General features: G+C 30.8%; 4 protein-coding genes across 7 annotated transcripts; 2 read left to right on the top strand and 2 right to left on the bottom strand.

Moving 5' to 3' along the window:
• Positions 1-173,936: 173,936 nt before the first annotated feature.
• On the top strand, positions 173,937-425,684 carry LOC129968806 (protein trachealess-like). Of its 2 annotated transcripts, none has more exons than XM_056083069.1 (12): positions 173,937-173,959; positions 321,116-321,351; positions 404,346-404,425; positions 410,672-410,761; positions 412,572-412,764; positions 413,729-413,847; positions 416,267-416,472; positions 416,931-417,037; positions 418,953-419,100; positions 420,614-420,732; positions 422,367-422,461; positions 422,834-425,684. In XM_056083069.1, the coding sequence occupies exons 2-12, from the start codon at positions 321,126-321,128 to the stop codon at positions 424,052-424,054; spliced, it is 2,604 nt and encodes an 867-aa protein (XP_055939044.1). In that variant the 5' UTR covers positions 173,937-173,959; positions 321,116-321,125; the 3' UTR covers positions 424,055-425,684. The 2 variants fall into 2 exon arrangements, with proteins under 2 accessions (XP_055939044.1, XP_055939043.1); XM_056083068.1 differs by lacking the exon at positions 173,937-173,959 and adding an exon at positions 263,302-263,473.
• Positions 425,685-430,165: 4,481 nt separating this feature from the next.
• On the bottom strand, positions 430,166-478,234 carry LOC129968757 (DNA repair protein RAD50-like). Of its 3 annotated transcripts, none has more exons than XM_056082981.1 (38): positions 478,050-478,234; positions 475,280-475,448; positions 473,336-473,422; positions 468,696-468,797; positions 466,677-466,739; positions 465,507-465,548; positions 462,733-462,806; positions 460,683-460,788; positions 460,533-460,601; positions 459,866-459,955; positions 458,460-458,520; positions 457,784-457,941; positions 457,526-457,627; positions 456,488-456,667; positions 455,684-455,788; positions 454,057-454,158; positions 452,889-453,001; positions 452,009-452,107; positions 451,139-451,225; positions 450,787-450,879; positions 450,241-450,366; positions 448,913-449,048; positions 446,672-446,785; positions 444,242-444,337; positions 443,624-443,771; positions 443,284-443,341; positions 442,171-442,372; positions 442,007-442,036; positions 441,445-441,525; positions 441,082-441,140; positions 438,623-438,770; positions 437,088-437,215; positions 436,070-436,241; positions 435,031-435,169; positions 434,812-434,954; positions 434,468-434,601; positions 430,846-430,974; positions 430,166-430,329 (listed from the first exon to the last, which is right to left on the bottom strand). In XM_056082981.1, the coding sequence occupies exons 2-38, from the start codon at positions 475,400-475,402 to the stop codon at positions 430,284-430,286; spliced, it is 3,945 nt and encodes a 1,314-aa protein (XP_055938956.1). In that variant the 5' UTR covers positions 475,403-475,448; positions 478,050-478,234; the 3' UTR covers positions 430,166-430,283. The 3 variants fall into 3 exon arrangements, with proteins under 3 accessions (XP_055938956.1, XP_055938955.1, XP_055938957.1); XM_056082980.1 differs by having other exon boundaries at positions 475,280-475,445; XM_056082982.1 differs by lacking the exon at positions 478,050-478,234 and adding an exon at positions 477,664-477,678.
• An 8,771-nt stretch (positions 478,235-487,005) lies between these two features.
• On the bottom strand, positions 487,006-498,051 carry LOC129968778 (DNA-directed RNA polymerase II subunit RPB1-like). The gene is made up of 2 exons (XM_056083022.1): positions 497,895-498,051; positions 487,006-493,729 (listed from the first exon to the last, which is right to left on the bottom strand). Exon 2 carries the CDS (start codon positions 493,724-493,726, stop codon positions 487,955-487,957), a length of 5,772 nt encoding a protein of 1,923 aa, XP_055938997.1. The 5' UTR covers positions 493,727-493,729; positions 497,895-498,051; the 3' UTR covers positions 487,006-487,954.
• Positions 498,052-508,223: 10,172 nt separating this feature from the next.
• On the top strand, positions 508,224-510,532 carry LOC129968777 (GPI mannosyltransferase 1-like). The gene has a single exon (XM_056083021.1). It carries the CDS (start codon positions 508,259-508,261, stop codon positions 509,498-509,500), a length of 1,242 nt encoding a protein of 413 aa, XP_055938996.1. The 5' UTR covers positions 508,224-508,258; the 3' UTR covers positions 509,501-510,532.
• The last annotated feature ends 66,184 nt before the right edge of the window (positions 510,533-576,716 follow it).

Genomic DNA, 576,716 nt, shown 5'->3' with positions numbered 1-576,716 from the left:
GATCGAATTGTCATAGTAGTCAATAATCAGAGATCAGCTACATTACGCCCGGCAAGATTTAGACTTCTGATTCGAATTTATTGCATAACGAATGGAAGTCTATAATAAATACATATAATAAAACTTTAAAATTTCAACCACCGATTGATGCATTGTATCACTAGGGCGGAATACTCTACTTTATTAACTTCATTAAAATTAAATATTTAAAATCCGCTAATTCTTTTTGAATAATCATAAATATACAAACAAGAATACCAACGAAGAACTGCTAATAGAATACATTAGCAGAATTCTATGAAAACATAAGGAAAGATACTTCAAATTCATTAAACTAATAATATTGAACTTGATAACAGACTTTAGATAGGAAAGCTTTAATGTTATTCACAATATTGTTAATGTTATTCAGTAGAAAATTCATTTCTATTCTCACTGGAGAATACGAATAAATTTCTCATAAAATTAATTTACATTCAGCCATTTAATTTGTGTACATACATGCAACATGAGAGTATAACTGGCAACAAACGTCCACCATCAACTCAACTCCGAACTCTGGACCAACTAAACTCTGTCCATTATTCCTGGTGGAATTCGGTTCAAATCGGTCTCTATCGCGGCTTTTCGGCTTGGAATCGACGAGTGCTCTCAAATGTTAATGCGCTCTTGTGATTAGCGCAAAGACGTGATGCATTTTAATTAAACGGTTCGTCCGCAGCGTCCACTCAGGAGGCTCGTTTAATAGCGACGGCCGATTATCGAAGCGCCGAAATTAAAACATTCGATTCAGCTCTTTCGAAAGTCATGACGCGGAGAAGGGATTTAACTGAATTTTTGATGGTCAGCGTCTCTGGGTTCATATTCTATCGCCATTTATAGAAATGTTGTTAACAAGAGTTTCGCTGTATACAGAGGTTTGCAATTTTTATGATCTTCATTTTATCCCACTGAATAAGAGAAAGGAGTGTAACTAATTTTAAAGATATAATATTCAAAGAATTATACACTAGTTTTTAAAAAAAATGGGGAAAAAGAACCCCTGCTACATATCACATTGAGAATTAACTGGTTTATTGGGACCATTAGTTGAGTTTCATTCCAATTAAGCCTTTTATATAAAACTTGAAGGGTCGGGGTAGCCTGGTTGGTAATCCGCTGAATTCGCATCGCTTGGGTTGTGAGCATGAACCCCACCGGTCGAAGAAAGACTCTCCGTGTACATGGTGGATGGTGCCCGCATAAACATGTCGTGCCACAAAGTCTTCCAAGGCGAGACAAAACCACTGGGGGTACTGAATCAGAGGTAATTGTTCTCTGATTCAGGTCTAAGTTAAGATTTGTGGATGAGTGAGTGAAATGTATGAATGAAGTGCGCCCCTTGCAAAGGGCTATGACGTATGAGTAGTTAAGACGTACTCTTGGCCCTAGATGACGCTACTGAAACAGAAGATGCTAAAACTCGACTTAAAATTACAGACTTCGTCACCGGGCTTGTCTATGACCAATGCCATAAGCAACAACAACATATAAAAGGATTTCATTAACGAAATATTTTTATCATCAAATTCTAATATACATTAAAGCCGAGTTATTAACATCATATCAGTTCCGCTTATGCACATGAACATTCCTGATGGCATCGCATAAAACAGCATGACATTAGAAACATCACTTTTCATGTATTCTATTTTCTGATTGCACATTGTTTTCCGTAATAATATAATTTTATTATATTTCTCTCAGATTTTCAGAAAATAAGCAAACCCTGTCTTTGTCATGTCGATAACTTATGTTGAGTTGCAGTAGTTGTAACAAAAAATAGATCTAATCAAGCAAATTCGTTATTACTGGGATATTTTTAAAGCTGTTTGCAGATGTGGTAAAATCCCCTAAATATAATGCAACTTGATTTTAAAATTATATTCTTATATATACAGATTCATTGAGAAGTACTTACAATTCATAAGTGTGGTTATAAAATATACAAAAGTTGTTAAAAAGTAAATTTAATTTTCGTATTAAAAAAGTGAGATCATTAAAACTTAAATCGAAAACATTAAACGGTATTCTCGCGACATTTTCTAAACGATATTCTTTCTGGTGGAAATTTAACTAATTAAAAATAAGAAACAAACGGTAAATTATTAACGCTATCTAAAGATCTAGATTAATTTAAGTTATAAAAAACGATAAATTAGTTGCGCCAATTGAAGGTGACGTCACCTCATAGAAACAACAAACAGTCAGTTTGAAATAATGAAAGAAATTTATAAGATTAAAAATTTGATGAGGAAAACAATTGCAATTTTTTATAATCAATGGACTCTATTGCTGAAAATAATTCAAAAAAGTCGAATTTTCGAAAATTTTCGAAAAAAAAAAAATCACCAAAATTCAGGGAAGATTCGTAACACCTCGAAATTCGTGTCATCAAAAAGGGATTTTTTTAAAAAATTTTAAAATAGAGGAAAAATTCTTTTTGCGCAATAATTTCGGAAGTTATTGGGCCAAAAGAAAAAGTGCTAAAATCTAGCTTAATTTTTAATTAAAATTTGGGGTAAAATTTTCCAATATGGACATTTTGTCTCCCCAAGTAATATTTCTATGCCAAATCTGGTAGCTCTAATAGAGCTAACACACACACGCGTGTACACACCTTTAATATTATTAGCAGAAAGTACTCAAACAGATTTCCACAAGCAAGTGTGCAACAATATTTATACGTCTAGGAATAATGAATAATTCCCTTATTCGAAGTACAGATCGGAAAATCATTATTGTTTGACAGGAATTTTTTTTTCTCCTTCAGGTTATGCAATGGATCTGAAATGCAGCTGATTTGGCCCTTTTTACGTGTTTCATGTGATAATGAACTTCCATTTCTGAAGATATTTCAAATTCAATAATCATAACGGAAACTTCCATTAAAAAGTGATGCAATGCTTAGTTTATATTTTTTATTTAATTAGATATTAGCATTTATATTACTTATTAATTCGTAATTATTTAATTACATTATCGATATATATAAAATCACTAACATACATGGCACAGAAATCACGCTTATTACTTACCGTAGAATGGCAACATTCAAATATCAAAAAGCCATCATAAGAATTTCAGATTGCTTCATTCATTGAATATTTTTAGAGGTTCATTAAATCCAACGCTTCGCTCAGTGAATGAATGGAGCTGCAAAATATTATTAAAATAAATTCTGGAGATGCTTCGCCATTTCATCAAAAGGTACGTTCAGTCTGAGAAAAGAAGACATAAATGAAATAAAGAAATAGACTTCAAACAAAAAGTTTAATTGAAAGCAAAAATAGGCTTAACCATCTCGAGATACGTAATCGTAGTAAGATTTCACATTATTTCACAGTTTCTCGACCAGCACATCAAAATCTTGCAAATTGTTTAAAAGCTCGCCTAAAAACTGCCATTCTGGATGGTTACCAGAAATGGTAACAAATGGCTTTTAGAGACTGCAAAATAATTAGCCACAAATCGTCTTAAAATATTTCAATTTTAGTGACCATACATTAATTTTAAGTCTAGCCGTATCATTATGACTTCCGAATGGAAATTGATATTCATATTTTCTAGAATAATTATCTCACAGAAAATGATGTTTGTTCTTTTTTCTTAAGATTTAAAAAAAATTATCTTTTTAATGATATTAATTTCATTTCTGCACAATTTCCTCCTTAAAAGAAATAGTTGAATTAAAAATATTATCTGAAAAAAAAAGTTTTTAAATGCTATGTAGGAATTCAAACTATACATCAAGACATATTAAATCGCGAGTTTTTACCAGTCATTAACACAGCAGTAGAATTGGCGCCGCCGCTTTCATTACGAAATATATATAACTTTTTAATTTGCAATATACTGATTGAATTTATGTTTTTCAGTCTTATCAAATAACAAATTAACCATTTAACAACCTAAAAAGCCAATAAAATGGGCGAACGAACAGGTCGTCAAAGGCAGCTAGTATTGTACAAATTTAGATTAATTATGTCAACGGCACTCTTTGAAGAAAAATGTTTTGTTATGGACTCGGAAATATTCAACCGTAGTCAAGAGCAATATCTGAAAGGAAGTTCCTTTCAAACTTCCGATCCATACCAACAAGAAGATTTTAAACCTTGGAGGACAGTACCAATTTTTCTTGTAATCGGGTTTAGTACATGCGATTTTCCAATAATTAGTTCAAGTTTTTTTTTCCGAGGTTATAACTACCCAAAACTAAGCTCAAATATTCATGCGAATGGTAACCTTGAATTAGCGAAACTGCCTTTGGCAACCAACTTATTCACCTAGATTACCGACTTTTTAATCTGTAATAAAATGCATTTTTTTAAAAAAAATTCACCTTGTTATTTGATAGGAACTGAAAAACACGAATTCATTTGAATGAATTAAAATTAAAAAGTGTATATATTATGAAATAAAAGCGAAAGTGAAAATTCTATAACAGAATTAATGATAGGTAAAAGCACGCGACTGAATGTTTTGATGCGAGAGTTTGAATTCATATATAAAATTTTAAAATGTGCATCAAATTGAACTAAACAATGTTGTTAAAATTAAGAGATATTAACTGTACCTATTTAATGAAATCAATTTCATTTAGGTAATTTTTTGAATCTTAAAATGATGCAAAGACAATTTTTGTGAAATAATTGTTTTGAGAGATATGAGCGTCAATTTTCATAGGCAAGTTAGCGATTGCCCATCTGGTGACAATTAAGCCTATTATTGCGCTTGATTAAACTTTTTGTTTCAAGCTTATTTTTTGTCTTCTTTCCTCTAACTAAATTCACTATCTTGTTGACACGGTGAATCCTTTCCAAAATATTTAATAATATTTTGCAGCTCCATCAATTAACTAAAAGAAGTGCTGAATTTAATGCAGCTGTAAATATATTCAACGAAACAGTCTGAAATTCGTACGCTATTTTTTTTTTTTGCATTTGACTGTTTTCATTCGACTATAAGTAATAAAGTGATTTCTGTGACACGTACGCTAGTGTTTTATATGTAGAGATAATTTAATCGAGAGATTTTCTTCTGGACATGCCCTATAATATTAAGCCTTGTGTTATATAAGTTTGATACTTATTTCAAAATTACGTCGTTTAGGGGAACATTCATATTATATAGAGTTGTACTATTGTACATTTACTAAGCTCAATATAATCAGTTATTGAAAAAGTGCTGATTAATAAGAACTAAAGAGACTTAAAAAAAACACTGGTTTATCAATATCTTAGAAAAATTTCTATGGAATAGAAGTGAAAATTTATAATATAAAATTGGGTAAAAAAAGTAATTGCATACAAAATATCTTCAAGAAAGCTGCCTAGATTTTCTTCACAAGCATCTGCTTTTGTTTCTTAAGAAAAGTGCCTGGACGGGAGCTCTTCGGGAGCAAGGAAGAGGCACTTTTCCTGTAATTGGGCTCTCTGGGAAAGCGGAAAAACGTTCCTCTTCGTTTCCAAACGAGGCAAATTCACTTCGCATTTCCGTGCTCAAGCAATCAATAATGTAGACTAACGTCACCGGCAGCCCGATACCGATTCCATCAAAATTCTGCATTTTCCGCCTTTGTTCCTCCGGATGACGACATCTTTTTTTGTGTTTCCCAACAGATGGATTCATGTTCGAGATTATATTGTTTCTTTTGCTTTTGGGAGAATGGCAACGGACAGGATGGATGCAAACAAAAGGGATTGGAGAGCGAATTCCAGGGCTTGGCTAACTGAATATTTATTTATTTATAAAGACGTCTCAGAAGACATGTCATTCACTTTTAGAAAACAGAAAGAAAGTTTGAAATAAATCCCCTTCTCCCATCTCTAGAAAAATTCCTATTGTTCATGAGATATACAGAGGAATCATATTCAGTTATTAGAATATGAATTCAATGAAAATTGCTTTTGAAAAATATTTACAATATGACAAATTAAAGTATTCGAAAATATAAATAAAGTGCTTCTATGAATCTGGTTTAAGAGAATTAGGACGAAAAATTTATTATGTATTATAAATTCTGAGTTTTGCAATGTATATAAACATTTTCTTTGTATGTCTCCTGAAAAACGCATTATTTAGCCAGTAAGATTTCTTAAGGTTAAAACAATGTCTTAAATTAAATGCTCCAGCAACAACTGATGATTATTTGATTTCACTTTCCAAACGAGTGCGACTACATTAGAGCTTTCATTTTCAGCGCGTAAAATTTAAATCTAATATTATCAAAGCAATGGGAGAAACAAAAACAACGTTTAAATAAATCAATCACAAAATCTTTTAGAAAGCAAGCAGGAAAAAATAAATGCTTCAAGATGCTTAAAGTGGAGAACAAGGGGTGTGGGGGACATTGAACCTATGATAATGCATTTAAAAGTCATGAACAACTTATAATAAAGGAATAAGTATATGAACCTCTGAATATGTTAGCTCTCGACAGGCTAGACCATTCGATCTTGGGCTATCAAATATGGCACACATATACTTTGAAGGGACAGAATGTGCACATGAAAACGATTTTTAAACTTTAATTAAACTTTAAATTAATATTTAAGCAACATTTTAACGTTTTTTCGTCAGAACATACAAAAAAAAAATTCCTGGACAAAAATAATTATTCTTTTTTAAAAGTTAAAAAATTGTTTTTTCAATGATACTAATTTAATTATCAGATTTTCCTATATAGATTTAATTAACTTTCAAAGATATTGACCAATAGTTGTATTTTGAAGGAAATCCAAATCATAATGTTACTAATACCTCATTCTGATCTTTTTTTCCTTCTTTCGATTGTTCATCTTCAAGCTGACAAGATTCGAATTAGTTTTCCATATTGAATAGCTTTTGTTTGAAGCATGCTTTTAACAAAATTTTTGAATGAAATAGGAATTCCATCTAACGTTTAAACTTAAAAGTATGGAAAACTTAGTGGTAAAACTTAATGGCAAACGTGAAAAGATCACGTCTCTTTAAACAGTTTTACACTATCGCTCCTTTAACTTGAAGTTTTGATTTCATATTGAGGTACGCGGAATGCTGTTGAACCAGAAGACTTTTCGTTAAATAATCTTCTGACGTTTCTACTAATTATAAAGATGAAAGTGGTGTGTGTGTGTGTGTGTGTGTGTGTGTGTGTGTGTGTGTGTGTGTGTGTGTGTGTGTGTGTGTGTGTGTGTGTGTGTGTGTGTGTGTGTGTGTGTGTGTGTGTGTGTGTGTGTGTGTGTGTGTGTGTGTGTGTGTGTGTGTGTGTGTGTGTGTGTGTGTGGCCAGACGTTTGACTTAGTTACCAGGCTTGACACATATTTTCTTTTGAGGGTGGGAATGTGCAGTTCAGAGTTTTTTTTAAAAATTTGAATTTGAATTTATTACAAAGTGAGCTAGACGTTTGACTCTTTTTCACATTAACTTCGAAAATATCCTCACACAAAAAGGATTTTTACGTAGTTTTAAATTTTAAAATTCTGATTAATTTTCCATTGAAACCAATTTTGTTTTGCAATAATTTATTATCTATTAAATTAACTTTAATAATATTTTTAAATATATTCAGCAACAGTATTTTCGCTGTTGCGAATGAAACCAAAATCGTTTTAATTTTTTCATTAAATATTGGATAGAGTGATTTCCTTCTATTGTTGAAAGCTGAAGTAGGATTCCGTTTGATATTTATATAGTTTGCAGGATGCTTTAAAAAAGTTGAAGTAAGAAAACTGCAAAATTTAGAAGGCAAATGCATTATGATGCTATAGGAACTGATCTCCGTTAGAAAGATTCGTGCTTACAATAAACAGAACATATATAAGATTTTTGAAACAACACATCTTTAGCGTCTGACAATTTGATGGAATCATGGGCATGATTTACCTGCTCTCCTCCATCTTCAAGAATGGAAGTTGGGGAAGAGTAGCGACCATTGACGATGTATGCAGAGTCATGAGCTTTCACGCGAACTAAAAATTGGGGAGATAGGATCAGTGGGTGAATCTGGGAAGCTGGTAGTTGGTCTTTCTTGTTATTTGTATAAAGGATGATTTTGTTTTGTTACCTGTACATGAAGGGATTATGGAAAAGCTTCTTATGAATATAGCTTAAGAAATTCCACTTTAAATAAATAAGCATTTTTCAGTATCTTGTTCAAAGAATTATTTATCATTAAATATTTACCTTATTTACACTTAAGGAGCTAATTTCAGACTTTAAATCTGGGACAATTTTCTAACATGTTTCTGCTCAGAAACTCCATAATATAACTGGCATAATATAAAACTGATATTTGATATTTTAAAAATAATTAGCAGCAAATTTCGAGCACAGTTAGATGCGATAAATTCTCGATAATCCATAGAATAGACAAGTGCGGCAGCCCCCGATAATTTTCAAAATTGCTGGAAAAATACATCTATCAACACGAAAACGCCTTCGTATAATTTTTATTTAAAGTGGTGGCCTCCGTATAAAATTATGATTTAATAAACAGTAGATTTTTATTCATACACGTTTTTTAGTTCACCTTTTTGCAGGAAAGAAAAAAAAAAGAAAGAAAAAACGGGAGGGGGGGGAGAGGAGTTTAAAGCCTCTCTCTCTCTCTCTTTTTTTTTTTGTGATTAAAGTCTTTTTGAAAACAAAATGATGCACCGTTTTCGTTCTCTAAATATTACATGAGGAGGGGGGGGGGGTGCTACAACTACAGATATTCCATGGAATAATGGAATAGACAAGTGCGACAGCCACCGATAATCCATGGAATAGGCAGATGTGACAGTCACCGATAATCCGTGGAATAGGCAAAGGCGGCAGCAACCGATAATCAGTGGAATAGGCAGATGTGGCAGCCACCGATAATCCGTGGAATAAGCAAAGGCGTCAGCAACCGATAATTATAAAATGACTGGAAAAGTGCATCTATCACGAAAATGTCTGCGTATAATTTTTATTTACCAAAGTGAAGGCATCCGCATAAAATTGTTTTATTAAATAGATTTCTATTCTTACAAGTTTTTTAGTTGACCTTTTTGCAAAAAATTTGGTCTTTTTTTTTACTTTAAAGCACCTCTTTTTATTTGTGATTAAAAATTTTTCGAAAACATTTTCTCATAAAATGATGCACCGTTTTCATCCGCTAAATGTCACATGGGGATGTAAACCACAGATAATCCAAAGTTAATGCAAGTCGCACAAAATACAAATTTAAAAATATTTCTTTCGAAATAGACTATATAAATATTTTTTTTTTACTCTCTTCTATATTTCTCAGAATATTGATTTAGTGTTAGGATTTATACCTTATAAACATTAAAAAGATGTTAAGAGCTAAAGAAAATGTTAATCCTTGCTTAAAGAGAAACATTTGCTTCCATTTTATTGGAGATTTCATTGCTGCGAAGGTAACGAAGACGATTGCTTATTTATGTACATTGCTGGCGGAGATTTAAAGGTTCGTTTGGACCGGAAATGACGCTTTACTGCCCTCCACTCGCTCGTTTCCGGTCAGTCTGAAATCAGCGTAGGTGGAGGGAGCGTCGACATATTGAAAGAAAATCAAGACTATGCCAAAAATTCTGTTCAAAAACCTGAACCTTTCATATACATATCAAAGGTTCAAAATTTTTTTATTGAAATTTAAATTAATTATAAAATGAATAAGTCTCTTAATTGACTAAAATTTTTATTATTAAGAGCTTTTCTCTGTGTTTTAGGTCCTGGAAAAACTTTCAAAATGATCGCCTTGGATAGAAAAAATGCTCTAACACATATTACTATTTTTTGAGCCTTAAGTAGCTGCTGCCTTTGAGAATTTTAAGTAGCTGCTTCTAGCTTTCAATCCACATCCTGGGTAAGTAACCATGTAAATTGATTTTCTGTCCTTATCTATTCATATTATTGGGATATGAAATTTATCGGTCTGTTTTTAATTAGTCAAAATTGGATTCTAAGGGATTTTTTTTTTGAGGTTTTGGATTTTAAAAATCACTAATTTTGTTTTTCAGTTTTTTTTATGGATTAAGTGATTTTTAATATCACAGATATACGGCAAACTTCTTTATATATCTTCAGCTCCCTTACAGTGAGACATTCTAAAAATGGTAATAAAAAAATTTCTATATGGTAATTGGTTCTCGCTTCTCTGGTGGGTGGAGTATTGACTTAAGCTTCGTTACCTCTATATTGATGATGGGACTTGACTCTTATGAGAGGGGTTGTGCTGTGGATTTTGATGGCCATAGTTCCTGTAGCAAAAATGATTGCTTTTCCATTCAACCTGGAAGTTCTATTGCAACTATCTATCTTTAGCTTTAAATATTATCATGTGAAAACTGAATATCACTGAAATGTTTGGCAGGCGATGGGTGAAAGTGCATTCTTTTATTTTCAAAATAATCTGAATCGTATTCTTCAATGATTTAATTGTGCTGCAGCCCAAGGATACCATTGATTTAAGAATGTTTAAAGATTTTTTCTGTTGAATTTATTTTAATTCTGAAACTAAAATATTCATTAATATAAATTTACATATGGCACAGGTACTAATATTATAAGATTTGTGACTAGACAGCAGTCATTGATTTTATAATGTTGTATAAACATGCATATTAATTTTAGAAAAAAACTTTTCATACAGAAATAATCAGTGAGAGCCATAAACTATATTTTTAATACAAATAGTCTACATTACGAATCATACAGTAAGCAGTTCAAAGTTGACACCTAAATCTCAGGTCAGATTTAGTTTGTAATCATACTGTAGAGGGGCTGTATTAAAAAAAAACATTACAGGCTGTCAGGTGTATTGTAACGATTCTATTTGTTTCATTGCAATAATAATAATGCTATCTATATTGTAACTGCATATAGCTTTCTGAATTCTTTGGATGTAAATATCCTTTGATGTGAAATATTATATACCCCATAAATTTTAGGAAAAAAATCTTCTATTATTATTTTATTAATAATAGAAATTGTGATTTTGTACGATTTAAGGAAGCGAAAACTGAAAAAAAAAATACCAATTTGTAAAATTGTAGAAAATTAAAGAAAAATATTGAGTGTTTTTTTTATATTTATATATTAAGTAGCCCATTTTCATCGGACATTAGCTGGTGCAAATCATAATTATGATTCTGATTACTTTAACTTAGGGTGCTCTAATTTGCTAATGTCTTTAAAAATAATTCCTTACCAAAATTTTATTATTATAACTCTCTTATTATTAATTCTTCATCACTCTCTTTAAATGACTCTAACTTATTGTATTCAAAGTTGCTGTCTTTGAAAATAATGTATTTTCAGAATTCTTTTTTTATTGGCACAACTCTTATTATTAACTCTTTATTACTCTTTTTAAATGACTCTAGCTTATTGTACTCAAAGTTGCTGTCTCTAAAAATGTCTTTTCAGAATTTTTTAATTTTTCTTAATTTAAACTTTTTGTTATTGTATGAAACACATTACTGTTATATATACAGAGGAGACTAGTCGACTCAGAGACGAGCAGTGTTGCAAAAATTATTTCTCGAGATGACACAGTTAAAATATAAATCTCAAAAAAAAGGTAATTAAATTCTGAAGAGTCCAAAATTTTTAATTTCAAAACCTGATTTGAAATTCGACAATGACGATTTGTTCATCCGCTGTAGATACTACTAGCTACTCTGATCTTTTACATTCTTGATATTCTTTACACTGTTTATAAACTCTAATTCTATTCATTAATTTTTAAAGCAGCTTGGCTTAATCATTGGAAAAGTCACGGCAAAAATTTTCCCTGCAATACACAAAATTTTACAATATATCCCAGTACAAAATTCGACATATTTTTTCCGTTCCGTGAAGTTTTAAATACATGTAATCTATTTATGCAGAAATACTGTGAGTTTTTGAATTGATTGAAAACGATTCTGACAACTCAGTCTCATAATATTCAATAATAAGAAATATTATGATTCACTATTTTGATATTTGGAAAAGGAGCCGGTATTTTTGGTGCGCAGTACATAGAATTTATTATCTTGGTCATTTTTTGATTTTCCAAAATAACGTTTTTTCTGTATAAAATTTTCCACTTTTTATCATAAAAATATTTTCAAATATATCTAAATACTTCTGCAATTTATGCACAACGTTTTAATAACGTTGCCCGCAATGACGTGATTTTCTACATTGTCAAAATCCAGTGTTAAAAATAAAGCCGTCTAATGTTTGAATGTTTTTAAACGATTTTCTTAATATTAAAAAAAAAAATATCTTTTTATTAGTTTTTTTAATTTTTATAAACAACTTATATATATTTCTGAAAAACTCAAAAATATATTTCAAAGCAATTTTAATTGCATTTTTACTAAAAGAATTGTTATGCATTTAACTCGATCTATGCAATGCAATCTTAACACAAGCAACTTGTCGAGGTTCCCTTCTAACCATTGGTCAGCGCTCTTTCTCGAAAACAATCCCTGGGGAATGAGGGCATTTGTATGTGCGCGGGCAACCCCTGAAAACGAGCACTCCACTCGCGTTAACTGCCCCGCGGCCAACGTGCGTCGCATCCACACAGCCCCATTGACTAACGATTTTTACACCGGCGTACAAGATAACTTCATGCCTCACGATTCAACAAGTTCGGCGAGGACGATGTCGTCAGTTTCCACAACGGTGCATAACATTTTAAATTTAGCAGCCCTTAGATAAGAATCTAAAATATTTGCAATCATTAAAGAATTTTCATATTAAGAATCAAGGTATTATTTATAATTAAGAAATAAAATATTTTAATATTACATAATTCATTTACATTGTAAATGAAGGATATGTATGCATCATAATAAAATATAAATATATACTGTTCGTTTCAGTATCTTGAGACAACTTTTCGACGATTCTAACTCACTAAGGTGTGAGACGCGGAAAGATAAGTGCATTTTCGGAATTCTACGTCATTCTTTGACCTTTATTTCCGCTCATTTAAATACGTTTTCCTTAATTTTTGTTTTTACATGTATGTGAGTGCTGTGTCGTTTCTCACCTTATTATTTTATTTTAATTTAATATGCGAATATTCCGAATTTACTTTATTGTTAAATGTAAACATCTCCTCCTCTCACCCCTATTTTGTCTAATTAAGTCCATCTTAACGCATGCACGAAAGCGCGAATGGTGTTATAATCCGTTGCAAATAAAAACTATGCTTTTTAAATAGTGGATAATTATACATAACAAATAGTATGATTTAATATACAGGGTTAAGAATTAATTGTTTGTCTGGAATGTTTTACACTGATTTTGACTACAGGGGAGAGGATTGCTGTGTCAATGACCGACTTTTGATACTAACTTTTTTTATTTGCATTCTTTATAAGTTTATATTTTGTTTTGAATGCTGGTCGTTACTCAACTTTATTTATTACATTTATTAGTTTTACATATTTTAAAAGACCAAATTATTCAATTTTAATATCCTTAATCATTGTTAAAGAAATCTTACACGGTGATCATTGGCATAACATATTGTGGTACCTGTGACTAAGAGTTATTGCACCTTTGACTCGCATTTATTATGAAAAAAAAAACATAAATGACAATGATTTAATAGCGTACAACAATTAATTTAATAGCGTATTAGTTAATCATTTTTGAAGTAAATAAATGATTGAGTTTTAAAAATTACACAGATATTAAAAAATTCGTTCCTGTTAAAGTAGATTAATTATTCTAATAGTTAAAGAACGAGGAAAATATTTCTTTAACTTTTTAATTTGAAAATTTACCATTTTGAGAAAGCCAACCTCAAAAGGTAGCCTAAAAAGATCCTACTGCTTGAAAGTTAGCAGTAGTATCATAGCTACTGTTTTCCTACATGGCAATCCATGATAGTTCTACCTTTTACACTTTCTCGTAGACGAACAATAACAAAAGAGAAAATATTGTAATCGTCAAAAAAAAAAAAAAAAAAAAAAAAAAAAAAAAAAAACCCGAGCTAGAGATTTTGAAAAATCTCTATTTTTCAGATTTCCAAGAAGTCCAAGAAATATTTTTTGAATAATGTTTATCTGACAGTGAAACTGATGAGTTCAGAAACTGAATAAAAGGATAAAATTTAGTATATGGTTTTTGCACTAGTTTATGTATATGATTTTTTAGTATATTTCTATCAAATTTTGAGCGAAATCAATTCAAATGAAGAATGTCTGAGAGCGCCATGCTCAAAACCCCGTTGATTCAAATAAATTAAGTAGGGCATGTTGCATTGCGTCCATTTTTCCATCACATTTTGGTATTCGTATTGTAAGTATTTAAAATACAACTGTTTGTGAATTCATCCGTTAAATTTTAGTAGTTATTGTAGAAAGATATTGACATTAATAAAAATAATTAATGATATCATAATAGGGAAAAAGTTTTTATTTATTTGTTTGAAGGAATTTTGTATACTCAACCTTTTTGCAGATTTCAACAGCAATTTGCTTACATGTTAGTATTTCATCTTTTCTGGTATTGGTCCACCATTGTCTTTACATCCAGGTGAAATCATTTACTTTCATTCGCTTCCTTCAATAAGTTTGCCAACATTTTCAGAAAAATTGTTTATGTTGCTGTCAGAATAACGAATGTATTCCAATTACAACCAATGTCTTTTGAAGTCGATAAACGATCAGTAATTAAATCCAAATAATTGTCAACCTTGCAGAAGCTTACAAAAGGGCAAGCCATCATCTATGACATAGCTAGAAGTCATACACTTTCAAGTGAAAAAAAATTGGCGAAATCAGGCCAGTAGTTGAATCTGGGAGATTGTTCATTGGTTTTATTTATTATTTAAGTATAAAGGAATTTTCAGCTTTCATCTTCATTGGTTGATTTCTAATTAAAAGCTGTCATGTATAGCATTTATTCAAGATTCCATCAATTTATGATTTGATCAAATGCAATATCAGATTTGTATATATTCTAAAATCTTAATTTGCTGTCAAATATTATTTTTTAAAAAAAGGAGTTTTAAGTAAATCTATCCATATTTTCAAGAATTGGAGAACAACAATAAACGGTAAAGCTGCCTTCCAGCATGGATTTTCTTACTTTTAAAGGACGGCAACTCTGCGATGTATGAGAAAAAAAGTTTCTGACGATTAAAATGAGACGTCTTTTGTGTTCGAAACATTCTAACTTAATTAAATTAAACTAGCCGCTTTGGCGATCAGTTTGTTCACCTAAATTATTGACTTTTTAGACTTTTCCTTCATTAATATAGGATGTATTTCTTTAAAACGGCATTTCACCTTATAATTTGATACGACTAAAGCACATGAATTCAATTAAAACAATTTACTGCAATTTGCAAAGTGAATTTATTATGCGCAATAAAAGCGGAAATAAAATTCCTATTCCGGATTTAAAGATTGGCAAAAGCACATGCTTCAATGTTTTAATGGAGAGTTTGAATTCCATCATAGTATTTAAAAACATTGCTACAGATAGTGTATCAAATTAAATTAAAAATATTGAAGTTAAATGAAAAATTGTACGAAAATGAAATTTGTTTCATTAAAAAGCTCTCTTTTTGTATCTTAAGACAATAAATAAATCTGTTTTATAAGATAATTGACTTGGAAGATACGAGGATGACGAGGAAGATAAATCATACCTATTACTGCTAGATTTAAGACTGATATACGACGCCAAAATGGAAAAAATTTTAGAGTAATTTCTCGTCAAATATAATCGTGACAATTTTTTATTGCAATTTTAAAAACCGTTTGTTAACGTTTTTGATATACATCGAGGGCTGCAGACTTTTAAAGATTTTTTTTGAATGATTCGCACGATTTTCACGTGCTTGGCGAGAAATCGTACATTAATCATGTCTTACCGCGGTTACTTATCTGGCAATGGTTAAGTCTATATTTGCGTTTCATTGAACTTTTTGTTTGAAGCCTATTTCTTGATTTCTTTTATATCTTCTTTTCTCTTACTGGTGATATGGAAAAGAATCTTCAGAACAATTTTATTAATATTTTGAAACTCCATTAATTAGCTAAGCGAAGGATTTAATTCAGACAAGCTGTAAAAATGTTCAATATCTGCAATCTGAAATTCGTAGGTTTATAAATTATTTTGTTTATATTTGACTGTTGCCATTCCACAATTAGTAAGAAGTTCGATTTCTGTGCCACGTAAGTTAGCGTTATATATAATATTAATCACACAATTCAATTAAATTCCCAATTATCTGCTGCTTCCCAATTATGCTGAATATTTAAATTTTATCTGTTATTGTAGAATAAAATTGAATTTTAAGCATCATTAAACTTTGCTTTTTATTAAGAAAAAATTCCATGCTGGATTTATTTTTGAATATTTTTGTTATATTTTAGAATAATCAATTAAATATTAAATGATTAAAAACAATTCTGGAATTATTTTCAGGCAGAGTTATTTTTATATTCAGCCTGAGAAACTTCTACAGTGTTACTTAAGTATTACAGTGTTAAGTTACAGTACATTTACTTAAATGCAGTGCTGCTTAAATAATAAAAAATACGTAAGAAAACTTGAGAAATCCTATCAAGTCATTTATTTTTCGTCATAGCCCGAATCAAAAGCCAGAATTAATATTTATCATTCCTTAAAAATAAAATAAAAAAATACTATCCAAACAATAAAATAATTGTTACGTACGAAGACATTTCTGTTGAACTTGAGAAAAAAAATTAGGAAAGAAAACTTAATAACTAGCTTTATTTCTTTAGTGTACATCGAACCGCAAGTCTTTATTTCTAGAAGGGGAAAGTAGGCTTAGCTGCTTCGAAAAGAATGATGGATGAAATAACTAGAAAGTCGAGTTATTTGCAAACAATTTATATGTTGGGTGATTAATTCCATGCTTCAATACTCTGGGAAAGCGTTCATTGGTGAGAATGATTCCGTTTTCCATTCTTCTTGATTTCTTTTTCTTTCCCTGCTGAGATTATGGATTACTCCTCGTAATCTGATTGGCAACGAAGCCGAAAGCGATTCATTTTTTATCTTATTGTTAACATTCGAATACTCTTTCAGGATTCAACGACACTCGTTAAATCAAGAACTCGATTTTTTTCTTCTGATTCATTGTTTCATCTCATATCTCTTGTTGATCATCCAAAGTAAAGAACGATCTTTGAAAGCGCGAGGAATGGCTTTTGATTAAAATTTCAAGAGATAGAGATGGAATTTATTGTTCTCCAAAACAAATGTCGGATTTTACTTTAAAAATATTTTGTCTGTGATATTATATCCGAGATTTATAACGCAATTATTTCAGTGCAGTTCTTAAACTTAAGTAATTAAAAACAGAAAAATCAAATTTATCATAAGAATCATTTCAATAAAATTTATCAAATAGATGCTTTTTTTCTTTTTGATGATCTTATGCCAAAAGCCATATTTACTTAACGTATCTAAGATCATATTTTGAGAAAAGAATCAGAAAGAATTAAAAGATTTAAGAAATCAATTTACTATAAATTAATTCAGCATTCAATGGATCGAATGCATTAAGTATTTTTGGTGAAAATGTTCATCGCATGATTTTCAAATCATGCGATGAATATGCGCACCGCCTGCGGTGTCCCTAAACTATTTATCACTAAAAACTGCTGTTGGCACAATGGGCGTCATACTAGGAGAGCAATAGCAAAACAAGTGACGATAAAATTCAACGACTTGAAACATTTTCATGAATCCGAATTTTTAATTAAAACTTCGCAGTAAAAGGGTATAGTAATTTTTAGTGACTAAAATAAATGTACATTAATAAAGTGTTATAAGAAAAGGAAATTTTATATCGTCTGATTAACTCAGCTATCATTGCTGATCCAGGATACTTATATCTGTGAAGCCAAATAATAGTGCAATTCTCAATAAAGTGATAATAATTTAGAAAAAAAATTATATAGATTATAGCCGAACTTCTTGGATCTAAGGGAGCATTTCAGAGGAAAATGATAGTAACTTAACAAAATATTTAGATTATAGCCAAACCTCTTGGATGTATGTGGACACAGTATATAGTATTTTTGAGGAAAATGATAGCAACTCAGAAAAATATTTATCAAGATTATAGCCAAACCTCTTGAATGAAAGTAGACACAGTATGTAGTATTTTTGAGGAAAATGATAGCAGTTTAGAAAAATATTTATTTGGATACATTATAAGAAGTAAACTTTTTGGATGTAAGTAGACACAGAATGTAGTATTTTTGAGGAAAAGGATTTCAACTCAGAAAAATATTTATCTAGATTAAAGCCGAACCTCTTAGATGTAAGTGGACTTGGTATACAGTATTTTTGAGGAAAAATATAGCAACTCAGAACAATATTTATATAGATTCTTCATTGAAGCATTCTTCGAATCAGATGCTTACCATCCCAAGTCAAAAATGCTAAGCACCCCCATAAACCAACCAGTAAGTGGGTGGGGGGAAGTGAAAGGAAAGGTAGGTGCAAACGACCTCCTTACAAACCAAAAGACATTTCTTCTAAAAGAACAACTCCCCCATCCACTTCCCCCCTTTTGATCGCCCAAAGCTTTTCGTCTCGTTTGTTTTAAACATTCGCTACTTTGCGCTACGTGCTCTGCCTTCTCACACGCCAAAGGATAGGAGGGAGAGAGGCAAATTCGAACGGAAAAAAGAAAGAGGGAGGGGACGAATCGAACGAGTGGAAAATAGAAGGCGCAGAATAATAAGCCCCCTCTCCCGATGCTGTGCGCGCCGGTCGCTCATTTGCATGCTAATAAGCGAGCGCTCTCTCGACTACTTAATGAATTCTTTATACAAGCGTGGAAGCCGGTTGTGTGGTAAAAGCTCGCTTGTTTAAGTCTGATTAGATTAAGGAATCGAATTCGAGGAAATGGTTGCGGGGGATGAGCGTTTGTTGCACCCCACAAGACGGCAGTCTTCAGGGATTTGGGAATTACTGTTAGTTCTTGATACGAAGTGCTCGAATTTTTTTTCCTTCATCTTCCGCTTTTAAGAAGACGAAGCGAATTTTAAAACTCTTCTCTGTGCTTTATAAAATCCCCGTCGAAGCAGCAACGAGTTAAAACAAACAAGATAAATCTGATGCAGTCATACTGCACTGGAGTCTGCATTTTCTCAAATTGCCACTCGAGTGGGATTTTTTTTAAATCAACCGTTATCTCCGTGTATGCAACTCCCCCGCCTTTTTTTAAAAAAATCATTATCGGATTAAAAAAATATGATTGGTTTATGCAAAAGTTGTTAAAATGTTTCACAACTGAATTTGATTTTAATTTGAAAATAATTAAGCAAAAATAGGAATTCCCTCAACATACCATGCTCCAATTTTCAACTTTTTTTGTTACATATGTTACTTCCTTAGGGAAGGATTGTACCGTGGCTGGTGATGGCCCTTAGGATTCAACCACAGTTCTTGCCAATGCTGTTGCGATGGTCCGGTCATTCAATTATTTTATCTGTGTGTCTTTGGGGTCATTGAATTATTTAATCCGGAGAGTCAGCGACATGACTTCTTTCATATGTGAGTCCAACGGGGGGGGGAAAGCACTCGGAATTAAGGATGAGAAGCTTCTCGCCACCCTGGTGGGTACACAAAAAGGTGGAGGTCTGGCTCCTCCCATCGGAAACGGGACGTACTTCCTTAGGCAAGGCTTGCTCTGTGGCCTGTTGTGGCCCTTAGGATTCAACCACAGTTCCTTCCATTTTTGTTGTTACGACTGTCCGGTCATTTAGATTTTTCCGTGTGCCTTCTTGTTGGTCATTGTGGATAGTTTGTGGTTGTTATATTAATGCTTTCTGGTTTACCTGTCTCTCCCTATCCTAACCATTTATTCATTTGCTTATGATGCAAATGTGTTTGGAAGTGCTTTCTTTAGAAACAAAATTAAAATTTGTTTATAAAACATGGTAAAAAATCGCTCTTATTACATATTGTATTCCAACAGTCAAATGTAAGCAAATCACTAAACGAGCATTTTAGATTTTCTCTTTGAACATTTTTATAGCAATATTTAATTCAAGGCTTCACTAATTAATGAAGCAAAGTATTAGATAAGTTCTAAATAGGGCTCACTAAAATCTCGCTTCACTCAGAGGCAAGAAGATGTAAAAGGGATAAAGAAATAGACGCCAAACACAGTTTAATTGAGAGTGAAAATAGGTTTAATCATCGCTATGACTCAACCTATAAAAATGATTACCATGTCTTCCACAACTATTATTTCACAAAAATGGTTGCAGGCCGCAGTGGTTTGGTGGTAAGGTCTCAGCTTCGGAACCGGAGGGTGTCAGGTTCGAGACCCGGTTCCACCGAAGAGCCGTTGTGTAAGTGGATCTGATGTACGTTAAATCCGTCGATGCCAAACGCCCTCCCACTGGTGTGGTGTGGAAGTTTTGGAGGAGGGAGGGAGTGCCAGCTCAGGTGTCATCCTCCACATCTGACCTCGGTTCAATATTACGAGTTCCGTCCAAAATAGCCCTAGTGTTGCTTTAAAACGGGACGTTAATATAAATAAACTAAACTAAAAACAAAAAGGGTTTTTGAGTTGTCATTTTTATTTTAAAAAAATTACTTTTTAATTATACCAATTTTCTTTCTGTACAATGTTTTTAATTTTTTTAAAATGCAATACACAATTTGCAACAATTAATTTTTAATGTTAGGAAACTCAAATTCATTTATCAAAGCTTTCAATCTCGTATTTTTGCCATTTGTTAAAATTAAGATTTAAAAAAATAGATTGCTTTCATAACATATTAATTCCGAAGTAAGATTTTCATTTCAGTTTTTATTTCGTAGTTCATATATATTTTAATTTACATGCTTTATTATTTATTTTGAAATTATTCAATTAAATTCATGTTTTTAAGTTTTATCAAATAGCAAGATAAAGTTTTAAAAAAATGTACATTCCATATTAATATTTAAAGGGACAGTGGATTTTGAAATAAGCAAAATTGGACGAAATTGAGCAATTTTACTTTCATCGTTTCATCACCAAAATATACGTTCATATTCAACTAAAATAGTGTTATAAAATGTATTGTTCAGTAAAATAAATATTTGAAGGAGGAAAAGGAAAAAAAGTACTTAATTATTTTCCTCAAAATGATATTGTAATTAGATTTAAATATCTTTGAAATATTCCAGGTGCCTTAATTTTTGAAGAATTAATAATGAAGATGTAGTTCAGAGTTTGTATTTTATTTTTCGAGTTTTTTTAGATAGTTAAAAGTCAATTTTAATTTAGAAAACATACAATTCCTGTAAAATTCAGTAAGCGTTCTGTAAAGATATTTCTAAGAAAAAAACTAGCATTTAATTTGAATTACAAAATTATACGCAGTTTTGTTCCAAATAAATGCACATTGGATAGTATTAAAGAAATAATAGAAAAAAATTAAATCGCTTGGAATGTATTAAATTTTTAAAAATTATATATCTTTAAATTAAAAAAAACACATTTTGTTTTAAAATGTTTTTGTAAGAAATATGACGTATTTATATTTTAATACCTGTGCATAAAAAATTTCATAACCCTAAGTGAATAATTTGCAAAAGTGTCTAATAGTGTCCACCGTCCCCTTAACGGCCTAAAATGTCAATTATCTGGGAAAACATTCTCTCCATAAGCAGCTAATTACAAAAAAAAAAAAAAACCGTAAAAGCACAATGAAGAACTTCACTTTTTTATCTACTAACTTCTCCATTGTCATGATCTCATAAAGTGTCTCCTAGAACTAATCTTGGACATGAAAACTATCTGGTTAAAATCACTGTAACTGTAAAGAGTTGAAATTGCGTTTCTTTCTATTTAGCAATGAATGCATCATTTTTGGATTTAATTTATAATTTTGGTGTCTCGAAAGATTTCTTTTGTACAAAGAAAAAGCTGGACCGGAAAAACAAAATATTTTCTGGCCTAAAACTTGTCTAATATATTGATTTAGATATATATAGATTAATTTATATCTTTCATTTAAGCTAACTCCATTGCTATTAAACAATTACGTATTGATTATATTGATAATCCCAACTGATATTAGGTATCTATCAATGTAAATGTAAAGTGTTTAGTAAATTTTAGTTTCTGTTTGCTCAACAATAAAATAATAATAATAAAAAAAAACATTCACTGAAGGTTATTTTAATAATATGAACTTGAACTTTATCTAGAATGTAGATGAAATAGTTTCATCTAAACTAGCGGTCTTTGGCGATCAGTTTTCTCGCCACGATTGTTGGTTTTTTTTAGGTTATTAGACCATCAATATGGAATGTATTTTTTAAAATGTCAGTTTATTTAATACGATTTGAAAATAGGACTTTAACTGAATCATTGTGCAACCTATTATTGTGGGCAGAAATTAATTCTGAAATATAAGCGGGAGTGAAAATCCTATTTCGGAATTAATGATAAAATAGATTATTTTTTATCTTAATTTCAACATTAGCAAAAGCATGCGAATTAATATTTTGAAGAGTTTGAATTTCATAACATTAAAAAAACAACTGAAGTGAGTATTACTCTTAAAAAGCTTTTTTCAAATCAAACTAAATCAAACCATACCTAACATTAAAGGCATCGCAACACTGTAAAATAAACTTGAAGTATTTATTAAAAGTTAAGAAAAAAATTGTGTAGAAATGAAATCGATATCATTAAAGAGATAATTTTTTGAGTTTTAACATAATGCAAAAACCTTTTTTGGAAATGAATGGTTTTGGAAGTCATCTATTACCAGTCGGTAAGCCATGGCGTGTATGCAAAGTGATAATTAAGCCCCTTTTCACTATTATTAAATTATCTGATTAAAGTTTCTTCTACATATTCTGACAAACTGAAATGTTTATCATGGCAAGTTAAATTAAGTGCAATTGTAAAAAAGCCGAATAAAGCAATCTGCCGAAACTTTCGTGCATCGATATATTTACATTTTATTGCTGCCATTCCGTAAGAAAGCAATTTCCGTGCCAAGTACGTTAGTGTTATATATATATATATATATAGATAGATAGATGAGAATTTCAAGGATTAGTGGTAATCCTGAGAAATCCACAACAATATTGTTCTGTCTTTTAAAAGCAGAAGGATAGCGATAGATTTCGGAATGAACTATTACGAGTTATGTCTTAAAAAAATTCTCGGCGAATGAATGATTTTTTTTTCTCATTTTGCAGTCCGGTTTGATAAATTTAGCTGTGAAAAAAAAATATTTGTGTCCGTTCTTCTTTAGTTATGGTCTGTTATTCAAAAAATATGGGACATGACAATTTTTATATATTATACGTTGTCAAGAATCGAAAAATTAATACAGTTTTTCATGCGAAGTAACAGTAAATACGTCACTTAAAAAATACGTTTAAATTCCCGCATACATAGATTCAAGTAAGACTTTCTTCATAGAATATTCTTGTGTATAAGTATACTTAAGACAGTCTTGTGCTAGTAGTACCAAAACGCATCATAAATCATATTAAAAATATATCCGAATTGCTAAATACATATTATATCCACATCAATAATTAGCGCATTATATATGCGTAAAATATGATATTCATTTATCAGATATAAACTTTCACGCTTAAGCCCGTCATCTTTTAAAGCTGTTTACGACATGCTCTTTTCACAAATTGAAAACGTTGATATCGCGAGTAACTTAAATTTAAGAAAGAACAAAGAACATTTAGTATTCTGGTAAAATTTTTCACATGATTAGGATACGAATTTAAGAATTGTAAAAGAGTTTTCCACTAAAAATGACTCAGGTGAAGGTATTTTACATTATTTCCTTTTTAGGCAATGTGTAGAAAGTAAGTATCAAATAGTAAATATCTGATAGTAATCATTTTATTCTTGATACTGTAGGATATATTTGGACATTTCACACAATGCTTCAATTTAGACAAAAGAGGATTTTGGGAATATTTGCCGCGTATTTTTCTCAGTTTTGCAAAAGATAATAACCCATTATGAATCTGGAGTACAACTCGTATATTAATTTACCGTATTAGGCAGTTAGTTGACATAAATGCATTGTATTGTTGTTGTTACTTATGCACTTGTCATAGATAGACTTATATCGAGTTTTGTGCAGTAGCTTCTGAGGGTAAAGTCCCCTGAGCACCCAAGGGCAGAAGTCTGACTTCTAGACCATATAAAGAGGATACTCACACAGTCGCGTGCACAACACCTTTTTACAGATGGGGGGGGGGCTTTTTCCCAACCTCACAGATAACACAGAGGGGGAAGAACAGCCATGCCCGAAGCGGGACTCGAACCCGAGATTCCCAGATCATGGGGAAGACGCGCTACCCCTAAGCCAGGACATTGGCATGCATCTTGTGTTTGTTCTCCAGTTAATTTTATTTGTTCGTGAAGCTGCAGGTGATTGCTAATATGACTTTTGACTCTTCCTTCCACTTCTATACAAAAATATAAATTTACGAAGCTATCGTTATAATCTATTTCACTATAATAAGTTACGAAGTTTTTCTTTTCTGGTTTTCTCTAACCAACTTATAGTTTCACCATGTTCGTTACTGTTTACCATTATGTAAAGGAATGCATAGAAATCTGAGAACTAAGAAAGAATATAAAAGTTGAAAATAATGACTTAAGCTCAATACTAATGGTGCCAGAAAAGCTAAAAATACTGAAAGACATGAAGTTGAAAACTGACAGTTTTTAGCAAACTATTTAAAAGTTTGAGTGTTTGCCTTTCTCCTGTAGTAGGACGCACATTTGGAGAATTTTGAGAAAATTTTCTCAAAGTATTGATTTGCTATACGTTAAACAGGATGACGAGTGTAGGGGAAGATGAGGTGGAAGTTAGAGATTGACCACCTGTGGCTAAGGGCCAACCGTTTCGAAAAGGATGCCAGTTCGGAGAATTTGCCAGTAATATGAATGGATTATGATAAAGACAGCAGTCAGTCACAAGAATTTTATCGATATTGCTTCATTCAGTGGTGGCGGGGTGGTCGGCTATACACAACAAGAACAAGTGTCGCATGTTTTGCTATGTTGGTTGTGTGGTATGAGTCATATGAATGGAATTTACTTTTTCATTGAAGATTTCGATACTTAAAAAAAATTCTTAAGAAGAAAGAATTTTAGAGGTGGCGATCGAGGAGAGTGGCATGTGAATTTTGTGAAATGTGCAATTTCAAATGTATTGACAACAAACTCTCCGAAAGAATTTCTTTTGGACACTATTGTGACGCTTATCAGCACATTGCGAAGAAGAATGACAGCGATTTTAATTTTATTAGGGTGTCATAAATTTATTTCCTTTTTAATACAAAATGACACGTTACTCCTTGTTTAATTCCTTTATGTCTGTTTATTAGAAGCGTTCTGCTTTAAAATCTTCTTCCATTACTCATGAAACTTCCCCTCTTTTAAAAATTGCTGAGTGTTTAGCTCCAAAATGTTCCTCGAAGTGTGTTTTTATTTCACTTACGGGTTAGAAATTATGATGGAGATAATTTTTTAATGACAAGAACAATTAATAATCAAATGAAGCGATATTTGAAGATTAAAGATGATACAATAAAACAACCCAATCAAACGCCCCAGTTTATCTTTTACAATCAACACTACATACGATTTTGCACTGCCATGATGAAAAAATGAGGCCTCATGTTCGCCAATTCTGGCCGCTTTTATTCTATGGTGACTTTCAACTAATTAACACATTGCGTACGGGTCACGAGATTTCTCGATTTTAGCAGGCCGAACGTTGCGACCGGATCACGAGATATCTTTTTCATGCTTTTACGGCTAAATCGATGCATAATCAACCAGAGGCAAATATTTAACACATTAAGGACCGTAAAGACAACTGTTGAGACTCTACCTGAATTTCATTTCATTCAGTCGTTTCTCCGCTAATAAGATTCAAAGATGTGGGATCGTAATGTGAAATAATCCACTCGTTATTAATCCGACTCCATTTTATTATCTATCTAAATTACAATTCTATTTACATGCTATATTTAATTTTAGTTGCCATATACAAAAACATACATTGGTTTCGCGCGCAGTTAATTCTGATTTTAGAGTTGTAAAAGCAAGTTATAGCTCTAGTATGATTAAAGTTAAAATTAGTTTTTAGCCAAAGGCGCTCGTAACATCCTCCCACCTTTTGATTTTTAAATTAGGAGGTTACAAAATCAAAATTAACAAAATATTGCATTCAAAATATTTAGAAATCAAAACATGAAATGCACATATTTGGAAAGTACATAATAAAGTTTAAAAGTTAGTTAAAACGTGAAGGTTTAACCACTTTTCTTCCACTTCTAGTTTTTGTTTCATAGTCGTTATTTTCCGAGCTCGGGATTTCGATTTCTTCATACGAAGCAACCGGTTCGTTTTTTCTCGCACCCACAGGATCGTCATGGTCTAATTCCAAGGGGTATAAACGTTGCACTGGACGCACAAGTTCCCCACTCGCTGTTTTTAGCTTCACTACTCGGATGCAGCCATCTTTCCCAGGAAACACTTCGATTACCAATCCCAAAGGCCAGTCTAGTCGCTTTTTGATATCACTTTCAATTATAACAATATCTCCCACTTGCACTTGTCTAGATTCCTTTCCTTTTGGCTTCTTCTGGATTAACAAGCTTAGATATTCTTTTCGAAATCTTTTCCTCAAGTCCTCTCGTAATTTTTGTTGATACTGATATCGTTTGGAGATATTTACTTTATCCAAAGTATCCAAATCGGGAACTCCTACCTTTGTAGTCTCTTGAATGAACATTGAGGGAGTCAGTGGAATTAAATCATTCGGATCTTCCGATAGATAATTCAAAGGTCTAGAATTGATGTTGGCTTCTACGTCACAAAGAATAGTGAACATTTCTTCGTAATGAAGCGATGCCTTTCCTAAAACTCTTCTTAAAAGCTTCTTCACCATCTTAATCATGCTCTCAAAAAATCCGCCCCACCAAGCAGCTGTTGGGGGGTTAAATTTCCACTGAATTCTTAAGACGGAGGCTTCATTGACAATCTTGTCCCAATCAAGAGAACCCATCAAATTATTTGTTCCAGTAAAATTTGTTCCGTTATCGCTGTATATAGTCCTAGGTCGCCCTCGTCTTGCGACGAATCTTCTAAAACCTAGAAGGAATCCATTAGTTGAAAGACTCTGTATTAATTCCAAATGAATGGCCCTATATACAGCGCAAGTAAAAAGCAAGATCCAGGCCTTTTTCCCATCCTTTAAATGAAGCGGCCCTGCTAAATCCACTCCAGTGACTTCGAATATCAAGGCTTCCCGTACACGATCTTCCGGTAGTGGCGCAGGAATTGATTCAATTTTCTTGCTCGTATATCTTTTGCATCTTATACACCTTGAGAGCACTTTCTGGACAGTTTTTCGGCCCTGCAGAATCCAAAATTTTTGACGGATATCTGTTAGGACAACTTGAACTCCAGCATGGGAAGAGATCAAATGATGTTCGAAAATCAATCTCTCCACTAATGGGTGCTTACAAGGCAATACTAGAGGGTATCTAAAATTTTCTTCATCATCTCGTCTAGTAATTTTAGTTTTCAATCTAATTAGTCCATCAGAATCATTAAACACACAGAGTGATTTAAGTTTTGATCTTGCATCTTCGTTATTAAAGGTTTCTTGTTGCACGATTTGTATCACCTTTCTTTCGGCGGCATCTAGTTCTGCAACAGTTAAAAGATCTTTCATCTTGTTAATTGGATTTCGGCAATTTTGTACAAATCGTAGCATCCATGCTATCATTCGCACAATTTTAGAATATCTTGAGAACTTGTACAAATACCAGGATTTATTCAGATCTGTAGAGTTGACTAAAGTTACGACCCTCTTTTTCCTTTCCCGGAAAACCTCTTCAAAATTGTATTCAGAGTCTGTCGCTGGCCATTCTTCTTCTGGAAGTTTCAACCACTGTGGGCCCTCCCACCATCTCGATTTCAAAAATCCTTGGATTGAACAACCACGGGAAGGGAGATCAGCAGGATTGCAAGTGCCTGGGAGATGCTTCCAAGCATCCTTTGAAGAAAGTCTTCTTATTTCTTCTACTCTGTTATTCACGAACGTACCCCAATGATCTTCTTTTTGAATCCAATGAAGAGCAACAGAAGAATCTGTCCAATAAAAAGTAGGTACGTCTCTCAAAGACATAGAATTTTTAATATCTGAAGTTAACCTAGCTCCAATGCAGCATGCTAGTAATTCTAGACGAGGTATTGTAATAACCTTTAAAGGTGCTACTCTACTTTTTGCCTCTATAAAATATATTTTGACTTCCTCTCCCAAGGTATTTCTCAAAAATACGACAGTACTGTATGCAACTTTGCTGGCATCACAAAAGGTATGAAGACTTAGTCCTTCGGTGCAGCCATTGATCTTTACACATCTAGGGATCTTAACTTCAGACAGCAATTTCAAATCAACAATCAAAGTTTTGAATTTTTTCTGAATGTCATCTGGTAGAATTTCATCCCACTCTAAGTTTCTTTTCCAAATATTTTGCACTAAGAGTTTTAAACATATTGTCACAGGACATAAAAATCCAAGTGGATCAAATATCTTTTGAGACGTTGACAGAATATTTCTTTTACTGCAAACATCAAAATTAAATTCTGTATTTTGTAAATCACAGAAAAGGAAATCTTCATTTGTATTCCATAACAGTCCAAGTACTGAGGTTGGAACAGTTGGCTCGTCCCGACTTAGGTCCCTTGTATATTCCCAACCTCGAAGATCAAAACAAGCCTTGGAAAGCAACAGCTTTGCTTCTTGAATGAATCGGGTAAGATCATCTTCATTGCGCACGGATGTCACACAGTTATCTACATAAAAGGAATTCTTCAATATTTCGGAGGTTTCAGGAAAGCACTCTTTACTTTCCTCTAGATGATTCATCAAAACCGCTGCCAAGAGGAAAGGACTACAAGTGAGGCCAAAAACAAGACGGCGGTGACGAAGTATCTCAAATTTTCTTGTTTCGTAATCTTTCCACCAAAGAAATCGCAAAACATCTTGATCCTCTTTTGCAATTGAGATTTGAAGAAAGGCTTTTTTAATATCAGAAATTACCCCAATGTTATTTTGTCTGAATTTTCTTAAAATGGGTGGAATTTGCTCTATTAAATTTGGTCCCTTTTCCAGACAGTCATTTAAGGACGGAACTTTCTTAACTCGACAAGAAGCGTCAAACACTGGACGTACTTTGGTTGATGAGTTTTCCTTAAAAACACCTCGGTGCGGCAAATAATAACTTGGATTTCCTTCCTCCATTTTGGGCACTTTCTCTATTATATTTTCCTCAAGCCATTCTTCAAAAACAGCCTCATATTCTGCATATTTCTTTTCATCTTTTAACTTTTGTGAAGTACGGATACAACGTTGTTCAGCTGTGGATCTATTGTCTTGTAGAATTTCTTTTGCTTCTATCCAAGGTAGCTTAACTATGTATCTGCCATTTTCATCTCTATCCACTGCTTTCATAAAATGATCCATTGCGTTTCTTTTCATTTCTTCTTTAGATTTAGTTTCAACTGGATCCATAATACCTAAAGTTTCTAATTTCCAAAGATCAGAGATAGAGCTATTTTGTATTAGCATTGAAGTCACCAGTTGAGCGGAAGTATTTTCCTCTTTTCCTCCAACAACTTTACCCATGATCAGCCAGCCTAATTTTGTTTCATATGCTACTAATCCACATTTCAGAGCATATATATTTCCTGAGAATAACTGTCCGCAAAAGTCAGCTCCTATCAGCAATTCAATGTCCGGACAATCTTTGCCTTGATCAGAGAGTATTATATTCTTTTTCTTCAACTCCTTTTGCCAATTTCCTTTGTGGATCCGAGGTATTTTTCCGCATATAATTGGTTGATCGAGGACTTGCATATCGTAAGTGAATCCCGTATTCAAATTCTGAAGGGTTATTTCATATAGTCCATGATCTTGTTTTTCTAACGTAGATCCACCAAATACCGAATGTATGATATTTTTAACTTCAATGGGCCTCAGATCCATTTCTTTAATTGTTTTCTCTAATAAGTATGATCGCTGCGAACCACTGTCAATAAGAGCTCGTACTCCGCGTGTTTTTCCTTCTGCTTTAATATTAACTTGCAATGTTTGAAGGAGAACTTCTTCAGCAGCACACTGATTGGATAAATTGACATTTAGATTCTCTTCCACCTCAGGTGTTTTGACTTTTGGTTTGTTTGTTGGCAGATCTGGACACATCAAAGTCCAATGCCTCTTATTACAAAGCAGGCACTGTACATTTGACTTGCAAATTCTTGACCTATGGCCAGGCTTTAAACAAGTGAAGCAGCATTTTTTATTTTTCAAAATCTTTTGTTTCTTTTCAAAATCAAATTTTTTGGCATAGTAACATTCTTTGCTTTCGTGAGGTTTTTCACAAAAAACGCATATTGCATTATGTTTTCTTTTTTCTGTACCTCCTGAAAACAAATCTGTAGCAGTAGCCACAGAATCAGAATTCCTCTCCTTACACACCTTAGGCGCAAATCCTGATCTCGCTAAGCGAATTCTTTCCTCACCTTCTATTTCTGTTTTCAGAAAGAGTAATAAGTTTTTCAGTTTTTCTGAATAAGCATTGCTTTCCGGGTCATGATTTGCTATTATAATTGGATTACGCAGCCATACCCTGAATATATCTTCAGGTATGCAGGATTCCACCAGGGGGAAAAGCATTGCTGAATACTTGTCTGATGTTAAACCAATTGATTCTAGAGCTCTTAAGTAAGTTTCTAATTTATCATAAATTTGCGACGTGCTTAATTTCCTTTTAGCTTCTGAAGCATTTATTATAACTAATTTTAGTAGCTCACGAACGTAGTATTCAATAAGCAACTCATCCTTTCCGAAACGCGATTTTAAACTTTCTATTGCCTTGCAATAATTCGCATTTGTTGGAGGATAACTGTCTATAATTTCCCGAGCTCTAGTTCCTTCACTTACACATTGGATCAAATATTGAAATTTGTCTTCATTTTCTAATTTATCATCATCATGAATACGCTTAAATTGACTCCAGAAAGCCAGCCAATTCTTAATTTCACCGTTAAATTTAACGAGTTCTATTTTAGGTAACTTAAGTTTTCGTTTAATTCTAGGAGAAACAGAACCAACGCTTTCCTTTTCAGCGTAAGAGAGTTTAGTCAAATATATGTCCACATTTACTTTCGCATCAATCATTTTTGTGCGGTATTCTTCGATTTTCATATACTCATCTTCATACTTTTCGGTATCAGAATTTTCCAGAAGAAAACTACATATTTCATTATCTAATTTGGCCAAATCCGAATAAATTCGTTCCAAATTGCCGAAAAGTGATTTAATCTCTTTTTCCTGAGGTTCATCGACCTTTAATCTTTCAATTAAAACATTATACGTTTTCGTAAAGTTAGATCTAATAGGTATTCGCTTCTTAACGGACATCTCCATTTTTATTTCACTACTTAATTCTTATTGCAAATAAAAACAGACGTACCGTATTTTTAGCAATCACGTCCGGGTTCACCACAATGTTGAGACTCTACCTGAATTTCATTTCATTCAGTCGTTTCTCCGCTAATAAGATTCAAAGATGTGGGATCGTAATGTGAAATAATCCACTCGTTATTAATCCGACTCCATTTTATTATCTATCTAAATTACAATTCTATTTACATGCTATATTTAATTTTAGTTGCCATATACAAAAACATACATTGGTTTCGCGCGCAGTTAATTCTGATTTTAGAGTTGTAAAAGCAAGTTATAGCTCTAGTATGATTAAAGTTAAAATTAGTTTTTAGCCAAAGGCGCTCGTAACAACAACTGTAAGGCATACGCCTGGGACTGCACTTTGGGGAAAACTTGTACGTTCTAAAATCATCATAACTTTGTTATTAATGAAGCAATAACAGATGAGAAGCGAAACACGAGAAAATTGGCGAGTGGTCCTTAAATTATTAAAACAAGATACTGCTGCAAATCGTACCGATCACCACATCACAAGGGAATATGTTTTACCAAACATCACACTCTAAAGCATTATTCAAGTCTGTGAAATAAATAATAGTTAAAATGTAAAAAATTCTATATAATAAATACATGTATAAAATATATGGTAATATCTGAAAATACTTTGTGTAAATATGATACCAAATGTAAGTTAAAAATGTGCATATATGCATCCTATTGCTTGTCAAGCATGCTTCTAGAGCATTCAAAAATGTGCGGGCCCTGGGAGCACGTTGAACAGGCAGAGCGCAGTACGCAATGTTTTAACTTGACTGCATTATATAGTAAAACTTTATCCGTCTTGATGTCTTTATCTTGATGTAGGTATTCTTGATTAACTACATTTTTCCAATCCACTAAACGGACAAATGAGCTTTTATAGCTTGAAATTCAGATTTCGTGGCAGTCGATGTCTGTTACCCTTAGAACAAGTAGGTTTTTGATAAGAAAACTTATTCTCGTCTACAGTAACAAATCTCTTTCGTGTTGCTTGAAAGGCAAATTGCACGTAGATACGCGGTTCACAAGTCCGGTTATCTTTAATAGGTTTCTAACTTCACATCGATTTCTGTTTACCGTCTTGATCGGATGATTATATACTATTGTCGTGGGAATGCGTGTCTACTAGTACCCGCCATTTCGCGCTCATTATTTTGCAGATTTTCAACGAGTATCATCCCGATAATGGCCATATCCATAGTTGATGATTATCCGTTGTGGTCTTCATCATTTGAGTCAAAATTGTGAGCTCTAAATCTTTTAATTCACGTCCGTGAATCCGCAATTCACGGACGGTCATAATAGTAGAAGAAATACGTCTTCCTTTTTTAAAAGCAAAGAACCGTAATATACCGCAAACGCTTCATTTAACCATCCATATTAAAAATGTAAAAAATAGTTTTAAAAGACCGCATTATCAACGGAACGTATTTCAAAGGATCTCTTATACGGCTGAAGTTTGAAGCAGTGGCTTGGTGGTAAGGTTTCGTCCTTGGGACCAAAAGGTTACAGTTTTAACACCCGATTTCACTGAAGAACCGTTGTGTAAGCTGGTGTACGTTAAATCCGACGGGGCCAAATGTCCTCCCGCTGGTTCTTGGTATGGAAGTTCGGAGAGGGGTGCCAGCTTAGGCGTCGTCCTTGTCATCTATCTGACAGTGGTTCAAAATCACGACGTCCGTCACAAAATAGCCATAGTGTTGCATTAAAACGGGAAGTTAATATAACTAAACTGAACTAGGATGATTGAAACATAGACGTTTAATACATAAGCTTACATGTTTTAAAAAACATAAGTTAACTGAGAAATAAATTTTTTAAAGTCAACCAATGATGCATATACGTGTCGAATGCATTACAAATGGCTGTGAAGTAAATTTTGCAAAAAAATCGTAATAAACGAATACGATTTAACTTCTATTGGATAAAAACATTTTACATTGATTGCGCCAAAATGAAAATTTGGGATTGATGTGTTTATACATTGAACACTCTTAACTGGTTCAAATCATTCTTAATGTAGTATGAAACTAACTCATAGGATACTTTATATATGACATATATGCGAATTAGATGAGATATTTCAAGACAATTTTTGAAGCTATATATAAAGTACAGTTACAAGATTCATATCCTTTTTTTAAAAAAAGTTTTTTTTTTAAACTTTACATTTGACTTTGCAGAATATTTACATTTGCAGTAGATATTTAATAAGCAAACACGAAAGCCCGGTAAAAATTTCTATGAAGATTTCATACGAGGGCACTCAGAATTATATGAAGCAAATTTATCGCTGTATGTAAGATTAAATAAACAATAATAAACCACAGGTTGAAAAATTTTTTAAAGCAATTATTGTTCAATATTTTATTCTTATGAGCATCATACATAAAATAACTAATAGTATATGTCAGAATTTATTTTTAATATTGCATTTTGGTTGCAAAACTGAAATGTATTCATCATTCATCCAAAACTAGTTTTTCTTTCAAATATTGTGTGTGTGTGTTTGTGTGTGATCCATGCACCTGAAAACATTAATAAAAAAATAACACATAAAAATCAGTTGTTCCATGCATTTTATATAGTTAGTTAAATTTATTTAACACGATGAAAGAAAGTGTTCAAAGATGGGAGGGGGGGGGAGAGATCAGCTTACAACTTATTTCAACTAATAATACATTTTATTCAAAACTTTCTTTAACTCTCATTTCTTAACTTTTTTCCTCCTTCACTCATATTTTCCACTGTTGTCTGACTTTGAGATGATGTTTAAAATGTGTTCCTTATTCAACATTTTCTCTTTCTATTTTTCTGAAATAGACGATTTCATATCTACATAACGAAACTAAACATGGGTCATTTTTTTTATAACTATGTAATAATTAAGAGGCCCGCGGTATCCTGGTGTTGAGGTTTCGGAACAGGAGGATTTACGGTTCGAGACCCGATTTCACCGAAGAACGCCGTGTAAGCGGGGTCTGGTGCCCGTTAAATCGGTCCTGGCTAAACGTCCTCCCGCTGGTGTGGCGTGGAAGCTTGGAGAGAGGGGGGAGCCTAGGTGTCATCCTCGTCATCTGACTGCGGTTCAAAATTACGAGGTTCGTCCCAAAACAGCCGTAGTATTGCTTTACAATGAGACGTTAATATAATTAAAATAAACTGTGATATTTTGGAACGTTCTGTATTTGAAGTAACACAAAAGCTATTAAGATTCTGAGTTCCTAATTTTGAACTAGGGTTGGAAGACAATAAAGGTAATTGAGTTGATAGCCCCTCTTCAAACTTCGCACCACAACGGGGAAGTTTGACTTAGACAAAAGGCAGCACATTTAGCTTATTCTGAACTCATACGTACACTATGTTTATTATATAAGATAGATGTTCGGTGGAATAGAGTTTCGAACCTCAAACCTTTTAATCGAAATCCCAGATCATATCACGGCAATGTTGGGAACTATTAAGAAACTAAAAATTTATTATTTCTAAAATTGGGAAATTTAGTTAGCAGATGCTTATTTTAGGGTTGAAAATTTAATGATATGACATAATTTAGAAAACAAAAGAAACACTGAAATTTATTTTTTTTATTCATGTTCTATAATATTGTTTAGAGAAGTTTAAATAGTTATTCTACATATAATGAAAGTTAAATTTATATTTTTATTGATGTCATCTTAACGTACTCCTAAACTCCCCACCTTAAGCGTAAATATATATCTGAATGTCACATTTGGAGACCACACACACACACATACACACACAAAGCTGCAATGAAAGAGAGGATGAGCTTTTTGGATGTTTCGAAGATTTATTAGTTGATTGGAAAACGGCTTATTAGCAAGAATATAATATTCAAAACTGGATCGAGAAACTAACTCATTAATAGTAAGAGAAAATTTGAGTTTGTGATTTTTACACAATTTACAGAGGACGCCACTTAATATGATGGCGGTTAATATTATCATTCGCATTATATTATCACAATACTCTGGTCTCGAAACGACGTATTCAAACGTGCACAAAAATATTTGTTTAGTGAAATCATTACATCGTTTAATGTTATCGTTTAGAAGTAGAGAATTACCGATCATACATTTTCAACCAACGGTATGGACAGACTTTCTTAGAGTTTCTTGGTCATTTTGTAAAGAAACATCTAGGAGTTATTTTTTCCTTGCAGTGGTGTTTATGTTCTTTTGTCTGCATTTGAGTAGTTTAGATTGGTACAAAATGGACTTCTAAATTGCTAAATAGGGTTTGAAATCTATTCTACTTTTGAATGCAATTAAATTACTGTAGCAAAATAGATTTAAAAAACTAATTTAAGTTTCAAAGAGAAAATTGTTCCTAACAGGCATAAAAATGTGCCCTACCACACTTTTGAAATTTTTTTCTCTTTTTCATAAAATTAAAAAAAAAAAAAAAAGAAAAGTGAATTTCTTGTGAGCAAGATCAAATAATAAACGCTTACAGTGTCGATGGGGACGAATGTGGTGGTGAAAACCCTCTAAAAAATGCTACAATTAATTAAGCACTTAATATTTTAAAATCTAATAAATTAAAAAATAATTAAATTAAATAAATATACAAAACAATATAAGAATGATCAATATATAAGTGAACAGTTAAGGAATAATTATCACTATGCAATATATATTAGGATATTTTAATACTTATTTTTGAAAAAAAAAAAAAGTTAAATTTGTGGAAAGTGCTTTTATTTTAATTTCTTTTTACCAATAAAAATATAATCGATTTTACACAATTCAGGTATTTTTATTTCTTGGTTATCGAGATGTTATCGAGATTCATGAGTCCCGGAGTGATCACATTAAATGGCAACCAATGCATTTTGAATGAAATGAGGCTTATAAAAAAGTTTACTAAGTTCTTGGCAGAAGTAGAGAAGAAAACATCGAATATGTAAAAAAATGTTTTAAATTTTTTTCCTACGATTTCTTTTTCTTGTTTTATCCTGAATAGTACTCTAACATAATGTCAAAAATTTATTGAAAATGTTACTTTATTTAGTTGCAGTATCAATATTTTTTCTGGGTGAATCCCTCTTGAGATCCTCGAATGTTTTACACTTGTGGCCCTGGTTGCCGTCATTACGAGGCAGTTTTATTTATTTTTTAAAATAAAACAATGGAATAACAAAAATCTATATAAAGCGAAAATGAACAGAACAATTGGGTATGTTAAGAAAAATAATTTTCAACATATTTAAATAAACTTTACAAAACTGTTTAAAGATTGAATATTACTTCACAAATTCTTGCTGTAAAATCATTATTTTATTTTAATAATGGTTTTTAAAAGTTGAAGATTTGAATTCGATAATTTTCCGAAACCCTCTCGTCGGATAGATTTTTCTGTTCCATTTCGTTTTTATGCTACGCTTACATTATTGTAATCGCCCACTTAGAAGGAAGCATATGCGGTTCTATTTTCTGCAAATTTTCGAATGTAGCATCTCGGAGGGGCGCGCTCCATCGGAACCAAAAGGGTGTGAGCTTCGCCCCGACTCCCCTTCTCCTTTCCGTGCAGGCAAGTGAGCGAACAACAAACCGGTACCTCCAAAAAGGTAAACAACGCAGGGGGAGAGGCTCTCTCATTGGTGCTGCCCGCATCGACCCGAGCGATTCCGGCCGTCACTTGCATCATCCCCGCGCACACGTGACACTCGCGCTGCGCTCTCTTCCCGCCGACACCGACCGAACACCTCGTGGTTACTGCCTCCGACGGAACGAGCGGGGAAGACATCAGAAAATAACAACAACGGCAAAAGAAAACAATCGACATTGCTTATTAATTGTGTTATCCAGTCAAAGGCACTAACTAGAACAGATGGTTTGAATCAAAACAGCTTAATCGAAAATGACAAATTTGGATGTAGTGCTTAAATTACTGATGTATTAAAATATTAAAGATACATATTAGTTTTAAAAGTAAGGTGCAATATTTTTTAAATACTATTCTTAGAAAACAATTAACTGAATAATCGAAATACCTATTCTCATGCTTTTAATGAGTTCAGAACTGTCACCGTTCAATATAATTTGATTTCTAAATCAAAAATTGATCACAACGACTCATTTCTTTATAAGTTTAATCTTCAGATAAAACGAAACATGTAGCTGAAGAATTTGCCTCTACACTGAAACTTGGGATAGTTATCTGAATAAAGTGAAATAGGCAATAGTGAAGATTCTTACAGATCTCATCAATATAACTGAGGCTCAATTTTATAAAGAAATGGAAGAAATTTTTAAATAGAATTATGTATTTCTGATGAAAATGCTGTAGAAGATTTTTGGAAGACATTGGAAGCCTTTTGGAGCCATGTTTCAAGGATTATCGTAGCAGTCTGGCGACTGCAGACCCTGCTCTGGGGCGGCCCAGGCCCGGCGAGGGTCTGCGCCACCCACAGCAAGTGTTCGGTCCTCCGGGAGGCCCTCTCGCCTGCCAGTGTTGCTATCCGGGGGACCCACTGGGGACCTTACAACCCTCGGCTGACAATTATGGCAGCCTACCTATGGACCTACACGTGTCGGCACAAGGTTATCATCCCTATTATAGGTAAGCGAAACCATCTTGTAATGTATGATTTTGAAATTTTGTTTCATATATTAATCCCCAAAAATAATTGCTTTCTAAACAATCGCTCGTTGATAATGATTTTGTTGAAACGAAGAAATTTTTTAATTAGATTTTAAAATTAGGTTTACTAAGGTTCGGTATGCACCTATTTCTACCAAAGGGGACAAAATGACCCCTTTCGGTATTTAATTAGAAAAAAATATCAATTGACCTCTCTCTCTATTATGTAGAAAAAACTTATATATTTTCAATATATTTGTTGAGGTGTGGTATGTTGAAAAGGCTGTTCAACTGTTTATTTACTAAAAAAAATTATTTTTTAAATTTATTTTCTATTTATTTTCTAATCTAGGTCTTCATCTATTCTTATACCATCACTTTTTACCAAACATTGACTCACACGTCTTCTTGCTAACAACTTATAATAGCTTCTATTTGACTGACTTTCGCTTCTTGCTTCTTATACACACACATTTTGCTAACACATACTTATTTTTATATTTATGCCTATATCTATGTGCGCTATCATATTTAAATATAAATGCAGGTATTCTCAACAATATTTATTCGAAGGGCTAAAATGACCCAATTTGGTAAAAACAAGTATACTGTATACATTCCTCTGAAACTAAAGAAAGAAAAAGATAAGATTTGTAATTATTATGTATTAAAAATGTAAAAATTAATTAAAATATTCTCATAAAATACCGCCATGATTTTCTTGAAGCAAATTATCGAAAAGTTTTCTCAGAGAGGTTAAAATGGCCCCTTGGTAAACCTGGTTTAAACCAAAATTTTCGAAAAATTTTAAACGATTAAATAAATTGACACAGCCAAACGCATATCTATTATTTTCTTATTATTTCAATAATTCCCATTTCTAAAATATTCGCAGTTATTTATTTGGTAAATCTTCATATATTTGAAAATTATTGCTGATAACGTACGACAGAGTACGCTAAATACGTCAATCCTGAGACTATAATAAGTTCATCACACAAGTAATAATAGAAATTGGAATATATGAAGAAACCATTTCCGTTATTGCACGATGTAAAATAATTGTTTGCAATTTGATTTTTTTCTCAATATATATTTATAACTAAAATTTTTACATCTTTCACTTTAAAAAAGTAATCAACGGCTGCCTGGAAAAATTCCATAAACTGACATATTAAAACGCTTAATTTTTCAAAATGATAAGACTGCATCTTATATGAAATAATAACACTGTAGTTGAATATAGTCCACAATTTTTAATAATGTGAAAAGATTCAGGCATTTTATAAAATGATATAGCTGATATATTAAAAAATTTTTTTTGGAAACTAATATAATTTATCGTTTAACATATTATCACTTTCTTAATATTAATGTTTTTATTAAATGAATCTTGTAATTTTTAGAATCTTTGCATTCAAAGAAAATTCTAGAATAATAGACTTTTTCACTCATGCTATAAAAAATCTATCATGAAGTTTTTGCATCTGAATCGTTGAATGTGTATGCTTTATTATTAAATGGATTTGAGTTAAAGTTCATTATCAAATTTTTATCACTTGCTATTGAAGAATTAGTAACATTTTAAGAATTTTTGAATCAAACCACACATTTTCACCAATGCTATACCATTCAAATAATTGCTGATATCCAATTCACAAAAATTGGCATAGTTTTCGATAAATACAGAAAAATATGAGGAAAAAATGCAAATAAAAAGAAAACGAAGAATAAAATTTGTTATAAAGTAATGAAAAGCAAATGTTTAAAAATCTAGTGCAATTTGCAGGTTGAGTACACGAAGAAAAAAATCTAAATTCTACGAATTTTAATTTTTAACATTTCTCAGATCTCCGCAATTTAGATTTATTTTATCATTATTAGAATTAATACTTATGAAAAAATATAACCAAAAATCAAAAGTATTAAACAAAATGTTTTGAAGGATTTATGTTCTGCTTGATATTCTCAAGAAATGACTGACAAATTACAAATAATTGCTTAAACTACTTGATATAAAGGAAAACCAGAAAAATTTGCAAAAATCGTAAGCATAAAAATTTTCAAAGTAAAAAATTGTAAAGTTATAATTTGAAATATAGTTAGAATATTAATATTATAAATACGATCTTTTAATCTTTTGCTCTCGCAAAGATAACTCGATGCATAATTATTCACTTAATACATGGACCTGTTTAAAACATCAAGAAAATAAATACATACAACTATTTTAAGTTGAGCTTCTCTGAAAAATGAATCTACATCTTTTTAACATTCAGTAGATATTTTAACAGTTAAAATTAAAAAATAAATAAATAATTAAATATCAAAATGATGTACCGTCTTGAATGGTGACTGAGAGAAGACATTCGAGTTCAAAGGGTTAATAGCTGAATGCCATTTATACTAGATAAAAGTTTGAAAAAAAAAAGCATTGTCCTAATTTATATATAAAAAAAGCCAAAACATGTTGAAGATTTAGATAATATATTATTTTGCCTGTGAATTTTTTAAAAAACATTTGTATATAGTTTATTATTATAATAATATTTAATGCTTAATTTTTTTTCTCAATGTTTTTATATCAGCACAAACATAAAGAAATTTCGATTCGCAGATATGGTGCTATAAAAAAAACACTTGCAGGTTTTATGTGAAAACAATCTAAAATTTTGACAGGTATTTCTTCTTCTGATGACTTATTATGTCAATATTTTCTGAGAAGCATCACTAAATATAATTTTAATCTCAATTTATCTAAGTTAACTAGCATATTTATTATTTCAGGCCATAGAAAAAATTATTTTTTATGGTTTACATCTGGAATATTTTCTTATTTTTCCCACTATTCTATAGTATTGTTGAGCACTTATTGGGAAGTATTGAAAGTATTGAATATACACTGAAAATAAAATAATTTTTTTTTTACTCTAGCAAAAAATGCAGTTCTTTTTTTTTTATCATCCGATAGTTAATTCGAATGTATTGCAAAAAATGAAATTTATTGACATTTTTTGATAAATTCAACTTTAGTGAAAAACTGGAATTAATATATTACTATTCTTTGCAAGAGTGAATTTTTATTATTATGAATACCAATGCTAATGCTTAAAATTATTTAATTAAAATCATTAAATTAGTAGTTTATTTTATGAACAAAATTAGTCGTATTGCTTCAATTCAATGATATAATTTTATACTATGATATATGAAAATATGAATTGAAATATTTTTCACTGAATTAGTAATGCAATTATGCAGTTTTTATTTTTCGCTTATTTATTTAGTATATTGTTAACAATGAATGTCAACACATTGTTATTTTCCCCAATTTACTGCTTTGATTTATATTAAACTGTTCAAGAAAATTCTTTTAAGAATAGCATGACTATTCCCAAAATCGATAGCATCATTTTTTCATAATTATTCAAATTCAATGTTAAATTAAAATGAATAATTGTTAAATTTTGCATTTATTTTTTTCTTAAATTAATTTAAATTAAATTTTGGGCAATTTTTATTTTATCCAAAAATTCAATACATTTTTAATTTTAAATGTTTATCAAAAAATTCTAAAAATTTCAATTTGTATCCATTCTGAATAAAATAACCATTATTTTAATTTTCAGAAATGCTCCTTATATTGTAATTCGATTTATTTGGCATAATTTGGGCAACATGAGATTGTATCGCTTTTTGACTTAAATTTTATTTAATTAATTATTGATTTAAGTATATAATTTATTATTCCATCTTTGTTAGAACAATTTATCAGAGAATTTAAACAATATTTATCTAATACATCCTTTTCTGTTATCTGGTTAATAATATTCCTATCACTGAAACTATTTTGAATAATCGACAGACATGTAACATAATAAATCATTTAAAAAAAATAGTTCCCTTAAAAATTTCTGTTGAGACTTCATTAAATCATATAGTTGATTTTAATCGGGTTTTTTTTCAATTCCTGCTATTAGTTCACACTCTCCCTATATATTTATATATCTTGTTCAAATATTCAGTGGTTAATAAAATACTTTTTATTCATCCACTCAAGTTCAAATATATTTTTTTAAACTTGTAGTGGATGACACTTGATGTTAATACAGTTTTTTAAAATATTAATTCATTAATTATTAAATTTAATTAATTTTTAATACTTTAAAGAGAGTTTTAGTAGTTTGTAATGAAAATTGAAATCAACAGGCAGTAGCTCAATCGGTAAAATGCAAGGATTTCGGTATTTTTCACATGAAGGTGAAGAATGCGAGTTCAATTCTTGAGAAAGTAGGAATTGACTTAAATTTTTTTTATCTATTACTTGTTGCCACATTAGTATGGAAAAGGAAATTATCTGCCATTTTAAAATGCATTGAATAGAATATTAAACCAATGTGTAATTTTTCGATTATTTGTTAAATATGTAGTATTATTTACTAGAATTTCGATTGTATTTTTTTACTTGATGAATTTTATTTATGAGAATTTACTATTTCCCTTTTTTAACTTTTAAAGCTATTTTTTATGGTTAAGATTATTTCTTATTTTAAATTTTTCATACTCATTTATAAATAAATCATAAAATATTTTAATGGAATTTTGATACATTCATTTATATCTCCGAATGAAGATATGTATATACAGAATACAGTTTTTGAAGAAATGACTAGCTTAAAAGTTAATATATCAATATTATTATCGATATTAAGAAAGAAATGAACTTAGTTATGTTTTACAATATACCACACACTAATTAATCGATGTATCCATGTCCAATTTATGTAGACGTTCATTTCCTCTTACCTTGAGTGATATAGAAATTCTGTATTAATTATTTTTCCCAATTTTACGCAACGATATAAGAGGCAATTATTATTCATATATTTGCATGTTCTGGAATGAAGATGTATTACAACTACAAAATCGAATTATATTTTATTCAGACGAAGAAATGCAAATTAATATTTCAAGCCGAACTATTTGGCTGCTTTGTGGATGTCTTCCTGCACACATTCCGTACCACTTCCTATTTCCGGGCTCCATGCCAAGAATCTGGTTCATCTCCGTAGCTAGGGTTTACTTATTCATTTGCCTCGCATTTTAAAGGATACTATTAAAAGAAATAAGTCTTTCGTTTAGAGCATATTTACAAAATTGATGAGAAAAGATGGCCATTTCTTATGAAAAAACAAGGTTATATAAGACGTTTAATGGAATCAAAAACCATTTCGAAACTCTCTCATTTCTCCAAACGATTCATGTAATCTCTGCGCTACCTACGTTCTTATGTAAAATATACAGTTTAAAATTAATAATTTTTATAATAAACTTTCTATTGATTCAAAAGTAAAATAGTTGGCAACATTAAAGATTACTTGATGATAAAATTGCAAAAGCGACCTGTTAAATCTAGACTTCTAATGGAAAATCAGAGATTCGTTTTGCTTCTTTTTAAAGCCTTTGTAAAAGATCTATAGTCATGTAGAGGTTAGGTGCATATTTTTATATTCTATTATAAACGCTAAATAATATCGGTTCCCATTGGAAGATACAATTCTGCTGCAGCATAGAACTATCTATAGGGTGATTAATCGTGAAACAATCTAAGCATTTGTACCAATCTTGTATGCAAATAAAAAAAATAATCTTAATAATAAATAATCTGAATCTGAAATAATCTGAAATGCCTCAACTGCTTTTAAGAAAAATTTACAATGATCTCCAAAAGTCAAGGTATAGCTTCTTTTAAGACTTTCTATATCATAAAATTAATGGAAATAAAGAAAACAAATATTTTTAAAATAAAGATAACGTATGTGGTTTATAAAATACGAAAAACAAGTTGGGGGTGGTTAAAATGAAGATAACAAATATTGTTTTGAAATGAAGGGATATGGCATTGATAGTGATTGAAGGCTTAATATCCTATCTCTCATCTCTCAGTGATATTCAAAGTTTTTGAAATCATTTTCAGAGAATTTCGAAAAGGCCAGAGCAATGAAAACCAATTGCATATATGTTAAGAAGATACATTTTCTTTTATCTTAATTTTGCTTATACAAAACTAAAATTCGACTTCAAAATTTTAAAAATTTAATGTTTTGAACCTTATTGAGTTAGGAAGAACCCTTTTTGGAATTATATTTGATTGTTTTTGAAAGCCACACTCAAAAGCAGAACATGCTAGAAGAATGAATTCACACCACCAAGACTTTAGATGTTCATCTAATTTTCAATTAGATCCACTCAAGAAAGCGTCCATTTGTTTACTTCTTTGTGTATATGTGTATAGGACAACTGAAAAGTGCTATGAAGTAGATAAATGTAATTTGGTATGTGATCTTGAGTATAAAAGTTTTCGTTTCCGATTTTGGACACAATCTCTCAACAAAAAGAGGTGCAAAATTCTCTTCATTTTGTCGTAAAATTGAACACAAGAATAATCCAACTTTGTTCCCCTCCTTGACATGTAGGTATTCAATTTGAACGTCAGAAAAGTGGTTAAAAAGGCACCAGATAATTTTATTTCAGGAGACTTAACGATTTTAATTTTATAAGCCGCTTTTGGCGACTACTGGGTTCATTGAGATTAATAATTGCTAAATATTTTGTTCAACTTTGTTTCCACAGCTTCCCCAGCAAAATATTTTTGAGCTTAATACTGCTTTGTTTCTTGTGCTATATACTTCCATAATTTTCTGCCTTTTTCCAATTACATCAGAGGAAAGAGGAGCAATATTTAAAAATAGGAGCACATAAAAATGTTTCACCATTACTTAATTTGCATAGTTAAAACTTAATTATAAATACAACAACAGGAAAAAGATACTGTTAAATACATATGAAACCTACTCAACGTGATAAAAAAATAACCACTCGCTACTATCCATTCGCTTTTACACAAACATTATGATTTTATGTTTACATTGATATAGATAAATTTATTTATTGCTATCAGTGTCAAAGCTTACGATTTCGAGTAGGCAAAAATTTTGATATTAGCTGTAAATATTGTAGTTTTATCAAATAATTTTTACATCTTTTTCGAGCTGATTATGCAAAACGTAATATATTTTAATAAGTATGTTCCAAAAGGGCAGATTACTCACAAATCATGTTAGTGAATTTTAAAACGAAGTTCGACATTGTACAAGGCAGTGATAAGACATGTACCATTGGGATTAGACATTGTATTGCAACGTTTAAAATAAAAATTGAAATTTAAAAATAAATCAAACAGACGATAGATATTGATTTAGATTCATTTTCGGTAGTTAATTTAATTAAAATGAATCTTATTTGAGAATATAGATTTTTTTTATTAGAATGAAAGTGATAAAATCTTTTATACTTTCAGATGTTACACTTTATTTGAATGAAAATCTTAAGCCACAATCGAAATTCTTGAATGTAGAAAAGAAATGAATTTGAAAAACAATTCATATTTAGAATGAGTGACAATGCTCTAATGCAGGAGAGAATTTTTTTCTAAATACTGGGATGAAAAAAATTGGGGAAATTTTCAAAAATAATGAAGCAAATCGTTAAAAAAAATAATTTCTAACAATAAGGTTTTGCTTCTCTATTTTTCTAAATTGTCAAAAAAAAAAAAAAATCATGTTTGGGTACCTATGTCTAAGCATTTTAAAAGATTCAAGGAATTATTCATGTTTGGATATACCTCCTATACATAAGCATTTTAAAAGATTCAAGGAATTATTCATGTTTGGATATACCTCCTATACATAAGCATTTTAAAAGATTCAAGGAATTATTCATGTTTGGATATACCTCCTATACATAAGCCTTTTAAAAGATTCAAGGAATTATTCATGTTTGGATACCTCCTATACATAAGCATTTTAAAAGATTCAAGGAATTATTCATGTTTGGATACCTCCTATACATAAGCATTTTAAAAGATTCAAGGAACTAACTATTCATGTTTGGATATCTGCTATATCTTAGCAGTTTAAAAGATTCAAGGGACTAGTAACGAAAAAAATTTATTACGTATCCATATAATTTTTACAATACTTTTCACATGGTATGCAATACCACCTTTTTCTCTCTTCGAAATTCTATGAAAGGAGGAAGAAAATATTTTTTTCGCAACTTATAATGAATGTATGTCTAAATTTTTTTCATATTAAATATGAACTTGCAATCTCACGCTCATAACAAATGTGAAAAATAGATACTTTTTTGCTATGAAAAATTCAGTTTTTTTTCTTTCTATTGATAAAATTGGAAAATTGAAACAGCTTCCGTGGTTTTCTTTAGTCCATGATATTATAAATCAAGAAACTATTAAGTGATTTTTAGAATTGAATATGTTATTTTATAATCCTATAAAATTTCAGTAATAAATAAGAAAATTATTAAAACTTTAAAATTATTTTGTACTTCTAAAAGAAGCACTTAACCCCTTAATTTTTTAATTTTCTCCGCAATCTAACTGTATAACTTTTTCTGTTTTGGAATGATGTTAAAGTATTAATCCAAACACTTCGCACACTTATGGATTCCGTGCAATAGATATCGAATTATAATTTTGTGATTGATTTCACTTTATTATTTGAAAAATATGGTTATCCTGTGACTGAACTGAAATCGGGCACCATAGTAAAGGGGTTAATTTTTTTATTAATGTCAACAAATTAAATTATGAAATGGAAATCAAACTTGAATTGAAATCAACTTCATTTATATCATCGTATTTTATTATTGTGCATAATTTAAAAATGAGAGTAATCATGTCTTGAATTTAAAATATCGGACACTTATAATTTCAAATGGCTTTAGAAAGTAAAATTTTTACTTCCATGGAACCTTTGAGGACATTTCGTGGAGATAGACTGAAATATAGATATTTGACTAACAATTATAGCTAAAACTTTTGTCATAGAATTTTTTGAAAGGCCAAGCCTAACACTATATAAAGAGAACGTGGGAAGGAAAAGACAAGTACTCGAAAAAGTATTAAATATTGAAATAATAATAAAAAATGTTTTCTGTTATTTAGAAATTTAATATTAATCTTTATAATGATAAATTAACATAGCATATTAAGGCATGTGCCTATATTCAGGAAAAAGAAATCTTTTTTTGAAAAAAAATATCTAAATTTAATATTTATTTAAATAAAATGCTTTTATTTTTTTAATTTTTTGCATAAAATAAATTGATAAAATCACAAATAATATGCCAATGAAATAAAAATGACCAGTTGAAAGCAAAAGTGCTTTGAAAATCAGTAAAGATACGTTGATTTTAGCTGAAAAAATGTGTAAAGTAAAAATAATTTTGCTTAAACATTTTTTTAAATGATTATGTTCAAAATTTTGGAAATATCGTAAACACTTCTAAATCCTAAACTGAAGAACAAGTTATACTTCTATCTAGTCTAAATATAAGAATTCAACTGCAAATAAGTGAATTTTAAATTTTTTTATGCAAAAAAAGAGTAGAAGTTTTTAAAACTTTTTTAATAAACTGATTGAATATTCTGTAGTTCAGAAGCTGCAGATCATACTGAGTAATCATTATACCAAATTTGAATAAAAAATATATATCTGATTTTAATTTATGAGATTTTTCTTATGAAGATTTTATCAAAATTTAGAATTTGGGAACATAGCATATAAAAATTTACAATAGCTTTAAAACTGTATTCAGCAAATATAAAAGTGAATGTTAAGCCCCAAAGAATAAAAATAAGAATAACATTCAAACTTTTTATGAAAAAAATTGTTCAGAAATTAAGAATATTGAATTAAATTATTTTTGCTAAAATGGATTTTTTTAAAGTAGTTACCTACCTTTATCACATAAAGGTATTTTGTTATAAACTAAGCAATTGAAGACAGGTCATTTGACATTTATAAATTTCAACGAAAATCATTGGAAGATAGAACAATTCGACCCACAATTTAGGCATTAAAGGGCCCAGAAACATTGCCTTTTGCCATTTAAATATTCGAAAATAATAACGTTCATCTACCTTCGTAACAGGAAGATCACTCGCCTCATGGGATGAAAACAAAAATTAGTTATTCTCGAACTAATTTGTTTTGAGACAGAAACATTTAACATTTTGGTTACAGATTTTCAATTCTTCCAACACACGGGATGGCAGAAACTCGCTCAACATTTTGTGCCTTTTCCTTCGAAAAGGAACGTGCCCCAAGTTTCCATCTTCTCTGATTCTCTCCCTGGTTGAGCGAATCGAAGGGTTGCGCCCACCTCGCAATTATCGGCGGGGTGGAAATCCGAGATAGCGCGTTTTGAAAAGTGATGATGGATTTCAAAATGGAAATGATCGCACGGATTCCATTCCGATTGGAGTGCAGCAAAACAAATTGATATCCCCCCATCGACCACCCTTTCATTAGCACTTGCTGAGAGATAATTCATCAACAATTTCTCCACCACCTTTCGCGTAGAATGATGAATCGACCAAGGATGCCGAAATGTTCGACCCTTCCCCGTCTTTTTTACTTAGAGAGAGTTTACAGAGAGCTGTTTGATTTTCACCAGCAAGAAATAAAAAGATACAAAGATAAAGCAAAATACAAGGGTAAGATATGTTACAAAAGTTTGTTTGAACTTTGCCCGGAATATCGCATAAGTAAATGTTTAGGCAACATATCTATAATTATTTATCCTTCCTCTTAGCTTTATGTTTCTGATAATTCATTTTTCTCTTCGTTTATAAGGTCCTTTCCCGTATGGTGCGCTGAAGTATCAAGCAGATCTATACATTTTATTGTTATATTTTTTTGTATATCGTGTTGCAGGAAATAATGTTTCTGGCAATGTTGCTTATTCAACAAATAATACTTTAACTTTTTTCATTTATAATAACGAAGAATGCGTGTGTATCAATAGGTATGGGTATATGAGTGTATTGGCCTTAACTAGTTCCTTTTACCTTTAGCTACCAAACTTGGTACATGTTGATATTGGCGCAATTAGAAATGTGCACCTTAAAGCGAATTGTTGAAATTTTAATGAAAGAAAATAACTGAAATTTGATGCTTCACCGGGATAATTTTTAAAAGTATCATAGCACGAAAGATTTTTGCATCATTTTAAAAGATAAAAATTAGTATTACAATGAGATTATTTTTTAAGTTTAATTTTTTTCTGCCTATTTGTAATTAATTTTTAAAAATTAATTAATTTTATTTTACAACAATATATTTTACTGTTGAAGCGAAACTCGGCAGTAGAATATATGATTGAAAAGTAAATTATATTAGATATTTTAACTAATTAAAATTATTGTTATTAAAATTCATTCATGGTTTTTTACTTTCTCTTATATGAAGTACTGTAACCATCAAAAAAATGTGAACTCGAAATTTTGACAAATCTTCGCGATTTAGACATTTCTGAATCCTAAAATCAGATTTTTGGAGTTATATCCGTTCGTCTGTCCTGTCTGTCTGTCTGTGAAAAAGATAACTTAAAACCGTTTTGAGATAGACTGATGAAATTCGGTATATAATTTGTACACAAACCTTACAAATTTATAGGTTTATATCAAATTTTGAACGAAAGTGGTTCAAACGAAGTTCCGTTCAGTGGAAATATATCTTCCTGGCTGTCTGAATATAAATTGTACAATAACTACAAAACGAAGAGAGCTAGATGGATAAAATTTAGTACATTTATTTAATACTAAAACGAGAATATATTCAAATATGAATTTGAAACCTAATCTGTCAGAGGGCTGATCATCTCTTGATCTGTATTTACACAAGCATGTAAGCATGGTAACTCGAAAACACACTGATTGAAATATATGAAATTTGGTATGTAATTTTGTGACTACAGTTATAGTTCTGTGTTTAATTTTGGCTTCAACTGGCAAGAAACAACGTGTCTAAAACAAAAAATTCTATTTTTGGTTACCTATTGTTAATCTCTAATGCTTTCTTAAATGATCACATGATAGAATAAGTAAAAATACTAAATTCGCGCCAAAGAGTCTATACTTTGTAAGTATTGATCGCCAATGCCATGCCAGACATATGCGTTTTTACCCAAGATCCACAATTTATGTGGGAGGAGGAGGAAAATAACACACTTATTAGAGAATAGAGGGTCTATTATTGATGATGAAAATATCCAAGGTAACCTGATCAGTCTACACTGGATTGCTTGTAAAAGTTATCAGTTGAATTTTTTAGAAAAATTGTGCATCTTTTTCTTTTTAATAAAAAGCATTGTTATATTAATTGGTTTAAATTCTTATATCATTATTAAAATCAATTATTTACTTATCTTTATAGCTTTTTATAATGAAACGGTATTACGTATACATATTATTAATATATTTTATGAACATTTAGTGCTATAAAATTCTAATAAGACAATTATTTAACTATTTTCCACACTCTGAACTGTTTTAATAAGATCAGAAAGCAAAACTACGCAAAACTAAATAAAGAATATAAATACAGTTGCAGTTATTAACTTCATTTTTGAAATTATGTAAATAAATAAGGATTAAGAATTTTATAAATAAGAAAGCAGAGGCGTGTTAAAGTTTTAGAAAACGTGATGCTTTAGCTAAATAATTAGTAAAAGATACATTTTAGTGAATAAAAAAGTCTTAATCATGGATTAAATGTGGACGCTTGTAATTATTTAATTATTTTAGGCAAAGATTTTATATCGTAACTTTTTTACGTGCTTAATTCAAGTTTATTTTAATATTTATCAACCGAAGCCAAGAATTTTATATTATTTATTAACATGAGAATACATCAAAATAAAAATCAAAATTTGGATAACAATTTAATGATCCAAGTACTCATATACATGCAACTAAAAACATTTTCATGATCTTTACTCATATACATGCAACTAATAACATTTTTTGCAGAGAATAATGTGATTTGTTTCCAGAAGCATATTCTATAAAAGTTTGTTCCTATAATCTTATAATCGGACAGAAATTTAAAAGAATGGCTCAGCTGTGAACTTGATTTTTTCCCCCCACATACTTATAAAATTTCAGAAAATTCTTTCTTTCAGTTTTTCTTTGCAGTCATAATTGGAGTATATCAGTTAGATTGTGAGGCAAATGAATAAAATTTGTGAAAGAGAATAAATACAGGGAGAAAAAAATTCTTATTTGAACCTTCATACTTCCTAATAAGAATATATCTAAAATTGTGTAATTAAAAAATTTTTTACCTGGAGCCAAAGCTTTCCATAGGTATCATTAACAAAGAACCGCTACTGCTGGTTTGCTTCAAATATTTTTGATTTTGCTACTTTGATGTTTCCTGCCAGCTTTAATGAGATATTACCCATAAAATAGCTGTTTACATCACCTTAAAATTAAATATATATATATATTCGTGATACCATATCGATTGCTGTTTAGTTTTCTCAAATTATGAATGGTTTAAAGATTTACTTTGAATTATAACAACGGTAACTTCCATTCAAAGTATATTTGTTGTTTTTACTAAATGAAGTCTTCCGATGAAAGCGAATTTCGTGTGAGTTTGTGTGGGTGCATGTGTATTGAAATATCAGAAATACACCTATATAAATATCAGATATAAAAAAATATCAGACCGTTTGACCTAAAACTAAAAAAACTTGGTACATGCATATTTTGGAAGGTAGAAATGTACATTCCGGATTTTTTTTGAGATTTTAATTAGAATTTTAATTAATTAAAAATTAAGTGGAAGTTTGACGTAACATTCGAAACTATCACATGCAGAAATAATTTTTTTTCATAATCTTAAAATTTATTTTAATTTTCAATGGTATCATTTTTTTTGGTCATATAATTTTTCCATTTTCAATTATTTCTTAAAAATATTTTAATTTGCTTTACAACATCGTATTTCACTGTGCAGTGAAGTTCAAATCATTTTTCATTGTAACTATTAATATTTTATCTGAATCAGAATTGAAAACTCTGCTTATTTTTTGATACTGAATAGGCTTATTTATATGTGCAAATATATAGATAGAAAATTAAAGAAAACCGAACAGAACCGTGGAACCGTAGATTTAAATGTTTTGAATCTTTAGTGTAAACAGTATGAGATGTATAGTGACTGAATTGTATATTTATCAAAATCTGAAGTTTTGATATTTTGCTAAGAAAGCTATGAGGATTAAATTTCATAAAATATTTAATTGAAATTTTGGCAATCATTAGACTAGGAGAACCCATTGATCACCATAGACAACTAATGGCACATTAATAATAAATAAATAGAATAATTAAAATTAAATATAATACTTTTTCATTCAATGTAATTGAAAATGTGCTAGTTAAAAATATCTTTACACATTAAGAGCCAGACATGTTTATAGCTATAATTTTTTTTTTTTATATATTTGTGTGTGTGAAGTTTCATGGTAGAAAATGTGCAGTAGAAATGTAGAATATGTGCAGAAAAAAAAACTTTTTCTGTTTGAGATTTTTTTTCCCAATGTTTAATATATATTTAAAATTTTGATATAATTACAGCATAACATATCTCTTTTACTTAGTTGGCTACTTTTTTCGAATAATAGTGCTTATTTAGAAAAGACTAAAAGGAGGTAAAAGGGATTACAAAAAATGTTGTTTGAACCAAAAAAATCTGAAATACTAGGTTCTACAAATTAATTTCTCTATAAATACAATATTTTCATTTATTTACTTCATATATAAGAAAGTAAAGTAATTTCTGAAACTTAAAAAAAGGCACATTAAATTGATGTAAAAAGAAAATGTTAATCGTAAAACATTTAATGATAAATTAAATAGAACTCTTAAACGAAATAATTTAATTTAAATTAGTTCATTAATTTTTATTGAATGGCTAAATGAAATTCTTCTGAGATTTTACGAGAATTATGATACATTTGATATTTTAATACTGAATAATTCCATTTACTCTCAATCCATTTTTTTACAAAGATGCTTCAATTCAGAAAGTGAATTATTGTATTAAGCGAAGTTAATCTTAATCCATATTAAAATTAAAATTCTAATGTTAGAGAGACAAGAGGAAATTAGGGAACGAATAGCATAATAAACAGAACAGCATGAGGCTTAAAAAATATTACGAGTTGAATGACCCTCAAAATGACGAGTTAAAAATTGCTTTGTTAAAGAGTCATTAGGACTGAATTGCGTATTAAGGAACTGTAATATTTCGCAACGAAAAATCTAAGGCTATCCACCTGGTCGTTAAAAACCGCTAGTTATAAATAACTGAAAAAAAAAATGTTGATTATTCAAAATTAAACTCTCCACTCTGATCAAATTTTATATAACTCACTGGAAATGAGGTATAATTAAGTTATAAAGCAACATTTGTATCCCAGATAATATAAAATGAGAACCTTCAAGATGGTCACTACGAAGAATACTAAGACAGCAGCCGGAGATTTTCCAAGATGCTGCCATTCGAGTGACCACGAAACGAAACTCAGCATCTCATCTCTCTCGCGAAGATGCGGTCTTTTGGAAGACCTTCCCTCCTCCGAAGAGAGCAGCCCTTGATAAATGATGGCCGTCCCAGCAGTCATTAGGCGCGCTGCCACCTTTTCCCGAATTATCATAATTCCGCCATCCAGCCTGGGAATCCAACAGTTGCCAAAGACAAAAGTGCATTTTAATTCGATGGAAATTGAAAAGTGGTGCACTCCGGCCTCGAAAATTAAAGGTAACACCGTTCCAACTCCAGCTCAGCACTGCCCCTGCCAGTCTGTGCTGGAATCCAGCGACTTTTTCTTTCGTTTCTTCTCTCTTGCTGCAATTTAAACTTCAGATTATAGAGAAAATTTCGTTATCCAATTGAATGGTTTGAATAGTCGTGATTTGTACAAATGATGTAATTTTCCACTTTCAGTTGTTTTGTCGTTTAACCAATGAAACGTTACGAGTATAAAAGAAAGAATATCAATTGCGAAGAAGTCTGAGAAATATAAGTTTTTAAAGAAAGAGTTTGAAGATTATTTTTAAACATTCGAAAATAGGAAATTTGTGTAAAATTGCTTTCATATTTTGCGTTTTCGTAAAAAACAGTTTTAACAGATGAAATTGAATATTTTATTGTCAGGTGTTTGCATTTTTTATTTCACCTTTTCTTTCAACTTCGTGGATGTTGTATTACTAAACTTAAATGATGTTTGAATTCTTGGAAATTATAAAATTTAAATTCTAGATTTAAGCGCGGAAGATGCATCCATAAAGTTTGTGAGTAAGAAACAGCTTTAATAGATAAAATTGAATATTTAATTGTCAGGTGTTTGCTTTTGTTATTGCATCTTTCGCTTCAATTTCGTGGATTTTGTGTCACTAAATGTAAATGATGTTTGAATTCGTGGAAATTATAAAATTTAATTTCTAGACATAAGTGCAAAAAAAAAAAAAATGCATCCATGAAGCTCGTGAATAGTTTTAAGTACTTGAAATTTCATAAAAAAATATGACGATAAAACATTCTGAAATAAAAAAAAAATGATGCATTTAATTTCTTTTGCTTTTAGAAATTTTACTTTTAGAAGTTTAATTTAAACAGCAGTTCTATTTCAGATTCATTATTCAATGATAACTCTTCCAACAGAAGCCTTATATCTTTTAGCTGTTTTTGGGAAACATTTTAAACCATAAGAATATAGAATTCTTGAGAACTATTTCTTTCTTCAACAGGCATCGAAGCTTTTTGGGGATAAAAGATGCTTTTTTAGAGAGAATAAAGAATACAATTACTGTTTTTAGTGAAGTTAGTTAGTTTTAGTTTAGAAGTTTCCAATTATTTTGTAGTAAAGCCGTTGTTTAATGTTATATCAAAAATTGAGGTACTCATTTTTAAATTGAACCTCTTAGAATAAAATTATTTCTTCTAAAGGTTTAAAATAATGAGCAACCTATAATGGAAATCGACTATCTTACTCATTTTTCTATCACAAGGAATACCCACAACAGTTTTTGCTAAAATTATACAGATTTTATTGATATATTCATAATTAATTTCCATAAAGATTTAGTTTGTATAGAAATAATTCAGGATTTTGCACTAATGCCATTAAAAATTTTTCAGATATAGTAAATACTATGTCTATCTGTTCTTTAAAACCAGTGTAAATAAATATTGAATAAATTAAAAATAAATTTATTTTTAAAAAAATTATCTTTTTCAGACAATGGATAAAATTACCTCACAAAAACAATTGGAGAGATACGAAGAATGTACGCTGATTAAATGAATTGCTATAACTTGAATGGGCTTAAACAAGTAACTGATTTAACTTTATTTATTTGAATCCGCTTAACATAAATTTAACTAACGACATGTGAAATATGAATTGATGACAGATACCTGTTTGATGTAGTAGTAATAATTTTTCAAGGATATATTTTTCAATTTAATTTTCATGCAAATTATTTTTATATATCTCTTATTCGATAAAATTCGTTTCGGTTTTTTTCTGTATTTAGCAACAAAATAATAAAGAAATTGTCCGATAATCTCGATGTCAAAGATGCGTCTGCGTTTCCTGCCTTTTCTTTCGTTCTCTTTGCTTCTAATAATTATGCAAGTCTGCTTCCATATTTTATCATCTTCCATATTTTATAATGAGAGATTCATTTCGAATCAAATGAAAATAATTATGAAAATTTATTAAATATATAAATGAACATATTTAGTCGAAAAAGATTGAAATAATTTAGAATTCATGAGAATTTAAAAAAAAAACTGCTTCTCACAAGCATCTAAATTTTTGTGAATTTCGAAATAAATACTACTATTAATAATAATAAACCAACACATATTTAAAAAATTTATAACACACATATTTATAAATATACATTAAAAAAAACACATTTATAAAAAAAAAATCTCAAAAAAATAAAAATTCTCAAAAATATGTTCTAGACAGAATTATTATAATTTTATATAGTTGCAAAAAATAAAAATGTTTTGTGGAACGAATGTAATGCATTTTATAGCAATTTTTCAAAAAAATGGGAATTTTTGTTAGAGACAGGATTTTTTTGAGATTACAATAATTACTTCATCAAGTAATTTTTTGCTTATTTCCTTTTTTATATAAATGTTATTCTTTTTTTCCTATTCTTTAAAAAATTATTTAATATACACTCAAATTTATTTTTATGCAATGATTAGAAACAGCAATATATATATATACAATGAAACCTCACAAGTAGCTATAAAATTATTTTCGAAAAACATTTAAAAAATTAATGTAATTACTGAATGACGTACTGTTTCATAGGCAAAAATCGTAGATATTCGTATTAAAATCGAAATTTATATATAGTCTTTAAAAGATATTGCAATCTCTTTAAAAAAACAAGAAATGTTCAATGACTTTACAACCATCATAACATTGGAAATAGGAACATCATAATGTAATTACAGAGATTTATAGAATTGCAATATTTTCAAATAAAATGTGGAATTATAGCTCCATACAAATATAAATAGATTCATTAATATGAAAATAAAACGTAATTAATAGTATTACCTAATTAATAGGCGATATATTCTCTTGTTAATAATATTTACCATCATTATACCTTGTAATTTTCAGAATCCTACAAAAATTTTGATAAATATATCCAAGAGTAAACACAGAATAATTAAAATATAACTAAAAATAATTTAATGATGGTGATTTTTTTTCTCGTTCTAATAACGAAATTATTGACTGAAATATTGTTTCTTTCTCCCTTCCCAAGTTTAAAAAATAATATATTTAGAATAAAGCAGTAAATATTTTCTAATTTAGGAAATTAATTCAATACGCATAAAAATTTATAGGTTGGAATATAAATTTACGAGGTCAAAAGACTGCAATTAATTGGACTGGCATAGGAAATGGCAAGTCAAGGACAGGAATTTCTTTAACATTTTTCATTCAAGTAAAAATCCTATTAAGAATTAAATTTATTCATCTCTTTAATAAATTCATTTAAATAAAGAATTTATAAAACAAATTCTTTCCCCATATGGTAATAAATTTTTAAATTCTTAAAAATATATTTTACTTTTTTGTATAGGCAAAATTAGAAAAGAATTCTGTTTGTATTTTCATAATAAAAATTAAACTGTTTTAAATACGAATGATTATAATATATCTTTGGTACTGTGATTATTTCAACATAAGCTTCATACCCCTTCTAAATTCATAATTTCCTTCCAACTCTTCAATTGTGTAGATCTTGAAAAGTTTAATCAAAAATATCGTCCTATGTTTAGATATTTTATGGACTGAATTCAAGCAAATAGCATAAATTTCATAGATGTAGATATTCAGTGCAGGTGTTTTGTGAAATATAGCAAGGAATGGACTATGTTATGTCATTACTGCATTATAAGAGTAAAAATACGTTTCATTTAACTAGTTTAACTATTTCGACCTCTTCGAAAAATGCTTATTTAAATAGTGTCACAAAAAATTTAGCGATCACGAGTACACTCGTCAAACATAGAGTATATCCAATATGAAATTATGTTGTAATGAAATGACTTTTATATGTTTAAAAATGTACAGGGAATATGTAGGTAGCCCACAGCTCATTTTGGATGAATCCCGCACTTGAACTATAAGAAATGCCGCTTCTTGAGAACATGTAAAAAGGATACAAAAGGATCCCCATCCCAGTTTTCATTATCAGACGCTTCACATATTGAATAGTCTAAAACAATTTACGGTTGCCTAATTGCTTCTGGGATGACTAATACAACACAGTGGTACATTTAAGAAAAACAATTCATATTATATGTGGAATTTTTTTTGATAATAATTATTAATAATCTTTTATTTGTTCCTTTGATTTCGACTGGGCCTCAAAATATTTTAAACATCTTGAAATTTACGAATACGTTTGAGTTTTTAATAAAATTGCAATTCAAACTGCAAATCGTCACTACTTATAACTCCTGACGAATAAACTCGTTATAATGCAAAATTCTGTACTTTTTCCATGACGAGTATACTCGTCAAAAACAGTTAACTAATTAATTACTTCATTGCTATCTTATTGTATGTAGTGATTGCAACTTCTTTTACTGTTTTGTATGATACTCAATGAATTCCAAAATTTAATCGGCGCTGCGCATTTGAGGATAATTGTATGGACAATAATGGGCTCCATTATTAAATAAAGAGTAAAACCATTTTTAAAAATTTCCACCTTTTTATTTTTTAGCTTTTATCACTTAGTTTTCTTTTAGAAATAAAAATTCCTCGCTGTCATACATTTCTCGAAGAACAATAACAAACATTAAAAAAAAAAAAAAGTCTTCGTGAGTCGGAAAAGAGCCACTTGTGAACGAAATTCATTTTGGGTCAATCACAGCGCTTCTGCCGGCTAATGATACTCGAGTATTATGACTGCAATTCGAGATGGGAGGTAAATTTAGCTTAGAGTATCGATTCAAATGCGCGAGTAATGAACGGTGAACGCATTAGAGTAGTTCAAGGATCCGAGAAGTCGTGGCTGTATTCTCTAAGTTAACCTATATCATTAAAGAACCAAAGATTCAACAACAAAATATTAAGAATTTTTAAAATTATGCTTACGTATTCAGCACTTTTCGTTGGCAATAGTTAAAAACAAACAAACAAAAAAAAAAAGATTTAGGAATCTACTATTCTTTTGCCTTTTCTCTGTTTCTTTTTTAAAAATGACATAACATATGGATTAAGCATCGTGTTTGTTTTATTTAGTAAAATGAATTTAATTATAATTTAATACTTAATCTATTTAGAACATATTTAATCAAATAATGCACTTATGACCATGTATATAATAATTTATTATAGTTATAATTATTAAAGAAGAATGTAAAATAAAGAAAAAATAAGATTCATATGGATTTTAGTAATTTGAACTTTTATAGTGAGTGGTTTGCAAACAGTTGCAAAAGAATGTTCATATATTAAAAAACAAAAGGAAATGTTTATTTTTCCTGTTTCACTTTTTATAACAAAGTTTGATAAAGATATTAGTAAGTGAAGTTCATTTTTTGTTCAAAGAAATTTACAAGAAAAATAATTAAGAAACAAAAAGAAAAATAAGATAAGAAAATAAATATTTTTTCTTTTCTAAAAATTCTTTTTTGTCTTTCTTGGCTTTCATTTTGCCTATTTGACACAAATTTCACCAATGCTTGAATTATGCATCCACCAGAAAAACGTGTTTTTCCAAGAATTCTAATTTTTTTATTAGAATTCTAATTTATTTTATAATTAGCATGTCATCCAAAGTGTTTAAGCAAGAAAATATTTTTACCCAATCCAAGTACGTAGTTTGCAGTTTCTAAAACAGTTAATTCAAAGAAAGAAAAAAAATTTAGTAAATTATTACTTTTTTCATCTTGCAATATGTTATTAATAACTTGGTATACTTAATAAATCAACGCTAGATTAAATTATGAGAATTATTTCGATAATAATTATAATCAAGTAATTAACTTCAAAAAATAATTTTCTACATAGTATACAAAAGACGCACCGTCTTGTTGTTTCTTAGGGCACTTGCCATGGACAAACCCGCTATTACGAAGACAGCGATTTTAAGTCGGTGGGGGAGCGTCTCTTGTTTTTATAGTACCGCCAACTAGAGCCAAGAGTACGACTTTGCTACTCACGCATCACTCCTTCGCTTGCACAACCCCTTTTTACAGGAGGGCACATTCACACGTCTCACAGATAGAACAACGGAAGAACAACCATGCCCAAACCGGGACTCGGACCCAGGACGAACAGATCACAGGGAAGACGCGCTACCCCTATGCCAGGGCGCCTGCCGCACCGTCTTGAATGGTGTTTGTGAAGAACCATTCGAATGCAAAGAGTTAACGCATTCTTTTTATTTTCTCATATAGATAGTATAGAGAAAGTGCAGTAATCGACAAAAAATTCGAACCCTTGATTTTGACGGATCTTCACGTATTAGACTTCCTTGAGTTCGAAAAACACATTTTTGGAAAATGTTCATCTGTCTATCTGTGACAAAGATAACAAAAACACTTTAATCTAGACGGATGAAATATGGTGCACGGTCTTTATATCAAATTTGTAGATTTCCATTAAATTTTGAGAAAAATCCGCTGAGAGGAAGTCCGTCTGTCCGGCTGATCGAATATAATTTAACAAGATAACTACAACGCGAAGAGAACTAGATAGATAAAATTCTACGCACAAAATTAATATCTTTAGTCAAAACGTCTTTCAAATTTTGAGCCAAATTCACCAAAAGATGGACCGTCTGTCAATCCATACTTTCAAAAACATGTAAACGGGATAATTCAAAGATGCAATGACTTAAATAGATCAAATTTGGTATGGGATTTTGTGACTACAATTATAGTTCTGTATCAAATTTAGTTTCAATCGATTGGGAAAAAAGAGTCTAAAATACAATTTTTTTCAAATACTCTTAACTGTATGCCAAGGTTTAATCGCCAAATAACTCGCCAAGGGTTATGCGATAGATTCAGTTAAAAGACCATATTTACGCCAAAGATTAATATATCGTTACATCAATGTCATACAAGGCGTTCTTTTTTATAACTTTATTAGAGAATAAGTCAAAGTTTTGGAGAAACCATTTCTGTTGGTTTAGTGGTAGCTAATCAATCAATCAATCTTTGTTGATCATTCTGAGTTACAAACATACTGTTTAAGAAACATAAGAAAAGAAAAGATATCGGGAGAGTATTTGTAAAGCTTATTGTCTTTTTCTTAACCATATGTTTACCAGAATTCTAGCAAAACAGTCACACACGTAGCGATAATAGATAAATTTATCGGAAAAAGAAAGCAGAAGGAAAACACCAACCAATCTTTCTTTGTAAAGAAATGCATTCATGGGACCCGTATCTACAATTGCATCGTGGATTAAAAGCAAAATAAAAATTATTTACATATTTATATTAAAGCATGAACATAATTTCAGACATTCTATTTCATTGGCTGAATTATGAAAATTAAAAAAATAATAATACTGGGATTAATACCCGTAACAAGTCTGTATCCAACAGGAGCGTGTTGTGAGGCAACGTGTCCCTTGGATTCGTGTCGTACGTGACTGTACTTTATTTTAAGAATATTTCTCCCTGCTCCGCAAATACGTCACGTTCGGCCAGCCAACAGACTCTTTTTCGTAGTTAATGGGGCAGCATGCTTCTTTTTAATTCATTTTTATTTATTTATTCGCTTGCCACCGAACCCAAATGCAATTACAGCTCCATAAAATACTTAATTGCTCGGCTAAAAATTCCGCTTGGCTCCGGCTTTTTCTTCTCCCCGTTTTTTTTTCCTGTTTCCTCTCCAGTTTTCCCGTTTCAGGAAAAGAGAGAGCCACAGAAGCAGCAGCTATTGACGCCGCACTCTTGAAATGTTAATAAGATGGTTTGGGGAATTTTTCTTTGTATCTTTCTTTTCCACCATCTCTCGTTTAGTTCTGCGTTATTAGTGGTATTTCTAACTTCTTGGGCCTGTTCTTTTTTTTCCCTCCCCTCCTTTCTTGAGGAATGGAAGCTTCTTTAAAATGCAAAGCGGATTTTGCTGCTAGATTCGTAATTACCGTAAATTCTCCGATCTTCTTCTTCAGTCCAGCCTTTTTTTTTTAATTTCCCTGTTTTTCCTTTTTTCCAACAAAGCATCTTTTAAAAAAATTCTGGTGTCTACTTCTTTCTTTACGGTGGATTCATGAACACAAGGCATTTGGATTTGTTTCTATGCACTATTAGCAGAGACTACCGAGATTCTAAAATTAAATGAGAAGAATTCTTCCAAACTTTGGCATCGGTATGCATTGGTGTGTCCTCATTTTAACTTTCACTTACAAGATACACAATAAAAACTAGCGGGAGTGATCTGCATTTTCTCGCATGCTTTTTAATAAAAATGTAATCTCACCTCTCGTCCAAGTAAAAATTGCGTATCTTGAGCATTGTAATGAACACCACCAATGCTTATACAGTACACTCCGGTACACCGAGTATCCGGCTCGCGAATATCCGGCTTCCATACTATCCGTACAACTTCTTTTATTGTAATTAATGTAGGAAGCAAGTCATTGGAAGCGGGAGAGTATGATCTTCGTCCATATCGTGTGCAAAATATACAAATTGTGACAGGAAAAGAGTAGCGTCCTGCTTGTTGTTCATTGTTTCGTCTGGATGTAGCGGATCTCAATCGTTGTCGTTGTTCTTGAATATAATTGCACATCACATGCAATATTTGTAAAGTTCTTGGGGTATGCTTAATGTTTTTTAAGTGTACCATTAAGAAGATTACAGAATTTATGTTAATATGTGAACAGTTTAAATCCTTTATCTTACTTCTTCTTTAATAAATTCTTGAAATGTGCAGTGCAGTATATAAACACATATATACTACCAATACAGAACCTTTATCTTAACTCGATACGCTACCGGCAACTGCTTCTCTGGTTCATCGGTCCGAGGCCGCGTTTACATTGTATATAGCTTGATATTATAACATTCCCCGTTTCCCAGTACTGACAAGATATTTACAGCCAGCTGTGTCGTCGCTGTTACTTACTAAACTCCTCGAGATAGCCAGATGGTGGATCTTTTCCCCTGGGTGGTCTCGCATCTGTTCATTAGTGATTACAGTGAAAGACCACATGTGGAATTCCTCGTCCAAGAGGTATTGATAGTACCTTCAAAGAGAAAGGGGTGTCCAAACATCTGGATGCTAAATGTTTCTCATTGTGAAAGGACCTTCCCATGACCCACTGGCGCCGCTGAGAGAGCATATTACTGAACCCGATTAGCCAAAAAAGAGCTCAAATGACCAATGTAAATTAAGAGGCGGAGATTGTCGCCGAAATAAAGTGCGGATATTTTTTTTAGAGAGAGGAAAAGAAACGAATTGCAGACAGACTGTTGGACTACGCCCACGAGTTCGGAGTCCGGAGAACTACCCCTGAAGTGGTCTTGTTGACTAACAACCAGTGAGTGTTGTTTCTCCGTATTGATGGAGAACTGAGTTTCAAGAAAACCTTCGACTTCGACTGTTGTGTCTCCTACTACAGGTGTAAATAACTATTTATTTAACCAAGATTAGAACAAGTTGTTCTTTTGTATATGTAGGGCTGTAAATTAAAGAATTGTCTGGAAATTCGGCTTCGTTATTTGATCAGTCTAGATCAAGACATTACAATATAAATGGAGGGTTTAGTAGTCAATAAGAAGTGAGAAATTACGTATCGTAACAATGAGTTTGGCTGCAAAAATTTTGTCTTCTGGTATTGGTGGACAAAGAAATGAGTTCATTGAACTCCGGCCTATCCGGCATTTTTGTTATCCGGCCTGCCCTTCCCCTATATTAGGTTGGATACTTTGGAGTGTACTGTATATATAAATTTTCAGAGTTTCATAAATGAACGTTTTCTGCGTCGTAGTATAAAAGAGGAGGCGCTTTGGACTTCTTTATTTCAAATGACTGAAATCAAAATTTCTCCCAAAGCTACAATTTTTAAACCAAGGTCACATACCAAATTTCATCTACTTAAAATTGTTACATTTACATGCATGCAAATGAATAGTGACTGTCTGTCTGCTCTTTGACCAATTGCATTCAAAAGTTAACATGGATCTGCTTTGTTGAAATTCTATACCAAATTTCAATTGTCTAGCTTTTTATGTTTTGCAGCTATCGAGTTCACTTGCAGTCGTACAAATAGACAAACTTTCCCAAAATATTTCTTTTAAAATTTGATAGAAATCTTTGAATTTGATCTAAAAACCATATACCAAATTAATCTATAAAATTCGTGTAAAGACCGCATACCAAATTTTATATCTTTACTGGAAAGCTTTTCTAAATTACTGTGCTCACAGATAGACAAACAGGCATAATTTCAAAAATATGCTTTATTTTATTTATTTTTTTTGGATTCGGAGAGATCTGAAATAATAAAGTCAAATGAGAAGTTTTTGAAGATTGCAATTCTTACTCAGTTCAGTTCATGTTGAGAATGTTCAATATCATGTTTCGACTGCCCACTCAGGCTCTACAATATTTTCACAAGAAACACCATTTAGTAAACAAAATGTCAAAACAAAATAATTATCTAGATTCGAACTCAAGAATATAGCTTGGCTTTTTCGCAGTGTTGTTTCCTATCACAAGCAGGAAGACATAAATTTCAGCTTTGAATTCTATCATTACTATTTCAATCGGAATATCTAAGGCATTTTTAAAATGAAAATATTTAAAATAAAAGATTATTTTTTAATGGCAGAATTATTTTTCCTTTTTTACTTTAACGTAAACAATAGAGATAGAAAGAGGTATCAAGCAATCTACAATAAACCCAAGTTCGAAAATATAATTTTTTGGCTTTATGTCTCACAATTTGTCTGCCCGTGCGTATGTGAACTTGATAGTATAAAAAGGGAAAAGCTGAATGGATAAAGTTAACATGCGCATTTTAAATTAATTCTGTCAGTAAGTCTTCCTATATGATAAATATGCAAGAGAAAGATTAATTAAATGTATCATTCATTTTGTTTTTCATATGAGAATAGTAACATAAAAAAAGTTAAACAAATACAAATTTATATTCGATCATGCCATCAAATTTGAAGATAAATTAAAAATTTGGACAAAAATACAACGAAGCGATCTAAAATGCACATTTGATTTCAACTCTTACACAACGAAGCTAAATACAAAACGCGCGGCATTGTGGAAATATAACAAGATTAGTTGGTTTAGTTATATTAATGTCCCATTTTAAAGCAACACTATTGCTATTTTGGGACGGACCTCGTCATTTTGAACTACGGTCAGATGACGAGGACGATACCTGAGCTGGCATCTCCTCTTCAAACCTCCATACCACACCAGAGGGAGACGTTTATCCCCCGACGGATTTAACGTGCATAAAACCCACTGACACCATGGTTCTTCGGTAGAATCGGGTCACAAACCCGGAGCCCTGCGGTTCCGAAGCCGCGACCTTAGACCTTACCACCAGTTTACCGCGGCCGGAAATATAAGAGGATCGAGAGAAAAACCCACCCACTAGTTTTTTTTTTTTTTTTTTTTTTTTTTTTTGAAATTCGACTTTCCAAAAATATGTAATTTGTAATGAGGATTAGATTCTAGATTACGATGTTAAATCAGTGTCGTTATTTAACTTCTTCAACAAATGAATTGATTCGCACGCGGAATGTAAGCAAATGTGATCATCCGCACAATCTGTTCTTTAAGAAAACGCAATTCATTATCTCCTAGATAGCGTATAAAAATGATCTCAATCAAAGTACCTTAAACATCTCTTGCCCGGAGGCCTTCTCCTGCAAGTATTCTGGCAGCAGTCGATCCATCCGTCATCATTTCGTGAGCTGAGAGCAGCACTTAGGTGCAATTTCTACTGTTCTATTGAGGCATCAGTTCTACTTTTGGGATCGGGGGCCCTCTAATGGAAACGTAGATACTTATATTAACAGCTTCTGCGTGAAGTTCTTCACCTGCAAATGAAAAAAAAACATGATGGTAATATTACTTATATCTTTTCGCTTCTTATAATGTTGATAAGAAAGACTAAAGGCTCCATAATATCAACAAAAGCATATAACAATCACTCATATGGATATTTCAAGACACAGAATACTCTTCTATATTTATAAAACGCTAACGCACGTGGCACAAAAATCGAGCTTATTACTAACTGTTGAATGGCAACAGTCAAACAGAAATAAACGAATTTCAGATTGCTTCATTAACCCTATCCGATAAAATGGCGAGTATGGCTCGTCATTGGTTTTTCATGCCATATAGTACAATGATGAGCTATACTCGTTATGAGATTAAAGTTGCTACTGAATATGATAATAAATTTGTTTTAAAATTTCTAGTGTACTGAATCTGGAAGCATTTTTATTACTTATGTTGATATCATAGATCACTATTCCACATTGTTTACTTTAGATTGTCCTGGTAAAAGTTATGCCCAAATTGTTGTTAGTCAGTGCATTTCATTCTTATAAACATTTAGCGTGAACATTTGTCTTACTAAAAGAAAAAAATTGCTAAGAAATAAACACCGTAACGAATAAGAGTAGTGTGTATTATGAAGATCAAGATGATTGGAGGGATTCAGAAAAATCAGAAGAAATCAGCATAAATTTACCTGATATCGATAATGAAACTAATGATAGTGAAATATTATCAAGAAGACGAAAACACGTTTAGCGACTAATGAGAGATTTTAGTGAATGCTCACTCTGGAGTCACAGACATATCATCAGAAGAATGAATTTGAAAAGAAATTAGAAAATGTGTCTGAAATAAATATAAAAATTTACGTAAATGCTAAAATTTGGCAATAATCCGAAGTCATTAAACATTTTTGAAAAAGTGTTGAATCTGAATTTACGAATTACAATTATATCCATATCAATAATATAATGTTAATAAACAATATGTAAGAACTATAAAATAAACCAAGTTTTCTTAAATAAAAAATTAAATAGTTATTTCATGCACAATTTTTCATTATTAAATCTTACTGGAAGGGGTTAATTGAACATATTTGCAGATGTATTGATCCAAATGCTCCGGAGTTGCAAAATATTATTTGTTATATTCTGGAGACAGTTCCTCATGCCACCAAAGAGGACTCTCAGACAGAAGAAAAAAAGATATAAAAGAAATCGAGAAATGCATTTAAAACAAAAAGTTCAATCAGGCGCAAAAATAGGTTTAATGTTTCCAGATAAGTAATTGTGGTAAGGTTTAAGATTAAAGTACGGTTTCTCAACAATCACGTCAAAATCGTGCCAATCGTCCAGGGGAAAAAAAATTCTTTAAAAGTCTGCAATTCTGGTTGTATACCAGAAATGTTCACAAACGGCTTTTAAAGTTGCAATGAAAAAAATTGTCACGATCATATTTGGCTAGAAATAGCTATTTTGGCACCCATATATTAAGTTTAACCGCAATCGTTATGACTTGCCTACGAAATTGATACTCATATCTTTAAAAACAATCATTATATAAAAATGCATTTTATATTTTAAGACTAATATTAATTTCATTTTCGTACAGGTTTTCATTTAATTTTAATATTTTTTAATTCAGTTTGATATTCTATCTAAAACAATGTTTTTAAATACTACGATGGGGTTCAAATTCTCCATCAAAATATTCAAGCATGTGCTTTCGCCAGTCATTCAATCTATAGTAGGATTTTCACTTTCTCTTTTATTTCGTAATATATACACTTTGTAATTTGCAGTAAACTGTTTTAATTGAATTCATGCATTTTGGTTGTATCAAATTACTAGGTAAAATGTTTTTAAAGAAAAGCATCCCATATTAATAACTAACAGCCTAAAGACCCTATAACCTAGGCGAACAAACTGGTCTCCAAAGACGGCTAGTTTATATTAAAACAACCAGATAAAAGGCTATCTTTTTGTATATAGCACGCTTTTAGTTATGAGCGTTAACATAAATATAACCACTATGGTCAAATGGCTTTTTGCATATTTTTCTTTTAATCCATTTCTACAGTTTTAGAGTGGTGGAATTAGTAGATAACTTTAATGACTTGAAAGTTTATTTTTTAAACAATTATTTACTAAAGAATTTTTTTACCGGCCTACTTCTTACAAGTTGGAGTCGAAAATTTCTCTTTGGCTGCTAACTTAAACTAATTTTATATCGATTATATAATAAACAACATACATAGACGTACTCCAAGCTGTTAGGCACTTAATATTAAATCTTACGTAAAAGTACCAAAAATTATACAAATAAAGTTGATAGACAAATTTGTAATAATAATTTATTTTGACAAAACATGTGAAAGATGCGAAATTCTATAATCTCTGATAAATTTCTTCAATTTAGGTATAACTACATGTAAATTAAAATAAATTATTTTTAAAGCCATGTATCTCTCAATATGCCGTTTTCAAACACATACAAAACTCACAATAAATTTCAATTAATCTGTTTTTAAACGAACAAAAATCTAATCACTGATCTTGTTTCAATAAATGTTTTATTTCGATATACATTTTAAACATTCATAGGGAACAAAGCAAAGAAAACGCGCACCGCAAATGTACACAACACAATACGTAAATGCTTTATTAAAATGTTTCGTCTTAAAGAATTTGAATTTTATCTTTCGCCACTTTTTGCGTTACACAAGGATTAGTTTAGTTCAGTTACATTAACTTTCCATTTTAAAGCAATACTAGGGCTATTTTGGGACGGAACTCGTAATTTTGAACCGCTGTCAGATGTCGAGGATGACACCTGAGCTGGCCCCCTCTCTCCAAACTTCCACACTACACCAGTAGGAGGACTTTTGGCCCGACGGATTTAGCGTGCATTAGACCTGATTACATGACTGTTCTTTGATGGAATTGGGTCTCAAACCTAAAACCCTCCGGTTCCGAGGTTTTACCACCAGGTCACCGCCTCCCTCATTACACAAGGAACAAGAGCCTAAGCACAAAAAATGCGTAGTTACAAGACTTCTAAACTTTTATAAATGTCAATGCGGATCACAAAACCTATTTTTCTCGAAGAATCGCTATGACATATCAACCTTGAATGTATCTTGCAATATTTCTTGACTGTTAATTCATTGCTGTTGATTTTGACCTTGAGAAGATATTTTGAAGGACATTTCCCTTTTATATTAAAACATTTTATTTCAAAACGGGTATTAGAAAAAGCAATTCATTTTTACATCAATTTAAATTCCCTCATAAATTATTTTTTTGTTCTATCAAGCAAAGATAAAATTTAAAATACATGCATTCTATTTTAACCCTTATGCATACAATGATTGTATAAGGGTTAATGTGCAATGATGTCAGACATGACAAGCACATCGAATTACTTAAATTTTAGTTTTAAGTTTACAATCAGACGACAATATTAAATATTTAAAAATGCAAAAATTATTTAGTAACGCTTCAATATCTGAAATGTTCCTTATATTATTATAGGAATTAAAATAATAATAAATGCTATAAATGTGCAAAATAGGATGTGTCATCTAATTATTAAGTTAAGTAAATTCGTAAACCAAGTGGTTAATAGCTTAACAGTCAGGAAATCCAGTATTCCTGGCAAACAAGTTGATCGGGAAAGGTGACACATAATATAACATAGCCTCCTTCATTACAACAAGATGTCATGTTCTTTAAGAAAAATGACATGCTTTTACAATTTTAATGTAATCAGCATTATGATCGATATTTTATATCAATATTTCAAATCGTTTTTGAATTAGTACTATTATGTTCCAGGTTAAATGAAATGTATCACTCCTAGTAAAATCTACATTTGCTGCGATTAGAGAATGTTATATAAGACAATAACCGATTAAGGAATAATTAAAATGTAAATAAGTTAGATAATAATTAAAAGATTATATATCATTCTGCTATCTGTGACGGTATTCTCTATATCTGAATATATTCATTGCCATGACTCAAGCCTGTAATTCAGATCATTTATTTGATTAGGTGAACTTCTGTTTGTTGCCTCTTAACTGCTATAGTTTTGGGTTCATCCAATTAAATAGAAGATACGAACTCATTTAATAGTAGGAGTGAATCACATACGAGTTAAATAGCAGCCAACGTATTAAAATGGCTTTAAGTATTTAACAGAGTTGGAACCGGGATTACTGCACTAAAATGCTGCATAAAGAATCAGATCCCTTGTGACTTCTCTAGACGATGCGATGTTAAATGAATGTGGTATATAAATATGAAGAAGTCATAAAAATCTTTTATACTTTCATTAAATAATTATTAAACACTCTATTGTATGAGTTATTTTATTACAAATCAGTCCTTTAGACCATGCTGCTCGGAACATTGTTGACAAACTGGGGGTGAATTTTATGGTAATAGCCTTACATTTTTTGTCGTCGCCATTCACTATTGGGAAATATAAAAGATTGTATTTTTGTAGCCAATAGTCAATTCATCAAAATAATTTTTTTTAAAGTTTTCCAGATAAATTTTTTAGAATTATTTCTATATATTTATCGTTTGTTGCATTTCGTAAAATTATATTTTACCATATACACTCACTCACTCACTCACTCACTCACTCACACACTCACTCACACACTCACTCACACACACACACACACACACACACACACACACACACACACACACACACACACAAAGAGTGTGAGAGAGAGGAGATTTTACATTTAAAATAAACAATTTTTGCATGGAGTCGCAAATTCAAAGAGCTGCTTTTATCAGAGTTTCATTAAACAATAAATTAAGTTTTTTTAAGACTACACTAGATGAAATGAATAACATAAGTTTAAACACAGGAATATCCTCTGGCACTCTGCTGGAAATCAAATGTGATGGTGGCTCCCAATCTGCCCTGGCTAAACTGAAAAGTGGCCACCTTAATTGTCTTTCCCTTGAAAGTTGTATAAAAATTCATCCCACTTAATATGTAAAAAATCAAATTCTTGGTGTTTATTTTTTTATTTTCCATATCCAAATTTCGATTATACTAAACTGAAATATCGAATTTTGTAAACTTCGAATTAATTGCCTTGATTTCAATAATGGTCAGTAGATTTGATTTCAGTAATGGTTTGTTCTCTTAAAGGCTAGTTTAGGATAGATAAAACTCAAAGAAAAAAAAGATTCAAAACATCATAAAAATTCAAAATTTTTATACTAATTTAACTTGACATCTTATACAATTACATTTGCATTGCCATCAAAATGTGAAGTTGTAGGTAAGATTAAGTTATGCTTTTCGATAAGATTGCACGAAAGTGAAGATTGATGGCCGAAAGCAACTTAACTCCATTACATAACTGGACTTTTAACAGCTCGTTCATTTTTCACCACCAACGCCTTAGGCTCGTGCCCAGCCCAACCTTCGTCCAGACCGATAATCTTGTTTCCCCTTCCATATTTGGCCACTTTGAAGATTTAGGCCATAATTGAATCGTTTAGTTTGGCAGTTAACTTGATAAAACCAATCATAATCTGATATAATTTCCTCTTCAGTGAGATTTGATGAAAAAAAATCCAAACTTGATACTAAATAAAAAGAATTGCTTGATGAAAGAGATGGCTTGCTAATTTGAGAAGGGATAAGATAAGATACTTGGTTTATCTTTTATTCTGGGATGTAGATGTAATTGTCTGATAATGTGAAGATAATTCTACATTCTAATTTAAAATCCGTTATACTGCAACGATTGCTACCACACTATTTATCTACTGTTCCATATAACTATGCTATTGAAAAAAAAATGGCAAAAGAAAAAGAGATGCTAATTTCAATTAAAGCATTCAGAAGAATTTAATGAATATATGAGAGGATATGTGAAGATTGTAAAAGTGTATTTTAAGAATTTCAGAAAGCGTTTTTAGAGTCTAGATATCTTTGTAATAAAGTGATATCTATCTCATGCCACAAAGTTACCTAGGATAAGGGATTCGATAATCGATTTCATTGATTCATTATGTATGTGGGCTTGCTTCAAATAAAAGAAGCAAATCATTGTGATCAAAGAACATAAATATATCGAGAATAATTAAAGTTGTAAACGAATTCAACAGAGAACATTTGAAAGAAGTTTTTTAGTTATTAAATTGAAAAAGGGGCCCAGATCTTTTATTTATTGTAATCCTTTAAAAAAAACGAGAACTAAATAAGTGCTTTACTTAATTATGGGGAAATTCAGTCTTGTTCCTATTTAGAATTGGATAAAAATAATATCATTCGAATAGAAATTTTATAGAAATGTTAACACATTGCGTATGGAGCTCAACGCGCTGCCGGGCCAGCACATTTTTGAATGCTCTAGAAGCATGCTTCGCAAGCATTTCGATGCATATATGCACGTTTTTGATTTACATTTGATATTATATTTACACAAAATATTCTTAAATATAACTATATATTTTATACATATATTTATTATATAAGATTTTTTACATTTTAACTATTATTTATTTCACAGACATCAATAATGCTTTAGAGTGTAATATTTGGTAAAGTATATTCCCTTGTGCAATGGTGTTCGGCACGATTTGCAGCAGTAGCTTGTTTTAACTCATGACAACGCACGAATTTTCTCGTGTTTCGTGTCTTGTCTGTTACGGACCATTCACGAGTTTTCTCGTGTTGCGTGTCCCGTCTGTTATTGCTTTATAAATAAAAAAGGTTATGATAATTTTAGAGCGTACAAGTTTGCTCAAAAACGTGTTGTCCCAGGCGTATGTCTTAAAGATTTCTTTGCGGTCTTTAATGTGTTAAATATTTGCCTGTGGTTGGTTATGCATCGATTTAGCCGAAAAAACATTAGTACGAGATATTTCGTGACCAGATCACAATGTGCAGCTTTCTAAAAACGAGAAATCTCGTGACCCACACGCAATGTGTTAAGATAACAGATTCCGAAGAGTGTATGACTTCGAAAGAATACAAATGGGGAAAATGAAGTAATTATGGGAGTAATTATATGTAATTCAGAATTTATAAAACTTTATAAAACTTTTTAAGTAGTTTACCTACTACACTGAAATAACATATCTCACTTGTGCCACAATTATATAATCATTATTTAACTTAAAGTAGCAATTTATTTAAAATATAAAATCCTTTAGACACACTTAAGTATCTCGGGTTTTTTTTTCTTTCTTATATGGAGGAAAATAACAATGATTGGTTAAAATTAAGTGAGGTATCTAACTAGAAATTGAAATAAATTCGCAGTTCTGGAAATTAAACTGCTTATTTTTATACAAAGAAAATTATCATCGATCAGAAAGTAATAAATTGAGGTTAGAGTCGTTGCATTTTACTTAGACGAGTATCGAATTTTAAAGAAAAATAAAGGTTATTTTGGGACGTTTCATGATATTTTGAACTGTGATAAAATAGTACTTACATCAACACCTTTTCTTCAAATTTTTATACAATAGAAGATTCCCATGGACTTAAACTGTATCAAGCCGATGCATCAGTGGAATCGATTATGGAACTTGCAACCTTACTATTCTGAAAAGGGGATTGCACAGATAAATGATATATCAAATTAAGTTTTTATTATAAGTTAACAGTTCTCAAGATTAATCTCTGTTGTAAAGGAATTCTAAAGGCTATCGCAGGTCTCGCTGATGTCTCTTAAAACTGGTAGAATTTTATTGTCAATATTAGAAAAAAATTAAATAGTAATCCACTATAATGTACGTGGTGGCTTTAAATGTGGGCTCTAGTTTTAATTCCTCTCTCAGACAATAATTTTATAATCACCTTTCTTTTTTAAAAATTAATTTTTCTTTTATACATTCTTACTTTAGAATTTCTTCGAAATTGAATTAGACATATTAAATATTGTTGGTGACTTTCATGTTTCATGAAATAGAATAGGACACGAGAACGAGAGCAACAAAGTTTCTTTTATTGATTGGCTCATTGCTTTTCAAACTAGCATTTATTCTGAAGCTGCTGCAACTGTTGTTTCGTTTTTTTTTTTTTTTTTTTTTTTTAGCCCCGATCCAAGAAAACACATTCGAAAAAGAAGCCGTCAGTTCTGTAATGTTAGAAGTTCAGTTGCAAATTCAAATTTTCGATTACTTTTAAGGGATTCTAATAAATTAATGGCGTATTGACAGGAAATAGAGTGGTAAGAAGGTTAATTCGCCGAGAACTGTAACTTTTGGAACTTCTAGAATACATACTACTAGAATACATTTTAGAGCCAAATCTGATAAAGAGGGTGAAAAAAGCAATTGATTTAATCTTGCTAAGCCTTATTTCAAAAAGTTTGTCAATATGGCCTTGTTAGCCTTGCTAAGCCTTGTTTCTGAAAGCTTGTCAATATAGCCTTGTTAGTTTTGCTAAGCCTTGTTTCTTTTTAACTCAGTCGAATATATACATTTGTAACTAGATGTATATTAATTAAGTTTAGAATCAGTAATTCTTCGAATAAATTAATCTTTATTGAGTTGCGGCATTGCATTATTATTAATGGGTATTTTTGGGATGGTATCGCGTCCACTATTTATATGTTTAAAAGTTTAAAAAGTCATATTCTACAAAATACAGCATTTTTCGGGACAGCAATGGCTGACGTTCGCCAATTGGACTCGGGGGTGGAGTACTTAATGCAGACCATTAAGGGAAGGTAAAAGAAAAATGAACTACATTTTGTTTTTGTTCCTTTCTTCGAAGGAATGAATCTTTATTGAGTTGCGGCATTGTGTTGTTATTAATGGGTATTTTTGGGATGATACCGCGCCCACTGCTATTCGCGGGGGGTCATCGCTTGATGAAATCGTTTGCCTTTCGCCGTTTAGAAACGTATCATTGTTCTTTCAGAGGAACTGCTATAGTAAGTAATGAATCATGCCATAAACAGGTCTATGCATGATGCAAACAAATAAGCTTTGGTATTTCCGCTTGAAAATTCGTATTATTAGACGTGATCTCAGAGTTTGTGTTGCTGGAAAACTTTAGCTTTAAAACAGTTAATATGGTGAAAACAATTCTTGTTCGCTTAAAAATTTGATTTCTTTCTTATTATAAAAATATCTTTGATATATTACAAATCTTCAAAAACATGATACGATAAGTATGCTTAAAAGATGCTTAATTTCATCATAAATTTAAAAATTAGGTAAATTAAAAGTATGTCTCAAATTTTTAATATAAAATAACAAAAAAAATCCTCGAGTTAATGATGAAAAATAATAAAATTAAAGAAATTTTTTTTCATATAGTAGCATTTTGTATAATACCTCTTTAAATTTAAGTATACTGATGTTCAAAAGTAAAGTCACAATATCAAATCTGTGAAAATTGATAAACCATTCACAGTGTTGCCAGGAAATTTGTCACAGAGATATATAAAAATGGAAGAAAGAATATTGTAACTTAACAATATAAAAAAGATTTTAATTGCGAATTAAGAAATAGGGTATACCAAAAAATGTTAAATCATGATTCAAAGATAAAATATTTATCTCGGGAAAAGACTGTCTAATATGGAGTGTGACCACCTTGCGTTGCTATACAAGCTCTCATACTGCTTATGAGAGTGTCAACAATGTTTGTGGTAACAAAGCTCATTCAAGAGGATTTTGGGAGGGGGGGGGTTACTCGAAAAAATGGATCTTCCTAGACCATCCCATATATATTTAATAAGATTAAGATCCGGAGATCTTGAGGGTCAATCCATACGGCGAATATTCTCTTTTTCAAAAAATCATCATCAATCTGAGCTCTATGTGGCCGTGTATTATCGTCCTTAAAAATTAAGATCAGTCCAAAGTACCCCGGAACAACCTCATATAGACTACAAGGACTCTCTGTAACAGTACTCGCATCAAAGATGTACAGTGGTGTACTACTATCCAACATTATGCCGTCCCAGATTCCTTATCCACCAAATCTTTTGATTTACTGTATGTAGGAGAGATAATAAGAGCTCTTCGTTCCTTCCAGATGAAGATTCGCCGAGAATCAATCTGTGTGATGAATCTTGACTCATAACTGAAAGGAACACGCGCCTATTCTTGTTGTGTCTAAAATGGATGTATACGGCTTCACGACACTCGGGTTTTCCTGTTGGATACAATCAAAAGGACACTCAAGTGTCCAACTCTGCTAGAAGTCTATGTACTGTTTCCTCGAAATTCTTATCCCTCATTCAGCAGCAAGGTCACGAACAAGCTGAGGAGCCCTCGTCAGCCTATGTCCTCATGTCCCTTAATGCGAAGTAGCGATCCTGTGCTGATATCGTTGGTCTGAGGTAGCCTTGGTAGGCCTTCCTGGTGACAATACCACTTGTTTGGAATTTATTCCACAACCTAGAAACCATTTTCGATGCAACTTGTAATCACCGAACCACTTCCATTAGGAATAGGTCAATTCCAAGCCTGCCAACGGTTCTCCAATTGAAGGAATCATCTAAATGATTAAGAAAACTCATTCTCACTGCAAATAGATTAACTTGTTTGTTGTAATGAGATATTCACAAATCTGCAATTGAAAATCCCAAATACTTACTCATACGGTCTAATTCCAACAGTTCAACAAAAACTAACGCTAAACAACTTCTCTTTCTAAACTGAAGGTTGAAATTGTGTTATTCGTTCTTCGAAATATGTAACATACAATTTCTTCCACTTTTACTGGTAACAATTTAGAATTGTTTTGAAAAAAATATTTGAGACAATTTTGAATATGAGTGTAATTATTAAGGGGAAAAGAAACGCAATAACATCATGAATTTCGTAATGCTGGATGAAGTACTTAATATGTAAAATATCAATATTTTTTCATACTATTTAACATTTCAAGTACAAATTATATTAATGAACTCGTGTTTGAAATTCGAAATACAGCATCAATAATTCCAAATCAATTACATTAATTATGAATATAGAATACAATGTATTTGATAAACTGTTTAAAATATTTTAATTTGTTAATAAGTTACAGATTCGTTAATAAATATTAAGTCATTCTATTTAGAATAGCAGTATTTTAACTATTCACAATTAGAATGAATATCGAAACTTAATTATAAAATAAGTGAAATATATTGATTGCCTTAGCTGCCTAAAATTAAAAAAGCTCGAATTTCATAATAATGTATATCTTATGCATTTTTTTTAAAGCTTAGAAACTCTTTATTTGATTGTCAAGAAAAAAAAGCTTTAAAAAAATAAAGGATGAAGGTAAATAAAAAGGGAAGCCTTGGATTTAAAATATTATCTTCAAGAGACAAAACAATAATTTAGTTGAACATTGAATGCATGAGCTTTTTCTATAAAGATAAGGAACAATGGAAAAAATTATTTCAGTTTCTCAAATCAGTGCTTGATAAGAACTGAAGATTGCAGTAAGAGATAGAACTTTGCTGTCTATGAAGCAGTTTATGTTTCAGTCATTTTGTGATTTCATCTCTTGATAAGAGTCCATTTCAGTGAGCATCCAAACACATATCATTCTCTGGTTGCCACTGCAAAATTCACTTTCCAGATGGTTGACGCAGAAAGAAAACACAAAACCAGATGCGTAAAATTCTCGATTCATTTCATCTGACAGAGGCGTGAATACAATGATTGAATCGATCTGTCAGCCATCGAATCGAATTCGAGATCTTTTGTTTCGATGGTCATTAACAAAAAAGTGCTTTCTTTGTTCCCATTAACGAATCGCAGAAACGGAAACAATGGGGCATTCGAACAGCAAAATCATCGGATTGGTGGACGTGAAAGATGCGTGCACGCCCTGTTCACAAGTGGTCACGCTTCGGCGTTTCTCTCATTGTTTGAATGCTTTTTTTTGGTCTTATTTTCACGCGGATTGCTGATCCTAACGATTGCTGGTGGACATCTTAGAATATTGAAGTGAAATGGCTTAGTGTTCTCTTATTAAACATCAATTAAAGAAATAAATTCTATTTTTATCAATTATACTAGTTACGTGTGATAAGAAATCAATGTTCTGATGCTGACTAATTCTTTGAATGGCGCCTCTTTCAAATGAGGTGCAAAAGTATAAAGCATTACAGCTAAAATTTATTTCATTTTTTTAAGAAAACATACAATATAAAAATTGTTAATAGTATGCATGGAGGATTAAATACTGCTTTCACTTTTGATTCATGTGGTTGATCAAGATTCCAATAGTATTGATTTTTCTTCTATAAGAACTTATCCTAAGATCCGTATTCAAAATCTGCCGTCTCGTTCTAAAATGTTATCAAGAAACAAAAATATAGTAGATAATAAAGCCAACCAAGAATAATAATAGGAACAATATGTGATCTTAATAAAGACTAGGTCCGTTGATATTTGGGAAAAAAAGTTTTCTGATTCTACATTTTAGAAAAGTTTTACTTTTCTCTTTTTACCATTAATCCTTATCACTCCAATGTTTCCGCTAGGGGAGTATTAGGTTGCAGGCATGTTTAAGTTTAAAACACATATAAGTATTTTTTTTTTTATTCAAACAGTATAGATAAATCTTTACTGCGGCCACAGTTATGAAATTCTGTTGTTAATCAAAGCAATTGCATCGGTGATTTTTACGAAATTCAACTGGCAAATGTGACCAACAAAGCATTATAAGCATCTAATTAGGTTTGAGATATCAAAGGAATGTTAAAGGGTTAATTTTGACGTTAAATTTTGAGGTCATCTAAATGGAAACCTTATAAGTAAACGCGGTTGATTAGTTTCCGAACAATAAATTATATTATAATGCTAAAAACCATTACCAAGTTACTTAGTTTCTAAGAATTACTTGTCTGATATTTAAAGACCAGATTTTTCTTCGTCCTTTTGAAAATTTCTCTTTTCAAAATTATAAGCAAATAAAAGAATTTCTTTTATTTAAAGTAAATAAATCAAGCAATCCGATACCGTATCCTTTATAAATTACTATTGCAAAATTTTTCAGATATAAGCATATTCATTGCATATGAAATTACAGCTTCTATATAATACTCAGTAAAAATTAATAACGGGAGAATACTTTTAAATAGTTCGCTTATTTCAACATATAACCTATAGTATGATTTGGTAGAAGACATGTTTGCGCACAAAAAGTCATTGTAAATATGTAAAATAGCCTATTATTAAATTTAATTATTAATATATACGTTATGCAGCCAAGCATTTTTTATTAGAATTCGCAAAAATCCTATAAAAAATCGAAAATTACTTTTTCAATTGAATTTTTAGGTTTATTGCTTTTTACTTTTTTAAAGTTTTTGATATTTAGTAATGATAACTTTAGAAGTCTTTAATGGGGAAAACTATTTTTAACACTTTTTTGACCGAAGCAGCATATGGTGTCTTTTGATAACCATACTTTATTGATCTGGAATGTCAAATGGCGTCTTTCGATAACCGAATATAATTTATCGGGCTTTCAAAAAAATCCCGTGCACACGCATTAGTTCTTCCAAAAAAAAAAAAAAAAAAAGCCAACAATGTGTTAAGTGGAAAACCAGTAAATTTAAAATGTATACTTTTCACTAAATCTAGTTTTCCCTAGTGATGGTGTTGAGTTATGATTTTTTATTATTGCCAAGAGATATTAGTTCTAGTTTGCACAGTTTACGATTCCATTAATATATCTAATGTTATGATTAACGAAATTGTAATGCGCAAACAAAAATATATTTAGTGTTTTCATTCATCACTTGAATGAAATTTAATTAAAAATTAATTAAAAGAGCCATCTTTTTTCTTTTTTTTTTTTGTAGTTCCACAGCACACTAAAGTGGAATGAACATGTAATTTTCTATTTCATGGATTTGGACTCTAATTTGATACAAATTTAAAATTTTAATGCAAGTAGACCGCAGTGAAATTTCAAAATTTAAATTTTTTCATATAATATTAACCGGTCTAGATAACTCAAAAGATGGATTTCAACAACAAGAAAGAAAAAAATATTCGGACTCAGGACTAAAATGTTAACATTCGTTAATACTTTGTGGTCGTTTTTACTAATGATAACAATATACTTCTCAGTACTGTCATTTTTCATATCATTGAAGAAAGCAAAATTAATAGAAGAAACTAAAAGACGAATAATTGTGTCAAAAGATTTATTGCTGACATAAAAAAAAGAATAGAAGGGCAACATTCTGTATGAGGAAATCGCTGGCATTGTGCTTTGATCAAGTAAAAAGATTAATTTATTTTGAGAAGGGTACATAGGCTTCGGAAAGACTTATAATTTAAATGGTAAATTTACTCATAAATAACGTACAATATAAAAAAGTACTGTGGAAAGATGTCTTTCCTTTTGAATGATTTTTCTTATAACACGAAAAGGCTTCTTCACAAACACAACATGCAGTGCATTTCTGTTGGTGTGAATCCTTGAAAAGAAGATTGAGATTGCCAATAACTACGCCGATCGATGAAAGCTTTCATTTCAGAAAAATGTTTAAGACGGAAATTTTCGTGCAAATATGCAAATATTCCAGCTTTAGTGAATTCAGCCTGAAAATGCCATTACACTGAATCTTTACTTCCAGTTAATTCCATTAAATATGGACTACATTTCATCCAATAAATCGAAGTAGAAAGAGAAAACTTTACTTCCAATTATTTAAAATTTTCAAAGGTTGATTTAAACTCAAAATTAAACCACAAACTTTGTCAATATATTTTCATACATTCTTTTTAATGAAATATAATTATAAAGTTCTAAAATTATACCTTTAAGAATGAGATTTTCATTGACATTTTTGTTAAGCTGAGCTATATTCAACAAAAGATGGAATTTTTTAGAACTACGATTTAATTTGCTTGAGCTGGATTAAATAAAAATACCAAAAAAAATTAAGAAAAAAAATAGGAAACTGTGTTAAACATAATTAATCATGTTATAACAGCAGTGTAAAAAGATAAATTTATCATTCCCGTCGCATTGACAAAGAAGTGAAGCAAGTTGATTACTGAAAAGGGTGTATTCTTTTAAGTTGTAGCAAAACTACAGATAACCTTTGAACCCATTTTACATATAATATTAATCTTTATATAAATAACTGAGAAACAAAATGGTAATATTTCATCTTTCTGGTCCAAATGATATCTGATTTTTAAATATTCGACTTGAATTGAGTAGTATAACAACAATAATTTAGAAGCTTCAATCATTGATTAGAAATGTATTAAGCAGCTATCTATTTTATTTCATCTATTTGTGAATAAATACTTTATAAACAAATACCCATTAAAGCAATTGAACTTATAAATGTTTCTTTTGGCGTAGATTTACAAGATTTTTCATAAAATGCACTAGCAAATAAGTCGTATTAATTTACAAATACAGACATAAGAATGTTGCGTTTACACCGAGTGTTTCAGAGAATTCTTGATATTTTTTGTGTTGATGACATTTCGCGTTGATTTTTAGTTGCAAATAAAATTGTTGTGAGTTTTTGCAACTGCTATTAACAGCAAAAAGAGTGTCGAGTATGAATTGTAGCATCTGTAGAGGGGATGGGGGGGGGGTCCACAATATGAAAAACGTCCTGCAATTTTAGTCAGCAAAAAAAAATCACCAAAAAAGGTGCAGTCCCTTGATCTTAAATCCTAGTGAAAAACAAACTTTGTATTGTAGATTGATTATCTGGTGACTATACAATAAAATGAATGATAAAATTATTGGGTTTTTTTAATGTTGTCGACATTTGTCAATAACATGTGTCTAAAACTCCGATGTAAACGCAGCTTAAGTGTAAGTTTACTTCTTTTTTTTTATTGAAACATCATCAGATTTATGAAATTAAAACATGTTAAATGATTTTTTATGATATATTATGTTCATAATAAACACAACTTTACAAATATTTAATGTTTTAATAGTTATATAGTAATTAAAGCAACATTAGAATAATTTTTCCGTTTATTTGAATAATGCTATAAGTTTGAGAAGTAATTTCAGGAATCAAATAATCTTTTCATTCTAAAAAAAAAAAAAAAAAATCTTTTGTGTTTTGAAGTTTTGCTGAATTAAATAGCCACAAATCGGAACTCAAACATACACAAATTTTATGTTGGAAAGGATGTAGCTATTTTAAATCGCCGTCAGATGACGAGGATGACCTATGTATTTCCAAAATTTCGTGACGACAGAAAAGTTATAATGGTTAACTCTTGCATGCAGATTTAACGAGGATCACACCGAGAAATACGAATCTCTGATGAATTCGAGTTTCGAATCTACAAATCTACCACCAGGCCATCATGGTTTCAGAGAAGATTACTGAGAAGTGTAATTTGTTCATATTGTAACTATATAAATTATGACCGAGTGTAAATATCTGATGAATTCTAGTTCCTAGTCAAGTTCCATCAGATCTCATGGCTTCTGAGAAGTATGTGAGAAGATTATTGAGAAATGTTATTTGATTGCCTCAGAATCATACAAATCATAACGGAGAACAGATATATGATTAATCTTCGGTGAATTTCGAGTTTTGAATTTACACCTCAACCACCATGCCATCGTGGCCTCAGAGATCACTGAGAAGTGTAAGTTGACCTGATCACAGTTAAGCAGGGTTCACACGAGGCCAAACATTGTGCGCAATGGAAGGTCACGTGACCGCAATGGGACAATCGCAAATAGTTTTTCTGATGAGATAACTATCTGTCACTGTCCCGTTCGGGTCACGTGATGTTCCTGAGGTAGGCGTGCCCTTCAACTGCATTCAATAGTTGGTCTCATGTGAACGGTGCTTTAGGAAAATAATAATTTAGTGTTGACATGGCTATTTGCTTTTTCAGCACCTTGATAATAACTTTTAACTGGTTTTTGCTGACACTTATTTGTGAATATGTTTTTTTAAATGAACTTTCGGTCCCCAATTGAAACCGACTATTGCGATTCCTCGTATAATTCAAGAATATTGGTTCAGCCTGTTTTGAAAACTTAAAGAATGCCGCTCAAATCTTCATGTATTCTATCCTGTACGGAGAAGAGGACTAAGGTAAGATATCATTTATTTAATAATTTTTTCATGCTGTGGTTTCTTTTGTAGAATTACAAATGGTATAACTTACTTGTCAACAATGATAGGACAGAAAGATCCGAATACAACTCGGAAGAAATATATAATAATGGTCACACGAATGAGTCTTGTGTTACTAGAAATGAAACTTGAATTTTACTAAAACCAAACTAACCACCTGGTCACCCTGAAACTTACAGGTCTTATTTTCTTTATAACGCATAAAATCGTGGCTCTTGGGTAAGGCCGTAAATACTTTGCATGACCTATATCAAAGGGATAATGAAATGCATATATCAGCAGAATACATGCATTTTAAACCATTTTGATGTAGGCAATTAAATTCTTAGTTAAAATATTCATATTTGACGTTTGAGCTTAACATTTGATGAAGTTACTTCTAGTCTAGGGGTAATAACTGAAGGAAGGTAAAAGATGTGCATCCTTTTACTGAATAAACTTGGCTCAAACTCTCGAATGTAAAATGATTGTCTGAAGTAAAAACTTTTTGTTTAATGAGAATAAACATTATTTCGTAGGTTACTCTCTAAGCTATTCGTAACCTAGGAATTTGGTAAACAGGCTTAACAGAAAATTTAAAGATGTCTTAAAATTTGAATTTCTTAAATTTGAACATTTATCTAAGTGAGATTGATAATTGCAGAATTCAAAGAACGATGTACATAAAATTTGGTGTACATATTAACTCGTTAAGCGTCACATCGGGTTTCAATGATACCATTCGGGTTGCGTCAGTCACTGGTGGCTGACATTACATTTTCTGTAAGGAATACGACAGTTGCCAGTCATTGACAGTATAAAATAAGATATAAAAAATTATGTTCAATCAATAAATTATAAATGGGCCTACATTTTTCTTATCAAAATATTTTAATGGGTTTCATTAAGCATTGAGAACATCGGTGGAAGCTGCGGGTCAAATAGAAAGAAAGAGGATATCAGTGTGGAGTTTAACCCCTTAACGTACAACTACGGGCATAACCTGAAGTACGATGATCAGGTTAAACGTAAATATTACAGGCATAGTCCGCAGTACGGTGATCGGGCCGGAACTACAAATAAATGTTATCGATTCATGTTATATTTTAGAGATTAATAATAATTCTTTTGAATATCTTCCACAATTATTACATCGGGTTGTAATTACACGGCAAATATTCCACAAAATAAAACCAGTTGTGTTTAATACACAGTATTTAAATTCCGTAACACGTGCGCGTACAATCTAGGACCGATTTGCCGAACCATGCAATGGTTCAAAGTCAGCGCGACCTTATATACGTTTTCGGCCCAAACTTTTGGAACGTAAATCGTAGATTAATGGGTAAACTTCACAAGCATATGAAGTAAAGATCTGTACCAAATCTTGAATTAAATACGCTGAAGAATTGACTTTCTGTAGATCTTTATATTTGCATGCATGTAAACACCATAACCGAAAAAGGTAATGATTTCGATTTAAAAAAAAATGTTGGTATGTGGTCCTGCCATGCTTAGTTCCTATTTGTCAAAATAAATAAGTGTCTAAAATGCATGATTGGTTGCTTTTACCACACTACGAAGCACAAAACATTCATGTGTGTTATTCTGAAAATAAAAATATCGAAGGTTTCGTAGCACTCATGACTTTGATCAAGGTGCATAATTTTTATTTGGATGGAGGGAGATAACTTTTTCCAGGAAATAAGCGAGAAAGTCATTAAGATCTTCTTGCTGATTTAATGTCATTTTCGTTGTAAAACATTGCTTGGGATCGTTATTAATAGGTATCCAGAATGTATAATTGGTTGTAATTAATATAAATCATTGGTTGTAATTTATATAAATCGGTCCATAAGACCGGGATCATGGAATTATTTACTGATAAACCGCCATTAATCTCTAATGGCAGAATGCTGTTGAATGTTGTCCATAAATACCAACCGCAAAAGAACCAAGCAAGCATGCCTGTGTCATTTTATATCGAACGATATAAACTGTCAATATAAGACAAAACGCTTGATACGATGTAAGGTCTTGATAAGAGGTAATCATTCTTCCTCCCCCCTTCTGCTCCTTATTGTCGTTTTTTAGGAAGAGATGCAAAAGCTAATTACGCGGTTCTCTAATAATGTTAAAAATTATAAATGAACATAACTTTTAAGGTATGCAGCATTTTGAGCCGCAAAATTTATGTATATTTTAAAACCCAAACTGATACGAGTTCAACTGATACGTGTCCACCACGAGAACACTTCCAGACAAATATCTATGTTTACGGTGGTTGTTATAGAAACAAGTTTCGGCAGGGAAAATCCATTTCTAAGAGGGGGAATCGAACAGAAGTCTGAGGTTTCTTTATTTTTTTTTCTTCTTGGCGTCTGTTTCAATATGGCAGTCGAGAGATATTTCTAGACGACTATGGTCTAGACGACTTGAAGCGATTAAAAAAAAACTGTTGATAATTCGTCTTCTCGCTTTAGCCGCAGTAGCACGTGCCTTTATATTCGCGTGGAATACTTTTATATTTTATTAACCTTTTCTTTGGTTAATATTAACGGCATCACCTTTCAATTTAAGAAAGGAGAGACTTTAAAAACTGAAGCACCTGAATGAACACCTATTTTCAAATTCGAAATACTTTTACATATAAATTTTTTGAAGCTAATTGTTTTGCAGAGAGCTTGTGCATGCAGATTACCTCGCGTTTACTTCGGAGATTTAATATTAATTACCCACATAAATTTAAAACAAATGGACTGAGGACGATTAATTTTGAAGTATGATTCTACTTTAGATTTCTTACTTGATTATTTTCTTTTTGTGCAATCGTTAGACATTTCGAATCCTTAGACATGATTTACGAATTATTCAATTTCTCCATTCGATTTGTGTTGTTCTTTGTATACATATGGCAAAAAATATCAAGATTCCGAATATTCCAATTATGTTTTTAGTGAATCATTTTTTGATTTTGTTTTCAAAAATTAAATTTAGTAATACAAAATATCATTAGTTTGACGCTAAACACTCCAAAATAAGAAACTTGAGTAAACTCCTACATACGCGAAATGAACTCTTCCTACAGTAAACTGTTTCTTTTGGGACCGCCATAAGCATAGACATTTGGTGGGAAGTGTTCACCTGGTGGACACACAGTGCTTTATGCATACACCTAGTATAATTGTATATTAAAAACAAAAAAGAAAAATATATGAAAATAAAAATCTTAATACAGAAGTTTGAACGATACAGAACAAAGAATGGAATATAGTTTCTTACAACGATTCCCCTTCCCACCTTTTTTATGGAATATTCGGTGGCTACAAAGTAATGCTGCAAGAAGATGAATTATCATTCAAATTACATTTCTATTCTTCCAAGTCCTATTTCTTGTGAGGGAATTTCAGGCTCTTAAAAGGAAAAATCGTTAGATTTTAACGAAAAATCATACGACTCTTGAGCTTTAACGCTAGGTTTACCAAGAGGTCATTTTGACCTCTCTGAAAAAAATTTTCGTTAATATTCTTCCAGAAAATTATTGCCTTATTTTATGAGAATATTTTAATTAATTTTTACATACATTTATAAGATATATAATCGCACATATTATCTTTTTCTTTTTTTAGTTTCGGATGTATGTATACAGTATACCTACTTTTACCGAAGGGGTCATTTTGACCATTCGAATAAATATTGTTGAGGCTACATACATTTAAATATGTAACGCATACAGGTATATGCATAAATATAGAAATAAGTATGTGTTAGTAAAATGTGTGTATATAAGATGCAATAAGACGAAGCCAAAAGTCAGTCAGATAGAAGCTATTATGGGTTGTTAGGAAGAAGACGTGCCTTTCAATGTTTTGGTAGAAGAATAGATGGCCTTGAAGACCTAGATTAGAAAATAAACACTTTTTTAGTAAATAAACGCAGAGAAACTGCCTTTTCATCACACCATACTTCAAAAAATATATTGAAAATGTATATATATAAAAAAAAATTCTATTTCAACTTTATGATAGATGGGTCAATTTGTATTTTTTTTCTAATTAAATACCGAAAAGGGTCATTTTGAGCCCTTTGGTAGGAACAGGTATATGTCAACTCCTGATAAACCTACTGTTAAATTCTGGATATTTTCAGTTGGGGCAATTTTTCCACATTTATCGAAAAGGAACCGTGCAGGAAAGCCAAAAGAGTATCCCCTGTGCTCATACCTAAAAGTGCCCGAGGGAGGTAGGGGTCGTCTTGTGGCAGACGACAAACGCCACTTCATATTCATAGCAATAAAAGCCAATTACAGTTCTTCGGGCAATTGCATTTTTTGAAGAAGCCCACGAAGCCCCCGGCGAAAGAATCAGAAAACTATTCTTCCGCTACTGAAACTTAAGCGTAGCACTTTTATGAACACTTGGATATTTTCTGAAATTTAAAATCAAGGGACTATTCCGATATTTTTGGTTTCTAAACTTCACAATATTCCAGATACATAAAAGAATATTTACTTTTTAAAACATTATATGAAATTTCTGCCAGAATCAAATTAAAAAAAAAAAAAAAATTCTGCAAAATACTGTTGATTGGAAAGGAAAACTCTGTGAACTATTAATTATATTGAGATGACTTAGTCAATTTGTTCTTTCAATTTGAAATATAACCCTTCAATTCGATACAATGAAATATAACCCTTCAATTCGATTCAATGAAATATAACCCTTTCATTTTAGCAATTCGCTTCAATAGAATAATGCAACTGAACATGGCACCACTCCGGAAAGTGTGCATGTTGCACACAGAGTGAATACACACTGAAAATTTGAATGCCGACTTTACTATTGAGCATACTGTTAAATAAGGATTCTTGTCCAATAATGTGAAGTGTGTCCACTTCGAAACCATTATGTGTGCTTATTTTATATAGTAAAACCAATTCAGAATAAAATAAATCGCTGTGTGAGTTTATTTTATGGAATAGGATAAACACAAATCGAAATAAACGATAGAGATCATCATTGATGTATAAAGAAGTGCACATACAAAAAATCTCACAAAATAGGAAGTCGGCCATCAATTGATATCATACTGACGCCAGCTAGAACTCTTACACACGTCTTTAAATGAACGCCATATATATTTGGTGCACGTACACATACATCATAGAGTAGACGTTGTCTATATTCGGCGATCGTAAGGAAAGGGTTAATGACAAACGTGGTGGATTTGAACTAAAAAAAGGCACAGTTTTGTATTCAATCTCCGCAGGCATTAATATCTCTAGCTTGCTAATTCTAATATGCGGGTTTTTGAAAACACAAATCTGATCCCTTGTGGCAATGGCGGTCTTGTTCAAGGTGTACTGGTTTAAAAAGAAGATAATGGATCACGATTAGAGTAATAAGTTCTCTGTATAAAGAATACTTGTATTACTGTCATCTTATTTCTAAGATTTTTTTTTCATTTATGATTATTTGATGAGATATGTAGTCAAATTTTGTTCACATTAAGGTCTTATTTTAAATTGGACCTTAACACCCTTAAGGTGTTCATAGAATAAGTATATTTGTAATATGTAACAAGGTTATAGACCAGTCAATTTGAAACTTGCTCAAAGTTATCCACCAAGGAGATTTATAACTAAATCCAAGTAGCAACTCAGTAGCTGAGCATCTTCAGGAACTGAATGTAATCAAATCACAAGCACCAAAAAAAACTTGAAGAAAAGCTATGAAATTCCGAGGTCATTATATGAAAAGGATTGCAAAAACAATTGCTTCGGTCAATCGTGGTCTGGTGGTAAGGCTTTGGCTCTGGAACCGTAGGTTTTCATGCTCGAGGCCCAAGTTATTATTACGAGTTAGATGATATGTTTTAATCTATCCTATTTATGTCAAGCAAAAGATCATGTCCATGGTTTTAGTTTACCTCTAATTTTTTGTAGTTTAATAATATTTTTTACTATGTTATCAATTATATTTGATATTTTCTAGCAGTATAGTCAAACATTAAGTATAATGTCATAAAACTGATGCTAAATGATAATCTTGTCTCGGATTTCGCTTACTTCCACATAAGTTGGCATTTTTTCTATATTCGAAATATTGTAAAAACTGAAGCCGTGGTGGCCTGATGGTAAGGTCTCGGCTTCGGAACCGTAGGGTTTCACGCTCAAGATCCAATTTCACTGAAGGACCATCGTGTAAGTGGGTATGGTGCACCTTAAATCCGTCAGGGTCAAATGTTCTCCCACTGGAATGGTGCAGAATTTTGGAGAGGGGATACCAGTTCAGGTGTCGTCCTCGTCCCAAAATAACCTTAGTGTTACTTTAAAACGGAACGTTAGTATAACTGAACTCGATTAATCGTAATAGAGCTCGCATTGAGCAGATAGTGTCAGATCCCATAAACCTTGAATGATCTAACGTAAATTATAGAAATTAGAAGAAATCGAATTCAAGTATCTTGTTCTGTCAAACTATTCCATTTTTAGGCAAATGATCGTATCTTTTTCGTTGTTAGAACTTTTTTGAACGTTGGCGATTCGGTAAAAATTCTGTAGCCTGTAAACCAACTGAACAATAATGCCAAGAAATTAAGCCGTCAGAAAATTAGAAACCATCGCTCATGATAAACTATTTTATTTTCTGATATTTTGTTGTCATGTATTTAAACTATATTAAATATGATTGAAAAACAAAAGTATTTTTGAAAAATTTATTATACTGTAATCCGTCTGTGCTCTTGCAATTCATATGAGAAATAATTCGACAACACTGCTTATTTTTACTGCGTAATTTATTCGAGAACTGCGCTGGTGCCAGATTTTTTTTTAGCGAGTGGTTAAGGGTTAAAGAAAACAGGAAAGTAAAACAAAAGAATGCTGAAAAATGAAGAAGACAATGTGAATCTCGGCGCATGCGCATTTGCGATGCTGAAAGAAAAAGAGCTGCAAGACACGCAAATTGAATTGCGGCCCAACAATTACACCGGTCCGCTTTTTTTTTGGTTGCGGAGGCAGTTGGGAAAATTAATAGTTCGCAATGATTTCGTGTAGTTCGGGCGGCGTGATTGTTGTGTGTTGGGGAGGGTAATTGGCCGGCTGTACGGAATGACAACGACCAGTCATCAGTCAAGAGGAGCTCCGTAAGATCGAATGCTGCAATTTTGTAATTAAGTGCCAGCGCTTTGGTAAAACCCTTGTTTCTTTTCGAATCCAATCTCCCGTTTAATTACATGCGGCGGAAATCGCACCGAGGAAAGTCTTTTTGCTCCTGATTTTTAAAACAGCGCTACTGTAACTGTAAAGGGAAGTACTCTTCTGCTTTATCGATAAAAGTGGTACTAAAATTTAAAGAAATATTGGTAACAGAAAATCTTTTATTTAATCATGAAAGTTTTACTGTAAATTTCAACCTATGTAATTCGATTACATCGCTAAGGTGACGATGATTTAATGATAAGATATTGGTATAAAGATAAAAGGATCTCTTGTCTTAAAGTCGATCATTGGTGATCTAAAACTCAGGCGTCGTCCTCGTCATCTGACCAAGGTTCAAAATTACAAGGTCAGGCCAAAATAGCCCTAGTGTTGCATTAAAACGGAACATTAATATAACAAAACTAAATTAAATCTTTGGAGATCTAACGTAGATGGAAATCTGGGGCACATTAAAAATGGCATTGTAATCCAAATGCTTTATGAGAAAGATATGAAGAGGATAGCACATTGCCATTTTGTTATTTGAACATCTTTCTCAATTGTAACTTAAGTATCTAAATAGTAGACAGTCTTCTCTTGTAGCTTCAAAGTAGAAAAATCATTTGACAAAAATAAACTGATAATACCAAATCTATATTATTTTCATACTGGTTTGAGTTATTTGGGAATTTCAAAATTTATTTTAAGTGATAATATATGTAACATTAACTGATGGTCAGATAAATTTGACGGCAGAATTTTAACACCTTAACCTACAACTAAGGGCATAGCCCGTAATACGATGAGCGGGCCAAACGTAAATATCATATTAAGGGATTATTTTATTATTGATTTTTGTATAAATGATAATTGTGTGAATTGTTAATTTATTCAGGAAGTACAAATAAATCTTATTGATTTATGTTACATTTTAGAGATTAATAATAATTCTTTCGTATATCTACCACTATTATTACACCAGGTTGTAATTACCTATCAAATATCTCACAAAATTAAACCAGGTGTGTCTTAAACAGAGTATTTACATTCCTTAAGTCGTGCACGTACAACTTAGGACCGATTTGCCTAACCGCGGAATGGCTCGAAGTCAATGCGACCTTGTTTACGTTTTTGGCCCAAACTTTTGGAACGTAAATCGTAGGTTAAGGGGTGAACTTTCTAGTTATTATCGTTTGAGATCTCCTTTCTAGATCCCAAAGAAGATTTTACTTGTACATATTTGGTATTGTACACTAAATCTGCGTCGTGAGTTAGATATTCTCACGCTAATGTGGTGTAAGAGATAGATGCAGATGAGAGAGAACAGGAGATGCAGGCTCAATTGGTTTTATGGATATGACTGTGACAAAATATGTTTATTTCTAATGCTCAGGCTTGACGAAAGGCTAATTGACTAAATTTATCAGATTATAATAGTTCAAAAAGTATATATTTTCATTTCCCGCCTCTTTATCAATCTAATGAACCTTTTTTCCAATTCTACTTTACTAAATATTTTCTTTTTAAACATGTTAATTCTGTTAGATACATTTAGAAAATTTAGATATCTAGATTTGTTAAATATATTTGACTGATATTTCTATTCTGTAGTTCAAAATGTATGCATTTTGCTTTGACAGTCGTCAAGAAAATTTCTATTGACCGTTTTAGCTTTTCGCCCCAATCCTTTTATTTTTTCAGATGCCTTCTATCATTACATCAAACTGTTTCAGAAGCCAATTTTACTTTCTTTAATTTTTAAAGATGTATTCAATTTTAATCTTTTGCTTGATATAGTTTGATAAGTCCAAGTATTTTAAACCTGACTAAATACTGCAGTTTTATTATAGTTTAGAGTGATATCAATGATAATGTCTAACTAAAACAAAATCCATGCTACCCACAAATCAGCCAACGAGTTACGTAATTCGTCCCCAATAGTCGTCTTCTGGCTTTGAGAGCGAATTTCGTCGCGTATTTAAAATTTGAATAAGTGAATTGATTCATTATTTTGTTGCATCAACGGGAGGATAGAGTATTGATGCAACAAAATAATGAATCAATCCACTTATTTAATTTTTAAATAAACGACGAATAACTTCGAAAACATGAAATATATATTCCTTTCTGTTTGTAATCCATATTTCTTACTCCCCAATGTTGCCACGTACGAGTAATTTAATGCCAGTTAACACATTGCGAACGGGTCATGAGATTTTTCATTTTAAGCAGGAAGGGACGTTGGGGGAGGGTCACGAGATATCTCGTTTTCATGTTTTCTTCGGCTAAATCGAACCAACCAGAAGCAAATATTTAACATATTAAGGACAGCAATGAAATCTCTAAGACATACTCTTAGGACAGCACGTTTTTGGGCAAACTTGTACATTCTAAAATCATAACTTTATTATTTAGGAAGCAATAACAGACGGGACACGTAACACGAGAACTCGTGGGCGATCCATAACAGATGGGACGCGAACACACTAGAAAATTCGTGAGTGGTCCGTAATGTCTTAAAACAAGATACTGCTGCAAATCGTGCCGAACACCATTGCGTAAGGGAATATGTTTTACCAAATATCACACACTAAAGCATTATTCAAGTCTGTGAAATAAATAATAGCTGAAATGTAAAAAAAAATTATATAATGAATACATGCATAAAATATATGGAAATATTTAAGAATGCTTTATGTAAATATAATACCAAATGCAAATTAAAAATGTGCATATAGGCATCCTATTGCATGCTTCTAAAGCGTTCAAAAGTTTGCGGGCCCTGGCAGCGCGCAGAGCTCCGTACGCAATGTGTTAAACAACAGTTAAATAACAGACCCATAATGCTTCTTTTATTCCCCGGGAAATTTGCTGGTCTGTCGTGTAAGTAGCAGCTCGTTGCTCAACTGTATTAACGTGACAGGAATAGGTTGGAGAAATCACTTGAAGAATGCGTAATGGGCGTAGAGGGCCCGCGTGTCTCACGAAGTCCATTGAAATTCCACGGCTACTGTGCGCTACCGACATGAAGAGGCTGTCGTGACGTGCTCTTTTGCTTCTTTTTAATTGCGGCAATATGAATTTCTAATCGGCTTTTGCTAGTGGCCGGCCATCCATCACACGGGCGATTCTATAAGGATCACTTTCTTCAGAGGTAACGGGATGTTTCTGAAGGAAAGGATTTAAAGTAATCATTCTATACTTTATTAATTGTTTGTCAGGTATTATTGCATAAACCTAGTCTATTTAAATTGTTTCAAGACTATCGACTGGTTTCGGTGTATTTTGGACCGGCAGATGTAGAGAGAGAGAGAGGGTGGTGCGCGAGATAATATTTACTTGCTTCTTCACCCATATATTTGCCACAAATTCTTTTAAAGGTGAATATTTGTTTGGATGGAAGTGTGAGAAATTTTTGAAATGTTTCTAAAGCAACATTCAAGTATTTATCCAGATGACTGCTTTCGATTTTTTTTAGTCAATCAGTCCAAGTGTCAGTTACTCACTGTTAGTCAATAGGTTCGTCCGATAAACAGAACTTGACCATCGTGAATTTATTCTCGTTTTGACTGTCGCCATCATCGCCGCTTTGCGAATGATGCAACTGCTGCTTGTAATGGATAAAACTATTCTTTTACTTTCAGCATTGATTGCATATATATCTATTTATTTTGCTGTACTTTTCTTACGGTAATATAATCCTACTCTATACGCAAGAATATTAGATTTTTTCCTGTTTTAAAAAAAAAATTCTCAAATTTTGCCTGATTTATTTAATATCTATTCCTATTTGCATTAGAATCCTTCGCGTTAAATGGCGTAATTAGATACAACCGTAAAGAAAATTTTATGCATGATATTAGATTAAGGAGACAGAAGAATTTTGATTAACAATTTAATTAAGTTAAATCGGTTTCTTTTCAAACAAACTAATATATTGTTTGCTTCGTACATGTGAAATAAAGAATTTAAATATATATATATATATATATCGTCGTCATTATTTGATGGCTATAAATAGGCTAACAATATTTTCCCCATTGTTTCAGAAAATAAAAGTATGCATTGCATGGCCCAAAGACGTAGAATTCAAATTTTTTAAGTATTAAGTTATGATAAACAATAAAGTAGTATTTTAATACTTTTACTTAAGTTCCAATCATTGTGTATATAAACCATCTTAAGAATCAAATTTCAAGATACCATTGTGTTGTTAAAATCATAATACCTTGGTTCTAAATTTTTAGGTACTATAACTTCACTTTCTTGTACTTACTAGTCGCCTTTGGCAACCAGCTGATTCGCAAAATCATTGGGTATTTTTAATCCCTTAGATGCATTTTCATGTATATGATTTCACTTGTCAGGAATTTCATCTGTATTATTTTAATAATACGTTTATGCGTTTTGTTTATTGAGCACATGAATGTTAGTGGAGAACAGCCCTATGAATTGATAACTGTATTAAAAACGGTAATGTCTGGTTTATCCATCTTTTAACTTTCGTGATAGTGTAGCTTCTTTTTTTTTTTTTCTTTTAAACTGCACAGCACCTTCAGAAACAGAATTTTTATATATATGTAATCTTATTTTGGTTGCAACAGAAGGCAGGCTTGAAGACATAGACGAGACGTTGTATTTTTAATTTCGCTTTATTCTCTCCTGCGAGACAGGCATGATTATTTATAAGAAGACACAGTGCGGCACAAAAGCAGAAGAAATGGCAAAAGGGGCCGAAACAAATGATCACTAGTCTTATATAACATGGGACTTCCAGCCACGCGCCAATTCAATACACGTGATGACCTTTGAGAAGGGCAACGGAAGTATCACTTTCACTTGATATGTAGATTGATGGCGCGGTACTTTTTACACAGCTTCAGTTGAATTAATTAAACCGAAAGTGGAATTGGATCAAGAAATAAGAGAATGAAATTACTATGGATTAAATTAAGATAAAACTCTGTAAAATTAATTTGAATTAAATTGAGAGTTTAAAATATCATTATATATATATACAACTTTGAACAGTGGAGGAAAATCAAGCGATTCAACATTTGATGAAACAATGAAAATGGTTTGTATTTCAGGGCAACAGTGTAATCTATTGTAGAAAAGTAAAAAAGTAAAAATTGCCAAAATCCTGGAAAAATTATGAAAGTATTTATTATTATAATGTTTTTATTAGTAGATAGAGAAGGATTAGAGCTATGAAGATGAAAGACTATGGAAGAGAGAGTGATTGTCCAACAGCTTTCAACATAACAGTGTTTTTCATTATGCTGAGGCGATTATTTGGCTAATTTGAATTATCTTTCTATCTTCAAATGTAAAGGAGTTGAAGGGAAATGGAAATTTCAAATCTTAATTCCAATTTCTTTTTACTATTTTATCTAATATTTTTAAAATTGAATTATACATTATTTTATACGTGATGTACTGAAACTTACACCTTTGAAATAAATCCGCAATTAAATGTTGTAAAATATCTGATCTTCTGAAAACGGCTAATAGTGTAATTCCATATAATATTAATACTTATGAAGATATTATAAACTATTGACAAATATTGAGGGAACTTTTACATGATTATAATTACTGTTGCACAAAACGTAGTATCTTAAACTTTAACTCAGATGGCGCTAAATGAATCGGTAACGTCATAGGAAATGTGCTTGGTTTCCTATCACTCGTCAGAATCCATATATATGAAATGCTAAGATAATCTATCTTATTACTCATAGCCGAATGGCAACAATCAAAATTAAACAAATAATAGTATGAATTTCAAATTGCTTTATTGAACATCTTTATAGCTACATTGAATTCAACGCTTCCTTTAGATAATTCATGGAGGTGCAAAGTATACTCAGGAGAATGTTTGTCATGTCATCAGAAAGTCTCTTCAGTCAAAGGAAAGAAGATATAAAAGAAATTAGGAAATAGGCTTCAAATAGAAAACTTTATCGAAAGCAAAAAAAGGCTTAATTGAATAAGCTTAATTCTTTATTTATCGAATTATTTTGCCATCAAATTTTCAACTTTATTTTTGCACCAGTAATTAAAGTTTCCTTGCAGAATAACCCCAGGGAATACAAGAAACTTTTTAATTAATCTGAATATCGTAATTTAATTGCTAAACATTTTTAATTTCTTTTAGCTTATATTAACTACTTGCTATCTGGGTTACATTCTATATATTCTTTTGAATACCATCAAAAAATATTATATTACGAAGATATGAACAGGATTTAAATACTTTTAAGTACTGTCAGTAAATAAAGGGTAAATGAGTGATAACTAATATTTGATGAATTCATGTCTTTTGAAACACTTATTTTTTAGAAACGTTGTTTGTATTAAAAATTATCTTTTTAATTATATCAATTTCGTTACAATTTCCCCCTGATTTTAATATTTTTAAATTCAATTTGTACTCGATTTGATGTAATGCTATTAAATGTTCTGATGGATTTAAAACATTCATCAAAACATTAATTTGTGTGCTTTTGCCATTTATTAAATCCATATTAAGATTTTTAATAAAACTTTTATTTCATAATATTTAAACTGTAGCCGCTCTTGTGATACTAACTATAACCGACTCTGACATCAGAAAGAGCGCCCTTTGATGCCTTGTGACTCAGTTCAGATCTAGCGATGGCATGTGCAGCATGCATTGATCCATGCTTTTATACATATAAATCATGAACTCATTCTAAAATTATGTATGTAAATTGTCTATGTGTAATGTAACCTGTAAATAAATGTTACCTTAATTCGGACCTTTTGCTGAACCCCTTAACAATGCCACTAGATATTTTATTTTGCAGCAAACTGATTCAATTGAATTTGTGTTTTCCAGTCGTTTTTTCAAAATGTATTCTTGTATTCTCTATGAATTATTTAATAGACTGGAAAGCCAATAATATGGAGGAACAAGCTGGTCACCAAAGGCGGCTAGTTTGTCTTAAAAAGTGAAACAAATGTATTATTATTGTGTTCCTAATTCCTAAATTGGCACCTGGGATTCTCTACCCTCTGTAGTTACATTGCTACTTACAATGCCATACTTCGATTATGCGTAACGCTTTTTCCTGTCCTATATTCGCCAGTGAAGTTATCGCAGAAATAAAACTCAACGACTGAAAATATCGGCGTGTCCGAAAGGGGTTGGTTACCTCTCGTCTGATGCAAGTAGAGATGTGCAACAGCTTGTTAACCCGAGGGTGTTGCCATCCATCAGAGGTTAATAAGAGGTGGATTCGGCGGTCGGAGACGTTTCTTACGGCCACAGATTAATCATTCTGGAAATAAAAGGTAGGCCGTGTAGGTGGTGACATCTCTTCACCCACTACACCCTCCGCCTGGGAAGCAAGAGTTGCCTTTGCGAGTATGCCGACACACTTGTCATATGGTGGAAATCCCACGATGGCAATGACACTCATTCTAAATCTATTAACCCTTCAGCCTTGGTTGATTTTTAACCTATTCTGCGGAAAATCGATAGTTATTTTTAATTGCTAGTTGCTGCTTATATGAAGCTAATTACATCAAATTCAAATCTATTCGAAAAAGCTAATCACTACTAGTATTCCAAAAGTCTTCTTAAATTTCAAACCACTTATCTAAAACCTTATCGAAGTTGAAAAGGTTTTAGACAATTAACTTTTTATATCACACGATTTATAGAAAAAAAATGCTGACCTATAGGCATGTACATAAAAGCAAAAGAAGAAATTCTGCTTTGAAATTGATTCTAAACAAATTAATGCTGCTTTTTTATTAAATTTTGAATGCCCAGTAATAGTGAATACTTTAGGTACAACTTTAGCTAGATGCTATCTTATTAAATCTCTTAACTCTAAAAAGAAATGGAAAAAGTTATTTATATTATATGTGAAGGATTAAAATAGGCATTTAATATATATTGAAAAAAGAAACATTTTTCAAAATATGAAATTGAATCTCTTTAAAATTAATGATATAAAGAGTTCTTCATATTGCAGTGCGGAAGTTGCCACAAAAAATATATATTGTAGTGGAATGAAAATAATTACGATTCGTGCAGTGGAAGCAAGAGGACGTATGCTCTCGGGAACATTTTTTTTAATGATCACATTTCACACAAAACAAGACATTAAAGTGCGCACGCCTTAACAGAAAAGCAACTCATCTCATTATAATTATAATCGCAATGTATTATGGGATGCGCATCGAATCAGGCATTGCCATCAATTATACACAAAAGATAAAGTAATGCAGCTGCTACAATATTCTTTTGTAAAGTAAGATTTTTGTGTTTTGCAATAATTCCCTTTATACCGATACATTTAAGAAATCTTAAATTTTAAAGACAAGCAATGAATGTAATTAAATTATTTATTAAATGTTCTTTCTGAAAATGAAAGCTGACAGTTAAAACTGATTTTTAAAGTTCATCTGAAACATATATTAGATATAGTAATTGACTATGCTGTGGACTCTACAGTCCATTATATTATGATATTTCCTTGTCCAGTTTTAATGGATGGTCTTAATCAAAGACTTCCTTTATTATAAAACATGATACATTTATCAAGCGCATGTTAATCACTGTTCCTGCTTGAATAACATCTTTGTGCAGGGAAATTGCTCTTATTTGTAACAAATTTTGGAACGGTTGATGTTGATGAAAAGCCCAAGTTGATAGATGGACTTGTCGGGATATCCTTCCTGGAATAGCACGCCAGTTCCGAAAGCTATTTTTCATTTATGTACTTCCTGTGCTGATTATGTAAATATTCTTCCGTTAAATTGTTTGAAGAGGAAACTAAACAAAAATGGAATATGAAACTTTTGAGGATTTGAAGACTTCATCATTCAAACAATGCATGCCAGGGAATGCTGTAATTTAATAAGCAAAAAAAAAGCATAAGGAAATTTCATTTCAGTACTGAAGTCTTTCAATAAATTTGAAAGAAGATTCAATATAGCTGTCGCAATATTTATTTCTACTAATGTTTTGCAATATTTTTTGTAAATTTGTAATTTTCAGAGATCAAATGATTATTTTTAGACGAACCCTATATTAATTAATTGGTCAAACGAGGAAAGCAATAACTTAACATCACCCATACCAAACTTCCATTGTTATCAAAATGACGTTTCATGCCTAGAGACTGAGCTAAAATGTTTCTCACACACAATACTGTAGATATCAATTGAAACCTAGTCTGAAATCTGCTATTATTCAACTTTAAAACCAAGACTACATTACCAAGCAATCATGGCCCTACTCAGTTACCATCAAAAAAGGAAATCGAATTACAGTATTTAATTTAGCTATATTTAATGTTCATTCTAATAAAGGAAGCAATATAATTGTTGATAAACTGTTTATTCATTTACTCTATTGTCGATTTGATTGAACTCTATTGCTATATCAACATGGAAATAGTTTATATTTAATAATTTGTCTAAATCCTCTTGAATTTAAAATGTTGTATCTACAAGTTACATTTTATGTAATTTATAGGGTATCCGAAATTTGCTGATCACAATGCGAAATAATTTTAAACGAAAACTAGAAACACTGAAACAAAAATATTTTGCTAACTTACAACAGAACTATAAAAATTAATAAATCTTTATAGGAGAAATGTATATGTCCAAGCGATATTCGTTTTCAAGTCATAGACTTACAAGCATCTGAAGAATTATGATAATGAACAGTGTGCTTCTTTAGTACCAGCAAATTGGAACATGTCGTCTGATATTCTGAATTTTTTGCATTACTTCACATGAAAGAATACAATGCAGTTAAATCTAGAAATCAGATAACATAATTACTGATAGAAATTTTCTCACGAAATTCTCATCAGCATATGCCTGGCATCAACTACCTTATTTTAGGTATAATCTTATTGTAAAACTTAACGTAAACTTTAAGAGCCCGTGACGTCGATAAAATGTCAGTGTATTTTCATTCTTTTGTAACATGTCCAAATTTTCTCGAATTTGTCCGAAAAAGAATCGGCAAGATCAAAGGTAACATGTTTTTCTTTTCACATAAGAAGCATTTAAAAAAATGTATTGAAATTCAACATCAAGATTTTTTTAGGAACTTCAGGTTTCTTTACTTTTCCGATTTCAATAAAATTATATTTATGTCTATGTATTTAACTTAATGAAACAAGCAGGACAAATGAAATTTTATGTTTTATCTCTACACTAAATTTGCATTTCTAGAAGAAACTCGTCAGTGAAACCTACGCCTATTTATTCGTATGTATGTGTATACCATAATTTTTACAACACACTTAAGCAGATTAATGACATATGATTTTATTATCAAAACAACACGTCTCAAATTTTGGACCAATATTTAGCCGACGCTGGTCTTTCTGTTCATCTTTTAATTTGCACAGGAAAACGATACCTCAAAACTTGATAAATGAATTTAGGTATTTGATGTTGCCATCAAAATTATGCATCTACATAAAATTTGAACGTGACTGGTCATCAGAAATTTGCACACTTGCTTCACTTTGAAACTAAGCTTAGTATTAAATGTGCCTTAACCTTTTCTACGGCCGTGCGAAGTGTGCTTCCCACCAAATTTATCAATCTTTGTATGAAATTATGTAGGTGGGCATAAGTTCTGACAAATTTTTTTAGTAAGTCAAACTTGGATGCTTCCATTCTTTATCTCAGACAAAATGATGTGTCTTGATTTGTTACTTAATTATTAATTAATCAAATTAAATTTATCTAATAAGCTAAATGAATCCCTTTTCTTATTCTAATTTCAAGCCTAAAAATATTTTAACATAATGACTAGAATAAAATGGCCCTTTAAAGGGTTAAAGTATAAATGTACAAAATATTTAAAGGAAGAACATTTTCGTTGGTTTTACCATTTTTTCAGGTTTCAAAAAATGTTTATGAACAAACTAAAAAATATATATATATATTTAATGCGATGGAGACGAATAATGACACTTCCTTGAAATTTCTCTTGAATCCTGAGCAAAAATGATAGCAAAAAGCCAACCCTGTCCTCCCTTCCTGTCATGGAATGCGGGGTTGGGACAAAATGGAAGCGGTCGTGAAAAGAAAACGCGCGAACAGTCATGCATCCAGGGCACGTTTCAACACGTGCACGAAGAGAGCGTGACTGGAAAAACATATCATCCGCACGGTGGAAGAAAAGTGAATCGATGAAGAACATAGCTTCTTTTAAAACGTGAATTAACCCCTTCACATACAATGACGAGTCTGACTTGCACATCGAATTACTGATTTTTTTAAAATTTTAAATATACAATTAGATGTAAATATTAAATAATTTAAACGGCAAAAATCCTTTAAAAATGCTTCAATATCTCATGCGCTTCTTAATTTATTATAGGAATTTAAATAACAATAAATATTCCATATTGGATGTGTAATTAAATTAAGAAGTTCAGTAAATTCGTATGTCAAAGTGTTATCTAAGGAGTTAACTAAAGAGAAGCTGAGAGAATATTTGTAGTTACTTTCCCAAATTGTTTGGAGAATCTCTGAAATACAACGGTTCAAGTCCGTTAGAAAAGGTTGCTTAACTGGTTACCACGCATCTTAAACACATATCTGTGCAAGCTGTAATACGCAGTCTATTACAGAGTATCTCATATAGCTAGTGTCTTGCTTTAGAGGTTCGGACCGACCTAGTGATTAGCACCATTAATCTTTGGACCAAGATGGAAGGTATTTGAAATATTCTCTAAAGATTTCCACAACCCGCGCCATCTTGTTCCTGTAGGTTTAAAGCGTGCAACGAACGGATAGTGGAAGATTTGGAGTTTTTGGAAGAAATCGAGTAGTGAAATACTTCTTTTATCAAATCATTTAAAGATACAGTGGGTAAAAAAAAGTTTCCGTATGGAAAACCAAATAAACTAGCATAATTTCTAATCGTTCCTTTCTATTTCTGTAAACTTCTTATATATATTTAATACGAGCCTTTAAAAGGGAGTTTCTTAATAAAGTTCTCTTTTTTACAAAGCGCAGAAAGTCTTCTTGTAGTTTTTAAGATAAATGAAGTATATTACGTGTTGTTACGTTGCATATCAATCTTGTTAGCCTTATAATAACAAGAATACTAAGATCAGAAATAAAGATTTTCTTTAAAATGTAGTTATTACTAAATATATATTACATAATAAGGAAATCCAAAGAAGCAGTCCCCTAATATCACCTACCGGACCAGTTTCACCTTTTTTTCTCATATGAAAACTCATGACCTCTTGATATGTCATTAAGCATCGCTTTATTATCATCACCTTCCACATTTTTAAGAGATTGTAAAATAAAATTTTAACGAAGCTTCCAGCGTCATCATGAATTGATTTCAACAATATATTTTAAAATAATTAGAAAAACCAAAGAACCAGTCCCTAGTTCCAATTACTGGTCCCTTTACGCCAATTTTTATTTTACATGAAAGCTCATGAAACCGAGATAATCCCCTGTCCCCAATTATTATCAGTTTTGAGTAATATTTCTAAATAAAACTTACTGATAAACTATCAGATTCTCGAATCTCAAGAAGTAGATTCCGTCAATTAGTTTTAACATTTTGTAAGCATTTTTAACCAATCAGAATGCTCTACGTGAGTTGCGCAAATATAATTTAAAACAATATCCTCTTTTGTTGTGACATCATGCAGTTTAAGTGGATTGAAATGGGTAAATTAATATTATTGATACTGTGAAAGAACTGCTAACCGCCGTAAACAATCGTTTTAAATTGACGAAAAAAAATCTATACACAGAAACAATTACATTCTCTAGCAGTCTGAATGTGTTAAATTCGTTAGATTTCAGTTCTCGATAAACATGAATTATCCTCAAAGACAGCGGGTGGAGTGGGATGGGAGTGGTCTCATTTTTCGTCGAAATGATCCACTAGTAGCACACAAATATTGTATAACATTGATCAATATTTGCAATAATGTATAACATTGCGAAATATTGATTGATATCATATAATATTGCACAATAATGTATAATATTGTGAAATGTTGATTAATATCATGTAATATCACACATTATTATACAACAGGCTATGATACCTGGGTCAAGTTGGTCAAATGATCCTTGAAATGATCTCCTCGAAATGGTCAAACTTTGCATACCTCTTTTTACAAAAATCACCCGATTCAATTTCATTTATCAAGGATTTCACTATTGGTTTCAAAGTCAACTTAGGTGATATTTGTATTTTTATTAAGTTCATACAATCTAAAAGTCTGAATGGCAAAGATCTTAAATATTTTTCACTATATAGTTAAGCAATTGTAGAAACACAAGACATTAAAAGGAATCAAGTGCTTTATCAAATAATTAGGTCTTAGTGAAAACGAAATGTTAAGGTATGACACATGTTACAGATATTTCAAATTCTTGGACTATTCTAGATACTGCATTCTAATTTTATTCTTTAATAAAAATTATTGACACCAAAATTGAAAAAGCAAAATGATACAATGAAAGAGTTTTATGATTGAGGAAAACTGCATTCCTTTTAAATTCAGTTAACTTGCTTTGTGGATTATCCGTTACCCGGGATCAAATGATAAATTGATTTCGGCTCAAAATCACAGTTGATCCATTAGTGCAATTTGAAAGGGGTAAAAAAAATCTAAAATTTACCTAATGAATTGCAAATTAAATCAATTTACAATGAACAAATTAGAAATATCTTTGTCTGGGTCAAGCCATTAGATGATACTCTTTGTATCTGAAATTGTTGCATAAATAGAAATGATATATCTATGTCTACTGAAGTATTCGCAAATTGTGCAAAAGCATCAGCCATCCCGTTTACGCCCCTGTGAACTTATTTATGGCATTTTTCTTTCTTTTTGCGGACGCAAGCCAAGATGCAAACACAGCAAAAATCTTTTCTTTTGCAGGAATTCAATTTTGCAGAAAGGCTCATATTGAAGGAAACCTTCCATCTGAAATACAAAACAAATGCCCACTCTCGATTATTCAAAATGCCGTCTACGCTATGGTCAATCTGAGTAAGTGAGGGAGGTGAATTTTTCAGAGGTCGCATTTTGGGAAGACACGCCATGGGAGAAGGGGGGATGGCCACCGATCAGTGGTCATTGGCCAGGCACCACCAGATCCAAGAAATATCTATTGTCGAAAGAAAAGAATTCTTTACGATTTTATTTGCAAGTGAGATTATCAATATAATTTTATAGCATAAACTGTAAAAAAAGTTTAATAAAAAGCAATAGTATGATAAATGGAGTCGTATCATGCTCATACGATTCACAATAAATGCGCCATGTTCATTTAATTTTAGAATCCATTGGCATCTTAGCAGTGTGTAAAGTTAGATGCAAATAACATGTGTATCTTTGTTTTGTCATGCGTTTCGAGGTTTTTTTTTTTTTGTATTGATGAGGAAAATTCAAGAAGCCTTATAGTCAAAGTTTAAATATAAATAATCTTGGAGCAAGAATTGGTTAAAGAAGCATTATATAAAGTTTAGAGCATGGTAAATACGTTTCATAAAAAGAAAATGGAATAAATAACATAGAAAAATAAAACATTTTTGAATTTAACATACCATTAAGTGCAGTCAATAAATAACGAGACATAGGGTTTTTCACAGTAATTTTTCCCCGAAACTTCAAAACTTTTCCCGTAACTGTTTAAGTATTTATCTCATTCTGGCTTTAGATGCAGAGCACCATACTCAAAAAAATTACTTTGGCAATTATTAAAAGCAACTATGAGCATTGTCCATGGCTTCATCGTTTAACTGAGACAATTACCTTCATAATGTATTTGAACTCACCAGGGATTTGGAAGTCACTTGATGCGGGTAGGACTGGTCTTTGGTAAGGAATGACACAGGATTAAACGTTTAAAATTTCCTCGGTTATCCCCCCCCTTCAGCTGCGTATGAAATGGCATTATCCGGAAAAAAGATGATTAAGAAAATGTCTGCCGGAATGTTTGAATGTCTGAAACCGTTGCCTTCTTAATGCGTTTTTAGCTCACCAGGGACTGGAAGTCACTTGATGCGGGTAGGACTGGTCTTTGGTAAGGAATGATACAGCATTACACGTTTAAAATTTCCTTGGTTATTCCCCCCCCCCCTTCAACTGCGTATGAAATGGCATTATCCGCGAAAAAGATGATTAAGAAAAAGTCTGCGGGAATGTTTCAATTTGATCACCTTCTAAATTTTCATCGACATTTCACGAAATCCCTGGGCATAGATCGTAGCTCTGTGTTCCTGGAATTTGAGGAAAAGAAGTCCGTGTGATCAAAGAAGAATTAAATTGCCCTGTTTGCCCTATAGTAAATCGTTTTCAACTTTTCTGGAAAAGGGGATTTCGTGTAATTCAATTGAGGTATCCGTCGTTCCGATTCGATCTCTTTCGACTCCAATAACAACTGCTGAAAAAAAAAAAATGTCCCCATTCTCATTGTAACGCTGCAATATTCTCTCCTCGTTATTTATTGACTATATCTAATATATAAGAAGAAAAAATCCAAAATGTACGATAAATGCCAAACTTTAGACAATAAATTCCATTAACGAAGCATATATTTAAAAATTTTCTTCTGGTAAAGAAGTTCATTATTTGTACAAAAAAATGTAGATGTTTCTGGTTCTAGTTATATATATAATGTTTGATGTTCTGGTTCAAGCTACATATATGATCTAACTAAAGGCCTTTAGAATAATAATTTCAATTTTCAGTAGAGTACCAATTGAATAGTGCTTTTGAGTAATAAAATAAATATTTCAAGAATTATAAATCATAATACTACAACGTACTGAAATTTGGTTTTACTTTAGAGGCTATACTAATGCCTATTTGTGTCGTACTTATTACATCGTCAATCTTAAAAACGAGTTTTGATTTTGTATTTTATTCTCCGAATATTCATTTCTTATTAGTTTCATAACGCTTGAATTTCCTTAGATTTAACAAAAACAAGCCTTTGAGGAATGTCAGTGGAATCAAAAATCAAAATCTTTAGATCTTTGGTATTTAACATTTTTGTACAAATTGTTTCAAAGAATAACTTTTCTAAAGGTATTATATAATTAGAGGACATATTTTTGGAATGGACAGCTTACAACAGCGTTTATTCTTATTAATGTTTACAAATGAAACCGATAAAGGTGATTTCAGAGGCATGCAGAGAATGTGCAATGAAGAATTATATGTCCAAATAAATTGAAATAAAACATTACTCATATCACTTACGAATGAATTTTAAGTATTGACCATGACGATGACCCCATTAAGAGTCATTAGTGGATTAGGGTATGGACAGCTGAGATATATAAAGGAGAGGAAGATGGTTGTGTTATTTTCTTAACCAGCGATATTCCATGGCATGGTAAGACAATCTGAGCATTAGCAACAGAATATCCATATCGCCAGGCTTCTTAAGATTTTCTTGGTCATCTATCACTCGAAATACGAACGTGGGTAACCAAAAATCGTATATTGCAGCCATATTAGTTATCTCTCTTTAGTTCTTTGAACTTCAAAGTCGAATTGATCAACAGAAGTTAATACACTTTCCCTTTAATGAACCTCCCTGTATTTTACTAGATTTACTAGACCAAGTGTTTTAATACTACCAACGTCCACGCACAAATGAAAAATAAATCGAGTCTTTTCAATCTTGAATTTTATCTTATCAATAATAATAGCAAATCATTTGCGGCGACACCTGAAAGGTCAGGACAGGGATCTTTCACCCTCTTCTTAAAAATCTGTCACTCTGTTTGGCTCTATTTTTTTCTTTCTACTCTCACAATTCCAATTCGGTCCCAGTTCCATTCCATATTGCTTCCCTTTACCGTACAGATAAGAGATAAAAACAAGAAGTGAACTATCCGGAGAAAAAAAAAATCTCACCGTATCGGAAAAATTATCCGGTAAAACAATCGGTGATCCGGCACGATCGAGTCCGGTTCGTGTGCGGGAGAAAAGGCCGGATCACGTCCACAGGCCCGACGTGATTGGCTGCCGGGAGGAGGAGGGCGCACGTGCTCAAGGAAGAATGGAGAAGGGGGGGCACGTGTCCGGGAAAGTCTCGGAGGTGGGGTGGGTGGATATGTATCAAATATGAATCGGAAAAATCCGGCACTTTTACATATTGCGGCCGTCCGGATTGCGTTTTGTTTTATGGAAAACACGCTGGGAAAATATGGATCTGGATAATGGGATTGTTGAGTTTGGAGAGAATGAGCAAGATTTGCTACCCTCCTCTTGTCCCTGGGAGATATATGTTTATGGAATTTTCTTCAACGGCTGGTTCACTTTGGGTACCGATACCAAAAAATGGCAACAAATAAGAAAAAAATATCAAGATGTATCATAAAATGTGTCTTTTGAAGCATTTCCTCGAGAGCACACGATACAAAGTTAACACTTAAACAATTTGTTTTATATTCGGAATACTACGACATAAATTTACTGGTTTATACTACTATAATGTAACTTTAACTAATATTTTATTGAATCTTTTGTAGAGTATTAGCTTTAAATTTAATGAAATACAGCTACAAAGGATTTTGCATTTAGGAGTGGCAAATTTTGCTTTTTATTAGATTTTTTTCTTAAAAATTATATGGCAACATACATTTTTAAGCATTTATAGCTTCATTTTTATTCTGATATTGACATTTAATTGTGATTTGGTATAAAATGATGTTGCATTTTCAAAAAAAAAAAAAAAAAAAAGTATATTTGCTGTAAGGATGTTTTGCAAAAAAAAAAAAAAAAAAAAAAAAAAAATACGATTGAGCACACATTTGATTTGTTTAATTTTAAATCACTTCGCTTAACTTATATGATAACAGTATTAAAAAATAAAATTTGAGGAAGAAAAATAAAAGTGAAAAAGGGTGGCATAATCATAAAATAGGGCAAGTTCGTATCAGAAATCTCATCACTAAGTTATTGGACTTTCCATGTCATTACATGTGTCACTTCCAATATCATTGGTAAATACTACAATATCTAGCTTTGCCTATTTTTTTTTTAAATTTATATTTAATTTCTAAATCAGACCTTCTTAGCTGATATTTCTTATTTTATTTCTCTTCTTTTCATGCAAGAAATTGTGTCTGTAGTGTGGCCAATTCCTAATGTATTTTAATTTGAGGGTTCGTCAAAGTTCATTGACATCATTAAATTACTGTTATTAATATGATGAAGAAACAGCTGATAGCCAAAAACAATTGTTTACATTTTAGTTTCTCTGTTCTAAATTCCCTTACGAATTCGGACTCGAATATACCAAGTCTGAGCTGAATTTTTCAAAAATTTCACCAACAGCAATCTATATTCTTGCTATGTACCACACTTGTTACTTTATTATAGGAAAAAAATTACATTGTCTCAATCAAGATCTTGATTTTGATTGGTGGTGGTAAAATACTGATATGTGTGACAGCAAGCCTTACGCTTGTTTCCTGACACCTTTTATATAGTAATCTTCAGTATTATAGTCTATTGAATATATATACTTGTAAACAATTGCGATTGAAATCCATGATGCATGTTCTGTACAACATCCCTTTAGTAAGCACGATTCCAGAGACTTGTAAGACTAGTTTTCTGTATTAATAATCGCATGCGTATCCTTTCTAGGCAAACCAGAGGAGTGGGGGTGGTGTCCATAAAATACAGCCCTACACAGAGTCTACTTATAGCGTGATGCAGCTTCGTGAAATCCTCTCCATCCCTGTAAAGTTTATTATGAGCGTGTGATTGGTCCTGTGCCATCATTTCCGGGCGTCTCTTAATTTTTGATGAGGCTCAGCTGACTCTTTATTAAATTTGGGCCGCCCTGTCGCTGCGATCGATCTGCTATCCTGGCCGTGAGCATCTCGCTCGTCCCCGCGACAAACTGCCCCGGACGACATATTTGCCCACGAAAACACTTTCTTGAAGAAAAAAATCACGAGGATACAGACTTGTAAAAAAGATAAATCCGTGGATTTCTGTTGATTTTTTTACTCTATACTAATTTAAAAAGGGATGAAAAATAAGCTGTATTTGATTTTTTCTGCTACTTTAGTATAGTTGCATTGATTATAGAAATTTATCTATTGGTTGATTTTTCTTAACGGAACTATTGAAATTATCCACATAGTTATCTTTACAAAATTAGACTTTAATAACTTCCAAACTAAAGTATATAATAAGAAACGATTATGAACATGTGATAGGTTAGCTCAGTTTTTTTTCCTCCTAAAGGACGCAGAATTGATTTTAAAAAATGTGGACATCATAAGAAAAAGTTGAATGTCTCTTTATCTCGTTTATAGAGATAAAGTCCAATATCCAAATTCAACGAAACTTTCGGACATAATATGGATATAGAAAGAAACTATCGTTCCACGCAACTATTCAATCTTGGTACAGAAACGAGAAATTACAGCCCTACAGATCTTTGAAGGCATGCATTTTCCACTTTTTTTCTATATTTATTATTGAAAACTTTAGAATAACAAAACTGGCTTCTCTTATGTAACATTAGAAAGTTTAAATAAATAGTCATAGGGTAAGCTGGACTCATAAAAGTAAATATAAATCCCGATTAACCAAACTGTAGAAGTATTCTCAAATAGTAAATAAGTTTAATATAGGATTGGTCACTAACAATTAATAGATTGATCCTTCAAGCCTTTATAAAATGGATTTTGCTCTTTGTTCAAAAACGAATGAGGAGCTCCTTATAATTAAATTTTTCAGTGTATAAATCATAAATTACAAATCCCAATTTTGCTTCAAGTACCAGTTCCAATTCTTAGCGCTTCAACTCTTGGTTCTCCTCTCTTCTATGAAGTACTTTCCGTTTAAACTGCAAAAATCAGTTTCATAGACATGCTGAAGACCAGGATATTTGTTAGATAATCATAAGGCTGCATGCATTTCTACATTCTTTTATGATTTCTATATTACTTAAAATTTATTAACTGCACAATATTATTTCTTGAAATGTATATCACCAGTCAACAATGAATAGTCGCAGTGCATAATCATTGATGGCTGAAATAATGCATGAAAAAATCAGTGTGTTGACTAGAAAATAATCAGTGAAGAACTAATGAGAGAAACTGATGTGATGAACAGTGTGAACTGAAAAAAATCAGTGGCGATGATTCGAGTGATTCAATAGTTTGTTCTTTCTAAAAAAAAAATTAATGGATTCCACGCTGCTAAGTATATAATTTCTCATAATTATTCACTCTTGGATAGCTTTTGTGTCTTCATATACAGTGTTATTTAAGGACTTAAATACAACCTTAAAAAATAGAAATCGACACATTTATTATATTAAACCGATTCGAAATCTGGGGGAAGGTCCAAGATGGCGGTGGAACACCAGTCCTTCGGATTAGAGCAGTCCGTTCTTTTTTCTTTCTGTGCAGGTAGGGGGTGGGTTAAGAGCGAAAGTCTCTTGGGAAGGGCCTGTCGGAGCCAAAAAGCAGGGAAAATTCATCCACTTTTTACGAGAACGTACGTTCCACTTAAAGCGATGGACTCCCATCAGATGGCGAGTCCGCGCCAACGGGTTGTAAATTGCGCCAAATGACTCCCGTCCATCTGAGCTCAGCTGTAAATAACGGTAGGGACAGCGTCTTGAAGGGGGGAGAGGAGACGGAGGCTCGATTTTAAAACTGTTTGTATGCTAGGAAAGAAACCACTTTCAAAAGATGAAGATATGCTTGTTATATTAGCAATAGTGATACAACTTTGCATTACCTCGGATTGAGATTGAGGCATCCTATTTAATAATGTCGGATTTCTATTATTCATTGAAGTTTTTTAAAAATTATTCAGCTTCTAATGCTAATGTATCTTCTGACAAATACATTGTTTGCAACATTTTAAATTTTAAAGCCACTTTATTTTCTGAAACTATTGATTTTCTACTTATAGGCTCAGTAGAGTGTACCATTTAATACTGCTTTTAACAACATGCTTTGTATTTTATTTGTGCTACATTATTTTTTTGCATTTATCCAATAATATTTCTTGTGAATATGAAAGCTACTAAAGAAAATATCTTTGTATATTGCATTTTGTTGAATTAATAATGCTGCTTTATCATATACAAATGCTTTTTTTTAAAAGCGACTTCGCTCCATTTTCAGAAATATTCCATGAAGTCATTTTTGAACAATATATTTTTTTCTTGACATTCTCTTAGTGAAAAACAAAACTGCTCGAAAGATAAATTGACATTTACTTATTTCTAAAAAGTTATTAAAGTGTTTCAAACCCATATGGCTTCCTTATTTGATTTTGATTATTTATATTATAAGAAAACTGACAGAAAAACTTTCATTTTTAATGATTTGTGATAAGTTATACTTAGAATTGAGAGGCATTGTTAAAAAAAAAGCTCCGAAACATATGATACTTAAGCAGAATCACAATGGATCAAGAGTATGAAACTGTTAAAGGGAATCACTTAAACATTGCCATGATTTAGGATTTTTATTTGATGTAGTAACTTTAGATAATCGAATAAGTGTAACATTGACTCAGAGAAAACCGAATGTGAAGATATATTAACTTTATAATCTGCAGGTTATTTAGATTTTATTAACCCCTTGATATATGAATTTACTTAATTTCCTAATTAATAAAACGCATCCTATTTGGGATACTTTTTAAGTCCTATAATAGCATAAGGAGTATTTTAGATATTAAAGCTTTTCTAAGTGATTTTTGCACTTTAAATTAATACTTTCATTTACTGTAGATTTAAAATTAAAAAATTAGCAATTCAATACGCGAATCAGATTCGTCATTATATGAGAAAGGTTTAAATTGATGCTATCAATCCTTTTAATATTTGGTTCATTGACATTATTGTAGCTTTTTACCCTAAAACATACGATTTAAAGCAATATAGGGTTTTGGAGAATACACAGTGATTTCAATTTGAAAAGAGGCCTCACTCCAAGCTGATGGTATTCTAAACTTAGTATGTCTTAAGAAAACAACATGGATATAACTATGCCTTAGAATTTCGCAGAACAGTTCGGCAATCTCGAACTTTCGTACTATGACGTTAAGTGTACCATAAAACAAACCACAAGAGTTGGAAAGCAGACTGTTATTGCAAAATAACAAAAAAGAAGAGTTCTTTTTATTTGTTGTGAACTTATTTCTGTGTGGCAAAAGCCAACTGCACCTGCTTTCCTTGCGCTTTTAAGTACGTCCTAATGATCAATCGATTGCTCTATTGTCTGAGGGCCGGCCGAAATGAAACGCGTGCAAGAGCTATGATTAGACGTTTTCGCGAGGCGAGGTGTAATTTTTAGTGCGCAAAATATCCCGTGATTATATCCGAAGTTCCACACCTCAGAAAGAGTCTTCTTCCGTCTAATATGCAAATGCAGGCACACCCTCTCGCCGGCCCTGTAATTGTAGAATGCGCTAACACAAAATGTAACTCAATACTCAAACAAATAAAGACAGACACTTTGCAGCCTTTTATTATTTTAGATGCGAAGAAAGCAGTTTCATAAATGCTGTAATAAAATATTTCTTTTATTAACTTTTCGTCGGTTAGAATGGATTTTTATAGTCCAGCATCCAGTTATGTTTCCGAGATCATTCTTGTGGGTGGTCTGTTATAAGTAGTGGTTAAATATGATATATTCTTCGCATGGGATTCTGAATAACTTTGAATAAGCGCGGTGTTAAAAAAAAAAAACAAAAAAAAAAAAAACGACCTTCTTAAAGACCTGACAGTCAAAACTACAAATGGATTAAGACTTATGACTATACTGAAGGAATGTTCTGTTGAATGGCATAAAGTATATTACAACGATAAAAACTAATTTAAGTAGTAGTAGTAGTTATTTCACATGTGGGACATCTTTGCCGAAATTGAAAGTTTATCATAATCTTAGTTTATTAAATTTTTGGACTACAGGCTAAGGAAATTTTGTTGCTACAATGCAAATATATTAAGAGATGAAATTTTTATAAGAAATATTTACATTGAACTTTCTTGTAGAATTTTGGAAAATAACCAAGATCTTTGTTTTCCTTCAAAGATCTATGTTCTATTTCTTTCAAAGATTTATGTTCTTATTTGAAAAAAATATTTTGCATAATTTGGAATGGCAGCCTTTGCAACTGAGTATTATTTAACCATGATTTTCAATCAATCAATCAATCAAATAGCAACTTAGTTACAGCTACTGAATGGGTGTTTACTTTTAAATATCATAAATGGAAATTTTTAATTCGAATTCGCCAAATGCTGCTTAAAAGTAAGTAGCAAAATATATTTTAAATTCTCAGAATGCAATCCAGTTTGATTTGGATTTCCAAAACAATTTTAAGATATATATATATATATATTGTATAATTGTTGAATTATTTAGACAGGATTATAAGCAATTGCTTGAATTTGATTCACTCTGAAAACTATTATAATTAATAATAGTTTCCATACATTGAAACTGGAACAAGCCAAATCATTATCTATAAAAATGTAACAAAATATTGATTCAAAAAGAACAAAATATAATATTAAGAAGTTTTGTAGCAAATGTGAGGGGAAGGAATAACAAAGTGCATCACATGGCATATTTAGGTTTACACATAGCGTTGTTGGGTGAATCAATATACATTTGCTTAAATTGTTTAGTTAGTAATTCAATTTTAATAAACAATTTCATAATGACACCATTTTATTACACTGTTTTAAAACGATTTTCTTAAAAAAAAAGACATTGATTTCAGTATTTTGTTCTCTATTACTCTTACATTAACATTGTTTAAGCAGTCCCAAACAAGCAGAAAGTATTGCAATTTTTAAAAAAACTCGTTTTGGAGTTTTGAAGAATCTTCATATTTTACCTCACTATTTCCGAAGTGGGGGGGGAGAGAAACATATTTTTGTAATTATGTTCATTTATTGAATTGTCTATGTACGTAACACAAAGTGGAAATACTTAGAATTACATTTAGTATGTAGATTTAACCCCTTAATTGGTTTGCCCGTAAGCTTTGCGTGCATCGTTTTATCTTATTTTGTCTCTTTTAAACAACAATTAAGCTGTTCAAAATTTTTATGATATACAAATATACAAAAATTAGATGGAAATACAAAAGAGAGTAGACAAAAATGACATAGAATAAATAAAATGTGAATCTATATGAATTTTCAATTGAATCAAAACGACAAAACCTTCCCAAAATAGGACTTCATCTACTTTCACAGTAAAGAAAATAAACCAGTGAAAGGGTTAATGCTGAATTAGTAAAATTGTATCATAATCTAGATTTTGGAAATGGATTGTTGGGAAAACTGAATCCTGTCGGGTTTTATTAGGATTTTTTAAACTAGAATAAGATACAGTAGACTCTCGATTATCTGCGCCTGCCGCACTAAGTTTTTTTTTTTTTTTTCTTCCAAGCAAAGAGAAAATGCTTCCAAAGCAAGAAGCAAACACAAATGACTGATTTCTTCAAAAAGGTGTAGTTTTACAGTTATGCTTTTGTAATTACATAATACATTACAGTATTAAAACAGTACATATGTATTCATTTTTCTGTGTATCCTTGACGCCTCTCGTAAGTACAAAGCACTCTTCTGTTTTCATTAACAATTTTAGGTTAGTTTTGAGTGATATACTAAAATATTAAGCGTTAGTTAAACATTTTCTGCTGTTTATTTTACGTTTTATTGTACATAAAACGATTTTTCAAAGTTGGAATGACTTTTCTCTTTTGCTATACCCGTTTTTAGCTTTTTTCGGATTATCCGCGGCGGCCGCTCCACCCAATTCCGCGGAAAATCGGGAGTGTACTGTAGTCACAAAAATTATATTCGTGAGATATCGCAACCATAACTAGGAATTGAACACCAGTAGTCTGATGAAAATAACTGCCTAATTAAATTATTGAGAAGGGAGAAAAATTATTTCCCATATTGCTAACAGAAATATCAAATAGAATCTGTAGAGTAGATGCCTAGTCGTCCTTGGATCAACAGGCGTCCTTGAGTAATGAGGTTAATTAGATCTAAGCGTTGCTGAACAGTCTCAATCTAGCCATTTAGGAAAATCCTAAACTATGATTCAAATTAACACCAAAAATAATTTTCAGAATGACAAGAACTGTATAATTTGTTTCCCTTTTATTGATAATCATTATTCTAAAATAAGATTTGTAGTCATACCTAAAAATATTTGTACATCTCTGAAGATTATTCTAGCTTTAACCTATTTCATTCGGATGTCTCCTCTCGGGTATCATTCAAAAAGCTGCCTCATTTTGACATTTTATTTAATTACATTTTTTAATTTTGATTGTTAGAACTATTTACAGAATGTTAGAAGTGCCTAAATTTTTCGGGGAAAGTCAACTTGAAACAATTATATATTTATTTCGGAGCAATAAAAAAGTCCTTGTGTTACCTAAATAATTATGCTTTGAATTACTTTTTCGTGTATAAAGGGAAAAAATGATTCCGTTTGTGTTAAAAAAAATTACCACCAATATGTTTCCCAAACTGAATCTATAATATAATAATCATCACCGTCGGTTACTCTCGGCAGGTTTTAAAAACATCCCTGTCTTTTTATCCTATTACATCCCTATTTATCATTATCGAATGCACAAATTCCACTTCTGGTACGGTGCCTAACAATTGAGACAAGCCTATATGCGATTTAAATTGGCTGACTTATCGATTTGTAAATAAAGCTAAGCATAAATAAAAATTAGTTATGTTATAATAAATTCACATTTTTTTATGTTGAATTATAACTATTCCGGTCTGCAATTTTTATTTTACATTTAGGCTGCTTATTCATCATATTCTCATTTTAGTTAGAGGTATTACTAGCATTTTCTTTCAGCTTCTTTCTTTTTTTATTGGCATTTAGCATTGCATTTTTTATGCTAGTGGATTACTCTTCGATGCAATACGATTTTACCATTTGGTTTCATTTTCAATGCTCGCGAACATTATGGATAGGAAAAATCCCATTACAAGGGAGCAAAACTTTTAATATTATTATGTATTTACCTTTATAGTGTACTACAAATAATGACATTTGCATTTCTTAATCGCTCTTAAGTCATATTTTAATGGATCAAAAATGGATTAAAATTATCTTTACTAACCCTTATCGTGGCAAAATTGCTATTTTGAAGAAAAGCAAAAAAAAAAAAAAATGTATATAGGTAGATTATTTTATATTATATGTATATATTTATTTATATTTTATATATATTTTTATTTTATAGTGGTAGTATATTTTTATAAAGTTGTATGTATGGTATACTATACAAAATGAAAAGGGTTAATAGAAATAACTATTTTTCAATAGAAATTGTTTATTTATTACACAAAGTTATTATAAATTTCCGAACTTCGTATGTCTGATACAAGAAAATAAAACTGCGCATCGTTGTTGCTTATCGGAAGTCAAAAATAGCAGTGGAAAGCATAAATTCAACAATATTATAATTAGCGTTGAATTTGTGGGATATAAGGGTTCAAATATCTTGTCCTTCCAGATTGATTAATTGATTTTTTTCTGGCTCAAAGGACAACATTAGTCAAGTTATGCTGCCAAACTCGTGTTAACTTAAAATACAAAAAAAAAAAAAAAGAAAAAAAAAGAAAAAAAAAGAAAGAAAGAAAATTAAAAAAAAAAGTAAAGAGATGGAAAGTTAAAAGAACAAAGTGGAAATAGAAATTAAATATTATGAAACTGGTGTCAAGTAAAAATGAAAACACATTAACATGGTAAGGTTCGTCAGTTACATCTTTCAAATTTGGTTAATCTTTTCCGAAATATTTTATTCTTAGAAAACGGTATTTAGGGCATTCACATATGATATGCCGAACAGAAATGATGGTACTACATCTTGAACAAATTGGAACTGTATCCAAATGAAGTAAATGCTTGCATATACGAAATCTTGTTAACTTATGCTTGCATATACGAAATCTTGTTAACTTATGCTTGCATATACGAAATCTTGTTAACTTATGCTTGCATATACGAAATCTTGTTAACTTATGCTTGCATATACGAAATCTTGTTAACTTGATACTCAATCTACGGCTGAGAGAGTCAGCCTTAAAACCAGAAATAGATAGCTGGATGGAATGCAATTTATTATCAAGTTGCAAGTCTCATTATGTTACCATATATGGAGCGATCATTGCCTTTAAATTTGATCTAAGTCTTGAAACGGAACAAATGTTTCTTCATTTGAGCTAGCTGTTTTTGCAGCAATAGCAGTTTGATTGTTCCCAGGGATACCAACGTGCCCAAAAATCCAACAAAATAGAATGTCACAATTACGATTAAGCAGTTTAAAATATATTTTTACTGTACTGAACGCCAAAGGATGGCTTTGTCTGAATTAATTCAAAATTGCTTTAACTGAACTTTGTGAATCGGTATATATGATTCAGTCCTTCTTTGAAAATAGTCTGATCTCTCTTAAAGCCCTGCAAATGGCAAAACTCTCCGAGGTAAAAACAAAATATTTGTTCAGCTTCCTGTAAAATACAATGTATGTGTGTCTCCAGAGATACGAAGGATATCGAAGCAGTACAATAACTAACCCCACAATTTTTTCTTCATGTTTGGCTTTGAAAAAATACATATATGTATGGTGATACCTGATTTTTTTCTTTCTTCTGGGGCTGCATCAAACAGCAGGTATATGTTTCACCACTACCAGCAGACGTTTATAAACTTAAGATATGCTTATCTACTGGCATTAAACGCATCCCATCAGAAATGCTAAAAGAGTATGAGTTATTATATGGCCTTCGTATTTTTGGAGAGTTTTATAATGAACATTTTAAATTTTCAACTGTTATTTATAATTTTTGTTGAACAACGAAGTTATACTTTGCACTGCTATTAAAAGAAAACAAAATAAAGTTCATTTAAAATCATTCTTATATAAATCTCACTTTGTAGGCATATTTCTGAAATATGAAATGAAGCATTTCTTACTCAATATATTCATTGTCTCTTTTCCGAAGCAGAAGATGAGATTGACACACGGGAAAGGGAGGTGAAGGCAACAAGTGTTCGACCTTCACCCCTGAAGAAAAGCGATTTACGAATCACTTTGCGAGGGGCGGCAATTACAGTAATTGGTGTTTTTAAGCGATCGCTTTGGCCTTAAACCATCGCGTTTTCCAGGGTTCAAGAGCGCCGGAGTTAACGATGTTTCAAACGCTCACGACACGGATCAGAGAAGTCTCGTTAAATACATTTACTTGAAATGGAAAGCATGCTTACGTCCCTTCAAAAATCAGTTTCAGTTCCCTCATTATATTTTAATCTTTCTTTTCTACTACTAATAAAGGAGGATGTTTATGTGCTGGTTCTCTAAAGACCGTTAGACCAAAAACTACCATGTATAGCAGAGATATACTTTAACGATTGAAAATGTGCACCTTGGATCAATTTTTTAGAAAATTTTACTTAATTAGAAAATAAGCGAAGTAAAACACATTTTAGCAGTTGCGTGGCCGAAGAGAAGACACGATTTTTTTTTAACGTTGATTTATTCCATCCCTGGAAGCATATTATGTACAAAGAATAAGTAGTCAGAAACACGTCAGTCTACATCGCGACACAAGAGCAGAATATAAAAAGAGCAAAAAAGACCGAAATTCTCCCTTCAATGATATTTTGATAGGAATTTCTTTGACACATAGTCTTAGGATAGGAAAATCTAGGTATTTTTAAAAGAATGTTGTAAACATTAAGAAATTTTATCCCTTCATTCGGAGTGTGGGAAAATGCAGAAATAAGCAATTTTATAGAGCGCTTGTTGAAAGTAATTAAATAAAAAGTGGAAATGGATCAGGAAATAAAAGAACATTTTTAAATGAAATTAATATGGGTTAAATTAAGATAAAAAATTTGGAAATTTATTAAGGTTTAAAATGGATTAAGAGCAAAATTCAGAAAATATTTGCTTCATATTTAAACTGGTATCATTACATCAATATTTTACTTTTTAAAATAGTGTGAAAAATGCTTTGATGCTATTATGTTTTAGGAAGTTATTTCGGAAAAGGTAACTTTTTCACTTAACTTTTAATAAATTAAAATTTCAAAAAGTCGATCCAAGCGACTAATTTCCAATTTCCAAAATATATTTGTGTAAAAATTGGTAGCTCTAGGTCTAACGATTTGTCTTAGAGCTACCAAATTTCACACCCAACGTAATTATAAGTAAAGAACGAGATGAAAATATAAAGATATGGTTCTATTTTTCCATGATAAATAGGTTTCAATTCATAGTATAATAAACTTTATAATTTTCAAAATCAACGTTTTAAATTTTTGCTGCATTTGAAATTAAGTTTTAAATTCACAAGTAAGCAATGATTTTTAAAAAAATGAAAGTTCATCCTTTTTTAAATAGTTTCGGTAAGAAAGTTTTTGAATCAGCTGGAGTTCAATGAATGCTATAATTTTAAGTAAAGTGACAGAAAATTTGGGAGAGGCATTATGCTACGAGTTGAACGGTATAACGCTTCCAAAATAATACGTGTCACATGTTTATCGAATTTGTAAGGTTAAAGATCTCTCTCTAATATATATAACGTTAACGTACGTGGCAAAGAAATCGTTATGACTTGCCTATGGAAATTAATATTCATATTTTCTGAAACAATTATAATATAAAAAAGCTTTATGTATTGTCTTAAAATACAAAGAGGCCTTTTTAGGGATATAAATTTCAACAATTTTTCATTTAACTTCAGTATTATTTTTAATTCAATTTGATACACTATCTGAAACGATTTTTTTAAATGCTATGATGGAATTCAAACTCTTAATCAAAACATTCAAGCACGTGCTTTTACCAATTATTAAATCCATAGTGGGATTTTTATTTTTTTATTTCGTAATATATACAGTTTGTAAAGTGTAGTAAATTTTTTTAATTGAATTCGTGTGTTTCAGTCGAATCAAATTATAAGTTAAAATGTTTTTAAAGAAATTCATCCTATATTAATTTAAGTCTAAAAGAAATCAATAATCTGAGCGAACAAACTAATAATCAAAGACTGCTAGTATTTTATTAAATCATAAAATATATAGTTTCAGCAAACGCAACTAGTCCTAATAAAAGCTTATTAAAATTTGTTTTAATTTGCATATTATATAGGACACATTTTTTAAAATTCCTTTTAATAATTTTTTTCTCTATTTTGTCGTTTTTCTATATATTTCATAATTCATTAATATATATTTGATAGAACCACGTTATCCATCTTTTGTCGCAAATTTATTGTCAGATGGGCATGCTTTATGAAATTAAAATTGTATAAAATGAATCGATTCAGCGAAATTAATTTTAGAAAAATATTAACATAGTGAAATCTCATTGTTAGAGAATAAGAAAATTTTAGAACTCTAGTACTTCAACTGAATTTATTTCAATATGAGTTCAAAACTAATTCGTAGGGACGAAATTCCGTCTAAAAGAATTTGCAGATATAAAAATAATTAAATAAGGAAAAAATGATTAAAGTAAATTATATATTATAGCTGAAATCTTTTTCTGCAATTTTTCATAAATTGTAATTTTTTCCCTCATTAAAGTCAATGCAAATTGATTTGAACCATTTCTTTATTTTGGATGATTGAGTACTTAATGTTTTAAGCCTTAATTTGTGCTCAAATTCTTTTGGGGCAATAATTATAAAACATTAAATCAATTAATTATAAATTAAATAAACATAATGCTAACGCAGTTAAATTGTTGTAACATTCATTCAGTTTCACGTGTTTGTATGGAGAACTGTGGATGGTGCATATGACAAGTTATGAAGACATGAAATTTAAATGTATATCTAGGGGAGTGTTTTATATTTACTACTTTCATATTTATGAATATACTATTTATTAATTTCTTGTATACAAAGTAATAAATAAAAGTACATAAATTATGAAAATTATTAAAAAATTGACATCGAAATTTCGATTGTTTTCTACAATTTAGATTTCTCTTAATATAAAAGAAAAATTATAATTATTTGTGAACATGACAATTCAAAATTCTTTGAGCTGGGAGGATGAAATTTGATATATTTGGTCCTTGTAACTGATTTTTAAATTTCTACTGAAAATCCTACCGATACCGTCAATTAAAAATGAATCCTTTTTTATACTAACATAAATTTAGATTGCTCTTGTTTTAGAATTTCGATTTTTACAGGTTAATCGGATTACAATATTAAATACTAGATCGGACAACAATGACATGCAAAAATTTAAAATTCAATTCATTAAAAAAATTCACTTGAAAAATCCAATATACGTGTAAAAAAGTTGATAAAATTCAATTTTTGATTCATAAATGAAAGATTTGTTTTCATCCTTCGATAGAATGTGCTGAAAAACTATCATAAAAGCTACTTCAGTTATGGAATAATAAAAGAAAAATCAGTGACAAATTATCAAGAAAGTGGTTATAGATAATTTTAGGGAAGCTTAATTCATTCTTATCGAGACAATTTCATTGCATAACATTTAGTTAGTCATTTTTCATCACACGTTAGAAGCATTATATGAAAAAGGCGACGTTTGAAACCCCCGATTTATTATAATAACGAATGCTTAACGCAATTATAACTCTGATATTGAGTCTTGTAACAGATATTTGGGAATGGGCCTAATTGCACATGCACCTTCTAAAGACGACGTGGCTGAACGTAAAGACGCAGTTCCGTGTAAGAAGGCTCAATTACATGACCATCACGACAAAAGCATTACGGTTACGATATCTTAATTGAAGGGTGCTTTCGCACGATTCCCGCGTTCGGCAACCTGTGCTGTGTTGCTAAGAAAAGTGCTTTAGTGTTAAACGCTACTTGAACTCCGCAGAAGAAAAAAATGATGCTATGAAGGATCATTTTAATTTCTCTTTCTAATTCAATAACTTTGAGATCTTTCAGCATAAAAATATACTAAAACTAGTTGGAAATTTATGTGGTAAGCTTTAGTAAAATAATAAAGTATTAAAAATAATAAAGTATTACGGTATTTCTGAAATTGAAAGAACATTGTTCGACGCGAAATTAACGACACTTTATGGAACTTAGTGTTTTAGACTCTATTCAGACCTTTACATTCTTTACAAAAAGTTTTTCCACATAAAGTAATTTAGAGAAAGACTACCAGCTTAAAAATGTAATTATTTTAATAAATTTTTAAAAATATAATATTGAAATTTTAACAGATTTTACGACTTATTTACCTTTCGTTTATGATATATCTTGTAAATTCATAAAACAGCACAAATAATGCACTTAGTGTAAATAGGTATAAACAAAGGAAGGATTTTTTTCCTTGATTATCAATTAAACATAGGACTAGATAATCATTATTTTGCAGTCGCCTCTCAATATGTAGTTTATCATAATTAATCCAAAATGTTACAGTATAAAATTAGATTTAAATAAAAAGAATTTTTTAAATTGTCTTCTGAAACCAGAAACGATCTCAGAATAAAATGCACTGATGTAAAAATTAATCTCAGTGTTAGCGTTCTTCCACGATAAATTACGAAAATATAACTGAACAAAACATTATACATCAATTTAAAATTTTAAAAACTGTCTTTTTAATGCTGCTAATTGTGCAAATTTTTTCGTGGATTTCGGCAATATTTAACAATATTTTGTTTTCCCATTAATAGATTCTTGCCCTGAAATCCAGCAATTTTTTTTTAATTTATGAAACATTCGATGGCGTGATTTTCTTGCATTATTGAAAGCTAAAGAAAAAGTATACTTTTTAATATTGTTGTAATTTAAACTACAAGTAAAAAAGAAGAATCAACTTACAACACTTCTTCTTTTTATTTCTTTTTTTTTTGTCGTGTAAGTTGCACCTTATATTGAAATGAATACTTTTTCTTTAGCTTTCTATAATGCAAGAAAATCACGCCATCGAATGTTTTACTAAGTTTTATAATAGCGCTTTAATGTCATAAGTGGCACTATTTTAATATTTATGACCATTTGTTGCTTATAAATTATTTCTTGACAGAATCATAGTATGGAGTTATATCTAAGAAATTTAAATGAAATTAATATAGCCTGCGAAACAGCTAGTTGCCAAAAATGATTGGTTAATAATAAGGACGAATGCGTGAATATGTGCGTGTTGGAGTTCTACAGACCAGGCTGCTATAAATTGAGCAACTAAACTTGGCACATATAAACTTTACAAGGCAAAAAAGTGCGCTTCCGAATGATTTTTAAATATTTTAATTAGTTAAAATTAAGACTTTTTTGGCATTTCTCCGAAGATATTATTGCACAAGGCAAATGTTTCCAAATGTCTTTTTTTTTTATGGTATCAACTTAATACTCGTAAAAATTGAGTTGTAAGTATAAAAAAGACTTTTATATCACCTTAAATTTTTAAAAATTATCTTTCCAATGATACCAAATTAGTTACCATAAACTTAAATGTCTATTTGCAACTGTGCAACAATATATATCGTTGCCGTGAAAAAATTCAAATCGTTCTCATTGTTGTTATAAATATTTCATTCTGTACTTTCTTTTATTGCTGACTGGGCGGCTTTCGTGATCTTTTAGTTTGCTTGTGTTCTTTTTCAATTAAATCTGTTATTTTATGTTTGTTGTTTCTAATTCCTCAAAAAGGTTTTTAGGAATTTTTGCAGTCCCTTAAATTTTTTTTCCTTTTATTCAACAACATATTTCATTATTGAGAGGCTATTGATACATTTTAATTGTTTCATCAAGTGTTTAAGTGCTTGATTTTGTTCATTGTTGAAATCAAAGAAAGAAATGCTTTTTGTTGTTTGTTGTCCTTTAGTTTGCTTGATGAAGAAGAAATTCAATAGGTTTAAAGAACCTTTGAATAAAATTTCTGAATATTATGACAATTACAGCTAATATTTAACTTCAGACGTAAGCAATGATGTAAATTTCTCGAAGTTTCCGTTCATATGGTAAGTGCGTATTTTTGCACTTTCATGCTATTGCTCTTTTATTTCGATTTTTTGCCTTCATATTGTATTAAGCAGATTATTTCTTGTTTAGTTAGAAAGTAGTGCATATGAAATTTGAATGATCTTGTATTTTTTTAAACGAGTGTGCTTTCATTCAGCAAGTGTGTTATTGTATTAATTGAAGTTTGATAATTTCTCGTCTAAAATTAAACTTAAAACTTCAGATGAGATGTCAGAAAATAAGATGTATACCATAATGGGAACATAACTGTATAAGGCTTCTAGAAAAGTATGAGTTGCATGAATTCAATTTTGATATTTAAAAGTATTTTGCTGGGGGAACTATATATATTAATTTGAGTACAAAAGAATCAAAACTAATAATAACGGTGTAAAAGCTGATAGCAAAAAGAAAATGGACAGTTGCTTTTTTGATAGCACTATGATAACGTGAGTTTTCATTCTCTTCGGATGGTTCATATACACGATGAACAGAACAAATGTAATCTTATTAATGTAGCACGCTTTGATGTCTGACACAATTAGATGACTTTCTTAGGAAAATCGGAAATATGCATAAGAGATTTAGTTGATTGTAACGGCAACCAATGTTTCTGAGCGAACCTGATGATCGCAAAATGATTTAGTGTTGAATAAAAAATATTTTCATTTTTTGTATCATTGCGTTTCATTAACATCAAAACTGATGGAAGTTTAATTAACAGCGTAAATAAACAGCTGAAACCTAAACGAAAAAAATTCTATATGAGGAAAGGAAATAAGCAATAAATTAGCGCAAAAATAATGTGCTTGTTATCCGTGCTTACTGTCATAAATAGAGGGTGAATGTGAAAATTTAACCAACTATTCGGGCTTTCATCGAATTATTAGGTTTATGTCAATCACTAATTTCGGTCTTTGGATAACATATATACATTTAAAAAATAATTAACTAAAAGAATCCGTTGGATCATGGCGGGCATTCCTTTCCCTGGAGAACAAAAGAAAGACAATTTCACTTCTTTGCGCCATTTTTTTCTCTAACTTCATAAGAAGGAAAGTGGTTAAAAGAATAGGTAGTTGAAGAACGAGAACGAGATGTCACATGGAAAGCCTAAAAGGTAATCGAAGTTAAGTTTAAGAAATAATTTTTTCATCCTTCCAGCTTCTAAGCAACTGAACAAAATCTTCAGAATGAATATTATTATTTTATGATCAGGGGAAATTTCGCTTAATTTGAATTTTTTTTTTCTATTTTCAACCGTAAGGGTTTATAAAGAAATGAAAATCTCCAATTTACCTCACCATTCAGAGTTGGATGACGCATCTATGAATCGGGTGGAGGTTTCTAGTTCCTCTAAAATATATTACTCGGTGATTCAAATCCAAATATTATTGTATTCACACGTGCAAAATATTATACATCTATAAATTTTTACATGAAGATTGGCATTAGCTACTGAGAATTATGGTTGAAGGATATGTGCACAGATTTTCCTGAAGTCATGTCAAGAAAACCAATTCAACCGATAGTATTTCTATAAAGAATATACTTGATATATAAACTAAACGCAATTACAATTGAAATGGGTACATTACACAAAAAAGAAAGACCTTTTGTAGGTCTTAATATATTAGTCCCACTTCCTTGCTGTTCTACAGTAGTAAATAAATAATAAATTTTGAATCAAAGATAGATAATTTAAAAATGCCATCGATCTCCAGGCAGTGATTGCACTACCTGGGGCAATTTAGTGCTTCGATTTTTATGAAAGAAATAAAAGGGAATAAATTAAATTAAGTAAAATATATTGCATCTCAGGCCAATACAGTGCCCAATAAATTTTGTTCCCTACCTGTATTGTATGGTATAAAAAACGATAAAGTGATAGAAAAAAATTTTCCACTCGTTAGGAAAGTAAAAGCTGTAAATTTTTATGCTTTTCTTTGACATGTTAATGCTTCTTTATCCCAGAAGCTCCGAGGGATTTTTGTTAGTAGTTGTTTTTGTGCTTGTAAATTTAAAGGAACTGCGAATTAGTAGTATGAAGTCGAATTTTAAGTCTTTTCTCTATTATATTGTTTTGGCATAAAGATTTGCAGTGACCTAAGCGCGGTATGGTTGTTTGTGTTAGAATCGCTTGAAATTCTGATTTTAATGTTTCAATACTTGAAATTTCAGGCGGCGGTTTCAGAATAGTGCATCTTTCATAAATTTTTTGCTCATAAACTTCATTTTATAATCTACTTATTATCTTTGTAACGTTTGGTACTATCAGAAAAAGAGCTATATAAATGCAGAAATTGGATCGCTTTTATGTTCAGGCTGAAACAGAAATTGAAAGAAAGAAAAGAAGAAACAATAAGTTCAGTTAATTAACACTAATTTGCACTTTCAAAATTACGCTTACGTTTTATTGCTTAGATTAAACTGTTCGTCAAAAAAGATGAATGATAACAATTATTTATTCTAACTTGAATACACTAATACTTACTAGTAATGTGAAGCATTTATAAAATGAACAACCAGCTCCGGAGAAATAATTTTGAAACAGTTTTTACAAAAAGTAACTATCTTCTGATATTTAAAAATATTTTAAATAACGAATTTTTTTAAGTCTGCTGAAAGTGCTCTCGCTTCAGCTTTCTTGTACATTTCCAATGTTCAGCTTCGTTGCCCATTTAAATTCCTAGACCTCTTTTGCAGTTCCTCTTTATTAAATTTTAAATTGATAGAGATCTATAATTTGTTTCATGACCAAATATACCTATAATTTTGCTTCATATCAAATTTTAAATCTAGATGGGTGTAAGTTTGACTAATTGCATATACATATATATGAACAGAGAGACAGTTACGCAACTGCCGTAATGTTTCAAAATTTGATACATATTTGCAGTTTTGATAAAGAAACTAAGTGCAACATTTCATTCATCATATACACAATGACGAACACAGTTTTTTCTTCTTTGTTAGATTTTGTCCAAAATTTGATAAAGAGTTGCAGTATTTTGCCAAAATAGCATACCAAATTTCTCAACTTATTTGCTCCATTTTCAAATTAACGACTTCACAAACAGACAAAAATATTCCTTTTTTTCTTTTTCTTTCAGGAGGAAGGTAAACAACAGGCCTAAAAGTTTGAGATTCAATTAAATTTCAGAATAGAATTTTTTTGACTACAATGCTTTATAAACTTTGGATAAAAAAAAAATAATATAATACTGGATCTCCCTATCGAAAAAATAAATAAATCCTTGTAAGTAGTAGAAAATGTGCTACATGAAATATATCTACTTCTTAATTGGCTGAATTTTAAGTTACAAATGTATATTATGAATAAGCATTATATTGTATATATGTTCAATGCTGAAAAGGTCGTTTGATTTCCAGTTAAAAAGTCCAGCGCGTCCAACGGCTACCCGTCCATTTTACGAACGCATGAAATCTTTCATTTCTGACACACAACTCTCTGAAGTGAGAATATTGTCTGTAGACCATTTCTACTTTCCTCCCTGGAATACACCATCGATTTCTCAAATAAACCCATTCATTGAAATAAAAAAATCTTGTATTGATGCACAATCAGCGACTATTCCTGCAGCGACTATTCCTTGAGCATCGCGCTCAATTCAACAATTATAAAACAATCTTTACGGATGGTTTAAAAATGATGAATCATGTCGGTTTTGGCGTTATTTTAGATAACACTTCTTACAATTATATTCTCCCCAAATACTGTTCAGTATACACGGCAGAAGCAACTGCTATTTTATATGCTCTACAAAGTATTTCTTCATTTGACACTCGTAAATTTTGTATATACACCAACAACATGAGTGTTTTGCAACAATTACAAAATTTTGATTATCCTTGTCATCTGATTGTTGCACTAATCATGGAATAACTATCAATGCTGGTCAACAGAGATTTCGACGTAATTTTCTGATGGGTACCGAGTCACGTTGGAATTCATGGTAATGAGCTTGCAGATGAAGCTGCAAAATTAGCTTCAGAACCTTTCAATTTCCGTGTTCCTTTTGTGATGTATCAAGTTATATCAAACGGTATATCTATGAAAATTGGCAAGAAGTTTGGGACACGCAAGTTGATAACAAACTACATGCTAATCAACCAAAAATAAATGTGGTCAGTTTTACCAAACCGGTGCGCAGATGTAAAATTAATTCGTATACGAATCGGACACACAAGGTATACGCATAGACATTTGCTGTTTGGTGAACGAGTTCCTCATTGTACAAATTGTGGAGGGATCAATTCCATTGCACATATTCTTACTCAATGTCCTAATTTTACTTCTGATCGTTTAACTCACTTTCATTCGCCTGTTTTAAATTTACAGGACCTGGTGGGTGAGAAACCTCACTCAAAACTTTTTGACTTTTTAAAAGTTATTGGTTTCTTTCATAGCATTTAAAATTTGAGATTTATTTTTATTCTTGTGCCAAATCACTATAAATCATAGACTTTCTAAACTTTTGACGTTTTACAATGTATCCCTGTTTTATTTACACTTTTTACACTTTTATAATAGAACTGTTTAAATATCCTTGTGGATGGCGCAGCTTGTCCTAAATTGGACCTTATGCCAGAAAACCTAAACTATACCATACCATATTCAGTTACAAATACCAAGATCATTTAAAAAATTTTCATATTCAAAGATTACATGCATTTTTAAAATTTATTTAATGTTTCAAATAATGAAATCCACATTATATTAAACAATCGTTAATCGGTCTTTTCTTACTGTTCTGAAATGCTGTAGAATTTTAAATATAATTTACCATCCAAATTCTGGTAATAAATGAATGTGTAATGACCTTCTAAAGGAAAAACCATTAGAATATGAGCTACCAAATTTGCCACAGATATACTTTTAAGGATAGAAATGCGCATCTTCGAGGCTTTTTGAAATTTTAACTGGGATGTTCATTAAAAATTGGGCCGTTTTATCATAAATTATTACAGCATAAATTTGACCCTGACCTTTTTTTAAATTAAATGTCTTTCCAGTGATATCAATTTAGGTGTCAAGCAGATTTTTCCTGAATATTGGGAATTTTCTAAAAATGCTTATTATTTTAAACAAAGGATTTGACTGTGCCACTGAAATTCTAACTATTTTCATTGTTTTGTTATATGATTTTCTTCCATTGTTGAAAAATAAAGATTTATTTCATTATGTGAGTAGTTTACATGAGAAATATATAGAGAAGTTACAGTACCACGGAAGTCAGAAGATGCATAAACCAGATAATTATATTTTTAATGTTACGACCTCGAATCCCTTGAGATAGTTTATAAACATAATGAACAGAAAAAGTGAAAGACTATTAAAAAATACGACTTTAGTGTCAATAGCAATCTGATACTTAAAAATAGTCAGTTCATCGAATAATGAGAAATTACAACATTTAATTAAAAGTAAACACAGTCAATATTTTTGGGAAGAGCAGCAAATCACCGAAGGCAACTGGTTCAATCATATAATAAGAATTTAAAAAAAGAGGAAATATCTACACAATAGCATTACTTGGATAAAATCTGACTCGCCTTTTTCACAAAGTGAATTATGAAATTAAAGAAAAAAAAAATCTCATTTATCAGTGGATCGCCTACTGCAAGTTTTACCGTCTGCATCGTTTCGAGATTCAAAGGTGTAAAAGTAGAAAAAAAAAAGTGTAAAAAAAGAAAAGAATCGCTATTCAATAAATTACAGTTGCCAGCACAACAGATAGTCATCAAATGGATAGCAAGCAAATTTATAAGAAAGCTCTTTTCGAGAGAAAGCATTTATTTTATGGTGACCTCTGAGCATACTTACCACCCGCGGAGCTCACACTCGCTTTTTATTTCTTTTCAACTCGGCTGTGCAAAATACAGAGAGAGACGCCTGCATTCCTTTATTGCTTAGACTCATTTTTACTGGGATTTTGTCTAGGGGTGGCAAAAGAAACATCGTACTATATTCTAACTTGAACTATAAACGCATGATACCTGTAGGAAATTTTTAAAAGAATAATTGAATTTTCTCTATCAAGCGTTGTTATAATAAATTATCTTGTAGTCTACCGAAGACATTAGTAGTTTGATAGGCTTATAGTTAACATTATGGATTATATGTGAAATGACAAATAGAAGAGACGAATTAAAATACACATTATAAGAATTAGTCAAATAATATTTGAAGTAAATTTTAATTAACCATTACTATAAAACAATTACAACCAGAAAGTAAACATTGGGTTACCGCATGCACTCAAGGGAACCACATGCAGATTGAAGAAATCTTGAAAAGTTCGTTTTCCTTTTTGAGGGGTTGCCAGTCAAATGTTCGCCAAGTCACCAAAGTCAGAGTTCGATTATCCTGTTTGGCGACGCATTAGTTCTGGCGATTGGAAAGAATTCTCGTTATAGTGTGAAATATAAAATTTCATTTTGCAATCCATTGAGCAGAATGAGAGAAAATAATGTGATGTTACAGTGGAGAGATAAGATGTGTTCGATAATGCTTATCGTGATAACAAAACACCAAGAACACCGAGTCCAATGCAAATTTTTGATCTTTTTTGCTGTATTTTAGTTGCTAACAGACATAGATAATAAAAACTGAAAAAAAAGGCTAATGATTATGTAAAGAGCAGAACGTCGAGTTTTCTTACGACACTGGAGGCATCATGAGTATGAGGATGATCCTTCGTGTGCGTAAACAAGCCCCCACTTTTGGCGGATAAAGAAGTAGGAGGTTAAATTGCTTCTATTAGCATGACGGAATGTATCATCCAAAAAAAAGTTGCGCTTTAGCCAGTGGTAACTCCTAAATTTCCTTTACTGTTATGACGGCAGCCATTTTAATGAACTACAATTACTTTCCAGAATGGCAATTTAACAATGCTATCAATCCTTTGCTTTGTGCGATTACATCGTATAAAATTTGTCTGTTAACAGCACTTACAGAACCTATATATAACAATTATTCTGATTCATAAATCTTTGATTAAAAGGAAGAAGAAATCTGCTCATTTGTAGAGTTGCAGTTTTATATTGCTGTAAATCTTTTTAAAAATTTCATGTGAAATCACATAAAATGTTTTAACAATTATTTATGCCTATATAGAATCGATCATTCATCAGATTTGTCTGAGTAACACTTGATCATCGAATTATGATATTTTTAATTTTAAAAATGGAATTATTGAATTATTAATGTAATTTATAAATTTCACGATTTTTTTTTTGTATTGATATATAAACATTTAGGTATTATTCTATCGGACTTTTGTATGATAATCAAAACGATTGCATATTCCAAAAGCAATATATGTTGTCTAACAAAAGTATGCGTATTTAAGTTAAGAATGAATTATTTTCATTACCTCGACTAATTATAGTTATGACTTCTTAAGTATCGATACAATTTGAAAATGTGGTATGCACTGAAAAATCATTTTTGATGGAATGTATAGTATATAAGAGAACCGTTTCTTCCTTTTCGAGCTTTATGGGTCATAAAAAAGATAAACGTGGAGAAATAAATGAATTTACCATCAAAAGTTATGTAAAATCTTTGTTATTTTTCGTAAAAAATACTGTAAAGATAAAGGCATTTGTGGATAAAGATAAAGGGTCAGATTAAAGATAAAGAATCAAATTTCTAATTCATTTGTAAACCAGGGGAGGGGGTATGGTCTTCTTGGAACTTGTTCACATGCTCTTCCATTAAAGTCTTATTAAGTAGATAATTATGGACATGGGTAAAACAGCTAATTCCTTGTATGGCATTAACGAACAACAGTTTACAAAATCTTGATCTTCGCATCCAACAATTTTATTTTCTATCGTGCAAATATATATTTTGAGACACATTTTACTGACTGAATGGAACCAAAATATGACGCGTAACTACAATTGTTGCAACATAAATATCGAATTTTATTGACTTAAGTCATTCCAATCATTTAGTACATGCATGCGAAGGTGCAGACGGATAGACGGTCAACCCTTTGACAAATTTGGTTCAAAATTTGATGAGAATCTAAATATTTTAAATGCTAAATGTATGTACCAAATTTTATCTTTGCTTTTGGGAGTTTTCAAGTTCACATGTAATCGGATGGTAAATCAGAGAAACTTCTTGAAAAACGATTTCGTTAAAAATGAGAAAGAAATTTACAATTTTGGTTGTAAGTGTTACGAAATTTCATCTGGCTAGTTATTTTTTTCACAGACAATCAGACTGATATAACGACGAAAATGTCTTTTTTCAATTCCTACTATTAGCGCGCTCTCTCTCTCTCTCTCTCATATATATAATCTTTCTCAAATTTTCCATCGTTAATAAAATATTTATTCATCCACTCAAGTTCAAATACATTTTTTTAAACTTGCAGTGGATGACACTTGGTTTTTTTTTCAAATATTAATTAATTAAATTTGTCCAGTAATTTCTATTTGGTCGCCAAATCCGTAGCCATTTCGCCAAATGGTCGCCAAGTTTGTTACCAATTTTGTAATTATTTAATAAAAAGTAACTGAAATAAACAAATTTGTTGACCTAAATAGGAATTGACTTTCAAAATTTTGTTTTATATATTACTTGTTGAATTCAGGATGGCTTAAAGCATGGAAATTTGTCAAAATCTCGAATTCAAATTTTTTGGAGATTATTATATTTCCTTTATGCTTCGTATCCGGGAAAGTAAAAACGTTTCCACCAGGATATGTTTGAGATAAACTTTAGTATTTCCTTTGAAGTTCCTAATTAGGCTAGAATTATTATTTTAGGATTTTAGAAATTTATTTTAGCACCCGAAGTCTGGCTATGTAGCTGTCCGAGTTCAAGTGATAACAATAACTACAAAACCTAAAAAGTTCATTAATGAAATTTGGAACATAGATAAGTATTTAAAATGTGGATAGGTATCAAATTTGAAACCAAATATATCGATGCGTTGACTGTCTATTGACTGTACTTTCACGTGAATTAAAACGCAGTAACTCAACGCAATTATTTAAATAAATGAAACTTCATGTTCAATCTGGGGACTACGCTTACAATACTGTGTTAAAATTTGGTTTCAGTAGGACGAAAAAAGTTTCCAAAATAAGTATTTGGTTTTCTAATACTTGCGTATTAACTACATTCCCTCCTCACGAAAAAGTTCGTCTAAAGTCCTAAGCTCTACTTTTGCCAGTGACATGCAGTTAATATACACAAACTGTCTTTAATTCTGTGTTCCGAAGCACATAACTCTCATACGTGAAGTTCTGACAATACAAATCAGAATACCCATGGTATTCTCATCCTTGTAGAAGGTTCACAATTTTAAGCAGGGTTGTGGAGGGGGGATAACACACTTATTAGAGAATTTGCGAGAAAGTTTGGAGGAGTTCCCTCTAGTTAGTTTCTAAACAAACTCTTAGCATTTAAAAAATTATAAGTATTCTTATTAAAAATTATATGTACGATAAATAATTTAATGAACTATATTGGTAAAAATTATTGCACATGCCATGAATTAAGATTTTTTTATTTACTCAGGAAATCGAATCAATTAAATTCTTAAACTTTTTACCCTTTGGAATCGAATATCTTCTCTCAGCAACCATTCAAGACAATGCCTCATTTTGACATTTTATTTTTTAAAATTTTAATTGTTAAAAATACCTACAGAATGTTAAAATGATGTAGATTCATTTTTCAGGGAAACGCAACTTAAATCAGCTGCATTAAGTTATTTTTTGGTGTAATAAACAGGTCCATGTATTAAATGAATAATTATGCACCGAATTATGTTTCCAAATGCAAAGGGTTAATGATCATTTTTAAGCCACCTCACTTTGCCTGAGACTTGATGAGAACCAAATCACCTCTTCCTCCTAGTACAACCCTTATCATCATTTACCGCTGCATTGTAACTAAAATAATAAGTCTTTAAACGAAACTTCTGCGATAACTATAAAATTTTGAAATAAATGTAATAGTAACGCAATTAAGGTGACTAATTCATGTCCAGCTTGAATCGGGCAAAAGGGAACCCTGATAGTGTTCTTTCAGAAGAGTCTGCCCGGAATTGCGTTCCCTGATGAGAAAAAGGGAGTCCTCCCGAAAAATCCGGGATTCGCAGAAGCAGAAGTAAATATAAATAAAGCCCAGAAGTGTAACACTTCTTCTGCTGTGGACTTTCTTATTTATTATTTGCCTTCTTCTTCGCTCTATTTCCTGGGCACTTCCCACACAATTACAGACGGAGGACGTGACGAGCCTGCCCGATTCGCGCCTCCTCTTTTGCCGACCTCCCCCTACCCGCGCGCCTGAATGGATCGTGAGGATTCTTAATCCGAAACCAATGCCTGTCTGTTATCGCTCCCGGACGATGCCATCTGCATGGTGGAGAGGGGAGGAAGGGTTGCTGTTGGCAGAAGAGGGGAAGAAATTGTATTTCTTATTTTGTGCTCCTTGCTTATTTACTTCTTTTTTCTATTCAGAACCGTGAAAAATTGTCACGTAGTGCCGATATAAGAAAACTTTTGCTCCTTATTTTTTTTCTATATTTTTTTTATTTACTTTCAGATGACTTAAGTTTGGAATTAAAGTTCTAAATGTAAATCCTCATAAAGAAAAAAAAAAAAAAACTTCAATTTCCTACAGCTAAAGATATTGAGTTTGAATTATATTTCTTAGTTACAAAATTATTATTCACGATGACAATAGAATATTCTCGAATCTGTTTTTATTGTTATCAAGTAATGCCAAAGTTCACTTTATCATTGAATTTCCTTCTGGTATGTGTAAATCATTGTTATTTTTACTTGTGGAAAAGCTAAAACGAGAGATAATTAAAATAGAAATTTGTCAACTAGAAGCTGAAAAAATAAAAGGCATATTTTTTCTCCCTTCGTATGTTCTTGATTGAAATCAATTATTATACAGTAAATGGACATTTAAGCATAAATGAAGGTTTTGGCATCATAGGGCGCATGAGGAAATTCTATATTTTTTAAACAAATGTACAATGTCATAAATGTTAACAATACTTAAGAAATGCATGTCAGTTTTCTATGAAGTTTCCGACAGAATAACATTCTTATCTTTTGTCTGTTCTGTAACTGTCTGGATCGCGCAACATTTAACGAAAGGTACTTTTTGCACATAAGCATAATAATTCAAAAAAGCAATAATTTAAATAAATGCAATTTTGTATATGATCTTATGACTATAATCATAGTTCTATGGCAAATTTTGGTATCGGGTAACCTGAGAATAAGTAATATATATATATATATATATATATATATATATATATATATATATATATATATATATATATATATAATTAAGTCAATTCCTACTTAGGTCAAAAAAAATTTTATTTGTTACTTTTTATTAAATAATCACAATTAATATAAATATGTATATACATATGACAGAATTACAATATTAAGTTGTAAAATGGAGCTTGGCGACCATTTGGCGACAAAATAGAAATTACTGGTCAAATTTAATTAATTGATATTTGAAAAAAAAAACTGTATTGACATCAAGTGTCATTCACTACAAGTTTAAAAAAATGTATTCGAACTTGAGCCGATGAATAAAAAGTATTTTATTAACGCTTGAAAATTTGAACAAGATATATATAGAGAGAGTGTGAGCTAATAGTAGGAATTGAAAAAAGACGTCCAAAATACATATTTGATTTCCAGCAACTTGTGTTTTAATCACATCCCATCCAATAATTGCCAAAATTGCTGCCTCGCTAGTTTCAGAGCAACAACAAAAAATAAAACCCGATGGATTCACTCCAAACATTGATATTACGTAAATGTCGTTCGAAAATGCCATGCAAGGCATTTGACATTGAGCAAGATCCACAATTTTATGCTGAAAGAGGGGAAAGCATTTTTATTCGATAATATAAGATAAAGTTTTGTGGAGACCACGCCCATTTCATTCTTCCTTTTGCTTTACTAATGTATATAGCCCAGCATATTATTTGTGCATTGTATCATACAAATTCCTGACGGGAAAAAAATCGTTTAAAATGACCTACACTGCAAAATATTGTATTCTTCATTTTTGTTTGTTAAATTCTAACAGTTTTTAACAGTGTAATTCCGTAATATTTAAACAAAGTGCTAATTAAAAGATTATTTAGATTTTTCTTTTTCTTTCTTTCTTAGACATCTTTCTAACATTTAATATTATATCATTTAATATTTTTAATATTAATTTTTTGGTAACTACATGATTTGCAGAATGTATTGTTTCCAAAATTGTTACAAAAGACAAAAAAGAAAAATAACGATAGTTATTTTGACTCCATGTCTCTGTGTGCTTGAGGAAATTCATGTCTCCAGTTACGGGCTAAATTTCTTAATTTAATGCATAACAAATAAACATTCCTACGAAAAATGTTAATCCTGTGGATATCAAAAAACAGTTATAACGCTCAAAAGAAAATTTTGAATAAACTAAGGTCCGTAAAGAATTTATTGCAGCACGTAAAATAGTCATGGCATAGTTGCAGTATTTCCTATATCTTTTATTTGGCCCTGGCTAAAAGTACATTATGTTAATTACTAAGACATGCTTCCTCTTAGTTGAGAATCCTGGCTATCTCCTTTCTCGGCTTGTGCAGGACGTAACTTCACTGTAACAAAAATTTATCGTTTTACAAAATACGAATTTATATAAATTATATCTCGTATGTGGTTAAAAAAATTATCATTTAGGGCGATGTCATAAAATATCCACAAAACGATCTGAACTTGATACGACTGATAAGTTACTTTCTCTTTAGGAAGAGGCAGATACAGGGTCCGCAACATCTCTTCAGTAGCATTCATCTCGGTGCTAATGTGTCTTGTATGATGCGAATCCAATCACGTCCTCCACTCCCCATCGTAAATCGAATTAGCGCTTTTCTCAATCGTTGGCCGATCAGCGGCTTCATTCTCATCAGATGCTTCCTTTTCTCAGTACTTCTTTACCCTTTCCTCAGATCTGAAAATAAAAGGACATTCTATGCCCATAAACACTTCCACTTCCTATGATTCAAAGTTAGAATAAATATTTGCTGTCATGGGGTTTTTTCCATTTTCTTCGGTTTTACAAAAATGTACTTCACAATATTGAACGACAATAAAGCTTAAGGATGTTAACATTATGACCCGTTCTGGAAAAATGGTTCTCTAGTAAACTTTTAAACATTTCAAACGAGGAATGAACAATTAATATTCTCTTGAAGAAAAAAACCCTGCAGAATGAATATTATAACAATTATAATAACAGAATAGTAATGAATTACATTTTGAAATCTGAACTGCACAGTCATGGATCCTGTCAGATACTAACTTTGGCCTTAGAATTTGGAACATTACCAAATACTACGTTGATATGTTTCATGTATAATGGTTTTCTGAAGCAAAATTATTTTAAATTCTTGACGTCTTGGAAACTCAGTATTCATGCAGAGCCCCTCCCCCCCCCCCCAGTTTCATTTGAGTTATTCTTTGAAACACTTGTGTGTCTGACTCCTGTTCACCTTTCCCCCCTTCCCTTCCAAAGCATCGAGCAAAACTGTTCTGTCGCGGAACGGAGAAATCGCCATAAAAATTTAATCCGGTAAGTGGGGCTCGAAACAGAAACCTCGGGAGACGCACAGCCCTGGTCCTTAAAAGTCCGGACTTCTTGAAGACATTAATATTTCAGGGGCGGATGGGGCACCCCCGGGTATATTATTCCTCTATTAGGAAGAGAAGATAGCGCTTCCGAACGGTGCATGAAAGATCGTCGTCATTTTACTGCCGATGCCTCTGAATTATGACCAGGGGTGGGTGGGCGGCGTCTACAAATGGCTCGTGGAAAGGATCATCGTTTGGTGGCTATGCGACTGGCGATGAATTTGTTAAAAAGGGGCTTTATTCGAAACGGTAAATAAAGGATGCGAGACTATGTTTTGTTTACAGAACAAGCACTGTGATGCTCAAAAATGGACATTATAGAACAAACATTGTGATGACTTTAGGAAGCATTTCAAAAATTTGGATTAGTAATAGTATCATTTTATATTGATTGTACAAAACAGAAAACTGTCTTGCGCCCTGTTTTGTAAAATGCTTTATACAGCAGAATTTTTGAAACAGCAAAAATAACTGTGAATGAAATGGATGAATTATGTTCCAATTTTACTACTTATTTGAATTTATTTAAATTTTGTTAAAAATACACTTTTAAATTAAATGATTATGTGGTGGTAGATAATACTTTAAATATTTTAAAATTTCTTGGAATTTAAAAACAAGTACCTAAACACTCAATGAATTCTTTCGTTCCTAACAAAATTTTCTAAAGATTAATCCTGGAACAACAGCCTTTTAAGAATCTCAAAATTATTTTTGAAAGTTTAGTTGATTTAATTTGTTAGATGGTTTGTTTAATTATATTAACGTTCCATTTTGAAGCAACACTAGAGCTATTTTGGGAAGAACCTGGTAATTCTGAACCATGGTTGGATAACGCGGGCGACGCCTGAACTGGCACCTCCAACTTCCACACCACATCAGCAGGAGGACGTTTGGAACTGACGGATTTAACGTGAACTAGACCCGCTTACACGGCTGTTCTTCGGTGAAATCGGGTGGCGAACCCGGACCCTCCCTCCCCCCCGTTTCTGAAACCGAGCCCTTAACACCAGGCTGCCGCGGCCTTTTGATTTGTCAGATAAATTTTAGAATTCAAATTGCATAAGCGTGATTCGAAATTTTTTTTATCCCTGTCAGCCTGTCAATAAATCCCTGTTAGCCGGAGAGAACGTTCCACTCTCTCTGGTTTTATTATTTTTTCTTACTGTTCTTTAAACCTTACTCTTAACATTTTCGATGTATTTAGTAATTTTTTTTGAAGATTTATTGAAATAGCAAAGCAAAAATAATAAGTCAAAAAGCACCGAGCATTTACCTTTTTCCTCTCATGACTATATAACTTGTATTCTATTCTAGCACCAAATCTTTTTTTTTTTTTTTCCCATTTGCTCTGAACCTCAACTATTATCTGTAAACGAGTAGCAATGAATGTGCTTTGATATCTCTATCTATTGCTTTATACGTCTTCTATTTGTTGCTTATGTTCTTCATTCAGTAATTGTTTTATACGGATGAGTTTCTCGTCAAAAATTATTGGCACTGGAAATTATCTAGTGAGTATTGCTGAATAAAAGCTGTATAATATAAAAAGACTTTCCATTCCCCAAATATTCTAGAAAATAGGTAACAAAAACACAGCCAAGATTAATTCAAACAGTATCGTATAAAGACATTAATAAAAAGTAAATAACTTACCGTTAAATCGAAGAAAATAGCAGCGCTCAGCAAAACAGAGAGCTTGCTCTGCAGTCAACACGCCCTAGAGAGGGAATCGGTTCCGCGTATAACCTCCTAGTTTTATATAATTATCCAACAAAATGTGAAATCAGGTGAAAATTTCTAAGATAAGAGACCTCGATTCCTAACAGAGATAGAGCTATAATTCTTGCATTTCCCCAAAACCTTCAATTTTAGTGCCAGTTTGCCAAATTCGAGAAGGAACATTAAATCATCCATTCAACAACCATAAAGTATATTTATAATTTATTTTTCCAACGATAAAATACTCATTGCGGAGATTGGATATTATTAGATTCGTAACACTATATTGAATTTCCTGTTAGAGGAATTTGAGATTGATATATTTGGCGGAATTTCTCGATTCCGCCAAATTGAGAAATTCGAATTCCTGTAATTATTCTTTCTGATTCTGAATTCCTGTAATAATACTTTTATACATAATATTTAATACAAAGCTAAATTTTAACTGCTGAATTTATGCATAACATTTTATTCATCTCGCTCTTTACATTTTGTAGTTTTCGCTTTCACTTTTATTCGTACAGCCGACGGATAGATGTTCTGTGAATGGATTTCATTAAAATTTCATGGAAATCTGTAAATTTGATATAAGGATCACACACCAAATTTAATTTGTCTACCTCTAAACGTCTTTGAGTTATCGTGTCTGCAGATGGATAGTCCTAATTCCCGAAATCAGCTGACTGGTCTCGAATGGATCTGAAACGCGTAGATTTGCCAAAATCTTGAATTCGAATTTTTGACAATTACACTGCTTTTTCATTGCTGTAACTTGGAGATGCGAGAAAGCAGAAAACAAAATATGTGTAAATGTTAAATGTACTTAAAGTGAAATAAAAACTATTGATCTCATTTGTTGATAGTTAGATGCAGTTTTTACTTTCTAGTATACGTAATATAGAGAAAATATTGTATTCGTCAAAAAATTCGAACTTTTGACGTTAAAATTCGAAACGTTAACGAATCTCCACGATGTAGCCCTCTCTGATTTCGAAAAACACATTTTTCGACAATGTCTATCTGTGGCAATAACTCAAATACTTTAGGCTGGATGGCTGAAACTGATGTGCGGTCTTTTACCAAATCTGTATAAATCTATGAAATTTGGAACAAAATCCTTTCAGAGGCTGTCTGTCCAATTATTCGAATATAAGTTAATACGGTAACTAGAAGAGAACTAGATGAATAAAATTCAGAACACAGAATTGATATCTGCATCGTAAAGTCTACCAACTTTTGAGCGTCTGACCGTCTATTAGTCTACTCTTTCAAAAGCATATAAGCGCAGAAGCATATCTCAAACACAGTGACTTAAATATGTGAAATTTGGCAAGTAATTTTTTGACTGCAATTGTCTGTGTCAAATTTTAATTCTAATCGGTTGCGGATAAAGCAAAAATTCTCTCTTATTGGAGAATATGTGAGAAAATTTTGGGGAAACTACACCCAATGGTTTTGTTACATTACATCAAAGTTTACTGTATACGTATCAACTGTATTCTTAAGATTTCCGACGAATTCTCTAGCTAGTATTAAAGAAGGGCCCATTCTTACATCTCGGTTATCTCTGACATGATGAGGGGTGGGGGAGGGGAGAGATAAAAGGCAATTTCTGTCGTTATAGAACAGATAGGGCGATTTTCCAATCCAACCCTTTCAAAGCGGACTCCTTCGAGAAGAAGAGGGGAGAATTTATGGCTCCCTCTCGGAGCCCTATCCTTCTCCCGTAATGGCCTAAAAACGGACTGCCGAGATTTATATATCGTAAAAATTATGATCCTCTGCGCCTCCAGTATTTTGCTCTAATCTCTGCGAGATAAACGACCTTGTTATTGGATGTCCTTTTAAAACAAAAACCTACTCACCCGGGGACGGGTTTTAAACGCGGGGATAAAAAAATCGGAAAGCTATACGTGCCCCATGTGGGTTCAGGGAAGTTGGGGTGGGTGGAAAGGGCGAGACTCAAAATTTATTGACTTTATTCTGTACTTTTTTGCTGTAGTTGGTGGGAGTTTTTTATACGCATGGCTGTGAATTTTTCACAAACTGCTTGTACAGTCTTAACGAGCATCTTGTATAAAGAGCAAAACAAAATGTAGACAAGTGACGTTTGTAATGAGTGAAGTTTCGCAAAACGATTGATGAAGTGTCACTGTGATGTCACGTGCTGGACTGGCTTCTGTCAATCTGTATTGAGGACTTATTTGAAGAATACTCTTATATAAGAAGTTTTGACCAGATAGCGTTGTCGAACGGGGTTCCAAGAGGTTTGAGCGTCTATGGAGTCTTAATCGACGATGTTTTTGTCTCCTGCCAAGATAATGAGGTTAGAAACGAATAGAAAGGAAATCAATAAGCTGGTGGAAAAGATTCGCTAAAACAACCGAACTGCTTATGAAGCTGCATTCTGTGTCACAGCAAAAAGCTGCGGAGAAATTTGGTCAAGGGAAGGACCAAAAAAAAAAAAAAAAAAAAATAGGCACAACAAAACAAGAACTTTTCAGTGAAATTAGGGATATGCGGACAACATAGGAAATTATTAAATCCTGTATTGATAAGCCTCATCCTGACAAGATAATAGCAATGTGCGCTACAGATTCATTTAATGACAATGCTGTCCCATTTTCCACAAATTTTGAAGAGTGGCTGAAGACGAATGTCTTTAGACAATTTTATGTAAAAAGAATTAATTAGAAATAACATTAGATTATTATTAAATTTTATTACCTTTTGTCCGGAATAGAACGCATTGCCCCATTTCACATGGATTCCTATGAGAATTTTTTCTCTTAACCAGCGTTTCATATTACGAATAAGATTTTGGAACAAATCTTGCTCTTAATCAAGGGTCTACTATATCTCCAAATATGTAATCAATCAAGATTTGCATTTAGCTTGAGAAACGGCATTATTGATCTGATCAAGAACAGAGATATTTAATTTTCATATAATAATTCTATTCAATTATTCCACTTGAATGTGTGCATTATAGAGAGACTGTTATATTGTTAAAGATATTTTGGAGATGATTGTTACATATTAACAACCGAAAGCAATAACAGAAAATTTCATGCGCATTGACAAAGTGCTTAAGAAACAAACAGAAAAAAAAATATTTTCAATAAATTATTATTTATATGTAAATATATATTTACATTAAAAGTTTTGTTTCCCTGCAGTGAGATCTTGTCTGTCCATAGTGTTCAAGACCACTCAAATCAAAACTAACCTTCAAAATCGGTTTGAATGCAGATTGATAAAAAAAATTACAGGTCTCAGCTTATTAATCTTGCTATAATTTATATACACAACAGAGAAAGATAAATCAACAAAAAGACATAATATGAAAAAAAAAAAAAAAGATTTTGCTTTCTGTTTCATTTTATATTTTGCTTTTTTTTCTAAGCACTTTTCATTTAAGCTGTTTCTAGCAAATAGTTATATTAACGCCCCGTTTTAAAGCAACAAGAGAGCTATTTTGGGAAGGACCTCATAATTTTGAACCACGGTCAGATGATGAGGGCGGCACTTGAGCTAGCACGCTAGCACCCTTTCTGCAAACTTCCACACAGCACCAGTGTGAGAATGTTTGGCCCTGACGAATTTAACGTGCTCCAGATCTGACGACGATTCTTCAATGGAATCTGGTCTCGAGCCTAAAACCGTTTTACGGATGGAAGTAACTAGCAAAGAAATAAAAATATCCCATGAACGATCTAATAAGGTAACAGATTCTTTGCCACATTGAGGATATATTCCACGTTTCTGTAAGAATTTGTTTTTTAAAAAGCGGGATATTTCGAATTTTTGTCTAGCGGCAATATTTTGTGGCTTTCAGGTGTTTTTTTGCTCCAAATTGGAAGGTCCCAGGTTCCGTTTTTTACCAAACACTTACCATATTTATGGACCATGTTGTTTTGATTAGGTGTTAGAATTTCGAGACAGATTCAAGCTCGAAATCATTTCCGCCAAACATTCGAGCCATTAATGACTTAAATCTTATACTGAGGTAAAAATGCTTCTGATGGTATGGCATGGAATTTGAGAGTGGTTGTTACCACCTTCTTTGTTTGTTCTCAGTTTAAGACATCCAGGATCCATATCAAATTTAGTATTGCTTTGCTTTAACACGGGAAGGTAACATAATATCTTCTTTTTTATATTTAAGACAATTTCTGCAAGAAACTTAATTTTTTTTTTGTTGTTGTCTTTCTAGAGAATTTCTAGTGTAAGGGCAAGATAAATTTTACTTCGTTCAGAGCTGTCCATTTCGTCTAATTATACCTTAAAGTCTAAAAAGGGAAAGAATAAAACGTATGTAACCACTCCCTGAAATGAAAAATATTCGCTTCCCTTTTTGTTACAATATTTTACATATACAATGTATTTCGTAAATTTTAAACTCACTTATTCGCTTGAAACAAAATTGACTGTTACTCACCATAGCACCCCTCGTAACTAATCAGCTAATGGACGATGCCTTTCTCCGAAAGAGTTAGTTGACATTTTATGAAAACCCTTTCCTCTGCTACGACGAATGCTGTCGTACTAGCTTCGTCTGCATCATTTAAAGCAAAATTCGAATGTTCGAACAACCTTCTCTTTACGACTTCTGTTGGATGAGGGTTGCTCTGGGGAGAAAGAGGGACTATTTTGCCGGTTAACCGCGACCGTCACGGCAAACGAGCCCCGCGAGAGTCCGAACACATATTTATTGACTGCCTTTTTGAAGAACGACCGCCACCCCCCGGCAGTTAAAATTTACAGCAGACGATATCTGAGGCGATGCGTAATGCTGCCAGACAAGAACTTCTGTTTTCAGAAAAGGTAGCGGATGAAGTTGAAAGAAAAAGAATGTAAAAGGTATTCAAGTATTTGGCTTTGTCATTCATCTTCTGAGAATTTTTTTCTTATAAATATTTACGATAAATTTTTCGAATTCAGCATAGCATGATATAAATACAGTTGAGTTATGCCAGAAATAATATGACAAAAAATGTTGGTCCTAGAAAAATGATTTACAATAAATTAAAATTCATACTTTCTTTCGGTTTGCTTGATTTAGATAATTGCTAAAAATCTTCATATATCTTTTTGAAACGGAGATTTTGCACATAACGGAGAGACATAGCTTTTTTTTTTATGTTTTGGGAAATAAGATTCATTGCTATGTGATAACTTATTTGTCATTCTTCATAAACAGATATGACAGAATTCAATACTAACGACTGAAATGATGTATCAGAAAACAAGCTGATTTCTTTTAATTAGGCTGTGAAAACAAATAATTTATTGATAAGGTACAGATACTAGCCGGTACAGCGAGCGAAACAGTGAACTTAGCAGAAATTGCATAGTTCATAAGGAAAAGGCTAGTAGTAATAAGTGGTTTCAGAACAAAAAAATAAAATTTCAATGATAACGCAATGGTTTCTTAACTATATTTCAGTAACTGAAAAAATGTAAATGTTATTTTGAAAAGGGGGCTCCTTTGTAAGCTGTGTATTTACTTTCGGGTTTTTTTTTTTTTTCAGAAAGTTTACCTTGCAATTTTACTTGAAAATGGAAAATATTTAATGGGGAATTGTCTTGTTGTTGATAGATCAAAATATCAAAATCAAAAGTGAAATAACTTTAGGGGGAAATTTGCAAAAGGGAAAAGTTGGAGTTTCGGCAGCATCACAGTACCTTTCCATAAGCCATTGCTGTTTTAACATTATGTTAAAAGATGTTTTTTTTTCTCCCAATAAGAGGGCTTCGTAAACTATTTATTTCAGTTACTAGTCACCAAAACATTTCCTATTTGAAACTTAATTCTCTAAATATTCATCAATTGTGAAGGCCTGGTGCGTGTTTAAGCCATCGTCAAGAATCAAAACCTCCCCATTTATATAGAGTGGAAGTATGGAGAAGAGTTTGCAAGAAGAAGAAAAAATCCAAAGTAAAACTTTAAACACCAACTCCTTATCTTTAGTTTGTAGCTGGCAGTTTTTTAATTCTGTTTTTTCTCTAAGTATTTTGATTTCACATTTGGCTATGCTGATAACATCACTGAGCTATATATTGAGCCATAGTAGTAGAATACTTACCAATATTGTTGATAGGAAAGTTGGCTTGTCAATCAATAAGTGACTTGAATTACATTGCAAAAATGAGCGAACGTTTGTAAAGCTGGCTGAAGTCACAGGATGTTTAGCATTAACCGGACGTGAAATGACTTGCCAGTCAGTATTTACAGCTCGTCTCTCAATTTATTTCAATTCTCAAGGAATAAAGTAAAGAAACTTATGTATAAACTATAAATAATGATTCAAGAGTTATATAACCTAAAGCCATTGATGTTCTGTTAACAGCCACCGGAGTTGAGAGCTCTCCCATTTTAAAGTATTCACAGTCCTGTCATGGATCCTAATTTGTTAAAAATTTAGATAAATATTAAGAATTTTATGTGAGAAAACATTTTAATTGCAATATTCCATTTAGATCAACTATACTGTCATATATGATACACACGCACTATCGTGCAATGCATAGAAATCGCGCTTATTACTTATTGTCGAATGGCAACAGTCAAGTATAAACAAACCATCGAACGAATTTGTCTGCTTCTTTCAGCCTCAGTCTGAACATTTTTATGGCTGCAATTCACCATCTCGCTTAGTTAATTAAAGGAGGTGTAAAATATTGCTAGAAATGTTCTGGAAATATTTCGCCGTATTGTCAAAAAGTCCATTCAATCGAAGGAAACAGGCTATAAAAGAAATATAAAATTATAACAGATTATAAAAGAAATCAAGAATTGGGTTTCAAATTAAGTTTAATAGAGCACGAAGATAGGCTTAACTATCACCAGCAAATAATATTTGACTTAATTGTAGAAATCGATGACTGTATATTCCAAAAGAATTATGTTTCAAAAATGGTCTTGGCATTATTTTTAAACTAAAAAAAAATGACCTTTTTAATGATATCAGTTTCATTCTCGCACATTTCTCCCTTATTTTCAATAATATTGTTTACTTCAATTTGATACACAATATTTTTAAATGTTATGTTGCAATTCAGACTCATCCTTCAAAACATTTAATTTCATCCTTTTTCCAATTATTAACTCCATGATAATATTTTTGCGTTTTTATTTTTATAGATACACTTTTTAATTTGCAGTAAATTAATGCCATTGATTTCAGGGTTTTCCGTCCTACAAAATAGCAAGGTGCATTCCGTATTAATCATTGAAGAGTCTAAAAAAGTCTCTAATCAAGACGAACAAGTAGGTTTCCCAAGGGCGGTCAGTTTGATGTAAAATACATTTTCAGAAATTTCTGTGAATTTCCATAACTTAAGTGCTTCCTCATATAAAACCATAATATTCATTCAACTTTTTAGCGAACAACTTTTTCTTCGAAACGGGAAGATGATTGAACTAAACTATGACATTGCGTCCGGGTCACGAAATTTCTCGTTTTTAGCACGCCGAACATTGGGGCCGAGTCACGAGATGTTTCGTTTTCATATTTTTTCAGCCAAATCGATGCATAACCAACCAGAGGTAAATATTTAACACATAAAAAACAGCAAAGAAATTTGTAAGACATACGCCTCGGACAGCAAGTTTTTGGGTAAACTTGTGCGTTCGAAAATCATCACAACTTTCTTATTTATGAAGCAATAGACGAGACACGCAATACGAGAAAACTCGTCAGCGGTCCTTAACAGATGGGACGTGAAACACGAGAAAATTCGTGAGCGGTCTTTAATGTGTTAAAACAAGATAATGCTACAAATCGTGCCATTACACAATGGAATATGCTTTGCCAATTATCACACTCTAAATCATTATTCAAGTCTGTGAAATAAATAATAGTTAAAATGTAAAAACTCTTATATAATAAATCCATCTATAAAATATATAGTAATATTTAAGAACACTTTATGTAAATAAATACCATATGCAAGTTAAAAATGTACATATATGTATTCTATTGCTTGCCAAGCATGCTTCTAGAGTGTTCGGGCTCTGGGAGCACGTTGAATGTTCGGGCTCTGGGAGCACGTTGAGCGCCGTACACAATGTGTTAAATTAAATCCAGTTACATTGTTGGTTGTACAAATACACAGAGAGAAGTAGAAGCATTGATCTTGCATGCTTTTACAAAATTCTTCAATAATGATATGAATGAATAATTCAAAACATCTAAATTTGGAAATCAAATTAAAAATTTGATATATCCTTTAATTTATTTTGTTTATTACTTATTCTATTTCTTTTCTCTAATTATATGCATTTTTGATGCGGTTAAAAAAAATTCGAACATAGGTGAATTAGAATGATAAAAAGTTAGAATCTTTTATCGAAGAATTCTACCTCAGTATCTGTGAAAACAGGCTCTGTAACACACTAACCTTAATCCTGAATAAAGTTTTAAGATCCTTCCCTGTCCCCCCCCTCCCCCAGCATATCCACAAACTGCAACCGCCCCACTTTTCCGGGGTGTGATTCTGTGGCAGCGGGTGCGATTCGAATGGCTCGGTGGCTGCGCTCAAAGAGGGAATCCGCTCTTTTGGTTTTCAATGGACCATTGAAATTGGCCACTTCCGGTGGCGGGATACTTCGCGGTCGTTTTCGAACACCCGGCTGAAAGGGGATTTCAAACAGAAAGCGTAAAGTTTTCGAAATGGGTAGCAGGAGAATTTATCTTGGGGATTTTTAAACGGCCTTTTGTGAGCTGTGAAAAGAAACCTTATGGAACGTTTTAGAATCTTGTTTGGAATGTGCAGATTTAAGTTAGAATAGGCAAAAGAGGAAATATAAATATTTCTATATTTTTGAAAAAGAGTATGTTATTTCAACATGAAGAGGTAATGAAACTAAACATTTAAATATTATTCAATTTTTTAAATCAAGATTATTATACAAAAACAAAAATAATCAAGAATTCTTAAATCTTTCCGAATATCATGCTTTGCCCTACGTTTTTTTTTTTTTTTTTTTTTCAGTTTTAGTTGCAAGACATGGCAAAATAATTATTTTTTAGTTCTTTTTAAACATATGAAAAATTAAATGGTGCAATATAAATTAGTTTTAATTTAAAGAAATGTATGTAAATAAATATTTTTTTTTCCATTTTTTAAAATAAATTATTGCAGATATTCAATAAGTTATTAAAATAATAAATTATGATTTAAAAGGAATTTCAATCAATGAATTAAACTTAATATTTCATTTTAAATATTATCTTAAATTTTAATACATTTCAATCTGTTTACGAACTAGACAAAAACATTAAAATAAATATAAAAAGCTAAACATTTAGAAAATTTTTGATAAAATTTAGAAATTCTTATGCATAGACATTTAAGTAAACAAATAAATGCATAAAAAATCTGACCATTTTACTGTTATAAAAAGAAAGAAAAATTGTAAACTATGATTTATTATTTTTAACAAATTATTATTTTTTAACAAAAGAAAAATCTTGTGACTCAAATAATTCTATTCAAGTGAATCTTATCATTGAATTAAAAGGGGACTCTTATCAAGTATTTAATAAAATAAAAAGGATGGGTATTAAAATCATGAAATTACATTTTAACCCTTTCTAGGGCCGTAGAAAGTATGCTTCCCACCAAATTTATCGATCTTCGAACGAAGTTATGAAGCTTGACATAAGTTCTGACATATTTTTCAATAAGACAGAAACTTAGATGGTTCAGTTCCTTATCTCACACAAAATTCCGTGTTTTGATTTGTTACTTAGTTATTTTTAACCAAATTAATTAATCAAATTAAATTTATCTAATAAGTTAATTGAATCTCTTTTCTTAAGCCAGTCTCAATTCTAAAAATATTTTAATATACCACAACTAGAAAAAAAGGGTCCTTTAAAGGGTTAATATTTTTCAGAAACTCTAATCACTGTTAATTTAATAATATTTTTTTTTTTAGAATTTAGAAAATAATGACGCATATTTAATGAATTTTCATAAACTTCATTCATTTGTTCTCAACAAGCCAATGCCAGATTTCGTTTTTCTAAGAGTTGTAATAAATTAGTTGAATATAGAAATTCAATCTACAGTTCAACTATAAAAGTCAAAACTCTTTTTCCCATAAAATCTGTTATCTTACATATTTAAATAATGGCTTCGGTATATTTGTTGAATTTAAGAATTTTCTCAGTTTACATTCAAGGCATCACTACAATTAGTTCATTTTGTTATATCAGTGATCCAATTAAAAATTTAAAAATAATTTATTTATTAGCGCTGATACCATGTTTGTGATATAAACACACTTCAAAATCCTCAAGATGATATTTAAGATTGTTCTCTTATAGAAACAATAATAACATAACATTTAGGATCTATAATGAAACTATCAACTCTTTTTACTTTAAATAAAGGTTCCTTTTTCTATTCTCTCATATCTTTAAATACCAGTTTTAAAATAGTCCATTAATATATTGCGCTCTTTGGAAATCGTCATCTGTATGTTTATCTAGAAACTTTTTTGTTATTATATATGCAAATTTCTTATTAGTAGCATAATTTGATTTTGAAATTTGTTCATTAATCGTTAGTTAACATTTCGCGATTTTTTTCTGGAAATGAAGAAATACTGAATCTTCATTTAACACATGTCTGTAAAGAATCAGTTTTCAGTACTGTAGAAAAGAAAGCACATCTGTCTGAGTCTGAAACTTTCTAATGCATTGTAAATACTGAGTATAGACAATACATAATAAATTTTTACTTTTAGATAATATACTATCAATATATTTTCATGAATCCAGATTAGAAATCGGTTCTTGTCCTAGAAAGTTCCATCATAAGTACCATCAAATACGTTTTAATAAATTATTGAAAAGAAAACCCATATGGGTAAAGTAAATCTTGCGAAAAATCCAAGTATGGCAATGATTTTTAGTTTGTAGTATGTGTTTATTTGAAAGAATATTAATAAAAATGGGCATGAGAAATATATTAAAAATAATTTAATATAAAATTCTGTTATTATAACACGTTTTTAAAATGGAATAAAAAATATAAAATAATTTCAATTAGAACCATATAGATTGTTTGAAAATTTGTGTTTTAACAAATTTGTATGTGGATTATAAATCTGCTGAAACTACTTTATATTTTCTATACTTTTTATTCCATTTTAAAAACATAATATGAGTATTTTTTATTTCATTATTTCCTATATTTCAGTCTTATATGCGAAATTTAGCAGGAACTTTTAAACTAACTTCAAGATGAGCTAAGGACGTCATGGCTAGATTTGTCGGAATGAAATTTTTAATCGATTGCAAAATTTTCACCAGAGACAAGCATACAGAGAAGATAGCTAATTAATAAAAACAAGTTAAAAATGGCTCAAAATTTGCAACTACTTTCAACAAAATAAAATGCCATCTATAAAATTAAATTAAAATTTTAATTAGCCTTAAATTTTTTCGACATGAATTATTAAAATTCTCAATGTTAAAGAGAATAATATCTAAAAATTATTGAAAAGTCAAGCTGATATGGAATCGTGGAGCTCAGATATTAAAGCGTTAAGAACCATTATATTTGCATAGATTTACATTTTTGATATTTACTTTTTTGAACGATTTCAACGCGATAAAAAATGTTTTTTCACACAAAATTTAAATATATTTTTTGATAGTTTTTATTCTAAGCCATCCTTCTACGTTTAATTTACTTAAAAATGAAGTGTTTTATGATATTAATGTAGGTGATATATTTCACACTCTTCCTTAACAGGTTTTTCCTTTTTGACTTAGAACAAATGATTGCTCTGTTCAATAGACCAAAATCAAAAAAAATAAAAATATACAAATAAATAAATAAAATTAATTAAAAAATAATAAAAAAATAAATTAAAATAAAAAAAATCAATTTATGTGTTTGGTGATTTAACAGAAATTTGAATTGAAAACATTCTGGTTTCTGACTTCATTTTTTTTCCAAATATTTAAAAGTAAATTTATATATATGATTTTTTTTGCCTTGTTTTGATGAACCTCCACATTTAACGAGTGTGTGAGTTAAAAAGTGGGATTTCTCAATTATTGGTGTTAGAATAATATTTTGAAAATATAAGGAACTGATTTTTTGCATTTTTTTTAATTTCTCCTTAATTTTAATTTCGCATTTTATTTAATTTAACTATACAATGCAATTTAATTATGCATTACGATTAGTAAAAATCACAATTCTTTAGTTAATGTCTCTTTAGATCCTTTTAAATCAAATTTTCACATTTCCTCCTTCTTTAAGGAATGAAAGTTCTATGCAAATAACTTAAATATGTCCATCAACTTTCATCAAATGGTTAAATTTTTCGTAGATAAATTGGTATCATGTACAATTCTGGATTAAGCATTTAGAATATGAAAAATTTATTCTTTGTTTTCTATTTATTATTTTTACAATTGAAGCTCAAATCTTACTACAATTCTTTTGAAGTAATATATTTTATTTTAAAGTTAAAAATTCTCCCTTAACAAATTAACAGATATTGGCATTTATATATATATATATATATATATATATATATATTCAGAATTAATTTTTTAGCCGATTGCACTTTTATTCTTATTTTCCAATATCCAAAACAATATTTATTCCTCCTTTAGATATATGATGGTTTTTGCAGCAATATTGAATATAAAAAAATCTTTTTTCAGTAAAAACAAGAAAGTTTAAACTTCTAAACAGTGTTTATTTGCAAATGTCAATCTGTAATTATTGAAACATCAAATGATAATTTAATGTCTGATAAAATGATAAATGAAAGGATAAATCTGTTTAAAGTGGAATGTTTACTTGCATTTTGCATTAAAAACATTCAAAAATAAACATTTTGTATTATGCTTTTACTCTATTGAATGAACACTCGAAAAATGTAATAAAAATTTCTTAATAGATATTTAACAATTTTCTGTAATAGTGAAGAAAAGTAATTTCTCATGTAGCGCAAAAATTAGATGCCATTGAAAAATATAAGAAATATATCTGCCCTGTGGTTTTAAACATGTTTTTCAAGATATTTTTTCAGTGCCATTTAGAAACCTGCCATTTATTTTCTTGCAGCCCAACGGGATTCATTTTGAATTTTTCCCCTTTAACTCACATGAAACCTGAATATCGAAACGATAGATTCATCCGGTCGGAGAGAAATCTCTCTGTAACACATGTGGGCGCAAATTCCGAAATATGCCACCGGAGGGGGTGCCGCGAATAGAACACGCCATAAAAAGAACACCCTTCCGATTCACTGAACAGCGGGAGAACAAAAACCGAAATATTTGTTTCAAAAACTATTAAAGTTCCCTTCCTGTTAGAATCGGATGTAAATTTGGTCCATTGTTTCCATCTGGAACGTGTCGCCTGCGGGTGGGGAGGGGGCATATTTTTTCCACCCACCGAGCGCCCCTTCTGCCCCCCATCTCCATTTCCATATCAAATCCCGCCGAACAGATTTCGAACATTTCAGTTTTTTTCTTCCCCCTCCCCCTCCTTTTAAGAAAACTCATAACCCGATCTGATGAATAGTTTGGAATGATAGTATATATAAGGATTTGTTGTTCGGACTTGAAAAATAAGAAAAGATCTGTTGTGCTTTCGCGGTCTTAGTTTTAAAGCATAAAGAGAGGTTGCAGAAACTGAAAATGTACCCCTTAATATTTCTGAGTTAAAAGGAATTTATACCCTTTTACTCTAGACATAGCTCTGAAAATTCAATATTTTATTGGCTTTTCTGTTGAAATAGGAAGCATTCCCCCCCCCCTTCAAACCAAACTAAGACATTTTATTATTTTTTTTATAAAATTACAAAAAGTCAGAAAGAAGTCATTATAATTAAAAATTATAACTAAACCTTCTAATATGAGAAAGAAATTTTGGTATATGTTATAAGTTAAATATCGCATTAATGTTGAGCAACTATATTTTTATAATTATTGCATATTCTTGAAAGGAAGACAGTTTTACGGATAGCTTTCATTAGATCAATTACCATCCCCCGACGACCTTGCTCAATGACCCTTGGTGACAGACTTGGTGAGCATTTTGTAAATTGGCGAGGCATTAGGCAACTTTAACCATAAAATCGAAAATTTTAGAAACAGAAATCGTGACTATAGGCTCGTTAGGATTCGAGTTCTAGGGATCTTGATAGAATCTACTTTGCCCTGTTATAGAAACAATAAATGGTCGGAAACAGAGCAGTAATCAATTTGTACTGGACTAGCCTACAAGTCTTGTGTTGAATCTCAGCAATAAGTAGAGTAGCGTATCAGCAGTAGATTTCAGTTCAAGTGAATAGACAGTGGAGAATAGCAGACGTTCCAGAGATGCGAGTAGTCGTCTAAAGTCTTTTACCTGCGAGTAGCAGACCTTCAAAAGGCGAGGTTAGTCGTGAAAAATTTCTCTTCTGTGGATTTCTCTCTAGCCGCTGTTTACTATTAGTTTCCTGCTTGCGTGCTGCCATTTTCTATAGATGCTGTTCTGGTGCTCATTTCGGTTGTTTTTTGTCTTTTTGTTCATTTTATCGAGTAGAATAAAGCATTGTTGTTTGTTACCTATATCACCTAACTCCCACTGCACAGGTATCATTTATTTTTGGATTCGGGTTTAGGAAAATTTTCTGTAACAATATGCTGTTATATAAGACACGCGCTTAAGAGACGTTATATGCTGTTATAGAAGAGACGCGCAAAAGAAGGAATTTTAATCGCGTTATAGATAATATTCATTTTTTTACTCTAGACATGCGTAATGAAAAGATGTATTTCTAATGAGAAGAGATAAGAATTTGTAATTTTTCAGAAATTCTGAATGACCTATAGTTCATATTCCCAATGACTTTAAATTAAATTGTCTTATCCACAATTTTTTTATTCTTTAAACCAATATTTCTTTTTCTAATCAAGCAGCACTTCCAAAATGGTATAATAAATGTAATAACAAAACAATTACTAGTGCTATACCTAAAAATAAATGCAGTTTCAATGAGTTAATTACAAGTAAAAGAATTGGGAGCCAAAACTGTTAAGTGAGCTGTACATACTTAATAAATACACAATACAATAGATTTATACAGTAGAAACCATAATAAAATCAATTTAGCGCAAATCCTGCTTCTACCTGTATTATAATTGTTTCGTTCTTTAGTTTCAATAAGGTATGGAGAGGCGTATTATCTGATTGTATTCAAATATTAGGATCCGATCCCATGCGGGAGCGTTGAAATCAGCCATCACTCAGATAAAGATTTTGAGTTAGACCCCACATCGTTCTTCATGCGAAGCTTCTACATGAAGAAATCCTTATTATTGAATTATTTAAAACATTTTACTATTTGTACGACATTTAGCCCATTCACCACAATTCCATGTAACAGAGTTCATTTTATTAGCAACTTTGTCTCACCATAATATCAAAGTATTAAGGAGAAAGCTTGGAATGACATTTCAAGAGAAATATTGTATTCTCCCCCCAATAGAAGAGAATTGATACCCAGTTTGATGGTGAGTGGAAGCAAAGTAAATACTAAGATTATAGATGTTTTGTCTAATGACATTGTCTATACGACCGCCAATAACTGCCATGCTAATCTGCTCATTATTTAAAAGATTTTTGCGTTTTTCATGAATGTATGATTTTTATTTTCTTTGCTTTTTATCAAATTCTTGTTTGAATAACATTGATGTAGATTTATTTTTATTATTTTTATTGATTACAGTGAGTATATTTAAGCATATAGTCCTAATATACATTCTTTAGTACCGCGAAGCTTATTTCATTAGAATATTGTGTGCAGGAAAATAAAAAATCAAGGAACACCGTTAAATTAATTTGATTTGTATGTTTATGTAAAGGATGTCCGCTTTATTTTTTTAAATTAAAATTTGTTATATGTGCCATAAAATTTTACCCAAGTTTGAGTCTTGATATCAGATCGGGTCTCGTATATGATTTCTGTGAAAACGAAAATTATGTTAACATAAAAAAAAGCGAATATAATAAATAAAATTAATTCTGATTGCTGAAACATCTTGCATTTAATGCTCTATTTAATCCAATTTTCATTTATCATTAATTAATGTCTCTTTCCTTTTGTCTAATTATACACACAGAAGGGCGAAAAAGAATGTTTTAAAATCGTTTGTTTTATAATTATTTTTTTTTTTCATTGTAGAATCATTATTTGAGTAGAATTTTATTTCCTTAATAAATGTAATAAACGTTTCTGTAATAATAAATGAAAAGGTCTAAAGACGTTCTATGATAGTAATAGGTGCAGGCCTCCAGACGGTGCACCCTGGTAAACAATAAATCTGCTACGGCTTTGCCTCCTTCTTTGTGTCTCTAACATTATTGGAAGGTTAGAGATCTAATGGCGTCGTAGACAATCTTCTGGGCATTTGCAATAAATAAGTTGTAATACGATTGGATTGTATATAGCCGATTAATGCTAGAACTGTATCATTTCATTTTCCATTCAGCCTCTATATAAAAGTCCATACAAAATCGCATGTATTCCCCACAAGGGAGGAGTTCGAAGGAAAAGATGCCTTCTATCATTTCCAAGTCAAAGAAAGATAGAACTTCTGCTAAATATTTGTGAGATAGCTTTTATAATCTACGTTCTAGCTATCACAAATCAATCTGTTCTATATTATCACGTAATCAGTGATAATATAAGATAGGAAAAATGGAGCTTTTTTCTGAAGAATTTCTGATTGTTTAAATTACTTACAGAAGAGAAATGACGCTTCATTTCTTTAGTAATAGAATTGTTGTTTTCTGCACCGAACCTAGAAGGAAAAAAAAATTTGTTTAAACAGCTCATATAATTGTATAAGGAAATGATTAATACCATATCAGAGTTAATAAAATTAGAATGAATTATTGGAAGCTCTCTCTCGCATTTTACTTTCATATACTAAGAGGTATGCAAAAGAGATTTTTATTATCAGTCCAAAGATTTTGATAAATCGTCACCTCCCAGACCGCTTCTCCCTCCTCGAATGCGAAAAATTAGTTTTTGAAATTATATCTATCTAGCTGTAGGTTTACACACGTGATCACTCGGAACGGAATGAGGTAAGCTAAAAAAATTTACCATGTGGTTTTTCCATCAAAATTATAGATGTTATTGACTAAATATTATAGATTTTTGACTAAATATTTAGATAGACAAAATTGTAGATTTTGGAAAAAGATGCTTAACTCCCGTATCTTAACATTTGTTAATATATAACTCAGAATCATGATCAGATAGACCAAAAAAAACAGTTGACATATACTGACTACTTAGTATCAAATTTATGAATAAGTTATAGTTTTTGTACGCAATTTACCAAAATTTAGACTATCTGTCGAGCATTTTACCTGTATAAATGTGAATAAGATAACTTAAAATAGCAATATTTTCGTCTATGAAATTTTGTAATTGTTCTTTACACCAAAACTATGGTCTTTTTTAAATTTGAACCAAATGTTTAAACAGCAATATGAAAATTTTCAGATGTTCAAAAGGTTTACTCAATTCTCTTTACTCTGTAATAAATTTTAAAGAACAACAACAGCAAAACCCTACCTTTTTATTGGAGAAGTACTTGAGAATCTTGAAGGAAGGGTTCTGCCAATTTTTTTTTTGTGTACCACTTCTAGCCAATTTACCTATCTATCAAGCAGGGGAGAGCATAGCGATCGACCGATGGACCACCCAGACTTTTTGGGGTGACCGCCTTTACTAAGACCTAAGACTCGCATACTAAAACAAACATTTATGAGACATTGTATTCTCTTTATCTCCTAAGGAAAACAAACCCTACAAAATGGCACGATTTTAAAAGCACGTTGCTCAGAACCTAAGAATAATTTTCTAATCTAATGGACGTATCCTAATTTTTAAAAAAGTTGCACATCATTTAACATAGTTCTTCGGAGTGTTTTTGGTCAACTATCAGTATGAATCTGCATTTTCAAAGATGAATATAATTAAAACAACATATCGTTCCCATCTCACAGACGACCACTTAGAATTTAGTGCAAGATTAGCAGTTAGTAATTATGATTATTATTATTATAGTAATGATTAATTATTAGCGAGATGTTGGTGGACAGTATGCATCCGAAGTTTTCTACTAACTACAAGAACTAACTTTAAATATTAAACCCTTTTCATCTAATGTATTTTGAATTTCTTGATATTAAATGCATAATTTGATATTATTACATTTGTGACAATTGTTATTTTTGTTATGTAGTTGAGTATATATACCGTATTTATTATTAAACTATAGTAAATATAGTAGACTTACACCACTGGGCGGACCGCAACACCTTGAAAAAAATTAGAAGAAACCCGTGCTCTGAAAAGGTCTACCCACCCCTGCTGTAAAGCATGTTATACATTACACCAAAATTCCTTACTACATGACTCGTTCGTAATAATTGTCGATTCACTTCGACAAGAAGAAATCCGTTTCTCATACTCTCCAGGCCATGACGAAGTGTAAATTCCTTTTATTGATGACATTTCCATTCCACTCGGCGCGGCCATAAAGAAACAGCTCATGCCCATTACGGCCGCTTTTTTCACCCTCATAAATCTACAATAACATCGCCCTTCGCCCATCCCGCACCCAAGTCACGCCCGCGCCTCGCACAGAGATTGAGCAAATTTCGAGTCTCCTTTGATTCCGGATGGAAATTCCGACCATCCATGAGTCTTTTATTCACCTCTTCAGAGTACACAAAATGACACTTTGCCCCGGAGAGAGAGAATCTCTTTAAAGTGCCCGACTACATTCGAAGTGAATGGGTTTAAAAAGTGTGGCACAAAACACTGTTACTCTTCAGATTGATAAAGATGCAGCCGGGGGAGTGGTATACAGAGGTCAATATGTTTAATAACTCCTCTGTTATTTGTTTTCTCTGTTATCTAGTTAAGATACCTTCTGTTTCGAAAATGTGCTGTTTTGATTGAACTAAAAAGCTACAGAAAACTTGAAATGATTGGTGTAAAAAGAGTATCCGGTGCCAATGACACAAGATCATATTTCGCGACTTCCCTGTCATTAGGGGCTAAACAATTGCAAGCAAAGCCCGGAGTCACACGATTACTTTTTCGGCCCTCGTATTTCACTTTAAAGAATGACATAAACGCAACAACGTTTTGTTCCCACCATTAGGTATGTGCCACGGTGGCCTGGTGGTAAGGTCTCGGCTTGGAAACCGGAGTGTTTCAGGCTCGAGACCCGATTACCCCGAAGAACCGTCGTGTAAGTGGATCAGGTGCATGTTAAAACGTCCTTCCACTGATGTGGTGTGGAAGTTTGAAGAGGGGGGGTGCTAGCTCAGGTGTCGTCCTTGTCTTCTGACCGCGCTTTAAAATTGTGAGGTCCTTCCCAAATTAGCCCTAGTGTTGCTTTAAAAAAGGGCGTTAATATAACTAAACTAAATCAAACCCGCCATAAGGTTGGACTCCGAAATATCTATACTTCCATCCTCTTGTCATCGCCATACTCCTGCGATTTACAGCTTATGAATTATTTGTATCAAATGATAAGGCTTTTGAGTGGCTTAATTTTTACCATTAAATTTAAAATTCTGTGATTTGATGTGCTTATGACTTATAAATGCGGTTGTTTAGATGTTGAAATGGTGCTGACTAAAAATTTTTACAAAACGTATACAAAAGCAATAAAATGTAACTAAAGAAGGATTTGAAGGTTGATTAGAATAAGTGTAATATGGTCTAATAAGACTATTTTGGGAAGGGCTTCATAATTTGGAACAATGGTCAGGTGATTAGACAACGTTTGAGCTTTTACCCAATAAACGGAGTTAGGAGAGAGGTAATAATATTCGACATCGGATTTAGCGATTGTTTTCACAGTGGAAATATGTTTCGACCCAGAAAATCTGCTATTCTGAGGTAGATTATTTTTACCGTGAAATTCAGAAAAAGCAGATACATTCATCCAATCTGTAATTAAAATAATTTATTCTGAGTCGCATCGAAACTGTGTTACAATAGGAATATTGATGCTTTGGCAGCACGTTACAAAACTATTGCTATTTCAGCAGCATGCAATTTTCTACAGATGGCCATGTGCTAATAGATATGACTTTATAAACACATTCACTTCCAATGGTTAAAGCAAATAGCTTTTGTCACTTACTTTAAAGTCACTCATTAAAACGAAATATCCAAATTGTTACTAATGTAACCTTGTATTTTTGAAATATAAACAGCGTTGAATTTTTTTAAGTATAATCCCGACGGGTGTACTTAAAATTCATCGGTACATTATAAGTTCAGAAATGTGTAGAAAGATAATTGATTCTTGCTAGCTAAAAAAATAGATAATCGCCTATTTTGTTACACAATGGTTTATTTTTCAAACCTTATGTGATGAATATCATGCCAACCAATTCTGTGAAAGCTAATTTGTCAACAAAACTGAAAAGGTGTTTCATTGATATAGGAATAATCGCGACTGCTAAATTTGAAAGGAATCGACACATGATAGGTTACGTCTTCCAGTAATCTTTAGAACTAAGATGTATCGGGATTTACACCGAAGGATCATAGGACATCAGAATAGAAAATTCTATTGCTCGATATAGTCTACCTAATCTACCTTTTGCATAAGGACGGATTAATCTACCCTCTTTCAACAGATAAGATCTCAATTCATTATTTACGTTATCAGAAACAGATTCAGATGAATGTGCCATTATAATATTGCATATAAACAAGTCACTTCGGTGCAAAAGTACCTTAACTTTTTCAGGTGTACTATATTTACATAACGATTCGAAAAATCTGAACAATAAGACAGTCAGTGAGTATTCTGAATGTCAGAATATATCACTTGTATTTGATTAGAACTTGCTACATACGGTACCTGGTAATAGCACCGAATTTTACTGAAGCATTACAGTATACAGTACCATGTTATATATAATATGTGATATATGGAAACTTCTCTTTGGGGTTTTAATGAAGAGATTTGGTACAGATTACTTACTTGAATAGTCCTTGAAGTTTTATCTTATAAGAACTTAACTCTTTGACTATCAATGTTTTAAAATCTTTTTCACTGCAATCGCGTAGAAAATGAAGATAACAGCTTCTGTATTAGGCAAACCTATTCGACTTTTCTTCAAATGTTTTTAAACCCCGAGGCTATAAAATGATGGTCAAATACACCCACTCCCCCCACCAAAAAAAAACTACTTTTACTTAAAAGTATTTAAGTTGATTTTAAAAGGTAAGTGTGATATATATGACCGGTTGGTAGTCAAAGGGTTAAAATATAAATATTTGCTGCAAGGTGTGTTCTTTTTGCTAAGAATTTTCTTTAAAAAGTCAAGTTTTTTTTAATATACTTTTATTAAATATTTTTAGTATAATTTCAAATAAAATTGAATGGAATAACTATGTTAGAGAATGATAGTACCTTTTGGATGTTCTCTCTCTCAAAAGAGGTACTTGGAAAGTACTGAGCACGCGTCTCAGGTGTTGTCCGAGAGATGCATCCCTCCGATAAAAAGGGAAGCGGCTATTAGAACAGGGGGAGGCAGGCCATAAAAAGGACTCTTCGAAGAGACGTAAAGCCCCCGCTGAAGTATGAAGTGCGAGTGAATCACTCGCCGCCGTCATAAACCTGTAGAAGGGATCAAAACACCCTCCCCAAGAAACAATGCGCTGCTTATCTTGTAAATTTTATTACCCATTCCCACATTTTGCTGTCTATTTGGATGGACTAACAATTCTGGTAGCTTCTACAACACCTTAAACATACTTAAACTGTATGTTCCCTCCCCCAACTGTAAACATTGCCATAGATCGGTGACTCTGAAATGGAAGCCATTCCTGAAACTATAGTACAAACATTAGATAAGGCGTGGAAAAATAAGTCAATTTGCAAAAAAAAAAAAAAAAAAAAAAAAAAAAGGGGGGGGGGTTGCGAAAGAAAAGAGCGATCGCTACAGGAAGCAGATAATTACAAAAGACAATAATAATAATAGCAGATAATTACAAGAGAGATAATTACAGATGATATAGAAAAAAAATCCTTGCTAACGTATGGATCCATGACAATTGCATTCCATTCAGTGAAGTTGCATGAAATTTCGGATGCAAGCAGTTTTAAATTCCTCTCAGGAACTGAATAGTTGAAAATAGCCCTCAAAGATGTGGGGCATTAGAAAAGTTTCGAAAATTCCAAATGAAAATGCCTTTTTTATTGGAATACTAATAAATATTTTATTAACATTGATTATTTCAATTATTATTTTATTTATCACTTGTCACTTTTCGCGCTCAGCCAGTTCGCTAGTATTAATGCTCGCTAAAATTTTCAATTAAACATTTTATGTAACTTGGTCTCTTAATAGGACTTTTAGTAAAATTTTTAAGCTTCAAATTTTGTCATATAATTCACTCTTACTTCTATAACTCATCACATAATTCACTCATTCTTATTATGTAAGCTTTAAGCCATTCTGCTCATTGCACTTCGTATTTCTCTTAATCTGTCAGCCCTTGTAAAATTTAAACTTTGAATTAAAGTGGAAATGATTGAATTGCAATTAATATAAAAACATTTTTTACTGAAACTAAGCATATATATATATTTTAAATATGAGAAGCGAAAGCAGAGTCGTTCGGCATTGATATCTTATACTCACAACAGAATTTTCATAAGTTATATAATATCTCAAAGAGTTATTTAATAAAAATTTCTTTGATTCATCATAAAATTTCTGTTTTAGTTTTATTTTCAAAAGGAATTGTGCATTTTTTAAAATTTTTTAATTGACTTTTTACTCGCACCATACACTGTTTCTGAAACAGGAATATTAATTCCTATCTCTGATTGGTGACACTGCAACCCATTTCGCGTTCATAGCATGGTCACTTTCCTTTACCTAGACATGAAGTTTGAAGCAATAATGATCGTCTTTCTCAAGTTAATATGGAGTATAGATACTTTAGTGAACACCTTGTATGTCTAATTTCTTAAAAGATACAGTAAATGTAAAAAATAATCACTTCTTATAAACATTAATTTTTATTAATAAGCATATTGATGCATTATTAATAAAGTTTATAACTTGTTAGGAGTGACAACATTGTTTCTATCCAACAACATAGATAGAAACAATGATCTACATTTAAATGATCAAAGGAATTAGGAAAGAGTTTAGCTATGAAACTCTTAGAAGAATGATGGCTGAATGGATTACAGAAGAGAGTGCTCAATAATTTATTTAAAAAATTTTGTTGTTTAGATGTTTAGCTAATTTGAACATGTACTGTACACTTCCGAGTCCGAGTATTCATCCTAATGTGCCGGGAGGATAAGCTGGAGTTCTATGAACTCCTTTCTCTGCCCACCAATACTAGAAGACAATTTTTTTTATACAAAAACTCACTGTTATAATATGCATTTTCTCGCTTTTTAATGAGTATACCAAGCACTTAAACATTTAAGTATCTCAAGTCACATAGAATGTGAATACGGCTGCGGCCCGATGAAACAGAAACAGTTGCCAAGTAAGGTGTCAAATTAAAATAGAAGGCTCTGTACTGATAGTTTATATATGTTTATTTACTGCACTGCAAGAATTTCTTAGACAAAAAGTACGTTAAAGGATATAAACTGTTCACATTTTAACATGAATTATGTACACTTCACTGAGGTATACTTAAAAAAAACATTAAGCATTACCCAAGAACAATTTACGAGTCCTGTACGTACTATGCAGTTATAATCAAGAATAACGTCAACAAATGAGATGCGTTACACACTGACGAAATAATGAACTAGAAGAAAGCTTATCTTTTCCTGTCGCAACTTGTATTTTGCACATGATATGCAGGAGGATCGTAGCAGACTTGGCAATGTTGCCAATGCAATACCTTGACTTCATCAATTAATTACGATAAAGAAAACTAGGCCAGATAGTACGGAAAGTCGCGAACCGGATACTCGGGAGTGTACTGTAGCTATCAATTATTTTCGAATTTACATTCACACTACACAAACATACGAAATATTTTTGAAGAAACCAAAAGAATTTAAGATCTCATAGATTTTGGATCAACTGAACCTGTTACACATTCTTGAGAAATAGAGTATCTCGTCTTTTGTTTAATTTAATAGAAAGTGAAAGAAATAATCCTATACAATCGTTTTATTAGAAGAAATGGGTAAATATAGGAAGAACCACTTGAACAGCTTTTTCCAAATCATCGCATTGAGTACAAATGCAAATTCTTTCTTCTCCTGCCCATAGATCCCCCACCGCTCTCATTTAAATTTTAATAGCTATATTTCTTTACAGCTTTCCCCGCCACAACTAAAGGTCAGTTCAGGATATTCGTAGCTACTTTATATCCCTCCCCCCTAAACATTTCCGTTGCTTTTCTTTCTGTGAAAAGTGTTTGGAAAAGAACGCGTTTCCTTTCTAATTCTTTTGACGGAGGAAATGCATTAGATTCTTTTTTTCAGTGGTCTCTGTAGTGGAATGTGGATCGCATTACATGGAGAGTGAAATTCCTTTTTCATATTTTTTTTTCTTTTTCTTTTTTAGCTGAGAAAAATTCACCTGCAGCAATTTACATTTTAAAAGCTTAAGAATTTTTCCACCAGAGAATCAGAAAATAAAGCTTTTAAAATTTATATTTTTTCTACCTTATGTGCTATAACAGGGATGGGCAAACTTTTTCGGTCGCGGGCCAAAACTCGGAAGAGAAAAAAAGAAAAAAAAAATTGGCTGCCAAGATAAATTTTAGGAAATGAGAAAAACAATATACAAGTAGTACAATTTAAATATGTTAATGAGATGAATGAAATTGCGATTTCATTTTTAAAAGTTCCTTATATTGAGGTTCGAAGTGAGATGTACTGATTCTAAGGAACGAGGCTAAATGCTTATCTGTCAGTCTACTTCTGAAATTATTCTTTCTAAGGTTCATAGATGAAAACACTTGTTAACATATATAAGATGAAGCAAACATAGCACTGCTTTTCTTGGCGTGAGATATTAAATTTGGAAAACTTATTTTCGATAAAGATTTGTAAAACTCTAACTTTTGCATATTTAGAAACAACTGCTTGAGATGATTGTTAGATTGCAACTCAATTAATTCAAGCTGCAAGGCTGAGTTCACTGCTTATGAGACAGATATCAGCAGAAAAACAATCGGAGAATATAGTGAGAAAATAAGAGACTTAATAGCACGTTACGTAATAAGTAATAATGACAGGCAGGGTGGCCTAACTGAAGATGGAAGGCCGAAAATCATCGAGTTAGACAAAAGTCTTTTTTTTAAGTATAATAGAGGACGGGTAACTACAGGGCAATGGTATTTGGAGGTATCTAACGGGAAAGTAAAAAGTCGTTTCTTGTACCTGTAACCAACAGAAAAACTAAAACAATGGTGAGAATTTAGATGAATATGTTCTTCCTGGGATTATAATAATAATAGATGAGTGGCATGCTTATAGAAGCGTTTTCTCTAATAACGTAGATTTTGGTCACCAACAAATTGACCATTCCAAAAATTTTGTAAGCCCAAACGATGTAAATATTCATACGCAGAATGTCGAGGGTTTTTGGTTCTTAACAAAAAGGTTTCTGCTTAACAAACAAGGAATAAATACATCAGGATCAGCATTTTGACTACTTGATGCAACTTATTTGGGAATTTAGGATAAGTAAAAACAAAATATTTAATATGTTACTTAATTTGCTAAAAAAAATCATTAATGTTTGTGCACTTTCTTTGCCGTTTCGTTTTTCATACACCCATTTTTGGACATTTTTTTTCCAATGCGGGCTTAAAACGACCACATACCAATTAAAATTCTCCTCGGACCGGATTTGGCCCGCGGGCCGTAGTTTGCCCTTCCCTGTGCTATAACAATGATAAATGGCAGTTATCCTCTTTAAACATTCGTCATAATTTCTTATGTGATTTCTAAAAGTAGTATAAAGAGCTTTGGCACATGACTAAACACAGGATTTAATAGGAAAGATTGTGCCAATGAAATTTCCAATAACTTTTCTTGATCGTGTCCGAGAAAGAAAAAAAAAAAGCAACAAATTATCAATGAGAACAATGTCTAATATTTGAAAAAATTCATTCACTACACTGATCGACGAAAAAAAAAACTTTTCCATTTCAAGTCTCTCCTCCCAAACCAGGTAAGAAAAAAACAGCAGGCCCTCTGCTTGCACGGAGAATGCGAATCTCTGCTAACAAGCTGCAGAAAAGCGGTTTCGCCTACCGAGAACAATTAATCTTTGTGAGAAACTCTCTCTTCCGCCCTTGCGCGATTTAATTACAATTTTAATTACCGTCTTTGAGTGAGACGTCATGACACTCCTCCCTTCTTTGCCCTCCGAAACATGATGGATGAGCGCCCATACTCTCCGCCGCGACGTCCTTTTTGCTCTCCTCTAAAGAATATTGGCGAAAATTTTGACTTTTGTGCCCTCTGCTGTAATAGCTGAAAGCGAAATGGACATCCGGCTCCCATTTTTCAATTTGACACTCGTGATCTCAAGAAGCGGGTGGAAAGATTGAGTTTGCATCTTACTTCGTGAAAGGGGAGAAAAAGCTGCTAGTTTTGTATTTTAAAGTTTGGTACGAGGTCAGTTTTTCAAATAAGACACGGTTCCGGTTTTGGTTATGATTTGCATTTTTTTTTTAACTTCTTTGAATGTCATTCGTTTTTTTTTTAATTTTTATTCAAATTTATTTAATAATGGCAATAATTTTATCTTGTCTTTGAAATGTAACAGACTTACAAGATATCTAAAGAAAGGGCCGAAATTTTTTTTTTAATTGGAATAGTAAGAAGACTTTGATTCTTATTTAAGTTATTCTTGCAAGATATTAATATAAATCTAATGTAGATAATAATGTAATGGGCAGAAGTTTTTAAATACACTTGTAATATGAATAGTGCCGACGTCATGGCCTAAGAGTAGCGCGTCGTCTTTCCAGTGATCTGGGTGTCCAGGTTCGAATCCTAGTTCAGACATAGCTGTTCTTACCTTTGTGTTCTATCTGTGAGGTGTGTGAAAGAGCCCCCTTGTAAAAAAGGGGTTGCTCAAGCGAATGTGTGAATGTCATCTTCATATGAGCTAAAGTCAGATTTCTGTCTTCGGGTGCTCAGGGGACCTTACTCTCAGAAGGTACTGCATCCCTCTCTCCCCGGTCTCTTGGACTTGGTTTGAATTGAAGTTCAATCCAAGAGGATAAGCAAAAACAATTTTAATAGCAAATGTCATCAACATGATCCATGCTCCAGCTTCAAAAGAAGTCTTTTCTTTTGCATATCAAATAGCAATGATTCTATTAGCGAATATTTCTTTATCCTGCACGAGCGTCATTGCACGCAAGTTAGATTAATGATGTTGAAATGTCAATCATTCAAGTCCTTAGGTTAGAATCTACTGCGAATTTTATATTATCTTTAACAGCCAGGACTATTCATTCAGAAAAGCCTGGTGTATACTATATAACATACCATCGTAAACACTCAAAATAGCCAACGCAATTTTTTAGAGCGTAAATTGGTCCTCTTGGAAGAGAATACTCTAGTAAGTAGGAGGCTCTAAAGGCTGTAGAAATGACGGAATCGGAAACAAAACGAACAAATTTTATATCAAATAGTGCCAAGTATTATGCCAATTTTGAAGTTTAACAATGTCCCTGAATTCATGGGTCAAACTTTAAGGATATGTAAAATGCGCATAACGAAGCAATTTTTTGTATAGCAACGTGAGGTCGAAAATGAAATGTTAGGCGGAAGAAACAAGAAATGCCGAGGAAATGAAGAAAAAGCTCTTTACTTGCATAATATTTTAGTAAGAGCAAATATATTCTTTCGAAGATGCCAACGGTTCCATGAACAATAGCAGCGACGACTGAACGTTTTGCAATGAAGTTTTTATCAAAGTCATTGGAAGTCTGGTAGTACACTACATTTTTCCGCCTTGCTTGCATTTACTTGCACTTTTATGTTCAATCACCACTTTTAATTCCCGACACCATATTGTTATACAAAAAAAAAAAAAATGCTTCTTTATATGTATTTTACTTACCCTTAAAGTTTGGCCCATGAATTCAAGGACAACCTGTATGCCTAGTTTTGAAGTGCAAGGTTTTCTGAACGAATATTTTAATAGCTCTTTAGTAGCTTATTATTCTCCAGATTTTAATCCAAGGATTAAGCCAGAAATTTCCAGTGTAATGGCTGAGCTGGGTCAAAGTCTTATTTAGGAATATTAATAATACATTAAAACCAATGGGTGTTAATGATGTTGCAAAGAGTTGCTGCTACTTTCATATTTCATATGCGGGAAGTGACTACTCGGAAAAAAGGGCATACCGAGAACAATAACTTATGTTTATAACAATTCTTAACAACTTTTCAGTGAGAACTCCATCTGTCGGTAATATTTGGTATTAACACAAGCAGGGAGAGTATTTAAAAAAAATTCTTAACCTAATTGTAATTCTTTTGCAAGAATAATTTAATTGTTACTTGTTGTTTGCTATTTCATTCTAAAGCCACAATGTTTTTTCAGTGGGATGGAGGTGAGGGAGTATTCTTTGAAAGAATAAGAGTAAAAAAACAATGGGTGTATTAAAAATTGTCTTTACATAGAAAAGATACAAAATTCAGAACTGTGTGATATAATGGAAGAATTGTGGAAATATATATTTAAAAGAAACTTTTTACTTTCCTTTTCTCAAAATATATAAGGTAAAGTACTTGTATCGCTAGAAAGTCTTCAGATTGAACTCATGAAATAAAATATTTTTATAATGATAATATATTTATGAATTTCATTAAAATATTTTCCATATCATCCCTTAAAATTTATTAATAGAATTTTTTGATTTTATATCAAATTGTTTTGATTTTATATTTATGTTCTCAGTCACCAGCTGCTGTTGCAGTCTGTACGGAAAATTTAACACCAGTCATTTGTGACTGAAGCAATGCGAAAGGAAAATTCAATGCTAGTCGTGGCACTTCAAGTGTTAATTATACTTAATTCTTGTCTTGTTTCTAATTAATTAGATTTGGCAAAGTTTTGATAATATTTTGATGCATTCATATTTTTTACAAATGTATTTATTTGGCAATTAGGATAACAACTTCTTAATCGATTTAAGAGTCCCTACCTTCAAGTGCCTATAGGTAGTTGTCTAACTAGAAATCTATTACTAGTTCTACATAAAATTTTTGGAGACAACCGATCAAAAAGAAAAAGTGCAAAATGAGTACTCAACATTATGCATTATGCAGCGAAGTTTAACAGAAAATGCCCTATATTGCGAAATTATATAAAAGAATCCAAGGGCGAACACTCCCCCCTTTTTTTTTTTTAATCGAATTTCAAAGGCCTGATAATATTTTTATTTCATTTTTAAACACTAGATGTTACACATCTGTCGTCTTCCATCAATTAATTCAGCCCCGAAAATTATTATTAGTTGTGTACAAAAAGAAAAAAGTTACATCTCGGAAACATAGTGGTGTCTTGTAAACTTGTTCCCTCGATGGTCTTATAGTAATATTTCTTAGTTAATAAGACGCGACTTACTCACAGAAAAATAGTGGGGGTGCCAAAATTCTCACAGGTACACCTTTTTTAAGATTCTTCAATATTTGTAATCAAAATGCTTAGAAAATAATTTTGAGTTACAAAATATTCTTAATAAGCTTGTGAGTTCTTTTGTGCTACTATTACTAATTAAAAAATGTGCTTTCGCATTTGGCGTATTGGCACATTTTTTTATCCTTAAAAAAGAAGGAATTTAAAAAATTCTTAACTTTCATAGGAGTGTGATAGGCTCCAAGGATCGAATTGTACATTTAATAAAAATAAAAAGAATATATTTTATGAAATGATGTGTTAAAAATTTCCTTTTCTTTTATTATTGAATTATTTCAATTATTTTTTTTCATAGATTAATGAAATGTTTTTTTTCACTTTCAGGTAAGTCCCAGAAAATGACCATTTCTATTACTTTCTGTGACAATAAAACAAAGTAAATTGGATTAGGAATTTTCTCTATTTGAAATCTCGATGTTCTTCGGTTACTTAGAAAGTGCCATTCCAGGTGTAAAGGGTGAACAAAAAAGAAGGGATGTAAGTACATTGATAATTGTCGTATATTTGTCACATTTTTTAAATAAGGAAACGTAAGTTGAACTATTCATTCACGATCATCTCTAATGCAATGTATTTTTTCTCATTGGAGTTGTAAGTTGGGTTTACATTCGGCCAGTTAAAAGACGGCCAGTGAGACAACGCATGCGTTGAAAGGGATCGCTTTATGTCTGCACAATTTCATAAGATAGATGCATGCATTCCACGCTTGGCTATAAACTGCCGTTTTGGCGTGCCTGAATTTTTCGTTTTCGCTGCATATCGTATTAAAATGATGGATATTTACACAAAAAACAGGGTAACATTTTAAAAAAAGTCAAAATATCTAAATTTGGAAAACTATAGAAAAAAAAAAGAAAAAAAAAAGGGGGAAAAAAAACTCAACGTCGCATCAGAAAAAACAGTAAGCAAAAAAAATGTTTGAATTAATCTATGATAAGTGATCTGTTTTTTCATGCTCCTCCCTCCCCCCCGTAAAAAAAAAAAAAAAAAAAAAGAAACTCCGCCAAATTCATCAAATGCATGCGCAGTATGAAAAAAGTACAATACAACGGCATGTTGTCCCATCGAGACAAATTCTTGCCATGATCCGAACAGCATTTTTCACACATTCTGCCGTCTTTATAACTGGCCGAGTGTAAACCCACCTTTAATTTCATTTAGTAAACTAAATTTTGCAATGCATAAAGGATAAATCGAGGCGAAGTTGTTTTTAAAACTGGTTGTGAAATGAGCCTTTGAACCTTTGTGAGTCAGTAAACTGTTTTCTTACAGATTTATTTTTCATAATATATTTTTTAACTAAACTTTTAAATGATCTGTGCATCTGTGATTTGTTTAGTGATTTTCGCTCCTTACTTTCATAATCTATATAAAAACAATTTTATGAAAGCTCTGTCCATTCCGAGTTAAGGCGGCTGCTTTTCTTCATGAAATTAACGTCTCTATTTTGTCATAATACTAAAGGTTCCTTTTACATAATTATTTTATTTTTTCCGTACTTACTTAATAGTAAGAAATTCTAAATAGATTGTTGTAGCTTCTTTGGTTACAACGAGCAGAAGTTCCATATATTTTTTTTTAATTTAATGTAAAATTTCCTTTGGAACAATTTTTCTATAAAAATCTAGGTCTTTTTTTTTATAATATAATTTTCGAATAAAGCAACAATTTATAAATTTAGTTTATTTATTATGCATAAAGGAAGTTTGTTTTTTGTAATAATTATGATAATTTTGTAATGATATAATTTAATTTGAGGCTTAGATAGTATCATTGAGCTTTTTGTTGCGACTGCGTATACTCGTCCTTACATTTGTTCAAAAATTAACAGCATTTTGTCAATCATATAATTTTTTCCTTGTTAAACTAATCTTCTCTACTTCGATTGACATGTTATAAGACGAATTGGAATTTTATTTTTTAACATTATGTGTATTCGAAAGGTAATAAAAACTGCCCATAAAACAAGAAAATTCAATATATGCACATATAAGCATTATGTTTAATGTGAAAAAAAAGTCTCTTATGCGACTCTAAACAAACTTAAGCGTAAAATTACGGTTCTTTTTTGAAATTCGTAATTTATTCTATAATTAGTGGACATAATATGTACATAATCATCAGAATATATACATCATTAATACATACGTGTAAAACTATAAAATTGTCTTTCCAGCATCATAAGATATAAACACAGAAACTCTCATGCTATATATAGCTACGCCTACAATGTATCGTCTAGACATTTGGTTGCACATTTTTATTTCCATTTATAAGCTTCATATGAGTGTTTCAAAGGGCAACAATGTGTATGGAAACCCTTTCTAAAATGCGGTTTCATAAACATTTGCAGAAAAGACCGATATATGTCAAGAACGGAACTAGAAAAATTTAAACTGAAAACTTAAAAAAATACTAAGATGGCTGTTGTGTGAATAATTGTACCTTTTGTAATTGTTTTGTTAAAATTTCATCAGAAACTAAACTGGAATTTGTAATAATAATTTTCCTAAATTATATGCTGCTATTCAAAACGCATGTATTTTTTTTTTTTTTGGAAGAAAAAAAAATTCATGCATTTTAGGGTTAAAGCATTTTAGTTGGATTTCATAAAATAACACCAAACTGAATTAGTAGTTTTGATAATAAGAAAGTAGAGGCTACAAACATGGCTCGTTTCGTAAACTCAAATAAAGTGCTGATCCAAAAAGGCTTTGGTATTTCTAGCTCCTTTCTAAGAGTTTTATATCATGTAATATTATTAGAATTCAAACTGCAAGGTGATATCTATCGAGTTTTAAAACTATTTTATTAAAACTTTTCAGAAAAATTATTGAAAAATTGTAAATAGAATTTTAAAGTGACGTAAGGGATGTTGAGTATCTTCTCCTTCCGAAAACAAACGAGTTAATTTTTTATTTTTTTTTACATATGCTTTTTTGTCTGGTTGCTTGCAATAATTTAGAGTTGCACAAGAGAGTCAGTGTCGTGGCCGGCAATTGTATTATAACGATGGCCTTTGTGTTAGATATTAAAAATGGGAACTTAGAACTAAAAATGGGAATGGAATGAGAAGCTTCATGGTTATAAAATTTAAAGCTGTGAAGACTGTTAGGACATTTATGTTTTTCCACCTACTTAACTTTTTCAAAACTTCTGCATCATTATCTTATTTCCATGTCAAATAAGAAGAGAAAAAAAAAACCTAAAATGACAGCAATATTCTTCAAAAAAATAGAATGAGAGGCATGTTATTCTTCTCGCATTTAACCCTTTGTAAGGTTGTGGGAAGTGTACTTCCACCAATTACATTGATTTTTAAATGTCGGCAGAAAGCTATTTTCCTACCTATAATTTGTGCTGTCATCTGGTGACGACTTCAAAAAATACAAAAAAAAAAAAAAAAAAAAAAAAATGAAGGGATCTGTTTACATAAATGTTTGTAACAGTGAATCATGTTTATCGCCAATTCTTTACAACGAGTAAAATTTTGAATTCTATTTGGCAATTTTTGTATATTTCCAATAGAAATCTCTAATTTGTTGTAGCCAAATTATTTTTTCCCTCTTATTTGGGAAATGTATACAAAACGCACGAAATTAAATTGGTTAAAAATTTGACTTCAAAATATGGAAATCAAAATAATAATGCGCAACCAAAAAAAAAATCTCAAACAGGTAATAAATCCTTCTTTCCGATTGGGAGATTTGTTTACAAATATGAGAATTCTTGTGATGCTATGAAAAGTAGAGACAAGGTTTCTACATTATCTTAATTACAATGCTTCAAGGCTTAATAAATAAATTAAAATCGATCATTACAATTATAATGGATTGCAATTACATTACAATTGCCTTCGATAATTTCTAGTTGATATCCTTAAAGGTAGAAAATTCAGTGATGAAGATTTAGCTATTATATCTTTTTAGGGAAAGCCAAGAAGATTGGTCTCTACAAAATGGCTATTCTTTAAAGGAAAAAGAAACAAACTTAATAAGGAAAAAATTATATAACAGTTTTGAAAGTTAAAACTCGACAAGCAGTTTCTTCAAACTGTTTTACAATCCATGGATCCATAATGAAATTTAATTTATTAAATATCATAATTTGAAATTTATAATGAATTCAGTGAAGTAATTCTTAACTTTTAAGTGTTAGAAACATAGAAAATAATTTTTTCGCAACAATTCTCTTTCCTCCCTTTAAAGGATTCCTACACCCCCTCCCCCTTACATTGCAATGGAATCGATGAAAAACTGTTTACTCATTCACAGACGTCCTCTTGTTATTAATTACTACAACGCCATTTAGCGCTATCTCCCGCCACCAACCCCCTACTCGATATTCATAGCTTTCTTTCGGGCCGTTGAGTTCTCTTTGGCGCGATTTTTCGCATGGCCACCTGAGAAGTTATTAAGTGGGGCTGTCGATGGGGCGCTCAGGGCCCATCCATCAAACATGTCCCGACCATATTTCTCGGGACCTTCTTTTATCGTTCGTTTCGACTTGACATCTTCAGCACGGGCCACTTGGCAACATTCGGCTGTCGGCTGGCTTTCGTTTACTCACTTTTCCCCACCCTGGCTTGATTTATTAGCGTATTGCATTGATTTCGTCTCCCCTCCCCCCCTGCATGTTCTGAAAGAAGGGAATAAATAGGAAAGAATATCTTGTCAACTGTATTTCGGGGAGTCTTATGGAAGCGTTAAGGTCTGTTCTACCAGGTGGTGGTATTTGATCTTGTGGTTCACTGCAGTTTGGGTATGCGGATCGATTTTCCATATCAATTTAAATAATTTCATTTTTTTGTAATTTTTGAATTTCAACCCTTTCAATATCAATTTTCTTTTTCAAAATTAAGATAATTTCGGGCTTTAAAAAGTCAAATAAAATTTAAATAGCTATATTCTGCTAAAATAAAAACAAAAATTAACTATAGGTGCAAGTTTGGAGGTGGGACATAAGTATCCCAGTGGTCTTTTTAAATGGAGCACATGTGTCCCATTGGGTTTGAGGTGACCATATCAAATACAGTGGATACGAAAAAAAAATTGCACTAACATATGAATGTAATCACAGAAAACCATTAGGACATCCACTTCGATAAATTATCCACTTACTTATCACTTTGGATAATTTAAAAATATCGGCGGGACATGTACGCCACGGTGAGGTCCAAAAAACACCTGTTTACCAATCTGTTCTATTTTGTATTGCTTCTCAGATTCTTTTTATGATTTATTGCGCTCACATGCTTTGCCAAAGTTAAATCACTACCAAGATTACGCGAATAATTTTGATCGAATTTAAACGGCTGAGGAATAGGTTGGGGGGAATGTAAAAATTTCAACCGAGTTCGTAGATGGACCATCCGAGGCAGAGGTTGAGTGGAAATTGAGAGGGTGTGATTTTCCCTTTCTCATAATTCCGTTGCAATCAAAGAAGATGAATCAAACTTAGATAGTAGAAAATTAAACTAAGATAATTAAGATGAGAGATAATTAATAGGATAATTAAGCTAATAGAAAATAATTAAACTAGCAGGCTATAATTAAAGATACTTAAAAGATAATTACACTAATATAAGATAATTAAAGAAACCTAAAAGATAATTACACTAATATAAGATAATTAAAGAAACCTAAAGGGTAATTAAACAAGTCATTTGTCGTCTAATCATAATCAATTTGAAGGCTTTTGTTGTGAAAATTATGTTGTGACTGTAGTAGCTCAGATGTTAAAGACTGGAAAGTTATTATTTAACTTTTGAATCTGAACTTGTAATATCTTGGTAAAAGCTCTCATTAGTTGTATTCTCTTTCTCGCCCTTTAATCTTCGTGTCTTCAATCTTCGGAATTTATAGGAGGAAATAGTTGGAAATGTACTTGAGGGCCTTATATATATTCCACCCACCTTCAAAGAAAGTTTACTATTGACAAACCAGAAGATGAAATTTGGCTTGCGAACAAGATTTTTTATCTTAGAGTTTTGCGCTTCATTCGTTGATTGAGAATCACTTAAGTAATCGTTAAATACGTAATTTTAACTCGTACATTGTAATTTTTGACTAATTGTACCTATATTTTGATCGCAAAAGTTATCACGATACCAGTTTTAACTGAAAATATTGTTGTGTCCCAGAAGTATGGATATAATAACAACAAAAATTGAAACTTTAAGCGTTATTTGTTGATAAATTTAAAAGGCCGTTAAATTAAAAATATTTCTTCAACAGTATTGAAGAATTTCTTTAAATCAATATGATTTTCGTAATGTAAGCCAACGAATGCAGGCAAAATTCAAGTTTTGGGCAGTTCGGCAGTTTAAAAAGATCTTTAAAAAATTTTTTTCAAAAAGGATTATCTATCTTAAAAGCATTGCTAAATTAATAGGAGTATTCTCCAAGGATTATCGACTTTCGCATATATTTATGTAAAATTAAAGTATCTAACTTTAACGTACAATGTAAAGATTAGAATATCCATTTTCGTCCATTCTTCAAAATGTGGTGCAAATTTACAATTTTTGAGGCAGCAAAACTTTTTTCATTTATCTCAATTATTGGGTTTTTCAGTATCCAAACAGACGATAGGGAACTGGATATTGCCTTATTGACACAAAATGCTCAACATTATTATTATAATATTGTACGACAATTAGAATATAGACTAGCCTATTTGAGATATCTTACAGTACCCTGCACTAATGGAGTTAAACAAAGTAATGGCAAACACATGCACTCATGCATCTATCATTTTTCTTAAGCACACCTCAATCTTATCCTATACGTGAGAATCCCTGCAAGAATTGGCTGCCTCTCTTTACTCCTTTCATTGGAGTAAATAAATTGAAAAACAGTTCAGTCTTTAATGGATTTCTTCCTAAACTTAATACAAATTCACGATTATATTGTTAAAATCCTGTGTTAGATTTTACCTATCTTGTTAGCTGTGTTTTTTTAGTTATCGTAATACCGTCCTCAATGACTAATAGACAGACATGTTTCCTGCAGATGAGATTTTCATAAAATTTGATAGAGATGTGCAGTTAAAAGATGCAAATAGCATACCAAATTTCATTTGTCTTACTTATTCTGTTTTGGGATTATAGCGATCACAAAGAAAAAAATTCGCAGAAAAAGTTTTTGACGGATTCAAGGTGACCTAAACTGGGTGATCATTTAATTGGGTGATCTCGAGGTTAAATTTTTTTAACAATTACATTACTTTTAATTCAGTATGAGAAATGAAATATACAATGATTACATTTTAATGATTCCTTCAGGTATTGTATCATTATCATAGCAATTAATATATTATAATTAAAGCATGATGAATTCATCTTTAATGCTAAATATGGTTTATTGCCTTGAATTATAAAGCAGGATTGTTTTATTATCTATTTCAAATAATGGCCCAAATTTGTGCTTTTGAATAAAAATCGCATTTAATTTTTATAACTAGAACGAACTTGTATTAGGAAGACGCTTTAGATAAATGAGCTCGATTTATGTGAAATGAGCAGTTTATTCTCATTCCTCATATTGTCAGTTTCTTTCAACGATTCCAATACTTCGTCTACTTTATTTGTGGGAGTATCTTTCCGTGAGATCTAATCCACTGCCGCCCTCTATCGGTGACGAAAGGATTATTTTAAGCATTGTTTCGGTGCCACGAGTTGCCCAATATCGCTACCATTGGCGATTTCAGAATCTCGAACATATCAAATAAAGATATATGCAGTCGCTTAATTGAGTGTGTATTAATCAAATGAAGAAATGTCTTACAGCATATTTATTCACTTGAGCAGAAGATGTGATTTTTATATTCTTTTAACTACATGAAATTCGAATACACTATGACAAGAGTCAGGGACAGTTTAATTCCCTCCCTTCTGAAAACTAAATTTTTCAATAGTTTCCCTTCATTTTATGTACATAAACTGGTTACTAACACAATTTATTTTGATAAAATGGATTTTTTTTTTAATTTTAGCTATGTGACATGTTATTTTTTTCTAAAAGTGCTCGTTTTATTTTTAACTAACTGCTAGCAGTTTCAAGGCCTTTGAGTAGCAAACAAATTGAAGTAGAGGAACAGAGTTTCGTTATTTTAAATGGAATATGAGAACATGCCTTTGAGGAAATTTATATTTATTAATATTAATTTATATTTATTATTAAATCTATATTTATTAATTTGTTTTAAAAATTCATATATCATAGCATTTGTTTTTGATGATAAGTAAAGAGCAAAAAATAATTACAGTGTTACCCAGCATTCTTATTGTCAATGAAACTAAGAATAGCTCGCTTTAAATAAAGAAAAAAAAAACTCTACAATTTTAATTCTCAGTATTATGCGCTTCCCTCGTAATTTATTGATTACTAACTAACCAATAATACCAGCAATTTTGATTAGCATGCAAGATATTTAGAGTTTAGTTTGTTTTGTTTCAATAGATAAACATTGCCTTGACTTGTGCAATTTGAAACTTGTATCATAATTTTGAACTGCAATGAATTTCCACCACGAACCATGATGGAAAATTTGCTCAAAGCTTCCAAACCACGTCAATCGACCAAAGATAATAGATTTAAGGAAAATTTGGTCCACGTAGATAATGAACAAAGGAAGATTCTACGGTTTGCAGAAAATGTAGCATCTGTTGAATTATTTGATTCCAAAGTCAAAACTCTGTAATCAGGACATTCCGAGCTGCCCTATTATTTCCTTTCTGCAGATTGAGAATCAGAGCTCTACAACTTAATTTTTCCATCAAATTATTTTAATCGGTAAAAAGCTTTTTCTTTATGAACATACAAATTGTTATTGTTGTGAGCATTACCTGAGCATACCAAGCATTTATTGCTGCCATTGGATTTACCAAGTATTTATGTTACCACTGGATTTACATAGCATTTTGGTTACCGTTGGATTTACATGGCATTTGGGTTACCGTTGGATTTACATGGCATTTGGGGTTACCGTTGGATTTACATGGCATTTGGGGTTACCGTTGGATTTACATGGCATTTGGGGTTACCGTTGGATTTACATGGCATTTGGGGTTACCGTTGGATTTACATGGCATTTGGGGTTACCATTTGGATAGAAGAATAATTTAACCACGCATTAAAAATTTTAAATGCAAAGTGCTTTCTAAAATTTATTTTCGATGTGCTAACGTTCACGTTGCAATAAATATTAAATAATTTGCTGGCATAAAAATGACCAATATTTATAAATAATGAAATGTTTTTGCCTGTTTTTAGGATATTTTTTATTGGAATATTTTTGAATGTTTTATTCAGTATTTTATGTTTTATTTGAATGATAAAGAATGAAATTAAAAATGACAGAAATTCTGACACCTTTCTTGCATTTATTTTTTTTCTTTCCACATTTTTTAATCCAAATGACACTAATTTTCTAAAAAATAAATAAATAAAAAGCGAAATTGTCCTGTCTTATTCCTAAGAATCTTGCTCCTTAAGGATTGATTAGCATTTCCTTAGGAAATGCTAATCAGTTCTTTAGAATTTCCTAAAAATAAACTGCAATGAGATATGTATTTTAAACCTGTCATTTTCAGAAGAGAATAAATTTGAGGTCTTAGTTCTGATTTAAATCACACAATTTTCAGATTGTTTTGAAATATTATGGTCTATTTGCTATCCATTTTGCAAAAAAATTATACTGGCAGCTGTTATCAATGTTTTCTTTCCAATTAATTAAATATTTAGCCAACTCATTGTCTAAAAAATACCCAAGAGACTGGGAAGAGTTCCATAAATTTGTAAAGTGGACAGATTTTTTTTAAAACGCGTTTAAGCAGATACTTTATTTTCCAGACTTACTTTGTTTATTAACAGAAAGATCCTTGCTCAAAGATTGAACTATAGTCACAAAAATTAGGCGATCAACATTGCATTTGAACTTCTCTCGTATCAAACTTTCCAATGAAGATACCACGTGTATTGTATTTGGATATTATATACAAAATATACTTCGAGTTTATTTGCAAAATTGAGCATTGGGCATATTTCGTAAGATTTCATTTTGTTTTGTTGCTAGGGAGAGATCATTAAGATTCAATAAAAAAAAAAAACACTTCATTTGATTAAAAACGGTAAGCAAAAAGCGAAATGTGTTTTTGAGCATTTCAAACAAACGGACGTTTTAAAATTCAAGTCATGCAGTAATTTTGTAACATTAGTTGCTATAACTTCTATAGTTTATGCTAGTAGTTGAAATTAAATGCAGAAAATATATTTAAGCGGTAATAAGTATGTTTAATAAATAGTAACATAATAATCTTAATTTAAAAAATAATTTGTCTTAATTTGATATTGTTTATCTGAATTTGTTTTTTTTTAAATACAAATATAGATAGAAAATAAAGATATGTACAGATAAAAACTTGCAAAGCGAAAATATATAAACTATCTGGTAGTAAATCTTTTAATTTTTCGAATTCCTTTTAATATGGAACAATGCAAACATGAGTAGATGATTAATTCAGTATTTGAATTTGGCAAAGAAATGCGGGCGCTCTTGGCGATCCTTGGCGAGATAGCTTTCCCCATCGTAAATTGAGGGAGAATGAGGGAGAACAAGTTCTTGGCGCACGATAAAAAGGTGGTAGGCTGGAGCCAATAAATAATGAAAAAGGCCCGGCCATAAAAGGAGGCCTAGGTGTGTAGAAAGGCCGCTGCAAATAAACATAATGGTCGGGAGATGAACTCGATCTGATAGCAATTGAGTTGGGGAGGAAGAAGGGCTTTGCGACTCCCTCGCAATGCTCACAGGAGAAGTGGTGCATTGTCAACAAAAGAAATGCACTGGAAAAAAGATTCGCAAGACGAAAACGTTGGCGATTTTTAAAAAATATCAAGGCGATATTTTTATAGTATATTCATCTCTTTAATGCCAAATAAAAATGGAAAATTTGTCTAGAATATCTTTGCTTTTATTAATCATACACCATGTTTTGTTTGTTTTATTAGATTAATATAAAGTTGGATTAAGTTATTGTACAATTGATAAAGATTATAAGTCTTCATGCTAATCTTCTAAATATATCTAACTTTAAAAGATTTGACGAAGGTACTTTGAAGAAATATAGACTTACTCAAAAACCAAAACTCGAACATTCTAATAGAAAACCTATCTTATTGCAATCTACCATTAAAATAATTTTAAGCAATAAAGATTGTTCTTAACTAACATTTATGATACCGGCAAATATTTTATTTTCTTCTATAAAGGATTTCTATAAAGAGTAGAACATTTTTGTTTGGTAGGAATGGGATTTTTCATTAGATGAAAAATCTTTCTTTAAATGATTAATAGTTATAAATATCCCATAGTCATGTTTATTAACTCAAGGTATATATAATGTTTTTACCCATTATACAAGGTTTGTGTAGAGTTATACATGTAATTACTATACACACTACAAACATGTTTATTTGAAAATTCAGATTTTTGCGATTCTGCATAAGAGATGCTTCTTCAGAATTTCATTGCAGAAAGCGAATGAATCTTATACAGTACAATATTCATTACGTCAGAATAACTAAAATATCCATGATTAATTATGATGCATTAAAGGAATTTCAATTCAAAATATTAAGAAAAAAAATTTCATACAAATCTGTATATTTGCTAAGAAATACGTGATGGATTTTGCAATCCCCTCCTTTACTCTGATCATCCCTGAACTTACCCAATTTCGAAACTAAGTTAATCTGACCTGAATAAAAAGGTTTTTTATTGTAATTAATTAAAAATCAATCGGCAAGTGATTCGCTTTAAGTTTTTCTGCAGCTATTGCAATGAAATTTTACTCCAATCTATTAAGAATGAAGAATATCCAGTATTTTCTCATAAAAGATCATACATTTTATCATTTATTTCAAAAATATACATTTGAATACATATTTCTGTCTTTCTGTAAAAGATACGTTATGTTTCATTTTCTATATTTATATGAGGGAGGAACTCGAAGAGCTATTTTTTTATATAAAAACAAAATAATACATGAGGGCAATGGAACACATTTCTTGAAATATTACTAGATCAAAGAAAAAAGACTATCAGTATTATAAAAAACAGCACAGTTTCAACAAATAGAGTAAAAATTAATAAGTGGTAGAAAATTAACTTGTTAAGAAAAATATCATGTGTTAATAGAATTCGTAATATTTATTTTTATCAAATAAGATTTTAAGAGTCAATAAACCCTTAAGAATATCACGGAAACCTGTTTTTCGGTAAAATAGGGTTGGGGCAGTTTTTAACTTAATCCTAATCTAGGTGTTAAAATAAATCAAATGGATGAAAAAGCTATGTGATTTTCGATTTGTCGGAAAGATGTCCTTATTGTTGTTTATAAAAAAACTCTATATGAATATTTGCGAGCTATTGCAAACCTCTAAATTATTCAAAATAGGATGGGAAAAAATTGTGAGTTTCAAATTAATCATTCCTAGATTGTTTTCATAATTTTTTTTTCTTATGGTATATTAAAAAAAAAAATTCTATAGTGTTCCATAAAATGAGCAGTATCTATGGAAACTCTCTTTGATTTGAGATGAATTTATCTTCCTCAAAATAATATTTTTCCACTTTAATTGATGTAGGTTTTTATTTTTAAATTTTTATTCAGGCTTCCCTTCTAAAGCTATCAGTTATTTCAATTGTATTTTAATTTTTTAGTCAAGTTTCCTTTCTGAAACTATTGGTTATTTCAATTGTACTTTAATTTTTTAGTCAAGCTTCCTTTCTGAAACTATTGGTTATTTCAATTGTACTTTAATTTTTTAATCATGTTTCCTTTCTAAAGCTATCGATTATTTCAATTGTATTTTAGTTTTTTAATCGTGTTTCCTTTCTGAAGCTATTGGTTATTTCAATTGTATTGATAGCTGGGTTTTATCTTTTATCTTCTTCAATTAATAGCTTTGTCAGGCTCACCAAAGTTCAATAAGTTTATTTTTATTTATTGAGAACAATATTCATTTATCTCTACTAATATTAAAATCCATCAGACCGTCCTATATGATCCCAGGTGGTTTCAAAATGAGATGCAAACGAAACCGAATCTTTTCCGTGATGCGCTAATATTTGATACTGCAGAACAAATAATTCACAAGCATACAATCTGATTCATATATTTAGCTTCAAATAATTATCACTTTTCATATAAAACATGATACCGAAATATTTTACTTCACAATATTTTCATTTCAAATATAAGAAATTTCCAAGCCTTTTAATTGAGACAGATGGAAACTCGGAATTGCCCAAATTCACCTTCTACTTTCGCTAATGCAACACACCAGTTATTTCGATTTCCATTTTACAAATCCTCTATAATCAACTCAGCCACTGTTTTATCACAAAGAAATCTGTTTAAGAAATAGATAATAAATATTTAAATAAAAAGCACCGTAAAAGCTAGACTTGTGGTTTTAAAACCGATATTGACGCTACGGAACTAATATAAAGATGTGAACCATTATTTGGGCATTATCTTCTAATTTTTATACTATTAGACATGAATCACACGATAAAATCGCAGATATTAGGAGATATCTAATAATCTTGCACAACTATAAAAAATGTGCTATATACCATGAAATCATTCAATGGATAGATACTAGATGTTTTCCAATTTGGATCTCTTTAACTTGATTACTAAACGTCGATATGCATTTGCTCCATTATGCAAAGTTATCTTTTTCTAATATATTTAATATTGAAAGAAACTAGCAGAAGTATTCATATACTAACATAATGTAACAAAAAAAATTTTTTGTTAAAACAAAAAGGAGTATAAATTTTGGATGGTTTTTTTTCAACTAATTGTTTAAAAAATATAATACAGATATACAATTTTATTAATCAAGTAACATATCAAATTTCATTTGTCTAAAGCATTCGATTTTCGAGTTGCATTTCTATATTCGCTAATATGAGGACCGATATGATGATCAAAGCCATAGCAGAATTTGATCAAAAGTCTGATTGAGATCTTCATAGATAGTACTAATGATAAATATATAAGCGCAGTTATTCACATTTTTTTTTAACTCCACGTTAAGATGAATGGGCAGATTTATCATGGACAGTTTTTATTTGAAATATCATAGAAATTTCGGAATTTAATGAAAAAGCAACATACCAAATTCCAGGTCCGTAGTTCGTTGCATTTTCAAATTATCGTACTGAGAGATTGATAAACAGGACCAATTGCAAAAATACATATTTCTGATTCAATGAAATCTGAAAGTGAAAATTAATTGAAATCTCAAGGTCGAATTTCTAGGCGATTTCTAACGCTTCCTCTCTAATGCGTCCCTACCTATAATAAAAATGACATGTGTGCGAGTACGTGCGTGCTATTCTGGCCAGAGTGTTTGACCTAGAGCTACTAAATTCGGTCCCGATATACTCTTAAAGGTGAAAATATGCATCTCCCAGCATTTTTGTGGAAATTTTAGTTAGTATTTAAATTAACTAAAAAATACAGATTTTTTTTCCGTGATAATTTTCGAAAATATACCTGTATAAAAATTATTATTATTTTTTTTTTTTTTGCATTATTTTAAAATACAAAATCTTTTTCACAGCGATGCTGTAACATTCTTTAGACTAGATTTAAGCATATTTTTAAATATATTTCACGGTAATTCTTTCATTGTTGTTTATGAAAAAACCAAAATTGTGTTCACTGCTTCATATTTGATAGCGTCAATTTCTCCGATTGTTGAAATTTGAAGAATTTGAAACAAGATTTTTGTTTAATATCTATGTAACTTATAGGTCGAATAAAACGTCGAAGGATACAATGTCTCTAATTAGATGATCCTTACATAATAGATCTATAATATGTTGGAGCTCGTTTCTATTAAAAAAAAATCATGTACTCAATGGTCATATGTAAGGCTATCAAAACAAAATTGCGTTAATGTCTCAAAATTTTGTTAAATATCTATGTAGCTTACAGGACGAATAAAACCGTGAAACTATAGTGCCACTAAATTTAGAAATTAGATGTACCGAACATAATAGCGCTGTAATGTGATGAAATATGTCTCTATTTAAAAATATCCCGTACACAATGAACAGATGCAAAGCCATCAAAACAAAATGGATTTTCATGTCTCACAATTTGATGGAATCATGGACATGAAGTTTTATCAACACGATTTAACTGGAACTAAATATAATTTAAATAGTTAGTTGCCAAAAAGCAACTGGTATTTAATATACGGAGAAGTAGAAATAATTTATGTACACAATGTCAGATACGAATAATACGAAATCCATTTTATTTTCATTTGATGAAATAAAAATATTTCATCTAAAGTTTGTGCCTCATATGGAGCACGAACTTTTAGGTGTCCCACAATTGTTCAGGGTGTGTTTCTCTGTCGAAAATCTTCCTCTCGGGAATGGCATCCCCCTTAGACCACTGTCGCTCGCAGTGCAGACCTCATCTGGCGAAGTGCCGCGGAAACAAAAACTTAAATCGGCGATTATGCGAAAGAGGCACTTTTGTGTCCGGGGCTTGTTGCGCTGAGATAAGAGGACGCCCCATTCAGGAGCTTAAGGAAGGGACCTAATGGGGACCCCCTTAATAGACCCTATAAATATCCCCCCCTCAGTCCTTTGCAATCTCATCGGTTTCTCTTTTTCTTTTGAATGGTTGGACAGAAACGGTCAACGAGCCAAGAGGCTCGAAATGCATAATTAGACTCTATTTTCAGATAATCGAGAAATGAGTGATATTGCCGGTTTCACACAAAAAAAACCTATTAAAGATATTGAGGAAGCATTTTCTAAGTAAATGTTCCATATATTAACCCTTTGCTTTCGGATGGTGCCTCTCACTCGCCTTTCAAGACGGTGCACCATTTTGACATTCTATTTATTTATTTTTTAATTTTAATTGTTAAAAATACTACAGAATGGTAAAAAGATGTAGATTCATTTTTTTTCAGGGAAACTCAACTTAAAACAATTGTATGTATTTATGTTTTGATATAATAAATAAGTTCATGTATTAAGTGAATAATTATGCATCGAATTATTTTTCGGAGTGCAAAGGGTTAAAATGGTTTTCAATCCGAAAACATGATTATTCCTGTGGAAAAAAATATAGAAAAAAGTTACATATTTACAATAATTTCATACTGCAATGAATGAATAGAATTTTAAAATTTGCAGTGTGCAAAAGTCAATTTGGCTATAAAAGAAGCAGCATATATTTTAAATAATTGATGACAACGTTCTCTGCTTCATTTAGAGTGCAGTGAAAGAAATCGAGAATGTGATTTAATGGAATGGTTCTTCTCATTTATACGTGTGAGATAACATTTGATACAAATCTTTTATTTGATAAACAACCACGTGATAAATTTTATTCACTTTACTCTTTGCATTCTCGAGTTAGTATATGCAGAGTCCCATTCATACAAATAGGTTGATAATAAATATAAGAACAATTTTTTGAAAAAAATAAATACAATTTTCACAAAACAGATTCTTTAATACGTGTAATTTAATCATTATTTCACGGCCTCTTTGGAATCCTCTAATAATTTTTTCTCAAATTTCCTATCAAGTGGCATCAAAATAATAGATTACAACTCTCACATACTGAATGGTTATAATTAAAGTTCCACTTTGAAATGGTCGTAAAAGGAAAACTGCTGGATCAAATGTGGTACTAGTTTAAAAAAAGTCATATGATTTTTTTCGCCAAAAAAAAAAAAAAATCACCATTAGGAGGGAAATGGTGCTGTATGCAGTATTGTTAAGTAAAATAGGACATGAAGACATCGGTTTAAAATGTGTTTAATCGTTTCTGAAGCGTGTTACAAAGCATGTTTAATGTGGCGCCCACCATTTTCTGAAAGCAAGTTAAATCGCATGACTGCATTCTCAACAGTAGATCTTAGCATATCAGGAGGAATGCTACGCACATGTTTTTGTATCGTATCTTTCAATTCCGCAAATTGTTTAGATTATCACCATAAACAGGGCTTTTGAGATGACACACACTGAACATTCTTTATAACACGTTTCAGAAACGATTAAACACATTTGAAACCTTTGCCTTCATGTCCGATTTTGTTTAAAATGTTGATACAGCGCCATTTCACCCCGGTGGTAAATTTTTGAAATATTTTTTACAGAAAAGAAATTTTTACACTTTATATAAATTTAGTAATTGATATTGATGAAATTGTCTCAATAGAGCCCCAAAAGTGTGAATAATTGATATGGTATTAAACTGAATCATAATCGTAGCTAAGGCTATTTCCATGTTGAATTAAAAACATGGGTAACATGACATTTGCATAAAAACACAGCAAACTTCCGCAACATCTCGAATCAATATAGTAGTAGGGAGATAAATTGCGATTTTTCGTCCCACTTCATCTATCGATTGATAAGATAATGATAAGCAGAAAATTATTTAAAAACTCCGCGGCAGTCGGGCCTATTTTTTCGACTTTACGAATATACATAAGACTGACAAAAAAAGTATTAAAAGGTAATTTGTCCCAAAGATTCCCAAAATAACAAAGATTCAACTTTAATTCATACTTATAGTAAATAAACTGTATCCTGATACTGAATATGCGATTCCAAGAAAAAGGTACGTGATTCTGAATATTGCCGTAAAGATCAAAACTGTTTTATTAACGGTGAGAGAATCAGATGTCATTTTTAAATGGTTATTTATGCTAAAGCCATTAAATGTGATTTGATTCTCTCTTTATTAAGTTAAACCGCCCGAAAATTCAACCGATTTAAAGCTAAAAGAAAGAGCGAGAAAAATCGTCTGCCACCGAAGGTTGACGAGAAAAAATGACTGTCGCTTGACACCGGCGAAACAGTAAATGAACCAATTCTCCCGAACTTATTCGAACGTACCTCTGGAGGGGATGAGACCGATTATCGTTTTCATCCATCGCTGGGAATGAAGGACGAGCTTCGATTCTCCTTTCGACACCTCTCCTCCACCCCCGAGATACATATTTTCTGCCACCCCCACCCCCTTTTTCTCTCGGGAGGCATTAAAACAGATCGTCGTGACAAGCGAGCACTTAATGGACTTGCCGCCACTTTTTGACAGTCTGTTATCCTGCACCCCCCCCCCCCTTACCAGTTTTCTCCGGGGAGAAGAAACTTCCAGTTCATCGTCTCGTTCTCTGTCCACACAACTCCCCTGCCATCTTCTGCCGCACGTGTTTGTTTTCATTTATGAGCTCATTGTCTTGGAGGGTCGTGGATTTAAATCCATTTCTGTATATTGTGGTTTAAAAGACAGAATTTTTGTGAAGATAAGTGGAGTCTAATGATATGCTCAGGATATAGCCGGAAGGATCATTGCAACTGTAAACTATGATAAATTGCATCAAAGGCAGTAAGTAGTAAAAGAATTGCAACAAATATCGTAGATAATGAAATATAAACACAGGATATGCTTTAGAAAAAGGAATATCCTCTTAATCATTTTATCGTACATCATTTTAGGTAAGTAGATGAAGCCGGTGAGAATTAAATAAAAATTTTAAAAAAAAGTATCCTTTTAATCTCATAAGAAATAATGTTTGATGCTACTTAGTGTTGTTGAAATAAACATAAGCTGCAATATATGCATTACGGCAGTGATATATTGAATGTATCAGGAGTATGGCAACAATCCTAACACTCTAATCATGTCTGATTTTAAATAATCAGAAAAATACGTTGATCTTTTTCTTCATGACCCGCGTTCAAACTGACTTCTAAAACATTCATGCTTTTCCCTCTGCTTGCCTTCTGCTACATCTGTGCCGAATTAAGACCCCTAAAGGTCCTAATTACTTAAAAAAAAAATGTCGTGCTTCATAAATAAAAGATAAAAAACGTTAACATTAATAAATCACAAAATAAAATTGTATTTATCGGAATTAAAAAATATTATAATAAGATAGAATAAAATGTCTGTTTTTTCGTAAACAGTACACTTTCTAGTATCCGGCCTAATGTAGTAGAAGGGCAGGCCGGATAACAAAAAAGCCGGATAGACTGGAGTTCTTTGAACTCATTTCTTCACCCACCAATACTAGAAGACCAAGTTTTTATACAAAAACTCACTATTATAATGTGTATTTTCACATTTCTTATTGAGTACTAAGCCCTTAAGCGCTTAAACATTTAGGTATCTCAAGCCACATGGAATGTGAATACGGCTGCGGTCCGATGATGCGTTTGCCGGTAACATGCCGGAGTTAAAATAGAAGGCTCTGTGCCTAAGTTATATATGTTTATACACTGCACTGAAGGTTTGAAGAATTTATTAGAGACCCCATGAACAATTTACGAATACTGTATGTACTGTGCAGTTATAATCAGTAACAACGGCAAGGATTGAGGCCCGTTACACACTGACGAAACAATGAACAACGCTGCTCTTTTCCTGTCACAATTTGTATTTTGCACATAACATGCGGGAGGATCGTATTGCCTTTCTCATTTAAGTACGATAAAAGCAAACTAGGCTAGGTAGAATGGAAACCGGAGTGCCGCATACCGGATACTCGGGAGTATATCATTTTCGTTTTTTACAATTTATTTATTTTTGACATAATTTCTCCTAATTAAATTTTAAAATGTGAAATTTTTGATCAGATTCTCAAAACTAATTTCACACTTGCTTTTATGTTTATTTACTTGATAGAAGTTATCTATCCAGCTTGCTTGATTATTGAATGGACTGATTCTGGACTGGATTTTTAATGTATTTCAATTTGAAAAAGGAATACTCAGTTGAGCAATTTGACATCTTTAATGTCAAAAATATACGAAATACAAATATCTGAAATTGAAAAGACATATCCAACATTCATATGCCTTCTATAATTATTTTTTTAAGTTCAACATGATAGATATTGTTTTTCGTTTAGTTTTTTCTGAATTTTTGGCTTTCATATCAATGAAATGAATGATTCTAGGCAGAGAAATTACAATTTTAATTTCAGTTGTTACAATTCATTGCTGACAAGTAATGAAGTAACATTATATGATACATCATTTCATTAAAAAAATATCTTTTTTACTGAAATTTCTTGTATTTCTTGATACAGCTTTACAAGGCGTTTATAAAAAATTTAAAAAAATCTATGGTAACTTCTTTTTTATGCTTTACTTTCTATTTTATTAATGTCATTATTTTGCTTCATGGTTAATCCACCTCCTGAATGCGCCACTGGCATTGTCTCTATACTGGAAATATCCAGCAAAATTTATTTTTGCAACAGTTGTGGAAATTCTGTTGATAAAAATTTCAGGAGGGTTAGTGGATATCTCTTTGTCCATAGATTTTTTTCAAAGATGACAACAAGTGCTAGTTGTTATTTCACGTATAATATGCATTTTGTTCTATTTTGTTTGTTCTATCAAATATTCTTAAATCAAATATGTGTTTGTTGTACCAACATAAATACCTTAAAAGAAATTCCTTTTTCTAATTTTTTTTCTCATAGAATTAAAGTTTATTATTTTCTACTTTTAGTCTTAATTATTTATCACAATTCATTTTCATAATTACATTGAAGTATTTTGCTCAGTTTTTGTCAAATTACATTCAGACTTTTCCCTCTCTACTGAATCAAAACTTTAAAAAAAATCAAGGCATTATTTGACAGTTAATTTCTTAAAACAGTTGTGTAGAATCTCAGAACTTCAGCCATTAGGAAGTACTTGAAATTGAGAACTAATTTCCATTTTTATAAATATAAAATAAATCGAATTTGAAAAAAGTTCAAAAACATCACGTACTGACTGTTTCATAAGTCAAAGATTTGTTATATTGTGGGCAATTCTAGTATAATATGGCAATTCCAATTAAAGAACATCAGCTTGAACGTTTTACAGCTTAATTGTAATTAATCCCTAAATTTCTTTGACTTTGAATAGGCTAGGAAATGATGTATTAATTTCATATAAATTAAATGAAATTTAAATTTGAAATAAATTTATTTTGAATGCAAATATTTCATTAGCGCGCGCGCACACACACGCACACACAAACGAACATTATATATATATAATGCTACATTCAGATGAATATTGAAGCAATTCAGAGAATAAATTTTCTGACTACTGTGATTATTTCAAAGAATTATATTAATTTTAAAAATGTTGAAATTAAGTGAGAAAAATAGATTTTTTTAGCATATCTTTCAATATAAGTATTTTATCCTCTTGTCTGTGTCATCGTGAAATATCGACAATGCTTTATATTAAATAATTTCAGAATTTTTTCTATAATTGTTCATTATTTTTCATTTTTTATTACTTTTATTTATTTCATTTTTGCTTGATTCAATAAAATTTTCAAACATTGAAATAGATTATTAAAAATAAAGATAAATCTTTTTTTTTTTTTTTTAATATTTCCAAAAGAAAAAAAAATTTCTAGTTCATCAACAAATATGCAATAGCAACAATTTATATTGCGTTAAAGGATTCCAAAAATATTGAAATCCTTTCATGTATAACATTTTTAAAATAAAAAGTACTTACGATGGCGCTTTTAATAAAATATTATAGTATACAAAATCAGTTTATCATCTGGAATAATTTTTAATTAAAATTAAAATATCCATTGAATCGGATGATTTTTAAAAAGCATTGGTTGCCCATTTTGCTTAATAAGTTATTAGTATTTGTTATATTAATATTGAAAATTATGTTTACAAATGATGACGTATATGAAAGGTTCTAAAGAACATTTTCAGAGTTCTTGATTCCAATTTTTCTTATGTTTGTATACTTTTCTTTTAAATTTTGCTAATGTGTTTTAATACTTCTTTCATATATATCCTTGTTCTTCAAAGATTATAAAAAAAAAATTATTTCATTTCCTCGCAAAATTATTTTTCTTCTTTCCTTCATTTGAATTTGAAAGGGGACTTAAAATTTCTTTCAGATATCTTTGAACCGCTACTCCAAATTTCTCACGATCAATGTTCTATAGTTTTCTGAAATATAATATTACTTACTTTTTATTTTGTAGAAGATGTGGTTAAAAATGACAGAATATTTTATTGGTAATAATTTTTCAATCTAATTAAATCAACTTTTAAAATGAATGTAGAACATTGCTGAAAACATTAAACAGAAACAGTCCCGTAGATACCAGGCAACAGAATAATTATAAATTTCCTTATTTCAAATCGTCTGAAATTATTCATTTATTTATTAAAGTTTGAAAGTTAACAGATATTGAAAAGGAAGGACGATACACAGAAAGGAATTCTGTATTATTGAAAAGATTCCTTTATTTGTTATAGATACCGTTCTTGTTATCTCCAGATTCTCTTCTCATAATTTTTGGCGAGGTCCGTCGCAGCCCGTGAGGGGGGTGCCAGCTCAGGTGTCGTCCTCGTCTTCTGACCACGGTTCGTTCAAAATTACGAAGTCCGTCCCAAAATAACACTAGTGTTGCTTTAAAACGGGACGTTAATATAACTAAATTAAACTAAACTAAAAACCCTCGCAGCCCGAAGCCTCTGTTGTTGCCGAACACCTATTTCATTTGCTTTCAAACCCCTTGCTTTTCTTTCCTTTAAGTACCTTTCAATCTCTATTTTAATTCCATTCCAGAGTATTGTCAAGACTCTTTAAAATAAAAAGTAGCTTAAAAAAGATAGTGGTAACATTTAACAATTTTCTCATTCCAATTCTTAGTGTTACCTACTGCGTTTTTCTTTTTCATTAAATGTTTTATTACTTTTTTTTACTCTTTTTATTAATTTCACTTAGTGATTCATTCATTCTTTTATATAATTTTACATGCAACGAAATAATAAATCCCCCCTTTCCCAAATAAGCAGAAAAAATTTCAAAGCTCATTTGTTTGAAAAGACTCGCATTACTATTCAGAATCAAGAGGGAGGACCTTCATTTATTTCTAGCATTCAGGCGACTGCCGTTGAAAGACAAAATCTCACTTGACCTAAAAATGAAGTTCAGTGCATACGTGTGGCAACGGACGTGCTAAATTGGAGCTTCCGACAGCCATCAGATTTTTGGAAGTTTTAGAATTCCAGCACTTCGTTAAAACAGCTGTTTTTCTTTATTATTTTATTTTTTTTACAGTTATTATTTCCACTACCCTTTACTTTGTTTTCGGTTGGAGAGAAGACCTGAAAATAAATGAAGGTTTTCGAGTCAACGTGATCTCATTTTCGTTCCCCGGCATGCTCTGCCCCGCATCTCTCCCTTCCCCCCTTTAGCGATCGGTCGAAATATGACGTCACGCGGACATGATCCGTTAGCACGTCCGATGAGTGCTCGGGCATACCAAATATCTTCTTTCTTTCCGAACGAACGAAAAACAGTGAACGTGTCACGTGATAATTTGCACGTGAGGAATACGCGCGTCACGTGGACTGATCTCTTGCAGAGCACGTTTCTTAACCCCTCTCCCGACCCTCCCAGTGATTTGGTTACTGTAGGATTGGGAAGCTGTGTTTGGTAAGCAAAACATTTCGAATAAGGACCAGGGAAAGTACTATTTCATTTGACATGAAACGCGCATGCGCATCATTAGATGGCGCGATTCGGTGATTTTCACTCTTTATTGTACACTTATTTATGCTTTTCGTTCCTAGTTGACTATCTAGTGAAATGAAACAGTATTGCACCTATTGATGGTTTTTCGCATAGGTGAATCTGAGGATCACCTCCTGTCTTCAGACAATGAGGGACATTAATTTATTCAATGTACATGCAGCTTTCAGTCGATGGCGAATTTAAGGCAGTGAATAGGTGGAGCGACTTAAAATCACACTGGTTGTATCATATCCTCACTTTTTCAAAATACAATCTTAATATGCAGGATTCCCGGAATTTATTTTTACAATTTCAAACCGTTAATGCTCAACACTCTATTTATGGAACTGTTTAGTTTAGTTATATTAACGTCCCGTTGTAAAGCAACACTAGGGCTATTTTGGGACGGACCTCGTAATTTTGAAAAGCGGTCAGATGACGAGGACGACACCTGTAATGGAACTGTTGTATTTCTCTGTCTCTCTTTTTTGGAGAGATAGGGGTGGGGGCTAAAAGCATTTTCGTTGCTTATTTGATATTTTGTCAAAGAAATCAATATATATTCTCAAAATAAAAAAAAATCGATTTGCAGGTACTTCCCTCCCAAAAAGTCAGATTTTGTATTCTAAATATCATCTATTTGATTTTTTTTTTTTTTGCTTTAAATTTCGAATTAATATATGACTATACATTAAAATAGAATATAGCAACATTTGTATGTCATTTAAGAGATTGACATAAAATGGCCGTAATTTTCAAGAATCAAAATTTTAATAAACAATTCTAATTACAAATTTAATTAAAGCAATTTTATTTAAAAGTAACGAATGTAAAGTGGTTTATAATATTGGTCTAATAAATTGCTTCATAGTATTGAAAACATTAATTAAATATAAAAATTATATGCTTATCATAAAATCATACATTTTTCAGCCTACTTTTACATGACTATTATGTATATAAAGGCTTTATTTTTATAAATATACTTTTACATGTAGTTAGGCGTTTAATTAAAATCATGCTAATCATTCTCTTACTTAAGTGAATGTCTTATTAGTATTGTTTGCATAAAAGTAAATATATCATTCTGAATAGAATCAAGACCACTGAATGTTTTTTTCTTAATATTTTAATGAATAAAATTAATTTAGAGATTCTCGCTTCTTTACTCTATCTTTTTTTTTTTAAATTTGAAACTGAAGGGAAAAAAAGGGGGGGGGGTATTCTCTAGGATTTTTAACAATAGTTTCCTCTTTAAAAAAACAGAAAAATGTCAAGACAAAAAAAAAATTGTGAGTTTTACTAAAAGAGAAAACGACGTATAACCATAAATTTATGTCATAAAAATGAGATATTTACTCATTACAATTATGTGTAAATTGGAAACATGTAAATGATGTTTTCCTCAGTTATTAAAATAATTTTTTTGGAATGTATCATTCCTGCATGGCGAACAATGGATCAATCTAGATATTCAAAAGGTTCAACTAAATGCCTAAAGCCACTTCTACATCCTAACCCAGAAATAAAAATAAGAAGATATCCTCTACTGATAATCCAAATTTTATCAGGACATGGAAGATTTCTCGCACATTTCTGAAGATTTGGAGGAATGCTGGAAAATAAAGGAATCTGCGGATAAATAGGTACTGTTTACCATTACTTAAAGAAATGTATAGAAGTCTCAGAACGAAGAAAGAATCTAAAAGTTGAAAATGACGACTTAAGCTCTGTAATAATGGTGCCAGAAAATTTTTAATATACTGAAAGACATGATGTTGAAAATTGACAGTTTGTTGCCAATTGTTTAAAAGTGTTTGCTTTTCTTCTGTTGTGGGACGCACATTTGGAGAAGTTTGAGAAGATTTTCTTAAAGTGTAGACCTGCTGCTCGTAAAACAGGAAACCAAATGTAAGGGAAGATGAGAAGGAAGATCAGAGAATTGATCACCTGTTGCTAAGGGCCAACCACCTTGAAGAGGATGCTGATTCGGTGAATTTGCCAGTAATATGGATGGATTAAGATAAAGACAGCACTCGGTCTCAACAAATCCTGTCGATACTGCTATGTTCAGTGGTGGCGGGTCGTCGGCTGTACACAGGAAGGCACTTCTATCAACGGAGGGAGAACTTATCTTACATCTTACCTGCCCTTAAAAGAACAGATTACAGAAGAATTAAGAGTAATTTGGTATTGAGGACTTTAGGGTATAAGGAGCTTTCTTCCCACCCAACCACCCTTTTTCAAGTACCCTTGTAAGATATACAGACCCTTCCGACCATCCATACCGTCATCTGTTTCTGTTTCCTTTCGTGCCAATTGACCTAGTCAGCACTCAAAAGATAAAACAATAGAATAAGATAAGACAAATATCTACTGGAAAATTATTTCAGTTCTTACATAAGATTAAACACTTCTAATAACAAACCGCGTGCCGTGCATATAACAAAAAAACATAACAAGAAAGTCAAGGATTGTTTTTCGAAAAAAGAAACAAATCTTTCAAAGTGAGATAAAATAAATAAATAAAAATAGAGACCTATTAGCTTCTATACTTAGCAATAGACTTTATCGAAGACGAAGAAACAAGTATAACTAAAGCAGTCATAAAAAGATCGTGTTACTTGCATCTGAATTAAATAATAAGCATGTTTCCAAGAGGTCCATTCAGTGTACGACGTTGAACAGGCGTCTTGCTATCATTTCTGATAAATTAAGGTGCGGCTTTACCAGAAAGCTCAACTAAGAAACCTATCATTAAGCAATTGAGAGCTGTAAGCTGTTTTGTCCCCCAGGCTTGCTTATGAAACTAGCCATTTTCATTTGTTTGTCCTCGGGGGACGTTCGGATGCTGTTTTTCTTTTCCGTTAACGTTTCATGACCTGCAATTAGAGCTATATTTATAGTAAAATGACTGGATTATTTATTCCATTATGTTAAATCTTATTTGAGCTGTATAAAAATGTGTGAGGCGTTTGATAAGTATCAATAAGAGTCTGATATTTATCGGTCTTGCTGAAAGCTATAACTAAACTGTATTTATTATTGTGCGTTCCACAAGGACAAATGTTTTAAAAGAATTACCAACGCGAAAGAATTACATTTTAAAATTCTTTATTTTACCTTCTTGCTTCATGCTTATAATGGTAGAATTTCGTAAGCTATTTTCCTCTCAATCCCTTAAGCGTTAGTATATTAAACATAAACAATTATTTTTAAAAATAATTTTGAAACAATGAATTAACTTTTATCAGTCATATACTTTAATTTTGTTTTATAGCAACTTTTGTGAAAATTGTAGCTGTCTCTTTTCCTGCTTCATTAATCTCCATTCATAATGTTCCTGACCTATGCAAATAAAGAATTTTGTCGTTCAAAAAGATCTGAGAAAATAAATTCAGAGTTTCTTTTATGATGGTTATAACCTTAGCTTAATACCAATACTCTTTTATGATTATGAATTTAAAATGTGCATGATTATTTGATGTCATGGAATGCTTCTTAATTTAAAGCATTTTCTTTTGATCGCTTTATTTAATTTAACGGTACGTATAGGAATTAATCATTTGGTGATTGGGAAGTAATTAAAAATAGTCAGCAGCTATATACTTTTGACAACTGAATGGCGTAAAATAATGGCATAATTCATTCAAAATAATTTTGCTTTTGAAATTCAATCTGCCGGTTCGTCATGATTACTCCAGGATCTGTACAATTAACATCATTACAAACAATCCATTATAATCATTTATCTTTTGATTTAAGAAATGAACCGTTTTCAATATACTTGGAGAATCTCCGTATGTTGGATATGTTATATTTACTGAAATTTGTTCAAATAATGTGTAATGAACTTCTTAATAATCCAAATGCTTAAAACGCTTGTTAGCAGATGAAAAACTTTGAACCTTTTTCAAATACCATGTACTGAAATAGAGCATCCTGAATTATTCATGAGAATAGTTTGGTTATCATCAAACATTAGACAACTTACAGCAAATAATCCTCCGTAAAAGTTCAAAATTATCAACATCATAAACAAAATGCATTGTTTGAGATCAACAATTGCTTCCTTCTGTTTGTGAAAATAAAACAGCAAAATGTAATGAAAAAAAAATCGCCTTTTCTTTCCTCATGTAAAAGTTAGTACCATATATACAGCTTTGATTATGGACAATTATATCAAAAATAAGTTAACCAGATAATTCACCTTAAGTGAAATAAATCATACGATTCACTGAAATCATTTTAAAAGGTAAATTCACGTACCATTTGTGAAAATTGTGGGGCTAACCCAACAATAATTTAATCATCAATTTATCAATTAATAAAATAAAATGTTGATTCTGTACTAGCGATGATAAAAGTTGATTTCAAGACTTCATGAACATTAGTTCAATGTACTGTAACTAAAGACTAAGAAATAATCCAAAATAATTGAAATGGGAAAAAAATTCTTATTTTTAATATACTAAAAAAAGGAATAAAATATATCTTGGTAATCATGAGGCTTGGTAATCATGGATTCATTCATGAGGTATCTACTGATCATACTCAGTCTATTACCATAAAAATAAAAAAGGCAATTTGTCTTAGATCAATTACAAATATTTGTACTCTATGCAAAGCATTGTTACGGAAAAACCCACTACGTGACTGAAAGAGAAAAGTCCGTAAAGCTCAATATCAGATTATGCCACTTCATGTGAGACATATATTACAGAACACTCGTGGAAACACATTTCTTCGTTGAGAGAATGATTGACAAGATTCTTGAATATTCGGGAACAATCACTTTTGTTACGAAAGTCGCCGAGTTTGCCATCAAGATCATTGATCCGGGATCCATTCAACATCCGTTAGAGCTGTCCATAAAATTATCTTCGTTAACATGAGATTAACTGCGCAGGAAGGCAATATTACCGATTCGTAACAATACTTAGGTACTTGAAGGCAAAAAATCGGATTTTTTTTTCTTAGAATTAACAAAGGAAATATTTGTAATACGTTCAAAATAATAAAGTAATACATTTTCTGATATGTATTACTTTATTTCCTTACGCAATATCTATTTGTATTTTAATCACATAATTACAACCATATACGATCATCTTTAATTTCGACATAATTATTCTAACATTTTATTTACAATTAAATATAAGTTCCTGTAATTATGTCATTTTGACTGAATTTATATTGATAGAAAAGATTAGAATTTAAATTGATTGTTCCTAATTTTCGTATCCCTGCTGAACAACAAATAGCTGTAAAATAGTTATCTAGACATATAACTAAAATATCTCATACTCTAAAAAAATACTCAGTTTTCTTATTCGACGAATCGGTCTAACAGAACATAAAAATATATAATTTACTATATCAAAATAATAACATATACCAAATAATAGATTTTCTTTAATTTTTTTTTAAATCTAAGCAATTTTTTTTTGTTAGTTCTTTCATATTTCATACGATTGTATCGCATATAGCTATATAACTCTAGCTAGGTAACTAGATAACACTTTAATTCCGGATGTCGTCAATAAGCGACATTCCAATGATAGTCAATAGGCGATTCATATTTTTTATCTGATTGTGCACACCGGTAGCCAATAAATACACAGATATCCACCAGCAATTTAATACATTCTTATACTTTTATATCGACATTAAATTGCGTTTGGGTATGTATACATCTATAGTTTTAACCATATTTAAAGGATTAAAATAACAAAATGTTACTTTTTTTTGTTTAAATTTTTGCTCATTCTCCTTTTACTCCAATACACTTTAACAAATAAATACAGAAATAAAATATTTTGGTTTTAATTATAAAATGCGACACGTTTGGGTGGAAAATAACCCTCAGCTATGTTCGCGGTGAAAGGATAAAAGAATTGATGCATTGTCCGACACCTCGAGTGCGAAACCATCCATTTCCAGCTTTCCCATTTTCTGCCCCAAACTCGTTCTGGCACATTTCACATCCTATCGACGTCATGTCCCAGCCGCATTTCGTCTGCCCGGGACAAAAAAAGGCGAAGCGCCCAGGTTTTACCATTTGGAGGAGCCATATTTCGGGATTTCTTGGGGCGCAGATTGCGACAGCAGAGGAGAAGAAAGCCCCTGCATTCGATGCACGTAGTTTGGGGCGCCCGGGATAAATATTTAGCTTTTGCCGGGGCTGCCTTCCGAGGCGCCCCATTAGCATGCAGCGGGCGATTGCGTCTAATGACGCATTCACTACAATCGGCCCCTGATTAAGTTAAGCTGCGCTCTCAGCGAGATAGGTAATTTGCCTCCACCCCGCCGCCCCACGCGATCCTGGAGTCGCCCAAGATTTTTCTCTGTGGCTCTGCTGGGGCATTTTTTTTTTCCTCGACTCGTTTCTGAGTGCGCGCACGTACGCCCTTTTTTGAAAAGGTAAGCGTACGGCTTTGATCTGCTGCCGGACACTGAGGTGACGCCAGTCGGATTCGGCCAATGTAGTGGCAGGCAAGCCGGATTTGAAATATCCCGGATTCTGGGTTACTCCAGATTGCATGCTTATTCCAACGTTATATACTCATGATTCTATTTAGATCTTCCATTTAATGATAATTTTAATTCAATTTGGAGGCATATTTTGAAATACTTGATATTTGGCAATGGTAAGATGGTACCATATAGTGAAGTTCCTATCGGAATTACTTTCTTTTCTATGAATACACATGCGGCTTTCCCTTTGTTTACTTTCAATAATCATTTATATGATTTATTATGGCATATAAATTAAGAAAGGAGTCGTTCTTATTAAATCTTAAAATGAAATACGCTTATTTATAAATTGATCAATAATCAAAAGTTCCTTCTGCAAAAGACATTACTTGCTTGAAATGAATAATGCAATAGTTTAAATCAATAACGGCAATTTTGCGAAATTAAATAATGCAGCCTGAAAACACTTCGCACAACGATTCGTGTCTTTGTTCTATGACTAAGTGAACACCGAAGTTCATAAAATATGTTATACTAAAAAAAAAAGTTTTAATCGGATTAATCTGAAATTTATAATTTAAAATATCAGTAGTAATTAGCTAATATGATCTAATTAAAATAAACATCATAAATAAGAATTAGATAAAATTTTGACATTAATTCGAAAATTTTGATTATAAAACATTTCTCTCTAAATGAAAGCAATTGACTCCCGACTAATTAAAATTCCACTATAATTTTGTTTTAAAAACTTCATAGTAATTGCCAAATCTGGATTTCACCCGAACTGGTCAGTTTTCGGAACCTTAAATCGATTAAATATTAGGACGATGTAAATGCGGTTTGTGGATTTTTTTTTAGAAAAAGGTGTTATGCGACTACAGCTAGTGCCAGTTAGATATCATCAATCAAATACTTTTGTTAAAGGCTAATGTTTTGTTTTAAAGTAAGTAGCGAAATGTGTTGTTATATCGTAAGAGATTAAACGTTTAACTATATTTAATTGTGATAATTTTATTAAAATAGTTTCAAGATTAGTTAAGAATTCAAAATGTCCTTGTATCAGATATGGTTAAAGAAGTTTGTCATTCAATTTGGGAAAAGCAATTTTTTTTTTATTCAATCGATGACTTAATTTAAATAGGCTATATTTTTTTACTTAAATGGGTATTTTGTTAAAAAAATCAATTGCATCTCTTGAAGATAAATAGACCACAAAGTTAATATATCATATTTTTTCGTTAATGGTATTTCACAATTTTTACATGTTAAAAAAGTTTAGATGGCTCAAACAAGACAACCTTTAAAATTCGTGATATTTTTCTCTAATTAAAAGTATTTTTTATTTATCATTTTTTTAAAGTTATATTTTTATTTAATTCTAATAAAAAATTACGTTTCAACATATAATATCTTTTTTGAAGACTTATTGTTCATTACTGTTCAATCTGGCATAGCTGAATCTTCAGCTCTTACAAAGCGAAACAGAAGTTGTGCATTTCGTCACTCTACCATCAGGTTGAAAGTTTCCCCCTGTTTTTCTTCGGGAAATGGATTATTTAAATTCCAATCAGATGCCGCTCTGTGGTTTTTGCGCGGACACCATGTTACATTCTCAGTCGCTCTGATTGGAAAGTGGGGAAGAGAAAATCCCCCCCCCTGTTCTGGATCGAAAGCTTTCTCTCTATGCTAATGAAGTGGCGGAGGGGGTTAAGTGTTTATTGAGGGTGACCTTATCAATGCCGGAGGTCGTGCACCCTATCAGAATTCCTTCAGGGGGTGGGATTGAGAAGCTCTTTCTATTTCTATAGGGAGGAAGAAGGGGTTAATGCGGAAATGGATTTCTGCCGTCTCGTAGTTCTATTGTGATTTCCATTGCCCCTTAGCCTTTGGAAATGAAAATATTTAGGAGAATCAAAATTTAAGCCATTGCTTTTATGTTTGGTATTAATTCTTTAAACTCGAAATTTAAATAATAATAATAATAAAAGTTATATTGAATAGAAAATTTATCTGCTCATAAAAACCTATTCTTAGATGTTATAAACTAGAACATAATGTTTGATAAATGAAAGAGTCACTATTTATAACTTATGGTAAATAATTATGTTGTGTTGACTATCAGTATGTCAGAATATTTAGTTTTCTTTTTAAAAAATTTACTATCTGATCTACGCAAACCGCCTTATCTTAGAATTTTGAATTTCCAATATTAAAACTCCTTTAAAAGAAATCCTGTTTAACATTTGCTTGCTAAATGGAATTTATTTCGAATTTGATGAGGTTTACAACTTTTAATACTTTCAAATTTGGTTCATTAGTTCAAGATCATTATAATCGACAAAGTCATTTATTAGTTCTAGATCGATGCGTTGTATTTCCGAATATAAAGAAATGTTTTGCATTTTTTTCTTTCATTTATTACTTCCAGATCAACACATTGTATTTCCGAATGTAAGGCGAGGTTTGCAATGTTTTTTTTTTTTTTTTTTTTTTTTTTTTTTTTTCCCCACAGAAGTACTTATAGGAACGAGGAAAATAAGCAAGAATGTAAGCGAAGTAAATTTAAGAATTTAAAATTCTTTACTATAAATCAGCCTTTATCTAAAAATTACTTTAAAAAAAACCAATATGCTCACATGACTTATTCCGTCTAAATTGTATTCACATAATAAAATAGCTAAACTAGTCATTATATACCACAACAATCTTCTCAGTGGATTGGATTCTGAAATTTTGAGATCATAAGTGATTCGTGCAGCATCTAAACGTAAACTCTTTTATAATGTTACTCACCAATTGTTGAATGATTGAATCGTTACTATGAACAATAGAAAGTACTATTTGTGAAGCTATTTGGATCGCAAGCCATGATATTACTCGTTATTATTCAATTAATAAGCATTAAAACCAAAAGATTCTCATTTTCTAATGGACATGATAGACATCAGTTGCTATACCGTATAAACAATGGAGAGAAAGGAAGAGTTACGAAATTCAATGAAAATTAATTCCTATGTCTAACAGCGTAAATGTTATCAATGTCTTTCAGAAACACAAATCCTCCTATCAATCTTTTGCAATGACTACCAGTTAACAGCTTGAAGTTCGGAAAATCTGTTTGAGCTTTCAATCTTTTCGTGACGAATTGGCATAAGGTGGAGCTTTTTAAATAATTTTCAGATAGAAGAACAGCTCATAACCATGACTCAAGTCGTAGCACCTTAAATTAAAGTTAATACAAATATGTTTTAAAAGTCGATATCAACAATTGGAATCACTATGGGTGATCCGATTTTCTCTTGACCAATCTTAGACTATAAATTATCTTTACCTAAAATCTACGAAAATAGATGGCCTGTCACTGGCCTTTAAAACGTTACCGTGATTCCCTATACAAAATGTCATGCGAAGTCTTAACGTTATCGACAGAACTGAACGCTCCAGCCGACAGAACCGAAAGCGAAAGAGAATCCTCATTCGGTGGCAGTGCGAGAAAAATCGGGAGCTGATTTGAATAATTCGTCGATTCGTAGGCCCTGACTTTATTTCCTTAATGGATCCGAAGTGACTCTAATGATGCGTTAATCGTTCCTTCTTCGACCGTCCGGCATACCAACGCACCGAGCATCTGCGGGACTCTCCCACACCTTGCCACGCCTCACGAAGCGGACGATACATTTCGGCATTGCTGTATAAAATTTAGATGCCCCTCCTAATAGATGTAGATATTGAGCTTGATCAAGTGCAAGTAATAAGTCATAATATTATTGGCATGTCCTAATATGATATTGATTTCAGATATGTGACGTTCACGTCAAATAATCTATATTATAATCGTACAACGCCATCTGTAACGCTAGGTGGAGTTAAAAATACCGCAGCCACTTTGGTCTGCATCCTGACTTCGAGAAAAAATGTGAAATCCCAAACTTCTGTCTAGCAACTGAGACATTTTTTTTTAATATTTAAATTGAATGATTTATCGATTGGGCAAATAAATGTAAGCATGAATAAATAGCAAAGATCAATGAGCTGAGGTCTGAAATTTTAATCATTTTAAATTTACGCTGATTAAATATATTCTCCCTTCACGGATCAAATTTAAGGTAATTGTTAATACTTTCTTTTGGCATTGTTGTTATTTTGTATTTCGCATTACATTTTTTTTCCTGTTAGTGGATCATATTTGTTTCAATCCAATTTTAGTGATTAGTTTTGACTCCATTGATCTTGAATGTTATAGACGGAGAAAATCTTAGTACAAGGAAAAGCGATTTATTATGATATTATTATATGTAATGAGTATGGAAAATAATAATTTTTATTTCCAAAGTACATAACCAAAGTCTATGAGATTTTCTAATACAACTTTTATTAGTTAAACTGTAGAATCATTTATGAGATATTATTAACAGGATAACAACCGTTTCGTCGGGCACACCTCCAAGTATTAAAATAAGCAAAAAAATATATTGCCATTTAAATAATAGATATAAAGTTTTTTTTCGTTAAAATTTTACGAAACGTATTTTTATAAGTTAATATTATGAATTTTATTTGTTTCTTATGTGAAAATTTCTGTGAAATTTAAATCGGCTAGTCAACCAACGGGGACCGTTACGATTCGCACTTTCTCTGCCATAAAAAAAATGGCTATCAAAGAAATCAGCTGGGATTTTCTTCATTCGACTTTTTCACACAGTTCCGAAATACTGTGCGATTTTTGCTTCACAGTATGATAAAAATATTCATTTTTATCATACTGTTCCCTCTAAAGCCTGAGTCCAAAATTTCGCTCAGATTTACAATCTACAAGTTAAACGATCTGATCTAATTAACGAATAATCTAATTTACATACACAGAATTAGATAAGCTGATAGGCGGTCAATTCTTTCATGAAGCTGATCTAAAATTTAAAATAGGTTTACAAAATTTATTCAAAAATCCATACTAAATTTATTTAAAGTATGTCAATGTACTTTTTAAATATATGTTCAGAATTAGATGGAAGTTTCCTTTTACAAATTTTTGAATCAACTTGATACAAATCTATAAATAAGGCTTAAGACTTAGTATCGAACTGGATTTTACTACGTTTTACTGTTTTACAGTTGTATTCACAGACAGAAAGATGTCGGATGGGTTAGATTCATTAAAAAAAATTGCTTTTTATTATTCAATCAGATTCAGAACGCATTTATTTTCTGATCCAAGGTTCAGTATTTCGAAAATTACAATGTTTCCGTATTGTATATTTCGCTTAATAGAAAGTAAAATAAAAGAAAAAAGATTAAAATCCTTTTTGCATCTCAGCATTGTCTTATCCACAACATTAAAAGTAAATTTATTATCAATGGAGCTTGGATCCTAGCTATATTTCAAGTGCTATATTCAATGAAAAATTCCAGAGAAACTTTCCTAAAAGCTGTAAAAGCAAAATGGGCATAATGAATTGCTCTAACGAAAAATTTTTTTTGAGATTTGTTCTTGAAGGTCAGAAAAACTCAAGTTTAACAGCGGAGATTTATCAAAATCCCTAGGCTCAAATTTTTTGAAAATTTCAATATTTCGTATTTATATATTTCACTTACTAGAAAATAAAATTTTAAAAAATCAAAATCCCTTTGCTCCTCAGCTTTGTTTCATTCACATTTTTTGAAAGAAAATTTATTGCCAGTGGAGTTTGGACCCTCTGGTTTCACTTCTGGCTAGGCATTCTTAGTGTCAGCCCCATAGAACTTTACCTGAATGCCATAAAGGCAGAGTAGACGCTTTCATTATGAATTACTCCATCGAAAAACTGTTCTCGAGATGTGTTCTTGAAGACCGAAAACCGCAGGGTTAACACTCCCAACAACATTTCAGAGGCAAAAAAAAAAAAAAAAGTCATGCGAAGGAAACAAACGGGAATTTTAAAAGGGAGTCCATCAACATGCGTGGGAGGCCACCACCACAAAGAAAACAAAATAAAGGGGAAAAAAAAACGGAGTGAACGCATAGAAGGCAAGATCATTTTATTCAAAGCACACCTCCCCACCACGCGCACACCCCATAAGCTTGAATGAATAAACCCTAAAAAGTGAAATTCTCTCTCTACTTTTTTTTTCTCTCAATGGCAAAAAATGTGCTGGAGAAAGAGGAAAGAAAAAGGGTGATAGTTCATCCCTCCACAAGAAAAATCTCCTACTACTGCGGTTTGATTCGGGTGGGCCGCATACTTAAAAGGGCGAATGGCAAAGATGTACACAAACGCCATTTTTGGTCTTTTGGATTCAATTCGCTGGTCTTTTCATAACTTAGAAATGATCTATTTTATAAATGTTACTTGGCTATCGATGATAATCTGAAGATTTAGTTAAATCTGAATAGATTCATGTTACTTCGGAATGAATCGCCGAATGAGTAGCCCCAATTTAGTTTAAGAATCCATTGTACGTGTTGCAGGAGCACATTATCTCATCGCACCGCATACGGTGTAAGTCATAGGCTGACTATTCCGACCCACACGAAGGCACTTGGAAAAACTTGAATGACCAAACCACCGCTACAGCAGCTGTGGTTGAGTCCTAAGGGCCATCACCGGCCACGGCACATCCTTTCACTAAGGAAGAGCGTCCCGTCATGGATGGGAAGTGGCCACTCCCACCCGTTCCTGTACCCTCAAGGGTGGTGAGAACCAACTATAATACCAGAAGCTTCCCATCCTCAATTACAAGGTGCCCCCCCCCACGAGAGTCCAGTATACTAAGTAATCACAAATAACTGCCCTGCTAAATAAATTTGCACAATATGCATTGTTTCTTTTTTATGAATTGTTAATTCCTAAATTAAGATTATAATTAGACCAAATAGCTTAGCAAATTTCAACTAATACTCACCCCCCTCCCTGTAGTCACCTCTTTGTAGTCATATTATTCTAGCTCTGATAATAATTCGTGATAATTCTTTTGATTATCACGAAGTGATGTGGCAAATATTCATGACTTCCTAACTACTCTTCCTCAAAAAGAGCTCATTTCAAGTCATGAAATTACAAAAAGCATTGCGCTTTGTCTCCCAAATCCCTTTAGTTAACCCTTTCAACACCAGTTTTTTCTTGTCCGAAATTAAGATAATTTAGGGCTCTAATGGGTCAAATAAAGTATAAATAACTATGTTCTGCTAAAATAAAAACAAAAATTAACTATATATGCAATTTTTGAGGTGGGTCATATGTGTCCCACTGGTCTTTTTAAATGGGATACATGTGTCTCATTGGGGTCGAGATGACCATATAAAATATAGTGAAAAGTTGAGTCTCTAGTATTTATAATATTTTCAAACAATTTTATTGTAAGAAAATTCTTACCAATTACATATCCCACCTTTTCTATGTATGATTCATTGCAAAACAGTTTTTGCAGAGTGCAACTTTACTCATGGCACATACAGTTTTCGTTCGGTGTTTCTGTATTACTACTTAATTACTAAGATGTAGTTAAAAATTTCACTAACATTCGAATGTAATCACAAAAAACCATTGGGACATACACTTCAATAAATTCCTCACTTACTCACTTTAACTATTTGTATGGTTTAAAAATTTCAGCGGGACATATATGTCCCGGTTTGACCCAAAGGATTAAAAATTAAAACGCCATCCACTCTTATATGTATGGATTAGCTGCCCCATCTGGTCAATTATTTAAAACCTTAGAAATAGAGCTATGCAATGGTAACATTTTTTGTTTTTTCTATTTTCAGCAGTTATTTCATATTAATGTTTTGTAATCAAAATAAGACTTCGTTCTCATGCTGCCCAACTTTTGCATGAAATGTCATGATCAGTAATGTTTTTTTTATGTCTGATCAGAATAAAAATTGCTTCCCTTGCAGAAGCGAAGACAAGCTTTATTTCGCAAATGGAATTAAATGACTTGATATTAATTATAAATACTTTCTAAAATTATAATCGTATTTGAAATTTGCAATATGATACTTACAAAGTTAAGCTCAAAAAATGTATCCTGTTAGTTAAAAGAAATAATTCTATTTGGAAGACAAAAAATAAACAGGAATGTGAATTATTTAAATTCTCTGCCCACACAAGCATCGTTCATGCTTTCGATAATCATGTTTCCGAAATAACTCTATGCAAAATTCAGGTGGATAAACATTTCATGTCCCATGAGCTTTAAGTTGAATCAATGAAACAACAATTTCCCAAAACCAAAAGTGCCGTCTAATAAGATAGACGATGAAGCAACGCAGAAAGCAAAATAATATAAAAAGTAAATAATTAATACTAACATTTTTAACAACCGGAAATAAAAGTTAAAAGAAGGAAGCAGAAAAAAAAATAGTTAAGTGTTAGATATTGACATTTTCTAGATAATAGGATTAAAGAGCACAAAAATTACTTTTATATATATAAAATTCTGCAAACGATTAAAAAGTGGATAAAATATTAAAATATGACAACAATTTTTTAGCCCTTAACTGAAATATCTTTTTTTTGTTGATAAATCATCAAGCTTGTAAATTCGGGTACCTAAAACATTGAAGTTTTGAATTCGAGCTTTCATTTTCTGAGCAATTATTACTATTACTTCTATTATTCTCAACACACAGGTTACTGAATTGTAGACAAAATTTCTGTAAATATCAAATATTTGTTGAAATTTCTTTCGCCAAGAAAAAATCGAAATTCAGAAGAATGTTTTTCCTTAACCCTTTTGACCCGACTTTTATATGATTAAAATTTTATATCCCATGTAAAATTAGTTTTTTTTCTACGATAACCTTCGTAAAAGTAGAGTTTATTTCCCCAAACGGGAATTAAGTTTGATGTTCAGGACCTATAGGCCCAAATGGTTTTCTTGTTTTATTATTATCCAAAAGGTTATCTAGTTTTCGACAATAAACCATATTGGGAGGCGACGTGGTATAACATATATTTATTTCTTCACAATAAGTAGACGTTACAATTGTATAAGTAGTTTTATAGAATAACAAAAATAAAAAAAAGTTATGCCACTCAAGCTGAAAATAATTATACAGAATTGTTTGCTTGCTTTCTTGCCTCAACAAGCCATATACTGCTTTTTCCATTTCAGTCAGACTTTTAGTAACACATGCTTCTCTAATAATATAGGCCGCGGTGGCAACCGGAGGGTTTCAGGTTCGAGACCCGATTCCACCGAAGAACCGTCGTGTAAGGTGGTCTGTCGCACGTTAAATCAGTCCTGATCAAACGTCCTCCCGCTGGTGTCGTGTGGAGAGGGGGGGTGCCAGCTCAGGTGTCATCCTCGTCATCTGACCGCGGTTCAAAATGACGAGGTCCGTCCCAAAATAGCCCTAGTGTTGCTTTAAACGGGACGTTAATATAACTAAACCAAACCAAACCAAACCTTCTCTAATAATATTTTAGGATTTCATATGGAAATTAATCATATCTATTGATAGGGAATCTCTGTTTATTGGTCGGGAAATTTCTATCATTCAATGCCAAAAATTCAACTTAAAAAAAATTCAGTAAAATTAGTAATTTTTTTAACATTAAAAAAAAAAAATTCTTTTGTATGAATGAAATAAGTTTCTACTGAATCCACTTTCATCATTTGAAAGCATTCCTTCCCCTTTTCCAAATTCTCAACGACAATTTGGAAATTTATCTGAAATTACTTGATTACACTATTAAATATACTTAAAGTAAAGGTTTAAAGTTCTCAACTTCTAATTTGATATAGTTATCATATTTAAATATAAAGACCACTAGGGCTTTTCTGTCCAAGATTGAAATGAGCTCCCTCCGTTAGATTTCTAATAAGTATTCATGAATAAACTAAAACAAAATTTCCAAAATTGGACTCAGAATTTGATTGAAACCAAAATTTGACATAGAATTAAAAATGTAGTCATAAACCTAACTTGATATGCTCAAGTCAATGAATTTTTGAGTTATCCCGTAATGTACGTGCTTCTGAAAATACTAGCCGACAGAAGGTCTACTTTTTGTAGAATTGGGCACACAATTAGATAGGTGTCTACATTTTGGTTGTTAAATCTGTGTGTGCTGAATCTGTAAAATACAGGCTCCGTCGAGGCTGTGTGTGACATAACTGGCGACTGGCGCGCTGCCTATCATCCGGGTATTGACACGCGCGGTGCTTTTAAAAATCTTTTCTCTCCTTGTTGTTAAGAACCCTCGAGCACTTGCCCTCGGTGGAGCTTGTACTCAAAATCAATCGTTTAATTTCTTAAGTTTAAAAGTAAATAAAATTATTTTTTAACATGTCGCAATAATTGGAGTCAACCACAGCTACATGCAACCTTAATTACGATATGTGTACCGAATTTATCCATCTAGCTCTTTAACTTAGATTCGAACCACCGGACAGACGGACTTGACGGACTTTCTCTTAATATATTTTGTTCAAGATTTAATAGAAATCTGCAAATTTGATGCAAAAACCTAATATCAAACCTAATGCAAAACCTAGCTCAATGTATTTGTGAGTTATCTTTGTCACCGACAGACAGTCAGACATCTCCCAAAATGTGTTTTTCGAACTCGGGAACGTCTAAAACTTGGAATATCTTTAAAACCTCAATTTCGCATTTTTTTTTTATGTTTATTGTATTTCCTTTATACTTCATATACGAGAGCGTAATAAATTATTTTCCTACTTTACAGATGGTAGCATCTTAAATCACTGACTTACACATTCAGGTAAACTGAGTGTGTAAGAGTGGGAACCTGAGTGGGTAAAATTAGATGTATCTTACACTATGTATAGTTTCTGAAGTATTTGGAGAAGAAAGGCGTGGTGTTCAAAAATGGCGATTGATGAAGCTGTCTTTGCATGAAAGTTCGATTGCTGCTGCGGTATGTGCGTCACGAATGGGATTTGGGCATCAGTCGGTCGGGGCAGATGTCGCGTGATCTTTTCCGACTCTACTTCCCTCGAATTCTCGGTCACCCGAATTCATCTTTAAGAACTTAGGCTCCATAAAAAAAATGCACTGGACGCTCGCCGATACAAAGTGTCCGGCAACTATCGATTGGACAACAGCTTTCATTCGTCATACCATCTGCTGGAAGCCACATCCGAACTGTGCACCGATACTTTTGTTTTCGAATCATTATATTATAGTTTTAAGCTGCCAGTTGTTTCTGTTTGATGTAGAATATCATTTAATTTCATCCTTGTTTAGAAATAGAGTTGAAGCCAGATTTTCTTTTTTCGAGGTTTTTATAGTAGTAGATAACGATTAATACAAAATCGTTACAAAAATAGTATTAATCGTTACAAAAACAGTATTAATACAAAAAGCGAATCAAAAGTTTGGGGTTTGTTGGAAGAATTATAGAATATCACTACAAGAACACTCAATTTTTCATACGATCTTGCAAAATGAATAACAAACGATCGTAAGTCATTATCCATCTCTCTGCATTAGGATGAAAAAGGAATGAAAAGTTTGCAAAATTTTGCATATCTCAAAACTTGTCGAAAAGAAATATTTCCTCTTTCACGAACCAATTGGTTCAGAACCAGAAGGAATGTTTTTCCCAAAACTTTCTCGCCTACTCTCTAATAAAGGTGTTATCACAACAGAACGCCCTGCATGGCAGTGGCATAAATAGTTAAAAAATATTAACTCTTGGCTGAAATTTAACATTTTTACTGAATTTATCAAGTGATCCTTGGCAAGTATTTTTGGCGGTTAATCTCTGGCATGCGGTTAATAGCATACGAAAATCGAATTTGTGTTTTAAACACGTTTTTCTCAACCGATTTAAACAAAAATTTGGCAGAAAACTGCATTTGCGGTCAGAAAATCTGACTAAATTTGATATATTCTGCGTTTTTGAGTCACCAAGTTTGCATGTTTCTGAAAGAACAGATCGACAGATTATCAGCTCCTAGTTAGATTTGGCACAAAATTTGATAATTTGGTAATAATTTGATAATAACATTATTGATATTAAATCTGCGCACGAAATTTTATCATCCAGCTCTTTTCGACAGACAGACAGACCTCCTCCAAACGGATTTTGCTCAAAGTTTAATAGAAATCTACAAATTTGGTGGAAAGACCGTATATCAAATTTCATCTGTCAAGCTCAAAGCGGCTTTGAATTATTTTTGTCAAACAAACAGACAAATGTAATGTCAAAAAGGTGCTTTTCTTACTCGGAGAAACTTATAACATAGAAATTCGTAAGAATCTCTTGCTCGTATTTTTTGACGATTATAATAATTTATCTATATTTCTATGAGAAAGTAAAAAGGAAGCTTTAATTATCGAATAAACAAATATAACATAGAAGAAATATAAACATTCTGCAACAAAAATTTGTGTAACTATTTCATGTTTTTCAGAGCAATCAATCCTATATTATATTCTTTGTGGAATTTTTCTGCTTTCTATTGATAAATGGATTTCAAATTTTCTGCCTAGAGAAGATTGAACCAATCAACAACAAATAATATTTACACCGTGAATTCAACAATAAAAAAATAACATGACATCATTATATTTGACATAAGTTTTACAGTTATAATTGTCATCCAATAGGTTCATCAAACTCTGTTTATAATTTGGCACTAATTGGGAACCAAATGTTTACAGTAACATTGTTTCGAAATGTTATTTATATATCTTACATTGCAAATGTCTCTATTAGCAGTTAGAAGCAGACAAATCGGCAGGCTAACGCAGACATATATGACAAAGGTCGTCCCTGTGGGGTGCGAAAATGCGATATCGATTGCTTATCAATAGCTGCTTATCCATCTGTTGTCGAGTATTACACTCGGCGCTCCCGTATTAATTGGCGTTCAGCATACGGAATGGACGCTCCTCATGTGATGGATAGGTTGTCATTTATCATTAATTCCCAAGCAGAATACAAAAAACACGGAATTCCTACTAGTAGTAATGCAATGCATTTGTTTCTCGCTTTGAAATGTTACACAATGAATGAATAACTTGAATTTGACCGACTGTTTCAAATTTTTATTATGATACTTCACTTCAATTAAATTTGTAGAGTTTCTGAATTATTTTAGCAAATATTAGATTTGAGAAAATTTCATTCTATTTATTAAAATTGCATTTAAATACCTATATATGCTTACGGCAAAGCGTGGAAGTCTTTTGGATAACTTTTATTTTGAAAATTTCTTGTTTCAAAATAATTGTATAATTCAACAAAAAGCCTAAATATGAAATTTTATGTTTTGAATCTGCAATTACAGTTGCATTCTACAATTAATATTCGTTATTTTCTCATTTTTAAAAATATGAATATCTTAATTGATGTTCTGAAAAAACTAATGTCATGAAAATGAAAAAAAAGTGCGGAAAGTATATAATTTGAAAGATTCAAACTCGAAACATTCAAGTTTAATCTATTAAGAGACATTATTCTATTCTACAAACAGGCTCCGAAAAAAAAAAAACGTTGCAAAATTTTACTTTAATTTCTTGTTCAAGAAAGCATGATAAAAAATGTTCACTCATCAGCAAATTGTATGCTATGAAGCGATTGATTTCATTTTATTTTTTTTACTTTCGTACCAAAATATTTATTTTTGATTCCTTACATGTATATCTTCAAAATTTTACTGAATCAAATTCATTTTTCAAATTCGATTGAGATGTTATTACACTGTGAGTGCAGCAAATATTCGCTTTACACTAAAATTGAGGAAAACAACAAATCACGTAGCATTTCCTTATTGAATTAATTTTTAAAAAAAAATTAAAATGATGATATAATGATATAATAGACCCAATAGTGTTTTATCGGATAAAAATATGGTATGACTGAGAAAAATAAAAGCTTCTATGTGATTGTGACTTTAAATATAAGTTTTCAAAAACTGATTGAATAATGTGTTTTTTATCAACGAATAATTCATTGATATATGGCAGGCGGAATGACTATTAAAAATTGTCTATCTTCTAAGCGGAATGCAAATATGGCCCATTTTTCTTTTAAAGTCATTTAGGAAAGCAACCGATTTCAATATATTGAATTTAAATCAATGTTTTAAATTAAAAGGTATCAATTTTTTTCTGCTCTATTCGATCAGCAAAAGCATTTCTCTTTTATAATAATCATTGACTCTTTAGTTTGGTCAGAGGTATTGAGAGGATGGTGAAACAGCAGCATTTTAAGGAACAGAGAGTCTCGTCTTAAAGTTCCAGAAAGAATGCTATCAATATCTCAATCCAGTTCCTTCAAATACCAAACTATCTGTAAAACTGTCCAAGCTACATTGACCCCTTTGGGGTTGAGTAGGTCTTCTACGGTCAGGCGAAATCTCAGTACAGAGTCAAGAAAGAGCACAGTTTTGAGACATAATTCCACGAACACCTGTACACTTTTTTTCTTATTTAATATGAAAGGTAAGTTTGAAAAATGAGGCGTATGTCGCCCCGTTACCACAGAACTAAGCCATATAAACAGGGATTATTGTGACTGGCTGTAATGCTCATTAACTATCCAAATTTTTGCATAAGAAAGCAACGACCAACAATAGTTTCAAGAATCTTCAAACTTTTGGTAAAAGGCTAGAAATCTTTTCTATACTTTCTTTAAATTTCCATAATATTGTAATATTGAGTTAAAATTACTATTCATAATGAGTCTACCTCTAATTTTTTTGAGTTCGACACATTCTGCTATGTAGTGTTGGACTTAGCCTATTTCCCCTCATATACATGTGTTTTCTTGCATTCTTCCGTATCTGTAAAAGTATTCGGGAAATCTTCCATGTCCCGATATATTTTGAACTATCATTGGGTGAAATATTCTTTTTATAACTTTTGGTTCCGGTATGAATTCGTATGTTATGCGTCCTTTGCTCAACATAATCCATTTATCCTACCACTGCATAGTCATCTCTCTTCCAATTTTCTTTTTTAACATTTGGAAGGATTTTGGGATTACAATATGTATTTGGTCTTTCTGTGCAGCTTTTACTGCATATTTCATCTGCTCTCTCGTTTCCACATATTATCAGCGCAGAGCCTCAAACCACAATTCAGTCTTGAAAACTTTAACTTAAAGCAATTTTAATATGTTTTCAAATTGAAGAAAAGAGTAAGTGCCTTTGATTAAGGCATCTTGTAGCGTAAACGTTTCAAGATTTAATTGTAACTCAGTAAAAGTGTGAATTTTAAAGCATTAAGTATACAAACAATTAGTGGAAGCAAATTTACAAAAGTGAAAAGATTTTTAGGCTGATACATAACGGACAACATATGATCAAAGACCATTTTAATTGAGCCATTTTTAATTGACCAACCATTTTAATTGAGCAACAATAGAGATAACTTTAATTTCACTTATCATGACGGAAGTTACGATTCGCACCACTTATCTTCCATCCTTGTTACGTCGCTACATTGCTCTCAGTGTAAACTGTATTTTAATCTAAAGTTCGAGGCGCGTTTAGCAGTAATTAGCTTGCACCAAAAAACTCTGATGTAGTTTTAACCCTTTCGCGACGAGCGTGTCATATATGCATCACTTACGAACGTCTCTCACAGCCGGGTGCATCTTCTGTGCATTTCTGGAAATCGAACTCATGGGACAGTGATGCATATGTGCATTTTAAACTGGAACAGTTTTTAATGGCCTCTAGATGGCTAGCTCCCTGTGTCCATTACTTCTAAAATAAACATAGTTTTAGTATCCTGACCTTTAATTTGCTCATATTCAATCTGACTTTGGTATTTAACTCATCAGCTGCTGAAAGGGAGGAGGGGGGGGGTAAGAGTAATGTAAATAAACAGAACTGTGTTGCATAACTTTCCGCCTGATAGCCATTCATGTTTCTAGTCTCCCTCCGAAACCTTTTCTTCTTTTTTTTTATTACTTGTAAATGTAGTCTCTTCGGATTTTACCATTAGTTCTGTTGTATTTCGCGTAGCTTTAGGATACATATCGCGCTTTTCACTTTTTTATGACGGAAAACTTTGGTTTATTAGGATAAGAAAATGCGATTCGTCTGATAAAGTGAACTAATAACTTAAATTTATCAAAAATGGCTACGTTAGGACTTTATTATTTGTGCTTTTTCAAAATTAGGCTTAGCGACACAAAATCCCCGTCCTGCGAGGTGGTTGCTTTCACGTGCGTCTAGGATAAAGGCCTCCCATCTCGAAATATTTTAAAGCTAGGTGTTAATAAAAGAACTCTAACAATTGTTATATACTTGTTTAGAGCCCTGGAAAATATTTCAAATTCAACAAACAAAAAAATTGCAATGTTATAAATCTTTCTTGTTATTGTTTAATTCTAGCCACCCATGCAAATGAGTTTAAAAGAAAATCTTGCAACAGGTCCCTCAAATGGATCCGAGGCTCCTTTAATATTCCTTCGAAGTGTGTAATCTTCTGAGAGCAGCGAGGGGATAATTGAGTTAAGAGGCAGATGACAAAGATAAAAGAATTGGTGTTTTAAGACTCCATTAAGGGGAGCCTCTTTTAATAACCACTCTTAAGCATTATGGGAGGAGAAAACGAAGATTTCGATTAAGTGAGTTATGTCAGGTTCTCAGAATCGAGCTCAAATGATCGGTGCGAGCAAATCGAATCAGGTAAATGTAAACTAAATTTCATAATGCCGGTTGACTGAAAATAACAAATATTAATAATAACTTTTGCATTTAATTCTATATACTTTCCCCTTTAATTTCAGTTATATTAAATAAGGTGTTCTGACCATCTTTACATAAGTTGACTTTTGTGGAAGTCGAATTTGTATTTATATTTTTAATTTATGAGGTAATTTACATTAAATGTTCAAACAATGTAACTTAATTCGGTTAAGATATTATGTGCACCTGTTAATTTTTTACAATACATATTAATCCTATAATGTCTTCCTTAATAGGATTATTTACTTACATCACATGTCAATCCTGATTATTTAAAGGAGTAATTTACATGAAAATCTATTTCTTTTTCTTAAACAGCTCGTTGATTTAGAGAATTGTTGTCATTTTTTTAATAAAAAGCTCTAAAAATGGGATGTAATATCAAATAAATACTGCAATAAAAGCATTTCTTGTTAAACATAAAAATCTAGTACAGTACACTCCTGAGTTATCTGGACTAATGTGGTAGAACGGCAGATCAGATAATAAAAAATGCCGGATAGGCCGGAGTTCTATGAACTCATTTTATTTGCCCACCGATACCAAAAGGTATAGTTTTATACCAGAAATCACTGTTATAATACACATTTTCTCACTTCTTATTGAGTATTAAGCCCTCCATTTTTCTCAAGCCACGTGGAATGTGAACGAGGCCTCGGCCCTATGAATCGTAAGTATCCTGCCATCGCGTTTGAAAATATCTTATTTTGAATCCAAAATAATCTTTGATTTTATACCTAGAATATGTTATTTTGGATCATGATAGCAATAAATTAGGAGAGGAACCAATATAATAATAATAAAGTTTCTCATCTCTGGGGTAGTTAATCGCAGCTTCTTAAAATATCGGGTTCACAGATTAACAAAATTTTCCGACCTCTCTGAGGGTGCTGAACAAAATTTTGAAGTCAAGTTTTTTTATACTTATAAAATTTCCTTTTTGTATGTGATACATTTTTAAAAAATTAAAAGAACTTGTAACGGAGCCTCGATTTTCAAGTGGCTGAAATTCAAAAGACATTGAATAACTAAATTTTGATAAATAGAAAGTTGATTAAGTCTGGTGTTGATTATTGGGTACCGACTCTTGACTTATTATATTCCTTTAACAACAATATCCATTATTTCTTTCACAAAAATTAATTTCTTTTTATCAAAAAAACATTAAGCTAGTTTTCACAATAGATTTGATAGACAATATACATTTATTTCAATTCTGATTGGCGATAAATTATTTATTTAAGTGACTTCGAAGTGCAATCATTTCTCGCTTAATGATCGTCTCCCATAATCAGCGATTCTCTTCATGAAGGAAAGAAAATGTTTAAAAAAAATGTCTCTCTTAAAGAGCGATGTTTCGCAGAGTCTGAAGTGATGAGAAGAGACCATGAAGTCATATGTAGAACTTATCTGTATCAGTGTATCAACCGCATGTTTAAAGGAAATCCTTGATTTCGGATGGAAGAAGCTTCGGTTGGATAGCTCTGTCGTAATAGGCTGTAACTCCATGAAACTTAAACAAGTTCCTGTTAAGTCTATCTTCTGTCTCTTGCTAATAATATGAGGCTTGAGATGAATAGTAACTGATGAGCTGGTTGAAGAATATAATCAGAATGACCCAAAAGCTTATGGGGTTTTAATTTGTGGCATAGCAAAAAGTTTCAGATTAGATTTGGCCAAGAGAGGATGAAATAATGGTCTCAGCAAGGAATTTCCTGTGAAATATGGAAGATGTTGATAGCGTAGGAAATTATTGATGGATAATGAGATGTCTCACCGTAATAACGTAGTACGTATACGCCCTAACATTTCATTTAATAATAATATCGTATCTCAATTTTGCCGAATTTTTAAAAGTAGCCATGTTTTGAACTTTTCTCATAAAAAAGGAATTTTAAATAATAAAGAACATTATTATAAATTTGTTTCAGCATTTTTTGGAATGAAATAAATATTGAAACACTTTCATATTTTACATTGATTCACATGGGAAAAAAATTGTTTCATTTAACAAGTGTTTCGCATTACGAATAAAATTTAAGAACAAATTATGCTCGTTAAGGGAGATTCTATGGTATTGAAAAAAATACAAATTGGTACGATTTTGTTTAAAAATTTAACAAATGGAATCAACTTTTGACTGCCGGTTGAGTTGTCTGAAGAAATGAAAGTCATAAAGTCTCACAAATGCATTTTTAACTTTATGTGGGTATTCAATGAATGCTATAAGGAATTTTATGAATCCATTAGTAAGTATAACAAAGATCATGACTTAAGATGGAAAATAATAAATATTTAATACATGAAAATCGCAGAATACGTAACCTGAGTCAGTTACAAGAACAAGAAAACGAATTACAAAATGACTTATGTGGATCCATGCTTAAAACACAAATGGTACACGAGAATAAGAAAACATATAACAAAAAAGATGATTTATTTGACAATATATTTGTAGCATAGATGGAACACAGCAACAAGAAAAAGTATATCATAATTACAAAATGATTTATTTAACAGCATGTTTGTAATACAAATTGTGGTGCAAAGTGCAATGCTGGGAATCATAACTATGTACTAAATTTTACAAACTTTTCTTGAACTGGCAGAAAAGGTTCAAACTTTTCTTGAACTTGTTCATGTTATCCATGCTCTACATTAATGATATCAAACTCTTAGCTCAAAACTTATATATCGCAACAAACTTGACAGTCTGGAAATAAAGTTTTTGTAAATTAATTTTTAAAATTACTAATTATAATAATAATGAATCGCAGAATTAGTCAATAACTCCTAAGTATTCGTGTTACATTGATGAACCATTTCCTTCCTCCTATTTCATCGAGTGTACATAGATTTGTACCATCATGCAAATAGATACTAAGTGCTCAAAATTCAATGGTATTTAATTTCATAGACAATATTCTATGAAATTCGAATAGTTGAATCCTATAACTATTTACCAAGTAGGATAGAAAATTTTAAAAATTAGTATATAAAATTTACATTTTTAGGTTATGTTATTTCTATGTTACGGGTTGTCATCAAATTTTACGAAAGAAAATTTTAAAATTTTATCGTTGTCTTCGAGGGTATTCTCTCCCGAAAAGCTCATAGAAATTTAGACTTTATTTGTTCCAATATTGGAGTTTGATTCCCTTTCACTCTGTCTCGCTTACTATTTTATAGTTTCCAGCACATCAGAGATTAGATCAGAAGTTCTGACTTAGTGATTCGTTCTCATGTCTATTCCTTAGTGGGCATAATAATGATGTGGGATTGAGTTATTCCTTACCAATGGTGGAACATACTTTTTATAGGAGGGTTTTTACCGTAGCCAATGACGACTACTAAGACTTAACCATATTTCACGCCTCATTGTTATTGCGAAGCCTGTCATTCAGTTTAATAATTCGCATAGTTCGGGTGGTTATATGATTCCAATTTTGAGTTTTCAATATGTTTATGGTTTCTCCATTATGGTTATAGTTTTGGGTTTATATTATGAATCCCTACAAAATAACTTTGATTTAATGCATATTCCTTTTCTTTTGTTAAGTTAATCATCGAAAAAAATAAAGAATTAATTTTCAAAATACAATGCAGGTTAATCTCTATAAAGAATTCTGGCATACTCAGAGATAAATGTATTATATTGTATTTCAATAATCTTAAGGGAAAAATTTTTTCCAACATTATTCATTTCTAATCTGAAGACAATAAGTATTATCAATCCAAAACAAAGATGTCAGCAAGAGGTTTAACCTTTTTAATAAAAAAGAAAAATATTTACTATTTATTTATTTATAACGTGAAAAAGTGCTTCCAACGAATAAATCTCTAAATCTAATGGAATTCCCTGAAATGTTTGCATTAAAGCTTTTCAGGTCGTTTCAAAATTTTGTGCCATATAAAGAAATCAACTTTCTGTTCCATTCTCTTATTCACAGAAAAAGAGGGAAAGACCCATCTTCTTTTTCAAAAATATGCTTTCAAAATTCTTCGCTTTATAGCAGAGATTCTTTCAGTAAGGGACGTGATTCTACAATTTGATGAAGTTGTGTAGAGAAAAAAAATGTGGAATTTTCGTTGAGAAAAAAAGGTTAAAAAAAAACGACTTTTAATTGAAAAAAAATATATATATTGTATAGGGAAGAAACACTACAACTTTTTTCCTTCTAGTAGGTGGTTCAGAAGTTTCGTAAAAAAATTCTCTGAATTCCATTCTTACTCCTTTTCTTTTCAAGTATTTTCGAATTTTTACGAATTACTACTAAAATAAATATTTAAGTTTCAATTAATGAATTTGAAGAGAAGATAGGTCCATGATTCGTCACATTAATTATGATTTTAAATCCTGCAGAGTATATGTGTTTTAAATACTTGAAGGTCTACCACATATCATAAATTTTGAAAGAAAAAAATTATTCGCCTTAAAGGTTTTATCCATATTTATAAAAGTAAATGTTTGAATATATATTATTCGGCGATGTTCTGACAAATTTACCACTATTAAATCGAACGCACAAGTAGCCGTAATGGCGATGCAATGCACTTCGGAGTCCGAAATTCAAAATTTAATGTAGAAATTTTTTTATTTAATACTTTGTGTTGTTTACGATGATTTTTTCTACGTATTTTCTCATGTAAGAGTTTATAAAGATCGTAGAAAATAATTGCACCAACAATAAAGAGCAAACAATCAGTTCACTTTCTATAAAAGTTTATTTCGACCCTCTGACATAATTTTCTGAATTTTGAGAAATTTTTAAATATTAGTCTCTTTTTCCAAAGAACTCCACCCAACAGATATCTTTTTCAGATATTTGAAATGATTATTCAAACATTTCTTTCTAATTATTAAATAAAAACGATCAAAATACTTTCATTGATTAATTGATTTTTAATTAATTGTTCTTCAGATGAGTTCTAAGTTTTACTAATTTAGTCAATGAAGAAAGAAACGCCCTCCTAATGAAGTCTTGTTTCTTCATTGTTTTGGCGTGTTATTAAATTAAGAGGCCAAAAGTTATGAAAATATGTGCATAAAAACACTCATGTGAATACAAAATCTTTCCAGATTTATAATTGCTGTTTGGCAACAGATAAATTGGAAGTGTTTACATGTTTGAAACGTGAAGAAAGAAATGGAATATTATCTTCGGATGACTTGAATAATGAAAGAACTCTGTTTTCCATCTCTCTCCGCCCCCCCCCCGAAATCCCCGTTTCAAAGTGATGCTTTGAAGTGATGCCATTGAGATTGAAATTATTCTTATAAATTTAAGCTTGGCTCAATTTTATTTCATAGTAAAGATGGATTATATTTAATAAATTAAAGGTTTACCAGATACTTAGTTTACCTTCTCTTGACTCATTGCCTTACCTCTGCTCGGACAAGGAATGAAAAAGTCCACGTCCGAAACACCCCAATTTTTAAGTCCAAATATTATAATATCAAATGATTTGAGTAAAAAAAAGGAGGCAAGGATCCCACATTTGGGTCATCTATTCATCGAACTTCATTTTTATTGACAGCAACATCATAAGCGGAAATAGAATTTCGACGCCGAGGACTACAAGTAGACAGATGATGAAGAGTTTTGTTCCCCATTCGTACCCCCCCCCCTCCGAAACCTCTGTACAAACGAGATCAAATGTACAGCTGTCAAACGCTCTTTTCACTCGGGGGCGGACATGTTGTTCCAGTCAGTGGCATGACAACGCGAATGATGATGGGGGGGTGGGGTGAGGGGTTTTCACTGTCGAGAAAAGGGACACAGGAGATTTTGTTTGAAGATATTTTGCGAAAGAAAGAAGAAAAATGATTGCATGTTTTTGCTGATCGTATATCTAAGTTCAAGCAAGTTTTCCCTGTTTGAATTGGTGTCCGAATTCCAGACTCTTTTAATATTTTACCGAGATTCATCTTGTATAATTGCATCGTTTTTCAAATAAAATGAACAGTATGTAAAGAAGTATAAAATAATTCAAAATTTAGCCTGAAAAATAGCTAAAATAAGAAATTTGATGTAGAAAAAAAAGAGCATCTATTCTGCTCAAACTGAGGAAGATCTCTCAGAACCACGATGTCCACCTTCAATGGATCCTATCACACGTAAACATTAGTGATGATGAGGTCGCTGTTAGATTGGCCAAATAGGGTGATGAGAATGAAACGGCCACTGGCTCTTCGCTTATTCATCAAGAATATACTCAAATGTAAGATCTAAACTGAGTATAATATGGCGTATTCCACCTGCGCACCAATGATGCACGGAAACAACTCCTAGAACACTCGGATTCGATGTATAAGTTTTGTGTTGTGTAGAAAAATTTTTCCATGCGGATATAAAAATTGACAGAGTCGACAAATTCCTTTCTAAAACTACATAAGCTCAGAAGCTCTAGCCCGTTTCTTGCCTTTTTTTTTTTTTTTTCAGCTTTTGTTTTGGCTTCGACAAGAAATCTTGACAAAATTAAAAATTGGATTATTTCTTTGGAGTTATAAAGAATGTAAATTTTAAAATTTCATTAAAATTTGCAGAATTACTATTAACAACAGAATTTCATTTTATTTACAGCTAAACAATGTTGATTTTTCTTTTCTATTTCTGTTAACTTTATAAAATATCTTTTTACTTTTTTATTTTTATTTATGTTGCGCGTAATAAGCTTTAAAAAAACATTTACTGTTACAAAAAGTTTTCACTAATTCATGAGAACAAATAATACTTAAACACAATTATTAATTTTCTTTTTGCTTCATTTTTTATATGGTTATAAATTCAATTAAGGTTAGTTTTTTGTTGGTGGTGTTTAAAAAAAAATAAGTATATAAAACTTATGGAAATCTTAACAAACCGAACAGAGTGATAAGTATAATCACAATTAGATTATCTAGATAATTAGATCAAATAATTATGAAACTAACAAACCGAAAATGGCTTGTACATAATAAGAAATATTGAAATTTTCCACCAAAAAGACTTGCATATTTAAAATTGTTGAATATAAAAAAAGAAAATCTACACAAATCAAACATTTATTTATTTTGTTTTTCTATTAACTAATTAATGATGCTTTCTGCTTTCAGAATATGCCGTCGTTTTGGTCCAATTGTGATAATCGGAAATTTTTATGGACTCGATTAATTTTCGTGCTAAATTATAATGCCTATAAACGACTTAATTTTAGGCGAAAATTTTAAAAATGCGATTAGATGACGCCTACATAACGTATGTGTAGTATCATAGTATTGAAATGGAACCAATTATGAAATCAACCCAACTTTGCATATTTTCCTTTGAAAATTATCTGGATTACATACTGATTTATTGGAGCTGGAGGAAAAATAGCCAAAAGTTATTAAATATTGCCAATCATTTAAGTATTTTGATACGTGTCACTTCTCGAAAAGAAACCAAACGAGACGATATGATCTGAGAAGAGCCTGGTTGCTTTTAACTGACTTCCATCAAGCTTGCTGTGGTTTTGAATTATTACTTAGAATTTTATATAGAGAAAGATATAGAAAACTTAGCGTTTGATTATTAAATATTTATTCCAAAATTGGATGTAATGATTACATATAAAGTTTCTTACTTCAAATTTATTTGGAAACTGGCAGATAGAATTCATATATTGGTGGAGTTATTTTCCCCTTCAGATTTATATACGTTTAAAACACAAAAAGAAACTTAATTTCCGAGCGATCGAGTTACCCTTTGCGTTTTAGACCTACAGATTTAACAGATAGATGATAGTCAATTTCTTTAGTCTAAACAATTCTTTTTATTTTTTGGTATTTGGAATCAAATTATAATTGTTTTTTATGCAGAGCAACGTTTTTTTTTTCAACTATTATCCACGAAAAAAAATGTGGGTTTATTGTAAAGTGTTTCTAAAATGATTTTTTTATCCCTTAGGATTTTTTAATTTTTGTTCCCTAATCATCCCTATATAATATAATATAATATAAAATATTTTGCAAAATTGTTTCCAAGTATCTTGCAATATGCTACATAAAACTGGATATGGAATTCTTTCTATTATTGATATATATTTTTTATTTTTATTATTGTAAGAACAGAATAAGTTATCAAGAATGGGTTAATTTTTACATTAAATTTTTTTTTAAAAAAATTGCTAAACATCTTACAACTAATTTCATATATGCATTTAAATGTTTCTGAAATGCATGTTCTTAAAGACATGTATTCAAAAACTTTCGTAAAAAATATTGTATTTTTATTTCAATAAGTTAAAATAATTTTAACGGTTCCAAAACATATTTTTTAAGCTAATAATATATGAATGAAGTAAATAATATAAATGAAAAAAGAACGTGCAGAAATATCGAGTTTTAGTTTTCATTTCTTTAATATCCTTATATAGAATTTATAAAATATTTTCTAACTTTTAAGAAATGTTGATAGATTTATTTTAAACTACTAACTCTAAAATTTAGCAACATATAGGAGTGTGCGTGAAAATAAAATAGTTATATAATGAAGGCATAAAAAAAAATTGCTTAAATATAATTTTAATGATCATAATATATATATACCAAAGAACTGATTCCGAGCCCAGTTCTATTACTAACATAAATACGCAACATACATAAAAAAATTTTACACTTTTATTTCCGTTATTTTTAAATAGTTAGACCGATTGAGATTAAAGTGCGAATAAAATCCTAACTTAAAACTTTCATTCTTATAAAGGAAAACATTTCACATTAAAATATCTCAAAAATTGAAGAAATTCATCCATAAATTTGTGTAAATAAGTATATAAAAAGACATTTGTGTAAATACGTTTAGCCCTAATAGTATTTTGAACTCATTATCTACCAGGCTCTTTTCTAACATAGGACCTGAAAAGAAAGCGTGGCAACTTGTTTATTCTCTTGTCAGGTATCGAAAATAATTCAATAACCTAATAAAAAAATACAGTTCTGGAGTTTTGCAGGTATATTTAAAAGGATTCGAGATATCAGATATCATATGAAGCAATAAAAAAACTCTATAGATATTTTATTGAATAATATTGTACTATTACCCCTTATTAAATCTCTAGACAGAATGGAAAATTGGATATTTTATTTATTGCAATACTTCTTTTTCCGTTTTATATGCGAGAATACTGAAAAGATTTCTATATTTGAGGAGTGAAATTATAAGAGTTGTTTAGTTCAACATTTTTCTTCCTCCAATTATCTATATCTCAGAAGTCCGCTGAACCTTGATCAGCGGTAAGTGAACTTTTCTAAAGCTCAAGAAATCCAACAAATTAAGAGTTTCTGCCTTGTTTGTGGGCGCTGATGATGTCTCTCCAAACGTACTCCTCTCAAATCCTGGGTTTGTTTGCTTTCGCTACTTAAAACGGTTCCGGGATCGATTCCTTTCAGAGGAGCTTATCGCGCCTTAATTCCTTGCTCCCAAAGAGTAAGAAAAACAAGGCGTTTCTCTTTTTTCTTTCCTTCCATACAATGTCATTTCTCTTCATTTATCGGAGAGCTTCTTCGGCGAGTTAATTTTTGAAGACTTCCGTAAAGTTTTTACCCAGACGAAGAAAATTTATCTTAAGAGATAGATTTTAGGGTAAGAGGACGATTTTGATTATAATAAATCGAATATTGTCTTATTAAAATTCAGAAAAGAACCACAATGGAATGTTTAATGAAAAATGGGAACTTGCATGTAAAAGCATTGTATAAATGATAAGATTGATCTCCTTGATCTGTCAATTTACTTAAATTCTTTAATTAAATGAAAGTTTGCATTGGGATATTTAATCTTATTTTAGTTCCTATAATAATGTAAGGATAATTTGAGAAATTGAAATGATTCTAAGGGATTTTTGCATTTTAAGACTTTCATCGCGAGGGACGAGATAACGCGTTTTCCAGGAATATTTGATATGCTCAAGGGATGTGATAACTTGTCCTCTACTCAAGGTTTTTCTATATTCCTGATAACTCGTCTTCCAGGAATATAGACAATATTCCTGGAAAACGCGTTTTCTAGTCCCTAGTGATGAAAGTCTTAAAATATTCGCACTTAATTGCAAATTTAGAACTAAAAATTCAATAATTCAATGCGTGTACCCCACATATTATAAAGGGTATCACAAAATTAACTTAAGATTTTAACTTGCCATCATTCGGGCTTTTAAATATTGGCAACCCTTTTTTTAAAAAGTATTTGACAGTTGATTGTTTAGGATTAGTAAAAATGAGGCTTTAAACTATAGAACAACGTGTTAACGCAATATTTGAATTAAATAAAAATAGTTTTTTTCTTTAAATTCTTATATTTTATTGAATTGTAAAGTACACAGGAGAGGGTTATATATGGCATGACACATTGGGCAAATGGCCTCCACGGCTTTGCCGGCACATACGCAACTCTTTTGCCGAAATTTTTCATAACTATTTGACATGAATGTGGTTGAATTTCGTTGGAGCAGCTTTGAATTTCCTCCTTCAATGCACGCCTGCTTGTGGACTTGTTGGCATAGACCTTTGACTTCAAATAACCCCATAATGGTGTTGAATCACACGATCTAGTGGGCCAATTCCCATTTTTTTTAAACTGTGGCCGCCGAACTTTCATTATTTTTGAAATATTGTTCAACAAGGAAAACACATTGCTCTATTCTGTAACGTTCCATTTTTACTAATCAAATGGGTCTTTAATAGGATTGCCAACATTTCACTGTATGAATGATCGCAAATTCAAATCTCGAGTTAATTTTGGGACACCATTTATAGGAAAGGGTAGCACTTGAAAATGACAAACCAGCCAAACACAGCCTATTCAACAGGAGGCAAGTACTCCCCCCCCCCACAAAAAAAATTAGCTAAAAGAGAATATACTCCATGAGGTTAGTGAGTACCTATGCCTTAGGAGAGCAAAGATTTACCCCTAAACCACCAAAGTAATGCCCAGACACACAAAAGAACTCAGGTTAGTCCTTATAATATTTTTGATACTATCATCAATGCATCCGGAAACATCGATACAAAATATGACAACGTCTGCAAACGTTTCATACCCTAAACTGTTGTGCATAAAACTACCTTTCTTCGCAAGCATGCAAATCTCGACATTTTTTTCCTAGAACTGACAGTTTTTCCCTATTTTACATTTTTTTTTTTTTTATAATTCTTCTTCTGGATAGTTAACATTGTTTCTGCATTCTGTTTTGATCGTTTAATGTGTTAAATTTAATGTTTTTCCGGAAAATGCGCCCCCTGGTGGACATTTTGGAACTAAAATTTTTTTTCTTCGAAATTCTATAAGAGCATCTTGTGTATAGTCTATATACCAAATTCCGTTGCAATCCGTTCACCCGTTTGCGTTGTAGGATGTTGTTTATAGGAGAAGTATAATTATAACCACCCTATATAATAAGCACGAATAGATGGATGTGGAAATAAATTAAATATGCAAAAGAAAATCTCTATATAATTAAAAATCTGTAAAAGTCTGAAAATCTTAAATTTATCAAGCAATTAATTATTTTGCATTCTCATCCAAAAACTCTTCGCTTTTTCCGAAGTTCATAAAAGAGCTGCTTGTCAATGCCTTGATTGTCCTTGTCCTCCCGGGAGTGTTTTTAATCGACAAAATGGACATTTCCATTCCATTAAAGCTATGTAATTACCGGGAAACAAATTCCACTTCATCCCTCCTTCAAAAAAAGGTCGGCGATTATATCCGAAATAATTCATCGGTCCGAAGAAAGAGACTTTAATAGAATATTAGGGGAGGCGTGTGATTAAAGCAAGGGCGAACCCAATTAAACTAATTAATTTCCCTTCCCGTGATTGTCCATTAATCCGTGGCAGGCCAAGCGGTAAGGGGCGGCCGCCAGACCGAGACACCGGATTAAAACGATTAGTTTCCCGAGCAGGGCTTTTCGCAGGGGCCGCTTCATTAGATCGCACGAAAAACCCCGCATCTGCGCCTGCTCGAAATTTGCTGCCAATGACATCAAAAAATAAATATGTCGTGTGTTTGTTGAATTATGAAATGAAAATATTTTAAACGAAAATAAATTCTCTATAATTAGAAAATTTTCGAAAGTTCATGAATGGCGGAGAGATACAAAGAAAAACATGGTCGAAGTCCGTTTCAGTTGTATGATATCTACCTAATAAATTGCTTTCATAAGAAATAGCAGAATAAATGAAATGATTTTCAAGTGCGCTTCAGGCAATAATATATATATATACATCCACTTAGGTTTTATTTGTGGATTAACATCACATTTTAAAGCCGCACCAAAACCTTTAAAAATGAATTAAAAAAATTTCGAAACATATACTCGCAGTTGGTTCCAACTTTCTACCAGGAACTAATAGAAGTCAAAAGTGAAATGCTCATTATTTGTTACAAATTACATGTCTACAATTATTTTTTTTTAATGGAATTGGACAGTACAGGATTACATCTTCCAGAAATTTGTAGACAATATAAATCTCGGAGCCATCCTTTCCCCAAACCTCTAAGTCCAAATATTTTTGTATCAATTTAATTTCTTTTGTATAAGTAGTTTTAAACAGCACATTTACAAACTTCAAAAGCAAAACACTTAGTTGCAGATCAATTTCTAAAAAGTTAGTTCCTGCATATCAAGTGTAAAAAAAAAAAAAAAAAAAAAATGCATAGTTGTAAATTAAAATTGATTTTAAACATCTTTTTTTTAAAAAAAAAAGAAGAAAGAAAATGGCCAATTATATCTTAATAGAATGTAAATAATATTTAATAATAAGATAAGGCATTTTTTAAAATTACTAAGCATTACTTTTTATTACAATTATAAAATAAACTTAGATACATAAAGCATGGAAACGATATTTAATTTGATATGTTAATAGAAAAAAGTTTCAAAATTAATTTAAAGGATACTTTATCTTAATTTGAATAAGTTCGACTGCTCTGAATTCAGAATTAAATGAAAACAGGAGTTGAAACAAATTTTTAAAAAAAAATTCAAAAAATCTTTAGGATCTGGGGCATTTTTTAAAATTTGTCAATTATAGTAGTCGCCACTGTACCCCCAAAAATTGTCTATTTATAACTCTGAAATCGGGCTCCTTACGTTTGTTTCTAAAATTTGTCTCTGAGTTACGGTAGTCACCATTTTACTAAAAAAAAATTATAATAGCCATATTGACGCAATATCACTGCAGAATTTCATTAAACATGAGAGAAAAAATAACTGAAGCTGCCCTTTTAAGTGTAACGTACAATGCAAATAATCATTAGGTATTTTTATGCAAATGCGATCATTTTCTTTAAGTTCTGCTCTAACCTATAATTTCAAGAAAAAAATTAAAATGACACTTTGCTATGAATACTTAATAATAAATATTCCATGGAATACCCAACATCCATATATATATTACAATTTTATCTTTGATATTTTCCAAATGGCAGTTAATTAGGGATACTTTGCAGCTTGGATATTTCTAAACTATGAAATTTAATGGTTTGTAAATTAAATGAAGTCAACAAACAATGAGGATTTGATTACATTTTAATCTGATAATCTTTGAGCATCTAGTCCCTAATGTAGCATTTTCAGTTTTTTTCAAATTCCTTAAAAATGTTTTAAAATATTTTTTTAAATCTATCACTAAATTTCTCATAGGTTAATTAATTAATTAAATTAGATTGCTGTCCAGTTTTTGAAATTTTCAAATGAACATCATTTTTAAATTCGATCAAGTAAAATGAAATCGGTACCTGAGCTTGCACCCATTCTCCAATTTTTCATACTACACTAACGAGAGAATGTTAGAACCCCCTCCGCCCCCATTCTCCGATTGAATATGCATCAAGCCCAACGTTTGTTTGATAAAACCAACGTTGGGTTTATTCAGAATCGAGTCATAAACACTCTATCCTGAAATCAAAGCTCTGTCAGCAAGATCAAATTCTTAAGAATTTTCGAATAAATAATCTTATTCCTTGAGTTTTGGTAGCTTCATTTTAATTAGTTATTTTTTACGATTGTTAAAATAATAAGTGGTGTTGCAGATATTTAAAATAACCAAATCAAGCATATTCATTTGCGTTGTTCTGCTTTTAAATATTTATGATGATGATGTGTATGCCTTACCACGGAGCGGAAAGTGCAGTATCTTCTGAGGGTAAAGACCCCTGAGCACCCGAGGGCCGAAGTCTGACTTCTAGCTCATATGAAGATTCACACATTCGCTTGCACAACTCCTTTTTACGGGGGGGGGGGGGCTCTTTCACACACCTCACAGATAAAACACAGGGGAAAAACAACCATGCCCGAACCAGGCTCGAACCGGGGACGCCCAGATCACGAAGAAAACGCGCTATCCGTAGGCCAGGACGCCGGCTTTTAATATTTAAACATTAATTAATCATTTCTATAGAAATTCAACTCGAATAAGATTTTTTTTCTTTGTATATATGAATTAGAAAGTGATTCAAAATCATTAACTTTTTTTAAAAATTCAATATTATGTTACTCATTTCTGAACGTATTTGGGAAAATGACATAATAAGTGGGAATTTCGAGGTTTTTAAAATGTTATTTAAATTCGATGATTCAATACTATGAATTTGTGTAGAATAAGTTATAAAAGTTATTATCGTTGCAAAAATTTTAATCTCAGTTCCATTGCTTTTAAACCTATAAAAATTTACCTAACATATTGAAAATTTTATCTTTAATAAAAAAAATTGGTTAAAATACCGGGTGTCCCATAAATTTGTAAATACTTTAAAAATTCATAAAAATTGAAGGACTGGGTATATTTGAATGCGGTTTGCGAAACTATTATTCTCATGAAGAGAGATTTTTTTTTTTGATACAGAAAAAAAAAATAATTCAAAAATTTGTCAATAGAGGGCGCTTCACACAAGCAAATCAGTGGAAATATGCAAATTAGTCTTATGAAAGGCAGAGTGAGCGATTGACACATCATTTCTAAAGGTTTGCAAAAGGTTTGTATTAAGATGTTGACACTGGTGTATAAAGCACTATTGGTAAAGTTGTTTTATCTCAGCAACGAATCAGCGGCTGAAGCCTTACGAAAGCTTAGGACCCAGAAAAGATTGAAGAAAGGTTTAGGTCCAATCACTCCTGCTGGACTTGTTTCCCTAGTACGCCGTTTCGAAGAAACTGGAAATTTGTGTCATCGGCCACGTAGTGGTGCACCTCGTTTAAGAATAGTCCGTACCTCCCGATGTCTCTTCGCAAATGGACACGCTAAGGGAACAGTCTACAAGTGCAGTCAGTAGGGCACGAGAAGTGGCACGAATAACTGGTATACCAAAGACTTCGGTGTACCGTATCCTTCATGGTGTATTGCAATTGTACCCATACAAATTGCAATCGCTACATCAGCTCTTACCAAATGATACAGCTAAGAGATTGGAATTCTCAAATTGGGCTTTGTCGAAAATTGAAGATGATCCGCGATGGCTGCTGAAAATATTGTGGACAGATGAGGCTCATTTTGCTTTGCATGGAGCAGTTAATACCCATAACTGTAGAATATGGGCACATGAGAATTCACATGCTTACACTGAGAAGCCCCTGCATTCACCACGGGTTACTGTTTGGTGTGGTTTCACTGCATCCATTATTGTAGGCCCTTTTTTCTTTGAAAAGCCATGTAAAAAAACAGGATGGAAGACATGTTCAGTTAATGGAACAAGTTACTTGGAAAAGTTACAGAAGGAAGTGATACCGTCCTTATTGGAACACGATGTCCTTGACACAGGGACATTCATGCAAGACGGGGCACCTCCTCACATCGACACCGAAGTGCAGGCATTTTTGAGAAGAACGTTTACTGAAGAACGGATAATCAGCCGTCACTTTACACATGAATGGCCCCCACGCTCACCAGATTTAACACCCCTTGATTTTTGGCTATGGGGTTACCTTAAGTCTCGGGTGTACCGCCATAGGCCAACTTCTTTAGTGCATCTAAAGGAAGTCATTCGGCACGAAATCTCATGCATTCATCCGGATATGCTGTATGATGCAGTTACCAGTGTTGTCTCCCGCTTCCAAACTATTATTCGTGGTGATGGCGGACTGTAGTACTGTAGTACTGGTGTGATACGCATGTAAACAATTGCTTGCATGCATATAAAAGTATTTTTCCCTTAGAATTGTATGTTTTGCTTGTGTTTAGCTCCCTTTATCGACAAATTTTTGAACTATTTCTTTTTCTTTTTCTTTTCTTTTTTTTTTTTTTTGTATGAAAAAAAATCCCCCTTTATGAGAATAACAGTTTCCCAAACCGCATTAAAATATACTCATTCCTTCAATTTTTATGAATTTTTAAAGTATTTACAAATTTATGGGACACCCGGTATATTATGTTAGTCTTTCGATGCAGAATTTTATCACTTGATTTTAATGAAAAATATGTTAAAATTTTAGAAATGTGCCATCGAGAAATTTCAATCAAAATTTAAAGATAGCTTTACTTACATCATATGCATCGAAAAATTTAAAATATTGGATATTTTAAGCAACCTTTACATTAATTAAAAAATTTTAAATAAATGTCTATTTTAACACTATCCTAATTGAAATTTTGATTTCTTATTCTATTACAGATAAAAATTAATTGTTTATTATATTCTATAATCTCTTCTCCTTCAAAGCAATCTTAAGTCGAATTGATCAATCCAGTTAAAGCTCAGAATAGCTCGATCTGCCTCCAAAATAATTTCTTTCGCGTTGCATAGAAAATTAATAGAAATTCATTTTTTTTTATAGAGGTAAATAGACATTTTTTTTTTTTTCCTTACTGAGCATTTTGCCGAAAATAATGACTTGCTTCTTCAAAGAATACACGTTGTGTTTCTTCAAATATGTTCTTTCTTCCTTTCGCATGAACTTTCATCTCGAATTAGATAGTTTTAAACGGATATTTTACTTATTTACTCCTTTTTCTTACAGAAGAAAAAAAAATTAAAGCCACTTTAGACATAGGGTACAAGATTTTCAAGTTAATAATGAAAGTAAAATGGCCCTTGTGTTGATCCTGCTTTCATCAAGATGACGTCGTAGCTTAAGCTGCGTGCTCGTGCAAGCTGATTAATCATGCAATGCGCTAGCCAACTGTATTTTCTCCCCCCCCCCGAGATTTATAGGTATTCCATTAACAAGCAAAAACTTCTTTTTAATGTTTTTTTAAATAAAAATGTTTTTTTGCACCAGTCGTTAAATTGAATATTATGGACAACATCCACATTGATGGCCAGGACGTGATTTGAACAAGCAACCTTTGGATATTTCGAGTTCATAGGCTATTAAAACAAAATGTTCATGGACAAAATAGACAAACTACAGTGCAGGATTAGCCTTTCAAAAAGGCAGTAATTTGATGCCAACGCGAGAAATTGTGATGTCATTAATGACGGAACCCTGATTATCTTCAAGCATGTTTGAAATGAGCGACATCAATCAAAGTCACTGTAACTGATTTTTTAAAAATGTATTTTATGTCATTACAGTTCCTTAAATGTTTTTTACAATCTTGCCTTTAACTCAAATTTATCGAAAAGGCAGTTAAAATGAAGCTTTATTTAAACCTGACCCCATCACTTAATTTCATAAATTGTATAAACCCCACATTTAATCTTTGCATTAAAATCGAGTAATTAAGGAACGAAAGCAACTCTCTTACTTATTTGGTCACCGCTCATTAACCTCAGGCAAGCCTCATTTGTTTGTGACACTTTTTCAAACGAGAGCCGCTTTTAACTCTCTCCCTCGGCATCACGAGCCTATGTTTAAATGGATCGCGCATTTATCCAATGCTTCCTCCTTTCCCCCATGGGATTTGTCCTTTGTCCTCCCAACAAATTAAAAGGGTTTTTAACTCGCCACAGTTGTTAGTCTTTTGTCTATCCTGCACTTCATTTGCGTCTGATACAATTTAAAACAAGCAAGATGGATCCAATTAAGTCTTCTTTGTTCGAGATGATTTTTCTATACGACTGATAGAGTATTTACAATAGTTCTAAATGTCAATAAACCGATGACGTAAGAAATGCTTTTCTCTAATCTTACTTGGAGACTCTAAAGATAGGCATAGAAAAGTTTTCCCTTATTATAAGTTAGAAACCATGAAATTAAAGCAATATTTATGAAACTAACTTATGAGATGGATATTTCTTGAATCAAAAACTTTTAAAAGGAAGATGCTGCTACATCTAAAACACAAATTAACTAATCAAATTAGAAATAAATATTAAAATTAAATTGCAAAAAAAATGAATTAAATGGAATAAAAAGAAGTAAACGTGGAATCCGCCCTGAAGACTTTATAAAGGGTCACCTTCAGGCAAGGATTCAAACCACGGATTTTTTCTTTGAGAAGTCTGATTTTGGTACAAGTATTGACCCCTCGTAACCCGATAATCCCAAGAAATTGAGGGTTTTTGAAGACACGAATTAATATCAATAAAGCAATAACATTAAAACTAGACAATAATAATTTCATTTTTTTACAATTTATATTTTATATTTATTTCTAATTTAGTTAAATATAACTTACTTAGATTTTAATAACTTACAAAATTTTTCACAAATACAAAATAAAATATATTTACTACATCTATTCTCAATGCAGATTGGTTGAAGAGTAGCAATGACCAGTTGGCCGTATCTTAGTTAAAGGAACGAAGAATCTAAAGATCTACCTTATTTTTGGAATCGGAAGTATAGCATCCAAGATAGAGAAACCGACCAATATAAAGCAGATATGCGGATAACTAAAAACAATCTATCGAAAGCTCGTCCAGAAAACATAATTCGAGCAAGTGCATCAGAGCCTTTTAGACTCGCCCTATTTTACAATAGTCATAACTGCACATGTAATACAGTTTTGTTTTCCTACTGCTCTGACGTCACATTTTTCCCCCTTAAAATATTCTAGATTCATTCAAAAATTAACGTTACCCTGCCTCCCACTTTCGATGTGTTTCACGTGAGCATACATTGGTTCTTTTTGACGTCATAAAAGAACTGAAAAAATTGATGTTCAGCTATTATAATAATACGAAGGCGCAATCGAAAATAATAACACGTGTACGAGAGCATTTTCTGCCTAATTTTATTTGTGTAGATAAATTACTGCTCATTGCTTAAGCACCTAATAAAAATGTTAATATTCCTTCATTTTATGACTAGCTGTTAGCTAGAATCTCAAAAATAGATATGGGGAACAATCCAACTAAATACTAATTAAAAGCTGTCGGGAAGACAAGTCAACGCTTCTTCAAAAAAAGAATGTTCTTTTATAGAAATATATAGAACTAAACGAAATATATAGAACAAAATGTCATATCCCATAAGTGAAATATTTTAAGACAAATTTGCCAAAATATTTTATAGCTGAAAAACACTAGTATGAGTCAGTCTACTGTCATCTACTACATGCAGCAATAAAATTTCTGCATGTCATGTGAATACTGAATGCTATCAAAAAATGCCTTATGTTCTCTAGAAGTTTCAACTATACCGTGAAGACATCTGCTATGTGTGGCTTTTGACGTGCGATATTTTGATATATTGAGGGGATTAGTCTCGAAATAGAACAACTGTGATATTTTTGAGATTTTATGATATGATTATTTACCTTTTTGTTTATTCTTGTCAGAAGAGTAAAGTTAATAGCGGGGTACACTTAAATATCTAAAATAGCGTAATATTTTTGAAGGAAAATGTTTATCCAAATTTTTTTGAACTACCTCACAAAAATAAAAATAAATAAAAAAAAAAATTCACTTACTCGTGATATAACCTGGCAAAAATAAATAAAATCGAATGTTTGGTGTGCAGCCCACGCCCCCAAAAGCTTCCCCTCGCTCCTTTATATGTCAAATCAAGAGCATTTGTCGGGGTCAATTCTTCGTTTGTGACAACAGAATGGCTCAAATGGTCAATTTCAGGGAATTCTCTGTCCCAGTGGGGGAAGTGAGAATGACATCTCATCTAAAATTGTTCACCGTAAATATTTTCATGAAGGTATAGATCTTCAAGTGTTGGTGTTACTAAAAATTCGGTAAAAAGTATTTCATTATTTCTCAAATATTAAAAAAAACAAGTACAATTGGAATCCGATTTAACAAACCCCTATTTACCGATTTCCACGATTTAACGAATTTTCTTCTTCTCCACTTAAAATGGATGCAAAAAGTTTATTTAACGAATATTAAATTCCGAATTAATGTACTATTTCAATAGCACGAATATTTTTTATTAGTTCAGGTTAGATAAAATATTATATTGCTTTTCAAATGACTATAATATTCATATTATTCTGAACAGAGAGTAATGAATAAGTCCTTGCAGATGAGTACGTCACGAGAGTTTCATGTGGATAAGATAGGAATTTTTTTTCTTGTCACTCACAGCTGAAAAGTGAGGTGCAATGGACGTTCGATTTCGCAGAACACTTGATTTTTGAAACTTTGTGAATAACATATTGTCGGAAACGAAAACGTTTTTCATTCAGAGAACAGATTAATATTTTACGCGAATTTAACAAGAACGTTGGACCATAAAACGCTTTAGCAGGACTCCTTGAAATCTTCATGTGACATTTGCAATAATTCTTAAATGTGGTTTGCAAACTGTGAAAACATACCGAATACAACAGGATGTAAATGACGCATTATTTTTTTACTCTCCATAAAAGCGAAAAGGACTTTTTTTGAATTAAGAATCAATGAAATTATTAAACTTTAATCAGTAAACACTTTTAAATTTCAAATTAAAAAGTGCGTAAGTATTCGCCTTATTTTTAGTTACTAAATAAGAACTACACAATTTCTAACAATGCACATTGTTGCGCAATTGTTTATTATTAGAGATATTCTGTATGATAAATGTAGAAATGTTTCAGTTTTTGTTTCAGACCCTGATATTACGAATAATCTCTGATTTAATGAATAACCTTTTCGGTCCCGATGAATTCATTAAATCGGGATCCTCTGTATATAAATATAAGTATAGAATAATATTTAAGTATCCGCTGTCAAAAACAACTACACGATATTAGCTGCTGCTTGATTTCCTGTATGTCCGATTGTTATGAAGTATATGAAAGTAGTAAATTCAAGTCATCTATAAAGAAAATATTGCATCTGGAAAGAATTTATTTTCCTTTTTTTTATCTGAAAATAATGCTAAAAATAATTTATAGTGTCTGATTTAAATTTAGAAGAATCTGGGATCGTAACCAATAACTGATTATTATAATTTTTATTTTTGGGGGGTGGAAGGGTAAAGTTTACTTCACATTCTCTGTCTTCTCTTATATTTTCTGCCAGTTTCTATTAGTCATTTTTAATTTAAAGTTATTATAAAAGACATTTAATGGAACTTACAGTCCACGATCACTTCGAAACATATTAATGGAATGGTTGCATTCCATGTCATTACATTTTTTTTCTTCCGATCAACCATTTAAGCCGAATATGATGAACATTCCATGCAAGCCCACATTAACCCTCTCGGTGAACGTCTTGTTAGACTTTGCACAATATGCAACGGGGGTATAGCGAACCTGACATGTACAATGTACATGTCAGGTTCGCTACACCACCGTTAATGCATAATCAAAGCCTTTCTTTCCGCTATTCCAGATGGCAAGAAAAAAAAATGGGCGGACAGGTTACGCATTTTGGGTATTCCACCTTCGAAATCACACCATGCCATTTCTAACCATTTTTTCGTATTTATTACAGATTTTGGAGTGCCATTATTCCATTGTTGTCGTTCAAAATAATCGTGAAAGCTTGTCGTAAGAGTTAAATTTACAATTAATTAAACCTTATAATAGAGATAATGGAAGAAAAATATTTTTTTTAAGGAGTGCAGTTATTGCCCCTTATATTGCCTTTCCCAAAATAATATTGAAAGTTCAAATGATAACAATTGAGTATTTTCTGTGTATTGATCTTTGGAAAATATATGATCATCCAATGAATGGGTGTTTGTAATTCCAGGAAATTTAATACAATTAGAATAATTTGTTATATTGAAAAAGCTGTGAAAGAAGGGCGATGGCTTTGGTATTTTATTCGTTGTTTGACCAAGGTTTAAATATGATATCCGGGATTCCAAAATAGTTCTTGGACAACTTTAATGTCAGATACTTATTTAATTAAATTAAGAGATAACTATATTTATAAATTTTGAAGAAGTCACGAAATATCAAGGAATAGTTATAATTTCCTCCAAAATAAAGTTCAAATGAAGGCTTTGTTCCAATATCAAATGAAAAAAATCGAAATATTTATTGACAATAAAGTAAAAAATGGGCACTGATAGAAGTCACTTTTTTTTCTTCCGACTTTTAATAAGTCATCCTGACACGAGTTTCTCAATAAAGTATAAACTTTAAAGGTGATTTTAAAAAATTCAATATTGCATGTGTAGTGACATAAGTGAAAAGTAGACGGCGAATGTTTCGCGGTTTTGACGTCATTCCTGTAGCCTCCTTGGCAGTCGGCAAAATTACGTGGTGTTTCTATCCCGCCTACACACAAAAATAGAAAGAAAGCTCAATAAATATATAGAATTTTTATTTTTGCTTTAAAAAATCATCATAAGAAATCTATTTGATGTTGCAAGAAGTGTGATCGTCTTTCCTTCCCTATAGCACAGTTAGATCTTTAAAATGTTTATAATCTAAAGGTAATCGTTTTCAAAAGAATGTGGACCTTGCGTTACAAGGACTGCTCTAAGGGAAGTAAACATTGACATAAGAACTGCACATAACGCGCTAAAAGTCTCGGAATCTATCGCGTAGAACCATTATGTTTCAAAAATTGATGCCATGTCGCCCCATCCTCCTTAAAAACTTGATTTAATACTTCGCGATATTTTATTTTCCCAAATTATAAGAAATTCCTTTGAGACAAGTATTTTTTAATATTAAATGCAGTGTTAAAAGTGGCAAGGGTAATTTTGAAGGGCTTGTTAAAAAGTCGTGTTCGGTATGGTCTGAAGACTGAAAAAAAGTTGGTTAAATATAATGCATGCAAAGTATTTTCAGAAAGAACATCAAAGTTTGGAGGATAAGTACAGGTAATCATTTTTTTAATTAATATAGGAAAAATTTTTATTTGATCAGTCTACGTAGGTTAAGGTATCACGAGATAACATACCACTTCGCCAAGCAATAGCCACCATTAACCCTTCGAGTCCGGGAACTCAAGTTAGCTTTTTTTCCGGGTTTTTTTTTATCAGATTTAATCAGGCATTCATCCGAATTCATAAACAGTACAATAATGTAAATATAGCGAATTTTTATTACTTTCTGTTCGCACTTGAGCCAACAGCTTTATTTTTACGATTCCAGAAACCCTGATGACTTGGGAGTGAAATAAATGGCAGACCGATAATAATCTTTCCGTGTCTTATTTTATTCCTTTTTTGTCCCCCTTTTTCATTCACACTGAGGGGAAAGAGACGAGGGACAAGTGCCCCTTGGGCCCCTTCTGTATAATGGAGAGGGGGTACCGCTGATTGAGGGTGGGGGCCATTCCATCACAAGGGACTGGTCATTCGATGCCAGGGTAAAGTGACAAAATTTGTGTCTTCTCTCCCTCCCCACGGGATGGCTGCTGTCTACCCTCTTCCCGTCGCCTGACTCTCCCCTTATTTGCACTTCCGTTTCGCTGAGGATCAGTTAATGAACCCCAAAGAATAATTTAAATAAAAGAAACACGATGAATGGTTTCATTATAAATCTAGCTTGTTTCGTAGTGCCAAGAAATGGGCGATAGACTGGGGGTGGTAGAAACTGAAGATAACTGTAGCAAATATAGTCAGAAATCCGCTAGAATTGGTAATTTGTTCATGCTAAAATCGGTAATTTGTTCATGCTACAATCATGATTTGAGATACTTGAGAGTAATCCAATTCTTATTTCAAAACAAAATTATGATAATTCCAGCAATATTGAAAAAATGCAATGAAAAATGTTGGTTATCAGGGCTAATTATCCTCTTTAAGATTTAAAAAGAAATTTTCTTATAGCTTTCAAATTTAAAGTTTCACAGAAAATATTTTTATGGTAATATGGCGAATGCAGGTGATTTGTCCATTATCCTATTATCAACACTTATAATAAAGCCCGATATGTGTGTGTGTGTGTGTATTGGCGCTCTATTGGCCAGACGGTTTGACCTAAAGCTACCAAATTTGGTATATGTATAACTTGGAGGTCGGGAATGAGCATCTAGGAGCTATTTTTTTTAATTTTTAATTAGAATTTTAATCAATTAAAAAATTAATCGAAATTTTGCCCTTTCCCCACTATAACTTCCGAAAATGTCACAGCACAAAATTGATTTTTACATCATATTGAAGTTCAAAAAATAATCTTTTCGGTGATACTAATGTATTAACATATAAACAAAATTTTTATTTTTAACGAATTTTTAAAAAATAATTTAATCATATTTTTTGATAATTCATTTCGCACAAAATAAAAATTAAATTTAAACTGCACGATCACGTTATACGTCAATGGGAAAAAATTAACTTTTATCAACGCGTTGCCATGACATTGACAAAAGCTCAAATTAAAAAATAAATCAGCTATCATTCCAAATTAAACATATAAAAGTGTAATTTTCAGCACGTGTCTGTATGAAATGAAATAAATATGAAATATATTTTCTGAAAAGTAAATGAAAGGAAACGTTTTCTATGATCTTTTACAATATCTATCTTACTAATTCAGTGTAACAGTTTTATTAAAGGCAAATATGGTTTAAAATGTACAAAATATCTACTCGAATCAGAGCCCAACAGCTAATTTGTAAACCTTTAGCAATAGATATACATTTGCTAACAAAATGCTCTGAATGAAAAATAATATTTTATTTTATGTAAATTGGGTAAATAAATGCCGATGATTTAGGAATTTTAAATTTTTACATATATCCTTTGGCTTGTGAATTATATTTAACAAAATATTCTTGAGACGCTAATTCCTTAAATAAAAAGAGTTCCACGCCAATCAACTAAATAAATCATTAAAGCTAACCGATTTATTAAAATCTGAATATCACTATTCCATAAAAACGAGCGATTTTAGATTATTCCATCGACCGTCTCAAAGAAACCAATCATCTCAAAGGTTTTCGCAAGAGTGATTGGCCAAGATTATGAAAATATTGATTGTTCTAAAATTGTAATATTTTAAAAATTCAATAAATCAGGCAACTGTGATCGCAGAAGTAATTTATTTAAAAGTTGGATTGTCAATAATATTGTGCAGAATATAATTCCTTAGGACCAAAGAACTGTCTAAAATTTAAACTTCATAATTTTTTGAAATATATTTTTAAACGGAAAAATATTAAATATTATCATTGAAATTATTTAAATTCTTTTGAAAATAAAACCTAAAATTGAATTTTACGGTGAATTTGCGAAACTTTTGTTGAATAATTCTTTGAGAAATTAAGACTTCATTGACGAACGACTTTGCTTTCAGTTCTCATTTTTTTATATAGACATGCTTGGTTTCAGTAAAAAATGCCTTTATATTAATTTGAGTTTCATCATTTCCACTTTAATTTAAAATTGAATTTAAGGGCTGATAGAAAATTAGAGAGGTGCGTACAATGAACAGAACGGCTTAAGGTCTACATAGTATTATTTGACTATTAAAATTTGAAGCTTAAGAATATTTTGCTTAAAAACATATTATGAGACCAAGTTATGTAACTGATTATTAATTGAATATTTTAGGGAGTATTAATAATGGCGAACCGGCTGGTCGCCAAAGACGGCTAGTTAGCAATAAAATAAAAACTTCTTGAGAGAATAAAAGCAAACAGATATTAAGACTATTAGTGCAGGTTTTAATATCTTCTAAAATTGAACATTATCTTACTAGACGATGTAATTTCATCCTCTTATTCCTCTTGTGCTTTTAATATCATTAATTCGGAACAGCTCAATTGACATGCATTGTGTAAGCATACTGCACTGTTGATTGCTACGGAAAATTGTGTTTATTGTGCGTGCAATGAAAAGTTCAAAAAGCTCGATAATAAATCCTGATTTGTTTAATAATAATAATCCCTGATTTGTTTTTGCATTGTTGTATTTTATGCTTTATATATATTTATTTTCTAGCATAGATTTTATTAATTTTTTATAGTAAAAAGGTATTTCCAAAATGTTTTATTAATTTCCCACCTTCCATAAAATAGGGGATTTTAATCACTTATTTTTCTTTGTTCGATTATCAATATTGCACTTATGTTTATAATAGAGCTTTTTTACTCATCAAAGTAACAGAACAGTTGCGGTATCTTACGGCGATGTTGAGATAAAATATTTGCCGATTGAGGAAGGGAAAAGGGGGGAGGAGGAGAAAAAACACGAAAACAAAAAAAGAAGGTAGCGAAAGTGTCCCTTTGATTTCGGAGAAGGATACGTAAATGTGTCATTGATATCAAGAAAAGCTTCATGTTTATCTGAAGACATTCGCAATGTCATGCTAACAAGGTTGCCATGTTTGGTCACAAGGAGATGAGTGTTAGTTTTTTTCTCTACGTCAGGTGTCTTTGAGAATATACGTACAAAATAAATTAGCCATTTTGGCCATTCTTTTAATACAATGCTAAACTATCCCATAAACAATAAGTTCTAAGACTTAAGTATCCCCTAAAGATTTGGGGCTTTATCTACTCTGTCTGTTTAATATCCGGTCTATTTGTTTATCAAATCTAAGAAGCAAATTTCAATGCTGTTTAAGATCATATACAAGCTTTAGAAATTTTATTTTGAATAGAGGTATTAATTTTGAATCCAAAATTCTCAACTCTATCAACTGCGCTTCATATCTATCTTTAAAATTTTTAATAAAATGTCTCTTCTTAGGTTTCTCATCCATCAGATGACTTTTGGAAACAGCTTTCATTCTTTTTGTAGTATTCTTTTACGCAAAAGATATAGGCAGGAAGTAAACATTCGAAAATTTTGTTTTCCAAAACATTTGCAACTGCAAACTTCGTCCATCCACATATATACCTTTCATGTTTCTTCTCGAATTTTAGCGTCATTTCCAAAAATAAAGTATTATGCTCACCCATTCACGCCTATACTAATCGATTTTATCATTGATTCTATTGCCCATTCAGTACTAAAGAGAAAAACTTGATGACGACTAAAATTGGCTAAAGATAGTGAAGAGAAAGTTCCATTTCTAGGTTAAACAATAACAATACAAAGAGCCGTCAAATAAAAATCAACGTTATGGATTATACAAAATTACCACTTATTGGTACATAAAGAAAATTAACTAGGTAGTGGCATAAAGAAGTATACTAACCTAGTATTTAGGTACAGTGCACTGATTATTCTAGGTATCGGAACGAAATATTTTCTCGCAGATTCTAGAAACAGTAAATGTCCCACATTTCTCGACTACCGTTACTATCTGATTTCCCATTTTTATATTCTCAGGTTGCATTATATGGAACAACAGGGAAATTAAATTCCTCGTTACTTTCTAGTATACGTAATATGGAAAAAATATAGCAATTGTCAAAAAATTAAAACTCGATTTTGTGACGAGTCTCCACATTTCAGACTTCCCCAAGTTCGAAAAACACATTTGTGGAAAATGTCTGCCTGTCCGTCTATCTGTGGCAAAGATAAATCAAAAACGCTTTAAGCTATACGGTTGAAGTTTGGAATACGCTTTTTACATTAAATTTACTGATTTCTGACAAATTTTGAGTAAAATCTGTGCAGAAGAAATCCGTCACTCTGGCTGTACGAATATAAGTTAACACTCCAATCATAAAATGAAGAGAGCTAGATAGATAAAATTTGACGCACACATTTAAAGTCTATAGTGTAAACCACCTGTCAAATTTTGAGTCAAATCCAACACGACGGTGACTGCTTGTTGGTCTATTCTTTCAGAAACAACTGTAAACACAATAATTCAAAAACAAAATGATTTAAATATATCAAATCTCGTATGGGAGTTTTTGACTATAAGTACCGCTTTGTGTCAAATGTTTGTTTCAATCTATTGAGAAAAACGCGCCTAAAGCACAAATTCAATTCTTGGATACTATTAATGCAGGCCAGGGATTAATCGTCCAACAACTCGCCAAGAATAGCACAATAGACTCAGTAAAAATGCTAAATTCAAGCCAAAAAATATTTCGTGACTATTGTACGCCAATGCCACGTAAGGTATTCTCTGGCATGACAAATTTATTAGATAGTATGCGAGAAAGTTTTGGGGTGACCAATCCCAGATAGTTTTTACTTTTTTTGTTGATCGAAATAAGAAAGAAACAAGAATTATATCGTTTAGAACCCTTAATTATAATGGTTTGGAATAAATTAAAAATAACTCTACAAAATCTTACTTTTTCTCTCATTAATTCATTGAAACACGGTGATCTGTGTTATGCATTTTTGTGATGGTCAAGTGCTTTATATTGTAAATCATCTTCATTTGAAAGAAAGTACATAATGAGACAAAAAATCTGATTGACAGAAATGACATTTAATTCAGTAGATAACCAATTTGATTACAGAAAGAAGATGTGGGACTTTATAACTTCATAACTTTCCAAAGTTGGAAGCCAGTTTTGCGCAATATAAGTAGTAACATGCTAGAAGATATCAATCACATTTAAACTCCTAAACGAGTTCATATTGCAAGCTATGCTGAATCATGTTTTCGAATTAAGTTCAAATTTAAAAAATAAAAGGCAGCTCACTTATAGAAATCTTTTATTTTACTTTTGCTTCTAACTTTTTACAATAAAATTATTTTTATTAACAATTTAACTTAATAGATTGGCTCTAAAAGAAAGCCACCTTGTGAATGCTTTTATTAGACAACTCAGTTGTCTCTGGTGACCAGTTGGTTAGACTGTACTGAATGTTATTAAAATCTTAATTTAACTAATTTTTAGCTTGCTTAATTAATAGATTCGTTCTTTAATTAAGTCTTTATTCGTCTTTTTAGCTTAATAGATTCGTCACCAAAGTGGTTTTAAACTTCCAATTTTGATAGGCGTAACTATTTTTGAGGGCAAATCATTGATCTATTCCTTGTCTTTTAGTTTTTTTTTTTCTTTCATTTCATTTCACCTAAAATTTGAACCTTAATTTGACACAGAAATGATTAATTTCAACTATCATAATTTTAAAAAGATGGACGAGCTCTAAAAATTTTTTACTATTGTTTTTTTTAATCAAGACTTTAAGCATAACAAAATTTTTAAAAGCTTATGAAAAGCGTTTTCGAAATATAAAATTACTCATTACGAGAAAATAAACCAAATCTGCTAAGATTCCCTCCTCAACAATAGAAGAAAATACCAAAATGACAATACATAACAATATTAAACACAATTTGAATTTTTTTACAACAATAAATTGTAAAAAATAAACTTAAAAATATTTACTATAAAAAAAGAAACTGTGTATAAACTAAATTTTTTTCATTAAAAAGATAATTTTTTTGAATTGTTAAGATAAAATAAAATTCATTTTGACTTATAATTTTTATAACATTTTTTATTACATATGACTTATAATTTATATTTTTTCTTATTTGCTGTTATGAAAGAAATAGGCCGAAATTTTACTTAATTTTTAACGAATTAAAAATCTAATTAAAATTTCAAAAAATTCGCTGCGAAGTGTACCTTTGATCTTCAACAGTACATTTTTGTCATAATTGGTAGCTCTAGATTAAATGATATTTGTCCTGCAGAACGCTATCATGCACGCACACACACACTCACGCACACGCACATGCACATTTTCTTCAATTATTAGTAGAGATATAATTTATCGATTGTTAAAATTCCACTTCTAGTAACTTTCTGTATATATTTTTATATATTTTCTTCGTTTAGCATCGTTGTAATAATCCATTAGTCCTCGAGAAAGGTTATTGTTGTTTCCAGTGATTCCACCCTAAATGCCTGGAAATCTTCCGTAAGAGCAATGACCATAAATGGCGGCCTCAGGTGAAGCGAGGGGTTAGGAGCCCGTATCGTGTTTATCAAACATGTCACATCTTCCTGATGTGTTAACCGAGAGTAGGGCCTGCCATTAAGGGCGGATGGGGGCTGTTTTTTCCACACAAAAAAAGGGTAGTCTGCTCCACTGCCCCCCACCCTCTTCCTTTTTCTCATTGTATGCATTATAAACCTGCTGTGATGTGGTCCGCAATGAACGAGTTCATCTGCATACCTAAATAGTCGGCGTGTTTCTTTCAGTTTTGTCTACCCACCCACTCTCTCCTTTTTTTTCTTTTTTTTTTAAGAGCAAAGAAAAGTTAACTCACTTTCTAAGAGAGGGAAAGAATCTTTTTTTTTAACGTATTCCTTTCGTTTTTGTGTGGTAACGTAAAATGTTGTTGACAGTCTGTGGATTATTACTGATTGTTGCACATCCTTTCGCCAAATCCTTGGAAGGAGCGTATAACAAACAGAGCAGGCATCTCATCGGATTTCAATGAGTTTCCGCATTATAACACTACTTATTATAACGTGTCTTCCATATAATAATGTTATAGTCACAAATAAGTTTTTCTGAATTCGACATGACTAAAAATATCCCAAGTCAATGTTTCTTATCCGGAGTGTGATATTATTTCAGGATATACGCAAAAAATAAGATGTAATGGCGCACACTTATAAATAGGGTGAACATACGGTAAAAAGATTTAAAAAATGTTTTAACAGAAAGGATCAAAAGATATTTTAAGATAGAATTTGAAAAGAAATTCCTCTTTTCATTCTGATCTGACTTGAAAGTAAAATATCCTTAACTATTCAACAAGGTTCAATTATCAACAAACCACTCCCAAGCAGTATATTGGCACAGTGTGGCCAAGATTGGCTCTTGCGCCAAAAAAACCAACCAGCCAACCAACCCAAGTATATTTAGTGAAGAGGGCTTTCTCCATTTACGCTTCTTAAAAAAATAATTACAGGAGCATATTTTCCAGCGTAGGTTAGGACTTGAGACTGTATTTGCCATCTTCTGATCCAGATTTTAAATCACCGATTGTTTTCAAACAGTCTCAAGGATCCTAATAATTTTATCTAACTGCATTATTTTCTGGTAGCAGTTTTGGAAACATGTGATTCCAGAAATTTATTTTAAAGTTTAATATTAAAGACACCGATAGTTCAACGATGCTGCTTTCACTGGTGTGTTACTTTTCCTCTGATAAGTACAATCTTTTAAAAAAAGTATTTTAATTTTCATATAAATATATTTTTATTGCTTTCAGTGAACATCAAACTCGCGTAAGTAAATTTACTAAATCCAATTTTGTATATACAGTACACTCCTGAGTATATGGTTCGCAACTATCCGGCCTAGTTTTCTCTTATCGTAATTAAATCAGAAAGTGAAGGTGTTGCAGTGGAAGTATTGCCAAGGCATTGGAAAGGGGCTAAAATGCAAAAGCAGAGGATTTTTTCAGAAACTAAAAGTTGTAAATTTTGACTCATATCTTAGGATTACATTTTAGTATCTGTGTAATCATTTATCAGTGAAAAATACAATCAGTTTGAATCATTTTTTTAAAAAAAGTAGGCCTAAGATTCACATTAATTTTTTGTTTATATTTCCTGCATTTAAGTTAGGCACTGCAGATTTGATGTTAAAATGAACAGTTTATATCTTTTAACTTACTTTTTTTTCTAATAAATTCTTAAAAGGTGCAGTGCAGTATATAAGCAGAACCTTCTATTTTAACTCGACACTTTACTGGCAACTGCTTCTATGTTTCACCGGACCGCGACCGTGTTCATATTGTACGTGGCTTGAAATAAATGGAGTGCTTAGTACCTACTCTTTAAGAAGTGAGAAAGTACGTATTATATCAGCGAGTTTTAGTATAAAAAAAACTTTGTCTTTGTGAGCAAAGAAATGAGTTCATAGAACTCCAGCTTATCCGGCTTTTTTGTTATCCAGACTACCCATCCACCACATTAGGCCGGATACTCGGGATTCTACTGTAATGCTTACATGTGTTACAATGAATAAGAAAACTAATAAATGAAAGAATACTATATTTATTAAATGCGAATAAAAGTGTAAGAATAATACCAAAAAAATCTTTGTATACTACCGTATTTTGTAATGTTTCAAACTTTTTGATCTCATCTCTCTTTATCAACAGGAAATTTTTAGGCAAATAGTAACGTACTTAACAACTTAAAATACCTTGACAGTAATACGAGCACTTAAGGTTCATTATTTTCTGAGACGGCCGCGGTGGCCTGGTAGTAAGGTCTCGGCTTGTGAGCAGTAGAGTTTCAGGTTCGAGACCCGATTCCACCGAAGAACTGTTGTGTAAGGGGGTCTGTTGCACGTTAAATCCGTCATGCCAAACGCCCTCCCGCTGGTGTGGTGTGGTGTGGCGTGGGAGGGTGCCAGCTCAGGTGTCGTCTTCGTCATCTGACCGCGGTTCAAGATGACGAGGTTCGTCCCAAAATAGCCCTAGTGTTGCTTTATAACTGGACGTTAATATAACTAAACTAAACTAAACTAAAATATTTTCCGAGACATTTACAACGACTCTCTGAAACTCATGCCGATATTTGTGAAGAAAAGTCGAGCAATATAGGACATAAAGTCATTGTAGGACCCAATATCAGAGTAGATGGGTTACTTATATGAAGATAGTCTGTTTACATTCTTCCTGTCATTTATGAAACACTTATGTCAATGAAATGAAACAAACTAAATGTCAATAAAAAGAAGCTTTTGAAGTATACCAAAATCAGTTAAGGTATTGCTGATTCTGCATAGGAGAGAATCGCTGTTTTTTTTAAATTTATTTAATTAAAATCTTTATATATAACGCTAACGTGTGTAATTGTACTAGTTAATAGTATAACTAAAATAGTTGTAGAGTACTTCAAAGTCTTAACGTTACCCAGCAAATGAGTATCTATAAATTCCTTTCCTCAAAGCCATTAGCGTTAAATTTTCTAATGAATTGAATAGAATAATAATCAAAAAAAAAATATTACACAAAAATAAAATTGGTAACGTTGAAAAGACACAATTTTTTAATTTCAAAATGGTATAATTTTTTTCGTAATATCTTTCCCATTTTTTTTCTATGGAAGGAAAGGAAAAATATTAGTTAATTTCTCAATTGCTATCATTGAATTTGAATTTCATTTCATTGAAATTCATTGAATTGAATTTCTCTATTGCTATCATTGAATAACTATCTGTCATTGCATTTAAGCATACTTAATCACTACTTTTGAAACAAATAAAATCTGATATACATAGATGTATTAAAAACAGTAATAGAATAGTACAAACTTAATATTAATTTTAAAGCGTTATTTAAAAAAATTTAATAATAATTGAAAGAAATATTGTAGAGAAATGAAATTGAAGCTCTTTAAATAGCGACATTTTGGATTTTATGGCGCTTTGAAAATATTTCATCTGGTATAACTGTGAGGGGGGAAAGCGAAATTTTGATTATTTCTAATTAATTGAATCATTAATCAACTTCTAAAACTTTTATTGATTAACTTTGAATTTTTTTTCAGTATTTAACAGTATTAACAGTATTTTTTTTTTCTTGTACTCATAAAATGTGTAATTCCAGCTATTTAGGTGAAGATGTGGAACACACCTACATATAGATAGATATACATAGCCATAATGACTTTTATTTATGTTGGGAATATATAGGTGTTTCAATTTGCACGCTCAGCGACTTACAGTAAACTGATTAATATTCTTCATTCTTAGTAAATAACAAGGTCAAATTTAAAACAAGATGTATTTATTTCATATTGATAATTTAATGGCCTAAAAAGTCAATAATCTTATAATGTTTGCCAAAAGCGGCTAATGTTTTGAAAATTTATTAAGAAATAGCTTTTAGATTTAAAAATCGCAATGTAATTCAGTATCTTAACGCGCATAATGCTACAGTCAAATCTCACAAACAAGAGCCGATAACTGAAAAAAAAAAAAAAAATCTGACTGCCATACTTTTTTTTTTCAGCATGAGAATTAAGCAAAAGGGCAGTTATGAAATTCTGGGTACAAATTACGTGTTGGCCTGTACAATCGTTATACAATAAATTTTGGTTAATTCATGAATTTTATGAGGAGTAATATCTTGGAAAATATACTCATACGTTGAGTTAAAGAAACTTTTACCCACCTTCATAATTCCTGGTATGTGTCATATATATTGTTTGCCAATGGATTCTAAAACCCTCTGTGGTTTTGAGCATGCGTTAGGATGGGTTTAATTTAACAAAATAGGGGTGAGAAGAAAGAGGAAATAAGGAGATGTTTGCATTTAACAATAAATTCCAGAAATGATCACATCCTTCCGTGTGTCACCCCTTATGTGATAGAATCATTGAAAAGTAGTCGTCTCTGGGTACTGAAACGAACATTATATATACACTGATTTTTGCTGTGGAAATGAAAATCTAAAGAATCTAATGATACCAAACTCATCAATCAAACGCAAAAGAGGTCGACAAAGACGGAATGAATTTTCCAAGAAAAAATATGGAGACTTCTTTTATACCATGTGCGTGTAAAGAACTCAATTTTTTTCATTACATTCGAAATTTTCTTGAAACATCTTGTCCAAGTGAAGTCATTCAAAGGATATATTTTCCTTTATGTGAGCCTATGATGCTTCGTAGCTTAAGGAGGGGGAGAGAAAAAAAAAAGGATAGATGTTGCCACCGAAACAGATCTTCTCCTTGTTGAATAAGTAAAACAACAACAATAACTATAATTGGCCGGGGGAAGTAACAATTACTACCGGAACTAAACCGTCAGAAGCCGCGGCGATTGGTTGCTGAGAAAAACCTTTCGGCCATTCATCACCGAGTAATATAATTACCGCACAATGGCTCCCTTGACTACCCATAATTCCCCCTTTCCCCCCTTAATAAGTGCCCGGGATGCAGGAGTATTTCATCTCAACTCCGTACGTCATCATTAATTCAAGAGGACAACCGCGGTCATTAAGTAGGTAAAAATCGCGGCAACCGCGGAACGGGAAGTTGCACTGCCACGTGGAGCGCGCGTGTTAATACTCCAGAGTGTCATTTTAATGTCGGTTTTCGTACAAACATTACCGAGTTTACATAAAAACTTTAAAACCTCGACTTCCAAGGGCAATTTTTTGAGAAATTTTATTCATTTTGGATGTCTTTTATTTAAGAGTAAAAACTTAAATATTGGGGGAAGATTTATAACAGTCGCAGTTAAGGAGGGCCATTTTTCATTTATCTGAAGGTCTTAGGAGAAAATAAGCAATAAACTCCTTCTCTTTTTTTTCCTTCCCTTTGAAAAAATTGAGTAGAAGCCTGTTTGGAAATTGTTGGCTTTACCGAATTCATTTACTAAAAAGCATCCGACGGTGCTGTCCTCATAAACTTCATTAAATGTGACTTGAATCCAACTAATAGGGTTCTTCAAACTCGACCACAAAAGCAATTACATGGTGTGCGGTTTTTTCTCCCCTGCCTCTAAGTTCAATTATAAAAGCCGTTTGAATTTTCTCCTTCTGTTTTTATTGCTATAACGGCCGGGGATTATTAACATTTTGTTTATTAAGATACTGTTATGATCCATTATGATATAAATTGGTATTTTAAAGAATAATTATAACTTTCGATGGCGGACTTATGACTCCATCAGTAAAATGTTCTGGAATTTCGCATGTTAGATTGGAAATTTTAATTTTTGAAGTAGAGATAGAAAAAAGAATTTTAAGACAATACTGCTCCAAAAAAAAAGATAATAGAAAAAAAAGTTCTGCTGATGAGAGATTAAAAAGCAATTTTAAGGAAGTAACAGAGAGAATTGATTGAAACGAACAGTCATTATGCGATGAAACACAGCTACCGTAACTGACGGAGAGCTTTCAGTACTTTTTTCGATTCCTTATCGTTTTTGGCATTTTAAAATGGAACATTTTTTTTGGCAGTTTCATAGAGCATTTTCTAACCCCCCCCCCCTTCTTTCATCCCCGGCACCTCTTCATTCATTATGAGTGATTCTCAATGGGTTTTTGTTTCAGTTGTATATGAGTACCAACACCATATCTATACGTATAATACATGATATGGGTATATATATAAATTCTAGATATATTTGATGAAACTTTGAAACTTTGGCTAATTCATACGAAATATTGGATCTATTTTATTAATCTTAATCTAAATTACTTAATGTTCATACTCCCACAAGCAAATCGCTTTAAGTATGAAATTGTGATAATTAAAACCATGATGTTTTAATAGCACTACACTGTTCTATTCATAGCGTATATGAACCATCCTAATGGAATCTAGTTCATAAATCTTAGTGCTATTAAAAATGTGACTCGTCCCTCCTCAAATTTTCGCGGAGCTATGACTTCAATTTTTTTATTTGTCTTATAAACTACACAAATATTAAACAAAATCTTTCTTCCTTAGATTTTCTTTAAATACTTATTCATTACTAGTCACCGTTGGCGACCAGTTGGTTCTCCGGGAATATTGCTTACGTTTACTTTTAACTAAACCGCTTATGCATATTTTTTGTTGTACATTTGTTTCGTATACAGTTTTTATAAACATCCAAACATTGCTATTTTATACCCTTACGTTTATTTTGTTCATTGTGCGTATGAACTATTCAAATAAAGCCAAGCCTCATAATATCATACAGTTACTTAAAACTTAAATATCCTTATATTGTCTTCTAACTTACATTCTACTGTAATTTCACTTTCCTATTCCTTGTGTAAACTGTACATTTTTCTTCTACCTTTTCTTTGAAAAATGGGAAAATAAATCGCCCAATTCAATATTTGGCGGATAAATGAAAATTGTTTCAATTTCAGCTCAACAATGAAATTTATTGTTAAAAATTATGAATAAAAAGCAATTTTTTTAAATTTGCTAAAATTAAAAACAAAAAAAGTGCATGACAATTATATTGACTTGGTTTAAAGAAAATTTTAAAATGGCATTAAAATCAATTTTACGCAATTATATTTTCCAAGTTATGGTGATAAAATCTTGAAAGTTCACTTTTTTATTAATTAATATATTAATTTAAAAACTTACTAAGATGTATATTCCCACCTTCCAGAATACATTTGCGCTAAATTTAATAGCTATAGGTTAAGCAATCTGGCTTGTAGACCAAGAACACATACACGCACGGGCATGCGTGCAGGTGCCCTTGCTTTCCTCTTTTTTAGTAGTAATGATAGAGATTGATAAAGACAAATTTTATAGAACTATTTAAAATCTCAAACTATAATACTCAGGCACGTTAAAGGATTTATATCGCATATATATCCTTGCATGCAATGATGTCCTGAAACCACACTGCTTTCATTCGGTAGTCAAGAAGCAGACAAACAATAGTCTTTCCCGCCCCCCCCCAGTCTCCCCTTGGGTGTGCCCAACTAAATATCTCCTGGAGAAAGAAGATCTGGAACAATCCATTCCTTATTGCAGAGGGCGAGGAAATAGATTAGCAGCTTGTTTGCGAACAATACCATTCGATCCAACGCGGCCTAACTGGGTTACTGGGGATGCAGACGATAAAGGACTGGCACCCCACGGGAGAGCCCCAGTATCCACATGATATTCTAGCGGGGTGACACAGCCACACCAGCAGACCGTGTCGAAGGGTGAAAACGAAACAAAGGGGCAATAAATACAGTAATAGGTACAACTGTAAGAAAAGAATATGTTTATCCTTGAGTTAATTCGGACACCTCGTTTTGTAAACACAAATCGGTTGCCTGTTGTTAATATTATATATATATATATATATATATATAATATATTAACATAATTTTTTTTATGTGGGTATGTTTAAGATCAGTTAATGGGTTTATTTTCAAATTATTTAATAAAAATAAAAATTGTTTTATTTTAGAACCATATGCAAAAACTTAGATGGGGGAATTCTCTAATTAAACTTTATAAATAGCATATCATCGATAACTCTTAATATAAATAGTACGGTTATAATACCTTATCGTCTGCATAATACAAGAATATAAAAGCTATAGATCCCCATCTTTAAGGCATATTAATTCCGAACTTAACTCGCAGGATCAGTGATGAAACCGGAACTTACAGAATCAGTGCCAGAACTCAGACCTGCGCGGTATTGTTAGGAAGAAAGAAGACGTAATAGAGTGGTTAATAGGGAAGATAAGCAGAAGATCACTTCAAAATATTTCCCTTACATAAAAAAACATATATGTTTTATCCAGACACTAAAATCGTGAAGAATTGGAATAATACATAATTTGCAGTTTTACTTTTTATTTTTTAAAAAACATAAAAGATACTGCGTACGTTAGTACATAAGATAAATGTAATAAAAATATTAAAGCATTTTTTAAATTTACTTTAAGTTTAAATTTTATTAAAGAAATTTCAATGAAAAATCACGACGTCAGCAACTTCAGTACATTTCTGATTGTTTGTCGGTTGCCTTATTATATCGGACAGTTGATTGCATTCGCTGAGAGAGATGAAACAGAGAGAAGCTCTAGAGATATAACAGGATTATAATAAAACGACCTTGTTGAACACGTCATTTATTTTCTACTTCTTTGCAGAGCATTGTTGTCGAATTAAATGTTACGAAGTCGAGGAACCTATCCAGATTTGGCAAACTTTGTATTCACGTCCGTGTGCTAAATTATGAAATTAGCTCGTCTGATATTACGCAGTTTGTCAAAGTTCAGCAGAGCTAGAGCAAAATTTAAAAGGTCATCAACTAGGGAAAATAAGCAACAGCCTAGAAATCCCATAACTTGAGAGAGCACCGAATTCTCGAGATTTTCCTCTGCTCTCCCCCCCCCCCCAGCTTATTTATGATGTTCAAATGTGGTCCCATTTGATTTATTATGTTCATATATATAAATTAAAATCAGTGGCTGAAATTTTAGTGCATTATTCTTAGAATTTTTTTTTCACGTTTTCATAGTCGCTTGCAAATAAGTGTTTCTTTATATGACTGGCAGATTTAAAAGTCAGTAACCCTTGGTAGCTTTGTATTTAATTATATAGAATGCAATAAAAGCTTTCATAAGTTTTTGCAATTTTGTTTGAAAAAAAATTTTAAAGCATTTAAATTTCTTTATATGGGAAAACAAAAATTAACATTCTGTAAGACGTCTTTAATTAAATTTTCTATTATTTCAGTATAGGAAACTGTGTAACTTAAAAAAAATTTTGTACAGAAATAAAATCAATACAAATATGAAATTTTTGACATTTGGATGAGGAAATGAGAGCACGGGATCTTGTATTGTCTAACAACCCTTACCGCATTTAATCCATTTCTAAAGTTACGCTACAACATAGAAAACGTCATAGTTTGTTTTCAGTTTATGTCATAGTTTGTCATAAAATTTCATTATTTGTTTACATTTTTGAAATTTTACAGACAAACTATGAGTAGAAAATTCTGCAGAGCATTAAAACTTACATTGAGATGACGCCTTAACAGCAACCATAGAATCCAGGATTAATACGGTACATACATATCATACAAGTTTTAAATGCTTTAAATTTAAATTAAATTTTTTACGAAATATTTTCGTTTTGCAATTATTCTTCTGTGGTTTAAGGTTTCAGTAGTTTAAAAAGCACAGATGATTACTTGATGCTAATTCAAAAATTTTAAGCTTTTATTCTCCTGAACTCTTCCTATTTCAAATGTTGTTTTAGGTTGCTACAGACTTTTTGTTTTATTGTTGTGACTTATGGCATTTTACAAGCCCGCTGATAGTTATCTGTCAGCGATTTAAGCCGAATAAGCGTTTCTTGCTTTTTAAGTAGCGCCAAATAGGACCAAGAGTACAACTTAGCTACTTCATGCGTCACATTCGATTGCACAACTCCTTTTAACAAGGAGGGGGGCACATTTATACACCTCGCAGACAGAACAGAGAAGAACAACCATGCCCGAACCGGGACTCGAACCCGGAACGCCCAGATCACGGGGAAGGCGAGCTACCCCTATGCCAGGACGCCGGCGACTTTTTGTTTTAGCTATATTAAATAAGAATAGGAAACAAGGTTGTAATTAGAAAAAGTCATATTATATATTTTCAGATCTAATTTCATAGAAGATTTTCTGAGCTACTTTTATTCAGTGAGGTGGTTGGAAAATGTTCATTGAATAATGAAATTATTTTAAATAAATTCTTTACTGATTTTTTTCAAAGTGTACTAAATCTTTCATGTACTTCAGGGCAAGAAAAACATGAATGGAACACTCCAGAGTTCTATTCATCTTTTAATGCACTGAATATTTAAAAATAATTTCCAGCGCGTTTTTGTAAAAAATTCTACTCAAATAGTCTTCCAAATTTTTAATAGGGTTTTCTATAATTAAATTATTTATCAATTCATAAAATAGATTTGTTTTTAATGTTTTGGTGCCTTTAAAGTGAATTATTGCATCTTCGAGATTTTAAAGAATCTCCTAGTTTTAGATCTGCTCGACAACAACAACAAAAACTATTTTTGGAGTTTTGGCTATCTATCTGTTTGTGAACTAAAAATGGAATACGATTGAAATATGACACGCTTCTTATCGCTAAAATTGTAGATTTTTAAAAATTTTTATCGAAGTCTGTTAAAGAGAAATCTCCTTTATTTTCTTGTGCTTATGAACAGAAGAGTTCAAAATTGTAATGAGTTAGAAAGATGGAATTTGGCACATGACTTTTTCACTACAACTGTAGATTTTTATCAAATTTTGGTTTAAATACATCAATGGTGATAGCTTTTAAGAATGAGAATTTAATAACTAAAGAAGCTGAGTAAATGAATTTTTAGCATCAAAATTTTCCTTCAATTATAGAGTAAATCCATCAAAGGATTGACTGTATATCAGGTTGTTTAGTGTCTGGACATAATAATTGAAAAACAAAGAGCAGGTTAAATGCAATTTTAATTTACGTTCTTGACATTAGTATATTCAAATAATGGATTTATTTATTCTGTATCAGTTAATATATATATTTTCAAATTATTTAATAAAAATAAAAATTTTGTTTTATTTTAGAACCATATGCAAAAACTTAGATGGGGGAGGGATTCTCTAATTAAACTTCATAAATAGCATATCATCGATAACTTAATATTATAAATAGTACGGTTATAATGCCTTATCGTCTGTATGCTACAAGAATATAAAAGCTAGAGATCCCTATCTTTAAGACCACTCTGAATTTTAATGTATTCATTACAGACATGAATTATCCTTGTTATGTATTGAAACCAAATATAGATTATCCTTGCTACGTCACTGTTTATCACTAGATATGATATTCTTAATTATGCTTCAAAATATCACGCCACTGTTCAACTTTTCCATGAAAAGAATTCGTTCTCATATCCATGCATTGTACTCTACTCTCCCTCTCCCTCCCTTCGAAGACAGAATGACTGGTGGCAACCCACCTCTTCCCCGCAAAAAGGCCTGCTTAATCCTATTTACCGCTTTCTGCAGTTTTGTGGGACTCTAAGTAACTGGGAGGGCGCGAAATCTCACCGTGACGTCATCCCCCCTATCTAAACTCAGGGGATTTCTCTCCCCTTTGCAAGCAGGGTGCTGAAAGGTACCTGTCTTGCTAGTTGCTCAGAACGTTGGTGCTACCCTTCTTTGTTACTGGTGCTCTCGCCGCTCAGCACAATCACTTGCTCACAGAATTTCTGGAGTTTTTCAGTTGGCAACAGGATGTTACAAAAGGACATCTACTGCGGAATAAAAGATTCATTATTTCATTGACAGAGATTAGTATCATTTTTTGGATTCGTTTCATTTGCTGTAATCTATAAAACGAAATATTCTTTAGGTACGAATTTCTTCCTTGATAGATTACAAGATGGCAACTAAACGCTTTTCAAAAGCTCATCTCATCTAATTCCGTTCCTCTGAAATTTATGCATTTATTAAAAAGATTGTTGCAATCTTTGTGTAAGACAATGTTTGAAGTCATTACTAGAAACTAGTACTAGAAGTACTGAAGTACTAGAAACTTTTTTCAAGAGGAAAAAATTTAATTTATATTAGTTCCATTACCTAAATGTTCTTTTTCTAAGAAACTGGAGAGTTGTTTAGGGATGAGCCTCATAATTTTCAGCCATGATCAGATGACGAGGATAACCCTGGAACCACTAGCCTTTTCCACAAACTTCTGGACCCCTAAACGAAAGGATGATTGGTCTTCAATATCAGGTTTGACGTGTATTAAGCCCACATAAAATAACAAAAAACTTTTCATTTCTTTCCCCTGTTTGCTTATTTGAGGTTATCTGAATGGCGCCGTAAAAATGGAAGATGGAAAACCGAGGTTGAGGCCTAACGCCGCGTTCTGACGACTTCAGCGTATGGAGACATCGCACACTTTCCCCTATTTCCTCACTTTTGTTGTTTTCCGGGGTTCTTTGGTGTCTGTTCATTTTACCGACAATTTACGGGAAGCTCCGGATAGCGTCCATAGGCAAGAAGAGTCATACAATGGGTCAGTTGGCAGATTTATGACCATAGCTGTAAAGGCCACAGATCGTGGGAACGCGGCTTAAGACCATCATTAGCTTCACCACAAATTACAGAAAGCTGTCCTCTCATAGATGCATCCGGTTACTCCAGAGATTAGACCCTACAATATTACGTAAAGCAAGCAAGAAAGAAGAACAAGTGCACTAAACCAGCAAGTTCTCATCCATGGATTTGTGGTCTAATATTAATGTGGATATTAGGCCATATATTCGACGAATCTCAATGCAATCGGATATCAAATCATATTCCGCCCTGAATTCGTGATTTTATCAACAAATCAAAGAGGCCTCATAATTGGAGAGGCCTCATAGCAGTATTTTATAGATTTTGTGTTCATTATTTCACTCAAATGTATTTGATTGTTCCCACAAAGCTGAAATGCATGAATGTACAACCGCAAACAGTTATAGCTCAAAATGGCCATTTAAAAGTCGGACCTCAAATAGTTAATTAGATTCCTCGTGTCAAAGTAGCATTAGTCATTTAATATTATCGTATCTTTCCTTTCTTTGTTGCTCATCGTATCATTTTTCCTAGAGACTGTCTGACATATCGAATATTGCCCTAAAAATATTTAAAATCTGAATTTTTATAATATATCACTTTAAACTTAAAAAAGAATTGCTCCCACTTTTTCCGTTGATTCCCGGTATCCCTCTCTCATGATGTCTGACTCTTCGGCGAGCGTCTAAATGCTTCGCTCTTATATGTCTCCATTATTTTGAATCATTGGCATGAAGAGATTTTTTATGACTTCATTTTTTCTCTTCGCCATTGACATGACAAGTAAGAAAAGATCCTTCACATGAAGATTTTCGTTATTGTGCAGTGGAACATCATTCTCTTCTTTTGATGCTTGCAAAACACCACATAATGCTTTTTTTATCTCTCTAGGTCTCTCCCTCCGGCTGAAATAGGGGTTCATTAATCTTGAACAACCTTACATGCAGATTAGAATCATTTTAAAATTCATGAAAATGAATCGAAACATAACAAAGTAATTAAACTAATCATTTTGGATAGATAATTGTTTCCATTTTAAAATGGAAAAAAAATAATAATTTTCGTTTCATTTCAAAAGCGATTCGGAAAAAAAAACTGAGCAAGAACTCTAGGGTTTGGATTAATTTTTGTCATTTAATTTAATATCTTAAATTAGCTTTGATTTTTTTAACAATAAAATTAACTTAGAAGGAGATTTCAGCATTTCATATTAGTACTGTTTGCCATTTCGGTAGATTTCATGCATAATTTCTACTTTATATTTACAGATGTGTTTGTTCTTAGTTTACAGGAGTTTTCAACAAAACTTATCCTAAAATCAAGCATACATCGCATTCTTAACGTATATTCCATACATACATACAAACAAAACATACATCCCAAATATAAGACTTCCTATGAATTTAGTACTGACAAACTTAGAATTCGTTTGTGATATTATGTCGTATGCAAAGTAACGTCCTATTACGAGGTTTCTATTATTGAATCGTGTCCCTAAACGGATTTGTGCAAAATGATATTCGAAATCGAAATCTCTTAATGGTTTTTCTTTCCTTCTTTCAAGCTTTTTTATTCCCTTTCAAAATATTTAAGAGTTGTAGACAAAAAATAACACAAAGATAAATCCAGCTATTTAAACATGATTTTATTCGCATTTTTACTTATTTACCATTAATTGATATTTTGTCTTTATTATTTTCCTATGTTAGTGTCATGACAGTATTTTTATGTTGAAATGGAATAGTAAGTAAATTTTCCATCATAATTGTAAGAAAAAAGTCCTACACAGGAATATGTAAGAAATCATTTTATAGAAATTATTTTTTTCTCTCATATTTTTTTTTCTTTTCTCCAAGTTTTTTTTTCTTATATATTTTGAGGATGATATTTTATAAAACTTTTCGAGACACCGGGCGTTGACTGTAAGACCTAATTGTAGTGCTTACTCGTGGCAATGCTTAGCTATGGTAATCAAATTTTATATTGGATGTTTCAATTTTGTTACCAAAATTTAGATACAGCTGATCGTTTGTGAAGCTTGTTCATTCAATGGGCCTTCACAAATAGAAAAGTTTTGCTGACCACTTTTCCAAATGCATTTAAAACTTGAGGATTGGTCAAAATACCAGATGTTGTTAGTGACACACCGAAAGTATGTAAAAGAAATTCGAGATTATTCTAGATGCCTCTAAAAATATTTCTTCAAATTGATTCCAGAGGGCGTGGCGACCTTGTGGTAAGGTCTTGGCTTCGAAAATGGAGGGTTTCAGACTCGAGACCCGATTCCACCGAAAAACCGTTGTGTAAGTGGGTCTAGTGCATGTTAAATCAGTCTGGTCCAAACGTCCTCCCACTGGTGTGGTGTAGAAGTTTGGAGAGGGGAGTGCCAGCTCAAGTGCCATCCTTGTCATCTGAACTCGGTTCAAAATCACGATGTCCCTCCCAAAATAGCCCTAGTGTTGTTTTAAAAATGGGATTTAATATTAACTACAAATTACCTTATCTCAAATTAAACTAAACTAAATTTAAACTAAACTTCATTCAAATTGATTCCAGATGAAACTTTGACCAATGTCCATTTGGAAAGAAAATATGTCCAGTGTTCATTCAGTTATGAAGTATTCTATACTTAATCCCAAAATGTAATAAGCCAAAGCCAATAATATAAGCAAAATGTAATAGGCTGTATCTAAATATTTACTATATATTATTGTAGCTGAACTTGCTCAATATATGTCATCTTAACTTAATACGTTACAATTGATTGAAACGAGGATCCATCTCATGTCGATGCGACCTGGAAACCGATTGTCCTTTTCCAGATTTTCATGTCCAAAAATAAGAAGGCATTTAAACCAAATTGATACATACACACATAACGCACCCACTTTCACAAAGGACGTTTAGTGAAGTATATGCTGGAACGTACCATTCACCGATCCCAAACAGATATAATAAATACAAGATCTACATGCTCAAGAGATATTTAGAGTATTATAATCTGGAATCTATGAGTCACAGATCCAAAAATGGTTTGTCATCGCATACCCTTCACACGTAGCAACTAATCTTGCTGGAATATTTAAAAGTTCGGATACTTTAGAAATGATATTGGTTTTGGAATTGGTTCTGTTATTGAAGTGTGCAAGTTAATCATCACACAAAGTTTTCTGTTAATATTAAAAGAGTAATCTTCATTATTTTAATTCAAATAAAATGTTGCTCAATTATATAAGTAACCTTTCTGAAATATATAATAACATGCAAATATGTTTCCATAAAATCATACATTAAAATGTAATGTTTTCAAAGGTAATTATTATTATATAAATAATTACTCGTACAAATGAAACGCAAATTGATCAATCAATTTGGCCAGTTATCAAACAGTCAGATTTAACATCGTCATAGCAATAAGAGTATCATCCCTTCTCCTTCCTTGTATACTAACAAACACATGGATGCATTTTGTACTTCACGATATAGTGAAATTACGTTCATCATAATTTTAGGTTCAACAAAATTAGTTCCAAAATTTTGTACACACTTACAATTTAAGATATGTTTAGTTTAAACCATCTAGGTATCTGTATTATTTTATTTAATAAGATTACAAGGACATAGATAAAGGAAGAAACAGAAGAATTTCGTCAAAATTGATAGCAAAATATGCAATTTTGGTAGAAAACCCCTTACAAATTTTCTTGCTTTAGTTCGGTTCGTTTTTGAGTTGTGCTCACAAAACTGACAGGTAGACATTCTTCAAAAAATTCGTTTTCCCAGCTTACAGTATCTGAAGCAAAAAAATTGTTCAAAACTTCTTTCAGTTTTTAGGGGTTTGTTATACTTTCTCTTTATTTCATATAAGGATAAGTAAAAACAATGATCTAAATGAACTGTTAAAATTTGCATCATAATTTTTCAGTTTCACTTTTTTGTATTATCTGGCTGATTCATCAAACATATTTGGTAACAGTAAAAGGATTAAAGAGAAAAGTCTGAATTCCATTACGCTAAATGTCACAAACTAAAACAGCAGCACCAAAAAACCATTGGAAAAAGTCAAAAGAAGTCACGTTATTTGCATATTATAACCTTATGACTACAAAGGACACCCATGCATTAATGACTTAAAGCTTTTTTTAATGGCAGTTTTATTAACAAAGCCATATTAGCGACGATAAGAAACATCTAATTTGATAACATCTAATGCACTAGCGAAGGGATAGTAGCATGACCATTTCTATAAAAAAAAACCGCAGAGAGATAGAATTGCCTAGAAAGGAACCATAGAACACCTGAATCCATGACCACCAACGCCAAAACGACAAGTCCTCACCTTTTATAGTTCCGGCATTCCCCCTCCCTTCTCTCCTTACAGCGATAGATTCGAAAACAAGCACCTTCGTCCCCCTCGCCCCATCGGAAACGACCGGGGCGGTGAGAGCCGACGCACGAAGTCATTGCGGATTCTAGAAACACCGGGGCTCTCTCCCCCCTCTCGCACAAACGAGCCTATCAGGGCTCGTCGGCGCGCGCCTCCGCCGCCCTCGCACGTCCACCCCTCCCCCCGCATCACATAGAGCGCCCGTCCCGCCCAAAAGACGGCCGCAAAACGAAGAGCGCGCCCCATTAGAATTCTGGAGAGGCGCCCCGGCGCGGGAAAAAGAGCACGTTCGCCCCGACCGCTCTTTTTACGGACATGTTGATGTTGAGACACCACCCCCAGCATGGGGCCCCCACCTTGGGGGACCCTCATCACCTATCGGGGCCACCGGTGGACCTGTCGGGTCATTACGCGGCTTTTGCGGCCGGTCAGCCGCCTTTCACACATTCATGGTAAGTGTGCCCTGGTGTTTTATTTATTTTTTATTGTGGTCATTAGTAGAATGCTTTTAAGAAATGACCTTAAGATATTTGCCATATACATTGCGAAGATTTCCAGAATTAATAATTTCTACTCTGTAGACATAAATAAAACTTTTCATGCCATCAATTTCAACATATTCTTGGAATTTATTATAAAAGAAAAAGAAAAGTAAATTCATCCATAGCTTTTATCGTCACATCAGGTCAATTATGTTCAACTTCTATTGTGAATGTGCTATTTTTGTAACTCTTGTCGTTATAACTGTTGCCTTTGTCGGAAAATATTACCTTAGCTTAAAATAGTTTAGCATAGTTTAAAACTTAAGTAACTTTCCTTTTTATTTCCAAGATCCTTTTTTGGAAATATACCAAGTAAACATACTGGATATCCATGAATTTTTTTTAGTTATAGGGTGATGACAGAGGAATTTTCTAACTTCCTAAAAAACAGATATTTGTTTTACATTTTTTTTTTCTTTTCAAACTATTCTAAAGAATTTTATACATTTTTAAAAGAGGATTTTATTGTTTAAGGAAATGTTTGGCAAAATGCTTTACACTTTGTCTCTTCCCTGATATGATTTTGCTTTCATTTAAAATTCTTTAGAATTAGCAGTTTTGAATCATTCTCAATGATGTCCTTACTTAAAAAACCTTTTCAATGTTCGTTTTCTTGAAGTTGAATATTTTAAATTCTAAAACCATTCTGCTGTGTAATAAGTATTTTAAAATAAATTTAACTAATATCTTATAAACTTCTATAAAGTATGTCCATTTAATACATTACGTTCATTGAATATTATTATGGCCCAATCAATATGACACATTGAACCTAATGCCATTCAAAAAAGTTTTCATAATTTAAACAAGTAAATTCTAATTGCAATAAAATATCAATCAAAATTATATATTACAAGCAATATTTCATTTAAAACATTTTTTTTTTACTTAAAATTTTTTTAAAAATCCTTGGAGTCCATCTTTTTTTTCTTTTATTCTTCGATAAAAATTGAAATAGCGTAAAATCATATGAAATTTAAAGTAACCATGATCTATTATAATTAACATTTTTAAAGCAAAAAGAATAGAATTCTGCAAAAAATTCCATATTTGCATTTGTAGACTTTCTAAAGAGCAACTATTTCTACTCTTATAAAGGAAATTAAATTTTATTGAAGATTTAAAATCGATAACATTACCTTGGATCGACTTCAAAAATAATCACTGTGAGCTTGATTTCTTCTGAAATAGAAATAATAATGGAATGGAAGAGATTAAGTGTTTTAACGAAAACACTTCCTCGTTGTTGTATTTGCTAAATTTTATGTTGAATCTAACGGGAAAACTTGCAATTTCTGCTTCAACCAATTAAAATTAGGCTTTTCTTAATTAATCCGTGTTAACATTTAAAAAGTTTGATTTAGCATAAAAGCTTTTCTTCACAGAATAAAACTGTAATTCTTTAATTATTCTTCTTAAAATTGTATTGGATTTTTTTTAGAACTGATGATGATCTTTGAATTTCAGTATTAAGTAAAATTTCCTATAATATATATTTGTTGATTTACAGATAGATATATCAACAAATATATATTATTAGATATTTGTTGATTCTACATCAAAGAACTGTTGGCAAGTTGCTTGGAATTTATGGTAATCATATGAAGCTGCTAACGACACATGTGCCTTTACCTTTTCTACATTTCTATTATTTGTGTTTCTTATATTATTCATTAAGTATTCAGGATTTTGGATCCAAATTTTGTTTACGGATGGTCAGCTATTATTTTATTTCAAGATATTTTCATAATGGTCTTTAATGAAGTTGAACTCTCACTTATACAATGGATTAGTTGCAACAGTAACTGCTGAAAATCCGCATAATGATATAAATTATAAGAACAAATGTTTTTGGTCGATATTTACGATAATAGTGGGACTATGCCATTATGTATTAATAAACAATAGATCTTTCAATTTTCCAGTTTGTTTATTTACTTTTATATGAAATATCGGCCGTTTTTGTATTAAAACATCTCTTTTCGTTTGCGATTAATTTTTTTAACAAAGTTTTCGGATTAATAACTGAAAACATCCACATAGGTATTAAACTGCGCTCTCGGAGTATTTCATATATACAACACGAATAAATATAAAAAAATACTTCTTTTTTTAAACATATCCTTTTTTTTTCAAATGAAAAACATTGTTTCTGTATTTATTTTAAAATCAAAGAACAATTAAAAAGTAAATGCAATAAGCGTTTAAAGAAAGCAAGCAAAAGAATATAAACAGTTTATAACACGGAATTTTTGGGGTTTTTTGTTATTGTTTATATGAAATCTGCTTCCTTTTTTTTTAAAAAAAAAATCATAATAGAAAATATTTTAATATACGTAGCGGTATGTTGTCTCTGTACGATCAGAGATCTTTTTGTAATAAAATTCTCTACGAGAAAGTTTTTGCGATCATGAATTCTAGTTTGTTAATATTTCTATATTTATATTTTTTTAAATAATTTTCCAAAGAGCGACTCTTATTTGACGTTGGATTTAGTTTATAAAATATTACTATTAAAACTTATGGAATAATTTTTGACTTCCTCATTCTTGACAGGCTATATACATCCACATATTTTTTTATATTGAACTGATTATACTCTAAATTTAAATATTAAGAAAAAAATTTAGAATTATAGGAAGCTGATGCAGAATAGAGTTGTATGCGTAGTTCGAAAACGTTATAACTGTACAGTTATTGACATAATCATAAGAAAATAAAGTAATCCTGAAATAATGCAATTCTGAAAAAGAACCTTTAAAAAAAACTTTTTTAATGGACCAATAGTAGATTAAATAAAATCTTCTACTTATTATATTTTTGGTTACAATTAAGAAATAAGAGAATTTGCTAAAAAATAAATTTTATTTATGCAATAGCAATTTAGTATTTAGCAGAATTGAACTAAAAATTTACAAGTAAAACTTTCGTTTATTATTTCTTTATTCTTTGAGCTCATAAATATATATTTAGAGACTCTTGTTAAAAATGAAACTCCGGTGAAAAGTGATACAAGATTAACATCAATTAAATTTTTAATAATTTCCATAATCTTTATCAAATTTAAATATTTAAAATTTTATAAAAAAAAATTGTTGTTAATTATTAAGCAAATATTGCAGCAGTTCACATTTGAAGCATATTGCAATAATTCTTATCAGATTATTCCAAAATTAATGTGCAAATAAAAAATAAGTTGCATTATTATTATTATTTTGTATATCTCTGAACTTCAGGAGAGCATTATTCAGATCAGGGAAATAATACTTGCTTTGTTAGAATTACCATTGTCATTGAATCTGATAATTTCAGTGCAAATAATAATTCAATAGAAAAAAATTGAATTTTTATTCTGCAAAACTCATGGAAAATATTTTACATTTTTCTAAACAATACTACAAGACTTTTTTTTTTTTTTTTTTTTTTTACCAAAAAAAAAATTTTGAGCTGCATCTTGAAATGTGTTGTGTGATAAGAGTCCATTTTTAAATTTCAAACTTTTTTTTTCATTCTTGCTGTTTGTGTTGTGCAACAAATGTCAATTTTTGACTTTCAAACTTTTTTTTTACCTTCATTTTTTTCAAATGCATGATGCAAATTTCCATTTAAAAAAATCATTGTAAAAGGGGAAACGAAAAGTTCAAACATTGCATCGCGTGAACTTCGCTACTTAAGAATGGAGTTTCGATTGCAGAGATTAAATAAATATAAACAATGTTGAGGTTTTTTTATTGAAAATTATTTAAATTGCTACTTATAATCCTCTTATTTTCGTGGAATTCTATTTATTCAGTGATCCAAGAATTTTTTCATATAGATCTGGAGTGCAGTGAAAATAAAATGAATATTTTTTATTGCACTTTTTGTTTCTTATGTGTATATAATATAAGCTTTAATTTCTGGAAATGAGTTATTTCCTTGTTACTTCACCAATGGTATCTTTGTTTGATGCATTGTATTTTCTATATTTCAAAATATACTCTGTAAGTACTTGTATGGTTATGAAGTGTGTTTTATTATTTCTACAAAAGACTTTTCACATTATGACTCAGAAGCCTCAACGAAAGAGTAACACATACTAATTCAAAAATTTTTAATTTCAACAAAGTTTTTAAAAAAACTTAATTTTAATAGTGTACTAAAATGTAGAAAGTAGCTTTCATCAAAAACTTTTAGATCAAAACAAAAATTATAAGACACTGAAAATTCTGATAGAATTATTCAAAGTAAATATGAATCTTAACCATATCCGTAATATATTTTAATTTTAAAAATGTTTAGGATTTTTTTTTTGTTTAATATTCATTTGAATCCTATTTTTCTTTTAGAGAATTATACAATCATATTTATTTTTGATTATTAGATTTTTGACATGAAGATTATTTTCACTTAATACAATATTAAAAACCATGTTTTTTTAAAAAATTCTTTTGTAATACTAATGATGTTTGCTTTTTTGTCCCCAATGCATTTTATAATTCATTATTATAATTATCATGAAATATGGTACTGGCTTATGGTGCCTTTCAATAACAAATTGATCAAATGAAAATTAAATTTTAAAATACAATAAATTTATATATAATTAAGTTTATAATGGTATTTTCATCGAGAAAAGACAATTTCACAAAATTTCAAAACTTTAAAATATCAGTTAGTGAAAGAAAAAAATCTGTTAAAAAATTTCATTCTTATAAATACGAGAAATTTGCTAAAAGAATTCAAATTTAGTTATTTTGAATTAGATTAAGCGTATTAAAATATATATTCTTTCAATTATAATAAAAGTTATTTTTGTGTATGTTCCACATAATGCTTAACGTTTTACATATACGTTTATAAACGCTTGATACATTATGCTTAAGTAAAGAGAAAGACTTGAAAAGAAAGATACTTGAAAACTCCATAAGTATCCTTTATTGTGTAAGTAAAACAATTTTTTTTCATGGGAAGCTCTACTTGTATTTTAAGTGCTTTTAAGAAAGGAAAAAAAAAATTCAGCATTCATATCATAAATAAATGTTTAGGTAAATAATAATTAATTTTTTTTTATAATTTTGATCACATTTTGCATTATGGCTCCAAAATTAGATAAATTCAAAATTATAACATAAATGGCTATTTTTAAATATTAGGCACACGCACGAATTTTCAAATTTAATTTGAAACTTTTTTTTCGTAAAAAAAAACAGAATATTGGACAAATTTTAGAAGGAATGCGGAATAATTCTTGCTTTCCAAATTTGGACCTCTAAGTTATTGCGATAATTTTTTTTAATATTTTAAGTATTAACCTTAAATTATATTTGCCATTTTCCTCTCATAGTTTATGAAATAATAAACAATAGAGCATACAAAAGATAACTAAAAACATTTTTTAGTAATTCTTTTATATTCGTATCAGAATCACTAATCTGACAGAAAAGTAAAATTAAAAGTGTTACTCATATTAATATCAAGCAGAATCAAAACTATTGCCAAATCTTAGATTTAAACTTTTAATTTATGGACGGTAATAAATATTAAACGAACATAATATTTAAGTACTTCTCGAATATTTCCCTGCTAAAGTCGAAGCAATAAGGAGCTTTTATTCACATATTGCATTTATAACATTAATTTAATGAATGCATGTTTAATTTATATTTTTTTCTCTTTAATAATTATATACGAATATAATTTTTTAAATTCAGTATTCACCCCTCGTCGTCTAAGTAATACTTCTTTTAAATCATTTCTGTGAACTATTATTTCTCGATGTTAATGCTTATTTCGAGATTTCCTCTAAAAAATGAGTTGGCCGATGGAACGACAAAAACTGCAGATCTGATGAAAAGAAAACTTGTTTCATTGCCTGATGCATCACAAGGAATTTAAAAGGCCCTAAATCAATGGAATAAACTATACAGGAAAAGCAATCTACGAATAAACTATTTTAAATACAGCTAGCTCTCAATTTTTTTCAAAAATCAACTTTTATCCAAAAGGCACGATTAATTGTAAGAACATTCCGCATAAGCAGCACAAATTTAACAAATACTCTTATTTTCTGATCGTGTTTTAATTTGGAATAAAAGCAATTGTATTTTAACTGTATATCTTTTGTCATGCATGAATATCGGGATTTTAATTTATAAGTTCATTTTCAGTTATTATTTTTAATTTAAATGATTATTTTCATTCGAATATTTTTAAAAGAAGTTCAACTATTGCACCGATTTAATTTTGTTATTTTTACAATTTTTGATTCTGTCCTATGATTGTTTAGTGCAGTATGGCTAAGTATGGCTTTTGAGGCATAAAACCTAACAAACTATATTGAAATCTTTCAAAGAAACGTTTGCTATTGTATATTTACCAACGGTCTTTCATTTCAAAAAAAGAGTAACACTATAAAATTCAGAATTTCTAATTCCACTTGATCCAAATCATCGAGCCAAGTTTTTATGATGGGAGTAGGTGATGGCCATCAAGTAATGTACTATAAATTCCGTGTTACTCTTGAGGCTGTTTTGGTGCTATAGCAAAAAGTGGTTTAACTTTATGATTTTCTAATTCAACTCATTACAGTATGACTCATGATGAAAAGAAAATAGGGCATCTCTTTTGATCCAAACACCTTTGGAGCACCAATACGATGCATGAGGCAGAAATCTGTCTTGTCTCTAATATATTGAGGTAAGTCGTGTAGACGGCACATTTGGATTTCGCTTGAAGAGAAACTTCCAACTGCTAGTCTGACAATAGAGAGTTATTAGTTCTTAAATAACATATTGGGATAGGTGTATTTGAAAGCTCGGCCCACATAAGAGTCCATTTAATCCCACGTTCACATTCTTACTACACAACTTAATCATTTTGAATTCTTATAATTGTTTTGTTATGTACGAAAACAATGTTTTTGATTACCTTCTTTGATTATTGAGCCTTTTGATTTCTCTTTTCCCCTCTTATAGTGGCATCCCACCGAATGGTCTGGCCTCCATATTTCCACCTACATTTAACAAAGAGTCGTATAAACTATTTATAGACTTCCTGATATCCTCAGCAAATGAGGACCGAGATTTTTCATTATCAGAACTTTCCCCTCGACCGCTATGACGTATCAATTTCCAAATTGTTCTAATTTAGATCGAGGAGCTAATGGATGGTCGGTCATTAGGTATGGCTGGTGGCCAGCGAAAAAAAAGGACAGGACCCTGCCGAATCACTGGGGTGTAGCAGAGACGATTTACGCGGCGTGCAAACAGAGGTCTTCATCCCAGCCGAACATCAATTTTCGAAAACGTTTGCCGTGACACTGCGCTTACGCTATAGAATCACTTCTTTGTCTGCATTGTTTTTTTTTTCTTGGGATTTGCGAAATTTGGTATTGGCTTTGTCGATCTAATCTATACTGCGGTTAATAAATCTAATGAACAGTATTGTCATCCAAATATTGTTATTGAAAGCTTTATCTGCATCAGGAGTTCTTAATCTATGTTTTCCTACTTCAATTGAGAATGCTTAGTAGATTTTTTTTTAATTTATAGAGTTAATTACACCAAAAATACCTGACTGGATCCTGTTACACCAAATACAATAGAATTTTACTATCGAAAACAAAAAAGCACATTGTTTTATTTCGCCTCATAATTGGCAAAAATAATTATAATATTCGTATTTGAAATCCATGTTTAAATGTTGGTGTTGGATAATCTGAAATAGCAGAATAATATTTTTATCCGCTTTAAAATTTTATCTGCTGTGATCCCCAAATGAGATTTATTGTAAAGCTCTAGATAGCTATTTTTATAGATTTAGCAACACAAACACAAGTACCAAAAATGAATGAACAATTGCTCGACTTTTTGATAATGAACAAATATTATTAAAGTAACCAGTTTCAATTTTAACTTTTCCTTAAAATTTGAATAGGCATAGATGATAAATAATTGAAAATATTGTACGTAAAAATAGGTCTTACTTCTTCTTATATTATAGTCTCAAGCTTTAATTTAAAACACTCAGATATTGTAATTAATTATTTAAAAACTTAATTATGTATTAAAATATCTTTAACATTTTAAAATATTTTGAACTGAAGCCTCTACAATATCTCACTTAGCTTGTCAAATTTATTAAAATGTTCTAAGCATTGTATTAGGCTAAATATTACGAAAATTGGTTCTAGTATCGAGAGTTTAGTATTGCGCCACTGGAGAAAAAAAATTATCAGGATAAATTATCAGCAAATTCCAAAAATTTAAACGAAATTATCGGTATAAAAAAATGAATGGAAAATTAAGTTCTTGTCTTAAAAGGTAGCTAATATTTAAGTAAAAAAAAAAGAATTATTATATGTTGAGATTTTTCCATCAATAACCTTTACAACTAAATCTAATACCAAAAATAAAAATCATAAAAACGAGAAATACTTTGAGAAATTTTTAAATTTAAAAGATAACATGGGAATTCCAATATAAAAGATAGGAAATTAAGAAAAATACTAATAAGTTTTCAATATACATTTAATTGCGCCTCGTCCTGCATTACATGAGAATAAGTGCAGTCAAAGTAAGCCGGAAGATGTGTTTGTTGTTCTCCTTAAATTAAGTGGTAGTTTTTAATGGCACAAAACTCAGGTATAGACATATGTGGCAAAAAGAGCAAAATTCGATTAAATTATTAAAAGTTTTTGAAAGAAAGAGTAGAAAAGAGTCGGTGGAAAGTTAAAATAACAAAACAGTTAAACCGAATGTCAAATCGAATAATGATGTTGGAATACCTGGAATTTCAGAATGAGCTAATGTTATATTTCAGCTTTTACCGAAATTACCTGATGTGGAACCTGAGTCTTGGAAGTGATGTAGAAAGCGGAGTAGCGGTTTGCTAGATAGTGGGACATTGATATCGAGAACTGTGAAGACAAAACTGTATTGTCCTTTCTGAGATCAAAAATGATGAGAAGACGAAAAAGTAATGCTATACCCCGCATATCATAAAGTGAAGTCGCATTTTCAATTAAGATTCTTTGTGTCTAAAGTACAAGATAAAAAGGTGGTCTCAAATTGACTCTGTGATAGCTACAAAACTTAAATCGAGATTGAAAATTGCTTAGTATTTATAAGTGTCTAAAACAAAATGATTATTTGGATAAGATTATTCTTTTTGCCATTCTTGTATAGCAAAAGTAACCGAATTAAAAATGCGTTGTTTGCTAAAATTCACATGATTCTTGTTACACATGAATATCTTTTTCAAAAATATGCGCTTATTTGTAAAACATTTCAGTCTCTGTTAAGTCGTCGACCGTATCAAACACCAACCCATTCCAAACAGCCCACTCAACGCTCAAAAATGCGTTAAATCGAAAACGCAAATATCAGTCCTTTAAAAACAGGACGGTAAGAATTATTATCGACTCCGTAAGTTGTTTTCGAGTAGTAGGGGAATATTCACAGCTTCCGATGATGTTCGAAAGGCTCGTAAAGATCTCGTCTGCTCTCTCTCTCTTCTTCTTTCCCACCACCACCTCCTCCACCCCTTCAGCAAAACTCTCGTCTTTTCACCCGTTACCTTAATTTATGCTCTTTCACGAAAAACCTCACTATTTGCAACTGGAACACTCGTCTCACGAGCCGATATTATTTCCCGAAGAAACGACACCGATGATTTCTCACCCTCTCCTGCTCATTCAGACGATTTCGAGCTCGTTGCCACGCGAGTAAAATGAGAAAATAAAAATGAAAGGGAGCTCGACGGAAACGATCTTAAGGCATTTTTTTCGTTTTGTTTTTTTCCATCCCTCCCCCTCCATTACCATGTATGCAATGGAAAAGGAAGGATAGGGTGGGAGAGCGAGGAGGAGCGGATCGTGTCCCGGACCACAAATTGTATCATTTAGCCCTTTCGGTGGGGTTCGTCAACAGACGAAAGATTCTTTTCGCTGCAACCGTATCCGACGAAACGATGGATTACATCACCTGGAAAAGAGAGGGAAGGAGGGGGGAGATAAACATATGCAGAAATGAGAGACTCGCAGACAGAGATTTCGTTTTCTGCCTTTCGTTAATATTTTACTTTCGCTTTTATTTCAAAGACAAAAATATTTATTATTTATTTTCTCTTTAAAGAGGAAATGCATATTCTACTTTTAAAATTTTCCCCTTTTTTTGCATTTGTTACATAAGGTGGGCGTAGATATGTGAGGTAATGTGTTTTTTTCCTTTGCTAAATTTATGCTTGTTTATATTAGTATATTTTTGTAATTATCTTTTTAAGTACTTATTAACAAAATCTTATTTTTTCAATGAATGTTTTATATACACTATATATTTTAATTAATATATATTTTCTCATTTATTTAAATATTTTTTATCAAGATTTATTTCTACGAAGAGCGAATTTTTTAATTTGAAGAATTAATTTTCAATTATGAAATTTTAATTCATTTGATAAATTAATAATATAACATGAACTAATATTTTAATTTGATGAATTAATTTTCGTAAGTGGTATTTTAATTAATATTATTTTCCGTTTAATTTGAAGGAGTTTTCTTATCTTTATTTATTAAACCTTCTTGATTTGACCACGATTCAAAATTACGAGGTCCATTTCTAAATAGTTTTTGTATAACCCCAAAATAGTGTGTCAAAAAAAGTAAATTTTTTCCCCCTATTTATAATTACAGAAAATTATTTTCTACTCTAATTTTCTGCAAAAATTCGAAATACTCATCAAACGAATAGGAGAAACTATGCATTCAATGCAGACAAAAAAATATGTCACCTTCCAATATATTTTGAACTGTTCATAATTGTATAGAACTATTTATTTTCTTGTGGATATAGATAAAAAAATAACTTAAGCACCAATACAGTAGCGTAGCAAAGATAAATGAGTTCGGTAGTAAGCACCAATACAGTGGCGTAGCAAAGATAAATGAGTTCGGTAGTAAGCACCAATACAGTGGTGTAGCAAAGATAAATGAGTTCGGTAGTAAGCACCAATACAGTGGCGTAGCAAAGATAAATGAGTTCGGTAGTAAGCACCAATACAGTGGCGTAGAAAAGATAAATGAATTCAGTGTGAAACACCAATTCATTGGTGACGTATCAAAAATAAATAGTTTTAGCGAAAGCGCCAACACAGTGGGGTAGCAAATATAAATGGCATTCAGGGGAAAATATTATTCCATTGCCCCATTTTATCATATCTGATAATAAAAGCTGAAAGTAATGTATGAATATTGTCTTCGCAATTCTAATCTAGAATATTGTCATAATTAATTGTAAAAAACGAATGAAATGAGCTGATACGCCTTGACTCTTGATGTTTTTGGATATGTGATAGTATAATAAATAGTATTGGGATTGAGATGATGGTAAGATATCGAGTTGTAGATTCGGAACGAGATCTCACTAAAGATCCGTCGTATATAAGAATAGTTCGTGTTAAATCTGTAGTTATGGATCAACATTTAACTGCTGATAGGATGCGATAGTTGAGAGAGAGGATTCTAACACAAATTTTCCTTAATATCCGGACGCGGCTCAAAATTTTTATTCTCTTCTAAACACCCTTATATTGTCTCAAAATGTCGAGTTATTATAACTAAAATTAAAAAAAAAAAAAAAAAACTCTGAGATGGACTTCTTCAATCTGATCCATGATTTGAAGACAAGGACGAAGCCAGAGCGGGCACTTACCTCTCCAAACTACCAAACCAAAACGACATGGAGACGATGAGCCAGATTCAGTGCGAATCTAAGTAAGAATTCACGAAGGATTTTCGAATGAATGAAGTTCACAAACCTAATTACACCTGAAATTATTCTGTGATTCCGAAATTAACGTTTGCAGACATAACTGAATTAAAAGGCATTATGTTGTTAAATTTAATTTTAAAAGCTGATATAGATGTTCTAATATTTTAGTCATTATTTAATTCATTCTAATATTTTAGTTATCCAAGTAGAATGTCATCCATTTTGAGTATGGAAACAGAATGAATAAACTTTGTGAAACTTAATTTCCACAGAGCTTATTCATTCCACATAGATTAGTTTAGTTTAGTTATATTAACGCTCCATTTTAAATCAACGCTGAGGCTATTTTGAGACGGACCTCGTCATTTTGAACCGCGGTCAGATGTCGAGGACGAAATCTGAGCTGGCAACCCCCCTTCTCCAAAATTACACACCACACCAGCAGGAGGAGGTTTAGCCCCGACGGATTTAATATGCACCATAAGGTTTTTCAGTGGTATTCGGTCTCGAAATCCACATAGGACAGTAAAATATCTTAATTAAAACGAAAATAAAACGCATTTAAAAATAATAAATAAATTGATATTTTATTTCCCAGCTTAGATATTGATTTAATAATACACCCTGCATTACTATATCCGTATTTTAACTCATGTGTATATAAAGCGTTTTGATATCTATTATATTAAGTATTAAAATTATTTGGAAGAATTAGCCGCCGTCGGAGACCGCTACATCAACCATCATTTAATTTTAAAAATGAGCAGCTTGGAGATGATTCTCTCGCATCAGGGTTTTGATCCGGTCCAAGCTAGCTATGTTTAGAAGAATCATCATCTCCTTTTCCATTATTCAAAATGGTGCGAATAATGAGCGGATAGAAACCCTCGTTCTTTTTATTAGGGACCGAAGAAGCGGCGGAAAATAAAAGCGGCCGTCTCTAAACTAATAAAAGTGCGGCCGCACAGAAATAAAAACATTCGGGCTCCTCCGGTTTTCCTACAACTCAGCACAATTTGATAGCCCAGAACAGGTTCACTTTTTCCTTTCTTTTCCGAGTTGCAGTTTTTTCCTCCCCGGTTCCGTTGAGCTTCACGCCTCCCCACTTTTTAAGTCCCTGAGATCAGCGGATTTCGCAGACAGCTTTGAGGATTCTTTCCAAACTTTTATCCAATACAAATACACACTATTGTATGAACATAGATTTAGGGTCGCACTTAGAACATAAAGTAAACTCCCTTTCGTCGTATGAAGAGTTTCATTGAACACATGTATTGTTTTCGTATCATGTGTATGAAAGAATTCAGGACCAGATCTGGAAAAAAAATCTTTTTTAATTAAACAAATTCATTGTTGGAACCGTTTATATGATTTAACAACATATATATCGATTCGTGCTTTCTTTACATAAGAACAAGCCAAAGTATTCATTTATTTTTGTATCACTTTCAAACAAGAATTTCTGTTATGGAATTGAGAAAGCTGATGTACAAGAAAATCAAAGACGATAAAATATATGAATGAACCTGCAAAAATTTAAAACGATTAAAATAACTGAAATTGTTTGGCAAATCATACATTCTAAAGAATAAAGCTATTTCTAAAGCAGTTTAAGATTCTCATAGGAGTTGTCATTAAGCACTTATCTAATATGTTTTTTGAAATCGCGTGTTTAAATCATTTTGATCATCACTCAACCATTCATTATAGAAATGAAATAAGATATGCATAAGCTCTATAAAGGCCGCCTGTGTTAGGGAACATCATAAAATCGAAATTTTTAGATATTATAAGCACTTCAAAAACGGAATCCATAAAGTTACATGCAAAATAAATGATTATTGTATTCAAATCTTATAAAAAAAATTAGAAATGAAAAACATAGCTACATATATCTAAAGTTTTTCAAGAACATTTTGAGGGGGTGGGTTCCAATTATCTCTGAATTGAATGGAATTATGATGTAAGGTATAAACTATCGTTTTATGTTTTCGAATTTTCTTATTGTAAATACTTTTAAAAATGGTATAATTTACCTTGAGAATTGTACCATCTCCACTGCTTTACTTTGCAGATAACGTCAAATGTAATAATTAGTTATGGGAGAAAGAAGCTTTAGAATTTTTTATTGTAATAGACAAAAGTTTTGAATTCGAAATTTTTACTCATCTCCGCATTATAGATTTCCTTGAGTACGAAAAAAAAATTTTTTGACTTTGACTGTCTCTCTGTTTATGAACATGATAACTCAAATTATTTGAACTAGACGAATGAAATTTGGTACAGGAGCTTACTAGCAAATTTTCAGATATCTTCCAACTTTGAACAAAATCCATTCACAGGAAACCTGTCTGTCCGTTCGGAAACAAGGGGATTCGATAACCGAAAAACCTACAAAGAGCAAAGTAAATACAATTTGGCACGTTTAGCATATGAGATAGAAAGCAAATTTTGCACCAAATCTGTCGTACGATTAACCGTATGTCGGTCTGTTCTTCTGCCTGCATGTAAACGCAATAATTCATACATGCAGTGAATCAATTAAATTTGGTGTATTATTTTGTGCAGACTACTGTAATTTCTTGTCAAATTTTGGTGTCAGTCAGTCCTCCAAAAATATATATTCTCACGATAGTTTCAATAAAAAAAAAAATCTATATTCACCCAAAAAATATACATTTCGTAACTATTATTCACCAATGCCACATATTCGAAATTCACAACTTTATGCAGAAGGGAGGGGGATAAAAAAATGTATTGCAGAATATGCGAGAAAAATTAGGGGAGGTCATTCACACTGGTTTATCATCTAAATTAGATGATCGCAGCTTTATTTCCTTTCGTCTGGTATATCCATTTGTTTTACTTAATTTTCTGGAAAATAGCCCTTTATAGTGGTTTTTCCCTTTTGGTTTCACGATCTACATTCAATTATAAAAATCTCCTAATTCTGTAGAGCTGATCTATATATGAAGTTAGACCCATAATTTTAGAATAACATTAAATGAAAAAATGTATTATTTTGTTGTAGTTGTTCCTTTTTCATAATACATAATTTCTGCACATATCTGCATAATGCAAAAGTTTGCATATATATGGTCGAAAAGAAGAAACTTTTGAAATTTGAACTTCGATTTATTTCATTCCCGGAAGCGAATAGGTAAGAATCCCTGTCACCTATGCAGGTGTTTTCAAAGATACCTGAGATTTCTTTTCCTACGTCGGCAAAATCCCTATCAGAATCTCATATTTAAAATCACTAAAGGAAAAAATTCTTACACTTTGCTCTTGTATCGAAATGTGAAGAGGCTTTTTTTTATCATCGCTTCCTCCTTGTGCAAAAGAAGGAACTTTTGAAATTTGAACTTCATTTTGTTTCATTTCGGATGACAGAATTTGCACAAGTAATGATAAAAAAAAAAAAAATTGCCATCCAAAAGCAAAGTGACAGTTTCCCTTTAGTGGTTTTGTTACGAAATTCCGATAGGGATTTTGTTTACACTTGTTGACTTAAGAAAGGGAATCTCAGGTATCTTTGAAAACACTTACTTAGATGAGAGGGTTTCTTATCCCTTCGCTCGTGGCATGGGAAAAAAGAAAAAGAATATTTTTAGAGCCCGTGTTGAAAATAATTAAATAAAAAAAAGGATTTGAATAATAGAATAAAGTGACATGGACTATTTGAAGATAAAAAGACAGTAAATTAATTAAGAATTAAATTAAATTTGAAACACACATATATATAATATGTACAAAAGGTGGCCAAAATTGTGGACAATTTAAAAAATCTTTGTTTTCTTTGTATATTTATAGAAAATGTTACGTTTCACAAAATGCAAACTATTACATATCATTTTAAAGAAAATTGAATGCTAATTTCAATACAAAAAACAAAATTTAAATATTTATGACACAATAAAAGTTATACTTATTTTAATCTGAAAAACAAATACAGTGAAAAAGTATGTTGCAATTTCTAACTTTCTGGTCAATCACCATTCTTGTTCTGAGAATCCATCAGTCGTTAATAACTGCTAGCAGAAGCTAACATCGTGTTTAAAGTTGGAGCAAGACATTATTGTGCTTAGTTCTGTTGAAGGAAGACTGATTTAACAAAGTAAGAAACTTTGTTAAACTTTTTAATATTTAGTGGGAATTTTTGTAAATATTTCTAATATTTAGTCAAGAAGCAATGACATCAAATAAAAGAATAGAGGGGACTCCTAGGAAGAGAATTAAGATTATTGTGTTACAAAAATGTGGTCTTTCCTATGCTGAAATTGCAATGCAAGTGGGTGGTTCAGTGACTACAAATGGACTTGGATAGTTTTGTTTACGATATTAGGAGACAAATTTAATAACAAAAACAAAGAAGAAAAAGACAGAGAAATTTGCAGCACATCAGTTGATGAATAAAAAAACTATGTCTCCAAGGTAAAAGAATATCATCAGCGACCATCAGAAGTCAATTGAATGATGCTGGTGCTTCTGTCCGTTGAAGAACAATCAGAAGAAGATTAGTAGATGTTGGACTAAGAGATAGAATTCCTCGAAAAAAGCCTTATCTCATTTTACAGCAGCGCGTACAAAGGTTACAGTGAGCAAAGTAATACATTAATTGGATAGATGATCAGTGGTCACAAGTTATATGGAGTGATGAAACAAAGATATCATTTGATAGTGATGGTCGAAACTATCTAAGACGTAGAATAGGTGAAGAGCTATATTCTGACTCATCTAGACAACTGTAAAGAACTCAGTTAGTGTTATGATTTGGTCATGCATGCCAGCAGACGGTATTGATCGCCTTCATTTTATCAATGAGACAATAAATGCAAGAAAATACAATGACACTATTCTGGAAAAAAACTTATACCTTCCATTAGTGATCTCTTTCCCAACAACCCATCATTTATTTTTCAACTGGAAATATCGAAAGAGTGGCTTAGTACAAAGAGCATTAAATTGTTATCATGGTCAGGAAACAGTCCTTTCCCCAATCCTATTGAAAACTTATGGCACCGTTTGGAAACTCTTCTACGAATGAGGCGTCCAACAAGTAAAAAAGAACTAATTGAGGCTATAATTGTATCTGGCATCATGTAATAAAAGGAAGAGTTTAAAACTCTCTTCAGCTCAATGAAACACCAATGTGAATTTGTAATAAAATATAAAGGCAATGTAATAAAATACAATGTACTGATAATTCACTGCGGTCATTGACATCTAATTTGTCTCGATAATTATTTCTGCTGAACTCTTTCGTATTGCAAATGTTTAAATTTTCCTTTTTTAAAAAAAAATGACATTAAATTCTCTTTAGAATGATATGTAAGACTTTGCATTTTGTGAAACGTAACATTACCTATAAAAATACAAAGTTAGAAAAAATAAAAATTTTCAAAAGTGTCCACAATTTTGGCCACCACTGTATATATTATTAGTTGATATACATGGCTTTGCTCGGAATCGAAATACTTTTCTGCATAATATCCTTAATCTAAAAACTAATTTTGTATAAATTATTATATGTAGATAATCCGTTTGATACACCGAACTACTTGTTGGCTGTCCGTGGAGATAAGTCACTTTTAATCGCTTTTAAATGAAAGATGTATCTTTTCTTTCTTTCAAGTTTGTTAGGTATCATTGAATAACTTATTTAAAACAATAAAAATTTCCATAAGTAATGAAACGGAAATTTTAGAAAATATGAGTAGAATAGAACAGAGTTTTGCTGTTACTGTACTTCAAAATCATCTGCGTTAAAAATTAAAAGAAATAATAAAAATTGAATAGAAAGGACTTTAATATAACAGAAAAAATAAAATATTGAATTTTTATGTGGTATTAGCATCTTTCTTATAAGATAATTTGCTCTGACTTTACTGCAGTAAAATATAAAAATATTTGGTTGATTTTTAATTAAATGAATATATGAATGAATTTAACTTTTTCTCTTTGAAAAGATGACAATATGCTTTATCTCGTTTTAAAGAATAAGTATACACTATTTGATTGAAATCGGCCAAGTCGTTTAGGAGAAAATTTGGACCTTGCATACGTTACAAAGATTTATTTATTACAAAGCCTGATTATTTTCCGAAAAAATTCGCCTGCAGATGGTAATCAATGCCATTGTGTCAGCTATCATCTTTTTTCCGAATCTGAAAGCGTTTTTAGAAATATATCTGTATGTAAGCATAATAACTGAAAAATTCAAAGAAGAATGGATAGAATTTGAAATATATCTATACATTATAGCTACTAAATCTATTCGAATAGTATTTTAACTTATATGTAACAGCTATTTTCTAGCTTTAAATTGTCGAATTATTAGGTCTTATTGACCCAGGATATCAGATTTTATTGCTTCCGGATATTAGATCGAATAAGGGGGGAAGAAGGGAAATATAAAGCATGCTATCATGTGCTTCAATAAAAGATACTTAGCCTAAAAGAAAACTTATGTAACTAAAATTCTGGGTATTAAGGGACGTATAAGATGTATCATAGGAAACCGAATAATTAAGTCAAGTGTAAATTCGTAAATATCATATTTCGAAAAATATTTTCATTCTAAAAGTTTGAGTAAAATTTTTAATTTTCCCAATAAGTGCGTGAGGCACAAAACGAAAATCTGATAAAAATTTTAGATTGATATCTACACTATTTTCGAAAAATGTAACTTAAAAAGACTATCATCAAAAAATGCCTGCAAGTAACCTCTATCAGCTCGAATTCGAGGACAAAAAAAAATCTTACTCTGAAACAGTTGCTCTAAAATTTCATATATTAAGTGGTCAATTTTTAAAAAGAAAAGTTGAGAAGCTTAAATTTCAAAAATATATATTATAAGAATTAGAAATTAGTATATTAGTAAAATAGAAAATTTACATGAAAGTATATAAAATATAGAAATAGAAAATCCTAATCATCAAAAATCCAACCTCGATATTTTGATCATATCCCCTTTTCTTTAATTGCTTGATTATTTGAAAAACGGTTTTTAAAAATGTCTTCCTTTGAACAAAAAGAACTAGATAAATGAAATTTGTTGCCTGCTCTACATGTAAAAATAATTTATCTGAATCAAAATATGGACGAAAATCATTAAAAAGTATCCTTATTCAGTAATCATGATTTCAGAAATTCTAAAGCACATGAAGTAAAATGGATGAAATGTGTCGTATTTTTTTATCATTGGCTGCAGATATGCAATGGATTTAAGATTGAAGCTACCATGTCTTAAATTGTTTGTGTCTTTGTGAACAAGATAACTCAGCCAGTGGTTGCTGTCTCCCCGAAGTTTTCTTGCTTACTCTGTGATAAACATGTTATTGCCATTCCCCACTACATAAAAATGTGACCCTAAGGTTAGACCACGAATGTTTTGCATGACAATGGCGAACAATAGCTTTGAAATATTGATTTTTGACGTGAATCTAACATTCTTTTTACAGAATATAGCATGCGATATTTGACGATTATGCTCTGTACCATATTATTCACCATCAATGCCAAAGACAGGCAGATAGACAAAATAGACATGGTTCTAAAAATATGTTTTTCGGACAGGTAGGTCTGAAAGTAAAGATTCTTCAAATTCTCGAGTTCGAATTTTTCGATAATTACAATACTTTCTCCTTATGTACATCGTATAAGAGAAAGTTAACATATAGCAGACTAGATAAAAAGAATTTAGTGTCTAGCATTCATACAGAAAAATTACAGAAATGTATCAAATTTTGAGCCCAATTGTTCAAATGGGAAGTCAAAATATTGGTCAATGGTTGTTCCAAAATTATGCTTGGCATGCTACGAAGTATGCATTTCGAAGTAGTGTGCTACGAAGTAAAACATGATAAGTGGCATATTGTAAGTCTACGAATAGATCGAAGGAAGAACATTCACTTTGTTTCTTAACAGGGATTATTCGAAACACTGAAAGGAAATTTCTGTGAACTTCGACTACATCGAAACGTAACGATAAATCGATCATTCCTCGAAATAAAATGCAAAAACCGAGATACAGACAGGGGGTGAGGGAGTTGTTGGCTCGAAACGGCAGGTAAAAAGAGAATCGATTGGGCCACAAAACCGCTTTTCAGGAAGAGCTTCCTACTAACGAGAGCGAATAGTCGCTCATAAAAGTAGTCGAACCCCCGACCGGCGACAGCGCCCAATAAAGTCGTCCGGCCGCAGTTGGCTAGTCAAGCCGCGCGCACTCGCCTCTTGTTTGGAGTCGGACGTGACCGGAATCCGCTGCCGGATAGAAATGAAATTAAACTGTTGCAAGAGAGACGATCCGTCCGCTTTTTTCCGATTGGATGTGCCTCGGCCAAGGATTAGAAATCAAGCTTTCGAAGGAAGTACCGGATGTATTCCTGGCATAAACAGAATTAGATCAAACAATCTTCAAAACCTTTCACTTGGAGGTTTACTATTGTTAAACCATTTCTTATCGGAAGTGTAGATGACTTAGTAAACATTTTGTACTCTTCGGTAGCACTGATAAATATTTTGCACATTTAAAACACAAGAATTTCAGTTTTTTCGCAATTGAACCTAAGGATAATTTCAGTGGTTTCAGTTTTCCATTGCATGGTGGTTTCGAGATGGGATATAAGCTTCCGATCTAGAGGACAACAAACTCCAGATCGGATACGCAGAATCCATTGGAAACGTTTGGTACGCGTTGAATCCATTGGAGGTCAAGCATCATGACGTTGGGGTGAACCGGAGTTACATTTGAACGAACGATGTGAGTTATGAGAGAAGTAGGGAGAGCATAAAGATTCGATTATCTTTAAGCTCTGAAACTTGGTGGTAGTTATCATTTAGGCCTAGCGATTCATAATGGTCACCTGTATAGCCTCCTCGTAAGGTAGAAGGTACTTCAGTTTACTGATCTTCTCAGTATCTGACGATTGCTACTATTGTCATTTCTAAACGTCTACTTATAGCTAATACTAGTTCTTGTATCATCTTTGATGCTAGAATATGAATCCAAATTACGAATTCAGTCCCAATATAGTTCTGGTATAGTTCCAAAGCTATGACAATAATCTAAACGATGATAAATAACCTTTAAATCTGTTTTTTCTCCACAAGTATGATACTTGCCTTTGCATCTTTCTGAAGCCCCTGAAATTCGTGTCTAGAGATCTCTTACAAATTTGAATGAACAGTGGTGATGATAAAGAAAATAAGGAGTGAAAATTGTTTAAAAAATCATAAAATAGAGAAAGGAAAGACAAAACAGAACATAAAATAGTGTAAATAAGTTAAGAAGAGGCGCTAAAATTAAAAAATAGCTGAGTTAAAATCACCACCAAACTCAATGAGAAGGAATTTCGATTTTCGCCTTCCAAGGTGATATCGTACAGTTATTGCACAATGAGCGAATTTTAAACCGCTCAGCGACAGCTCAGTAATTATCTTCAACTTGTGTATCTCTTATTTATTGATTCTTTCTCCTTTCTTCGTTTTTATTATATTTCTTTGTTCTTCATTTAATTCACATTTAAAAAAAATTGTCAAATAAAATTAAAAACGAAAAAGTAAAAATCGAAAATTTAAAGAATCGATACAGGAATGTTTGCATTTTATTAAGTGTTACAGCTGCGCAGTTCAAATGCAAAAACAGGCACTGAAAAAGCGCAATATTCATATGGGAATAGTGAAAAAAAAGATCAAAGATAGAATTTATTTTCGATTGAACGCACAAATAAAATAAATAAAAATTGTGTTTGGAATTACATTTTTAATAGTATTCGATGTAATATTTCTTATATTGAATTATTTATGCTTTTGAGTCTTTAATTTAAATAATTTATTAAATTAAATTAAGTGAGGAGGTTATTAGAATAATTTTTTTTCTCAAATTCGCCGCATACTTTCCAACATTCGGCAGCTTAGTTACCTACGTTTAATAATATTGATTTAATAACTGGATTTTGATTTTTGTAAGTGCGATAGAATGACATCTGACATTTTGATATTTGGGACTTAACTTTAGACTTTTTATTTCTTCCCCCCTGATTTTTGGAGTCTTATTATTGTTTATCAGTTTCTTTTTCTGCTGATGTAACTATTTAAAAGGGGCTAAAATTCATCACGAGCAGTGGAATTACGATACAATTGAAAGAATGCATTTCTGGCATTCACAAAGCTACCTCTAGAGAACATTTTATGTTTAATGATGACAATTCCTAGCTGCTGCTTCACGGAGGATTGAATCATAAAAATTTCAATACTTAATTTTATCTTTGGTTGGCGTTGAGTAGTTAAATTTCGAAACTCCGTCGGGATTTCAGATACGCTAGCTCTAAAAGCACTTTTTTTTCCATTGATTTTTTTATATATATCTTGAGTTTTGTCCCTTTTTTTTTTCTACAGTTTCCTACTCAAAATTTATTTTTTTTTTTTAATGATATTTTAATAGTAACTCACAATTTTACCATTCTGGCCATGGCTCTGGATTATGTCATGCCTATTAATTATTCTGGAATTGACCCCGATGAAGTAACTAAAAATAAAAAGGAACTTTAAAAAGAGAGAGAGAAATGTAATCTGGGCATGTACAGAGCTATCTTTCTGTATGAATGTATTTCTGTGATTAGTATTTCAATTAACCGCAAATATTAAGAAATTAAATTTCTTTTATGATTAATGGTGTAAAAAAAGTATTAAATCCTAATTTTTGGAATAAAACTGCATCCCAAAATATTAAAACCTACAGAGATATATATTATTTAAGAATAATTAATAACTCTTTTAGATGTTAATTTGATCATTTTTTTCTCTGCTAACTATAGTATTGAAATCAAGATGAAACAAATTTCAGTCAAATAACTCAAGAATTCAGTGAAGATTATGAAATATTTTTAGGGAAGAAAAAATTTAGCTAATGGAATTCTTGAGAATCGGACAATTACTGAAATCAAAGTGCGAAAACGAATAATTCATACAGTGATTTGCAGCTTTTTACCTTCGTTTGAATGCCTTAACATTTTGCAGCTTATAATAATTTAAGAATTTGATGTAGTAAGTTAATTGGAAAATTAATCACATAAGTAAAATGCAATATTGTCATCTTCGAAATTGATTCACTTGTTCGTGTTAATCCTTTAAGACCCTAAATTACTTATTGCATTAATGACAACAAATTGCTTCGTAATGTAATTTTATCAAGAATTTACCGTTTTCTTGGTGCGCTTGCAAATCCATTAAGAAAATGGGAGAAATGAACAATCCTTGAACAGGTCTAATTGCAATGGAACAACATCAGTAAGATGTCAAAAAATAATTATCATAATCCTTGTAACAATCTACTAGATTAAATCGATCGTATGTGGAGATTTTAACACGGTTGTTGAATAAGAGCTTTTAGTAGAATAGAAAGTGGAAGAAAACCGTCAACTCTCTGGGATGCTGAAAATCAACAGCCCTCATGTGGTATAACTAAGCAACAATTTAAATATTCCTTGAAGACTTTCTTGTGGTATTCTTGACAAAAATAAGAATGTAGCGCAGCCTGAACTATGTAACAATCCTCATTAATTTATGTCCAATGGACTTTATTTGCGCCTCATATTTTATTTTCCCAAATTTGATATGCAGTTGTGGAAGAAAGTCTATCGTTAAAAATGTATCTATAAAACCAAAATTTTATTGACATTAATACGAAATAAATATGTATCGAACCAAATGTAATTTAAAAAGTGGCGTCAACGAGTGTACTGTTACGTCTCCTCTAAAATATGCCGTATCCCTAGTCAATTTCTACCTCAAATATTTCTGTCTATATGGATCAAACAAATGCGCATTGACTTTAAGTTATTATAGTGGTTAATGGTGTCTGATTTAATATTCTTTAATTTGATGCTAATATATTTAAATTTTATTTTAGGTATTTAAATGTCATTTAGTGTTAAACGCTAATAATCGATACCAGGCATTTTGCACAATGGCACTTTGAGTTTAAAAAGCGTTGTTCGATTTAATAGGAAATTTTTATGATCTTCACAATCGTAGAAATAGACATTATGTCATTCATGTTTTCTACCTTTTACATTTGTCAACTTCAACAGTAACTGACTGTATTTTTATATATTAAGCCTGTGATTTTCCCCATAATTGCCCAGGCACAATTAGTAGCATATAACACTTTTACAGTTAATGATAATGTATTATATGTTGGCAATCTAACTTAATATCATACAATTGAATCAAAAGAGAAGATTTGATCCTCTGACACGGAAGGGCAACAGTGATTATGAAATTATGAAAACGTTTGCAGAATTTTTTTAAAAAGGTGTTATAATTTTTACAGCAACTCTATACCATTAAGCTATAATTGTGCTTCTAGAGCATAATTTTAAGACTGTTTCGTTACCGATTTATCTGCAAAGTTCATCCAAGCATCTGAATATAAAATAAATATCAGATAATAACTATATATACAATTAATGGCAAGGTATTATATGTTGACAATCTAAATTAATAACAAACAACTGAATGAAAGGATACAATTTTTACCACCATTAATGCTATAATTATGCATCTAGAACATAATTTTGGGACTATTTCGTTAACAATGTATCTGCAAAGTTCCATCCTGTTTTGTTGACGAAGCAGGAATCGCATCTAAAAGTAACTTCCTACCCAACAGAGTAAGCAAACTACTGCTGATCATTATTCCAGGTGCCGGAATCTGTGTCCGGCACGTATTCTCCCTGGAGATCCATCAGCTAACTGTCAGGTATCCGGCCCTATCTGGTAATGGGCTGCATCGGGAATCATACCTCTCAGCGGCTGAAACAAGGGAGAAAAGAAGAGAAAAAAGAAAGAATCAAAAACTATTTTCTTCTGGGCGCAATATTCGGGATGGGTAGTCCTCCCCCTCCAGACCACCCCCTACCTTCCCAGCGAAGGTAAATCTTTGAGCGAGTTTCATCAAGATAGGAGCGATCGCCTGACCACAAGGAATCATTTCTTTTTCATCTTTCGTTTGTAGACGATCCGAATCGGTTTTAAGGTATTTCCGAGTAGCTTTTCTTTTCTTTTTTCCTTTTTCTTTTCCTCCTTCATTTTCTTCTTGTTCAGTTACTTCAGCTGGATCCCTTTAAAAGAGAAAGAGTAGGAGACATTCGATTTTCTAAGCTTTCTCATATTTTTAAAATGATATTCGTTTTATTCAAATTTTATCGACTCTTGCTCTTAAAATAGTAAAGTCCCATAGTAAATAAAACCAACTAGAGTATTATCCCCACCACTTTCTCGTATATTTATCCTAAAATGTCAGGGTTTTGGCATATTATCGCGAAGAAAACAATACGAGTTTTGGTTGTTTGCTTTTGTATTGATCGGGTTCCATATTTGTTGCATATTCAATATTCTAATAAAAAATATAAATGCTCTATTTTATATACCCAGCTATTTGAGTTTTTGAGTTATCGGATTATCATGGAAGACGAAAGAACAGATTTTCCATGTATGGGGAAAATTTATTAAGAATTTCCGGTTCTGGTGAAAAATCAACAAGTTAAACTTCATGTAAATAACTAATTGTATTTTTGAATTATCATATTCCCAAACCTATAAACATGTATCATTTTACAAACGGCATGTTTTTCGAATTCAAAGAAGCTGTATATTAGGATATTCATCTAAATATTGATCCCGAGCATTTCAAAGAGGGCATTTTTTTTTTTAATTTTCTCCTGTATAGAGTATTGAAATCGTTATAAAATATGAACTCAAGATTCTGGCGAATCTGCACGTTTTAGACCTGACTGAATTCAGGGACTGACTGTTTATCTGTGAACACAATAACAGAAAAAGGTTTGATCTAGATGGTTGAAATTTGGTATATGGTCTTTACGCCAAATTTGCAGATTTCTATCAAATTTTGTGCAAAATCTGTAGACAGAAAGTTTGTCCATCCGGCTTTCCGAATATAAAATAACACGATAACTGTAAAATAAAGAGAGCTAGATAGATAAGATTTAGTACGTTCAGAAACATGTAAATGCAATAATTCAAAAAAGCAAAGACTTAAATATATCAAATTTGGTATGCTATTTTATGACTACAAATGCAGCTTTGTGCCAATTTTTGTACCAAATCGAATGAGAAAGATGTGTTTAAAGCAGAAATTTTAATTTCGAGCACTATTAACCGCATGCTAAGGAAAATCGCAAAACCTTCTCCAAGGTTATACGATATATTCAGTAAAATTGCTAAATTCATACCAAATTTTAATATCTTAACTATTGTACGAAACTGCCAGGCAATATGTTCTTTGAGACTCTATCTTTAATAAAGAGAACGCGAGAAAGGTTTGTGGAAACCATTATTTGGATACTTTGTGCAGGTAAAAACATTTTTGCATGGCCAATATCGATAACCACTTTGAATGATAGAAAGATATATGTTGCCCCCATGTGCAGCACATTAAATTTCATTTTTGTGGTTTGTTACATTTTTGCGTTACCGTACTTATAGGCTGACAGATGCACTTTTTTTAGAACTGTACCACATACTGTATAAACTTTTTTGCGTACTCTCCAATACAGATCTTATTTCCCTTTCCTCCGCATCAACTTGTGATCCTTGGATAAGGCTGCGACTGCCTTAAATGGGATTAGATTCCAAACTATAATTTTTTGGCGTGAATCTAACATTTCTACTGAATCTATCACAAAAATATGTATTTTGGATGCTTTTATACATTGGATGTGACATGAAACTACGGTTACAGTCGCAATATAAGATACTGAAATTCAATGATTTACCATTATGACATATTGCATTTACAAACACTAAAAAGTATAGGCACTCAACCGTTTGAGGAAATTGGTTCAAATTTTGATAAGTGTTTATATTTTAGATGCTAAACCTATGTACTAAATTTTATTTACCTAACTCTTTTCGTAGTTACCGAGTTCACTTTTACTCGAACAGCTAGCTAGACAGATTTTCTCTGAATGAATTTCGTTCAAAACTGATAGAAATTGTTTTTTATTTACACTTGACTTAGATGAAAGCAAAAATTGTTAAGATAGACTAATTTCTTAAAATACTTACAGATCTCACCTGAAAAGACATTTTCTGAGCTGAAAGGCGTGCTGAAGCGTGATCGTTGATTCATAAGAATTGAAATTGTTTTAAAATTCAGAACTGCGCAGCGTAGAGTGATATACAAATGGTATGAACATGGAGCAAAATATCACTCGAGCATCTGCTCTGCTCTTCAAAATCGAGCAGGCGTCGTTTCATCTTTCTTATATGCTGAGCCTCCCACATAGTCGGAATTTTATATTTGTCCACTTTCTCAAAATGAGCATTCCATTTAAATGGACACTTCGTGATGCTGAGTCCCATCTTTCTCTGAATAATAATATTTAAAAAAAATATTGAATGGCAAGATTCTTAAAATCTATTTCGTATAAATTAGGGGAACTCTTCTTTTCAGAGAACGAAATGTAAAGTAATCAAACGAATTGTTTAAATTTCTGAGAACTATAAATTCATATTGATATAATGCTTTAAACACTTGGAAACTCAATTTCTTTTAATTACTACAAAAACATTTTCTATTTAATTCTTTTTTTTTAAATTTTTCAAACAGACTAGAGCAGGAAATTTCCATATTTCTTTCACAAAAAACAACAAAAAATTGTAATAATATATATTGATACAAACTCCCGAATTCCTTTTTAAAAAGACATTCGTGTACTTGGATTTTAGCCACAAATGTATATGAAAGCAGCTGCGAGTTATAACTCGAACCATTACCCCTACTTTCAAGGAGAAAAAAAGCTTAAATAACCAAAATATGGAACATTTATCATCCTATTTATTTATTTGTTCAATCCCCCCCCTGAGGGGCATCTCGTCATTGAGGAAGAGAAACTTGCAGTATGGTAATTGATTCTCTCCACTCTGGTGGGTACAGAAAAAGGTGGGAGTCTATCTCCTTCCATCGATGACGTGATGTACTTCTCAAGGGAAAGGTTGTACCGTGGCCGGTGATAGTCCTTAGAACTCAACCACAGTTCCCGCCAGTGTTGCTGTTGCGGCGGTCTGATCATTCAGATTTTTTCGTATGCTTTCGAGTAGATCGGAGTAGCCAGTTTAAGGTTCATATCGATATAATTTAACTCAAGGGTATAACAATCGATTCAGACAATGAGTAATAGAAGTTCATTTATACATTGGCAATAAAATACAGACAAAACATGGATCACGCAGTTTGCAAAAGAGCAGCATAAAAATATAATTATTCAAAGTAAAGATAACCAAAGTGGAAGAACGTCTATTAAAATGCGCCCTTTAAATAGCTCTTAATCTTATGATGAGCACTGTAGCAAAATATGACTCTTGCGCAGAAAAAAAAACTGCTTTTATAATAGCTTTAAAGTTTCAAAAATTTTGAAAATTCTGATTAACTAATATACATAATACTATTATATAAAATACTAATTAGCCAGTTAATGATTGATGTAAATATTCATGAACTTCTTCTTTGTTGCAGTTTTTATTGTCTCCTATCGATTTCAATTCTTTCGGAAATCCACGAACGAGACTCTAAGATCGAAATCTCCATTTTCATTCAAATCCCTCTCAACACCCAAACAAACGATCATCCTTCTTCGCCGAGACGACGGGACGTATTTATCGTCTGATGATGACCTCGCTTATTGGAACGAAAGGGGGGGGGAAGGGGTCCAACCTTCGCCAGATTTACCTCTCTGATTCAGACTGCTTACATATTGCGTTCAACACTGTCTCATCAGTCAATCCCCCCCCCACATCACCCCAGCTCGACAAAGAAAAGGGGGGGGGAGATAAAAAGGCCAAAGAGGCTGGAAAGGGATGTTATCGAAATGAATTTATGACCCCCCCCCCTCTCCCGTTTGAGTTATGGATCGTCGGGGCAATCTATATCCTTCTATTTGCATATTACCATTATGTTCCCATTATTGCTTTATGACAACCCCGCGCAAATTAGCGTCACCTCCCTTTCAAGGGGATGAAAAAGTGGTTGCGACCCTCCCCGCCTCTCACCTTTGAATAAAAGCGATCTGGGATATGCGGGAGGGAATAAATATTTAAATTCCCTCACTCCTTTCTCTCCCTTTTTTCACTTAAGTTAGAATGGATTTTTTTTCCCAACTTTGCCACCAATTGCTTAGCTTCTTTCGTATTAATTCAAGTTTAACTCATGAACAATTTATTCTTCTTATTCCCTGACTAATGTTTATTAAAAAAATTATTGAACAATATGATGGATAAATTTTTAAATAGAAAATAATTTTATTGCAAATTTCTATCGTCTAGGTGGTCACACACATCCGTAGAATTTGGCTATATGTGCAGAATTTTTTAAATATGTGCAGAATTTGAATTTAATATCCCATATTATCCCAAAGTTTTCTTATATTTTAAGAACTTTTATTATCTCTTCGAAAATTTAATTTTTAAGAAATATGGTATAAATATTGATTTTCCAATTTTCGCTGATAATTTGCGATGAACAGATGTTCTCAATGAGACACCAGTTTTTGATTCTTTATTTCGGATTCATAAGTTTTCCAAACGCAAGTATCTATCAAGTTATCCTATTTTTTTAATCGCATCCTATATAAATCACTAACATTAAATTAATAAACTAAGTTTAAATTTTTTAACAGTTTACTTCTGAAATGCTATCTTTCGCAGCTATTACTAAACAAAGAATGTTGTCATCACTTTACTTATTATGGGGAAGAATCAGCTTGAATTAAAAAAGTAGATTATTATCAAACCTCTTCTTTATTTCTTCCTCTTTTTTAAGTATTTAATTATTTCATTGTTTTTGAATTAATGAAATCCATCTCAGACAATGTTTTAGGATGTTGCAATACAAATCTGACACTCGTTTTAGATATGAAAACCGCTAACAGTTAATAATGAATTATAAAAAAAAAATGTTTCGATTCATGTTTCGTTGTTTTTTATCTGTAGTTATAGAAAAAGAAAATTAAAACATTTAATTTCTTATTTTAATTATTTTTAATTCTCACCAAACAAAACATCTTCAGTAATTAGTTTCATTGTATTAGAAGGAAAAGGAATCAAATGTATCACTTTATTTTCGGGACCGTAAATGTGTCCTCATTGTTTGCAGCGGGATTTGGAAAATCTCCAAGATTTATATCTCCCCTAGTTTTATTTTTCTTAACATTTCTTTAACATTTTTATTGTCGCATGACTCACCTGTGGTTCACATCTGCTATCTGATAGTATCAAATTATCAGGTCATGATTCCTATATGGTCCAATTATCAGGAGACGGTTATGTCAGAAAACATGTTAAAACTGTATGATTAAGTAATCTGGCACTATTCTAAGCACAGTAAAATTATTTTGAAAAATATTTCTTTTATTTATTATCTAAAAAAGTCGAGAAGTAGAAAAAAACCCTTATAAAACTGATTACATTTATATTAGTTTTTTAACTCCTCTAAAACATTCTCGAGTTTAATCATAATTGCCTTTAATTATTATATATCAAATGAATCACTGATGTATGTCCTGAAGTACTAAAAATGTAATTTTCAATTCATGGATTTGAAACTACAATATATCAACTTTACCAGCTCCATTTAGTCTCTTCTTATGGCAAACGATTTTTATAACAATCCCTGATGTTTGTTCGCAAACCTACCCCAAAAGACAATGCCGCATTCTTAAGTTTTCTCTCAGGAGCACTGTCCTGATTGGCATTCACCTCCACGGAGACGCTTTGCCGCCCTATCTCCGGCGAACAGCGAGGATGTGCACCTCCATCACGGGGCGACATGGACTCCATTAGAGGGGGAGGGCGACACCAATTTGTCTAATTCCACCCCACCCCCCTTAGGTCCTGATTCCTAGCGTCGTTAAAGCCGCTCCTGAAAGCGTCGATTACGCACTTAATGTTTCACTTTAGCAGAACGTGTTTCTCCGCTCGGCCCAGGCCGCTTAATGGGGCCCTTTCTGTCTCTTACAAGCGGCCCTCTCCGGCTTCTTTTCCACGCCATAAGAAGACAAAGGAGCTGGCGCGGAATCATCCATTTTCGGCGATGTCAAGAGGTGGCCCTGTCACGTATCAGGAGTAAGATTTTTGGTCGCTAATTGAGTTCATTAAGGCCTCGTTTTATGATCCTTGCTAAACCAGAAGCTGCTTTCAAAAATATCTACCAGTGTAAGATAATTGTTCGGAATAAAATAACGCTACTCAGCCTTTTATTTATTTTTTAAGTATACGTCAATCTTGTTATACATTAAACATAAAAAATAACGCAGTTTAACTATATAAAGGTTTTCAGTATGATAATGGTATCTCATGATGCCATTTAAATGTTTTAGATTTTTGTAAAACTCTACTTTTGGGATTATACCCGGCTGTCTGGGAGTTATAAAGGAATAATTCAAAAACGGAATGTTAGATGAATTAAGCTTATTATTTATTGTGCTTGTAGGTGTCTGTGTCAAACTTTGAAAAAATTCGTCAATTGTGTGTGTGCCTCTCCATTTATGTGGTCCTCAACCCAATAGCTCAAAAATACAAGAAACTGAAATTTGTTATTATTATTGGATTAAATCATCTGAACCAAATGCCTCGACAAATTGGTTCTTAGTTTGTCTATTTGATTACACGCAAACGCAATAACTGAAAATTGCAGTAAGTTCGGTAAATTAAATTTGTTTTGATTTGGACATTCAAATTACACATTTGGATTTAATGTTAGTCGAATTCATTAATGAGAAAAAGCGGCAAAATTTATTCTCTGAAATATAAAAAATTAAACGCAAAAATAATCAGCTGTTTATTATGGGAGTATAAGAGGAAAGTCGAGGACTTAAGATGGAATGTGTATCTGTTTTATTATAAATGAATTTTATCATTGTTCATTTGATGTTTATTAGTTGCTTCTTATTCACATATGTATAGACAGACCATTACAGTTATGTATAAGAATCAACTATTTATTATATGGATGTATAAGGAGAATCGAGGACTCAAGATAAAATGGGAATCTGTTTTACAATAAGTGAATATTGATTTGATGTGTATTAGTCGCTTCTAATTCACATATGTTTAGACCATTACGGCTGTGAATAAGAATCAGCTTTTTATTATGTGAGTATTTAAGGAAAATCCAGGACTCAAGGTAAAATTGTAAACCTGTATTACTATAAGGGAATTGTCATGGTAAAGATTTGTATCTTTTATTGATTTGGTGTGCATTAGATGTATGTGATACACATGTGGATTATTGTGGTAATGAATACAGATTGTACGTTTTAAAATGCACACTTTTTTTCATAAAAATAAAATTTTATCAATCTAAAAAAATGAATTGAATTAATTTCCCCATCGTTAGAATAAGAAAGAAAGAAAATATGCAATATCTACATGGTTCATAGATGTAATAATGCACTATAAATATTTATTTTCTTGCATGGAACTTTCATTCAGAAGTTTTTACAAGTTAAAAGTACCTAAGAAAAAAGAAAGCCTTATTTTTCATTCTAATTACAAACATATGGAAATACTATATTCTAATAATGAAAATGCTGGAGATTGAGACGAGAATGAAGCAATATTTAGATTATTAATAAAGCAGAAAGCTTATTGGGTTGCCTCTAATTTTCCCAAGGTTTCGCAGCTATTGAATGAATTGCATGCATTTGTGGCTGGATATATGAAGCAGCAGCTAGTAACTTTTCGCAAGGTGTTTTATAAATCTCCGAGCTATATGAAATAAGTTTATCAAACAGTCATCTAATTTGTTGGACTTTATGTTCTTTAAAATATTTTTATATTATTTTTTTTATCAAAAATAGGTGAAATCGTTGAAATCAGAAGGAACGCATATCGATATAATGCATAATAATTTATTCAAACATAAGATACCTTATATTTGAATTCTGCTGATTGGAAATGCTGTTTTAGTTGTAAGGATCCCATTGCAATAATGTAATAATTTAAATTCTCACTAAGCCTTTATGGATGCAAAATAAGGCATTCTAAATTAAAGCAATATAAGTTGAATATTATTAATTTAATTATTGAAATAAAGATGAACAAATAAAATTTTTTTTAAAAAAATTAAAGCTTTAAAAAGGGGATATTGTTCTTGCAAACAATGTGTTGACAAAAACATCAAAAATCAAATTTTACAAAAGCAAAATCTACTGCTTCTCGTTTAAAAAATACTAGTTCAATTTACCTTTTCTAATTTAAAATAACAGTGCATCCTGGGGAAAAAAAGATGAATAACAAATTATTGAAACCATTTAGATTTTTCTATGTCAAATATTATTTTCTTTTTCGCTTAAAAAATGATTTATTAGTTATCAAAAATACATTTTTACAATGATATTTTTTAACTGAGAAATACATTTTTAGCCTAAAACTCATGCGTAAAATGTTTATATATAAGCTTCACGTTATAACATGTTAAGCGCATTACTGGGCATTAAAAGATAATTCTAATTTAATAAATAAAATGATCTGAAATTAGAAATTAAAACAGATTTTTTTCTTTTGAACATAAAAAGGACAACTTTATCTTTAATGTTTATTCATAAATATGCAAAATAATTTCAAAACAATATGTTCAATATGTCTTTAGCATTCATAAATCGGATTTGTAGAATGTGATATAATAATTTTCGTGCACGGAAGTTTGTATTACACATTGTTTTTCCTATAATAAATTTTTTTGCTTTGTTTAAATGTATACATTAAATCCAAATGACTTAATTATTCTTACTAATCCCCAAAGGGCAAACCGAGAGTTAAAGTCGCAGCCTTCACGTACAGCTACACAATACATTTTCTCATTCTACAACTGCAGGAGCGCATATAAAGACCAGGAACGGTAGTTAAAGTTCTTTTCTTAAAGAGATGCTTCAAATTCGCCATAACATATCTTTTTTCAGCATAAACAAGTTATCATTTGCAGATCACTAAAACACCAGAGGCAATAACATCGGCGCATCGGAAACACAGAAGGTGGGTGTTAAGTGGGATCGTCGCAATATCGTTTCCTCTCCCGGTGTGATCCCCGTTTTATATGTATTTACGATCTCATGCAATTCATAGCCAGCCACTTAATTTCCGACCCGCCGACGTATATCATAAGGGAAGGAACACCGGCACAAGTCACCATCCACGACCTACAAGAGATAGGGGGGTCATTTTCGGTCTCATATAATAGAAAACAATAAGGTTTTCAGGAGCGAAAGTGATATTTCATTCATAGAGTTGACCACTAACTTAGTTGATGTGCTACTCTTGTGCCCTAAAATAAATTGTTAAAAAAATTACTCTGAAACACTTGGGTACTGTTTATAGATAGAAACAGTCTATATAGGTATCATATAAAATCATCGAGGTTCTTTATATATTGAAGATTAACTTTATTTTAGGTAGATAGAAAGTTTCTTTACAGTTACGTTAGAGAAACTAGTAGTTTTATAGTAATAAATATCGACATTTTATCCCTTCAAGAAAGATCGTTACACACCGTGGTAAGACAGAATTTGTTTTAATGACATTGCAAAATGCTATTTGATATTGTGAAAATATTGTATAATATTATTATGCAATATTATCCATTGTTATATTGTTTGACGTATAAAATTAATGATCTTCTATGTATATATAATATAAATATTGAAGATATATATATAATATATATAGTGATATGTATATGTTACCGTTAAAGTATGAAATCCGTTATTTTATAGAATACCTACTTATTCCATGAAATAACTGATCGTGTCCGTTAAAGTGTAAAACTGTCTTGTATTTCATGGTTTAACTAGTTATTTCCTAGAATAACGATCTGCAGCCCCTTAAAGTGTAAAATAATCTATATCATATATCTCGCACGACAAATACATTTACCTTCCACCCCTACTGTATTTATGTTTTTGTTTGTTTGTTTTAGAAATAAAAAATGTTTTTGTTTTAGAAATAATGTTCTTTGTAATTCCAAGTGTCATTTTAGTAATCCTTGTTGTAACAAATGATTTTATGGTACGTTTCCATAAATACCATTTATTCGCTGCATAAATTAGATAAATTGCTTCTTTTTCATTTTAATTGTCTATAATTAGTTTAATTTCATTTTAGATAAATTGTTTATTTTACAGTTTAACTGTCTCTCATTAGTTAATTTATAGAATACCTAGTTATTTCATAGAATAACTAGTTAAAGTGCCAAATTAATAACATATTACACACTTTAACGGACACGATCAGTTATTTCATGGAATAACTAGGTATTCTATGAAATAACTGCATTATATACTTTAACGGTAACATATATAAGAGACAGATACGTATAGACAGATATGTATATGTAATATATATATTGACTTTATTTTAGGTGGATTGAATGTTTTCTTATCGTCTTTATATTTAAGCCTGTAAAGCTAGTGATTTTATGGTAATATATAAACAATTCATAACTTCAAGAAATATAGCCACATATCGTGGTAGGACAGAATTTGAGTGGGTGGTGAGTGAGTGAGTGAGTAAGAGAGAGAGAGAAACTTCTAAATGAAATCTTATTTTATAACTGAGTTTTCTTTAATTTTATGTATATTCATTTCCAAACAATGATTATCAATCTTCTAGAAAAGCACAGCGAAATTTATCTGTTTATTAAAATAAAGGTTATTGTTTTACTATGCAAACAAATTCCTTTTGTTATTTACGATACAAATATTAAATAACAAAGGGGATTGGTTAGCATTATTTTATTATCATTTTCTTCCTTTTTTGAAAGATTGCCTCGTGAAGGGAAGAAGGGGGTGGGTCGGTTTGAGAAACAATAACAATAATTTCATTTAAAACAACTATCCAAGTTTACAGACGAACAAATTAAAAATTTCACATCACATTTGAAATACCTCCCCCCCCCCAAAAAAAAAACAATCCCTAATTTATTCCAACTCTGAACTTTCATGCGAGCACCCCTTCTACAAAGATAGAAAAATTCGCAACTGCACTTTCAACACCGCAGATCAGAAGACTTCTTTTTCGAATGTGTTTTCTTGGCCCTTGGCTAAAAAAGTCGATACAGAAGTTGCAGAAGATTCATAATAAATGTTGATCTGAAAAGCAATGAGCCAATCAACAAAAGAAACTTTGTTGCTCTCTTCCTCTTCTCGAAGAAAAAACAACCGAGAAATAAATTAAATGAAGGAAGGAAAATCCTATTATGGGAAACTGAGTTCCAGAACACAATTTGCAGACTCTCTGAATAAATACTGCAGAATGGAAGCTTCGAAATTGTAAGCAATCATTCTACTCGCAATGGTTCTGTTAAAAGTCAATTAACTACAACATAAACTCATTGGAAAATTAACCAGAATATATATTTATTACATTTACGTTCCTTATCTCCTTTATTTTTTTATCATTTTTATCATACAATTTTTGCTTCTACTCTTCTTATTTTCTTTCTTTGTCACCCTTCTTAAAATTTCCTTTAACTTTATTATATGTCTTTTCTATAAAATTTATTAACAGCAGAGGGAGGCTTGCTTGTTCCACATACTAAAATTCTTATAAAAAATTTTAAAATTTATTTTATTTCAACGTTTTAAGAAATTATTATTCATTTATATTGACTACTAAGTCCAGGAGGAAGCGATAGATGTTTATTTAACCCTTTGACTATCAATTTTTTAAAATCTTTTTCTCTGCGATCGCGTAGAAAATGAAGATAATAGCTTCTGTATTAGACAAATCTATTCGATTTTTTTTCTTCAATTTTTTTTTAAACCCCACGATTAGGACATGATTGCCAAATACACCCCCTAACCACCACCACCACCACCAAAAAAAGTACTTTCACTTAGAACTATTTAAGTTGATTTTAAAAGGTTAGTGGGACGAAAATGTCTCGTTGGTAGTCAAAGGGTTAAAAACGCAGGGAGTATGCATTGTGCCAGAATGAATTAAATGTATTCTCCTAATGAAAAAATAGCGACAACTTATAACCGTTAATTTTGTGGTGTTACTCTGACCATTTAGCAGAAGGATAATGGTCTACTTGCTAACGCTTGATAGCATTAAAAAAATTGTTTTCTTTCTATTGTGGGTCATGTTATATTTTTTGTATAAATTGTTAATTTCTGCGTCTTTTTGATGCGTCTGATAAAATGTAGGCTTCAGGTTTACAAGTTTTAGACTTTATTTTGCAGAAAATTTTCTCTGTATGTAAAATCTCATGTATTTCATTTTGAGTACAGCATGGAAGCTCGGATAGATACTACCAACTTGTGTTGTCCACGCCACCTGTCCATTGGTCAAATTACGGAGTTACAGAAATAACCCTCGCTTATCATGAAAATGAGATTCTTGTCTAACTTAAGAAAGCAAAACTAAGTTCTTTATCAAGATTTATTCACAAACGAAAATCTGTGTAAATAAGCCTTTAACTTAATATTTTTTTCCTTATGAATTTCTGTTATAGAACCAAATTTTTCAATCTACAATCCTTTGCCTTTCGCTCAATCAGTTCTAAAAATTGACTCAAAATATCCGAAATCGAACTTATGACCTTATTCTTCAAATCATCTTTAATCTCTTGAATTGCGAATTGATTTAAATTCCTAATTAATTCCTTTTTAATTTTAAAATCTAACGTGATATTTTAGATTTTTTTTATTTTGTTGTTTACATCCTTATAAAGAAAGAGCAGTCGATATATTCAGGTATGAAATTAATTTGTACCCTTTAAATTAATTACCGCTTTATCTCAAGTATAGATTTAAATATCGAAAATTTTGAAAAATCGACGCATCTGTTTCTATATAAATGATGAATAGAGAAGAAAATTTTTCACTCTAACGTTTCTAAAAATAAACTTTCTTATGTTAATGGCTTTTTTTTGTTTAAAATCTCTGCAAGAACAATGACGTTTCTGTTATTATTTTTAAAAGACCATTCTTTTTCATAAACGCGAATACGAGAGTAAGACCGAGGAGCCAGACGATAAAAAAAAGTGGAGCAAACAATACAGGGGAAAGAACGGGAGAAGGAATAAAACTTTCTTCATCGCCGTCACCTAATTGGCTTTCATCATCATTAGGGGGCATTGTTTTCCCACTCCCCCCACCCTCCATTAAACAGATCACTTCCTCGAATTGACCCCATAAAGTGACCCGTCCCCCCCTTAATCAGAGGTAATGGCCTAAATGATACCTGGGCTTCTTAACTGCTTACATAAGAGTGCTCTTACGTTGACTTAAAAGGGGAGGGGAGTCGTATAAAGGCCACTTTTTTCTATTTCTTCTCCGAGGGTGTCCGAGGGATCTCGATTCTTCCGCCTGGTTGAGTAGTTATCGAACTGTCGTCATAACATTATGGCTGCTGTCTTGATATAATTTCTTTCATACTAGTTGAAACAAATGGCTTAGGTTTATAAAATTATCTCAGTCCGTCTAATAACAAAGAAATGTGTGTATGTATGCACACGCACGCACGCACGTTCGTTTGTCCGTGCGTGTGTGTACATTCGTTCGTTCGTGCATGCATGTGCATTCGTTCATGCGTTTATTGGCGCTCTAACAAATGGCTTAAGTTTATAAAATAACCTCTGCCTCTATTAATACTACGTTTATTGGCGGTCTAACAAATGACGTAGGTTTATAAAATTACCCTAGTCTCTACTAATAGGCATTGGTTCATGCATTTGTTGGCTCTAACCAGCGAAATGTTGGATCAAGAGCTACGAAATTTGGCATAAACGTTATTTTGTAGGATGTGAATTTGTATCACTTAATGGTTGTTCCAAAATTTTAATTACTTAAAATTTAGATAATTGTTTTTGTTTTTGCTTGATAACTTCTTAAAATATTCCAGAGTGCGAATCTAAATATTAAAAAAAAGCATTAATTTAATTACCACTGATTTTTTTTAATTTCAATAAATCTGTAAAGGCATTTTTAGGCGCTTTTTATATCTATATTAACTGTTGTAATGACATAAAACTGCTACAACAATTATTTTATCATAGGCCGATTTATGAGGATTTAGTTTATTTTTCCGTACTAAATAGTATTCTTTTTAAAAGCATAATTTTAATAAAAATGTCGATTTGTTTATAGTTTTGTTGTAATCTCAGATTAAATTTTTCAAAAGTAAACAATAATTGAAATTTGTAATAGTGGTACATTTTAAAAACGTTAACGATCGTTTTGCAACATAATTGAATGTATGAAAATATATGAGAGGTTTTTATTTTTTAAAATTTTCATTCTTATTTTAATGCATTAAATTCATGTCAAATTTTCAAAATTTGGAATTAAAAAAATTTTATTGGAGGAATCATTAGGTCTAAGTTTGCATAAAACAGTTTATTTAATTTTTTAGCACAAAATAATCCAAATGACTGGATAATAATAATAGAAAGAGCTGCATCAAAACACTTATAGTGTCTAACAGATTGTCAGATTAATTTTAAACAACACTTTTAAAAAGAGCTGTTTTTGAGGGAAAGTTCTGCATATGAAAATCGAAAAATTCCATTATATCAAACTTTATTTACTTGGGATGTAATTAGATTGTGTTATAAAACAGAAATAGAGATGCAGCTGTTTTGATTTAACAGGTTTCTGCATTTTTTTTCAAGTATAATCAATCAGAAACAATATCTTAAAAATAATTTTTTTATAAATAGTGCATCTTGGCATTAAGTCACAAAACCAAAAACATTACTGATATTCAAAACCCCAAAATTATTAGGTTTAAAATCGCGAGTTTTATAGGAATTTATCTTTTTTTTTTTTTTTTTTTTTTTTTTTTGCAATATGTTTGTTTCAATTTTCAGAAATATTTTATAATACAATAATAAAAATATTGTATGCTTTTCTAGTAAATTAAGATATTTTACACGGCAATAGCTCTAACAGTTATCTTATAAAATTCAATAGAAAACAATTTGCTATCATATCTGATTAAAATCTTTGTTAATTTGGTTCGGAAAGGCTTGTCAATGAATGAAATACAAGCTAGATAATGGAAAATGTCACAAGAAACACCGATTACAAAAACACGGTCACGGTCCCAAAACAACAACTTTGTCGAAACCAGCAACACAAACAGACAGCGAATATCTAACTAGAAAGCAAGAATAGTGCTCTGCGTATAGCTACAGAGCTTGGTCTGTGATTAGTAATCCAAAGAAAGAATTATATTCCTACGAGCGCCTTCGCTTATATAGTCTTTCAATATGCCATGATATCGCATAGAATCTTTCAGAAAAATCTCTAGATTTCTTTTTTTTTAATGGATTTGCGACCATAATTCTGGCAATATCCGGAATCTTTATTATTGCCCCAGTTTGTCGCCGAGATCGGGAAATCATTAAACCATCCATTTAGCATTCTTTTAAATTATCTGTAAATTTCTCTTCCTTGCAATAAGCTTAAATATGCAGTAGAGCGATATTTCAGACTTATAACAATTCACTGGTAGGTTTTGTTTAATACCAAAGCTACTCAAGTTATTGAATATTTAGTTTTCTTAATCCATTTTATTTTATTATATTGGAGATAATATATTGTGCAATTTGGAAAAATGAATTCTACAAGAAAAAAAATCCGGTATACCTTTTATTCAGTCATTTTCTCAAATATATATATATATATATATATATATATATATATATATATATTTCCATTTTCATTTTTCATTTTTGTTACTGAAGATAAATAATTTCTAAGCTTAGCTTGTGCGAATTGCATTCAATCTGATCGCATACGCATTCTCTAATTCAGGATGTCATTACATACTTTGTTGTTAATCAACAATGGTCGTAATTTATTTCATTTAAGAGTAGAGGATCCAGATTTACTACTTTTTCAAATCATAATCAATAATTACAATATTAAGCTAAGCTTGAATATTATTAATCCGAAAAAGCACAGAATACAGGTCAAGTGTTTCAGAGCAAGTTATTCTCCAATTTCGTTGATACGCCGCCAAGATGGGAGACTAAATCATCTCTGGAAATAAATATCAATAAGGAATATCTGCCCGAAGAAAGATATTTAAAAAATGTGAAGTTGTCTTTATCTGTAATGCACAAGAGAAAATCCAAAGAATCCAAAAAAAAAAAAAAAAAATCCAAAGCAGTTAACATAGTAACAATAAAAAAACTCAATTTTAATCTCCATTCGACCTAAGAACTTTTATCAAGCCCAAATTAAAAACATAATCAGGTCTGAACTAGCAATCATGATCTTCAAAATGATTCCGTTTTACATCTCGTTCTTTAATCCTTCTAAGTATTATCTAAATATAGAAAAAATAAGGAAATAGTAATCACTTAAAACTTATAAAAAAATTATGAAAAGCTTTTAAATTTTTATCTTTTTGTTGCAGATGCTCATAAAATTTTCATGTCGTAAGTGTGTAAGTAACACAAGCATACACTAACAATAATTTGAACGCCATTTTATCAACTTTTCGGAAGGTAGGAGAAGAACATAATATAACTAGAACACGACAACGGACGACGTGCTTGTCTACGCTATACTACAAGAAACTTTTTAAGACGCATTCTCCACTACAAACTAATCGTTACCAATTCTACGTATGTCATCACGTCCCCCATTGTTCCATAACCTCACACGCCTTCTCCACCCCTGTGCTTCTTTCAGTTTAATCAGAACGGAGCATTTGTCCACCGCTAACAGCACTTGCGCTTTAACTTCTTCGCGATTTTATTGCTGCTTCTAGCAAGCAAGGAAAGGGGGGGAGGGGACTATTGCTAGAGGAGACGAGAAAGGACATTAAATTTCAACTCAGCCATCGAAGTTCTAATGTCTTCTGAAAGAGGCCTGTTTTCTTCTGTTTATTTTCCTCTCCTTCCAAAGAGACCCGATCGAACGACGAAGTTTTAAAGTCCGCAGAGTTGGTAGTTAATCATTGACGATAGTTGTTCTGGATGTCGTTCTAAGTATTCCACATTCGTCCGCTTCCACCCCCCAGAGGGGACCTCACTCACGTAATGGGTGATTCTTTTTTTTCTTTTTTTTTTAACTTTTTTTTTTTTTTTTTTTCTCGCAGCAACTACAGCCGATAAATAAATAAAAGTTTCTTCAAATGGGACATTTTTTCCAATTCGCTTTACCTGTATATACATTTTCAAGAGCTAGTTCTGAAGAGATTGGGTCTCTGTTTTTCCAATACACTTTGGAGCAAACGTTAAACATTTTCTTTAAAAAAAATATCTGCCGGATTGTGATTGGATTGGAATTTTTGTAGACGAAAAAAGACTCTCGTAGTTTTAATTTCATGTGGCATATATGGTGGTATAGTCAAAATATGAAGTGGAGTAACAAAATGAGCGATTTTACAACTCTAAAAACAGTATGTCATATTAAAAAGAAAATAGAGGTGTGTTCGCTTGAATTTGTCTAATTTAAATATATTAATGTCTTCTTTTACAGAAATTCAAAAGTTATTTTGTGATGATATGAACTTTCGAGGACTGGAGCTCATAATTTTCAACTATGATTTGAAGACAAAAAAAAAAATGCATGCACCTGTACCTCTTCTCCAGAGTTCCACTTTATACTAGCAGGAAAATATTTGACTTTCAACCTCATATTTAATATGCGTAAAGACCAAAAACATGGCAGATATTTTCTAGAATCGGTTTCGAATTTCCAATCCTCTGGTTACATAGACGAGACTAATCGCATAGATACTGAGTCCTCATATTTTTATGTCCTTTTAAATGATAACAATTTCTCTTTCAAATGTTATTCTTTCTTTCGAAATATGGAATGTTAACAGTTACTTTGGTAACGACGCTTCGTTTATTTAAGGCAAAATAGAAACGTAGACAGATTAACCGTATGTATTGGTCGTAAAATCTTTTTACAAAAACAATGGATTGTGTATTATTTTAAATTCGCATTAATAGATATTTGTATTTACTTTAAAATATTGATTGCATTTATAATAATCGCCTGTTCTAATATAGAAAAACATGCATTTAGATCTATTTTAATTATTTAAGTTAGGATTCAATTTGGTTCTACCTTAGAAACTAAATATCTGACAAATAATTTTTTTAAATGAGTGTTATAAAGATAGGTAGCCGTTAGAAAAACTATTGCTATTTTAATTAATAATAAAACCTTTTCAAATGTTCCTTTTCTCGCGCACTTTTGTCAACATATTGTCTTTAAGGATTTATTACATTTGGCTAACAACAGAAAAATTCGTAATAAGAGACATTAAATTTGTGTTTGAGTGCATGCGTACGAGAATATGTGTGGCATGAATAAAACTTCCTATTGAGAATAATAACACATGAATTTTACTGAGTGTTGATGTAAAAATACATTAATTCAAATACAAGAATTGTCCTGGACCATAATAATCATATGAATAAAAGATATAAAATTAAAATTTTGTGTGATTGCGCTATAAATAGAAACAATGCAAAACGTTTCATATAAGGGCTTCAAATTCATGATAAGGAATAATCTGTCAAAAATTCAGCACTTAATACACTGTTTATGCTTGTAAAATAATTGCTATGAACCATCGTGATGTCACTGCTACACTTAAACGCAGTAAATCTTTTTGCATTTTGGAAGGAAAAAGAAATTCATATTCTATGGTAAAACTTACCCTGACACTTTATAAGCTTCAGATGAGGAAGTTAATTTTTAAAGGGAAAATCGAGTTTCAACAAGTTCTTCCATTTCAACAATCCGCTAGAAAAATTTATTTACTATCACTCTAATTTCTAAAATATCTTCAAAGTTCCTTTTTTTTTTTTTTTTTTTTTTTGTATGAGACATGTCTGACTATTATAACAATCAAAATCCTTGTCATTGGACGGATAATTGGCTATCACAGTCAATAATAGTTAATTTTAAATTAAACATAATCTCCTGCAATCAATATAAAGAAAACTGTTATAAGAATAAAGACATTTTATTAAAAAAAATACTGTGGTATTCTATGAAGTCCGTTTTTACAGACAAGTGGATAACAAAGATCAAATAAGCATGGATTTGTTTCTATCTATTGACAGGTAAAATTTCGTAGATATTTCTTTGAAATAAAATAATATTGCAAGGGAAGGAATTAATATTTTTCTTTGGGCAATGCACCAGCCTATCTCCAATGTACTTCTCAGGAAGCCTTTTATATGATTTCATTCTATGACGACCAACTATGATAGTAGAGATGCGGCGATGTATGATAGTAATAATTTTCTGATAAATGTAATTTTTTAGCTGAAACTACTGTAATTATTGTATTTTGTGAAATTTTAACGATTTAACTGTTGTTGCATCTGTTTGCATCAAATACTCATAATCTTTACTTTGTTACATTATATTGCTACTTATCTTAAATGGTTAATAAAGACCTAATCTTAGTATCACTCATTAATTATTCATAATATCGCTATTTATATTTTGAAATGCAATGGAGCAATTGTGCCGTCATTATAAAGTGTAATGTGAGTAGTTTGTAGTAGTGTGCTGTGCTTTGTGCTGATTTTTAGACGGAGCTCTGACCTGTCTTCTCTCACCCTCTAGGCAGCTGGAATGTCTGTACATGATGGGGAACTCCACAGAGCTGCAGCACAGAGGGTGGGAGAACTGGTATGTGCCTTCTCTTTTCTCATTCTTTCCTCTCCCTCGCATGTGCAGCTGAACCGAAAAATAACTTTTTAGTATACAAAAGGGTCATCCAAGACTTTATTACAACAGCTGAATCGTGATAGGATTGCTGTCTAGATAATTTCATTTAAGGAAACAAAATAACATACCTTGGAAACCTTCTACCAATTTTAAGACAGTATAAAATTAATTTCAAAATTATAAAATATCCATGACAGAAAATTCGTGAAGAAAATTTCAGCTAAGTTTGCTTTTTTACTAATGCGCTCTTACAGAGAGAATTTTTTTATAAATTCGAGTAGATATAAATTTGTATCTATCCTAAAGTGGAACGATGTATGTGTATAACAAATTTCAATTAACCACTTTCTAAATATTTTTTTCTAATAATAATTAGAAATTGGACTTCATTTTAACTGTAACTTAACTGCTCATTTTAACTGCTGCTCCACGAATTCTTAAAATTTATTTTAAGGTGCTATAATACTTTAAGTAATGAATTGATAATAATAATTATTATGTAAAAAATAAATACATTATAATTTACATTTATTAGCACACTAATAAGTATGTTTATAAAAACATTTTTAATGACTTTTTTTAATTGAGCTTGAAATAGGAGAGTATTTATTAAGAAAATAGCTAGATTTAAAAAAAAGATATAAAGTAAAAAGTTATAACAATAAACAATCACTTAACCTCTCTTTAATATAAAATAAAAATTGTAAATACGTATTTAATTTGATGGGGGAATTCTGTCATGCCGTCGCCTCCCCACTTCTTTTATGTATTTCTTTTTTTAATTGGTAACATTAATAAATTAATGGTTTAATTTCCACTATAGATTTAGAATCGAATACTTTTTAATCCGAAAAAAAATCATGTATTCTTGTAATTTGCTTATAATGAATCATAAATGGAGTGAGGGGGAATTTCTTTGTTCTTTAAGTGACAGGATGCATTTGAAAATTAGGTCTGCCTGAAACGTGACTAATTAATCAGTGTATTTAAAGTCGTAAGATACGCATAATGTACGTATACGAGATGCAAGATTGTTCATTGTATTGGGAATGTTACCTAACAGGAGGTTTTGGAGAAAATCCCAACGTTATGAAAAAGCTTCAGAGAAAGCACCAAATGAAATGGCTCTGACCATAAAACCACAGAGAAAGAAAAACCGAAGAAATATCAGAAAATAAAAGGCAGAGAAGATAAAAAAGCTCACACACTCAAGTTTTTCATTAGTTTTTCTCCATCCAAAAACTCTCTGATTGTCTAAAGATCAGAAGAGAGAAGAAAAAAATCCCCATGTGGATACCCGAGTCGTGATTTCCCCCAAAGCTTTTTACAGTGTTCCTCTCTATACACGTTTTCACTTTCACCCTCCCCCCCCCCTCGTGTCCCCTTTGCTTTTTTTCCATCCCTCAATTCTCTGCTTAAAGCAATCCTATCTTTTCTGTCCCCCTCCCCTTCCTTGGCTTATTCTCCTACACCTCCCCCCTCTCCCACCCCCGGATTATGGTCAGTTTTCGAGCTCAGCCTTATGGACAACAATAACTGAGATCGGCCACGGATTTCGACTGAATTTTGCCAGATCAGTGAATGAGTGGCCATTGCTGTCCACTATCCAGTCGCTCCGTCATCATCAGCATGTAAAGATAGTTCCGATTCAGCACTAAATTTGATTAATCTAGAGAAGAACACGAATGATAGCTTAATTCTTAAACGCTTTTTATTAAATCGCCTTATTTCATGTTTGTAATGGTGGAATTTCGTAATTGGTTTTTCACTTACTTCCTGGCATTTTAGAGTTTTGTTATTTTACATGTATCCTGTTATATTACATGTATTTCAATATTCCACGAGTTAATCGATTGATATATTTAAATATTTATCGATTAATATATTTAATGAATCGATAAATATATTTAATTCCCCATGTCACTTCATATGCGTGAAGTATATTTAAATTTCCAGTGCCATATACATGGGGTGGAGAATTTAAAGATCCTTATAATATTTTTAATACTAAAATGCAGATTAAAACAAAAAAAGAACAAAATGATTTAAAAGTGTATTCTTAGTAATGGTAATTAATTATTAAAAATCATGTTAATTTTTCTTTTATTTTATACTGAAAAATTTGTTTAGGTATTTTGGTTAATGAATGCTTAAAATTACAGATTCCAATTGTGTTTCTAAATTTCGTCAAAAATAAGGGCACAATATTATCTGAATTGGAATAAAATGAATTGAATAAAAATAGAATTTTAATAAGAATTGAAGTTTTGATAAGAGTTTTTATATTTACACGACTTTAAATGAAAACAACTTATTCAATAAACCATTTCATGTGGCGTTGTTGCCGTATGATACAAGAATCTACGCATCACATCTGAGTATGCATATTAAAGATTTAAGACAGATAAATGAGGCATTCACATCCTGCATGTTTAGCGAACTTTTTTTATTAAATAAGTGCTCTATAACTCAGCATTTCCTTGTTATATAGTGAAATCGAATGATAATTCCCGTCCGAAAATGTTTTATAATTTTCCACTTAACAATCTCGAATTGTTAAAACATAGAGATTGAAAATTTGAAAGCGAATTCTTTTAAACCAGCATCAAGTTGAGTTTTTTAATCTTAACATTATTAACCAGCACAAAATCATTATCAACTCCTGCAAAACTATAAGTGATTTAATTAATAATTATAAGTAAAATTGAATAAATTTCATCATAAATTCAGAGAAACATGAATAAATTAAGATTAAATTTACTGTAATGACGCTAAGGAAAACGAATTCTAAAATAAACGTAAAATGATTATGAATAAATTATACAAATTAAAAAAATATTTTAATAACTAATTTAAGATCTAATAAATTAGAGTTATTTTACCGAAATACAATATGAAGTCAGCAAAAGAATTACTCTTGCTGTTGCAGGCAATAATTGCACTTTGCATCTAAGATTAAATATTTAAAAAAGAATCTCAAACGTTTTGTCTCTTATTATGGGATAAAGAGCACTGGAGGATTATTGTGGGATAAAGAGCATGGAAACATATTATTGCCGCAACCGAATTCTGCTAAATTTTCGTTTTGTTGTATTATTGAAATTAAATATTTAACATAATATATGTACACAAAATTTCAAGGACAATATTTTCATGAGGATATACTTATGGTTGACAAAATCTCTTAGAATAAAATATATGATGTCACACTGCAATCTTTTTTTTCTTGGAATTTTTGATAATTGATACAAATATCTCTGAATTTATTGTCTACATAAGTTATATGATTTACAGTGGCGGATTTCCCAAGCAGCTACCTAGAACCATATATCCGAGAAAGGACCGCAAGCAGGTTCATATAAGATTTATTTTTCTTTTTTGTCAAATAAATAGTTTTGTAAAAAACACAAATTATATAGATGATAAAATATTAGAATAATATTAACACTTTATCATATGGAATTGGTTAGGTTTCTATATGTTTCATTGCGTTCACTTAGTTACTACAATACTTATAAAACCAAACAACATCTTCAATAATATTGTGCTTCACGAAGTTAATAAAATAAATTCAAAGGATAGTAGCAAAATCCTTAAAATGCTAAAAATATGCTGAAATAGGAAGTTAAATTGGCCGTGTTATTAAAAGAGAAGCCTTATAATATGCATTGCCTGGGACCGCATATACCTAAATCCGTCACTGGTGATATTTATAGATTAACTTTATTAATAAAAAAAAATAAGAGACTTGCGCAACTACAATGCCTATTTCTATAAACTGTTTTAAGAAAAGTTAAATTGTCGTTACGAAAAACTATTGACAGCAGAAAGAATATATAAAATAATTAACTGTATTGATAAATTCATAGCTGACGATTCGGTAAACATAATCTTTCTATGCATAATTCCATAAAGGATGATTTTAAGAATTCATAATTTTATACTTAATAACAATTATTTTAAGCCGTGATAATCATTATGGCCAAAAATGGCGGTCACCATCTGCCCGTTTTCTAGAAAGGGGTTCCTGCGCAATAACTACAGACAGGGAGTTAAGGTCATAGCGCGAGGGTAGGATTTCGTTCGCTTGGTTTAACACGGTTGCGGTCAGCAATCAGGGGATGATTCTTTCTTTTTTTTCTTTCCTTCCTGTTCTCCCCTGCTTCCATACAAGATTCGGTTGTAAATAAGGATTTTTCACATCGATATACCTTTATACCTCCCCACCCTCCCACACAAAGCCGGGAAATAGAAGTTTTCACAGACTCGGATAAAGAAAATTACATAAAAATTGCTTTCGGGTGTCTTACTGCGGAACCCTAAAACTATCCGAAATTTCTCGGTTATCGAATTTTTCGGAAGATCTCCATTTATCTTTCATAACAGGGTTTCATTCCTTTCCTTATGGTGTGCTTCCTTTTCTCCTGGCAGAGGGTTTGCTTTGGGAATAAGATACATACGAAATTAAAATGCCCAGCGTGCGCCTCTTATTTAAATAGAAATTAATTTTAATTATTGTCTCAGTTGTAAACATTAAAATCAGTATATATGATCATCCACTGCCGTCTGTAACTTTGGGGGAAGTTAAAAATATTTCCGTCCTTTTGGTCTGCGTCGTTATCGGATGCGAAAAAACAATTTCTGTATTGGCATCTTGCAAATGAGACAAATTTTTAGTTTAATTTGACAAATTTATTGGTTTATAAATAAACTTTAGTATGAATAAAAAAAGATCAATGAGCTGAAATCTGCAATTTTCATTATTTTATATTTATTCTCATTCAATAAACACTCCCTACGCGAATAAAATTGAAGTGTATCACTAATATTTTCTTTCTTTACTTTGTATTCAATTTACATTTTTTTTTTCGGATATTGGATTATCACTATTTGGTTTAATCGGAATGCACTGATTAATTTTGATTTGAGAAATCGTGAACTTTAAAAATATAAAATATCTCATTATAGTGAAACAAACAGTACTGAAAAAATCTCATTACAAATGCATAATAACTTTACAGGAAATTCTAATGTTATATATTTACATCTAAAGTGTAATGCTAGCAATATTTTTTTTCTTAAGAATTCTGACAATAAGCATGATATTTTCTACTTCTGAGAGCTTACTTGATTCTTTTATTCACCTTCTTAAACTTTGGTGACATTTTACTTTTCAATCATATCTCCCTATTAATATTAATAATTTTTTGTCATTATCAAGTTACAAAAGGGATGGAATTGAAATATCTACATTCTACAAAAATAGACGATAAGTTATCGTCTATTTTTTTTCGAGTATGATCTTCAAAAAAACGCGTGAGCCCTTTTTTATTCATCCGACCACAGGAAGCTTATTTGGACTGCATCCTTCAGTTTTTATACAGTTCCTGTTTAAACCTTGCTGTCATCTTACTTTTCAGTTATATCTTCCCATAAATATAATTTTTTTTTCTCACTAACAAGTTACAAAGAAATTGAAATTGAATTATCTACAATTACCATTTTACCATGCACATCGGCGAACAGATGATGCAAGATATAATTTCAAAAATATATTTTTCCGATTCAGAGGTATGTTAACCGCGGAAATTCGTAGAAATTTCAAATTGAATTTCGTTACGATTACATTACTTTCTCTTTGCTTACTTTGTTTACTTCACATAAAAAACAAGCAAAACAAAACAAACCAACGCAAATCATTAGTCGTAATTCCATTTTGGAGCTACTGCAAGAACAATTTTAACACTAAACATACCATAACCGGTCAAATTACCAATTATGAACTTTTACACCGAAAATGCGTATATCGTCTTATCGCTTTTGCGCATTTGACTTCATGATTTTTTCTATGAATTATATACAGTTAATATTCTGTTATTTTTTATTTGTATTTTGTTTATTTTGAGTAATACTTGTCGTATACTGTTATCTACTAATACCGGTCATTTGACTGTGAGAACAATTTATTGCTTTATAAGGTTATCGGACCTGAAATTCTGATGTAATGCGTATTGTATTCAGTTAGTTGCACACTGATAGCTGGGATAAATGTCTGGATTTTGTACAAGCAAACGACAGACGAAAATATCTCGAGACAAGATTTTTTACTCCAGTTAGCAGTGGAATTTACCGCCTATTTTCGAGAAGCAAATGAAGAAAGATCAAATACAAAATGATCGATGCATAAATCTATTACAGATTTTTATCAACGTAAGACTTTTCAAATAGGATATTGTAACGAAAATAAAACCATCAAATTTTTGTTCTAAATGTGAAAAATATGTTTGTGAAAAATGTGCATTGGAAACATCTGTATACAGTACACTCCCAATTATTCGCGGAATTGGGTGGCGCGGCCGCCGCGGATAACAAAAATCACGGATAATCCGAAAAAAGCTAAAAACGGGTATAGCTAAAGAGAAAACAGTCACTCCAACTTTGAAAAATCGTTTTATGTACAATAAAACGTAAAAAAAAGAGCAGAAAATGTTTAACTAACGCTTAATATTTTAGTATATCACTCAAAACTAACCTAAAATGCATTTTGTTAATGAAAACAGAAAAGTGCTTCGTACTTACGAGAGGCGTCAAGGATACACAAAAAAATTAATACATATGTACTGTTTTAATACTGTAATGTATTATGTAATTACAAAAGCATAACTGTAAAACTGCACCTTTTTGAAGAAATCAGTCAAAAAAAAAAAAAAAACTTTGTACGGCAGGCGCTGATAACCCGCCCGCGGATAATCGGAAGTTTACTGTATATAAAAAAGGCGATAAGCAATGAATTACAAATTCTTATTCTTTGTGTTTGTAATGCATAGAAATTGGCAATATATAATTTTGTTTAATTGTAATTTCCTTTCTAACATTCATATTTCATACATTCAATCAGGCAGTATAAAATTCGGTCATTTCACCGGCTATGGTAGAAATAGGTATGTATTAAGTGTTGGTATTTTAATGTTAAAGAAATGATGTCACGTAAAGTGATTTTGTTAAAGAAATTACATCATAGTCATGTGACAGCCATAATGTTGCTTGTTACTCAATATCTAATTGCATGCTACCTTTGTAGTGTGTTGTATCATCGTGTCCTCCTTTTTCCTGTAAGATGGTATTCCGAGATTAAATTAAAGGGCGCAACAGGAGGCATGAATTAACTCTAGTGGTCTAACTGAATAACACCATGGAGGGACAAAAGACTAGATGTTAAACATAATGTTCGACCCCAAATCTTCCAGGATGCATATCCTATTTGGTTGGGGGTCTGCGTGATGAAAGAACCGGTCGAAATCACTGACAGCAGGTGACGCGCTGTCAAGATCCATCGAGCGTAGTAGCCCCTGAATAGGCCGGTGTGTAATCACACCAGTGATTCCCTCGTGTCACTCCATCCCACGTGCAAATGCATCCAGTCCATTGGACTTCCCATTCGATACTGCACCCCCTCCAAACGAAATTTCGCAGGGGGTGCATTCGAAATGGAGGGGATGTGTCACTCCCCCGGGAATGACAACAGGAGTGATGTCACCCACTTTCGCTAGCCTCTTCCTCTTCTGGGAACTATTGGAATTCTATTTTTACGGTCAGCATTCGATTGAGAAGAAGTAAGATAAATTCATCGATTCAAGCTTCTGAGATCGAATTATTCGTTGAGTTCCAATTCTTTTTATTTCTTTGACACCTGTGTTTGAAACATTCGATGGAACTGTTCTACAACTGGGAACTGTCGTTGCTTATGATGTGCAGATCTTCGTCGCTTTCAATATAAACTATATTTTGAGGCTATTTTTCACAGTAAAATTTTATTACAGAAAATACATTATACTATAAATGTGATGAATCACGTTATAAAGAAACTGTTAACTCTTGATAATAATGTAGGCCATAAAAATATCTTAGAAAGGATAAAAAAAGTAATTCTTAAAAGTAAATGCCTATTCATGGGCTAAAAGTAATTCTAAGTAATGGAATTTTCAATAAATATTTGTAATTCAAGATAGGGAAAATTAAATAATTCCTACAAAATAAAATTCAAAAAAATTCCTAAATAACGTTTTCATCCTTCCTAAATTAAAATGTACAGAATTTTAATAAACATTTACATATTTTAAAGTAACTTTTTCAATCTACTACACTGTTTGTGATTTTTTTTTATCAATTTCTGGTATATTATTTGTTTATTCTGTGAAAAAAAGAAATTGATAATAGCATGATTCATGTTTTTAAATTCTCAGAAAGTTTCAAATTTCTTTAAATGAGCAAAAGTGCGAAATAGTTTTCTAAAAAGATTCTTATAATTAATAGTTTAAAAGTTTTCTGAGTATTTATTTGTTTTATCAAAATTTATATTTTTTAATTGCTCACTTAGCAAGGCTGCAATTTAAAATTTAAGTGACAACATTTCAACGGAAAGTTTAGGTAATAAAAATCTTAGACTTATTACTGAACTACTTTCACAAACGGAAATAAATTATTTTCAAAAAGATATTTTATCTTTCACTTTAGAAACCAGCATGGTTACATCCCCTCTAATACTGTAGAACTTGCTGATCGGAACATTTTTAATTTGTATTCATAAATAGTTCACCTAATAGTTTCTCTAATCGCTAAATTCTCTTGATATAATATTAAAATATCTTTTATAATTCGAATTTATTTTGAATATAAAAACTAAAAATTTTAATAATTTTTCCCATTTCTTGTTTTTCTTATTTTCTTTCTTTTCTTGTTTTTTCTCATTTTTTGTTGTTTGCATCAAATAATCTTTTTGTTTCCTCTTTTGGTCGTAATAAATAATTTAATATCTGTCATTCTTTCTTTTCTGTCTTTGGTTTTTTAAAGAAAATTTTAAACACATTAATCTTTTTAAAAAAAAACTTTTATCGTGTTAGATGTGAATTATACTGTTTATTTTGAAATTTCATTTTCCAATTGTTTGCATTCTGTACTGCGACACGGGGTACCGAACATGTAGGGATGTTAGTTCCTAATTGTAAATTTAAAAAAAATTCTCACAGTTTTCATCTGGAATAAAAAAGAAAGGTAAGGGAATTTCTTCGATTTCTTATTTGACTATGTTAAATTTTAGGAAATGAAATTATGCAATTTTAAGTAACATGAAGCAGGAGTGTGAAATCGATCATTTTCAACTCCATTCGAGTTTTTATCATCTTTTGCATTTTAAATAGACATAGGATTTATTGCATCTAAGAAATACTTGTGTACTTTGAAATTATAGAGGGATTAGCGTATATATAACAATATGCATGATATACAATAGGACAATATGCATGATATGTGTTATAATTTGCCACAGGACAGTAAGTACACTCATGGCGGCTCTGGTTAAAGTGCTGTACAAATTTATTTCATTAAAATTGCTTATTTATAGAATTTTCTTAAAATTATGAACAAGATTGTTATATTATTTATTAAAATATTTAATATTTATTTATTAATGATTTATTATTTAGTTAATATGTCAGAGAATAAAATAAATCTTTACTGCATTTTTAATATGAAAATTATTACTTTTCGATTTTTGTTCTCAATTTTTTATCCTGTTTTTCTTGGATTGTATTTTTTTATATATATAAATTCAATTTTTATAGTAGTGGTATTGTCGACTTCGAAATAGCTCAGTTTCCCTGTGTTTATAAAAACTTAATTTCATTACTTCCATATCGTTAATTGATTAACGAAAAAGATTATTTTCAATAATATATATCAATTTATTGCATGCAATTTTAACTTTTAATTCTTAGTCCCACAATTTAATTGACTTTCAGTATTCTTTGAAGCAATTTCATGAGCTATAATTATGATCCTAATCATTTTCCTATGGTGATTTGATAACGGCAATTTTTATCTGTAAACATTGTTCTTCCTTTGGCCAGACAAGCTAACAAAAAGAAAAATCACGACGCTTCAGTTGATAAGTAGAATTTATCTGCATTCTTATCATTATTAAGTTGAATATTAGTTTAATTTGAAAATATATTTAATAGACAGTGAGATTTAATCTCAGTTAAGCAGACATTTTTTAATATTCAGACAGAAAAGTGTTATTGAGAGAAAGCAGAGGCACCACAGATTATGTTTTGTAAAGCCTGTTTTTCAGAAGATACTCTTGAAGAAAATTAAAATTCTGAAACAGAAAATCATGGGTCCAATGGGCTTAGTAACAAATAATGACACTTTATTCTACATGAACACGCAAATAATAAAATTCAACCGAAGCCTACATAAGAATAATACTTAAAGTAAACAATAGTATACAACCGTAATAGCACAAAGCATCGCAGTAGAGAAACTTCGTACGATTATTCACTTTTCTCAGTCGCCTGCTATTCTTCACTGTCAACTCTCTTGAGCTGAACTCAACTGCCGATTTACTTGTGACGTAGTGCTCGAATCACAACTGACTGGGATATACGATTGGCTACTCAGCACACGATTCATCCACTAATTCGATATTGGCAACAGTTCTATCTCCTGTATTTTCATAGTTTCCGTGATAGAGCAATGAAAGGCTAGGAAGATCACCACAATACGCGTCCTGGTGGATTCTTGTAGCAAAATTCATCACCAAATAGTAGCCAAGTTTATGTTCAAGGTTGGAAGTCATTGATCGATCATCCATCTGACAGATCTATCTGTAAAACTGTCTTCCTTACTAGTAGACGACTGCGCTGAGAAATAACATTGTGAATTCGTAACAACAGCAAAGAATATGCGATAATTATGACTGGGTAAGAAATAATAATACTCTTTATTCTTATAAAGAGTGTTATTTTTTCTTACACAGTCATAATTTGTATTTGTCTGCATTGTATTTCTTTGGAATTATAAACATTTTTAAAAAGTTAGTATATAGACCACACAAAAAATTATTTGCACTCTTTTGTAAAAATTTTCGAAAAAAGGCTATTTTGATGAATCTTTATTGCAACACTTTTGACATCTAGATGTATTTATTGCGTGATGAAGCATTTAATTCAATAACCAGCCGTAAACATGTTTGAGCAGCTGAAAATGGTGTCCAAATTGGAAATGGATGCTTCAGATATGACGGCATGCATTTCCAATGCTGAGGACAAGGGAATACCATCAACTTCAACAAATTCTGAGAGTGCTGTTCGTGTGAAGGACGGTGAAAGGGATTATTTGCAAAAGGTATTTAAAAATCAAGCTACAAATTGACAGATATATAAATTGGGAAAGTAATTACGTATAGGAGTAGATTTTGCTTGGAAGTTTTGAATACAAATAAAACTATGCAAAATTTTCATCCTTTTTTTTTTCCTAAGCAGTGCGTTTATCTTTTTAATTAACCCTCATTTCATAGGCTCCTAATGGAGTGATGAGTGATGTAGGCTTTCAATGGGGGGGGAGGCATTGAGAATGTAAAGAAGTGGGTCCATGGTGTATTTACTTGTTTAGGATTATATAATAAAGTAGATTTGCATATTAGTCGTGGTTACATTAGTTGGGTTTCCAATCCCTTCATTAATACAAATATTACGGAATCATCAAATATAGAAGATGAACTCCAAGACCTCATCGCTAACAAAGCATTAAAAGTAAAATTCAGAAATTAATACCATGAGTTTTGGTATTAAAAATCAGTTCCAGATTTCTATTTTGGATTATAGAGAAGAAGAAAAAACTTTTAATTACATTTTCTTCATCGCGTGTAGTTAAGTGTCGGTTCATTTAAAGCTTGTCTACTATCTAAAAAAATAAACAGGAAATCCATCACTGAAATTGTCAATGTCCGAGTGATGTTAATGAAATTGAAACCTAGCATTGACAAATTTGCTAAAATTTCCATCAACCTCAAGCGTCTTATTAATTTTTTTTCTTATTTCTTATTGGTTTGTATTTATTTTGTTTACTTTTTAAGGAAAAATATCGGGTTGAATTTGATTTTATCTTTGACATACAGATAGTGATAGCTTTTACATAGTGACTTTTTATATATAGATTTTTGGTATAATATCTAGATAATTAATTTTATTAATATTTGGTATGATAAATTATTATATAAGAGGGAAAACGTTGGAATTTTTTTCTTGTAAATCGATGATGGTCCGTAAAGTGTTAGGGAAACTCTAGCCTGGATGAAAACATAAGCTCACATTAAGCCAATAGGAGTGGTAAATGCTGAAGAAATATACTCTTTCACCAAGTTGTTATTTTCTTTCTCCTATAAAAAATTATGGAACTCGATAAGGCTACGAACGTCTTGCATGGCATTTGGAGATTGTGGTTAAGAAAATAGATCTTTAAAGAAAATCTAGCTTTATTACTAAATCTAACGTGTGATCTTTAATGATATTTTTGGCGATTAACCCCTGACTCAGACCTATGGTTAATGCACAAGTATCCGAAAATCGATTAAGTACTTTGGGCCTTTTTTCCAACCAATTAAAAATAAAATTTGACATAGAATTACAATTATAGTGGCAAGATCACATACCAAAAATTCGTGTATTTAAATCATTACACTTTAGAGTTGTTGAGTTTACATACATGTCAAAATAGAGACCAAGAAAAAGTCCTTCTCTTGACGGACTTAATTCAAAATTTAGCACGAGTCTACGTTTTAAATCATAAACCTGTGTACCGAATTTTATTCACCTAGGCTCATTGCTTTCAGCAGTTATCGAGAGTTTCCTTGTACTCTTACAGACAGACGGACTTCATGTGAATGGATTTCGTTCAAAATTAGGTTGAAATCTACAGATTTGGTTTTAAATTCATTTATAAAATTTCACCGATAATTTTAAATTATTATTGAATTTGAATCTGACAGACAGACGAGCATAATTTCAAAGCTGTTTTCTTCGGATACAAAGAGATTTAAAACGTGTAGATCCGTCAAAATCGCGTAAAAAATTTTGTTGGCGATTACAATGATTTCTCTTTCTGCATTTCGTATAGAAAAAAGCTCCTTCTGGCAAAGTTAATATTATATTATTACCTTATACCTTTTTTAATCTTTAACCACTGTTTCTTAAATTCAAATATTTCATTTTACTTTTTACCAGCATCCTGGAGATGCGGAAGGAGAAGTCCCGGGACGCTGCGCGAAGCCGGAGAGGGAAGGAGAATTACGAATTCTACGAGCTGGCCAAGCTGCTGCCCCTACCAGCCGCCATCACGACGCAGCTGGACAAGGCTTCCATCATCCGGCTCAGCATCAGCTACCTCAAGCTCAGGGACTTCATCCAACACGGGGACCCGCCTTGGAACAGGGAGACGCCCGCCCACTCCAAGGTCAAAGGTCAGTTCACTCTTATCATCCAAGGTTGACAGAATTAGTGTAGTGAATTTTTTAGGATTTTCCGACATGAGTATGGCATCCAATCTGTATTATTCATACGAAGGCGAATAAACAATCTGCAAAATTCACAGCATTTCATTAAATATTCGGAATTAAAATACTTTGATGTCTAATATTTTTAATGTAGAGCTCGTCTGAAACTTGCTTGCTTCTCTCAAAATGCTTGTCGATCTATCATGAAATCCATAACAGAATATGAAACCTTAAATATCCACATACAAGATGATCCACTCTATTCTTGACCCAAAACCTAATTTCTAGACAGTTAAAGATTGACATATTATTGCATTAGAATAAATGCTTTAAATGGTTATAAAGAATTATATTTTACATTGTTTGAGCTATTAAATGCACTACTGAATGTTAATGGGGATTGTCATTTTATGCATTCCACCAATAACATTAGTCACAATTAGTGAAGTAGTCTTGATGCATTAAGATTTTAAACTTTTTAAAAAGTTGCGTTGCTTTAAGACGAAAACTGATTGAAATTTCGAATCTCACTCTTTACGGCCAGTTCAGTAGTCGCCTCGGGGAATATCCATTAATGAATGAATGGTGTTTCTTTGAGATGGCACTTAATTGGTCTAAAATGATGGAACTTAGTCTTTTAATTTAATTAACGTTGTTCTTGCAAAGGCCGGGATAACCTGGTTGGTAGAGCGTTGGATTCGCGCCCCTTAGGTTGCAAGTTCAAACCCCACCGACCGAAGATTCCCCGCGTGCTTGGTGGCTGAAGCGCGTACAAATCTGTTGTGGTCACAAAGTCCTCCATGTCGAGAGTAATACCACAGCGGGTACTGGATCAGGGGCGATCGTTCTCTGATTCAGGTCTAAATTACGATCTGTGAATGAAGTCCGCCCCGTAAAAAGGGTTGTGACGTGTGTGTAGCTAGGTCGTTAGATGGCCCTAGATGGCGCTACTATAAAAATAAGAGACGCTCCCCACCGGCTTAAAATGGCTGTCTTCGTAACAGCGGGCTTGTCCATGGCAAATGCCATAAGAAACAACAATAACAACTTTGTTTCTAGAAGAAAAGAACTATTTTTACTTCAACTATTAGCATATTAAGACAGTTTTATCAGATGTGAATAATTATACAAGGGAATCGTTCTGAAAATATACTTAACCAATTAGCCGTCTTCGGAAAACGCATATTTAAATAGTGTCGCAAAAATCTGGCGATTACGATTATACTCATCAAATGCAGAGTATGTGTAATGTAAAATTATGTAGTAATGAAATGACTTTTTTTTCTTAATAATCACATTTATTTATCTACTTAAAATTCATTTATCTAATTATTATTTATTTACTTAAAATTATTATAACTAACATATATGTTGTGCATATGAACAAAAAGAAGCATAAAAAATTAATTTATTATTTTAATTTGCTGTTAGAGAATGGTAGCAAAGCATGGTACAACGCATAATAACCTTCTATTTCTCCCTTTAATTTCGACTGGGCCTCAAAATATTTTAAACATCTTGAAATTTACGAATATGTTTGATTTTTACTAAAATTGTAATTCAAACTGTTAAAGGTTCCTACTTATTACTCCTGATGAATAAACTCGGCATAATGCAAAATGCTGTACTTTTTTCATGAAGAGTATATATCGTCAAAAACAGTTAACTGATTAACTTGAGAATGTCAATAATTATTGCTGCAAACTTGAAGGAAGTGACCACACTATACACGCGGAATTGGTAGTAGTTTCACCAGCGGAAATAGGAATTAATATTGCTACTTCAGAAACAGTATATGAAGTGAGGAAAAGGTCAATTAAAAAATTGTAGAATGCCTTTGATTTAGTAAATATATATATATATAAAACCCACTCTTAGAGTACACCAATGTCAAAAAACAAACCGTATAAAATGCATATATATTTGAGTTTTTACTAAAATTATTATTCAAACTGAAAATTGTCACTACATATTATTCCTGACGAATAAACTCGTCATTACGCAAAATGTTGTACTTTTTCCATGACGAGTATAGTCGTCAAGAACAGTTTAACTGACTAACATTTCATCAACTGAACACTTATTAATTCTTTACATCGTTTAAAATGCTTCGTTTACTAGACAAATTAAAGTATATATTTATTTCTAATAGTTTGATTACATTTTATATAATTAACTGTGTTTAATATTACAAAATCTTGCATCCATTTAGTCATTTTCTGCAAAGAAGTGCCGGGTTAAGTCTTCCACTGTTATAACTTCTCTTTGGAGAGTGAACCCTCTTCCTTGAGTCAACAAGAAGAATCCACTCCGAGCACCCAATACAACTCGAAATCAGAGGCGAAGGGGCGAAAGAATCATTTTCTTGTCTGCGAAAGAGTTCATAAACTGAATTACCGCGTTTCATTACCAGGAGTCACACCATTTCCCCCCTCCCCGCAGGATTTATGGAGCGGTCCGAGTGTCTTCCGGACAAAGGACCTCATCAAATAAAAGCACCCCACTGATTAAGGCTTCATTAGGTATAAAAGGACAAAAGGGTGGAAGCTGATTCAGTCGCTTTTTCTCCGATGGTCATCACCCCCAAATTGGCCTGTAATCGAGTTTGCTTCTCTCGAAAGGGTTGCGGACCTTTTCTAACGATCTTTCTTCTTCTCGGCGCTCCCCTCCCCCTTTTAAGCTCCGAGCTTAAAACAATAAGTTTTCTGTCCAGTAGGGTCATTTTTCACGTCATACGTTTCGGCAAATGAAGAACGCAATTAGCTTCAGTCTTTCAAGTAAGGACATGCAAGTGTAACTTTTCGGTATAGCTTTAAGCGTTTATCAATAAAAATGGCAGGCAGAAAGAATGAACCCTACATTACATCGTGTAGCCATTTAGCTACAGATTTTATTTACATTTATAAGTTCCACATGACTCTAAAGTGCAGTAAAGAATGTTAGGATATCCTTTTTTAAATGCTTTTTGATAAATATCTAAAGAAAATGACAGTATATCACAATAATGGTAATAAAATTAGATTTAAACTGAAAACTTGCAAAAAATACCAAGATAACTGTTAAATGAATAGTTTAACCAATAAAAAATACTACTTTTTTTGCTATGTGAAAATTATATATTGGTAAAACGGGATTTTTATTTTTATCTCACAAATTATGAGGGTCGCGGTGGCCTGGTGGTAAGGTCTCGGCTTGTGAGCCATAGGGTTTTCAGGTTCGTGACCCGATTCCACCGAAGAACCGTCGTGTAAGGGGGTCTATTGCACGTTAAATCCATCATGACCAAACGTCCTCCCGTTGGTGTGGTGTGATGTGGAGAAGGGGGTGCCAGTTCAGGTATCGTCCTCGTCATCTGACCGCGGTTTAAAATTACGAGGTCCGTCCCAAAATAGCCCTAGTGTTGCTTCAAACGGGACGTTAATATAACCAAACTTAACCAATCCTCACAAACTATGCTATAATGTGATTTGTGTCACTGGATTATTGTTTAACTATTAACGCAGCTGTTTGGCACATTTTATTTATTTTTTATTTTATTTCATTTTTTTTTTTTTTAGTTTCAAGAGAAAAAAAATTTTTGTTGATAATTTTCCTAAATTATATGCATCTATTGAAAATACACATAATTTTTTTGTAAAAAAAAATATAAAGTCATGCATTCTACAGTTAAAATATTACTAATTCCACAATTCCCCGACACCCCTACAAAGCTTCTAATATTTGTGTGTAAGTGATATCTTGCAGATTGTTCACTGTATTAAAATAAAAGTCTGAAATAACATTAGTAAAATGACTTATCTTTACCGTAAAAAGTTCTTACCGTGGTAATTATTCTTTCGCATTCCGTAACAAAGGCTCCATTTTTTTGGTTTACTATTTTTTTTCTTTTTCTTTTGTAACAATACTTAAATCCTGCTTGTTTTTTCGACGAAAGGACTGCATGTTAATACTTTTTTGCTATTTGGTATTAAATGCTTGGTGGTAAATATTGGTAAGGTTGCATTGGAATAAAACCTTATTTTGACTATATTCCACGATCCTAATTGACATTCTAAAGAGGACAAAATGGGAAATCATTATTTTTTTTTAATAATTAAGATTTGGAATATTCAGAAACAGTAAATAGGATGACAAATATGGAAAAAAAGTTGTCTTTTTTAAAAATATAAGAATTATGTAATTTTGTTTCCGTATATGTTGCTGCTAAACAGGTGCAATTTGCAATAAAAATTTGTTCATATATAATTTCTTTCCCATCATAATTTGGGGATTTGATTCTCTTCTTTCCACCTATTATTAAAATTCTAGACATATATATCATGTATCCTCTGATTGCATAAAGATTTATTGATCTTTTCGAAAGCCTATAAACAACTGCAAAACATAGCACCCTAGAAAAAAAGCTACGTTACCATGCCTTCTTTCCTTTTTTCTCATTTTTGTTGTTTTTATTTTCTCAATGCTTTCAATGAATGTCTGTTCTACAGTCTTCTATCCTTTTCAAATAAAATGCAATAGAGTTTCGCCTAAACAGGGAAAAATAGAGAAATATGTTTATCGAGAATATAACATATGATCCCACAAACATATTCGGAAAAAGAGTTTTACTTATTTTCCATGACTTCGTTCCGAAAGGGAGCTAGGACAGAGCCTCGCACACATTCGCAATAAAAATAAAAGCAAAACGGCGCCACTTCAAAGCAATATCTGTATGATTGCGTTGTGCTCCTTTGCAGTAACTTATTGAATCTCCTTAGTGTTGGTGTCGTATCAATTTTGCGTCGCCCAACAACTATTGACAAGCCGCCTCGGCCTCTAAGTGGATTTGCATAAGTCCATACTCATGAGGCTCTTACAGCCTGTCACAGGGAAGGGGGGCTGCAAAGAAAAGAATGCTCCCCTACACCCATCCTCAATAAGGAAGTCTGTTTTGAAGGAAGAAAAACACTTTAAGTTTGTTGAAGCATCCTTAAATATCATGGTGCTATGATTCTAAGCTTTTTCAAGCTATGGTCATAATACATTATTTTATGGTTGATTGATATTTGTTTGATTCAAAATAAATTTTTAAATTTTTTTAATTATTGACTTTTTTCTAAGCATAAAGAATTACCATATTTGGAAACTTGATTTGAATAAAGGAAATTGAGACCTTCAAAATTTTGTACATTCAAAAGAACTCGACTTTTTCCTCCTCAATTTTATAATATAGAAGACATTTTATTGATTCCAAAGATATATGTGTTGATTTTTTGGTTGTATAACTTCTACGCTAATTTTTAAAAATTGAAATAAAGGAGTATGTAAAATTATAAACATTTTACTCTTTTTCATTTTCCTTAAAAACATGTCTTTCACTATTGCAACCGCAAATATACAAAAAAAAATTAATATATTTATTATTATTGTTTACTATTAGTTTATTTTTATTTTTAATTATTATTAGTATTTACTAGTTTATTAATAGTTACTAATCACCTTTGATGACCAGTTTGTTCGCTTTCACGATTGCTCTTTTGACCATTAAACTATTAATGTAATATGATTAACTAATTAAAATTTTCCCTCTTCCGTTGTATAACATAGAAAAAAATATATTTTATTGAGAAATGAAGCTGATGCAAAATTGAACTGCTTTTTCTTATTCTGCTTTTGAAATGTAGTACAGAACATAGAAATTATAGATTCTAACCTTGATAAATCTAATGATAAATTTGACGGATTATTACTTTAATAAAATTTAGATTTGTTGACAAAATTTGTTTTAAAATGTAACCAAATCCAATCTAGATATAATTCAAAGAGAACTAAAAATAAAAATTTTCCACAATATAAATTTTGTGAAAATTTAAAGCTTCTTTCAATTCTTCTTAGTCAAATTACATAAATTCGCAATTATTAAATTATGTTTTAATTATACTAATTTCAAAATTATGGGGGAACTAAAAAATTTTAATTGGACAACAAAGCAAAAACTCATTATCAAAAGTATAAGTTATATACAATAAATATTTAAATTCAAAATAAGAAAGTATAAATTCAAAAATTGGGAGTGAAATGTTTTCATTGTACAAAATTTATAAAATGAAACAGGCAGAAAAAGCAGACTGAGCACTTATTTATGCTCTTTCAGCTTTTTTCTTATATAATCTCTGTAACAAAGAACATTTTCGGGTTATTTTCACTTCGTAATGAAAAGAATAAAATACGAGTATATATTTCAGATCCGTACATCTTCTCGTTAATTGATGAGTCAAAAATTTGATCATTATCAACTATTTGACATCAAAATCGTTTAGTAATTTCCTTTTCCCAGCTTCTTATGTGTTTAAATCTTGGATCATATGTGCACAAATAGACAGATCCAACGTACAATGAAGTAATTAAATAGACTTCTATAGATATTATAAAGTTCGACAATTTCGGTAATAAAAACCTATAACAAGTTTCATTAATCTATCTCCTCTTGCACAAAGTTTTGTCAATTTTGGTCCGAAATTTAACAGTGATTGACAGCTCCTAAGTAACCAATATTTAATTCCAATATTCTAGCTCGAAATATTTAAGAGGGCTGTTTTTCTCTCAAACTCCAAAGGGACATTAAGAAACAATTGTAAAGAGCAAAATAAATGTATTACTATGAGTTATTTTTAAAAAATATTTTTCATCATAATCGCCATGAGATTTAATTATTTGTCATATCTAAGGACCAGGTTATCGGTTACTTCTTCGAACAACGTTTCCACCAGTAATATAGTCATTGGTGGGGTGTGGAAGTTTGGAGAGGGGCTGCAAGCTCAGGTGTCGTCCTTGTCATCCGACCACGGTTCAAAACTACGATGTCCATCCCAAAATAGTCCTAGTATTGCTTTAAAACGGGACGTTAATATAATTAAACTAAATCCAACAGTAATATGAGGGGGGCCTTAACATTCGTTTCTAGCTGCTCATTACACTGAAAACTCTTGGAATTTTTTAAGGAAAGAATGCGAAGCAAGAGTGTCTAAATACACATTCCCCAAAATCGCAATAGTATGCTGATCGTCCATCTCGTTACCTGGAATTCCAGTTCCATTTCTTCATCAAATCGTTGAACATGATTTTCTATTACAACAGTTTTGCACACTGTCACACTTCATGGAGAATGCGGCATTGAGCTGAGAACTTTCATCTCTTCTCTGAATTGAAGAATTGCTTTCAACTTAATGAGGAATTTCAAAAGAATGTTAAGGGGGTAGCATTTTTCAAGGAAAGGACAGGAAACCTGATCTACCAATATGATAGAAATTTCACGTTGATAATGTCGAAAAATGACTGTGATTGCGCCTAACTTTTAGTAATAAATTCATTTTTTCTCTTCATTTTCTTTTTTTGTGACCCATTAGAGTTTAGAAAAAAAATAGCCTTCTTGGTTTTGGTCGTCATGTTTACAGATAGGTGTAATTCCAAGAATTTGTTTTGTGGACTCAGGTATGTGTAAAATGAGGAAATAATGAAAATCTAATGTTAGTGTTTCTTATTTTCGTGATTACAATACTTTCACTTTCTATACTTCATACTCTAGAATTTAAATTATTTGAAAATCGAAATCCATCCTTTATTTCGAATGAAGGATTAATAGCTCTTTTGAGTGAGCAATAACATTGCGAGAGTACTGAAAAATGTTTAACTCATTGAAATCATTGCAAGTGACTTTGAAAAACTGAAAGTGAGAAATATCAAAGTGTGAACCTGAGTAGCTATTTAAGTCTTCAAATAGCTCTAAAATGTGCTTGTAGACGTCGCACCTTATACAAAAGGGCCGCGGTGGCCTGGTGGTAAGGTCTCGGCTTCGGAACCGGAGGATTTCAGGTTCGTGGCTCGATCCCACCGAAGAATCGTCGTGTAAGCGGGTCTGGTGCACGTTAAATCCGTCAGAACCAAACGTCTTCCCACTGGTATGGTGTGGAAGTTTGGAGAGGGGGTGCAAGCTTAGGTGTCGTCCTCGTCATCTGACTGCGGTTCAAAATTGCGAGGTGCGTCCCAAAATAGCTCTAATGCATCAAAACAGTATGTTATTATAACTAAACTAAACTAAACCTGATATAAATACTTTAATGAGTGACCTGGAAAGGTACCCCGACTATTCAGGCGGTCATTATCATTCTATCAACTATTTAGTACTAGAACGGTACTAATAAGTAAATGACAATAAGTAAAATGATAATAAATGCCAAAATTGTCATCACTTTTCGTCCTACAAATTTGCAATTTGAAACTTACTTCATTTCTCAGTTCCTTGAATTTAATTGGCCAGTCAGGATTCAAAATGCTTCTCAGAGAAAAAAAAAGAAGATATTTGCTATATTATCAAGCTGCCAATGTTGTCATAATGGTAATAATCCTTCTGTTAACTCGCTCAATGCATTTTAATCTCTTCGTTCATAAAATGACAATTAAAAATAGAAATGACAAACAGAAGTGGAATTGTGAGACAAATAGGGCCAGATTGCATTAATAATTCGTATCCGAAAAACAATAGCAATAGAGAAAATGACTTAATGAGAAACAGATATCCCTTGCTTGGTTGCTTCCGAAATTTTTCGTTCATCTAAAAAGGCCTTAAAATAAAGCTTCAGGTTTTTTTTAATTATGAAATGAGAAAAATCAAATCTAATTAGATTGTTTCTTTTAAATTTAAATACTGCACAATAAAATGGAATTCATTCCCTGAAAATAGTTGGAACTGCTGAAATTCTACGGTTCCTGAATTCGAATAATAAGACAACTATTTTAATTTTCTGTTATAATTTAAAATTCGTTTTTATCTACCCACCCTTTTAGTCGCAAAAACATTAAATTCTTTATTAAATTTATTTTTCTGTCCAACTGAGACTTTCTAGAATTTATTTAACAGCCAGAGAGTCTAGGAAGGTAGAGGGCATTCTAACCGATTCCACGTAAATGTCAGAACGAAACTACTTATGCAGTTTAAGAGAAAGAGAATCTTCTATTATTAATGGAACCATTTCAGCTCGCATCTGCATGTGGGTGGTCATCGTTATTTGTCCATCCGGAACGGCGCACCTGAACCACCCCCGCGAAAATCGAATCACGCTCATCCCCTCGTACAGAATCGTCTCTACGTCCAGAAAGGGAAAGAGTGTTTTTTCCTTTTCTATTTCATTTATTTATTCATTTTTGGTGATAGCAGTAAAAGCTGGTGGTTTGTCATTTTGACGTAAGCTTTATATAACTCTTATAGCTTGAGCTCTATTTTAAATTTAATTTTCTTTAACGGAATTCTTCACTTTTTAAGGTACTTTTCATGAAATGAAGATCGACTCAAAATGAACGTAATAAACTTAAACAAAATGACTGAAGAATGAATAAATGACTCAATGAACGTAATGATATAATTTTAATGTATGTAAAAATTAATGATGTACATTTGAATAAAGAGTCATTCTAAACATTGCTAATCAATACATTCTTTGTAACTGAATTCTAAATATGAAACAAATTTGCATAATTTAATTTTAAAAAATCCATATTCTTTAAACTTCAAGGAAAAACTATGGTGCCTTTCTCCAGTAATGCGGTAACTGTCCACCTTATTGTCCATTTAGTTTACTGTCCACTTAATTTATTATTCATTATTATCACCTAAAATGTTTAAACTTATAATTATATATTGATTGAAATAAATTTTTTTAGGGTAGAGATGTATAATTAAGATATTTTACGAATTCTGAGAGATCTAAAACGTGAAGATTTTGTTAAAATCTGTATTTCGAATTTTTTGACTGCCGCAGTACTTTCTCTTAATGTTCAAGAAAGTAAAAATAAAAGTTTTGCGTACAATTAAAATTAGTAATTACCAAAGGGATCTATATCCCTTCGACTTTCTCATACGTTAACATAACTTTGCACACTTTATTCTTAAGGGTACAGTGGAAAAAAGTGAAAGGTACAGTGAAAGGGTTCAAAATTTGACTTGGAACTATATTGTCGGTAGCAATACCACATACTGAATTTCATTTTTCTATGTCATTGTGTTTTTGACTTATCGAATTAAACATATTCTCAATTTTAAATACGAGAGATTCTTAACTTTTTTCTGTGACAAGTTTAAAATTTGATATAGATTTGTAATTTTAATGTTAATGCACGATGACGAATTTCATTAACTTAGCTCTTTAAGCTTTTCATTTTTTTTATTTAGATGGACAGAGACGTGTGAACAGGCAGACATCATAGTCATAAATTTCGTCTAAAATTTCATGGAAATCAGAAAACTTGATGAAAATGTCGCTGCCAAATTTCATGTTCATATCTCAATGCACTTCTAAACTCTCATAGACAAACATATAGACATAATTTCAAAAATGGATTACACTCGGGGTGGCCCAAAATATATAAATTCATAAAAAAATCGCAAGGTGGATATTTTTGATGATGACAATATTTTCTGCCTGTATAATTAATATATAAGAAAGTAAAAAATCGGTCACTAACTTGCTTTTAGAAGTGGCAACTGCTAATATAATAAAAATACTGAATGGCTGGGAATTCAGGAAAAGGGGAAAAAATAAATAAAGGAAATACTGGATGGCTCACCTCTCTGCCCATGCGCATTAGTTCATTTTTTCCTGCGAGCGAGTGTGGCGGCAGGTGTAATCCAATTCCATTTCTGAAATGAAATTACGGGTCTCCCACTAAGTGATATACAAATTCAAACAGAGCGGAGAGGCCCGCTGACCACATGAATTATTCAGAGGGACCCCGTGCTTACCGGACCGGCTCGGACGACCATTCTGCCTTCCCTCCCCCCCTCTGGTTGCTGTTATTTTAAACGGTGGCAGAGATCTCTTCTTCCCTTTTTTATCAGGTTGGAAAAATCTTGCTTTCATTTTGTCGGCCCTTTTGTGCCATGAAAACGGAAAGGGGATTTCCTCGAAACATTTAGGATCCGTTTTCACATTTCTTGAAAATGTTTATACAGGAAGAAGGATTTCGTTTATGGTATGGGGAGTGGACTTGCTTCCCGAACAATGCTTTAAAATAGAGGAATAGTGCTTATCTTATGTTATTTCCCTATTTGCTTGAATTTTCTATTCAGTTACAAGACAAAAACCATGAATATTTTATATGTATCATAAATATTTTCTTTAGATAAGGACAGTCACTCTATTTTTTTTTCTGTTTTGGTATTTTTTTTTTCTCAATTCTATATTAAATACCTTCTAACTTTGATTTAATGCCACAATTTTGGTTATATTAGGGCGTCCCATAAGTTTCTTTCCTATATCTAATATGAAATGAATACACAATATTTGTTGTTTAAGATATTGTTTATTTTATTATATAAGAACCCTTTTGCTCTATTACCTTCTTCCATCTCTCAGGGAGCCTCATCATGTCTTCTTTCCAAAATTGTTGTGTTTTGGACAAAAAATAATTCTCGAGGTGCGTTTTTATTTCACTGATGGATTTAAAGCGATTATCGCGAAGATGATTTTTTTAAGGACAGAAAGAAGTAATAACCAGATGGAGCGAGATCTGGAGAGTAAGCAGGATGCGGTAAAACATCCCAATCAAACTGTTTGAGCTTCTCTCTTACGACTAAAGCAATATGTGGTCTCTCATTGTCATGATGAAAAACAACGCCTCGTCGGTTCATTAATTCTGGCAGTGTTTTTTTGCTATGGCAGTTTCAATTGATCCAGTTGATGACAGTATTTCGTAGAATTTATTGCTTCGCCTTGAGGAAGGAGCTCGTAGAAAATGACGCCTTTCCAATCCCATCAAATGGACAAAAGAACTTTTTTGGGGTGTAGTCTCGGCTTTGCTACAGTTGAAGGCCTATCCTTACACCAAGTACATTTTCTATGCACATTTTCATATAAAATCCAAGTTTCGTCTCTAGTGACAACCATCTTTACAAACAGATCGTTTTGCGCGATGCGAAAGAAACTTTTGGGACATCCTAATATTTGTCATGTATAAAGACTTAATTTATCCATAACTTTTTTTCTTGGTTCCCCCCATTAGTTTGGATCGCAGGTGACTAAATGGTTAATTTAGCGACCAAAACGAATAGTCGCTAATTTAGGAACCCGAGTTTGTGTATGAGGGGCTTTGAGAGCGTGAAATTTATTGAGAATCAAATACTCGTTCTCTAGTACTATGTGAAATTTGAAGAGTTTGTTTAGGTCTTATAATTGTTAAAATAAAATGTTTTTTTCAAATTTTCTAGACTCATCTTAAAGTATCCTTTCATATAACTTTAAAACCAAACCTCAATCTTAACTAAACTTAAACATTATTACTTTGGAGTTGAAATCAATTTCTTATAAGTAAAATGAAACTAAAATTCCTTACAGAAACTTCTAAGTTATAATCTAATAAGCTACTATTGTCACTCAGTATTTCTCCTCAACATCTGCCATGGAGAGTATGGATTAGAAGTTCGATTCCTAAAAATCTCCTTTTATAGGATAAGCATAGCATTTTAAACTCGCCGAATTCAAATAACAAATTTTAATGTGTTCTTTGAAAACTTTTAAAGGTGACAGGTGGGGGTCAGGGGTCGTCCTTATCATCTTACCATGATTATTAAATACCAAAAAGAAAAAGTCTCGTATTATTTCTTAACGAGAAGATATGTTAGTGTAATTTACTGATTCATTTTTATAACAAATTGCTGCTCAGTACCAGAAGAAGTATATTATAAGATTTCTAATTTTATTCTATTTTTTATTTATTTATTTGAAATATGAAGCATGAAAAAATATTCAGATAATGAAAGGATTCGGTAGCTACAATTTGGTAGCTAGATAATTGCTTCTTTTCTTATGAAGTTAGTGGTCATGAAATCCATTCATAATAAATATTACAATAATTTTAATTTATTTTGATTTATGCTAGTCATGGAATTGCAACTATTATTGTAGTTTTTATATAACTGCTTTCTTCAGAAAGAAAGCATAGAGAAAATCTAACATAATCTGTATTAGCAATTTCCTAAACACATAATGTTCTTCTACAACAAGTCTAATTTGAACTTATTAAAATGCATACCTCACATGCATACTAATGTAAAAATCTTAAAGCATGTTTTACATATTAGCGTAAAAGTCCCCAAATAGCAAATATGCAGTTAACCGTCTCTTTTCTAAATCTGGTATTGATAGCAGGAGGGTGTCCCATTGTCGTCTCTTAAAGAGATTCTACTCAATAAACATTTATGCATAATCTGTTGGAAATTCCATAAATACCATCCCGATTAAAAACTCAGCAGTAGCTCCTTATGAGCTTATGAGGAGCGAATTTCCTACTCCAGCGCGAGGAGGTCTCTTTCATCACATTAGCAGTTTCGCTTCTTCTTTACCACTTAAAAGGCACGCGCCCAGACTGCAAAATTATGCATCCGCTGCTAAAAATTTAATAAACGATTGTAAATGAAAGTTCCTCTGTGCACAATGATATAAAAATGAAACGCCGGTGAAAGGTTATTGAATTATTTGTTAACTCTAAAGACTACCGCATGCTTGTTATGTAAGAAGGAACTATGATGCCTGTCTCTAGAATCATTCTTCATATTTGTGACTCTATATAAAGATAATCAATGAATTCAACAGATAACATTGCATGCAACTACGTCAAGTATTTTAATTATTCCAGTTTTTTTTTCTTTTATTTTAGTTAATCTAGTTTTTTTGGGGTAATTCCTGATTTCTTTTCTGATTAAGAAATCAAATGTAAAGAAATTCTCTTTTGATAGTTTCAATACGATTTTTAACGTATATAATGTATAGCTGCCAAATTGATAAGCTGAGAATTGGAATTTCGTGTGGTGGCCAAATTTTTTATTTAGTTTTTATTGTACTCAAATTAGTCAATAACTTATTTATATCCCTTTATTATAATGTACATAGGATTTATGTACTCTAGATTTCACGCGTTGGTCGTGTGGTGAGAACTCATATCACGAGATATAGTGTGATTGCCAATTAATGCATCAAATGAAAGTGGCAGAATAAGACCACGTTTTCGATTTTGTTTCTAATACCTTGAAACAAGTTTGTGTACAGAGACGTAATTTCTTTAGTGATGTGATTTGCATAGAGTGTAAAATATGAAGTAATTAAAAATAAAACTAATTATTATTATTCCGAAATATGGAAATAAATCATACAGTTGACCACTCCTATACAGATAAAGATAATTTGGTGAAAATTCACTTCTGCAATATTTTCTTATTTGAACTCAGTGTTGTCAGAGACCAGATTTACTACCGATATAATTAATCATCAGACTTAATATGCAACATAAAAGGAAATTTAGTTTGGGATGTCACCGTATATTTCAAAGTAAATAAATAATTGACCCCTTTATTTATTTATTTTTTGGTTAGTCTTTATTTTTTATAAGTAAATAAAAAAAATAAAGACTAACCAAGAAATATATATATATATATATATAAAATATGTACTTCCAGACTTGGTAGTTATAGGTCAAACAGCCTGATATGTAGAGCCTAATATACACAAACACACACACACTCACATACATTCATTTTTATTATTAATAGACATTTTGTTCAATGAAATAAAAAAAAATGCATAACTAACACATGCATCCAGTAACTGTGTGTTATTAATTTTATTGCAAAGTTTCATCTGAAAATGATTTGACATTTATATTTCTCTGGCTACTTACATGTTTCTCAGAAGTTTCTTTCTTCTCTCTACTTCATATTTCTCAGTTCTTAACTCACTTATGGAAATATCGCGCGGAAACCAAACATACAGTATTTCATTTAAAATGTTTGAGTGCATAATTTTAGGAAATTACTGTTGTTTTCATTTTCCAAACACTGCAGGAGTTACGGTTGCTTTCACTATTTCCCTGTAACTTCTTACTGGGAAACTTCATAAAAATGACATTATCATATTCAAATTGTTTGAATATATTGATAAATATATAATTATGTATTTTTATGTTGTGAATCGTATCTGAAGTGTGGATAAATATATTTTTTTCGCTAAGAAACTTCAGTGGACAGTTAAACTATATTCCATATAGCATTTATTTAATAATAAAAAAGTTCATTGCATAGATGCGGAAGATTTGCATGGCTACCGTATTTTTATTTTTTTAAATAAAATAAAATCCAAAATAGACATAAATATCGTTGCTTATGGCCACTTGATTAAGTTGTTTATAGTATTTTGATCTAATTTCAGTGAGTTGATGAATCTACCTACTTTGAAACAGCTTTTGGATTTTAGGTTGGAAGAAATACAATGAACTTGATGATTTAGGATCATTCCTCATATTTAGATTTTCTAGAGTACTCATTTTAATGACACAATGTAAGAAGGAAAAGGGCTTTAATTTACAAAAAGCTTGAAATGTAAAAATGCGTTATTGCTTCTTTAAAAAAGTTATCAGGTTTAATAGAAAGGCGAAAATAATTATGAGTTTTTAAATAAATAAAATTAGGTAATATAGTTTTTATATTTAAAAATTCATAATTATTTTCAAGTGCTTAATGGATTAGTTGCTATAGTAATGATTGCTTTATAGTAAACGTCAGAGGAGTTTTTATGATGATGTTTGCCCACTTAGTTTTATTAATTTACTAAGTTGGTATTTCACTTGACTAAGTGTAAAAGTGGAAAAAAATTGTATTTATTTTAAAGGCAATATTACCCCTGTTTTCAAAGTATTACTCCGTATTTGTATTTTTCAAAGGACCACAGGAATAGATGAGAGAACAGATAGAAAATATAAATTGCGGGAATCTACTTATATTTGTATTCTTTTTGAAAATGGAAAGGTTAAAGGTTAGGTTAAAAGTCTCAAAAAAAATTGGAACAACCCACTAAAGAAGAAAGAGATTCAGTTTTCTGGTATTAGTTGAAAGAAACTTTAATAGAACTGTAGCTGTATCAGAAAGTTGGATTATTTTCCCACTTCCTGATAATTAGTTAAAAGAATTTTCTTTTTGTACGTAAGATATCTTATGTAGAACTACGATCGTAGTGCGCTAATGACTTTTGGAAGCATATACATGTTTACTTATTTGAGAAATGTCCCGGAAGTTTAGTTCTGAAATTCACACCCCTTTCGACGACTTGTTGATAAAGATTTGTGAGTGGATCCTTTCTGCTTTTCCTGTTCTGCAGAATCCGCGGATCAAAATAATTCCATCCCCTTTCTTGAGGAGTCGGAGGAAAATGTAGAAAAATAATTCGAATATAATTAGGAATGCGCAGAAGCACCCTCGGGACACAGAGAAATATCGCCATTTGCATTTCAAATGCGCCAACGTGACTTTTTAATGCGTTTTGGAGTTCACTTCGGAAAAATCGAGAGAAATGAATCGAGTGTTTGTTTGTTGGAGCTCCACCCAGAATCCATAATGAGACCGCCAAGAACAAAAGACTGCAACAGAAATTAAAACTTGTGTTTTCCATGCCATGAAGAAGCGGCACATCCCCGAACATCTTTGAAAATTATTTTATAAAACCAGCTCTAAAACATTGCAGCGTGATCTGTATAGCAAACACGAAAGCTTCTTTTCGGGTGCCTGATGGGGTTTGTGAATGACAAATGGAATCTAGTTGAAGAATAGCTCTAAAATAATAATAAAAAAGCTTCTTTGAAGGTAAACAGTGTGAATGAGAGTAAACTAACGTCTCTAATAACCAAACTGTATCAATTTAATGCATGAATTAATGACATGGGTGCATTAAAGCGGCTCTTTGATGTCTAAAGCTTAGGTGATTTGATCTAGATTTGAGAATCAAAAGACAACGTTTCGTGCCTCCATTCTTTGAAGTATAAATATGAGAGAAATAGAATCAGTAATATTTTAATTTTATCATTACATTGCTTGATTTAATTGCATAAATACACTCACAACGCTCTTAGATAACTGAAGTTGAGATGGTTTAATGGCGCAGATTTGGTGCAGGCGGTGGGTATTGCTGCGAATGAAATGGCAGATAACCAGCGTCTTGGCCTAGGGGTAGCACGTCTTCCCCATGATCTGGGCATCCCGAGTTTGAGTCCTGGTTCGGGCATGGTTGTTCTTTTCCTTGTGTTTTATCTGTGAGGTGTGTGAAAGAGCCTGCCATCCCCATAAAAAGGGATTGTGCAAACGAGTGTGTGTGTCATCTTCATATGAGTTAGAAGTCGTCTTCAGGGACCTTTACCCTCAGAACAAACCTCTAGAAAGAAACCTCTACTGCACAAACCAGGCTTAAATCGCTGACTTTGTCCAATATAGCGGCTAAGTCAGCGAGCGTAATTTTGTCTCAGCGTCTTTCTTATGAAGATATGCTTACAGTTATTATTCGTTGGTGCTATCGCCAGTGGCAAAATAAATGGATCATGAAGATTAAGAATAAGCTTCCTTTTATTAAACCACAATTGGCCAACTGGTCTTTTAAATTAAACAAGCGCTATGATGTAATTTTGTTCCGACTTCGCATTGGTCACACTCGCTTGACACATTTTACTTTTTGCCGAGCCTTCTCCAGTATGTGGTAATTGTGGAGATATTTTAACAGTTCGTCACATTTTTAACAGAGTGCTCAAATTTTATTTATCTTCGTTGTAAGCATTTTAATTCCAACAATTTTACCTTAGATTTTTAATTGGGTGAGATACATCATCCAAACATTTTCTTGTATATTAAAGATGTAGGTATCATCCATGAAATTTAACTTCTAGTTTTAATACCTTCCTTTCTTTTTAAATTTTGGCTAGTTTGAACACATTGAGTTACACTTTCTGCAAAGTTAAACTACTTTTTACCTTATTTGGGAAGATTTTAAGCTGTTTTGGCGCAACATATTCTGTATCAAGATCTTGCGCCAGCAATCTAAATCTAAATCCAAATCCAAATGGTGCAGACTATGTTTTACGTTGGAGAGCTATAGTTTTTACTCATATGACTCATTTACTCGAGAGAAACAGACAGAAATCATTGATAATTTTTTTAAATACATTAATATATACTCACACTCCTTTTTGTTGTTTTAAATTGGGAATATTTTGTAATAGTCAAAGTTTGGAAGTTGGAGGATTATAAATCCGAAATTCGAACTACCGTGTATGTGAATTTAATGAAGCCTGAATCTAACATCGAATGCATGCCCTAAGATGATTAGAGTTTCGAAATTTGGACTTAAGGATGCTGTCTCATGCTAATTCTATCTTTCCTTTTCTCATCACTTGGTTACATACCAAAATTTAAGAAGCATTCCAAAATGATCCTCGTACAGTTTCAAAATATAACGTTGATCTAACTGAGTGATAAATACAATACAATACAATAAATTCTTAGATAACAGCTCAAAATAAGATCCATAGTTTATAAACATACACATGAAATGCTGCAATAGTAAATGCTTGTAGCTGAGATAACAGGGAAAAACTATCTAAATCTTTGCTGAATACATCGGTTGAAATTCCTCCCTGCATCCCCCCCCCCCTACGATTCGATTGATATTCCAGAAATAGAATTGTCTATATTCGTCATTGTTTTATGCATATTCAGAAATTTCTGACAATTTCACTACCTAAAAGAAATAAAGTTCTTTGTTCAAAGACAAACAAACAAAAACAAAAAAAAAAAAAAAAAAGATCGTCATGAATTTCCGAAAGATGAACTTATTACTTATTTATAAAGGAGTTTTAAACAGAAGAACAGATTATCTAGTAGTTAGTTATTCAAAGAATGAAAATATACTTTCATTGAAAATAAGCTGGTAAAGAAATTTCTTGGTCGCTCACTTTCCCTTTTATTTCCATTTTGATATTTTAAAAAAAAATTTGATGTCAAATACAAAAAGATTGATTGTTGATTCATAATCGATAAGAATTAACTTAAATAATGGTAGGCAATTAAGAATATTGATTAAATTTGTCTTCAAATATGCTCTTTTAAATGCAAGAAACTCGTATGTAAAAACCTATTTGCGTGGCAGTATTAACATGAAGCACAGTTGGTAGACTGCTAAGCACATTGATACTGCCGGTTCTAAGCAGTTACAGTTAATGTTTCGTTGAGATTAGATCTGTAAAACTTGTTTCCTTGCGAATTGTCTCATACTGAAATGAAACAAACTCACGGGACTGCAGAAAGATTCTTGTTCTCATAATCTTTATTTTTATGATCGATCATAATCTGTAGAACTGGGAAAAAAAAGTTTTAAATATTATTTTATGATTTCAATTGATACTATAATGATCTGTTTTCAGAAAAAGCGGTGAAATTTAAGTCTGAAAATATATTGTCGCAGTTATTCTAAATGTGAATTTATTTCCCGATAATCGTTTTGGGAACGCTATTGTTATTTTTCAAAAATAAATTGCCACAAACTTTGCATTTTTCTTTTCACAGTTTAATTTTTACCTCCTTTTTTTAAGTCGGTCAGTATAATACAATTTGAAATAGTAGAAATACATTTTAGAATAGGATGTGATGGTGGTATTGCATCCCACAGTAGTAATTATAAACAAATTTTTCTTACCTACAAATGTTCCTTTGCCATTTGAAATAACAAATTTCGTAAAAAAAAAAAAAAAAACTAGTCAAAATTTGTAAAGACAATTTTAATTTTAATTGCCCTATGATTCCATTCAATTCTAATTTCATTTTCATTACAGCTGTCAAATTTAAAATAATAGTAAAATGCTTTTGCCTTTAAGGAATTTTTATAGCCCTGGATTGCAAAGTACTCATGGTACTTTAATATTCCTAAGTGTGAAGGCTTCTTTTCTTTTGTTGAATTCTTTCAAATCAGTTCTTCCGGAGAGTGATTCGTACTTTCCCTCTCCCGATCATTCCCGAAGTACTTCAACGATTTCAGATCGGAGACGAAGTTTCACGAAGTGAAGACAATCATCCTGTCTCCCACCTTTTAAAATTTAAAAGAACGAGGGCGGCAACAAATGTTTTCGAGTGAAAAACCTCTTTCCAAGTTTCCAAATCGGGATCATTGAGAGTTTGAGAGTGCGGAGAAGATTTTCTTGTTTCGCGAGGAGTGCTCTGCCTAATCCTGACCAATACTCTGATGGGTTTTGTGAGTAGAAACCACAGAAAAATCTCACAACACCTTTTCAGCTAATAATGCATCTCCCATTTTTCTTCAACATCATGTTGAAGACAGATGTTCATTCAAAGTTCTTTTCAAATTCTTTTTTTTATATATAATTTCCCTCAATTATTGCAACTTTATAAAGTACTGTGTACACTTCTTTGTTGTTTCCAAAGTTTCAGAAAACCGACCAAAGTATTGATTTACATCCATATGATTTCGGAAGGCCATATTAGAACTTTAGTCGTTATTTATGCGTTAACTTTTTGAATGCTCCAAAACAGCTTTGAAAACGCTTATAATTCAGAAGAAATAGATCTGGTGGTGACAAAGTTGAAGCATGGCATTTCAGTTAGTGTTTTGTTGTTTTTATGTAAGTAAGAAGTAAGAAAGCCGGCGACCCGGCCTAGGGGTAGAGCGTCTTCCCCATGATCTGGACGTTCCGGGTTCTAGTCCTGGTTCGGGCATGGTTTTTCCTTAACCTGTGTTCTATCTGTGAGGTGTGCGAAAGAGCCCCCCCCCTCCCCCTGTAAAAAGGGATTGTACAAACGAGTGTAAGAGTGTCATCCTCATATGAGCTAGAAGTCAGACTTCTGCCCTCGGGTGCTCAGGGGCTTTACTTTCAGACGCTACTGCACAAACTCAGCTTAAATCGCTCACTTCGTCAGCGGGCTTGCACAAATGCCATAAGTAACAACAGCAACAGAAGCAAGAAAAAAGAAGCTGGGGGAAAATTCTGAAATTTCATCTTTTACTGCTGACTTAGATTCAAGTTTTGCATGATAATTACAATCAGATATGGTCTGAAAGGTACTGAAATGGCCAAACAATTTTGATATTTTACCAGCAAATTTTACTTTTGGGTTTTAGCCAATATCTTTAGATTTCTGTACATTCGCTTACCATTTCTTCAACTATTATCTCCAATTAGTTACATTCGTTGCGCATTTCATCTGCAAGTTTAGAATAAAACCTAATTAATAATAAATAGAATAAATCTAATTAAAAGATAATTCTGCTTAAAAAAAATCTGAAGACACAAAAGAAATGCTTTTCTTTACGATAAATAAAAGCAAAATTATCAAGAAAGTGAAATTTATCCACTATAAAATATTAATTCAAAACTACAAAGTTATCAGTATTTACGCTAGAGAAGCAATTTTTATTCAGACTAATCCTAACATGCTTAGACAAGGCTATAAGTTACGAACTCATGATTAAGTAGAAGTGTTATTTTTTTTTCTGTTAATGAAAGCAATCCAAAGTACGTAAGAAGGCCCTGCGGTAGTAGTTTGACTTATCTCCTATATGGAAATAATGTGTGTTCCTTGAGAACTTCCTGGGGAAATTGGTCCATATTTGTGTTTGAAAGTCTTGCGTCTTATTAACCGATCTTGTTTTTTTTTCAGACTTTCAATAACATTCTCCAAATTTTCAGCATAGAACTTTTAGATGGGTAGTTGTTGATGGAAAGAGATGCTGAATATACTAAAATATTAACAACGTAATTACATAATAGGAACAAAAATTTGAATATAAACCCTTTTTTTTTAAGATATTGAGAAAGAGAATTTTTTATTTTAATTATTGTCAACTTTTTAGCCTCTAAAATAAATACTTATATTAGGAAATTTAAAAATCGGGTATCACTTTTCATATTTCAATTAGTTTAATTTATTAATTGATAATTAAGTTCTGGAAATATAGAAATAGTGTATTTTTATAGAGAACACACAAGAGCAAAAGTTTTAATATATATAACGCGTCGGGTAAGAAGTCTTCATGAGAAGTCGGTTACAAGTGGCCGACAAGGTAATTCAGTCATAGAAAGTTTTGTGTCAAGGAAACTTAAAATTAATTAAATTACCGAAACCCAAGAAATTAATATAAAAATAGCAACCCCAAAGCATCAAATATCAGGCAATAGATAATTTTAATTTTTAAAAGAACTGCTTTCTCATATGTTTAAAATTTTATGTTGAAATTTATCTGAATATACAAACGAATTTGTTTTGTAAGAAATTGAATCAATGTCCTTAGCTAAAAATGTGAAAAAAGAAAAGAAAAAAAAACCCGACAAAACTCCTTTTGCGAATGTGTTCTTTAAGACAAGCATTTCTTTCTGTTTATTTTGTCATCATGAAATAAATATTCAGAGAGGAGGAGGGTGGGCCGAGGAACTTTTATCATTGCCGCTGCTGAAGTTAGGAGATCGTAACCTAAATCAGTTCTTCGTAGGCATCCGAATAAGAAATTACAGCCCTCAAATACTTTCACACACGTAACCAATGCAATCGCACCAATTTTATAAATAAAGTATGCATGCAATACAATCCCCCAAGAAAGGCGGACATTTTTTATCCTTCCTACGCTTTTGTCTTGTAGGTCACGTGCGACAAGAAGAATGCCTCGCAATATCGCGCGAGAGTCACGTAGCCCGCGGGAGGGGGGAGGGGAATGGAGCCCCCAATGTCAATATTGGTGTTTGGGTAGCAGCTAAGTAGTGGATTAAGCTTTAAAAAGAGAGCTGAAAATCCCAAGGATAGCGGTCATTATCCCTGCATGAGGGATATTACGAAACGAGCTTCATTGGATGAGGATTCTTTTCTTCGGTTCTCGATTTTTATTGGATCTGTTTTCTTCCGAAGAAAGAAGAGGGAATTTTCTTCGCTAAGGTTCCATAAGTCGTAAGATTCGTCATCTCCACGGAATTATCATTTTTATAACTTAAGAAACTCTAAACCGTCGTAAATAAATTAGAGAGAATCCTTGCCTTTCGATTATCCGAACACAAAATCTAAACAGTCTTAGATAAATTAAAAAGAATCTTTGCCTTTCGATTATCCGAGCACAAATTCGAAACAGTCGTAAATTAGAGAGAATCCTTGCCTTTCGATTATCTGTGCACAAACTCCAAACAGTCGTAAATAAATTACAGTGAATCTTTACCTTTCGATTATCCGAGCACTGCTCATTTGGTGACTTAATTCTGGTATGCCTTTCGATTATCCGAACACAAATGCTAAACAGCGGTAAATAAATTAGAGAGAAGCTTTGCCTTTCGATTATCCAAGCACTGCTCATTTTGTGACTTAATTGTGGCACGTCTTTCGATTATCCGAACACAAACTCTAAACAGTGGTAAATAAATTAGAGAGAATCTTCGCTTTTCGATTATCCGAGCACTGCTTTTTTTGTGACTTAATTGTGGCATAAAATTAATTTGCGCGGTACGTCATATTAGACTCTTCGTCTAAGATATTCTCAATTTGTAATTTATAAAACTTTAAGCAGTTGTAAAAAAAAAAAAAAAAAAAAAAAGGGGGCGAAACCCGTTTTGAATATATGAGCACTGATAATTAATCGTATTATTTGTTAGATAAAACCAAACTGTTTTACCCTCTATCATTTCTTTCATATGTGTTTAATCAGTAAGAAAAGAAAAAAAGTTTACAGATAATGATCACAAATTTAGCATTGATTAGAAGTTTTTGCTGCATATTAACAAATGTTTTAGTACTCTGTGGCCCCTGTTTGCTTGGCAATAGATGGCAGCGTGTCATTACACAATTATTTTGCTATTAATGACGGTTAACATGTTTTAAATCATTTACTCTATTTTCATAACTTTTTTAAGTATTGCAACTATTTATATATATACATATCAAGTATCTCATTTCATTCGTATGTAAAAAAGTTAATTTATAAACAATTACGTTAGAATAAGGTGTTTAAAAATTGTATGTTTCAAGAAAATGAAAATTTCTAGTCTGTTTTATTTTTGCTTGATGAGCATACTTTGGAACTAAACAGATCTTATTTTATAACGGATTTTGAAATTTTAAACTCGAGATTTTATTGACTGGTTTGCTGTATTTTGGAATGAAAAGCTGTTACAAAATTCATCTAATGGGTGTACACTAAACAAATAAGACGGATAGTGAAAAATAGCGCTTTATTTCACGAATATTTCAGAAAATTCGAAGCCTTAGTAACAAAATTAGCAGAAATCAACAGTACAAAAGATAGCTGATCACAACTAAATAACAGCAACAGCGCTCAGTACTTAGTAGTTTCCAGCTCGTACAATGAACGACCTCCGAAAAATCTTTCACTCCTTTTAGCCTTACACGTTTGTAGAACCTCTACGGAGCATAGTACCACATAGAACTCTCCATAAGAATTTTCAGATCTTGGTTTCTAATGCAGTTAGTGCCTAAACTCTTGTATTTTTTAGAATCTTCATTTTTGTCGTCAAATTCAAAACATTTATCGCCAAATAAGCGCCAAGTTCGTCGACATTTCTTACAGATTACTTATATTACTGCAGAGTCATAATTATACTAACTAAATGAAAAATGTAAGAATATTTGAGATGTCCAAATTCCTACATTTACTATTTTTATCAACATGCCTCAATTCAATTAGTATGCTATGGAGTTAATTGATTTTTAACAGCTATACCATTATAATGTCTTTTCTTTCCTCCTAGAATTCTGTTTGATTTTTTTTTTCTCATTTTACTTGGTATAATATGATAAAGTATGGTGTATGTGTGTGGGTGAGTGTATTAGTGCTTTACAGGTCAGACTATCAGAATTAGAGGTGCCAAACTTGTCATATACATACTTCAGAAGCAGGAAATATGCTATTTTTTTTAAAGTTTCGTGAGAATTTTAAACAAAAACTAAACAAAATTTTGATGGGTATTTTTTTGCAGTAACTTCCAAAATTATTACAATACAAAAATTATTTTTACAGCATCTTAAAATTCAGAAAGTTATTTTTTTAATGATACCAAATTTTTGGCCAAGTACATTTTTTTATTTTTAATTATTTTTTAAGTGTATTTTCAAGATATTTCATTATTAAAGTGAAATTCAATGCGCTCACATTGTTATTAATAATATTTCATTCTGCCTTTTTTCTTCACTTTTTGTAATCAAGATATTCGGGGGGGGGGGGTTCTCATAATAAGTAAGTTTCAGTATAAGACATGCTTTTAATAATTTTTTAAATATTTTGTTGTATTTAAAATTGAACTTTTAGTTCAGAATCAGACAATGGTGGAAAAAATCTAAAGTACCTCCAATTTAAAACACTTTCCTGTGATATAAATTAGATATATGAAGTTGTAGACAGAAAATTAAGGAACTGAAAAGCACAATGAATATAACTGTGTAAGAATTTTGTAATAATGTACGTAATATGCCTATCAAAATGTGAAGTTAAAGATATTTTACTGAGGAAATAATTGGAATTTTCAGCTGTCATTAATTCCTGTTTCCAAAGATGACTAGCAAGAAATAAAAAGAAGAGTTTACAAAAACACATTTTTACTAATGTATTAAAAAATATAAATTTTTTGTTGAATAGTCTTCCACTTTTTAACTTTTGATTTACTATTCATTATAATAAATATTGTTTAATTTTAAAATCAATTTCATATCAAAACTCCATTTGTTTAAATACAAAATTTAAATAAATTTATTTATTAACTGAGAATATACTTTTCAAAATACTAAGAAGTGTTACTATAATGGATTTCAAAACTTCAAAACATTAGAAAATTATTTAAAAAATATTGTTATATGTTATATTATTCAAAAAGAAAAATGTGTGAACAAATGAAAATTTTAAAAATTGCCACATATTATACAGTTTCAAAACACATCTTTGAATCTATAAATAATAATTTTCTGACGACTTCAACTTTTTTTTCTGAAAAACTCGCTTACTTATTTTACTTGAAGATATGTTTCATCTGAAGTTAACTCTGGGCAAATGAAATAAAACAGAAACAAGTATCCTAAAATAACACGTTAAACATTTGTAATATTCAAAATGCTTTAGATAAAATGTGTCGAGGATAAGACTGTGCATAGTAGATTTTATAAGAATGAAATGCAGGTAACATACCATTTAAATAAATTATACGTGAGTGCATTATAATTTTGACACACTTAAATATTACTTGCAAGATCATTGAGATAATGTTTTGCACCTTCTGAATACAAAGTCTTGATTATCAGTCAGACCAGATGTGTTTGAAGCTGCATGTCCCTTTTAGAAGGCTTTTTTTTTTTTTTTTTTTTTTTTTTCGAAAATATGCCCAACCTTACAAGAGAAACAATCTTTTGGTCCTTTTAAACATCAGTTAGGTTTTTGAATGATTCGATGTGACAATGACTTTCAAAAAGCTGTTCTAGAATTTCTTTTTCCAGCCATTCGAAAAAAGGGTGAAGAAAAGGGGGCCTTAATAGGCTAAACTTCTCTTGTCCCCCAAAAGAAACGGGAAGAGCCGTCGACCGCCCTTCACAAAAGGATTTAACTGCACAAAAACCAAATCTCTGCATTCGCTTTCTTTCGAAAAATCGTGATTTCTCCCACTGCAAATACATTTCCAATTCCTCTCCAGTGTGGAAGCAAGAAAGAAGGGGGCCTTTTTTTACCGCCGTCCCTTTTCTATCACAGAGAGCACGTGCCTTTTTGCACAAACATTGCGGTTAAAGGAATGGGTGAAAGTTAATATAGTTCGTTACTGATTGTGACCTTGTTCTTTTCTCCGGTTCTTTTGTGACCTATGGGGGACGGGTGAACCATAAATATGCACCCCTTTTCGAGGGAGAGGGTGGGACAGAAATATTGATGGACAAAAGCAGACGCTTCGAATTTGAGTGGAAGTGACAGTTTTTGAGCAAATTGCATTTTGCCAGATTTAGATGCATCGATGAAAGTGGACATTAATCTTTTATACGCAGCATTCAGTTTGAAATAAGTTTTTGCGTCTGCAAAACATTTCTAAGCGTTTGCATACAAAAAAAAACAAAAAAAAAACTTTTATTTTCCCTATAAATTTTTGTTAGATACAAATATTTTGAATGTTTTTCACGAGAAAAATAATGTAATATATAGCTTTCTTGTGCATATACTCATTTATACGTTCTGCGGAAGTTACTGGAAGCAATAAAATTTAAAGCTTAAAAATTGTATTTTTACAAACTTCCGAACATCAAAAGCATCATTCCGTTTAAAACATTCTGAAATTTTGTGTAAGAGCTTTCAACATTCAAATATTAGGTATCATAATAAATATCATAAATATTAGTATAATAAATAGATCATTATAAATAGAATAATAAATAGATCATAAATATTAGATATAGATCAAACAATAATTTAGATATAACTTTTGAAAACCATAGAGATCTGTAGTAGAGATTTTTTTAAAAAAATCTTATAGTAAATAACAAAACAGTTTGAAGTACTTCTGTGCAATAAAATGATTATAGCTTTTGCTACTAAAAAGTAATTGAATCTATGGTAGAGGGTTTAAGAATTCAGGTATTATTTATTTGCATCTTCATAATAACTCATTTTAATATTTTTGTGGAAGCTGTCTATTGAAATGTTGAGTTTTTTTACAAACTGTTCGTTTGACAATTCTTAAAATACTCGAATCACTAGTGAAAATGTGAACTGATGAATAACTTTCGGTGTCTTAGAATTATAGAAAAAGTTCATGAAATTAAACAGTTTCTCTTTTATTGCACAAAATAATTAAATTTCCTTGTTAACATTAAATTCAGTTTAAATAGTTTATATACATTAGGATTATATTTAGTATAATTTAATACAGCACAATTAAATACTGTTTACTTTCTCTGAAATGATATGAGAGTGTTGTAAGAGATAATGGTATGTTACTAATTATAGTTTTTCTCCCTAATATAGCACTCAATGTACTAAAAAATCAACCTTTTATAATGCATCCTCTTTCACCCTCTCCTTAAAGACTAAAATAAATAGAAGTGATGAAAAATAATTAAGATAAATTTCTTGACAAGAAATCATTTTACATAAGAAAAATAATAATAATGAATGCAAGGCTGCCAATAGGCCTTCCTTCAATAAATTATTATCAAAAAATTTTAATTCGACAATTTTTTGGCTTACTTTTTGACATGTTAATTGCATTATTACAACAAAAAGATTAAAAATGTTCACAAGGGTTCAACGAATTAATCAATGTATGAAAGTACCGTTGGATTACAATGGAAAGTCCAACAATCTCAACTTGGATTAAGCCGTTTCATTCCACAGACAAAACCAAAACAAAGGTAGTAAAAGCAACAATCAATAGGGCACACGCAAACAACAATGACCACACAAAGCTCTCAGAATTTGCTGGAGACTGGAGCACTTTAAAGAGAAAATTCTTTCATCAACTACTTCTCGTGCGTGCTTTTCCGCTTATGTACTCCCATAAAAGAATATGGAATGTTCGAGAAGAAACCAGGAATCTCGGGTTCTAATAGAGATTTAGCCAAAACTCCAGCCTTATCACGAATCTCCATTTTTGTCACTAAATTCGTCTTCAAGTCACCAAATGGTCGCCAAGGCAGAGTCATTAACTTGGCATCCCTTCAACATTCTTTAGAGCTGTCTGTAAAACTCTCTTCCTTACTGTGAGACAAACTGCACAGGGATGCAGTATTACAGATTTGTGACAGTATTGTCTATAATGTTAGCAGTTTGGCCATTTTTATTTAACTCCCTTCGTATTTATAAAAATGTAATTTTCTAATCCATTTTACACATTTCTCGGTTTCAGAATTTTGAAATTTTATGGAATTTGTGTTCCTAATGACATATCAGCGTCTTAGTATCATTATAATTATCAGCCAATCGATTAACTTAAATTAAATTTTGATTCCATATGAGTTGCAAAATTCCATAACATTCGTAATAAAAAATTAATAAATAAAATGAAGACTAAAAGCAGATAAATAAATAATTTGAAAAACGTATTTTTTGGAAGTTACTTTAAAACAGTGAAAACAATACTATATGAAGACACTCTAAATATTATAAAAGAACAAATTTTGAACTGTTAATCATTTAAGAATATTCATTAAATCACGTTATAAATAAGATTAAAAACTCTGTTTACTTTATGTACTTATATCAACATCTGAAGCTTCTGCAATTTTATTTTAACATCCATATGTTTGATAAAACTTTTTGCTTTCTAGTGTATTTACTATCTACTTTTGAGTACAAAAATATGCACATATACACACATATATAATTTAATTATTTGCTAAGATTCATTGTATCAGAAAACAAAGAAGGCATACCCACAGAAAAAAATTTCTTGAGCACACTTAACTACATATGATATATGATAAGACAGGCATGCGCTGATGTGCATCTCTTCCTGCTCGCAGGAAGAAAACCTCCCCAAATGAAGTGATCAGCTTATCACCTAAGTGGCTCTGAATCACCCCCTGCTTCCGAAAAGTGTGTCAGGGATAAGTTTCTTCCTTTTTTCATTCGCCCCCTCCTGCATAAAACATGAGTCTCCTTTGGCCATTTAGCCTAATAGGTGTTGACACCTCACAGCCATTGTTTGCTTTAATGGCCCTTTCCCCAGACTATTCAAAGGATCAGCCAAAAAAAAAAAAACTTAAAATTGCAAACAAAACTCAGGTAATTTCGATAGTCAGGGAGCATGTGTTTTTGATTATGTTAGCAAAAGAACTAGAGATATTCAGACAAAAGCCCTGATTCTTATTTTCTCTCTCTTTTATTTATTTTTTTTATTTTATTTTTTCACTACGTGCAGTGTCTGGACGTCGTACGATGGATCTACGTGCATATCTAAAACAACAAAATGTTAAAAAAAAGTTCATATTTTTAACAATGATTTCAATAGCTGTTATTGTAAATGTCTATAGTACAAATGCTGAATTGATTTTCCAGTGTTATCTAATATAATCTCTTCATTAGAAATGATTTCTCTGGCTAGAAAATCAAAGGAATGCATTTTTGATATTTAAATCTGTAATTGAATGAGAACAGCTTTTAATTAAAGAAACAGCATTAGCTTTGATATGGTTTAGTATAACAAATTACCTATACTTTATTATATAGATCGAAAAAATTACGAATGTTCCCAACTAAAATGTCATTTATCCAATTTTCTTTTGATAAATTAAGTTTTTATTTGTAGTTATGGAGCCTTGCAAAGAAAGACAAATTTCTGCGAATGAATTTTCTTCAAAATTTGATAGAAATCCACAAATCTGATGTAAAGATTATACGCCAAATTTCATCTGTCTAGCTCAAAGAAATTGTTTAAGTTATTGCGTCATTTTCAAACAGATAAAATTCAAAAAATGTTTTTTTAGTCTCAAGAAGATCTGAAACGTAAAGATTTGTTAAAATCAAGATTTCCAAATTTTTGATGGTTAAAATGTCTTCTCTTTGAATACTTCATATAAAATAGTAGTAAAAAAGAAATGTGTAAATATGTGTACAGTATGCATGCATAGTGTTGTACGGAACACATTTTAAAGAAATAGAATGAATTCCATCTGGCACATTGCCTCCCTATTATAACAAAAGGAAACATTTCTGAGCCTTATCATATAAGCTTAAACTCATTTAAATATATGCATCATTTTTTGATTTTAGATTTCAGAACTCTATCCAGAATAGTTTGTGCATATGAAGCTTTATAACTTCTTTAAAAAGCCATACGTAATGGAGTCCAAATATGATAACGTGCCCTGTCCATTTAGCTTTGGAAGTGGTTGAGCATCTTACAAATGGAAAGTCTTAATTAGATGCTAGATGATAATTACAATTATAATATGACATAAATTAGAAAATCATTTTAACATATAGATTGTCTCTATTTGAAAATTAATATCTTGAAGATGAAATGGTGCGATATTAAATTATTAAAGACAAATTTATGAAGATTTCAATCTGTATTAGAAATAAATCTAATTTACGAGATATTAGAATTTGTTTTAAAAAGCGAAGGATTTTCATAAATTTTGAAATCCTAAAATGTATAAAATTTATGCTACACTTCGGTAAATAAAATTATTTTTGGTCTTGTCACTAAAACAATTTTGTGTCATTAATCCATTTCCCAAGTTAAGAAAAGTATTCAGATAATTATGGATGTAGCCAAAAAGTAATTAAATGAAATATAAATATTTATCTTGCCTGAAAAAATTAAATAAATTTCAATTTTATCCTAAAGACTGTAACTATTTTCTACATTAATATCATATCTGAATGGAGAAATACTTAAAAAGTATAATGAAGAATCAGGAAATATAACAATGAAGCATTTTATCAAAAGATTTTGATCTGAATCAACTGGACTCTGATTTACAAAAGTGTAGCAGAAAATGTCTATTAGTAAACTATACGATTAATTCAGAGAGATTATTGAATTATGTTAAATCCATAGCGTTTCATTATTACATTTCTATTTAAATGCTAAGTTGAAATTCTTTGAGGCCAGTTTTTAGTACGTCTAACTTCAGTGAGATGCCATTAAAAAGTATATATATATAAAACTCTTAATTTAATCCAAATTAATTTCCAAAACTTTATCTTAATTTAGCCCATCGTAACTTCATTCTAAAAATATTCTCTTATTTCATGATCCAATTCCACTTTCGGTTTAATTAATCCGTTTGTAAAAATAATACGCCATCAGTACTACGTATCAAATGAAAGTGATATCTTCGGTGCACTTGAAAAGGTGCCAAAGGTCAACATATGTATAGAATTGGCGCGTAGCCAGAAATCCAATATTATATAAGACTAGTGATCATTTGTTTCGGCCTTTTCTTCGCTTCTTTCTTACTTCTGCTTTAGTGCCGCGCTGCGCCTGCTTGTAAATAAATTGCTTTCTCGAGATGGATAGTAAAAAGAGAATAAAATTAATTTAAAAATATAACATGTCTCTTCAACGTCTTCGAACCTGCATTCTGATTCAACCAAAAAAATCTTGCATATTATTTAGCCGACAGGATTCGAAAATCATTATATATTATTTAGTCGACAGGATTCGAAATTCATTATATATATATAATGGTGAATCTCCATGTTTCAGACCTCAGTCAGTCAGAAAAATACATTTTTTTTTATTTCAATTTTTCTGTGAACACAAACGCCTTGAGTCAGACAAATGAAATTTGGAATGTGATCTTTATACTTTAATTGCAGATTTCTATTAACTTTTGAATGAAATTTATTCTGGAGGAAGTATATCTGTCTCTTCAAGTAAAAATTAACACGATAACTACAAAACTTAAAGAGCTAAATGGATAAAATTTAGCACAAAATTTTAGCATCTAATGTGTATATTCGTATCAATGTTTAGCCAATATGTAAATAGTTGTCAAACTAATAGATCTGCATATTTACATGAATATAAACGCAAAAACTCGCAGAGGCAATGATATAGATAAACAAAATATCAACTGGTGTGAATCTTGTTATTAAAATGGCAGTTGGATGTCGAATTTAAACGTTAATTGATCGAAAAAAGGGGTCCAAAGTTGGGTCGTCTACCCCACGACGACCTGCCTACCTGAAAGAGTATAAGACCTGGAAGGTGAAAGACTTATTTAGTGAAAGGCTTACAGTCATCGCCAGAATAGGGACAGTAAATAAGGGTATACAGTATAATTCATTTTAATAAAATTAAATATTTAAATTAAATAGTTATCAAACCAATTCTGAGTCCAGGTGATTAAGTTGAAAAGAACATATAGTAGTATAGTAGACATAGACATACAGCAAAATCAAACAATGTACCAATATCTAAAGTCATATATCTATCCCATTGTATAATGTGAAAAATAGGTGAATGACACAAATACAAGGTGAAAATACAAAGCAGATATAGAATGACAAACACATAAAAAAAAGCATTACTAGACGGTAAATCAAGAATACGAGCAGAAATGTACAATTTTTAATAGCTCTACATAAAAAGCAAACAACTAGAAGCTGTGCCAGAATAATTACATAAACAAATAAATCAATTAAAACAAGACTGCAAACAACCCAAGACACAGATCCGTCATCCTAGCCTCCTCTGAATTTCCTCACAAATATCTTCCGAGACCACAAGTCTTCCCCATCATCCTTAGCTTGCATACTAGGGTTGTTTAATTTTTCATTATACTATAAAGCACAAAATGCTTATTTTCAGAACTCTGACGATAAATATTAGAGCACTAGTCATGCCTTACCCAATGTCCACAGATTTTATGCGGGGGAGGGGGGTTACACCTTTATTATGGAGTACGCGAATGGTTTCGTGGTATTCCACTCTTGCTGGTGTTTTTTTTGCCTTGAGAAGAAAGCAAATAATTTTCCAACCTCGTGTCGCACTGATATCCTTTATCCTTATGGATGGTCTGAACGCTCGGCGGTGCTCTGCGCACTTTAATCCATCTGGCGATAGACAGGGGAGAAAGGGAAAATCCGGAAGAATGAAAAGAAGATGGATGGCCCTCAGATTAGAGTAGAGTTCTTTTCCAAGGGGCAACAATAAGGCGCATTTTTTTCCTTTTAAGTGGTGAAACTCTTTTAAAAAGTTGTCACTCGCCACTGCTTTGAAGAAGGGTGTTATTAAGTGAATCTACGATCTACTGAAAATTAGGAAGAAGGAATCTGGCCACTAGTAACTAAGTGGAGTAAATGACATGGCTCAGGTACATGAATAGGAGGAAGATAGTTGGGGATTCTATCCTTTTACCTTAGTTTTATCCAAAACTGATAGAGTGAAGTGCACTTTAGGAACTATTTTTCAGTTGTTTCTATCTGAATGCTTGTGTTTCTATTCAATCGAATACAAATGTAAGTCGTCCAGGAAATTCAAGCGAAATTACTGAAACTAATCCTAAAATATTCAAACTAATTCTCCTTCACCATGCACTTTATTGTAACTTTAAATAACATTTGATGCCTTTTTTTCTCGTTATCTTCAATTCTTGGTTGTGTTAGATTGCTCTGGAATGTGTCTGCTTCTAAAATGGAATCGAAAAAATTTTAAAAACATAGAGAATAGAAATATGTGCATTGGCTCTGTTTGCTGGTTGATGATGAAAACTTCCAGGACGGGTTGCAAATTGTGATATTCAAATAGTTAATAAATAAATATATGTGAAAATAAATACACAATTGAATTTTAATTTTCGATTTTTCATAAACTGTTTTCTTTTCCCCGCTTTCTGTTAAACTTAAATTAATCCAGCTCTTCAAGTAGGTAACCATGAAATAATCTCTTCGAAATTCCGGGCCTCGGTGGCCTGGTGCTAAGGTCTCGGCTTCGGGACCGGAGGTTTTGAATGTTCGAGACCCGATTCCACCGAAGAACCGTCATGTAAGCGGATCTGGTACACGTTAAGTCCGTCGGTGCCAAATGTCCTCCCGCTGGTGTGGTGCGGTAGTTTGGAGAGGGAGGTGCCAGTTCAGGTGTCGTTCTGATCATCTGACCGCGGTTCAAAATGACGAGGTCCGTCCCAAAATAGCTCTAGTGTTGCTTTAAAACGGGACATTAATACAACTAAATAAAACTCTTTGAAATTCCGAAATTCATAAAACTCTAAATTAATAAAAATTCTCTAACTCTACTGCTCTCTATTTTTAAATCTTATCTCTTTGGAGCGCTATATTAGCAACATGCTCGTCTCGCACCTAAATAAAATAGTTTATTTTTAAGTGTTAGCTTCTAAATGATCTCCTCATTAATATTCTTATACTTTCCGAGGAAAAAAAATTGGTAATGCTGCATTATTACATTATAAATTATGGTATTTTCCGTTGTTTTTAATTCACGAATAAATAAGAACTCTCAGGTCTATCATGAATAAATAAGATCTAATAAGAGTTTGCTGCTTTATTTAATTTTATTAAATAAAGAAATCATTTGCTGCAATAGAACACGCTTACTTCATATACGTATTAAAAGGTAGCTTTTGAAGTGTTGTCAGCGAAGATAGATTAGAATCGGAATCCTACAAACATAAAAAGTCGTAAATAGCTTTAATAAACCTCTACGCAGGATGCGAGCAAAGTCTTTGAGGCGCTTTAGTAACTGCAGGTTCGACCCATAATAGTGGTATTTCTGGAATCAAAATAAACTAGACTCTCCCTTTTAAGGCCAAGCATGCATCGTTTCCTTTGTCCCTCCCCCCTCTCCTACCCCTTCTGCTTTATGTTATCGGCTCAACTTCCCAAATTAACCTTCGTCTGTTTCAAAGCAGTATAAAAAATCTCGAGCAGCATCGTTCCCTGGAAGTGCTGTCTTCTGCCCACGTGACCGATGAGGCCGTCACGCGCCGGAACGTGTCCGGAAAGACGTCCCCGGACCTTCGGATGTCGGTCACGCGTGCCACGTCCGTCCTGTCTTCCTCCCACCCACCACCACCACCACCCGATCTTTTCGTAGTCACGTGGAACACACACTAAAAAAAAGAGTGTTGTCTTCGGGTCTCTCCCCATTCACTAATCGTATTCAAAGAACCCACTGCTGGACACTGACTTTCCTGAACAAGGAGGTCGAGTGGGGCTTGTTTTAAGCGTTATACGATAGTTGATAGCTTCGAAAAAATTCCTCGGAAGATGACTGACCTAATAAGAGGTATTTAGACCAAGCACTCCCGTTATCTTGACTTTGGATGCCCTTTTGTAAAGAATCTAACTTTACCATTTAAAGAAAGAGTAGCTTATTTGCATGGAATACCAGACGAATAATTTTTTTCAGACTCATTTTTACAGAGGAGTACAAAAATAATCGCTTCATCAGGACCTAATAAGGGGTATTTAGGCCAAGTACACCCATTATCTTGACTTTGGATGCCCTTTTGTAAAAAAATTAACTTAAAAAAAGGGTAGTTTATTTGCATGGAATACCTGATGAATAATTTTCTTTCTGGTTCATTTTTACAGAGGAGTGCAAAAATAATCACTTCGCCTGCTACAATCAGTGTTTTAAGCACGGAAAATAGAAACTACGCGAAATACAACGGTAACGAATTGCTACAAATGATAGAAAAGGAAAATGCCTGTACAGTTGGAGTTTGAAACGTTTTATACCTCTACTTTGGTGGTACAATTAATGACTGTTTAATTAATGTTTGTTTAGCGAGTTACTGACAGCAATACGTTTTTGCAAATTCATATAAAAATGAAGTGGTTTAACTGTATTAGATTCTTCTATACAGTTTTGTTGCAAGAATAAAAGAACTTTTATTGAAGAATAGCGTTGATATATTAAAAATTATACCATCTAAATGCTAATAATTTTTATGAAAACAGTTCAAAATAACAATATCATTTTTCAATACGCTTGGTCTTTGCAGGCGAAGTTAAAATAATTCTAAAATAAACTATTATTTTAAATTTTAGTTAATTTAAAAAAAAATTTCCATAAATGCTAGTGGTTAATCAGTAAATATTTCTTTAAGCTATTCTGGAAGTAAGGAATATCAGTTTATAAGGGACAAAATGATTGACGACTGTTAATGCAGACTGACTTAACATCACGTGTTATGCAAAAAAGCATTTCTTATCTCTTTGTCTTTGGAAAGGCTTCAAAGCAGAATATATTTTAGTAAATTTTATAAAATAGCAGAAATAATAATATAGTTTCGTTCAAAATTCTTTCAATCCCCTCAGCAATATTCTGAGAAATACACAGAAATTCTGAGGCATAACGAATAATTTTCTAATATTTTTACAACTCGTTATTTTAGTTTTCAAATTTGTCACACCTTTCTACGAAAAATATGCAACATTCATTTAGCTTAAAACGAGATTCATAATATTTTTTTCTGTGAATAACATCTCTTGGTAGAAAAAAAAAATCACATTTTCAATCTTTTTGGTTCGAGTCATTATTTAATAAGAAAAAATACTTCATCTTTAAAATTCATCGTTTATTTTGATTGATTAATTTATTTTAATAAATCAACCAATCAAAATTCTGCATTCATTATTTTTCATCATTAATCCTATTTTGTTAACGGTGATAGGTGTCCTCTCCAGATCAAATAGGAAGTGAAAGTGCAGAGAAAAACGCATTATGCCGTGTTTGGTTAGTTATGCCAAATTATATCACAGGCTAAAAAAAGATAAAATATTACACAGCGATACCAAAAATGTAAAATATAAAAGAAATTATCTTTAAGATTATATCGTTCTTTTAAAAATGTTTATTAATCAATACTCCAGAATTTAAAAAAAAAAAAAAAAAAAAAAAAGATGCTGTTTGACACCCCCTATTATTGTTCTAAATTATTTGTTCCTGTTAGCGGTCGCTAGCCATATTTCAAGATGCAAATGATCTTGATAACATTTCAAGAGCGAAATCTTGTGGCATATATTTCTTCATACTTTTACTAATATAAAGTATTTGACAGTTTTGTGAGGATAGGGATTGTTTCCCCCTATTAAATGCTTCCCCTGTTAAAACTCAGAACTTCACTACGACATTTTAAAAAGAACAAGAGTAGATTCCTTAATTTAAGTAAAGGAATAAATCTATACCCCCACAAATGGTGACCCGTACGGATACAGCAGTCCTCACAATTTATTACCGTTTCTGATCTCTATTAGAAAAATCACAGCTATGTGATTCGTTATCAATGAATTTAATTATTATCCAGAACATGATCTTAACATATTATATTTGATTCAATCGCATTTTTTTTTCGAATTTAATTGTAGTATTAGATGTCAAACATAAAATCAACGATATAAAGCAGGATGTTTATGCAATACTATCTTGTATTGTTCATGCATTTTTGGCTGGAGTTTCAGATGATTTTATAACTCTCGCATTTCATCAACTCTAAAAAACCTTTTTTGTACTTACTCGAGCACATAGTGTTTTCATAATTCTGAACATAATGAACTGAACTAAGTATATTTTAAATCTGTATTTTTAATCCGATTATCCTAAGCCATCCTTTGCTCTGCATTGATCCTAAACACACGCCGAAGACCTGACGATGATCTAGGTTAAAAGATTCGTAATCTGCCGCCCTGTCCCCTTTCGACGCCCAATTGCCCTGGCTGAGTGGCAATAAGGCTAATGGACCTCTTCTCGTAGTACAATCGTGGACAGCAAACTCCATTTAGTATGGACTGTATAAATGATGAGATGCTGTAAACACGTAACTATACTTCTGAGTGGATTGTGCACAACCTCGATAGTATTTCAGCAAGATGAATTAATTTACCTTCCGCATAATTAAAATAAATAAATTCTAAAAAGTATGCATATATTTAAAAAAAATATATTTACCCATGCGGAAGAAGGTCTGCTATTTTTTGATTAATCCTCACGTGCATTTCGTGCCCAGTTATTTTATTTTGTAACCTATAGAAATCTTTGTTTTTTTAGAATATTATTATTATTATAGAGAGACTCCCTTAAATTTCGAAACCTTTTATGCATCTGCCATTAGTTCATTCATAGATTTGATGTGTTTGGATTATTTTTCTTAAGTGTATTACTGTACTCGTATTCTAATGGTTATATATATGTTCAAAAAGTATTTTTAGAAATCGAGAATTTGCCATGGGACATTTAAATAGTGATACTTTTTAATTACGAATAATGTCTTTTTATTTTGGTTTAAAAATAAGATCAATCGGACTATATTCAACTATAAATTAATTCATGTTTTTCTGAGTTGCACTCAAAAGTCTGTGCGTTTCAGTATCCTGAGACGACCACTTTTCGACGACTCTATCTCACTAAGGGGGGAGACGCGGAAGAATGAGTGCATTTTCGGAATTCTTCGTCCTTCTTTGACTTTGATTCCCGCCCTATTAGATACTTTTTCGTTCGTTTTTTTTCACGTATATGTGAGTATGGTGTCGCTTCTGGTCTTATTATTTTATTTTAATTTAGTCTGCTAGTAATATGAATTTCTTTATTGTTAAATGTAAATATCTCTTCCTTTTATCTTTCCTCTCACCCCTATTTTGACGAATTAAACCCATTCTAACGCATGCGCAAAAGTGCGAAGGGTTTTAGAATCCGTTGGGAAACAATACTTGTTACATATATTTCCGAAATAATATTTTTAGAAATTGAGAATTTGCCATTGGGCATTTAAATAGTGATATTCTTTACATTTTAATTACGAATAATGTCTTTTATTTTGGCTCAAAATTCAGATCAATCGGTAGCACTTATTCAACTATAAATTAATCCACGATTTTCACTCAGAAGTTAAATAATTTTCTGATTTACACTCAGAAGTCACTTGTAGTTGAAAACATGTAGTTTATTTTGTAAACTATGATATCATAAAATGCTATATTGAATATTAGTAAACAAGCGGCTTTAAAATTTATGTCTGGAATTTTTTGCAAAAATCTTTATACCTCGAAATATTGTTTTACAGTTATTATTTTACCCCGTAACCGTGTCCTTTTTTTAGTACTTATCACTGTTTACTTAAAACCGATTCTATACTTTCCGCTTCCACTTAAGAACAAATTACAAAACAAGAATATAAAATAATTTATTTCATAATTTCAAGCAATTAATATAGTTTAGCAATTGCCAAATTATATTTTAAAATAAGCTGAATTTGTCCACCAAATTATTTTAATTTATGTAGAGCTAATTACTAGTTATCGTTTGGCATCATAACAACCTCGAAATTTTACTTTTAGCTTACCGTAACTCGAAAATTGCAAAAGTATTAAGTCGCGTTTAGAATTCTTTCAATCTTAGCCATCCTTAAATCTTACATTTTAAACAAACACACCAATCGTGAACAACAGCTTTTGAGGTTTCGAGCTCTTCAAGCAAAAATAGAACAACAGAATTGCCTGGAAGCAAGATGCGTTTTGCGTCGAGAACTATACCCACCCCCTTTTTCCATTCCCTCTGAGGTAGACGACTTACTTATCGTGATGGGCCTAATTAAATCCCCCCTCCTCTATCCCCCTTACTCCGTAGTCTCCCTCTTTTCTAAGCCATGTATCGCGAGATTTAAATCTCGCCCCACCCCACTTCAGACGAGAACGGCGGCTGACAGCGAGTGGCTGCTGAAGATTGCCATGCCGCTCCCATCCGTCGACGTGTACCGTGTGTGCTCAGCGACGTGACCGGAGAAGAAGGAGGGCGGGTCTTCCGCAGTGACGCTGCACTGTCCGGGGAAAAGGGGCGGTTGGCGACCGGAGAGAGGACGCCAATGAGACCGCGTGGGAGAGCGAACGGTTTCCACTTACTTTTGACTGTGCGCGAATCGTTTATTTAGTTGGTTTTTTGAAGTGATGTAATATATAGTATCTCCCAGATCACATTGAAAATTAAGATGATTCATCTAACACTAAATTGGCCAATTAAGAAAAAAAAATTCATAAAGTTGGTTCGTCTCTTTGTTTAAAATATGAATTTTTTTCAGAATTAGAAATTCATTGGCAAGATAATAAATTCATAATTTTAAAAATTTATTCTTGTTTGAGGTCATCTCCTCAGGGAATATATTTCTCCTTGTAATTTATATAATTCACATACATAATTGCGAAAAAATGTATGCAATTGATTTTATGAAAATTAATTTTTTTTAATTAGTAAATTATTAATTAATGAATTAAGCGATATCTTTAAAAATTTTGATCAAATGCTTTTGAAATTGTTTGGAATACTTGTGACCACAGTTTCCGATGTGTCGTAATTCATATGCAAAAGAGCAACTTAAAAGGATGCTCAAAATGCCATAATTATTTGGATAAAAGTATTATGGATGGCACTACTGTGTGAAGAGGATAATAAGGTGTCAACTTCGGAGCCGAAGGCTCCAGATTCGAAAATTCTATTCCATTCAAGATTTGTCATGTATGCGGGCTTGGACCAAATTAAATCTGACGTCCTCCCATTGATGTGATGTGGATGATTGAGAAATGAGTTTCCAGATGCCGTCTTCATCCTCTGCTAGGGACTTAAAAATAGTCTTAATGTTGTTTGGAAATGATACTTTTTTAGTATTTTTTTAATTAAATTTTCTGTATATATCAACAGAGCAGTAAATGAGGAAGATTCGAAAGGTGACAATAATCATTGAGGAATATCCGTAAACATATTCGATCTCGTGACAAAAATATTTATGTGTATTAGATGAAGACACAAAATATTTACATATGTATAAGGAATTTCATCGTATTCCGGTTCTCATCTAACTGATAAAATAAGGCTTTCTTTTTTCTTCGCTTTCTAATTTTGAAAAGCTTTACTTTCAATTTTGAGTTTCTATTCTGAAAATGCATATCATCTTTCGATAATCTGAAAGTACACATGCCGCAATTATAAAGACCGGCTGCTATGCACAAAGAATCAGATACTATCCATCCCCAACACTGTTCGACGAACATCTTACAGGAAATTTCTAATTTGTTCACATTTCCTATTTTGAGTTCATATAAATTAACGCACTAAAATTTTAATTCGTGCACGAGAAATGAAAATCAGGAAAATTAATATTCACTTTAAAACATAATTTTTCTTAAATAAAAATTTTCTCTCATAATATTTAAAATGCTGCTAAATACTTAGTCATTACTGAATAATTTAAAGTTTCTGCCATTTTAATTGTATCAATGGAGTGTTTTTTCTACTAAGTCAAAGCAATTTTTTAAATTATGTTAAGAAAGTAAAAATTAAAAATAAAAGATTGAAAAACAGTTACAGTATAAATTCAGTTCATACAATGTTTTTAAGAAATGCTCCAAGAAAACGGTGGTAATACAACGAGAGTTTACTTTTGTATTTTTATTTTCTTCAACACGAAGAATCCAAAGATTATAAAATATTATAATTGTCAAAGTTTCAACCTTGGGTGTTTAACGATTCTTCACCTGGAATGCGAAAAATCACATTCTTGAAATTATGTTTATTTGTCTGTTAACAAGATAACTCAAAGAAGCTTTGAATGAGATGAGTGAAATGTGGCGTATACGTTTACACCGTTTACAAATTTCTATCAAATTTTAAACGTAATCTACTTTTAGAGGAAGTTTTTTTTCTGTTTGCCCAAGTGCTAATACAATAACTACAAAAGGTAAAAAGCTAGATGAACAAAATTTGGCACACAACTTTAGCATTTAGAGTTCAGGTGCATTTCAATTTTGTATCATATCAATCAAGAAGTTAATCATCTATTCTTTGTACATTCGGATGCACTATAATTTACTTACTGTATGCGAATAATTTAGATCAATAAAACTCACCGTATAATCTTGTTACTAAAATTGTAATTTTGCGATCATTTTCTATTCCAGTTGATCTAAAAATAGTGATCAAAGTTAATACTCTGTAGTGAATAGCTTATAAGCCAGTTAACAGCTACGCTACCCGAACAATTGCTTTTGTATCATTTTTGTTACTAGGCTGCGAATCTCGCTGGGCTTCTATCCTCGCTCAATTCAATCCGCCACATTGGTGACCTCGGACGATGAACTTTCAACCTTCGTGCAGCTGTTGTGGCGCCATCTACCCACAGCAAACCAAAGTCGTCAGACCCACTAGACGCAGCAACCCAAAGTCGTCAGACTCACTTGACGCAGCATCAGCAACCACTCACCCACACACGCTCGCCGCAACTCAAATGGGTACAGGCGCATTAGAATCAACAGCTAATATATCACCACTCAACAGCCATATCGTTCGTCTCACCTCCGACTCACTGGAGGGAGAGTCTGTAGTGAATAGCTTATAAGCCAATTAACAGCTACGCTAGCCAAGCAGTTGCTTTTGTATCATGGTTATGTTACTGGTCTGTGAACCACAAGATCCCAGGTTCTATCCTCGCTAATAACAATCCGCCACAATTCGATTTTCTTCGTTGTACTGCGCAACTCAACACTATAGTTGAGATTCTGAAAATATTTTTTTTTTTAATTTAGCACTCGTGGTATTCACGATTTTGTCCAAGATCTCTATAATTTTTATGCTGGGTGGGAGGAAGATGTCACCTTTATTAGATAGTATGCGAGAAAATTTATGTATAAACCCTCCCGTTGGTTTTAAAATGTGATTTAAATCATTTCGGTGTGTCTGCATAAAATGTGTTCATTGTTATTTTGAATTTAAAGTCTTAAATGATAATTTAAATCAAGCTGATAATTTTTGTCATTTCCAATTAAAAAATATTTTTTCAAATTTCCGTCGGGTAAAGTTTTTTTTTTTATTTTCTCGTGCACATCGCAAAAAGTAAATATCATAATCATCAAAATATTCAATATTGCTTTAATAAATACCCACTTTTGGAATTCTTGACGCCAAAAATCGTATTTTGGGAATTAGTCTTTCAATATGAGAAGGGCATGTTCAATTTAAAAACACAGCCAGCTAAGTTAGATTTGTTGTTCAGCCTTTTCTCCGAATTCTTAAAAATTTTGGCAAAATCCATCACAGTTTACCTTTTCATCCATCCCTGCCCACGTGAATATGATAATTTAAAAATTGAAAATATTAGATGAAATGAAATTAAATGTGTAGGATTTTCATTCCGGATTCCAATTTTAGACCGAATTCGTAGAGAACTGCCCATCTGTCGTCTGTATATTCGAGAATGAGTGTGTGAAAACAACGTTTTAGGCAAATGAATTTCTGTATGCGATTTTGTCATTAATATTATAAACCTGTCCGTATCTTGCATCCAAATAATTTATAAGAAAACGCTCAAAATATATACTTTTTTTTTTTTTTTTTTTACATATTCCGAATTAGAGAACCTGTCATATCGTCAAATTCCGTTTCTAAATGAGAAGGCTGGGGAAGGAAGAGAGAACACGTCAACTGCTTAAAAACTTTCTACTTTTCTGCGGTAGACAGGTTATCGCAGAGAAGCAACATTTACAGATTCCGAAGAAGGCATCAAGCTTATTAAGGATTTCCGATTAAGCAAATCAGGCAACTTGCCTAGGCCTTTAAACTGAAAGGGTACCTTTGCCAGTCGATTCAGAAATGGTGAATAGGTTGAACCTAAAACAATGAAATGTTGAATCTAGTTATAAATAATTATCTTTTTATGATTAAAATATCAATTATTTATTAATTGGTTATTTTATATTTCGTTTGATTGGCTTTATAAGATAATAATTTTTATGTTACATTTGTTTGAAATTTATTTATTCTTTATAACAATTGAATGCTTATATTTGTGAGTGCTTATATTGTGTGCTTATCAATTGTTATGTTTTAAATTTTCAAATAATTTATTACTTTATTTTTTTTCATGATATACATATTAAAAAAGAAATGAATAAAAATTTGTATATTTTCACAAATAATAAAAATTTATATAATTTTTTTGTATAAATTCACTAATAGAAGAAAGATCAACTGAAATATTTCATCAACTTGTCATTTAAGTCTGAAATTAACAAGTGAATGAGTTTTTAAAAATATGAAACTAAATTGACCAGTTAATAAAAGAATAGCCTTATAATGTGTATTACCGAGGATCACAAAATGTCTGAAGCCACCGTTGCCAAACTATTAATTGTATACTCAAATCATGTAATGTAAAATCTCTTTGGAATTTCGAAGTCTTTCAAATGCTTCCTTCTTTCAGAATTATAAACAAAAGTTATGAAAACTTCTAATGAACACTTTAATAAGGTTTGTTTTAAAGTTATGTATTTAATTGAAAATACTTTTATTTGCTATTATATTAAATAATAGCATTTGCTATTATATTAAATAATAGCAAATAAAAGTATTTTCAATTTTCAAAGTATTTTTTAAAGTATTTTCAAAGCTTCATTTCTTAAAAAAATTAAATTTCCAATTTGAAGACGGGATGTCATTACAAGATTTTTGTTTTGAAGATGGGACTTTGAAATATTTTTACTAACAAGAGGCTAAAAATGGAATTATTTTCGGAAAACATTCGTAAATTCCAATGCATTCTCTAAAATAAGAACTAGGCCTCATTCCCTCTAGAATTTAAAGATTTTAGATCAAAATAGTTTTTTTAAATGCAAAAAATAATTTTTCAATTTTAATAAACTCTAATTCAGTTTGATCTGAGCATTATCACGCATGAGATCACATCTAATTTTTTGACACCATTTAGACTCAAATGTCATCGATTGTCAAATTATCCATTTCATTAACTAGCAACACAAATAAACAATCATAGGATTTGTTTTAAAAAAATTGTCAATACAACAAGAAATCTTATTCGCTATGACTTAATAAATAGCAGTATCCTGGAACTCGATATTTTCATAGAATCAGGCAGACATGGAATATTCCACCTAAGAAGACGGATGAAGTCAACTTGATTTTCTTTAAAAATAACAGAATTTGTTCTTTATCTGCTTTCAAAGAATTTTTATATTCCGGACAAAACTCACATTACCGTCCCAAAATGCAGCTTATCAATAATAACTAAATAAATAGTTCTTGGTGAAAAAAACACTCCAAAAACTGGTACACAAAAACTTTTGTCCCATGCGTTTAGAGGTTAGTTCCGTTAAAAGCGCTATTCTTTCTTAAATGGTTACCGCATGTTGGAAAGCCGTGGCTGAACAGACACAATTAAGCAAATGTCTTAGTCTTAACTAGTTAAAATGGCATTAAGGAATTTTAATCAGACAAGAATTTAAAATAAAAAATAAAATCATTAAGCGTTTTTGCATTTCTCAGTAAATTCTAAAAATACAGGAATATTTAACCAATAACTAATAAACAAATTCATTCGAAACACATATACCGAACCTCATTTTGGCTAGTCTTCATACAAATTATCGTCCCTCGTTTCTTAAATATTTTTTCCCGGCAACAGAACGCCTCTTTTTAGAATGCATCCGTATCAACCACATCCTTTAAAGAAGCACCGCGTATAAATATTTGGGAAATCTTCGGGAGATGGGAGTGTGGTGTCACGTACACCCTTTCTCTCGATCCCTAAAATATTCCGTCCCTCATCCCTGCGAGTATCGCCTGCAATGGGAAATAAACACACGTCCGCCCTATTTTTCTTCGGGAATTCGTCGCACGGAGTTTCTGCTTCTCTGTGTTGTCGGCCGCCGCCAGAAATTGCTGCAGCTGCGCTCTCGAGCACTCGTCGGTGTCCAAACATCACCAGTCGAGTTTGTATTTCGAGTGGAGTTGCATATTGACAAGGGAGGGGGTGAGTGCCATAACTGGGTGTCGTCGTCAACCCCCCCATCCCCTCGCCTCTTCAAACTCAAACATATCGCGCATCAAACGTTGCAAACACAGTGCCATACAAAGACAGGGTTCGCTGTTTATTATTCAGAGTTTTATGGTCCGTTGTTGTTCAATCAATATGACACTGGAACGACACAAAAGGTTACTAATGTCGTGTTGGAGCTGTCCCAAAGGAATTCGTTTCGTTCCAAGCATAGATAGTGAAGAAAGGCATCTTCTTTATAAACTGGTTTCCAGAATGCATAAGAAACTGAAAAGGCGGGTAAAATGTACTGAGATACCCAAACGGCGTTTAAACTACTATAAATTTTTTAATGTTAATTTTTTTCAAGATATTTCAAAATTATTATGTAAGTAGAAAATAACCTAATTTTATCTTTAAAAAATTAATATTTAAATGGTTTTAAATAAATGAATGGTTTTTCCCAAAGGGTAGAAAACTCAATAATATGCTTATAAAATGTTCTTTTTCTGATATTAATCACATAAAAAACTAATACTATTATAAAGTTTTCTTGTTCTTGTATTAATTCTTATTTTTGACTTGAGGAAGCTTGTTTCACTGTTTTATAACTATTTTTTTTTCTAATTCTAATGCAATATCGCTGTCTTTTTCGGTATCTTATCCATCATCTTTGTTAATTGCATACAACTGTTGTAGATCTTGCAATTATTGCTTTTTGGTTATTTCAGTAACTATTGGATGAAATGGCGCACGTGGAAAATAACTATGAAAAAATCATCTAGTTTTATCTTTAAAAAAACCAAAGGATAGAAATGTTTGTAGATTGAAAATGTCAGTGATTATTTTATGATAATTTCAATGATTGGCAAATGTGGCTATAATTATGACCATGACATAATTATCGCTGAATCGATAAAAGGTGTCTATAATTGCCGAGACTCATTTATAGATACAAATATCACCAACAGATAAATACTACTTCAGAGCTACTTTTTCTACTTGTGTTTTCTTTTCTGGACATCTGTAGGCCCCTAAGCGCCTGTGGCAATCCAATACTGCACACAAGAACCGAAAAATGTGCTATCCCTCTTCTATATTTTATATCCTGGAAGAAATGTGACCAATTCCTTTTAGCGATACTCACTTCTCAGGCTAAAAAGATCGGATCGTTTGGTCATTCCCTTGACGTTCCATTCCGGTCAGTTGACCACTGGACCAAAGGAGGTACTTTTTTTTTCTTTTTGTAGAAGACAGACCACCTGGAAAGAGACAAACGACATTCGGCCACTTTCCTCCCTCCTCTTTTCACCACCCACACGAGAACAGTGCATTTGACTTTCGCCCTCCCCTTCTCCCCTCTAACGAGATCAAACAGCCCTCTGGCCACACTCTGCGGTCGTATGCTAACAATCCCCCTCGCAAAGCTAAGGTTTTCCTTTTTTTGTTCCGGTGGGGAAGTGGAAGGAGCCTTTTGCGGAGGTGTCGGGTGTCGAAGTGGCAGACGATAATATTTCCGACCCCTGGGGAGAGCCTCGCGGCCCGATGAACCATGCCTCGAATCCCGAGACACTTCGTTACACTGTGAGCCCGGACCTTCCAACAAGGAACACGGCTCTTTACTCATTGGAACCAAGAGTGCTAATATGTGAAAATATGCTTTATTTAATATTGTACAGAATGATTGTAATCATTAATTTGGTTTAGGTTTGGTTTGAATGCAAGAATCTGTTTTTTGGCTCCAGTGCGTAGAAAAAAGAAGTCATTGCTGTTCTCTAAATCAGTATTATTACTATTATTATTACAACCAGTCATCTCGTTATTAGAAGCCATATAAACAGGAATTCTAAATCAATATTTATAAAAGCAGCATCAAAATATCTATTAATCGAAAGATGTCAAATTTCTTTCCCGTACTTAAATTATTTTCATATAGAAACACTGGTTGGATAATTATGATAATTTTTTAACAGCACTAATTTTTTTTAAATTCTAATAGATAAACTATTTTTGAATATAAATTATACGCTACAAAATAGCATTCCTAAATTTATTTCACTTTTCTTCGTATAATAAAGTTATATCTGATGACAACATAATCAAAATGCATGTTATCTACCCTGCATTGTCTTAGCCTCTATTATGAAGTCATATCCCTCCTTCCTGAAAAATGAAAAATGGACTTTAAATTGAAGCTGGCAATAACCATTTGAATTATTTCAAGTAAACGTGAATGGACTCCTTTGAATGTTTCAGCATTTACTCAAGTTATTTCTATTTGTTTCTAAAAATTAACATTTCTGTTTGAAATTCTTTGATTCTTAACTGGAAATTTAACAATTATATATTATGGTATCGATTATTTTGTGTTGTGCTAATTTAGTTTCCTCTCTTATAATATAATAAAGGTTTGAAAGCTCATAATTTCCTTTTACTTTCTTGAAACGAAGTATGAAGAAAGCGATGAGAAAATATTGTAACCGTCAAAAAAAATACGAACTCGAACTCAAAAATTGACGAATCTCCATGTTTCATATCTCAAATTGTGGTTTCAGAAAGGCGTTCAAAATGAACGTTCGGTTTTCTTATTATTATTTTAATGAAGTGAGTGATTTTAGAAACAAAACTTTACAGTATACATAGAAACAGGACCTTGTCCAAAATCCATTGTTTTTATATGAGAAAATAATAGGGGAGAACTATTATAGGGAGTAAGCTTGAGAGTTTCGGAGAGCCACACGCACTGATTGAAATAAATAAAACTAGCCGCCTTTGACGACCTTGTTTGCCCTGATCATTGATTTTTTTAGGTGGGTAAATGTTAATGTGGAATGCATTATTCTTAAGACCATAATCTTAGAGAAAGCGAGAAAGTTTCGAAGAAACCACTCCTTTTGGTTTAGTACAAATATTTATAAATAATTAAATGAGTTTACATATCCTTGAATTTCTATTTCATTCTTAAATATGACATTATTAAAGTCTGTTTTAAAATTTAATCCATTCAGGGATTATTTCAGTGTGTTTATATTTTTACTAAATTATAATTTCAGTACTGTATCCATCTAATTTCTTATATTGGATGAATAAATATATACTATCCGAAAGAGTTAAAGAAACTTTTCAAAAATTGAAAATTTTATTAATTAAATTGAGCATTTATCGGAACTTTTTGCAACCCTAATCAGTTCCTTCTGCATGAGTATGTCCTACATAAAAATAATTTCGTTCAAATGGTAATCAAGTCAAATCTGTTTGCTGAATCCTTTTGTTTTGCTTTTTACTTTCTCGTATACGTAGTATAGGGAAAATATAATAATCGCCAAAAAATTCGAACCCGGGATGTTGACGAACTTCCATGTTTTAGACCTCTTTGAGATCGAAAAACACATTTTGGAAAATGTCCGTTTGTCTGTCGGTCTGTGACAATGACAGTTCCAAAATGCTTTGAGTTAGATACATGAAATTTGATATCCGGTCTTCACAACAAATTTGCAGATTTCTATGAAATTTTGAGAAAATTGTCTGTACAGTGGAAGTTGGTCTATAAGGCTGTTTGAATACGATAACTATAAAATAAACAGAGCTAAATAGACAAGATTCGGTTGACAGATTTAACTCCTATATTATATGCACCTCTCAAAGTTTGAGCCAAAACCAGCAACCTGTTGACCAATTGTCGGTCTATACTTTCAAAAACATGTAAACATGTAATGTAATTCAAAAAGGTAATGAATTAAATATGTCACATTAGATATGGGTTTTTGTGACTGAATGTAGCTTTATGTCGAATCTTTGTTTCAATCGATTGAGAAAAATGTGTCTGTATCACAAATTTCATTTTCGAATGCTTTTAACTACATATCAAGGATTAATCGCAAATAATTCGCTAAAGATGATAGGAAAAAAAAGCAAAAAAGCTATATTTAGGCCAAAAGTTAATATTCCATAACTATTGTACGCCAGTGTCATGCAAGGCGTTCTCTTCATGGCCAGTTCATTAGAGAGTATGCAAGAAAGTTTCGAGGAGACTATTCCTACTGTTTTGTACTTTTTGAATTAAAATATTTTGAAACAAAAAGCAAACTGTCCTATTAACACACTTAATAACTAATTTAAATCAATACACTGTGATCTACCTTGCCTTCATTTTAGCGATATTTTTCTCTCAGTGCCGCATAAATGAAAATGGTTTTATTCCGAGTTCTTCAGAATTTTGCTTTTTATCTTCGGAGTTCATGAAGGGAAAGAGCTGAAATTTTGCAAAAAGGTGTTTTAGTTATTCCTTTTTTTTTTTTTTTTTTTTCATTTTTATAAAAATTTCAATAATTTTTCAAGTATAAATTTAATAATTTGTTAAGATTCTAAAATGCCTCTTTAAATTTGAAGAGATGAACCATTTTTATTTGTGTTAAGTAGCAGTTTAATGGGAAACATGAATTATTTTTAACTATGTATTACATCGAGAGAGATACGTTGGAAAACGAACAAACTTTTGTTAAGTGAGTCCGTTCTTTGAAGTCTTCATTAAGACATCCGTTTCTTTAAAATAGAAACATTTTATTGTTTTCTATGTAACTATAAATCAGGAGAATTTTAATTTGCATATCCAAAATTTGGTATTGTCATTCTAAAAAAATCAAGTAAATATAAATTTTAATTTACAGACAACCTCTTGAATAAACGAAATGTTCATAGACATCTTTCTAAAGCAACAAAAAGTTTTGATTTTTAATTTATTAATTAGTTACTAAATAACGAATAGTATTGAATCATTTCAGTCTCATGCCTCTAACGTAGGTAATATATATGATGTGACATGACTTAATGGAAGCTTTGCTCTTTTCTACTGACGTATCAATCCACATGTGATGAATACATTTTATAGCAAATATTAAAATACATGAATGGCCCATAGAAATCGTAATGAAGAAAGAACTCATTTTCGAATGAAATTTTGAAAGCATTTTCTTGTTTCTTCTTCAAAATTCCCAAAATAAGATGATATTTGAAACCCTACTTATCTGTATTCTAAAAATTATGATTATTTAACCAATATCTAAAAAGTAAAATAATATTTGAATGCATTTATATTATTAAAAGGAAATTACACTTTAAAAATTACTAAATTTTTTACTGAGTAATTGTAAATTAGTAATTTAGATTCTTTAATTAATATTTACTGTTTATAAAATTAAAATCATCTTTAACAGAGTGCATCTACTTATATTTGTAGAAAAGGGCAGACATTTAAACACTTAAAGAAAACTCAAGAACTTCAGAAGCTTATAAAAAAAGATGCAATAGTTTGATCGAATTTACAATCCATCGCCTGATAGCCAATAGGAAAATAAGTTTCCGTACGATAAGCTTTTAGTATTAAAATATGGCTATATCCATTTGGATATCGTTTCAGAATTTACTTTCATATTAATTCTGTGACAAACACAAAGCATTTTTTGTTTCTAATTTTTTTTTCCTTGAAAACATTTCTAATTGCAGATAATAAGAACAACTAATGTTCGTTTCAGTATTCAAAGGCGACCACTTTTCGACTTTCTCTCACTAAGGGGTGACACGTGGAAGATAGTGCGCATTTCCAGAATTAACTTTATTGTTAAATGTAAACATCTCCTTCTTTCCTCTCGCCCCTATTTTGCCCAATTAAACCCATCCTAACGGATACGCAAAAGCGCGGAGGGTTTTAGAATCCATTGGTAAACAATACACAGAAAGGATTTTATGGGGTAAGACAGATACTGTGTTTACATACCGCGAATTTATATCAAATTTCTTATATTTAAATAGTAATATTTGAGGAAGAAATGAATATTAATGTTGATCCGTAATTTCAAACAGGTAGAATGAAGTCTGAGCTTCTCTTCTGTCCGAAATGTTAATCTCATGCAGTTAGGACAGTTGTTTCCAAACAAAACAGAAACTCTGCGATGGAATTCAGAGGCCGCGGTGACCTGGTAGTAAGGTCTCGTATTCGGTATCCGAGGGTTATAGGTTCGAGATCCAATTCCCCCAAAGAACCGATGTGTAAGCAGGTCTGATGCACGTTAAATCCGTCATGGTCAAATATCCCCCTACTGGTGTGGTGTGGAAGTTTGGAGAAAGGATGTCAGCTCAAGTGCTGTCCTCATCTGATCACGGTTCAAAACTACGAATTCCAATCAAAAATAGCCTTAATGTTGCATTAAAATGAGATGTTTAACATAACTAAACTAAACTAAACTGATGCAATTCACTTTTCATTTTCAAGGAACTAACAGCCACAGTCCTAACCCCTATGTTAAATGTTTACTTTTATATGTTAATAAAAAGCAAAAAGAGGCTCCGTCTCTAAAAGGGGGTCCAATAAATAAATATAGTTTGAGGCTATTTCATCTGCTCTTACGAACCCAAGAGAGCAAAAGATGGAGTAAAAATATTTCCTAAAAGTAACCGGACAAACAAAACAAAAAGCGGGCGCAAAAAAGAATCCCAATCTTTTTCACAGACCGTCGAAGATTGGACCAATAAATGTTGATAGACAAGTGCGCAGCGGCTAACGAGAGCACTGTAATTGAGCTCCCCCCTCTCACCATATTTATCGTTTGGCGCCTCCATCCTCGTGGGATTGCGGGACACCCACAAAAATAAAAACATGGCCTGGGATCTGGAGACACCGGCGGAACAGAGAGTGGACTGTTCATCGACCCTCTTCTCTGGATATTAAAAGAAGCAAATCATGAAAATACTGTTTAATGTTTGTTATTTGTGGAGAAAGCATGCATTCGGAGCTCATGTCGAGGAAAAGATTCTTTAACGTGTAAGTTTAAATTATCGGAATCCATGAATTCATTTCCAAAACTGAATCTACTAGTCTAAAAGAAAATCCTTTACTTTCTTATGCTCCTTTACTTCTTTTATTTTTGTTCGATTTCCACGGGCAAGCAGAAGTAGAAGTAGCAAAATTCGCGCAACCCGCGATTTCCGAGGTGAAGTCTGTTTAGCTGTGCAACCCGCTCTTTTCCCGTTCATGGTTTCATTTCGGCTTTTCTGGTTTCATTCAGATCTAGATTAGAATGTAGCAATAGTTGTCCATGTTTCTGCGAAATATACAAGCATTTTTTCAGCGTTTTGTGGGCTCTTTTCAAAGCTCAAAGATGTCTATCAGAAAACGTTTCACAATTTTTGAACCTATTTTGATAAAAGTAATACGCAGCGAGAGGGTTAAAGTGAAATTTAAAAATTTCAGAAATAAACTACTTGATTAAAAAACGTCATAGGTATTTTTTTTAAATGGGAAATCATCCGATTGCGAAGTGCATGGGAGATTTATGCACACTTCAGAGGGATTCGGTAATTTAGCACGAGAAATTACCCTTAGGTGGTGTAAAAAAGAATTTCAGAAGTGTCAATAAAATGAACAGACACCAAAGAGATCCGGAAAATCACAAGAGAGGGGAAAGAGGGGAAAATGTGCCTGCCTCCAGACGCGGACAGGTCATCGGAACGGGACTTTAAAGACCACAAACGTAAATCCTGTCGATACTGCTTCTTTCAGTAGTGACGGAGTGGTCGCTGTACGCAAGAAGTTCCTTCGATAGAAGGTTTTGGAGCTGGCACGTTTTTGTTTGTTTCTCATTAGTTCAGTTTTCCTATATACTTCAATATGGAAGAATGCTTTTTCTGTAATCATGCGTGTATAAAATTGCATTATTTTTTTTATATTTCTTTCATACATTAGATAATACCAACCGTAGAAAGTTTGATTATATCACAATCATTTAGATGCATTTAAGAAAAAAAAAAAAAAAAACAGAACCATCATATCCAATTTCAACCCTTTAAAGGGCCACTTTTTCTTAGTCATATTATTTTTAGACTTGAAATTCGAATAAGAAAAGGGATTCATTTAGCTTATTAGATAAATTTAATTTGATTAATTAATTAATTTGGTTAATTAATAATTAAGTAACAAATCAAGACACATCATTTTGTCTGAGATAAAGAACTGAAGCATCTAAGTTTCTGACTTACTAAAAAAAATTTTCAGAACTTACGTCAACCTACATCATTTCATACAAAGATTGATAAATTTGGTGGGAAGCATAATTAACACGGCCCTAGAAAGGGTTAAAAGACTTCTTAAATATTATCTCATCTAATTATGCGATCTTCATTACTTTTTTTATAAAATATGGAAAGGAAAAAACAATGAGTTCCGATTTCTAATCATTTTTATTTATTCTTACCTATATTGCAAAAAAGAAACGAAAGTTTCACGCTAGTTTTACCATGAGTTAGTATATACCTATTTCTACCAAAGGGGTCAAAATGATCCATTTCAGTATTTAATTAGAAAAAATGTAAATTGATCTATTTATTATAAAGTTAAAATAGAAAAATTTTTATATTTTCAATATATTTGTTGAGGTGTGGTGTGATGGTAAGGCAGTTCCTCTGCGTTTATTTACTAAAAAAATGTTTATTTTCTAATCTAGGTCTTCATCTATTCTTCTACCATCATCTTCTACAAAACATTGACTCGCACGTCTTCTTGCTAACAATCTACCATAGCTTCCATACGACTGACTATCGGCTTCGGCTTCTTGCTTCTTATATACACACATTTTACTATCACATATACCTATATCTGTGTGCGTCCTTATCAAGCCGTTACATATTTAAATATAAATGTATGTATTCTCAACAATATTTATTCGAATGGTCAAAATGACTCCTTCAGTAAAAGTAGGTAAACTATATATATTCCTTCGAAACGAAAAAAAGAAAAAGGTAAGATTTGCAATTATATGTCTTATAAATGTAAATAAAAATTAATTAAAACATACTCATAAAATACGACAATCATTTTCTTAAAGAAAAATAACGAAAAGTATTCTCAAAGGGGTCAAAATGACCTCTGTTGGGCCCAAGGACAAATAATTCTATCCATACCTATTAAAGATCTAAAAGAATTTCTCGTTAATAATTTGGAACACTCGCATAAATACGAGAGGTAAATATTCCAGGCCATTTGAGGCGAGTGATGGAAGATTCCGCGATTTCTTTCCAAGTATCGGCTTAGCATAGCTTTCTGCGGTAAGATCAGGGAATGAAACAAAAACTGGAAACGCAATCGGCTCCTTTGGGAAAAGGGGGTTGAAGAATAATCAGCAACGGAAGTCGGGCGGGACATTTGCATTTAAAAAGGATTCGGGCGGAAGCAACAATTCGGCGAGGGAAGAAATCAATTAAAGGGAGGACACGAGCAATTACACGGAAATAGATAATTTGCCGCTTTCCCGCCTTATCCTCCTGTTGCGAATTTGTTCATTCCTTTTCCACGGATTTTTTTTCTCCTCCTTCCAGCCTTTCTTCTACTAGTTTGCTAGAACATTCTTCTATCGGTGAACGCAACAGAAAGGTAGAGAAAGATTCTAAATGATTGCTCCCAAACAAATGCTTTGCATTGTTCCTTTCACTGGCATAGATTTCGATAGATTTCAGACTTGTGTGACTTCTTCAAGCATCAACGTGGATCGATGGACGTTCTCTCATTTCTGTAAAATACAGCTTATTAGCCACTCCTCCATAGAAGCACCGAAAATGATTCGATGAATTGTATTACAATGATTGATTACATTGTTGATTACATTCCTTTTCTATCATGTCCATTTTATACTTGTTATAAGAAAATTTTGTAATCAATATTTCACATCATTATGTTCTATTAAATTTGTAGAATTTGCGTGTTCCTGGTGAAAACGTAATATTTTTATACTTTCCTGACAACAGTTGTAATCATTTGATTAATTTAAATTTAATATAAGAATATGCATATCTTTCTAAAAATCGAAGAAAATTTGATTATATAATTCATAATTGTAATATGAATGAATTATGAAATAAAATGGCTTAATATAAATAAATATATATAAAACCCGTATGGATAACAAAAAAGCCAGATAGATTGTTCTTTAAATGGTCATAGGTTTCCTATATGCTTTTATATCACAATTTGGCCTTGTTTATATTTTCTGATCTGTATAATTTAATTACTATTTTATAATTGTGTTTTATATTTATTATTTCAAATTTAAAATATTTTTAGAGAGAAAGAAGTCCAAGAATACAAATATTTACACGTTTGGAAATAATTTTTATCGCTCTTCCATACAAAAAATATAAAATCGTATACATTGTGTACACGAAGTATTCTAATGATTATTAGGCGTATGCCAAAAGTAGCGTTACACCAGTAAAAAGCTCATAATTAAAATTTAAAAAAATAGAATTTATTTAGCTTTTTAAAAAAATGTTCATATGCATGAGTACTAGATAAAAAAAAAGCTAAAGACAGCCAAAACAAAAAAAAAAAAAAAAAAAAAACACGAAGTATGCAAAACAACATTATTATAGTCTACAAAAAATTCGAATTTGAGATTTTGAAGAATCTCCATGTTTCTGACATTCCTTAGCACGTAAGGTGCCAACATTTTCCGAATTATGCCTATCTGTCTGTGAGCACAATAATTCAAACTTTGAGACTAGACAGATGAAATGTGGCAGACTTTGGCTGGAATTTGCAGATGTCTATCCAATTTTAAACGAAATCTATTCATAGGAAATCTGCCTGTCCGTCCGAAAGCAAGGCAACACGATGACTAAAAAAAGTAACGAGTTAGATGGATAAAATTTTAATCACAAGTTTAGGATTTAAAACGTAGACTAGTACTAAATTTGAAATAAGGTATGTCAAGGGATTTTGGGTACTTCTGTATAAACGCAAAAGTACAGATTGACAGATAGTCAATCTGTACTTTTGAGTGCATGTAAACACGGGGATTCAAAAACGAAATGATTTAAATAAATAAAATTTAGTGACTCATCTTGTGACTACAATTGTAAATCTACGTCAAATTTTGGTTTTAGTTTATGGAAAAAAATATAAAAAGTGGAAATTCAATTTTGGAGTACTTGTGTATAAACTGCATGCCAAGGATTACTCGCCAAGTCTCTCGCTAGATTCAATAAAAATGCTTGTTTCGCGCTAACGATAAATCTTTTGCAACTGCTGTTCGTCAATGACGAATAGTTAATACACACATACTTTTTTTCCTACTGTACTACGAAACGTATAATTCTCATGTGTGAAATTCCGAAAATAAAAATCTGAGTATTCGTGGGATTCACAGCCTGAACCAGCGTCCACAACTTTATGCGGGGGTATAGCATCTTTTTTTAGAATATTAGAAAGTTTCGGAAGACCACTGACGCTGATTTTAATATTATTTTTATATTATTAGGTACGTCTTGGGGCAGGATAACCCCAGGAAAGAGAAAAAAAATTCTTAAAGAGTCAAAATGATATGCTTAATGACGGGAAGATTTTAATTTCTACCTTGAATTTCCTCCACAACTAGCGAATGAAATCCCACTCTACAATCATATTATTACAAATCTGTAATATTGCTTCCTAGCACGGTTAGTTCAATCACTGGAAAACCGTTTTACGATCAGCTGTGTTGAATGTTGATCGGATGCCGAATCAATAATCTCAAGGCTTGGTAACAAACTTGGCAACAATTTAGCGACTTTAGCGACAAAATAGATAATCTAGAATCTTCCAGAATTTTGTCCAACAGGAATTTTGGCTAGAATCTTCCAGATAGTCAACAGGAACCGAGATATGCCTAATCGTTCCAGAACCTTCTCTGCCCGGTTCTAGGAACTATGAAAGGTCGGCAATCCCAAGTTGAAGACAGTCGTATATAGAATTGTGGAACGAGTGCTCGAGAGTTTTAGCGCTGTTCGTAACAGTATTACAAAGATAAAAGCGTGATTAAAATGGCTCTTTTAACTATCATCATGTTAAAATTAAACTTTTTAATGCAGTTCCTTTTATACGTTTGTCAAAAAATAAAACGTTGTTTCTACTAAATTCTAATAAAAAGTTGATTTATTTATTGTTATACTTAAAACAAGAAAAAGTCAACTTTTCGAATTAAAAAAAAGTTTTATAATTTTAATAATCATAAAATCATTGAAGTTTTATAGTTTCGAATAATTTTAGAATTTAAATCACGCCTCTTGCCTCTTGCCAAATACATTCTTTACATTTAAATACGCAATAAACCGTGAAAATACGAAAAATTCTTGATATTGTAGTTTATTGTTTTATTAACAAGCAGATTTCTATAATTCGTGCCAAAAGAAAAGTTTTTCGATCCCCTTTGTTGAAGATAAATATTTTTCTTTGATATTGTGGAATGTTTATCTAGATATTTTTTTCATATCCTTAGAATCTCTTTAAAACGAAGTTTTATGACATTATATATAAACATAAAAATATAACATTACGACATTATAAATAAATAAACTAAAATGGGAAATTATGCACTTCTTTTCTTCCGTCTATGTTGTTTCAGCCTACATTGATAAAAACTTGTACAAATAAATCGTTTATACATATTATTTTCCTAGAGTTATTGCAATGGGTGTTAGCAATTTTTAAAAAATAATCTGACTACATTTCGATGTAATTTCAGCTTTGTCAAATATGCAAAATCTTGTGTGGAACTAAAATATCTATTTAATCCTTTCACATTCCTCTCCTGTCCACGAAAATTTCTATTTTCCCTCTGTTTTAGACCGTATTAGAACAAAAAAAAATAAAAACTCAAACAAATAAACATTTACAAAGCGTTTATATTACAACGCTTGAAGCGCGTTACGGCCGTTCTGCAGAAGTTCCACTTGAACGTGCTAGACGCGTTACAAACGCGGAAGAGGTTAAAGAAAAATCTTGAAAAAAAATAGTGTCACGTTTTATTTTAATAGGCATGGAACAATTCAAAGTTTTGCTTTTTTATATATTTTATTCATCTCTTAACAGAAAATATTAATTATTTATGAAAGCATTTTGCTTTAATTTTTTTTACATATGAATTATTTTCCAAACAAATTATACGACAAATTTATACCGAAAATTTCAAAGCAATAGCTCAGAAATTTTGAAATTTTGCTTTGAGCGTCAAACCTTAAATTAATAAGACTCAAACAGCGCTATGAGCTCAATGTATTAAAAATGACGCTTAATTTTCGAGCAATATGAAACATAAGAAATCATTCCCAATGGATTTCAGCTCGAAGAAAAAGAAAATCAGGCCCAACCACTTGTTTTTTTCCATCTCTTTTCTGGAAACCATTATTAAATTGCACGCGCAATCCTTTTTCTAGCGTAGCTTTGATTCCCTATCGACGGAGGATGTTTTTTGAATAAGGAAAAATAAAACATTTCCAAGCAAAGGAACTAGGAAGCGGGTTCCAAATTGCTTGTATTAGTTTCCGCGAAGATTTTAAATCCGTGTTCCGTTCCGCGGAAAGAGGTGCCAATGAAATTGAATTTCGAGCGCCGGCGAGAAAAATGGATCCACTTTTTCTCTGAATATTTGCATACTTCGCTCATAACTGCGATTGGCTTTCACCAATTTCGCGAGGACGAAGCGATCCCTAATCGCAGCGGGATTCGATTTCGAAAACGATTTGCATTTCGACGGGTTTTCAAACACTTGGGATGCCAATTTTTCTTTCGTTTGCCTTTTTATTATTTATAGCGAAGTCTCGTATGCTCAAATTCTCGAGAGCTCTTCGGCAAAGAAAACTTCGATTTGCCGTTAACTTGATCTACCCATGGCTTGTGCTTACCTTCAAAAACAACTTTCGCAGTGACGCAGATGGATTGTTTACATCAAATAGAGACCTTTGTTTCAAAATGTAATGGTTAATGTATCTGATTTAAACTTCACCAATTAAAATTTTTATCAGGGATATTCATGTATTTAAATTACCTATCTAGTTATCTTAAATACATTTAAGGCGACAGTGGACAGTGGACGACAGCAAAAATGGACTGAAGCATGAAATTTTATTTTTATAATTTTCTCACCCCAATATATGTTTATATTCAACTAAAATAGTGTTTTAAGATATATTGTTCAATAAAATGAATATTTCAAAGTAATAGAGAAAAAAAAGCGCGCTTTAATTACTTTCCTCAAAATGATATTGTAATTAGATTTAAATATCTTTGAAATGTTCCAGACGTCTTAATTTTTAAAGAAATTAAATAGGATTGGTAACAAATATTTCTTTGAAACATTAAAAGAAAATATGGAATGCATTTTGCATTTCGAGTGTTTTTGGTAGTTAAAAGTCAATTTTAGTTCCAAAATGCATAAAATTATTATGAAAATTCAGTAAATGTGCATAAAAATATTTCTAAAAAATTAACATTTAATTGGAATTACAAAATCATACAGTTTTATTCCAAATAAACTTATATAGGGTGATAAGGAAAAAATAATTAAAAAAATGGAAAATTAAGTCGTCTGGAATATTTTGAAATTTTAAAAAATTATATACTTTTTAATTTTTAAAAAATAATATTTCGTTTAAAAAAGTTTTTTTAAAAAGAAATTTGACATTTATTTTTTAATACATATACATACAAAATTTCATAACTCTAAGTGAATAATTACCAAAGATGCCAAATAACACTGTCCCCTTAAAAAGATGACATTCTCAATATGGTGGCAAGTTAGAACATTATACAGAAAATCAAAATTTTTAAATGTAATTGCATGCATGAATTGCATTTTATATAATGCATAAATGCTGAGATTTTTTTATGTACCCCTGTAAAGTTGCTTTCGGCTAAAGCTTGAAATATATTCACTTAATAATATTTAAAAAGTAATATCTAATAATCATTATTATTTTAATATTATACTTCTTTAAAAAACAGAAAAAATTATTCTTTAATCTTTACACTAAAATTAAGTTTTTCGTATTTCTATAAGCAAATAAAATTTTAAAAGTTTACCAACGTAGGCCTTTTATATCCTAGGATAATATTCGAACTAGTTGATTAATTTTTAATGTATAAATTTATATACTTATGGTGTTAGGCTTCATTTTCATATTTTTTATCGGTTTTGTTTCAATTTTTTTTTAAAATAGTCCAATATATTAGTGTTTTCATCACTTATTATTAGATTTTTTTATAATATTTAGATTTTTTAAAAAAATTAAATTATTAAAAAAATATTTTTTGATGTTTTAATTAATTTCCAAGATTTAAATTTTCCTGATTATGAAGTCAAACTTTTGAATTAAATATGAGATATGAATCTTTCAATAACGCACTCAACTTTTTATATAAAATTTAGCGTGTGGTTTTTACAATCCAAATCGAAGATTTGCACCAAATTTGATGAAAAACTCATTCACGGATGAAAATATTTTTTTAAAGCATAATTATTTTCGAGAAAAGAATTTTAGCAAAATGAAATATAATATGAACTTCATTATTTGCGTGGAATGAAAACTTTAAATGCACACTCTTTTTCCGCAGTTTTTATGTTTAGTTTTTTTTTTATTATTATTTCTCATTAAATTCAGTTCTAAGAGATATTAAATATAATTATTTGTATTCAAGTTATTTATTAAACATATTTAACATATTAAATAAGATTTAAACATAATTTTAAAAATTGTAAGAACTTGAGAAATTTATCAGCCAAGGTAATGTCGTTGAAAATATATATATTTTTTTACTTTTACGATGGCACAAGAGAACATAAAGTTTTAAATATTTTTAAATAGCCTTTTTTTATTGATGTCATTCATTGTATATATGTAATCATTTTTATCGAGTCATAACACATTCATGTAGAAAAATATGAAAAAGTCAAAAAAGAACAGTACCAAAATTTTATATATTTACTTAGTATTACTTCTTACTCAGTATTGATTTCTTCAAAACTATTTTGCAAAACACAAAAATAACATTAAATAGTCATAGAAAATATTTCAAACTGAGTATTAAATTGTCTTTAATATTAAATAGTTCTGATCACCTGATTAACATTACTATTTATAAACCATAAATTTTAATAATGATTATTTTTCCTAGAAATAAATTTTGGCAATGGTAATAATATTTTAAAATCCACTTACTTACAAAAATAAATAAAGTAAGTTATTCAAACAGACACATTTTTGTGAAACAAATAAACGAGAAATGATGAATAAGCAATTCATATTTCTGTGAAGTGATGATGTAAATATTTCCTTACATTAGTGCCTCGCAAGTTGGAGTTCAATGAGAGAAATTTTTATTGATTGTGTTTATCTGAATTAAATAAAATTTAATCTGACAAATCATTTTGTAAAATGAGCAGAGCATATCACCCAAACAAAAAAAAAAAACATTACGCAAAATAAAGTATAAGAATTAAAGATTATTTCCTAGAAATGGGAAATTGTGTTTAAAAAAATTTAAAGTAATCCTAAAATTGTCAGATAAGAAAAATTATGGAAAAATTGCTTTATCCATAACAGCCAATTATATATCGAATCCGTGTCTATTAACGATGTTATGTTACTTACGAAAACGATATACTTTTTAAAAAATCGGAACTTTTATTACAACGTAGGTTTGACATGCAAATACAGTAAAAAGCAAAATACTAAAACCGATGACATAGAGTTTAAACTCCAACACAATAACCGTGTAAAAACGCTTGGACATGGATACACTTAATATGGAGCGGACAAAGACAGATCCCTAGTGGAATTAGAGCTCCTCTCTAAAATTAAGTCGCCTTTTATATTCTTCCGACAAAACGTGGCGCCACAAAAAATTTTCCAATTGAACCTCCAGATCTCGCCTCCTAATTGAGATATGGTCAGAATTCTTGCATTTTCCAGAACTTTCCTTTTCATTACCAAATTCTTCGCCAAGCCACCAAATGTTCACTAAGTTTCTCATCAAGATCAAGAATTCATTGAATCATTTATTCAGCATCCATTAAGAATATTTCTAATTATTTCTTTACAAAGCTTAACCTTGCAGAAAAGCAATAATATAAATTCGTATCGATATACAGGGTTAGCAAGTAATAAGTTACCCACTTCAGAGGGCTCTAAAATGCGTTTTATTGATCCAAATGAGATAAAATTCGAACTACAGATTATTGAGATGATGCGCTTTACATTTATTAAATAAAAAAAATTAGTACAAAAATTCACCGTTAGATGGCGTTATAATACACATAAATGGTTTAAATTTAATATGATTTATAATTGTTAAATAAATTAAAATTAAAATTGCTCAATATGTCCTTTTTCATTTTCAACAATGTGCTCTCATCGGAGAATCATATTTTCTATAGATGACCGGAGTGAGTCTGTCGGAATATTAAAAATATGACGCCGAATGTTGTCCTTCAGATCTGGTTGAGATGACGGCCTTTGACGATAGATATTGTCCTTGAAATAACCCCACAACCAGAAGTCGTAAGGGGTGAGGTACGGCGAGAGAGGAGGCCATGCTATTGGGAAATGACGGCTGATAACTCGTGCTTTTGTAAAATGCTGTATTAACAATCGCTTTACAAGACGATCAATATGAGGTGGTGCCCCATCCTGCATGAAAATGATGTCTTGAAGGCATCCACGCTGTAGAAGAGTTGGGATTACAAAATCCCTCAGCATATCATGATACCGTTGTCCTGTGACGGAACAGGTTTGGATTCCATTTGAAGTTATCTCTTCAAAGAAATACGGTCCAATGATAAAGGTAACTGTAAAACCACACCATACTGTTATTTTTTTCAGGATGCAAGGGTTGTTCCTGGATAACATGAGGGTTTTCCTCTGCCCAAATTCGACATTTGTAGGTGTTAACTTGCCCATTGAGGCAAAGTGAGCTTCATCACTCCACAGAATGTGTCATGACCAAGTTGTGTCAACCACCATTCGAGCAAGGAATCGAAGTGCAAAAGTTTTACGGACCTCTAAATCCCCGTCCTGCAACAGGTGCACAGACTTGATTTTGTATGGATAAAAATGAAAAATCTGCAGTACGATTTTTCGTACAGTTGAATATGGCATATCCAGAACACGGGAAACAACTGGCAAACTCACACTATTATGCGGCGACTGATTACTGGATTCAACGAGCGCGGTCGCAACATTTTCGACGCTGGAAAAAGGGAATTATTTTCGTCCTCTACTTGGAAGAATGCCAAGTTGCCCAGTTTTTTCAAATTTCTGCATCATCTTGCGTAGGACACCTGGAGGCATTGGACCTCTCTTCTTTATCTGCTTCATACGACGAAATTCCTTTAGAACTGCAACGGAGTTTTGTTGATTCTGATAGAACAATTTCACCAGTAGTGAGACTGACACTAATATTCGCGACGAAAACGTTGATTTGCATCCACTTGATTAAATAAAGGCAGCGGAATCCAAATTTAAACGGTTTAAACGGTAATTTTTCAGATCACTAAGACTTTTATCCGACTTGCTACTGTATTGGATAAGTAAGATGATTTCGAATTAAGTATTTATTTAAAATTTCTTTCTATTTATATATTAAATCTTTGTTGATGCTCTATTTTATTTATTTATTTTCTCAAAGCGCTTCTAAGATTAATCGTGGGCTTTCCAAATTTGAGTACTTACCATTTTGAAATTAACGATGGATTTTCTGAAGTTTAAGGATCGCGTTTTCTCGATTTTGTTGGAATAAATATCACGATACAAGGATGAAAGGGTAATGAGGTTTGTAACTCTTTCGAAGGAAACTCTCATTTCCACATTCAAGATATTAGCTTCCATTTCAAAGAAGGGGGAGGGGGCATGTTTTTCGTTATCTCTTATCAAACAATTTTTTTTTTATCTGTAATCAAATAGAGGAAAGGGACATCTCCACTCACTGCACCCACAGACGTTTATGTTTGGCAAAAAGGGCCGTAAAGCCTGGAAAGATAAGCTCGCACTCAGAATAAACAATGCCCAATTTATGGAATCGGCATCGGGTGCTGAAGGAGAAGGTAAGCATCGAATGGAATCATAAAGCTCCCAGGTTTCTTCCACCCCTCTCCCCTGCCTCTTTTCCGGGAACAAAGACGTTTTATCACCATTTTAGGCCACTTGTATTGACTAGAGTTTGGATTCATTGCAAAAGCTAACAAAAATATTTTTTGAACACTTTTTGCAGATGCAGTTAAGCTGTTAGAGTTTTGCATAACAATACTGATTAGAAATAGTATTTGAAACTAACTACTAATTTTGTTTATCTTTTAAAATTTTCATTATTCATTTTATTATTTCTATTAGATCAATGATATGCCGATGGCTACCCATTTTTGAACAGATTCATGAACCCATTTTTCCATACTTTGATTCTATTGAAAAGTAATTTGCATTATAATTTAAAGACTTATTAAATCTGGAATATATCCAACTGATACATAATGTGTGGGTTTATTCTTTAGCATTTTCATGAATTTCATTATTTTCTTTAAAACAATGACATTATGTTATGCGATGATTTGAACTGAATTCTTGAACTTAACTTCCATGCATGTATTGTTACTGTTGAAAGATAACTACGCATCAATTTAAGAACTTAATAAATTTAGAAAGTATCAGGCTGATTTATTATTTCATGAACTTTTTCCAATTAAAGAATTTAGTAATAGCTAAAAAAACAAGGGTTGAAATTAGAATAAATTTCTTTATGAAATGATTCTTTCATAAAGCTGTTTCACAGTAAAATAATATGTATGTTTGTGTGTGTATGTGCCATTTATTCACAGTATTTTAGACATTTTTTTTTGTTTCTGAAATAAAAAATTTAAAAAAAAAGCATATCTTTAATGAATTTAAAATATAGGCGAAATGAGAACTTTTTCTCTAAATGGAGTCTAATCTTAAGAATTTAGAAAATTTCAAAGATAAAAACTTAATAATATTTCAAAGTATTGGCAAAATTCACAAAATCAAGTTTAGACATTTATCCATTAACTTATTTGTCAAACTACTGGTAATAGAAAAAAAAATCTTGAATGCCTTTGAAGTTTCCTCTTCATTTAGCATGCTTTAATCAGACAAAATGCTAATTGCAAATAAAAAATATAGCTTTACCTAAAAATTATTTAATAGGATGATTTAATAAATTATATCATTTATATAAAAATATTTAATAAATTGGAGCATTGGTTTCTGATTCAATTATATTTTTATTTAAATTTTTTCATAATAATTTTTTTCTGAAATAATAACAGATGCTTGCGCAAGTTTAATTAGAATGAATCAAAAAAGCATTGATTTGAGAAGTGAAAACTGAAATATGATTCAAATTAATTGCACTTACTTAACTTTCAGATATTTTTTTAACAGGAATTGTGAGTGTGAAACAGATTTGATTAAAAAACAATGAAAATTTTATTAATCTGTTGAATAGTATTTCAACTTAATTTAATCTTTTTGATTTATTTCTAAATAGTAAGAAACATATAGCTAGCGATAAAGACAAATTTTTGTCATTGAAGACAGAATGGAAAAGGGCTCCTCAGCTATAGTAACAAGCAGGATTCACAAATGCAGTAAAATGGATGAGGCGTCACTTTTCTAGCGGAATCTGAAGCTGACAGATGATTTTTTTCTGGCATTTCCTCGGCACCTTCGACGTCGGACGTCACGAACTATTATTTGCTTCCCATTGTCGTCTGCTGCCCTCCTACACCCTAGGGAATCGGCAAGCAACCCACGTGTTCCGAACGTTTGTTGTCTGCAACGGCGCGAAAACTGCCATTCTGCCCTCCTCCCCCCATCAATATTTCTGTCAAATATAACCATAAATGCTGTGTTGAAGAGGTGTGGAGGGATAGGGAACAGAACCCCCTCTATACACCACCCCATCCCCTGACAAAAAAAAAAGTGAGAAAAAAATCAAGACAGTAAAAGCTGAGCTTGTGCGCATTATTTCTTGAGGACTCGAAATTTTTGTTCTTGACAGACGATAAATGAAAAGCTTACACTAAAATCTTATAAAATTTGCTCACTTTTTTATATATCAAATATGAGAAGAGAAGGTGTTGCAATTCGTTGGAATTCGAGATTTTAACTATCTACATTTCAAATTATTCAGAAAAATGAAGAATATGTAATGAAAAAAAAATCATGGCTTATTAAATCAAAATGGCGTAAAGGTGAATTTGCTGATTACCATTTTTACTAAATGTATAAAAGTTTTTTTTTTTTTTTTTGTAATCTTCAAAAAAAAAATCCATTTTTCAAATGTTAACGAATCTTTCCATTTCAGAGATTCCTGAATTCAAAACACGTTTTTGGAATTATTGTATCTAGCTGCGAACGCAATAGCTCAAAAATGCTTTGAAATAACCGAATGAAATTTGGTATGTGGCCTTTACACCAAATTTTTGATTTCTAGCAATTTTGAACAAAATCCATTTACGAAATGTCTATCTCTTTGTCCATTCATGTATTTGTGAACTTAAATAACTTGAAAATACTCAACTAGACGGAAGAAATTAAGCATATTGATTTAGTCTTAGAATTACAAACATGTATCAAAATCACTTCATAACATTTTTTCTATCTAGCCAAGTGCAAATGAACAGTTTAAATATAAAGTGCAAAGAGCTTGGTAACTGAAATGTAGGCACAATTTTAGTATCTGAAGAGCAAATCCATATACTGATACTGAACTGTTCATCAACTGCTTGACCGTCTTTCGGACTACAAATTTCCCTGCATATTATTGCAATAACTCAAAAACATAATGTAGGAAAAGGCAACGGCCAGCATTAATATGTAAAATATATTTATTAAGATTACAAGGACAAAACATTACTAAACTAAGATAAAACACATAAAAAGATACATGAGCGTGAAAGTACGTGTTACCGTCTCATCGTCAAGCTGCCTATTATGGCGGGAAAGCATCATGTGATCAATGACGCAACATGGCGCCGTACAGGATATGAGAACTGTTAGCAGCTCCCACAATAATAGCTTAGATAAACAAAATTTAATATGTGTTCTTGTGATTAAAATCGTAGAATTAAAATCGTTCAAATTTTGATTTTAATCGATCAACAAGAAGCATCCAAAAGGCATATACGAAATACAAAACTCATTTGCGTATCTATAAAATTAAAAATCAGAACACTCGGGCCATTCACGGCTTTATAGAATGTTCATAATTTTTACTTATTAGGGGGGGGGTGATAACACTTTCATTAGGGAATATGCGAGAAAATGTTGGGGAGATTATTATCATTGACTTGACTTTAGCCCTATGTTCGTATTGCTTCAGCATTGAAATTTGTAAACCAAATCGGAATTAACAGCCTAAATTAACAGCCAGCTAATTTAACGACGATAATGAGATTTTTCAGGAAATATAATTTTTCTTAAAAATAAATAACAAATTGAAATGATACTTTTATTTACGCTGTTGTTTTATCTATTGTAATACATCTTTATCAATTTTTTTTTTTTTTTGCTTCTATTATTATGCGACAAATTATTTCATCAACTGCTTTTGTTATTATGAGAAAGAGGGAGTAATTATTAGTTGTTACTAAATTTCTTATAGGGATTACATTCTGGAAAATAGACTAATACTGATTTGTAATTAAATGTTTAAGCGAGTCGATGAAAATAACTTTAACATCACAGGATAAACATTATTGTAAGTATCAAATAAGGTTTATCTTTCACTGAACTGTGACGTCATGCCCTTTCATGACGCCATGTCAAATCACAGCAATGCACTTGATAACACGCAAACAGAAAACTGACTCAATTTTATATCATTTTGAGATACAGTTATTATTGCAAAATATAACAAAAAGATTATTATTTTTTTTCCTAAATTTAATTGTTGCAATACAAGCACAGAATAGTAATTAATCCAATTTTATACGCCAAGCTGCATACAATAAGTATATACAGCTTAGAACATTCCAGAATCCATAAATCTGTTCTGATTTCAGTTGGCATAATTTCATTCGATATTTATCGACGTAATTCATGTACTGTCTAGTCATATGGCAAACATTATTGCCATATGACCAGACAATATGGCAATAACGTTATTAAGATGTTAGACAATAGTGCTGTCATCTAAACATCCATTTGCGTCATTAAGCCTGTGTGTGTTTATTATTAAGATTTTTGCCTACATTTTTCCTAATCTATTTTCAGTCAAAAACTGTTTTATATTTTTTTATTGTTGAAAAGTGAAGAAAAAAAAAGTGAGTTGCTGAACTAAAATAGTTTTTAATTCTTATTAAAAACTATTAATGAATCATATTAGAAGTTAGGTTTTAATGGCGCAAAAGCCAAATTTGGCTCTGCTCCACAAAACATGATGATTATATAAGAACATGATTATCAGTGACTTCAAGTTTTAAGTCAAGTTTCGTTATAAAAATTAGGAGGGATTTTGCTTTTAATTATGCTAATCAACATACTGATAAACGTATTTATCAACTTTCTTTTACATAATAAGAAATAATTAGATAAATAATCTACTAAAATGAAATAAATATAAAATCTAAAGAAATTAATTTAGTTTAAATTAGACTTATTCTAATCATTCGAATTAAATCGAAAGTGTCCATGATAATCAAAAAACGATATTAAATGATTATACATGATTAAAATTGATTCCTAACATTTAAATTAAAGACTAAGAAATTATTAAATTGATTAAAATAAGTTTATCTAGTCATATTTTATGAGCCCAAAACTAACATATTATTAAATTAAATCAGAAAATATCAATATGAAGACAGCTGATGAAAAGGAAGTACGTCATCTCTTTGAGTTTAAAGAAAGACAAATCTGAGTAATATCACAACCCCCGATAGACATCTCTAACGGGGGTCGTGGTAATATGGAGAAGGGGAAGTGTTACAAGCAAAAAGAAACTCTACCCCACCCCATACAAATGCTTATGTTTGTCGAACTTTTATTTTCGGTTAAATGAACTTGCCCTTTATGTTTTCCTTCGCTGTGACTGCACCCTTCCCCCTCCCGCATCGGAGCAAGGGAGGAGAGGGGAATTGTTTCTACCCGACGACACGGAATGTCAACGAGTTGCCCCTCCATACCATTACTCGGCAGCGATTTATAGCTCATAGATTCGATATTACATCTGTGAGAAGGGGTGTCTTTAAGTGTTTCGCTTTTCACTCTCTTTTTCTTTCTGTTCTTGTAAGTTATCCCCCCCCCCCAATCTAGAAGAAAATGATCCAAACTCGAGGGCAGCCATTTTGTTCATACGGTTACAGGACAACAATGGAATTCTGATTGTCGAAAAAATATTCTTTAAATGTAGATTTTAAAGAATTATTCTTTACATAAAAATATTATTGCAAAATTGATAAAAAACAAAACAAATATAAAAAATGCAGTTCCAAAAACTTTTAAAACCGTGAATTATTACAAAAATAAAAGTTATACATTGAAATAGATGGAATGAAAATTATGAACCTTTCTCCTTTTTTGTATTATAAATTCCTTTAATTAATATTCTTTGTTATTTTTCTTTTACCAAATCCGAAATTTTATTTGTTACAATTTCATATACGGAATTCATTGATACATTTTATCGTCAAATTCTCTATTCTCTAATTTTGCATTAAAAAATGTAAAAATTTTTTTAATGTATCAAAATTTAATATGTAATGCAAAATGTAATATTTTCTTTTCTATTCTTTTTTTCTGTACCAATAAGCGTTTTCTCAAGAGTGTTCTTTTTTGTTTGCAAATGTCCGATGTCATCAAATGTTGTTTGTTCCTTCGTGCTAGGTGGAGTTGCTCCTCATCGGCCCCATCAAGTTTCCCGCGTGGCCTCTGGCTAGGTCGGGGTAATTCTTGCACTCTCTACTTTTGCTTTCTATAATCCACAATCATTCACTTCATAGTAAAACTTACCTTTTAAAATTTGCTTCTTTGCAGTCTTACTACGAAAAAAAAGGGGGAGGGGATTTTTCATTTGCAACAATATTTACAATCAAATGCCTTTGCTTTTCTACTTGTTTCTCTAAGAATATTGCAGTTTATAATTTTAATTGAATTTTTATTGCATAACTTGATGTCCATGCTTTTTTCCAATAACTTTTAAGCATGAATTGTTATAGGTATTAAAGCTGTATAATTTTAATATTCTTGCGTCTGTTAAATTTGTTGTACACCTGTCGCCTTTGGTGACCAGCTGGTTCAGCAGGAATATTGGTTTTATTTAATCTTATTTAAATCGTATGGACATAACCTCATGTTCAAGATTCCGTAAAACGAACCAAAATTTAACACAGATTTACAATAGTAGTAGCAAAATTACATACCACATTTCATTTATTTTAATCATTGCTTTTTAGAGATATTACGTTTACATACATTCGAATATACAAAACCAATAAAAGGTAAATAATTTGACAGATTTTATTCACACTGTGTTCGAAATTTCATTTGCTTAAGATATTATGTTTTTGAATGATCGCATTTACATGTATGCGAAAGCATATGTATTCGGACGACCAATCCTTTGGTTCCATATTTGATACGGATCTATATTTTAATTGCTAAACCTGTATAACAAATTGTATCTATCTAGCTCACTATGTTTTGAAGTTATTCACTTGCAATCATGTTCACTTGTATCAGACAGCCGGGAAGACAGGCTTCTTCTTAATAGATTTCCTTTAAAATTTTCAAAAAATTTACACATTTCATATTAAGACTAATTACCAAATTACGTCAACCCCCCGGGTGGGGCACCTCGAAATGAGGATGAGATGCTTCCGTCATGGTGGTTGGATCTCGCCACCCTGGAGGGTACACAAATAGGTGGGGGATCTGACTCCCCCCATCGATGACGGGACGTACTTCCTTCGGGAAGGGTTGTACCGTGGCCGGTGATGGCCCTTAGGATTCAACTAAAGTTTCCGCTAGTGTTGCTGTTGCGGCGGTCCGATCATTCAGCCTTATGGTTTAAATCCGTGTGCCTTCGTGGCGGGTCGGAGAGTCAGTTGGTTGACTTACCAAATTACGTCCATCTAGCTCAAAGCATTTTTGAGTTGTGTTCATAAAGAGAAAGACATATTCAGAAAATGTATTTTTCGAACTCAAAGCAATCTTAAATGAGAAAATTTATCAAAATATCGAGTTCAAATTTTTTTATCATAACAATATTTTCTCTTCTTACATTTTGTATACGAGAAGTGAAAAATGTGGTTTTCGAAATCGAGGATGTTTGAAATGTCGACGTGCATCCGAATCTAATGTCAAACTTTTTGGCGATTGTAATATTTTTTGCTTTGTGTACTTGGCGTAGGTGAGAGTAAAAAAACTCTCTGCCGTCGCCAGTATCGATTTCCACCTCGGACGAGAGGAAGATAAATGTCGCCCGGAGCCTTAATCAAGGAGGAGGCGGCGGAGGGTCGATGACAGGGACGGAATGACAATTGACCCCGCTCTTATGAGGCATTAATCTGCTCGCTCTTTCGCCTCCCGCCACAATCCCAAGTGTCTCTTCTCTTTCAGGAGAGAAACAAGTGAATAATGAGTGGAGTCCTTTCTCGCTGGCACTGTACGCGCCGCAATATTTTCCCGGAAGGAATGGATATTTGTTTAATTTAGTTATATTAAAGTTTTTAAAGCAACACTGAAGCTATTTAGGGACGAACCTCGCAATTTTGAACCATGGTCAGATGACGAGGACGACACCTGAGCTGGCACCCCTTCTCCAAACTTCCACACCACACCATAGGGAGGATATTTGGCCCCGAAGGATTTAACGTGCACCAGGACCGTTTACATGAACGGTTCTTAGAATCGAATCCCGAACCTGAAACCCTCCGGTTCCGAAACCGAGACCTTACCACCAGGCCACAGGGGCTGAAAAGATATTTTAATTAATATCGAAGTTTATGAAAAGTTTTCATGTACACGGAGCATGAAAATGAGGAAGGAGAATATCAAATGCTAAATCCTTGCTTACTCGCATACTGAAAAAATATACCAAAAAAAAAAAGGATTGTAATAGTAAAAAAACACACATTATGTCTAACTGTGAACACGATAGTTCAAAAACATTTCGCTCTGGATGGATGAAATTTGACATACGGTCTTTATACTATGTTCTGTCGAATTTTGTCAAATTTTGAACGAAATTCATTGAGACTAAGTTTGGCTATCTTCTGGATTACAAGTGAGCACTTTAACTTCAAAGCCTAAACATCTAGTATGATAAAATTTGGTACACAGCTTTAGTATTTAAGGTGTGATTGGGCCGCGGTCCAAAGCCGACACCATGCTATCAGGCCACCACCACCACCACTCCAAAAGTCCAACCACTCTTGACGTTCTCAGCCTTGCTCTAGTTTCATATTTCCTATGCTGGGAAAAAGAGGTAACACTTTCGATCATTTTCACTTTCATCAAAATTTGGATCAAGGCCCTTAAAGGTTTTAAACAGTTAAAGTTCTATTTTATGAATGTTCTTCTATTAGAGGGCATTCAGAAATTTTTTTAAAGCCAAATTTACCTGGTGAATCCATTTCATAAAAGAATTTTTCTCACCTTGAAATGTTTCTCATCGACCTGAAATGTTTCGACTGACTGATATTCCCAATTGATTCCCAAGGGATTTAAACGGTAATTTCTATGACAAGCTCAATCAGCTTCATTCATGTGTAGGCCATGGATTCAGTGCAACAAAAAGTGTAAAAACAAGATTTTGTCATGCTGAAATTTATAAAATAATTGTAGGATGCAATTATAGAATACCATACTGAGTGGGCTTTTCCACATCTACGCAACGGTTTTCCATATTTTTGACATTAATAATGACAAATTGCATGGCTGAGCAATGTCCCATTTTAAAATTATCGTCCTGCACTTCCCTATAATGCTAGTTCCGCAGAATTCTTAACATTGTTTCATGAAAATCTATTCCTTCACAGTATAATAATTAAACTAAGTAGAGAAAAATTCTATAATGAAGATGATACAGTAAATTTAATAATCCAATAAAAATATCCATAGTATAACTGTTTTTTTTTCCACGAAAATTTTAAGCTTCTTAAGTTACTGCTGTTTCTTTGCAATGCTAATGTTCTTTCAGTTAAAGACATTACTTTATACCTTTGACTTTATTGAAACAACTTTTGAATTTGAAGCGCATTTAATTTTTTGAACATGTGAAGGCAGTAGCTTTTACGTAAGAATTCATTTATTTATTATTATTCAGAATATATGCTGCTGCAGGATAATAAAATAAATTAAGCCAATTAGAATTACAAAAAAAATGTAAACATAAATTCAAACAAATACGGAACGTTCTGATACGTCAAATGTACTCAAAGGGTTAATGAACTTTCTAGAAATCATATTATATACATCGCAGTAGTATAACATAAACCACTGCAGAAAATTTCTTTAATAAATATTAAGATCAGGATTGTTTCATCATAATAAAAAACTTGAGAAAAGGTATTCCTTCATTGAAGGAACCTCCAAGACTAAGAATAATTAAATAACGGTTTTTTTTTTTTTTTCAAACAAAATGAAACCAATTGCAACTGATTCTCTCTTTTATATTTTCTCATCCAGATAAATTCCTCTTGATACTTCCAATAATTAAAGGGCAGTTTTTAAGAATAACCAGGACTAAAAGCAATTTTTAACTAAATCCTTTAAAAAATTAAACCAGATAATATTTCCATCCATTAGTATAACATAAACCATTTCCGAAAAATATTTTGATGCGAATTAACAATCCTTCTTTTGCAAAAGAAAACTAGTGAAACGATATTCCCCGTTGGAGGAAGTGAAAACGATCGAGCTGTTGGAACACCCCCGTCTTTTGACCCTGACGCGAGGGCGAGAGAAATCAGACTCGGATTATGGGACCGACATCCGCTCCTATATTGGGTTATGTGTCACTAAAGAAAGCGCCTAATCCGGGGCCAATCCCTAGACCCGCATGGCGGGGTGGGGCAGCCTAATGAAGTTTTTGTGTGCGGCAAAAACAATGCTCCCCCCCCCCGCTCTATTTATCTTGATCTCCCCCACCTTCATGCATCATATCTTAGGACGGCAATAACCTGTCAAATAATGTATTGGGGTCTGTTCCAAAGGGAGGGTTGAAAATTGCGCAGACGATTTCGACAATGGCCTGGAAAACATGTGAAACATCATTCTTTTTACTGTGCTCGAATGAATATAATAATATTTTGGTAATAAGATAAAGAAAATGCAATCATTTGTGTTCTTTTCAAAGCATTTAGAAAATGTAATTGAAAGAATTAGTAATAAGTCATATATCTAAAAGTGTAGCAGTTGCATTATTCTATCTTCTTTTTTAAATAATAGATGGCGATACTTAATTAGGTACGCATCCCATAGTGCTCTGCGATTGTAATTAGTAAGAGATGTGATGCTGTTCTGTACGAGAGATGTGTACGCGTTAATGTCTTCTCTTGTCTTTCATGTTTGTGTTTGTTTTGTGTGAAATGTGATCATTAAAGAAATGTTCCCGAAATTCTACATCCTGTTGCTTCCACTGCACGGATCATATTGATTTTCAATCCATCACAAAGATGAATAATGATTTTTTCTTTCTTACACAATTATTTCCTTCATGTATGTTAAGATGGAATTTTTAAATTGGTTTTTCGTTCACTACCAGATATATAGATTCTGATATTTTGTACAATTAAAATTCAGTATAATTTTTTTATCATTTAAGATTTCATTTTGATTAAATTCAGATTCCATATAGATTAATTCAATTTGGTAATGAATTTAAGAGGAAATATCATAAAATTTCAAAATAATTGTAATAAAAAAAGTATAAAATAAAGATTTAAAAAACTAAAAAAAAATTTAAGTAGAAAGGAAGTTTTTTTAAAAAAGAAGTGTTTATTGATGCAGAAAAATATTTCGCCAAAAATCTGGAGATTTAAACAAAAAAAAAATCACAATAGCATGAACACTGAAAACAATACAATAAAGAAATAAAGCCACAATGAATAATGTAAGGAATTAATTTTGAAGTAATACATAAAAAAGTATAATATATTACAAACGACGTTGAAATTTCAGTTTACTTGAAAAATTTCTATCAGAGCCTCATTTTGAAGCTCTAATTTTGACCTCCAAATGTTTCATTTCTTTTAATTTTTAGGTACAGAAATAAGGAGTATTTTTTAAAATATAAATTATTTCTTTTTATTAATAATTATTCCCGCATTTTATCTAAAAAAGTGCTGCATTTTTCTTTTTTTACTGCAATATTTTTAGTGCTCTAAAACATTGTTTTTCAGTTTATGGAGATGCTTTCTCAGATATTAAAAAGGACAACCCACAGAAGAGAAAAAAAACTAGCGAATGTGCAATATATATATATAATATAATATACAGTCGCTCCAAACCAAACTCGGACATAAGAAAAGATACTAATATAGTCAAATTTTGTTAACTCAAAATGATAAGAAATATAGTTAAACGGATTTTCAATAGTATATTTATTACAATTATAAAAAGAAATAACAAAAATTATAAATTAATTAATTTTTACGAGAAATTATGGCAAAAAACAAAACAAAAAAATAATCTAAACTTGAACGGATAAGAAGGTTTTAAAAACTAGTTAAAATTTTAAATGAATTTGTATTTTATTTGTAATTCGGTGTTTTTTATAACAATTTCAATACATTTAAGCATAGATTGCCCCAATTTTTCACAAAAATTAGGTTTAATATTTTCTCATTCCTACAACAATACTTTCTTCCATTCATCTTTACTAGAAACGGCGTCATCTCGGACTTTTTTTCTAACGGTATTCCCATGAATTTTCGATTGGATTTATATAAGAGCTTTGGGATGAAATGGCCATGACATGAAAATAATTATATAGGAGCCATAAACGCACTCATTAAGCTTTATCTTTCAGATCATTAGCCTGATAAAATCGCCAGTTGTCGCCAAGAGAAAGTTTCTGCACACATTGTGGCAAATGTTTCTTTAAAATGTCATAGTATGCACTCTGATCCATTTTCTTATCAATAAAATGCAGAGTTCCTGGGACGGTAGCTGAAAACGAGCCCCAAACCATTACTGATCCACCGCCATGCTTCACAGTTGCTTTCAAATTTTTTGTATGTATTCAGCATCCCATTCAGCATGAATCGTGCATTCAACATGCATTCAGATTATCATCCATTAAAAATACCTCTTCATTACAATAAAATTAACTAAGCAGAGAAACGGTATTACGGATCCTTAACAATATCAATTTAATTTAACACTGAAAAAACTTAAAAATATAATAAATTACAGTATACTTTTATTGCTGTGAATTTCTCATCATGAAATAATTTGAAATGTATAGTAAATTAACGCGAAAGTTTTTAGTATATTTACTTTAAAGCAAATTTCATCTCCGAAATATTTTCTAATTATCTTTTTCCGTGAAGTGACAAAAAAAAAGAATAAGCATTTTGAACCCCTTCTTTTTGACAAACTGAGCTCATAATTTGCCACGGATCTACAAATTTTATTTCAAGTCCATACACTAAATTACATCTATCTAGCTCGAAAAAATTTTCAGTTATCGCGCTCACTTTCGAACAGAAAGATGGATCAAGAAACCGTCATTCCAGCGAAAAATTCGAAATTTCAACAACATCTAAAATTTTTATGGTAAAATCATATGTCATATTTCGTTCATCGAATTTGTTGCATATATGAGTTTTCATGATTACATATGAATGGACAGATATTAAGAAAACCCTTCCGTTCGACAGATTTAAACAAAAATTTGAACACACATTCGAAAGTTTGGGATTAAGATCCACACACAAAACATGTCTAGCTTGTTGTGTTTTCGAGTTATTGTATAATTATAGACATAATTCTAAAAATATTTAGATTTGGGGAGATCTGAAAGTTCGGATATTCATCAAACTCTCGAGATGTCTTTTTCAACCGAATATAATACATTTTCTTCGCATACTTCATGTACGTAGAAAGTAAAAAAGTAGCAAGTTATAGTTTTCAGAGTGAAACAATACGTTAAAAAATATGATTAAAAGCCTTTAGATAGTGTCATCGTGAAATTAATGTCCCCAGCCAGACTTCTTTGACATAACGCCTTTATTCTTACAAAGAAATATGAATGATTTCACTAAAAAAAAATGGTATGGAGGAAGATCTAAGGAAGTGAATGTCCATCTGAGCGTATCTTTTTATATATATCCTAGTTATATTTTACTTCTTTTTATATAATTTTTCTGGAGGCCTGGTTTTGAAATTGCGTTATAAGAAGAGGAGTGGAAAGGAGAGGGGGAGGGTTTGAAAAAGGGACGTTCCAGAAAACGGGAGAAGGATCTTGGAAAGTGATCTGAATTTAAAGTTCTTCCTTTATTTTATTTTATTTTTTCGTTCCTGAGCTTTAGATTTTATTTTCTTAACTTTCGGAATTTTCTCTCAGGAGTGAAACCACGCCTCTCCTCCCCCCCTCAAGGAAAATGATGACGGGTGGTGGGAGGGGGGTCGGTTATTGGATATCGATAGTTATGTTGATTTTTTACGGAAGAACTCTCCAGACAATATACTGACCTCTCACAGATGGGAGGGGGGAACGCGACGAAAACTTTTTCTCCCCTCCTTCAAGTGAATCGTTTTTATTTATTTTTTATGTCTTTACTTTTTTAAAGTCTGGAATTCAATGCATTTATATCCATTATTTGAAAGTTGTTTAAAAGCTCTAGTTTCAATAATGTCAAATCTAAGGAAGTCTCGAAAAACCCATAGTAGTTTAACTTTGCATTTCTGATCCTCGACTATTTTATTTCAAAGTTGCAATGCGGTATTTGAAAAGGAGTTAAATTTAGTTCTAAAACTTAAATTTGATGGGTCCTATTTGAATAACCTGAATCGATTGTTAACAGTGGAATAAATTAGAGATATCGATGCTCTTTATTTGATTTTCCAAGTCTCCAAAATTCCTTCCCGAGATTGTTAATACGATTTAAGCAACTATCAAAGAATATATTTCACACAAACGTGGTATTATTAATTGTTACTTTTGATCAGAAACTTGTCATAGAATTCCCGCAGGCAATGATTTTTTAATTAATACAACAATCGCCGATTTCGACAGATGCTAAACTTCCATCCAAATTCCAGTTTTATAATTGTTTTAATTTTTTGGAGAATCTGAATGAGGATAAAAATGGAGAATCTGTAACCAAAGCCTTTTTTTTCTTTGTTTTGATTAAATTATAAATTTTACAAGCTTCTAACTATCCTTCCTTTTCTAATTCTTCTCTATTAATAAAATAATTTTTTTCATTAACTCTTTAGGTATCAATGAATCAAAACATAATGCATTTTTTAATTTGCGTTTCAATTTTTTTTCCTTTGTAATACTAAATACTCTAAGTTATCTCAATATCATGAATAATACGAAATAAATAAATTTTTGCATAAAATGTACTACTTTTAAGTTCCAATAAATTGTGCTCCAAATGCAAAAAAAGAAAAATGTGTACCCAAAGGGTTAATCAACTTCAGCAAGATCATCTTGAATGTCTATTTTTAAATTTATTTTTTTTTACGAACATTTTTTTCATTAAAGGGTTATTTTAAAATTGCTTGAAGGCTTGAGAAGAAGAAAGAAGAAAATATTGTTGACAAATAGTTTCTACAATTATCATAGAGGATTTTTTAAGTTATGGTCCCAAATTAGTCCTCGAAAAATTTTGCAGAAAATTTTTCTAGTAAATTCCTTAAAATTGTTGGAGGCCACGGTGGTCTAGAGGTAAGAGCACGGTTTCAAGGCTGGAGGGCTCTGATTCTACTTAAGATCCAGATTGCATGCAGGCCTGGTGCATCTTAAATCTGACTTCGTGGGTCAAACGTCCTCGCGTTAGTGTAAAGCGGGAGTTTGGAGAGGGAGGTGCCAACTCCTCTTCCTCATCATCTATCTAGGGTTCAAAATTACGAAATCCGTCCTCAAACTAGCCCTAGTATTGCTTTCAAATAGGCCTTTAATATAATTAAATTCAACTAAACAAATATAAATAAGAAATTCGTTGATTTAAAACATTTCAATATAATATGAGAATTAGCTGTTGCAATTAAATGTGTTCTATTAATGACTAGTTGGTGTTCCAAGCTTTGCTTGGGATAAAATATCGGATATTTTCAAATGCTTATAGCATATCAATTTTACACTTTTACACTACGACTCACCCCTGATATTTGGACCTTTGGACCATCTATCTAATTATATGAATCTTTTTTTTTTTTTTTTTTTTTTTTTGCAGCTGCTTCTTAACTATAATCGAGAAAAATCATCTAATTGGATAAATATTTGAATACGATTAGATATTACAGATGAGTTCCGTAGTATTCGCCATGTTACATTTTAATGAAACAGTTTTTAGTTGTAGCACGTTTTGCTGATTTTCATTCGCCTTCTATTTTTCATTTGACCCAGCTAGCTCCTCTTTTTCTTTCTGACTACCTTATTCGAGACTACCAAGCCTTGGGATTCCATTTTCCCCCCTCTTTTCTTCATTGTATCAACAAAAGAAGTTCTTTCATATAATAATTTTTACTATCGCCTCCTAAAGTATCATTCTCTTCTTCTTTGTGTTTGTGTGTCAGGCTGGAAAAAATACTTCATGCTATCCCTTCTTTTTCACCTAAGACATTTATCATCTGTGGGGAAGAAATTCATTAGCCTTGAATGGATTTACATAATCATTATGTTCATTTAAAAATGAGAGAAAATTAAACGAAATGTCATATACATATTGTTACAAATTTTTAAATATTTTGTATTTTTATTATATTTATGTGTAAATGTATCAGACGAATCAGATTTTACGCGGTAGTGCCCGCAAGCGAAAGATCGGTTTCTCTGTTTGCAGAATTGTCGCTTGGCGATCTTGGCGATATTTCATAAAATTTTGAAAGTTTGAGAATTGAAGCTTTAGTCCAGAATATTTCGGGAGTTACGGAATTGTTCTGGAAATTAGTGAAATAATGCTCACGTCATACCTGTCGAAGGCAGGATATAAATAGGAAGTGTCATAGGATAAGGACAGAGCGACGAATTCACTGAGAGCATATTGTCGCTTGTGATCTGATTGTCTGAGGCTTTTTGAAATCTGTTATACTGCTATTAGTTACTACTGAATTATGCTGTACTCAAGTGTGTAATTATAACATTCGGTTCTTGTAAAGTCCTGTATTTGCTAGAATTTTCTGGAATAATTATTTTAAACTTTTAAATGACTGTTTCTTAATCGACTAACAAATCGAAAGAACCCCGAATTCATAACAATATTAAATGTGCATCTCTGAAAAAATAATTGTTTGCTCTTTAAGATTTGTATAATCATTTTCGAAACGATATTTATTTCATAAGTTATTGACTAGAAACCGAGAGTAAAAACTTAATTCTTGTTATTGAATTAACCATCTAAAAATAATTTCGAAAGTTGAAGATAGTACAATTAAACATAAAATAAATGGCAAAATGGCACATGCAAATTTCATGTAGCTTTTATTCACCATTTTGAAGGAGTGCCTGTGAAAGATAAATGGATAGACACTCTTTTAGGGTGTTATATCTCTAAACCATTAGAGATATACTTCTATTTGAACAAATGCTTTGAATGTTGTAAAAAATAATATTTTAAGTTGTTAGAGTCAAAAAATGCATTATTGACAAAAAATATTTACAAAGAAAAAAAATTTTCAGTCCTCCAGTCTTATTAGTCAAATTTAAGAAAATATTCTTTATATTTAACATTTAAAGTAAAAAAAAAATTATTCTAAAGAGCTGAAACTGATCGAGTTATGAAGCTTTGAATTTATTATACTAACCATTCAACGGCCACTTCAAATAAAAATCGTTTTCTGATTGGCGGATATTCCTCTGTGTGTCCTTTGAAATAATATATAATGTTTTAAATCGTTTTTCATTAACTTATTTAACTACGCCAACTGTTCTATTTTGAAATTATTAATTCAATAGCCGCCTTTAGCAAAACAGCCTGGTGCATCAGGAATACTGGTTGTGTCTTATACATTCTTAAATGATGAATTTTCAAGAAGATATTTTTAAGCATCAAATTATGACAGACATCAAAGCCGTGTAATTTTAATTATCTTACACCTGCTTTATCCATTATATATGTAAACAACCCTAATAGAACCAAATTCGAAGGCATTAAAGTTCTGTCCAATCATTACTTCCAAATAATCTGTTTTCTGTCTTATACGTTACTGTAATTCACTTTATTATTCCTGATGTAAACAAATTAGATATTAAACAGAATCCTTCATTCATACCTTTCAACAATTGATGAAAATCACGCAATTAAATATTTGATGAAGCAACGAAAACGATTTGAATTTAGGTTCAACAATAAAATCTATTGTTCAAAATTACTCAAAAAATATTTAAAAATTCAAGAAAAATTAACACTACAATTCGTATTATTAAAAGGGCAAACTTTTAAATTTTAAAATGGTGTAAAACTCAATTTCGCGCAGAAATTTTTTGGGAGCTATCGCGAAAAAAAAACAACAAAACTTTGCTATATTTTTAATTTATTGAAATAATAATTAAAATTTCAAAAACAAAGTTGTATATTTCAGTGTTCCAAAGTATATATGTGCCGAGTTTGGCAAGATTTAGGTCAAGCGATCTATTTGTAGAGAGCCAACATACATATACATTCATTTTTATCATTAGTAAATATAGAGGGCTTTAATAACGGGAGTTTAAATTTAATATAATTGATATGAAATTTTTTTAACGAATTTTCTAAAGTAAAAGAAATATCGGAGAATGAAATGTTCAATTTCTTTTTCGATTTTCTTACTAAATATGAGAATGATGTGAGCATAACGATTGTATATGCAACTTATGTTTCACATCTTTTGTTCTTTACAGGTGGATCTCTGCGATCACGTTCCACGTCGTCAATCGCCATGGATATCTTTGAACAACACCAAGGAACACACATTCTACAAGTGAGTCGAGTTATAATTCTATGCATTAACGTCTTACCGCTCATAAGCGTTTGATACTTAATCATCAATAGATAATTTTTTGAATTTTTCTGAGTCTTGTTCAGGAAATGAGAATAAACATGAATCCTAACTGTCCTCTCCATATTTCCACACCATTCTAAAAACGAGAATAACACTTGAATCCTAACTGCCCTCTCCATATTTCCACACCATTCTAGAAACGAGAGTAACACTTGAATCCAAACTGCCCTCCCCGTACTTTCACACCATTCTAGCAAGAAAAGATGCTGCTCCTGATTTGGAATGCATGGATTTCATACATATAGCAGTCCTTTGAGCGAAACAAAAATCGAAACCATTTGGTAGCAAAATCTAGATCTCACCACCAAGCCCTTATGAATCACATAATCATGAAATATCTTTTGCAAAATTAATCACTACTATTTCATTAATTTTTCACTCTCATTTTATCTGTGTATTACTATTCCAAAAGGCATATTTTACATCTTATTTATCTCGTTTTAATAAAATAAAAAAAAAATCTCATCTGAAACATTGGATTGTTAACTGTTAACCGCTTTTGACGACCAGCCCGTTCGCAAAAAGCGGTTATTGCTTGCAATTCGTTTCAATTAAGCTCTTAATGCGTTGTTATTGAATTTGAGATAGTATTTATGATCCTTACAACAAAATATTTTTATACATCAAATGATGAAAGTTTTTAAACAGTGTTATTTTATCAGAATTTCGCCCTATCTGCTCTTGCGCACATGAACCTCCCTGTAGAAGTCAAGACGCAAGAAAAACCTAGCTGGCCACGTCAATTGCATATTGTTTAACATGATGATGAATTTTACATTCTTTTCTTCATACAAAACGGAATTAATTGTAGTATTTTACTTGTATCATGTGAACACATTCAACAATATGTTAGCTAGATTGAAACAAATTGATAAAAAGAAAAATTGAAGTATAACAAATATAATTTACTTGGCTTTGCTTATAGGAACCACAAAAAATTAAATGAAATAAAATAAGCAAATAAATATTTATTAAATTTTAAAAAATTCTGATTTTGAAAAAAAAATATTCAGTAACAAAATTATTTTTCAGACAAAGAAGATTTTTTTAATGATAATATTTCCGGAAGTATTGAACGAAAAGCGTCAAACGTTTGCATTTTTAATTAAGTAAAATTCTAATAAAAAATTCATGAAAACTTTTTAATCCAATATTTTAACCAAATTTAATAATTGTAGATCTAGCAGTTTGGCCTTTAGAAAATCAGCACACAAAAAGGTACATTCGATTTTGTTAAGGGCCGCTTTTTTTTTAAGCTCAGATGGGTCATTAAAAAAAAGGACAACAGCAAACAACATAGTCAATTTATTACCAAAAATTATTGTTTATCGACATATTCTATGTAAAGATTTGGGTGTTTATCATATGAGTGGATCAAGTTTCCAGTTCTCTCTTTCAAAAATGTTGCTGTCAGTTATATAAGAAAGGTTTTAATATTTCTTTGAAGCTCTTCATTGGTCAGGAAGTTATCTTAATTCAATTCCTACTATTCAACTCTCTCTATATATATCTTGTTCAAATTTTCAATCGTTAATAAAATACTTTTTATACATCCACTCAAGTTCAAATACATTTTTTTAAACTTGTAGTGGATTTGATGTTAATACAGTTTTTTCAAATATTAATTAATTAATTAAATTTGTCCAGTAATTTCCATTTGGTCGCCAAATCCGTCACCATGTCACCAATCTCTATTTTACCACTTAATATTGTAATTCTGTTATATGTATATACATATTTATATTAATTGTAATTATTTAATAAAAAGTAACTAAAATTTAAAATTTTTTTGTTGACCTAAGTAGGAATTGACTTAAAATTTATATATATATATATATATATATATATTACTTGTTTTTGTTTTAAGGAAAGATTCTGAGGCAGAAATGTCTAAATATTCACCCTTCAAAGTTCAACTTTGGCATGCTGGTCATCCAGCTCGCTGTCGATTCCAGCGTCTATTCTTTTCGAACGATTTGTTCAAGTTTTTGAACAAGATTTTCGATTGTGACAATCATGTGCCCTTATATACCCTTATATACTCTCATAGCTCAGAGCCGAGTGATCTTCGTCACTGAAATGTTTGGCTAGGATTCCGAAATTACAATTCTAAACTAAAGAAGAGCTTTAAAAATAAAGCTTTAAAAAATAAGAGCTTTAAATAATAATAAAAAATAATCCCACACCACTGGCAGCATCTTTTTACTTTCTCGTATGCACAGTATAGAGAAAGTATAGTAATCGTTAAAAAATTCAAACTCGATATTTTGATGAATCTCTACGTTGCAGACCTCCTTGAGTTCGAAAAATACATTGTTGGAAATGTCCGTCTGTCTGTGACAAAAATAACTGAAAAACGCTTTGAGCTAAACGGATAAGATTTGACAAAATCTTCCCCGAATTTGCAGATTTCTATCAAATTTTGAGTAAAATCTGTTCGAATATAAGTTAACGCGATAACTATAAAACGAAGAGAGCTAGATAAATAAGATTCGGTACATATATTTCACATCTACAGTATCGACACCTTGTCAGAGCTTGAGACAAAACCAACAACGGGTTGAGTATCTGTCGGTCTGTACTTTCAGAAACAAGCTAACGCAATAGCTCGAAATCCCTATGATTTAAATATATCAAATTAAGTATGGAATTTTGTGATTATAAGTGCAGTTTTGTGTCAAATCTATGTTTCAATCGACTGAGAAAACGCGTCTAAAACTCAAATTCGATTTTCGGGTACTATTAACCGCATACTAGGGATTAATCGTCAAAAAACTTGCCAAAGGTGACACGATAGATTCAGTAAAAATGGAAAATTCTAGCCAAAAATTAATATTTCGTAACTATTGTACGCCAATGCCATGCAAAGCGTTCTCTGGCAGGAGAAATTCATTTGAGAGTACGCGAGAAGGTTTTGAGGAGACCACTTCGACTGGTTTGGAAGAGGGGATTAGAAACCTGATCCACAAATACGTCAAATTCCTGTCTTCACAGCTAATATGTCGAAAAGCAACCACGTCTGTACATAACATCTGGTAATAAATTCATACTGTTCTCTACACTTGTCCTTTTTTATTATTCATCTGAGCTTGAAGAAGAGGGCTCTCGAATCAGTAGAGAAGCGCGCATACTGGATCTCTCCCGGATCAAAGACTTCGCTTTTATACATCCCAATACATCATCACAATGATGCTCTAGTACGAAGTATGCGGATGTAATAACATCCCGTCAAAAATGGGATCACCACTTTCGCTTTTCCCCTAGATCGAAGGGTGGAAATCAAAGGGGCGTAACGGATCTCGCTTCGAATGTGGAAACAAAAATCGAATCAAAGAGAGGCACCCATTAAAAAACCTCCCTCTTCCCCCACCCGTCGGAAGCAAATACTCTGAACTTTTTATTCCAATTACTCGCCTTTCCACAAAATTACCATAATGGAATTTGGACAGACTCTTTGCGGCAAAAGGACGAGCCGGACCCTCCTCACATATGACTCACGCCCACCCCCAACCGGAAGGGATGCCTTCTTTCCTTACCATCGCTAAATACCAATTTAAAAGTCACTAACTTAGTTTGCATTCGAGAAAACCAAAAGGAATTTGAAATTAGCCCTCGGATATTCTCCTTAATACCATTACTTGCGGGAATATTTTACAGAAGCGGGAGGATCGCTAACAGATTTTTGAAACGAACCTCCTTTACCTAAATTTGAAACTGAAGAGTGTATCGAGAAAGGGGACACACTCGAAGAGTGTGTTGTCAAAAAGTCCTTCTTCCTTTTTTTTTTTTTTTTTTTTTTCATTTTTACTTTATTTAGAGTATTAGGAGTTTCATCACACACACAAAATTAAGATTGAAAACATATCTTTTCAGAAAATTCCAGGAGTTTGGTTTTGTACATAAACAAAAGGGATAATATTAATTTTCAATCTTATGTATTTACTAAACAAATAGAACAAGCCAACAAATTACCAGAAGCATTCTCCCCTCGTCTTTCCAGCAATATATTTTTATAAAATGGAATGTTTTATGCTTATATAAGAATCGTGCATACATTTTGTTTTATCTTTTTCTAACTTCATAAGATCACCCAACTTTATTTATCCAGCTCGTTCGATAATTGATTGATAGGGTTTACAAGGCTCTCATGATGGATTAGAACTAACAATTTACAAGAATCTATGGAGTATTTACATGTATTTTAGTCAGCGACATTTATTGGTAAATATGCAAAGTATATACAGGGTGTTCATTAATTATTGTCGGGGTTTCCGTACCTCATAACTTTCGAATAAAAAATATTACGCAAAAACCGATTATGAATTCGTAAATTACAACTCAAAGAATTATGCATTCGTAAATTACAACTCAAAAAATTATGAAAACGTAAATTACAACTCAAAGAATTATGTATTCGCAAATTACAACTCAAAAAATTATGAATACGTAAATTACAACTCAAAGAATTATGCATTCGTAAAGTACAACTCAAAGAATCGCCTTCAGCTGAATGCCTACAAAGTGCAAATTGTGCAAGCTTTACACTTTAATATCATTAATAAAATTCTTTGAGTTGTAATTTACGAATACGTAATCGGTTTTTGCGTAATATTTTTTATTCGAAAGTTATGAGGTACGGAAACCCCGACAATAATTAATGAACACCCTGTATATAAACGACAATGGTTTTGGGTTTTACCAATTCATTATTACTTTATTGTTATCATTTTGAAAGTCTTCCGTTTAGTATTATTGAGTTATTCAGTGTATAAAGACCCCAATCATGGAACGCTCCAAATTGCATTTTCAATATTCATTGCTTCTTTTTTTATTTATTTATTTGAAGAAATCTGCTGCCGAAGCCCATCAGACACTTTTAATGCTGCACCGTCATATATCAATTGCCGGTTTTGGTTTCAACGACTTAAGAGTTGTGATTTCGACGTCAATGACAAAGAACGGCCGGAAGGACCAAACCGCCCTTTTTCATCCAAAATTTGATACAGATCTAAAAATGGCAATATAGAAAATATGCTTTTTCCAGCTCGATCGAAATTTGAATTGTGTTCACAAGCAGACAGATAATGTTCTAGGAATGGTTAATTTGGATTCAGAGAGATGTAACAGCAGGAAGCTCTGCAAGATCTTGAGATAGAATTACTCGACTATTAATTTACCTATCTTTCACTATATATTAAATGAAATGTAACTTTTCATCAGGAAATGAAAAAAGTGATGAAATTTTCAAATTTGTATGGTCAAATTTCAGTTACTATGAACTTATTGCCCTTTCCTTGAATATCAAATTACTGGCGTGCAAATGAAAACTTCAATAATGCACTTTGATGCGAAATTTCTGCTCGTAAATATAACCATCAAAACCAGAAAATTAAAGTATATCCCTGAGAATATTCATGCACCCATAGATAATCAATGAGAATTGCAAATGCTTCATGTACGTAAGATGAAAGGTTCTTTATAATGACTTCAGGATTAAATCTGTTTCAAGGCATTTTACATTGTCTTCAATCAAATACTTTGAAAGTATACTTCAGATTCTCAATGAACTGTTATGATAGCCAGTCTACGACATTGCAGCTTGTAGGATGAAAAAAGTATCAAGAATGAAGGATTTTAAAATTTCCCGCTCGTGAAAGAATAAAAATTATCAACACAATCTATGAAAATATGGCTGACTAATTTTAGAACTTCTTTGCTCTCTGATAAACTACGAGGAATAAAACACGATTTCATTCGAGAACTCTATCAATCAAAATAAATGGAAAAAAAAAAAAGAACGTCGATCTTCCTAAATGATTTTTCAAGCAAAATTTTGAAATTTCTAACTTTTCAAAATTACAATGGCCCTAATTTTGATTGAACGAAGCTTGATATGCTGACGAAACAGAAAATGACCGAAATATTTTTTAGCTTTCTGTAAACTATGAACTGAATTTCAAATTTTGATATGAAAATGTGGAGATTAATTTCTCACGGCCGATTAGTAATCAAAAATAAGGCGAGTCATTTTAAATTGTTCATATCAGCATAAATTGACTTCATCACAGAACTCCTGGAAACTCTAGAAATACATGGTAGCTTCAATGAATTTGCGATTGTGCTTGCTTCTCAAAATACTAACATAGCATATATTTTCTTTTTCAGTCTCTGGACGGTTTTGCCTTTGCCTTGAGTGCGGACGGGCGGTTCCTTTACATATCAGAAACCGTCTCCATCTATTTGGGCCTCTCACAGGTAAATAACCTTCAAGCACTTTCGAAAGTACCATATTGGTTCGCATGAACTGACATAAAAAATTAATGATATTTTAATACCTTTTTTACTATTTTTTTTCCCACTTGTAATTCCATTTTTCCATCCCTCTTGTAAGAAATGCCGTGAACAAAAAGCTTTACCGGATAACATTCTGGGTTGCATCGGACTTTCTAAAGGAGACTTAACATTCGATCACTCGAGTTTTATAGAGTTTTTGGCGTGTGCAACCTACTGGAGTTGATTTGACATATGTCAAATCTTTTGAGGATAAGCAACAACAACCATTTTTTTATTTGTTTAGATATTTTCTTTTTATGGAGAAAAATCTTTCTCTTTCCTTTTTGAAGATATCGATGAATTTATTTTAAGCTTTTCTTTCACTTTATTCAGATTAATAACTCTATCCAAAGTTATAGTTAGTCAGGATCCTTTAGAATGCGCTTTAGAAAACTTTGCAGTATGGTCATATTAACGGCAAAGTAAAAGCTTCATGCTACAGGATTTGGCTTAAAATGAAATCGATAAATAATATATGTATATATATTCAACAGGCAAATAATTTATAATCATCATTGGATTTTTTTTATGCACAAACTGAGAACAAAGGAAACATGTTTTGAAAATGTTTCGTTTCAAATAAAAAATGTACATTATTTGGAAATTTCTCGATATTTGCAACACATGATACAAACAAACAAACAAAAAAATATTCACAAAAAAAAATTCTGAAGATATTAAATATACTTTATTAAATCAAAGAAATAGAAATCTTTGCAGACTCATAATAAGTGCCGTCATCATCAAAATCAACATAAGTATAACTATCAAGACGAATCAGAATAAAACTCTGTAGCATATCCGTTGTCATTACTCTTGCTTATGATTCACATTTTCTATCTAATTAGATGCATCATTCTCTGCTGATTCAAAGGACATCTAATAAGACAGGTGTGCATCACAGACATGAGTCAGAAATGCAGAAAACTATTCTTTTCAAAAAGTCAACATGTTAATCTTCAGATGGAACACTTTCATGTAATTTCAAATATAAATTTTCTAGTAATCTTTTCAATGAGAAAAATCAATAATTCATTAGTATGAATGTTCTTTCCGAAATTCCAGTATTTTCCAGAAATTCCGTTTGTTATTACATTTGGGAATAAATTTCAAAATGACTTTAATCTGATATAATTTGTTGTCATTAAATCTGGCAACATATCTTTCATTATCAAAACATTGGTAAATAAACTGACATTACAAAAAAAAAAAGAGAGAGAGAGAGAGAGGGAGGGAAAAAAAGTTTTTTTTTTCCAGTTTACAAGTTTTCTAGAAAAATATACATCTTTAATATACGCAATCCCACAACTTTAATATATATATAATATAAAAATTTAATATAGAAATGGAATTGCATGTAAATAAGAAAATAAATTCAAACATCCAAGTGCATTTATTACAAAATTAAGATTTTGTGTTTTAATTTATTTCGTTTATTTTAATTTTTATGTTAATTCTGGTCTACAATTAAGATTCGCTGTACATACGAACATTTTAAAAGTGTTTTTATACAATGACGTAACGTGGATAGGTGGCGCCCAGAGCATAATGTGAAACTTCATCCCAAGTCATCATAAGTAAGCAAGTATAAATGGCCCGAAATAAGACATTATCATTTCAAATTCGGCATAGATGCACTGTCTTTTTCGTCTCCATGGATCAAGGACCTTTGACTTATATACCTAAGTCGCTACGATAGTGCACTTGTACTAAAAAAAAGTTTCCATTTCAGGTAGAGATGACGGGCAGCAGTGTGTTCGACTACATCCACCAGCAGGACCATGCTGAATTGGCAGAGCAGCTGGGTATTAACCTCGCCCAGTCTCAGTCCCAGAACATGGCTTCCAGCCCTGGATCCGTGGCTTCCGATGATGGGTCCTCGTCTTCCGCACCTGGAGTTTCCACACCGAACCTGGACAGACCGCGTGAGTTTACAAAATCCAGAGTTTATATCCGTTGCTTAATTTTTCTGTCCAGCGGTTTTATTTTTCCCCACTTCAAAACTATCCTTCATAGCTTATTAGTTAATAAGAATATTTTTATATCGTTTGTTCAGTTGAGAAAAAAATTATATTCTTAAAGCCGTATTTAACAATAAAAAAAGTTCTATAAATTGTGAAACTTCCTGCATATGCTTCATTAAAGGTGAAAGAAGCCCCAAATCAAATACAGATCAAAGATAAAATGTTTCTTTAATTAAACATTATGTCGCTTTTTAAAAGTGTTTTTAAAAATTCTTGCTAATTATAATAGTCCCGAGAGGCATAATAGAAATGCATATTTATTCTACTTGTAGAGATAGGATGTATTAGCAGTTGCCAATTATTCCTGTTTTTTTTGTTTGTTTGTTTTTTTATGAAAATAAACTTTAAAGCGATTTTAAAAAGTCACTTCCGAATTTTGTGATGATCTAGATAGAACTTAAATAGTAATTCTTTCCTAAAACTGATATGAATTTCAGCTTCTTGATTTCGACTTTAAATGATTGATTCATCAATAGCCACTCAAAAAAAAATTTTTTTTCATTTTAAACTAATTCCAGTTTGGAGGATTCTTTAATATTTATTTTACTCAATACTTACAACCACCAGTTAGTTAAACGAATAAATTTTCAACTTTACAATGCATGTATTCCAACTTAAGCCCTTTGCCACTTTCAAGGGAATAGTTTCATATGAAACCAACTTTTTAAAAGCCAATTTTTTTTAACCAGGCGACAATTCTTAACAGATTTATCATATTAGTAGCCGATGAAGATAGCAGATGGAAGCACCAATTTTAGTTTGTTCCTCTCTCTTGCGAATTTATAAATCATTTATCATTTTCATGAAGAAAAATAAATGAATGATAAAAATAGATAAAATCTGAAAGGCTCAATTTATTCAATAGTCCCTGTGATGACGATGAACAGCAACACCCTCTACAAAGGAATGGACCGCTCCTTCTGCGTCCGGATGAAGTCCACTCTCACGAAGAGGGGATGCCACTTTAAGAGTTCAGGGTATAGGGTAAGTTCTTTAAACTACCCATTTTGATTTATGATCTGCAGTTATGGATTTTTTTAAAAATATTCTTTAAAGAGTTATCAATAAGATCAAACAAAAAAAAAGATTCTGTATCGCTATTGAAGTTTGTTTAATTCATACTGAACTGCATTCTGTAAAAATTCAGTGCAAAAGAATTTCTTTGATGCTGCCCCCTTATTATGAATTTTTTATATGTGTTTTAATGCAGAATAAAATATTGAGTACTATTTCGTGTATTTAATTACTTTTTGAAAGCAAAAATGTAAAATATTCTTGATGAAGTTTCTAGTACACAAAACAAATGAAAGTAATAATTTGATTCGCGGAATAAACTGGAAACAATCAACTTTTAACTCCCAAGATATTGGGGAGTTAAAGTACAGTTATATCATCGTAGTTGCCAACTACTTGAACCATCGATACTATCCTTAGATTATTCCCATATTCAGCGTAACATCAAAAGAATTCCTCTTTATTTTTTCTTCAACATCATCAGAATATTTATATTAGCAATAGCTATAAAGTTTAAGACAGATATATTTACAAAAATTCATAACACATCATACAATGTTTTTAGTTCCAACCACTCGGATAGCAGAAAATAAAAATATTCGAACTTATAATCTGAAACATTATAGAATGATAAATACTGTAGGCTTCATTGAATTAACCGTTACATTCTGTGCGTAGCGAATTTTACATCATGCAATCTGCAAAAATTATGCCAACATAAATATTATCACGAGGGAAAAAAAATCCAATGTTTTGATTATCTTAAAGAATAATAAACTAAAAAAACTAATATTTATTTCTGTTTAGTGGCCCGAGAGGTCTGAAAATATTCCTATTGATTTTTTTTTTTTTTTAATTCTTGCTTTTTGCTGCACTCAATCATGCGTAGCAAAACCTTGTTGCAGAATTGTATGTAAAACTAGTTTTGAAAAAATTACAAAAATTAAAGAACAAACTGCGTGGAAATAAAATTGATGTCTCATAAAAGTTGATGTCTTGAATTTTAAAATAATAATAAAAAAAAGGTTTTAGAGAAATAATGTGCTTCGAAGTTACTGAGAAAAAGAAATAAAATTTCAATTATTTTTTATAATTGAAAAACTAATCAAAATTTTGGAAATTCTTTTATAACGACTAACCTATTATCCAAGAAGTAACTAGTTGCCAAATTTGATACTACTTAAGTCCAATTATCTTATCTGTAGTGTATTTTGGCGATTTTTTTTCGTATAGTTTGCAGATAATATCTAATCTACAAGCATTTTCATGATCAATAATAATAATCATTTCAAAACTATATTTTAAATTCGATTTCTTTGTCCTACCGATAGATACCCTTAGGTTTTCCCCAAAACTCTATTTCGGTGCCCGCTTAGCAAGCATTCTGATATTACTGTTAGGTTTAAAAACATTCCAGAAGCCATAGTTAATGAAATTGAGTTTTTAATATAATATTAAAAACTCAATAAATTCAATAAAAGAGATGTATAATCCTTAAAAATTTGAACTAGTTCATAAAGTTGTGGACGTGAAATGAAAAACTACATATAACTAATATTTCCTCAAGAATTAATTCCCATTAAGTAGGCTAAATCTCTCTCTATATATATATTTAAAAACCTAACGTACCAGACACAAAAATAGCGATTATTACTTATTGCCGAATGGCAACAATCAAACGTAAATAAATCTCCAGATTCTTTCATTTTTACAGTTACATTGCTCAGCTAATTAATGAAGTTGCAAAATATCATTAGAAATGTTCTAGACATGGTTCGTCGTGTCACTAAAAAGTGTATTCAGTCAGAGGAAAGTATAAAAGATATCAAGAAATAATTCAACAAAGAAGAAAGTTTAATTGAACATAAAATTAGAGTTAACCATTGCCAACTAAGTAATCGTCATGATTTTTCAACAAAATTTGATGCTCATATCTTTCAAAAAAATTACCTTATAAAAATATTCTCTATGTTATCTTAAGAGTTAAAAAAATTACTCTTTTAATTATATCAATTTTATTTCAGTATTTTCCCTTAATTTTAATAATATTTTTAACTCAATTTAATACATTTTCTGCTATGATGGAACACAAACTCATCCATTCAATCGTATTTTTTTGTAGGATTTTCATTTCCGCTTTTATTTCGTAACATATATCCTTTTTAATTTGCTGTAAATTATTTAACTGAATTTGTGTTTTTCAGTTGTATCAAACAATAAGGTGAGACGTTTTTCTTTTTTTTTAATGCATCCCATATTTATCAATTAACAACTTGTGAAGTCAATAAGCTGGTCGCCAAAGTGGATTACTATTATATAACTTTTTTAAAATACCTTGATATAGTCAAGTTATATGCATAAGAACTAAGCCCTTTCTTATGTATTGCAGGTTGTCCTGGTTCTGTCCCACATGCGACCGCATTACAGTTTCGGTGGCCACGCAGGCAGGGGGAAGCAGGGAGCGGTGAACGTGATGGGGATGGTGGCTATGGCGATCGCCCTCCCTCCCCCCTCTATAAATGAGGTGAGACTTGAGAGCGACATGTTTGTCACGAGACTCACCTTCGAGTTCAGGGTGGCACATTGCGAACCCAGGTTAGTATTTCATGGCTCCTTAAAAACAAGATACTTTTATATAAAAACCACATTTTCCTTCTTTTATAAAGACTCGGTGCTTCATTTTATAAAAATATTTTCCAGTCTCTAAGGTTATTTTTTTAAAGCTACATTTTCTCGTATGATCAAATTATTTTGCAGAAAGGTATGTTATCTTAATCAGTTCATTTAAATTTATTTCTTTAGTTTTTGACTGATCCGTCATCGTAGCACAAGCAGAATTCATCAAAATCGACCAGAATGTCCTGCATAATTTTAAAATTCTCAAATCAAACTCAGAAAATTCATGACATAATTGCAAACCACAATATTAATCTAACGTCGAACTTTCAAATGAAATAACAATTGGCGACATCGATACAGTAGTTGGAGCTGAAGGGTCGATTCTTTGATATTACAGATGTTACTGATATACTTTTTTTTTCTCTTTGTTATAGGGTATCTGATCTTCTGGACTATACAGCGGAGGAGCTAACGGGCAAAAACATGTACACACTGTGCCACGGACAAGATGTACAGAAGCTCAGGAAATGTCACATTGACTGTGAGTACTATTCTATGAATTCAACAAAAAAATTTTGCCACAAAATTTGAAATAATTTTTTAAGACATTTTTTGATTTGTCATGTGATCGTTAATGCTAAAAGTAGTTTGAACACATTACACAATTATAGACTTATTCATTTAATTATTTTCAGGGTGTTTTTTTTTTAAGCAAATGTGATTTATTATTGCGTGTGCAAACTTTTGAAAGATTACTAAATGGCAAATCGGAGAAACAGCAGTGCGAAATCAAACAGTGCAAAACCGGCAGTTATTAGGGAACTGGTATAATGATCTCGCAAGTAAATAGTCATATACAACCACCTTAGTAGCATCAAAGATACCAAGTTGTAAGGTATCACAAATTTGGATTACTGGACAATGTAGTAACCTTACCTGAAGAAGTCTGCCTCGTTGGGGGAAAAGACAATACTGTATTAAGAGATCCATCACGTTCTTGCGTAGTTACCAGTTAGCAAAAATAATCCTCGTTGGCTAGTTATCCGGCTGCGATAGCTGTTCATACTCAGTGGTAGAACAAAATAAAATGCAACAGGGTGTAATGTGATTTTTGTTCAGAGTCGTCATTAATAGTTTAGTAAAAATAAATGGAATCCAGAATAGGGCATTATACTTCAACCCTTCATGATAGTTCTCTTTAAAAAGAGGCATAAACACTAATGTTTTGTCCCCTAAAACTAACGACATGGATAACACTACCTTGCCACTACACCCTGTTCACTGTATTTAGAGTAAGCCTCAATGAGTTGCGATTACACATTGATTTGTCTTTTACATGAGGAAATATCAATTCTTATACTCCAGGAATTAACATATCTTGTCTGCAGTCATGACACGTCTTGTGAAAGAACCTGGTTCAGTTGATGCCTCCATGCAAATGTGTGATAGTTCAAAATATATCTCAACCCAGCCGCTGTGCTCCCAGTAGAGATGCACAGTGGTTCATGCAACATCAACAGTTCTATATGCTGGATAAATACATCGGTCATTTCTTCTCAGAAATGCATGAAGAAAAGAATTAGATATCGTTTAGCAAATTCATTAGATATAAAGATTGCCACCTTGATTCTTTTATCAGTAAACAGTTCAGAACATTTATCGCTATTCAAATTCATGGAAATTATAGCAAAAATTGAGGGCTGCCTTGCAATGGAGCAAGTATTCCCTAAAGCCACCCACTCCTGATTAATGAAAGGTATAGTGGTGATCTGGTGGTAAGGTCTCGGCTTTGGAACCGGAGGATTTCAGGTTCCAAACTCCATTCTACCAAAGAACCGTCATGAAAGCAGGTCTAAATCCGTCAGGCCCAAACGTCCTCCCGGTGTGGTGCAGGAGTTTGGAGAGGAGGGGGTGCCATTTCAAATGTCGTCCTCATCATCCGACCACGATTTAAAATAACGACGTCCGCCCCAAAAGAGCCCTGGTATTACTTTAAAAACGAAACGTTAATATAACTAAACTAAACCTGATTAATGAAACCTTCCATTCTGGCATCTCTGCCGAAAGTTATGGAATTATGGTTTTCATGACCTACATTTTACCAGTTTTCTAACGATGTTCTTAACTCGTTATGATTTCATCTCCACCATTATTTTTCTCATTTATCCAAATTCTTTCTTTGAATAACTTCCTTTCTTTTGAATTTTCCAAAAGTTTGTGAACAAGCTATCGTGTCTTCTTGCACGTAACCTCATTTAATATATTGCAATGATTAAATTCAGAAATTCAAAAAAAATAAAATCCTTATATAATTAATTCAACAATCTGTATGATAAAACATTTCATTTTTTTTTATTTTGCCTTCACTTTTTTATTAATATCAAAGAGCTTAATTAAATAGTAATAGTATTGTACACAAAAATGAAAAAATTTAATTACGATGTAATTTGTTGCAGTAATCAACAAGGGTCAAGTGATGAGTGGCTACTATCGTCTCATGAATAAAAGTGGCGGCTACACTTGGATGCAGACTTGCGCCACTGTCATCTGCAATTCCAAGAACTCGGATGAACAGAGTATAATTTGCGTCAACTACGTTCTCAGGTGAGTTTGTGTCATCACTTCTTCGACAAAAGATATTTTACTAATCATTATGTACTGTTATGCGACAGAAAAAATCTGTTTGTATAATAGTACATACTGTGATTTAAACAATTCCATTCCATTTCTTTTGATATACAAAAAAAAAAAAAAAAGTTTGCTGCCTTTCTAATGTAGGGCACTTCCACAAAATAATATTAGGATTACCTTGATTAATTATGCTACTACAGCTGTGCCCCGCGATTCACAACTGAGTCATACAGAACAAAATCGGTGCAAAAAATAAAATTCAACATTAATAACATTAATAGGGAATCCAGTATAACCACAGATATATTTTCAATAAGTCATCAGCATGCGAAAATGTTCACTTATTACTTGGAGGACCAAGGAATTGCACTACAGATTTTAGCAAATAAATATTCATGCGTATTTAGCTAAATATGATACGTATCATCCTAAATCAGTTTGCTAATATTCAATTAAACGTAGACCAAAACACTTTCTGTTTTGGAAATGCGAAGTCGTTCTGATTCAACAAAGAATTCATAAACTGTTTGAGATGATTATTTATCATATGTTAGTTCTATTTCGAATTATTGTGATATGAAGTTTGAAGTTTCAAAATCAGAAGTTAAAAAAAATACTTTGAAAATTATTATGATTATATGCCATTAATCCCAAGTTCCACAAAATATTTAATTGGAGTTTTAGTAAGCATTAACCTTGATGAACCAGCTGATCGTCAAAGTAAACTCGTAAATAATTATTCATTTTATATGAGAGTTAGAATCGTGCCTAGATTAGTCCGGTCCAAAATCAAACTTGACCGACATCGATACCAAAGAATGATAATAAACATTTTAAATTGAGGCTATAACAAAAGAAATAAAATGATTTCATATGTGAAAATTTCATGAAATTAAACTGAACACGTCCTGAAAAGAATTCTAGCTATACGAATGGCATCGAAATATTATATTACTTACATTTTTTTCGCCAAAATCGGATGTATTTGAAAAATCGCAATGCATCTTTGTCATGGAGTTCAGAAAGAATATAAGTTGTGTACACAACCTTTTTATTTATCTAACGATGCTGTCCCCCCCGGGGGCATCTCGTAATGAGGATGAGATGCTTTCGGCATGGTTTTTGGAACTCGCTACCCTAAAGGGTACACGAAAAGGTGGGGGTCTGGCTCCTCCCATCGATGAAGAGACGTACTTCCTTAGGTAAGGGTTGCACCTTGGCCGGTGATGGCACTTAAGACTCAACCCCAGTTCCCCGCCAGTGTTGCTGTTGCGGCAGTGCGATCACTCCGTATTATCTATCCCTATGCCTTCGGGCGGGTCGGAGAGTCAGTGATATGACTTACCTACCGATTCTATGAAAGACAGTCGTATAAAAACGGAACGGGACGAAATTTTAAATACGACTCTATGCAAAAACAAGCAAAACACATATTTGTTAAAAGAAAAAAAACATTCAGAGTCTCACTCGTTTTGGTTTCTTCTAGTGGTATCGAGTATGAGCACTGCATTCTGGACTGCAGCCAGATGCCGAATTCCGGGAACCTCAAACCGGATGATCCTGGCAATTCCGAAAGGGAATCATCGCCGGACGCAGACACGAGAGGTAAATTGAAGCCAAGAAATTTTGTCTACCTATGAAAATGTTTCTTATATAAATACGAAATATCTAACTATTCGTATTTATTACTTTCACCGTACTTCAAAGGAAGCTGTCAGCAGTGTTATCCTTTCGTCTTAAATTCAAAATGTTGAATGTTGTGGTAATATATCTTCGTTGTATAAAGAATCGAGCACACATTTTGAAGTTTCTCTCATTGGCGAACTGGATCTAAAATTTAATATAGATCAACAATTTTAAAGACAAAACTGTATTCTAAACTTCATTAACCTTTATTATTATGATCACACAAACGGATAAACAAACAATCTACACTCGGGCCGATTTTATCCAAACTATAAAAGATTCACAATTTGGTATAAAGACCACGTACTAAATTATACCTGTCTAGCTCAGTGTGTTGTTGATTTGCTGTACATACAGCCAATAATGCCTACATTGTTGACTTGGCCATGATGCTTTTATTGAATTTCCTCATTTAACCAGTGGGTGTGGTCTCCCCATAACTTTCTCGCATACTCTCAAATAATGGTATTATCCCAGAGAATGGTACAGCCTTGGATGGTACTGACGTACAATAGTTATCTAATATCAATTTTTAGGGTGAATTTAGCTTTTTTGCTAAATCTTTAGTGTCATCCTTGGCAAGTACTTTGGCGATTAATCCCTGGAACGCATTTAATAGTATGAGAAAATCGAATTTGTGTTTTACAATAGATGTGTTTTTCCCAACCGACAAAAACAAAAATGTGACACAAAATTACACTTGTAGTCACAAAATCACATACCAAATTTGATACATTTAAGTCATCGCGTTTACTCGTTTCTAAAAGTACAGACCAGCAGACGGTCAATCCCTTGTTGGATTTGGTTCAAAATTTGACAGTTATTGAGACTATAGATGTTAATTCTGTGTATCGAATTCAATCTATGTAGCTATCTTCCTCTTGTTAAATTATATTCGAAAGGCCGGACAGACAGACTTCTTCCAAGCGGATATTGCACAAAATTTGATAGAAATTTACAAATTTGGAATAAAGACCGTGTACCAAATTTCAGCCTTCTAGATCAAAACGGTTACGAGTTATCTTTGCCATAGACAAACAGACGGACATTTTTCAAAAATGTGTTGATTGAACTCAGAGAGGTCAAAAACATAGAGATTTGACGAAATCTCGAGTTCGAATTTTTTGACGATTTCTATACTTTCTCTGTTCTACGTATACGAGAAAGTAAAAATTTATGCATGTAGACGCACAAACAGAATTCCAAACCACGCTTTTTCTTATTTAAAAATGAAGATTCATCAATATCTAGAGGTCAAATTTTTGACAGCTTACAATACTTCCTCCTTCCATATTTGATATACGAGATAACAGAAATAACAATGCCGTAAATATTCAGTCATTAATTTTTAGTTGTTAACCAAAGATTGAATTATAAAAGTAGCGATTTTTATCGCTATAATGTATAAGAATAACAAAATGTCATTCCATAATTAATAACTCAGTAGCGCAAATCATATCACAAATAAGTTATTTATAATTAAGAATCACTATAAAATATTTTTCATTTTTGCTCAGTTTGGAACCAATTACATTTTATTTCTTCCATTGCAGACGAAAATTCTTCAAGAGACGGCACACCTAAACCCGCACCGACGACGAGTGGCGATGGTTCTCAGCTGGTCAAAGATCCACTCAGAACAGCTGGAGTAAGTCTCTCTTTCTCCATTAAATAAAAATATATACATTCGGTTTTCTTTGAAATCCAACTTTTAATTACATCGGCACTTTCTATAAGATATCTTAATTAGATTTCCTAAATAAAACTCGATAGTAAATATACAAAGAGCAAACAAAAATATTATGTCGCAAATGAAACTACAATTTTTTTTCTGTATGTTTTAACTATATTTTTACAAATTTCTGCTAATGATATTTAGACTGAACTCAATTATGTAAACGTAAAAATCTAACCATTATAATCGAACAGTAAAGTTAATCAACTATAATCTGAAGAGAGTATTTAATTTTAAAATATTTATTTATACTTACAATATTTTTCAATTATGATTCATTTCTAGGAAAGATGTTCAATTCAAGTAGAATCCTCTACAGTTAATCTCAACGGTTTCGAGATGGAACCAAAACAGTTAGATCTGTCTGTCGATATGGCGAGATATCCAGAATCAAAACACTCGAATCATCACGTCTGCATCGATGGACAAACGCATAGTAGGGTCAAAAAACGGCGGCTCCTCAGCAATGGGCAACAACATCATCACATAATTCTGGGTGACCCAACCACTGACAGAAAGAGTCCACCCGACTCGAACAATAATGTTCTCTCTAGTCTAGCTAATGCCACCAGCCCTCTGGATAATGGCGTGGATCGGGTCACTCCAGACAGGACAGGCTCGCACAGGTCCTCTACTCCGCCATCAGCAGGTGATCTGGGCAATGACAAAATAGATCGACCGTGGAAGAGATCACCCAGCAATAGTGCTAGTACCAGAACAGCCTATAATTCTTCTAGCGGTTCTGCAATGTCAGTGAAAGAATTGGAAGATGTGATGAACAAACACTTACCTTCTTCTTCTACACAGGACAGTCAGGATCTGGGTAAAGGTCAACAGCAGAGGTCGACCATCCAGTGGATTGGTGCACCACAAACCACTCTCCCAGCCTCTTCTCTACTCAGACAAATCTACGTCAATAGGGAATCTGTGATCAGGTCCGGTACCCATATCAGTAGGCCGACTTACTATGAATCGCAAGGACCGTTGCCTACACCGCCTGGAAGCGGTTCTAACGAACCTTATCCGGACCAAAATCAATTCATGCTGCCCAGCAAAATGGCAGCTGAATCTTACGGCGTCATAGCAGCTGGGTATTCGACAGCCCCTGTCACTGTTACCAGTTATATGGACACTTACTCTGCTATGACACCCCCAGCTTCAGTATCACCGAGAGACAAGTTTCATCCTGGTATATCAGACACAGCTGCATTTAGTGAAGCTGCAGCTGCGGCTGCAGCAGCAGCTATCCCTCATATGCACCACTACGTATCGGACGGTGCATTGCAGCATCTTCCTTTGAAACCACAGGTGTTTGTACACCCAGGTAGTTTGGATCCAGCTACCTATGGACATTCACATTCGCAACAGAGCCTCAGCCCTGAGCAGCAGCAGCAACTATACGCTCATCATGCCAGTGGATTTCACTTATATCACCCGTCTTCGAGTAGTAAAACATCTCATCACACGGCAAATGGCACATCATGGTATTCCCAACCAAATACATAACTGAGCGTTAGTGAATTCCTCTCTGGAATACGCTGGATGTAGGTCGGTCATGTCTCAAGATGGCGGGTTTAGTGAATTTTGTACACGAAATGAGCCAAGATCAGGTTTGGCGTTTCTAATGAAACATTTCTTTTGCGCCATTGAACCTTGAAATTGTTGGAGAGAGTGGTTAAAAGAACGTGCGCATTCCGTGTTCTAAACTGGAATGCAGAGCACATTATGTCTTTTATTGGGAAGAAAAATAGAAAATCAACTTGGACACAACTGTGCTAAGACAGAAGAGACATTTTGAAAAGACGTCGTATCAACAAATAGCTTTCAAAGATACAACATCTTTTTAATGTCTAGAATTAGTAAGGATGATGATGGACTACTCATTAGTTGACCAGAGTAATAATTAACATTCCAAGCTGGCGCTTCAAGAAATTGTAGACAAACAGACCCTAGGTTCTATCTGCTTTTGTAGCAAAGTAGTTCTAAAACCTGCAATCAACATTAGCGAAATCTTGTCCGGTACTTCTTTGTTCTTAAATCAAATCACATATTATTAAAAAAAAGAAGTGATCACTCATTCTCTTGTCACAAAACATCGCTTTTCCATCGGCATTATGTAGTTCAAAAAAAAAAAAAAATTTTATTCTTCTTCAATAGTTGTGAACTGACAAAAATTGTTTTATCAGACAATTCTTTTAAACGATGATCACAGCTTAGGTTCCTCAAAATGGTCAGTTTGCAAAGACATTTTATTCCGAATAGTACTCTACGAAGACAGGAAAATCTTTTGCTTGAGCAATCAAGATGTGCAATATATGAGAATACATGTAAAGTAGGCGTACGTTGGTCCTTGAAATGATGAAAAATAGCAAAGACCAAGTTCAGTGAGAAATCAAACGCTTGTAAAATGTAATTATTGGGAACTTTTTTCTATATGAATTACATATCTCTTTTCTTCTATTATTTGCTTAATGACGAAAATGTTAATGATTCTTTTTAGGAAAGGGAGAAAATTTTGATTGTATAAATTAAACAGTTTAAAAAAAATTTAATTACTTAACTGGAATTATTCTCTTTCGCTTTTTTTTAAATAGAAAAAAGCATTTAACCTTTTGCACTCGAGAGGTGACTCTCAGTCACTACTTACTTTATTGCGGCAACTCGAGTAAAAACGGTCTCGAGTGCAAAAGAGTAATTGGAATTAAGGTAACAAAACTGTGGAGAAAGTTACGGGCTGTAAATAGAGTTTATTCAATAATAATAATTTGAGACCTTTTGAAGCTTTCAGATTTCTGAAAATCTCTTCCTGATTCTAACCATCACTCCCCCTAGATGTTCAAAGAAAAATGGTTCTTTCTTCCAAATCAAATATGATTTATTACCATAGGGCAAAATAAAACAAAATGGTAATCAACACCTATTGTGTTTATAATGTTTCACGATTGATGCATAAATGAAAGAAATCAAAAGGAAAATCTTCAAAAAATTTTAAAATCGTACAATGTAAAAATCGCCCCTTTGTATGAAACAGTCTGTGCATTAATTAAAATCTAAAATAAATCTTGTACACTGTTTTTTTTTTTCTAAATAAATATTAGTTTCATTGACAGTATTTTGAGATGATGCAATTCAGTTAGTCCAGATGAAAATCAAATTTTGATTTCTTTTTAAGCGATATAATGACTTGAAAATATGAATAAAATTATGATTTTTATGAGATTCAATTAATACATTTTATGGAAGCGTTGAAAAATTATATATCTTTTTTATCGAATGGCAAATTACTAAAGTTTTATTTCATATTCTTTGACAACAGTTTTCAGAAATAAACATATGCTTGATAAGTATTTTCAATAATACGTCGAAAAATTCCACCAGAAGTCCAATTTTATTACTTTAATTCTTTAATGGTTATAATATAGATCCATGATTAGATGCTATCTTTTCAGTGAAACCAAAACGCTTATAGGCTGGGTACTATTTGTAAATGGCGATGAATAAATCATTCAAAAACGCTCTGCATAGTAAATCTTTGAACAACCAAATTGGACTAGTCACTTTATAGGCAGTAAATGCTATCTAAGAAAATGATTTTCGAAATAAAAAGTAATATAAATTTTTCTTCCAATAACTTCGAAGCTTATTATCACATAGAAACCATTTCTACATCATTTTAAATGCATAAAATTAATTTTTCGTTCTTAGTTCTCTGTTAGTTCTATCCCCAGTTTTATAAAATTTTAAAATATTTTGCAATACTTTTCATTGTTTTGGTACTGAATTTATAAATTAGAAATTTTTTATCTATATGTTAACACTGCTACAATAATAATAAAAAAAAAGTCTTTCGATTATATTTTTCAAATCTCCTTTAATTTTTTAACAGTTTAGTTTATATAAACATGATATGCATCTCTTAATACTATATTAATTCTTTAATACTGAAACAATGGCACCAAATCTCAACTCTGTTTCATTTGGATGCCTCACGTAGGAAATAAAATTTAAAAAAAAATTTAAGCAAATTTTAGAATAATTTATTTGCAAAATAATTTAGAATATAACACATTTACTAAATGGAAACACAAACACATTTTTAAAAAAATTATATTTCATTTATATTGGTTGATTTCTTTAATGTGGTTCTTCAAAAATAAAATAAATAAATAAAAATAACATCATAATGTTTATAAACGGGTATATTTTCCATAAATTGTGACAAGCATGATGAGAAAATAATTGAAAACACTGTACAGGACAGATTGTAAGCTGCCGAATTTAGTGCATCATTATTTCATAAGTATAGGTGATAACTACAAAAGAATTTCTCAAAATTATAACTAGATTTTAATTGAAAATCAATAAAAATTTTATTATTTTCCCTCAACAATTTCATCACATATTATTGCACAAAAACCCTTTTTACATTAATTTAAAATCTGGATTTATATTAACGAACTTTCCGGAAATACTAAACGTATTTTTTGTATGTGTGTGTGCATACTGTCACAATATAAATTATCAGTAAATTTTCAAAACATAATAAAAATAAAAGAACTAAGCCTAAAATATTATTATGCTATGATATTTACAAATAGTAGTTCCAATATCCTGTAATTTCATTCATTGCAATTGAGCTAAACTATCACCAAATTTATTACACGAAAGGAAATATAAAGAAAGGCAATTATTTCAGTAAAATCAGATGTCCTAAACATTCACTAAAAATAAATATCATGAAAAGAAAACAAAAAAATATCTGATTTAATTAAGATAGTTTATAACCATTGCAATTTATTTTCCCAATTTCTCACCCAAATGCTATTACAAACATCATTAGTAAAGTTATTTGGAAAAAATTCTTAAAAAAATTAATTTACGGAATTTTTTCCAGCATTTCGAGTGTTTGCAGAATTTCAGTTACATCATCAAGGCAATTTATGAAGCATTCTTGTTATAAAGTATCCTAAAAAGATGAAAAATAACTGAACTAGAGCTTTATATTAAAGTAACATACCATTGCTGGGGCATTCATACAGAAAGCAGCAAAAATCTTTAAGCAGAGTAGTTCCTCAAGCAACCTTATTCACAGTATTGTTTACCATGTCAGTTATCTCGATTTTTGACTTGGGATGTGAGGGAGGATACTAAAGTAAATTTCAACTTAATCTTTAAAAAGCCAACACTGAAGAGTTTCTTTGAAGTTGTAATACTATTGTACTTTCCATTCGCCTCAGCCCTCAGCTAAGTGTCAGTCGGAACACGCAATAAATCTCCTTTCACTTAAAATGTATGTGTTATGTGCTCAATCTAATTGAGATTTGTGTTATTTTTATCTTGTTATGTTTGTTTCGTTATCGTTGTGAATGTTATTCTGAATCTACTATTGTCATTATGATGAGATTTTTTAATATTAAATCAAATCCTATGAGAAAAATGTATGAGAGTCCTTATTTTTTAGAGTATGTTTACTCATTAATTTATTTGAACATTCAAAAAAAAGCTTGGAATGTTATGAGTTTACTATTTTATATCTATTATTTATTTAAAAATAGTAAAGTGGGAGTGTTCTCCTTTTTGACTTTGATATATACTTATATCATACAACAATTTTTTTTTATTATTATTATTATTATTCCATAATACTAAAGAGAGAAAAAAACGTCGAATATGTATATTGAATCACATTTTGCAGACCAAATGAATGAAATATTAGATACAAATCAAGAATTTGAATGCAAAGGCCACACAGTAAAATTCATCCATTTAGCTTATTGCATTTCTTAGCTATTGATATAACAAGAATAGGCATAGCAACAATCATACAGATAAAAGAATTGTTCTAAAATTTGATACATACTTACAAGTCTGGTTATGAAACTTAACTTTGAATATCATTCATCCAGGTCAATGGAATTTTTAGTAATCATGCTCACATGCATGACAGCACAAGGAACATTACATACATAAAACAGACTTGGCATTTAAAAAAAAAACTGAACTTTTTAAAATAATGAATTGTATCAAATATTAGCATCAAGAAATTAAATGAATAAATTCATACAAAATATGCTTGACACTTTAAAATTATTATACAGTTAATCTTTATTAATATAACATTCTAAAGACTAGTTAACATTAGACTGAAATTTTCATTTCACTAGTAATGTGTCAGTAAGAAATAAAAAGAGAATTGCGAGTTAACTCAGTATATTTATTATTGAATTAAATTGTTGAGAATTAAATTAAAAGAAAATGCACTAAAATTAAAATACATGCAATCAAACTGAGTAAAATTTTTCAATATAAACCATATGAATTGTCAAATATGTAGATTTTTTTTCTCATATTGCATTTTTTCCAATATATTCTATCAACCAGAATACTTAAACCTTCAAACTTTTGAATGTGTAGCTATTTGAAGTAATATAAATATTATTAGTTGGATGATGAACTTTCTCAAGTTTTGCTTCAATTAGAGAAAATTCAATTTTTATTCAATTGAAGCAAGACTGATTAAAAATCAATAAATTATGGAATAGAAAAAAAAAATTTAATCAAAACTTACGACACATTGGAAAAATAACAAAATTTTAAACAAAATCGATTAAATAAAACTTGAAACTAAACTAAAATAAATGAAAATTTAAACTGCATACCTAAAATTTATGTCATTTCAGTTTTTATAAAATTGAAAGAAAAAAAAAACGATTTTCATGGTGATTGCTTCAAAAGCAACTGTAAGATAATCTTGTAATTCTGCATTAATTGTATGATAGTGATTAATTGCCCCCTAAAATCGCAAAAGATTTCGTGTTATTTATTGGCTATGTTTGCCAATGGCATGTGGTTAATATACAAGTACCAATAATCTAAACAAATAAACGATTTCATCTCTACTCTGTCTAATTGTTCAACATTGAAAATTGGTAAGGCTTAAATAAATTTAACAATTTGATTTGATTAAGGAAAATGAAGTCTAATAATGAAAGACAAGAAATATTTCCAGAATTTTTATCAGAATGCTCTTTGCTCCTTGAGTTATGAGTCACAAATGAATTGTTATTACAGATTTAGAAACTGACATTAGGCATTTCCAATAGTAACAACAAAAAAATACCATCATATTTCATTAAGAAAAATTGTAATGTATCGTTTCATGAAGGTGGAACCTACTAATTCTGTTATAGCCATACATAAATAAATACTGAATAAAACAAGATTGATCATTAAACTAGTAAAGGCTGACTTTTTTTAAGAAATGAGGTTTTAAAAAAATGTAAATTTGTTTTTCATTCTAGTGTAATAATAATATCATGCATCCTTGTTTCCATGATAGTATTACATTTTTTTATTTAAAAATTTCAGAGAGTATGTTTTTAAAAGATTAATAAATTGGGTTAGTCGTACTGCATTCAAGTTAGTTGATTGTTCTATGTAAGCATTGAAATTACATATAGTAACAGCTCAAACAATATTACGGCATCAGAAAATTAACTTATCCAATTTTAATTTTGTATTGTTTTGGAAAATATTGAATATGCAAAAACATTTGCTTTCAAAAGTACACTAACAATTTAGTTAGTAATCTTATTTTAAGTATGCTGATAATTCATAAAGAAGCATTCCAAATTTTATTCAACAAAAATATAACTTTACAGATGCATTAAGACAAACACAAATATATATGAAAATACAAGACAAACATATTTGTTATATACAATGGTAATGCAGTTCATGGAATATCAGATATGTATAGCTTAGATATCTTGGAATGGGCACTGAAAAACAAACACAGAAATTATAAAACAATAATTCAAATACAAATCCATGTTCAGCAAATCAAACTAAGCTTAGCAGCATACATTGCATTCACTTTTCGATACTGAGTAAAAAAGAAAAGAAAAGACTTTATTGTAAATAATTATCAAATTTAACATTTCTCTTTGTGCCCTAGATCCTCAAAAATGTTACAATACGATACTTAACCAGATAAATTACTAAATCTGTATAAAATCTTTCAGATTTAGAAAAGAGAAGTAGAAAACAACTGAAAAAAACTGATTTCACCAAACATTTACATTCTACATCTGTAATAAAGAAGATGCTATGTAACATTTCAGAATAATTCTTTGAAAATTTTAGCTAGATTTTTAATTTTCTTTAAAAATTTTTTTATCTTTTAAGATAAAACTTTAAATTTTAAAATTACACAATAACTTTGAATTTCAATAGATTTAGAAAACCATAGCATTTAGTGCACCCGAATAATGTATAAAAAAATAGAAAAAACTCACTTATTGTCTTTTGAAACTTTGTAAAAGTAGTCCACTGTCTCTGATCTACCTAAAAGTTCGATGAAATCTTCATCATGAGTGATAATAATCAACTGGAAATTTCGCTGCTCTGAGCGTGATTGTACAATGCTAAAAAAAGAATGACTTATAAATATACGAAATGATAAAATAATCCTAAAAATTTTAACATAAAGAAAGATACCTGATACAAATAAATTTATATAATTATTATCATGCTATTCATAATAAATGAATATTAATTCACAAAATATTTCAACATAATCAAACCAAATAGGATAAAATAACTAGTAGAAGCAGTCTTCCTGAAATGCTCTATTATAACCTCTCAAAAAAGTATTATTTCCCCATCCCACATAAAACCACGGATTTTAGGCAAGACCATGAACTGCACAAATATGCAGATTTTTTTATACTTGAAAAAATGTTACAAAGCACGTAAAAGCTGTTCTTTGTAACATAGGACAGGAAATCATCATTAATTGCTTGAAATGGGTGAACAACACTTATGAAAGATCAATCTTTGGAGAGAATCAAGTATGAGATGTTAGACATTTATTTTTGTTTCTATTTATTTTGGATTAATTGTTGATATGTGGTTACTACAAAAGTACCAGAAAAATCGAATATGTAATTTGTAAGTCTTTTTTTCTGACAAATTGAAATTAAAATTCTGTATAGAACAACAATTGTAGTTACAAGATCACATACTAAATTTTCATTTAATTAAGTACCTGTGCTTTTGAACTATTATGTTTATGTCCATGGCAAAACACAGACAAGCAGACAGTCGCCCTTTTTGACAGATTTGTTCAAAATTTGATAAAGATTTACATGTTAAATGCTAAAACTGTGAACAATATTTTATCTATATAGTTGTCAATGTTTTGTAGTTATTGTATTAACTTGTACTCTTGCAGCCAGACTGACATATTTCCTAGAAATGGGTTTCATTCAAAATGTCAAATTAATTCATCTAAGCTCAAAGCATTTTTGAATTATCAAATTCACAAACAAACATATTTCGAACAATGTGTGTTTCAAATTCAAGAAATACAGAAACATTATTTGTCAAAATCTGATGCTCAAGTTTCTTTGATGATCAGAATACTTTTTCTATGAGATACTTAGTATAGGAGAGAACAAAAACCAGTCAAAGGAAACAAAAAAGTAAGACTAAATGCTTATCATTTTTTTTTTCAATTTGCTCAAAACAACATTAATCTCAACAATAAATCAACAAGAAAGGGAAGTTCTTTGATATTTCAAAAGTATATGATACTTTCAAACTTTTAACATCTATGTTTAACTCCAAGGAAATATATTCTATAGTAAGAAAATGAGTACCTTTAAAATTTATTTAAAATACCACAAAAATATCTGATGTGAATAAATTTCATGGGAACATAATCATCACTGTATATTTATAGTAATAGCAAAATCTGAAAAGACATACTTTAAAACACTAATTACTTCAATTTGCCATAATATTTCAAGCTAAATTTAAAATAAAGTAACACATGAGTTAGTATTATTAGTGTTTTTAAAATTCTTAACCTTCTCTCTATTTAAAATTGAATTTATGAATAACAAAATGTAGCATATTTAGTGCTACTAAATTCCCTTACAATTCACAAGACCACTTGTTAATGACTAACTTACAAATATCATTGCATACAAATATTACAACAGCAAATGTATGAAATAAATAAACAATTGTCTTGTAAGAATAAATTATATAATACTTTTGACTGTTGGAATAGACCATTATTTTTAATAAAAAAACAACATAAGTGGAAAAAAAAGGAATCCCCCCCCTACAAATTATTTTATAAATTATACAGTTATATACTTGCATATATTTATTCATTTATAAGTTAATTAGAGATAAGCAGTAATGTTCATGTTTTTCTGTAATAGAACAAATTTCTGTAATAGTTTCTGTAATAGAACACTTAGAGCATATTGTAGCATTAAAAAAAAATGACAATGTCTTAGAATTTTTTTTTTTTAAGTTTTCTTCTATATCAATTTTAATGCCATACAATTTTTTAGCATAAAATGTAATATTGATATTTATAGTCTTTTGACATATTTGAATTGCAAGATTATTATTTCATCTGATAATTGTTTTTGCAAATTTTTCCAAACTTTTAAAGTAAAAATCATAGCATGTGACAGCATCCAAATGCCAATGTATAGCACAAGCATCATCATTCACATATTTAAAAAGTAGATAAATAAATGAATGAACTGAGATTTCAAACAAATGCAGATAACTTTGAAATATAAACATTTACTGTATTGAATGTTTTTAAATTATGAATATGATTTTTTTAAAGTAAGTAGTAAATATAAATGTTGCATAGCTGCAATAAGAGTTTTTTACAATTTTTAGTTGTTTTAATTTGAACTTAAAAAAGCATAAGTAAAGGACGAGGTTTAAAAACTCACTTTTGTGAGGATGAATACATTAAGACCATTGTTCAGTGAAAGTGTGGGTAATATAATAATTAAGAATAGCACGGAGCTTTGAGTAGAAAGAATTTTAGAGTAATACACAATGTCAAAAAGAAAACATAAGATATTAAATTAAATTCAAATTAAGATCAATAATTGTAGAAAATCATCAATAAGATATACAAAGAAAATGTATGTTTATTGTGGAAAATCCGTGATGATTTTTGTAAATTATGAATTTATGTAAGAGATTATGAAACCAATCTAGATATATATTTAGTAATAAAATGTAAATTTATTAAAAAAATAATTAAATTTAAAAGTAGACATTAACAAAATAAGTTTTAACATGTGAGGCAAAAAATTGTTTATGACATGCAAAATCAAAAGCAAGTTTAATTTGCCCCATTAAAAAACTAAATACTGAATTCAGTATTCATGATAATCGATATATGCATCTGATTTATCCAGTCATTTGAAGAGTATTTTAATATATCACTAATTTAATACACTGTTGACCATTCAAAAGTAAGACATAATGAATATTTTTAATTTTAAGAAATTTTTCAAGACAAAATAAAAAATTGTAGTGTTATAAATGATTTTTTAATTATATTTTTTAATTCAAAATTCTTAAAAATGCTTATAATGTATAAGTCAACAATTAAAATAAAAATTAAATTAAATTACTTGTAAACTATAAACTTAAGAGTGCAAATCTTTATGTGAACAACATTTACATTTGTATGATAAATTTGTAGGACAGTAAACTAAACACATAAAATATGAATAGTTTTAACAGAAACAAGTAATGCTGAAGTAAAATATCACAATTTTAAAAATAAGTTATTTTAATTAAAATGTAAGAGGAAAAAGTGGAAATTCCAAAATAGAACACACACACACACAAAAAAAATGCATACATTTACTAGTTTAAACATCAGCAGATAACAAAAAAAAAATCTTCAGAAAAATTAAAACAAATATTAATCATAATCAACAAATAAAGACAATTACAAAAATTTAATTACATTAAATTAGCAGTTTAATTTAATCTATGAATATATATATATTCAGAGATTAAATTAAACTGCTAATATATGTTATCTAACAATAGAAATATATCCATGAAAAGCAGACTTACTCCACAAGAGCTCGAGCAAGCTTTGAGATGTTTTCACGGTCAAGATTTGTAGTGGGTTCGTCTAGTGCTAAAATCCCACAGTTTAAACAGAAAGTCTCAGCTAAGGCTAATCGAATGATAAGGGATGCTAAAACCTGAATAGGAAATATTAATATGTTAGGATATTAAAGTTAAAAATAATAAAAGGGATTAAAAAATGGTAAGTAAAGTTATTTGATTTTCATTTACATATATGTGTTCAAATATTTCTTGAAAAATTAGTCTTCAATATGCAACATGTTTCCTCATTCATGCACTTTTTTATAACTATTAACTTCTCAAGCTTTAGTGGGGAAAAAATTCACCTTTTGACCAGCACTGCATCGCCCTCTCATGTCAGTGGGTGTATCTCCTTTGAACATCACCACACGATAATTAAAAGTCCTTCGAGTCTTTTCTATTCCACGGTCTCCATCTTCATCTGACTGTATCTCAATGTAATCAATATCTATGGAGGAAAATATTCATTTGGTAAATGAATTATCTTAAATAAAATCTGTCAGAAAATCAATCAGCTAACCTACCATTTCCAGCATATGTCCTTATCCACAAATCTTTAATGATTTTGTTTATTTCTTTCATCTTTAACTGATGGTAATTCATAATGGCTTTATTTAGGGCTACATAATACTTGTTCAAATCATCACAAGCCAATTGAGTGGTCTGAAAGATGAGTAAAATAGAAAGAAAAGAATTAGATGAAAAATCAGAATGAAATATAGAAACTTTGACCAATATCTACTAGTCAAAAGTAGATGAAAAAGAACAATAATCTCAGTAATTAAACATTGAGAAGATCAAATACAAGTAAAAGTATGTTAGTAATAACATTATTTTTTATTTAAAAAAACACTTGTTTTATCTTAAAAGTAAACACAATATCCTTTTAATCAATATTTAAGAATATTTTGAACAAATAAAATCATAGGATCTTTTATTAACATCATAAAATATTTAAAAACTGTTTTTGTTAATAGGAATTTGTAACCACATAATAGATATTAGTTAACTACAAAAATAAGGAAAAAATAAATAAAAACAGCAAATATATATTATAATTTAGAAATGTCACCGCAGTTTATCTTATCATTTGAAATTCAGTTTCATTAAAAAAAAAAAAGAAATTGGTTGCTTTATTACAATCTATCTCAAAGCTCTAAACCAAATTAAAAAAAAAGCACACAACAAAAATGCAAAATATATCCACAATTACTAATTTAAATTTCATATTGAGGTTCCCTTTCAATAATTAACATTCCAATTCTAATTTTTTTTAATTTTTTTAATTACATAGTAAAATGTATAATATTTAGACATGCTTGAAGCCTATTAAAAATGTATTCTTAAGTCAATAATTTTCTAAAAAGAAAACAAAACATACATTTATGAAGGGGTAAAAGAGACTAATAATAACTTAAAAAATATTTGGTTACTTTCTTTTTATTTTAAGAATATTTAACCAAATTTTACAAATTAGAATTATTATGCAAATTTTAATTTTTTATATTCATAAAGTTGAAAATAGCAATTCTTGCTATCCTAAGAATTAATGAGTTACTTTACCCTTAACTCTATGCATTTGTCTTTATGCTTCTTCTCAGCATCCTTAAACATCTCATCTTGAAGCTGCTTCCTGCATTCTCTAATTTTCACTTTGAACTCTGTCTCACGTATACTTGCTTCATCTCTTTCTCTTGTAATTCTTTTCGCTTCCTGATTCAGACGCTCTAAGTCACTACAATTAAAAAGATATCAAAAAATTACAGCAATATTTTATAGTAACTATAGTTTATGCATGATTTGCAAATAGCAAAATGGAAAAAAATGCCATAAATCAAGAACAGGATATAACAAGGATATAAACACTTGAACAAGATAAGAAGAAAAAATAACTTATTTTTTTAACCTTCTTAGTCTTTAAATTATTGTTTTGAAATTAGTTAATATCTAATTCATAAAAAATAAAAGTTTTAATTTTATCATTTAAAAACTCTGAAATATTAGATAAAATTTAATATGTGCACTTTAAATTAAATATTTAAAAAATGTTAAATTTATTAGGAAACAGATTAAAGAATATGTTATTTTGCGATTTGAAATACTTTTCTAATAAAATTTCTAAAAAGCAATATGCATTCTAAATGATCTCAATTTGCTATTATTCAAATTAAAATACACTTACAAAGAAGTATGTTAAACGTGTGCATGAATAGTTTTTCTGCTTGTTGATTCAAAGGATGAAATACATTTTATATTCAAATATGTTTGGAAAAGTAATTTAATTCAATGATTGGTTTCCCCCCAATAGAAGATGAACCCTAGAACTAAATACATATTTAATGCATAAATATTTAATGCTTACCATTTATTTAGCATTAAAAAAACACATTGTTATGACAAAAATTGAAAAAGTTTTCCATAGTTAAAAACTCTAAGAAAATTTCTTTGTATCTAACAGAAAAATTTGAAACCTTTTACAAAAAAACATGTGTCTTTTGGAGCTGTCTTGACTAGTAAACATCTAGATGAAAAAAATAAAAGTTTTACAAAACAAAAAAGATTGGAAAATCAGCATACAAACCTATGTAAAGATCTGATGTCATAACCACCAATTTTATCTTTTAATTTCTGACATTCAGAATTCATTTGGCTGATCAACTCAATGATTTCAATAAGCTTTCTGTTATCTTCCAAGTTTCGAAATTTTAACTGAAAACAGATTTTTTTAAAAAATTCTTTAACTTAGGATACTTTACCCATTTTTTAAAAATAATAAAAAGAAAATTTTATGAATATTAATGCATTACAAAGATATCAAAATAAATTTAATTAAAAAAACAGATTCATTTATTTACATAAAAAAATAAATAAATTCATTAAATATTTTTTATAAATTAGTTATTTATAAAAATTTTGCTGAATATTAGTATGAATCAGCTCTTTTTGAATATTAGCATTACCAGAATATGGATTCTCTAATAAAATAGTTTTAACATCTTGAAATGAAATTTTTATTTTAATTCTTCGCCATACTTTTTTAAAAAAAAATCTAGCTTACATTCCAGGCAAAAAGATGAAAAAGTAGAAAAAAATTATCTAATTTCTAAAAAAACATGCAAAGAAGCAGGAGAAGTATACCCAGTGATAAAATATTTTATCAGCATCATTAAATGTTAACATAAATATTTTTTTTTAATTCAAAAGGAAAACAGAAGAATAGCAAGAGAATGTGCTTTTATTAAATTTCTTGGGCTCAAAATGAAATTTTTTACTCAAATTAGCAGAGATTACATTTTCTTAATCGTGTATCAAATCTCACTTTTCAAACAAAGCAATTTTTAGCCCTCCTTATTTTTATTAAATAGAACATTTCGTTTTAGATAAAAGATAAATGAAGTGCAAAGATCCACATTTAACAAAAAAAGAAATATCTAAAATCTATAAAACTACAGAAAATCCCTAATCTAAAAGCCTTTTTTTTTTAAATAGAGAATATAAAATTTATTGACTTCAGCAAAAATAGGTAATCTGATTGATGACCATTATTTTTTTAACATCGTTTTTTTTTTTTTTGGAAATATTAAATCTATATCAAATAAAATATCAAGTGATTATAATTGAATCAGATGTTAGTAGATACTTCTGCTTTTGATAATCATATTTAGATTTTTTTAATTACATAATTAAGAAAATTTTTCATTTGATAAATACATTAGTTTAATAGCAAAAAGGAGAAAAAGTATTAAAAGAAAAAAAGCTAAGAAAAATGCAATTGTTTATGTGGAGAGGGGGGGGGGGAACAGATTTTTCTGAATAATGTGAGTAAAAAATATGAGAAAATTTAAAAAAATTCCAAAAAATATAAATCTTGTGGGAATTAAATTCCAAATAAAAAAAACTTAATTCATTGAAATAATTGATAAATACATATTTTTAAAATTAAATAACTGTTCAAAAAATTATTTCAAAATATAATTCTTAACATTTAAATATCAATTAAACATTCCATTAAAAACACATAATACTGTAATTACATGGATATAATCAAAGAGTCAAAAATTAATAGAAGGCAAACAACAGCATAATATGATTTTTTTTTTTTTTTTTTAATCTTACCTCTTGAGAATTAATGTCTTGGTGGAGTTCTTTTTCTGTTTTGCTCATGCTGCTTAATTCTTCCCTCTTGGATTCAATTTGAGAAGTTATTTTTTCAATTCTTTCCTCATGTTCTACTAATTCTGCTTCTTTATTAGCTAAGACATACCTAGGAATACAATTCTCCTTAAAAAAATAGACTTCTTTATTTAATGATAATGATATTTAATAAATAAGATGAATCAAATTATTTAGTATTTAAATGAATAGCATTAACACATGTAAAAAAATAAAGTTGCATAAAAAGAGAAAAACCTATTAAAATTAATTATATTTTGTAGAAAAATTATAATGAATATAAGTACATTCAATTAGAGGGAAAAAAAAACAAGATTGAAAATAATTAATAATCTCAACAGCATATTGTTCATTGCCTCACATACATTCTTATATATCTAATAGATTATTAATAAATATTGTTCACTCAATACATTCTCTGCATCTTTTTAAAATAAAACTATATGACCTTGCATATAATTTTGAATTAACACGAAAAAAAATTTGTAATCATTATATTCTGCAGGAAATTCCATAAATATTTAAATCAAGAGACTCAAGGCAAAGGTAAACTGAAAAATTCACATCAATGTAAAATATAGATTTCATACAAATGTATTTAGCGAAACATGTTTCAATTAACAAAAGTCAATTACCTGATGAAATTTGTAAATTTTACAGAAATTAGAGGTACATATTTAATTGAAAGAAAAAGATAATATTAAATGCTAAAAAAATCAATCAGCTTTATAGTTTATAAAAAAAGCTATCATCTTTTTGAAGATGTCTTTTCCTATTTTGAACCCATACTATTTGATTAATCTTTCTGTTTAATGATTATTTAAAAAATACTATTCTTCTGAGCACTGCTCTCCCTCTTTTTTGACTCGCACCATTTTGATTAACCTTTCTGTTTTTTGAGCAATTCCTACTTTTACATCCCCTCAAACATTCCTTCATGTTAAAAAGTTTTTTATTAATAATATTAAGGTCTTAAATTAGCTTAAAAAAATTGCATAAATGAACTTAATGACATATGTAGAATATATCTAAGACTTTACATTTTATTCTATTTTTTTGATAAATAGTATTAATTCAGATCTGAAAAAGACAGAAAAGATGCCTTAAAATGAAAGTTAACAATTATTCATAACTGCTTCTAATCATGCTTTAATTAATAAGCTTACAGAAGACTCAAGAATTTCTGTATAAAACAAGAAAAGATGAAGAAAGAAAAAACAATGGTGCTTAGCAAAGTTGCAATTTTTGTAAAGAAATGGAGCGTTATTCATAAGTATGCAACATGTTAGTTGTGGGCAAAATTAGAATCCATTAATTTGTCTATTTTGTTCATTAATTAATAGGTCTCAATCGACCCTCTCCCCCCCCCTTATTTCCTAAACTTGAACAACTACTGCTTTCCCTTTTCATCTGAACTCAGAAAAACAAAATTTTAAAATTTTGTCATTAACACATTACTTTACTTATTCTAAACAGTTCAATTACATAAAGTATACTAGCATAAGGCTGAAAATTTCTATTTTAAAAGTCGAAAGAAAAAGTTATAAAAACAAAAACTGGACACAATGGAATTTGAATAACAATTTAAATAGGAACAACTAATTCAATCAGAGAAAATTATAATTCATATAATGAAAAATTATGCAAGAATATTTATTGGTTTGATTTCAATTAACAATCTTATGCTTAATTTGATATTTATAATTCCCATAGAAAGGCATTTGAAGCAACAAATTATAATAAATATCAATAGCAAGTTATTCTAGGAGTCTTTACATAAATTATCCTATGTTTATACAGAAACAAATTCCATGATATCCAAATGATGGGATCCATTTTCAAAAACAATTATTTCAGTTCATCTGTCTGTTTTTGTATAGTGTAACCTTTCTTTCCTACTTTTCATATAAACAACACAAATAATAAATGGAAACTTTCTTAATTGCTTTTAATGACTGAAGAAAATAATGTGATTAAATACTTGATGAAACAATGAAAACGGTTTCTTTTTCAACTCAGTGCAACTAAGAAATTATTGCTGAAAACTATGAATTTAATATTTTTAAAAATTACCTTAATTAATCTCTCAATAAAAAAATGAATAGCAATCAATTTGACATCAGTAAAATGAATTTTTTTTAAAGTTTCAAATTGTATAAAAATCACTTTTCTGCAATTACATTTTGGACTAATATCATAGAAATATCCAAAATCTTGTATAATTTTTAATTATATTTCTAACTGAGTATTTAAAAAAATCGCTCCAAGATATACATTTCTATCTGCCCAGGAGATTTTGGTAGCTCTAGGTCAAACAGTCTGGCATGTAGAGTGCAACACCCATATTCCCTTTTATTATTAGTAAAGATAATAATGTAATATAAAATAGTAGAGTTTCTTACTGTTCGATTTCATGGGATATCTTTTCAATGCTCTCAGTTTCTCGTTCTTCTTCCCTGATCTGAAACAAAATAAAACAGTACAACATACAATCAATACAAATTTGAATGCATATCTTTCAGATTTCCAGTAATGTTCAATCTTTCCAGAGAATGTCCTTAAATCAAATTATAAAACAGGAACTTCAGCTTATTTAAAAAGATACAAAACCACATAAAGGTCTTACATATTTTTTTTTAAAAAAAAAAGAAGAAGAAGAAAAAAAAAAAAAGGGAAAAAAAAAACTAGAAGTACCTTTTTTTAATTTTATTTCACTCCATAGAAAAAAATAAAAAAAATTCACAAATAAAAAAAAAATATCATACTTTTGTGGTCAATTTCTCCAATTCACTTTCCTTGGACTTTGTGGCATTTTCTTTCTCTTTATTCAATTCCTTGATCTTTACCTAACAGAAACAGGAATTTTGAATAATTCAACAGCACTAGAAGAAATTTTATCAAAAAAGAAAAAAAAAAAAATTCATGTATGTAAATGTAAAGCATAAAATATTTCTGTATTTTAAAGTTAATTAAAATTACATTCTGGTAACAAAATAAGAGAAGAAATGTTTGATCTAAATCTTACAAGAAAATATAAATACAGTTCAAATGAATTAATTCAAATTTTAAATAAAAACTGTTCAGAATTACAACATTGCAAATTAATATGCAAAGCAATAAATTAAAAAATCCTGGTTACCAATTAATAATAACTAGTAACAAAGCATAACCTGATGACAAAGTGAAAAATAATTTTTATAAGAAAGTACAGTAATGTTAAATGAAAAGTTTTCAATTTTAAAATAAACTCATTGTTATTTCTAGAATTATTCCTTAATTTCCTATGATAGAAAAAGCAATTAGTTAAAAACAATGAAGTCATTTTACCTCTAATTTTGCAATTTCAGCTTTTATTTCCTACAAAAGAGAAATGAATAAAAAATTATTATATAAATATTTTTTCAGTATGTGTTTTAGAATAATTAATTATTATTTTTCATGGTGCAGAGAAAATATTGTGTGAAGACAAAGACACATAAATGCACACTCACTTTTGTAGCTTCAACAAGTCCTGCATTTTCTTTTGTTATGTTTTCAGACTGTTCTATAAGAGTAGATTTTTTTTGCATGTCACTGCACATTTTATTTTTCTCAGATTTTAGGTCATTGATTCTTCCTTTCAGCTGTTGCACTTCTTCAATATGGTTATTAATTTTCTGTTGAATCTTTTCAATGTCACGGTTTAATATTTTTCTGAAAGCCAAAGAATCGATGAAGAATTTACTTAAGCGAAAATTCAACTAACAAAAAATAACTATTAGAAAAAAAATTTCAAAAATAAATGCTATATGAATACGGATAGAAACTGTGCCAAGGAACTTTGCAAAATATATCCCATTTTGCAACATAATTCAGTCAAATGTATCAAAATATAATAATTCATAAAGTTTTTTTACATTTAAATAAAACATTATTAATCTGAAGAAAAAGCTTGTAATAAATTTACATTAAAAAAAATAATAAATTGAGCTATCAAATTAAAGACAGCTTAATTAGGCCATGCATAAATTAAAACAAAACAGAAATATATTTTTTGACCTCCTTCAATTTTACCAGTGTATATCATATAGGAGGAAAATATTTAGTAAAAATTTGGAGAGGAAAGATATATATAACCTACATATACATATTTATCCACTTGAATTTACAAAGTGGAAAAAAATCCAATTCCAAAAGAGTTGTTCTACAATTTCAGGTTTCAAATAGTTATCTATGGTTGTTATTCAGAAAAAGAAGATAAAATGATATTTGGAAACTAAGATATATATATATATATAGAAATACATATATATAAAAATATTTATATGTTAAAAAAAACAATTTTTCTTTTCTTATTTTTCCAAATATGCATTCAGTCAACTGAGAATCAAGCATCAAATATCATAGATTATAATTATTATTGAAAAAAATTCTTTTATTGTAGATATGAATTTTTGAAGCTGCATTACACCGAAAAACATTTCATTTTAATATAAATTTTAAAAATGAAAGTTTTTTTTTTCATTATATTTAATCCAAGGGGAAAAGATATTACTACAGTTATTGATTTGATAATATATTATAAAAAATGAAATTTTGAAATAAATGAACAAAAAAAATCTTACATTTGAGTCTGCAGAGCATTCTGTTCCTCAGTCACTTGTTGAAAATTTCTAGAAATGTCTATCAAAAGAAACATCCACAAAAATGAATAAATAAAATCATATATACATTTCGGCATGGATGCAACACAAAATGATTTGGTGTTATTTTGCTTTTTAAATAAATTTAAATGGTAATAATACTTTTAAAAAAAATACAATTTCCATGTAGCTATAAAAGCAATGATTCTAAAACTAACTTTTTCAAGCAGACATATGTATGCTTGTATTTCTTTTAAATAGTCACAAGATAAATATATAAATCTCAACAAAGAAAAATGTGTAAAGAAAACAAAATTCTTACCTTTTCCACCAATTTGCATCTTCAATTTGGAAAGGCGTCTTTCTAATGCTTTCATCTCATTCTGGTTTTGGTCAAGCAGATATAAATCTGGTAAAAGAGCTGAAGCTGTTTTCATATCACTACAAATATTATCCAGTACTTCTTCCGTCTAATACAAAATAAGTAAATAATAATAAATAAATAAAATAAATGATTTAACTATATCAACCTACATAAAAACAGAAATAAGCATAGTATAATATGTATCAATTTACTTCTTATATTTTTAATACACAAGATAAATTCTGCAAATAATTTGAAATTTATCCAAAAATACATACAGCAATAATTAAGTATGAACAATTAAAAAATTACTGACAAAGATAAATGATATAGAACTGCATTAATTTTTAGGGTGTGCATGCACATGGGGATGTATGTGCGACAAATTTGTCAAATTAATCATCTAAATATATAACTGTTAATTTCTTCTTTTATACAAGGCTTAAAATATAAAATTGTTATAATACATAAGGGAATTTTTTTTATTCATTCAAAAGAAGATAAATAAAATAAAAAAAATTTTAAAAAGCTAAAACTTTGAAAACAGAACAGGAAATTTAATTTAAAACTCTTTACCTCAGAAATTTTGGCAGATGATTTTGATATGTCCTCTGTAGCTGCCTCTAATTTATGCTCTAATTCAGGAATCTCTTTTTCTAATAGAGTTGAAATCTAAAAATAACAAAGCATGCATATAATTAATCTTGGTAATTCTTTTTTTAGAAATATATTTTTTGTTCTAATATATGTATGTAATAAATACAAAAAAAAAGTATCATTATGTACTAATGATCAATTTAATTCATACTGTGTATTACTGTTTCCACTGATAAATCATTCTGTTTAGTCATATATTTGAATCTCCAAAGTGTCACTACTTTTGAGTTTAAATTTAATCGTCATTGAATTTATAATATGAATTTTAAAATTATTTGCTCTCAAAACAGCCAAACAGTTTTTAAAAATGTTTTAATATATATGAACATTAATACTTGAATCGAAACATATACTGATTGCGATAAATATAAACATTTTGTCTATATGTAACACTATATTGACAATATTAACAAGAGATCAGAAAATAAGCAACTATAATAGATGCAAATAATTCAGTCAATTCCATGTTCTAAAAATGTGCACCATTTACTGGTACAAAGACAAGGTTAGAAGCAACTAAATTTGATTTTCAGGTGACAATTGACACATTTATTTTTTTCCAAGACAATCAATGGTATGGTTTAAAATCATGTTTTTATAAAATATTGATATTTTTATTTTCATAACTCAAATCAGACTTTGTTGCAAGAGAGTAAAACTTTTTCTTATAACAGTCTGAAGAATATTTTATTACATATGACTCATAGGACTGAGTGTATATATAAAAAAAATTAAAATCTCCAAAGTGCAATTCATCAGAATATTTATTGACTCAAACTAAACAAAGTATGACTATTTTTTCATTCAGATCATTTTCTTATTAGATGTGTATTCTATTACAAATGATTCAGAAATTAACTGTTGAGTCTTAATTAACTTGGATATGCTACATATATTAAAAAATACTTGCCTTAAATAATACTGTTATTGAATTATAATACAAATATTTTAAGTCACTTATGTGATGACTAAAGCAAAACTGAAGAAGTCGTGCTGTCATACATTAGGTGTGTTCTTGTTAAAATAATTCAATCCAAAGTAAGAGGACATAAACATTTAATATTTACACTTAAATATAACAATCGTAGTTTAACAGAGGTAATGCCAATCGTATTTCAAATCTCTCAAACGCAAGTAAATCAACAAAGCAGAGTTGAATTTTCACACAACTTCTAAGTTCAATAACAAATGTTTTAAGTTTCGTGTGAGTTTATTTTTGGTTCTTCGTTGTACCACACAAAAACCTTTTTCTTGCATTTATTTTTATAGAAAATATCAAGTTTTATATTAATTTTATTTCATACAGTTACATGGCAAAGAGTAAACATTTCTAGGTTCAGGTTTCAGTGAATATTAACTTTTTAATCATTTAATTTGACTTTTTTCAGCGTGATAGCAATACATTAATAAAAGCTAGTTTCTTCATGCAAGTATAAAATACTGTTGCAACTTTATTTTTATGTGAAATATATTGTTAGGAATATTTCTTTGCTTATAATATTTTTTTAATTTAATTATAAATTGAAATATAAACAGTAGTTCAAAATAACAGATAACATTGGAAAGATAATTTTTAAGAGGATTTAAAAATCATTTTTGTACTGTAATATTTTTGGAAATAATTGTGGGAAAAAACATAATTTTTTTAAAAAATTTTTGAAATTCTAGTTAAAATTTTAAATTTATTGCTTAGAGCTGCATTTCCCCACCCTTTAAAATAAAAAATTGCCAAGTTTGGTATCTCTAGGTCAAATAATCTAGACAGTGGAACACAAACACACATTCATTGTTATTATATGCAAAGATAAGTGAGAAAATTCTAATATGTAATAATAAAAATTTATAAATAGAATAAATTTCTATATTAATGTTAATAATTACATTTTGCCACTTTTTAATTAATAAGATCCGTGCTACATATTTTTCCATAAAGTTAATCAATAAAAGACTAAACAAAGTTAAAAAATAAAATCTGTTATCACAAATTTCAAGTTATCATGTGCAAATTTTTTTTTTATCACATGATTATATTAATGCTTATGCGTAAGCTTTTATAAAAACAATGCTTTTTTTTTTTTTTGAGATTGATGAGAGCTTAAAAACTTTCTTGCCAACCAAGAAAAAAATCGAAAATGAAAATTGCCATTTATACTTTATTCATTGCCTATGCGATTTCGAGCTTCAAACTACTCTAACTGAAAGAACATCATGTTCTCACATGATAAAATAGAGACTAACAATTTGAGATTAAAAAAAACTCACTTTAAACCAAATGGTTTCTGCTTTAGACGACTTTTTTTTAAAATTTATATTGTTAAAATTAAAAAACCATATTAAGTAAAAACCTACTGCTTCCTTCACAGGTTTCAATTCCACCATCTTATTCAACAATTTTTCTTTCTCTGTAATCAACTTTGTTTTTTCTTCTAGAGCACTAGGGACAGTTTGTAGCTTCTTTTGCAGCTATTAAAAAAACATAATTAGTTCAAACATAACATTTAACAAATTTTTAATTTTGATATATGAGATGTTTCAAACATGTAAAATATAAGTTGGTTGCAAATGTAGACATCTTATAAAGAAGTTGCAGACATTTAATTCAGTAATATTTTATTTGAAATCTGCACATATTATTAATGAGAGTGCCTTTAAAACATTAAAAAGATATTTTAGTTAAATCCAAATTATGGCAAAAAATAATAATAATAATAATTTTCTATGACTCTGAGTAAAGCAAATAAAATTCAAGCAGTGTTCAAGGATATTTACAAATTTAATTTTTAAATTTTTGTCCCTTTTCAAACATCGGTTTTCTAGACTTTTAGAATTACAGATTAGGAAGGTATGCAGCATCCTACATACAATGGAATAGTTAAAGTTACAAAAATTACCTAGTCCCGAAATTTTCACCCAAAAAGCTATGAATGTTCCCAGAATTTACTAACCACTACCTAGCAAACTGAAGAAATCACTGAACTGGCCAAAACATTAGAGGGAAGAAAGTGAGTAGAAGAATAAACTGCTGCAATCATGGAATTTTTGTTAAATGATGATGTAGAAAAAATTGGGTAAAAAATCAGAATCAAAGCTAAGAATAGCGCAGTCCCTAAAGCAACAGAAAGTTAATCATAAAGTCTACCAAAAAATAAGGAAGAAGTAAGAAAAAGATTTACTAGTGATGATTAACACAAAGATAACAGACACTTATAACCTATTGCAAGAGAAAAGCAAAATTTCCTGTAGTAAAAAAATAGACTGAAAAAAAGGTTTATTGGCATACAGGATGAAAATGAAGAGAGGATAGATATCATGTAATTGTTTCAAGAAAGGAACTTGGATTTTGTCCTCTGTGAGTCATATTAAGACTGGCTTTTGAAACTAGTTATATGTAACATACCGATTGAAATAAAGATTCATAAAACCGGAAATGAATTATAAAAAAACGAATATGTCTAGTTATAATCGGAAAAATATATACTACTGAAAAATCTAGATCAAAACCTACAGAATTAATAAAGAAAGGGACAATCTGCTTTAAATGCTCTAGACACTTCTCAAAACTGTCAAATGCAGAGGATGGCATACCAATTTTGAAAATCGAAGAAAATGTATTAACTGTTGAGAGACCAGTCATGAAGAAGATATATTACCTAATCTTCCACTATTAGAAGAGCAGGAAAACTTATGTACAGATAACCAAGTCTAAAACAAAGAACAGAAAAGAAAAAGAAAGGAAATCTAACCATCTCAAAAAAAAACCCTTTTGATTGAAGATGCTTATGGAAAATAAAGAAGCACTGAAAGAAATTAAGAAGCTGATAAAAGGGATTCTGACCGTACTGAAGGCCACCAAGATATGCTGGAGGGTTAAAACAAGAGAAGAAAAAGTGCTGTTCGGAGTGAATTGAGAAGCCTGCCTTTTGACCTATGTAAGCTTCACTTATATATCTGCCTTGCTTTTGATGGGACAATTCTACATCTCCACTCTCTAGTTTCTCCAGAATGAGATGTTTTACAACCATGACAGTAACAACCATTAGTAACTGAAAAGATCAGCAACAGAAAACAACATCCATTTCAGATTGACAAAATTCAAATTTACTTCTACCAGCATCTTGTCTAAATGGGGCCTATTGATAGGGTGCATTCACCACACAAGGCCAACAATTGTATACAATAATTGGCTTTTTGCTGTTGTCCTAATAAGCAGTTGAGACAACATTGTCCCGTCAGAATTATGTGTTCTTTATAAGATAGGAATAGCAGTCTATTCAACTGCAACCTGGTGTACACATTGCTACAAATTTAGGAGATTGTAGAACATTAAATCTGAGCATGCCGTCTACTTTATTACTCCAATTTTCTTACCTTTTTTTAATTATTGGTTAGATTCAAATCAATCAATTTCTCATTACTTGAATCTCTTTGTTCGTTTATACTTACATATTAACACTAACATGTTTGAAAATATTGATTTATTCCTATAAAATTTAAACAGAATTTATTTTATCAGCTATTTGGTTGTGACATTGTAGCAATTTGCAGGTGAAAAGTTTTCAGCCTTTTCAAAATGAATGCAAAGATTCTTACTTCACTTATTAGAGCTTGAGCTTCATTTACTTGTTGGAAGGACCTACTACATAAAGGACAACAAGGCCTTGGTTTCTTTAGTTTTTCAATGTACTTGTTGAAGAGGTACAAACTTCCAGTCAAAGCTCCTTTCTCACTAAAATTGCAAAAATGGGAAATTCAGAAATTATATGCTCATTTTTGACACAAAATATCAGTTTTACTTTTTCTGTTGTTATAATGGGGTGCTTCTACACAAACAATATTTAAAAAATTAATTAAATAATATGGTTAATTTTTATATTATCCTATTCTTTCAAAAAAATTTCAAGATTTATACTTTTAAAAAGGAAAAAAAACTACTTTATTGATGAATAATTAAAGTAAGTAAAGCATTTCCAAATTTAAAAAAATATATATATTTAATAAAGTTTCTATATCATGCGTTTTAGAAAGCCCAATGAAATTCTGCTAACAAATAAATTAAAACTATATCATATTGCCCATTAGAAATAGGTTCTCAGATTTTAAATTATCCAATAAATTATTGTTAAAATATACTATTGTAATTATTGGAGATAGCGAGGATCCAACTCGCAATTTTATGGTTCATAGCCGAGTAACATGACCACTAGACAAAAATGATCATTCCTGTCCAGAGACTGTTATCTGGCTTATAAAGCTTCACCAAAGCTTTTAAGTATCAAATGATAATTACAAAAAAAATTTACTTAAAATATTCACAGTAGACAAAACAAGTGCTAAAATAAATTAAAAAAGTCACAGAAAAATTCTTGCATAACAAATAAAATTCATTTAAAAAACACTTTCACTGTAAACTCATTTTTAACATTTGAATCAAGATTCTTCATTTCAAAGATTAATATCATTATCAAAATCAAACAAATTTTTAAAAAAATCATTATATTACTCCGTTCTAAATATGTATAGTAGCAGTTTTAAAAGTATTTTTAGTACTTTATTTATTTTAATAGTAAATATGTCCAGCTATTTTTTAACTGTTCATTTAACAGACTATAAAATTGAATTTTTTTTTATTAATTAAAATATTAAATAAGTTTCTTTAAAAGGGCAAAACACCAAATAACAAATTTTTAAATAACAAATTAGAAGAAAAGTTTGCATTAGTTTTGATCATAGGAAACAAATTTCATCATAGGAACAAAATCATCTCTTTTTTTTTCTCTCTCTCTCTCTCTCCTTCTATTATTTTTACAATTTCTAACAAACTAAATGTTCCTGGATTTTCTATTAATATTTTCAGCACAAATTTTAAATAGTATTCAATTTACCTCAAAAAGTGATTTCAAAAAATAATTCCAACTTACTCTTGTAGACCCTTAATGGTTGTTTTTAAAGTATCACAACTATATTCAAAATTTTGACTACCACAAACATCAAATATTTTGTTCTGATTGGAGACAAGTAGTTCTTTCTTAGCTGCAAGTTGATTCCTACATTAGATAATTAAAAAATTAACATATTATTATTAGTCATTTAAGGCAATAATAAATATATGGGAAAATATGCAACTATCAAATAAATACTTTAAAAAAAATTGTATTCAAGGTGTCTGCTGAATATTTCATTCTGTACATCGATTTATAGAATTAATGCAATATTGTGGCAAAAATATCATTTTTACAGCAAATACAATTCAATAGGTAAGTACAGTAATAGCATCAGAGTAATTTTACTTCATGATATTCAACAACAGACGCATTATGAAGTCCTTTGTGAAATTTTAATAAAAATGAGAGATCAAGATCATGAGCTTGTAGTACATATGAAAAAAATATAAATACAATAAATAATTTTAATTTTTAATGTAAAGAAAAAGAACAAGAGAGAATTTTAAAATATTATCAACTTACGAGTGAAATTTCTCTGTTGTTTTCAGAGAAGATAAATTAGAGCGCTCCTTCTCTAGACTTTTATTCAACTCATCAACTTTTTTATTTAAATTGCTAAAAAGAAATGCATATTACATATATAAAGATAAAAGTTTGAAGGGGGGAAAATACTTTTTTTTTAAAACCCAAAACAAAATTCAAAGAAAAAGTTACAAATAAAATATTTCATTACTTGGTGATTTTTATTAAAACAATGAAAAATCTAAAAATAAAATCACACCATTTTTTTCATAAAAGAAATGAAGCTAAAACTGAAAATAACATATTAAATGTATTTTAACCAATATCTATTTTAATAAAACTCATTACTTACTTCACTAATGTGGTAACTTTATCACAAACACCCTGTTCTGGTAGTTGACCAAGAAGATGTAAAAGTGTATCTTTGTTTCGAGAATTCCTAGAAAAATGAATTTTAAAACTTATAACAATTAAATTCAACAAGAAATGCAGAATCAAAAAAACCAATTTGTTGCACCATTTTTGTTTTAAACAGAGAAAAAAAAAACAATGCTAGGTAAAACATTCAAATCTCAATATAAAGTGAACTAAAAAGGAAGAAATTTAAAATATAGTAGTGAAGAAAAGCAGGAATTTAGAAAAAATCTAGTGCAAATCATATACAACAACTTCATATTACTGTTTTAAAGCACATGTACAAGAACAGAAAACATGTAATCAAATAACAAAATATAAAACTGCTTAATATTAGAAAGGAATGAAAAGTTAAATTTTTCTATTTACAGTAGGATGCTGTTTGTCTAAATAAATAATAAACAATAAAATATCTTTAAAATAAAAATAGAATTTACTTAGTTTTTAAAAATATAATAAGGAATCTGTTTCTAATTTCTAAATTTGCAGCAATTACATTGTCATATATAAATACATATTAGCAATAAATCAATTGCACATAAATTTTACCAATAATTCTGTGGTTTATAAACAACAAAAACATAGAACATTTCATTATAAAATTAGATTTTAATGTTAATTTACTTAAATGCTTAAACACCCCCCCCCTTAAATTTACAAAGTAAAATTGTTTATAAACTCTTTGATTGATTTTATTCTTGCAGTTCACAATTTTCTTAAAATTTTAGAGATCAATATTTAAAAAGTTGCAATCAACACTATTAAAAGAAATATGTCATTAAAAGCAATTTTTACAAATAGTTCTTACACTTTATCAATGGCTTCTTGTTTGGTATTAATATCTTTATTTACTAAATCAATTTCATGGCGTATTTTACTTTCTTTTTGAAGAGTATTCATCTCCTGGCTAAAAGGAAAAGACATTATTAATGTATATGATATAATTAAAGTATAATATGAAAACTATTCTGTCCAATATGAAATGTTACAAATAATAATGTGAGTTATACTATAATAAAATTCCTATAATATATTTAAATTTTAATGTAACCTTCTCTCTATTCAATGTCTATTTTTTTTTTTTTTTTAATTCAAGAATTAATACTGAAGCATCCTTAAAATACAAAGAATTGATTCATTTACTAAATGTAACATATAAAAAGGCAATTTATTAAAATCAAAATTTCTAAACTAATAAAAATTATAATTTTATTAATTTAAATTTTATACCAATAGTAACCAAAAGAATTATAAAAAGAAAAAAATAGTAACATTTATTTTGCACTCACAATTACAATGAAAAATTATATTAAAAAATAAAACTATTAAAATAGATTTCTGCATTTAAGGATACTAAATGAAATTAAAACAATTTAAAAAATAACTTGAAGTAAGACAAGCATTACAATTCAATCATAATACTTCAAAACATATGAGATATTTTTTTAAAAAATCAAAAATATCAAAATCAAACAAAATTAAAATATGCAAATTTAGAATGAACATCAATAATTATAAAGAAGGTTATTTCTTAAAATCATAAGAACTGCTTTTCAACTCATGTAAACGGTGCCTCTTAATATATATACGTCAAGCCTCAGTTGTTAAAAATGAAGAATTCAAGTTCAGAAAAAATTAATCAAATCAAATTATATGTATTATAAATAATGAAATAAAAAAATGCAAACTTTAATGCTGTTAGTTGTTGTTCATATTCTTCTCTCTTTCGTTGCTTTGATGATAAATTTTGACGAAGATCATCAACATTGATAGAATTTTCTACATTTTTCAATTCTTCTTCCTAACAGGGAAAAAAATTGTTTATAATTTTCAATTTCTGGCTCAAACACATTTCATAGTTCCCCAAAATTAATGGTAAATGATAAAATATCATTGTTTTAAAGCTACTTTTTTACAATATTTACAAGACACAGTAATTGACAAATACAGAAAAATAAACCATTAAATTTTTTACATAAAAAGTACAGAAAAATAGATTTGTGAAAAACTGTTTATAAACATCCTAATGTTTAATTGAGATGGAAGTATTAAACATCATACAATTGACTTAAAATAAACTGAAAAAAAGATGTATTAAGCAATGCATTATTATTTTTTTTTAATTAACAATGAAATTACAAAATGTACCAATGAAAAAAGGTAAGATGTGTCTATAGACTCAAATCAGTAATAACATTTCTGATTTATTCATTAAAGTTTACATATACATGATTCCCTTTCCTTTCTTATAATATTCCAAATCTCACTCAATTCATAAGAAAAGCTCAAATTTTTATACTGTTAAGACAAAATTGCCATTTTTTAATTAAAAGTACTGAACTAGTAATTAAAGCACATATTCTAAGTCAATGAAAACTCTCCTTTTTATGATGCACCTTTATATTAATAATTATAGCGTAATTTTAAAAAAAACAATTATTTTCTATTCAAGATACAGATATTTAATGATTTCATATTTATAAGACTGAAAGTATGAAGACGTTTAAACAGTTTAAAAGAAGCATTTAAACAATTGAAGAAGCCAATTAACTGTTATCAATTAATGTTTTCATTATTCTAATTAATGTCTTTAAAATAATTAAACTAGAATTGTTGTTCATTATCCTGAACTGTCAATAAGAAAATAACCATATCAACTTATTATGTTTAACAAAGTAAATGAAAAGATAATATGAATCATATATGATATGCAGGCGATGAACAAATAAAAATAACAACATTATAACTATTCAAAGAATGTTATTGATTTTATTACAAAATTCTGACAAAGGCATTGGTTGAATTGGGCAGAATAATTAAATACAATATAAAAATTACAAAAAAGAAAGGACTTACATGTTCCTGAAGTTCTTTTTCAACAGTATCTTGAAGATTTGCTAATGAATCCAGACGATTTAATTCATCATTAATATTGCGCAAAGTTGTTTTATTCTTAGCCTATAAAAAAAGAAAAGACAGGAAATAAATATGATTTAATATTCAATTATTGAAGCAAAATCTATTTTTATTTTTTTTTAACTTTTCCTTTCTGTAATAATGATGCTATCAAAACAACTATTTTACATGCAATGAGAACTTTCTGTAAATAAAACATTCCATTCTGTACAGAGCCAGAATGCAAGGGGTCTATATACAAAAGAAGTTTTGGAGCTCCCCCTCTAACCTCCAAAACCAGATATATATATATATATATATATATGTATATTTATAAATTTTAATCTAATTGATATAAGATTAACAGATATTACAACAAAATAAAATAGTATCTAATTGCAGATCATCTTCAAGAGAGTTAGAATAATAAATGTTAACCAAGTAAAAATTAATAAAATGATAAAAAAAATAAAAAGAATTTTTACGAAATCCAAATATTGCAATAGAAAATTTGCCTGGGTTTTTATGATGAGTCAGTTAACCAATTGCAAAGCAAACTAGATTACACTGACTTGCATGTGAATTCATAAAAGTGGAAAAAAAAATCTATAAATAGTATTTTGAAATTTAAATGATATCTGATTTTAATTTGAATACATGTTGTATCATATAAATCAAATAAATGTACAAAATTAAATTACCTTAAAAATAACATTACAAAAAAAGACTAGAAGTCTTGAATAATCATCAACTTTTAAGGCTCCTAAGCATTTATCAACTTTGTCTATTTGGAAATCTAACTCTGATTCGGTATATAAGATAAGAAGCCTTAATCAAATCTTTTATAGTAATGAGGTTCAGATCAAGCTTCCTTAAAATTCTAACTTGTCAACTGGAGGCTTATGAAAGCACTAAGTATCTATTTGAATGTATATTTAACAATAAAAAGGATTTAATTTGTCTTTAATCTTGATAGTATTACATATAATGGGCAAAACAAAAAAGTAACAAAAGCTATGATTTTTACAAATGTATATAGACTACAATACAATAAAAAGTGTATTCATGTGAACATTTTATATCTTTTGAAATCAAATAAGCTCTTTACATACACAATAATTATTACTCCACATTAAATGTTCACTGTATAGTTATTAAAAAAAAAACCCGGCAAGAAACCTTTTCAAATAACAATAACTTGAATAAATTATTGTTAAACTAGCTTAAGTCTTTTCTTTTATAGGAAGAAAAAGATAAAAAAGGAAATTCTGAAAGTTCTTTCCTATAACTAAAAGGAAAAAAATAATATTCAATAAGAATTAATGATTAATTTACAGTTTCACAATTTGTATTCATTTATGGCATTCATGTATATTTCTATCAGTGGAAATTTCATGTCAGTTACTTAAGACTCTTATGAAACACTATTTATAAAAATTACATAAATTCTTGTATATGTTCTAGATTTTAAAATGCATAACAATTCTGATGATTTAGTAACTTCTAAACACCGACTAAAGCATTCTTTGATTAGCAGCAGTTATATTGAGCAATATGAAGAAATTACCATAGCACTTAAAAGACTTACCATTTGTTGATTATTGTTAGACAACTGCATTTGCTTTTGAGCTTTCTCCATACATGTAGATTGGATTAAATTTTGAAGACGATTCTCATTTGACTCATGTTTGAGCTAGGAATATAAAAGAATTTAAAAGCTTTTTATTTGTTCATATAGATGTCCAAAAGTTGCTCCATGAAATGAATATTTTATCCTCTTTTTTAACACTAAAAACTTTAAAATGCACTATTTTTTCACACAAGAAATGTATCAAAATTGCTATATGAAGTAACCTCCATTTTTTTTTTTTGTAATAATTTAACAATTTCCCCCATATATCAGTATCTCATTAACTTATTTTTAAGAGAATTTAAATATTTAATAGCAAGATTCTGCTTTTTTTTTGCAGCATCTTTTTTTTATATATATTCAGAAGTAAGATAACAGTAAAAAAATATATCTATACAATAAAGATGTATAAAGTATTAACAAATATAATTGCCATTGTTTCCATTTCCTACAACTTCACTATTAAAACACTTTATAAATGAATTTTTCAATTTTGCAATATTTTATCCTGCTTCTGATTATATGAGATATTTAGAGAAATATAATAATAGATTCACTGAATGTTTCCAGAACTGTTTTCTTTCAAGCATATAAATATAACAGGTAATTCTGACATACATAAACATAATTTAATAGAGTTTCAAAAAATGCAAACTTTGATGAACTAAAACAATCTCCATTCAATATTTAAAAAATATATATATTCTCGGTTCTTTGTTCAACAAACACAAAATAAAATATTAAAAAAAAAAAAATACAAACCTTGCAATTTTGAAATTCACTTTGTGTGGCACTGTTGCGTTGCCTTAAATTCCTCATTACATTTTGAACTTGAGAATCTTCAAGAGGTTCATCTTCATCAAAACCAAGATCTCCCAAGCCCAATTTCTTACGCAAAACTCTAAGTTTAGAATCTCGGAGAGATACATTTTGCTTGAAGCGCTAAAAAGATTTGAAAATCATTTTGAGTTTCTCCTTTAATAAATGCTATTCATAATAATATGGTACTAATAAGAAGGAAAAGAACATTAAAAAATTTAAACAATTTCATTTCTGAAATAATAGGAATAGTATTAATATTTGGAACATAATTTCCTAAGATATAATGAATGTTGATCTGAAGTTTTAAGCAAAAAAACTTAGGCAAATTTAAATATTATTATACATGTATACATGGTTACCATTAAATTTCCAATTGTAGGCAAACTTGCTCCTATATAGCTACAATGTCTGCTTTGTAATCACAGACTTTTTGTCACTTATTGTAAAAAAAATTCAGAATTTTCTTTGATAAAGGGTATTATTATTTACTATTCAATGCTACATCAACATGGTAACTTGTCAAACTTTGTGGAGGAATTAAAGATCTGATTTTAATCTTGTTTCATGTAAAATCGTTAATAAAAAAAAAACTTGTAATTGCAATTTTTTGGGAATGAAACAAATAGGTAACTATGCAAGAAAAATAATTTAAGATGGATACAAGATGCAAGAAAAATAATTTAAGATGGATACAAGATGCAAGAAAAATAATTTAAGATAAGATTTTTAATGAGGAATAACTTTTGAGTGAATATCCAACCTTCATATTGAGGAGAGTGATATTTTTTTGCATATCAGCTGAAATTTTATGATCAAATTTTCTCACTAATTCTAAAATAAATAAATATATATTCTAATAAATATACAAAAATTAAAATAATAGACAATACTAAATCTAACCTATATATGTCAATGGTCTGGCTTTTAAATTTTCAGTTCTAGCACATAAATTTTAATTAAAGCAAAATTATACTTTACCTCATTTTCTGATTTCAGTTTACCCAATTCTTCTAAAAGTTTAGCCTTGAGTTTTTGATCATTTTGGTACTTCTTTTGAAGATTTGACATTTCTTGCTGAAGCTGAAATGAGCCATAAAAAACATGAAAAGAAAAAGTACACACACAAATATTAATGGGTAGTTTAAATTTAATCAATACTTTATTTATTTAAAAAAAATATCAATTTTTATTTTAATAAAAAAATTTATTAATCACATTAAAAAGAAATGGTTTTACCTTTTCAAGCTTTTTCCTCTTCTGAGATACAAAAGCATTGAAATTCTGCATTTCTTCCTCAAGATCTTCTTTAGATCCTTCAAATAAACTATCTCCAATAGATTTTCTCAAATCTCTTTCATCTTTTTCATACTTCTTTATAAGTTCCAAACTTTTATCTAAAAGAAAAAGTAATAAGTATCACAATTTTCATAATATAATTTAATTTTTCAAATTATATTTAATAATTTGAAGAAACTTTAAATAACTGTTGCATGGTGAATAAATTATGTTTTAACAAACATACAGCAAACTGTTGCTGCTCAACTTTAGCTTAATGGTTTTACCTTTTGCTTCTAAATATCAAATTATTAATTAGACTGTTTTTGAAAAAGAAAATTAAAGTATTATCTGTTAAATATCTCTTAAAATCTAATTATCACATTTCTTATATATGAAATTCCTAGAAAATAATACAAGCAAATATCTTTATTACCATACCTTTACTTAAAGAAAGAATAAAGAAAATTTTAAATATTCTCACTAATAATATTATATTAATTATAACTATTTAGATTTGATTAAAAATATCAATAAATTATAGATTTAAAATCAGAATATTTAATATAATGGTAAATGAAAAAAAAATGCAAAACTCAAATAGGTAATAAAATAATAATCAATAAACCTAACATACCAAGTTGCCCTTGTAAGTTTCCTATCTTATCTTGTTTAGCTTTGATATCCAGTAACTTTTCCTAAAAATTAAAGAAAAATCTCTTTAAATAATCAATTAACTATTCGAATTTCAAGTTCAAAGAAAATAAAAACATATTGTAAAAAAATGCAAATTGAAGCTATTTATATCAAATATCTATCCAAAATAAATGAGTTTCTTCATTAAGCAGAATAATCATATTTTCTACTTTGTTCCTAAAGAAAGTTTCAAACCCTTCAATTTTTTTTTTTTTTTTTTTTTCTATTATATGCTACAACATTATAAATTTTTCAAGGTAGGTTGGGTTATGTCAGAACTGCAAACAATTGAAGTAATAAAGAATATTTAATTTTATACTGTCTATTTTTAAATAAAAGTCTATCAACAAACTCTACAATCCACCAAGGATGCAAATTAAAGCTTCATAGCAAATAAAAATTTTAAATGATGAACTGTACTGCATATAACATACAGTATACATTAACTGCTTATTGCAGTTTAATTAATTTTTTTCACATATCAAAATAATTTTATAAGGATTGATTAAATACAATGCAATTTTCCACCTATCAAAATATATTTGTAACATCTTTATAAATAAATATAACTACACATCAATACATTATTAATTTGTTATTTATATTTAAATATATTTTAATATCAAAATATATTTATAAGAATTCTTATAAATATATTCTGATATGGTTCTTTCAAGTTCCAAATTAGAGGAGGATCAATTAATATATCTAGTTTGATTATTCAAAATTCAACAAAATAGATATAGATCAAAAATGAGAAATTATATGTTCTTATTATTAAAAAAAAGAACATCAATCAATTCTAAAACTCAATGAAAATAACAGCGTCTAGAAATATTTATTAAGACTCCAAAATGCAAACATTATGCAAAAATGAATGATATTTTGAGGCTCTATACTATAAACTAAAAATAACTTAAGAGTTAAGGTATATCTTTTGGGTATATTTTTCATATATAATGAAAATCGTTTTCAAGTCCAATTAATATTATAACAACCAAACTTCTCAGGCAACAACAAAGTTTGCCTCAGAAGTTTGGTTACATTAAATTAAAAATTCTTCATTAGCATCAGGAACAATAATATATTTATCAGGAACATATTCCTTGAAAGAAAGCAATTCAAATCCTTTCAAGTTTAAAATCATAGACTAGAACAAGTTCAAAATCTAAAACAAACAAAAAGAAATTTTTTACACTTTTCTGTAAGGAAAAAACACAGTAAAAAAAGTAAATTAGAATTTTTTTTTTTTAAATTAAGGAAACTATAAGTCACTGTGAAATATTAAATAATAAAGATAACATAAAAATAAAAAAATCAAATTAAATTTATATAAATGATTCTTACAGAAATAGGCTGAAGTTTTCTCTCAAGTTCTTGGATGGAGTCTCTACATGCAGAAAGACGTGATTCATTGGATTCCAAATCTCTTTGAAACTAAAACATTATGTAGCATTTCAATAATGGTTAACAAGTCAAGGCAGAGGTATTCATATGAAAATTCTATATCTGAAGACTTAAACTTTAGGGTAAAAGAAACTTTAAAAGTGCAGCGTGCTTTCAACTAAATGTTAATTTACTTTATGCACAAATAAAACAGATAAGTTACAACTTAAAAGGATCACAAATTAATAAAAATATAAATAATAATAATAGTATGTGTGTGTGTGTAACCAGATTTTACACCCATTATTAGTAAAATCAGTAAATTTAAAAATATATAATTATACATATAGATATATGAAGAAGGTAAAAAAAAGTTATAATTGCAAGATTGATTTTCTTTTGAATTTCAGTAAAAAAAATTTTTTTAATATTTTCTTTTAGGCAATTATTATTAGACTAGACAATCTTATATGTAATGTAATTTTTCAAATTTCACTAAGCTCAGCATATAAAATGTTAGAAACTCAGAATTAAAAAGTATGAATATGTCACCATAAAAATAATGCCAAATCCTGCATTGTATTTCAAGGAAAATTAATTAAATGAAAATAGTTAAAATGGAACTTACTTCTTCTGCTTTTCTTTTATTATTTACCAATGAATCAACTTGTGTTTGATATATTTTAATTTCACCTGTCTGTAAAAAATTAACCACAATTGTTAAGGCAGAAATCAATAAAAAACAAGCTAGAGAAATGAAAATCTATAAATATATCACCATTTCATTTCTTTTCTTACGAATCTCTTCTAATGCTTTTATGTAACGGGTGGCAGCAAATATCTCATCAAACCTTTGTTTTAAAGCTTTCCCTTCACTCAGAGGCCTGAAATAAAATATTAATGTGTGTCAGAATAACAGAAATTATATATTTGAAATAATCTGATTATTTTTTTTAAAAGATTAAGAAATGAAAGAAAAATTAATAAAACTATTAATATTAATAACTAATATACCAACAGAGTTCTGAGAAAAATGCAAAATTCTTTTGGATCACATTAAAAAGCTTTTATTTAAGCAGGTATAGCATATATAAAAAGCAGAGGCACAATATATATATATATAAAAGGGTTATTCAAATGAAAAGGTACGAAATGACACTATGGGTATAAATGAAGACTTTATTCCAAGTATACACCATAGGCCTGAGCACAATGATCCCATTAATTAGAGCTGAAGGATTCCTTGTTCCCCTAATTCCTGTAGCAGTGACGAGAGACCCAGTCCTTTACAGCGTCCTTGAGTTTGCCGTCCCAGTTGAAGCACTTCCCTTTCAGATGTTTTTTCAGGGGATCAAACACATGAAAACCGCAGGGCGACATGTCCGGGCTGTAGGACGGATGGTCGAGCTGCTCTCACTTGAAATTGGTCAGTTCCGCGTGTGTGACCCTGGAGACATGTGGACATGCATTATCATGGAACAGAATCACACTCTCCGTGTGCAGCCCTGGTCTTTTGTTCTGATAGTCTTCGAGTTGTCTCACAGTACCCATCAGAGTTAATGGTTCTTCTGTGCTCGAGGAATTCAACAAGTGGCAGACCTAAGACGTCGAAAAAAAGGTAAACAACATCTTGCCTATTGACGCTCGCGCCTGCTCCGATCTACATCGGAGACACCAATCACATCCCTAGATGTCTCGCTAAGTTCTCCCATAGCGGCGTAGACAAATATGTTAACGATTACGTTGTTACGACGTTCCGTACCTTTTCATTTGAACACCCCTTGTATGAATTTATGTATGTATGTATGTGTATATATATATATATATATTATATATATTGAAATATAGCTAATAGGAACTTGTAATGAACAGGCAATAGAAAGTAGTGATAAGAAATTCAATTAGAGAGATTTATTCAATTGGACTTTATAATTCTGAAATTAACTGATGTAATTACCTTACCCTAATCAAAACAGCAACTATTCTAAACTTTTGAACATTTTTAAATCCACATAAGGAACAGTTTTTTGCATTAAGAATAAATGCAAATATATTCTTAGATTCACTTAAATTAAGTATTATCATATTTACTTTTCTCATACCCATTTCATACTTAAAATATTAATTACAAGATAATAAAAAAGTCCTAAAAATAAATATTCTAGAAAAATAATAATAAATTAAAATTTATAAATAAAATTGTATGAATATCTGACAACATTCTGCAACATAATTTATAGTTGTAGCATACTCCTCCTCAGGCTCCATATAGATTCAAATATGAAATAGAGTAAATCAATAATTATAAATTTTCTAGAGGTGCTGGATATATATATATATATATATATATATATATATATATATATATATATATATATATATCGATTAAGCAATCAATTTTCATAAATTTTAAAAAAGAATTAGAGTTTACTTAGTTCGAAAAATGATAAAGAGCTCTCTTGTATTGTTCTGCATAAATTCAATGTTTTAAAGCCAATCTAAAAACCTAATTTCAGTTTTGCTTCAAATGAAAGGTTTTAATATAACTGGGCAATCTGAAATTGATAAAAGCTGGATCTATTTTTCTTCTTACTTTCATCTCTCTGTGAAGATGGTATAAAAATGAATAATGACTATTTCATTTTTGTCTTCATTAGAAATTTAATTAAAACAATTGCCTGGATTCATTATATAAATCAAAACTACTTTCAATTTTTTTATTCTAATTTTCGGCCTAATTAAAGTTTGAATTACGAATTGCTAGTCTCTATTTTCTTTGAATATGAAATAAATTATTTTTGTGAGACAAAGAAGTCAAACTGTCATACCAATTGGATTCCTCTTGATGGCAAAAAATGACATGATTCAAAATTGCTTTGGAAACTCCTAGAAACCCAATCATCTGTAATGAAAGTTAGCAAAGAATTAAGAACATAATAAAATTGAATTTTTGACAAAAAAAAAAAAAAAAGCCAGAATTATAGGCTTTTTCTTTGCCTTGCTTACAGTAATAGCAAAATATCAATGAAATTCTTCTAATTTTATTTTGATTTGCATGTTTCTATGAACAGAAAATCATCAGACAGAAATCATTGAAACAAATATATAATAATAGACTGCTTTATATATTTGTAGTTAAAATGCCTTTACTTTTTCAAATAAACTTATTTCATAATATTTGTAACATTTTTAATAACAAAGGATTTTATTTTTCAAAAATGACAGTTTAATTCTAATGTAATAAACTTTAATTCTAATAAATATTAGATAAAATTTAATTTTCAAACAATTCTCCATTTTTTTTTTTTTTTTTATTATTATTACTATTTACAAAAATGAAATAAAATTATATATATATAAGATGGACACAATGCATTTTTCCTTTCATCACATCAAAACAAAATTGAAGAAAGCAGGAAAACAACATTATAATAGATTTGGATATTGAGTCTAATTTGTTAATTTAGTATTTCCTAAAGATACTTATAATTATTATTATTGCTTGTTTTATTCCGATATAGTATTTTCTTATTTTCATTTGTGGAAAATGTCTATTTTTGAAAAATGTTTATTTCTGTAAAATGTCTACTTTTTTAAAGAAAAAAGGTCTATTTTTGTTAAATATTTTTTTGCTCTCTTTTTTTTCTTCTCATATACACATGTAAAAGAAAAGAGAACCAGAGTTGTGCGGCAGAATCTTATATGAATGAAAATGCAGCCATGATGAAAAATCCATCCCCTCCCAAATTCAAATTATTTCAATCTTAAAATTTATCGAATTAAAGATGGTATATACTCTTCAAACATTATTATTAGTCAGTCAGAGCCATAATTACTGGAGAGAAATGCAGCCTGGTTCACTAACAAGAATTTTAGAACCAAAAAAAGGTGAAAGAGGAAATTGGCAATTTTTAACAAATCCTTATCTTGAAAGTAAAACTGGAACTACCATTAAAGAAATACTCACAGTGGTTTTAAGATAGTTAAAATAATGATGGTTAGATTTTGAGAGATGTGGGGAAACTGTGAAACTCAGAAGTTAAAGCATTTTTACATTTAAATTTCAGTCATTTGAAAGAGAATTTTAAAAACACTAATACTTTGAATTTATTGTGTGTGTGTGTAAATGCGTGCGTGTGTATGTGTGTATTAAGGAAATAGTTTTCTTCTCTACTCTATTCAGTTTCTGTTACTTATTAGTTTCTCTTCATTAAAACTGAAGACTATGTAAATAGTATGAAAAAATTAAATTTTATTCTAGCAAAAAATTTCATAATTTTTCAGATTGCCTATAAAATAATATACTTCTTTTGTTTATTTTTTTATTTAGAAAGAAGGCCATTAAATATACCCTCAAAAGATATATTGATTGCTTAGATTTATTTTTTAAACTTTTACTATCATTTCTATACTATTTCAAAACAAATAAAAGCATTTTGATTTATCTGAAAGGTAGAAGCAACTTGAAAGAATCAATAATCAATTAAAATGTAAATAGAAACTTTCTTCAAGATCAAGAATTTAACAGAAAATAAAATCGAAATTTCTCTGAGATGAGAATGAAATCAAGAGCAATAATTCAAGAGCAACAGAAAAACTTATGAATCAATTATTAATGGCTTAAGAAAATGACAGAGATTAATGACAAAGATTAAGATAAGTCATACTGAACTACAATTCAATTTCTTGGTAATCAAAAAAATGTTGCATTGTATATGCTTTGCTTGTCGTTACAAAATCAATACAGCAAACTAATCAATAAAAATATTTCAATTATTCATAAAGTATAAGAGATAATGATTGATTAAACATAAAATGAATGAATGAACAAAAGAGAACAATCAACAAACTAGTATGACATTAGAGAAAACATTAAAAAAAAACTCGCAGATTTAATGTTTTTTTTATAATTATTATTATTTTATGATGCTAACCAATAAAAAAAAACTCAATAACTGACGAACTAAAGTTCTCTTTTTGAAAAAAGTTCTTTTGTTTTGATTCTCTAAACTTTCATTTGTAATTTAATTGCAACAGAATGATTTACAGTTAACAATAATTTTTATTTACAAGCAGTATTTAAAAGAATAAATTTTTAAAAAAATGCTTTCTGATATTTCTTCTCTAAACGAGCTACCACCATAAGTAGTAAATTGCTTGATAATAACATCAAAAATGAACTAATGTAATATCTGACTAGATAAAAATATTTACAAATGCTAAATGTTTTTTGAAAATTACTAAATTTCAAATTTTTAAATATATAAATCAGCAGCTATTTACGATTCATCTAAAAATAAAGATGCTATTACAAAATTTCAGACAGATTCCTTGTACTCAAAGGAAAACAATGTGATTCCCAATAAATTTTGACTTATTTAGAAAATATAGATATCTCAAGAATTGATTCAGACATAACTCTGTGGTATATGGTGCACAATATATTAATTCAAAATTAAAATGTGCACAATATATTAATTTATTCAACTTTATTAATAAACAGAAATAAAGTATACATTTAAAATACATTCTAATTTCAGCACACAAAAGTCTAACCATGCACTTCCAGATTATTTAATTAGAAATTCTTAAATTGACTTACTTCTGCATCAATTTCTGCACATCTTGTACTTAATTCAGTTTTCTAAAAAGCAAAGAAAATTATATAACATATTATGAAAAGTAAAATAAATTGAAAGAATTTTACTACTCATAAAAATACATTAAAATCTATTTATATAACTTTATTTAAATGTTCTATTCATATATGTCAGAGGCAGACTAACTTTTTCACAATTTATTGAAAAAATATGCATTGCTAAATTTTAAATTTCAGTATGATTTCACTAGAGAAACTGTGCACAAGAATAACAACAACATTCTTAGACATATTAAAAATAAATTGCAGCAATGAGTTATATTGCTACATTACTAATAAACATGACAAATACATTGTGATTTGTAATATTCAACTTTATTTGTATCAGAAATTCTACATAACTCTTAAGAAATGCATTTTTTGAGTTGCAGAATTTCTAGATTTTCCATAATAAAGGTATTTATATAAGTTTCAGTTATAAAGCTTCAAAATAATTTAATTAAGAATATTTGGAAAATATACTGAATGATATTTTTCCTATCAAAGAAATGTTATCTATTTTAAACATATTTAAAAGAGATAACATAGTTAAAATAATTTTATTAATGAGCCATATCAGTATGCAAGTTGTAATTATAATAGCTTGAGATGTGAAAACAAATAATTGCAAAGAAAAATGAATGATATGAATATTTCAAAATTTTCAGTCAATTTAACACATAAAAATCTTTCCTTTTTTTTTTTTTTAAAGAACACATTCTTAGAAAAAAAAATTATAAGGCTTGAATGATGTATTCCAAATATTATATTTTGTAATCTTTTTTTCAGACCAATTATTACAGTATTATCTAGTCACTATACGTCAATTATCAACTAATAAAATTAAAATTTACAAGAAATGTTCTATGTAGTACACTTTTAATATCACTTGCAAGTAATGAATCCAAACATGAGTAAGTAAAATAAAAAGTCATTATAAATTAAAATAATAGCAGAAAAATAAATTTATAAAAAGTCAGGGGAAAAGCCTTTCTTCTTAAAAATAAATAATTTTGATTAAAAAAAAAAATAGAGAAATGCGGGAAAATGGTTAAAAAAATTGGTAATAAAATTTTTTAAAAAGCAGAAATTTTATTATTGGTAGAAATTTAACACAATAAAAATCATACTTACTTCACCATGAGGACCATAACGTTTTACAGTGCCTTCTAGAGTTTTCAAAGTCAATTTTTTCACCTAAATCAAATACATTTATCAGATTTACTTTTTCAATTGTCTGTACTACAACTGCCATAAATACATAATTAATTCTGTTAAATATTCGGACTTCAATTATATAGATCACCAATCAATCAATAATTTTGATCTAATAATTTTCATTTCAAAGTAATGAAGTTTTAAAAATTGATAAACTATGTTTAAGACTCATAACTGCAATTTCCACATTTGATTAATTTATATACTCATAGAGTTTTAAAGAAATTTATAAAAAAAAATAAATTAAAAGATGTGTTTATCTAGACATGCTATTATCTTTTAACAATGCCACAGATTAACTAATGAAAATTATAGTAGAAAATATCATGAACATTAGCAAAGTGCTTAAGAAATTTAAAATATATATATATGTATATATATTATTTGCAATGCACTTAAGATAAAGATGCACTAAAAGTTTTGGGTCCTCGTAATAGGATTTTCTCCAGCCATATTGTTTGGGAGCACTCAATCTAAATTAATCACTAAGATTAGATTGAAATAAATTATCCATTAAAAGAAAAATTTGCATAACCAAATACAAAATTTGGTCAGTGAAGAAAGAATATAATGAATCTACATCAGACCTCAACTCATTGATCTACACAATTTGTTTACACTTAAGTTTATTAGCACAATGATAAATTGGTAAATTTAAACATTTAAAAGGAACCGATTTCAGTTTTTCATATCTGATAATGACATAGGTACACAGGGTGGGAATATTTTTAAGTCTGACCAGCGATACACATGGAAGTGGATGATAATATATACTGAGTGACCAAATTATTATGACCACCTGACAGTTTTATGCAAAATGAGTTATTGCTTTACAGTGTTGCTGCTAGAGGGCGAGATAGCTACAAAAAGGAAATGCAAGGCAAGTGAACCATCAATTCATCAATTGCACTGTGTTACGCAGGAAGATATGAGCAAAGAACGTGACTCAATTAAGTTTGAATGTGGGATGATTGTAGGCACTTGAAGCATTGGAACCAGTATCTGCAAAACGGTTGTTCTTGTGAAGTGTTCGAGAGCATCAGTTACTGACGTATACAGAGAGTGGGCATATACAGAAAACTGGGTCTCAACATCAGGCTTGTAGTCGTCACAGGTTACTGAATACTCGAGCTGAAAGGAGACTTGCCAGAGTTGTCCATTCCAACAGAAGAGCAATAGTACGTCAAATAACAGGGAATCTTAATGAAGGAGAAACTTCAAATGTCTTTGAATGAACTGTACGGTGCACATTACACTGTATAGGCTATGGGAGCCGACAATCTGTTCAAAAGACTCTGCTGGCAGCCTTGAACAAGAGCAGATGTCCCCAGTTTGCAAAGGCGCATAATGATTGAATAGTAGATGACTGGAAAAGTGTCATGTGGTCTGATGAATCGCATTTTCAATTACACCGTACAGATGGCAGAGTTCGGATAAGGCAAAAACAGCATGAAAGCATGGATGATCCCAACTACATTGCCATAACACTTCAAGATGGTATTTTATGGTTTGAGTGATGTTTTCTTGGCATTGCATGGGTCTGATTACAGTGGAACAACGTCTGAATGCGTCTGAATTATATTTTAAGAAATTCTTGAATAGTGAAAAGTGAAAATTGTATATAACTTGAAACAGTAATTTTTGAATTAGTTATTTCAAACTCAAAGAAATGAAAAAGGACTCTAGTTTATAATATAAAAAGATGTTAGGCATATAAAAGTTTAGAATAATTTTTTAATTAAAATTATTTTCCAAAATTTGGAAACACATCTAAAAAGCAAACTAAATAAACTTTGTAAATATAATGACTAGATAAATTCATTTATATGAAGACAAAAAGCCTTTTATTGCTTAGCAAAAATAATAAGAATAAATGTTTATATGATAAAATAATGCAATTAATCAAATAAATAAAAATTTAACTGGGCAACTTACGGATTGTGTCACCATTAAGGATCTTGTGACAACGACTTTCTTACCCAGAACATCCTTAAATTGTAATTTGACCTGAGCCTTTACTTCCTGTTCACCGGCAAACTACAAATAATGATTTGTTATCTACATTAAACATTCTTAATAAAAAATAATATTCTCAATAAAAATAAATGCTCTTAAAAAAATTTCATCAGATTAATATCATATTTATATGTCTATTAATAAATGAAAAATCAGTAATTTTTTCTTCAAAAATTGATGCACAAGATCAAACATACAAAACAAATATCACATAAATTCCTCAAATCAAAGACACACGGTAGATGTGTAGAATATTTAAAAAATGACAAAAGGGAAAGTTATCTTCAAATTAGATAGGAAATTTTATTATTTATTAGTATCTATTCCAGATTTGAAAATATATATATATATATTATAACTAAACCAAATGTTTCAGGTTAGACATTATTGAAATTGTCACACACAGAATATCTTCAGTAACGAATTTTCTTGGTGATATATCTGGGAATATAAGTAAATGCTACATCCTTTCAGCTTCTGAAGTTAAATACCCCATTGTATGATTTTCTTAACTGCAATTACTACAAATTTCACTACAGTTTTCGAATAATATTTTACTGCCTTTGGAAAATATCTTAAAACACAAATTAGATTAGCACTAATATGTATTTTATGCTGTCCTTCGATGCTGTGAATCGTAATCAATAAAATACTCCTGAAAAGTAAACTAAAAAAAAAGGTTCAAATCTTCTATAACCAAATTACAAAGCTTTAAATATAATTATTTTAGGAGCTCAACAAAAACATTACTATTGGCCAGTCAGCTTTGGAGAAATTTTAGGTGCTATTAGGTGTAGTTTCCAGGTGGTCACTGGAGTCTAAAATCATGCTGTTTTTTGATTTTTCCTCCCTCCCTTTCTTTTTAAATAGTGAGAAATTTTTGTTGTTGTTGTTTTTGTTTTTTGACAGTCATAAAAAAGAATACATTGTAAAGTAAACTAGTTTTATATTTGAAAAATAATAATTAAATTAACAAATTAGCTATAAATGCCATTTTAATCATAATTTTACCTTTATCTTTACTTATAACTAGTTGCCTTTGCTAATCAGTTAATTTGGTTACATTTCAGTTGCATCATTTAGATACAATTTCATGCCTATGATTCTGTTGTATTGTAAAACATTAAAGACATGTTATTTTAATCATTTTACATATGTTATGTTCATTATGTACATGAACCTTTCGAATGGAGACAAATCTTGTGACATCATAGTGCTATTAAAAACTTCAATGTTCGGTTCATTTAACTCCTAACTTTGGCAGTATTAAAACTTTACTTTCTATTTTTTTGTATATGAAGTATAGAGAAAGTTCTGTAATTGTCAAAAATTCGAATTCGAGGTTTTGATTAATATCCAGTTTTAGACCTGACCTTAAATTTGAAAAACATCATTTTGGCATAATGTCAGTCTGTATGTCCATCTGTGATAAAGAATGATGTCAATTTTTGAGCTAGACAGATGAAATGAGGTATATGGCATTAATAAGAAATTTCCAGCAACATCTTCGTTTTAATGAAATCCATCCAAAGGAAGTCTGTCTATCCTGCTGCCCGAATATAAGTTAACATGATAATAACTAGACTGATGAAATTTGGCATACATATTTAATATGTAAGGTATAGATACCTATAAAATTTAGAACCAAATCGGTCAAAGGATTGATTTTCTGTCAATCGATATTTCCACAAGTAAGTAAACATGATAACTCAAAAACGCAATGACTTAAATATGTGAAATTTGGCATGTAACTTTGTGACTATAATTACAGTTCTGTCAAATTTTGGTTTCAGTCAGTTGGAAACAATGCTTCCAAAATTCAAATTCAATTTTTGGGTACCTATTATTAAATGCCAGGAATTAGTCACCAAGGGTCACATGAAAAATGTAGTAAAAATGCAAAATTCATGCCAGCGATCAATATTTCATAATAATTGTTCATCAATACCATGTAATGCATTTGCGACCTAATCCAAGGACTACAATTTTAGGCAGGTGGATTAGAAGGATAGCACCTTTATTAGAAAGTATGTAGGAAAGTTTTGGGGAGATCACCCATACTGGTTTTATTTATTTTCATTTATTTTAATTATTTATTTATTTATTAACTTTGTAAATAACACATATATTAAACACAGTTTACCTTTTTAGCTTTCAATAATGGTAGAAAATCAAGTAATTAAATAAATATTTCATGAAACAATGAAAATGGTTTGAATCTCAAGATAACAATTTAATTGAAAAACTATTAATGAAAATCAGACAACATATTTTTCAAAAACTGCTAAAATTCAGAAAGCATTTGTAATAATATTAAATTTGTATCATTAAAAAGAGTTTTTTTTTTCTTTTAATGAAGTAAAAATAATTTTCTTTCCATATTTTCAGAAAGTGTGAAGAGAAAATATCAAATTTCTGCTCATTTTTTTATTATTTAAAATTTTAAAATAAATTGTTCCAAATTGCACATTTTAATTTTCGAATTTATATATGTGCATTCAGTAGCCCTAAGTCAAATGGTCTTGGCAAAAGAGCACCAATACACACACACATGTAAACACATGCATTTATCTTTATTATGAATAGAGATATTTGAAATTTCTTTCAGACTTTTCCGATTCTTCAAATTTTGTCACTAATGGCTTTTCAAGTCATTGGATTTTGTTAATAGTGAAAACTTTCTGGCTTCTTGAACAAATGTATTAGCTTTATATTCAATTTTAGCAATTTCCTTTTGTTAGATACCTAGAGCTATCAGATTTGACAAAAACATATTTTACATACTAAATGAAAGTTTGTTTCTTATTAGAAATTTCTATCAGACTCTTCTGATTCACTAAATTTTCTCACTAATAGCTTTTTATTAGATTTTGTTAATAGTGAAAATTTCTGGCTTTTTGAACAAATGCATTAGCTTTATATTCAGTTGTAACATTTCCTTTTGTTAGATACCTAGAGATATCAGATTTGACAAAAACATACTTTGAAAAATGGAAATATTCACTTCATTTTTTTTTTTTTTTTTAATCTTAGTTTATAAAAATGCAAGCAAAGCTTTAATATTTTTTCATTAAAACTTACAAGAATAGTATAGCACAAAAATGAATGTAACACCACTTAAAGTATAAAAAGATCGTTTTTTCTATTATGATAACTTTGTTAATTACAACTTTTCATTTATTTTTAATAATTTTTTTATATTTTTAATTTTATTTGACAATAATACATTTCATAGCTAAAATCAAAACCAATTTTTTTTTCATTGTTATAGCAAATATTTCATCAATTTTACTTATTTCAATTGCTGTTGACAAAAATATGGAAAAAATGCTTATTCCCTATGTATGTAGAGTATGTTTCTGTTTAAAAAATGTTTTAACAAAATTTTTGAATTTTTGTTGTATTTGCAAATAAAGTTTTATTGTATTGTAATTTTATTTTCTTATTTTGCATGAAAACTATACATATATTAAGCAGAATCCTTCTTCTTTAGCTCACAATAACAGAAGAAAAACAAGCTATTAAATATATGATGAAACAATAAAAATGGTTTCGATTTCATTACAACAATATTATTTAAGTTGGAAATAGAGCAAAAAATTAACTGACAATTAGATTAGTATTATTAAAATGATTGTATTTGGAAATTTAAGATGAAATAGAAATTAATTCTGTACTGTATTTTAGGAAACTTTAGTGAAAAAACATTAGAATTTGAACTAATTTTTTAATTAAAACAAAACAAACCCAGATCACCCAGAGATGCACATTTTCACTCTCCTAAGTATATTTATGCTAAATTTGGTAGCTCTAGGTTAAAAAGTCTGTCCTGTAGAATGACACATACATATTCTCCTTTTATTATTAGAAGAGATCAATATGATTAATTTTACTAATGTTAGTTAAAGGAAATTAAAGAAATGAATAGCACAATGAACAGTATGGTGTAAGCCTTCTAAACTAAATATATAATTTTATAAATATATACTCTATAGATTTGTAGATATAACTCTTCTTTATATCTGAAAATTTAATATCAAAAAATACTTTTCTGGGGAAGCCATTAACAACAAATTACATAAAATGTTTAAATGAAAATTAATAACAGCTTCCAATCATATCCAGCCAGCTGGTGACTAAAAATTGTCAGCATAAAATAATTTTTTTTTTTTTTTTTTTTTTAAAGCTACAAAAGATGAAAACAATTTTAACTAACTTCAGGATGAAAAAGATAATTTATTCCTTTTTTTAAACTGTATAATATTTTAAAAAATCTACTACTAACCTACTGAAACTAATCAATTAGCCTCTAATTGAAAATCTGAATTAGTGCTGTCATGTTCATAAAATTACGATTTCTTTTTATTTTTTTTTATACTAATTCAAAATTAAATATCTTGAACTTATGAATATTATGAATTCAATGCTGCCTCCTAAGAGAAGATTGATGACAAATGTCACAATTTCCAACATATAATTAAAAATACCATCAAATCTAAGAACAACCTGAATTTTTATCTTAAATACAAAACAAAGGATAAGAGAGAGAACAAACTTACTTTAGGATCATGAACAAATGATCCACCTCTATCACTATTAGGAGGCATATCACCAGTAGTCACATAACGCAAACATTCAATTAAAGTCTAAATAGAAAAAAAAAAGATATAAAAAGATTATATTTCATTTTTATGAAAATTATTTTTGAAAAAATAAATAATACTATAAAGAAGAAGTAATACACATTTCAAATTAGTTTAAGTAAATTTCAGGTTATAGTGTGCTAATATCACTTCTGAAAAATACATGAATTATAAAATAGTTTCTTTCCTACTTATTGTCATACTGTGTGCTTAAAGGATAATTCTGAAAATAGATTTGTGTATGGGGCTACACCTCAATGGTTGTATAATCATTATGCATAAATGAATGAACTTTAGATCAAATAATGACCCTTAAACTAGTGTCTTAAAACTTATCCATATCAGCCTACATCCAAACATCAGCAGAAAGTGTCTTTTCACTCAATGCAATTGTGCGTTTAGTTTGGAAAGAGCATATGAACATAATTACACAACTTAGCTTCTATTGGAAAAACCAAAATTTACTAGTGGAAGAAAAATTCTTTTATATTTTATTATAATGGACTGTAACATTAATATAAATAAAATCATAATTCATGAAAACAATTAATGTAACAACTTAACTACAGTATGAAGTTTCAAACTATTTCACATCAGCTTTAGTATATATTAATATAAAATGAAACATGAAATCAAACCAATTAAAAATAAAAGTAGACCTCCATTTCTCTGTAAATATAAACTTGATAGGCAAATACGATTAAATGTTAAATTGAAAATGTAATTCTTCATTTGTATTTTCATAATTTTGTTGGAATGCTTGCTGATAAATGATAAAAAATAAAAACAGCTTTAAAATTTTTTTGAAAGACTTAAATGTGTTCACAACTACATTTATACACACACATCATATTAAGCAAGTATTTAACACACTGCCCTATGAATGTTTTAGTAATTGATTATTTGTTGGATTGTTATCCTATTTTGTAGCTACATAATTGTTATTTCGAAACAATTTTTATAAATATAAGCAGAAAATGATTAGGTATTATTTTTCGATCTCTAAAATTCTATAAACACATTAATGAAAAGAAATTTTAACAACTCCAAATTGATACAATATATCTCTAGTGGAAACATACAATACAGTAGGAATTTTCTGAAACAAAAGTTCAAACTGTGCCAAATGGCCAAAACAACCCCTTGAGATTTTTGATAGCATGTAAAAAAAACTCATCAGCTCTTCCTCAAAGCTAATATATAATACTAAATTTAAATCTACTATATTTACGTATCTATTTGTAAGAGCAAAAGAGTTACCAATTCCCAATTCAAGTAAACTGGTATCTGATATCACTAATGAACACCATATATTTTCTCTAAATGTTTATTTTTACATAAAGACTCATAAGAATCCACAAAAGAATCTTATTTGAAAGGCAAAAATTTCTTAACGCCATACAGAAAGCTCACATTATAATATGATTAATGCTTTAATCAGTACAGGAAAAGAAATTACTGATAGTTTTTTACAGTAAATTTTACATGTTCTTCTAAGCAACACTGGAAAAATAAATTTCCATAAAACAAATGAAAATAAATAGCACAATAAACTGAATACATGAAACATACTACACAATATTAATATTCCTCTGTTGTGATATATTTAAAACTGACAAAGTAGCGACAAACCTATAGGAATATATGTATTACCAAGGTTAGAACTATTACATAATATGAATGAAAAAAAACCTCCCCATTTAGAAACAAATTATAAATTAGCCTATCACAGAGAAATATGTCAGAAAGTAATAAAAATCTGATATTACATAGGAAGAAAACCTCTTTTTAGCTCAGTTATGCATTTAATTATAAGTAGATTTATTCACATAACAAAACAACAGAATAATTTCTGATTACCGTTTTACCACAGCCATTTGGTCCAAGGATCAATGTAAGAGGTCGGAAAAACTCAATCACCTGACGATCATCTGGCCCAAAACTCCGGATGCCTGTTATAGACATCTTCTCAATCATAGACATGATGAATTATTCAAAACTTAATCACAGTTATTTTGATTAGTTGCTGCTGAAAATAAAATTTACACTGAGCATTATGTACAGAAAAACATTAACAAAAAAAGTTCTACACATAAAATATTCTATCACATAAAATTTTTGCATGAAATGTACAATAATAGTAAAAGAGATTATCTATTTCTTTATAACCAAACACAATTACAAATATGTATTAAGTAAATATGTTATCAACAACAAACTTTTAATAGAAATAAAATTTTATTCAAAACAAATAAAAATTGATTTCATGAATTTTCAATTTTCTTTTAATGTATAAAAATCTCCTGAGTAGATAAAAATAAATTTATGGAAATTGGAAAAAAAAAAAGTTTAATATTATAAATTTGAATTATAAGATGACAGTAAAAAAACAACGATACAGAAGATAATGTTAAAATTTCTGTTTTATAAGGTAATACAGATATTCACCATTTTCTTAAAAAGTATATCTTTTTATTTTAAAATAATTAGTTTTCTAGTTCCAAAGCATATTATGAAAATTTTTACAGTAGCTGGTTTATGTAATAAATTTTTTTAAATATCCAGAAGAAAATGGGACTTTCAGTATCTAAGTAAGCTAAATTTTGCTAAAATTATGAACAGGACCAAAATAATTTTGCTTGTAACTAGAAAATAATAATTTTTTAAATAAATTATCATGTAATTGTTCGGTACAACAATAATTAAGATGATCTTGCATTTAACATTTTAGCATTTTGGAAGTCCTTAGTTATACAGCTTTTTTTTAAATGGAAATTCAAAAATTTGTATCACTTTACTTCAACTGCTCTCATTTAAAATTCAAATATTCATACATGTTCATATGAACCTTGTAAATCTGATAAGTATACTTTCTCTCTCTTTTGAACTCTCCAACATACAAGAAAGAGGGAAAGAGCCCTCAATGAATTTAAAATGCAAATGACCCAAACACAAAGTAGAATTGAGTCTTAAACCAACAAAAAGTAGAATTAAGTCTTAAACCAACAAAAAGTAGAATTAAGTCTTAAACCAACAAAAAGCAGAATTAAGCCTTAAACCAAAAATTTGCTGATTATGAAGTCAAAAATTAACTACAAGCTATCAAGGGCCAGATGATAAGAAAAGACACTTTTGCTCTGTTTTCCTTGTATGAAAGTGAAACTTAAAACACAACAAAATTAAAACACTATTAACATATTAGATTAATAACACATTCTAAATTTATATGATATATAATAATCAATATGCATATTGAGCAGATTGTAACTAAATCCTTTTGAAAATTCTCAGTGAATTTGCATAGCAATATATCTGACTGTCTAAACAATTTCCACCTCAGCTATATAATTACTATTTTTACAGATAGCTTGAACTATAAGATGCTAATTTTTCAAAGAATTAAAATATAATCTTTGACAAAGATTAGAATTAACACAAATGATAGCTCAAAATTAAAACTAACCTATTTTTTGCTACCTTTGAAAAGCAAATATATTAATATAAATCTAAATCCTAAATTAAATAAGGTAATATATTATAATCATATAAAAGAATTTTACTAATATAAAATAAGACACTATAATAGTAAGGTTATTAAATATTTCATAGAAGAAATATAACAATAAGATATTTCACTGTAATAATTAAAAAACTTTATAAAACATCAGTTCTATAGCTTCGAAAAATACAATACTATTGTAAACCTGAAAGGGTACTATTGTAAACCTAAGGGAAAAATACAATACTATTGTAAACCTAAGGTGAAAGAACCTCTAGAAGTAATTAAACAATGCTACTGGGTCACTGGGGTGGTTTTATTTTCTTTCTATCTTTCCAACTTTCAAAACCAAATTTTTTTTTATACATTTTATCTCTATACAAGCAATTTTATGCAGTAAATTTGACAAAATAAAATAACAAAGCATTAAATTGTGTATCACTCTCAAGAGAGTTGGTTTCAGTATATTGAATAAAAAGAATATTTAAATTCACCTACAAAATTTATTCAGATTATAAAAAAATGCAAATATTTTTAACAGAATCAAAATATTTTTTAATTATATTATGTTTTTTTAATTTTTTAAAAATTATATAACAGCATATTTTTTTAGAATTAATCAAATATAGTAATGAAATCAATTAGTAATGCTGCTAGAATAACGTTCGAAAATTTAAACGATTCTTGATTTTAATTTGAATAAGTTCGAGTGCATGGCTGTTGTAAATTCAATAAAAGCACAAACTTAAATTATTCTGAAAATGTTCTCGGGATCTCCGTACTTCCAAAACTACGGAATCCTAAGGCAGTTGCCTACTTCACAATTTTAATAATACGGAGCTATGCAAACTTGTGTGTAATAAAATACAACCCATTTTTCGCATTAGTTTTAATAGGTAGGTGAAAACTCTAATAATATATGAAGATGATACAGAAAAAGTTAGTTTACGTACAAGTTCTGTTGATGTCATTTCAGTACAAAGCAACTGAATACCATACATATGAAAGATATAAACAGAAAAATCAATTTAACAATTTCTATATTTATCAAAAGAAAGCCGTCAAAAATCAACTAATAAAGTTGTGCAATTTATTTCATGCTGACACATAACTATTTTAAAATCAAATTACCCTCAGTGTATTTTATTAAAACTCTTCTAATTTTATTTATTCATAAAGATGCTTTCATTTGCAAACATTTCTTATGTTGACACTGAAGAGTGTTTTTAATGACTTATGATATTAAATTTAGTATTATATTATATTAGTATTTTCTTATTTATTTGTTGTAAACAAACGAAATCAAAGACACATGATTTTACCGCACCGTGAAACATACAGTTAAAAAAATTTCAGTGTAAAGTTACAAGCCAAGAAATGAACAAATCTTGGTTCTAATGTTTCTAAGTTATGATCTTCGAATTCCGTTAAAGAAAAATAAAAAGTGAATAAACAATTAATGGATAAAGATAATTAATTTGATAAACGATTTTCTGCAGAGCATGTGACGAAAAGTAAAGATATTTTCTAACTTTAAAAATGTTGATGATTGTGGTACCAAATCTTTTACGCTCCCCATTATTTAGGGCTCGATGTAAGCAAAGCAAATCTCCCCTCTGTAGAATTGAAAAAAGTTGTCATTAGGTAAAAATATCACAAAGCTCTCTCTCGGAAAAAAATTCACCCCCACAAGATTTTTTTTTTTTTCCTCTGATGGGAAAGGGGAACAGATCACTCCCCTTTTGATGCATGTGTAGTGAATAGCTTATAAGCCAGTTAACAACTACGCTACCCGAGCAGTTGCTTTTATATCGTGGTCATGTTACTGGGCTGCGAACCACAAAGTCCCAGGTTCTATCCTCGCTCATTACAATCCGCCACATTGGTGACCTCGGACGATGAACCTTCAACCTTCGTACAGCTGTTGTGATACCATCTACCCGCAATCAAAGTCGTCAGACTCACTTAACGCAGCAACGGTATCAGCAACCACTCACCCACACACATTCGCCATAACGCTTGGCGCTACTCAAATGGGTACAGGCGCAATAGACTCAACAGCTAATACATCATCACTCAACAGTCATATCGTTCGTCTTACCTCCGTCTAACTGGAGGGAGAGTCTGTAGCGGTTTGGTTTGGTTATATTAACGTCCCGTTTGAAGCAACACTAAGGTTATTTTGGGGCGGATCTCATAATTTTGAACCGTGGTCAGATGACGAGTCTGTAGTGAATAGCTTATAAGCCAGTTAACAACTACGCTACCCGAGCAATTGTTTTTGTATCGTGGTCATGTTACTGGGCTGCGAACCACAAGGTCCCAGGTTGTATCCTCGCGCATCGCAAACCGCCAAACATGCTGCCCTTGCAAAGTCTCGTAATATTTCAAGACCAGGTAACAACACGTAATGGGGTCAATTCATGTGACGTAAAAGTCACATGTCATGTACCTCTTGCGCATGGCATTTACGTTTCATCCGCGAAGCTCTTGTCGATCAGTCTGGATTTTTTGCTTACATTTGAAGTTATAATTTTTGAGTCATTTTCTTTCCTCTTATTATGTGTTAACAGAGGAAATACTGGTGTGCTGATGGATGCATGCTTTAATGCGAAATACAAGAGTGACTGTCATGATAAAATGTTTTTTTATTTTCCTTTCAACAAACCTGACTTGGGTTGATAGCTTTGGTATAGATTTTTTCAAGCCTTCGAAGTCAATGATATGCTCCGATCATTTTGAAGAATTCCTTCAGTTTGTGTCCATTTATTAAATGTAGCTGTTCCAGTAATTTGTTAGAAAAACTCTTCGAAGAAAAAGAAATCGGTAAGCGATTTGCCACCAAAAACAATCAAACAAAATCATGAGTGCATTTCTAATTTACTTCATTCACATTTGATGAAATTTCTGATAATTTTGAATATGCTTAGAAGGTTTTAAAATGTTTACATGAGTATTACATTGCATTTTTTTACAAAATCTTATCTAAATTTAATTAACCTATTGCAAAAATAACAACTGCTATAATGCTAAACTTAGGTGGAAGTGAATATTACTAGCTTTCTAATTACATTTGCAGATTTGTGATGGATTCAAAGTGAATTTATATCAAACACCTTTTCTATTGTTCAAAATGAAATGTCAATAGTTTATTATATTTAAACTGAAATTCAATGTTATCATAATATACTGTTATAACACTGTGTACCTCAGTGATTTCTGTTTTAATAAATAAAGGTCTTTTCATTGAAAATCAATTTCCATATCAGCATTTATTATATAATTTTTATTCCCAACTTCATTGCTACATGCATGTTTCACTTTTTTTTTTTTCTATTTCTTTAACATATCAATTTTGAATTATAAAATTCTGTGAAAGCATATGCTTTCACAGAATAATGCCTTCTTAAAAATTTAATTAAAAATGATTTTCCTAGAAATTACTGTAATGTCAATTTTTTAATTAAACAAGGTATGGTTTGGGATTAATTTTTTGGCTTAAATAAAAATAGAACTTTACTTGCATATTGGATCACTCAATAGATGGCGCTGGGTGCCTACCTCTGTTTACATAATTTACCGTTAACTTTTAAAAACAGGAAATCACAATCGATTGTTTAAAGTTTCCTTCACTGTTGGATGGTATGTTCTGGCCTTTTCGTTTTTAATTTTAATGCTGTTTTTGTTTTTATTGTTATTGTTTTTATTGTATTTTTACTTTGTGGTTTTTTTCTAATTTGTTATTTTGTATTTCCTTTCTGTTAAAATGGTATATCTCTTGAGCATAATTTCAGGGGATTTTCGGGTCACGAGGAATCATTATTAGACTTATGTCTGTATGTCCTCACAGAAAAAATCCCTGTATTTGAATCCCTGCCTGAGGGTGACCCTTGAAAAAGTCTTCAGGCCGGATTCTTTTTTAATATTTTTTTAATAATTTTTTTGGTTTAATTTTTATTTGATTTTTGTTTTTCCTATTAACTTGATTCTAATACTTTTGTATCAATTCATCTGTGTTTTAGAAGTAGCTGCAATTGCGCTCTCTAAATACTATGAAGTTCCTTTTTGGTTTTAGTTTAAATAGGTAATAAATTTTAGTTGCGATTTCGAAACTGTTTTGTTTCGTTTTCATTTTAGTTTCGTTTTCAAACTTTTTCTTACTTTAGATTGGTTATATATATATATATATATATATATATTTGTAATGTGTTAAAAAAATTATGAAAGCGTGATTTTGTTTGTTTTCCTTTAATGATTTCTACAAATTAAAATGAAATTATTTATTCATAAGTTGCATAGATTTAAAAAAAGATATCCATACCTTTTATATTTCATAATTTGAAATTGTGAACATAATTTATTCAATATATACTAATTTGAGTTTCATGTTCTTTCTTCTAAGCAAACTGAAAACATCAAATAACTAACTCTCAATATTTATAAAAGTAATTACATAAGAAAAAAATACAATAATTTCATTAGTAAGGTTTAAAATATTAACTTATCTAAGAGTAATAATTATTTTTAAAAAGAACTAACTGGGGGAACTATATTCATAAAATTCAACGTTCAATACTATTTAAATAATATGTAAAAAAGAACATATGTAATTTTTCAAAAACACTGCCATAGTCATTTGTCAAAATGTATCCTTCGGATGAAAAAATGGGGGTGGGGGGATATGGGAAAGGAAAAAATAAAGCGGCAGCAGACGAATTAAAAAGCGATGTTAATTTTGCATAAACAATAATTCTATTGAAAATATTAATTAAAATTTTAATATAAGAAATAAAAATATATAACTAAGAAAATTTGGAGAAAATAATTCAAAATAATATCTTTAAAAAAATCAGAAGTTTTTAATAATTGATCGGCTAGCTTAATATTTACTAAACAATGTCAACAACAATGTAAACAGTGTTGCAGACATCACGACATGCGCAGAACGGTTGAAAATTGAACAGAAGCGGTTTGTTTGGTACCTGACACGTGACCGTGAATTGACCCCATTAATAAGAATTTCGAAAATGCACATTTCCAATCTTTCCACAGATATATATCAAAGAAGTAGCTTAACAGTGATATTTTCTGCGAAATTAAATAACTTGTTAAACATTTGAAATCTTATAATATGTTTCATAGAACAAAATTTAATAGAAATGATTTTAAAATGACTGAAAAAAAAAGAAAACTTTCAAATGCATTTTTCAAGATTTTTTTAAATTGAAAGAATTAATTGGCATGATATCATCTTCCATCCAGTTCGTGAATTCTCACCGCTCGTCACGAAATTTTCCAATCATAATGGCATGGTTGGTATTCTCTAAAAAATTTTTGCAACTACATTCACTGATAGTGAAAATGAACTTCTGAGCACAAAATACTCAAAAGCCTCTTAATAACTTAATCACTGTCAATGACGGATGTAGGAATTTGTTACTTCAGCCAAGATTTCTCTTTTAATGACTTTTCATTTTACTCATCAATTTAGATTTCAGAAAACATTTTTTATTTAATCTAAATGTTAAAGATTTTTTTTATGTTAGTTACTTCATGGAACAATATATTCTTATTTTAATGCTAGCTGCCTTTAACGACCAGTTAGTTCGCCGAGAATGCGAAAGAAAGTCGATTGAATATTTTGAGCAAATATGTCTTAATAATTTCTTAATCAATATATTTTTATAATTTTAGTAGACACATAAAGTCCTAGAAGTCCTACGCCGTTCTTTTCATTCTCCAAAACATTTCCTTAATTTTCTATTTATATCGTTGTGGATTCAATTATATCAAAGGAAAGAGCAGCAATGTTTAAAAATGGATGTATTTAAAAAAATTTCCTCGTTGTTTGATTCTAAAATTAAACTTCAATTGTAAGTCCAATAAAATTTTATTAAAAACCTATTTTATACTGAAACTTATTAACATGGAAAAATGAGCTGCATCTTTATAAGAATTAGTCGTAAGAATTAGTTATACTTTTATCATCAACAATGGAAAAAAAAAAAGAAGAAAGTAGGATAAAACATATTGTTGTAAAACTCAAATAAAATATTTGTAAAATCTTCAATCAAATATAACATTAAAAATTTGCCGAAAGTTAAGATACTGCTATTATAATGAGTTAATGTATAATAGCAGAAACATAATATAACGAGGTAAATAATGTTCGAATTCATTGCAAATAAGTAGTTAATTATAATTTACAAATACACATAGTAGTCCTAATATGCTATAAACTCAATCATAAATTTTACTGATATAGCTTTTTCAGTTATGAAGTTATCGTGTTCATTTGCACCGAGACATACCTACAAAAAAAAAAAAAAAAAAAAAAAAAAAAGAGCTTTGGAAATGAGTTTTATTTAAAATTTTATAGCAATCTGCAGATTTCCTATTAAAAAATTCTAGTTCAAAATATTTTTGATTTATCGTATTAACCGACAGACAGAGATATAGCAATCGCCTACGTATAATCTGCAGGTGCTAATTTTAGAACTAACAACTACAACAAAACAAAACAAAAAAACACCTTTCAACAGATAATCCGCACCGCTATAAGATGTGTGGTGTAAGATTATTAGTGACCCTTACAATGACGATTTTCATAGTTTTTTTTAACAAATAATCCACGGATTATACGCAGGAAATTAAGGCAATTACAAAACTGTGTTTTCTCGAGATCTAAATACAGAAGAATGAGCAAACACTCGAATTTGTCGATTATTTTAATTCGTTCTGTTTAAAAACTTCACATATGAGAAAATAAAAAATGAATTTTATTAGCTTTAATTCAACTGTAGTATGTTTTAGTAAGAGTAACAAATAAACTATAAGTAACTTGGGGTGCCATTCATATTTTTCTTTCCTTTTACTTTTGGAAGCCTTAAAATTTCCAGCAAATTATATATAATATTTTAAACTTTTGCGCAAAAATAACGAAATAAAAATCTATAAATAATTCATTAACGGCGCTCCACTAAATGGTATTGAAATATAACTAGCACAGAGTGCGTAATGAGAAATTGCTGCAATAATTAAACACTTTTAAAGCACCTTAACAACAACAAAAAAAAACAACATCTTTTTATATTTATCTATACGCAAATGCATGCTTATTTTCTAAGCATAGGTTGTTATCTATTTTATAATAAATGCTGTGTTTTTATTGAAAAATGCTGAGAGATTGTTTATTGTAAATTTAAATGTGTATTTTTAAAGATTAATTTTAAATGTGTGAACAATTAATTTTAAATGTATATTTTTAAAATTTTAATATTTATTTCTGAAAAACTAAAGTATAACGTCTTCGATTGCAAATAATTTTTTGGTTTTGATAAAAACATAAAAATGAGAAATGATCATTACAAAAAAAAAAAAAAAAAAAAAAAAATCAACTTTTATAAGATTAATAATAAAAATCAGTGATCTTTCTTCGACATTTCTTAAAATTAACGAATTACTAGATAATTTTAATAGATACATCATTTCTGAAAATGTCGACATTAATGTAGAAGCATACGATGACCATAAATTTTGCATTTGATTTTTACATAAGCAGTAAAAAATAAACTCCTAGAAGGCTGGAATAGAAAGTATAAACTTCCTCCTATACTAACTCATAATATTTAACAATTTTGAACATTTTATTTGCAGCCTTATAAAACTAAAGCATTCCAGGATGACTACCCAAAAATTGAAAATTTAACGATGTCTTGTTCTAATTGAGTTTTTAAGATCAATTTTTTTTAACCGAAAAAAATAACAGCATTTGAAATTCTAAGACTATAAAAAAATTATCTTAAGCTTCGTACTTCTGAAATTTAGTAAAGAGCTTTTTTGAATGTTTCATCTTTCGCAAATTTAATAAGTTCCTTTTTACCTATATGAAAAAATAAGTAAAATTTTCTTACTTAAGCTTTAAAAAAATTACAGAAAAACGTGATTATATGTTTTACGAACAAATGAAAATGATTTCGTTATTCCTAGCTATGATTAGTAATGGAAACAAATTTAGGAAGTTAAAAAGACTAACTACAAAGCTGGCGTCTTTTGAAACGAAAATAAAATTTAAAAAATGATGGTTAATGCATTTTTTAAAAAGTATTCTTTTGAAGTTAGCGCGAGAAAAATAATATCATTAATTGTTAATTTTCAACAAGTAAAGAAGCTTATTCAGTGAATTGCTTTAAAGTTTTTAATTTTAAATTAAAACATAAAAAAAAAACTTTTTCTAAAACTATGTTTTATATGAACATGCTTACCGTAACAACGATTCGATAAAGCAAATTGTGTTCAAAATTTTCCAAAAATTAGTACAATATTTTTTAAAAAATGCATCGTTGAAAAAAATTTAGTATTGTTGAAAAGTCACTTTCTTAAACTTTTAAAACGATGTGAAAATAATTTTTGCACGAAAATAAATTTTGATGTTATAACTAGAAACACACTAAAATTCTATTTTTATTTTTCAATTAAACTTTCGAAAAATCCGTACTTAGTAGGCTTCTAAAATTCAAAAGCAATATTTTTCGAAATTTGATGTTCCTAACTTCAATGGTTTGTGCTGCGCATTAATTTGTTAATCAGGGACAAACCTCTATATGTATAGAGAGATTTTGGCAACAACAAATCTGTAACAGTTATAACAATAGAAAAAGTAAAAACCGATAAAAATAATAGAATCTGAACCCTAAAGAACAAAAATTTTGATTTTTTAAAAAAAAAATATGTACCAGATTCAGCAAGATTTTTTTTTAAAATTTACATAAATTAAAATTTGTCGAGATTGATCCAATAAATAAAAGTTTTCAAATAGTTGGTGACATTAAAAAAAAAAGAAAACCATGAACCAATTATAATTGAAAACTCATGCCTCATGCATTCAAAATGTCATTATATTAGATTTTATGCAATCGAGTAAAGTAATTGCACATAACAATGAATTACAATTTAATATCGTACAGTAAAATCCCTTTAACAGGTTGTGCAAGGGACGCTCCAAAACGATTTATTAAAGAGAACGATGACCGAATGTAAAATGAATTGAATTGGCGTCACTGTTAAATGGTTTTAGAGCAGTTTCTCCCATATTTGATGTACCTCTTTAGTGCACCATATTCATCCTGCTGTATTCTTACTTTCCGTTCATCGGACTAATCAACGTTTTATTTTCTTTACACATAAAAGTGACGTACGTTGATGCATAAAATTATTCAAAAAACCTCCCCCCCCATGTCACAAAGAAAAAGAAAATAAGCACTTTTAAAGTATACATAACCAAAAAAAAAAAAAAAAAAAGCAGCTTCTAAAGACACGATGCATCCTGTAAAATCGTACAAAAATTGTATCTGCAACTCTTTCTTTTTTTTACTTTTTCAGTGACATCAATTTTATTTTCATGTGACACCGATCCAGTTAAGTTTTCAATTACAGGTTGAAGCAATCATTTTAACTACTACATTGACATTCAAATTCTTCATCAAATCTTTCAGTCATGCATCTTTATTATTACTAAATGACAGAAAAACTAGGCAAAAATCTGAAGTTATTTCTATTATTAATCTATAATGTACCAAATGTTGTAAAGTTCTATTAGAAAGAAGCCCATTTAATCAGTAACATAATATTAGATGAAAAAAATTAAATTAATGACACAATTATATCCTGATGAAAACAATATCAATACGGTCATTTTCCCAAAAGTATTAATTTTTAACATTCAAGTGCTTCACAGGTTTTAATTTTAAAGGATAGAAATATCTCGCTTAACTTCAAAATGTCAGCATTTCTTTTCTTTAAATAATTTACATGGAAATTGCATCTAGTACTACTAACCATTGAAAGAAAGAAATTTAATAATTAATGATATTATGCATTAAAATTTTCAACTGGTGCAACTTCTAGCAAATTTATGAAATTCTATTAGGCATATTTTGAAATAAAGATGACTAATGATATAATTTAACATTTACTTTAGTTAGATATTCAGTAAATGATTGCAATTTCTCAAAATGGAAATATATACATAAATTTTTGAATACTCTAAAGAGAAAATATGAAAAAATCCTAAATAATAAGATTTGGACAAAGTTGATTAACTTTATTTAAAGACAACATTACATCGCATAATATGGAAATTACATTGTTTAAATATAATATTGAATTAATCACAATATCCGTAATTAACATTGAATATTCATATATGAAACACAACACTGGATCACATAATTAAAATAAAAATAGATGTACTGAAAAAAAGTACAATACAGTACAGTACTGAATATTCATATATGTAACACTGGATCACAAATTAAAATAAATATAGATGTATTGAAAAGTACAATATATGCAAAATAACATACTTAAGAAAAAAACAAACAAATGAAACATTTTTTTAAATATAATTTCAATTTAACTTGAAATGTCTTTTCATATCACATTTAATTGCGATTTTTAAAAAAAATCATTAATTATTTCACACAAGATTAGATGGGAAAAGTTGTGCCATTTTTTTTACCACTGTTTAAGTATACAAAAAGTCTTTATAAAATCATTACCTCATTAAATTTACTTTTACTCGAGTGTTCTATTAAATTCTTTATGAAATACAAAAAAATCATAAGCATGATGATAATACCGAGATATTAAACATCTCAGTAATGTGCATATTCTTAAAATATTTTAAAATATCCATGTATATTATATATCTTGCATTAAAAATTGGTTTATTAACATTTTCTAACATAAACCCAAATTGACATGGTAGGCAAAGATAAGATAGAACCAGCAGAATCATATATTTACAAATCCAACTTCTTTATTTAGAAACGTATAAGACAGCGGGACAAAGTTTGATACCACCAATTCATCTTAATATTCATTTCACAAACATTTTAAATAGATGGCACTAGAATAAAAATCCTTTATTCATATTCCTTTAAATTCTCAAAATCAAGGAACTTCCCACCCATTTTTAATGCAAATCATTTGAGTCAAGTTTAAGTCAAATTTAAGACAGTTCAGCACACATGGCATTATTTGTCACTGTCTTCATCATCATCAGGACTTGCTGGTGAATAAGACGGAGAAGATGGTGAATAGCCAGGGCTAGTTGGAGAATAGGAGGAACCTTTAGGACTCGTAACAGAATAAGTAGGACTTGTAGGGCTGTACTGAGGCGATGTAGGAGAATAGGATGGAGAAGTTGGAGAATATTTTGGTGAAGATGGGCTATACTGAGGCGACGGAGGACTATACTTTGGAGAAGTAGGGGTATATGATGGGCTAGTTGGAGAATATTGTGGACTTGAAGGAGAGTACTTGGGACTTGAAGGAGAATAAGATGGTGAAGTAGGAGAATATGTTGGAGATGTAGGGCTGTACTTGGGAGATGTAGGCGTGTATTGTGGTGACCCAGGTGAATAACTTGGACTGGTAGGACTGTAAGAAGGTGAAGTTGGAGAATATTTTGGACTCGTCAAAGAATAATTAGGACTTCCTGGACTGTAACTAGGGCTCTGTGGAGAATAACTTGGAGAACTCGGTGAATAACTTGGGCTTGTAGGACTGTAGCTTGGACTGGTTGGTGAGTAACTAGGGCTTGTAGGACTATAGCTAGGGCTAGTAGGAGAATAAGAAGGTGATGCTGGTGTATAATTAGGAGAACTTGGAGAATAACTTGGACTGGTTGGACTGTAGCTAGGACTAGTCGGTGAATAACTTGGACTAGTAGGACTGTAGCTTGGGCTGGTAGGCGAGTAGCTAGGACTTGTTCGTGAATAACTTGGACTTGTAGGACTGTAACTAGGGCTAGTAGGAGAGTAACTTGGACTTGTAGGAGAATAGCTAGGACTTGTTGGAGAGTAACTTGGGCTGGTAGGAGAATAACTTGGACTTGATGGCGAGTAACTTGGACTGGTTGGACTATAATTTGGAGATGTTGGAGAATAACTTGGGCTTGTAGGAGAATAAGATGGTGAAGTTGGTGAATAACTGGGACTCTGAGGAGTCAAAGATGGTGAAGTTGGAGCAAATGATGGAGATGATGGTGAATAACTTGGAGACATTGCTCCCACAGGACTTGGAATGTATGGTGATGCAGGAGAAGCTGGTGATCCTGGCTGTGGTGACCAAGCTGGACTGTAACCTGGGCTATATCCACTGGCATCACTTGCAGCGGATGGTGAGAAGCCAGCAGCACCAGGTGTCATTCCACTTCCTAATCCTGGAGACCAAGCATTTGCATAAGCAGGTGTAGTACCTTGATTCCAAGGGGTCATCTGAGGTGACATACCACTTGTTGGACTGGCCGCACTTCCAAAAAAGACTCCTGGTCCACCCATTGCTCCAGCTAATGGAATTTCTATGCCATATTTGCATTTCTCAGCATCTAAAAGTAAATCAAATGCTCCAGTACCCATTCTAGGAAGTTGTCCCATAATTATATTTTCAGATACACCTTTCAATGGATCCAATTCAGCATGGGATGCAGCATCTAACAAAATATCAACAGTTTCTTCAAAAGAACACCTCATAAGTGCGCCTGTATCTTGTCGATTAATACCATGACGAGTTATAGCCATCAAATGGCCTTTGGCTGTCATAACATCACAAAGTAAAGCCAAATGACGATAGTTTACATAGGAACCATCAAAAGAAATTACATGATTCATTTCTTTTTCAATGGCTTTACGAACAGCTTCAATACCCATTACAGCAAATATTTCACAAATATCATTGGAGTATGTACGGACAGGATCTACATCCTTTTCACTTAAAACTCGCATTAAACTAGTCCCATCTGTTTCTAAAAGCCACTCTGCAATTGATTTGAATTCACCGGTTTCTGTTATAACAATTCTTTTCTTATTATCAGTTGTAGGTAAATGCATGTATACTTTAGCTATAGCTTCAATGCCTTGTAGAGTCATATCACTTAACATATTAGCTTCAATACAACGAAGGAAAACATCATCTTCCATTTTATCAACCTGCTCTTCCTCTTCTTGCAATTTATTGTCATCATTATTCATAATTCTTATTCTCAAAACAAGCTTTTCTGCATTATCATCATTGAAAATACAGTTTAAATCATCTCCAAAACCAGCGTTTATCTTTTCTGCAATTTGTTCCATAGTTAGTTTTTTATCTGTCATTCTTTTTCTGTCTAGTTCAATACGTAACAACCAGGGTGAAATACGAGAAGGATCAAAATCGGGCATTTCATAGTATACATTCACAAATTCTTGATCTTCAGCAATGACAGTATTCTGAGGATCTGGATCATAATAAATAGCAGTATTTGCAGTGACTTTTCTTAGTGTAGTATGTTCCAGACGACAAAGTACATCCTTTGCCTTTTCAGCATCCCTGGCAGCAGCACCAGTGAGAAATACAGTAAGGGAAGGTGTTTTAGGTTTCTTGGATATGTTAATAATTTCCTTCAATCTTGGTACACCAAGTGTTACATTTTTGGCTGACACACCAGCATAATGGAAAGTATTCAATGTCATCTGAGTGGCAGGCTCTCCTAAAGACTGTGCAGCTAAGGCACCCACCATTTCTCCAGGCTGGACTTGAGCTTGTTGAAAACGTGTTTCGATTTCTCCAAGGAGCCAATCAAAAGCTTCAGTGGACAAACGGAATTCTTCAGCAACTCTTTTAGTGCATAAAGTTGAATGCAGAAGAGCCCTGAATAAAATAGTAGCATTGTCATTTGCCTGTATACTCAACCTATCTTCTCCAGGCACAATGATTAACTTCTTCACAAGGCCTTCAACACCTTGCATAACACGCAAAGGACTTAAATCTGTTGCTGATCTAGTATTTACATGGAAAATCTTTTGAGCATTCCAAATCATTCTCTGCAAATTGCATGGTAAAACTACCTTGCTGTCTCCTGTAGGAAATATGCTTCGTAAAACTTCTCTTTCAGCTTTTAATGTTTCCCATTCTTTTTCAAATTCACCAATAGCCTTAGGATCACCTAAAATTTCTCGCACAACATCTTCTAAAAAGATGCGACGAAGGTATCTCTCATTAGTGGCATCAAATTTGAAGCGTTTTTCAAATGCCTTGTTAGACGGTTTCAATGTAGGCAAAGATTGAAATTCAACAGTTGTTCCTTCTAATCCATCTTCTCCATAACGGAACTGAATAACTTGGCCTGTACTGTTTCGAACAGTTCCATCATAAGTTGCCATTACACTTTCCATAGCTTTTATCAAACGACGCTGAATGTAACCAGTTTCAGCAGTTTTGACAGCAGTATCAATAAGACCTTCTCTGCCTCCCATAGCATGAAAGAAAAATTCTGAGGGTGTCAAGCCAGCAAGGTATGAATTTTCTACAAAACCTCTACTTTCAGGACCATAATCATCCTTGATAAAATGAGGCAAGGTACGTTTCCTAAATCCAAAAGGTATTCGTTTACCCTCAACATTCTGTTGTCCCACACAAGCAATAACTTGAGATATATTAATTTTCGATCCCTTAGCCCCAGACACCACCATAGCTTTAAAGTTGTTAAATTCAGATAAAGATTTCTGGGCACTAGCACCAGTTTTGTCTCTGGCATCATTAAGGATACGATTCACTTGGTTTTCAAAAGTTTGTCTCAATGTATTACCAGGAGTAGGTTCCAAATCATCATTATGAGCTTTTTCAATAACTTCTATCACGTCCATTTTAGCCTTTTTGATTGTATTCTGAATGTCAATGTAAGTTTGTGGATCAGCAATAGTGTCTCCAATACCAATACTGTGCCCCTCCAGTAACAACCAGTTATTGACAACAGTTTGAATATGTCCATAAAATGCACCAGCAACTTCATGACCCAGTTCAACAAATAATACATGCATCAAAGAACCACTAGATGCTCCAACAGTTTTTTTGCAAACAATTCCACTAATGAGCTCTCCATGTTCAATAAGTACTTTGGTATCGCCAGGAGATATCCATTTATAAGGTCCATCATCTTCTTCATCTGGATGTGTACTATGAGTACGGATTAAATTGACATTTCCAGGAATAATGAGAGAAAACAATTGTTTCCCAGTCCATAAAGGCTTAGGCTTTAATATTGCAGGCATTGGTACTTTACCATCCCAAATTGGAAGAAACATTAGAAGAGTCATCATCTGATCCTTTTCCAAGAAAACATCACGCTTTGTCATTTTACGCACAGCAGTCAAAGTATCCTGCACAATACCCATAACAGGTTTGTTTGATTGTGGTGTTATAATGTTTCTTGGCACAAGAGCCAATTCTTGGACTTCAGCTCTAGTTTCAAGGGATTGTGGAACATGCAAATTCATTTCATCTCCATCAAAATCAGCATTGTAAGGTGTTGTCACACTCAGATTCATTCGAAATGTTGACCAGGGCAAAACTCTAATACGATGCCCCATCATAGACATTTTGTGCAAGGTAGGTTGTCGATTGAAGACAATCACGTCTCCATTTCTAACATGACGCTCTACTCTATAACCACACTGCAAATGCAGGTCGCTAGCTTTAGGGTGAAATCTCAAGTCTATTCTTTCTCCACTATCACGAACAATATATTTTGCACCAGGATATTGGTTATTTCCTCGTTGGACTAATTCATGCATTTTATCTATGTTAAAGGGAGTCACAATTTCTGGGAAAGTCAAATTTTGTGCAATAGATCTTGGCACTCCAACCTCCCAAATGCAAAGATTAGGATCAGGTGTAATGACAGTACGAGCAGAAAAATCAACTCGCTTTCCCATCAAATTACCACGAATACGGCCTTCTTTACTTTTCAAACGCTGCTTGATTGATTTTAAAGGTCTGCCACTTTTTTGCATTGCTCTTGGTAATCCAGGCAATTCATTATCCACCATTGTTGCTACATGAAATTGTAGCATTTTAATATTTTCTGCTATTATATGAGCAGCAGCCCCACTTTGTTCATTACGAATTAACTCATTATTAGCCTTGACAATATCTGAAAGTTTATGAGTAAGATCATCCTGATTTCTGGCAGATCCAAACATAACTACAGCAGGTCTAACAGGTAGAGGTGGAACTGGTAACACAGTTACCAACATCCAATCTGGTCTTGCATACTTTGGATCCATCCCAAGTACATTGCATTCTTCATCTGATATATGTTTGAAAATTTCCCAAACTCTTTCTGCACTAAGGGCAATTTTTCTTTCTTGAGAATCTTCATTAATGTGCTTCCATTCAGCAGTCAGATCCAGACCACTCTGACGAATAGAAGGCTGATAACGTCCACAACCACCATGGCCAGACTTTTTTGTCCCATCATCATGCATAGTGTTTTCTTGGCCTAGTTTTGCATCAATTTCATCCCCACCTTCACAAATATTTTTTCCTTTGCAAAGATCATACACATGTGCTAATCTTTTCCTTGGCTGACCTTTAGTCTTCCCAATAATTTCTTTGATTTTGGGGTTATTTGGAGATACCAGAAGTTTTGAACAGTAGAAGCAGACACATCTCAAAACTTTAATACTTTTCTTCAAAAAGCCAACATGAAAAACAGGTTTGGCAAGTTCTATGTGTCCGAAATGTCCAGGACATGTTGCCATGTTCCCTGCACATGTCTGGCAGCGAGACATCTTGTCAATAACTCCCTGACGGGGATCCATAAGACCACCAAGCTTTGGTCGACCACCTTCATAGATTTCAGGATATTTGACACCTCCTTCAGTAACTGACATCCGACGGATTTCATCTGGACTCAATATACCAAACTGGACTCGCTTAACATCCCGCAAGGTAGCTTTAGAGTCTGAAGTTACTATCATAGACATCTTCTGAAAAATAAAAATTAATTTTCTGTTAGATTAATTAAAACTTATTCTATGGAAAAAATAAAACAAACATTTTAAAAAATCTTTAAAGTAAACATCTCATAACACATATCAACAATAAAAAAATTATTATAAATTAATTAGAGAAACCTGAATAGCAGATAAGCTTAAAAGTTATAACTATTCCAGGAGTGAGTAATCACTAAGATTTGAAGGGCTTTGTATAAGGGACTAAAAACAAAATATTACCCAAAATTATTGATACCAGCTGGCTCTTTAAAAACACTTAAATTTTTAACATTCTGAATGCTATGCCGAACATATGCATACAAATGATTAGTATTTATATTACCTTCTCACTATTATATATAAATTCCTTGTTGAGAGAATGGAAGGATATATTAATTTTTTTTATGCCAATTCTAACCAATTTGATATATTTTTAAAATTTCTGTCATTGATAGTAACTATTCTTCATGCTCTTATCAACTTGTAGTATTTTGAAAAGTTACAAGAAACAAAAATATTTTTTCAAAACATATTTTATATAAAAAATTTTAACATAATAATCCAATACCTGCTTTACAGATAATACTCATATCACTTAATTTTTCTTCCAAATAAAAATTTTAAAAAATCATATCAAAACAGGAAATATTTTTTATTAAAATCAAAAATTTATTTATGAATTAGAAATTTACTAATGTAAGAAATATCAAGCTTTAAAGATTATAATGAGAATTTGGGATTTTCTCTTTAATACAATTAAATTATTTAATTCCTTTTATGTTTATGTTCTTTGGTTTCGTTTTGAATACATATTTATATCTTAAAAAGAAAAATGATTTTGTATGCATCTTACTCCTATTCAATACTGATTAATGTGTTAAAAATTTTAATTGTTTGAATGAGTCTAAATTAGTAAAACTAAGACAGAAAAATATAATGTCAATAATACTCTATTTTAACAACTATACCATTTTCTTCATATCATATTTCAATATATAAATACTGCATATTTCCATATATCAGATAAAAAATTTTGAAGCTTCTTCTCAAGCTTAATTCTAAGAATTGACTTAAATATGTATTTCCTAGTCTTGTAAAATGTCAATATATTTCTACTAGCCATATGCATGGGCAAAAAATTGCTGAACTTTACCAAATGTCATATTCTTTATTTCCATAGTAAATATTTAAGTTTAAGAAAAAATGTATGAAAAAAGTTTGATTTCGGAGTTAATAATATTTTTTTAATATTAAACAGAATAATATTTTTGATTACACTTAGTTAATCATGTTGTCAGAAGCAATGCTGATAGATTAAATTTTAGCTGTTTTAACTTTCTCTATGATTCTGGTATATACATTTTCTAGAGCTATCGTGTTTTAGATTAACACTATGGTAATTCCAAACATGACAAAAGATTCTAATGTGAAATGAATGTAAAATAATCACCAAGTTAACAGGTTAGTACATGGAGATATGATTCACACCTGCTAATGTAAAATGAAAATTACAAAACAATATAAAATAATTCATGGCTGAAAACGAGAAGGTTGATAATTAAAAAAAGCCATATGCATCAAGATCTAAAATGGATCTCTCTAAAAGATATATACAAACCTATCAAAGAGACAATTAAGAAATAAAAAGAGAAAATAGAGCGATTGCTTTTTATAGTTAGAAAGTATCAAATCATTGTTATTATTCACCTAATCATAAAATAGATGTCCTGTTGATATTGCATCAAAATCTTTCCCATAAATAAAAGAACTTCACTTTAAATTGATTTTAATCCCAACAAGTTCTACATGTAAAAATAAATAAAATACTGAATATACTTTTTGCTGCTAAAAATTCTTACATTTACAGGAACAATTTCAGAAATGTTATGGAATTCTATAACTTCTCTTCTTTGCCTTCCCAAGTCTTATAAAATATATAAAGAAATAAAAAATTTTAAGCAGTTCATAATCAAATATCTGCAGTAAATTTTAAATCCTTAAATGTATTGTGTAATGATATCTTTATGCTTCTTAAGCATTTTTGGTCTGTTATAAACAAAGTTTTTGATCTTTATCATTTTATCTGAAGGTTTTCAGACTGAAGGGTAACATAACAATTCTACTCTACTTCGCCGATATAACATAAAAGCTGCAATAAAATTTCTTAAGTTAAATTAAATAAACAGCAAGATAAATCTCAAAGCAAATGTTACAACTCCTTTTTTAAACATTATTTGTCTTCATTATTAACATTATTTGTCTTTGATTTTTATTTAAAAAAAATGTTAGGGCTCAGTCACTAATAATAAATGCTTAAACTAATATTTTTAATAGTTAAAAAAAATTAGAAGCAGTTTATTATCTGAAAGGAAGGAGAAAAATGTACAATTAGTAATAAATGCAACCTTTCTAAATTAATTCTCATCCTGTAAATCTGGTTTTCTTAATATCTTATTCCTATGTTTTATATTTTGCCCTTATGCTTAAAAACATTTTTAAAAGCAATACGAAATTACACAGAATTTAAAATTTTCATCAAATATCCTACTAATGCTACCATATACACTTATGGTGCACTACTGTCAAAGATAAACTAGAGTTTAACGTAGCTGAATAAGGTACAAATGAATTCCAATAGTTTTTCTTTATAAACATTTTATAAATTAGCATGCATTAGTGATAATTTTGATATTTCCTTAAACTTCTATGATTAATTTATTAAATTCTTTTTTGAGATGGATTTAATCTGCTTAAGTATATATGAATTTATATTGATGTTTCCATGATGTAACTAAAAACACTGTATTTCTTTTAAGTATCTCAATCAAATCTGTTAAAATTATAGTATTCCTTAGAAGGCTTTTTCTGTCACAGAATTATCTAAAATAGAACTAGTCATTACTTGCGATCTGTTCCGTAATAAATTATTTGTCAAACAACCAAGCAAAGAAGCAGAATTGTCAAAAATTTAAACATGTAGTAAACAGCAGTTCTTGACATGTTTCTGCCTAATGAAATATCCAAACCATTTATACTCTTCTTACTTTAAAACTTATATCTGTTACAAACATAAGCAATGTAGGCATGGGACAAAAGGGGCTGAATTTCATAAATAATGAATTGTGCCTTGAATTAGCATTGTGATGCATAAAAGAAGGATTAATTGAACAATAAAATAATATAAACCTGGAAATATTAAAAAATATTATAGAATTATTAGATGTATGAATATCAGTTGATCCCAAGAATGATAATGTATCAAAATGAAAGAAATGCATCAAATTTCTTAAGAACATAGTTCCAAGTTTCACAAATGAAAAGTATAATTATAACTGAAAAATTAATACAACAGAGAATCTACAAATATGTTAAGAAATCACCTATTCTTAGATTGTCTAACTCTAAACATTATCCAGAACATTACTTTTAATGCTCTGGACAATGCTTTATACATCTACTGCTACATACTTATTTTCTGAGTACATTAACTAGGTTTTACATTCAATCAACGAATATTTTTCATTACGTCTCCACGAGGGGGGGGAAAAAAATCCAGAATCAATTATGTTGAAGAATTCGTGTACTGAAGATTAAGTTTTAGAACAGAAACAGGTCTAAACAAGAATAAAGGTGAACAATGGGATAAAAAAAAAAGATAAACATTTCAATTATTTTATTAATGTTTTCTATTTCCTATTTTAAACACAGTTATTGAACTGATCCAGAAAGGAACCTTTTCTGATGAAAAACCATACATGTTCGTACAATATGAGAAAAGACGTTCAAAATAAACCATCGAGTCATAATCAGAAATTTTTTAAAAATCAATAATTAACCTTTAGTACATGCTTCTTTAAGAAAATGGATCTAAAGAAACGTTTAATAAAGTTAAAACATATGGAATGTAAGTACGCTTATTGAACAATCGATAATATATATAATATAAATATATGCAGTAACTTAGGATTAAAATATCAAACTATCATGCTTAACGATCTCAAAAAAGTTTAAAGTAAGAAGATGCAAAAAATGATTTTGAATCATCATCAAAATTGTTTTTGACAATACAGTGCTAATATGGCAGTGTCAAAATGGCCGACGTTCCAAGTACATGAAATTAATAGAAATACATGATCAAATACACATAAATGACACTTACCGTTTCTTTTTAATGCAGTTTAGTCAGAAAAACATTACATATCACAACATCCTGTACCGATACAAAATAAACTTAAGAAATTATCGATATTCTAATACTTAAAAATTGTCAGCTGCGTTGATCACAACGCAGTTCTGACTGAAAATCTTTTTCTGAACCTTCCTTCCCAAGACTAGCGTCTCAATCGCAACGTAATCCCTACGGAATGGGCGAATCCATTATGAGCCGTACTTTTCAGAGGTAGGTACGTTTGCCCGAGAGGGGCAGCAGGGATAAACGTTGGCTTTTAAATGTTGAGTTGTAGCTAGCTCAACGCTTATCCCGGTTCAGTTGAATCGTTTTTCGTTGATCACGAGGGAATACGTTGTCATTACTTTAGCATGTGAATGTGGATATAGTTTTCCTCTCTATTAATGTCTATTTTTAAATCACTATTTCTTATCTTTAAAAATGTTTACAAATGTGTTCTTGTGTTGCATTTCATAAACGGATCATATATAATTTTTAGAAATGTATAAAATTACATTGTGAATGAAGAGGTAATGTGATATTGATATTTAAGTTTTATAGTATGTAAAATGGAAATAAAGCAAATCATTAACCATTTCATTTTCATACTTGATTTTTTTGTCATTATATTACTCTTGTGCTTTGTAGTTTTAAGTAAATGCATGTTAAATTCTTGTAAAGGTAATAAACTAACAGGAATGAAATAACTTATTGAATTTAAGTAACACGTTTTTGTGACTAGAAGACATATAACCAAAACTTAATGATCTAGGTCATCTTTATTTTTTAAAAAATAAGTAAAACAACTTTTACATAAATTTAGAAAAATAATTTTATAAAGTGCTTACTGTAAAAACAACTTTATTACAAAGTTTATTTCCTACTCGGGGTTTATAGTGTAATAATAGACATAGCATGTTAAGTAGGTATATATTGTAATATTTATTGTATATCAAGTCAAGCCTTTATTCAAGAAACAGTTTTCTGAAAAGGATTCTGATTTTATTAATGTTTGATTGAGATTTATTTTACTATATTATAAATTTCTAAAATTTTTATTATCACAAGTTATTTTCCTCTTCTCAATAAATAAAACAAATTGAGTTTTATTACTTAACAGATAAATCTCATTAAATGAGCTATAAAAATATGAACCTTTTTAATGCATGAAATAAAACTATTTTCAATTCATGTTTTATTGATAATTTAAGTTATTTTGTAACAAATTAGTCCTACATAAATAACACAATTGTAAATATATTTGAAATATTTTCATTTGATGAAGTTATTTTATTAATTCAATTAGTATTATTTGAAAAATAACATTTTAATAATGTCTGTTAGCAATTTAAAGTTGCAAAGAATTGTATTTTATAGTGATTTTTTTTAATATAGGACTATTTAAATTCAATTTTCTTATGACAAGTATAAGATTATATTCAATTACATAAAAGTATTAAAATGTAACTCCCTGCGAATGTTTCGGAGGATATAAGTTTTTTTTTAATACTGGTTTTCTTTAAATTAGGGTTTGTTTTTCTAGTTATTAAGAAATCATGTTATATAGAGTTTCATGTTCATACTTGCAGCTTCCTCAGTATATTTCAAAATATAAATATTCTTGAAAGATTAATATAATGGTCTTTTAAAAGATGTTCAGAATATTCACAATATTGCAGCCTGTTTCCGACATTCTGAATATAGGAAAGGAATAAATCTCTATTTTTAAAAAATGAAACTACTAAATTTTCCAGTTAATAACCGAAACAGAAGTGATATTGAACTAATATATTATACAAATATAGAAAGCTTGAATGTTCAGCATGTCACATGTTCTATTTCTAGTAGCACCAATATGTTTCCATGTGAAAACTTTTTTAAAGAGGGTTAGTGGAATTTGGCTTCATTCTATTTAGTTGTAGATGCCTCCAAATGGGGAAAGTTATTGTATGGTCACCTTGTAGTTTAATTACACAAAATTTTTGAAAATGGCAAAATGAAGTTTTAAAAATTCATTTAAAAAAAGTAAAAATTGGAGCAAAAAAATTATAGTTAGGAAAGAATTAATTTTACCTGCTAAATCATGCAGCAGTTATTTTGATTATAAATGTTTAGGAGTATGAATATAATATCCTGAATTTTTCATGTTTAGGAGTATGAATATAATATCCTGAAAATTCTACAATTAAATAACAAGCTAATATTGAATTTTGAATTAACCAATAACACTTGGAAAAATAGAAATATAGTCAAATATCAAATTCTTATTGGTTTAACAGTATAAAATAAACAAATTAATATATGAAATAAAAACTAAAGAAAATAAATAATATATAGCACTGTATTACACAATTTTTTAACTAAACTTTAATAAGTTAATGTAATAACTAGGCAGTTTTTAGAGTGATGAAAAATATAACGTATCGATTGTTAGCTTTATACAGCTATAAAATGTAAATAAATATGTTCATGGTAATTTTTTTCAGATTATTGTTCTGTGACATAAAATCATATTTACAGTGTTTGGGAATGAAGTAATCGTGTTATCTTCCTTTTATGAATAATTGCAATACTTATTAATTTATTTAAAAAATCTTTGTTGGTTTCATTATAAGAGTCATAAAAAGAAATAGTTATAATATATATAATCCTTATCATGAGAAAGGTTTTATTTGATTTGTCAAAATTTTTCTCATCTAAATCTTAATGCTTATCTTATTAAAATGATAGTGCTAGTTTACACATTACTAAAGTTTCTACTATTTTAATAACAAAACAATGACAAAATGAGATTATCATCTTACTGTTTATCAAATAAAATACAAAGATATCCTTACCAAATATGAAATCATGATAAAAAGAATTAAATAATGATTAGCAAGTTCACTTAAATCACAAGGAAAACTAAAAGCTAAATTTAGAAGAGCCTACAGAAGCAAACTGTTTCTTGAGATGTAATCTAACTGACATTGCTCACAAATGGTAAAATGTTTAGTATGTAATAAAGTTAAATATAATAAAAACACAATATATATTTATTACGAAAACATAGTATAATGAAACAAACAGAAAATGGATTAATAAAGGACAAGGGAATACTATGCAATATTGAAACATGACATTGTTTTCAAATTTGTTATAGTCTGTTCCATCATTCTGTTATGCATTTCATAATATATATATTCATATTTGTCACATCAGGTGACCAGTTTGTTCATCAGGAACATTAGTTGTATTTGTTTTCATATCAATGAGTCTATCAAATAGTTTAGCATTAAAATTGTGATTTTAACTTACTTAAATATTCTTATTTACTCTGTGTATTGTGATCATAAACTTTTCTGATTGAGACTGTTACTTGACATCATGGTGCTGTTGAAAATGTAAATAACCCTTTCATCTATCTTTTAAATTTGAGGTATTGTAACTTCACTTTTTCTATTTGTTTTATAAATTGCTCAGATATTAAATATAATACTTCTTTACTTGACTTTCAATAATAGGCGAAAACCATGCGATTAATTACATGATGAAAAAATGAAAACGATTTGGATTTCAGGGTAATAATGTAACATTAAATGTGGGGGGGGATATTTTTTAAAAAAAGGAAATATTCGTTCTACAATTCAATTGATATAATTAAAAAAATTTCAAACAATTTAAAATTTATGTTTGTGCTGTGATATTTTTAGAAATAATCGTGGAAAAACGGCGAATTTCAGCTTAAAATATTATTTAAAATTTCTAAAAAATCGGTCCAAGGTGCACACATCCACCATTCTACATATGTGTCACATTTGATACATGTAGGTCAAATATTTGGCTTGTAGAGCACCAAAACACACACATTCAACTTTATTATTAGTATATAAATATATTTGTTCCACTTTTTTTATAATTAAATGTTTTGTTATTCGTTCATTGAAGCAAGTTATGTATGGGGCGGATTAAAAAATGATTCCGTTTTTATCCTTATAATGTATTAAAATAAAATAGTTAAATATAATAACACTTAAAAAAAAATATGCAAGTGATACAATAAATGAGTTTTCTTTTTATTGGTTAGATAATGCAGACAAAGATATTTACATAAATACTACAGACAACAACTCTGTGCACGATGACTTGCAATTCTGTTATTTGGTTAAATGTTACAAACTGTATTTTGGTTTATATATTATAATTATATGCTAAATAAACTAGTGAATCTGAAGAACTTCTGCTCTCAAGAATTGAATAAATTTGATGATAGTTAATAGATATTTTATACAAACTTTTAATTTAATAAATTTAAATATTTTATAAACATTCTATAACAAACAACTTTTTTTATTATATTTATTGAATATAGAATAAGAAATGAAATACTTTTTTTTACTTAATATACAAATGAATCTAAATTTTTCAAGGCAGATTTTTTAAAAATTTCAAATGCAATTTAGTTTCTCCATTGGTATATTGTATCTAATTATTAAAAAATATAACATTGTAGTTTTATTAGAAACAAAGAATTTTTCAAAAGCATACAATATATTTCATCCTTTGAAGAACTTATTGTGCTATTTGACTTTAAGAGGCAGAAAAATAACTTAACACAAATTAAAAAAATACAATGAAAATAGTTATTTCCATTTTTTATTAGTATTTATATAAAAATATGTTCTTTTCTATGAGAAGAAATACTATACTTCTATAATTTTATATTTATTTTATCGTTTTACAATAAAAAAATAATAAACACAAAATAAAGTTGGATGGACACTCTAGAAACAAAGTAAACAGAATGAAAGTAATTTGATTAAAACTTGTTTTAAATATTTACATAACAGCTCATTTTTGTGAGGCAGTTAAGAAAATAATATATTTGTTTTCATTAGGTTTGGTTCGAAATCATTAAGGAAACCAAAATATGAATGGTTGATAAGCATAGATAATATACTCTCAATTAGCATTGGAACCATTGTGCCTGCATATTGTGCATTATATATGTAATTTTCATAATTGTGCTATAGGTATAGGAAAAATATTTATTCACTTAAAATATAGAAATGTTACAGTGTTAAAGAATATAGTAAAAATATTTACAGATTGGTTACAGAAGGCTACACTTAGCTGAATGTCTTTGGTAAGTGGTTAGTGATAAAAAAAATAACTATAATTTGTTATTTATTTACTGAATTATATAGGTAATTCTCATAATTTATAAGAATAACAATGAAAAAAATTTATACATGAATATTTGACCGAGGTAGTCCAACAAACATTGATATTGCATAATAGGAGATGCTTTGGATGTAGAATATTTTACTATATAACTTTCAAAAATCAAATAATAAAAACAGCAAATTATTTAACATGTAACTAAATTGAAATACTAATATGAAAAAAAAATTTTGTCTATTGAATTGATATATTTGGCTCTAATTTACAATGTAAAATTTTAATGAAAGGAATTAACATTATCAAGAGGGTTTTGCAATGAATAGACACATATTAAATGCACAAACTACATATAAAATGCTAAAATGCTATTTACATAAAAATGTGTAAACTTTATTAAGAATGAGAACAACGCATAATATTAAAAAAAAATATTACAACTGAAAAACATAGATACCATAATTACAATTTCAGGATCAATAAAGTAAAGAAAGCGACAAGAAGGAAAAATTTACCTAAGTATTTTAAACACTAGTATATCTTCTCACAAATCATGTGATGTGTCGCATTTTATCGTTAAAAAACGTTCCAAGATTCAAATTGCCAATACTACAATTGATTTTGAATAATCAATTTTTGAATACTTAGTACATTCTAAAAGAGACACTATGAATCTATGTGTGCAATATTTTACTTGGATTTTTTCTTTTTAAAAAGAATTTATCATAGCATAATTATTTTTAGAAACTATATAACTGAAACTGGCTAATGGAAAATAAATGTAAAACATATAAAGTTCCCAAATAATGTCTTAAATTGTGTTTTTATGATATGAGAACATGATACAGTTTTGGGAATGAAATTTTTATTTCAGAAAAAAAATTGGCCAGCTATATCTTTAAATTGGGACTGCAGAAAATGCAAAATATCAGAAAACATTCTAAATCCATTCCAAATTTATTCTGAATTAACAACATTCTAATTATATTATAGAAAATACTTCTACAGAAAGATTATATCAAGAAGCATATTCTATTTAAAGTATATATATTTCAGATGCTTCAATTTGTCAATGCCTTTTGTGACTATCTATGGTATAAAAATCAAAATTTTAGTTTATATTACAAAATTGAAATGTTCTCATTTCATATTTTAAATTTAAAAATAGCAGTATAAATTTTTTTTTCAGTTCATAGTAACATATTAAGACAAATAGAAATGTGAAGTTTAGGAATTATAAAAAAATAGACATACACTGTTCTGGGAATGTAAAGGCAAATATAACCATTGGCAGAATATTTTTTTTCTCAGACTATAAAGATATTATATCCATACAATCATATAATAGGCACATCTTTTTTATTTACTGCAGAAATAATACATGTTAGATGTAAATGAAAAATATGTCTCCATATTATTCAGAAATTTTTCTGTAAAGGAATGTTATCATATTACAATTAAATTTTTATCAAAATCAGTAAATTACCAGTTTTGAAGATGATGTATTAATGGAAACATTCATCGGGTCAAAAGTACTTTTAAATGATTTCAAAATTCATTAATATCAGGAAATTCAGAACCCTATAAAAACAGAATTAGTAATAACAATAATAAAAACAGTAGAAAACAAGTAAAAGCCACCTGAAAATGAATTGTCTGAAATATTGCTTTTGGTAAAATAAATGGTATTTGTATTAAATATCCATTGAATAAGATAAAGGTCACTGAAAAATATGTATGTTTTAAGCTAATATGTCGACACCTTGCTTGGAAAACGCATCCTTCCACTCCAGCGGAAAACGATTCAATTGAAGCGGGATAAGCGTTGAGCTACAACTCAACATTTAAAAGACAACGTTTATCCCTGCTGCCCCTCATGGTCAACGTCCCTACCTGTCGAAAGTATGGTTTGGGATGGATTCGCCCATCCCATAGGGATAGACGTTGCGATTGAGACGCTAGTCTTCCCAAGAGATACTAAAACGGAAGTGACGTCAATTTGAGGCAAAATGAACAGCAACTTCTCGGAAAAGGAAAACTTTAATTTATTGGCAACATAAATCCAACATTGTAGATTGATAATTATTTACATGCTATGAAGAAGTTATATTGAAATTTGAAGAAGTTTAGGAAATGAAATTATAAAATAGAGGTATTTAAAAAAATACTTATTTATTTCCTCACAGTGAGAAAAATATGAAAATTAAATAAGACAAATTTTTCTTTGTTAACTGTAACCCATTAAATCTTCACTGTTATTGCTTAATTTGTTTATATTTTATAAATATTTGCGGTGGGGATATATTTGCATGGTTTTCAATACCTGATTTTCTGTTGTTTTTTTTTAAATCAATGATATTTTATATATTCCGTTATTTCTAATTATCTGAGCACAAAATTACTGACTAACAATAAATTTTTTTTCGGTATAAGATATGAAAGATCCTTGTCAAAGTTATGCTTGTGAACTGCAAAAATGTCTTAAAAGTAATGATTATGTTTAGTAATTTTTTTCATATCAATTTATAACTTTTGTAAATATATTATAATAATCTACTAAGTAAAATATGGGAGATGTTTCAATTTGGAGATTATATAATTTCCAGTGCTTATGTTTATAATTTATATCTGTAATAAAAGTAAAATGTATTTTCTAACCGCATTTTCATGCATGCTTAGTAACAGGCACACACGCTTAGAAAATGTACTAATCTTAAATTAATTATTCTTTAATCCAGTTATTATAATATTAGAATACCAATATTTAATAGTGAATTTGAAGATATATAGCTACAAATTTAATATTTGATTAAAAATGTATTGCATGATTCAGTTCTGGTATTAATAACATAAAAAAATGATATACTTTGTAATAATTAAATTAAGATTCACTTTTAAAAATTTCTCAAGTAGTTGGGAAATTGCTTCAGAATAATCATTACACTGTTTAAAAAATAAATTAAATAAAATGTTCTTTACATTTTATGCTTTAAGAAGAATTAAGGTTGCATAGGAGGATCGGACTGAATGTGGGGAATGATGCCAAGTTGTAAAGTAATCTTGTTAAGTAACATGATTTTCTGAATTCCAACTCAGAACATCTGTATTTAAAATCAGAAGAACAATTGAACTACTATTATTTATTAATATAATGTAGCTATGTTCTTTTAAATGGTAAAAGTTAAAAAGAAGAGTTTTTCTGTATCTAGTATATACAAATCAAATATCTTTGATTTTTTCCCCCAAAGTAAAATTTTTATGAGTAGGAAATGAAAAAATCTCAGACTTTTGGGTGGATCCTAACACAGCCCACCTCTTGGTGTCTTTTTGAATTCTCGCCAAACGAGTAGCGATAGCGTCGCCAATGTGGTAACCTAGACGGATTTTTTAAAATTTATTTTTATTTTATTTTTTATTATATTTATTATTATTTATGGCCTTTAAGTATCGTTTATTAATTGAAAAATAATAATAACAAATATTCAATTAGTAGTCAACTTGGCGAGATTTCAAATAAGTCGCCAAGAGGTGGGCCCATCTAGGATTTTACCAGACTTTTTTTAAATCTAGACTCTTAGTCTCATTAGTGTTTTTTAAAATTGTGCTTTTAATTTAATCTTTTAATTTTTTTCATTACAGTTATTAAAATCATTATTTAATAAATATTATAGTTAAATTCTTCATATAAATGGCATATCATATATTTAAACATCTTATATGAAAAATAATATGCAAAAGAATATTTAAAAAACCCAAGTGTTGAACATATTTAAGCAAAAAGGTGGGAAAATATCAAATACAGATAGATCCAAAATTGAACATTGTAACTTTAGATGAAACACATGTTAATTTTATTGAAACTTTATACTATCTGAAAAATATGTAAAGAAATTTCCTTTCAAATAGTATGAAATCTATATATATTTATGGATTTTAATATTCTAGATTTTTATGGATTAGTGCAAAGGAATTTGCCTTTGGCTACTAGTGTTTTAGAAGATATTTAAGAGCATTTTAGTAAATGTTTAGTTAATTTTTTAATGTTGATGATGCCGGTGAAACTGATTCCATTGCCTAAAATTAATGCATATTCTTTACTATCTCAATTGCAGTGGGTTTTGTTAAATTGAATTTTATGCAACTTCTTCATTCAAATTGTCTAAATGTTGGATTAAAATAATTTAAATTTATTAAATTCAAGAAATATAGTGTGCAATTCCAAGTTTCCATGCGAAAATTAGGAGAAAAACAGGCTACTCCATATCAGCACTGAATAAATTTTTTGTTGAATACCAAATCAGAGGATTCTGTAAATTTTAAATACACAATTTGAGTGCCTTATCGTAATAGCTTGATTGCTTTTGTCATATTAGAGAGTGCACTAATAATGATTTTAAATATCCAATTAGTTGATAACTATTTGGTATATTTGCTATTTATATTTAAAACACTTAGACAACACGTTTTAGAAAACTATTTTCATTATAAAATCTTTCCAAAAAGTACTTTTAAATAAAAAAAAAAATGTTAACAACTGTTTTTGCTTGATTTAATACAAGATTTAAAGATACTTGTTGATATTAATTAAATGTAGTTTAATTTTGTATAAAATAATAAAACTAAGCAAATTTTAAATAGTAAGGTTGTGTTTTTTGCTAAGTTTCCATTATTTAATAATAGTTTAACAGATTGCACTGAAATTCATCTTTAAATTAAGTTAAACTTTTTATATTTGTCTTATTTTAATTGCTAAAATAAAACCCACATTTTTTAGGTTTCATACTCAAGAGTTTTATTCCTGACCATTTATATTTTAAAATTGTGATATCATTAGTTTACTTTGTTAGAGTAATGCTTATCTAATGATTTATTAAAAATTTCAATCCATTTGTAGGTTTTATGAAATGAAAACCTTATGAATAGGAAGTTAAAGGTCATGGGATGCGTAAATCTAGTATAATGATCTTTTATGTTTGTTTTTTAATATGAATTATATTAAAAACTTGAACCTTAAAATTCATGCTTTTTCTTTTCAGGTAATAATTACAAGGAAGAGGCCTGTGCTATAGTTATGAAGTCTCTTTTAGATTGTTGTGAAAAATGGAAGAATAAATCAACATGTTGTGAAGGCTTTATAAAAACTTAAAAATTGATTATTCATTCAAAAGTTGGCATTGTAACATTCTTATCCCACAATGAAGTTTGTCAAGAAAAGTTTTATAGATAAATACACAATGAATATAAAGCTACATTTTGCTTTTGCTTTATTATTGCGGCTGATTCTCATTATATTTGGTTGTATTCAAGATGCCTTTTTAGATGTGAAGTATACAGATATTGATTATTTTGTGTTCACAGATGCTGCCAAATATGTATCAAAAGGTTTTTCACCCTTTAAACGATATACATACAGATACACTCCATTTTTGTCATATTTGCTTCTACCAAATATTTGGATTGGTGATTTTTATGGAAAGATATTTTTTTCCATATTGGATATACTTACAAGTATGCTAATATTTAGAGTACAGAAAAAAGCTGGTGTTACGACTGACATTTGTAGATTGTGTACATTTATGTGGCTATACAATCCTTTGCCCATGGTTATATCAACAAGAGGAAATGCTGAATCTGTCATGACATTCCTGATATTGCTGTCAATTTATTTTCATCAAGTCAAAAAACCCTTCATGTTTGGCATTGTTTATGGTTTGTCTGTACATTTTAAAATATATCCATGTATATATGTCCTCTCATTTTACTTTACATATTTTTCACCTAATAGTACTTTATCTGGTTGGAAAAAATTAAAAGCTTTTTTATATCCTAATCCAGAAAAATTAATTTTTGTTCTCTCCACTTTGTCTGGTTTTGCTTTCCCTACTCTGATATCTTTTGTTTTATATGGCGATGAATATGTCAGGGAGGCTTTGTTGTATCATATGATAAGAAAAGATATTCGGCACAATTTTTCACCATATTTCTATCTTTTATACCTTTCTGAACTGATTGATCCTAAAATAAGTGCATTTCTTTCCTTCATTGCCCTTCTTATACAAGGTTTATTAATTATGCTTGTATCTTGGGTGATTGTCTCCCCTCAAATGCTACCTGCTGCCATGTTTCTTCAGACTTTTATTTTTGTCTCCTTCAACAAAGTTTGTACTTCACAGTACTTCTTATGGTATCTATGTCTTTTTCCTTTAAGTTTTCCTTTACTGAATGTCAGTATGGCACAATTGATTTTGCCTTTTATAATTTGGTGTTTAGGACAAGGACTGTGGTTGCTCCCAGCTTATTATTTGGAGTTTCAGGGAGAAAATACATTTATATTGATTTTTATTGCAGGTCTATTATTTTTTGCAATCAATGCTTGTATAATATGTTTGTTTATAAAATATTTAAAACTTCCCGATAAACACTTGAAGAATAAATGAATATTTTACATTGTTGAATTGGTGGAACCATCTTCCCATTCATGAATTTCATTTTTTTATTACAAAGGAAAAAATAATGCTGGTATAATTTATGAATAAATAATATTGTCTTCTTCAACATTATTATATATTTTTTTTACATCATTATCAAACTATCCTAAAACTCACAGTCACTGATTTTGGCACTGAAATGCAAACTAGAATATTTGATATTACTTACACCAATATTAGAAAATGTCTTTGTCAATCAAATAACTAAAAATTTGAAGGATCAAATGCATGTGTGCTATTTTTTTTATTTATTTTCTTTTTCTGAATTATTACTTCTTCTTTCAAAAGATGTTTAGAATAAAAAGAAAAATTTCACATCAAAATTAATATTTTTTCCATTCTCCTTTTTTTAAGTGGTGAAACTAAATAATAAAATAAAGTTATTTTAAAGGAAAAATTCACAGCTCAAAGATTTTTTAAATCTACAACTCTGTTTATCTGAAATTTCATACGTTTTATTTCTTGAAGTCTTCCATCTTGATTGTGACATTAAATTCATTCGTTTAGCTTGGATGAAGCAAGTAAACTTCTACGCTGAACCATGGATTCATAAAAATAGAATGAATATGAAGTCAAATTGTATCTTAATCCAAAACTGATTCCTTAGTGTGAGTAATATTATAGATTATTTAAAAATTAGTTGAAACAACCAAAACAAATATAATGTAAATGGGATGAAGTTTATATATATTTCAGATGAGTAGTTGATGTTAAAAGGTGTCTTCCTTAGTGTATACAGGAGAAGGAAATGTAATTCCCATTTTAAATCTACATCACTTTATCTTGCACTCTTGACAGTCAAAACATATGATATTTACATCTGACTTTCAGGAAGGAAACAATCAAGAAAAGTATATGTTGATTTTTTGTTTGTTTGTTTACATGAGATATACTGTTATAACAATAATAAAATTTCAATTAAGATATCTGTTTTATTGTTCCACAATAAAAATAAATGTCCCCTGATGTATGTAGAATCGTCTGTTGAATGTGCATTACAAATTTTCCTTTCAGATAAGTCCGCCGAGTTAAATTTTACTGTAACTTAAAACAGATCTAGCACCCCCCCCCCCGACTGACTTAAGCATTTACTACTATGTGAGAATGGAAATTTCTTTTTGTAGCTCAAATTTCTTGATAAATTTTTTTCACACCTTGTTTGAATGATCTTCACATATTGATATCGGATTTTTAAACTTCTTTGTGAGGAAATAAGTAATATATTATGATTCATTAGAAATTGGTGAAGGACACACAAATATGTTATCTTAACAAAGTATGGTATCGATGATTGCAGGTCAATGTAAAAATTATATATTCCTGAAGAGTATCCGATTTTTTTCAGTCAGCCATATTGGTGTATATTTTACTAATATTTACACCTAGGAGAATTAAAAGTATTTCAAAAATAACTTCTAAGTTTAGAAAGGTGGTCATTTATTCCGATTCTTGGAGTGCCCTTCAAGCCCTCATTGGAAAATCGCACAATCATGCATATATTTCTGATATCCGGAATTTGCTTAAGGACCTAAGTCAAAATAGTTTTGAAATTCTATTCTGTTGGATTCCTTCCCACGTGGGTATCCAAGGGAATGAAATAGTGGATATTGCAGCAAAATCAGCAACCGAATCCCACGAACAATTAATTCCTTATGCTGATGTACGTTCTTCCGTTCGGAAATGGTTTTTGCAAAATTGGCAGAACCAATGGAACCTTGAGATAGAAAACAAACTACACACAGTGAAACCTTTTATTGAACTTTGGTGTTCCTCCTTAAATCGCAGATGTGATGTTATTTTGACACGATTGCGCATAGGGCATTCTAGAATAACACATAAACATATACTTTTAAAGCAACCACCACCAACTTGTAGTCGTTGTGGTGATAGTTTAACTATCAGACATATATTAATCGAATGTCAGTCACTGGACTCATTGCGTCTTAAGTATTTTAATACAGTTGTCCCTTGTCTTCCGCTTTGAATCGGACATAAACCGCATTTTAATATTTTTCTGTATTTAAAAGAGGCGGGTTTTATCAAAGAAATTTGAAATGTTGTTTTTTCCTTGTCGTTGTTCTTAATTTGTAGTTTTATTTTTTTAAAACAGATTATAAACATTTTAAACAAAGTTTTAAGACGTAGCACCAAAATTTTCATCTAGTTGCGGCGCAGTTTATCCAGAGAATGGATCTTGCGCTAGTATAATATTCACTCATTCACTCACTCAAAAATAACTTCAGAAAAATTGCTCATTATTTGTTTCAGAAACAAGTAGTAATCTATGATGATTACATTAAACTTGGAAACAAGCTGACGATTAAAAGATACCGTCGCTAAGCAATACTGAATTAATTTCTGTTTTATCTTGTGCTCTGCGGTTTTTAGCTTTAAGTTTTAGTATTCGTTTTTTTTTTTATCATTAGATAAGCATTATGTTTTTAATAAATAAAAGGAGTTCAGATATTTGAGTTGATATCTTCTTCCTCATTAATCGATCAAGCTAATCACGAAAAACTCGATAAATTTAAATCTTACAGAAGACGAAGAAATAAGGATGAGTGCCATATTCAGAGTGAGCTTTGAAATTCCTCGTTTTGGAAAGCCATGTTCAAAAATATGCTTTCTGTAGATGTAGGCGCAATTTGGAGTTCAATATATCAATAAGTACAATAGATGCTGGTATTATTCCTCGTTTCTTAGATGTGTTGTTAAATCCTAACAAGATGAGTAAGAAAAGATTCATCGTTATTTTCGGTGCTATGGAAATTGAATGGATCCCCCCCTCTCTCCCCCCCAAAACTATTAAGGAATAATTTAGCTAGAAATAAAGCTTCGCAATTGTTTATTGCAACGTAAAACGTTACTGAAGACAAGATAATTGAAATCTTTTAAAAGTCTTTTGAATACAATGTTTATTGGTATTATGAGGAAGCTATCAGTATTAACGAATTGATAAAAATTTCTACACAGGCAAATAAAAATTTGGGAATTGAATTCTTCCACATTCTATACTAACTTAGTTAAAAAAAGTGTCAAACAATCTTGCTTAAAAAAAACAAAAAAAACTTTCATTGGAAATTATTAAATTCTTTTGAAAGTTCTAATAGAATATCGGACGATGCCAGTATTATCTTATTCAAGAAACAGTTATAATGGTTGTAATTTTTAAAAAAATGTTTCGTACTATGGTGTAAGGTTTAACGACGAAACAAATTTTTAATTTCTTGGAATATGTAGAAGGCTTATCTCGCATATCTTTTGAATGAGCTTTCATTCTATTCTAATTTTATTTGTTTATTTATTTGCAGGTTTTTAGTATTTTTTTTTATAGGTACAGCTTTAAGTACTAAAGAAGCATGCAGACGCCTCGAGTACTATTACCATAGATACGAATCCTTTAAGAAAGGAAGAAAAAAAATCATGGAAAAAATTATTCCATAATTTTTTATTATTATTCCGTTATAAAGATGATTATTTTATACCATTATAAAGTTATTATGATATCATCACAATTATTGTACCGTTATTTTAATGGGCTGTACTTTTCTTGCTTACCAAGAAATAAAAGTTTGCTCGATCGTATCAGTGTTGAACAGAAAAAAAAAAATGTTGACGATTTCCCCTTTCGAAAAAAAATTAAATGAGCTAAGATTAGAAGAAACATAAAGGATATTAAATCATCAAGCTTGTTAATAAATTCAAGGAGCAATCTTTTTGCATATGACTGGAAGTAATGATTTCCTGCGTAAACTTACACTAACAAACGATAATTGAAACAGAAAAAAGTTAGAAAACAGGAAATAGTCACTTGATGCTATTTCAGAAATTAATGAATAATATTTAAATATGCGTCATAATCATTTTATTCGAACTCTCTTTTGAAAGGTATTGACGCCTTTGAAGTCATTTAAAATTTTAATTTTTTCTCTTCTTTTACAATTTACTCGATTTATAGAAACTAATCAAATTTTCTCGTTGCTTTTATTTCTCTCTCTCTCTCTCTTTTCAAAAATAGAGATTTGTTTGTTTCAGTACCTTTAATTTGAAATTGTTTCTTTGAATAGCTTTCGTTTAAAATACATAATGAATGCCTGCTATAATACTAACTAATTTAAACGACATTCCTTTTTTTTATTTCATCATCTTAAACGAATTATTATTCAGATTTATGGAGAACTAGTTTATCGACGTAAGCGGTTAATATTCGATCAAATAAAGTTACGATGTATGTCGGATCAAGTTTTAGAAAATTTTCATAAGGACCATCCTGTTGGATGAATAGACGATGCCTCAATAAAGTCTCTCTTTGCCTGTCGGAATTTAAAAGCTTTAGAAAAGAAGAGAAAGAATTTTCTTCTTACACAATACACAGGAATTCAAAACGTAAAAAGAAAAATAAAAAAATAAGAGACATTAATATGTATCTCGTTCTCTGCTTCCCATTCACTGCTGTTTATGAGGCCCATAGATGAGTTGAGTAGTATTCTGTTTTCTTACAACATTCACAGATCTGAATTATGAAAGATATTTCATAGTAAACAAATTAAAACTCTGGAAGTATTGTTCATTTCTGGAAAGGATTCTTATTTATGGAGAATATTTTAGGAAAGGAAAAAAGTATAAAAGAAGGTCTGAAATGAAGGCGGATAAATATTTTCGTAACAGAATTTACCTATGGTATTGGCCCAAATCTTAAAATCTATACTTATTTCAAAAGATTTTGGAAAATTACTGATGTTAGTGTGAGATATTTATTAGTATAAATTTTCTATAAATATAAACTAAAGAAAAAGAAAATTGAATAACAAAATTTATATAAATTATAATGTTGATTGAAATGAGCTTTTTGGCATCTTGTATTTATATCAAATAATTCGAATAAATTATGTTGGCAGGTATGATGTAATTAAAATAAACAAGTAATACTCAAGTTGAATTTTTAAAATTATCTTTAACAAAATTTGAATTACACCAGGTGTATATGCTCATTCAACGCGATCTAACTCAACGCATTTGGTACAATGTGATGAGAATGTTTTTCATATGTGATTCGATTGTGTCTAACCTAGCACGTTACTTTATACCAACATAACTTTCGCAGACTTCTGCTTCAAATATGAAGTGTATTGACTATCATTAATCTAGCTCTCTTCATTTTGTAGTTAATGTGTTAATTTATATTCGAACAGCCATATATACATCTCCCGAGATGATTTTGCTATAATTTTGATAATAATTTGCAAATTTGATATCAAAACCATATCACACTTCATTCTTCTAGCTGAAAACATTTTTGAGTTATCTTTATCACAGAATTTATTATTTTTAAGAATTGTGTTTTAGAACTCAAGTCTAAAACGTAGGTTAATTTGTCAAAATCTCGAGTTCAAATTTTTTGACAATTACTATCATTTTTCTATATAACTTATGCGAGGAAATCAAAATACGTGACGATCAAGAGACACATCTATTCTATTATTTATTACACTAAAATTTATTCAGTCATTTTTTATAAAAATAATACAAATTATACTTAACTTTGACAGAATAGTGACAATCCTGTGGCTGTGATGTGACCCAGTCCTTCACAGCGTCCTTGAGTTCACCATCCGAGTTGAAGTGCTTCCCTTTCAGATGTTTTTTCAGGGGACAAAACATATGAAAAACGCAAAGCGACATGTTAGGACTGTAGGGGGAATAGTCGAGCTGCTCCCACTTGAACTTGACCAGTTCCGCGTGTGTGACCCTGGAGACATGTGGACGCGTGTTATCATGGAGCAAAACCACACTCTCCGTGAGTAGCCCCGGTCGTTTGTTCTTGATGGACCTGCGTAGTCTTCGGAGTGTCTGACTGTTCACATCGGAGTTAACAGTTCTGTGCTCGAGGAATTCAACATTATTAGTTAATTGGACGACACTTTTTATAAGAGCCACTGCTCTCTCCTACATATGCGGGTATCCGCGCATGCTCCGATCTACGCCGGAGACTCCAATTGCTTGGTTTGGTTTATTGGCACAAGGGTCATAAGTTTGGCCATGCTGCGCCAGACTACGTAAAATTCTTTCAAGTTAAATTTTCGAAATTCCTTGATATAGGAAACAATGTGGAGTAAAAATTAATTGTAGGTAATCTTCAAAAATAGCAAGGATAGTGGACTAAATATGCGAATAAAAACCAATTGATTTTAAAAAGGGTAAGAGGTTATCATGTGGAGATTTTCTAAATAAAGTAGATAAAAATATATTATTAGATTTTAAAAAGTGTAAACGCTCTGTATAAAAATTTGGGCATTCAGAAAGTATATGTTGGACGGACATAGTGCAGTTGCACCGAGAACACTTTGAGCTTGTTCTCCAAACAGCAAATGACGATGAGTATATCGAGTATGACCCACTCGTAATCTAGTGAGAACTGTGTCTGCTTTTCTGTTAATTTGAGAAGGCCAAAGTTCGATGGTAGGCTTAACTCCATGAAGCTTATTCTCGCTTTCAATATCCCATTCTCTTTGCCATTTGTTTAAAAGAAATATTTTTATGTGCTTTTTTAAGTCTGTCAAAGGTATAGTAGTATTCTTTGTGGCAGTCGCCAATTTGGCAGCCCTATCCGCTCTCTCGTTGCCCACAATCCCAACATGGGATGATATCCAGCATAATAAAACTTTAAAATCTCGAGATGCTAGTTTATTTAAAATATTCAAAACATTTGAAACCAGGGGATGATTATGAAATTGAGGATGAAATGATGCAAGAGACTCTAACACACTAAGGGAGTCTGTGTAAATAATGAAATGCTTTTGCAGACTGTCAGAAATTTCTTTCAATGCATATAAAATTGCAGTTATTTCTGCTGTGAACACTGAACAGAAAGAATTAATTTTAAAATAAAACACATTATCTGTGAAAATGATTGAAAAAGATACACTATTAGCTGATTTGGATCCATCTGTATAAATTGGAATAAAGTCTGTGTTCAAGAAATATTTGTTGGCAGTTGATATCCGAAGTGTCAGATTTGGTAAAGCTTGTAAAAGGGTTTAAATAAGGAAAAACAGGAATTTTCGAAGGAGGGAACTTATTTTTCGGTTCAAAGGTTACGTTTAAATAGAGTAGATTTAAATCTGCAAGAATGTTATGTTTTCTCTTATGAAATACAGGACTCCAATTGCATCCTCTTTTGAATTAGAAATAAACTTGTTTGGCGCAGTACAACCTTCATATTGGTTCTTGTGCCATAAAACATCAAACCAAACCAAAACCAATTGCATCCCCAGATGTCTCGCTATGTTCTCCCATAATGGCATAGTAATAGTTATATTGTTACGACATTTTGTAACTTTTCATTTGAACACCCTTTGTATTTTATATATGAGAAGGCATACGGAAGCTATGCTTCGCCATGAAAACCCAATTAACAACAATTAATTCACATATGATTGGTATTTTTTTGTTTCATATAAAGAAATTACCAGAGATACCAATGAGAGTTACCATTGCAAAGATTATCATTCAGCCTCAGGAACAAATAAAACAGCTTTACTGGTAAAATGCTGTGTTTTACCCTGAACATACATGCATGTAGCGTTTTTAAAAATTATTAAAACAAAAATTATATATTCAGTGTAATTGCATTCTGATATCGATTTCTGTATACAAAGAAGTGTTAAATCTGAATAAATTTAGATGGAATAAATTGTCTTTTTTAATGCTGAGTGTACAATGAAGATTAAATTATTTGCAACAAAGAACTATGGGAAGGATTTGTTGATTTTGTGAAGAATTCACACAGTTTTACTAAATCATAATAAATATAATTCGTATTTACAAGATGAAATTTGGATTTTTTTCTTAGAAAATAAGGAGTGACATTTGTTTACATCATATATGAAAAAATTCAATAAAATAATGCATCTTTACGAAAGCAAAATCCCTGATAAATGCATTAGATCGTAGACAACAAAGATTTCAAGCAAACAATTAGAAAATTATTTTCAATTTCATTATATTTTATTCTTGTGAACAACAATACTTCATCTTAAAACAGTTGCTTGTCAGAAAGAATTATTAAGTGCAACAATAATAATCTCTTCTACAATTGAAAACTGTATTTTGTTTCATTTGGTGATTACTGATCTGAGCATATTGCGACTTCGAATCACTGCGATTTCAAAACTGTTGAGAGTTTTAGAAACTTTTTAGAAGGCTGTCTTCTTTATTTGAATTTTACGAACAATTTTTAAAGTTCAAATGGGATTTCTTGGAAGGATAATTTATAACATGTAAGTGAGTTCTTAGTTTTCATTCCTTCATACTTTTTATCGGACATTAATATCATTTGTATTCTAAAAAAAATCTTTTTGCTACTTCATGTAACAAAGTCTATTCCAATTTTTATTCTATTAAGTAAAAGTTAGTACCATTTTAACCTATTCCTAAGAATTATTAAGTAATTTTTAAGGGAGAAATGTCAAATGCAGATTTCATTATTAATTATTACCAAATTTCAACCACTGACATATAATTATGGCAACATCTATTGTAGCATAATTGTGCAAAGGCACTTCAGAAAGTCTTCAAATACTGAGAATTTTGATGGTCGCTGAAGGAACAGTTTTAACTATCTTTAATATAATTTCAAAATCGCCGAGACGACAATGAGCGACGGTAACTACTTTCATGAGTTTTATCTTCAAAATTTAGCCAAATTTATGTCTTTGAACCTTTTCATCCTTTCGATGCCGGAAACATTAAGAAAATTTCCCAGTTAAGATTAAATATTTATTTTAATTTTCAGAAAAGAATTAAAAAAAATTTAGAAATGGCTAACTGTAGATATGACTTTCGCCTAGGTTTGTCTTATAATTTTCATTAAAAAAATACACCATGAATGTCTATCTCGTAACAATCATTATTGAAGATTGATTGTTAAGAGTCTGCATCAAATTATTGAAGGAGAATGGAATTCAGGACTTTATTTATGTCACAATGCAGACGTGCGAATATGGACGACTCTGAATAACTATCGCTATTACAAACGACAGTCACGAAGTCGTTTCCGTTACAAAAAATAACCGTTAAAAATGATTATATTTTGACATAGAATTGTTTCGAAATAATATTGAAAAATTCATAATCATTTAATAAAACTAATTATGTCACTAAATTTCATTATGCGCACTTTTGGAAGCTCGAAGAATAGAATAGTGATATTCCATTTTTTGCCAAGTATTATCCAACAGTTTGGTTGCCGCACTAGGAAAGCATTCGAGATCTTAATTTTCTATTATTGGCTTTACAACATTCTGTTTTTTATATAACCTTAAAAGAAAAAAAATTACAGGAATAATATAGGGTGAGCATGGAGAACATTTTCATTGCCCATCCCTTTCAATTCACCTATCAGGAAATTTATTGCCCAAGAATTCACGATCGATGATACCCATTAAAGTTTTGGTTTATCTTGCTGATAAATGACATGGGGATTAAATTCTTGTAACTTAGAAGCAATTAATAGTTCTAAGATGTTTAAGCACTCTTCCATTGTGATAGGCTTTCGGTAAAGAAAAGGGATCAACAATCCTCTTAAACATTATTATTGTTTTTTTACCACCACAGAAACATACAGATGCGGGCATGTTTTTTCGGACTCAAAAAACGTCGATTTAACGAAATAGAAAATGAAATTTAAATAACTGTTGCCAACAGAAAATTCTGTCAAAAATCTCAATTGGTCAGCAAATTTATGAGAATCATTTAACTGCAGAGCTTGAATTACTTGCACTTCATAAACAAGCAAATTAAGGCAACTTTTACTCGAAGTTTTCGAAGTCTGCATGATGCAATCCGCTTAGACCAGACTTCATCGGACCCTGCTGATAAGCATGACGAACAGGGTCCACTTTGGTTTCGATCACAGTGACCTATCACTCCTTTGTAGACCGCAGGAGCTATCAGTTCCTTAAGCTTGTGAAAACTTCTCCTTTATTGACTTCATATCTGAAAGACTTTGTTCATAAAAATGTCAAAATTGATGAGTATGGTATGGTATAGTTTAGGTTTTCTGGAACAAGGTCCAATTTAGGACAAGCTGCCCCATCCATAAGGATATTTAAACAGTTCCATTACAAAAGTGTAAAAGGTGTAAAAAAAAAACAACAAGGATACATCGTAAAACGTCAAAAGCTTAGAAGGTCTATGATTTATAATGATTTGGCACAAGAACAAAATTGATGAGCAATTGAGCTTTATTCTCCATTGATGCCAGTTCGATAACAATAGTGCAAAACTACTATTAATGCGTTTGTTACGCAATCTGATGGGGGGGAAATTAAGAATGGAACGTTTCTATCATATGCATTTTATACTATTATATTCAATGTTTTTTTTTTTTTGTAAAAAATGTTTCTAATTAGCTGAAGAGTTTAGGACCATATAAGAGATTTGAAATGAACTTCTTATTTATTCGGCATTGCAATTTTAAAACTAATTAATTAAGGCATTCATATCTTATATTGTTATTAATTTGTGAAAAGTAGCAGTTTTTGAATGTATAAAACTTCATAATTTATATCTCCTATTTATTCTTTGCAGCGTTTTTAATCTAAAGACAAAGCCAAACCCTAAGCCCAGAACAGTCATAAGGACCAACTGGGAACTGAACACCTACTTGGAAGGTGAACGACAACGATATTATAAAGCTAAAAAAAATTATCTGCGTATTAAAAAGGACAAGGCTTTTCTTGGTATAAAGCATAAAAAAAAAATTTGAATTCCTTTTCTAATCACATATTGCTCATAAATACATTTTCGCTTTTCAAATATTTCTGCATAAAATAATTATAAAATACCCAAATAGCCCGGCATACAATATCTAAATAGTTCGGCATATCTCTATCAATCTTGAAAGCACTATAATAACCAGAAATAATATATTGCGTTTTGCAAATAGTCCAGAAAAAGAGATTTCGCTTCAATAGATTTCTTTACTGAAGATAAATTCCTTTACAAATATTCTATTTGGATGAGAGATTATCCATTTTGCTGATACGCGGAGCCTCCAGTATCTGAGAGCTTCACCCATCACCCGATATATTTTTGAATATTTTCTGGAAGGATATTGAAAGTTGAAATTTTAGATGCAATCAACCTCAAGTTCTTGAATTTAATCGCATTACTGTCGCTTCCTATTTCAAGAAGATGCATCAAATAAAAAACATCTGCAAAACACCAAGAATGATTTTACATTCTGGTTATTTATCATTACAAATTACAACGGATTTTTATCAAAACAAATCTTAGCATTAGTAGACCTAATCATCTGGATGCTCACACACTTTCACCTTTTTTTTGTTACGCTGATCATTTGCTTTTCCAAAATAATCAATGCCCTCAATAGAGGAGATCAATTATTGAAAATTGAACAGACTGAGCAAAGCCATAGCAAAGCTGCGCTGAATACTGAGTGAAACTGGCTTAAGACAGTTCCTTTGAGTCAAGCTATGAAAATTCTGTAACTGCTCCTTCTGTAGAAATTAACCAAGTTACATGATTGCAGTTCACTGGACTGTTGTAAGACACATCATAAATACTGCTCTTTTCAACCTCTCAAACAAAGTAAAGGTTAATAAGCGAATTCAAGTCCTGTTCCACGGACTTTCTTGTTTCTCAGGATCAGTAATCAGACATGTCATTGATACTTTTCAGTCCAAAACCTATCTTCAACGAGAGACATCGTAATATTTAAAAGAAATATCCTTAGGTAAAATAAAATCAGACATCTGAAACAATTTTAATTTTCGCTGATTTAACCTCAAAATGTATCAAGATTTCTTAGAATATCAGAAAGAATGTTGATTTCAAATGATAACATTAAAACTTGAACGACCGGGCTGCTGCGACAACAATACTGGCAAGAATTGGGGTTGAATCCTCAGGACCATCACCAGCCACGGTACAAACCTTCCCTAAGAAAGTACATCCCATCATCGATGAGAGGAACCAGACCTCCACTTTTTTGTATATCCATTGGAGTGGCGAGAACCAACCACCATTCCGTGAACCTTCTCATCCTCAATTTCAAGGCGCTCTCCCCCGTGGGGAATTATAAGAACATAAATATACCTGTCTTTAATATGTAGAAATCCAAGATGTCCCACATAATTCTGAGCGAGTCAATGAACAATAGTTTCGAAAGATACAAGCAATTTGCATTATCCATCTTTATCTCCTAATGATCCGAGAAATAGCTTCCCATTTCCATAGAAAACAATATTCATTTTTATTTTGGGAAAAATGTGAAAGCTCCAAAGAGCGCATGATGAGAAAGAAATATCAGTATGGTTAATTCTTTGATGTATCTACGGATTCAAGTAAATATTTTATTCATTAATTTGGAAGATATTTATAAACGAAGAAAAAAGTCATCAAAATGCTTTGAAATCTTGATAGAATCATTAGTGACGATTTGAGAATACCTTCGAAGATCAGAAGTACAGAAAATATGACTAAACCACTATTGGACTCCGAGGCATTAGCGCTGGTCTGTAATATACAGGGTGTTCCGAAAAAACGTGGACAAAATCACATGGCAGATCAGTCATACAACAAGGATCAGAAATCGCATAGGAACATGGGGTCGCAAACGCCTGTAGAGGGCGCGAGAAGCACGAGAGGGCGTTGCTATGCAGACACGAGCCGAGCAAAAGGAGATTGAATTCATTCGAGTCGTTGATGCGTTGGGCGTAACATGGCTAGTTACACGCACCGCGAATTGGCTGACATGCATTTAGTTTACGGCATGGCCAACTACAATGGATGAGAAGCCTTGCGAATGTATCGTCAAAAATATCCTAGTAGAAAGATGCCTAGCCGCTCATTCTTTGCCACTATTCACCGAAGATTGTGTGAAACCGGCTCGTTAGATGTGCACAAGCCAGATTCAGGTCGCCAACGAATATTTCGGACAGTTGATGCTGAAGAAAGAGTTTTCCAAGCACTTCAGCGTAATCCTTCAACAAGTATACGAGTTGTATCCCAAGAGACCCATATTCCCCAAACTTTCGTCTGGCGCATTGTACACGACGAAGGACTTTACCCATATCATTTACAACGCTTCCAGGCACTTCAACCGGGAGACTACAGCAGTCTTATGGATTTTGCGCGGTGGTATGTGCAAGAAAAGGCTGCCGACCGACATTTCGCTGAAAGTGTTCTGTTCACGGATGAGGCTGCATTTTCATTAGAGGGTGTGATGAATTGTCACAACTTGCATAGGTGGGCAGATGAAAACCCGCATGCTACACGTCCGCACGCCGCACAACGAAGATTTTCCGTGAACGTGTGGGCTGGCATTGTAGGAGACTGTTTACTTGGTCCGTACATTCTATCAGACAGACTGAACGGTTCCACGTATCTAACATTCTTGCAAGAGGTTCTGCCAGACATGCTGAATAATATTCCGATGTCTATTCGTCGACGCATTCAATTTAAACACGATGGAGCTCCCGCACATTTCAGTACACACGTCAGAGCACATCTGCAGGTTACTTTTCCTGGTGGCTAGATTGGTCGCGGTGGACCAATTGCATGGCCACCACGATCACCAGACCTGTCTCCCGAGGATTTCTTCTTATGGGGCTTTTTAAAAGGACTTGTGTATGAAACACCTATTGAAACGCCAGAAGACTTGGTAGGAAGAATCGTTGAGGCAGCGGGATGTGTTCGAGACACACCTATTATCTTTGAGAAGGTGCGCAATTCCATGCAACGTCGATGCCAGGCATGTCTCGATGCATCTGGTAAACACTTTGAGCACCTCCTGTAGGCACAACATTTGGCATGCATAAGTCGCATGTCAGTAGGTAATTATCAATAAAATGTTCTGTATTGATTTTGTTTCTTCTCTTTGTGTTATGTTTATTTTAGACGCCCTTTAGCGGCTCCGCATCGCAGTTGCGACCACATGTTAATATGCAATTTTTGATCCTTGTTGTATGACTGCTCTGCCATGTCATTTTGTCCACGTTTTTTCGGAACACCCTGTAAAAATACTTTGATATTAAATTTTATTTTTGAAATATATGATTTGAAACAATTTATAGAAAATCCCTTAAAATTGGAGAAAAATACCTAAATAAATTTAAGAAAAAAAGAAAGAAAAGTAATATTAAAAACCTTCCGCTTCGCGATTCGAACTGATGACCTCCAAAAGTTAGCGTCCCGCACTTCCGAACTAGCCATCAATCCTAGTAACCCGAGAGCGTCTGAAAAGTTTAAGACTTTCATTATGACTAGCCAATAAAAGGTTTAAACATGGTGTCAATCTGGTCAAAAAGCACAATGCTAAGTATGGGAGTGGATAATGCGCTTGTTCGTGAACTTTTTTTTTACATTTTTATTAAATATAGAAATATTTTCATATTAAATTTTATTTTTGAAATATATGATTTGGAACAATTTATAGTAACTCTCTTAAAATTGGAGAAAAATACCTAAATAAATTTAAGAAAAAAAGAAAGAAAAAAAATATAAAAAACCTCCCGCTTCGCAATTCGAACTGAAGACCTTCAAAAGTTAGCGTCCCGCCATAACGACCTAGCCAACAATCCTCGTAGCCCGAGAGCGTCTGAAAAGTTTAAGACTCTAATTGTAACTAGAAAATAAAAGTATTAAACATATCGTCAATCTGGTCAAAACGCACAATGCTAAGTACAGGAGTGGATACTGCGCATATGCGTGAACTTTCTTTTTTTTTATTTTGATTAAATATAGAAATATTTTGATATTAAATTTTATTTTTGAAATATATGATTCGGAACAATTTATAGTAACTCTCTTAAAATTGGAGAAATCTCTACATAAATTAAAAAAAAAAAAAGAACGAAAAAAAAAAACTTTCCGCTTCGCGAATCGAACTGAAGACCTACAAAAGCTAGCGCCTCGCCTTGCCAACCTAGCCACCAATCTTTCCACCCCAAGAGCGTCTGAAAAGTTTAAGACTCTCATTTTGACTAGGTATTAAAAGTATTAAACGTGGTGTTAATCTGGTCAAAAAGCAGAATGCTAAGTATAGGAGTGGATACTGTGCATGTGCGTGAACTTGCTTGTTTACATTTTGATTAAATATAGAAATATTGTGATATTAAATTTTTTTTTTGAAATATATGATTCGGAATAATTTATAGTAAATCTCCTAAATATGGAGAAAAATACCTAAAAATGTTTTTAAAAAAAAGAAAGAAAAAAAAAATTGAGCTCCGCGATTCGAACTGAAGACCTTCAAAAGTTAGCGTCTCGCCCTGTCGACCTAGCCACCAATCCTTGTACCATGAGAGCGTCTGAAAAGGTCATTATGACTAGCCAATAAAAGTATTAACCATGGTTTCAATCTGGTAAAAAAGAACAATGCTGAGTATAGGAGTGGATACTGCGCATGTGCCTGAACTTGCTTGTTTAAAATGTGATTAAATATAGAATTATTTTGATATTAAATTTTATTTTTGAAATATATGATTTGGAGCAATTTATAGTAACACTCTTATAATTGGAGGAAAATAACTAAATAAATTTAAAAAAATAAAATTAAAAAAATATAAAAAACTTTCAGATTCGCGATTCGAACTGAAGACCATCAGAAGATAGCGCCTTGCCCTGCCGCCCTAGCCGACAATCCTCTTACCCCGAAAGCGTCTGAAAAGTTTAAGACTCTTATTGTGACTAGCCAATAAAAGCATTAAACATGGTGTCAATCTGGTCAAAAAGCACAACGCTAAGTATAGGAGTGTATACTGGGAATGTACGTGAACTTTCTTCTTTAAATTATGATTAAAAATAAAAATATTTTCAAATTAAATTTTATTTTTGAAATATATGATTTGTGAATATTTTCTAGTAACTCTTGTAAAATTGTAGAAAAATACCTAAATAATTTTTTTTTAAAAAAGAAAGAAAAAGAAATTAAAAAAACTTTCATCTTTGTGATTCGAACTGAAGACCTTGAAAAGATAGCGCCTCGCCCTGTCTACCAATCCTTGTACCCCGAGAGCGTCTGAAATGTTTAAGACTCTCATTATGACTTGCCAATAAAAGTACTAAACGTTGTGTCAATCTGGTCAAAAAGCACAGTGCTAAGTATAGGAGTGGATACTGCGCATGTGCGTGAACTTGCTAGTTTAAATTTTGATTTAATATAGAAATATTTTGATATTAAATTTTATTTTTGAAATATATGATTTGGAATAATTTATAGTAACTCTTATAATTGGAGAAAAATACCAAAATAAATTTTTTTTTAAAAAAAGAAAAAATATAAAAAACTTTCCGCTTCGCGATTCGAACTGAAGACCTTCAGAAGTTAGCGCCTCGCCTTGTCTACCAATCCTTGTACCCCGAGAGCGTCTGAAATGTTTAAGACTCTCATTATGACTTGCCAATAAAAGTATTAAACGTGGTGTCAATCTGGTCAAAAAGCACAATGCTAAGTATAGGAGTGTTATGCGCATGCTTGTTTAAATTTTGATTATATATAGAAATATTTTGATATTAAATTTTTTTTTGAAATATATGATTTGGAATAATTTGTAGTTTATCTCGTAAATATGAAGAAAAATACCTAAAAATGTTTTAAAAAAAAGAAAGAAAAAAAAATTCAGCTACGCGATTCGAACTGAAGACCTTCAAAAGATAGCGTCCAGCCCTGCCTACCTAGCCACCAATACTTGTACCCCGAGAGCGTCGGAAATATTTAAGACTCTCATTATGACTTGCCAATACAAGTATTAAACGTGGTGTCAATCTGGTCAAAAAGATCAATGCTAAGTATAGGAGTGGATACTGCGCCTTTGCGTGAATTTACTTGTTTAAATTTTGATTAAATATAGAAATATTTTGATATTCAATTTTATTTTTGAAATATATGATTTCTAATAATTTATAGTAACTCTTATCATTGGAGAAAAATACCAAAATAAATTTTTTAAAAAAGGAAGAAAAAAAAAAAAATAGAAAAAACTTTCCGCTTTGCGATTCGAACTGAAGACCTTCAAAAGATAGCGTCTCGCCCTGCCGACCTAGCCACCAATCCATGTACCCCGAGAGCGTCTGAAATGTTGTAGACTCTCATTATGATTAGCCAATAAAAGTATTAAACATGGTGTCAAACTGGTCAAAAAGCACAATGCTAAGTATAGGAGTGGATACTGCGCATGTGCGTGAATTTCCTTGTTTAAATTTGGATTAAATATAGAAATATTTTGATATTCAATTTTATTTTTGAAATATATGATTTGGAATAATTTATAGTAACTCTTATCATTGGAGAAAAATACCAAAATAAATTTTTTAAAAAAGAAAGAAAAAAAAATATATAAAAAACTTTCCGCTTTGCGATTCGAACTGAAGACCTTCAAAAGATAGCGTCTCGCCCTGCCGACCTAGCCACCAATCCATGTACCCCGAGAGCGTCTGAAATGTTGTAGACTCTCATTATGATTAGCCAATAAAAGTATTAAACATGGTGTCAAACTGGTCAAAAAGCACAATGCTAAGTATAGGATTGGATACTGCGCATGTGCGTGAATTTCCTTGTTTAAATTTTGATTAAATATAGAATTATTTTGATATTAAATTTTATTTTTAAAATATATGATTTCGAGCAATTTATAGTAACACTCTTATAATTGGATTAAAATAACTAAATAAATTTAAAAAAAGAAAGAAAAAAATATAAAAAACTTTCCGTTTCGCGATTCGAACTGAAGACCTTCAAAAGATAGCGTCTCGCCCTGCCGACCTAGCCACTAATCCTTGCACCCAGCGAGCGTCTGAAATGTTTAAGACTCTCATTATGACTTGCTAATAAAAGTATTAAACGTGGTGTCAATCTGGTCAAAAAGCACAATGCTAAGTATATGAGTGGATACTGCGCATGTGTGTGAACTTGCTTGTTTAAATTTTGATTAAATATAGAATTATTTTGATATTAAATTTTATTTTTAAAATATATGATTTCGAGCAATTTATAGTAACACTCTTATAATTGGAGGAAATTAACTAAATATATTTAAAAAAAAGAAAGAAAAAAAATATAAAAAACTTTCTGTTTAGCGATTCGAACTAAAGACCTTCAAAAGTTAGCGTCTCGCCCTTCATACCTAGCCACCAATCCTTGTACCCGAGAGCGTCTGAAATGTTGAAGACTCTCATTATGATTAGCCAATAAAAGTATTAAACGTGGTGTCAATCTAGTCAAAAGGCACAATGCTAAGTATAGGAGTGGATACTGCGCATGTGCTTGAACTTTCATGTTTAAGTTTTGATTAAATATAGAATTATTTTGATATTAAATTTTATTTTTATAATATATGATTTCGAGCAATTTATAGTAAAACTCTTATAATTAGAGGAAAATAACTAAATAAATTAAAAAAAAAAGAAAAAAAAAATAAAAAACTTTCTGTTTCGCGATTCGAACTGAAGACCTTCAAAACTTAGCGTCTCGCCCTGCCTACCTAGCCACCAATCCTCGTACCCGGAGAGCGTCTGAAATGTTTAAGACTCTTATTATGACATGAAAGTAAAAGTATTAAACATTGTGTCAAACTGGTCAAAAAGCACAATGCTAAGTATAGGAGTGGATACTGCGCATGTGCGTGAACTTGCATGTTTAAATTTTGATTAAATATAGAATTATTTTGATATTAAATTTTATTTTTGAAATATATGATTGGGAATAATTTATAGTAACACTCGAAAATTTGAAGAAAAATACACAAATAAAATTTAAAAAACAGAAAGCAAAATAAAATAAAAAAATCTTTCAGCTTCGCGATTCGAACTGAAGACATTCAAAACTTAGCGTCTCGCCCTGCCTACCTAGCCACCAATCCTTGTACCCAGAGAGCGTCGGAAATGTTTAAGACTCTCATTATGACTTGCCTATAAAAGTATTAATTGTGGTGTCAATCTGGTCAAAAATCACAATGCTAAGTTTAGGAGTGGATACTGCGCATGTGCGTGAACTTGCTTGTTTAAATTTTGATTAAATATAGAAATATTTAGATATTAAATTTTCTTTTTGAAATATATGATTTCGAGCAATTTATAGTAACACTCTTATAATTGGAGGAAAATAACTAAATAAATTTAAAAAGAAAAAGAAAGAAAAAAAAATATAAAAAACTTTCCGCTTCGCGATTCGAACTGAAGACATTCAAAAGTTAGCGTCTCGCCCTGCCTACCTAGCCACCAATCCTTGTACCCCGAGAGCGTCGGAAATATTTAAGACTCTCATTATGACTAGCCAATAAAAGTATTAAACGTGGTGTATATCTGGTCAAAAAGATCAATGCTAAGTATAGGAGTGGATACTGCGCATGTGCGTGAACTTGCATGTTTAAATTTAGATTAAATATAGAATTATTTTGATATTAAATTTCATTTTTGAAATATATGATTTGGAATAATTTATTGTAACTCTCGTAAAATTGGAGAAAAATACAAAAATAAATTTTTAAAAAAAGAAAGAAAAAAATATAAAAAACTTTCCGCTTCGCGATTCGAACTGAAGACCTTCAGAAGTTAGCGCCTCGCCCTGTCTACCAATCCTTGTACCCCGAGAGCGTCTGAAATGTTTAAGACTCTCATTATAACTAGCCAATAAAAGTATTAAACGTGGTGTCAATCTGGTCAAAAAGATCAATGCTAAGTATAGGAGTGGATACTGCGCATGTGCGTGAACTTGCTTGTTTAAATTTAGATTAAATATAGAATAATTTTGATATTAAATTTCATTTTTGAAATATATGATTTGGAATAATTTATTGTAACTCTCGTAAAATTGGAGAAAAACACCCAAATAAGATTTAAAAAAAGAAAGAAAAAGCAATTAAAAAAACTTTCAGCTTCGCGATTCGAACTGAAGACCTTCAAAAGTTAGCGTCTCGCCCTACCTACCTAGCCACCAACCCTTGTACCCCGAGAATGTCGGAAATGTTTGAGACTCTCATTATGACTAGCCAATAAAAGTATTAAACATGGTGTCAAACTGGTCAAAAAGCACAATGCTAAGTATAGAAGTGGATACTGCGCATGTGCGTGAATTTACTTGTTTAAATTTGGATTAAATATAGAAATATTTTGATATTCAATTTTATTTTTGAAATATATGATTTCGAGCAATTTATAGTAACACTCTTATAATTGGATGAAAATAACTAAATAAATTTTTAAAAAAAGAAAGAAAAAAAATATAAAAAACTTTCCGCTTTGCGATTCGAACTGAAGACCTTCAAAAGATAGCGTCTCGCCCTGCCGACCTAGCCACCAATCCATGTACCCCAAGAGCGTCAGAAATGTTGTAGACTCTCATTATGATTAGCCAATAAAAGTATTAAACATGGTGTCAAACTGGTCAAAAAGCACAATGCTAAGTATAAGAGTGGATACTGCGCATGTGCGTGAACTTGCTTGTTTAAATTTTGATTATATATAGAAATATTTTAATATTAATTTTTTTTGAAATATATGATTTGGAATAATTTGTAGTATATCTCGTAAATCTGATGAAAAATACCTAAAAAATTTTAAAAAAAAGAAAGAAAAAAAAATTCAGCTTCGCGATTCGAACTGAAGATCTTTAAAAGATAGTGTCCCGCCCTGCCTACCTAGCCACCAATCCTTGTACCCCGAGAGCGTCGGAAATGTTTAAGACTCTCATTATAACTAGCCAATAAAAGTATTAAACGTGGTGTCAATCTGGTCAAAAAGCAGAATGCTAAGTATAGGAGTGGATACTGCGCATGTGCTTGAACTTGCTTGTTTAAGTTTTGATTAAATATAGAATTATTTTGATATTAAATTTTATTTTTATAATATATGATTTCGAGCAATTTATAGTAACACTCTTATAATTAGAGGAAAATAACTAAATAAATTTTAAAAAAAAGAAAAAAAAATATAAAAAACTTTCTGTTTCGCGATTCGAACTGAAGACCTTCAAAACTTAGCGTCTCGCCCTGCCGACCTAGCCACCAATCCTTATACCCCGAGAGCGTCGGAAATGTTTAAGAATCTCATTATGACTAGCCAATAAAAGTTTTAAACGTGGTGTCAAACTGGTCAAAAAGTACAATGCTGAGTATAGGAGTGTTATGCGCATGCTTGTTTAAATTTTGATTATATATAGAAATATTTTGATATTAAATTTTTTTTTGAAATATATGATTTGGAATAATTTGTAGTATATCTCGTAAATATGAAGAAAAATACCTAAAAATGTTTTAAAAAAAAGAAAGAAAAAAAAATTCAGCTTCGCGATTCGAACTGAAGACCTTCAAAAGATAGCGTCTCGCCCTGCCTACCTAGCCACCAATCCTTGTACCCCGAGAGCGTCGGAAATGTTTAAGACTCTCATTATTACTAGCCAATAAAAGTATTAAACGTGGTGTCAATCTGGTCAAAAAGATCAATGCTAAGTATAGGAGTGGATACTGCGCATGTGCGTGAACTTTCTTGTTTAAATTTAGATTAAATATAGAATAATTTTGATATTAAATTTCATTTTTGAAATATATGATTTGGAATAATTTATTGTAACTCTCGTAAAATTGGAGAAAAACACCCAAATAAGATTTAAAAAAAGAAAGAAAAAGCAATTAAAAAAACTTTCAGCTTCGCGATTCGAACTGAAGACCTTCAAAAGTTAGCGTCTCGCCCTACCTACCTAGCCACCAATCCTTGTACCCCGAGAATGTCGGAAATGTTTGAGACTCTCATTATGACTAGCCAATAAAAGTATTAAACATGGTGTCAAACTGGTCAAAAAGCACAATGCTAAGTATAGAAGTGGATACTGCGCATGTGCGTGAATTTACTTGTTTAAATTTGGATTAAATATAGAAATATTTTGATATTCAATTTTATTTTTGAAATATATGATTTCGAGCAATTTATAGTAACACTCTTATAATTGGATGAAAATAACTAAATAAATTTTTAAAAAGAGAAAGAAAAAAAATATAAAAAACTTTCCGCTTTGCGATTCGAACTGAAGACCTTCAAAAGATAGCGTCTCGCCCTGCCGACCTAGCCACTAATCCTTGCAACAAGCGAGCGTCTGAAATGTTTAAGACTCTCATTATGACTTGCTAATAAAAGTATTAAACGTGGTGTCAATCTGGTCAAAAAGCACAATGCTAAGTATAGGAGTGGATACTGCGCATGTGTGTGAACTTGCTTGTTTAAATTTTGATTAAATATAGAATTATTTTGATATTAAATTTTATTTTTAAAATATATGATTTGGAATAATTTATAGTAAATAACGTAAATATGGAGAAAAATACCTCAAAAATATTTTTAAAAAAAGAAAGAAAAAAAAAATCAGCTTCGCGATTCGAACTTTAGACCTTCAAAAGTTAGCGTCTCGCCCTACCTACCTAGCCACCAATCCTTGTACCCCGAGAATGTCGGAAATGTTTGAGACTCTCATTATGACTAGCCAATAAAAGTATTAAACATGGTGTCAAACTGGTCAAAAAGCACAATGCTAAGTATAGAAGTGGATACTGCGCATGTGCGTGAATTTACTTGTTTAAATTTGGATTAAATATAGAAATATTTTGATATTCAATTTTATTTTTGAAATATATGATTTCGAGCAATTTATAGTAACACTCTTTCAATTGGAGGAAATTAACTAAATATATTTAAAAAAAAGAAAGAAAAAAAATATAAAATCTTTCTGTTTAGCGATTCGAACTAAAGACCTTCAAAAGTTAGCGTCTCGCCCTTCATACCTAGCCAACAATCCTTGTACCCGAGAGCGTCTGAAATGTTGAAGACTCTCATTATGATTAGCCAATAAAAGTATTAAACGTGGTGTCAATCTAGTCAAAAAGCACTATGCTAAGTATAGGAGTGGATACTGCGCATGTGCGTGAACTCGCTTGTTTTAATTTTGATTATATATAGAAATATTTTAATATTAATTTTTTTTTTTGAAATATATGATTTGGAATAATTTGTAGTATATCTCGTAAATATGAAGAAAAATACCTAAAAATGTTTTAAAAAAAAGAAAGAAAAAAAAATTCAGCTACGCGATTCGAACTGAAGACCTTCAAAAGATAGCGTCCCGCCATGCCTTTCTAGCCACCAATCCTTGTACCCCGAGTGCGTCGGAAATGTTTAAGACTCTTATTATGACTAGCCAATAAAAGTATTAAACGTGGTGTCAATCTGGTCAAAAAGATCAGTGCTAAGTATAGGAGTGGATACTGCGCATGTGCGTGAACTTGCTTGTTAAAATTTTGATTAAATATAGAATTATTTTGATATTAAATTTCATTTTTGAAATATATGATTTGGAATAATTTATTGTAACTCTCGTAAAATTGGAGAAAAATACATAAATATAATTTAAAAAAAAGAAAGAAAAAGAAATAAAAAAAAATTCAGCTTCTCGATTCGAACTGAAGTCTTTCAAAAGATAGCGTCTCGCCCTGGCGACCTAGCCACCAATCCTTGTACCCCGAGAGCGTCGGAAATGTTTAAGAATCTCATTATGACTAGCCAATAAAAGTTTTAAACGTGGTGTCAAACTGGTCAAAAAGTACAATGCTAAGTATAGGAGTGTTATGCGCATGCTTGTTTAAATTTTGATTATATATAGAAATATTTTGATATTAAATTTTTTTTTGAAATATATGATTTGGAATAATTTGTAGTATATCTCGTAAATATGAAGAAAAATACCTAAAAATGTTTTAAAAAAAAGAAAGAAAAAAAAATTCAGCTTCGCGATTCGAACTGAAGACCTTCAAAAGATAGCGTCTCGCCCTGCCGACCTAGCCACCAATCCTTGTACCCCGAGAGCGTCGGAAATGTTTAAGACTCTCATTATTACTAGCCAATAAAAGTATTAAACGTGGTGTCAATCTGGTCAAAAAGATCAGTGCTAAGTATAGGAGTGGATACTGCGCATGTGCGTGAACATGCTTGTTAAAATTTTGATTAAATATAGAATTATTTTGATATTAAATTTCATTTTTGAAATATATGATTTGTAATAATTTATTGTAACTCTCGTAAAATTGGAGAAAAATACATAAATAAAATTTAAAAAAAAGAAAGAAAAAGAAATAAAAAAAAAATTCAGCTTCTCGATTCGAACTGAAGACCTTCAAAAGATAGAGTCTCGCCCTGCCGACCTAGCCACCAATCCTTGTACCCCGAGAGCGTCGGAAATGTTTAAGAATCTCATTATGACTAGCCAATAAAAGATTTAAAGGTGGTGTCAAACTGGTCAAAAAGTACAATGCTAAGTATAGGAGTGTTATGCGCATGCTTGTTTAAATTTTGATTATATATAGAAATATTTTGATATTAAATTTTTTTTTGAAATATATGATGTGGAATAATTTGTAGTATATCTTGTAAATATGAAGAAAAATACCTAAAAATGTTTTAAAAAAAAGAAAGAAAAAAAAAATTCAGCTACGCGATTCGAACTGAAGACCTTCAAAAGATAGCGTCCCGCCGTGCCTTTCTAGCCACCAATCCTTGTACCCCGAGTGCGTCGGAAATGTTTAAGACTCTTATTATGACTAGCCAATAAAAGTATTAAACGTGGTGTCAATCTGGTCAAAAAGATCAGTGCTAAGTATAGGAGTGGATACTGCGCATGTGCGTGAATTTACTTGTTTAAATTTGGATTAAATATAGAAATATTTTGATATTCAATTTTATTTTTGAAATATATGATTTCGAGCAATTTATAGTAACACTCTTATAATTGGATCAAAATAACTAAATAAATTTTTAAAAAAAGAAAGAAAAAAAATATAAAAAACTTTCCGCTTTGCGATTCGAACTGAAGACCTTCAAAAGATAGCGTCTCGCCCTGCCGACCTAGCCACCAATCCATGTACCCCAAGAGCGTCAGAATTGTTGTAGACTCTCATTATGATTAGCCAATAAAAGTATTAAACATGGTGTCAAACTGGTCAAAAAGCACAATGCTAAGTATAAGAGAGGATACTGCGCATGTGCGTGAATTTACTTGTTTAAATTTTGATTAAATATAGAAATATTTTGATATTCAATTTTATTTTTGAAATATATGATTTGGAATAATTTATAGTAACTCTTATCATTGGAGAAAAATACCAAAATAATTTTTTTAAAAAAGAAAGAAAAAAAAAATATAAAAAACTTTCAGCTTCGCAATTCGAACTGAAGACCTTCAAAAGTTAGCGTCTCGCACTACCTACCTAGCCACCAATCCTTGTACCCCGAGAGCGTCGGAAATGTTTAAGACTCTCATTATGACTAGCCAATAAACGTATTAAACATGGTGTCAAACTGGTCAAAAAGCACAATGCTAAGTATAGGAGTGGAAACTGCGCCTGTGCGTGAATTTACTTGTTTAAATTTTGATTAAATATAGAATTATTTTGATATTAAATTTTATTTTTAAAATATATGATTTCGAGCAATTTATAGTAACACTCTTATAATTGGATTAAAATAACTAAATAAATTTAAAAAAAGAAAGAAAAAAATATAAAAAACTTTCCGTTTCGCGATTCGAACTGAAGACCTTCAAAAGATAGCGTCTCGCCCTGCCGACCTAGCCACTAATCCTTGCAACCAGCGAGCGTCTGAAATGTTTAAGACTCTCATTATGACTTGCTAATAAAAGTATTAAACGTGGTGTCAATCTGGTCAAAACGCACAATGCTAAGTATAGGAGTGGATACTGCGCATGTGTGTGAACTTGCTTGTTTAAATTTTGATTAAATATAGAATTATTTTGATATTAAATTTTATTTTTAAAATATATGATTTGGAATAATTTATAGTAAATAACGTAAATATGGAGAAAAATACCTCAAAAATATTTTGAAAAAAAGAAAGAAAAAAAAAAATCAGCTTCGCGATTCGAACTTTAGACCTTCAAAACTTAGCGTCTCACCCTGCCTACCTAGCCACCAATCCTTGTACCCCGAGACAGTCGGAAATGTTTAAGACTCTCATAATGACTAGCCAATAAAAGTATTAAACATGGTGTCAAACTGGTCAAAAAGCACAATGCTAAGTATAGAAGTGGATACTGCGCATGTGTGTGAACTTGCTTGTTTAAATTTTGATTAAATATAGAATTATTTTGATATTAAATTTTATTTTTAAAATATATGATTTGGAATAATTTATAGTAAATAACGTAAATATGGAGAAAAATACCTCAAAAATATTTTGAAAAAAAGAAAGAAAAAAAAAATCAGCTTCGCGATTCGAACTTTAGACCTTCAAAACTTAGCGTCCCGCCGTGCCTTTCTAGCCACCAATCCTTGTACCCCGAGTGCGTCGGAAATGTTTAAGACTCTTATTATGACTAGCCAATAAAAGTATTAAACGTGGTGTCAATCTGGTCAAAAAGATCAGTGCTAAGTATAGGAGTGGATACTGCGCATGTGCGTGAACTTGCTTGTTAAAATTTTGATTAAATATAGAATTATTTTGATATTAAATTTCATTTTTGAAATATATGATTTGGAATAACTTATTGTAACTCTCGTAAAATTGGAGAAAAATACATAAATATAATTTAAAAAATAGAAAGAAAAAGAAATAAAAAAAAATTCAGCTTCTCGATTCGAACTGAAATTATTCAAAAGATAGCGTCTCGCCCTGCCGACCTAGCCACATATTCTTGTACCCCGAGAGCGTCGGAAATGTTTAAGAATCTCATTATGACTAGCAAATAAAAGTTCTAAACGTGGTGTCAAACTGGTCAAAAAGTACAATGCTAAGTATAGGAGTGTTATGCGCATGCTTGTTTAAATTTTGATTATATATAGAAATATTTTGATATTAAATTTTTTTTTGAAATATATGATTTGGAATAATTTGTAGTATATCTCGTAAATATGAAGAAAAATACCTAAAAATGTTTTAAAAAAAAGAAAGAAAAAAAATTTAGCTTCGCGATTCGAACTGAAGACCTTTAAAAGATAGCGTCTCGCCCTGCCGACCTAGCCACCAATCCTTGTACCCCGAGAGCGTCGGAAATGTTTAAGACTCTCATTATTACTAGCCAATAAAAGTATTAAACGTGGTGTCAATCTGGTCAAAAAGATCAGTGCTAAGTATAGGAGTGGATACTGCGCATGTGCTTGAACTTGCTTGTTAAAATTTTGATTAAATATAGAATTATTTTGATATTAAATTTCATTTTTGAAATATATGATTTGGAATAATTTATTGTAACTCTCATAAAGTTGGAGAAAAATACATAAATAAAATTTAAAAAAAAGAAAGAAAAAGAAATAAAAAAAAATATTCAGCTTCTCGATTCGAACTGAAGACCTTCAAAAGATAGCGTCTCGCCCTGCCGACCTAGCCACCAATCCTTGTACCCCGAGAGCGTCGGAAAGGTTTAAGAATCTCATTATGACTAGCCAATAAAAGTTTTAAACGTGGTGTCAAACTGGTCAAAAAGTACAATGCTAAGTATAGGAGTGTTATGCGCATGCTTGTTTAAATTTTGATTATATATAGAAATATTTTGATATTAAATTTTTTTTTGAAATATATGATTTGGAATAATTTGTAGTATATCTCGTAAATATGAAGAAAAATACCTAAAAATGTTTTAAAAAAAAGAAAGAAAAAAAAATTCAGCTTCGCGATTCGAACTGAAGACCTTCAAAAGATAGCGTCCCGCCCTGCCGACCCAGCCACCAATCCTTGTACCCCGAGTGCGTCGGAAATGTTTAAGACTCTTATTATGACTAGCCAATAAAAGTATTAAACGTGGTGTCAATCTGGTCAAAAAGATCAGTGCTAAGTATAGGAGTGGATACTGCGCATGTGCGTGAACTTGCTTGTTAAAATTTTGATTAAATATAGAATTATTTTGATATTAAATTTCATTTTTGAAATATATGATTTGGAATAATTTATTGTAACTCTCGTAAAATTGGAGAAAAATACATAAATATAATTTAAAAAAAAGAAAGAAAAAGAAATAAAAAAAAATTCAGCTTCTCGATTCGAACTGAAGTCTTTCAAAAGATAGCGTCTCGCCCTGCCGACCTAGCCACCAATCCTTGTACCCCGAGAGCGTCGGAAATGTTTAAGAATCTCATTATGACTAGCCAATAAAAGTTTTAAACGTGGTGTCAAACTGGTCAAAAAGTACAATGCTAAGTATAGGAGTGTTATGCGCATGCTTGTTTAAATTTTGATTATATATAGAAATATTTTTATATTAAATTTTTTTTTGAAATATATGATTTGGAATAATTTGTAGTATATCTCGTAAATATGAAGAAAAATACCTAAAAATGTTTTAAAAAAAAGAAAGAAAAAAAATTCAGCTTCGCGATTCGAACTGAAGACCTTCAAAAGATAGCGTCTCGCCCTGCCGACCTAGCCACCAATCCTTGTACCCCGAGAGCGTCGGAAATGTTTAAGACTCTCATTATTACTAGCCAATAAAAGTATTAAACGTGGTGTCAATGTGGTCAAAAAGATCAGTGCTAAGTATAGGAGTGGATACTGCGCATGTGCGTGAACATGCTTGTTAAAATTTTGATTAAATATAAAATTATTTTGATATTAAATTTCATTTTTGAAATATATGATTTGGAATAATTTATTGTAACTCTCGTAAAATTGGAGAAAAATACATAAATAAAATTTAAAAAAAAGAAAGAAAAAGAAATAAAAAAAAATTCAGCTTCTCGATTCGAACTGAAGACCTTCAAAAGATAGCGTCTCGCCCTGCCGACCTAGCCACCAATCCTTGTACCCCGAGAGCGTCGGAAATGTTTAAGAATCTCATTATGACTAGCCAATAAAAGATTTAAAGGTGGTGTCAAACTGGTCAAAAAGTACAATGCTAAGTATAGGAGTGTTATGCGCATGCTTGTTTAAATTTTGATTATATATAGAAATATTTTGATATTAAATTTTTTTTGAAATATATGATTTGGAATAATTTGTAGTATATCTTGTAAATATGAAGAAAAATACCTAAAAATGTTTTAAAAAAAAGAAAGAAAAAAAAAATTCAGCTACGCGATTCGAACTGAAGACCTTCAAAAGATAGCGTCCCGCCGTGCCTTTCTAGTCACCAATCCTTGTACCCCGAGTGCGTCGGAAATATTTAAGACTCTTATTATGACTAGCCAATAAAAGTATTAAACGTGGTGTCAATCTGGTCAAAAAGATCAGTGCTAAGTATAGGAGTGGATACTGCGCATGTGCGTGAACTTGCTTGTTAAAAGTTTGATTAAATATAGAATTATTTTGATATTAAATTTCATTTTTGAAATATATGATTTGGAATAATTTATTGTAACTCTCGTAAAATTGGAGAAAAATACATAAATATAATTTAAAAAAAAGAAAGAAAAAGAAATAAAAAAAAATTCAGCTTCTCGATTCGAACTGAAGTCTTTCAAAAGATAGCGTCTCGCCCTGCCGACCTAGCCACCAATCCTTGTACCCCGAGAGCGTCGGAAATGTTTAAGAATCTCATTATGACTAGCCAATAAAAGTTTTAAACGTGGTGTCAAACTGGTCAAAAAGTACAATACTAAGTATAGGAGTGTTATGCGCATGCTTGTTTAAATTTTGATTATATATAGAAATATTTTGATATTAAATTTTTTTTGAAATATATGATTTGGAATAATTTGTAGTATATCTCGTAAATATGAAGAAAAATACCTAAAAATGTTTTAAAAAAAAGAAAGAAAAAAAATTCAGCTTCGCGATTCGAACTGAAGACCTTTAAAAGATAGCGTCTCGCCCTGCCGACCTAGCCACCAATCCTTGTACCCCGAGAGCGTCGGAAATGTTTAAGACTCTCATTATTACTAGCCAATAAAAGTATTAAACGTGGTGTCAATCTGGTCAAAAAGATCAGTGCTAAGTATAGGAGTGGATACTGCGCATGTGCATGAACTTGCTTGTTAAAATTTTGATTAAATATAGAATTATTTTGATATTAAATTTCATTTTTGAAATATATGATTTGGAATAATTTATTGTAACTCTCATAAAGTTGGAGAAAAATACATAAATAAAATTTAAAAAAAAGAAAGAAAAAGAAATAAAAAAAAATATTCAGCTTCTCGATTCGAACTGAAGACCTTCAAAAGATAGCGTCTCGCCCTGCCGACCTAGCCACCAATCCTTGTACCCCGAGAGCGTCGGAAAGGTTTAAGAATCTCATTATGACTAGCCAATAAAAGTTTTAAACGTGGTGTCAAACTGGTCAAAAAGTACAATGCTAAGTATAGGAGTGTTATGCGCATGCTTGTTTAAATTTTGATTATATATAGAAATATTTTGATATTAAATTTTTTTTTGAAATATATGATTTGGAATAATTTGTAGTATATCTCGTAAATATGAAGAAAAATACCTAAAAATGTTTTAAAAAAAAGAAAGAAAAAAAAATTCAGCTTCGCGATTCGAACTGAAGACCTTCAAAAGATAGCGTCCCGCCCTGCCGACCCAGCCACCAATCCTTGTACCCCGAGTGCGTCGGAAATGTTTAAGACTCTTATTATGACTAGCCAATAAAAGTATTAAACGTGGTGTCAATCTGGTCAAAAAGATCAGTGCTAAGTATAGGAGTGGATACTGCGCATGTGCGTGAACTTGCTTGTTAAAATTTTGATTAAATATAGAATTATTTTGATATTAAATTTCATTTTTGAAATATATGATTTGGAATAATTTATTGTAACTCTCGTAAAATTGGAGAAAAATACATAAATATAATTTAAAAAAAAGAAAGAAAAAGAAATAAAAAAAAATTCAGCTTCTCGATTCGAACTGAAGTCTTTCAAAAGATAGCGTCTCGCCCTGCCGACCTAGCCACCAATCCTTGTACCCCGAGAGCGTCGGAAATGTTTAAGACTCTCATTATTACTAGCCAATAAAAGTATTAAACGTGGTGTCAATGTGGTCAAAAAGATCAGTGCTAAGTATAGGAGTGGATACTGCGCATGTGCGTGAACATGCTTGTTAAAATTTTGATTAAATATAAAATTATTTTGATATTAAATTTCATTTTTGAAATATATGATTTGGAATAATTTATTGTAACTCTCGTAAAATTGGAGAAAAATACATAAATAAAATTTAAAAAAAAGAAAGAAAAAGAAATAAAAAAAAATTCAGCTTCTCGATTCGAACTGAAGACCTTCAAAAGATAGCGTCTCGCCCTGCCGACCTAGCCACCAATCCTTGTACCCCGAGAGCGTCGGAAATGTTTAAGAATCTCATTATGACTAGCCAATAAAAGATTTAAAGGTGGTGTCAAACTGGTCAAAAAGTACAATGCTAAGTATAGGAGTGTTATGCGCATGCTTGTTTAAATTTTGATTATATATAGAAATATTTTGATATTAAATTTTTTTTGAAATATATGATTTGGAATAATTTGTAGTATATCTTGTAAATATGAAGAAAAATACCTAAAAATGTTTTAAAAAAAAGAAAGAAAAAAAAAAATTCAGCTACGCGATTCGAACTGAAGACCTTCAAAAGATAGCGTCCCGCCGTGCCTTTCTAGCCACCAATCCTTGTACCCCGAGTGCGTCGGAAATGTTTAAGACTCTTATTATGACTAGCCAATAAAAGTATTAAACGTGGTGTCAATCTGGTCAAAAAGATCAGTGCTAAGTATAGGAGTGGATACTGCGCATGTGCGTGAACTTGCTTGTTAAAATTTTGATTAAATATAGAATTATTTTGATATTAAATTTCATTTTTGAAATATATGATTTGGAATAATTTATTGTAACTCTCGTAAAATTGGAGAAAAATACATAAATATAATTTAAAAAAAAGAAAGAAAAAGAAATAAAAAAAAATTCAGCTTCTCGATTCGAACTGAAGTCTTTCAAAAGATAGCGTCTCGCCCTGCCGACCTAGCCGCCAATCCTTGTACCCCGAGAGCGTCGGAAATGTTTAAGAATCTCATTATGACTAGCCAATAAAAGATTTAAAGGTGGTGTCAAACTGGTCAAAAAGTACAATGCTAAGTATAGGAGTGTTATGCGCATGCTTGTTTAAATTTTGATTATATATAGAAATATTTTGATATTAAATTTTTTTTTGAAATATATGATTTGGAATAATTTGTAGTATATCTCGTCAATATGAAGAAAAATACCTAAAAATGTTTTTAAAAAAAGAAAGAAAAGAAATTCAGCTTCGCGATTCGAACTGAAGACCTTCAAAAGATAGCGTCTCGCCCTGCCGACCTAGCCACCAATCCTTGTACCCCGAGAGCGTCGGAAATGTTTAAGACTCTCATTATTACTAGCCAATAAAAGTATTAAACGTGGTGTCAATCTGGTCAAAAAGATCAATGCTAAGTATAGGAGTGGATACTGCGCATGTGCGTGAACTTGCTTGTTTAAATTTAGATTAAATATAGAATTATTTTGATATTAAATTTCATTTTTGAAATATATGATTTGGAATATATTATTGTAACTATAGTAAAATTGGAGAAAAATACATAAATAAAATTTTAAAAAAAGAAAGAAAAAGAAATAAAAAAAAATTCAGCTTCTCGATTCGAACTGAAGTCCTTCAAAAGATAGCGTCTCGCCCTGCCGACCTAGCCACCAATCCTTGAACCCCGAGAGCGTCGGAAATGTTTAAGAATCTCATTATGACTAGCCAATAAAAGTTTTAAACGTGGTGTCAAACTGGTCAAAAAGTACAATGCTAAGTATAGGAGTGTTATGCGCATGCTTGTTTAAATTTTGATTATATATAGAAATATTTTGATATTAAATTTTTTTTTGAAATATATGATTTGGAATAATTTGTAGTATATCTCGTAAATATGAAGAATAATACCTAAAAATGTTTTAAAAAAAAGAAAGAAAAAAAAATTCAGCTTCGCGATTCGAACTGAAGACCTTTAAAAGATAGCGTCTCGCCCTGCCGATCTAGCCACCAATCCTTGTACCCCGAGAGCGTCGGAAATGTTTAAGACTCTCATTATTACTAGCCAATAAAAGTATTAAACGTGGTGTCAATGTGGTCAAAAAGATCAGTGCTAAGTATAGGAGTGGATACTGCGCATGTGCATGAACTTGCTTGTTAAAATTTTGATTAAATATAGAATTATTTTGATATTAAATTTCATTTTTGAAATATATGATTTGGAATAATTTATTGTAACTCTCGTAAAGTTGGAGAAAAATACATAAATAAAATTTAAAAAAAAGAAAGAAAAAGAAATAAAAAAAAATTCAGCTTCTCGATTCGAACTGAAGACCTTCAAAAGATAGCGTCTCGCCCTGCCGACCTAGCCACCAATCCTTGTACCCCGAGAGCGTCGGAAAGGTTTAAGAATCTCATTATGACTAGCCAATAAAAGTTTTAAACGTGGTGTCAAACTGGTCAAAAAGTACAATGCTAAGTATAGGAGTGTTATGCGCATGCTTGTTTAAATTTTGATTATATATAGAAATATTTTGATATTAAATTTTTTTTTGAAATATATGATTTGGAATAATTTGTAGTATATCTCGTAAATATGAAGAAAAATACCTAAAAATGTTTTAAAAAAAAGAAAGAAAAAAAAATTCAGCTTCGCGATTCGAACTGAAGACCTTCAAAAGATAGCGTCTCGCCCTGCCGACCTAGCCACCAATCCTTGTACCCCGAGAGCGTCGGAAATGTTTAAGACTCTCATTATTACTAGCCAATAAAAGTATTAAACGTGGTGTCAATCTGGTCAAAAAGATCAATGCTAAGTATAGGAGTGGATACTGCGCATGTGCATGAACTTGCTTGTTAAAATTTTGATTAAATATAGAATTATTTTGATATTAAATTTCATTTTTGAAATATATGATTTGGAATAATTTATTGTAACTCTCGTAAAATTGGAGAAAAATACATAAATATAATTTAAAAAAAAGAAAGAAAAAGAAATAAAAAAAATTCAGCTTCTCGATTCGAACTGAAGTCTTTCAAAAGATAGCGTCTCGCCCTGCCGACCTAGCCACCAATCCTTGTACCCCGAGAGCGTCGGAAATGTTTAAGAATCTCATTATGACTAGCCAATAAAAGTTTTAAACGTGGTGTCAAACTGGTCAAAAAGTACAATACTAAGTATAGGAGTGTTATGCGCATGCTTGTTTAAATTTTGATTATATATAGAAATATTTTGATATTAAATTTTTTTTGAAATATATGATTTGGAATAATTTGTAGTATATCTCGTAAATATGAAGAAAAATACCTAAAAATGTTTTAAAAAAAAGAAAGAAAAAAAATTCAGCTTCGCGATTCGAACTGAAGACCTTTAAAAGATAGCGTCTCGCCCTGCCGACCTAGCCACCAATCCTTGTACCCCGAGAGCGTCGGAAATGTTTAAGACTCTCATTATTACTAGCCAATAAAAGTATTAAACGTGGTGTCAATCTGGTCAAAAAGATCAGTGCTAAGTATAGGAGTGGATACTGCGCATGTGCATGAACTTGCTTGTTAAAATTTTGATTAAATATAGAATTATTTTGATATTAAATTTCATTTTTGAAATATATGATTTGGAATAATTTATTGTAACTCTCATAAAGTTGGAGAAAAATACATAAATAAAATTTAAAAAAAAGAAAGAAAAAGAAATAAAAAAAAATATTCAGCTTCTCGATTCGAACTGAAGACCTTCAAAAGATAGCGTCTCGCCCTGCCGACCTAGCCACCAATCCTTGTACCCCGAGAGCGTCGGAAAGGTTTAAGAATCTCATTATGACTAGCCAATAAAAGTTTTAAACGTGGTGTCAAACTGGTCAAAAAGTACAATGCTAAGTATAGGAGTGTTATGCGCATGCTTGTTTAAATTTTGATTATATATAGAAATATTTTGATATTAAATTTTTTTTTGAAATATATGATTTGGAATAATTTGTAGTATATCTCGTAAATATGAAGAAAAATACCTAAAAATGTTTTAAAAAAAAGAAAGAAAAAAAAATTCAGCTTCGCGATTCGAACTGAAGACCTTCAAAAGATAGCGTCCCGCCCTGCCGACCCAGCCACCAATCCTTGTACCCCGAGTGCGTCGGAAATGTTTAAGACTCTTATTATGACTAGCCAATAAAAGTATTAAACGTGGTGTCAATCTGGTCAAAAAGATCAGTGCTAAGTATAGGAGTGGATACTGCGCATGTGCGTGAACTTGCTTGTTAAAATTTTGATTAAATATAGAATTATTTTGATATTAAATTTCATTTTTGAAATATATGATTTGGAATAATTTATTGTAACTCTCGTAAAATTGGAGAAAAATACATGAATATAATTTATAAAAAAGAAAGAAAAAGAAATAAAAAAAAATTCAGCTTCTCGATTCGAACTGAAGTCTTTCAAAAGATAGCGTCTCGCCCTGCCGACCTAGCCACCAATCCTTGTACCCCGAGAGCGTCGGAAATGTTTAAGAATCTCATTATGACTAGCCAATAAAAGTTTTAAACGTGGTGTCAAACTGGTCAAAAAGTACAACACTAAGTATAGGAGTGTTATGCGCATGCTTGTTTAAATTTTGATTATATATAGAAATATTTTGATATTAAATTTTTTTTGAAATATATGATTTGGAATAATTTGTAGTATATCTCGTAAATATGAAGAAAAATACCTAAAAATGTTTTAAAAAAAAGAAAGAAAAAAAATTCAGCTTCGCGATTCGAACTGAAGACCTTTAAAAGATAGCGTCTCGCCCTGCCGACCTAGCCACCAATCCTTGTACCCCGAGAGCGTCGGAAATGTTTAAGACTCTCATTATTACTAGCCAATAAAAGTATTAAACGTGGTGTCAATCTGGTCAAAAAGATCAGTGCTAAGTATAGGAGTGGATACTGCGCATGTGCGTGAACTTGCTTGTTTTAATTTTGATTATATATAGAAATATTTTGATATTAAATTTTTTTTTGAAATATATGATTTGGAATAATTTGTAGTATATCTCGTAAATATGAAGAAAAATACCTAAAAATGTTTTAAAAAAAAGAAAGAAAAAAAAATTCAGCTTCGCGATTCGAACTGAAGACCTTCAAAAGATAGCGTCCCGCCCTGCCGACCCAGCCACCAATCCTTGTACCCCGAGTGCGTCGGAAATGTTTAAGACTCTTATTATGACTAGCCAATAAAAGTATTAAACGTGGTGTCAATCTGGTCAAAAAGATCAGTGCTAAGTATAGGAGTGGATACTGCGCATGTGCGTGAACTTGCTTGTTAAAATTTTGATTAAATATAGAATTATTTTGATATTAAATTTCATTTTTGAAATATATGATTTGGAATAATTTATTGTAACTCTCGTAAAATTGAAAAAAATACATAAATATAATTTAAAAAAAAGAAAGAAAAAGAAATAAAAAAAAATTCAGCTTCTCGATTCGAACTGAAGTCTTTCAAAAGATAGCGTCTCGCCCTGCCGACCTAGCCACCAATCCTTGTACCCCGAGAGCGTCGGAAATGTTTAAGAATCTCATTATGACTAGCCAATAAAAGTTTTAAACGTGGTGTCAAACTGGTCAAAAAGTACAATGCTAAGTATAGGAGTGTTATGCGCATGCTTGTTTAAATTTTGATTATATATAGAAATATTTTTATATTAAATTTTTTTTTGAAATATATGATTTGGAATAATTTGTAGTATATCTCGTAAATATGAAGAAAAATACCTAAAAATGTTTTAAAAAAAAGAAAGAAAAAAAATTCAGCTTCGCGATTCGAACTGAAGACCTTCAAAAGATAGCGTCCCGCCCTGCCGACCCAGCCACCAATCCTGGTACCCCGAGTGCGTCGGAAATGTTTAAGACTCTTATTATGACTAGCCAATAAAAGTATTAAACGTGGTGTCAATCTGGTCAAAAAGATCAGTGCTAAGTATAGGAGTGGATACTGCGCATGTGCGTGAACTTGCTTGTTAAAATTTTGATTAAATATAGAATTATTTTGATATTAAATTTCATTTTTGAAATATATGATTTGGAATAATTTATTGTAACTCTCGTAAAATTGGAGAAAAATACATAAATATAATTTAAAAAAAAGAAAGAAAAAGAAATAAAAAAAAATTCAGCTTCTCGATTCGAACTGAAGTCTTTCAAAAGATAGCGTCTCGCCCTGCCGACCTAGCCACCAATCCTTGTACCCCGAGAGCGTCGGAAATGTTTAAGAATCTCATTATGACTAGCCAATAAAAGTTTTAAACGTGGTGTCAAACTGGTCAAAAAGTACAATGCTAAGTATAGGAGTGTTTTGCGCATGCTTGTTTAAATTTTGATTATATATAGAAATATTTTTATATTAAATTTTTTTTTGAAATATATGATTTGGAATAATTTGTAGTATATCTCGTAAATATGAAGAAAAATACCTAAAAATGTTTTAAAAAAAAGAAAGAAAAAAAATTCAGCTTCGCGATTCGAACTGAAGACCTTTAAAAGATAGCGTCTCGCCCTGCCGACCTAGCCACCAATCCTTGTACCCCGAGAGCGTCGGAAATGTTTAAGACTCTCATTATTACTAGCCAATAAAAGTATTAAACGTGGTGTCAATCTGGTCAAAAAGATCAGTGCTAAGTATAGGAGTGGATACTGCGCATGTGCATGAACTTGCTTGTTAAAATTTTGATTAAATATAGAATTATTTTGATATTAAATTTCATTTTTGAAATATATGATTTGGAATAATTTATTGTAACTCTCATAAAGTTGGAGAAAAATACATAAATAAAATTTAAAAAAAAGAAAGAAAAAGAAATAAAAAAAAATATTCAACTTCTCGATTCGAACTGAAGACCTTCAAAAGATAGCGTCTCGCCCTGCCGACCTAGCCACCAATCCTTGTACCCCGAGAGCGTCGGAAAGGTTTAAGAATCTCATTATGACTAGCCAATAAAAGTTTTAAACGTGGTGTCAAACTGGTCAAAAAGTACAATGCTAAGTATAGGAGTGTTATGCGCATGCTTGTTTAAATTTTGATTATATATAGAAATATTTTGATATTAAATTTTTTTTTGAAATATATGATTTGGAATAATTTGTAGTATATCTCGTAAATATGAAGAAAAATACCTAAAAATGTTTTAAAAAAAAGAAAGAAAAAAAAATTCAGCTTCGCGATTCGAACTGAAGACCTTCAAAAGATAGCGTCCCGCCCTGCCGACCCAGCCACCAATCCTTGTACCCCGAGTGCGTCGGAAATGTTTAAGACTCTTATTATGACTAGCCAATAAAAGTATTAAACGTGGTGTCAATCTGGTCAAAAAGATCAGTGCTAAGTATAGGAGTGGATACTGCGCATGTGCGTGAACTTGCTTGTTAAAATTTTGATTAAATATAGAATTATTTTGATATTAAATTTCATTTTTGAAATATATGATTTGGAATAATTTATTGTAACTCTCGTAAAATTGGAGAAAAATACATGAATATAATTTATAAAAAAGAAAGAAAAAGAAATAAAAAAAAATTCAGCTTCTCGATTCGAACTGAAGTCTTTCAAAAGATAGCGTCTCGCCCTGCCGACCTAGCCACCAATCCTTGTACCCCGAGAGCGTCGGAAATGTTTAAGAATCTCATTATGACTAGCCAATAAAAGTTTTAAACGTGGTGTCAAACTGGTCAAAAAGTACAACACTAAGTATAGGAGTGTTATGCGCATGCTTGTTTAAATTTTGATTATATATAGAAATATTTTGATATTAAATTTTTTTTGAAATATATGATTTGGAATAATTTGTAGTATATCTCGTAAATATGAAGAAAAATACCTAAAAATGTTTTAAAAAAAAGAAAGAAAAAAAATTCAGCTTCGCGATTCGAACTGAAGACCTTTAAAAGATAGCGTCTCGCCCTGCCGACCTAGCCACCAATCCTTGTACCCCGAGAGCGTCGGAAATGTTTAAGACTCTCATTATTACTAGCCAATAAAAGTATTAAACGTGGTGTCAATCTGGTCAAAAAGATCAGTGCTAAGTATAGGAGTGGATACTGCGCATGTGCGTGAACTTGCTTGTTTTAATTTTGATTATATATAGAAATATTTTGATATTAAATTTTTTTTTGAAATATATGATTTGGAATAATTTGTAGTATATCTCGTAAATATGAAGAAAAATACCTAAAAATGTTTTAAAAAAAAGAAAGAAAAAAAAATTCAGCTTCGCGATTCGAACTGAAGACCTTCAAAAGATAGCGTCCCGCCCTGCCGACCCAGCCACCAATCCTTGTACCCCGAGTGCGTCGGAAATGTTTAAGACTCTTATTATGACTAGCCAATAAAAGTATTAAACGTGGTGTCAATCTGGTCAAAAAGATCAGTGCTAAGTATAGGAGTGGATACTGCGCATGTGCGTGAACTTGCTTGTTAAAATTTTGATTAAATATAGAATTATTTTGATATTAAATTTCATTTTTGAAATATATGATTTGGAATAATTTATTGTAACTCTCGTAAAATTGAAAAAAATACATAAATATAATTTAAAAAAAAGAAAGAAAAAGAAATAAAAAAAAATTCAGTTTCTCGATTCGAACTGAAGTCTTTCAAAAGATAGCGTCTCGCCCTGCCGACCTAGCCACCAATCCTTGTACCCCGAGAGCGTCGGAAATGTTTAAGAATCTCATTATGACTAGCCAATAAAAGTTTTAAACGTGGTGTCAAACTGGTCAAAAAGTACAATGCTAAGTATAGGAGTGTTATGCGCATGCTTGTTTAAATTTTGATTATATATAGAAATATTTTTATATTAAATTTTTTTTTGAAATATATGATTTGGAATAATTTGTAGTATATCTCGTAAATATGAAGAAAAATACCTAAAAATGTTTTAAAAAAAAGAAAGAAAAAAAATTCAGCTTCGCGATTCGAACTGAAGACCTTCAAAAGATAGCGTCCCGCCCTGCCGACCCAGCCACCAATCCTGGTACCCCGAGTGCGTCGGAAATGTTTAAGACTCTTATTATGACTAGCCAATAAAAGTATTAAACGTGGTGTCAATCTGGTCAAAAAGATCAGTGCTAAGTATAGGAGTGGATACTGCGCATGTGCGTGAACTTGCTTGTTAAAATTTTGATTAAATATAGAATTATTTTGATATTAAATTTCATTTTTGAAATATATGATTTGGAATAATTTATTGTAACTCTCGTAAAATTGGAGAAAAATACATAAATATAATTTAAAAAAAAGAAAGAAAAAGAAATAAAAAAAAATTCAGCTTCTCGATTCGAACTGAAGTCTTTCAAAAGATAGCGTCTCGCCCTGCCGACCTAGCCACCAATCCTTGTACCCCGAGAGCGTCGGAAATGTTTAAGAATCTCATTATGACTAGCCAATAAAAGTTTTAAACGTGGTGTCAAACTGGTCAAAAAGTACAATGCTAAGTATAGGAGTGTTTTGCGCATGCTTGTTTAAATTTTGATTATATATAGAAATATTTTTATATTAAATTTTTTTTTGAAATATATGATTTGGAATAATTTGTAGTATATCTCGTAAATATGAAGAAAAATACCTAAAAATGTTTTAAAAAAAAGAAAGAAAAAAAATTCAGCTTCGCGATTCGAACTGAAGACCTTCAAACGATAGCGTCTCGCCCTGCCGACCTAGCCACCAATCCTTGTACCCCGAGAGCGTCGGAAATGTTTAAGACTCTCATTATTACTAGCCAATAAAAGTATTAAACGTGGTGTCAATCTGGTCAAAAAGATCAGTGCTAAGTATAGGAGTGGATACTGCGCATGTGCGTGAACATGCTTGTTAAAATTTTGATTAAATATAAAATTATTTTGATATTAAATTTCATTTTTGAAATATATGATTTGGAATAATTTATTGTAACTCTCGTAAAATTGGAGAAAAATACATAAATAAAATTTAAAAAAAAGAAAGAAAAAGAAATAAAAAAAAATTCAGCTTCTCGATTCGAACTGAAGACCTTCAAAAGATAGCGTCTCGCCCTGCCGACCTAGCCACCAATCCTTGTACACCGAGAGCGTCGGAAATGTTTAAGAATCTCATTATGACTAGCCAATAAAAGATTTAAAGGTGGTGTCAAACTGGTCAAAAAGTACAATGCTAAGTATAGGAGTGTTATGCGCATGCTTGTTTAAATTTTGATTATATATAGAAATATTTTGATATTAAATTTTTTTTTGAAATATATGATTTGGAATAATTTTTAGTATATCTCGTCAATATGAAGAAAAATACCTAAAAATGTTTTTAAAAAAAGAAAGAAAAGAAATTCAGCTTCGCGATTCGAACTGAAGACCTTCAAAAGATAGCGTCTCGCCCTGCCGACCTAGCCACCAATCCTTGTACCCCGAGAGCGTCGGAAATGTTTAAGACTCTCATTATTACTAGCCAATAAAAGTATTAAACGTGGTGTCAATCTGGTCAAAAAGATCAATGCTAAGTATAGGAGTGGATACTGCGCATGTGCGTGAACTTGCTTGTTTAAATTTAGATTAAATATAGAATTATTTTGATATTAAATTTCATTTTTGAAATATATGATTTGGAATATATTATTGTAACTATAGTAAAATTGGAGAAAAATACATAAATAAAATTTAAAAAAAAGAAAGAAAAAGAAATAAAAAAAAATTCAGCTTCTCGATTCGAACTGAAGTCCTTCAAAAGATAGCGTCTCGCCCTGCCGACCTAGCCACCAATCCTTGTACCCCGAGAGCGTCGGAAATGTTTAAGAATCTCATTATGACTAGCCAATAAAAGTTTTAAACGTGGTGTCAAACTGGTCAAAAAATAAAATGCTAAGTATAGGAGTGTTATGCGCATGCTTGTTTAAATTTTGATTATATATAGAAATATTTTGATATTAAATTTTTTTTTGAAATATATGATTTGGAATAATTTGTAGTATATCTCGTAAATATGAAGAATAATACCTAAAAATGTTTTAAAAAAAAGAAAGAAAAAAAAATTCAGCTTCGCGATTCGAACTGAAGACCTTTAAAAGATAGCGTCTCGCCCTGCCGATCTAGCCACCAATCCGTGTACCCCGAGAGCGTCGGAAATGTTTAAGACTCTCATTATTACTAGCCAATAAAAGTATTAAACGTGGTGTCAATGTGGTCAAAAAGATCAGTGCTAAGTATAGGAGTGGATACTGCGCATGTGCATGAACTTGCTTGTTAAAATTTTGATTAAATATAGAATTATTTTGATATTAAATTTCATTTTTGAAATATATGATTTGGAATAATTTATTGTAACTCTCGTAAAGTTGGAGAAAAATACATAAATAAAATTTAAAAAAAAGAAAGAAAAAGAAATAAAAAAAAAATTCAGCTTCTCGATTCGAACTGAAGACTTTCAAAAGATAGCGTCTCGCCCTGCCGACCTAGCCACCAATCCTTGTACCCCGAGAGCGTCGGAAAGGTTTAAGAATCTCATTATGACTAGCCAATAAAAGTTTTAAACGTGGTGTCAAACTGGTCAAAAAGTACAATGCTAAGTATAGGAGTGTTATGCGCATGCTTGTTTAAATTTTGATTATATATAGAAATATTTTGATATTAAATTTTTTTTTGAAATATATGATTTGGAATAATTTGTAGTATATCTCGTAAATATGAAGAAAAATACCTAAAAATGTTTTAAAAAAAAGAAAGAAAAAAAAATTCAGCTTCGCGATTCGAACTGAAGACCTTTAAAAGATAGCGTCTCGCCCTGCCGACCTAGCCACCAATCCTTGTACCCCGAGAGCGTCGGAAATGTTTAAGACTCTCATTATTACTAGCCAATAAAAGTATTAAACGTGGTGTCAATGTGGTCAAAAAGATCAGTGCTAAGTATAGGAGTGGATACTGCGCATGTGCATGAACTTGCTTGTTAAAATTTTGATTAAATATAGAATTATTTTGATATTAAATTTCATTTTTGAAATATATGATTTGGAATAATTTATTGTAACTCTCGTAAAGTTGGAGAAAAATACATAAATAAAATTTAAAAAAAAGAAAGAAAAAGAAATAAAAAAAAAATTCAGCTTCTCGATTCGAACTGAAGACCTTCAAAAGATAGCGTCTCGCCCTGCCGACCTAGCCACCAATCCTTGTACCCCGAGAGCGTCGGAAAGGTTTAAGAATCTCATTATGACTAGCCAATAAAAGTTTTAAACGTGGTGTCAAACTGGTCAAAAAGTACAATGCTAAGTATAGGAGTGTTATGCGCATGCTTGTTTAAATTTTGATTATATATAGAAATATTTTGATATTAAATTTTTTTTGAAATATATGATTTGGAATAATTTGTAGTATATCTCGTAAATATGAAGAAAAATAGATAAAAATTTTTTAAAAAAAAGAAAGAAAAAAAAATTCAGCTTCGCGATTCGAACTGAAGACCTTCAAAAGATAGCGTCTCGCCCTGCCGACCTAGCCACCAATCCTTGTACCCCGAGAGCGTCGGAAATGTTTAAGACTCTCATTATTACTAGCCAATAAAAGTATTAAACGTGGTGTCAATCTGGTCAAAAAGATCAATGCTAAGTATAGGAGTGGATACTGCGCATGTGCGTGAACTTGCTTGTTTAAATTTAGATTAAATATAGAATTATTTTGATATTAAATTTCATTTTTGAAATATATGATTTGGAATAATTTATTGTAACTATAGTAAAATTGGAGAAAAATACATAAATAAAATTTAAAAAAAAGAAAGAAAAAGAAATAAAAAAAAATTCAGCTTCTCGATTCGAACTGAAGTCCTTCAAAAGATAGCGTCCCGCCCTGCCTACCCAGCCACCAATCCTTGTACCCCGAGTGCGTCGGAAATGTTTAAGACTCTTATTATGACTAGCCAATAAAAGTATTAAACGTGGTGTCAATCTGGTCAAAAAGATCCGTGCTAAGTATAGGAGTGGATACTGCGCATGTGCGTGAACTTGCTTGTTTTAATTTTGATTAAATATAGAATTATTTTGATATTAAATTTCATTTTTGAAATATATGATTTGGAATAATTTATTGTAACTATAGTAAAATTGGAGAAAAATACATAAATAAAATTTAAAAAAAAGAAAGAAAAAGAAATAAAAAAAAATTCAGCTTCTCGATTCGAACTGAAGTCCTTCAAAAGATAGCGTCCCGCCCTGCCTACCCAGCCACCAATCCTCGTAACCCGGGAGCGTCGGAAATGTTTAAGACTCTCATTATGACTAGCCAATAAAAGTTTTAAACGTGGTGTCAAACTGGACAAAAAGTACAATGCTAAGTATAGGAGTGTTATGCGCATGCTTGTTTAAATTTTGATTATATATAGAAATATTTTGATATTAAATTTTTTTTGAAATATATGATTTGGAATAATTTGTAATATATCTCGTAAATATGAAGAAAAATACCTAAAAATGTTTTAAAAAAAAGAAAAAAAAAAAAAATTCAGCTTCGCGATTCGAACTGAAGACCTTCAAAAGATAGCGTCCCGCCCTGCCTACCTAGCCACCAATCCTTGTACCCCGAGAGCGTCGGAAATATTTAAGACTCTCATTATGACTTGCCAATACAAGTATTAAACGTGGTGTCAATCTTTTCAAAAAGATCAATGCTAAGTATAGGAGTGGATACTGCGCATGTGCGTGAACTTGCTTGTTTAAATTTTGATTATATATAGAAATATTTTGATATTAAATTTCATTTTTGAAATATATGATTTGGAATAATTTATTGTAACTCTCGAAAAATTGGAGAAAAATACAAAAATAAATTTAAAAAAAAATAAATTAAAAGTAATTAAAAAAAAAACTTTCAGCTTCGCGATTCGAACTGAAGACCTTCAAAAGACATCGTCCCGCCCTGCCTACCTAGCCACCAATCCTTGTACCCCGAGAGCGTCGGAAATATTTAAGACTCTCATTATGACTTGCCAATACAAGTATTAAACGTGGTGTCAATCTGGTCAAAAAGATCAATGCTAAGTATAGGAGTGGATACTGCGCATGTGCGTGAACTTGCTTGTTTAAATTTTGATTATATATAGAAATATTTTGATATTAAATTTTTTTTGAAAAATATGATTTGGAATAATTTGTAGTATATCTCGTAAATATGAAGAAAAATACCTAAAAATGTTTAAAAAAAAGAAAGAAAAAAAAATTCAGCTTCGCGATTCGAACTGAAGACCTTCAAAAGATATCGTCCCGCCCTGCCTACCTAGCCACCAATCCTTGTACCCCGAGAGCGTCGGAAATATTTAGGACTCTCATTATGACTTGCCAATACAAGTATTAAACGTGGTGTCAATCTGGTCAAAAAGATCAATGCTAAGTATAGGAGTGGATACTGCGCATGTGCGTGAACTTGCTTGTTTTAATTTTGATTAAATATAGAATTATTTTGATATTAAATTTCATTTTTGAAATATATGATTTGGAATAATTTATTGTAACTATAGTAAAATTGGAGAAAAATACATAAATAAAATTTAAAAAAAAGAAAGAAAAAGAAATAAAAAAAACATTCAGCTTCTCGATTCGAACTGAAGACCTTCAAAGGATAGCGTCTCGCCCTGCCGACCTAGCCACCAATCCTTGTACCCCGAGAGCGTCGGAAAGGTTTAAGAATCTCATTATGACTAGCCAATAAAAGTTTTAAACGTGGTGTCAAACTGGTCAAAAAGTACAATGCTAAGTATAGGAGTGTTATGCGCATGCTTGTTTAAATTTTGATTATATATAGAAATATTTTGATATTAAATTTTTTTTGAAATATATGATTTGGAATAATTTGTAGTATATCTCGTAAATATGAAGAAAAATAGATAAAAATTTTTTAAAAAAAAGAAAGAAAAAAAAATTCAGCTTCGCGATTCGAACTGAAGACCTTCAAAAGATAGCGTCTCGCCCTGCCGACCTAGCCACCAATCCTTGTACCCCGAGAGCGTCGGAAATGTTTAAGACTCTCATTATTACTAGCCAATAAAAGTATTAAACGTGGTGTCAATCTGGTCAAAAAGATCAATGCTAAGTATAGGAGTGGATACTGCGCATGTGCGTGAACTTGCTTGTTTAAATTTAGATTAAATATAGAATTATTTTGATATTAAATTTCATTTTTGAAATATATGATTTGGAATAATTTATTGTAACTATAGTAAAATTGGAGAAAAATACATAAATAAAATTTAAAAAAAAGAAAGAAAAAGAAATAAAAAAAAATTCAGCTTCTCGATTCGAACTGAAGTCCTTCAAAAGATAGCGTCCCGCCCTGCCTACCCAGCCACCAATCCTTGTACCCCGAGTGCGTCGGAAATGTTTAAGACTCTTATTATGACTAGCCAATAAAAGTATTAAACGTGGTGTCAATCTGGTCAAAAAGATCCGTGCTAAGTATAGGAGTGGATACTGCGCATGTGCGTGAACTTGCTTGTTTTAATTTTGATTAAATATAGAATTATTTTGATATTAAATTTCATTTTTGAAATATATGATTTGGAATAATTTATTGTAACTATAGTAAAATTGGAGAAAAATACATAAATAAAATTTAAAAAAAAGAAAGAAAAAGAAATAAAAAAAACATTCAGCTTCTCGATTCGAACTGAAGACCTTCAAAGGATAGCGTCTCGCCCTGCCGACCTAGCCACCAATCCTTGTACCCCGAGAGCGTCGGAAAGGTTTAAGAATCTCATTATGACTAGCCAATAAAAGTTTTAAACGTGGTGTCAAACTGGTCAAAAAGTACAATGCTAAGTATAGGAGTGTTATGCGCATGCTTGTTTAAATTTTGATTATATATAGAAATATTTTGATATTAAATTTTTTTTTGAAATATATGATTTGGAATAATTTGTAGTATATCTCGTAAATATGAAGAAAAATAGATAAAAATTTTTAAAAAAAAAGAAAGAAAAAAAAAATTCAGCTTCGCGATTCGAACTGAAGACCTTCAAAAGATAGCGTCTCGCCCTGCCGACCTAGCCACCAATCCTTGTACAACGAGAGCGTCGGAAAAGTTTAAGACTCTCATTATTACTAGCCAATAAAAGTATTAAACGTGGTGTCAATCTGGTCAAAAAGATCAATGCTAAGTATTGGAGTGGATACTGCGCATGTGCGTGAACTTGCTTGTTTAAATTTAGATTAAATATATAATTATTTTGATATTAAATTTCATTTTTGAAATATATGATTTGGAATAATTTATTGTAACTATAGTAAAATTGGAGAAAAATACATAAATAAAATTTAAAAAAAAGAAAGAAAAAGAAATAAAAAAAAATTCAGCTTCTCGATTCGAACTGAAGTCCTTCAAAAGATAGCGTCCCGCCCTGCCTACCCAGCCACCAATCCTCGTAACCCGGGAGCGTCGGAAATGTTTAACACTCTCATTATGACTAGCCAATAAAAGTTTTAAACGTGGTGTCAAACTGGACAAAAAGTACAATGCTAAGTATAGGAGTGTTATGCGCATGCTTGTTTAAATTTTGATTATATATAGAAATATTTTGATATTAAATTTTTTTTGAAATATATGATTTGGAATAATTTGTAATATATCTCGTAAATATGAAGAAAAATACCTAAAAATGTTTTAAAAAAAAGAAAAAAAAAAAATTCAGCTTCGCGATTCGAACTGAAGACCTTCAAAAGATAGCGTCCCGCCCTGCCTACCTAGCCACCAATCCTTGTACCCCGAGAGCGTCGGAAATATTTAAGACTCTCATTATGACTTGCCAATACAAGTATTAAACGTGGTGTCAATCTTTTCAAAAAGATCAATGCTAAGTATAGGAGTGGATACTGCGCATGTGCGTGAACTTGCTTGTTTAAATTTTGATTATATATAGAAATATTTTGATATTAAATTTTTTTTGAAATATATGATTTGGAATAATTTGTAGTATATCTCGTAAATATGAAGAAAAATACCTAAAAATGTTTAAAAAAAAGAAAGAAAAAAAAATTCAGCTTCGCGATTCGAACTGAAGACCTTCAAAAGATATCGTCCCGCCCTGCCTACCTAGCCACCAATCCTTGCACCCCGAGAGCGTCGGAAATATTTAGGACTCTCATTATGACTTGCCAATACAAGTATTAAATGTGGTGTCAATCTGGTCAAAAAGATCAATGCTAAGTATAGGAGTGGATACTGCGCATGTGCGTGAACTTGCTTGTTTAAATTTTGATTATATATAGAAATATTTTAATATTAATTTTTTTTTGAAATATATGATTTGGAATAATTTGTAGTATATCTCGTAAATATGAAGAAAAATACCTAAAAATGTTTTTAAAAAAAGAAAGAAAAAAAATTCAGCTTCGCGATTCGAACTGAAGACCTTCAAAAGATAGCGTCCCGCGCTGCCTACCTAGCCACCAATCCTTGTACCCCTAGAGCTTCGGAAATATTTAAGATTCTCATTATGACTTGCCAATACAAGTATTAAACGTGGTGTCAATCTGGTCAAAAAGATCAATGCTAAGTATAGGAGTGGATACTGCGCATGTGCGTGAACTTGCTTGTTTTAATTTTGATTAAATATAGAATTATTTTGATATTAAATTTCATTTTTGAAATATATGATTTGGAATAATTTATTGTAACTATAGTAAAATTGGAGAAAAATACAAAAATAAATTTTTAAAAAAAGAAAGAAAAAGAAATTAAAAAAAACTTTCAGCTTCGCGATTCGAACTGAAGACCTTCAAAAGTTGGCGTCTCGCCCTGCCTACCTAGCCATTAATCCTTGTAACCCGAGAGCGTCGGAAATGTTTAAGACTCTCATTATGACTAGCCAATAAAAGTTTTAAACGTGGTGTCAAACTGGTCAAAAAGTACAATGCTAAGTATAGGAGTGTTATGCGCATGCTTGTTTAAATTTTGATTATATATAGAAATATTTTGATATTAAATTTTTTTTTGAAATATATGATTTGGAATAATTTTAGTATATCTCGTAAATATGAAGAAAAATACCTAAAAATGTTTTTAAAAAAAGAAAGAAAAAAAAATTCAGCGTCGCGATTCGAACTGAAGACCTTCAAAAGATAGCGTCCCGCCCTGCCTACCTAGCCACCAATCCTTATACCCCTAGAGCTTCGGAAATATTTAAGACTCTCATTATGACTTGCCAATACAAGTATTAAACGTGGTGTCAATCTGGTCAAAAAGATCAATGCTAAGTATAGGAGTGGATACTGCGCATGTGAGTGAACTTGCTTGTTTAAATTTAGATTAAATATAGAATTATTTTGATATTAAATTTCATTTTTGAAATATATGATTTGGAATAATTTATTGTAACTCTCCTAAAATTGGAAAAAAATACAAAAATAAATTTTTAAAAAAAGAAATTAAAAAAAGTTTCAGCTTCGCGATTCGAACTGAAGACCTTCAAAAGTTAGCGTCTCGCCCTGCCTACTTAGCCACCAATCCTTGTACCCCTAGAGCTTCGGAAATATTTAAGACTCTCATTATGACTTGCCAATACAAGTATTAAACGTGGTGTCAATCTGGTCAAAAAGATCAATGCTAAGTATAGGAGTGGATACTGCGCATGTGCGTGAACTTGCTTGTTTTAATTTTGATTAAATATAGAATTATTTTGATATTAAATTTCATTTTTGAAATATATGATTTGGAATAATTTATTGTAACTATAGTAAAATTGGAGAAAAATACAAAAATAAATTTTTAAAAAAAGAAAGAAAAAGAAATTAAAAAAAACTTTCAGCTTCGCGATTCGAACTGAAGACCTTCAAAAGTTGGCGTCTCGCCCTGCCTACCTAGCCACCAATCCTTGTAACCCGAGAGCGTCGGAAATGTTTAAGACTCTCATTATGACTAGCCAATAAAAGTTTTAAACGTGGTGTCAAACTGGTCAAAAAGTACAATGCTAAGTATAGGAGTGTTATGCGCATGCTTGTTTAAATTTTGATTATATATAGAAATATTTTGATATTAAATTTTTTTTTTGAAATATATGATTTGGAATAATTTGTAGTATATCTCGTAAATATGAAGAAAAATACCTAAAAATGTTTTTAAAAAAAGAAAGAAAAAAAAATTCAGCTTCGCGATTCGAACTGAAGACCTTCAAAAGTTAGCGTCTCGCCCTGCCTACCTAGCCACCAATCCTTGTAACCCGAGAGCGTCGGAAATGTTTAAGACTCTCATTATGACTAGCCAATAAAAGTATTAAACGTGGTGTCAAATTTGTCAAAAAGATAAATGCTAAGTATAGGAGTGGATACTGCGCATGTGCGTGAACTTGCTTGTTTAAATTGAGATTAAATATAGAATTATTTTGATATTAAATTTCATTTTTGAAATATATGATTTGGAATAATTTATTGTAACTCTCGTAAAATTGGAAAAAAATACAAAAATAAATTTTTAAAAAAAGAAATTAAAAAAAACTTTCAGCTTCGCGATTCGAACTGAAGACCTTCAAAAGTTAGCGTCTCGCCCTGCCTACCTAGCCACCAATCCTTGTAACCCGAGAGCGTCGGAAATGTTTAAGACTCTCATTATGACTAGCCAATAAAAGTTTTAAACGTGGTGTCAAACTGGTCAAAATGTACAATGCTAAGTATAGGAGTGTTATGCGCATGCTTGTTTAAATTTTGATTATATATAGAAATATTTTGATATTAAATTTTTTTTTTGAAATATATGATTTGGAATAATTTGTAGTATATCTCGTAAATATGAAGAAAAATACCTAAAAATGTTTTTAAAAAAAGAAAGAAAAAAAAAATTCAGCTTCGCGATTCGAACTGAAGACCTTCAAAAGTTAGCGTCTCGCCCTGCCTACCTAGCCACCAATCCTTGTAACCCGAGAGCGTCGGAAATGTTTAAGACTCTCATTATGACTAGCCAATAAAAGTATTAAACGTGGTGTCAAATTTGTCAAAAAGATAAATGCTAAGTATAGGAGTGGATACTGCGCATGTGCGTGAACTTGCTTGTTTAAATTGAGATTAAATATAGAATTATTTTGATATTAAATTTCATTTTTGAAATATATGATTTGGAATAATTTATTGTAACTCTCGTAAAATTGGAAAAAAATACAAAAATAAATTTTTAAAAAAAGAAATTAAAAAAAACTTTCAGCTTCGCGATTCGAACTGAAGACCTTCAAAAGTTAGCGTCTCGCCCTGCCTACCTAGCCACCAATCCTCGCAAGCCGGGAGCCTCGGAAATGTTTAAGACTCTCATTATGACTAGCCAATAAAAGTTTTAAACGTGGTGTCAAACTGGTCAAAAAGTACAATGCTAAGTATAGGAGTGTTAAGCGCATGCTTGTTTAAATTTTGATTATATATAGAAATATTTTGATATTAAATTTTTTTTTGAAATATATGATTTGGAATAATTTGTAGTATATCTCGTAAATATGAAGAAAAATACCTAAAAATGTTTTTAAAAAAAGAAAGAAAAAAAAATTCAGCTTCGCGATTCGAACTGAAGACCTTCAAAAGATAGCGTCCCGCCCTGCCTACCTAGCCACCAATCCTTGTACCCCTAGAGCTTCGGAAATATTTAAGACTCTCATTATGACATGCCAATACATGTATTAAACGTGGTGTCAATCTGGTCAAAAAGATCAATGCTAAGTATAGGAGTGGATACTGCGCATGTGCGTGAACTTGCTTGTTTAAATTTAGATTAAATATAGAATTATTTTGATATTAAATTTCATTTTTGAAATATATGATTTGGAATAATTTATTGTAACTATAGTAAAATTGGAGAAAAATACAAAAATAAATTTTTTAAAAAAGAAAGAAAAAGAAATTAAAAAAAACTTTCAGCTTCGCGATTCGAACTGAAGACCTTCAAAAGTTGGCGTCTCGCCCTGCCTACCTAGCCACCAATCCTTGTAACCCGAGAGCGTCGGAAATGTTTAAGACACTCATTATGACTAGCCAATAAAAGTTTTAAACGTGGTGTCAAACTGGTCAAAAAGTACAATGCTAAGTATAGGAGTGTTATGCGCATGCTTGTTTAAATTTTGATTATATATAGAAATATTTTCATCTTAAATTTTTTTTTTGAAATATATGATTTGGAATAATTTGTAGTATATCTCGTAAATATGAAGAAAAATACCTAAAAATGTTTTTAAAAAAAGAAAGAAAAAAAAATTCAGCTTCGCGATTCGAACTGAAGACCTTCAAAAGATAGCGTCCCTCCCTGCCTAGCTAGCCACCAATCCTTGTACCCCTAGAGCTTCGGAAATATTTAAGACTCTCATTATGACTTGCCAATAAAAGTATTAAACGTGGTGTCAATCTGGTCAAAAAGATCAATGCTAAGTATAGGAGTGGATACTGCGCATGGGCGTGAACTTGCTTGTTTAAATTTAGATTAAATATAGAATTATTTTGATATTAAATTTCATTTTTGAAATATATGATTTGGAATAATTTATTGTAACTCTCGTAAAATTGGAGAAAAATACAAAAATTAATTTTTAAAAAAAGAAATTAAAAAAAACTTTCAGCTTCGCAATTCGAACTGAAGACTTTCAAAAGTTAGCGTCTCGCCCTGCCTACCTAGCCACCAATCCTTGTACCCCGAGAGCGTCTTAAATGTTTAAGACTATCATTATGACTAGCCAATAAAAGTATTAAACGTGGTGTCAATCTGGTCAAAAATCAGAATGCTAAGATTAGGAGTGGATACCGCGCATGTGCGTGAACTTGCTTGTTAAAATTTTGATTAAATATAGAATTATTTTGATATTAAATTTCATTTTTGAAATATATGTTTTGGAATAATTTATTGTAACTCTCGTAAAATTGGAGAAAAATACCGAAATAAAATTTAAAAAAAGAAAGAAAAAGAAATTTTAAAAAAACTTTCAGCTTCGCGATTTGAACTGAAGACCTTTAAAAGTTAGCGTCTCGCCCTGCCTACCTAGCCACCAATCCTCGCAACCCGGGAGCGTCGGAAATGTTTAAGACTCTCATTATGACTAGCCAATAAAAGTATTAAACGTGGTGTCAATCTGGTCAAAAAGCAGAATGCTAAGTATAGGAGTGGATACTGCGCATGTGCGTGAACTTGCTTGTTTAAATTTTGATTAAATATAGAAATATTTTGATATTAAAATTCATTTTTGAAATATATGATTTGGAATAATTTATTGTAACTCTCGTAAAATTGGAGAAAAATACCCAAATAAGATTTAAAAAAAGAAAGAAAAAGAAATTTAAAAAAAACTTTCAGCTTCGCGATTTGAACTGAAGACCTTTAAAAGTTAGCGTCTCGCCCTGCCTACCTAGCCACCAATCCTCGCAACCCGGGAGCGTCGGAAATGTTTAAGACTCTCATTATGACTAGCCAATAAAAGTATTAAACGTGGTGTCAAACTTGTCAAAAAGTACAATGCTAAGTATAGGAGTGTTATGCGCATGCTTGTTTAAATTTTGATTATATATACAAATATTTTGATATTAAATTTTTTTTTGAAATATATGATTTGGAATAATTTGTAGTATATCTCGTAAATATGAAGAAAAATACCTAAAAATGTTTTTAAAAAAAGAAAGAAAAAAAAATTCAGCTTCGCGATTCGAACTGAAGACCTTCAAAAGATAGCGTCCCGCCCTGCCTACCTAGCCACCAATCCTTGTACCCCTCGAGCTTCGGAAATATTTAAGACTCTCATTATGACTTGCCAATACAAGTATTAAACGTGGTGTCAATCTGGTCAAAAAGATCAATGCTAAGTATAGGAGTGGATACTGCGATTGTGCGTGAACTTGCTTGTTTAAATTTTGATTATATATAGAAATATTTTGATATTAAATTTCATTTTTGAAACATATGATTTGGAATAATTTATTGTAACTATAGTAAAATTGGAGAAAAATACAAAAATAAATTTTTAAAAAAAGAAAGAAAAAGAAATTAAAAGAAACTTTCAGCTTCGCGATTCGAACTGAAGACTTCAAAAGTTAGCGTTTCGCAATGCCTACCTAGCCACCAATCCTCGCAACCCGGGAGGGTCGGAAATGTTTAAGACTCTCATTATGACTAGCCAATAAAAGTATTAAACGTCGTGTCAATCTGGTCAAAAAGCAGTATGCTAAGTATAGCAGTGGATACTGCGCATGTGCGTGAACTTGCTTGTTAAAATTTTGATTAAATATAGAATTATTTTGATATTAAATTTCATTTTTGAAATATATGATTTGGAATAATTTATTGTAACTCTAGTAAAATTGGAGAAAAATACCCAAATAAAATTTAAAAAAAGAAAGAAAAAGAAATTTAAAAAAAAACTTTCAGCTTCGCGATTCGAACTGAAGACCTTTAAAAGTTAGCGTCTCGCCCTGCCTACCTAGCCACCAATCCTCGCAACCCGGGAGCCTCGGAAATGTTTAAGACTCTCATTATGACTAGCCAATAAAAGTTTTAAACGTGGTGTCAAACTGGTCAAAAAGTACAATGCTAAGTAAAGGAGTGTTATGCGCATGCTCGTTTAAATTTTGATTATATATAGAAATATTTTGATATTAAATTTTTTTTTGAAATATATGATTTGGAAAAATTTGTAGTATATCTCGTAAATATGAAGGAAAATACCTAAAAATGTTTTTAAAAAAAGAAAGAAAAAAAATTCAGCTTCGCGATTCGAACTGAAGACCTTCAAAAGATAGCGTCCCGCCCTGCCTACCTAGCCACCAATCCTTGTACCCCGAGAGCGTCGGAAATATTTAAGACTCTCATTATGACTTGCCAATACAAGTATTAAACGTGGTGTCAATCTTTTCAAAAAGATCAATGCTAAGTATAGGAGTGGATACTGCGCATGTGCGTGAACTTGCTTGTTTAAATTTAGATTAAATATAGAATTATTTTGATATTAAATTTCATTTTTGAAATATATGATTTGGAATAATTTATTGTAACTCTCGTAAAATTTTAGAAAAATACCCAAATAAGATTTAAAAAAAGAAAGAAAAAGAAATTTAAAAAAAACTTTCAGCTTCGCGATTTGAACTGAAGACCTTTAAAAGTTAGCGTCTCGCCCTGCCTACCTAGCCACCAATCCTTGTACCCCGAGAGCGTCGGAAATGTTTAAGACTCTCATTATGACTAGCCAATAAAAGTATTAAACGTGGTGTCAATCTGGTCAAAAAGCAGAATGCTAAGTATAGGAGTGGATACTGCGCATGTGCGTGAACTTGCTTGTTTAAATTTTGATTATATATAGAAATATTTTGATATTAAAATTCATTTTTGAAATATATGATTTGGAATAATTTATTGTAACTCTCGTAAAATTGGAGAAAAATACCCAAATAAGATTTAAAAAAAGAAAGAAAAAGAAATTTAAAAAAAAACTTTCAGCTTCGCGATTCGAACTGAAGACCTTTAAAAGTTAGCGTCTCGCCCTGCCTACCTAGCCACCAATCCTCGCAACCCGGGAGCCTCGGAAATGTTTAAGACTCTCATTATGACTAGCCAATAAAAGTTTTAAACGTGGTGTCAAACTGGTCAAAAAGTACAATGCTAAGTAAAGGAGTGTTATGCGCATGCTCGTTTAAATTTTGATTATATATAGAAATATTTTGATATTAAATTTTTTTTTGAAATATATGATTTGGAAAAATTTGTAGTATATCTCGTAAATATGAAGAAAAATACCTAAAAATGTTTTTAAAAAAAGAAAGAAAAAAAAATTCAGCTTCGCGATTCGAACTGAAGACCTTCAAAAGATAGCGTCCCGCCCTGCCTACCTAGCCACCAATCCTTGTACCCCTAGAGCTTCGGAAATATTTAAGACTCTCATTATGACTTGCCAATACAAGTATTAAACGTGGTGTCAATCTGGTCAAAAAGATCAATGCTAAGTATAGGAGTGGATACTGCGATTGTGCGTGAACTTGCTTGTTTAAATTTTGATTATATATAGAAATATTTTGATATTAAATTTCATTTTTGAAATATATGATTTGGAATAATTTATTGTAACTACAGTAAAATTGGAGAAAAATACAAAAATAAATTTTTAAAAAAAGAAAGAAAAAGAAATTAAAAGAAACTTTCAGCTTCGCGATTCGAACTGAAGACCTTCAAAAGTTAGCGTCCCGCCCTGCCTACCTAGCCACCAATCCTTGTACCCCTAGAGCGTCGGAAATATTTAAGACTCTCATTATGACTAGCCAATAAAAGTTTTAAACGTGGTGTCAAACTGGTCAAAAAGTACAATGCTAAGTATAGGAGTGTTATGCGCATGCTTGTTTAAATTTTGATTATATATAGAAATATTTTGATATTAAATTTTTTTTTGAAATATATGATTTGGAATAATTTGTAGTTTATCTCGTAAATATGAAGAAAAATACCTAAAAATGTTTTAAAAAAAAGAAAGAAAAAAAAAAAAATTCAGCTTCGCGATTCTAACTGAAGACCTTCAAAAGATAGCGTCCCGCCCTGCCTACCTAGCCACCAATCCTTGTACCCCGAGAGCGTCGGAAATATTTAAGACTCTCTTTATGACTTGCCAATACAAGTATTAAACGTGGTGTCAATCTGGTCAAAAAGCAGAGTGCTAAGTATAGGAGTAGATACTGCGCATGTGCTTGAACTTGCTTGTTAAAATTTTGATTAAATATAGAATTATTTTGATATTAAATTTCATTTTTGAAATATATGATTTGGAATAATTTGTAGTATATCTCGTAAATATGAAGAAAAATACCTAAAAATGTTTTTAAAAAAAGAAAGAAAAAAAAAATTCAGCTTCGCGATTCGAACTGAAGACCTTCAAAAGATAGCGTCCCGCCCTGCCTACCTAGCCACCAATCCTTGTACCCCTAGAGATTCGGAAATAATTAAGACTCTCATTATGACTTGCCAATACAAGTATTAAACGTGGTGTCAATCTGGTCAAAAAGATCAATGCTAAGTATAGGAGTGGATACTGCGCATGTGCGTGAACTTGCTTGTTTTAATTTTGATTAAAAATAGAATTATTTTGATATTAAATTTCATTTTTGAAATATATGATTTGGAATAATTTATTGTAACTATAGTAAAATTGGAGAAAAATACAAAAATAAATTTTTAAAAAAAGAAATTAAAAAAAACTTTCAGCTTCGCGATTCGAACTGAAGACCTTCAAAAGTTAGCGTCCCGCCCTGCCTACCTAGCCACCAATCCTTGTACCCCTAGAGCGTCGGAAATATTTAAGACTCTCATTATGACTAGCCAATAAAAGTTTTAAACGTGGTGTCAAACTGGTCAAAAAGTACAATGCTAAGTATAGGAGTGTTATGCGCATGCTTGTTTAAATTTTGATTATATATAGAAATATTTTGATATTAAATTTTTTTTTGAAATATATGATTTGGAATAATTTGTAGTATATCTCGTAAATATGAAGAAAAATACCTAAAAATGTTTTAAAAAAAAGAAAGAAAAAAAAAAAATTCAGCTTCGCGATTCTAACTGAAGACCTTCAAAAGATAGCGTCCCGCCCTGCCTACCTAGCCACCAATCCTTGTACCCCGAGAGCGTCGGAAATATTTAAGACTCTCTTTATGACTTGCCAATACAAGTATTAAACGTGGTGTCAATCTGGTCAAAAAGCAGAGTGCTAAGTATAGGAGTAGATACTGCGCATGTGCGTGAACTTGCTTGTTAAAATTTTGATTAAATATAGAATTATTTTGATATTAAATTTCATTTTTGAAATATATGATTTGGAATAATTTATTGTAACTCTCGTAAAATTGGAGAAAAATACCCAAATAAAATTTAAAAAAAAAGAAAGAAAAAGAAATTAAAAAAAAAAAAACTTTCAGCTTCGCGATTCGAACTGAAGACCTTCAAAATTTAGCTTCTCGCCCTGCCTACCTAGCCACCAATCCTCGCAGCCCGGGAGCCTCGGAAATGTTTAAGACTCTCATTATGACTAGCCAATAAAAGTATTAAACGTGGTGTCAATCTGGTCAAAAAGATCAATGCTAAGTATAGGAGTGGATACTGCGATTGTGCGTGAACTTGCTTGTTTTAATTTTGATTAAATATAGAATTATTTTGATATTAAATTTCATTTTTGAAATATATGATTTGGAATAATTTATTGTAACTCTCGTAAAATTGGAGAAAAATACCCAAATAAAATTTAAAAAAAGAAAGAAAAAGAAATTTAAAAAAAACTTTCAGCTTCGCGATTCGAACTGAAGACCTTCAAAAGTTAGCGTCTCGCCCTGCCTACCTAGCCACCAATCCTCGCAACCCGGGAGCCTCGGAAATGTTTAAGACTCTCATTATGACTAGCCAATAAAAGTTTTAAACGTGGTGTCAAACTTGTCAAAAAGTACAATGCTAAGTATAGGAGTGTTATGCGCATGCTTGTTTAAATTTTGATTATATATAGAAATATTTTGATATAAAATTTTTTTTTGAAATATATGATTTGGAATAATTTGTAGTATATCTCGTAAATATGAAGAAAAATACCTAAAAATGTTTTTAAAAAAAGAAAGAAAAAAAAATTCAGCTTCGCGATTCGAACTGAAGACCTTCAAAAGATAGCGTCCCGCCCTACCTACCTAGCCACCAATCCTTGTAACCCTAGAGCTTCGGAAATATTTAAGACTCTCATTATGACTTGCCAATACAAGTATTAAACGTGGTGTCAATCTGGTCAAAAAGATCAATGCTAAGTATAGGAGTGGATACTGCGCATGTGCGTGAACTTGCTTGTTTTAATTTTGATTAAATATAGAATTATTTTGATATTAAATTTCATTTTTGAAATATATGATTTGGAATAATTTATTGTAACTCTCGTAAAATTGGAGAAAAATACCCAAATAAAATTTAAAAAAAGAAAGAAAAAGAAATTTAAAAAAAAACTTTCAGCTTCGCGATTCGAACTGAAGACCTTCAAAAGTTAGCGTCTCGCCCTGCCTTCCTAGCCACCAATCCTCGCAACCCGGGAGCCTCGGAAATGTTTAGGACTCTCATTATGACTAGCCAATAAAAGTTTTAAACGTGGTGTCAAACTGGTCAAAAAGTACAATGCTAAGTATATGAGTGTTATGCGCATGCTTGTTTAAATTTTGATTATATATAGAAATATTTTGATATTAAATTTTTTTTTGAAATATATGATTTGGAATAATTTGTAGTATATCTCGTAAATATGAAGAAAAATACCTAAAAATGTTTTTAAAAAAAGAAAGAAAAAAAAAATTCAGCTTCGCGATTCGAACTGAAGACCTTCAAAAGATAGCGCCCCGCCCTGCCTACCTAGCCACCAATCCTTGTACCACTAGAGCTTCGGAAATATTTAAGACTCTCATTATGACTTGCCAATACAAGTATTAAACGTGGTGTCAATCTGGTCAAAAAGATCAATGCTAAGTATAGGAGTGGATACTGCGCATGTGCGTGAACTTGCTTGTTAAAATTTTGATTAAATATAGAATTATTTTGATATTAAATTTCATTTTTGAAATATATGATTTGGAATAATTTATTGTAACTCTCGTAAAATTGGAGAAAAATACAAAAATAAATTTTTAAAAAAAGAAATTAAAAGAAATTAAAAAAAACTTTCAGCTTCGCGATTCGAACTGAAGACCTTCAAAAGTTAGCGTCCCGCCCTGCTTACCTAGCCACCAATCCTTGTACCCCGAGAGCGTCGGAAATATTTATGACTCTCATTATGACTAGCCAATAAAAGTTTTAAACGTGGTGTCAAACTGGTCAAAAAGATCAATGCTAAGTATAGGAGTGGATACTGCGCATGTGCGTGAACTTGCTTGTTTTAATTTTGATTAAATATAGAATTATTTTGATATTAAATTTCATTTTTGAAATATATGATTTGGAATAATTTATTGTAACTCTCGTAAAATTGGAGAAAAATACCCAAATAAAATTTAAAAAAAGAAAGAAAAAGAAATTTAAAAAAAAACTTTCAGCTTCGCGATTCGAACTGAAGACCTTCAAAAGTTAGCGTCCCGCCCTACCTACCTAGCCACCAATCCTTGTAACCCTAGAGCGTCGGAAATGTTTAAGACTCTCATTATGACTAGCCAATAAAAGTATTAAACGTGGTGTCAATCTGGTCAAAAAGATCAATGCTAAGTATAGGAGTGGATACTGCGCATGTGCGTGAACTTGCTTGTTAAAATTTTGATTAAATATAGAATTATTTTGATATTAAATTTCATTTTTGAAATATATGATTTGGAATAATTTATTGTAACTCTCGTAAAATTGGAGAAAAATACCCAAATAAAATTTAAAAAAAGAAAGAAAAAGAAATTTAAAAAAACTTTCAGCTTCGCGATTCGAACTGAAGACCTTCAAAAGTTAGCGTCTCGCCCTGCCTACCTAGCCACCAATCCTCGCAACCCGGGAGCCTCGGAAATGTTTAAGACTCTCATTATGACTAGCCAATAAAAGTTTTAAACGTGGTGTCAAACTTGTCAAAAAGTACAATGCTAAGTATAGGAGTGTTATGCGCATGCTTGTTTAAATTTTGATTATATATAGAAATATTTTGATATAAAAATTTTTTTTGAAATATATGATTTGGAATAATTTGTAGTATATCTCGTAAATATGAAGAAAAATACCTAAAAATGTTTTTTAAAAAAGAAAGAAAAAAAATTCAGCTTCGCGATTCGAACTGAAGACCTTCAAAAGATAGCGTCCCGCCCTGCCTACCTAGCCACCAATCCTTGTACCCCGAGAGCGTCGGAAATATTTAAGACTCTCATTATGACTTGCCAATAAAAGTATTAAACGTGGTGTCAATCTTTTCAAAAAGATCAATGCTAAGAATAGGAGTGGATACTGCGCATGTACGTGAACTTGCTTGTTTAAATTTAGATTAAATATAGAATTATTTTGATATTAAATTTCATTTTTGAAATATATGATTTGGAATAATTTATTGTAAGTATAGTAAAATTGGAGAAAAATACAAAAATAAATTTTAAAAAAAAGAAAGAAAAAGAAATTAAAAAAAACTTTCAGCTTCGCGATTCGAACTGAAGACCTTGAAAAGTTGGCGTCTCGCCCTGCCTACCTAGCCACCAATCCTTGTAACCCGAGAGCGTCGGAAATGTTTAAGACTCTCATTATGACTAGCCAATAAAAGTTTTAAACGTGGTGTCAAACTGGTCAAAAAGTACAATGCTAAGTATATGAGTGTTATGCGCATGCTTGTTTAAATTTTGATTATATATAGAAATATTTTGATATTAAATTTTTTTTTGAAATATATGATTTGGAATAATTTGTAGTATATCTCGTAAATATGAAGAAAAATACCTAAAAATGTTTTTAAAAAAAGAAAGAAAAAAAATTCAGCTTCGCGATTCGAACTGAAGACCTTCAAAAGTTAGCGTCCCGCCCTGCCTACCTAGCCACCAATCCTTGTACCCCTAGAGCGTCGGAAATATTTAAGACTCTCATTATGACTAGCCAATAAAAGTTTTAAACGTGGTGTCAAACTGGTCAAAAAGTACAATGCTAAGTATAGGAGTGTTATGCGCATGCTTGTTTAAATTTTGATTATATATAGAAATATTTTGATATTAAATTTTTTTTTGAAATATATGATTTGGAATAATTTGTAGTATATCTCGTAAATATGAAGAAAAATACCTAAAAATGTTTTAAAAAAAAGAAAGAAAAAAAAAAAATTCAGCTTCGCGATTCTAACTGAAGACCTTCAAAAGATAGCGTCCCGCCCTGCCTACCTAGCCACCAATCCTTGTACCCCGAGAGCGTCGGAAATATTTAAGACTCTCTTTATGACTTGCCAATACAAGTATTAAACGTGGTGTCAATCTGGTCAAAAAGCAGAGTGCTAAGTATAGGAGTAGATACTGCGCATGTGCGTGAACTTGCTTGTTAAAATTTTGATTAAATATAGAATTATTTTGATATTAAATTTCATTTTTGAAATATATGATTTGGAATAATTTATTGTAACTCTCGTAAAATTGGAGAAAAATACCCAAATAAAATTTAAAAAAAAAGAAAGAAAAAGAAATTAAAAAAAAAAAAACTTTCAGCTTCGCGATTCGAACTGAAGACCTTCAAAATTTAGCTTCTCGCCCTGCCTACCTAGCCACCAATCCTCGCAGCCCGGGAGCCTCGGAAATGTTTAAGACTCTCATTATGACTAGCCAATAAAAGTATTAAACGTGGTGTCAATCTGGTCAAAAAGATCAATGCTAAGTATAGGAGTGGATACTGCGATTGTGCGTGAACTTGCTTGTTTTAATTTTGATTAAATATAGAATTATTTTGATATTAAATTTCATTTTTGAAATATATGATTTGGAATAATTTATTGTAACTCTCGTAAAATTGGAGAAAAATACCCAAATAAAATTTAAAAAAAGAAAGAAAAAGAAATTTAAAAAAAACTTTCAGCTTCGCGATTCGAACTGAAGACCTTCAAAAGTTAGCGTCTCGCCCTGCCTACCTAGCCACCAATCCTCGCAACCCGGGAGCCTCGGAAATGTTTAAGACTCTCATTATGACTAGCCAATAAAAGTTTTAAACGTGGTGTCAAACTTGTCAAAAAGTACAATGCTAAGTATAGGAGTGTTATGCGCATGCTTGTTTAAATTTTGATTATATATAGAAATATTTTGATATAAAATTTTTTTTTGAAATATATGATTTGGAATAATTTGTAGTATATCTCGTAAATATGAAGAAAAATACCTAAAAATGTTTTTAAAAAAAGAAAGAAAAAAAAATTCAGCTTCGCGATTCGAACTGAAGACCTTCAAAAGATAGCGTCCCGCCCTACCTACCTAGCCACCAATCCTTGTAACCCTAGAGCTTCGGAAATATTTAAGACTCTCATTATGACTTGCCAATACAAGTATTAAACGTGGTGTCAATCTGGTCAAAAAGATCAATGCTAAGTATAGGAGTGGATACTGCGCATGTGCGTGAACTTGCTTGTTTTAATTTTGATTAAATATAGAATTATTTTGATATTAAATTTCATTTTTGAAATATATGATTTGGAATAATTTATTGTAACTCTCGTAAAATTGGAGAAAAATACCCAAATAAAATTTAAAAAAAGAAAGAAAAAGAAATTTAAAAAAAAACTTTCAGCTTCGCGATTCGAACTGAAGACCTTCAAAAGTTAGCGTCTCGCCCTGCCTTCCTAGCCACCAATCCTCGCAACCCGGGAGCCTCGGAAATGTTTAGGACTCTCATTATGACTAGCCAATAAAAGTTTTAAACGTGGTGTCAAACTGGTCAAAAAGTACAATGCTAAGTATATGAGTGTTATGCGCATGCTTGTTTAAATTTTGATTATATATAGAAATATTTTGATATTAAATTTTTTTTTGAAATATATGATTTGGAATAATTTGTAGTATATCTCGTAAATATGAAGAAAAATACCTAAAAATGTTTTTAAAAAAAGAAAGAAAAAAAAAATTCAGCTTCGCGATTCGAACTGAAGACCTTCAAAAGATAGCGCCCCGCCCTGCCTACCTAGCCACCAATCCTTGTACCACTAGAGCTTCGGAAATATTTAAGACTCTCATTATGACTTGCCAATACAAGTATTAAACGTGGTGTCAATCTGGTCAAAAAGATCAATGCTAAGTATAGGAGTGGATACTGCGCATGTGCGTGAACTTGCTTGTTAAAATTTTGATTAAATATAGAATTATTTTGATATTAAATTTCATTTTTGAAATATATGATTTGGAATAATTTATTGTAACTCTCGTAAAATTGGAGAAAAATACAAAAATAAATTTTTAAAAAAAGAAATTAAAAGAAATTAAAAAAAACTTTCAGCTTCGCGATTCGAACTGAAGACCTTCAAAAGTTAGCGTCCCGCCCTGCTTACCTAGCCACCAATCCTTGTACCCCGAGAGCGTCGGAAATATTTATGACTCTCATTATGACTAGCCAATAAAAGTTTTAAACGTGGTGTCAAACTGGTCAAAAAGATCAATGCTAAGTATAGGAGTGGATACTGCGCATGTGCGTGAACTTGCTTGTTTTAATTTTGATTAAATATAGAATTATTTTGATATTAAATTTCATTTTTGAAATATATGATTTGGAATAATTTATTGTAACTCTCGTAAAATTGGAGAAAAATACCCAAATAAAATTTAAAAAAAGAAAGAAAAAGAAATTTAAAAAAAAACTTTCAGCTTCGCGATTCGAACTGAAGACCTTCAAAAGTTAGCGTCCCGCCCTACCTACCTAGCCACCAATCCTTGTAACCCTAGAGCGTCGGAAATGTTTAAGACTCTCATTATGACTAGCCAATAAAAGTATTAAACGTGGTGTCAATCTGGTCAAAAAGATCAATGCTAAGTATAGGAGTGGATACTGCGCATGTGCGTGAACTTGCTTGTTAAAATTTTGATTAAATATAGAATTATTTTGATATTAAATTTCATTTTTGAAATATATGATTTGGAATAATTTATTGTAACTCTCGTAAAATTGGAGAAAAATACCCAAATAAAATTTAAAAAAAGAAAGAAAAAGAAATTTAAAAAAACTTTCAGCTTCGCGATTCGAACTGAAGACCTTCAAAAGTTAGCGTCTCGCCCTGCCTACCTAGCCACCAATCCTCGCAACCCGGGAGCCTCGGAAATGTTTAAGACTCTCATTATGACTAGCCAATAAAAGTTTTAAACGTGGTGTCAAACTTGTCAAAAAGTACAATGCTAAGTATAGGAGTGTTATGCGCATGCTTGTTTAAATTTTGATTATATATAGAAATATTTTGATATAAAAATTTTTTTTGAAATATATGATTTGGAATAATTTGTAGTATATCTCGTAAATATGAAGAAAAATACCTAAAAATGTTTTTTAAAAAAGAAAGAAAAAAAATTCAGCTTCGCGATTCGAACTGAAGACCTTCAAAAGATAGCGTCCCGCCCTGCCTACCTAGCCACCAATCCTTGTACCCCGAGAGCGTCGGAAATATTTAAGACTCTCATTATGACTTGCCAATAAAAGTATTAAACGTGGTGTCAATCTTTTCAAAAAGATCAATGCTAAGAATAGGAGTGGATACTGCGCATGTACGTGAACTTGCTTGTTTAAATTTAGATTAAATATAGAATTATTTTGATATTAAATTTCATTTTTGAAATATATGATTTGGAATAATTTATTGTAAGTATAGTAAAATTGGAGAAAAATACAAAAATAAATTTTAAAAAAAAGAAAGAAAAAGAAATTAAAAAAAACTTTCAGCTTCGCGATTCGAACTGAAGACCTTGAAAAGTTGGCGTCTCGCCCTGCCTACCTAGCCACCAATCCTTGTAACCCGAGAGCGTCGGAAATGTTTAAGACTCTCATTATGACTAGCCAATAAAAGTTTTAAACGTGGTGTCAAACTGGTCAAAAAGTACAATGCTAAGTATATGAGTGTTATGCGCATGCTTGTTTAAATTTTGATTATATATAGAAATATTTTGATATTAAATTTTTTTTTGAAATATATGATTTGGAATAATTTGTAGTATATCTCGTAAATATGAAGAAAAATACCTAAAAATGTTTTTAAAAAAAGAAAGAAAAAAAAATTCAGCTTCGCGATTCGAACTGAAGACCTTCAAAAGATAGCGCCCCGCCCTGCCTACCTAGCCACCAATCCTTGTACCACTAGAGCTTCGGAAATATTTAAGACTCTCATTATGACTTGCCAATACAAGTATTAAACGTGGTGTCAATCTGGTCAAAAAGATCAATGCTAAGTATAGGAGTGGATACTGCGCATGTGCGTGAACTTGCTTGTTAAAATTTTGATTAAATATAGAATTATTTTGATATTAAATTTCATTTTTGAAATATATGATTTGGAATAATTTATTGTAACTATAGTAAAATTGGAGAAAAATACAAAAATAAATTTTTAAAAAAAGAAAGAAAAAGAAATTAAAAAAAACTTTCAGCTTCGCGATTCGAACTGAAGACCTTCAAAAGTTGGCGTCTCGCCCTGCCTACCTAGCCACCAATCCTTGTAACCCGAGAGCGTCGGAAATGTTTAAGACTCTCATTATGACTAGCCAATAAAAGTTTTAAACGTGGTGTCAAACTGGTCAAAAAGTACAATGCTAAGTATAGGAGTGTTATGCGCATGCTTGTTTAAATTTTGATTATATATAGAAATATTTTGATATTAAATTTTTTTTTGAAATATATGATTTGGAATAATTTGTAGTATATCTCGTAAATATGAAGAAAAATACCTAAAAATGTTTTTAAAAAAAGAAAGAAAAAAAATTCAGTTTCGCGATTCGAACTGAAGACCTTCAAAAGATAGCGTCCCGCCCTGCCTACCTAGCCAACAATCCTTGTACCCCTAGAGCTTCGGAAATATTTAAGACTCTCATTATGACTTGCCAATACAAGTATTAAACGTGGTGTCAATCTGGTCAAAAAGATCAATGCTAAGTATAGGAGTTGATACTGCGCATGTGCGTGAACTTGCTTGTTTTAATTTTGATTAAATATAGAATTATTTTGATATTAAATTTCATTTTTGAAATATATGATTTGGAATAATTTATTGTAACTCTCGTAAAATTGGAGAAAAATACCCAAATAAAATTTAAAAAAAGAAAGAAAAAGAAATTTTAAAAAAAACTTTCAGCTTCGCGATTCGAACTGAAGACCTTCAAAAGTTAGCGTCTCGCCCTGCCTACCTAGCCACCAATCCTCGCAACCCGGGAGCCTCGGAAATGTTTAAGACTCTCATTATGACTAGCCAATAAAAGTTTTAAACGTGGTGTCAAACTGGTCAAAAAGTACAATGCTAAGTATAGGAGTGTTATGCGCATGCGTGTTTAAATTTTGATTATATATAGAAATATTTTGATATAAAATTTTTTTTTGAAATATATGATTTGGAATAATTTGTAGTATATCTCGTAAATATGAAGAAAAATACCTAAAAATGTTTTTAAAAAAAGAAAGAAAAAAAAATTCAGCTTCTCGATTCGAACTGAAGACCTTCAAAAGATAGCGTCCCGCCCTGCCTACCTAGCCACCAATCCTTGTACCCCTAGAGCTTCGGAAATATTTAAGACTCTCATTATGACTTGCCAATACAAGTATTA

Source organism: Argiope bruennichi, chromosome 5 (assembly GCF_947563725.1).
Source record: "Argiope bruennichi chromosome 5, qqArgBrue1.1, whole genome shotgun sequence".
Lineage (NCBI taxonomy): Eukaryota > Metazoa > Arthropoda > Arachnida > Araneae > Araneidae > Argiope > Argiope bruennichi.
The sequence above is the reverse complement of the archived record's forward strand: the minus strand, read 5'-3'. Positions and strand labels throughout refer to the sequence as shown.

What these genes read in the sequence shown, in the direction of transcription:
- LOC129968806 (XM_056083068.1), top strand. Translation starts at nt 263,337, where the DNA reads ATGTTGATGTTGAGACACCACCCCCAGCATGGGGCCCCCACCTTGGGG. An exon ending in CGCCCACTCCAAGGTCAAAG is followed by an intron (nt 321,352 to 404,345) that starts GTCAGTTCACTC and finishes TGTTCTTTACAG; the next exon opens with GTGGATCTCTGCGATCACGT. An exon ending in CAGGAAATGTCACATTGACT is followed by an intron (nt 417,038 to 418,952) that starts GTGAGTACTATT and finishes AATTTGTTGCAG; the next exon opens with TAATCAACAAGGGTCAAGTG.
- LOC129968757 (XM_056082981.1), bottom strand. Translation starts at nt 475,402, where the DNA reads ATGTCTATGATTGAGAAGATGTCTATAACAGGCATCCGGAGTTTTGGG. An exon ending in AACTGAAATCAGAAAATGAG is followed by an intron (nt 456,668 to 457,525) that starts GTAAAGTATAAT and finishes AAATCTTTTTAG; the next exon opens with CGCTTCAAGCAAAATGTATC. An exon ending in CAAGAAGCCATTGATAAAGT is followed by an intron (nt 451,226 to 452,008) that starts GTAAGAACTATT and finishes TCATTTTTCTAG; the next exon opens with GAATTCTCGAAACAAAGATA.
- LOC129968778 (XM_056083022.1), bottom strand. Translation starts at nt 493,726, where the DNA reads ATGTCTATGATAGTAACTTCAGACTCTAAAGCTACCTTGCGGGATGTT.
- LOC129968777 (XM_056083021.1), top strand. Translation starts at nt 508,259, where the DNA reads ATGAAGTTTGTCAAGAAAAGTTTTATAGATAAATACACAATGAATATA.